The sequence below is a fragment of the Epinephelus lanceolatus genome, chromosome 17 (genome assembly GCF_041903045.1).
Source record: "Epinephelus lanceolatus isolate andai-2023 chromosome 17, ASM4190304v1, whole genome shotgun sequence".
Classification (NCBI taxonomy): domain Eukaryota; kingdom Metazoa; phylum Chordata; class Actinopteri; order Perciformes; family Serranidae; genus Epinephelus; species Epinephelus lanceolatus.
Genome location: NC_135750.1, coordinates 36,420,654 through 36,882,409, shown reverse-complemented (window position 1 = coordinate 36,882,409; position 461,756 = coordinate 36,420,654). Strand labels below are relative to the sequence as shown.

Sequence of the window (461,756 nt, the reverse complement as noted above, 5' to 3'; positions counted from 1 at the left end):
ATGAAGTGCAGATTTCTGTCACTATATAGCTGTTTGACTTGTTTATGTCTTATATAGCTTAGTTTTATGTCCTTGTCACTGGCTCAGCAGCACGTCTGTCCGTAATAAACAGAAATCATTTGACAAATCTCGGTATCCTGGACATGACCACAAAGTACAAAACTGTATAAATTGAGAAGTTTGTATGTCTTGAGTTATTCTTTCATATAGACGCTGGGTTTTTCCACAAGGTTCACGAAGATGTCTGGCCACTGTAACCTTGGCATTGCTCAGGGTTAGTTTGTAAGTCCAAGACCATAGACCAGGCCTATTCCATTGGCGGCCCGCGGGCCACATGCAGCCCAGAGACAACCTCTGAGTGGCCCGGGCAGGGATTGGTACCAAGACCCGGTATTAAACGGCCTGAGACAAATTTAATCAAGACCGTAATAATAGTAAGCTCTGATGTTATCAGCTCTTATCATTACTTTCTAAAGTTTTGGTTTCATGTATCATCATGCTACAGCCTCTCTCCTGCTCTCTGCATGTTGGGGTGACCTCCTCCTCACAACACACACACACACACACACACACACACACACACACACACGCACTCACACAGACATCAGAAGAGAGGCCGCAGTGCAGATGAAGGGAGTATAACCTTAAGATGACTGTAGTTGCCAACAACTACGCTTGTTACTGTAAGTGCTATAAAACCTCTGCCAGTAAAAAGTCAGTACTTTATCAATCCATGTGTTAAGCACGTGCAAAGCCATATTTCAATCTGCTCTGTCCACAGTCTCTCATTCACCGCTATTATGGTTTGCAATCGCGGTATACACAAGCACATCCCGCTAGTGGGGCTAACTAAAATGAAAGCTGTCTGTAGTCTTAACACTTAATCTGAAAATGTAGCTGATGTAGCTGACCTGCAGACAGTGAGTGTCCTCAGTAGAGGGGGGACAGAGAACAGGATGAATGACTGATACTGATGTTTGTGTTCCTCATGCTTAGATAACGTTACTTTTTTCACTCAGTATTGTGATGTCAGGTCATGTCATGTCAATATTTATTTTATTGACATGTTAGATTTGTTTCCAGTGAGACATCATTGAGTTTATATAGTGACTTTGTTGTAAACATGACTGTTGCTGCCATGGACTGCATAAAACTATATCCTATGTATCTAACCAAAAAGGAAAACATCAGGAAGTGAGGTGTGTGTATGTGTGTGTGTGTGTGTGTAGTTTTACAGTCTATGGTGTAGAAGGGAGATGCAGGTAGAGAGATAGTGTGTTATTAGTTACTGTTTATGACACTTACTATGCTTCTGTGCATTGATAGCTCTTTTTTATTCTGTTTCTGCATTATGTTGAGGAGGGCCATATATATATAGATATAGATATAGATATATTTATAAATGCTAAAAAAAAAAGTGGATAGGTTGCTCGGTGCTTAAAATGTGGCCCATCAACATTTTCTGGTTTAAAAATCCGGCCCAGTTGAATACATACATACAGTATGATCTACGTGTAGTAGAAAATAAAGTTTTGTCTCCAGTTAATTGGACTATCGATATTTAGGCCGTAATTACTGCTGGACACTCAGGAGAGGAGTGTGTGTTTGGCTTACATGAACTGAATTACTGATGTGGTGAAAGATAATTCATCATCATAAGTCTGTAAAAACTCACATTTGTCAAGCATGGATTTGTCTTATTGTCCCTGGCTGATACTTGTGGAGACGTCCCCATATGATTAATGTAGAAGTAACACTGAAAAACTTTTCAACTACCTAGCTAACACTGTCTGCTTATTAACTCCTTGATCATAACAGAATAATAGTAACTTTCACCACTGCTCATTTTATAGAGGACACCACTTTGTTTAGATTATTAAATGGATGATGGATCATACATGTTTGTTTCTACCTGTCAGCGATCAGTCATAGCTAGTGCGCTAGCAACATTAGCTACAAACACTAACATAAGCAAGCCTTTCATTTTCCCTGCCTGGATGCAAATGGGAACTGAGCTAAGCACACATTAAAGGCTATACGTTAACATAAACAAAGAACTTGTTTTATTGTGGTGGCATTTCTAAAGTGAAGAGTACTTGTTATGATCAAGGTGATAATAAGCAGACAGCGTTAGCTGGTGCTAGAAAGTTGATAAGATGTACTTCCACATTAAATTATATAAAATTGGGATGTCTCCACAGCTGTTAATTAAGGAAAAAGCCAAATCCATACTTGATAAACGTGAGTTTTTACAATTCCTCATGATGACATATCTTTCACCACATAAATAATTTAGTTCATATAAGCCTAAAACACCCCTTTACTGAGCACTGAGCAGCAGTGATTAGCCTAAATGTCCAGATTCCCTTAATTGGAGACTGGATTTTTTTTCCTACTACACGTGGATCATAGACCCATGGATATAAAAACGGATGTATAGAAACTGTTATTGATTGAGAAATAAATGTTTTAGTGCTTAAGTTTTATTTGGTGCTCACACTGACACCACTATTGCACCTTTCTGCCATCAGTTTGGCTCTGCCCACAAAATACATAATCTTTACAAACACAAAAAGGATCTAGATCTAAAAAGGATTGAGGTGCATTACTTTTCATAGGAAAACATACAAACTGTTAATGAGAACAGCCTGACTTTGGGCAATCATGACAAGTTAACTGCACTGACTGAGTCATGAACCTAGATCATGCTAACCGAACATGTTATTAATCCTGTAGCCAATTATGAGGTATGAACTGTTTATGACACCTCCTAGTGGTAGAATTTCCCAAGACTATGTAGCGAAACTCGGACCTAGTATCCCAACATGTGCACCAATTTTGGTTACAATTGCTCAAGCTAATTTTGATTTATGAGCATTTATGTAAGACACATTTAAAAATGTATAATTATAAAATGGACTGATGTATGAAAATTTCCTTGATAACTTCAGAGCAGCAATATCTGTAGATGATCTTGCCAAAGTTCTCAAACATTTAGAAAAAAGTGGGGACACAAAGTTGCAAATTTGACATTTTTAGAGAAGAACACCATTGGAGCAAAGATGAAGATGAATTAGGAGTTTAAAATGATTAAAGAATTTTTACTTTGAGCCAGGCCGTTTCCAAGAGAAAACATAAACTTGATTGTTACAGTGTCACCTTAAAGTCAATAGGCGTCATTTTTTGTGCATGAGTGGTAGGTGGAGTCAGCAACTCATCTGCCAATTTTGGCAACTTTTGGTTTTATGGTTTTTGTTACACAAGCACTTTTAGGGGAGAAAAATAAGAAGGAAGAAGAAAAAGAGGAAGAGGAAGAAGAATGGTAACAAAACAGGGCTCCAGCAGCAAGTGCTGCTGCTTGGACTGCTAAAAGAATCTTCACCTTCACAACTTGTTATATTAGCTGCAAATAGACAAAACATGACCAAATACAGAAACATGCTGCAAATGGACAAAACACAACAAAATACAGAAACATGCTGCATATAGAGGAAACTGCCAAATACAAAAATGTGCTGCAAGTAGCTCACATGAAAATAGACACTGTTTTCAGGGTTAGTAAACGTGATGGATACAGCTGTGACACACTTATTGTGTGAAGTTATTGAACTTAGCTATCCATCAGTAGTGTTGGAAAATTGGCTAAAATGTAGTTATGTTTTTTGTTGTTGTTTATTTTAGCATGGTGACTGCATGATCCCGATATTATTGCAGATGTTTGCTGCTTTTTGGTTATTTTGAGCCTCTTAGCACAGATCTGATGAAATACACACAGTTAATTATGAAACAGGCTAACAGTATGTAAGCTGGATAAGCTGGTTAAGACTCTGTCTTGCACTGCACTTTTTTTATTCAATAGCTTTTTAGCATGTGGGTGGGTATACTGTAAATGGACAGAAAAGAGGTACGTATATCCTATGTGGGTATACCCTCCACTACACCACTGCTTTCCACCAATCCAGGCCCGCATCAACTTTATTGGATTATCTAATCCAGTGGTTTTTAATTTTTTTATGCCCAAGGCACACCAAAGGGCAAGCCAAAATCTCAAGGCACCCCTGTATTATATATCTGTGCGCAATAGCTTCTATAACAATAACATGTGTTATCATTCTTATCACACCATGATAAGGGTGATAACAGGTAGCTTTCATGATACTGTCTACTGACAGGTATTTTTATCTTTTCTTTCAGTGGTAGATCGTCTGTGTCTGTGCTTTGTTGTAATTTGCGCCAAACAATAAAGCAATCCATTGTCCCACTCATGGCCTTCTCCTTTTAAATGTTGGAAATGGGTGTACAAACATATTGCTGCAGTCAATTAAAAATTAATTCATAACTTTTTGTATAGGCCCAGTTGAATATTGCAATAATAAAGTGTGGTTAACCCAAACACCCACAGCACACCTGGACTGGCATCACAGCACGTCAGTGTGCTACAGCACAGCATTGGAGAACCACTGATCTAGTGATGTATTCCATTTCTGTGGCCTTTCTATGGGCCAATTGGAACTTTAATCTTCATGACGTCTGTGTAAAGACAAAGGATATCAAGCTTTTACTTTCGTAGCGAACATCTACGTGCATTGTTACTCTTGTCATGTCAGGACTTTTCAAGTTTGGAGGCTACAGTGCAGTGTGATATTTGCTCAGGCTAAAGTGAATTACACAAGAATGACTGTCCATGCAATGCGAGAGTCTGCCATTACATTTCGTGTCATATTCCAAATTCTTCAGTAGTTACAAGCAGCAAGATTCAACCCCCCCATCCCGGTCCAAAAATTTTAATACAGTCCCTTGGTAAACCTTTGACTTTAAATTATTTAAATTGTATTCAACAAATTATGTTTCAAATGCTAACTCCTATAGTAACTTTACTGGTATGGTATGGTTTTCTCATGTGAGCTATCTTATCTGCAGAGGGTTGGCTGACTGTCTGCTCCTTTTCAACAGTTTCCCTCCAAATGCATCCCAACATTTCACCACCACTCATCACTGACAGCTTTCCCTCTATATGTGCTGCAGAGTACCTCTTCTATATATACATCATCTGTCTTAGAGGCTGTAATGGGAATTTTCAGATCCTCAGCTGGGATATGTCAGGTTATTGGTGTTGCTTAACCATTTGGCTAACATCAAACTCAGTATTTTTTATAATCTCATCATTCTGTTAGTAACGATTGGCTGTGTGATGTTTGGATTGATTCCTTGTCAGGAAATGGACCGCACACCACAGATCGTTCTTTCATAGTGCCGGCATGAAGGTGCTATTTCCTGAACGTAATGACCAGTTTACCTTTTAAACTCCAGTTTCCTGTAATATGAAGCTTACACGGTGTTATACCCCATCTAGGGGTGACCGAGACACAACATGAAACAAACCGCTATCTTCCCCAAGTCCAAAGCAGCCACAGAGATAAATCATTGAATGTGTCAACAATCTAGGTTATTTACAATTTCTGATCAACAAATTGGGATCCTTCAGAATTCAGGGTGGGCCAAGGCCAAAACACAAACCTAAACCTCTCTAAGCTTATTAAGCAAGCAATTTAGCAATCTAACTTGCAGAAAACAAAAGAAACCAAAATACCATCACTAACCTCCCTAACAGGAGAAAACTAGGTGAACAAAATAGTCAGCCCACCCATGCTACCTCCAGCTGAACAAATCCATCACTATGGCAAATGATACCTTTAATCTGTGTGCGTGTTATTATGGCCAGTTGGAGGATGAGAATGATGCACCTTTCCACTGCCGCTGAGCTGATGCCATCTTGACTTTTTATGTAGAGAGCCATCATGCAACATGAGTCTCATACTTTCTATTGGAACTATGTTAAAGTGCATCGTCCCTATCAAATAAAATAAAGAAAAGAAGAAAATCAATGTGTACCAATCACCCGCCGGAGCTGCCAACCAGTAATCTTCTCGTCTGGGCACACACTTCTTTGCGTACACAGACACCTTGCACACATTCACATTCACATTCCATTTCACTATACATTTCAGAGATATCCAGTTAATGTTCTTTTCATGTCACATGCTAAGTGGGAAACTTCTCAGTATAAAACATGAATGAGCAAATGTTAATGGAATTTCTTGGTGGATTTAATCTTTAGATTTTGATGTTGTGGATATGATTTTTTCCCCTGCAAGTTGATACTTGCAGCAGCAAACTCTTAAAGCCCCAATCAGCTTATCATGCACAGAAGAATTCAAAAACCTTGGTGTGATGGAATTCCACTGGGAAACAGTTTTGACAGAGCAGTTAAAGAACACCACCTTGTGGACAACAGTTGGATGTTATCTTTTCACGTCTGTTTAGAAGTCTCTGGTAAATAATGATGGAAAGTAAAAGGACAACAGATCAATTTGAGAGCACCTCATTCATCTTTGCCATAATGGCCCTGATGATCACAGCACTTTGAAAGATGTAAGTAACATTCTGAGAAAACCCCATATTTACATTGCACCATTCACAAGTGATGTGTTATGACCCAGATGCTCAGGACGAGACTGTATCACTCCCCTGCACTCTTGAAGTCAAGGGTGTAGGTTTCCTTTGAATATTGGGCAGGGGGGAGGTTGGGATCCTCCCCTCAAAAATTTGAGCGTTAAATACCTAATGTCTTACATTCTTTTTTGTATCCATTTTTGCCTTTTCTGTATCAATTTATGGCCCAGGTAGCCCTAGTGTAACCCACATGGGGTCCACTTGGGTAAACCCAATGTGGGCAGCTGGCATGGGGCCATTACAGAACCCATGGAAAACCCCATATAGGGTCCATTTTCAGCCCATTTACTACTTACATGGACCCCACATACAAATGTTGGCTGGGGCCCATGCATGGAGCACATAATAACATGAACATAGCATGTCATTCACTTTCAAACATTCCAATTTCTGCACATCTGTTGGTCATTTGGACATAGGCTACATTATTTACTCACCTCCTTATAACATTATTCTCTGGATAATGCAGTCTGAACAAAATTAATTACTGAGATTAATTCTTGTGCACAAATTTCACAAGAAATATCATTGTCAGAGGAAGAAAAACATAGGCCTATATCTCATTTACATCAATTCCAAAAATGAATTAAATTGATTTTAAAATGTTATAATTATAGAATTGATTGTTGTTGTTGTTGTTGTTTTTGCTGCTGTTGTAGCTGCTATTATTATTTTTATTTTTATTATATTATATTAAGATGAAGAATAGTTGTGATCCATGATCCCACAATGCTCCGCTTCACTTAGCAGGACTTCCGGCATGTGACGTGTCTGCCTGCTGCAGAACCGGATGCTGGTGGCTGTCCAGTGTGGATGTCAGATGCGGTGTAAGCTGCCAAGAGGAGCGAGTTAACAGCCTAACCTTTTGAGCAGAAGACTGGCCGGTGTGGAGATGTTGCGGTGGCTGCTTGGAGCTGCGTTGCTGGCTCGAGCGGCCGGCTTCTACCTCCCGGGTCTGGCGCCCGTGAGCTTCTGTGAGCCCGGAAAAGACCAAGTTCCAGACTGCAAGGTAAACATAAGATGTCACATCACCTGTGTAGCTGCCAGATGTTACAACAAAGATAACTCAATAACCATTTTAGAGTGAACCCAATAATTAAATAGACAAGGCGTATTTGAATGCAGTCGGTGAGTCAGTTCTCTATAAACAGCTGCCTGTTATGTATGTGTGTTTGCTAACGTTAGCAAAACAAACAAACAGCACAGCTACGTGAACAGAGGCTATGATAACTAACCTTGATAGCAGCTAGCTGTAACGTTATAGCTAGCAATAAATAACCCTAACGTTACCTCAGAGTAACTCCGTTAGTCCGGACATTACACTTATAACAAATAACGGAGCCCCTAGTGCCCCGAAAGGTGATATTTTAGCAACCTATAACCATTGGTTCTTTTAGCAACTTATACGCATAACATACTTAGATCTCAGGTCCCTATATTCCTCAACTCAATATTCTCCTAAAGAGATAATTCAGTCTTTTTGATTTTTTTTTTTGATTTTTTTTTTGAGATAATTATCTCAAGACAGTACATTATACATACAGTAGATGTCTGTCGGCACACCCCCAGTTTGGAGAAGGAGGCTGGAGTCTGACATGGAGGCTAAGCAATGTACTGCTGTGAATAGGAGTCAGCAACAAAACATGTTAGCCATCTAAGAAAAGCAATATCAGTCCATGTGTACACTCTGTTGAGAATAGTTTCACTGCTTTACTTAACTGTCAGAAAGTAGGGAAAAATTAAGTCGGTATCGCTCTCTTCAAAGCCAGACTCCATCAAAAATAGTAGTTTAACATTGCTGAACACAGGATCCTCTGGTCTACCACTGCCTCCAACAGTTATTTTGTTTGTGTTCTTGTGTGACTTCAGCGTTTGAACGAGTTAGTTCAGATTCAGCAAAGTCCGCTATAACACAAATTGGGTAACTGATCAAAGTGGCTTTAGACCAACAGGTCCCGCGTGAGCGTGTTAAAATTACTGTTTTTGTCAATGGAGGCTGGTGGTTTTGATAGAGTTGCCACCCGTCCCGTTTTCCCAGAATTGTTCTCTTTTTTTCATCAGCTGTCCCGGGAAAAAAAATCTCTCCCGGGACACAATTTGTTCCGTTTTTTGGGGAAAATGCAGCAGCAGCAGGCCAAGGAGTCCATCAAGAACGACGCATAGTGCGTCCAAATTCACACCTGTTCTTCTCTATGGTTTTTCTCCGCGACCGTGCGTCATAGCGAGAAGCCACGAATATCACGTGAAACAGCGGAATCGTAGCTTTCTGAATGTTTTCACAGCGAAAAAAATGATAAAGTTACACTAAAATTATGTATAACAGAGCTTTCATACAGCTTTGCACACACATTACTATTGCATGGATTACTCGCGAATGCAGCATCGCACAGAAATGTCACGCATATCACATGAAAGCGCAGGAGCAGACCTTTCCAGTGATACCACACATCATTGTGCTGTCATCCCATCACGCTATAAATCCAGATTAATTGTCTACCAAATAAAATCCTGACGAATTTCTTTACAATCCATTATACAGATCTTGTTATCAGTCACTTCATATAGTGAGGAATATCGTATCTTACCACGTCTTAGGCTTGCGTGTGTTTCTCCCTGTCTATCCACATTTGTAGTCTGGCTTTCAAGATGCAAATATCTCCATATTGTCCAGTTGACACTCCATCAAACTTTGTATGACAAGACAAGCCTTTGCGCACCCAGACAACTGTAGCCTAATTATGCATGCTGACAGGGCCGTAGTCACCATATACATTGAGGGGAACACGCCCCCCCCAATGCCCAATTTTTTTTTTTTTTTACTGCAATCAAAGTGGCAAATATTATCTTGGAGGACATCATTGCACTTGGTTGACTATTTTTCTGTTATCTTAGATTTAAATATTGCATGTTTCCTTCAGATAAAACACATTTTTGACTTGTGAATGAGTCAATGGAATTTCTTGCAATAATGAAAAAATACTGGCAATCATGTCCGCCTGGCACAAACCACATGTTTTGGACAGCTGTGAAGTGTCAGAATGTCCCAGCATCATGGTTCTTATATTGCCAGATTCCAGAGAGTCTCCCCTCTTCATATATGGCAGAATATGTCAACTTCCAACTTGCTATGGTGAGATACATGTAAAAATGTAAGAATTTAGTAACACAGATTTGTTTTTTTCATTGATATAAAAATTAATATAAAATACAGGCACATAGAAGGACATGAAATGATGGCAAATCTGGTCTCCTATGTCCGAATTTCATGTTCATTGGTCAGTCTGAACTGGTAATAATGGCCGAGCCCTCCGCCTCAAACATTTGGTCGAGTGTCCCTTTTTTTCACAAATCCAAGGTGGCAACCCTAGGTTTTGAGAACAGTGTAGATGGGGAACTGAAGTTGTACACGGCTTTCCCTTTGGATGAGCTCTCTGACGAAAAGGTAAAGCGGTGAAAATACTCCTAGTATAGCATCAGTATCCTGATACTGATTTTTTAAGGTGGATTTTTTTGAGATGGCTAAAACACATTTTGATGTTGATCCCCATCCACAGCAGTACATTGCTTAGCTTCCGTATCAGACTCTAGCCTGCTTCTCAAAACTGGGGGTGTGCCGACAGACATCTACTGAAAACACTGACTGTGGATAAGTATCCCATACAACCCCACTTCAAAAATTCCGAACTATCCCTTTAGGATGACTCATTAAGGAGACCCCTCAAAGTGTTTTATATTCTCAGCTATGATTTTCCACATGTTTAATGTTCAGTGTACGTTTCTCTGGGTCGATATATTAAATCACCCACCTCCAGCTTATAGCCTACTGATCAAATTTGTGGGCTAGACAGTTTTTTAGACAATGATGTCTCCACAGGCTGAACAGATTTTTACCATTCAGACTGCATTTAAAATGTCCATATACCTCCATTCTTTTGCAATTTGAACTCTAAAGCTAGCCCTTACTAGTCCCCTCTAATGTTAGTTTATATCAAGAGACATATGACCCTAGGAACACAGGAATGACCCCGCTAAATTTCTGTAAAGTGATATTGTTTGTCTTGCGCAAACAAGTTAATTGTCTTCTATGTACAAGACAATAACCTGTGCGTACAAAATAAAAAGTCACCAATCAAGACTTTGTGTGCTCTGTAATGAATAATTTAAACAGACTGGATTATAATATTTTAAGACTTTATTTAATTGAGTTTTCATACAAGAAACTTTAAGAACCTTAAACCTTAACACCCTGTCTCATTTATATTATCACCCTACCCAATTAAATGCTTTATAGTTGTGTTACCTATTAAAAAGATTTGCAAACTCATTTACACTTCAAAGTACTTATTGTGAAATACTGAACTCCATGTTATTGCACAACCTCCAAAATTGAACAGTTTACCCACCATCAGTGATAGACTGCACTGATGGTGTAACCATCATATATGCCAGTGACTATTAGTTGAGATGGTCACTGGCCTCCAGTCCTTTTTAAAACCTGCACAAAGCCTAAATGTTCATATAACAAGCCTGAGTTTAAGCCACTTAGACTGATAAGAAAATACACATTTTGTATACTAAATATTCCCAACTTTGCTTATAGCTACAATCACAATTTGAAAGACAAACTACTAACATGTTAGATTGAGCTCCACTAGTAAACTAAAGGCACATTATATACAAGTCAATAGGCTTTACATTCAGCCACAGTACATTAGTAACTTGGAACAGAATTTTGGAGTCTCGGTCGATAAAGGTGATACAGTGCCCTCTTGGTGCTCTGTCTGTGTAACGTTTAACCAGCTCAACATATTTGTAAGCAGTTTGGGAGTAAGGGGGTAGATGGACCAGTACCATGGGAATATTTGAGAATCTTCATATTATTCACAGGTCTTACGCTGAGCAGCCAGCCAGTCATAGTAACAATAGTGACAGCTTGAGAAGATGTGCAAAAGTATAGTCAGAGCTTGGTCCAGTTTGTCATTTGTCAAGCAGTAGTTATACATACATATAGAGAAACAAAAATCCTTTTTGTCTCCCAGGGATTATATCTGTCCATCCCAAACACATTTTCTGTCAGCCGTGGGATGCTGGGATGCCGTTAGTCTTACTTCTTTAGGGTTATGCTGTAATAGTGGCATAAAATGAACAGAGGGAGACAATTAAATCTTCAATCTTTTCTGATACTCCATGATTTAGTTTTCCTTTGCGTCTACTGCCTTTGTAATGTAGAAGGAGCTTGAATTTTTGTGCCACATGAAACTCTTTGGAGACCCAGTGCATTTACAGGGGGCCTGTGGCATGAATATTGTCTAGAAAAAGCATTTAATCCCTTGCACTTTGTCATGATTTTTTTTATTTATCCAAATTAAAAACAGACAAACAAACACAATTCCTTACTTATTTGGAGTATCCAGATCATTGTCTCTGGCAAAGACACACTGTTGTTGACGTTTTAAAATGTCGTTTCAGTGTCATCACCAAAAGACTTCAAAATGAAAACCAACCAATCAAGATTTAATGTCTAACAACAAGAAAATGAAAACCTGATAGGAGCGTTCCTGCTGTCTTCCTAATATGTGTCTCTCTGCTTTGTTTTCTTCTAGTCAGTCATTGAGCTGTTTGTGAACAGGCTGGATTCAGTGGAGTCTGTTCTTCCTTATGAATATACTGCGTAAGTGCCAATGCATAACACTGTAGCACTGTGTTATTTCTTTGAAGGATTTTTTTCTTTTAATCCCTTTCTGACTGCACAGCATGCCTCACTGTGCTTTGTTATTGACCAAATTCATCTAAGAATTGTTGTTGTTGCAGTTTAAAGCTGAAGTTGATTGTGGGATAAATATTGAATCAATCTATCCATTTAATACAAAATCTGCAACAGAGAACAGCATCCGTCATGCTATAATAAGTTGATAACTTTTTTTTTTTATTCATACCAGATTTAATGTTAACCAGATATAATTTATTCTGGTTATGAAAATCATTATTTTGCATGATTGGATGTGAATGAGACCCTGGCCCTTCCTTAAATAAAATGTAAAAACCCCAAACACCACACACACGCACACATAAAGAAAGCATTTCAGACTCAAACACAGATCTGTTTTTCATGTTAAATTGTAGTATGTTTAGTTACATGTATATGTATTATTGTTCTATTCTTAAACTGGTAATTGGATAGTGAAACATTCCTACTTATCATATAGTGATGTCAGAATGGGTATTAATTTAATAACAGTTGCTGGAAAGTGTTGAAAACATGAAATCATGATTAAAAGTTTGAGCCCATGAACAATGGCGCAGCAGTGGTTGTTTTGTTTCATTAAGTGGGGTCTAATTTCACACAGAATTCAGCAGAGAGCGTCTTCTTTTTATCTGGTCGGAGTTCTCTCCATCATCTGGAAACTGTTGGCTGAGATACCAAGTTACTATTCGCAGTATTCAATGGGGAATTGAGGTGTTGTGCAGTGTTGTGTATTCTGCCCCAAACACTTTGGACAGTTGTGTCCTGTTTGTGCAGGTTTGACTTCTGCTCAGAGAAAACAATGAAACGTCCTTCAGAGAATCTGGGCCAGGTTCTTTTTGGAGAGAGGATTGAACCCTCACCATACAAGGTAACACACATTTTCAGCAACTCTCACTCACGCAAATGCATTCACATTAACAAACATTGAAACACTGACTCAGTCACACTGTTGAGGTGAAATTGTATTGTCTGTGCAGGGTCTGTTAGAATGAATTCTTTCAGTGGCTGTGTTTGCAAACACAAATAGACACAAATTGCAGTTGTTCGCAAATGCAACCTCATATTTAGGCCAGGTAGAGAAAAGTAGATTCAAGGGAAAAAAAGCAGAGTAGAAGCAGAGCCGCACAAAACTGTCTGCATACTTTCAAAGAGACATGTCACATTGTCAAATAATAAGTTCCAGAAACAGTTCTCATGGAAATCAAAATAAATTACACATAGAAAATATTTGTAATATCTGAAAAAGTGGTTAGTCCTGCATTATATGACAAACCTGTACAAGATTCAATAGACTTCCATGTCCAACATGTCATGTTAACTATTTCCAGGGCTCCAGAGTTTGACCATATTTTTTTTTGCCTTTTTTTATGGTGAAGATAGATCACCAAAGTCCCTACCAAAAGGATTGTGTCTGTCTTTGACACTTGCACTACTGTCTGTTCAAAATAAATACATGCACATAATAACAATAGTAGATTTGTTACAGAGCACAGAGCATTGATAAAAGATGAACCAGTGGAAGAGATGGAACAGAGCGGAAACATATCTGGCATGTGTTAAGCAGTTGGGCAGCTGGGTGCGTCACATGCTGTGGATGGAGTTGGATGAAGTTGTTTACAGTCGAGAGAGCCACTAAATAAATAGGTTAAATGGGAATGTAACTGTTATTATGCTTGGGCCATAATTATATTAACAAACAGAGTATGATGTTTCCTATTAGGCTTGGGCAGTATCTATTTTGCATCTCTTCATACCCATGTGGAATTTCACCGGGGTATGTGGTATATGACAGTATTTGTGTGTGGCACCCCCCATCGATCAGTGACTGCATTATGTTGCTCAAGCTTTCTTGCCATTTTAACTCTCATAAAAAAACAAAATGAACTCACAAAATGTCAGCAATTAACCCTTCATTCTCCAGATTGGATGTGAAAATGAGCTGTTTCCCCTGCGGTCTCTCTGCTTTTGCAGGCACAACACAGGCCAGCTGTTTTCAGTCTTGATATGTTATCCCCACCACTTGCAGTCAGCTCAGCTGCCTCTTCAACCAGAATGACCTCTGGTGACATGTGCTGTGCACTAAATGCAAAACATCCTCATTACAGCCTCTCCAGTATGAGGTTATTAGAAAAATGAGCGTCTGTATTTTTGACTGTATTGAAAATCATACCATAGAGATTTCTAAATACCCTTGTATTTTGTAATACCATGATACTGCCCAAGCCTATTTCCCATTATGAGTAGATTATTAGTAAGCTTATAAACATGGCACTACTGTTGTCTTCATTGTACAGTAGAGAATGATGAACCCAGTTGTTACAGTGCCATAGCACAAACATACTAACTGTGTCCTGTGTGTCAGTTTGAGTTTAAGAAACCTGCGGTGTGTCAGAAGGTGTGCACCAGAACCTACGACACCAACAACCCATCAGACAAAGCCAAACTGAACTTCCTCAAGAAAGCCATGTTACTCAACTACCAGCATCACTGGTATGTATGATTCACTGACATATTAAGTGAAAGAAAATGCAATCAGATGCTCAGTGTGATGTGGAAAACTTGTACGTCTAGTCGATCTTCACTTAGATGAGTAATTAAACAAACTCACTGAGCCTCAGTTGTTTTTATATTAATATATTTTAATTACAAAAGAAAAATCTGACGTCAGAGAAGATCTGGGTACAGCCTGTTTGTATGGACATAGTCACACCAAAAACTTGAATATATACATATAGAATTGTGTGTAGTCATGTTACCTGGGAGGAAGCAATACTACATTGGGCTTCAAAGTCACTTTATGTGGAGCAGCTTAAGTTTGAAAGTCAACATTATTTTATGCAAAGCCCAAAACAATGCAAATATTCTCCCAACTCTCAGGGAGGCAACAATTACAGTTTCGGAGCAAGTGAAAATGTTCACAGGAAGTGCGAATTGGCTCAGTTGTCTGCAGAACTAACAAGCATTCAGTGTCAGAAATGGAATGTAAACAACCAAAGGGATTAGTAATGGATGTGTAGTGTTCTTGTGTTTGTGTGTTATCAGCTAGTCTGCACGATAAGTTCCAGATCACATGGTTAAGCATGAGACACAGTCATGGGAATATAAGGGGCATAGTATGAGTTGGTAAACAATTCATTAGACAAGGTACTCTTACTGCAACAGCGCAGCCCTCTGGATTAAAGTAGATTGAGGCTACTAGCTCAAGAAAGATGCAAGATGCAGCCAAAGCTGTCCCTGTTTTAGCCCAGAATTGAAAATCGCACAATTTGAACAAAGATGACAACAGATCAGGGGCCAAAAGTATGCAATAACTTTTCCAACTAAGCTGCTTGAAATAATTTTCCATCAAGAAACCATCAAGAATATAGAAAGTCACAACAGTGAAAGCCTACATGAAAAGCTCACTGGATAATTTAAAGAAACTAGAATGAAATGCTCAGTGGAATGAGATTTGATATCAGCATTTGATGCAGGCTCGATCAATAGAATTCCAACAACAACCACAATTATAGCTGCTGTGCAGCAATGGTCGGGGCCGGGCAATTTTAGGCAAAATTAGGCAATTCTGAGCAACACACACACTAAAACAAAGCATATCACAACATAGAAGTTACATCATATAATTATGGCATGCCCTTCAAATTGTGGATGAGTGGCTGAAGTGATCAGACTCATAATATACAAAGGAAAGAAAAAACTCAAGAACAAGAAAGTAAGTAACATTAACTGCTAGCAATTATGAACAAACTGGCCTGATCTAGCTTAAAACTAAACATTATCCATGGTGACAAAGATGAAAACATTTTTTAAAATGTAAAAGTAGCTATTGGACAGACTCTGCATATTGACTGATAGCTAAGCCAAATAAACAGGGAAAAGAGACAAGGGATAACAGGGAAAAGTGTTGATAAAGAGTATTTGTCTCTCTGCAAAACTGCCTGGATCATAATTATTTTAACCTTGGTAGTCTCTAATCCACATAGCATGATGCCTGAACATAGGACTTTCACATTAGAATGTCCATTCTGCCTTAGCTGAGGCTTGAACTCAAGACTTCTGAGACTGAGGTCCGTCTTCTATCTCACTCAGCTAATTGGCAAGTGACAGTTCATGTGTGGCTTCACAAATTGACTAAGCCAAGCATCAGGGTGCCAGACAGTAGCCCTCCATGCCATGGAAAAGCAAATTTCAAAGTGAAAGTTCCAAAGCTGTAGCACATATGGTTGATTTGTTATGAATTTTCAAAGTTTTGAAATTTAGAGGCTTGCTGTAGCGCCACCATCAGGACTATTGTCTTGTGATCCCAGTTGAGGACATCTGGCATGGGACTGGACTAGGCTTGTGCCGGTTTGAAAATTTTCCAACCGGTTTGATTTAAAGCCAAATATCTAACCGAACCGATATATCGAATTATATACCTTATTTTACCACCGGGGGTCGCATTTGCACTATTTTTCCCAATAAAAGCCTATTGTAGGTGTAATGTGCTTCCAATCCACTAGGTGGCGATGATGCTGTATTGACCGCCAATACAAACAGTGTTACACAAGAAGAAGAAGAAGAAGCAGAAGGACACTTCTCAGCAGCAGACAGCTGAGGGGAGCTGCTGAGTCCGCAGTCTGCGGAGCCTCTGAGACAAACGAAACAAAACACTTGTACGCTCCTCCACTGCATTTAAAAACATACATAAACCTTATTAACTTGTCATAATGCATGTTGTCCCTTGACATGCTGATGATGTGAAAAGCCCCCCTGGTTTATCCGGTTGACATGAATTAAACCGGATGGACCTCTTAAACCGGACAGAACCGGTTAAACCAGAAATCGGCACAAGCCTAGACTGGACCTTTATGAAAAGTTTGGGTAAATTTCTCATATGGAAACTCCCAAACAGAAATGTCACATGTAGCTTCACAAATTGAAGCGAAGCCAGTCACCTGTGTGCAAGACAGCAGCTGTTAGTGTGTAAAGGCAGATTTCAAACGGCTGTCAAAAATTCAGTTATTAAGACAAAAATCCAAAAATACACAAATTGCATCTACACAGCATGGAGATGTTGGTAATTTGTTTTTAACAATGATTTATTGGCTCCATAAGTGAAAAACTGATGTTTAAAAATGCCATTTTTGCATTGACTGCAATTGTTCGCATAGAGCGAAATTCAAAATGCTATAAAAAATTCAGTTTTTGAGATAAAATTCTGATATTCTCCAAACATCATCTACCATGACTCCAAAATTGTCATTTTTTTAATGAACATTGAAAATGTATTTAGCAAGAATTTGCAAGTATATGTTTACAATACTGTTTACAGTCAAACATTTTGATGCACTGTAGGCTCAATTTTCGATAAATCAAAAATCTGTGTGGATCGTTTGTGTAGGACAGTCTGAAGATGCTCTGTAGCAAGTTTGGTGTCAATTGAGAAAAAATTGTTGGAGGAGATAGGTTTAATAACTTTTACAGTTTTTGAAAAAAACAGAGTGATGAACTTCATAATTTGCAATAGGTTTAAATGTACAAAAGTTTCTTCAGTATTGGGGCTACATTTTGGTGAAGGTTGCAAATCTGTAGCACATATGGTTGATTTGTTGTGAATTTTCAAAATTTTGAACTTTAGAGGCTTGCTGTAGCGCCACCATCAGGATTATTGGCCTGTTTTTGCAGCTGAGGCAATCTGGCATGGGACTGGACCTTTGTGCAAAGTTTGGTGTTTTTTCACGCATGGGAAGTATGATTTACTTGGAAGAAGAAGAACAACAACAACAACAACAACATGCAGCAAAACAAAAGGGTCCTGGCAGCTTAGGCTGCCCGTCCCCTAATAAGAGGGTTCACAAGTTTTTATACATTTAAAGCATTTACAAGGCTGCATTGTTAACACTTCCAGCACGTTTGCATTGTCCCTTTACGCCCCTTAAAAGTGCTTCTTTTTGCCACTCACAGGCTCAGATTGTTATGAGTGTCTATTAAGAGTATTGAAAGAATCCCTGCATAGAAACACCTTTTTGTTAAAGAGCACAGTCTTTTTTGTTTGACAAGCTCCAAAATTACTATCGTCAAACCCACTGGACAGTAGGTTTGTCACCAACTTGGTTGAAATAAATCCTTAATTTACTCAGTTAGATGTGGAAATTGAATGGCTCTATACATGCTAAACTTATTGTTTATTAAAACAGAGTCTGGTGGGTTTGTCGATGGCGGTTTCAGAGTGTTTCTGGTTAAACAAAGAATGATCTAATGCTTTAGATTAGATCTAATTTTAGCCAAATTAGACACTGCTTACCATTTAAAACAGTGCCTTCATTTTGTTGAAAATAAATAGCTGTGCTGTTGTAATTGTACACTGTGGACATTAGTGAAATTCACAGGCTTTTGGTTTGTGTGCGTGTGTGTGCACGTGTGTGTAGGATTGTGGATAACATGCCAGTCACCTGGTGTTATGATGTCGAAGATGGACAGAAGTTCTGTAATCCTGGTTTCCCTATCGGCTGTTACGTCACAGAAGGAGGTCGACCTAAAGATGCCTGCGTTGTCAATGTGAGTGAGTCACACATGGACGCAAGTTCTCTTTAACAGTAAAGTCAAATTTTTCATCATTCAAGCATACTCATGAAAGGCCAGTAAGTCATGAAATTCAATTCCTTATAGAAATGATCAGTGAGCTCTGATACATCAACATCAGTGAGATGTTGACACTGTTGGCAGCCACTGACTACTATACCACTGGTGTTTTAAGGCCAGTATGCATAGAATTTTGATGTGAGTGTAGTATCTGTCAAACTATTTACATGGCATACGTTTTTGTTAGGGATGTGCCAATTTTGAAAGTCTGGGCCAATACCGATAATGATACCTGGTTAAAATAACAATTTTGCTGATAGCCGATGCAGATGTTGTATGTTGAGTGACTGTCACCTTATTTGCAGATAGGCTGTTGGCAGTCAACAAGGGGAATATTGGCCGATACCAAAGTTCAGCTTTTTAGAAACCAAGTTAATCCCGAAGGAAATTCAGTGTCTGTGTCAGATTTGCTGGAGGTTAAAAGCAGGGTCAGCAGCATGCATCACTGTCTGCCACAATCTTTTTTTGATACAAGCACCTGTCTGTGAGTCAGAACTATTCATATTCTACACATGGATATAACTGTAAAATTACATTATTCCCCTGTCAGTGCTTTGAACCTCTGTGTCTTGGTTTTGTTTTCCAGTCTAACTTTAATGAAAAGGATGCTTTTTACATCTTTAACCATGTGGACATCGACATCTATTACCACATCGTTGAGCATGAACAGCTGGGAGCACGATTGGTTGCTGCCAAGATTGAACCCAAAAGGTAATAAATTACAACTAGAGTTTAGCTAATATGGAGCTTTCTGTGATAGGGAGCTGCACTGAATCAGTGACTTTACATTAAGTAAGTTAATTTATTATTCATCAACTGCCACACATTCCTGTCATACTGATGCCACCATTATAATGCATATTGTTATGCACTTGTTTTGTTCCATTTTTCTGAAACTCGTACTGATGATATTGTTTCAGTGTTTCATTTTTTTTAAAACTTGTTTATTAGATGTGTCCTGGAGCTACGCACTGAAGAATTTCACAACACCTTGTGCTGTGTATTACTGTATATGTGACAAATTGATTTGATTTGCTCTAGTCAAAATGCAGTGCCAGTATTTTAGCTTAGTATATTGTTTGGGGTTTATTTTTACACCTCTGCCCGACGATAGCAATGCCCACAATGGTTTCGGGTTGTTCCTTTGTCCATCCGACCCTCTGTCCCCTTCTCATGAATGCAAATCAATAATACCTTGAGGAAAGTTCTTCAAAATTGGCACAAATGTTCACTTGGACTCAAAGAAGAGGTGACTACATTTTGGGGTTCATAGGCTAAAGGTCAAGATTGTTGTGACCTCATCTGCCTCATTCTCATAAATGCAATATCTCAAGAATGCCTTGAGGGAATTTTTTTCAAATTTGGCACATATGTTCCCCTGGACTCAAGTATGAAGTGATTAGATTTTGGAGGTCAAAGTCAAGGTCACTGTGACCTTGCATCCATCTCATTTTGTGAACATGTTAGTGTTTAAGAGCACTTTGAGAGAATTTCTATGAATTTGGCACAAACATCCACTTTGAGACAAGGATGAACTAAATTCAATTTGCTGGTCAAATGTCAGTCAGTACGTTTACATGCAGCTTGAGAAAATCGAATTATTGGTTTAGTCCGACTGAAACCGGACTTTTAAATGCATGTAAACAGCTTGACTGAAATTGGACTATCCATGGCTCGACTAACACATCTAGATAATTCGATTGAAAATCGAGCTATTGCTGCATGTATCCACTTCTGCGCATGCACCACTTTTTCTTTTGCAGGCTTTCACCCAGAAGAAGAAGGAGATGACGTAGCAGCAGTGCAGTAACTCCCGGAAAAACAAACAAACAAACAAACAAACACCATGGCGACCGAGAAGCAGAAGATGCACTTCTAGATGGACGAGGAAACTACATTCATACTCTGACAGCAAAAGGAGCTAAACATTTTGAAGATTATGGATGGAAGGAAAAACGTGAAACGCAGATTTATTTAAAAAAGATTCTGAACAAGAACCGGAACTAGTTCCGTACGCACTATATTAAAAAGGACACAGCGCCGCCTATCGAGGCGGAGTCAGACTTACTACAGTAGGTCAGAAATTCGACTTTGTCTTCTGGATGTATATTCAGACAAGACGAGAAGTCTGACTTGACTGATTAGCCGAGCTATGAGCTTAGCTTGACTACTGTGTGCATGTAAACATACTGACTGTAACCTTGCATCAGTCTCCATCTCATTTTGTGAATTTCATGATACCTCTATACAGCATTGAGGAAATTTCCCTAAATTTAACACAAACGTACACTTGGACTAAGGAATGAACTGATTAGGATTTGGTGGTTGATGGAATTCTTAAACTAATGTCTTTTAAAGATATTTTTGAGGCATTTTTGCCTTTAATTGATAGGACAGCTAAGTGTGAAAGGGGGAGAGAGAGAGATAGGGAATGACATACAGCAAAGGGCCACAGGCTGGAGTCAAATCCGGGCCGCTGCGGCAACAGCCTTGTACATGTCTTTTAGGATAAAATGTTGAAGTGATAACATTTTATATCCAAAAGGTCAAAGGTCAACTTCACTGTAAAGTCATAATCTCATGTGAAAACACTTTTCTAGCCATAACGTAACGCCATAAGGGGAGACATTTGGTCAGATACTGAATTTGTGACACTAATCTTAGGTGCCCACCTTGAAACTGTGCTGATTGTATCGATTTTCTGTGCTGTTGGGGGAAGATGTGTGTGTGAAGCATCCATGTTTTCACAGACAATGCTGTCCATTGGTATGATAATCATCCAAACTAGTAGAATAGTGTGGTATCAATTCGTGTTCTTGAAGAGATTCTGCCTGCACTGTGATTGGTTCTCAATATGTAAATAAGATAACTGGTGGACTCTACTACTTTAATCAGTTTCCTTTGTCTCTCTCTCTCTCTCTGTCCAGCTTTGAAAACCCTAATGACGAAAGCCCTGATTGCTCTGGAGGGCCAAAGTTCCTGAAAAGCTCACACGCAGGAGTGTTCAAGATCCCATACACCTACTCTGTGAAATTTCTGGTTAGTACTATCGTATCATCACTGTGTGGCTAATCCTGTATCAATGTTTTGTGAGCCTCTAAAGAAGACCTGGGCTAGAAACTGAAAATGGACTGATCCTGGGAATTGGAAGAAGTGAAAAACCTGATCCAACTCATGTAGTTATGCTGGATTAAGACTTTTCACATGTAAAATATAAAGAACAGCGTAGTGAAAAAAATGTTTGTTTTTTTTGGATTCCCAACTAAGAGCCATACCTTACACCTGGCACACAGCGCAGTGCATTGCTATCTGCAGACTGACATAATTGTCATTTTCACAGCCAGCACCCACATTGCTTAAGTACTTGCGCCTAATTGTGTGCCCATTGGCGAATAGGTCTTAAAATGAGGTTTGGTCAGGTGCATTGTTGGCGTATGCTATTATTTTCTTGCTATTTAAAGGGCACATTATTTAGATCGTTAGATGTGCCTACAGGTTCACAATGTGCGTACTAGGTGTGGGAATCACAGGAGAATCCACAATATGATATTATAATGTTGCAATATGCTGAGTATTGTGATAAAATATATTGTGATAATTGCAATTACCTTTTTTCACCTGTTCATTATGTCCCCAAAGGAAAACTTAGTCAACGTCTGTTTTATCTAATAAAATAAAGTTTTTGATCTGTTCTTTTCACTTCAGCCATTTTGCAGCAGCACCAAAATGTATCTAGTGGACTAAAAAGGCAATTTATTATATTATTCTTGTTGGCTACCTAAAGCTTAATATGTATTTGTGACATTAATAGTTTAAATAAAAACAAACGATATTTGGCACCGTGTGATGAACTGATGTCGCCACGCAAATATATTGCGATACTATGTTATATCAATTTTTTTCCTCATCCCAGTGTCTGTACACTCTGCTTGTTAAACACACAGGGATGTGTGGATGAGTTGTGGGTGGGTGAAATAATACATAATGAATAAGAGAAAATATTAATGTCATTTTCTAATATGTGAACATAGCAGAGACCAGAGCAGAGCTGCTGTTCGACTCCACATTAAGAGAGATGGTGTGTACATTTAGGCACAAGCAGCAGCGTAACATTATTGATTAGATCAGCAGCTTATAAAGCAATATAACTGCATAAACAGAGAGGTGTGTGTATGTGTGTCTGTGTGTTTAGGAAGACAAGAATATTCGCTGGGCATCTAGGTGGGACTACATCCTGGAGTCAATGCCTCACACCAACATCCAGTGGTTCAGGTAAGACACACACACACACACACACACACAAGCATACATTGATTTGACAATAATTTTGGGCCAGAATTTGCTGCTCACGTATAATGAATGATTTTTTTATTGTTTTTTTTTCAAAAAATATTGTGTTTGTGAGACAGTGATGTTTGAAAGTTTATTAACAACAGTAGTTATTTAAGCAGTAATCAGATTACACTTAAAGATTCACAGGAAAAAAAATTAGGGCTGGGCATTATATGAAGTTTTTGAGGTATATCAATATATTTTCAAGATATAGAATAAGACGGGGCGTCGGTGGCTTAGTGGTAGAGCAGGCGCCCCATGTACAAGGCTGTTGCCGCAGCAGCCCGGGTTCGAGTCCAGCCTGTGGCCCTTTGCTGCATGTCATCCCCCCCTCTCTCGCCCACCTTCACACTTAACTGTCCTGTCCATTAAAGGCAAAAAATGCCCCCCCAAAAAAATCTTTAAAAAAAAAAAAAAAAAAGATATAGGATGAGACAATACTGTTTGTATCAATATAGTTTGATTATGGCTTAAATAATCCATGTCCTCTGTAAAATGTGCCGCTGTTAGCACATCTTCTCTCTCACACTCTCCATGCAACCCCCCCTCACTCACTTACAGGTTCTCCTGCGACATGGAGGAAGACACAGTGCTGATTCTCTACTTTAATTTAGTCTGTTAATCAGTGTATTCGGGGCTGTGTAGTGTGACGTAGGCCTACATGTTGCACATGCTAGGCAAAAATCATTCTGTACAATGAATGAAATTACTGCAGTAGGACCTGTGCAATATAGCTTTGCGCTGCATGTGAGAGAGACAGAGCTGTTTGTTTGTTTGAGGTGAGGATTTGATTGTAAGGTGAATCGATAGCGCATTATTCTACCTGGTGGCTGTAATCCATTGTGCAACAGTTAGATGGCACATGGATGTGGTTGACAGATTTGTTTTATAAAAATGCAGCCCAGTAACGATACAGACATTTCATACACCAAATGTTACGTGGACATGCTATGTGCATGAATAATGATAGATAAGTACAGACATTTAGAACAATGTCTGCATTTTTTCATTACTATAGCCATTTAAAAGTGATAACTAATTTGATTTTGCTGGGTTTTTTTTAATCCCCAGCATTATGAACTCATTGGTGATTGTGTTGTTCTTGTCTGGAATGGTCGCCATGATCATGCTGAGGACTCTGCATAAAGATATCGCCAGATACAATCAGATGGACTCTGTGGTGAGTATCTGTCTGTGTGGTTCAAAGCAGCAGTTCTGAGCTGAATTGGAGCTGTATTCTAAAAATTTGTCAATAAGTTTTTGGTTACACAACCAACTTAATACTTTCTATCACATGAAAAATAATAATATTGTAAGGCAGTCATGGAACTACTGGAACATGACACAATGTCTGCTAGACATTAGTGGTCCAGCTGTTTTGTTCTCATCATATCTGCTCATCTGTCTTGTTCTTAGGAGGATGCTCAGGAGGAATTTGGGTGGAAGTTGGTCCATGGAGATGTTTTCCGACCTCCCAGGAAGGGAATGCTGCTGTCTGTTTTCCTTGGCTCTGGAACCCAGATCTTCATTATGACCTTTGTCACCCTTTGTACGTATGTTTTATCTTAGTTTTCTTTAAGATTGTTGTGTAGAATTAGTCATAGATGCAAACTAGTGCCATCCTATAGCGGCAGTGCCAGATAGATAAGTTTGTTGCTTTTGACATGTCATGAGCTTTTTTTTCTCTATCCACTCTTTATACCTGTCACATCCACTCAATAATTAATGTTCCCTGACTCCTTGCCTTTCCCGACTAAAAAGAGTGTAAAATTGCACAAACATCTTATTTACTTGCCTTTCTCTCCTTAGAACAACTCAAGAAGCACTTATGTTGTGCTCTCTCAGCAATAACAGATCTTGTACATTATTTGTATCAGTTATGCTAGCACAGTGCCCGCTCAAAACATACCTGTTCTTATACCTGCTTGCAGTCTTCTTGAGAACCACTCATACAGACAACTTTGCACTAGACACTGCGCAAATGTAATGCTATTGCATTTCCTTCAGGTGTGACCATAAAACCAAAGCACAGCTGATCCTCTGGCATGTTCACAACTCCATCAGCAAAAGATCTGTAATGTAAATCACAAACCACAAGAACATAATAACACAAAGGAGAAGACAAATCATCATATATCTATATCATATAAAAGTGGAAACAGTTCTTTGTATGATTTTAGGGAGATTTATAGGGGTTTGTTTTCACCAAATAAAGCAAGTCACCAAAGACACCAAACCAGTGCAGGCAAAGAATATAACTCAGTTCACCGGTGCGACATTGCATTCCATGCAGTATGCCAACATCACAATATGACCTGATACTTCACAAAACTCAACAACACCTCAATATTTTTGAAAAAACACAATAACATATTCGAAAACATAAATTGATAAAACTGAAAACACATCTTTTCAGAAAACACAACATTTTAGAAAATAACATTTAAGAAAATACAGCATTTTTGAAATCACCACATTTCAGAAAACATAACATTTCAGAAACAGAAAAGGCAGGGACAAAAATTCATGAAAGAATAACTGGACAGACCTCAAGTCAATTCAGAGTTTAATCAAGATTTGTCAGCAATACTTGAAGGAAACCCTCATGGATGAGCTTACTGGCCATCTTGATCTTATTGACTGACAGTTCATCCAGGAAAGTTTAATACTGATTTAAGCTTTAGAAGTAATCCAACTTTGAGTCACGTAATATCGTCTATGGGAAAAAGGAATAGAACTGTTACTTTAGGAACCAGGAATACAAAATAGCTCCTCCCACTTCGTAACTCTATAAAGACAAAGACATAAACATTTGGGCCTGTAGTATTCCACGATACATCCATGGCCAGTCAGCCCATCTGTGGGCGTTTCATTCAGTAAAATATTGCTTTACAGTCTTGATAAAACTCTGAATTGACTTTGCTTCTCTCCCATCATCAAGAATTGTTGTCTCAACCTTTTCCATTTTGTGAAATGCTGTGTTTTGTGTTCTGTTGTGTTTTGTCCAACTTCGTCTTGCTCTGCCCAATAAACCAGTATCAGCTAATATTTAAACAGATTTTTGTGTAACAGATTTTTTAACCCTCATATAAATATTGGTTGTAGTCTAATGTAGTCATTGTCAGAGGGACTCTCTAACTGACTTACTTAACCTAACTTCAAATATATGAAATGTAATAATACGATCTCCCCCCTCTCCAGTCTTTGCCTGTCTTGGGTTCCTCTCTCCGGCGAACCGCGGGGCTTTGATGACATGTGCTGTTGTTCTCTGGGTTCTTCTGGGAACTCCTGCTGGATATGTGGCTGCTCGTCTCTACAAATGTAAGTGACCAAGATACAGGGAAGTGTTTTATGTTGGATATCCAGTTTGATTAGATGTATACAAATCCTTTTCTCCTTTCTCTTTGTGTTTGGTTAAATGTCAGCTTTTGGAGGAGAGAAGTGGAAGACCAACGTTCTGCTGACAGCCTTCCTCTGTCCTGGGTAAGACTGTTAAGGCTGGCTTGGACATCAAACATTATAATGGACACAGTGCCAGAGTAGAAGTTTACTGCATGAGAAAGACGCCACCACTCTCTCTCTCATTAACTCCTTCATCTAACATCCTTTCTGTCTCTGCTCAGGGTGGTATTTGCAGATTTCTTTGTGATGAACTTGATCCTGTGGGGTGAAGGCTCTTCAGCAGCGATGCCATTTGGGACCCTGGTAGCCATATTGGCTCTTTGGTTCTGTATCTCAGTGCCTCTTACCTTTATAGGAGCATACTTTGGCTTCAAGAAAGCAGTAAGTAAAAATAAACGTACATCTATTCATACCTTACACAGTCTGTAATTGTTGGTATACATGTCATGCCAGTGACTTGCAGAAAATGTGTGTTGTCACAGTGTCATACAGTTATGTACATTAAGTACTCAAGTTTAAAAATAACCAACTGTGGAAAAAATACAATACACCACCATTTCTAAGTAAATTGCTAGAAGAGTCTGTAGCTTGGTCAGGCACTGACTATATTTGCATGCCAGTGTTTCCACAGGATTAGGGTGTATGTGTGGCTGTTGTCGACAACACAGGTCGGGGTGGGAGGAACAGAAGAGCAACTGTTTTTTTTTTTTTTTTTAATGCCTTTTAGTCCCTTTGTTTCATTCTGTGTCCCATCTCTAAATTTGGAGGTTTTTGTGGGTCCATGAATGTAACGCAGGCAGAACTCTCCATGACTTCTTTCTTTCCTCAGCAGCAGTTTGTGACTGGCAGGGTGGATAATTTGTCTGTTGATCTGATCCGAGCTTATAGATCAGCTTGATGGATGAGAGGAGCAACTGCTGAGAGTGAATGCAAACTTTTAGACCCAGCAGAATGAAAGTTCACTTTTCACTTTCAACACGCCCAACGTTTTGCTGCTCTGTCTCTACCCAGAGTCTGACAGTGCAGTGCTATGAACAACAGAAGAAGCCATGTGTCTCAAACTGCAGTAAAAAGCCCACTGAGACAAATAATTTGAATACTGAACACAGGTCCATGTCCAATGCTCCTAAAACTTAAATAATATGAGCAAATCTTACATGTCTTAATCAGAAAATGCTACATTCAGAAAAAGCTGGAATATACAAATGGAGTAAGCTGTGAAATGACCTGTATCATATTCAGAATAATATTGGAATAACAGTGTGCATTTAAACATAGTCACTGTCTGTGTTACTTTCAGTGTCATCATGATGGATTCAGTTCTTCCTCCCCTCTCAACTAAATTAAGTAAACCAATGTGGTTAAGATTATAAAACTTAATATATGTGTCATTTTAAAATTATGTTTATGAGATAGTATTTCAGGGTGTGCCTATCTGAATATTGTGTTTGATTCTCTCTGTCTCCCTGCTGTGACTGATTGTTAAAGGGTATTGAGCACCCAGTACGGACCAATCAGATCCCTCGTCAAGTCCCAGAGCAGTCATTCTACACAAAGCCTCTTCCTGGTATCATCATGGGAGGAATTCTGCCCTTTGGATGTATATTTATTCAGCTGTTCTTCATATTAAACTCCATCTGGTAAGAATGAAGACTAAGCAGTAATTTATAGAAGTCAGAATACATCTTGCAAGCTCAGTTTTTGCAACTAATTTAAATATGGAAAGCTGAGAATCAGCTCAGCCCTACTCAGTCAGAGCTGTGGGGAGTCTTTAAATGATGGTGGGGCTCATTTGTTTTGTACTGTTCTCCTCGAGTGTCTGTCCATACTTGTTGTTTTGATTATAATGGGCCATACTGCATATATCTTTTTGTTTATAACTATTTTGGCAGATACAATTTGACCAAGTTGAGTAAAAGGGAGGGATATCTTAATTAGCTGTATTTTTGTATTACTGGAAATATGGTAGCAGACTGACAATAACATGCAATCCATCCAGTGATGCATTTAATCTATCTTGTGTCCTTAAATTTGTTTAATTTAATTATTTATTTATTTTTTCTTCCTTTTGTTACTTAACATGTTCGAAATAAAACCTTCAAACAAACAAACAAACAATCACATGTCTCTGCCTGTTCCCCAGGTCCCATCAGATGTACTACATGTTTGGCTTCCTCTTCCTTGTCTTCATTATCCTGGTTATCACCTGCTCTGAGGCCACCATCCTGCTCTGCTACTTCCACTTATGTGCTGAGGTGAACAGCATGGTCAATTCAGTACCTTAAAGAAGCCATATGCCACATTCACAACATATCTATGATTCTGAGTCTGCACACGGTTCTCAACATGGAGTGTGGCTCAGCCAGTGGCTAGCAGCTAGTGGTGCTATCTCAATAAAGAGTGCTAACAACGACAACAGTGCTGACAGAGCTAACGGCATTACCAAGGATAAAAAGGAGGGTGTGCGCTAAGCTTCTGGGATGACACTGTCCAGTGGAACCGTAGTGATAAGCTAGCCAGTGGGACACACACATTCACTAACATGCACACAAGGCCTTACCACACAAACTTACCAAAACAAACCCCAGAGAAGCTTGGATTACAACAGACACAGCGGGAGCTTGACTCTCACTCCACTGTATCTTTACATAACAAATAGTGGTTTGCTGCTGTATTAATGCTCTGAACGTCACATACAGCTCCTCTAAAATGATCAGCTTTTTGTTTCAGGGAACATCAGCAATTAATTTTATAATTGACCTGTACTGTGTATAAAAGTACTGTTACGACAGATTATACCATTGCAGCAGGAAATACTTGTTCTATAGGTTTGCAGGTGTTTAACAGCATGACTGTGGACTCCACAATAGCTCTTTTAAACCCTTCAGTCAGGGCCTCAATCTACAAAACTTTGCCTTTCTTCTTTTCACAGGACTACCATTGGCAGTGGCGTTCCTTCCTGACCAGCGGCTTCACTGCTGTTTATTTCCTGGTGTATGCCATTCATTACTTTTTCTCTAAGCTGCAAATCACTGGACTGGCTAGCACCATCTTGTACTTTGGATACACCATGATCATGGCCCTCATCTTTTTCTTATTCACTGGTAGGTATGAGATAAGGGTTGATGCATTTTTCCATTGGGATTGCTATGGTCATCATCTTTCTCATGCACACATCTACAAAATTGATTATTTTTGAAGGTCAAAGGTAGGATCTCAGTTTAGATTGTGGAAACTTTTGCCATCAAGGATAGAGGAATTTAAATTTGACTATTATTATTATTATTATTTATGGCATTTTTAGATGATTAGTCAATGTTCTTGATTTATTGATGATATATCACAATATAAAAGTTTCTGAGGGCAGAGGGTATCAGATCTATTTTATCTGCAGACTTAAATCATTTTTAGCCTAAAGCATGGTCCATCAAACATTGTCGGCAGAGCAGTTACATATTGATACCCTGAAATTAATATGGTGAACATGCTGGTAAATAGTTGCCGGTTAAGAGTGAGTGGCGTTCATACAGACTGTATGAAATAATGTATGTAGCTACCATGACCATATTTGGATAAGAGGGTGGAGCTGTGGAGGAGTGAGGGATAAATCAGACACACAGGCTGTGGTATCGCCTTGCAGATGGCAACCAGCCCTGTTTTTAGATCAACATTACTTTAAGCCTTAAAGGACTTCGGTATTTTTCAACCTGGGCTCTATTTCCCCATGTGTATGTGTGCGTATGATTCATGGGTACCACTCGTTCTAAAATTGGTTCAGTATTGAGGCACGAAACGAGTTAAAACGGTAATGGGGGCAAATGCGTCCGTATAAAAGTGTTTTTTTCGCCACTGACCGGTTCAGATCGCCAGTGCTATCTCTGTAGATAGCATATTGTAGCAGCCCTGGGGCAGTGGTGAGCGTGAATGAGTGGAGTCAGCTGTCAGTCAGTGTTGAATCATACGCACACATACACATGGGGAAATAGAGCCCAGGTTGAAAAATACCGAAGTTGTCCTTTAATAAAATGTAAATGGATGAGTGATATAAAAAGTCCCCCCATGTACAGTCGTCATTAATGTTGTAATCCGCTATAGAGAACGAAACTGTTTTTTGTACTCGGCTGTAAGCATGCTTACTTTTGCTGTACAGTTGGGGCATTTTAATATTGCTATCTATGGGCAGTGATTCTGTTTTAGAGCCAGCCTCAAGTGGCCATTTGATGAACTGCAGTTTTTGGCCTTTAGCACTGCTTCATTTTTCAGCCTTAGAGGTTTTTGCTTGTAATTAAGAAAATCAACTTAACACTGCCATCGAACCCAAGTCCAATATTCACTCTACCTTTAGCTCTTGTTTGGTCTCCACCATCTCCTGTGGAAAATATCTGTCTCTTTAGCTGCTAAATGCTCCGCTCACCAGCTTGTCTCTAAATTTCTCCGTCTACTGTTTGGTGCTGAGCGAAAGTGTGCAGTGTGCATATGCAAACAGATGTTTAAAGGCATCTACATCCATTTCTGTGTAACTGTGGGAGTGGAACTAAAACAGAACCGTGTATGTACAGTATTTCACCTTGATGTTGTGCAGTGAGTGACTAATGTAGCTCTAAGTAAAGGTGTTTTGTCTGTCCACAGGTTCAATCGGCTTCTTTGCCTGTTTCTGGTTTGTCACCAAGATCTACAGTGTGGTCAAAGTGGACTAAAGGATCCAAATACACAACAGACTATTTATATGGCTAGAGGGTGCTTTCTCCCATTAACCTCTGGAACATTCAGCACTGTCTAACTTAACTGAACATTACAATCTGAACCTTCACCTCTTCATTTCTTCAAGCAAGAGGAGTCTCTTCCTCCAACAGACGACTATTTTCTTTGTTTGTGTGCCTAAAATGTTTCTGTGTGAGCATGTGTACACTGGGTTGTAATTTTGAACATACAGTATCTATCTGCATATAATCTGAATGAAATGAATCATAACTCATACAAGCCTTTTTCCAGTATCTGACACAGAAAGTGGGTTCATTCCATGCCACAGTCACACAGTGCAGCGACCTGCTGCTGGACTGTCCAGAGATTGTGTCAGCCATCATGTCATGCATTTTAGGTTTCTTTCATGATCCATGCACTCTGTGTTTGCAGATGTAGTTTGGAACTTGTAGTCAGACAAATAAAGCTGTGAGGGTTTGCTTCTTAACAGCTCTGGTTGTGTTAAAATTATGCACAAGTGTAAAATGCACAAGTCACCATTTTTCACATTGCACAGTGTCTCCCAGAATTTGTCTACATGCACATTTCAGCACCAAAAATGTCAAAATGGTTCAATATGGTTGTTCAATTCCTAAGACCCCTCCAGGTACAGCAGAGAAATGCAGCAAAGTCAGTTTGAATTTGAGGGTCACAGGGCGCACCATAGTGTAGCTCACCTGGTAGTGCATGCGCCCCATGTACTGACACCACGTTTCCAAAGCGAAGTGACATGCTGTGACAAGTTAACATACTGCTGGTTGGGTCCTTGGCTCTCTGCTCGCTCTTTCAAACAGGAACAACATGGGAGTCTGCTCATTAACTTGCTGTTATTACATCGAAACAATCCACAAAGATGTATTTATGAAAACATTTGAGGTAGAAAATAGGCAATTTGACTACGTCGCCTAGTTTGACAGCTTGGTCCAAGTTTTGTAAGTCATCCACAAAAGGTAGGAATCATCAGAGGATTCATGATAGTATATTATCATGATACATAAGTCACTACACAGTATTATTGTGAATTTAAGTATGTTGCAATATGCCGAGTATTGCAATAAAATATGTTGCAATTCATTATTCATTTATTTTTTTCAACTGTAAATTATGTCCCCAAAGGAAAACTGTATCAACATCTGTTTTATCTAATAAGATATAGTTTTCAGTCTGTTCATCTCACATCATTTTCTTGCAGCAGCAAAATGTATCTAGCAGACTGAAAAAACTATTGATTATATTGTTCCTGTAGGCTACCTAATAATTAATTTGTATTTGTCATATTGATAATTTATAGAATAAAAAAATCAATACTCTGCACTGTGTGATGATATGATATCGCCACACAAAAATATTGCAATACCATGCTGTATTAATTTTTTCCCCCCACCCCTATCATCTGCATTGCTCTGGACTAGGGTAACCTGTCCCTCTGGAGCCATATGCTCTTTAGCCCGTCCCCAGTAGCTCCCGGGTTGTTTTGACAAAAGAAAAAAGAAAAAAAAGAAGGAAAAATTCATACTCATTTGCATGGAGTTGAATGTAGTCTACGGTACGCCAATGCAGACCACTGAATGCAACGCATACCCCCTCTCCAAACTTGCCACTACAATTCCACCAAGCCCTGCGTGACTGAATATACAAAAAGCGTGAATCGTCAAGATGCCCGCTGTTGGCAAATCTAGTGGAAATGCACAATAATGTGTCTTTAATTACAGCAGTGTGGGTTTGATTCTAACTCTGGGGCCCTGTGCTGCAATCCCCAGCTCCTTTAGTCAAATGTCACGGCATGTCAAAGCACCCTTAGGCAAGATACTGAACCCCAAATTGCGTGTGTGAATGCATATGAGTGTTCAACAAAGCACCTTGTATGGTAGCCTCGGCCACCAGTGTGTGCATGTGAATAGGTGAATGTGACATGTAGTGTAAAAGCCCTTTGAGTGGTCAGAAGACTAGAAAGGCACTATACAAGTGCAGTCCATTTACCATTACAGGCCAAAAAAATATATTTGGATGTTACATTTATATATAGACTGTTAAACCTACATATAAACGGATTGTCATGTGTCAACTTAACTGTATTTGTGTGTGTTCTGGGGACTCATTCTTATAAGCTACATGATGCTAACAGACAGCCTCGGACAAGTAAGTTATCAGTACAATTATGTTGTCCAACCTTTATCGGATCGTATAATGGCTAGCTAGTGATTCTATGTTGTCATTATTAGCAATATATAATTAATCTGTAGCTAACATCAGTGTTTAATGCCACACCATTAACTTAGCAAGCATTCAGAACTCAAACATCTAATCATGCACCCCAAGACAGTTGTAATCTACACTAGGAGCGCCACCACCAGACGCCATGATAAGGTGGACCTCCAGGTAGCTGGATGTAGTTAATATGATATCCATCCTCGTGTTCAGAATTGTGCCAGTATAATGCCATGTAATCACATAGGATCACATTAAATCATACCCTTGAATTTACACTTGTGTGATTGGCTGAAACAGAAGGAGGCATCTGATTGGGTACAGATAATTCCCTGTGGAATAAAATTCATTTGTGAATCAAGCACCAGAGTCTCAAAACACATACACACACATACACAAATGTGGTGAGGTTTATACATGACAAGCAGTTTGCATATCCAGGTTCAGCAATCTGTATTCAAATCTAATAACATCAAAATACATTTTTTTATGAAAATTGCAAATACTTCTAAATACTGGTGGGTTTATTATTACATTTATTATTATATTGGTGTATTTTTTCTTACATGTATACAACAATAAGTATTTTTGTGTGCATTGACAAATATTTTTGGGAGAGAGTCATTTATGAATAGAAAGTTATGGATGTAAGAGTTCTATGAATCCTGAATGACTTCCAGAGGCAGTACTTAACACTCAATATCTTCAGTCTCAGTATTTATATCAACAAAGACACCTGTGACCTTGGATGACCCTGGTTAGGTTATAATTTATGTCATCCACAAGATCATTTCTACAGAATGTTTTTCAGGATCATCCAAGATCCATAGAACCGTAGTTACATCTGTAACTTTTGTGCTATTTCATACATGGCCGACAGAGTAACTATGAAGATGAAGCAGAAGAACCTCACCCAATTGATAAAGGGTGGCAACATTAACTATTATCTGGAAAATGTGATCGGTGACGCCCACAAGGCCACACATGTCCTCGCAGGGCACCCCTTTAAGGGTCACCTATCACATGGAGGCACTCTTGGTAGAGTGGCACTCTGTGCTAGATGGTAGAGAATGGCCACTGGGGCCGTACGCATGGTCAATGACATTCAGACAGCGTATCATACTGCCAGGCAAAGCCACTTTTGGCATCAGGTGTCTGATGCCAAAATCACTGACAAAGCTGCGGTATTTGACAACTTTGAAATGAGAATGGACTGGTTTTGTAATATGGTGAAGGGATTTTCATGGAAAGTTGAAACAATAAAGATATGACTGGTTATAGTGTGTTTTACTGCCCCATTTACTCCAATAGAAGTGGCATCAAACTCTGGTTCCAATGCAAAATTCAAACTCTGCCACTGGCATCATGACCTTTCCTTCTGTAATATTTTCCTTGGAGTGGGGCGGGTGATGCCGCCACCATAGTAGAACTAAAAAGTGTCAGAAGGTGCCACCCACTCTCCTCTTGGGGAAGTAGCCGCACAGCATTTTCTCCAGAAGTTACCTTCTCTGGTTTTATCTGTTGTTTCTGATGTAGCCAGACAGCAGTTCAGAGTTATTGTACGTGGAAAAGAAGGAGCACTTTATTGGTTGTATGTAGAGTGTCAGCTCAAAATGTCAGTTCAACCAAATCACAAAACTTTTCCTACTTACCTTGAGTGCTATCGAGCTATGCTGTTTTGGTTTTTTTAAGACACCTGTATCTGAGATTTCTGCCTCCACTCCAATACAATAAGGATAAATGGAATTTTACATAATTACATTTGAAAAACTCATCAGCAGCTTTTAAACTAAAGGTCCATGTCAAGTGTACAGGACTGGCAGCAGACATTTCCTATGCAAATATCTCAAGACCTCAGCACCTAAAACCAAAGCCTTCTGCAAGGTAAGACAGTACTGTGGTAAAATTATTTTCTGTAATGTGGGTGAACTGAGCCTTTAACAAAAACTAACGATCAGATCTAGAAAACACACAAAACAGGAGCAGAACGGAAAGATTTACAAGTGTTTTTTTCAAGTCAGCTGCATCTAAACAAGCAACGTGGATGAGTGTGACATGTGGAGAGGACACTGTAACACTGCTGAGCTCACAGCTCAGCTGAGAGTCACCATCGGGGAAACTAAACTCTGCTGGGTGGGAGGGGCCACTCTGGGAGACTGACCACTGGCAAATAAATGAATCATCAGTTATTGTCCAGTCTGTTTGCCAGTGCAGGTCCTCCTCTGTGCAGGGCTCATCCAAGTGCTGATGTCACACATCAAAGGTTGTGTTTTATTCAAGCTCTACCAGCAGGTCTCCCTCTCCCACCGTCTCTCCGGGCTTACAGTGGACACTCTTAACCTGAAGAGCAAGAGAGAACACACACATAAAAAAAATAAAACATCAAAACTTTAAAGGCCCATACAGAATATTATTATTTTATTTGTTTCACTTGGATATAAATGTGTCTATTAATCCCCATGATTATTTATCATTGTGCATCTTAAAACACGCCCGTTAAAATCTATGAACAAGATACCATACCATTAGTTACCAATAATAACAACAACAGTAGCTCCACTGTCAGAGTTTCATATTGTTACCTTTGCCTGCTTGACAGCAGTCAAACTGTTCTGCATCTTCATGGCTTCAATCACACAGATCTCCTGACCCTCCGCAACCTGCAACCATACACACACGCGATTAGAGTGTGACAAACAGGGCCCCAGGAATGCCCTCAGCCTTGCAGCCAATTTTTCCCAGTCGCCACTGTCGGTATTGCGCAGAAAAAAGCATTCTCCCCATAGGTCGCCATTATTAAAAAGATGGCTGTAAAACTGTTGACAAGGCCAATTATGACTCTTTCTATTATGAATTTTTGATCCATGGAGGTTTTATATTTGTAAAACTTTCCTGAAGCTAAGAAAAGCGACTTAAAAATCGGTGACGTCATCATAATGTAAAGTCTACTGCACATTCTTCAGTGGGCTGCATGCTGTGGAAATAAACCCGGAAGCTAGAAAATGTTTTTGTGTATGCACCAGGCAAGCAACTCGGGATTGGAATTGGAATGAATAGGTGACATCTGCGCACCCGGTATCTGGTTATTATTATAAATCTATGGTGACAAACCATGGCTTACTAGTGTTTACTGACCAACAGGTCAGAGAGCAGCTATGACAACAGGCATGAATTGCAGCACATGCACTGCATAGACAGAAGTAGGTGGACACCTGAAAATACCACTCATGAGTGAAAGTTGGAACATGTCACTTCCAAACCACAGTCATGCCACAATAACCATATATAGAAACAGATTCCTCATTAGTTGCTAGATTGTATGTCAACATCACCGCCATATTGGAGGGAGCTACAATTTTCCTAGAGCTTATATCTCTCAACCAATCTTAATGAGTCGTTTTTATATTCAAGGGTTTAGACCGGTTCCCCTCTGCCACCTGTGCACAATCCTAGGAAAATGAAGACCCGCTAATGTTGACATGCTCACTAACGTTGGCGCAACAGCTAAGGCTGGCAGCCAAAAACATCTGCTGTATGATCCACTGCCCAAAAAAAATCTAAAAACAAAGAATATTTTCTTGTGGTGGCCTTCCTTAAAGTGAGCAGTGGTGAAAGTTACTATGTTCTGTCATGATCAAGCAGTTGATGAGCAGACAGTGTTGGCTAGCTGGCGTTGACAAGTTGTCCACTTTCATTATATAAGGACAACTTTACAAGTACTAGCCAATGAAAATAAGCCAAACCCATGCTTGACAAACAGGATTTTTTTTTTTCTTTACAATTTCTTATAACAATTAATTACTTTTTCACCAGTAAGTAATTTATCCTATTATCCAAGGCTGGTCGTAGAGGCAGCAGGCCAAGCTGCTTTGCTTAATTTAGTTCAAGTAAGCCTAATACATACTCCTCTATTGAGCATCCAGCAGTGATTATATCCAAAATATTGAGATTCTAATTAAGCGTACACATGTAGATCATAATCCCTTGAATATAAAAACAACTCGCTGAAATTGGTTGAGAATTATAAACGTTATAGAGCTTTTTCTCCAGAAAAAACGCAGATCCCCCGTTTACTTGGATTTGTTTACAGGCAAGTCTCACCTTCTCCAATATGGCAGCAAGTTGACGTATCGCTACAACAGGCTGACACAATCAATACACCGTCTAGATATGTTTATGGCAATAATAGACAAATCCAAACTGTTGACACAATGTTGAAAGCACACTGTTGTCTAAAATATAACTGTGTGTTATAGTATCATCCTTTCAAACTCGGAAAGACTAACCCAGGCCAAAAGTACACTGAAGTTTGTGGACAGAGGTTACACAGCATAGCTATACAGTAGTGTGCAACTGGGAATGTTGGCTTATTGAGTCTCTCCTGTAACATCTAGTTAACTCAATAAAGACATAAGAACTGCTGCAGATCTTGTCTGCAGGTGTGCTGTGAACCTCTTCATATTGGGATGTGTTACCGTATCTCCAGGCTTGACGGACACAGCCACCACTGTGCCTGGCATTGGTGAGCGCAGGATGCTGCTGGTGTCTTCTGATACTTTTTCTGGCATGTAGGAGTTGAACTCTGCAGCTAACTTTGACAGAACGCGAACCTTAAACTACATAAAAATACACAGTGTAAGAAACACAGGAAGGAGGTGTCTCGTACTATAATGAAATCAAGAGGATTTTTTTTTATAAAATAAAAACCATAGTCACTACTAAAGAGAAACACCACCAATTTTACATGGTAAAGTCTATTTACAGGTCTGGGTAAGTACAAGGTTGGAATTATCATCATTCCTTCCAGATACAATAATCAGTACACATGGAACTAAACTGAGTTTGTTCAGTGCTACAGTTTAGACAGTAAAATACATACTATGAAAAAGACAAAAAACAAATACAAAGACAGTAAAGTGCAAGTAGTATTAAACTGAGTACAGTGTATTGAATGAACAGAGCCGTCATGCATGTGAAGATGTGCCTGTTTGATTAAAAAAGTTCTTCTACGTAAAATTCGTAAAAAATACCACTACATATGTGAAAAGTTGTATAAACAAGATTCAGCAGATTTCAGTTAGATAACACGAGGATGAGAGACAGCAGCCTGTGAAATAATGTGTGTGATTATTTATTTCAATTCCAAGCAGACATACAACCTTACCGATGTGCCCATGAACTGCAAGATAATCCTTCCTGAAGCATCTCTGGACAGACACTGTGACAAAAGACAAAATGTTATCTGCAGTACATCTGTACTCTCTACAACTCTGCAAACATTTGTTCTATTAATCTGCAGAGGTTTTTCAACTCTTACAGTGTGGTTGTGTGAGGTAAGAAATAGAAAAGATATAATTTAACAAACCTGTGTGTGTGTGTGTGTGTGTGTGTGTGTGTGTGTGTGTGTCTGCGCTGGTTGCTGCTGAGCTCAGACGTTATGACGTTGACATTGCTGCCTTGAGTGAGACCAGACTTTTGGACGAGGGTTCCCTTAAGGAAGAAGGCCAGGGTTATACCTTTTTCTGGAAGGGGTACCCCACAGGAGGACCACACCACCATGGTGTTGGTTTGGCCATTAAAAACAGCCTACTGCCCAGTTTCACTGAAACACCCACCGGCATAAGTGAAAGACTTATGTCCATCCGTATCCCCTTGGCAAAACAATGCTATGCAACTCTTCTCAGCGCCTATGCACCAACTCTTCCATCTGAGAATGAGGCAAAGGACCAATTCTACCAGGAACTAGATGAGGCCCTACAGCACATCCCTAGCAGTGATAAAATTCTCTTGCTTGGTGATTTTAATGCCAGGGTGGGGAAAAAACACCTAGTATGGAATGGAGTGATAGGGAAGCAAGGCATTGGGAAAGTTAATGCCAATGGCATGAGACTACTCAGTCTCTGTGCAGAACATGACTTAACAATCACCAATACAACCTTTCAACAGAAAAACAAATACAAGGCCTCCTGGATGCACCCACGATTGAAGCAATGGCATCTGCTAGATTATGTCATCACGAGACGCAAAGACGTGCATATCACATGTGCAATGAGAGGTGCTGATTGCTGGACCGACCACCGCATGATCATCTCCAAACTGCAAGTGACAATACGACCTCCTGTCCGTCTCAGAAAAGCTGGCAAGAAGCGGCTAGACTGTGCCCAGCTTGAGGAAGCAGAGGCCCGGGACAACCTACGACGCTCCACTGCTGGAAAGCTGCAGGAAATCGACTCCGTCCTGAGCCCTGATGGCAGTGTTGATGACAACTGGACCTGTCTCAGCTCAAAGCTATATGAGGCAGCAGCTGAGTCCATTGGATACCGCCGGAAGAAGCACCAGGACTGGTTTGATGAAAATTCATAATCAATCCAAACCATTGCTGGACACCATGCACAAGGCACACAACGCAGTCTTGAACAACCCCACATCTGGAGGCTAAAACAGCACTGGAGAACAGCAAGGAAGGAGGTGCAGTCTGTTTTGCGAAAACTGAAGAATGACTGGTGGACTGGCAAGGCTAGAGAAATCGAGAATTTTGCAGTGAAAAACGACATGCACAACTTTTATAATGCTGTGAAGACTGTCCATGGCCCAAAGAACTCTTCCCTCTCACCCGTGAAGTCCGCTGATGGCTCAACCCTCACAAAAAAGGAACAGAAGAAAGTGGTGGACAGATGGGCTGAATACTTCCAGGCTCTTTTGAACCAAGCTGCCACTCCTGATTTGGCAGTCCTGGAAGAGCTTCCCTGCTACGCAACCATTGAAGAACTGGATCTTCCACCAACCTTCTCTGAGGTCCTGGCTGCAGTCAGGTCACTTAAGAACAACAAGACCCCTGGCCCTGATGGCATCCCTGCAGAGATCCTCAAGAATGGAGGCTATTTCTGCACAAGAGCAGTCTTCAACCTTATAACTAATGTATGGAAGCATGAAGCAGTCCCCCAGCAATGGCGGGACACAAATGTCGTCACCATATATAAAGAGAAGGGGGAGAAGTCTGTCTGCGGGAATAGTAGGGGAACATCCCTTCTCTCTGTTGCCAGCAAGGCTCTTGCCAAAGTGATGCTGTCCAGACTCATACGGAGCATAACAGAACATCTACTACCCGAGTTTCAATGTGGCTTCAGGAAGAATCGCAGCACTGTGGACATGATTTTTACAACTCGCCAGCTACAAGAGAAGTGTAGAGAGCAACATCAAGATCTGTGTATGGCTTTCGTGGACCTATCAAAGGCCTTTGATATGGTCAACAGAGACTTGCTCTGGGCCGTCCTTCTTAGGGTTGGCTGCCCGCAGAAGTTTGTTAACATCCTGCAGAGTTTCCACGAGGGGATGATGGCTCAGGTGACAACAGGAGGACAGGAGTCCAGGCCCTTCAAAGTATGCACAGGTGTCAGGCAGGGTTGTATACTTGCACCTGTACTCTGTAACATTTTTCTCATGAGTGTCACCTGGCTACTGCACAAAGACGTTGAAGGAAGCAGTGGTATTCTGGTGGATTACAGGCTGGACGGGAATCTGTTTAACATCAGGAGGCTCCAAGCTGCTACAAAGGTTAAAACTGTAAACCTTGTGGAGTTACAGTATGCAGACTGACTGTGCCTTTGTGGCAAATACACCACAGGCCCTGCAAGCAACATTAATAGCTGCTGTGAAGGCCTATAGCAGACTGGGTCTCACTGTGAACACTGTTAAGACGGAGGTACTCTACCAGTGGAACTCCCCTCCCCCAACTCGACCACCATCACCTGTCTTCAGCATTAACAACATACCTCTAGCAGTGGTCTCAGACTTCAAATATCTTGGGAGCATCATCTCTGAAACCTGCAGCATGGACAATGATGTCCAAAACCAGATAAAGGCTGCTTCAGCTTCCTTTGGTAGGCTGCGCAAGAGGGTTTTCCTGAATAAGGACCTCAGCATACAGACCAAGGTTGCAGTCTACCAAGCTATCTGTGTCTCCACCCTACTCTATGGCTGTGAAGCGTGGACCCTGTATCGCCGTCACATCCATCAGCTGGAGAACTTCCACATCAAATGTCCTTCCACATCAAATGTCCTTGGCATCCTTGGACTAACTTGGCGCGACCGTGTACCACACATGGAAGTCCTGAAGAGAACTGGTACCAAGAGCATGGAGGCCACTTTTCTTCAATACCAACTGCAGTGGGTTGGCCACACCATCAGGATGACAGAGGACTGACTTCCACGGCAACTGCTGTATGGTCAGTTACGCCATGGTCAGCGATCTGCAGGAGGTCAAAAGCGGAGATACAAGGACCAGCTCAAAACAACGCTCAAGAAGTGTGGGATACAGTACATACAGCTGGAAAGCACTGCCACAGACCGTCCTCTCTGGAGGAGACTTTGCCAAGCTGGCATTCAGCACCTGGAAGAGGATAGGAGTGAGGCGAGGGAAAGGAAGCGCCAGGGGAGGAAGATGGTCACTGCAGCCAAGGCGACAACAATTACTGACTTCATATGCCCTCACTGTAATAGACCTTGTGGCTCACACATTGGACTTCATAGTCACCTCAGAACTCACCAAAAGAAGAAGCAGAATGTCATCATCGGATACGATGGACTACCATAAGCAAGTAAGTGTGTGTGTGTGTGTGTTACCTGTAGCATCCTGTCTGTGCCGTTGATGGTGAGTGGTAGCAGTGCAGAAGCCAGGTTCCACTGTCCACTGACTTCCACCTTTCCTCCATCTACCTCCACCTACAGAGACAAACACCACAGACGATTCTGTTACTAAGTGTCCTGGTGGCTGCGATGGCTCGGACTCATTACCAAGAGACACTTGTCTGATGTCCATCCAGATGTAGTGCAAATTCTAACCAAATTTTCGCAATACCAACAAAATAAAATGCAAATTTACGCTCTTTCCCATTCACTACTTTTATGGGAATACTGGGAGCTGGTTCATCAAGATAAGCAGTAGGGTGCTGGAGCATCAATGTAACCAGCCCACTCACATGACTACATGACTATGATAACATGGTAATGTTGTAATCACATACATGTATTAGCATCTCAGTTTTAATGATACTTTTCTTATCTTTTTAATAGAACGGGGCCTAATGCTTTTGGCACACTCTTGTCGTTATCCACAGATACTGATATATTTAATTTGTTGATGGATGCAGATTTAATACTCACAGTATAAACATTTCCTGATTTGGTAACCTCCACAGAATGGCTTCCGTCCTCTAGCTCCACATGCAGCTCCCAGGTGCTACATTTCACGGGAGAAGATGACACCCTGCAACACACACATGCAGTTCTATCTTATCTAATTTCAGGTTATAGCTGCAAGTTGTGAACATTAATTAAGCTACCAATCAAAACGGTTTCTGTTCTCTAACCCTAAAGAACTTTCAGCTGAATCTTGAGTTATTTACTTTTGCCTACTATACACTGGAAGACTGAAAAAACTTCAAGTGTGGGAAATAACACTTCAAAATACTTTTAAAAGACTAAAGACTGACACTCTCCCATCTTTCAGGGTCACTATTTGCAAGACTACAACTAGATTCATTTTGAAATTTTTTCCCATCCTGCTCCTGGTGGAATGTTACACCAAACTTCCCTTATAAAATATGACACTAACAATTCCTTCTGTGTCTACATGAACACATAACTCCAGAGAGAGTCTCATATGTCTACAGTATTCTCGTAATATAGCATCAATATAATCCATAAAGATAAACTGTATTTGTGTACAAACTTTACATTTTGGATTTTGTTGCCTTAAAGGGAAATTTCAGTTTATTTCAACCTGTCTCCTAGCAGATTTCAGGCATGGTATAAGATCGCTGCTTGTTCTCGCGATATTTCGGCCGCGCTTTGGAAAGCAGAGCTAGATGGTAAACAAACATGGCAGCACACCGGTAAGGTAAGACAACACGTTTACATGTTGTTTTCTATATGTTCTCTGACATTTATCCTAACGATATGAGGCGGTCTTTGTGGAAAAAAAGCTTGTTTAGTGGACTAACTTTGCACTTGAAGTATGTCCGTTCACTTACGTTTTAACAGGTCTGAGGCTACTATGCACCCCGGCTGTATCTAGGCTAACGGCTAACATGCTAACTATTATTTTTATGTTACTAGTCACTTGAAACAAATTTAGGACGACAGGAGACAGGTTGAAATAAACCGAAATTTCCCTTTAACTTGCTACCAGCCTCCATTGGTTAGCTGCGGTATTTTAGTGGGAGGAGACTGTGGGAATGAGAGGTGAACTGTTTTAAAAAATGAAGATTTCTCACTAAAGTAAGTGCTGGTTGGTCGATCAGATATATGCTGAATTAAACACGGACTTTTGTTCACTCCAAAGCTTCACCAGTTTCTCCTCCTTTTCCACATGAGAGAACGAGAGAACTGAGAATTATTCATGTTCTTCCATGTTTACAGTCTAGTGGTTTGCTACTTCCTGTGCGGTGCTGGAGAGAGCGAAGCTATTGGTTAACATCATTGAACTTCACTATTTGCATGAGCCAAGACTGAAAAACCTCATGATAATATTAATCAAGACAGGACAAAGACTGACTTAAGACAGCTTGGACTGAGCTTTACAACCATCTTACACCAAATGACCAAGATCATGGGAACGTAAACCAACCAAAGTAACACTCTCATAATTTTATTACCACACTGGAAATTTGTCTGCACTACAATGACAAGTACATTTACATGACATGAGAGAAAAATTGATTGTGTTAGTTCGACTAAAACCAGACTTACTAACATGTTTACATGTTAGTCCGACTTTAATCGTACTAAACTGAATTTCTCAAATTTGGATTAACACATCCAGATAATGAAATTACTCTTGCATGTACAGTATACAGTCAACCAGACCCAAACTGGCCTAGGCACTCGGTGTACGACATGCAAGTCAAATAGCATTAACTACATGACAAAAAAGAAGCTGGTAACAATATGGTGAATCTACATCTAGAGCTGTGCATTTTTAGACGGACAAAATGTACAGAACTGTAAAGTTGTCCACCATGGCTGCTAGTTAACCATAGCTAACTTGTTTGTCGATTGTTTGGTCTGTGACGTAATAGGTCAACCAGAAAAAGGTCTAATACTACCAAGCTGAGAGGGGGCATATCGCCACCTATCATAGTGGAGGCGGACATATTTCTGTCAAAAAATCGATTCCTCTCCCGTGCTTGTACACTGGGACAAGGACAGTAGTCCAATTAAAGAGACTAGCTGTAGCTCGACTGAACTGTGCATGTAAACATACTGAGTGAAACTGCTTGAAAAGGCTTCGGTGTGAGACTGACATTAGCTTCTTCAGTAATTGAATGCTAAATATAAATGGATTCAATTACGGATGTGAATGGATTCAGATGATTTAATAAGCAAGTTCAAAGCTGAAATAATTGGATAAAATGCTATCAAACTCCAACCTTATGTTACAGACGCATTATTATTTATTTAAAAATTATTGACTCCTAAATTTCTGTCTGTGTCCCTATTTTTTTTTCTAAAATGCCCCTAAAAATAAAAATAGGTGCAGAGCTCTGCAACAGTAACAGATGCCATGCAAAAACTGATCAACAACAGCTTTTTGTAACATTTTAGTTTCCACTGTGTTGATAATGTGTTGAGGCTCTATAAACACACTGCATTTTTCAGGAAATGGCTTATGACTGCAGAGAAGACGTGCAGCATACTAAGACCCTGTACCCCCCACCACAACAAGCCTGCTGGCGTCCTCACCTCAGGTCACCCAGGACCTTCTGTGAGCGGAGTTGAGCAGTGATGTAGAGCGCTGCTGCCGAGGCCAACAGCTCCCTGCGTGTGTCTACATTCAGCTGGTGACCCTTGAAGCCATCGGGATAAACCTCCGGCAGGAAGTTGGTGCTGATATCACCAGAGATAAAGCGGGGGTGGGTGATGATTTCCCTCAGGAGGGGGATGTTGTGCGTCACACCTGGAGAGTAGATTACCACACTTTATCACAGGAAGTAAAATAAGATGATGTCCATTTAAAAAGTGACTGTGCGTCTTAGCTGACATTCACTCTGAGAATCTGTGTACCTCTGATAACATAGTTATCCAGCGCATCCTCCATTCTGGCAAGGGCTTCAGCTCGCGTAGCTCCATAGGTAACCAACTACAAATACACACCAGAGGAAATGACTGCAGAGCCACAAATCCTTGTGGAATTGTGAAATTTTGTAATCTACTTTTTTTGTGACCATCTGTTCTTATCAATAATGAGAACCACACTAAATCATCATATATTCAATACATCACTGACCTTAGAGATCATGGGATCATAGTAGATGCTGATGTCACTTCCCTCCTGAATGCCGCTGTCCACACGCACCTGACAGAGCGAGGAGCAGAGAACAAAATGATCATACTGGCAGGACACTTACCTGTCACTCAGGGAGACCAACTGGAATGTGTAAAAAGCGAATATCTTAGAAAAACAAATCAGGTGAAACTACAAACAACATGAATGCTCTCCTCTGTTGCAGCTCAAATGTGCTAAGTAGGTTGTGTTTGTTTGTTACATTAACATCCTGCCTGGCGAAGCTTTAAAGGATAACTTCAGCATTTTTCAACCTGGACTCTATTTCCCCACGTGAATTGATCAAGGACACTGATGTGAAAAACAGTTTTTTAAATTGTTCCAGTAGTGAGCGAGCCAGCAGCGTTTGGCAGCCACAGAACGAGCTGCAATGGAGGCACATGGGGCAATAAAACATTGTTACTGTATGTCCATTAAAAGTGGTTATTTTTGAACCAGAGCGGCTCAGATTGTTATTATAAGTGTCTGAAGTGTCTCTTTATCTTTCACTTGATATGGTCTGTTTGTTATTGCCTCGTTAAGCAGAAGTAATAGATAGAAATATCATGAGATATTGCAGGAAAACAACAGTGGAAATGTGTGTGAGTTCTGGAGAGAGAATAATAATCAGAGTATTTTACAGTAAACATAGTTTAGTGTTGTTTATTCAGTGTCATGGATGATTATTTCCCAGATGTCAATTATGTGAATGAGGCTTTTGAGTTTGACTGTTGCCTGTATTTATGTGAGCTGGAGTACATGCATAAAGACTGTACAAGGAGAGAGAGAAGGGGGAGAAAAAAAGGCAGTGGAGGGCAGCTGCTGCAAGGCCATGAAGCTGGCAGCTGTGACCCTCTGTCCACAGAGAAAAAATGCCAATTTGGTCAAGAATGGTTCATGTTTGCGCATTTCCGACCTGTGCCCACAAAATGAGGAGCTACACTTGGAGTAGCTGTCATGGACTATCTTTGTCAGATATGGACGCGCTAAAGTTTTGGCTAGTTGTGCTACAAATGGATCCTGACACTGCTGTCCATATACTGAGCATGCAGATCTGTAGGTTTGCAGTGACCACAGGGATGACTATGTGTTCTATTCATTAAACTCTGTGGATTTTCTTGAACTAAGCCATCATAGCATGTCCCCAAAATGTTTCTGCAGCTGACCAATAGGAAGCAACAGTGTTTCCAAAGAAGAGTGTGGCCCGGAATATTTTTGCGTAAATGAATGAGCATCTGTCTGATCTTCATAAAACCTGTTGGTAATCTTTAATGCAGGCATCATGAACTGTTAAAGGTCTTGATCCTACCCAGCTTTCAAGTTTTAAAGGTCTATGCTGTCGTGAACCCTGGCATTGCCACTTGCGTCTATATTTTTTTTTCAGGTGTGTCAGTAGGGACGGAGATTATTCCTGAAACGTTGTAAAAAAGGCTGCGTGTACGGAGTTTTTTATTTTATAATGCCATGTTAAAATTAAAACTTATACATAATGTGTGTGTCTCTCTCTCCCTCCCTCCCTCTCACACACAGACACACTCACTCACTTACATTACTGAGGTTGAGTGGCTCTTGGTATCCAGACAGCCGTCCAATAGAGGGAAGACCAAAAGACTTGTAAGGATCCTAAGAGAAGAAACAACAGAGAAAAAGACAAACTACAAAAACTGAAAATCAGGTTTCACTCACAACAGCAGCATGAGCAGAAAGCTACATCAACAAAGGGGTGAATGTTTAAAATGGAAACACTTTTATTTAGCCCTACTTCACTGGCTTAACCCCAACATACATACACACACACACACACACACACGCACACACACACACACACACACACTGACCTCAGCGTAGACACGACTCTCAATGGCCCAGCCGTTTATTGGGATATCTTTCTGTTTGTGCTGCAGTTTGTAACCCTTGGCAACCCTGATCATCTGCTCCACCAAGTCCAGGCCAGTAATGCACTCTGTAATTGGATGCTCCACCTAGGGTCAAAGGTTAAACAGACACAGTTTCTGCAGGCACCCTTATGTCCTTACTTCACATTAAAAGCCATCACAACAGTCCGATAGAACTGACCACTTTGGAACCCTGGTAGCTGAATGGCTACAGCGCATGCCACATAACCACATCATCACCAGTTTGATTCTGGCTACACCTTTGTTGCATGTCATGCCCCTCTGTCTCTCCTTGACTTTCTTCTTAGTTCTTCCTAATTCTTCCATTGAACACTTAACACACATGAAAAGTAAACTTGTTCCTCGATGGATCTTTTCAAGTGAAAATAAAGGTTACAACAATAAAATTTATCAGAGGGCACAAGGAAGTGCACACACACACACACACAGACCTGTAGTCGTGTGTTCATTTCCAGAAAGTAGAAGTTCTTATTCGAATCCACCAGGAACTCCACAGTGCCGGCAGAGGAGTACTGCACAGCCTTGGCCAGCTGCACTGCCTGCTCACCCATTGCCCGCCGTGTCTCAGGATCCAGGAAAGTGCTGCAGAGGACACGACACACTCAGAGTCACTTCAGTAGTGAAAATGGGGAGTCTAACAGAAAAAAATTCCACAGTTTGATATTCAACAAACCTATCTCTTTTAGATACATGATAAAAACTCACTCATGTGAGAATTCTTTATCCCCCGCTCTTTAGAGCTGAGTAGTGCATATGCATACTTTTTTCACAGCCAGTCACCACATGCTGAGGAATGCTGGGGAGGCACCTAAGGAGGTTTATTACATGTCTTATTAGGCATTTCCTATTGTCTACATGGTACTCTCCAGGTACACACTAATACATCTACATATTGTCAAAGACATAAGTTATCTGATTAGTGGTGAAAAACAGCTGTACATATTGAAATACAACAACCTTTATTACTCAGCCATATGTTAGAGAATGTAAAAAGAACTAGAAACCATACAGCCCTTCAACTCAAACCACTGTATTGTCCCGTCCAAAATATATAATTTAATAATAACTTTTGTTGTTTTGACATGATAACAATACAGCGTGTTTCAGGGTTCACGTGACATGAGGTAACTTGCCCATCTCCCCAAGAGAGCAGGCAAAATGTAACGAGCTGAAGAGGGGGGCCGGGGGGCAGGAACCCGGAAAAAAGGCCTGTAGGCTTTGCTATGTAGTTATGTTAGGGCCTTGTGTCGTAATTCAAAATAATAGTAGTAATGGTATTAGTAAAAAATAGTTAAAGATAAACATTTTGATTTTTTTCCCTCCCCATTTGTGGCCCCCTCTATGGTCACAGCGCCCAGGCACTGATCTTCAAAGTTCATTGCAGTCTTACTGAATCAAGAGCACTACATAAACTCATAAATGTGGAAAACACTACAACATTACAGGGTGCCTGCCATGTAGACTGAGCTGCTCAAACAAAACAAAGTACAATATTTTGCAGTCAGTTTAGTAGTAATGCACAGTATGGCTTCAACTCTGGTTTAACTACACTGCTGAAGACCATGAGTGCTGCTGATCAATGCTTTTTCTGCCCTTCTTGTGCAAATTGGCTGCTTTCGCTCATGTTGATCTGAAACAAAGAAATGCAAAGAGCAGAGAGTTTCTCACAAACCTGGGAGCTTCTTCCACCACCTTCTGGTTCCTCCTCTGGATGGAGCACTCCCTCTCATTCAGCCACAGAGCATTACCATGTTTATCAGCAAGCACCTGCGACAAGCACACAGTATTCTCAGGTTCTTTCTGGTGAAACATAGCCAGTAGGAATTTAGTGTGTTTTATCTTTTTTGTCACAGTAGCTGGATTGTTTTATGAAACAGCTAATGTTGGTCACAATATAACACCAAGACAGTCAAACTTCAGGGATATCCATCTGTCCATTTAGGAAGCACAACTGAATGTGAAACAGTTTCACCTGCTTTGGTGCAAATGAAAGTGACAACAGGTGCAATGGAGAGGCAAAAGCTAGACAACCTCCAAAAAAGGGAATGGTTTTGCATGTGGTGGCCTCAGACAGTTGCTCTCTCCTTATCCTTCCTGACTGATTCTTCTCTAGTTTTGTGTTCTGCTAGTGTCCTTGTCACTACTGGTACCATGAGGTGGTACCTGCAGCCCAATCAGGTTGCACAGGTAGTCCAGCTCCTCCAGGATGGCACATCAATACGTTTGGTCGCAAGTAGGTTTGCCATGTCTCCTAGCACAGTCTCAAGAGCATGGAGGAGATACCAAGAGACCGGCTGTTACATGAGGAGAGCTGGACAGGACTGTCGAAGGCCATCAACCCAGCAGCAGGACCGGTATCTGCACCAGAGCCCTACAAAATGACCTCCAGCAGGCTAGTGGTGTGCATGTTTCTGACCAAACTGTCAGAAACAGACTCCATGAGGGTGGCATGAGGGCCAAACATCCTCTAGTGGGACCTGTGCTCACATCACAGCATTGTGCAGCTCAACCGGCATTTGCCAGAGAACACCAGAATCGGCCGGTCCGCCAATGGCGCTGTGTTCTCTTCACAGATGAGAGCTGGTTCACACTGAGCACATGTGACAGGGGTGAAAGAGTCTGGAGACGCCGTGGTGAACGTTACGCTGCCTGTAACATCATCCAACATGACCGGTTTGGTGGGTCAATGATGGTCTGCGGAGGCATATCCTTGGAGAGTCACACAAACCTCAATGTCACAGCCACCGGTACCCTTACTACTAAGATTTTCAACTTGAATAATTAATTCATCAAGATTTGGTGTGTGATTTAAGTGTTCCATTAATTATCTGAGCAGTGTATTATATCCTGATCACACTGAAATTGACATTAACATTCAATGACATCAAACTTCTGTGTGCCTGTGTATTATACCTGGATCTCTATGTGCCTGGGGTTGTCTATGAACTTCTCAATGAGCAGCCTGTCATCACCAAAGCTGGATGCTGCCTCCTGAGACGAGAACCGGAAACCTTCCCTGTTATAGTACAAAAACACATTCACACAAAAGTTGCATCAGGCTTCAAGGTAGCTAATACAAACAGTCTTTCCAGTGGTCTGAAGTAACAGTATAAAATAGGCAGAGAAACAGGATCTCTAATAGAGGTGAGACAAAATATTGATAAGAGAATAAATCGTATTACTTCCTCCTCTGATATGTTATCGATTCACTGACAACAAATATCGATATTTTTGTTAAAACAGGCACCCTAAATGGATTCCCTGCCAGTTTGATTTACCAGTCACTACTCCATGACTCCTTGTGGTGGAGTTTATCAAGTCAATGAGGGTAAAGTGAAGGGATGTTAACAAGCTTGCAGTAAGAGAAGAAACTCACAGGGGTAAATGGCAGACAGGGCAGACAGCAGCAGAAAACAAATCAGAGAAGCACCGCCATCCTCATCACCGACAAACAAATTCGATAGAGACTATGATATAGGCAAGAACTGTCTCACGACAGTGAAGTACTGTAAAACTTCAATTAAAACCCCAGTCCCAATTAAATGCCAAGTTCCTTTTCCTAGCCTGGTGTGGCGACACATATTAACAAAGAAACACCTGTCTCAATTAGACGTCTTGTCTGGTTGCCAAGCAGTTGTGTTTTTATAGAAGTTCTTGGATGTACAGTATAAAACTGGGTTGTTGTCTACCCACTCATGCTAATGTTAGTTCGCTGCTTCGATCACGCATACAAATGTAACTGTAAGTACTAAAGAAGACCATAATTCATTCAGATTTACTCGCATGGTAAACCAAAGAAACCAAAAACAAAAAGAGGTGACACCGTCATAAAGTCAGAATATGTGTCCGTTCCTGGATTACCCAGTAAGTTATTTATATTTGTTTAGTCCGTAGGGGTCCACAGATCAAAATAATCAAGTGTTTGTCATAAAAAATTAATCCAAGTGAATATTGTTTTAACAGGATAAAGCGGTGTTGTGTCAGTACACTGGGTGCCATAAACCTCGGGTGCTGTGAAATAATTGTAGCAACTCTCTCTCTCTCTCTGATGCCCTGTCTGCTAGAGCTAGATCAGATGAATGATTCATAATTAATAAGTTATTTAAATCCTATTTTTTGTACAAGTAATATTCATACTGGTTTAAATAAACAATTTGATTGTATTTCCCATCTTTGCTAAGCAACAGTTTTGTGTAAAAGGAATTAAAGGCCGGTCTAATGTAGATGCCTGTCCCAAATATAAACCTGTTGAGTTCAATGATTTAAGCAAATAGCCTGGCACATACAGTGACTGTTGATGCAGAGTAACTCCCCCATGTTTTGTTTAAGCTTTGATGTCTCATTGTTTTCATTAATAAAGTTGTTACAAAAGAGCAGATGGTTAGATAGTGCAGATTGAGGGTGCGACAGAAACAGACCTCGTCTCCTCATCGTTCCAAGCAATCCTCATCCCTTTCCCTCCTCCTCCTGCAGATGCTTTGATCATCACTGGGTAGCCTGGCAACAACACAAAGATAAATCAACATCGCAACTGTAAAGGTGCAATTGTGAAAGTATGTTCACCATTCTGTGACAGAATGATTGAGAATCGTACTTCTTTGTCACAAAAAATGAGAGCATTTAGGGGAATGGGGAGTGCAAAGGTAGTGTGACTCCAAGAGCCACAATAGCCACATTTCTGGGAAATAAATCAGGTGTAAATCAATCTGGAATGATCCTTTAAGCTTAACTAAAGATTTTTTCATGATCAACTAAAATCACCTCCTTGCTGTTGTATGCCTCCGTGCACCAGCCAAGTTTCAGAAAAGTGTTCAATGCATAATATTATGACATCACAGTGAAGTTGACCTTTGACCTTTTGGAAATAAAATGTCATCACTTCATCTTTTTTCCTATTTGACATTTGTGTGAAGTTTTGTCATAATTAGTGTGCAAATTCTTGAGTTATGGCCAAAAACACGTTTTGTGTGGTCACATTGACCTTTGACCTTCAACCAACAAATTCCAAACAGTTTATTGTTCAGTCCAAGCAAACACTTGTGCCAAATTTGAAGAAATCCCCTTAAGGCGTTCTTGAGATCAGAGTCGGAATGAGACAGAGAAAGACCTGGACCTTTGAGCACCAAAATCTAATAAGTTCATTGATGAGTCTAAGAGGACATCTGTACCAAATTTAAAGAAATTCCCTCAAGGGATTTTTGAGATATCGTGTTCACGAGAATGGGACAGACAGACAATCCCAAAACATAATGCCTCCAGCTGGAGCTACCACCAGGGCAGAGGCATAAAAACAAACAAAAAACCCTCTACAGGACAGTTCTGTGGACAGATGAAACAAAGATAGACTTATTTGACTACAATAACAAGAGCTTGTTTAAAATAAACTCTTAATTCACAGAGTTAGATGTGAAAATATGCTGGCTCTACACCTGTTTTTCCCTGCTGCCTTTCTCTGCCTTTTCTCTGCTCACTGTGCAGCGGCTCACTCTTTCTTAGAAGAAAGAGCACTAACTTAACAAATTAAAAATAAAAAAAATCCCCACCCAAACCCTTCCCCAAAAAATAGCCAGCAACATACCAAGCTAACTGCCAATATATTCATCCAATCCCCCGCCGTCTCAAACAACAAACAGTGCTGTCCATGATTCTGAAACAACAGCTTAGCGATAGTCACATGTATCTTGGCAAAATATCTGGTTGATTTCAATACTTCTGTAGATACACAGGCTTAAAGCTTCATCACAGAGGCAAAAAATACAACATACGATCCCTTGTGGCACCAGGTTTCATAAATGAGAATATAGATGAATTTAAAAAAAATAAATTGACAATCAGTCGACAGTAGACAAGACCTCACCAATCAGATTCAGCTATGTCAACTCTTAGAAGGGGATGCCCCTGGGGCGTCGGTTGATTAGTGGATTGAGCAGGCGCCCCATGTACAAGGCTGCTGCCGCAGCGGCCCAGGTTCGACTCCAGCCTGTGGCCCTTTGCTGCATGTCATTACCCCCCTCTCTCTCCCCCTTTCATGCTTAACTAAGCTATCTATAAAAAGGCAAAAATGCCCAAAAAATATCTTTTTAAAAAAAAAAAAAGAAGGGGATGCCCCTTGTTATCTGAAAATGCACAAAAGCTGTACAAAAGAAACCAAACTTTTCTCATGTGATAAAGAAGTACAATCCCCAATCAGTCTGTCACAGATAAAGAACAGTTGTAGAAATCATTACAACCCCCAAACTGCCATGACAATATGTATAAGCGTAATGTAATGTCCAGTATGTAGGATTTAGGGGCATCTATTGGCAGAAATGGAATGTAATATTCAGAGCTATGTTTTCATGAAATTTATAATCACCTGAAACTAAGATGTCTTGTGTTTTGGTTACCTTCAAATGAGCTGTTAATATCTACATATGTAACAGGTCCTTAACCACAGGGTCTGCTTACATGTTTTACAGTAGCCCAGAACAGACACACAACACTGGCTCTAAATGGGGCCATCTGCATTTTGGCATCAGCTGTCATGGTTTTCCTTCATGCTTTGTGCACGGGAGAAGTCAGTCACAGTTCTACAACCTCGACACTAGATGCCCCCAAATCAGACCTTTATACACTCTCTCACACTCTCTCTGTCTCTGTCTCTCTCTCTCACACTCTCTCTCTCTCTCTGTCTCTCTCTCTCTCTCTCTCTCTCACACACACACACTTCAGAAGTGATGACTTACCAATTTCCTGTGCGATCTTCACAGCATCCTCAGCATTCTGACACAGAGAGGGTTAATGGTTACTGATGATCAACCAAAGCATTACTGACAACTCTGCAGTAACTGTCTCATCCATGCTTTCATCCAGCTTGTCCCCACACTGAGAGTAAGGCTCGTCTTGATGGTTTCAGATATGCAGCAGTTCTGTGTCTTGATTAAAATGTGATTGTGTAGTGTTTTATAATGGATCAATCCGGTTGTGGGTGAAGTAGAATGCTGAAATCTTTTGTGTAAACAGAACCCAATTAAGCACATTAGATATTGCCCATTGCCGTCCATAAACAATACAATTGATTATAAGAATTCAGTAAAGAGTAAGAAGAGCAGCACATTAAGAGCCCTTGTTCTTTTTGCATACATGCACTGCTGTGTATGTGTGGCCGTACCTTTACGACTCCATCAAATCCTGGGATGACGTTGACCTTGGCAGCCTTAGCGATCAGCTTGCTCTCAATTTTATCCCCCATAGCCTGGATAGCATGGGTGTCTGGGCCAATGAATGCTACATCCTCTGCTGCCTAGCAACAAAACAATAATACCATTAACGTTACCATATCAGACTTATAATAATACCAGAGAGAGATCAAAGAGCTGAAGTCCCATCCCACTGCAGGGCCTGGCTCCACTCGCCTCACAACAGGTTTGCACTCAGTAAATCTTTGATCTATCGTGGTGGGGTTTGTTTGCTGTGTTTTAGTAACTATTGTTATAATTGCCAGTAAAATCTGAGACTGGTCATTTAAATTAACAGTTCAACATTTTGGTAAATACACATATTTGTTTTCTCGCAGAGAATGCTTGAATGCTGAAATCAAAGTTAATGAAGTGCATTAACTTTGATTTCAGCATTCAAAACTAATCAAAGTACTGTTAACACCTGACTGCAGGTATAGTTTTGTAAACAGAATAACTGCTCTCATGTGAAAACATAAACCCTGCCTTCCAAATAGCATACCATTTCTTTTAACTATCATTACGTACTGCAGCTGCCCTGACAAAGTACATACTGTTGCATGGACTACGCACACAAGGCAAGGCAAGGCAATTTTATTTTTACATCAGATTTCATACACCAGGGCAATTCGATGTGCTTTACAGGGCAATAAAAACACAGCAAAGGTGGGGCGTCGGTGGCTTAGTGGTAGAGCAGGCGCCCCATGTACAAGGCTGTCGCCGCAGCGGCCTGGGTTTGACTACAGCCTGTGGCCCTTTGCTGCATGTCACTCTCTCTCTCTCTCTCTCTCTCTCCCTTCACACTTGTCTGTCCTATCCATTAAAGGCTAAAAATGCCCCCAAAAAATATCTTTAAAAACACAGCAAAGGTAAAACACTTTTACCTTTTGGGACATACGTCCTCTTCATAACATTGTGTCTTAAACTTTGACCCTCTTGCTCATACTGTATATCTGTTCCAGTCCAGAGTGTGAAATTTGAAGTTAAAATAGAAAAAGTATTCAATTTGGAACGAAGCAGATCTTAAGGCTGTCACTTAACATTACCATGGAGATAGAACACGTATAAAACAAAATGCCATTTTCCACCAGAGGCGGAGGTCTTCCTGGAGTGCTCTGCTGTTGTTACTTTGCAATTCATGTAGTTTTAATTCTTAAGTAATACCTGCATACCTTGGACATTTTAACATGCAGTGTTATGGACCTAAATGGTAAATGGACCTGCACCTCTATAGCACCTTTCTAGTCCTCTGACAAAGCGCTTTTGACACTACGAGTCACATTCACCCACTCACATTCACACACTGGTGGCCGAGGCTACCATACAAGGTGCTACCTGCTACTCAGTTTTCAACACACTCACACACCCATGGAACAGCCATCAGGAGCAATGTGGGGTTCAGTATCTTGCTCAAGGATACTTGGACGTGCGGACTGGAGGATATGCATTTCTCTGTCATTGTTATTTTCATGGTTATGTCCTTTTGTTGTTGATACTTCACTGCGCAATAGTGACTTGAAGGTCCAATTATTTCTTGCAAAACTGCCTTAACTGTGCAGAACTGTGCAATAATTGGTGCAACTATTCAACTGTGCAATATTCTTCAGTATACTAATTTATTCTCACCAACACCTCTGTATGTTTACATTTATTCAACATATAATGCACACAACTATACATATTTCTTACGTTTATCCTTATTCTTGTTTTTTATTCTATTGATGTATATACTGTAGTGAACATTAGTGTAATAAAAATGTATACTTCTTGATGTAACACTGGTTTATACAGTGTAATGCAGCACTATGCACATACTTATATATTTTTACACACTTCCAGACACAGCACAGTGAACATATTTTTATTCTTAATATTTTAAGTACTAGTGTTAAACATTGTAGCATAATGCACAATTTTATTTCTATTTTATTATATTTCATTTATTTATATTTACACATTTCTTTTTCATGCTCTTTTTCTTACTTGTAATTCTCTACTCTTTACAGCGGAGCGACTGTATTGAATCACAATTTCCCCTCAGGGATCAATAAAGTACTCCTGAGACTGATTCTTTTATCTTTATGATTACTTTGTTGACTTAAACAATTAATATTCCTATTATTACTATCTATAAGACTGGTTATTAGTCACTTGAATGCACTGTCATCTGCCATTATGAGCTCTGAATGAGCAGTCACCTGTTAGTGGCTCAGTCAATGTGACGTACCTTCCACTGTGCAAAGGACTGTGGGTCAGAACTGCCAGAAAAGCATGCTGGCAAAATGCGATCAGATGCATAAGAACATCCTGGTATTTTGGCATATTGCATTTGACATACTATGTATTGGTACCTACTAAATCTTTATACTATGAAATAGTACTTAATACTAAATAGTATGGTAGTATGAGTATTGGAGCACACAGTAAGCTTTCAACAGCATCTTAGGGTGGATGTCAAGTTGAGATTGTGTTCACATATAGTTATTCAAAGGTAAACAATAAACTTCTACACCCCACTGCTCTTATGTCTTTGTGATAATAAATATAGTGAGTGCTTCTAGTCAAATACCCATTATTAACAACAGCTGACAATACCAATAACCCTTGAAGTACAACTGATACTAATAGAGTACCTTATGTGACAGTGACAGGGCTAACTGTTAGCATCACATGGCTAACGTTACCTTAGTTACTAACGGGTTTAATGACAGAATTGAGCATTCTCGGTGTCAGTGTGAGTTTGTTGGGACCATATAACAGCTAAGTACTGGATGTTAGCCACTGTTCCTGTGCTAGCTCATGCTAACCAAGAAGACACTTAACTGACCGTTTGCCGGGACGAGAGCAGCTCCAGAAACGGCAGCAACAGAAAGTTTGCTTTCCGTCTAGGATCAGACCCTAGCGCAAAAAGGATCAAATGCAGCTATGCCTTGACTGAAGATGTTTTCATACTACTTGGTACTGGGTTATTTCAGTTGACACCTTAATGTATTGAGTGCTGATACCCAGCTCTACTGCTGCTACAGTTGAGGTGCATTTAAAGCGTGAAACACTTTTTACCACTCAGAAAACAACTGCTTACAGTGTAATGACTGAGTCGCCATAATGTGTTCCACTACAGTATGGGTTAGCTATGCTGCAATAATACAATCTCATCCTGGTTAATCTCCACACTTGTCAAAGCCCCCCCCCCCCCCCCCCCCCCCCAACACACACACACACACACTTTCATTAAACATTTGTTAATCAATCTTTAACAAAAATTATTCCCGTTAGTGAGACTAAAATAAATCATGAATAGGTCAAAGACTGTTTGAATAAATTAGAAACAAATGCACTTCTCAACAAAACAAACAAAAAAAGACAATTCCCATCTTAGAATTCGTTTGTAATTAATTCATTTTGAACTTATGGTTGTAAAGTGTGTGTTAAGAGAAAATAAGTGTGTAGCTGATTGTATGCATTACTCACCAGTCGCTTTGCAAACTCTTTGTTTTCAGAGAGAAACCCATAGCCAGGATGAACCTTTGCAGAGAAACAAATGACACTTTATTTGATTTGTTTTCAAAGGAAAGTTATAGACTGAATCACAGAAAGCCCACATGTGCAAATGAAACAGTGCTGAGGAACAACAACCTCAGTTGGTTAATTTTTAGCCACGTAAAAAAAGGCCGGCCTAAAAAATCAGTATTGTTTTAACTGAATGGCACTCTGGTTGCCAAGAGACAGCAGTTTACATGTCTGTATACTAACTGTACCATATCACACAGCTTTGTGTACTGACACACAGCCACGTGGTTCACTGTTTAGAGGTCCTACACCTTATCTGATGAGCAAGTGTATCAGGTACACAGAATGTCATGCATGCTGTCTACCACAGTCACATCATGTAATCCGAACCATGTAAATCCTTACAGCTTGTGCTCCAGTCGATCTGATGGCATCCATGATGGCATCCATGTTCAGGTAGCTCTTACTGGTGGGGGCAGGGCCGACACACACTGCTTCGTCAGCCATCTTTACATGAACCTAGATACAAGTACAAAGAGGAAAAGTGAATCCAGATGTGACCTTAGCAGGAGAGAATAAGACACAGATACACATTTACCTCGTACTCTTACTGTGTGTCTGTGTGTCCTTGAAACACCAAATAACACATTTAAAACTTCACCTTATGTATATTAATGTATTTACAGCCCCCTGACAGGTTATACAATACATTTGGTTTCATCAGAAACTCTGAGATATGTGGTACAAAGATGTACTTAATTTGACTTCAGGTCACTAGAACTGCAGCAATAGTCTTGTTACATTTCTTCTTCCTGGTTCAAGTTTCATCTATTGTCATTCTACAACACAGGGTGGCACAAGGAAATACATGCTGTAGTCCCTATACGCTACACAAGAACAAAAAACACAACAAACTATTTTTGTTTTGTTAAATGTCTGAGACATTCAGTTGTGATGTTCAAACTTTATCCATGCTCCACCTTTAACCCTGCTCTGCTCTCTGATGTGGGGATGGACGCCTGCATGTCTGAGTCCTAGATTTTGCTCTCCACTTTGTTCACACTTACCAGAGGCTTTTCAGGGTTTGACCACAACAGCTCTCTAGTGTTAATCAGGTTTAGAGAAGTGTGTTTGTTTCAGGACATACAACAGTTGTCAGTACACAAACACCCGAGCTGAAACAGGAGTAGATGTTGGCAAGAATTTCTTGAGAAATACTGACTTCCTGACTCTTAACCCAAATTCTAACCCTGGGTGAACACAGATGGTGACTCACAGCACTGGAGTCGACATCACTGTGAACAGCTACAGTCTGGATGCCCATCTTGCGACATGTCTTGATCACCTGATGGAAGAACACACAACATTAACACTGATGCTTTACTCTGTGCTAAATGTCAAATACAGTGCTGTGAATTGTATTGAAAGGTTCAATCTTGTATTATAAGATGTTTACATTTGCTTTATATAAGACTGTTTGCTTTGGCAACTTCTTTGCTCTGTACCGCACCTATATTGAATGTGAGTGTTGCCAAAGATGTTTTGTGCATTCTAAATAAAATCATTAAAAAAATTTACTGACAGGTACTGTTTCATTCATGTTAAAGGGACAGTTCACCCCAAAATTGAAAATCCACACATTATCTTTTAACCGTAGTGCTAGTAATCAGTCTAGATAGTTTTGGTGTGAGTTGCTGGGTGTGAGATAATGGCCGTAGAGATGTCTGCCTCTCCAATATAATGGAAATTGTTGGCACTTGACTTGTGGTGCTCAAAGTGCCAGTTTTGACTTTGGGGTGAACTGTCCCTTTAGGTGGAAATGTACTTTTGACAAAATCAGGCAAAGAAACAAACAAACCAAAAAAGTAAAGCAAAGTTTGTGGTCAGAAGTGTTAAAAAATCCAGCTTCTTTACAACCTCCTCCATCTCGGGTGGTATGAGGTCAAGCTCCAGAGAGTGTATGTCTTCATGTGTTCAAAAGTAAACCAACAACAGTTTCACTTGGACTTCATTTACAGCACATATCTGTGTTTCAGCCAGTCTTACCCTACAGGCAATCTCTCCTCTGTTGGCAATTAGGATCTTATCAAAGGTCTGCGGAGGGAAACAGCAGAGAGATTAGCACAGTTTATCATTGACACAACAAGGACTTTCCTCACTCCAACTATTTGTCAATGAGAAGACTTCAAACACAAACACTTTCTTTACCACCTAACTCCTGAGCACGGCATTAAGCTTCAGTAATCACACTAATCCTGCTTCAAAATGATCACATTCAGACATCTTCTTCAGTGTCAGCAGCTACTTGACCACATCAGTGATTCCAGTCAAACAAGAGAGCCAAAGAGAGCCATGCATTACCTTTTCATTGGGGTTGTAGACAGTGGAATAATAAGCATTGCAGTGTATGGCACAGCATCTGGACTGGAGTGAGGCATACTGCAAAACACACACAGATACATTATACTTAACTACAATGTCAATTCATTACATTCATATTCAATTGGGGTTACTGTAATTGGTATGTGTACAGGTGTGTTATACCTTCAGTCAACTCCATTTCTGATTCTGCTAATCAATTCCTATTTTCAGTTTTATGACTAAATGACACTAAATGTTATATATGTTATCTAAAAAAAGACCTTTATTTTCAGCAGGTTCAGGCTATCATAGACGGTTACATGATTGGATTTCTTTCTGTGATTATATGTAAAATAAAATGGTGCAATAAATATTTATGCATGAGCTGGACATTCTGTGGCCTTCAATACAACCACCATCATAAATAAAGCTGCATGCTGCCTCAACTATTAATTTAACTCACTGCAAAGTAGCCTTAAACAACAATAAGAGTGGTTTTTGCATGTTTTGGAGGTCCAGCTACCACAAATCACAGCTACTTAATTTCTGTCCAATAAAAAAATCAGAAACTTCCTTAAGCTGTAGTGATATGTCCCTCACAGAGAACATTGATTAGACAAGATGAGTGAGTCTACGAACTGATTTTCACAACATACAGAAATTAACGGAACTCAGTGGCTGCTTGGATCAGCATGAAAGATGAAACTCAACAAATGAAAAAAAAAAGAAAAATCATTATCTTTCAAGAGGAGGAGGTAGTCTGAGCAGGTAGAAAAGGCTAACCCCTATCAAAAAAAGTCCTAAAGTTGCACTGCAGCACCTGATCAAATAGCAGTACAGCTTTTTGAAGTGACAAAGACAGAAATATGACATTGTGTATGAGTGAAAAGAAAACAGCCCTGTGAGTGAGGCCCTCTGATGCACATTCCTCAATGAAAATTAAATCCAAACAAAGGCTAAGTGGTTTGTTCAGGACAGTAAATAGTTTTCAAATCACTGTAGTGCTTTTATTCATTTAAACCTGCGTCTTCAACATGGTGTCCATGACCCCTTGGCAGTCCTCAGAGTAACTGCAGGGGAAATATATTTTGAAAGTTTCTCTTTTTCTTTTCAAAAATTAAGATATGCCTGAGAACACAAACTAAGATGGGTCTGACATATTTTACCTTTTGCAACAACTTATCTTCAGCTCTCTGTCTTACAACCATCCATCCATCCATCCAGTTTAATATGCAATGCAATTTTATACAATATAGTGGGGGGGGGGGGGGGGGTCTTCTCCATCTTTCTGTCAGCTAAGGGGTTGTTGGCCTGTAAATACATTTAAGACTCCTGACCTGGAATGCAGGAAAACTATATGCACAAACTCATTCTTCCCTCAGCCTGCAAGCACAGTGTTAGAATGAAAAATCCATGCTATGTTTCTGGGTGTGAACCGGTTTGCATCACTTCTGCTGTCAACTCCAAACCAAAGTAGCGCAAACATGTGGCCACTAGGGGCCCAACGACCATGTTTACTAGGGGGCCCCCTGATGGGCTGATGCGGTCACGCGTGAGACTTTAGAGGTCCCGGCCAAAAAAACTTTGCAGTGGCAGTCAGGACTTTTGTAGGCGATCCAGTAATATCTTGCTAAGGAAAATAAAATTTTATGAAATAATAAAATAAGATAAATGTGTGAACGTCGCATGCATCGTATTAGAACATTGTGTTTTATACAGCACAGCCTGTGTGTCTGAGACAACCTCAAAGTCACTTAACATAGTCTCTTTCTGACAAAGTAACGCCAGACAGCATTAGTTACTCTTCAAGCTCTCCCGACAAACTTTGTCACAGTTTTATCAGTGTGGTTCTCTCACTCGTCATCTCATCTGAGGTAGTTCCATGTTTGTGTTATTTTTATGGCTGTTCATCAAGATCGTTCAGGACTGTCCCGCTGCTCATCAGCAGGTTATGGACTATACTAGTAGCTGTCACGTCACCCGCGTGCTAACTAGAAACACACGGCTGTGGCTTTGATAAACGAGCTCGCGCTTTGCACGCTCACTCTGATAGCAGCTCACCTTTACAGCAAACAGCAGCCTGTTCAGTGATGGAGAGAGCCAGTGCGCCGCCATGTTGCCTCAGTGTGACGGTCAGCCACGCACACTGACGTGATGACGTATTAGGTTTAAAGCGACCGGAGTGGTGGAGAGAGAGGCGTAAACCATAGACATATATACAGGCATTCACCTTTTTTTTCTGTAAACTTTATTGTTAAGCTTCATTCATCACATCTGCAAAAGTTATAACACCGGGTTTTAAAACACTGCCTGACATGGCAGTGACGATCACACGGTGTGTCTTTTATATAGGCTATATACTGGTGTACGCTTTTTCTGTCAGGACACAAGATTCCTTGATTTTAATATGGGGAAACTTTTAAAAGAATGAGTTTGGAATAAATCTTGGAGTATTGCTTTGATAAATAACAGTGGATCTTTAGGGACTAAAGTAAATAAAATGTGAAAGATTATAAGGGACTGTTCATTACTTATAAGGGGGGGGGGGGGGTGCAAAACTGGAGAGGCATGTCAAATATTTTTTGAGCAATCGGGAGGGACTTCTGCTTTTTATTCTGGCTTAGGGTAGGGGCATAGTTTAAATGGTTGTACCCTCAGAACCCCATATTTCTTTTTTTTTTTAAATAGCAGAAAAAAACCCATTTATCATAGCCAGAAGCAGCAAAAAACAAAACAGCTCAAACAAACCTGGAAATTAATGTCAGTTTTTCAAATTCCTGAAGGTCCTCGAACATCTCATGCAGACAAGGGCTGATCCCTCACCAAAATCACTTTTTTTGTTTTACATGTCTCATTCAAAATTTCGCCAAAACCAGTTGTCCCAACCTGAGGCCTGTACAACCAGGCCAGTTCAACTTACCCAGGATACCTTTTTGTTATCTGTCTTGCCTAACCCATATTGGCTGCTTGGATAACCGGTATCACAAAGCTGTTTATCAACTAGTTTAGTCAGCTCTGAGTTTTCCTATCCAGCCATGAGCATGTTGGGGTGTTAATTACAAGCAACATCATCAGAACCATGAATGAAGTAGGCTACTTCATGCCATATGTGATGAAATGGTACTGAAAGTGTTTGCAACTGTGAGATAAGATGTCAGTGGTGTGGGATTTATATGATACTCTGTAATCCTAGAACCAGAATACGTAGAAACATTGAAAACACTATCCAAAAATTCACTGTTGGCTGAGACTTAAATTATGTGTAGGTATCACTTGGCTGTAGGTGACATTAGTATAGAGCATTTTTTGCTATTTAGTTGGATGATGAAGAAACTACTCTGAATATGTCAGATAAAACACTTTAAAGTGATGCCAGACTGTTTCTGTTACAGAATTTATAATAACAGGCCCAACAGTGTTTGGATTATTTTTCAAATTTTTTTTTTTCCTAGTTCTCATCACACAGGTGTCTCATGTTATCCTGAGCTGCAGTGATGGAATCAAAGTTTGTTATAGCCACACTATCACTGCAGACTAAAAGTTTGCACATTCCATTGGCTCCAATACCTACATTTAGTGTGAAGAGTCATATATGTTCTCCGAGTCACTAAGGGAGACTCAATGAAAAATATTTGTGGCTTCGAGGGAGGTCAAGGAAAAAAAAATGAAGTCACACCTCAGCCACCCCCTTCCTCTGATAAATAAAGTACAATCCCTAACTGTAAAAGCTCAGTCAACAATTTTTCAAGTCCATCTTAAAACAGCACTGACATTTCCATATGTCCATTGCAACAGTTTTGGTTGCTCAAATCGTTCCTCCTATCCATACTGGTCATGAAATTATCTCTTCTTAATGGAATTCCACTTAAAGAGATAGGGGGCAAATCCACCAGAACGTGTTGAATCCACAGCCCTCATTCTGGGCAAAAATGTGTTTCAAATTGCAGTCTGACTTAGACAAGTAAAGATTTATCTCTTTTCGATTCCCCAAACAATGTGTCTTTGCTGAGCTGCGGTGGAGGGACACAGCAGTATTTTGTACTTAAAAGACCATATCTGTGGAAAATGCCCCTTTAATTTATCTAACTGAGTCTGCTGTGGCCTCATATTATCCATTTACCCATTCATTTCCTCACCTGACCATTCATTGAATCACCTGACCTTGTTCCTCCCTGTACACCTGTCCCTTGTTCCCTGATTTAACCCATGTTTAAATATAATTAAAGAGCAGCTGAACAATAGGATGAAAAGCAGCGTCTGCTGCCCTCTTTGGTTGAAAGTTTAAACTCTATTTCACCTCTACACCCAGCACCACTGATGGGTGTGGTATGGTGTGGTCAGAAGTGTGCTTTGTTGCACCTGTAACCCCACACAGCAGTGATATCACAGGGTCCTGGAGTACACCTGTACATCACTGCAGCAAGGTGAGAAGTTAAGCCACTGAAGGTGCTTCAAATCTCAGTGTGAAAGCCAGCCAGATGGTTCACCAGCTACACCGCAGCTTTTAGGCATTTCCCCCCCAAAACAAGGCACAGTCTTGCCGACTGGTCTGGTCTGTGTAATACTGAGAGAAACTGTGTGACCATTAGGCCTCATGTAAAGCCAATGATATAAACAACAGCAGGTTGGATGTAGGTAACTGCTCTTTTATGTTGCTTTGTGTGGAACTTCGTGCTGCAACAAAACCTCACTGGGTTTGTCGTTACATGAAGGCCTCTTCTGCTCCGTGATCCTGCCAAGTTTGTGTGTGTGTGTGTGTGTGTGTGTGTTCCTTTTTTATTGTATGTATGTTGTAGATACAATTAATAGACGTACCCTGAAAGTGCACATGGGAAAAACAAATTGTCAAACTGTAAGGAATATCAGGAACAGTGATTTAATTGGTCTGCAGTGTTGTGTTATTTTGATTAAGGTTAGCACCCAGCTGCTAACGTTAATCATGGTTCAATTTAAACATGAAGTCAACGTTGAAAGAACTTTACACACAATATGTCCTCTTTCACACATATTTTCATGGGCCTAGAAATAAATCTAAGTTGCCCCTTTGGCATCTCAAAAAGGCAACAAATTGCAACCATCTGATGATGTCAGAGCTGGTTAAATTCAGCACAACATCATCTGTATTTTTCACAGAAAATATGGGAACATCTCTATGTATACTTTTAGGACTCCCTGGGGCCCCCAAAACACCCATTCTGCACCTTTTTTCTATTTTCAAGGGCTGGTAATGAAAAATATGAAATCTGCTTGTGCCTTTCAATCATTTCGTTTATTGCTGTCTGTGCTTCTATTAAATTTCACAGTTCTAGCAGTTATATGTATGAAGATACTGAACCCTAAAACGGCTTCCAGTCTGATCACACAGTGCACTGCCCTACTTTTTTTTGTAATTGAATGCCACTCGTAAAAAAAACATTTGCTGTGCCTTTAAATTATTGCCAGGCAACTGCCCTATCACCTCCTTACTCTAACCTCCCCATAATCTATCGTTTATTTTTTATATTTTATTTATTTGACAGTAATTAGTAGCTGGTTCCTACAATGGACAGGCAGAGGGTACTTGCTGTAACTCTGGTTGAGGGTGAGAGGCTGTCAGCAAATAGTTTGTTGCGCACAGGGAAATGGAGATCTGTGTGGGTACATGACACTCTAAAAAACAATGGGTGGATCTCGGGGAGTACCACTAGTTGTTCCAGGAGCTTTGCCTTGAAGATGGCCATTTCAAGTACTGCACTTACAGTGGTGGAAAAAAGTTTTCGGACACCCTTAAAATTTTACACAATCTCAAATATTATCATGAAATATTTGTGTATTTTTTTGTGTTTCAAAAGGTGTGGCTGCATTAGACAGATACAAACAAATACAAATTATATTTTTTTGTTTATTGTTTACAAGAAAAACTAACAAAACTAAATTCTTGACAGTTTCAATATGTCAGTTCTCAACATTGTCGGTATCAAAGTCAACAAATAACAGAGAATGTGTTCAAAACTGAACAAAAAATAAATAAACCATCACATCATCAAATTAATATTTAGTAGTCCTGCCGTTGGCACGTAGTAGAGCTCTAATCCTGGCTGGCATGTTCCCCACGAGCCTTTCACACTGTTGAGGGGTAATCTTGTGCCATTCTTCTTGAATTACTGCTTTTAATTCTTCTAAATTCTTTGGTTTATGCTTTGAAACAGACCTTTTGATAATCCACCACAGATTTTCAATGGGGCTCATGTCCGGGGATTGAGCTGGCCACTCTAAGACCTGGATACTGTGCTCCTGCAGCCAAGTTCTACTGGCCTTGGATGTGTGGCAAGGGGCATTATCTTGTTGAAACATCCAGTTTTTACCTCGACGGAACAGTGCATGCGCAGAAGGGAGCATGTGGGTTTCGAGAATGGTACAATACTTGGTAGAGTTCAATGTGTCATCACAGACAGTGAGATGACCAACACCAGCAGCACTCATGCATCCCCAAACCATGATACTGCCTCCACCATGCTTGACAGTAGGTACTGTACATGCTGGAGATAATGCTTCGCCTGGCCTTCTGCGTACCCTCACATTAGTAGGAGGAAGATAAAGCTGGAAACTGGACTCATCTGACCACAAAATCTTCTTCCAATTCCTGGCTGTCCAGTTCTTGTGTGCCTGGGCCCAACGACGCCGGGCTAACCTCTGTCTCTCATTGATCAGGGGCTTCTTGATAGCCTTGTAGGACCTTAAGCCATGATCTAAAAGTCGGTCACGTACAGTGCAGGTGGAACACTGGACACCAGTTTGGTTTGACCACTGCTGCTGAAGCTCCTGTGATGTCATTCGGCGGTTTTGCCTGCACATGCGGATCAGGATGCAGTCATTTCTTGCTGAAGAAACTCTTGGACGCCCAGATCTTGGTTTGTCTTCCAAGCTGTTGGTTCGTCTGTATTTCTGCAGAGTGTATCCAACTGCTGAAGGACTGCATCTGCACTTCCTGGCTATCTGGCGGCAGCTGTACCCTTCCTGGCTGAGAATCTTTATCTTCAGGCGTGTTTCCTGCGTTAGGTTCCTTGTTTTAGCCATTTTTGTGTCTGAAGAACTTTCAAATGTGCTGGCTTTATGTAGACACGAAGCTGGCAACAAAAATTGTGTCTTTTAATAAAAAGAACGACCTTCATCACTGGTACCAAAATGACCCAATACTCAAAATTTCTTATGTATTTTTATGGAACCAATCAATTTTAAGTTTTTAATGGCTTTTTTAGGATTTATTTAGTATTTTGGCTGTGACTGTACTAAAAGAAATTGCACCTGAAGACCTAAGAGTGATTCTTAATGCAATATTTCACAAATGCATGGGGTGTCCGAAAACTTTTTTCCACCACTGTATATGCTTCCTACTGTTTTCGATTGACATTGTTATAGCTTTGCTTTGTAAAGTCTCTGAGTATCCAGCAACCGCTAGCACTAGTTTCTTCTCCATTTACCAACTGTAAACTTGTTGTTGTGACCACCACAGAAGGCCCGCCTCTCAAATCATCCGATTAGACAATGGGGAAAAAGTAGAGATGGCGTGGGGTGCTTTTCCGCTCTGAGTTTAAGTTTTTTCAACTCAAAGAGTTCAGAGGGCTCTGGCAAAAACGCCAGGCATCTAGAGTGCAGAAATGCAAGGCACATAGCAATGCAAACACAGCGGGCAAAAAGCTTCATTCTCATTTAAAACAATTACAAAAAGCCGCTTCCAGCTCCTAAAAGGCTTTCTGCGTGATCGGGGACTAACATAATTTTTAGGGGCCAAAATCACAGCATTTCCATAGACTGAAATATAATGGATGTAATTATCCTGACATCAACCCTTGTTTATTCTTACTAAGACGAAGACACTATCAGCAGACAGCCTATCTCTCAAAGCGCCCCGCCCTTAATTATGCGTAACTTTAAGCCTTTATAAGGCTTAAGAATACTGAATGTTGAAATTAGCTGTAGCGAGCAAAAATCGTTTTCATACTAGGTTGTAAATATGTTTCTTTCTGCTGTAGGGTTGGGCATTTTAACATGGGGATCTACATTCGAAGAACTGCAGTTTTTGCACTTGAGTGTTGGCTTCATATTTCAGCCCTGGAGTTTGCCACTTGAACATTCCCAGTGGCCAAAAAAATATGCAATTTTCTTTTTAAAATATGGCCAAAATATGTTATAAAATGGATGTTTTGGTGTCAAAAGCACATACATAAAGTGTGAACAACAACAAAACTGTAAGAAATCCTCTTTCTGATTTGATACTTACTGACCCACCAGGGTTAGGGTTAGGGTTACATTAGTGTTTGTATTTCCCACCATTTTATTTGAATGCTGAGTCCTGTAAAAGTGAAAATATCCAATTTTAAAAAGCACAAAGCTAAGATTAGAGGGAAGTCTGAAATATCATAACTTTGAGTAGCAGAAATGTTTTTTTTGTTTGATTGTTTGTTTTCCTCTCCTGTTAATCATTTTGTGATTATGCCGATTTATTTTTTGTGAGGGTCCTCACCCCAGGTTGGGAACTAGCCTTCTGATTTATAAAATCATGCTAAATTGTAACAGTCATTAGGGCCAGCCATTAGGAAATATGGGTAGGGGGGGACAGCATTTTCTAAAGTGGGCCCCTCATCTTCACCCATCCAGGGTGTGTTAGGATCAAATCATGCATGAGAAAATATGTTTTATTCCCATTTATTAATTCAGTCTTGAGGCTACTTTAGTCAAATATTGGTCAAATTGTGTGCAGAATTGAAGTAGTGTAAAGAGTATATAGCTGTCAAATCTTAGTTGTCCAGTCAAACTTAATTTATATAATTCCAAGACAGCTCAGGGGCCTGAGTATGCAGAAATATTTAAATTTAAATATTTAAAACATTTTGAAAATGTTATCTTTTCCCTTGCCAAAATTTTGCGAAACTTTGACCTTAGCCCCCTTTTCAACAAGATAGCTTAACATGGTTGGTACCAACTTCCTTTTGTTCACTGGTTCCCAACTGGTGGGTTACAGTCCAAAAGTCAGTCACGGTTCCATTCTGAATAGACCACAAGTGACTCACGAATGTATCAAGTTTGCAAAAACACACGTTATTTTGAAATACAGTGAATTTCGCACAGGGCTTTCATTTTGAGGTGCTGTTTCCCGCTGTAGAGTGAGAACGGACAGCTACTTAACAGAAACAGCAAACTAGCTTGACGACATGACCAAATGCAAGTATGACAGTGACTTTATTAAACTGTATGGACCTGAACTAATGACTAAGGAGAAATCTGGACCCTGTGACTGGACCAGTTGGGAACTAATGCTCTAGTTAATATGATACCCACGTCTTCATGTAACTGAGCCCACTACAGCAGGTTTAATTTGATAAGATTAGTCTGCCTCACCTTTAGCCCTGCCTGTCATACTTGGTGCTTCTTCATATGTTTTTTTGCCAGACATTTGGCCATTGCCTCTCTGCGCCTTTCATTTTCTGGGTTTTAATGATAAATCTAAAATCATTTATCATATAAGTACATATAACTTGTATTGTCAATGATAGGCCTGATTGTAGAGTTACTCTGATACTATTTTTCATGCTGCATTCAACACATATCAGGAAGTCAGAAATTCACATGTCAAACAAAAAGGTCATGTCCATGAATCCATATGGATAATCCAATCTCAGAATCTGAGTCAGCTCCAGGTCAGAATTGCCGGTCACTTTATAACACAGGCAGCTGCAACAGAGGACAATGAGCTCATATTTTTGTTTCAAGTGATGTGGGAGTTTTAACAACCTGTTACTATGTGTAGTTTTTTTGTAGGCACAAATCAGTTGCTAGCAATAGTCTGCTGGATAACACCATTGACTAATGTGACAGTTGTTCAAAAATATTTCATCTTGCTGCACCCTGTCAGATCCTGTGAAGCCTTGTGGAGCCTTTTCTGTAGTTGAGAGAAAATGGTCACAGAGGTCATGTTTGATTAAGAAAATAAGAGACTAAAATATAACAGCAAATACTTCGCCATCTGCATTTTAAAGTGGGTGTTGTATTTGATTCCATATACACGTTTTTTTGTAACAATTAAATTCTAAAAAATAAGAAGCTTAGGCACAAAAATGAACAAATAGTCAGCCGGGCAAAAAAAAAAAAATAAAAAAAATCCTAGTGACAAAAAAACCTAAATTGTGAAGTCCTGGCTGCAGTCCTGGACATGGCGAGAGTGGTTAAGAGGCTGATGTATACAGTGGATGTCGCCTGTTACATATGTGCTTTACAAAAGACTAACAATAAGTTATCAGGGTTACATGGTTTATTTAACAAATTACATTTTCATGTGCATGAGAAAAAACAATTCAATGGGAAATTCATTATAGATTTTGTGTATTGCTCTGTGAGGACTGCATGTGACATACTGTAAACCAGGGGAGCTGCATAAAAAATGCAATTTTACTCACCATTAGGAAGTAACCTATCTGAAACTTGCTAGCCAGTCTTTTTTTAGTCCTTTCCATTACAGGTCTGACACCAAAATTCATGGTGTTCATGTTAAAACTCTTGACTAATGTACTGCTAGTTTATGTAACACACTGCCTGACTCATGTCCCATGTCTTTTGGTTAAACAGATGGAAACAGGTCATTGGATTTGGTGTAAACAGATTTCACACATATCAGTGTTGTGTTAGGAATTGCAGATTGAAGACGGGTCCTTGGTGAAAAGTGGGTATCTGTCTATACTGTACTAACTTTACAAGCAGCTTATTGGTAAGCAGTCTGAGCAGGCAGTAAATGTCCGATTCATCCCTGACATCAATCAGTCATTAAACCTAGCACCACAATGCTGATTAATCTCATTGGCTTGAATTATGTGGTTGGAAGCAAACATTCATCTAACAAGTCCAACTATTATCACCTCAACAGTTCAGCTAGTGGTTTGACAAATAAATCTTATTCTATGGGGCACTTACCGGATTTCCCCAGAACATCTTTTGGTCTTAATCAGCATAACTAAGCCCCAGGAAGAGCTAGGAAATGGGCTACAAGCTTGTTATTATTTTGTCGAAGGTTGAGGGCTACATGGTGGTGTAATGGACAGCACTGTCACCTCACAGCACAAGGGTTCAGGGTCAGACCCTTCTGGGTGGAGTTTGCATGTTCTGCCTGTGTCACTGTGGGTTTTATCCAGGTTCTCCAGCTTCCTCCCACAGTCCAAAGATATGCAGGTTAGGTTAACTGGTGACTCCAAATTGCTGTTAGGTGAGTGTGAATGGTCTCTATTACCCTACGTTGAACAACATTAGCATGTATATGTGTGTGTGTTTTTTTAAAGTCCAGAAAACCCAGTAAAATAGGTAGTAGACTCCTTTCCTATGCCAATAGACCAGAGCTGTTTACATAACTCTGATGTGGACAGGTATGCCTTTTTTAAAATTCTGGTGTGTTACGTTCAGTGTTATGAACATGCCAAAAAACAGGTAAGTAGACAGTAGAAAGCAACATGGAGGCCAGCGAAAATGTCACAGTGATTATTTGTTTTTCATATTTATTCAGTCTCTCTTTCAAACTTGAAGCTGACTAAGCTAACAAAATGTGCGTGTCCACTCTGGTGTCATGTTTTATCATTGCCAGTTTGAGCCAATTAGAGCTGGAGCCGATAAATTACCATGACTACTCATTTGCCTGTGAATAAATGCAGATTGTAACCTTTCCCACTAAATACAAAACCAGATGTTATTGGGTGTTGGTGGGTTTTTATCCAACAGGAAAGGGGGTTGTGTGTCAGCTCTGTGATAGTCTGGTGACCTGTCCAGGGTGTACCCTGCCTCTCACCCGATAACTGCTGGGATCAGCTCCAGTCCCCTGCAACCCTGTAAAGGATAAGCGGCTTCAGATAACAGTTGGTTAGTATTTAGTAAGTTAAGAATGTGCTTTTATGCTCAGGTGGCTCAGTAGTCCCAGCGCTCCTCTGGCACACTGGATATGAATCCTTTCAGCTGTTCTCATTTGCATCAAGTCTTCTGACCTCACACCTTAGCCTTTTTCTCTTAAAGCCTGAAGAGCTTTGTTACTGCAGTGACAGATGGTACTTGTAGGCGGTGTCTTTTCACCTGTTTCCAGAGGGTCATTTAGAAAAATTAAGATAAAATACTAAGAGTAAAATCAACAAAAATGGTTGATAAGTACACTGACATTACGCAATATCATGAAACTTCATTATGGTTGGTTGGTTGTAATTTATTTAATGTTTACTTGTTCACTCACACATTGTTGTGACTTGCCAAATCAGAGGGTTGGGGTGGATCTCACTAGAGTGCATGTTAACTGACTGCATCTTACATTTCATGTTCTACATTGATCCAATAAACATTTTATAAAGAGAATAAATGGTTCAGTAGGTGTCTTAACTGGACCCTTCAATGACTTGAGATCTGATGTGATACTGTGTCAAACAGTCTTTTTCGATTTTACTGCAGAAAAGGAACAAAGATGTGCTATTCAGTGATCATTAACTCTGATAGGTGACATTTGCAAAAATGTAAAAGCAGCAACCTGATTCCATGCATAACTTGAAAATCTATTACTAGTTTATATTAGTGGAGAGAGATTCTGAGCACTTGATATCATGAGAGGGGCCCGTGCATGCTTCAATTTCCCATACATGTACTTTCAACAGTTGGTGTTTTCAGCCTCTTTTACACTGTGTCTTTGAGGTGGGAATTTAGAAGTTATGGTGCTTTGCCGCTCTGTATAAAAGATACAATTGCCAAATAAAGGGACAGAGTTGTCTTGCCTTTAAGCCAGCATCGAAGGTAGTCACAGCCCCGAAACGATGTCAGTATAAAAGTGACACCCAGCAGGATGGGATCACGGGCAGCATGGGTGTGATGTTTTGACAATGGGTTACTTGTCTGACCCACCATAGGAGTTAGCAGCTAACTCAGAGAAAAAGAACAGCAGCCAAATTGTCTGCAAATTTGAAAAACAAGGAGGTCTGGGTGCTCCTTACCCTCCGAGCAGAGGACAAGATCAGCTGATGATTGTTATTGCCATGTTAATGCCTTTATCATGGTTTATTAAGTGCTGTCGACACGTATATGTCACACTAGAGGCTGACGCTGTTGTGTTTAATATCACACCCGTCACGCCTCTTTTGATTCTGTGATGACGGCATGCTGTCTAAACAGCATGACGCCACTGTTGCTTGGTTCTGAGTAAAAATGCAAAGGCAGCATAAAGGGACTTTGTAGCGGCCCTAATACGCCATCTCTGTGTAAAAATGGCTTTTGCCAGAAAAATCCAGAGGAGCACACTGGAAAGCGCACAGATGTTATTTAGAAGTCAGTATCAAACATGAGCAAACCTCACCTCCAGGTCAGATGCAATGGATTTTATCCTGCTCTCCGATTGTGGTTGCATGCCAGGCATATCCATCCACCCATTATCTATTCCCGCCTCTCATGTGCAGGGTCACAGAGAGCTGGAACTTATCTCAACCCACATTGCATGGTACACTAAGACCAGTTACCAGTCTAGCACAGGGCTAACATATATGGACTGACAACCATTCACACTCATATTAACACCTACAGGTAATTCAGAGTTTCCAATGATAAAATTAATTACTTGGATGTGTTTGGACTGTCTTAGAAAACCCACACAGCCATGGAGAGAACATGTCAACTACACACAGACAGGCCCCAGCTGGAGGATTTTGCTGTGAGATTACAGTGCTAATCACCATCCCACCATGCTAACCATGTGAAAAATACCAACTTCATAAAGTAGGTGCTTGTATCTAGAGATTTTTGCTTGAGAGGCAAAATTTCAGTGACATAATTCTGTCCGTCCAATTCTGTTCAGCACTTATAAACGTCTATGTACCCTCTCCATGCTTGACATTGATCAATAACTCGCTCAACAGCTTTGTCATTAGTAAACCTGAATCAAAATTGAGACTTGTAGTTCTCAAATCACTTACATTGTTTAAAGGGAAATTTAGGGGTTGATTCAACTTGGGTGTTAATTGTGGTTTTGTTGATCATTCTTGTCAATAATAATAAAGGAAGCCCCTTTCAAACACGTGCTACAGCCCTTAACTAGACATTACCCAGAGGAGCTGTATGGGAAAAAGCAAATGTTCAAATCAGTTGGATTGGACCATTTACAGACCTTACTCCACCAGCTGCCGAGCACAAAGTCAGCATAACATCCAATTATGCCCATGTGTGAATAGAGCAGGTCATTGTCCTGAGAATACACAGCAGGCAGGTGAGTGTGTTGATGACATTTCTATCATGTAACTGTAAAAATAGAAACATTCAAGGGTGAAAAAGAAGGGTCATTTACACGAAGACACCCACAGAAATGTCTTCTTGGAGAGATGACATGATTCAGGAACTTTTGTCTGTAAGAAGTGACGTCGAAATCGTCAGACAAGTTTAAGGAAGGGCAAGAAACTTGGTTGTTAATGAAAAAATTGAAAACCGGCTACATAGAAAAAACATTGTGATTTCCACAGCATACTGTTGTGGTCTGGTTGTGTGTCATGTCCTGCTCCCTGCTTCCCTTGCTTTAACCAAACAGAGTAATTCCAAAAGGTGAAAACACACCTGACACGGATAATCTTTTGTTGAGTGCGACATGAGTCAGTCCAATGTGCAGACCTGATTCTCTGGTCATTGTCTGGAGTTCATGTGAGGAAACAGCTGAAGTTAACAGCTTGGAAACAAGGTGGCGAAAAAGATTTTAAATAAACCCCCACACTAGCTAAACTTACATGGAAAACAAAGATGAACATTGAAATTATTTCCTGAACTATCGCTTGTGAACATTCATCACAGTTAGACCCAGTTCCTACTTTGACCTGCTGTTCTTACTGTAGTTCTCTTATGCAATGAGCAATTATTGGAGACTTCTCAGATGTACTCATTTTCAAGCTGCTTTCACACATGCACTGCAACTGTGAACCTCTAGCCAGAGGAGCTGTATGCAAGTCTGCAAATGCCCAAATCAGAGGGACTGGACATTAAGTGGACTTTTCCCTGCAAGCTCCCAAGTACATAGTCTGTGTAATGTCCAGTTGAACCCACGTGTGAACAGAAGAGGTCTGTTTGGAGAATTCACGTCAAGCGAGTTGGCATGTTGATGATGTTTCTATCATGTGACTGGTGTGAAACCAGAAGATAAAAAACATCTGAGACTGAAGATGAAGGGTAATTTAAACAAGGACAGCAGAAAAAAATCTAATAGGAGAGACAAGATGCAGAAACTTCTTTCAGTAAGAGTGGATGCTGAAATTGTCAGACAAATTCAAGGAACCGAGACGAGAGGACGAGATTCAGGAACTTTTATCAGTAAAGACTGACAAGGAAAGGCTAGGGTTAGAATTGTTTAAGACCGAATTATGAACCAGCTACACAAACAAAACACTGTGATTTCCACAGACTTTTTGCATCATGTCTTGCCTCCTGCATTCTACCTAGACGCCACCACTCGCCTTAACTTAGCAGAGTATTTCCAGTTAGAGAGAACGCTTCTGATACTGATAATCTCTTGTTACGAATTACATGAGTGAAAGGGCAACTCCAGACTAATGTCCAGACCAGATTCTCTGAACATTGTCCAAAGTTCATATCTGAAAACAGCTTCAGTTTTACCAACTTTGTGAGACATGGGTTGTAGCTATCATAATTTTCCTTTAAAATAGAATTTAAAACTTGTGTCATTATACTTTTAAACAATCTGCTTCAGGTAGGTTTTCTTAGATCCCAGGTTCAAATTGGTATAAGTCACTTATTAACCATTTAAAGTGTTCTCAATGCAGTAACTTCAAACACAAATGAAACATTTCCCAAGCTGTACCACAATCTTACACAATACATTCTGCTTGTTTCCACTTGCCACTCTTTAATGGCTGCACCATTTGATCAAAGGGAAAATACAAGATGTTGTGTGCATCATTTAATACACATTTTCATGTTAAAGGAATATGTGTATGACATTTATGATAAATTTGGAAACCTTGGGGTCTTGACTAAATTGTACATGACGTGTAAACAAATGCAGGCGATTAACCCACTGAAAGGTCCATAGAGTCGAAGAGGTTAAGGAGACACTTGATGATCAGTACAAAGAAGGATCAGTCCCACTGTCTTCAAACTGCAGCTTCACTGCTTGCTACTGTGTTGGATTAGACTGTGATCACATAAAACACTTTTGAACAAGTTACTACCAATGGTTTGTTAGTAAAGGCTTCAGTTTGCTTCAAACAAAGTGCTTGTCAGATCACCTAACAGTGTCAGTAACCCCCTTTTCTGACAGCACAATCAGCTGCTTCCAACAATTTTTCTAACTATCTGATGTACAAGCTAGTTTGTTTAAAACATACTGAGGCCATAACAAGCACACACTTACCTCCACCCAGTGTGCCTGCTGTTTTGGACCTGCTGTGTTACCATGTATACAGTGCTATCGTGAGCTCAGGTTAACATTAACCACTTTCCATCAGTGTCAATGTAGCCCTTTTAATTGCTTTCTCTAGATGGAGCTCTTAGATAAATTGGTCAATAATCTGTCTCCCTAAAGAGGTCATCATGTACACACACTCTCTTCATATTCTTTAACAGCAAGCAGAGCAGTACCCCACATCCCCTGGTCCATTTATACAATGTTATCCCCTTTGTTAGTTCAGGTTAGCTAGCTAACACTGATTGGGTAACTTGCAGTTTTTTGTTTGATAACCATAATCAGGGAATTTGTCATGTCCCTTCCGGCAACATTTGAGCCATTGCATTTTGGTCCACAGATAGTGATGATCGCCAAGCTGAGTTTTGAATTAGAGACAGAGTAAAAAAGTCTCTATCTGACACAGCCTTCTCCGGGCCACTGATGTTGAACCATACAAGTGCTGGTTCTGGAAATTTACAGCAACTATGATTCCACAGAGCATCCTCTGGCCTGACCTGGGTCTGACAATATATGTTCTTCAAGTCCAAATTCACCAGTTCCTCCATCCTACGTGACATACTCCTCGTCATCACTAGGTTCTGATTTGATATGGTCTGGGTGAAGCAGAGGAAAGTGTGGTGCTGTACTCCTCGTACAGACATACCACTCCTTAATGTTAGATAACTGAGGTAAGGCTGGGTTGACTGAGCGCTGGCTCCTCCGTGGGGTCCTACCACTCTGTTGCTTCTGGGCCAGCTGACTCTTCAAGCCTGACAGAGAGAGATCCAGAGGCATTGCCATTGGAGATGAACTCCGCAGCAGCAGCTTATGGTCAACTTTGCTGGCTGAGCTGATATCCAATTCATGATTGGACAGAAGAGGAAAATGAGTGTTTGTATTGGCAAGTGATGGAGAGAGGCGGTTAATTTTAAGGTCGAGGGGCTCGAGGAGAGCCTGATGAGGTTGTTGGAGTTGATGGGGGATGGAGTCATACATGTCTTGGGGTTCAGAGGTAGGTGACAACTTGACGTGAACCTTCATGTGTTTGCGCAGGGAGCTGGGGTGGGTGTAGGACTTGGTGCAGCCCAGGGCCTTGCAGTCATAGGGCTTCGAAGCCGTGTGGACCTGCGAGTGCTTCTTCCGGTCACTGCTGTTGGCGAAGCGCCGTTCGCAAAACTCACACTGGAATGGCTTCTCACCTGCAACACAAACATCACATTTACCATCACCACACCCTAGAATGGGCCCCTAATTATTGGTACAGTTGAGGGGACACCAACTATTCTCCGCCACACATAAATATTTAGACAGACATACATATTTTCTTTCTTCTGTTTTTGATGCCCCTGAATGCATTTTGACCTGTGGTGAGTCGAATTTATTCAGCCACAAGGAATACTTATCCACTGAATGTGAGGCTGTGTTCAGGTAAAAGTGTTATGGAAGGAGTTCATTCGAAAGAAATCTTGAGGATTCTTGAAAAGTTTTGTTTGTAAATGTTCCTCAGTGCCTATGAAACTGAAATTTCACTTAAGACTATTCAAATATTAATTTGAGAGCAGAAGCGTTTTAACAGTGTATATTACAAGTAAATGTAGTTATTTCCTAAAACTGGATGAAAACTTGATAACAACAATGTCTAGGTCAAAAATATGGTTTACAGTATAGGACTATAACACTTTGAAAGCCAAACTGAGTGTTTATGAAGAGATTACACTGAAATACTCTTGAGCATGAAGAACTAGGTCATGTTCAATTATAAATGCAATGGCATAGGTTACCTTTCAAGAGGTAAGAGGTGGGCTTATTTATAACATAAAAATAGGAAGAAAATGAAAAGGGGTTTCCCACATTTTGCTGCTCATATGCTGTTTGGAGATATGTTAATAGAGGATGGCACGTATGTTAGAAAACCGACGATACCAAAACAGTGCAACTGTAAATAGTATATTAAAAAAAATCTCAACAGTAATTATTTGGAACCCTTTTTTCTGCAGGAAACAGACAATTTTACGTAATTACGTTAAAAATAATAATTATTGATCAATCCTAGCTGTAGCAGTATGTTTCAGCTCTTAGCTTTCTTATAGGTAATTCGCTTCAGCTTCCAAATCTGCCAATTTACACGTCAGCTTCCAGGTTTTTCAGCAGCGCATTTCAATGCATTTGGGCTTTTTTGCATTTTCAGCAATGCTTTGCTGTTGATTAATTTGCTGTGTGCTGGAACAAGCTAGCGAAATGTTACTATGCCTTATAACTGGAAATTATATCCAAATGACAGAAATATGACACAAATTGGACTCATGGTGGTGTTACAATTTTACTGCCAAAATGAACACTTTGAAAGGCCGGCAATCCAACAGTAAGAGTCTTATTAACTTGACATTTGACTCACATATCTCACACAATTTGCTTTATAAAGACGAAAAAGCCTTTGTACAATAAAGGCCGTTATGATGTTTTTTTTACTCATTTGCTTAAATTTCATACTGCTTTTTGAATTTCAACTGTATCAACACCAAATTTATACATCAGAACACATTATAATTGCGTAATACTAGTCCAAAAATGGACTAGTCAATAAAAAAACTTTCGAGATCGTGGGACATGGCAGGAAATTGACAAAACTCACTGACCATTCATCCAGTCATCATAAAGACTGGTTGATATCCTCATTCATTGTTTGGCTTACTAAATCATTTTGAACCCAACTCATGACGGAAACCAAAAATGCCAATAATGCAGAAATCTGGTAGATAGAATTTCACAAATTTGGTACACATGTTCTAGGAGACAGTATTAACCGAAATCTCCAGTTTCATATTGATCAGTGCATGTGAGCGTGCTCTATCATATACTGGCTCATAACTCAAGTTCTCTTTGAGCAATCCTGAGAAAACTCAGTGGAGACATCCACTGTCGTGAACATACACACCAAGCTTTTTCACAACAAATACAGTGGGTGGGGTATTTACTGATGTATTTTATATCGGAGAACCAAACGTGAAAGTCTCTTAAGTTCGTGTTGACCACAGACCTTATTTCAGGCACCTAACCAAAACCCGACTAACTTCAAGATGAGGGAACTGTGAGAAGTAAAATGCTAACTCATTTCTAGGTTTTCGGACTCATTCCTGGGCAACTCTATTTTGAGCATTTTAAGAATACACAGTAACTGTTTTCTACGTTATCTTCTTATAAATTACATTAAGATTTGACGAGTAAATTACAGAATATTTAAAAGTAACTGCTGTGCGTATTTCGAAGACATTTGGGAGAATTAAAACAGAATTCGAAAATTCAACCCTACTCCTGAAGCTCTCTGCCCTAAGCCCCTCCCATCTGACGAGCATGCACAGTCATGTGGGGGTGGTTTTATAAACAAACAAATTCTCAAGTTAAAAATACACCTGATACACACATGTTCAGCTGGCATCAGGTAGGCTTACTTTGCTGATGTTACAAATCTAACACCATGTTTAGACCATATATGACATGTCAGCATCATGCTTGCACGTCATTGCTGACACTAATGGTACATTCTCACAGAGGCGTTTTTGGATGCGAGGGGTCATGCCACTTGGTGTGCCACTTTCACTTGTGGGCCTTCTACTCACTGATTGCAAACTGAACCAACGTGGCCGCTTGTTTGGAAACTTACTTTTATATTTCAAAAATAGTCTCTGAAAACATTTGAGTCAAGAAATAAGCCATGCATTTGCTGTATCTGTCTTCGTTTTAGATCTTTAATGGTTAATTTAAAAGTTTTTCGGGAGTTTGTGGAGGCGGTGAGTCATGCTGAACACCCCTGATTTGTATAAAGTAGCTGGAGCTCAACTTCTGTAATGAGAAGCGGACACGCCGTCTCTTGAAATGCAATGTGCCACCACCAGAATGCACAGCTGCTTACAAAGACAATAAACAGGAAGCATAGAAATGACAGATCCTGTGAACATGTACCACAAAGTGACTGTCTCTACCGATTCCCCTCTTTTAAAATTTCGAAGTGTTCAGCAGCAAAGCAACAGCCAAATGTTCTGTGTAGTTTTACTTTAATAAGTGTGAGTATTCTGGCTATTTTGCCATCAACACTGATGCATAAGACTGTGTTATAAGAGTGGCAGTGGGTGGCTGTGCTCAGGGCAGACAGATGTTGGTTATCGGAGCGGAGGGAAAGGTTAGCAGTGAAGCCGTCTAGGTGCAGTAAATGTACAGTGTAGGTTATAGTATGCCCATGAATAAACACTGCAGCGCCTCAATAACCAAGACATTCCTGTGTCTTGTTTCCCAGCTGCTGGGCAAAAGTGAAGGCAGATTCTGTGGGATTACTCTCTCACAAATGCATTGATAACAGACCTATGACCCTCTGTCGTCATTGTGATGGCTAATTTTGAGTTGCTACAGCTACTCACTGATGGTCTGTGCCTGTAAAGCCCTTTGAGATGACATACTGTGATCTAAGACTCTAGCTAGCTTCATAAACATGAACTTGAATTCACTGTAGCCATTAGCCTTTGGCTACAGTTAGCAAATGGCTAAGCTATTAGCACCATTTGCTCTTCATCTCTGAATTGCGCAGCTGATATTGACACATTTTATTGCATCGTTTGTCAGATTCTCTTTTAGAATCTCTTTTTCATAAGTTTGTCTTCCATTTTTGGGTTGCTTTAAAGTGTAAAGCAGCATTTATACTTCTGCATCAAATTAACGCCGAATCTACGGCATAGGCTCTGCGTCTACGTCATACCTACGCCGTAATCTACTCTGTAACCTACGCCTTTGCCTGACATGCACTTACCCATAAATGTAACTACATGTAGCAGTGACATAGACCTCCTGTCTATTTTTGTAAGCTGAAAACTTCCCTCAATGGAAAAGAAGCTTTTATTTACTTTGATCTCACTGATAAGAAACAATAAATTGTTAAGACAAAAAAGGCCCCACAAAATAGCATTTTAGATCCTGATGTGTGTGATCCTGGCTTCATATGAGTACAGGAAATCTCTGCTAGTCAGCTGGCTAAATTAAACAATGTAAAATGCCAAAGGCTTGTGCTAATAACATCAGCATGTTGTATTTGTTTGGAAAACGTTTAGTATGCGAACGTTGTGAGCTGTAATGTAGCTGAAATTTGTAACAGTATCTTTCTTAAATGTTGCTGTTGTCCCTGGCCTCATATGAGTAGAGGAAATCTCCACTAGCCGCTAGGCTAATTAATACAGTGTAAAATGTGATAGGCTTGTGCTAATAACATTAGCGTGTTGTATTTGTGGGGAAAATGTGTCCAGCAAAAGACAAATGCTTTGTCTGTCAATCCAGTGAGTTATAGTGAGGCCTATTTGTGTCCCTGTGTTTGAAATTGTCGTTATTAGGCCATGTTTAATGTGTGTTTGGGGTGTGTTTTAAATCAACTATATTTACAGCAATTCACATAAACCCCACAGCCGACTAGTGTTCTGGAGGTGTAACTGTAGAGTGACATAGACACACCATCTGCATAGAGCTGACGCACAAATATAAATCCGCCTTGAGGTGTTGGTGCCAATGCTGGAATAGCAACTTTCACCATCTGAAGGGACATGCACGGCATCTGCATTTCTAGAACAGCCAACAGGGACACACTGTCTCTGAAATGACATGTGATTGGCCAAATTCTCCTGTCACAGGCTAGATTTTCTATATCCTTTAAAAAGTGCCAAGGGAAAATGCAAAAGTCTAGTATTCTCTCAGATCACTTGAATTACAACATGCTGAAAGGTTATTATGATATTTTTGCAAAATAAATGCCTACTGAAGCATTAAGGATGGGTCTGGTCTATACATTCCCCCTCCTTGTTTTAAATATAGTTAATTGTGTCAATGTATTTATATTTCTTTCTTCCTCTCTAGGTGACCATTTGTTGCATTGATGTTAACTGTATTTTTCTAGTGTAATAATACTTTCTCATTTATAGTCTTACATCTCATTTATGTAAGTGTAGGGTTATATCTGGGTATGTCATGTACTATATACATACTTAATACTAGTGCTGTACTCTGAACCTATGTTAAAGTTGGTTTGTGGGGGTTGTTTGTGTTTGTGAATAATAACAAAATTATCAAAAAATAACCTTTCTTCAAATAATAAATGTTTTTGCTACTTTAAACACTGCATTATTTCATGACCCCAGAGAACATCCAATAGAGCTAAAAGACATTCCCCAAACATACACTACATTGGCAATTTCTGTGGTCCAACAACCTAACTTTGTTGCAGGTCTGCATTATTATTTATTTATTTCTCTGAACTCTGAATTAACATAATATTGGTACTCGCTCACAGAGCAGGGTGTTGCTTAACATTCCCTTAATTAGAAGTGAACTAGGGAAAATGTAATTTTCCTTGGACTCTCTGCTGCCATTACTGCTGTTCAAATGCCTTATTTCAGATCTCATTTTAGTTGATTGTAAATGCTTTTAACTATAAATGTACTCTACTCTACTCTACTCAGCATCTTTATTATCCTGCATTTTAACTTTTATCTAACATAAATTGTTATTATTGTTTGTTGTTTTGTATGATTTGAGGCGCACCCTCAACTGATTTCCCAAGTCTTAATAAAGGTTTGAAGCTCTGCAATAAATACCACCTGCATGAACAATCTAATGTTCAGTTGTTTTGTTTTCACAGAGGTGTTGATTCAACGTTACGGTCATTTTGGGAGGCTACTGTTTGGTGCTCCTGTTGAAAACTACATTATACTGAAAAAAAAATGTTTCTAATTGTGATTGTGAATATGTCATGCATCCCATTTACATGATAGCAAATGGTACCACTTTACAAAGGGTTTATATGCTGAAACTAATAGCTTCATTCAGTTTATTAAATCATTACATATTGTTTTGTAGAACTATTTTAAAATATGAAAAACAAGATCAACTTTTGGGTTGCCAAGTTGTGGGAAAATCCCCACAGCTGACATTTATCCTCCTCGACCACTGCACTTAATTTGTCATTTTCATTCATCAGGTTTCTCACTCTACTAAACCAACAGCTCAAGTAGGGGACGTCAGGTGCAATTTAATGTGTTAGTTAGTTAGTTAGGTTTACAAAATAATAAAATAAAATAATAAAATAATCTGTCTTTCGTTGTAAATGTGAGGTTGCTAATCAAGGGATTTTGGTGGTTACCTGAGAGTTTACGATACGCGTATCGTCACTATGTCTACATTGTTCAAGTCTATACTGGGACGGATGTTGCACATCATCAACACTCCCTTTCATTAAACTGTCTAATAAAACCATGAGATGCCCCCCTCACAACTTGGCAACCCAAGAGTTATGGATGACTTAAAATTGTTATATGGAGCATTAGGGACTGTTCTTTATTTTTCAGAGGGGGGTGGCTGGGGTGTGACTCTTTTTCTTTTGACCCTCTCCAAAGCTACAAATATTTTTCCTTAAACCTCCCTGAGTGACTGGCGAAAAATGCGTGACCCTCCCTCCACCGTAAATCACTTGTTAGATATTTAACACGTACCCTATGATATTTGAAAGTTAAAAGCTAAAAGTTGAAGATGAAATCCTGGAGTTAAAAAAGCCTTTCACTCTTGTTGTGCATGCTGGTTAATTTGTGCAAATGCTTTATTTTTTGGGCAAATTTGAAATGAGATGTAGGATCAGGGGCGTAAATACAGGCAGTTGAGTTGCACTGGGGCCCGTTGGGTGGGGCCTTTGCGGATGATTCATATTGTCACCTTGGAACTACACCTGTGTTTAAAGAACTCATATTAAATTGAAGACGGTTCCCTTCGCTTGTGGCTATATACCCTCAAAAATGCAAACCCAGTTAGTAGTAATCTACAACAAAATGATATGCTTATTCTACGTGAACTAGAAAAACCAAAATATATATATGTAAGGTATTCCAAGAAAACTGAATAGTTTCTTATTTTCTTTGATATTTTTGTCATACACAGATAGGCAACGATGATTGGGTAACATGTATGTTAATGTTGCCTAATGTCAAGTCTCTATTTGATCATGTGACAAGATGACATGATGCAGCAGCTAGTTTAGGTGCAAAATCTGTCAAGACTGACAAACTGAGCACATCTGTAAGTCCAGCCAGCAGTCATGCCTTTTGAACATAAGAAAGGACAAGAGAAAGTGGGACAGGAGGAAAAAGTAGCAAAGCTCCCTAAATAAGATTCCTTTGGCTTTTTTTAAACAGTTACCAGTGGTGTGTGTGTGTGTGCCTCATAGTCGTGTGCACTGGGGCCCGTGTTAACTGACATTTGCCCCTGCATAGAATACAGTGATGCTGATGAAATTTCACTATTTTTAGCTCAGATTTGTTTACGTTTACTCTAATGGAAGCATCTGTCAAACATGATGTGTCCAAGGTTCGATGGAAATTTGAAAATTCAAAGAAAATTTCTGTTTCGACAGTTTCTGGACGTGATAACTGGCGTAATTTTTGCAATTTTTAAAAGAAAACATGCCTTCCTAACCCACCTTTGTTAACATAAAGGTTAAATACCACTATTTAAATGTGTATCCTCATCCCCTAAGCCAAAATAAAAAAACACAAGTCCCTCCTCAGTAATTATAAAATTATTTGACATGCGTCCTTGTTTTTGCACCACTCCCTCTCCCCTCATAATAACCAACAGTCCCTTAGTAAATTATTATTAATCATTAGTTACAGCTTATGAACCCTTCATAAAGGGTGTCCCAGTAGAAAGCAGGACTGTCTCATTGACATAACTAAAGTGTGACTTTTTAAACACCTGTCAGCTGAGTTTACTTTTAACTGCACAGCCATAAAATAGGCTTATGTTACTGTCTCTGTTTTATAGCAGACTGGGAATTTAAATAACTATAGCCACGTGTATGTCTCAGCACACTCTGTTATGTATATCGAATCAATTAGATTATGCACTCGTCCTCTCCCCTCTCCCTCTATCCAGCTGCTTTGTCCTGCTTCCTGTCACCTTGCATGACTCCTGAGCTGCAGTTTCGACCTGTGATTCCTCTAGGAAACAAGGGAGCAGTGAAGGCCGGATGTGGATATGGTACTGAACTGAGCCTACGTAAACATGGAGGGGATTCCTAGCAGACTGGGAACAATCTCTATTAACCTCATTATTCCCAGTCCCTGTCAGGAGGCTGCTGTCTTGACTGGGGACACGAATGTACAGACCATAATGAGTGTATCACAGCGCTGTGTGTGAAGTCACACAATCGTGAATCCCTACCAGTGTGCGTGCGCGTGTGGATCTTGAGGTTCTCGGAGCGTGCGAACATCTTGCCGCAGTTGGGAAATGCGCATGAAAAAGGCTTCTCCCCGGTGTGCACGCGAATGTGGTTGATGAGTTTGTATTTGGCTTTGAACGCCTTCCCGCCGCGCATACACTCGTCCCACATGCAGACATGACTGAGGGTCTCGAGCCCCGCTGCTACATGCTCGGTGGTGACGTGGTCCACCAGCTCGTGCATGGAGCTGAAAGTTTGGTCGCAGACGGATGTCGCCGTCCGCCCAAGCCTCTGTCTCGAAGAAGTTCGGTCAATCCATTTACAGACCAGCTCGGTTTTGACGGTGGGGCCTTTGGAGAAATCCAGCAGGCCGTCCATCCCACCGCCGGCACCACTGTCGGCACAAGCGGAGATACTAGTGGCTCTCGGCTGTGGTGGTGAGACGATGCTCGAAGCCCCGGAGTTGTTGTTCCCCAGCGGAGAGACGAGGCCATTGTGCCTGGCCACTACAGCCGTCCGCTTCATGCTCAGCACGGCGGGCTGCCCCGCTCCTGTCTCCAACTACAATCCTCTCCTCCGCGGAAAACCAGTTAAATCCAACAGGCAAAGCGTTCACCGCCGTCCTGCTTCCTTCCTGTGTGTTTTGGTGAAAGGGAGCGCGCATGCGGCAGTGTCTTTACCCCCCGCTGTTCGGTATTAGATCCCGAGAGTCAGAGCCTCCATGCTTTTATTTACTGTGTGAATGGAGGTGAACGGAGTCGAAGAAATACAGCAGGCCGCGACCCAACACTGTCGGGGGGCGTCCTTGTCTCCTTTCCTTCTTCAATCCTTTCTTCATTCCTTTTCTTGTGTTTCAACTAACAGCCACAAAGTTATGGCACACACATGGGTAAACACATTCACCTTCGATGATACACTACTGACAAATTATGTTATTAAAATAAATAAATGAAGCCAACATATATTTGTATAGGCAAACTGGATTTGAAATGACATGCATTTATGATTTTAGTAGCCTATATTCCCATTTCTGGTGCGAAAATTCAAGTTTTTTGGCATTACGAAGGAGAAGAATCTGGTTTATTGCAGAGTAAGTTTTCACAAGGAATTTGCTTTGGTTCATAACTAGTGGCCTGAAAGAAAACAAAACTGAAAATAAAAACAAAAATCAAGAAACATGAAAATAGAATAAAGGAAAATTACAATGAAAATGTGAAAATATGCTGTTTAAAATATGTGCAATTTATGTGAAGTCTTATTCCCATAGTTTACTCACCAATTTCATGGCTGCTATTATTATTATTACTAGCCTATTATTATCAACTATTTTTGTGAAAAGGCTAAAACCAATTGTCTTTATCCAAAGCCTGATGCAGCATAAACCTCTTTTCCATAAAATGCCACTATGCCAACAAACACTGTTTCCTTTTACCTGCATTACTGTTGTATGTTTGGTGAGATGACAATTAAAGCCTGATTTGATTTGATTTGATTTGATCTGATACAGTAGATGTTCTTTTTAGGAAATACATTTTGATCAGGTCATGCCATACTAGTAGACAATACAATAAATTTTTTTTTGTCCATTTGTGATGGTGAATTGGCCAGAATAATCAAAAACACATCAAAGAACCATTCTGACAACTCATGTTGTGAGGTGTTTTTTCTGCATCACAAACACAAAACTGACCTTTCTCAATAAGAATTAATGGGCTACTAAAACATTGATGTTAATGGATGAAACTAGGTAAACAGGCTACACCATAATGAATCTTTGAAATGGAAGGCCAAAGTGTTCTGCATAGGTGTGTGTAGTTTTTGTTAGTTACACTGTCAATAAGGTGGTGACAAAACACAGTAAGCCCTGCACAAAGTATTTATTATATGACTCTTGAATTAAATTGTACAACTATAAGGACCAGTTATGGACTCCAAAAGTCATAATGTTTTGTGATTCAAAAAATATTCGAGGATAAATTAGATGTAATTTGTAATTAATATTTTGAGATTATGCTGATATGGTGTCATACAACTGTGTGTATACAGAGCAGGGTGTCAGGGAGAACAGTGCATTGGTGGGAAAGTATTCAGATCTCTTCCTTAAGTAAAGGTAGTAATACTGTAATCATACTTGTTAAATGACAAATGAAAGTCTGGCATTTGAAATTATTATTACAATGATTATTACCAGTATCAGCAAAATATGCTTATAGACTGAAAAGGAAAAGTACTCAGAACAGTTGCTTGTTACATTATTTTCACTCCAGCTACAGTTGTCAGATAAATGGAGGGAAATAAGAGGTTCAGCATTAATTTCAGAAATGTATAGTTAGGTACAGTTGCCTTTAAACAGTATACAGTAGCATAAAATGGACATACCTAAGTAAAGCACAGGTAGCTCAAACCTGTACTTAATTAAAGTTACAGTCTGTCTGTCTTCAAGATTCATTCACCCCGTCGGTTTGGAGGGCATGTTTTCTTTAAAATTGACAAAATGACAGCATTTATCATAGCCAGAAACTAGAAAATAATTGTTGTAATTTCAAATTTTATGATGGTCATCGAATACCTCATGTGCTACAAACACTGCCATCGGCCAAAAAATAACCAAATCTGATCTTAAAGCAGTGACCTTTCATCAAATCACTTTATTCTACGTCTCATTTCAAATTTGGCAAAAATTTAACAGTTTGCACAAACTAACCAGCATGCAGGGCAAGAGTGAAAAATCCAAGGCTTTTTTTTCTGCTCAAATATTTGTAGCTTCTGGGTGAGTCAAAATAAAACAAACAAACAAAAACAACAATGAAGTCATCCTCCCTCCTCTGATAAGTAAAGAACAGTACTCAGATGCTGCCTTTCTGTCTCTTATCACCAGCTCCTAATAACGTAGACAGCACAGTTATTGCTCCCCTGCTGCTGCATTGTCTTTTTCTATCATACATCTAATTTACCACAACCTATTACCTATTTCACTTAACATAGTCCTTAACGCATTATTTAGGCTGCCATTTATTTTGCTTGACTTCTCACCTGGCTGTCACACAACCATTAATCAACTTTTTTATTGGTGTTGGTTCATTGGGATTGAAACTGGTGTCACCCAGGTCCTGAGCAGTGGCCTTTTTGTCCCAGCTCTACTAAAACCAACTGCTCAACCCATTTATCCCTGTCATCACCTGCAATGTCATAAACGATCACACTGTACAGAAACAGATGAAGACAGCAGTGAGATATAGGCTACTGAGGCAGCTTGCTGAATTTGATGGCTTGTTTTAATATTTAAACAAAAACTATAGTATAGTGGTTGTTATGGGCAACAGTGCTCATTAGTGCTCCGTGTTTTGAGATTAGCAGGCTTCAAATTTCTTGAATGAATAGCCCAAATGAATAAACCTGTATTATTATAATAGAAAATTTTAACATGTTATGATTTTGCCGTATTTTACTGTTATGAATTTATTGTACTAGTATTATCATATATTTATAACACATATATGTTACATATATATATATATATATATATATATATATATATATATATATATATATATATATATATATATATATATTAATAGTTTTGCAAAAATTGCGGTATGCTTTCACCCAATTTGTGAATTCTGTAAATTTATTCTGAAAAGTTAAACCGGAAGTTGTAATTAATCTACTTCCTGTGAGAGGAGCAGCAGAGGGAGAAACCTATGGGACAAACGGACGAGCCCTATCTGTGAATGTAAACACAGCGATGTCGGATTCTCCAGATGCCCGCAGCCTCCTCTCTGCTTCTTCACAGCTCAACCTGATGGAGGTGGACGCGGTGAGACACTTTATACTTATTCTAATGTCATGGAAGACTGGAATGAGAGTTAACTGCAGCAGCAGTCTGTGGTTTTCCCGTCGTCGATACACCATGGGGGTCTTAGCGTTACACTTTACACTAGGCTATACTTTCCTCTGTGGTCATAGGAAAAAAACAAAACACGTTTGTGTTAATAACCAACTTAACAGTAGCCCGGGACAGGTCCAGATGAGGCCCAGCTAATGTTACGCATGTTAAATTCTCCTGAAGATGGCCATTGTCAGGAGGAAGGCTGGTTGGAATTTTATAGTGAAAATTTCTGTGCTGTGGTCGTATTATTTAATTGTAGTAATGCCCTAAAGACACCGGCTTCAGCTGAAACCACTAATGTTGCTGTTTTAAGGTTGACTTCTATGACTGTACCAACACATTTATGAACATACTAGTATTTACACTGTCTGAACGTTATCACGTGATTGGGTCTGCAGCTCACACTCTGCGCTGTCAAACCGTAGCCAAACATTATTCAAACAAGACAAGTTGGTAGTAGCTGTGCCTCAGACAGTGAATTAACAACGTGCTCTCTAACAGTATATTATTAGAGTTTTGAAAGTAAAGGAAGGTTTAAATGTGCAAGTTCTCGTCCGTGGTGCGTTCATGCGCGGTCACTTCCCGTTGTGATTCACCTCCTACACGCCCAACCAACAGGAGTAACTGATTCAAACGGATGTTGTATTTAACACATGTCGAGGATTTTGTATGTTATACATGGTTCATAACATACGATAACTGCAGGTGTATGTACATGTTGTATTATTTAGGATTAGCAGTAAGACTTGCACAGTCTGAGTTAAGTCTAAAGGTGCTAACTGACAAGCAAGTTTTCCTGAAAGCCTCTGTGCTCCATGGTCCATCACCACAGGTGTTTCACTCATGTTACCTGATCTGAGGCAGTGTGCACAAATGATCTTACCACTAGGAATCCCTCTAAATCACAAGTCCCAAGCTAAGAGTTTTCTCTTTAAGGATCATTGCATAAGATTTAGTGATGAGGATTTCACATTGCAACTAGCTGAAAACTTCTCCGGGTTAGAATTCCTTCAGCGTTCACTGTTCAGGGGTTGTTTTGTTTTTTTTACTACCAGGAGCTGCGTTGTCCACATAGGTATGTTCCACTCAAAAACAATTAGGCCAGTTAATTCAAACCAGAATAAAGCAGTTTCACATTACAATTCTCTGACACTGACTGGCATGTTGCAGACAGGCTGCTAGCCCAGCACCCGCTAATGTGTGATTTAAACTGTTAAAGTGTTTTAACTGTTAAATAAAGCCATTTCACATGTAAAAAAAAAATAGTGAATGCAGTTACATGGACATGAATAACCCTATTATGAGGCATATTCTGGTTATGTTCATATTTGGGATTTGGAGAAATCGAGTGATTCATATTCCTTGTATATGTCTTTGTTTCTTTCAGAATACTCCAGCTAGCATATTGAGATTTCTCATGAACAGAATATGGTGTTTACATGCTCAAACACATAAATGGGATATTTCAAAAACCCAATCATAAACAGGTTATTCATGTTTTCCTGGAGAAGCTGTTAATTTGATCGAAGTAAACCAAGTTTACAGTCTCAAGTTTCCCTCCATTCAGTAACATATATTATTAAAAAATCCAGCAGTCTGTAAGCTCTGACTGCTGACTGTAAAGGAAGGCATATTACCATAATGTGCTTATGTGCTTCAGAGTTTACAATTTTGTTATTTGCTTCATTTTTGCTTTGTAATATATTTATTTAGAACATAGAGCATGTCTTTGAGACAAAAAGCTATGTTCAATGTATTCATCTTCAGCACCATGAAGATCTGTAAAATCTTAACTGTAAAAAATGTAAGAGCCATGGCAGGCAGTGATGCAGCTGGTCATGATACTCTCGATGGTGCACCTGTCGAAGTTACGGAGTATTCTGGAGTCCACGTTGAACCTCCTCAGCCTGCAGAGGAAGAAGAGCAGTTTTCTCGCTGTCTTGGTAATCCTGTCTGTGTGGCAAGTCCAGGTCAGATCCTCACTGATGTGAACCTAGAGGAACCTAGAGGAACCTGAAGCTGCTGAATTTCTCCACTGTAGTCCCAAAGATGGAGATGGAGGCATGTCTTCCTCCCTGTCTCTTCCTGTAATTCACAGTCAACTCCTTAGTGTTGCTGTGGTTGAGATGGAGGCTGTTGTATGGGCGCCAAGATATCAGAGCTCTGACCCCCTCTCTGTAAGCTGTCTTGTCACCATCAGGGATCAGGCTGATGATGATTGTGTCATCAGCAAATTTGATGATCCAGTTAAAGCTGTTTGTGGTACAGTTGTGCATGAATGGGGAGTGCAGGAGAGGGTCAGGGTGGAAGATACGGTGCTGCCTATTTGCACAATATGAGCTCTGTCCATCAGGCAGTTCAGGATCCAATCACAGGGGGTGGTCAAGAGCCCTTGTTCTACGAGCTTGTTGAAGAGCTTGAAGGGGACAGTGGTGTTGAATGTTGAACTGTAGCAGACAAACTGCATTCTCACATGTTCCTCTGGTCCAGGAGGGAAAAGGTAGTGTGAAGGACTGGGGTGATGGCAATGGTGATTGATCCTCTTGGCCGGTGCACAAATTGAAATGGGTTCACTTAGTTCATGATGATGGAAGTGAGTGCTACTGGACGGTAGTCATTAGGCAGAGGGCTTTGGTGTTTTGGGGACAGGGACAATGGTAGTCTTCTTGAAAAATGTGGGGACTGCAGTAGTGAGAGATTGAAAATGTCTGTGGAGACATCTGCCAGTGATCTGCACCCATATTGAGAGCTTGGCCATGGATGCCATCAGGTCAAGGCGCCTTGTGTGGCTTAATCCTTTTGAATGATCTGCACAGATCTGCCTTGGATATTACTGGTGGGCCTGGGTCCTGGGCCTCTTGTACTCCCTCAGCTGGGAAGTTGTTTTCAAAGTTTGCATGGAAAGTATTTAGTTCATTTGCAGTGCTGTGTGGCTTGAAGATAATTTCTTGGTTAACGTTAATAGGAACAGTAAAGAGCAGCCACAGTACAACTACCATTGCCATATCCATAGCACTGATGGGTACAATCACAACTGCAGCCACAGCCCTAGCATTAACTACATCCACAGTCATAGCTTCAACCAGCACAGCCAGGTAGAGCAGCTGTGACCGTGTTCACAGCCGATGGCTGTATACTGTAAGAGGTCAGCCCTTTGAAGGAGGTATGAGCAATAAATACATAATACAAAGTGTCTCATCATTGCTTCTCTCTGTAATATCTGCAGTGTGTTTCTCTAAACTCAGTGTATTTTAACTGGACTGAACCAACATACCGACTGGTCCTATGGAAATGGGGTACAGCAACACAGCACTATGTCATGTGCTGTCATGTAAAACCAAATCTGAGGTAACGCAAAAGTTAATGTGACAAAATAAAATCACACTGTGATTTGACTGGGGCTCTGTAGTATTGTTATACTGTTTATGGAATGTTGTGAGTGAGGTGCTGTACAATGTGAAAAACACCAACCACCTTAGATATTTTTTAGGGCTGCACCCACCTCAGAATTCTGTCAGTGGCATTGGATTTGGCTGTTCAATATGAATATTCGACTATTCAATCATTTTTGCCACACAGAGTTTGAGAGTTTGTACGGGATTTGATGGGATGTTGAGGGTGGCAGTGACCTTCATGCCAACAAGCAAAGTTAGCCCTCCAAGCTAATGTGTGCTAACTACTACTACTAACACTAGATATAAAACAAAACAAAAAAAAACTTGAAGACTCTGTCCAAATTACTACAGATGGCTGTCGGTCATTGGTGTTTGAACGAGGGTGAATTTTTACATTGGGTAGCAGGTGGCACTTTGCATGGTAGGCTTGGTCATTAGTGTTTGAAAGTGTGTGTGAATGGATGAATGTAACATGAGGTGTGAAAGTGCATTATGTGATTAAAAGACTAGAAAGGCGCTATACCAGTGCAAGCCCATTTACCATCCATCCACATACTAAGAGTACTAAGTGTTCCTGGAAGTGTTTTCACTGGGAAAGGAAGTAGATTCTGGCAAGAATTCTTGGTAAATAATCATCCAGGTGCAAAACTTTCCCACATTGAACATGTGTTTTGAGTCCTCATTTGTCACAAAAAAAATATACATGAACTGAACCTACACTTAAGCCTCTGTGAGGCGAGAATAATAACCTCAGAGCTTTACAGGTCTGCTTAACTCAGGGAAGCTCAGTCACTACTTCAGAAAACCAGTGTTTGAATTAGTACTGGAAGTCAGTCACTTGAGTCAGTGGGGGTTGGATTGCTGGTCACTTAAGTAATGGTTGAATAGTACTGATGAGTGCTTTTTGTTGTTAATTTGGGATAAAACACATGGAGATGACAGACAAAGGAGATTCAAATATACACACAACAAAGAAAACACAACAGAACAAGTACTGCTCTCTCACCCTCTTTGTTTTTGTAAAACTTTTGTTCTCAGATCGATGATAAGGAGTTTGACATTCCCCAAGTGGACACACCTCCCACACTGGAGAGCATCCTTAATGAGGTAACATGTTATTCTCTGACTACTACACTGAGCTATACTGCATCAAGCACTTTTAACAGTATGATGAAACTTTTTGAAAGTAATTTTATCAGCTGCCCTACTTCTCTTGTATCTCTCTCTCTGTATACACTCAGAAAAATTAAAGGAACACTTCACAGATCAGATCTTGATAAACAAATTATTCAAGTTGAAAATCTTTACTGATATACACTGTATAATATGTTGGGAACAAAATGACATAGCAACAGTCAATGGAATCCAAAATCATCAACCCACTGAGGGCTGGATTCAAAATCACAGGCTGATCCAACCTTTGTGAATTTTATAATGGCAACTCATAATGTGACTCAGTAGTGTGTATGGCCCCCTGCATGCTTGTATGCACTCCTGACAATGTCTGGGCATGCTCCTGATTAGTTGGTGGATGGTGTCCTGGGGGATCTTCTCCCAGGTCTAGATTAGGGCCTCAGTGAGCCCTTGGACAGTCTGTGGCAATACTTGGCGGCATTGGATGCACCATGCATCCATGATGTCCCATAGGGGCTCAGTTGGATTTAGGTCAGGGGAATGAGAGGACCAATCAGTGGCATCAATGCCTCCATCATCCATGAACTGCCTACACACTCTGGCCCCATGAGGCCAGGGATTGTCCTGCACCAGGAGGAACCCAGGGCCCACTGCAGTGGCGTAAGGTCTGACAATTGCTCTGAGGATTTCATCCTGGTATCTAACAGCAGTCAGGGTACTGTTGGCTGTGACATGGATGTTTGTGTGACTTTCCAAGGATATGCCTCCCCGGACCATCACTGACCCACTGCCAAACCGGTCGATGTTACAGGCTGCATAACGTTCACCATGGCGTCTCCAGACTCTTTCACGCCTGTCACATGTGCTCAGTGTGAACCTGCTCTCATCTGAAAAGAGAACGGGGCACCAATGACAGACCTTCCAATTCTGGTGTATGGTAAATGCCAATTGAGCTGCACGGTGCTGGGCTGTGAGCACAGGTCCCACTAGAGGACTTCAGGCCCTCATGCCACCATCATGGAGTCTGTTTCTGACAGTTTGGTCAGAAACATGCACACCAGTAGCCTGCTGGAGGGCTCTGGCAGTGTTCCTCCTGTTCCTCCCCGTGCAAAAGGGCAGGTACTGATACTACGGTTGATGCCCTTCTTCAGCCCTGTCCAGTTCTCCTTGTGTAACAGCCACTCTCCTGGTATCTCCTCCATGCTCTTTAGACTGAACTGGGAGACACCGCAAACCTTCTTGTGACAGCATGTATGGATGTGCCATCCTGGAGGAGCTGGACTACCTGTGCAACCTGATTGGGCTGCAGGTACCGCCTCATGATACCAGTAGTGACAAGGACACTAGCAGAACACAAAACTAGAGAAGAATCAGTCAGGAAGGATAAGGAGAGAGCAACTGTCTGAGGCCACAACATGCAAAACCATTCCCTTTTTGGTTGTCATGCTTTTGCCTCTCCATTGCACCTGGAGACACTTTCATTTGCACCAAAACAGGTGAAACTGATTCACAATCACTTGCAGTATAGACTACTGTATAAATATTAAAGGTACATCTGTGTATCTCTCCAGGCATTAAGGCCATATGTTAAAAAACATGATTTTGATATCAGGTAAATAGACAAATCAATTTCTAAAAGCATGAATGCCTTTTGAATAAGAAATGTAACACTTCTAGAGGAATAAAAACAATTTTTATCAAAAGAATAATTTATTTCAGAATGTTATTGATTAGTACTTAAGTGTGCGGTGCGTGTGTAAATCATTGCAGCGGTGGAGGTGGATGAGACTGCAGATAGAGCAAAACTAATACTGCTTTCTGCATGTTTATGCTTGTGTAAGAATTGGCTTTTAATCACAAAGAAAGTCTTCTTTTGTTAACTTGTTGTCTCCATCTCTTTGCTCCGCTGATCGCCGACTCTGTGTTTATGTAGTGTGTGTGTGTGTGTGTGTGTGTGTGTGTGTGTGTGTGTGTGTGTGCATGTGCACGTGTGTGTGTGTGTATGTATTTGGAGGAGCTCAGCACTGACACAGAGAGCAGGGGAGTGGCTGCAGTGTGAAAAAAATTACACCAAAACGTTAAAAATAGTGATGTCAGGGGTTCACCATTAATCGGTTAACTACCAACAATATTTTTCATCGGTTGCAAAGTTGGCTCTATAGGTTAATTTTGCTGTTATTCAGTGTGGTAGTAGCCGACAGCCACTGTCAAAAGATAATTCCCACAGGGCTGAAACAGACTGAAGTTGCGTGTGATACTGGGAAGATGATGTTGGCAGCAGATTTAACATCAGTGTTATCCCCCTCCACTATAAATGTAAGAGAGCCGTGTAGCTGAGGTATGTTTGTTTTGTTATCCTTTGGGTGCCATCTATCTGAGGTGTGTTTGTTTTGTTGTCCTGTGTGTTGTCTGCAGCTGGAGGATGAGGAGGAACCATTTGTGTTGGAGGACACCTGCTTGCTAAACACAGACAACATGGATGCTCACTCCTGTGACACCTCCTCTCTGGCCAGCTCTGACAGTGGAGACCCAGCTCACCTCAAACGGCATGAACACACACACACACGCACACAAACACACACACACACGCACACAAACACACACGCACACACACAGGCCCCAAGATTTGATATTGTTACGACACTTGGATCACGATACAATATTATTGCAATTTTAAAAGTTTTGCAATATGCAAGTATTGCTATGATAGATACATACTGCGATATATTACCTTTTTTTTAACTACAAAGGATGTCCCTGACGGAAATCTTTAACGACATCTGTTTTGGTGAAGTTCTCAGTCTGTTCATCTTATGTAAATAATTTTCATTGCAGCAAAATCTATCTATTGGACTGAAAAGGTAATTTATTTTAGTATTCTAGAAGGCTACCAAAAGTTTCATTTATATTTGCAATATTATTAATAATAATAATAATAATAATAAATTTTATTTGTAACGCACTTTATATTTAACGAAAAATCTCAAAGTGCTACAACAGCAAGAAAAGAAAAAATAAGTTAAAACAAGAGTTAAAAGCAGTTATCAAAATAATACAAGCAAAAATTACAGATTAAAAGATTTTTTAAAAAGGTACATTTTAAGGCCCTTTTTAAAACAATCAATTGACTGTGGAACCCTCAGGTATTCTGGGAGGGTGTTCCATAGTCGAGGAGCAGAGGAGCAGAAGGCTCGATCTCCCAGTGTGCGGCTCTTAGTCCTTGGGGGGAGAAGTCTGTGGCTGTTGGTGGAGCGGAGTGAGCGTGCTGAGGTCTGGGGGGTGAGGAGTTCTTTGAGGTACTGGGGGGCGTTGCCATGGATGCACTGGAATGTGAGGAGGGAGATTTTGTAGTCGATCCGAGCGGATAATAATAATTCATATATTAAAAAAAATCTATACTTGGCATCTGTGTATAGATACAATATTGCCACACAAAATATTGCAATACTATGCTGTATGGAGTCCCTCCACCCCTAATTATTTGTGCTTTGATTTTGTCCCATTTCAACCTGTTTTAGCAAAACATCCCTGATGGTTTACAAGTGGCCCAAAATGCTGCTAAACTTTTACAAGGTTCTTGCTGTCATTTTTGAGATCTTGAGATTTACTGCAGTCCTATATTAGCAGTAGGTCTCTGAAGACTGATCAGGTTTGTTTGTTGTTCGCTGCTCCAGCCTCATATCTAAAGAGACTGTGCTTTGAGGTATTGGCTCTTATGGAGCTCTGTCCCTTTGGACTTCAGATCTGAGGACACAGTGCACACTTTTTAACAAGCAGCTTCTAGGGTGCAGTTTTTTAATCTCTATATTTTTAATAATTTTTACTTTATGTTTGTAGTCTTCTTAAGAATGTATGTTGTATCTGTAGTCTCTTTTTTATTTTGAGGGACTCTGGAAAAGTGCTGTATAAATAAACTTAAATACTCTGCATAACAACAATCAAAAAATGCATTTTGCTAAATAAGTGAAGCCATTTTGAATTACATAAACACATTAAGTTTTAAAATGTTATATGAAAACTGAATACAATTTAAATGACTATTTAATATGCCTAAATTAAGTACACCCCACATGCCATATGCTGTATACATATAGTTTTAATTTGAAATTAAATAGAATAAGTAAATCTTTTTAATGTTGAAATACTGTAGGCTGAAGTTAGAAATATATTTTATTTAGAACCTTTATGTGTGTGACTCCATACAGATGCTGCTGCAGCAACCAGAGCAGCACAAACATGAGCCAATACAGACCGTGTACATCCTCACCCTAAAGTAGTTCCACGAAGAAGTGTCCATCTGCCAAACAAACAACACAAACACTCACTACTACTTGCATGCTTTTGATGTACACCTTCTTGTCTTTACATGTCCATGGTAATAAAATGGAAACTGTCTTCTTTGTGTGCGTGTTTGATCTGTGAACATGTCTACTTGTGTTGACGTGCGTCTGTGTGTGGACATGTCCATGTGTGAAGACGGAGAAGGACCGTGGATCTGAATGCAACTGTTCATGGGTCTGTTCTTCGACACAGTCTCCTGAAGGGCATCTCTGCACAGATCGTCTCTGCTGCTGTAAGAAAAACACACGCCCATGCATGCACTATGGGGGTGGAAAGGTTCACGGAGGACAAGATACATGTACATACGCTTGTGTGATTATTTACTTTAAGTCCCACATGTGTATGTATGAATGAATGAATTTTTATTGTGTCATGCAACAGATATGTTCAGCCTGCATAGACTTATAAGACACCATGAAATTAAAACAGGCCAGGACCTGAGCCCAGAGCGCATATTTTCAGACAACATAAAAAAAAGGAAAAAATGGAGGAAAGCAACTAAAGCATCCTACATATTCAGATCATCACTGAGTAAAACAGTGCTCATGGATCACTCACAAAACGACATAATGTGTATGTATGTTTGTCTGTGTGTAATAAGTACAACTCAGCTATGCAGATGCATTTTGATATGCACTTGTGAATTCTAACACACAAGCATGTGGATGTACATACCTCTGTGTGTGTGTGTGTGTCCTATGACTGCACCTGCACATGTGTGTTTGTGTGTGTGCCCGCCTGTGACTGAGACCCGCAGGGCTGCTGGTGATCTTGGCAGACATTACTGTTTTTAAGAGGCTGTGAGCTCATTTTTATAGCTAGCACGGAGGTAGTGGTGTCATGTAAAACTGGACAACTTAAGTCAGGGACAATTGTATAAAATGACGAGAGAACAGGGGCCATTTAATAAACAAACGTTAATATGTATCAGTACAGTATATATAACAAATGAACTGCCTGTTTTTGATGTTTGCTGTCCACACTCATTTTTGCCAAATCCAGTTGGTGTAGTGCTGCAGGTGAGGTGTATGCAGGAGCTTTTCCATGACTTGACATTCAGGGCATAGCCTGAACCTCTTTCGAGGGGATTCTCCCTTAGAAGTTTTCTTTTATTGATAAAAAACCTCAAATTTGATGCTTTTTAATGCACTCTGGAACCTTATTTACATTCATAGAACAAAAACATATCCCAGCGTGAATTAATTTGTTGTCATTGTGAATCAGAAAATGGTTGACAGGTGAGGCCCATGGCCTCAAGTTGAGTATCACAGACCTAATGCATCCATTGGTACTATGTCTATCTCATTCGAAAACGGGCTAAATAACACCACAGAGTGAAGTTACGTTTAGGCGCAGCCTCTCAGAGGTTTTTTGGCACAAATGTCCACTTGGACTCAACAATAAACTGATTAGTTTTTGGTGATCAAAGGTCAAAGGGCAAGGTCACGGTGACCTTGTCTGTCTTATTCTTGTGAACACGATATCTCAAGAATTTCTGGGAATTTCTTCAAACTTGACACAAAGGTTGATTTGGACTCGAGGATGAATGTATTAGATTAGGTGGTCAAGGGTTAAAGGTCAAGGTCGCTATGACCCTGCATTCATCTCATTCTTGTGAATGCAATATTTCAAGAACAGCTTGAGGGATTATCTTGAAATTTAGCACAAAAGTTCACTCGAACTCAACAATGATCAGATTACATTTTGGTGGTCAAAGGTCATTATCACTCTGACCTTGTCAGTTTCATTTTTGTGAATGAGAGATCTCAAGGACACTGTAAGGAAATATCTTCACATATCATATGCTAATTATGACAAAACTTCACACAAATGTCTAATAGGATAAAATAATAAAGGGATGACCTTTTATACCCAAAAGGTCACAGGTCAACTTCACAGAAACAGCATAATGTTCTGCACAAAACACTTTTCTGGCCATTATTCAGTGTCATATCTCAGGAACAGAAGGGAAGACATTTGGTCAGATACTTAATTGATGACACTCATCCTAGGTGTCCACCTTGAAACTGTGCTGATTGTATTGATCAGGATGATGTAAGGATGACTACTTTTAAGTTAATTTAAGAAATCAAAAAGATTCACAGGTGTCATGAGTGTTGAGATGTCAAAAAGAAAACCATCGGGTCTGTGCAATGAACATCAGGTCTGTGCAATGACTGTCATGCATCAGTGCAATTTCATATATATTTTCATATATATTTTCTTAATTTTATTTTATCTTGTGTTAGTTGTTGTATGAGTGGGGGTGTGTATGGGTGTGTGTGTATGAATTCACATAATGTATGTAAAATCTTAAATGTCACTGTGAGGGCACTTGAAATTTCACTGTATCACTGTATATAGTGACAATAAATGCATCTTATCTTTTCTAAAACAAATAAAAACAGAGCATTTTGGCTATTATTATCAATGATCACACAATTCATGTATGTCTTTATTATCTTTCTATTTCTCATCTGACAACAACCCATCATTAATATGAGGGGTGTTAAACTACTAACTGGTTCACTAAAGCTAATGTAAACCTCTGGGTTTGAGTCACTGGATTGAGTTACTTGATGAAAACTGTCAGACAGCAGTGATCTGAGCTCTGTTATAGTCAAAAGTTGATTATCTCTTGGTAATTCTGAATGCCTGCTCTGGTTCTTTTGTAGGTTTTGTTGCTTAAAGTGATTTTATTTGCATGATTGATTGTTACTAAACTCTGTACTTAAACACTAGCTTTAGAATTGTACATGTGCAGTAGACCAATGCATTTATGTATTAAAGCATAATTAAAACTTTTGTATATTTTTTGCTCAGGACAAAGTGGATGCCGGACTGCCAACTGCTATAGTGAGTATTAATTTATTCAACTATGAATTCAGCTGAGCAAAAAGAGATGGTATTAGGTTGAAGGACAATTTGGTAACACACCCTATGACTGTCTATGATGTTCTATGGCTGACTATGTTTGCTTTCATGATGCATTTTTAGTCATTTCATAATTTTAAATGTGGCTATAAACTGGAGACATAGGAAATAAAGTTAGAAGTGTTGCTGTTGACATTTTGCCTTTATCAGCACGATAGTAGACAGGCAGACAGGAACCCTAGCCAGAATCGAAGTGCAGGTTTGCACCATAACCATTAGGCCAAAGGGGTGAACCACATTCAAGGTTTTTGCATTTATTTGAATTGCTTTGATAATTTGTATCAACTACAAACATTATGGTAGACCAGTTTTAGAAGGTTGTACACAACAATACAACAGAAAATAGAGTTGAGCATATTTTTTGAGTGCAGCCAGAGCATTTACACAGAACTCAATTCTCTAGTGTAAAAATAATGAGAGAGACGTAGGGGAGAAGCAGGACGAGAATGTGAGGGTATGCACATTTGCAAGAGGTTTTATAGTTTGTAATAATGCATTGTAATGAGAAAACCTCTACTGAAAAAATGTTCAAACTTTAGGGAAACCACTGTCATTATAAAGGACAGGTTTGTGTTTGTGGTCCCTGACTATTTCAGTGCTGGTGGAGGCAGATTGTGTGATATTCCTTTGTGGTGTTTCCTCCAATTTTGCAGGGGTGGGAATTGCCAGAGGACCCACAGTACGATATTATCACAATATTGCAATATTCGGAGTATTGCGATAAAATATATTGCCATATATTGTGATTTATTACCTTTTATTCCAACTGCAAATTATTTCCCCCAAAGCAAAACTTTGCCAGCATCAGTTTTATCTCATAAGATAAAGTTTTTAGTCTGTTCATCTGACTTTAACCATTTTTATTGCAGAAAAATGTGATGCAAAGCAGACAGACTGACCAACAGCGTCATAAAACCTGTCAGAAATGCCGCATACACCTGACAAACTGAACTTTTGGCAGATTTAACGTCCTCTGTGAGGCCAGATTAAGCGCGTCAGTGAAACACTTCACATGCAGATATCTATCCCGCTTACTAAATGGCGCCACACATGTTACAAGTGTTGTCTGTTACAATCACAATCCCCCATTCTTGTGCTGCATTTTGCAGGAGGTCTGCAATGTTTGCTCCAGTGTGACTTTAGTGTACTGCTCTAGTTTGGAGAACAGCAGTCACCAGTTCTCTGAGATGATGTGCCCTTATAGTCACGTATGAATCCACTGACCTTGAAGTCCAGGCATCACAAGTTATTGCCACCCTTCCTGCTGTACTCAAAGATTCCTCAACTTTATGCTTCACTTCTCTGTAGAACTTTGGTACAGCTGTGTTGGTTAAAAAAAACGTAGGGATGGAGTCACATATCTACGGAGTGTTTTTAGCATGTAACAAAAGCCTTCGTTTTCAACAGTCAATGTCACAGATCTTTGAAATAGGTGATGGGCGGTGTTATTTTAGTTATCAGTTATCCTCAAATGACACTGCTTGCAAATCACACATGCCATATCCAAGTCATTCTTTCCTTACAAGTTAAAAAATTAAAAATAGTCCAGACGTGTGATTAAAACACCAACGGCCGATTCTTGTTTCTTTCTCCGGTGCCTCCATCTTTATTTCGATGAACATCTTGCCAAATGCCACTGACCTCACCAGGAAAAAGAACATCAACGCCAACTACTGGTCCCAAAAAGGAATTGATTTATTATTCCAGTTACAAAAGTTGTATTAAAATGTGCATTTACAAAAATTAATAATGCATATAATAAAAGATTGATACTTGACATCCGTGTATCGATAAAATATCACCACACAATACTGCAATGCTATGCTGTATTGATTTTTTCCCCCACCCCTATTATTTTGTCTTTGTGTTGTCTTTGCTCAACTTTTACTGACTAAATCTTTTTGTACATTTTTTGTGTTCAGACAGTATCGGGTGTGATTGCTGTAGGAACATCTCATGGTCTGGCTCTGGTCTTCGGTGAGTCTAAACTTAATTCTGCTCCTTATACACACGCAGTGGTGTAAATTCTGTTTTCACATTTGAAACGTATTACAGTTCAAATATAAAAGAAACAGTGTAGATAAAGCTCAATCGGTATAGTTCCAAGTTATTTCTTATTGAAGTAATACTTCACTACTTTTTTCATCGGGATGTGCTGGTGCCACACATACTGTACAACATAGTGTGATCTCAATTCGTTCAATTCCAGCAGTAGCCTTGTGCTTTACTGTCTGAAATAGGGTCTTCTTTAATACTACCACATGGGAGGTGATAAAGTCTGTAAAGTTCTGATTGTGCACATGGTGGCTTTTATTATGAAAAATTGAAGGGACTACCCACAGTAGGTTTATACACTATATTCAGAATTATTAGTCTTACCTCTGTGGGTGATTCCAGCTTTAAAGCAAAATGAATTGTCCTCTACCAGGATTAAATAGCTCCCATTTCTTTTTGTAGATCCTCATAAACTGTGTGAGACTGGCAGTATTTGACTTTAGAGACGTGTTTCAAAAACACACTTTTGCCTGTTTGCCTTTCACTGTGAAACCTGTTCACAGCACAATTCTGGTGGAACCATCCTTTACTACCAATTAAATCATTAAAATGTGTTTTAATTGTGAGGAAGCAATGGTAAGTATTGTGTTCCTGATGTTGTTACTATTGTTGAGCATGCAGGAAATGTCTTGTTGGTATTAACAGTGTGACAAATGGAGGTTGCAAGCTAATATGGTACCTATTTTGAAGCTCTTTATCACACATTAGGTTATTTTATGATAAAGAGTTTAAAAAGACATCATATGTTTAAATGCATGACATCTCCAAAACAATAAGCCTCTTCTATAATACAGTGTACAGAAAACATTACATTCTCTTCAAAAGAATGGTCTATATATGTGTGGGTACAAGTCAAATTCCTTTTGAGACAAACTTGTGTTTCCCTTTTTTCTCTCAGCTGCATGACATATTCTGTGATTTGTTGAAACCTGCCATGAAAAGGTAGACATAGGTAATAGAACCAAAATTTTATGTGCATGATCACATGTCTTAGGACATCACACATACCATCCACATAGTCATACAGACTGTAGCCTTTACAAACACTCTGCTGCCCCCCAGTGTTGGTCCCTCTCACACACATCTAAACACAGGCTGACTTCATCAATAGTACAAGACATGGGCCTCCGTACAGGTCATAAAATTCCTCTTAGGTCATTTTCATACCTGTAGTTTGTGTGCTTTGGTATAAATCCCGGACCAATTTATTTAATATATAGCCTCGAGTTTGGTTTGTGTTCACACATTTACAAGCAAAATTTGTGATGGGCAAGGAAACTGCTTCTAATTAGTCACAATTTTCATGCAGAAAAACCAGAAAGTAAACAAAGAGAAAAAATTGAGCAGACTCCTGTTCTAGTAATAGAACTTTAAACCCGGAAGCTAGATATGATATGGAGGGAGGGGTCGTCCTCCAGGAAATTTTGAGTGTCAGATGCTTAATTCCCAGAATACTGGTGAATTATTCTGCATCAATTTTTGCCTTTTCTGCATCAAATTATGGTAGAAATGTCTTTAATTTTGTCCAATAAATCCTCAAATGCTTTAAAGTTTTTTATGGAGTTTGGACAAATGCAAATGCTCTAAACAATAAGCTTATGGTCAGGTCTTTACAGTTCCCTTATGCTGTCTTATCCTGACTTTATACCTTAAATAATAATCTGGACTTCTAAAAAGTCTAAAATATCAATTTCATTTAGTTTTCCTCAAAGAAAGTAGTACATATCTTAGATATAGGCTTACTGTTTTTTTTGTTTTATTAAACTCCTTAAAATCAAGAAGGCCTTATGACCCCCCCTATGAAACTTTGGCGACCAGTTGGGACCACCAGGTTGGCAACCAGTGGCCAAGGGCACCACAATGTCCAGAAACGGCCATCTATCAACTAGATTTCTAAGTGTCTGAGAGAACTAACAAAACATGTTAATTTCATTGTCTTACAAAGAGGACATGATTCGATTGACACATAAAAGTCATGTTTTTATTTCTAATTAGGCATCAACTTTTTAAAATCACATCTGAATAACCAATATTTAGTGTACAATCATGTGTACTATGTCTTAGGTATACTGATTCAAAAGCACCACTTTAGCTAGTGAGCAACTTTATCAGTTGATTGAGCTTCACACATACTTAAAATATTTTATTAAAATGATTGTGATCATCTCATTTGCCTTACATAGTAACAGTAGGAGCCTACTTCTTTTGTCTTAATACATGCCAGTATCACTGACATCCACCCTCAGGACTGCCTCATGTGAGTCTGACATGGAGGCACTGACTATAGCATAATCGCCCTGATAAGAAATGCAGGAGCCATCCGCCTTTGCTCTTGCAAAGTTATTTTCACTTCCATTATACATGATATCATACAGATTGTAGTCGCAGTCGTTGCCTCTGTCAAAGATCCCCACAGCAAACCAGTTGGAGTAGAGGTTTCGGTCATAGGGCACAGAGTACATGACAGCCATGATGTGGCTATAGTCGTTCATCTCAGAATTGAAAAGGTCATAGGTGAAGACACCAACGGAGCCAGTCGCACAGCCGGTGGTCTTGTTGAACAGAGCGCTGCCAGCGGAGCAGGGACCCACCATGGGTGGCAGAGGGATCTCACAGCAGCCACTCTCAGTGAACACCCTGAGCAAAGAGAGACACAATCAGACAGGTTCCTCCGTAAATATTCTTCTCCAAATTATACCATTGATTTAATTTTCATGAGTGTTTTTGTGTCTTATACAGGCATGTGAGTACACACACAAGGAGTAAACCTTTTTTTAAAAAAAAACATCTCAATTACATTCTGCAGTAATTTTGCATGACCATTATGGAATACGCCACATGGCCAAAAGTATGTGTACAGCTGAGCATACTACTCATATGGGATGTGATGTGATAACATGTCATTCCATTCGGCTTCAAGAGCACTGGTGAGGTCAGCCACTTGTAATTAGTGTTCCATTTTAGAGGTGTTAGATGGAGTTGAGGTTACAGCTTTATCAAGTTATTCTACACCAAACTGGGAAAACCATTCCTTTATCAGCCTGGTTTTGTGCACTGTCCTGATGAAATAGAAGAGTGCCAAACCTAAACTGCTGTGACAACACTCTAAGCACACTATTGACTAAAATATCTGTGTATGTTAAATAGGGGTTTAAATCACAGGTATCATCACAATATAATGTTACATTGATTCTTGATACGATACATTATGATACGATAAGATACGAAGTTTGCTGATATCACAAAATCTGCTATGATATTTTTGATTTGAAGTGTCCACTTGGACTCAGGAATGAACTGGTTAGTTTTTGGTGGTCATAGGTCAAAGTCACTGTGACCTTATCTGTCTCATTCTCGTGAATGTGATATCTCAAGAATGTCTTGAGGGACTTTCTTCAGTTTTGGCACAAAGGTTGACATGGACTTAAGGATAAACTAATTAGATTTTGGTGGTCAAGGATCAAAGGTCAAGATCACTGTGACCTTGCATCCATCTCATTCTCGTGAATGTGATATCTCAGGAACAGCTTTGGGGAATTTCTTGGCACCAATGTCAACTTCGACTCAACAATGAACTGCTTTGTTTTTGGTGGTCAAAGGTTAAGGTCTGTATCTGTCTCATTTTTGTAAACAAGATATCTCAAGAACACTTTAAGGGAATTTCTTTAAATTTGACACAAATGTCCCCTTGGACTGAAGAATAAACTGATTAGAATTTGGTAGTCAAATGTCAAGGTCACTGTGACCTCACAAAACATGTTTTTCGCCATAACTCAACAATTCATACCCGAATGATGACGCAGTTTCACACATAGGATAAAATGATGAAGTAATGGCATTTTATATCCCAAAGGTTAAAGGTCAACTTTACTGTGACATCATAATATTCTGCAAAAACACTTTTCTGGCTGTTACTTAGAATCATATCTCAAGAACAGAAGGGGAGACATATGGTCAGATACTGAATTGTTGACAATAATCTTTAAACTGTGCTGATTGTACAGATCTTCTGTGGGAATTGGTGTGAAGCTACTGTGTTTTCACAGACATGGATTTAAACCGTAAGATGATGATATGTTTAGATGTTTCCCCTTATTATTGGATCATTGATCATTACATCAGTATATCAGTCCAGACTGATGTATGGTTACACCCCTAATGCTGAAGCATTAGGTTTTCCTGTCATGGGAGCTAAAGGGCCCAAACCAGGAAAAATGGCCTCAAACCACACAGAGCTACCGTAAGAGTTTTAAAAGTACTCTCAATACCTCCAGAAAGAGACAAAACAATGCATAACCTGGGGTTCGCAAGAGTGTAGCAGCCGGAGTTGTTGTTAATCTCAACAGAGCAGGATCGATGAGGCATTGTGATGAGGTGTGGAGTGGTGGTGATGGAGGAAGAAGCTGGGCTGTGAACTAGAGACAAGAAAGCATAATTTTGGTTAAATCAGCATCTGTGAAGCAGAGTGACAGTTTGTCAGATTGTAATTTATGCATTGCTAATTAATTTAAGTGTTTGTGAGAATTCCAATGTGTGATTTGGTAACAGCTGAATGTGTGAAGTCTAAATACAAAGGTGTGAGTTACAAACTAAATTCATTTTCAAAGCACTAAATTCAGCAGTTCAATGACAGAGTTGTGTCATACTCACCACTCTCAATCAGTTAGTTAGTTTGTGCTATTATATGACCTTGGTGAATTTGAACAAAACCTTTTAAAACACCAAACTACTGATTGAGGCATCAGTAGACCAGCAGTTCCTGTGTTTAGCGTGGTCAAGTTACTGTTTGTGTCAATGGAGTCTGACTATATAAAGGGCATGTTTAACTTCTTGTTCAGTTCCCCATTGGAAAGCACTGTCTATTTGGAAATGCTGAGTGTCCAACTGGATAAATGAGACTTGAATTATACTGCACGAGTTGTGAGAGAGTTTGTAAACAGATGTTTTGATACAGTCTTGCTATTATTATATGTAGCCTCCGACTTCAATTCATCAGGAATTTTCTCCGTTTTTGGATTCTTCACTCACCATTGGGGCATGTGAGAAAATTCAGCATAACATGGGGTGACTAATTGATATACAAATGGCCATGTGGGGGGTAAAGTATTCCTTTAACCCCACAGCTTAACCCACAAAAGGTTTTACGTCTAATCTTAACTACAAACAGACATATTTTTTTAGTTATTTGTAATCATTGATTTACAAGGATACGCTTAGATTTTTGCTTCCTGTACTGCCGGCACAACTGCAAGCACTACTAACGTTAAACTCCCCTGCAGATTTTCAAACAACTTTTACCTGACTGCTCATGAATTGTCAGATTTACTGTCACAATGTTATACTGGACAATATATACAACTCAATAGTGCTAAATTATATTGATATTTAGATGGACTAAATTATGTCCAACAACAAAAATCTTCTTAGATGTAGGGTTTGCATTCTCACATCAATGTAGTATCTTGCATCAGTAGGTGCCCAGCCCAAATGGGCTTACAAGGCAGACTATTCATTTCCATGTTACACAGGTGTGAAACCAAATTATAGAAAACAGGGATAGTATATGCCTTCATACTTGACATGCATCAAATAAACTTATCTCATATTGTGTATGTGTATTATTCAGTCCAGTTTATGTAATTTTCCAAACTCTAAATTTTAGCCTAGCCCATATTTTTCCTCTCAGTCCACCTTCTCATGTTCTTCACAGCAAAATAGTTCAGGATTTTTGATTTGCATTGTTATAAAGGTGCATCCAGGTTATCATGTAAAGTGTTAACATGCACTCAGGGCAAAGGCTGAGATGGTCATGGAACTCGCTGAACTGCTACGTCCTGCAAAACCAAGTTTTTTGAGTCCCGTTTATCAACAGCAAGTAACAGCTACACCTCCTGTTCAAATACTGCAGAATTTGTCTTTGTCAGTTTTTCAGCAGATCACTGTTGTGTCTGGACAAATTTTGGCCAATTTTGGAAGATAAGTTTATGCATTAATGGTCAAACCTGTGTTGCCTGGAATCTCACAGTGTCTCTCAATATAAATCTAAATCAGTTACAATTAGAAACACAACAAATGGCTATTCTGCAGCTGTTTCTTATACAAGGTTTCAAACAAGATCAAGTTAATCAGAGCAAATAATTATGAGTTTTTTATCTTTCAGTCATGTAGTAGGTCTGATGCTAATAAAAAGGATCTCAATAAACTTCAGTTAGCCCAAAATAACACTGCTAGACTTTTTCTCCACTCTTCATATCATAGTACTGTAGTAGTATTGATATCCATACCAGACTGTCTGGGCCCCCAGATGAAATCAGATCACATTCCCATTTGCTTGTTTTAATGAGGAAATCTATATTTTTAGTTGTATCTGAATCTTTTTCAGCTCTATGTTGGCCAAGCACATACATACCCCACTCGTTTTGTGGATAGACAAGAAGTTGTTATCCCTAGAGCCATGAATAACTTCTTAAAATACACCGTTATGTGCAGGGTTTTTGTGGAATGTAGGACGTTCTCAACGCTTACTTAAATGCATTTTTCTGTGCTTGTTTGGCACAATTTTTGCTTTTTAAACTTGCATGGTTGTACATATGTTTAATGTGGACATTTTTAATGTTGGGGAAAGAGGCTAATTGGGATCCACCAAAATAAACAAATTAATGGAACTAAAACTGCATTAAAATGTTGATGGATGGAGTTAACTAAATATGACTAAAGCACACATGGACTTTTGATCTCAGGACTAAGACTACAACCAAATTAAGAATAGAAAAAAATACAAATTACCTGGTGACATATGGTGTCAAAAAAATAAATACAACTGGTAATAAGACAAAATGTCAATTTGGAAAATGGAAAAATAAATCTCATGAAACTTTCAAGAGTACAGCAACATTAGCCTACACACTGGGCTACAATCATAACTTTCTCCTGTCCAAAAGTCAGAAATTATTTGATTATAGAACTACTCACCTTTTTACGATTTTAAGATGATGAGTTAAAAAATAGCCAAACCCAGATGTTGGAGCTGACAGATTGTTGGTCCAAGTGTCAGGCAGGATGTGGTGGTCAAGTCACATTGCACACGAGCCACTCAGACACCAGCTTTTATTGACTCTGGTAATCAGGAGCTTTAGGCACCAGTTGACTCCCTCCTTATCTCCCCTCCAGTATCAGCTCCCCCCTCTGTTCCCGGAACTCGCCACCACCTTATCACCATGAAAGGACTGGATCACAGTGATTACATCAATGTGGGCTTTTATTTGGACCTTTTTTTTGTTTGAACCTTTTAAAATACATATCTATTATTTGAACAGGGCGTCACTGGGAGGGTAAAGACTTGCTGGGTAACGCTACAAAACAGAGTGTAAGGAGGAGCAATACGCAAATTAATTCACTAACCATGAAATTAAAATTGCTGCTAAGTGATAGAAAATCAAGACAACCACAAAAATATAATGTAATTAATTTGCATAGGGTTTTTACTCACAGTGAATTAGTGATTTGAATTCTTTTAAATGGCTTTGTCTATTACTGAAGTCAGTACACAAGGATAGATAAAAGTTTAAATGTATTTAGTAAGTGATAATAGTAGTAACAGTTAGTCATAGTGGTAGCATGCAAAAATAACAAATAATAACAGTTAGGCAGAAACAGTAAAAGCAAGGCCATGGAGTCAACACTGGGGGCGACAAATGAAATGAATGAATGAAACTGTCTATGTAAATTAGACAAGCTGCGCACCATGAATGATTGACACTTTATGTAGATGTCACTTGAGCTATCTGACAAGTATAACATTATAAAGACATAAAGATGTGTGGCTGCATAAGTGCAGGTAGCCAAGCTTTGATAGCTACTGTTAGTGATGGTTGATCCAGTGATCTGTATCCACTTAAAACAGTTGTTTCCACTCCATGAATTACTGACACGCTTTACCAAAATATTATTTACTTCCACAATTACAGTTTCAGTCTAAAATGATGTATTGACCTTGACATTATCTTTAATGCATGTCTTGAGTGAAGTCAAGTGTTACTGTTCGGTGTTATCATAATAAGTTTCCCATCAACAACTGATGCGAACATCAACAGATCATAACCTTTTTTTTTTTACGATAATTTTTTGGGCTCTGATGAAGACGCTGTGCGTCGAAACGTTAGTCATTTTGCACCCTCATTAAACTTTTAATTGCGTAGAGTGCTCCAGTTTTCTTACTTCAGATTCAGTCTTTTTTGAAGTGACCCATCGGATATTGTTTATGGATTAGTTTTTGGGCGTTATACCTTGAATTGATAGGACAGTGAAGTGTGAAAGGGGGGGAGAGAGAATGAGTGACATGCAGCAAAGTGCTGCAGGCTGGTTAGAACCAGTGTATTTTGAGCATATTTGAATATAAGAGGGGATGTGTCCTCTCCAATACTCTCCAGTAATTACGGCCTTGAATGATACTAAGTACAAAAGTAAAAATAATGTTACTGGTATTCATAACGGTAGTTTTAGCTGTAAGGGTATTAGTGTATATAGTATAGTTATAGCCATTACAATGGTAGTAGTTTGCAGGTTGTACCAATAAAAGTGTCCTTAAAACAGTTTCTGTCAGCAGTCATATCAGTTTAATGAAATCAAATAAATGAGTATTTGCAGTAGCAGTATCAGTGCTCAAACTGGTATAGAGAATGAGTCAGAGCTCCAAACCAGCAGCCTGTGTAGTGTGCACCTGTAACTCTTATGCATAAGTGTAGGGATAAGCCAGGTACTCATATCTTACAAGTAAGTGTATATGTTTTTTTTTTTTTTTGTCTGGGCACAAGTACCGAGGACCAACATCAGGAAAACACTCTGCAGGAGTGAGAATAATAATCCAAAACTGTGTTTTATAATTTAACATAAAAGTAATCTTTTAACTTATTCTTTCCCCCAGTATAGACACACACACACACACACACACACACACACACTACATGTATACCATTCAGTTTAGAAAGGCATTCAGTAGAACAAATACATGTTTGTACTGTTGTAATATAATTGATCTATTTTGGATATATCTGTCCCTGATCCATGACAGCAGGACTGTATACTGGTCTTTGATCAGTTAACAACTCTATATATTGATGCTAAAGGGCCAATTCATAGTTTCCACACCTTTGTGTCCATGAGGGTCTGCTTTGGTCTGCATGACGTAAATATTGTCATCTAGCAGTGTCCACGAGTGTCTGTACGAACCCCTGTGCGAATGTCTGCGTGCAGCCCACTTTTGTGAGCAGGTGGACTGTACACACAGCAAACGCACTGACTGTGCATGCTCCACTATTTTGTTTCAAACTCCAGTCCAGTCCAAAACTGCAGCCAAGCCAGCCGCAGCAGTCTCACCACGGTGAAGTCAGTTTCAAGTTGGATATTTGACAGACAGTTACTCCAGATACAGCAACGTCTTCAGTTTCACCAGTGCTAGCAGCAGGAGGATGGTAATCTCTCCTCCCAGCCCTCCAGTTTACTGCTGGGGGCTGACGCAGACCCTCAGTTATACTATAAATAAAAACTTGTGCGCTTTTGCCTGGCTGCAGCTGTTTGCAGATGTTCAGTGTGGAAAGTATGTCTGAGCCTTAACAGTGCATCTAACACGGGTCATTAGTTAGCCAAATATAATCACTGACAAAGTATTTAAACTCCTGACCACTCTTCACAGCCACAAGCAGCTGTTTTATAAATGAAAACTTCTCCCTGAAGGAGAAATACCATCAGGAACACAGAGTTTTTAGACCTCTCCTCTGATAAAACACAGCCTCTGTGACACACATTCAGAATGATTAAACAGCAGGCAACTGCCAAATGAATAAGGACTGACTCACTGGTTTGCCTTGATATGAGAAGAAAGATAACAACACCAATTCCACACTCTAAAACTTCACCAGCCAGCTAAATCCAAAGAGAACAGTCTATAAATCTCCACAAGATGAATGAAAAATCATTTGTTTTCTTTAAAACACGGGAAGTTACAGATTTCTTTTGTTCCCCTGTCCTTTTATTGTCCTTTTATCTTGTCCCTTATTTCATATACATGAATGGTCTACTAGCATCACTGTTTAATTTATAGTTTAGTTTTGTTCTATGGAAAAGCTGCTAGAAGAATAGCCATACCCGTCCCAGACCAAACAAGCTCAGAGCACTTGTTGCAGCTTTCTGTTGACATTGAGTGGCAGCTTACTGCAGGCTGCACTTCACCCCTGCTTGGTGTATTTCTGGTATTACTGCAGCTCAACATGATAAATATTGTTGAGCTGCGGTAACAGAAGTGTAAAGAGGTCCAGTGTAACCTACACATGGTGTCTGCATGTCCTAAAAAAATCTTAAATTGTCTTAAATAAATTTTATATAAAATAAAAGTCATTAAGTAGTCATTGAATTAATTTTGTAAGGTCTTAATTGTCACAAACATTTAATTCATTTTTACATTTTTAAATTTCTTTCTGTCAAAATGAGTCAAGCTCTCCTGTGTGAAATCCACATTTCTGATGTGATACATTTGCAGCTCACTCCAACAACCATATCCTAACATAAAGCCTACCTTTGCACAAGACAACATATTTACGACTTACCTTTATGCTTTAGGTGAAAGCAGAAGTTAGCTAAACAAATGCACGAGTCATTTCTAAAAGCAAATCGTAGGCGTAAAATATTTATGGCATGTTTTATGTTTTATAGGATTGTTATAATTTTTAGGGGAAATGTTGGTGTTCACAAATACAAAGTTGATACTGTGATGTTGTTTGGATTTGACTGGGGTGAAAGTGGGGCTAAGGTCGCAGCAGGGCTGACCCATGTCTCTTTATATTGCTGACATAATGATGCCCGGGCAGGAAAAGGTATGAACAATCTGTGTCAGATGGGTCACTGATGCTTAATGTTTATTTTGTATTCAGCCTGACTGCCTCTGAGACGTCATCGCTCATGTCCTTTTTGGTTTGGCCGAGCTACTTTGGTGCATGCTTTGTTGTTTGAGTTGGTTATTTGCAAGTGTCAGTTTTTTATTGCATCTCCAGCTCTTCATTTGGTGCCAGTGTCTTGTGTTTTGGTACAGATGTGTGAGAACTCTGACTCTGTTTTTTTAATTAATTTCATTTTATCATCTACAGTACATATTTTCTCAGCGTGTACCGGTGCTTCCACAGCTAAATGTTCTCTTCATGTTCCTCTCCAGATACCAATCAGGCTCTGCGCCTCTGTCTGGGTACCAAGGCAACTGGAGCAGAGTTTGGTGCTGTCTCTGCCCTCAGTATCAACCATGACTGCTCACGCCTTCTCTGCGGATTCGCCAAAGGACAGGTATATACTCAGATACACATGCATATAATCACAGGTTTGTGTACTGGGTGTTGATTAGAGTTTTAAAGTTCAAAAGGGTAGACACAGGACACAGGACACTGATGAGTCTAACAGCAGCTTGTTAAAGTTCAGCAGGGTGGTGTTGAATACTGTATGTGTTGTTTGGTCTGTGGCAGCTTGTCCTGAGTGCTGAGTGGTGCTCTGACAGAGACGATGGTTGTGACTGAAATTCTCAGGCTGTCGTCCAAATGACTGATACTTCTCGAAGGAACATGTTTGACTTGGTGTTGATTATCAAAATACTTTATGCAGTTCTGTAGCTAGTGAGCACATTGTTATTGAAGACCCTGTCTTCTTGGGAGGCATCATTTAATTGGCTGAACATCGGTATCGCCAGAGGACAGGTATAGCAGGGCTTTACACCAACTGTGTCTTGTCATTCTGGGTACAATAAACAACATGTTTAAGAGAAACAGAGATCTTCCCCGGGATTCTGTCGGGACAAAAACACGCAGTAAACTCACTTTTAATGCATCAGCGGATGCAGTCTGTTGTTTCCCTGATAATGCCACATTGTGAACAATGAATCTGTGTTAAAATTGGCAGGAGGAGAGCTTGTTAACGTTAGCTGTTAGCAGCCAGTGGAGTTACATTATGATGCGTTCAAGCTCTCATCAGTAAAAATTAGTATTAGGCGCAGGGAAATTGTTACATTCTCATGATGTGTTCAAATGTTATCTTGTAAAATTTGGATTTTGTTGAGAAGCTTGAATACATTTGGCTGTTTGAAGGAGAAATTTGTTGATGTTTTAGAGAGGGAATTATGATGTATTATTTTTAGTTTAAAGACTTTTGAAGCAGTTATTTTTTAAAAATGTTTGTCATGTGAAAGTAGGTTATTTTAAGGTTGTTTCATGAAGGTGTATTATTGAATTTGTGCTCATTCAAAGGTAGTGTAGTGAAGGACTGAATGGCTTTAAAACTGTTCAGTTTCCATTTATTTCCCTGACACAACAAGGGGAAAAAAACACAATATAACATAATAACAACGTAATAAATAACAACTCAGAAACATTGGTATTGACTATCAGCCAAATTATTATCTTAAACATCGGTTTTGGTATTGTCCCAGAATTTCACAATCAGTGCATCCCGGCTATTTTCCTACGTTAAAGTGTCTAAGTGACTTGTGGGAACAACAATTTTAGAAATTGGTCCAGGATTTAGAGAGAGCGCTGCAGCCAGCAGTGGTGAAACATGCTGCATTGTCACCACTCTGAGCAGGTGTGCCACATCATTTTGCTTCCATTGAAAGTGCCTGTTTTTGCCAGTGACAGGTTCAGACTGTTATATAAGTATCTTACAACAGTACAGAAAGGACCCTACAAAGAAATGAACCTTTTTTTGTACGTTACATTACTCATTCCATTCTGTTTTGTGTCCAAGTCATACTGAAGTACAATTTCTCTGACTTTTTCATATTGTTGAAATCAGCTAAATATTCAGCCATGATGCTGGAAATCACGCTTCCTGTACTCTAACACAACACACTACTACTGACACTCCTCTCGCCAACTCTCACTCCTTTCTTCCTGCAACAAGTCACCCCTCATGAGATTTAAGAAAAAAACTTCTTCTTTAGTGAGACTTGATGGTGGAACATATTCAAACTGTTGGACCCCTTTTTGATGGTATGCTTTGGGAATTGGATATCCATCTTATACAACAACCCCCTGGTTATTTTGTAGATATCCAAAATGCTCCCTCTGACATTTATTTACTCAGGAGGAGAGGAGATACCACCGGCATCGCACACACTAACAACATGACTCGCTTTGTTTTCACAGGGCAACATGCAGGAATCGGAACACCATAGATATGATAGCTTCTACAATTCGTGTAGTTATGAAACTGTGACATAATATAATTATTATGCACACCCTAACCTGTTTCATTATTTGTTAACACAGTAGCTGACAGGAAATAAACAGGGACCAAAGCTGTTCCCTAGCAACAGAATATTATATGAAAAGATCTGTAAGTGTACAGTAGAACTGTAGTACAACTGCAGTGGCCACACATGCTGGCATTTACCATTTAAATGCACTCAGACGTGTTACAGCACTTCATGATGGCTTGAACCACAATCTTTTGGGTGATGGGCAGTATACTTGGTTATGAAAAGAATTGACAGCTGTAATCATCACACATGTTTTGACCCCTGGGGCCATATTCACAAACTCTCTGAGAATACTCTTAGAGAGCTCCTAACTTAGCCTAAACATTTTTAGTAAGGAGTCTTAGCTTAGGAGTGATTTAGGAAAGTTCCCAGAGCAGCTCTGACCAAGGAAGGGACAGAAACTTTTACCTTAGTGAGGAGGAGTGGTTGACTGTGTTGCTAGGTATGACTCATTCTTTTAATGGATGTGATTGGTTGTCACAGACTCACCCTTTTGCGAGCCTGCAAAGTGTGGACACCCAGTGGAAATGAAATGAACTGCTGACTGTGAAGGTGTTGTCATTGTTAGTGTGATCACTCTGCTGATGGAAGGTTGAGACAGACTACAGTAATCACTGCTGCACTGTTGCATTTTTCCAGTTTTCCAAATATTTTATTGTTGTGATTATTTATATTATAGCGTTAGGTGGGGATGTGTGCGTATCTCTTATGACGTTAAACACACATATTTATCCCTACACAGTCTAATCTGTAGCATTTCATTTACTCACTGTCATCCAGCATTTGGAGAATATTTCTCCAACCTCTTTGTGTTTCCACCATTTTCTCCTCTGCTTAGGAATCTCCTAAGCCTCCCTGCTCCTAACAGTTTTTCACCTTAGGAGCTCTTTTAAGGCCTAAAATGCTCTGTGAGCATTGTGTTCTAAGCAATGTCACAATTCTAATAATTTTCTTAGAATTTCATCACTAGGAGAAACTCTTTGTACTAGAAAACTTTGTGAATACAGCCCCAGTTTTCTACAGCAGGCTTTGTCACTCAGCATGATTTCCTCTAACTGTTCTCGTCAAGTGCCCATTTTTGTTAAGTTTGGTCTCTGACAGCACCCTCTGACTTGGAAGTGGTGGAGGGAGTGCTGCAGCCTAGGTGCCTCAGGTATTCATCAGGTATTCATCTTGGTCCTGATCAGTGTAATACAGTTCTAATTTGTAGACATGAACTCTTTAATGTATATTAAGTTTTCTCTGAATTAAACACACTCATGCTTTCCTCGCAGTATTTTTAGCGGTGGTATAATTCTTTACATGTAGATAGTATGATAGTAAAATTTAATTTTTTTTATTTTTTTTTAATTTTAATTTTCAAAAAGATAATGATACTTTTAATGATTTCTGACATGGAAATTAATTCCCTGTCAATCAAACGATTTATTATTTCAGTGCTGCGTACAATCAAAGTTACAAGCTTAGCCATTTATCCCTTCATTTGCCTTTGTTTATTGTTTGGTGTAATACATTTTCTCTACTTTGGTGCCTTTTTGTTGGTATGCTGTTTTTGTTTGTTTTGTTCTGATTCTGTACGCTGGGTGGCAGTAACCCACAGAGGGACTGCATTTATGTTGCAGCCAGGTGTGTTGCCTGCTAAGGGCAAGCATACTGTTTTTTTCATGGTGCCAGTGGTGTCTGCAGGTACTGTAGCAGTACCTTAAAATGTAGTTGGGCTACTAAACTGTGGGACTTATGATTTCCTACTTGGATGCAAGAAATCATTTTAAACAGTTGTAAGTAATAAATGAAGAGACATGAAGAAAGGGCAAACGATTGTGGACATTTCAGTTTGTGTGTTACAGCTGATGCGTACAGCACGCGTCACGAGTGACTTAATGGAAAGCCAACTTAAGAATTTATTTCAGTGACTAAATCTGATTGATTGTAATTAAAATGACAGAAAAGTGTGTTTACCTCTTGTACTTTTAATTCTGAACAATGTTTCCTACTCCATTTGTCTGTCTGTCTTCATGGTCTTCATGGTTAGATTACAATGTGGGATCTAGCAAGTGGGAAGCTCCTGAGAACAATCACTGATGCCCATCCTCCAGGGACAGCTATACTGCATGTGAAGGTACACACACACACACACACACACACACACACGTAGTGGCCTCTCTTTATCGGGGCATGGCTGTATGTTTTAGTAGCTGCAGTCAATTCTTTTCCCATACACAACCATTGCAAAAGAAACGGCTTTAAAACAATAAAGCAAAATTCTTTTGCTCGTGTGTGTCACGCACCCTCAAAAACTGGTGGCACCTGAGATGGATCCCTGATTATTTTCATCTGATCTTTGTCCCTTGTTATCATATCCCTGTTTTTGTGTCTCTAGTTCACAGATGATCCAACTCTTGCAGTGTGTAATGACAGTGGTGGATCCGTTTTTGAGCTTGCTTTCAGGTAAATTATTTTAAATTTTAAGTAAATTAAATGACTTCGTTTTTTATGCCTCTTTGCCAGTGACAGTTGTGGCTGGAGTGGGCAGTGATCTCAATGTATTGTATTGATTATAATCTCATATTGCTTGTGTCTCTTGCTGTATGGACTCTAATGTAAAGCACATTGAAATGTGCTTTAAATACAACAAATAGCCTAGACTTTTTTCCAGAACATGATTGTTGTCCCAGTTTTAGTTTTGACTCTGTATTGTTGGATTTTAATTTAGAATTTGTTTGTATTATTTTGTTATTTATTATTATATCCACTCGACACTGTGATCTTGCGTCCGTCTCATTCCTCAGATTTGGCACAAACATCAACTTGGACTAAGGAATGAACTCATAGGAATTTGTTGGTCAAAGGTCACTGTGACCTCACAAAAGATGTTTTTGGCCATAAAAGAATTCATACGCAAATGATGACAAAAGGTCAGCTTCACTGGGACATCGTAATGTTCTGCAGAAACACTTTTCTGGCTGCTACACAGCATCATATTTCAGAAACAGAAGAGGAGATATTTGGTCAGATACTGAATTGGTGACACTAATCTTTAGTGTCCACTTTGAAACTGTGCTGATTGTATAGATCTTCTCTGCTGCCGGGGGGGAAGATGTGTGTGAAGCATCCGTGTTTTCACGGACATTGATATAAACTGTAAAAACTACTTGACTGATTCTCTGAGGCAAACAACTGCAAAGCAGTAATTCTAGTTTTCATTTACTTCTCCTCCTTCCTTTATTATCTCTATACTTTCTCTGTTCTTGTTTCATCTTTATTTGTTACCCTCTTTCACTCCTCTTCCCCTCTGTGTGTTTCTGTTAATGGTATGTGTTTGTCTTTATCTCCAGGAGGGTGATGGGGATGCGGTCCTGTGACTCGCGGTGTCTGTTTAGTGGTTCTAAAGGGGAGGTCTGCTGCATTGAACCGTTGCACGCTCCTCCAGACTTCAGAGACCATCCCATCACACACTACTCTCTGCTGGCCATGGCCTCTCTCACGAAGGTACACGAACACACACAGTTCCAGTCACAGTGTATCCTCCATTCTCTGCCTATCCACCCAGCTGTGTGTTAAGTTTGGGATGTTTTTGTCTTTTGATTTTCTCTCACCAGATTCTGGTTATTGGACTGAAGCCCTCGCTCAAAGTGTGGATGACTTTTCCCTACAGCAAGGTCTGTATATTTGTTTACCTGTTCATCTTGATGTTAATGAGCACATGTCGGCTCAGATTCATTGATACAATGAAAATTTGATAAGGTGTTATCAGTTAGAGTGAGTTCCTGAATGCACACATAGTAGGTGTTGTATATTGGATTAAAGGGTTCATCTCACAGAACTTCTTAGAAGTTATGGGTCATGTACCAACAATGAAATTTATGAGTGAAATTCTCTCAAAGTTGAACTGATGAGCAAAGGCAGGGAAAAGTATCAAAAAGTCCATCTCAATAAACATCTCAAACCTAAATTGGACCAAAGTTTTCTTACCACTTGTCTGTGCTCTTAAAAGCTACTATACTGTCATGAAATAAATGAATTATGTGTTTGTGATGCCTCCACTGTCCCTGCTCAGGTGTTTTCGTGGCTAAAAAAAATAGAATGTATCCCACATGCAGCCTTAGCTCAACTATAGTGACAATTTGATCCAGTCAATTTATATTTGTTTTATATATCCCAAAATTACAAATCACATTTTTTTCTCAGTGGGCTACTGGTGTAGCATACAACACCCTCTATCCTAAGATCTAGTGACCTAAATGTTATTACTAACACATTTGCTTTTTCTACTGTGACAAGTCAAAATGGCTGCTGTTAGAAAGGCCCTGTTGCTGACATCCATAAATCTCTGTGATGTTTATTAAAAGGAATGTGATGACTTGCTTCTATGATTTTGGTACTTCTTCTGTTCGTGCTGTTTGTGTGTCTGTCATAGTGGACATTTTTTTTTGCCACGTTGCAGTGAGAGATGTTTTCAGCCATATTTTCACACAGCTATGAACATTTGGAACATGACATTAATAGGTTAATTACTGATATGATGTATTGTGTTGTCTTTCACCAGTCTGATCCATCCAGTGTCCCTCAGCTGGCGTGGCAGTTTGTTCCTGTTCAGAAGACAGTCAACCCGATTCTGGCTTTTTGTAAAGGAGACACAGTCCACTTCCTCCTGGTATCTGCTCAACTCCCTCTTAACTTTAATATAGTAAAATTGAGATGCATTGACTGATCAGCCCGTGACCAGAATTGGTTGATTTTTAGCTTGATCTACCCAGACCGGTGACTGGCCGGGTGGTCTCAACTATAGCCAGTTTTGTGCCATCAAATTTACATTTATCCACTGCACAGTGGTTCATGTCACATGCACAGCGGCACAGACAGTAACCGCCTATCAACACAGCTGCTGCAACTTGTTCCCGTTTCCAGGTCATCAAATATTGATCGAATACAGAAAACGGTAACGCTGCATGCCCCCCCACTCTCTCCCCTTTCACGCTAAAAATGTCCAATCCAATAAAGACAAACAGCCAAAAAAAAAAAAAAAAAAAAAATATATATATATATATATATATATGTATATGTATATATAAACATACAGCATTGTCCTAAGCCAGCTGGTTACAGGCAAGTGATACTGATTTTTAATATAATAGTTCCCTGATACCAGTGCTGGACTTGGCACATTTGGCACTCTAAGAAGGGCGTTCACCCCCGTAATTAATATTTTATAATATTAATTATAGAATAAATATTATTATTACTGTAAGCTTTTATATTTATTGTATTTATTACGAACAAGAGCTAGATAAATAAATACATTTATTATAAATTTGCAAAATTCGTCTTCTTATTTCTTATTTTTTGGCGCCCTAGGTGGCTACGCATGTCACCTGTGGGAATATCCACAACTGCCCGATAAAGTCAACATGCTAAACTGCTTCAAAAGTGTACGCAGGGAGTAAAAGTAACAATCAGCAGGCATCAGCTTTTAGTGTTTTAATGCTCTCCTCTGTGCTATTGTTTGTTCAGGTAAAGAAGGAGGAGACGGGGACCATCCATGTCATCAAGCAAAAACAACTCCACCTCAGCTGTGACATCATTAGCCTTAGTGTAAGTACCTAACTCAAGTCACTGGGCCACTGTTATATTGAGTGTTCAGAGAGCTTGGGCTTGGTCAGGAACATTTGATGTTACAGTGGTGGAAAAAAGTTTTCGGACACCCCATGCATTTGTGAAATATTGCATTAAGAATCACTCTTAGGTCTTCAAGTGCAGTTTCTTTTAGTACAGTCACAGCCAAAATACTAAATAAATCCTAAAAAAGCCATTAAAACTTAAAATTGATTGGTTCCATAAAAATACATAAGAAATTTTGAGTATTGGGTCATTTTGGTACCAGTGATGAAGGTCGTTCTTTTTATTAAAAGACACAATTTTTGTTGCCAAGCTTCGTGTCTACATAAAGCCAGCACATTTGAAAGTTCTTCAGACACAAAAATGGCTAAAACAAGGAACCTAACGCAGGAAACACGCCTGAAGATAAAGATTCTCAGCCAGGAAGGGTACAGTTGCCGCCAGATAGCCAGGAAGTGCAGATGCAGTCCTTCAGCAGTTGGATACACTCTGCAGAAATACAGACGAACCAACAGCTTGGAAGACAAACCAAGATCTGGGCGTCCAAGGGTTTCTTCAGCAAGACATGACCGCATCCTGATCTGCATGTGCAGGCAAAACCGCCGAATGACATCACAGGAGCTTCAGCAGCAGTGGTCAAACCAAACTGGTGTCCAGTGTTCCACCCGCACTGTACGTGGCCGACTTTTAGATCATGGCTTAAGGTCCTACAAGGCTATCAAGAAGCCCCTGATCAATGAGAGACAGAGGTTAGCCCGGCGTCATTGGGCCCAGGCACACAAGAACTGGACAGCCAGGAATTGGAAGAAGATTTTGTGGTCAGATGAGTCCAGTTTCCAGCTTTATCTTCCTCCTACTAATGTGAGGGTACGCAGAAGGCCAGGCGAAGCATTATCTCCAGCATGTACAGTACCTACTGTCAAGCATGGTGGAGGCAGTATCATGGTTTGGGGATGCATGAGTGCTGCTGGTGTTGGTCATCTCACTGTCTGTGATGACACATTGAACTCTACCAAGTATTGTACCATTCTCGAAACCCACATGCTCCCTTCTGCGCATGCACTGTTCCGTCGAGTAAAAACTGGATGTTTCAACAAGATAATGCCCCTTGCCACACATCCAAGGCCAGTAGAACTTGGCTGCAGGAGCACAGTATCCAGGTCTTAGAGTGGCCAGCTCAATCCCCGGACATGAGCCCCATTGAAAATCTGTGGTGGATTATCAAAAGGTCTGTTTCAAAGCATAAACCAAAGAATTTAGAAGAATTAAAAGCAGTAATTCAAGAAGAATGGCACAAGATTACCCCTCAACAGTGTGAAAGGCTCGTGGGGAACATGCCAGCCAGGATTAGAGCTCTACTACGTGCCAACGGCAGGACTACTAAATATTAATTTGATGATGTGATGGTTTATTTATTTTTTGTTCAGTTTTGAACACATTCTCTGTTATTTGTTGACTTTGATACCGACAATGTTGAGAACTGACATATTGAAACTGTCAAGAATTTAGTTTTGTTAGTTTTTCTTGTAAACAATAAACAAAAAAATATAATTTGTATTTGTTTGTATCTGTCTAATGCAGCCACACGTTTTGAAACACAAAAAAGATTTTTCCACAAATATTTCATGATAATATTTGAGATTGTGTAAAATTTTAAGGGTGTCCGAAAACTTTTTTCCACCACTGTATGTCATTGTTTGTGCCGTGCTGGTTGCCTTCATGTAGCAACAAGCTGAAATTGCAAGGGCAGCTGCATGGACAGCGTAACATTACGTATACATATTGTTTTTTATCATACATCTAGTTGAGTTTGCCTTGGTCATTTTGACCTTGATGCATACCAGGTAGTTCTTTTTTACCACAGAGGTGATCCATGTATGAATAAAGACACAAATCTCTGTTTGCTGCATGACCCGTTCTCCTCCTGTCTCCATGTCTCTGCAGTGGATTAACAGTCGTACGCTCGTCCTGGTAGACAGCCATGAAAAGCTGCAGGTTGTGGACCGGCCCAGTCAGGAGGTTTTGGAGACACTGGACTTGGAGCAGGTGCAACTGGTCTACAACAGCCGCCATTTCAAGTCGCTGGCAACTGGAGGGAATGTCTCCCAGGCTCTGGTGAGGGATTAGTTGATGGGGAACAAGGTCAGAGGTTCAGACCTTCATTTACAGGGTTAAGGGCAGGGGTCAAGTTTAAGAATGCTCTGCAACAGTCTTCACTTTATAACAATAGTGATAATGAATTAGATTTTGAAGGTAAGAAGTTATTGATCATAAATAAATGGCTGATGTGACTACACAGTCAAAAATGCAAATCCAGAGTCGTTGAACTATTTAAAAAAGCATGCTGAAGTTTAACTCGGGCTAACATAAGGCTTTAATAGTCTAAGTTAGAAGGGGATTACACACCTAAAATCATTTTAACAGGACCTGTGTGTGTGTGTGTGTGTGTGTGTCTAATAGTGTGTCTCTGTTCCAGGCTCTAGTCGGAGAAAAGGCCTGCTACCAGTCAGTCTCCAGCTATGCAGGACAGATTATCTATTTGGGCACCAAGGTACTGTGTTGTGTGTGTGTATTAAATACTGTATGTTTGTTGTCTGTGTGTGCAACAGCTGTGAACTGAAGTTTCTGTTCATGGAGTTTTATTAGTCTGAGTCTGATGAGAACCTGCTAGGATTCAGTTAAAAATGTCTCTTGTTTTAGTCTGCAGTCAGTTTTCTTATTTAACAGTGTGATGTTGTTCTCCTGTCTTGCAGTCCGCTCACATTATGACTCTAAGAAATTGGAGAGAGGTATGTTTGTGTGTATATACTGCCTATTTGGTAAAAATCCATTAAGAGAAGATATTAATAGCAGATACATTTCTTCTTTGTACTGGAAATTATTTAGTGTACGTCACTGCTCGCTTTGAACCTGATCCATGTTCCCCCTCGTCTCTGTCCATGTACAGCGAATCGACTGCCTGTTGAAACAGGAGCATTTTGTTGAGGCTCTCTCTCTGGCCTGGTCCTTCCATGAAGGAACTGCTAAAGCTGTGGTTGGTGGGTATAACACACACATCACACATCTTTAAATCAGCTTTTAAATCAATCTGTTCATTAAGGCCTGACTGTAGGTGTCTTCCACCAAGTGTTTGGTTCCACCTCTGTTTACTGACATCACTTGTGTTGATGAGGCTCATTTAAGTGTCAGTCATGATGATGATGACTGTAGAAGAATGTCTTCTTCCAGCTCTGGCAGTCCTGTGTGTGTTCTCTATTTGAAACTGGTCAGATATTTGCTAATATCGACGTACAAAGTGATCACATGAAGCAGGTGCCAGCTGCTACTTGTGCCAACTCGTAGGCAGAAAGTTAAACACAGTCAAGTCAATGACATGTGATGGCTCCTCTGCCATTCAGTGTTACCTAAATTCAGAAAACATCACTTGTTTGTAGTCTGCTGTAATCTCTTCACTGTGATAGAGTCAATTTTCAGAAGACAGAAAACCCTTTTTTTTTTTGGTTACATAAAACCCACTTCAGTTTTTATTTTGAACTACAAAAAACTGTGAAACTAAGTGTTTCAACTTGGATTTAAGTCACTGGACAGACATGGTGGTCAAAGTATTTAAAAAGACTGAATATTTAATAATCATTCATTCATTCACGTCATGATTTACGGTACATGTATGTAGGAGAGCCATGTTACAGAACATGCAGTTTGACTGGTTATTTTATTCTTTTTTGGGGCGGTCTCTTTCATAGGATTCAGTGGGCCTGAATACATCATGTTTGTCATGAAATTTCAATATGTGTGCCTTACCATGCAATATTTTGAATATATAAATTTTAAAATAAAAATCAGTTGTTACAATATGAGAATAATGTGTGGTGTGTGCTTATTCCAGGTTTGTTTGGAGATCCAGTGAAAAGGAAGGGAGTGGTAGCTGACAAGGTAAGAACAGAAACCTGCCACCTGCTGTATTAAATCTGGTCCCTGGAAAGTTTACTTCAATATTCCTGTGCTCTTCTCTGAACTTGTAACACTGTGTGTGCAGATGGTCGAGATCCTTTTCCAGTTTGCAGATCATGCTCTGAAGAAGTGTCCGGAACAAGGCAAGATCCAAGTGATGGAGCAACATTTCCACGTAAGCTAACATACCCTAAAAACACACCTTACAGTGTCCAGTCTGCCACATAATCAGCCCAGTCACAGAATACTAACAGCTGGGTGAACACAGTGAAAGTCTAGAGAAAATACAGTGTAGGCATGTAGCTCACATTTGACCATCATGGCCAACAATCCAGCATCGATAATTGAACAGTTCAACATTTTGGGAAATATACTTGTTGTCTTTCTTTCTGATAGTGAGATGAAAATATGAACATCAATCTCATATCAGTGTGTTTAGTACAGAGCTGGAGTCAGGACATAGTATAAAAAGTAACAGCAGGTGACTGTCCAGTTCAAGAATGCACCTACCAACACCTCTTAGGTTCACTAATTGACACTTTGTGTCCTATTTGTTTCATCTATACACAAACAGAAAGGTTAGAATGTGAAGTTGTTGTTTTGCAGGGAGGTTTACACAGTAGATATTTTTTGGGGATCAATGGCTGAAACAGTTCCTACTATTTTGTCCACCCCTGTATAAACTCATACTGTAGTAACTGCAGATAATGTAATAGCCTTGTAATAATACAATAAAACTTTTGAGCAAACAATACCTACCATACAATAGAAGACCTTTAAAAGACTAAACTCTGACACTCTCTCACATCTAAAGACAAGGTGAGTTTTTAGTCACACACTATAAGATTTGGCAAAGACTGAGGATTTTGTAGGGTCACTATTTGAAAGATGACAACTAGATTCCTTTTGACATTATTTCCCATCCTGCCCCTGATGGAAAGTATTGCTCCAAACTCTATTTGAGAAATATGACATTTTAACAATTCCTTACATGTCTGCAAAAACACATAACTCTAGAAATACTAGATAAAAGGTGCCATATCTCAACAGTATTCTTGTCAACATAATCCTTAAAGATAAACTGTATTTGGGTGCAAACTTTTCATTTTGGATTTTTTTCCTGAACTCGCTGCCAGCCTCCATTTAGATACACAAACCACAAACTTATTAGGTTAAGGTTGCAAACAATAGAAATATCGGGTTGGTACTGCAGTACAGTACATATCAGTGTGACTGATGAAGGAGTTTATCTGAAAGGGCTGTGGGGGTATACATGTATCAAACAGGAAATTTTGGGAACCTCCTCTCTTTAGTGGGCAGCGCGGTAGTGCACTTATGCTTCACAGCAAGAGGGTTCCAAGTTCAAATTCACTGGCTTGTGTATGGTTGTGTCAGCCCTGTGATAGTCTGGCGAACCTGTCCAGCGCGCTCCCCACCTCTAGTCTAGTGTCAGCTGGGATAGGCTCCAGCCCCCCGTGACCCTTTACCGGATAAGTGGTTACAGAAAATGAATGAATGCTCTATAGTAGTTTTCAGAGTGTCTTCTCCTATTTATTGAAATGATTAACTGAAGAGCATTAACGTTCTCGCTCTTTCTGTGTCTCTGTGATGTGTTCAGGATGTGATTCCAGTCCTGGTGGAACACTGCCTGCTGCTAAAGAGGCCGTAAGTATATATGCATTCATGGGCACGTAAATGCAAACACACAACCATCAAAGAAAGATCATTAGGCTAAAGGCCCAGATACACCAGGGCCGGCTCCAGAGAATTAGTGCCTTGCCCAGAAATGTTGCACATGAACACATTACAGCTGAAAGCCAACCAGCATGTACATTCTGCACCTGTGTGACAGGACATACCCCTTCACACCAGCAGATGGAGGTAGTCTGTATTCATCATTAAAAAAGGGTAACCAGAAGACCTGCTTTATGCTAGTTAGCCAGTTAGCACATTCACAACACAATCCAATTTTGAAAGACAGTCTCTGCTGTCACCAAAGCTGATTAAACCTGCTGAATGAGCTAAAAAAAACCAAGGGCTGATGAGGGCCAGCGGTGGGGGGACGACAACGCAAAGACTAGGGTGACTGACACTCTCCAATGGCCCAGTATTGACAGACAGTTGACCTGGACCTTTAGACTCATGTACTGCCAGGAAGTAGTGTGTCAGTGTGACCGAAGTAAAAGGCTTTTTTCTCATGGTCCAAACCAACTGAACTACACTACAGTTGTGAATGAGAACTATCAGGTTAACATGTCAAAGAAGTCCATTAAGTATATAAAACCTTAAGAGTGTGTGTGTGTGTGTGTGTGTGTGTGTGTGTGTGTGTGTGTGTGTGTGTGTGCGTGCGTGCGTGTGCGTGTGTGCAGGGACCTGCTGTTCAACCAGCTGTATGCTCGGCTGGTGGAGAACACGGTTGCTAAGGGAGTCTTTCTGGAGTCACTGGAGTCATACATTGTTGGGGATCGCCTCGGTCACCTCACCACGCCCATCATGAAGGACCTCTTGGCCCATTACCATGGTAACGGTATGATGGACAGCCTGGAGAGATGCATTGTTCACCTGGATGTGACCAGCCTGGACATACAGCAGGTGTGTGTGTGTGTATATGTCTGTGTACAGGAAGAAGAAAATCAGTGAGGACTTGTTAGAAAACAAAGTATTTAGTCTCAACATTTGGCTGGTGTCATTTTCACAAAAAGTCTTCTATGTGTGTGTGTGTTTGTGTTTGAAGGTGGTTCAAGTGTGCTGGGAAAACCAACTCTATGATGCTCTGATCTATGTTTACAACAGCGGAATGAATGACTACATTACACCTATGGAGGTAAGTCCTTTACCAAAAGGTTGTTTCATCATGTCAGAGTTGATGGAAAGTTGCATTATGCCACACCACAAAAACAGTTCAGGAACGGCCCAAGGAACATGACAAAGAGCTCAAGGCATCACCCTGGCCTTCAGATTCCCCAGATCCCAATCTGATCGAGCATCTGTGAAACATGCTGGAATTTGGAGGGCAGGTCGATGCCTTGACCTTGTTGCATTGTTCCTCAGCCCATTCCTGAACAACTTTTACAGCGCAGCATGGCACATTATCCTGCTGGATGTGGCACTGCCACTGGGGAGTGCTGTTGCCATGAGGAGGTGTACTTGGTTGCAACAGTGTTTGGGTGGGTGGAGTGTGTCAAATGGCATCCACACAAATGCCAGGAACAAAGGTTTCCCAGCAAACCATTATATTCTAACAAGATGATCAGTGTTACTCACATCACCTGTCAGTGGTTTTAATATTTTGGCTGGTTGGTGTATATTTATATTATTATTACTCTGTTATTAAAATGCCATTGTATTTTGTGAAGAGCACATTATTACTTGTTTAGGACTCGAAACTTAAAGTTTAGGACTTGGGACTTGACTCTGGACTTGCCTTATTGACTTTGGACTTGAGTGCAATGATTTGAGACTTACTTGAAACTTGCAAAACAATGACTTCGTCTGTACACATTTAAGAGTACAGTATAGATTGCTGATATAGAATATTCACATATTGTGTTCATTCTAATGTAAAGAAGAATCTGTTTTTAGTCGCCTGTACTTTTTGTCAGTTACTAAATCTTTTTAATAGGAACTGTAGATCAGGACCTGAGCAATAATTGATACCATACTTCACTATGTTTTCTTCTTCATGTTTATTTTTCAGAAACTTTTTGCAATGATTGGTCCACCACTTAAAGCTGGGAGAAGCCTGACAGGTAAGGCTGGAAACCACTCATCCTAGATTTCATAGCACCTATTTTAATCATATCGCTAGTATTTTAAGTTTGAAAAGCACATTAAAATCCTCAACTGTGCTCTGGTTCTTCTTGCACAGATGAGGAAGTGGTGATGGGAAACAAACTTCTGGTGTACATAAGGTCAGTTCGCACAGATAGAAGTTTATACCTGAGTCTATTAGTCTGTGGCACACATTGTAGCCAAATCTGATATCTGCCTGTAGCTGCTACTACATGTTTACTGTCAAAGAGGAGCCACTCATTTAATGTGATTATAAGAGGTGTCAGTAAATGTAGTCTCCATTCATGTCTGTGTAATATAAATGGAAAAATTAAAAACTGGAAGCTTTGGACATGTTGAAGGCAGTCTGTCTTCATTCCCAGCATGAACAAAATTCTCACCTGAAAATAAATTCCGTGCATCATACAATATACTTGTAAACTATCACAAATGTGCATGGCAGAAAGTTGCTTGTGCGTTTTTCCAGTCATAAATACATATATACACTGAACAAAAATATAAACGCAACACTTTTGTTTTTGCTCCCATTTTTGATGAGCTGAACTCAAAGATCTAAAACATTTTCTATACACACAAAAGACCATTTCTCCTCAAATATTGTTCACAAATCTGTCTAAATCTGTGTTAGTGAGCACTTCTCCTTTGCCAAGATAATCCATCCCACCTCACAGGTGTGGCATATCAAGATGCTGATTAGACAGCATGAATATTGCACAGGTGTGCCTTAGGCTGGCCACAATAAAAGGCCACTGTAAAATGTGCAGTTTTGCTTTATTGGGGGGGTCTGGGGGGGTCAGAAAACCAGTCAGTATCTGGTGTGACCACCATTTGTCTCACGCAGTGCAACACATCTCCTTCGCATAGAGTTGATCAAGTTGTTGATTGTGGTCTGTGGAATGTTGGTCCACTCCTCTTCAATGGCTGTGCGAAGTTGCTGGATATTGGCAGGAACTGGAACACGCTGTCGTATACGCTGATCCAGAGCTTCCCAAACATGCTCAATCGGTGACATGTCCGGTGAGTATGCTGGCCATGCAAGAACTGGGATGTTTTCAGCTTCCAGGAATTGTGTACTGATCCTTGCAACATGGGGCCGTGCATTATCATGCTGCAACATGAGGTGATGGTTGTGGATGAATGGCACAACAATGGGCCTCAGGATCTCGTCACGGTATCTCTGTGCATTCAAAATGCCATCAATAAAATGCACCTGTGTTCGTTGTCCATAACATACGCCTGCCCATACCATAACCCCACCGCCACAATGGGCCGCTCGATCCACCACATTGACATCAGCAAACCGCTCACCCACACGACGCCACACATGCTGTCTGCCATCTGCCCTAAACAGTGAAAACCGGGATTCATCCGTGAAGAGAACACCTCTCCAACGTGCCAGATGCCATCGAATGTGAGCATTTGCCCACTCAAGTCGGTTACGATGACGAACTGCAGTCAGGTCGAGACCCCAATGAGGACGATGAGCATGCAGATGAGCTTCCCTGAGACAGTTTCTGACAGTTTGTGCAGAAATTCTTTGGTTATGCAAACCAATTGTTGCAGCAGCTGTCCGGGTGGCTGGTCTCAGGCGATCTTGGAGGTGAACATGCTGGATGTGGAGGTCCTGGGCTGGTGTGGTTACACGTGGTCTGCGGTTGTGAGGCCGGTTGGATGTGCTGCCAAATTGTCTGAAACGCCTTTGGAGATGGCTTATGGTAGAGAAATGAACATTCAATTCACGGGTAACAGCTCTGGTGGACATTCCTGCAGTCAGCATGCCAATTGCACGCTCCCTCAAAACTAATCAGCATCTTGATATGCCACACCTGTGAGGTGGGATAGATTATCTCGGCAAAGGAGAAGTGCTCACTAACACAGATTTAGACAGAACAATATTTGAGGGAAATGGTCTTTTGTGTATATAGAAAATGTTTTAGATCTTTGAGTTCAGCTCATGAAAAATGGGAGCAAAAACAAAAGTGTTGTGTTTATATTTTTGTTCAGTGTAGTATATATATATAAATAGTGTATAAATACATATGTATAAGTGTGTGTGTGTGTGTGTGTGTGTAGCTGCTGTCTTGCAGGAAGGGCATATCCACTAGGAGACATCCCTGAAGACCTTGTGGTTCAAGTCAAGAACCAGGTAAGTAGATACTAACTACTATCAAGTTCAAAAAAACCTTAATTCTGAGCAGAAAAGTGCCCCACATTATCTCTGTTTGTCTAATCAGATGATTTGAGAGGTGGGCCTTCTGTGGTGGTCATGACAACAAGTTTGCAGTTGGTAAATAATGGAGGAGAAACTGGTGGTAGGGGTTGCTGAATACTCAGAGCTATACATCCAAATGAGAGATAGCAAACTGTCAAACTGCTCCTGAGTTATCCTAAAGTATTCCTGGAAATGGCCATCATGAAGGCAAAGCTCCTGTACCGACTGATGGTGCTCCCTGTCATCCACCCTCTTTTTAAGGGTCTCATGTACCCACACAGATCTCCATTTCCCTGTGCCCAACAAACTATTTGCTGACAGCGTCTCACCCTCAACCAGAGCTACAGCAAGTACCCTCTGCCTGTGCATTTTAGTAACTACATACTATCAACTGTGAAATAAAAGAAAAAATAAATGATAGCTTGATTACACGGGAAGGTTAGGGTAAAGAAGTGGAGAGCAGCAAGCGTTTTTTTTACTAGTGACATTCAATAAAAAAAAAGGCAGTGCATTGCACCTTATTTTGCAACCTGCAAAACTCTGTCCCTGTGATTGGGGCCCTATAGAGCATAACTTCCTACAGTCACCATTGTAAAGCCACAGACATCACACTAGCATTTCTGCCAGAGCTATGAACCTTTCAATATAAGAGCACACTGCAGTATTAAGTGACTCCACCACCAGGTGTAGTTATAGCCTCATTTTATCCTCCACCCTGAAGAATTATCCCAAACAGTTTCACATACTAAGGTTACAGATTTTTGAGTAAATGAAAAAAGTGCTGCCGTTTGGTTGGTACTCAATATCATCAAATACACTAAAAGGGTGCCCTCTGTTCATTTATTGCCTCTGTTTGTCAGGTGTTTAGTTCGATGAGCACTGCTGGGGGCTTGTGTTTGGAGGGTGGTGAGATCGGGATTAACACCACTGTTGTGTCATCTGAAGAAATGTAGTGGGCTAATGCCATGTGTGTGTGTCTGTGTGTTTTGTGTCAGGTGTTTGAGTTCCTTATCCGTCTACATTCAGCTGACTCATTAGAGGAAGAGGAGGTTTTCCCATTTATTCGAACTCTCCTCCACTTTGACACCCGGGAGTTCCTCAATGTCCTCGCCATGGTGAGATTTCTTTATATCATTTCAATTCTTGTTCTGCTAAATGTGTCTTATAGTGGGTCATTAAAGTTCATTAATACTTCTGCATTGAATCAACGCTGTAGCTATGACGTAGGCTTCACGTCGACGTACGCCGTAACCTGACGTGCACCTCCCCAGAATTGTAACTACGCGTTGCTGTTGTTGGATGTTTTCATACATCTTGAATTGTTTGGATTAAAGATGGACTGCACTCAGTAAAGGTTGCAGTATTGGTCTTATTTTGGTTAGGGATGCACCGAAATGAAAATTTGTGGCCGAAGCCGAAGCCGAATAAAATTAAACACTTGGCCGAATACCGAGTACCGAATACCGTTGTTTAGTTTTTCATTAGTTTTTGCAGATGAACTCCCTCCAGATTAGTGTTGTACCAAAATTGGGACCCATGGTATGATACCAGTGAAAATATTGTGGTTCTGAGTAGTATCACAATACCACAGCGAAAATGAGGCAGATGTGCCTTTTGTCATTTATAAAAAGATAAATCACTTTTCTATAATACATCAATGATATTTCAATGGAATAAATTACTTATTGACTTATTCATACTTCAAAAACAGCATCAATAAGTGATTAACATAGGGGGGATCAAAATGAAATAAATAAATATAATAAAAATCAACCAGCCACCCTCCTCCTCTGACAAGTAAAGAACATTCCCTAAAGTGCGGTGTGGTTTGTGAACCGTTACCTGCCACAAAGAGAGAAATGTGAACGGCTCGTTTCTCCTCTGACACGCCACATACCTGTGTGCCGCCATGGCTCGGCGTTCAGGTACTTCTGGGCAGTCATGACGCCAAGAAGAGGACATTATTGGAGCCGGACTTCTCCGTCGCCAGTAAGCCTCATCTTGTGCCACGGAGCACTATGGCCGCCATATTTGACAGGAATACATTCCTGTCCGTGTCTCTGACCCCCGTTCAACCCACAACCGGCAGGATTCGCCTTTTGTTTCTGCTGTTGGTTGAAATCTGTACTGGCACAGCGTGCTGAATGATTTATTTTGCTTGCACAAAACTATTTTTAGTTGCAAATGCGAGTGCGGTGACGGACGGAGTAAAATATCGCCACACTGCCGACATTTTGCTCCGTCTGTCACCGCATGTTGTTTGATTGCATTATCAAAACACGCCGCTATTATTCGGCCTTGCTTTTCACTTATTCCACCGAATACCGAATGTGTGTTTTTTGTAATATTCAGCCGAATATATAGGTCTTTGTGTTCTCATTATGCCTCTGTGCTGGTGACAGCCATGGCTGGAGGCATTATGTTTGGTTACCATGGGGTGGTGATTCTAGCTTTTCTACTAGATAATTTTAGTACCTCTGAAAGGTGAGATGCGCTTTGGCATTTTTTCTGTCATTTAAGATTTGGTTCTTACTTTTCTGTAGACATTTGAAGACTTTAAGAATGATAAGCAGGCCCTGGAGTACCAGCAGAGGATAGTGGACATCTTACTACAGGTAAAGTCACTGAAATTATTCCATCCTCTGTTGTGTTTGTTTCACATGATTGTTGAGAGTGAAGACAGCATTGAGCATAAAAAGTAGCTTGGTATTTTTGTCCTTTATTGAAACAGACAATGTGATCTTGCAGAACCATTCACAGCACAAACCTTCTGCTTCACAGCAAGTCAGAGAAAAAACTGGCACTAAACAGAAAATAATACAGTGACATGACCATCTTATGGAACTAGAGAATTTAACTACACAGTATACCTGTGTTTTTCAAAGCCAACCACCCAATAGGACAGTATTTACTTTTTCACTTGAAGGGCTCCATGTTAAAACAGTAGCGGAGTCATCATGAAAAAGGAGTGGTTAATATCATTGACTACTGTTAAAGTTGTTATCTTCTCTGTCTTCTTTTTGATTATATATGTATGTCTATTTGGTTACCTAGGTGATGGTGGACAACCCAGACTTTACTCCATCCCAGGTGGGCGGGCTCTTCACTTTTCTGGCACGCCAGTTGGCTAAGCCAGACAACACGCTTTTTGTGAACAGGAAGCTCTTTGATCAGGTAACCAGTCAGATCCCCCAGACACACAAGTATGTCATGATAGATAGTTTTATCCTGATACTTTCAACTCCAATCTGACATGACATGATATGACATGACATTATAGCTGGTATTATATGACAGTATATACAATTAAACTTCCTAAAGACAAAACATGTGTGGGTCTCCTTTACCTCTGCATCATCCTCAGACAGTATTTACGTGAATAGCCAACCTCCTAACTGTCTTTCCAGGTTCTGGAGTTCCTGTGTTGCCCAGACGATGATTCCCGACACACTGAGAGGCAGCAGGTTGGTGAAGCAGGTCCCTATTTGTATGTGCTGGGTAGTTATGTTCTTGTGTGTACTGTTTTTACTGCTGCTTTCATGTTTGATAATGCTCTCAGAAAGATTATTGAGATCCTGAAAGCCTGTTCTGGACCAGTCACTAAAACACAAACAGGAAGCAAAAAAGCATCTTGTCTAACAAGATAGCAGTTTGCAGAGCCACTTCATGTTGAAAGAATACTTCGTCTGGTAAATAAGTAAGGGTTAATGCCCGACAAGGTGTCCATTATCAGGAATTAATGGACGAGGCAGAGGCGTGAACCGTCCGACGTAACCGTAACCGTGCTTCCGAGAAGTCCATTCATTCCTGATAATGGACACCTCGAAGGGCATTAACCCGCTTATACCATGGTCACTTACCAAAGAAATGAATATTAAATCAATTATTTATGTTTTAATGTGTTTTACAGTTAAAATCATGAGTTTTTTACAAGCCACAGCTGAGCGGACTATTTAATCTCTGTAGTTCACAGGCGTTGCCATGGAAACCTGCTATGGCCGCAGCATAGAGATCACAGGACTCTGATCAGTGAAGGGAAGTGAGATGATGACCAAACGTTACGTGATATTATTCAGAAGATGATAATTTCAGAAAGCCAGTGCACTTCTTACCGCTTGTGTGTGACAGACTCTGGTGGTCAGAGGATGATGTGCAAAAAAAAAACTTGAGATATTACTTTCATGATTCATTGGCGTTCATTTATAGGCCCAAGAAAATTTGTTTCAAATAATCAACATCCAAATAGTAGTCTAGTCAAAATCGTTTGTAATTGCAACAAATAATTCATAAGCATATAGTAGTCGAGATTAAATCATATAAACACATTAACAAATTAACGATTGTTTCCTATTTAAAATTAAGTGCTACATTACCATTAATTTGAAGTGAAATTTGAAAGTGATATGGGTATGTCCATCATAGTGGCATTTGAAGGACGGAGATTGACAGATTGAGTACTGCTTGTTGGGACATTTGGAGACAACAAGATGTTGCTCCAGTCTCGTCTCTCCTGCGCTGACAGAGCCCAATAATCCTGCAGGCTGCTTTCACACCGATGTCCTGTGACGGTCATGATCTGACGAGTTTTCAGGCCGGTGTAAGAGAGCCGACCTACAGCTGTGCTCCGGAGGCTGTGATTGGTGTAGACCCGCGACTCCTTGTGCCGTTTCTCCCTTTTCTTTTCATTCTCTAACCTCTCTTCTTCTGCATCACAGTTATCAAAATGATCAGATTCACGAAATAAATTAAATGAAACGATAAAATCACTCATGATGCCCGTTGTAATCCGTTGCCTCTGCTCTGAGTCTCCGTTGCTATGGTTACAAACTAGCAGTTGAGCCAGCGCAATAATTTAGAACCTGTCATCAGGCAATTTGACCGGAACGTCTTTTTAGCTGTCCTATAACACCTTTTAACGGACACCCTGCAGCCAATCAGAATTGAGTATTCACCCAGACCATGGTATAACTATTAATATATCAATTTCTGACTGCATGTTACTTTGAGTTTGTAAAGAAAACTTTGTTTTTATCACATGCCTCCAAGGCGAACAGGAGAATCCAAAAAAGGGAAACAGAGTGGGGACCACGTTTAACAACAGCACATCTATATTAAAACATCAGTTTAGAACTCTCATACAAGTGTAATTTATCCAGTTGTATGCTCAGTACCTCCCAAACACATGCATTTTTACCAAAATGTTGCAATATAAAACACTTTCTACAATGAGTAGCTGGCCCTCAGTGGGTCTCAGTACACATGTGTGTATGAGCTTGGCTTGAACAGAGTTTAAACACAGACAAGTACTCAGGCACGCTACTAAGCCATGCATGAGACTGTTTGTACTGACGTGTTTTAAATTGCAACATTTTAACAGATGTTTTCGTATAGTTTTGCAGCTGGTAAATGTGGTCGCTGTGTTGTAAAATTTAAAATTAAAATTAAGAATGTTTGAGCTTTTTGGATTCTCCGTTCACTGTGGAGTCATCTGAGAAAAACAAAGTTTTCTTGACAGATTCAAAGTAACACACCAAATAATGATATACAGACAGTCATTTGCAGGTGATATATTCATTCAGTGTGTGTGTGTGTAATGTCTGCAGTCTGTAATTTGCTAGATGATGTCATGTCATCATGTTTCTGTTTTTTATTGTGATTGGTCTGTAGGTTCTGCTGGAGCTTCTCCAGGTCGGGGGTGTTGTCCAGTTTAATGAAGGAAGGCTGTTGGCCCTGGCAGAGAAGGCCAAGTTGTGAGTAGCTGACCAAAGACCTAAAGTGACGAGTGCAATTTTAACATCTTGTACCTTTGCAAATTTTCCATGCCGTTTTTTTTTTGGTTAGAATTTTGTAACTTTCTAGGGTTATGAGCTTACGTTGTTGTTCTAGGCTATGCAAAATGTAGTTGACATATTCACTGGATGGAGCTTTCCAAAAGTGAAAACAACTCCTTAAAAATATAATGGCTCTTTAGCGTCTGTGTGTTCCACTTTCAGCTGGCCTCTAATTGTGTCTGTCTACTGTTTGATGCTGGGCAGATAGTGAACAGCAGGTCTATCAGAGCGTTCTCACTGGAAACAGCTGCCGGTTGATTTTGGAAACAGAGTTGCTGAGAGCATTAAGACTGAAGCAAACGTTATATTATGATATGTTTTGCCACAAAATACAGTAGGTGAAAAGAGGCTAAAACTCTGTAGAGGTGAAGGTAAGTACAGAGTTGGTGATAATTCCCTCTGGGGTTGTCACTATGAGGGACACCTTTTACATTGCACATTGTCCTCTAATCCTTAGCTGACTGTCAGTCAGTGCAGCTTTGACTCTACAATGCTGATATTTTTACATACAGTGACTCACCCATCACCAGTCTTAATTATCCAGTTGGTGCTCAGTCTCAGTGCTGCTTTTTACTAATTTCTCAGGTCATCTAGACATTTTAAAGCTTTGGTTAGCACAACTACCTGTGAAAACATCAGAGGCAACAGGGGAAATAATTGACATTTTTCTGTGGTCTCAATAACATGTCTTTGTGCCTCCCTGTGTTTCCCTCCAGCTACCAAATCTGTGAATTTCTGTATGAGAAGAAACATCTGTACGACAAGATCATTGACTGCTACCTGAGAGACCCCCTCAGAAAGGTAAGAGCAAGACAGCTGGTAAAATTGTGTTCCATCTCAGCTGTAACAGGCAGCCTGGCTGTGTTCTCGATTGCTGTTGACTATTGTAATGTAATTGGCAGATGAAAATAAACTGTGTGTGTGTGTGTGTGTGTGTGTGTGTGCGCGCAGGGGGAGATCTTCAGCTACATTCACAATCTGCTGTCCATGCCTGGCTACAGCCCAGAGGAGAAACAAGCAGTCAAGGCCAAAGTACTGCAACACATACAGGTCAGATCATACTCAGACACAAAAATATCATTATGACTTCATTCCTGGGAAGAGGGTCCTTCTCCTCAGCCTTTTGCTCTAGCTTTTCCTTGGGAATCCTGAGGTACTCAAGAGGCAGTTAAGATATATATATATATATATATATATACAGTCAGGTCCATAATTATTTGGACAATGATACAGTTGTCATCATTTTTGGCTCTGTACACCACCACAATGGGTTTTAAATGAAACAATGAATACCTGCTTAAAGTGCAGACTCTCAGCTTTCATTTAAGGCTTTTTTCAAAAATGTAGTATGAACCGTGTAGGAATGACAACCATTTCTTCACACAGTCCCCCAACTTTAAGGGCTCATAAGTATTTGGACAAACTAACATAATCATCAATTAAACAGTCAGTTTTAATACTTGGTTGCAAATCCTTTACAGTCAATGACTGCCTGAAGTGTTGGACACATAGGCATCATCAGATGCTGGGTTTCTTCCCTGGTGATGCTCTGCCAGCCCTTTACTGCAGCCGTCTGCACTTCCTGCTTGTGTTTTGGGTGTTTTGCCCTCAGTTTTGGCTTCAGCAAGAGAAACGCATGCTCAATTTGATTCAGGTCAGATGATATGACTTGGCCATTGCAGAACATTCCACTTCTTTGCCTTAAAAATGTCTTTGGTTGCTTTTGCAGTATGCTTCAGGTCAATGTCCATCTGCATTGTGAAGCATCGTCCAATGAGTTTTGAAGCATTTGGTTGAATCTGAGCAGATAATGTAGCCCCAAACACTTCAGCTTTCATCCTGCTGCTCTTGTCAGCAGTCACATCATCAATAAATACAAGAGAACCAGTTCCACTGGCAGCCATACATGGCCATGACATAACAGTACCTCCACCATGCTTCACTGATGAGGTGGTGTGCTTTGGATCATGAGCAGTTCCTTCCCTTCTTCCTTCTCTTGTCTTCCCATCATTCTGGTAGTTGATCTTTGTTTTATCTGTCCATAGTATGCTGTTCCACAACTGTACAGGCTTTTTAGATGGTTTTTGACAAACTCTAATCTGGCCTTCCATTTTTAAGGCTAACCATTGGTTTGCATCTTGTGATAAACCCTCTGTATTTATTCTAGTGAAGTCTTGTCTTGCTTACAAGAGCAGCAGGATGAAAGCTGAAGTGTTTGGGGCTACATTATCTGCTCAGATTCAACTAAATGCTTCAAAACTCATTGGACGATGCTTCACAGTGCAGTTGGACAATGACCTGAAGCATATTGCAAAAGCAACCAAAGACATTTTTAAGGCAAAGAAGTGGAATGTTCTGCAATGGCCAAGTCATATCATCTGACCTGAATCCAATTGAGCATGCGTTTCTCTTGCTGAAGCCAAAACTGAGGGCAAAACACCCAAAACACAAGCAGGAAGTGCAGACGGCTACAGTAAAGGGCTGGCAGAGCATCACCAGGGAAGAAGCCCAGCATCTGGTGATGTCTATGTGTCCAACACTTCAGGCAGTCATTGACTGTAAAGGATTTGCAACCAAGTATTAAAACTGACTGTTTAATTGATGATTTTGTTAGTTTGTCCAAATACTTATGAGCCCTTAAAGTTGGGGGACTGTGTGAAGAAATGGTTGTCATTCCTACACGGTTCATACTACATTTTTGAAAAAAACCTTAAATGAAAGCTGAGAGTCTGCACTTTAAGCAGGTATTCATTGTTTCATTTAAAACCCATTGTGGTGGTGTACAGAGCCAAAATGATGACAACTGTATCATTGTCCAAATAATTATGGACCTGACTGTATATATTTTTTTTTTCTTTAAATCATCCCAGCAGACAGATAGAGACATGAGTGTGGCCTGTCTAGGTGGAGAGGATACACATCCATAACCCTGTTGTATTGATAACAGTTATTATGAATTATTGCTTTGTTTAAAATCAGTCTTTAGTCTTTGTTTTTTTTTTGTATTTAATTAAGCAATATTACAGGAGAGGGAGTTCCTACGACCCCCTCACAGTCATGCTGCTATTCAGTACAGCAGCACTCCCTCTTGTGTGACATTGCCTTTACACAATAACTCTAGTATTTATTAGTTAACAGTACAAGCAACAACAGATTATGATTTGTTTGCTTATTTAATCATTTATTTGCATCCGCCAACATAAATAGTTCTTCAGTCGGACTGCGACTGAACTGTTGCCAAGCAACACATAAACATTCCCACACACTAGCTTGCTACTTACTCTAGGTCTAAAGGTTACCACAGGTCAGCTACTTTGTTTAATGTACATTTATCTGTATGTTTCTATTTATTCTGCAACCAGTGATATAAGAGCATGTTGACAGTTGCTTTGGTGGCGTACACGTGATTCAGATGAGTTAACAGCTTGATCAGACAGTCCCGTTGTGACATAGGTTGATGTCATATGTGCTCAACTGGAGGTTTGCAGTGAAGTATCCAGGATTCTGTCCTTCAGGTTATCCTCCTCTGACAACCATTCAGGATTTAACTCAAATGTTATTTGTGGAAATATGTTAAACTTTGCAGTGCATCATTTGTCCACAGGAGCTGGTGGCCCTTGACCCCATCAAGTCAGCTGAACTAGTGCTGTTTCACTTTGCCCAAGAGGTGCAGCAAATCATCTCTGAGCTTCAGGTAAGATCAAAATAGATAATGATTTATTATTATATCTTCCCTGTCTTGTGATATTATTACTGACAGTCTGGCTACAGACTACCAGCTTCAAAATATTACAGAAATACAAACACGTTTCTGCACTAACACTGCTGAGGGTCATTTTTACTTTTACTGTAGCCAACATCATGTCTGTCACAGAGTTCTTTAGAATATGACGAAAAAGGAAAAGAACAAAAAGTGTAAAAAGTAATTTGCTGGTTGCTGCCTGATGGTTCCTGCACTGTGTAAACAAAATGAGCAGATTGAAACCTGTTTGGGAAGCTTACTTTTACACTTTTATTACTGTTTGAGTGCTTTAAACAGTTGTACCCTCCTCAAAGGGTTCCACATTACTTTCTACTAAAGACACAGGTTAAAACAGCAAACAGATCACAGTGTGAAAGTGAACCACCACATCACCCTATTTGGAAGGTATGCAGTACATCTCCTGCCCAAAGGTGGCTTTATACTGACTGCCTGCCCACACATACCAACACATCTATCATCATCACATCTAAGACTTTGCACACCTCCTATTGTAGGTGGTAATAGTCACAACAAAACACTGTGACAGCCCATTGAGACGAGTTAATGTTACCCACTAAATCAGTTTCTCTCTCTCTTTCTAGGATGACCAGCTACTTTTCAAGTTTCTCAGCTGCCTCCTGGAGCCACGGTATAGTGTGATAAGTCTGCTACCTCACTTCTCCATTTCTTTTAAACTTGCCCCCCTCCTCCCTCTGTCTCCTCCTGTTCTTCCTCCTCACGTCTCGTCTGCTGTGTTATTCAGGGAAGGTCATCACTCAGGAGTCGTCCTGCCTCTGGAACGTGACCTCCATGAGCTTCTGCTGGACTTACTGTGCCGCTTTGCCCCCGAACAGCTCCTGAGCTTCCTGCAGACCTCCCAGCACTACAGACTGGAGGAGGCCATACATGTACGATCTACTATACTTTGATGATATGAACTGTGTTTGTGTACAAGAGTTTATTACCTGCACCGTGTTCATGTTGTGGGAACAACAGGAGTGGTTTATCATATGACAGAAAAGCAAACTAAACAAAGATGTGAACACAGTGACCATCACACCTGCTGAACATTAGCTTGTTAGCATTATCATTGTGATTATGATGGTATGTTGACGTTAGCATTTAAATCAAAACAACGCTGTGACTAAGGACAGCCTCATAAAGTTGATAACATGGCAACTTTGATTTTCAGTTCAGTACCGGATTCCTTCAGCTGATAACACCATCACAAGACTTCATGGATGTGTTAGTGATCAGGCTGTATTGTGCCTTAATGTACATTCTCTCTACTAACTGTATTTACATTCTTTCATTCACTTTATGATAGTGATAGTGTGAAGGGCTGCCTTGTTTCACTAGACTCCATACAGTTGCCGTATTTACAGTTTCATGCACTGTGAGAGAATAAGGCCGAAGTCAGCAGAAGGGTCCATCACTGATAGGCTGTGGAACCAGCACAAAGAAGAGGTCAAATACTCCCATTTAGGGACGGGTATTGCTAAGATTTTATCGACACTACTACTTTTATCGATACTTTATTGGTACTCTTATCAGTTCTCTTTCATTTCTAAATATTTGCTTTTTAGAAAATATATTTATGTAATAAAGAATAAATTCAGAACAGGATTATTGAATATTTTAAATAGGACAAAATGTTGTTTCCAGAGCAGCAACAGTAATTTTTACCACAGCAGAGACACTTTATAAACAATATTCCTGACCTGACAATACTGAGTGAAGTTTATTATTTATCAGTCAGTCCTCCTGTCCTCTTTCCCCCTGTCCTCTGTCTTTATTTCCTCCTGTCCTCTGTCCTGCTCCCTCTCTGCTGATGTAATTCACAGTGTGCCAGTAACATTAGTGCTGGTAGAGAGAGGAGGGGCCATTTGTCTCAGCCAGCAGCTTAGTTTAAAAGTATCTACCCAATTTTAAGTGTGTCAAACTAAGTTAGTCTACATACAGACAGCTTTCATTTCAGCTTATTAGTAACAATTCGCTATTAGCTCAACTAACGTGCTGTCTAAACTAGCGTGTGTGTAAGACATAACGCCCTAGTTTTTGCGGTCCCAATGACAGGTAGAAAGCAACTACCTATTAAACACTGCTCTGCTGTTCTGACTAGCAGTAAGTTCAGTGAACCAAATCAAAAATACATACTTTTCCTCTTACCTGTAGCCCTGTTTATCAGTCTAGACTGTTTTGGTATGTTGGAGATATCAGCCATAGAGATGGCTGCCTACTCTCTAGTATAATGGAACTAGATGACATCTGGCTTGTGGTGCTCAAAGCACCAAAAAATACATTTAAAAACCTGAACAGCAATCTCGCTTTCCAGAAATCGTGACCTGGTTACTCTAGATAATCAGCAGTTTCATGTAAGAACTATTTTCTTTCTACTGAACTAACCCTGCCAACCGTATCACCAAGCAGAGGGAAGCGTGCATCTACTGCTTGTTAACCTAGCACCACTAAGCTAGCTAATGTTGCAGCTCAGCCAAGGAGGACGCCATTAATGTTGATCTCTCACTCTGTCAGAAGCATGAGCCTCCAATCCATGTTATTGCATGCTTCCTTTTGCATGGTGATACAGGTGGTGGGTGTACTATGTATGTTTGTATTTTTTATTTTGGGGGTGAACCGTCCCTTTAAAAGGCACAGTGTGAAGGATTTAAGAGGATATATGGGCTGAAATGGAATATAATATTCATAAATATATATTAACAGAGCGGGTCCTCTTCCACAGAGTTTGCCATGTTGTTCTACAGTAGCCCAGAATGGACAAACCACACACTGGCTCTCCATAGGGCCATTCATGTTTTTGCGTCATTTACACACTTGGCACACGAAAAAAGTTTCAGTTCTACAACCTCACCGCTTGAGAGTAAATATTCAGTGATGTAATGAAATGACTGATTAAGAAAACGACTATCACCATAGCATCAAAAATATTAATATAATGAAGGATGTAATGGTATAATGAAAATGTATCCATCAAAGGAACTGCATCATACTGTGTATGGTAATTATTGTATTATCTGTACTGTAGTGATACAGCACCAGATGGTACCAGCTTACCTGTACCCGTGAGTGTGACAGCACGTGCTTCTCTATGTCTCTCTGTCCCTGTCTTTGACTCTAGGTAACAGAGAAGTACCACCACAATGAGGCTACAGCCTATCTACTGGAGAAGAAGGGAGATGTTCATGGAGCTTTCGCTGTCTTGTTAGAGGTAGATACACAACACCCACAGACTATTCATTGATTAGATTCATTAATGAACCAACCATTTACCAATTTGACACATGAATACGAGGGCTCGATTGTAGTACTGATTAATATATTGCATATCCACATATATCTGTGTGTATACGGTGCTGTTGAGTTAAAGCAGAAATTCATATAAAATGTAAATACCCAAGTACAGTGTCAGTAGCAAAAACTATACTGAAATACAGCAGTTAAATGTACTTACTTTCCATAATGTTATTTTATATAGCTGTTTAAAAAGTGCTTTAAACTCTCTCTGAAGACACTGAAGGAAAATCTGAACCTCCTTACTGCTGAGTGTGACAGAGGAGCTGATGAAGGAGATGGAGGACAGGAAGAAGAGGAGAGAGACAGTGAAATAACGCTGACAAGAGTAAAGAATTCACTGAACGACATCACTGATCTCTGTCACCGAAGCTCTGACAACCTCTACCAGCAACAAAGAGAGGTGAGAGTGTGTGTGTGTGTGTGTCTGTGTGTCTGTGTGTGGGTGAGGGGGTGACAACTGTCTACTCATTTATTACTTTTTCTTCCCTTTTTTCACAGGTTCTGTGGTTTCCACTTCTGGAGACCATGATGGCTTCTCAAAAACTAGTAAAGGGTCTGAATGCCGACCACACATTTGAAGGTAAACGCACATAGAGACACACACACACACACACACTTATGAGCAAGGATGTCCCAAGTGTTTTCGGCCCTGGTCTGGGCCAAAGTCCTCTGTTTTTTCATCATGAAAACTAATGTCAGTGCTTTGCATTTAGTATGAGCAGGTCTTTGCTGCTCTCTGCTGGATTCAGCTCTTCACTTTGTTGTCTGTGCGCTGATCTGATTTTAATGTGGCATGGAAAAACATTTGTTTCAGGTATTAAAGCCAAAAAAAGCTAATTATATTGCTTTCATCATATGTTGCTTATTCAAGTATGACACAGTAAATGCATTCACAAAATGTAAATACAGATTAAAATGTACTTTATGTTGAATTTAATGATATGTCTTTGTTTATTTCTATTTCAGTGTTTTAAATTTTCTCTATTGAACAGTTAAGGATTAGAGCTGAGGGCAGTTTGAAATATTAGAGATAAAAGCAAATATGCAGTCCACTAAATGTGATTTTTTTTTTTTTCATTACCTCTGACCAAAGTGTTCCAGAATCAATGTATGCAGTATTAAAAGTGTCTGTGAACAGTTATGTCTTTATGATTATGTATGATCATGATATGATGGTGTTTTATGTAGCCATTGAGCACCCTTGTTTGTTATGTCTTTACCACCTACAACAGTATGACAGTGATGGTGACGCTGTTGATTAAGATGATATTCATTATGTGTGTGTGTGTGTGTGTGTGTGTCTCAGTGCTCAAGGAGCTGACCATGAAGGTGCTCAACTCGATGAGCAGCTTTATTTCTCTGCCTGCCATCATCCAACGAATACTGCAGGTGTGTATGTGTGTTTTGTTCGGCCTTTCTCAATTTTTCCTACTTTAAAAGGATTCCTCTGAGTGTCAGACAGTCGCTGTTTGTGTATCTGCCTTATGCCTTGTTTCCACTTACGTATGTGTGCAGAGACAAGTCAACCGGAAGTTCATTAATTCCTATGGGAATCTGTGATATCTGATGTGCCCTCTGTAATTTTTAAATCCAGAATTTTCCGAGTATGTTAAAAAAAAATTTGCACTTTTGCGGTGGATTTCAGATACTGTTTGTGACAGTGTGCTAGCTTCCTTCAACTCAGTTGCCCATGTTGATTGTCAAGTCAGTTTGTATGATTTACATTGTGAATCTGAGTAATGTTATTCTGCTAAAATATGGTTACACAATATATACAGTCAGATTGTCATTATGACTCTTTTAGCCGTTCATACATCTTTTTAATGAAATATTTCACATACGTACTTGGCAAGCCAACATCTTCACTTAAATGTTGCCATGCGATATTGGTTCTGTTTTTCTCTCGATAATGTTCCAAGTGCATATTAAGCTACTGGATGGTGACAAACTGACAAAATTAGCCTCTCCTCCATGGCTACAGGTAGTTTCTATCAGGTTTCTATACATCTGTGAAGAAATGCACTTCCTTGCATTGGACACTGGAGGCATCATCCGTATATTTACAGCTCCACAAACACAAATCACATACGTAACAGGAAACAAGGCATTACCAAGAACTTTCAAAAGTTTTTTGGACACTAATTAGAGCACCACCATCAGACATATTGGGGGTCAAATTTCTTGTGAAGGGTTTCAGTGTTTGAACCTTAGTAACAAAGTGTTAAATATGGGTTACTTAATGTTGAAGACAAATTATTAGTGCTGGACACAAGGGCTGTAATTTATGATTTATTAAATGGTTGATGTCCTTCTATACTGTAACTATATTATGTACTCACATTGTGGGACGCTGTTGGCATGCTTCTGTCTTTCAGGACCCAGTCTACGGGAAAGGAAAGCTCGCAGAGATCCAAGGTCTCATTCTGGGTATGCTGGACACTTTTAACTATGAACAGGTAAAGCACTGTCTGTATATTATGAGTAAATAACAAAGACGTGCCTAAACCACAATTCAAATACTAGCTGTGTCAAACCTAATTGACAAGTTCTATCAATACACAGTCCTAAACAATGCCATGTAGGCTGTTAACATTGTCTGATGCTTGGTTTTTATTGCTGTGTAAACACAGCAGTGAAACAGACCCATATTTTTACTTCCGATCTGTGAGGAAAAACTCTGTTGATGTTGTTCAAATTCTCTTTCTGAATATGTTGTAATTGACATGGTAAAAAAAAATACAGAAAAATACTTTCCTGTTTTAGACTTTACTTGAAACAACCACCAGCCTGTTGAACCATGACCTCCACTGGTCCCTGGCTCACCTTCGCGCTGCTGTCACAAGGGGACTCCACCCACGACAAGACCACTGTAACATCTGTCTCCAGCAGTACAAGAGAAGGCAGGACTCAGCTGAGGAGATCATTGTGTTCAGGTAGCACACACTGGAGGTGTTAAACTCTTGGACAACAGTAAAACACAAATGGCTTCTGTTTTTGATGGTGTGTGATCAAGGTTTGGCCAAAATGTAGCTCAAAAGATGCATATCATTCTGGCTTTGTGTTTGTATCCTCATTTCTTTTTAATGCTGATTTACAGTTTTATTCACATACACTTTGCAGCCACTTTATTAAGTACACCTGTACACTAATGCAATCAAATATAATTGGTCTATCATAACGTCTGCTTTTGTTTTTGACACTGTCACAGAGGTGTCAATTCAGTCATAGGTTTTAGCATTGAGGTCTTATAGTTAGTGGTGTTGTTGCTCTGGACTGCAGTTGGTCGCGAGTTGTTTCTATTTAAGGCAGTTACGGAATTTATGGCAGAACATTTGTATTGAGTTGCAATTGATTGTACAGGTTTTTTTTCTTTCTCATTTTTATGTGAAAAGCATTTCATATTTACGGACACTGACTTGTGTATGTATGTGTGTGTGTGTGTGTGTTGTTAGCTGTGGCCACCTGTACCACCTCCAGTGCCTGCAACAGAAGGACTCTGGGTGGGGCCCTTCCTCAGAGCTACAACAGCGATGGATCTGTTACAAGTGTTCCTCCAGCCAAGGAGGAAGGGGGGGGTCTACTACTGAACAAAAACGTGGCCGCAGCACGTCCCTGGCACAGGTGTGTGCTTGTTCTTGGGGAAAAAAGAAAGATGTGGACAGACATGAAGAAATAACTAGTTTAGATCAAAGGATAATTCTGGTATTATTTTAAACTTAATTTGTCGTCATCAAATCATCAAAGTGGGAAATTCATGTGGTCACCATTACACATTCCATTGTTATACAGCCTACTGTATAGCATTAAAAACAATAAATACAAAACATTAGAAAAGAAAAACAGGGACAAGACAGACAAAACAGTAAGAACATATCCTGTGAAAAGAAAAGTGGGATTTTGTTACGACAACAATACTGCTCAGTTTAAGCACTGCAGCTTACAACCCTGACACAGCCCTGTCCTTCCGTTTCGGTCTCAGACTCGTGTTACATCAATGCATCATGACGCAGGTGCAGAGGCTCACAGGAAGAAGGTAAGATTTATATATACATCTATAAATGTAACCACAGTGACAACAGCTCGTTGACCGCCATCTTTGGCTCTACTGGATATTGTTATGTGTTTTCTGTCAGATTTTCAGACTTAAAGCCTAAAAAGGTCATTCCCGTTATTATAATCAGGGCCTCATTTCCATCATTTTAAAAAAATATAGATACATTTATATATACATTTTTTAAAAAATAGGACCAACAGGGTCCGACATTAACGGTTGCCCGAATGCCTGGGGCAAGCAAAAATAGCCGGCGGGCCAGCAGACCCTGCGCAGACATGCCCGATCGGGCGAGCAGCACAGTAGGAAAAAACCTTAACGTCGGACCCTGGCCAAAGATGCAATGAACTGGAATGATCTTTTTACATTCATTTGCAAACATGAAACCTGCTCGTCCACAGTACATAAAGTTTGATAGCAAAATTCTAATCTAGTTATTGTCAAGCAGGTGAGCACAGGGCAACAGGCTTGCTCTTTTTGCACTCTGTATGCCATGTAACAAATTATAGCTTAATGTTCTTTGTTGGGACCCAGGTGTTTGTTGAAGCAACGTTGGACCTTCAGCAGGAACAGTCCTGGGATCAGCTTCGCTGTTTGTACCGAGGACCATCCAGGGTAGGGAACCCTCCATTTTACATTTCTTTATCTGCAAATGGCCAGACTCATCATAGAAAGGCTTTTTTTTTTAATTTTAATGATTAAATAGACTTGTTGGCTTTTTCTGGGATATCCTCAATGAGTGATACAGATTCTCTGCTGAGGGAATACATTATAAATGCAAACTTGTAGATCCGTATGTTACATTATGTCACCGAACAAGGGTGGAACATATAGGCAAGATAAAGCCATTGAATCCTTAATGAGAAACACTTGCTCTGTACCAAATGTATCTAAAAGAGAAGAATATTGCCATCCTAAACTGTGTATTATTGAACAACTAGGGAGTCAACAAATGCTGCTTTTGGAGAATTGAATATGAATCGTCACTCTGTTGTACAAAATGCCCTTGAATCGTCTGAGAAATGTTATTTTACCAGTGATATGGACACCGTTTAAGAACTAACAGCATTGACTGCAAATTACAGCAAATGGCTGTCACCGGGGTATGCAAAATCCTGCAGACTGACATGTGTGTGCAGTTTGTTATAATAAGATAATAAAAAGAAGAGATATGAAAAACATAAATGACATAGATCATATGTCCCCCCACTCTCTCTGTCTCCCCATTTCACACTGTCCTATACATTAAAGGCAAAAAGGCCCAAAGAATAATCTTTAAAAAAAAACCCATTTAAATAAAAAAAAAAGTTTAATATAATTGATATTTAAACTTGATGTCTGCCTTTGTGTTACTTTTGAACATGTACACTTACACTTGTGTAGGAGACAAATAGAGGTGATGTATTTCCTTTTGTAATTGTTTCTCTCTCTCTCTCTCTCTCTCTCTCTCTCTCTCTCTCTCTCTCTCTCTGTCTTTCTTGCAGTTGTCCATCCTTTCAGAACTCTCTCACTGCCACAGCAGTGAGAAGACAGGCCTTCTAATCTCAGCCCAACCAGGAACAGAGAATTTCCAGCTCAAACTCTCTCCTCCACCTCTATTGGAAGAGTAGCGCCATGACTAGTTGTGGATAGATGTTGTCTTCATTTGCGTAGACTTGAGTCAAGTGGGACTGGTTTGATATGATGTCATTCAAAATGTTAATCTCAAAACAAACAGTTTGATATTGATGATAATTAGTCACTTTGATTATTCTACTGAATGTAGCTTTAATTTCATCCATTGTTTCTGTACTACAGCTGGCTGAACCATACTGCTCTGATTTGCATGTTGAGACTGGGATGTCAGAGGTTGGAATCTAACATAAACTGCAAAGAATATTGTGACATTTTATTTTGACAAAGGGAAATGATGCTGTTTGCAGTAAAAGGACCCAAAATACTTTGGACTCTCTTCTTTCAGGATGGTAATATGAAACGCACTTTTTTAATGTAAAAGTTGTAGTCTGGTGATGTCACAATTATCCTGACCGCTTCTAATGGATAAATGACCTTTGTTGACTAAATCTAAAAACGAACTTATTCAAACTGATAAATGAATTTTCAAAAGATTTATCTTTTGTTTGATGTGTGTGGTGCATGCGGCAGAATTTTAAATCTGGGATTGGATGTTTCTTACTGAAATGCACCTTGGGAGTTGTGGTTAACCCTGGACACCTAGCATTACTCCTCCCATTTCTGTCTCTATTGTCTGTGTATTTCCTCACTAAAATATGCTGCGTGACCTCAAAAGCTGAAATACTTCACTCTTCCTTTCTCTCTTCTCACCTGTGTTACCAGTGTAGACACACCCAGTTCTCGTTCTTCTCTCCACATTTTTTCTCTGCCTTACCTGTCAACATTATTTCCTGCGTACCCTCATCCTCACATTCTGGTTTAAAGCCAGAAGTACATGGAGATTCTTCAGAAATAAGACACAATTGATGGCTGTCGTGGATCATGAGAAGGCAATAACCAATGATGTTCACGTGAATGAGTTAATCAGAGTTATACTGTGATTTGGTTAGAAAATCTGAATGGGAGAAGGTGACAGAAGGTGGGGAAGTTCATTGCAAAGTACGTTTGTACTTAATGTTGTTCATGATGTTGAAAACTTGTACTTAAAACAAATGTGTGTCTACTCTCCTGTCTCTTTGCTCTTGAAAATTATTAAAATTGACCTAATTTTTTTTGGATTATGGACCGCAGACTACCCACAACAGACGCATTAATTTGGACCAAAGCCTGAAGTATACCGCTGGTTTTTGAAGAATGGACTGAGTAATAACACTGGCTGAAAAAAGGAATGTCTTTTAGTACACACAGATGGTCAAAGTCATAGTCATTGGACTGGAGACTAAACCCTGGTCATACACTCAGGCAGTGAGGACAATTAACGGTGGAGAATTAATCAATACAAATGGCAGTTAGACTGCTGATATTTTGGGTTTATCATGGATACTTTTGGAGCACTTTTTGAACTGAACATCTGCATGAGTCTCCATTAAAATCCACTAGAAACAGCTGTTCCTACATACACCTCTCCCTGCTGATTTTGACCGAGAATTATTAAAATCATTCGTAGTGTATGCCTACAATACATATACATATCACAATAATCTCACCATCTTTCGACCCAAGCATAAAGCAGAACTTAAAGGGCCAGTGTGTAATATTTGGCATGGTTTATTGTCAATCTGAATCTGAATCTGAATATTCTACCCATTAATATGTTTATACAAGTGTATAATCGCTATAAAATAAAATTTGTTTGGTTTTCGTAGCCTTATAATTATGCTTTTATATATATATATATATATATATTTATATATATACATATATATATATAGCAAGGGCCTTGCTTTAGAGAGGTCGCCATCTTGCGCCGCCATGTATGTACGGCAGACCGAGCGGACAATCCAGCCAGCCAGAGAACGTGTTTCGCGTGTATAAATAAACCAACGAAGACAGCGGAAGGAAGGAAGGAGGAGGAGGAAACAGCAGAGAGTGTTAGTAGTCCGTCGATGGAGAGTAGTGAAAGGTTTTTTTAGTTATAAAGTTTGCGAATGGACCACACTTACCATGCAACAGGACAGAATGAACCCAAACGGTCATCTGCGAGGAAAAGAAGACGCAACTTCACTCCTTGTGATGCACTCTCTGCGGTGCTTTTCCTCCTGATGATATATCTCCCCAACGATGGCAGCAGTAGCACCAAATCCCATTCTGTGCATTCAGCCTCTCTTCTCGCCCGCTCAGCATCAAACACATGGAGTTCCTCATCTGTGTGCTCCGGCTCAAACAGGTATGGCTCTGGGTCTGTGTCCGCTACAAGAAACTCTTCAAAATCGCGTTCAAAGTCGTCCATTGCAGCTGCTATAGTCCGGAGATATTGCTAGGCTAAATAAACAGCTGAGCTCTGTTTACAGGCTACGTTGTCAGTCAGTGTGCAGGCTGGAGATTGGTGGAGCAGAGAGGGGAGGGGGGTCCCCGCTAGGTATTGTAAACGAGTATGTGTGTATGAAGTGTGTGTGTTACGCTAGAAGAGTCAGAGTTTGGGACAGAGTCTTTTACCCCCTGGAATGTTACTGGAGTTTTTGGAGTGCTCAAATAAACGGGCCTTTTTCCCAAACGCTCCTCTGGTCTCCTGCTCGTGAGGGATTCATTACAATATCGTAACATGGTTTAGATTTCTAAATAAATATTCACCTCGTCACTAGATAGACCTACTCCTGAAAAACTCGTGCGCAAGGCTTTTTGTCCCTACGAGGCCACCGTCATTTACCCGACGGGAGGGGTGAGCGAATGAGTCCTGCAATCTAGAATTTGACCACTGATGTCACTGTTTTCAACCCATTTTACACACTGGCCCTTTAACAGTTCATATCATATATTTCATTCAGTTATTAGCTATTCATCCTGTGGTGGTGGTCCTGCCTTGTACCAGCTCTTTGTGACGGCCTTTTTACGGGCTGCCAAATAAGTTTTAGATGTGTGAACAATGAGAATACTGAGATGATTTCAGCTGATCTGAATGTGTTTGCTTTGCAGAAGTGGAGAAGTACAGGAGAGGAAGAGACATGAAGTCTGAGGAGCACATACCGCAATGCTTAGATAATTAGTTTCATATATGGTAAAAAGAATAGAAAGTGATGTACAGATAGTAAGGTACAGCACATGTAGGGAGTTGTGTTGTTCTCTTGTCTTTCAAAACAGGAACCACGCCCCCACCATCAGCGGGAAGGAGTCAGATTAACACGAGGCAGGGGCGTGGTGTGGCAAAGGAGGAAGTGGAACCACCAATGAGAAGAGGACAACGTCTCGTGTGCACAATGACACTCTGTTACGCTCAAATATACTGGGTCAGGGGAAGGACAGGAGGTCAGACTTCGTGAACTGACACACCTTTTGTTGTTAAGTTGAGACCCAGAGCTCTGTAATTTTATTCCTTTACTGCTTAATAAACTACATTAACTGAGACCAAATATCTTCTCCTATTGCTTCATTAAAGAACATGCAGGACTGAGCTCACACATAGCACACTGGAGAGTAGGATGAGCCTCGAGTCCCACAAAGTGCTTAAGTAAAATATCGTACTGTCTCTGTCTAGCCCAAAGATTTCATGATAACCATATGAACATTGACCCACAACAGTGCCATTTCAGGACACAGCTAAATACATGGGTATGATCCACATTTATTGCCCCACATCTTCTCCATCATGATTGTGCTGTAGACAGGTATTTGCTCTTAATTTAAGATGTAATAAAGCATCGAAATTATATTCTTCCAGCAGTGCTCTCTCCAAGAACTAGAGGATGTTGTAGACTGTTGTGTTCTTCAAATATGCAGCCATTTTATATTTAGTGTTGTATTTCCTCTTCTCCCTAATAGATATTGATATAGGGTAGATATTATTTTATATTTCTTTGATTTGTAAACTCCAGTTATGGTTCTGATTATTGCATTTTCATACAAATTTACAGTATGCTTTATTTCTCAAATAAGTCCTGCAGTTGCAAATATCTGAGCTGGTCCTGGTTGTTTAATGCATAATTTTGTTTCAGTTCTTGAAAACTCATAACGTTCCCATCTTTTATTATTGTGCATAGCACTGTTACGCCACAGGAAATCTATTGTTTGAGCCTTTGGTCAAATGTACCCGGGATAAAATGTCTGTCATAGGCAATCCATTGAAGTAGCTTAAGATCTTTCTCTAATCTATACAAGATCATTTTTAAAATTGTGGTTCAACCTAATACAGAAATAATCGATCTTATCCATCTTGCAGGGTCACTTTATCACAACAGTTGCTGCTAATCATTCAATTTGCTCAGTAATTTTTTTCTTTTTAATTGCAATGGCTGTATTTTAGTGTCTACTGTTGGTTGAGCTTACTGTATTTGGCTTACTTGCTGTACAACCAATTGCCCTTCAGGGACAAAATAAAGTTGAAGTGAAAATGCTCAAGCGCTGATTTGCCTCTGACCTGGGGCTTTTGTTGGGGAGCTCCAAAAATGGTTGGCGAGTGGAAAATCAGGAAGCATCAGTTGGATAGGGACGATATGATCCTGTGCATTTTCGAGTGCCTTTGTACTTGGAGCGGACACCAGGCCCATACAGACAGACACAGGTGGGTTTTGGGGCACAGCTGTAAGTACATACAGCTTAAGTGGCAGAGGTCTCATTAGCCAAAGTAAACTCGTGTGTGGGCGTTAAAGCCACTTTCTCTGCATCACCTGCGTTGGAGAGTCTTCCACTGGAGTACTTTAACATGAGAGAACTGAAGAACTCTTGCTACTTTCCTCATGACTGCTGCTTTTTGGTGTGTCTTGGATGTCTTATGTTTTTAGTAAAAAAAAAAACAATTTCCATTTGTAAAATAAGAGACCATTCCCAAATCATCATTAAGGTAACCTTATGAAAAAATTCAAAATTACAACGTGTTCACAACATACACCTTTAAAGGTAAATGCAAAATGTTTTTGGACATAATGTGATAATGATGTCAAATGAAGAGACAGAAACATTTTGAAAAGCATTTATGATAAGTCATTGAGCACACCCCCAAAGAGTAATGTGGCATTAGCTGGCTACCTGGATTTCCCCTAGATCATTTGTAATTTCATTTCTCAAAAAGAAATACAAAACAATTAAATTTAACTGAAGCAGTACTAATACAAACTCAAAAAAGGAAAGAAAAAATATGTAACACACCACACATTGCCAAAATTACACAAATGTTACCTGTCAGGCTATTCTCATAGACCATTCCTATGTTTTCCTATGAAAAGTAATGCACCCAAATTCATACATATCCCACATATTTTGAAAGGCTACCATCACATGACCAATGCACTGGTGCGAGTATTCATGGAAGCAGTCCTGAGTGGTCTTGCAAGGAAACAGGTTGGGGTGGTGGAAGGATCCCAGAAACCCAGACTTTCCCCTGGAGACGTGTTCAGAACAGTGTGAACTTTGAGTCATTTTAAAGTACGTTCTCACCATGCTTTTTTTCCTAAACCTAGAAAGGGATGGCAGAGGAGATACCCACATTCCAATACAACTGCAAAAATAATCAATTTATTCAAGACATCTGTGCACAAACAAAGTTGCTCAAAAAAGATGATCAGTGCACCGATGATAGGCAAGGACTGAAATGTTTGCTGCTGTTTTTACTCCTTTTATCCTTTTTTGCACTTTAAGCACCTTTTTGTGCATATATGTCTTAAACAGATTATTTTTGCACCGATTTCCGCCTGTTGACCCCTTTGTGGCTTTCTAGCTCAGTTACATTGGTGTGCAGGTATCTTCTCTGCCATCCTTTCTTGTCTATCTATTGTACCAATGCACACGAGACAAACTTTTTTGTTGCCCCAAGTAGATGCAGTTTCACAGCAACCCTAAGACTTCTCCTAAGCCTAACCACAGTAACCTTTATTGCCTTAACCTAACCTCTAACTTTACGTTAATTGCATGACTGTACGTTGAGAACATAACGTCATTTGTGGGGCACTAATTTGTAGGATATCATGCGAACCCTTCTATGAGGATACTCTGCACTAGTGCATTTTCAGGCATCTGTGAACATATCCAGTGTCACCCAGTAAGCTACAACACAGGCTTTAATATCTGCACAATATATATGAATCAGCATTCAGACTAGTGTTAAGGCTCCACAACCTAATGAAGAAAAAATAAACAAAAAGCATTGCTAGTCTAAACCCTTGAAATACGCAGAGATCTAAAAGGCAGACAGCTTAACTATTCCAAATTTCATGTTTAACAAAACAAACTCACCCTTTGGTCTCAGAGAAGTAGCTGTGGCTGACAGCAATACACCTCAATCCCCAAACACAAAAATAAAAGATCGATTATCAGTTTATGCTCACATCAATCTAACATTCACACAATCATACGTGCATCTACCTATCCATGTAATTTATTCTTCGGTACATTTATGGCATGTCGTCTTCTCCTCCCCTGCATATGTCAGCCAGTTTCTCGAAGTAAGATCCCCAAAGGCAGTTGCTGTCCTGGTCTCTGCTGGACATGGGGTGCTGTTGGGTCATTGTAGACTGCCTTCAGGTACTGAGAGAGGAGCAGAGGATGTACAGTATGTTCTCATTTTACAGAACTTACAGAACATACAGAACAGTTTTTTTTCTTTACATATACAGCAGAATCAAGGCAGAAAAGATGGAGAGGGAGGATGATGTATCCAAGTATCAAAGCATATTTTAAAAATCATGCGATGACAAATAAACATGATCATGAACAACTAGGACACCAAAAAGGAGCCTTGTGGGGTTTAAATTCAATCATTTTGCTTGTGTTGACTCATAACCTATAACTGTGGCTCCCAAGTGGTCCGGCTGCGGGGTCCAGATTTCTCCTTAGTCATTAATTCAAGGTCCACACAGTTTAATATATTCCTATCATACTTGCACTTGGCCATGCCGTCAAGCTAGTTTGCCGTCTCTGTCAAGTAGCTGTCCATTAGTCACTGACTCTACAGCAAGAAATAGCACTTTAAAATAAAAGCTCTACGCAGGAAATTCATTATACTTCAAAATAAAGCATGCTTTATACAAACTTGACACATAAGTGAGTAACTTGCGGTCCATTCAGAATGGATCCATGACCCACCAGTTGGGAACCACTGATCTATAAGATATGAAGAATATACATTTGTGTGTATGCTCTGATAAAGATATTGGGCTTGCTAATGCTACCAGCAGCTTTAACCTCTTTTACACTGACTGTTCAAGGCAGGAATATCAAGTTGTTATGCTGCCTCGCCATGCTGTACATAAGGTACGATCGCAGAACATGGGGATGGAGTTGTTTTGCCTCTGAGGTGGGAACAGAGTAACAGCTGAAAACACATATCTTTGCTGCAGGACAGAATCATGGGCAGCATTGGTGTGTGATGTTTTGACAATGTGTTATTCCTGTGACCCACCATGAGAGATTTAAAAAGTAGCTGTTAGCACTTAGTAGTTAGCAGCTAACTCAAAAAAGAAGAGCAGCAGCTGTAAATGTCTGTAGATTGGGAAAATAATGAAGTCCAGGAGCTGCTTACCCTCTGAGCAGAAGACGAGATCATGAAAAAAGGACATCATAGCGGTCTAATAGTGTGATCTCTGTAAAAAGGGCTTTTGTGTGAGAGGCATACTGGGTGTATGATCAGCATATGAAATGGACCTTGGCTTACCGCACATCACTGTCAACAGCATGATCCTCCCGTTTTGACATTTGCTTCTGTATTGGATCAGGCACTTCACTGACATCCTGCACATTTACCACCACTGTGGCAGTGGCAGTGGGCAGCGGAGTAGCAAAAGGAACCTCGTTCTCCACTGCAATCAACAGAATGTGCTTGCTGCTCCTCTCAAAGTCAAGACCCTGCATGGAAAGAAAAGCACAGCAGCACATTTCATCAGACAAATGTTATCCAACTCAAACTACTGGAAAAATAAAACTTTAATTCCCTCTTCACTTTCTTCAACTTAGATAATACATAACAGTGAGTGTTATCTCATAAACTTACAATAGGTCACCAACAAATATCACAACTTTAATACTGTGTCTGATTTGAGAGTTCCTGATTGACTTCCTACCTTGGCAGTAGCAATGATTCCTTCATGTTTGTTACTTCCTGTTGTCACATTGAAAAGTCCTCCAGGATCACCATCGACAATTGTGAACTTGGCGTTCCAGGCTAGGGAATGTGGCTCATCACCATCTGTTACTGACATCGTAATGACATGAGCATCCACTTCATTTTCTGCAACTGCTGCCTCATACTGGAAGAATGCAGAGGGATGAGTGTTGGAAGTGAAACAAAGTGAAAGCAAAGATTGGAAAAGCAGTTGCTGTTGTTAAATAATTATTCCTTTTTTTAACCTTGGTCTTAATTTCATGATCTGCATCATCAAGCAGTTGAGTTCATTACTTCCCTGCACAGCTATGGGATTTTCTGTTTGATGTTTTTCACTTAAAGTCTCCCACAGACTGTGAGATTTTTACAATCTTATAAGTTTAGTGCAAGATACACTGTGGGACATGGATCTAATAAACTTGGGCAGGACATCAAGTCTGATGTATGGAGACTGTACGATGACAATGCCTACTGACTACGACGTACGCCATTGACGTCAATACACAAGAACAAAACGTGCGCCATCCATTCACTCCGCTGAAGTGGTAAGAGAAAAATGAAAACAAACATGAATCGAGCCCTTGCTATAGTGGCATTTATGTGTGTTTAAAAAAAAGGTCTGAAGAAGAAGAGGAGGAGAATGTGGACATGGTCGTGGCTGGGGAAAAGAGGCTAACTTGGCATGCCGATTTTGGAAGTTTGAAGTTTGTATTTATTAGTATCTACTAGCCTTTAGCAATCACCAGCGTTTAACGTTAGTGCTATTTCATGCTGCATTTCTTTGGTTGGTTAGTAGACATAGGTTATCACAGCAGTCACACTGTGAGATGGTCATCTCAAATTTATGACACTGTCAGAATTTAAGACCGTGACAACAACCATGAACCTCTCACTGTGCGATGTAGGACCACCGTTTTAGAGCCATGACCAAAGATATTACCACGTTTTTTCATGTTGCTCATCTGCAATTGTTGGTCATGTTGCTCATGTTGCTCATCTATTGCTCAGCAATTTTGGGCTGTCTGGGGGCACAGTCTATATCAGGCTTAAGTTAGGCCAACATGTGCTTAAAACTCACCTCCCCATATCAAACAGATCTCTTAGTGTAAGATTTGTCATCACATGTGAAATGTATTGTTAAAGATGTAAAGATAATGCAAGAGTAGTCTTTATTGCATACAACCTACTACATTACCAAAAAATGATTATGCAAAGCTGTTATTGCCAAAAAGTTGGATGAATTGGCGGTTCATACATTGTCACCTTTAAAGCCATTACTTAAAAAAACACTGACTATTGTTCCTTCTACAGCCCCATGAACACTACTCTGAAGCTGGACGCATCTGCTGTGCCTAGTTATGGATGCGAAGCTATGATTGGAGAACTGCTTCACTGGGGAGGTGTTAAGTAAGTAATTTTCCAGTCACAATTACACTGTACTTACAGAGTGCTGAGTGAAGGCCGGAGCATTGTCGTTCCTATCTGTGACAGTAAGGATCACTTTTGCTTCTCCAATCCACCCTTCTCCCATCATGTCTGCTGCTTGTACCACTAGAGTGTAATTTGGGTATTTCTGTTAGAAGAGACACACAATGAGTTTAACTCATCAACTGGAAGACTTTTTGTTGTCATTAACAGACTCAGTCAATCCATTCAGAAACTTTAAATAGCTGAAAAACTAATGACATCCCCATTAGCCCCGGCTGGTGTAATGTCACATGATGATTCCTTCTGTCGTTCTAAATATTGGCTCCAGCTAAGAGTGGTATTGTAACTTACCCTGTGGGATGTCAATCTATATGCAACAAACATTTTGCTTGATTAACAATCCAAACTGTAAGCTGAAGCTAACTAAGCTATGCAAAGCCTGGTTTTGATATTAAAGATTAAATGATGACCTTACCTGGTTATTCTATCAAATAGGAGTCAATATCACAATATTTCACTTCTGGCCATTCAGTGGGATCATATCCCCACTACTGAGGTAGACCGACAATATTGACTTTGAGACTTTTTCTCTCTGGTAGACACAGGGTGTTACAACAATCATTTGACAGCTGAATTCCAATGTTTTTAGCTAGCTACAGGCCTTTTTTTAGTGTTTCAGTCCGCTGTGGCACTAACTGTTTTCCCCTGTAGTTGGTGTGGTACGACACGCTGCGCTCTGTCTCTATGGGATGTTTTGTTTTCTGCCTATGCTAACCAATTTCCCAAACCTGTGGTTTTGCATCAGTGTATTTCAATTTGTCACTTATGTATTGATTTCCAGATATGTTTCATTTAATCTTTCCAACCCTACCTGTCATGATCAGCCAATAGCAGATGGCTATATAAACTCTTCCATGACAGCTCCCTAATCAAATGTGTGAGAGCCTGATCAGTAGTTTCATACTTATGTTACATATCTACAATTACAGTTTTCCTATACAGGTCACTTTGGGTTCACACAATAAACAAATCAGCTTCTCGGTTGGTGTTGATGCACTTGTTGCTTGCCTCCAGAGGTTGCTTGTTTGAAATAAAGATTATTTCAATAGTTGGGTAGGAAAGCACACTAAGACAGATGAAATATGTTTTAGAAACCTCACCTCTTTGTCTAGCCCACTAGCATTAACTCTGATGACTCCAGTGACTGGGTTGATGACAAACAGGGAGTCACTAGGCAATGTTGGCTCCTGGCTTCTAATACTGTAGCGGATATCTGAGTTGTCAGTATCTGGCTGGTCAAGATCTGTGGCCACAACCTGAATCACCTCAAAACCTGGAGAGAGAGAAGTCAGAAGTGAAAACTAAGTACAGAGCTTTGTCAAAGTATTCAGAGCACTTCATCATTAAAGAGGTGATTTACAAAATAAAGCTGGGCCATACAGGGCTAATAGTAGGCTATTTTTCTTTCCAACCTTAAAATACGACTGTTGATTGTGGTGTATAGTGGTGTGTTGTGGCACTGAAATGATCCTATTGTGGTATGACACAGTATAAAGAACGGATGAATGGAAAGTGGGTTGCAGCTGAAGGCAGCGCAGCTGCGTCTGGTGGAATTGTCCTTTCCAGGTCTCTTACAGTCAAGATGGCATCAAAAAACAAGCATTTATTCATCTTGCATCATGCCTAACTTTAGTGGCTCATAACATATGAGGTATGAGATCAATCTGAAGATGCTCCAGTTCAAAATGAGACCACACTTTTCTATGGATGTCAGTGTGAGCCACGACAAAGGCCAAAATGTGGCCTGCAACAGCTGAGACAATTTCTGGAGTTGCTTTTTGTTTCATGCTTTTGCTTTTGTTCGTTGATAACTTGCGGCTCTTACCGGCCTGTTAAGAAGAGTGTCGAGTCAGCAGTCAATGACACTATAAAACTATAAATCAAACAGGTTTTTCAACAACTGTGAATTACACAACCATGAGAGGTCCTTAAGCATGCAGTCACAAAATAATAAAAAAATATATATATACAAATATTAGGCTGATTGGTCTAGTAGGACGCACGCATGCATGCACGCGTATGCACGCACGCACACATGCATGCACCAATTGTGCCATCTGAAACTACAGTTCTCTACACAGAATTGCCCATTTAACAGTATGCTATTGACTGGGACAGTGTCGAAAACCCCATTAAAACAAAGATAAAAGGGATGTGAATTTTTAAAATTCTGGCATTCTTTTAAAAATGTTTATAACCATAATATTATTCACTCCAGAACACTATGTCATTTTGCTTTCCATTGTGGTTCGCTGCAAGGGTGTTGAATATGGTGTGGCACACCCCCGGACATGATGTCATAGCCACAGAACCTATATTTTTTTAATCACTTACTTGCTTATGATGAGCTCGGAGTTGATTTTTGGGATTGGAAATATATACCAACACAAGATAAAAATGATGATGCTTAACTGTCCCACTTAACCAGTATCCATTCCTTCCCCCTCCCCACTGTGTTGGAGCAAGTCCTGGATTTCTGTTTTCTCTATATAAAAGTTTTAGGTCAAACAGTAGAAGTTCTATCTGCTCTTTTGTCCTGTGAAAGTGAAACATACTGTTGAACGCTAACAAACATCTTTTTCAGGTTAAAATGACATCTACTGACAGTACCTATTGGTGAGGCCTCAGCAACTTCTCCTTGGAAGGTGTCTTGAGTGAAAGCAGGTTTGTTGTCATTCTGGTCAACTACTATCACTACAATATCCACAGGCTCCTCAGCAATTTCTGAACTGTCCTGATACGTAGCATGTGCCTGAAACTGCATGCAACAAACACATTTTTATTATAACACATGCAAGAATAATCCATGCAGGTGCTTTCATGTCACATCACTAGCACTCACATGGGTGAAATAATACACAATCCTGCCACTGGTTTTACACCAAATCACTGATTTATCTGTCTATTTGTTCTTCCTAAAGAAGAAAACTATGCCATAGTGAAACTACAGACTGCACTGGGCATTGTGATCCTACAGGTCTATACAATCTCCCATCAGTTTAGAAAATAGTGGACATTCTATTTCCTGACAATGACTAAATAACAGGTCTCTTTGCAGAGTTGGGCATGGACCATACATAATGATAGGTTACTGACGTGGAAGGTGTGGGTACAGTATCACCCTGTCACCAACTGATGGTTTGTTTTTACTTAAAATGAAAGGCTTTGAAGTTAATCAAGTTTAGTTTTGTATGTGTTTCTGAGAGTCAGATAATTTTATGTAATATAACAGTAATAATCCTGGCATCTTAATGATCAAGAAAAACAGGGAAATTTAAACATGACTGAGTCATGCAAGAAAATGAGAATTACAATAGTCTGAAATCACATACAGGAGCCTCATGTATGGTGAGCACAACATTGTGACACAAGATACGCATTTAGCCATAGTTTGGATATTTGATATTTTTGGGACATAATGGAACATGATGTGAGGCTTCTTTGGACATTTGCTTTTCAGGTGTGGAAATGTATTTTTTTTGTATTATATGAATTGAAGTCAACATAGCCACTGTTACCTGAAAGAGCAAATTACAAACAGGTGAATGTTTGATACAATCTTCAAATCACTCCTCAAAACCCACCTTTTCAAATCCGCTTTTAACCTTTAACATTAGCTTTTCGTTCTCTGTTCCTCATGTGCCCTCCTTTTCTTTGTTTTGCACTATGCTTTTGCACCTTGTTGTTTTATATTGTCCTTGTCTTCTGTTTATCTCTTTGCACTTACATGTATGTACTTCTTTTCTTTGGTTTTAAATGTAAAGCATCTTTGAGAGCTGTAAAAGCGCTGTATAAATACAATGTATTATTATTATTATTATTATTAAGTATAGCTTTAAAGACATGCTGAAAAGTTGCCTAAACATTCTGAATAAACATCTGTGAGTGTGCTGATTAGTACAAATTAATGTGTAGTAATATGAAGCTCTTTTATGTTTAACTCTGATTCTAAACAAAGTCCAGGTGACTTTATGTTTAATCCTGAGATGTGAACAAAGAGTGTTTGTATAAAACTGACATCAGACGGGATGCTTACCGTGTACTTGTCTTGTTCCTCTCTGTCCAGTGACTGTGTGAGATACAGATTACCAGTATCTCTGTCCATTGTGAAAAGGCCAATACGGCCCTCATCAACTCCTGGACCAGTGATGGTGTGATAGATCTTCTTTATTTTCTTCTCATCAGAGTAGACCTGGACAAAACACACCACGGAGTTCAATGACTGCAGTGGAAGCTGACATGTCATTCTTTGCAGAAACATATATGCAAAATACAATTCAGTGTCAGACTCTCAGGCTTAGTTCCTCTTACCTGAGCTACTTTCATGGGGTAAGGTCCTCTGTCATTTTCAACAACACGGATAGGGGGAATAACCGAGTCTCTCTTCCTCCGTCTCAGCCCTTCACTAGACACTGGGAAATGCAGGGTGGGTGCCTGTGGATGGGTTGCACTCTGAAAGAACATGCATATTTGTAGCCAGTTATAGTGCAACAGACACTAGACATTGGTCTCTCACTGCTCTAAGATGCTGCATCAGTAAAGTTACAATGGCAATGCATACATATTTGATCATGTTACTTGAAAAAAAATCAAATCCTTTAAAAATGTTTTGGAAAGCAGAAAGTCAGTGCCTCTGCACCCTCATGCATTCCATTGAAAACCGCCTCCCAGCTCGTTCATTGGCCAGGAGTTCTGCTGTCCTTGACCCTCACATGTCGCTTTATGTGATCAGCATGGCAGAGGTCAACCAGGCACTTGACCAGGTGTGCTACTCATGATTGTCTGTGGAAATGTTTTAAAAATTAAGTTTTTGGGAAATACTGAGCATACGACAGGATAAATGAAACTTGGATAATACTGCTTGAGTTGTGTGAGAGTTTGCAAATGGATGTTTTGATATAGTTTTGCTGTTGTATAAACACAGTCCCCATCACTACAATTCATCAAGAAATGTCTCAGTTTGTGGTTTCTTCCTTTACTGTGGAGCCATGCAAGAAAAACAGTGTTCTTCACAATCCAGGATCACATGTGATGATGATATAGAAATGATCACTTTGGGGCATTCTGGGGATGAAGTATTCTTTAAAGACTAACTCTTGTGCAATGACGATAAAGTCTATTCTAACTACACCCCAATTCTACTAGAACCCTCCCTCTCAGCATGTCAAGAAAAATGCAACAGAGGACAGAGGAGTGAAAAGCATGGATATCATCGTAGAGCTGGTAGTTAGGGCTAACAAGCGAGCAGCTGATGTTGGACTCCAGGCGAGCGACTGTGGCTCAGGAGTTGCAGGTGGCACCTCATATAGTAGCCTCAGCCAACCGTGTATGAACGTCTGTGTGAATGGGTGAATGCAGGTGTAAAAAGCTCTTTGAGTGTTTGGAAGACTAGACAGGCACAAAACAAAGTCCATGTTAAATTCCACTTATCATTACCATATCTCCAATGGTAAGACAGATAATCTGGTGGAGCTTTGAAAGTCACCACAAGTACTATTATGGCTCCTTTCCCTTTGAGAGAGTCACTGTGTGGGTACCTGCGTTGCAGCTCCACGACAAGATGTGTGTGTCTCTGTGGGGAGTGTCACTGCATAGCTATAGCCCTTGTTCATCAGTCCCACATATCTAAAACTCTGAATAAGATCTTTCAGTTTGGGTTAATTTTGCTTTTAATAGACCGTTGACTGTTAACAGGTAACCAACCGGTTAATTTTTAAGAAAAAAAAGTGAAATACAACAGGCCTTTCTTTTCTGTCTAGCACTCAACTCAGTGAGCTTTAGCGCTGCATGTCAAAGCACTTTTCAGTGGTAAAATTTGAATGTTTTGTGATGTATGTCTTGCATTTTATTTTACTTTCTGTTTGCTTTGAGAACAGACAGCCATCCAGCCAGGTTAGCATGTAGAAACATAGTCCCCATTGCTCAACCTCTGGTCTCCACTGGTAAGCTAACATTTGCCCTGGCTAGCTGATCAGTCTTGCCTGTTGGGTTATTCCTACTATTCGTTGCCATTTCAGCCTTGTTTAATTCCATCAAAATATATACAATTTTACATGATATTATTATTTTTATCTAAATTAGGGCCTGTTAAACTAAAACATATTTGTCCAGCTTGCATGTGACAGAGACCAAATGTCCACCTTATTACAGGACATTCTCATCCCTTTTAAAATGTGTTTTGAATGCACACATAGCATTATAATATTCATATTTTCTAAGAGTTAAAATGTCCCTTACTTTGTCCTTGAAATATTTTATACAAGTACTCACAAACAACCATTACTTTGAAAAAAGTCTCTAGTTTAAGGCACAATCTAATTTCAACACATTTCTTTCCAAGTTAAAGGGAATTTCAATGGAATTGGTCCCATATTTAAATGATTTCATTTTGCCAATTCATAGCATCCAAGTAGCCACTAAGATATGCTGAATATTTGTTGATTTAATTTTCATTAAAAAACACACAGGACCATAACAGAGTGGACCTTACACCAGTGAGCAACAACACATTTCATTAAAGAAAAGAAATTTAATTAAGATTCACATGAACATTTGACATTTGATAATGAACATAAACATTTCTAATCATTATTTAACAACATTAATAACAACATTAATTATTAACATTACCATTTAAACCTCTGTGTAATCCCCTGTTTTCAGCTCAGTCATGGTTTTGCTGGAGAATTTAAGTGCCTTGGCACGCCCTGCAAAAGTACTGTCCAGAGATATACATCACAGCCTGTTTCACAAAGCAGCAACCCAGGTGTTTTCCTAAGACATGCCACACTGTATTCTCCAGCTGGAAGGACCTCCTATTTAGAGGCTGTGGCTCCCTCATAAGGCACACAATCTGGTCATCTCTGTTCCAACTAATATCATCTCGTGGACTTGGCCAGTAGAACTTGTTGGTCCCATTCTTGTAAATGCATTTCACATCATCTTCAACATCCAGGATGATTTTTGGGTAGGGTTCATCATCATAGTTCACAATGCACCACTGTCCAATGTCGTCTTTCATGATGACTTCAGGCCGGGATGGTTCTTCGGAGCAATTTGGACTTACCTTTTCTCCCAGGCTCAATTCCTTCAGCCTTTAGCTGGGACAATCCAATACACCTCTGTCTTTCTGGCATTGAGAAGTTATGTCCATCTATCTATCCATCCATCCATCCATCCATCCATCCATCCATCCGCTTATCCGGGGCTGGGTCGCAGGGACAGCAGGCCGAGCAAAGCACCTCAGACATCCCTCTCCCCAGCAATGCTTTCCAGCTCCTCCTGCGGAACCCCAAGGCGTTCCCAGGCCAGATGAGATATGTAATCCCTCCAGCATGCTCTGGGTCTGCCCCGAGCCCTCCTACCAGTGGGACATCCCGGAATACCTCCAGCGGGAGGCACCTAGGAGGCATCCTGATCAGATGCCCAAACCACCTCAACTAACCCCTTTCGACGTGAAGGAGCAGCGGCTTCACTCCGAGCTCCCTCCGGATGTCCAAGCTCCTCAGCCTATGTCTAAGGCTAAGCCCAGCCACCCTGCATCATCAAGCAGTTGAGTTCATTACTTCCCTGCACAGCTATGGGATTTTCTGTTTGATGTTTTTCACTTAAAGTCTCCCACAGACTGTGAGATTTTTACAATCTTATAAGTTTAGTGCAAGATACACTGTGGGACATGGATCTAATAAACTTGGGCAGGACATCAAGTCTGATGTATGGAGACTGTACGATGACAATGCCTACTGACTACGACGTAGGCCATTGACGTCAATACACAAGAACAAAACGTGCGCCATCCATTCACTCCGCTGAAGTGGTAAGAGAAAAATGAAAACAAACATGAATCGAGCCCTTGCTATAGTGGCATTTATGTGTGTTTAAAAAAAAGTCTGAAGAAGAAGAGGAGGAGAATGTGGACATGGTCGTGGCTGGGGAAAAGAGGCTAACTTGGCATGCCGATTTTGGAAGTTTGAAGTTTGTATTTATTAGTATCTACTAGCCTTTAGCAATCACCAGCGTTTAACGTTAGTGTTATTTCATGCTGCATTTCTTTGGTTGGTTAGTAGACATAGGTTATCACAGCAGTCACACTGTGAGATGGTCATCTCAAATTTATGACACTGTCAGAATTTAAGACCGTGACAGCAACCATGAACCTCTCACTGTGCGATGTAGGACCACCGTTTTAGAGCCATGACCAAAGATATTACCACGTTTTTTCATGTTGCTCATCTGCAATTGTTGGTCATGTTGCTCATGTTGCTCATCTATTGCTCAGCAATTTTGGGCTGTCTGGGGGCACAGTCTATATCAGGCTTAAGTTAGGCCAACATGTGCTTAAAACTCACCTCCCCATATCAAACAGATCTCTTAGTGTAAGATTTGTCATCACATGTGAAATGTATTGTTAAAGATGTAAAGATAATGCAAGAGTAGTCTTTATTGCATACAACCTACTACATTACCAAAAAATGATTATGCAAAGCTGTTATTGCCAAAAAGTTGGATGAATTGGCGGTTCATACATTGTCACCTTTAAAGCCATTACTTAAAAAAACACTGACTATTGTTCCTTCTACAGCCCCATGAACACTACTCTGAAGCTGGACGCATCTGCTGTGCCTAGTTATGGATGCGAAGCTATGATTGGAGAACTGCTTCACTGGGGAGGTGTTAAGTAAGTAATTTTCCAGTCACAATTACACTGTACTTACAGAGTGCTGAGTGAAGGCCGGAGCATTGTCGTTCCTATCTGTGACAGTAAGGATCACTTTTGCTTCTCCAATCCACCCTTCTCCCATCATGTCTGCTGCTTGTACCACTAGAGTGTAATTTGGGTATTTCTGTTAGAAGAGACACACAATGAGTTTAACTCATCAACTGGAAGACTTTTTGTTGTCATTAACAGACTCAGTCAATCCATTCAGAAACTTTAAATAGCTGAAAAACTAATGACATCCCCATTAGCCCCGGCTGGTGTAATGTCACATGATGATTCCTTCTGTCGTTCTAAATATTGGCTCCAGCTAAGAGTGGTATTGTAACTTACCCTGTGGGATGTCAATCTATATGCAACAAACATTTTGCTTGATTAACAATCCAAACTGTAAGCTGAAGCTAACTAAGCTATGCAAAGCCTGGTTTTGATATTAAAGATTAAATGATGACCTTACCTGGTTATTCTATCAAATAGGTGTCAATATCACAATATTTCACTTCTGGCCATTCAGTGGGATCATATCCCCACTACTGAGGTAGACCGACAATATTGACTTTGAGACTTTTTCTCTCTGGTAGACACAGGGTGTTACAACAATCATTTGACAGCTGAATTCCAATGTTTTTAGCTAGCTACAGGCCTTTTTTTAGTGTTTCAGTCCGCTGTGGCACTAACTGTTTTCCCCTGTAGTTGGTGTGGTACGACACGCTGCGCTCTGTCTCTATGGGATGTTTTGTTTTCTGCCTATGCTAACCAATTTCCCAAACCTGTGGTTTTGCATCAATGTATTTCAATTTGTCACTTATGTATTGATTTCCAGATATGTTTCATTTAATCTTTCCAACCCTACCTGTCATGATCAGCCAATAGCAGATGGCTATATAAACTCTTCCATGACAGCTCCCTAATCAAATGTGTGAGAGCCTGATCAGTAGTTTCATACTTATGTTACATATCTACAATTACAGTTTTCCTATACAGGTCACTTTGGGTTCACACAATAAACAAATCAGCTTCTCGGTTGGTGTTGATGCACTTGTTGCTTGCCTCCAGAGGTTGCTTGTTTGAAATAAAGATTATTTCAATAGTTGGGTAGGAAAGCACACTAAGACAGATGAAATATGTTTTAGAAACCTCACCTCTTTGTCTAGCCCACTAGCATTAACTCTGATGACTCCAGTGACTGGGTTGATGACAAACAGGGAGTCACTAGGCAATGTTGGCTCCTGGCTTCTAATACTGTAGCGGATATCTGAGTTGTCAGTATCTGGCTGGTCAAGATCTGTGGCCACAACCTGAATCACCTCAAAACCTGGAGAGAGAGAAGTCAGAAGTGAAAACTAAGTACAGAGCTTTGTCAAAGTATTCAGAGCACTTCATCATTAAAGAGGTGATTTACAAAATAAAGCTGGGCCATACAGGGCTAATAGTAGGCTATTTTTCTTTCCAACCTTAAAATACGACTGTTGATTGTGGTGTATAGTGGTGTGTTGTGGCACTGAAATGATCCTATTGTGGTATGACACAGTATAAAGAACGGATGAATGGAAAGTGGGTTGCAGCTGAAGGCAGCGCAGCTGCGTCTGGTGGAATTGTCCTTTCCAGGTCTCTTACAGTCAAGATGGCATCAAAAAACAAGCATTTATTCATCTTGCATCATGCCTAACTTTAGTGGCTCATAGCATATGAGGTATGAGATCAATCTGAAGATGCTCCAGTTCAAAATGAGACCACACTTTTCTATGGATGTCAGTGTGAGCCACGACAAAGGCCAAAATGTGGCCTGCAACAGCTGAGACAATTGCTGGAGTTGCTTTTTGTTTCATGCTTTTGCTTTTGTTCGTTGATAACTTGCGGCTCTTACCGGCCTGTTAAGAAGAGTGTCGAGTCAGCAGTCAATGACACTATAAAACTATAAATCAAACAGGTTTTTCAACAACTGTGAATTACACAACCATGAGAGGTCCTTAAGCATGCAGTCACAAAATAATAAAAAAATATATATATACAAATATTAGGCTGATTGGTCTAGTAGGACGCACGCATGCATGCACGCGTATGCACGCACGCACACATGCATGCACCAATTGTGCCATCTGAAACTACAGTTCTCTACACAGAATTGCCCATTTAACAGTATGCTATTGACTGGGACAGTGTCGAAAACCCCATTAAAACAAAGATAAAAGGGATGTGAATTTTTAAAATTCTGGCATTCTTTTAAAAATGTTTATAACCATAATATTATTCACTCCAGAACACTATGTCATTTTGCTTTCCATTGTGGTTCGCTGCAAGGGTGTTGAATATGGTGTGGCACACCCCCGGACATGATGTCATAGCCACAGAACCTATATTTTTTTAATCACTTACTTGCTTATGAAGAGCTCGGAGTTGATTTTTGGTATTGGAAATATATACCAACACAAGATAAAAATGATGATGCTTAACTGTCCCACTTAACCAGTATCCATTCCTTCCCCCTCCCCACTGTGTTGGAGCAAGTCCTGGATTTCTGTTTTCTCTATATAAAAGTTTTAGGTCAAACAGTAGAAGTTCTATCTGCTCTTTTGTCCTGTGAAAGTGAAACATACTGTTGAACGCTAACAAACATCTTTTTCAGGTTAAAATGACATCTACTGACAGTACCTATTGGTGAGGCCTCAGCAACTTCTCCTTGGAAGGTGTCTTGAGTGAAAGCAGGTTTGTTGTCATTCTGGTCAACTACTATCACTACAATATCCACAGGCTCCTCAGCAATTTCTGAACTGTCCTGATACGTAGCATGTGCCTGAAACTGCATGCAACAAACACATTTTTATTATAACACATGCAAGAATAATCCATGCAGGTGCTTTCATGTCACATCACTAGCACTCACATGGGTGAAATAATACACAATCCTGCCACTGGTTTTACACCAAATCACTGATTTATCTGTCTATTTGTTCTTCCTAAAGAAGAAAACTATGCCATAGTGAAACTACAGACTGCACTGGGCATTGTGATCCTACAGGTCTATACAATCTCCCATCAGTTTAGAAAATAGTGGACATTCTATTTCCTGACAATGACTAAATAACAGGTCTCTTTGCAGAGTTGGGCATGGACCATACATAATGATAGGTTACTGACGTGGAAGGTGTGGGTACAGTATCACCCTGTCACCAACTGATGGTTTGTTTTTACTTAAAATGAAAGGCTTTGAAGTTAATCAAGTTTAGTTTTGTATGTGTTTCTGAGAGTCAGATAATTTTATGTAATATAACAGTAATAATCCTGGCATCTTAATGATCAAGAAAAACAGGGAAATTTAAACATGACTGAGTCATGCAAGAAAATGAGAATTACAATAGTCTGAAATCACATACAGGAGCCTCATGTATGGTGAGCACAACATTGTGACACAAGATACGCATTTAGCCATAGTTTGGATATTTGATATTTTTGGGACATAATGGAACATGATGTGAGGCTTCTTTGGACATTTGCTTTTCAGGTGTGGAAATGTATTTTTTTTTTGTATTATATGAATTGAAGTCAACATAGCCACTGTTACCTGAAAGAGCAAATTACGAACAGGTGAATGTTTGATACAATCTTCAAATCACTCCTCAAAACCCACCTTTTCAAATCCGCTTTTAACCTTTAACATTAGCTTTTCGTTCTCTGTTCCTCATGTGCCCTCCTTTTCTTTGTTTTGCACTATGCTTTTGCACCTTGTTGTTTTATATTGTCCTTGTCTTCTGTTTATCTCTTTGCACTTACATGTATGTACTTCTTTTCTTTGGTTTTAAATGTAAAGCATCTTTGAGAGCTGTAAAAGCGCTGTATAAATACAGTGTATTATTATTATTATTATTAAGTATAGCTTTAAAGACATGCTGAAAAGTTGCCTAAACATTCTGAATAAACATCTGTGAGTGTGCTGATTAGTACAAATTAATGTGTAGTAATATGAAGCTCTTTTATGTTTAACTCTGATTCTAAACAAAGTCCAGGTGACTTTATGCTTAATCCTGAGATGTGAACAAAGAGTGTTTGTATAAAACTGACATCAGACGGGATGCTTACCGTGTACTTGTCTTGTTCCTCTCTGTCCAGTGACTGTGTGAGATACAGATTACCAGTATCTCTGTCCATTGTGAAAAGGCCAATACGGCCCTCATCAACTCCTGGACCAGTGATGGTGTGATAGATCTTCTTTATTTTCTTCTCATCAGAGTAGACCTGGACAAAACACACCACGGAGTTCAATGACTGCAGTGGAAGCTGACATGTCATTCTTTGCAGAAACATATATGCAAAATACAATTCAGTGTCAGACTCTCAGGCTTAGTTCCTCTTACCTGAGCTACTTTCATGGGGTAAGGTCCTCTGTCATTTTCAACAACACGGATAGGGGGAATAACCGAGTCTCTCTTCCTCCGTCTCAGCCCTTTACTAGACACTGGGAAATGCAGGGTGGGTGCCTGTGGATGGGTTGCACTCTGAAAGAACATGCATATTTGTAGCCAGTTATAGTGCAACAGACACTAGACATTGGTCTCTCACTGCTCTAAGATGCTGCATCAGTAAAGTTACAATGGCAATGCATACATATTTGATCATGTTACTTGAAAAAAAATCAAATCCTTTAAAAATGTTTTGGAAAGCAGAAAGTCAGTGCCTCTGCACCCTCATGCATTCCATTGAAAACCGCCTCCCAGCTCGTTCATTGGCCAGGAGTTCTGCTGTCCTTGACCCTCACATGTCGCTTTATGTGATCAGCATGGCAGAGGTCAACCAGGCACTTGACCAGGTGTGCTACTCATGATTGTCTGTGGAAATGTTTTAAAAATTAAGTTTTTGGGAAATACTGAGCATACGACAGGATAAATGAAACTTGGATAATACTGCTTGAGTTGTGTGAGAGTTTGCAAATGGATGTTTTGATATAGTTTTGCTGTTGTATAAACACAGTCCCCATCACTACAATTCATCAAGAAATGTCTCAGTTTGTGGTTTCTTCCTTTACTGTGGAGCCATGCAAGAAAAACAATGTTCTTCATAATCCAGGATCACATGTGATGATGATATAGAAATGATCACTTTGGGGCATTCTGGGGATGAAGTATTCTTTAAAGACTAACTCTTGTGCAATGACGATAAAGTCTATTCTAACTACACCCCAATTCTACTAGAACCCTCCCTCTCAGCATATCAAGAAAAATGCAACAGAGGACAGAGGATTGAAAAGCATGGATATCATCGTAGAGCTGGTAGTTAGGGCTAACAAGCGAGCAGCTGATGTTGGACTCCAGGCGAGCGACTGTGGCTCAGGAGTTGCAGGTGGCACCTCATATAGTAGCCTCAGCCAACCGTGTATGAACGTCTGTGTGAATGGGTGAATGCAGGTGTAAAAAGCTCTTTGAGTGTTTGGAAGACTAGACAGGCACAAAACAAAGTCCATGTTAAATTCCACTTATCATTACCAATGGTAAGACAGATAATCTGGTGGAGCTTTGAAAGTCACCACAAGTACCATTATGGCTCCTTTCCCTTTGAGAGAGTCACTGTGTGGGTACCTGCGTTGCAGCTTTCATGGGGTAAGGTCCTCTGTCATTTTCAACAACACGGATAGGGGGAATAACCGAGTCTCTCTTCCTCCATCTCAGCCCTTCACTAGACACTGGGAAATGCAGGGTGGGTGCCTGTGGATGGGTTGCACTCTGAAAGAACATGCATATTTGTAGCCAGTTATAGTGCAACAGACACTAGACATTGGTCTCTCACTGCTCTAAGATGCTGCATCAGTAAAGTTACAATGGCAATGCATACATATTTGATCATGTTACTTGAAAAAAAATCAAATCCTTTAAAAATGTTTTGGAAAGCAGAAAGTCAGTGCCTCTGCACCCTCATGCATTCCATTGAAAACCGCCTCCCAGCTCGTTCATTGGCCAGGAGTTCTGCTGTCCTTGACCCTCACATGTCGCTTTATGTGATCAGCATGGCAGAGGTCAACCAGGCACTTGACCAGGTTTAGCGCTGCATGTCAAAGCACTTTTCAGTGGTAAAATTTGAATGTTTTGTGATGTATGTCTTGCATTTTATTTTACTTTCTGTTTGCTTTGAGAACAGACAGCCATCCAGCCAGGTTAGCATGTAGAAACATAGTCCCCATTGCTCAACCTCTGGTCTCCACTGGTAAGCTAACATTAGCCCTGGCTAGCTGATCAGTCTTGCCTGTTGGGTTATTCCTACTATTCGTTGCCATTTCAGCCTTGTTTAATTCCATCAAAATATATACAATTTTACATGATATTATTATTTTTATCTAAATTAGGGCCTGTTAAACTAAAACATATTTGTCCAGCTTGCATGTGACAGAGACCAAATGTCCACCTTATTACAGGACATTCCCATCCCTTTTAAAATGTGTTTTGAATGCACACATAGCATTATAATATTCATATTTTCTAAGAGTTAAAATGTCCCTTACTTTATCCTTGAAATATTTTATACAAGTACTCACAAACAACCATTACTTTGAAAAAAGTCTCTAGTTTAAGACACAATCTAATTTCAACACATTTCTTTCCAAGTTAAAGGGAATTTCAATGGAATTGGTCCCATATTTAAATGATTTCATTTTGCCAATTCATAGCATCCAAGTAGCCACTAAGATATGCTGAATATTTGTTGATTTAATTTTCATTAAAAAACACACAGGACCATAACAGAGTGGACCTTACACCAGTGAGCAACAACACATTTCATTAAAGAAAAGAAATTTAATTAAGATTCACATGAACATTTGACATTTGATAATGAACATAAACATTTCTAATCATTATTTAACAACATTAATAACAACATTAATTATTAACATTACCATTTAAACCTCTGTGTAATCCCCTGTTTTCAGCTCAGTCATGGTTTTGCTGGAGAATTTAAGTGCCTTGGCACGCCCTGCAAAAGTACTGTCCAGAGATATACATCACAGCCTGTTTCACAAAGCAGCAACCCAGGTGTTTTCCTAAGACATGCCACACTGTATTCTCCAGCTGGAAGGACCTCCTATTTAGAGGCTGTGGCTCCCTCATAAGGCACACAATCTGGTCATCTCTGTTCCAACTAATATCATCTCGTGGACTTGGCCAGTAGAACTTGTTGGTCCCATTCTTGTAAATGCATTTCACATCATCTTCAACATCCAGGATGATTTTTGGGTAGGGTTCATCATCATAGTTCACAATGCACCACTGTCCAATGTCGTCTTTCATGATGACTTCAGGCCGGGATGGTTCTTCGGAGCAATTTGGACTTACCTTTTCTCCCAGGCTCAATTCCTTCAGCCTTTAGCTGGGACAATCCAATACACCTCTGTCTTTCTGGCATTGAGAAGTTATGTCCATCTATCTATCCATCCATCCATCCATCCATCCATCCATCCATCCGCTTATCCGGGGCTGGGTCGCAGGGACAGCAGGCCGAGCAAAGCACCTCAGACATCCCTCTCCCCAGCAATGCTTTCCAGCTCCTCCTGCAGAACCCCAAGGCGTTCCCAGGCCAGATGAGATATGTAATCCCTCCAGCATGCTCTGGGTCTGCCCCGAGCCCTCCTACCAGTGGGACATCCCGGAATACCTCCAGCGGGAGGCACCTAGGAGGCATCCTGATCAGATGCCCAAACCACCTCAACTAACCCCTTTCGACGTGAAGGAGCAGCGGCTTCACTCCGAGCTCCCTCCGGATGTCCAAGCTCCTCAGCCTATGTCTAAGGCTAAGCCCAGCCACCCTGCATCATCAAGCAGTTGAGTTCATTACTTCCCTGCACAGCTATGGGATTTTCTGTTTGATGTTTTTCACTTAAAGTCTCCCACAGACTGTGAGATTTTTACAATCTTATAAGTTTAGTGCAAGATACACTGTGGGACATGGATCTAATAAACTTGGGCAGGACATCAAGTCTGATGTATGGAGACTGTACGATGACAATGCCTACTGACTACGACGTAGGCCATTGACGTCAATACACAAGAACAAAACGTGCGCCATCCATTCACTCCGCTGAAGTGGTAAGAGAAAAATGAAAACAAACATGAATCGAGCCCTTGCTATAGTGGCATTTATGTGTGTTTAAAAAAAAGTCTGAAGAAGAAGAGGAGGAGAATGTGGACATGGTCGTGGCTGGGGAAAAGAGGCTAACTTGGCATGCCGATTTTGGAAGTTTGAAGTTTGTATTTATTAGTATCTACTAGCCTTTAGCAATCACCAGCGTTTAACGTTAGTGTTATTTCATGCTGCATTTCTTTGGTTGGTTAGTAGACATAGGTTATCACAGCAGTCACACTGTGAGATGGTCATCTCAAATTTATGACACTGTCAGAATTTAAGACCGTGACAACAACCATGAAGGTTCATGGTTGTTGTCACGGTCTTAAATTCTGTGCGATGTAGGACCACCGTTTTAGAGCCATGACCAAAGATATTACCACGTTTTTTCATGTTGCTCATCTGCAATTGTTGGTCATGTTGCTCATGTTGCTCATCTATTGCTCAGCAATTTTGGGCTGTCTGGGGGCACAGTCTATATCAGGCTTAAGTTAGGCCAACATGTGCTTAAAACTCACCTCCCCATATCAAACAGATCTCTTAGTGTAAGATTTGTCATCACATGTGAAATGTATTGTTAAAGATGTAAAGATAATGCAAGAGTAGTCTTTATTGCATACAACCTACTACATTACCAAAAAATGATTATGCAAAGCTGTTATTGCCAAAAAGTTGGATGAATTGGCGGTTCATACATTGTCACCTTTAAAGCCATTACTTAAAAAAACACTGACTATTGTTCCTTCTACAGCCCCATGAACACTACTCTGAAGCTGGACGCATCTGCTGTGCCTAGTTATGGATGCGAAGCTATGATTGGAGAACTGCTTCACTGGGGAGGTGTTAAGTAAGTAATTTTCCAGTCACAATTACACTGTACTTACAGAGTGCTGAGTGAAGGCCGGAGCATTGTCGTTCCTATCTGTGACAGTAAGGATCACTTTTGCTTCTCCAATCCACCCTTCTCCCATCATGTCTGCTGCTTGTACCACTAGAGTGTAATTTGGGTATTTCTGTTAGAAGAGACACACAATGAGTTTAACTCATCAACTGGAAGACTTTTTGTTGTCATTAACAGACTCAGTCAATCCATTCAGAAACTTTAAATAGCTGAAAAACTAATGACATCCCCATTAGCCCCGGCTGGTGTAATGTCACATGATGATTCCTTCTGTCGTTCTAAATATTGGCTCCAGCTAAGAGTGGTATTGTAACTTACCCTGTGGGATGTCAATCTATATGCAACAAACATTTTGCTTGATTAACAATCCAAACTGTAAGCTGAAGCTAACTAAGCTATGCAAAGCCTGGTTTTGATATTAAAGATTAAATGATGACCTTACCTGGTTATTCTATCAAATAGGTGTCAATATCACAATATTTCACTTCTGGCCATTCAGTGGGATCATATCCCCACTACTGAGGTAGACCGACAATATTGACTTTGAGACTTTTTCTCTCTGGTAGACACAGGGTGTTACAACAATCATTTGACAGCTGAATTCCAATGTTTTTAGCTAGCTACAGGCCTTTTTTTAGTGTTTCAGTCCGCTGTGGCACTAACTGTTTTCCCCTGTAGTTGGTGTGGTACGACACGCTGCGCTCTGTCTCTATGGGATGTTTTGTTTTCTGCCTATGCTAACCAATTTCCCAAACCTGTGGTTTTGCATCAATGTATTTCAATTTGTCACTTATGTATTGATTTCCAGATATGTTTCATTTAATCTTTCCAACCCTACCTGTCATGATCAGCCAATAGCAGATGGCTATATAAACTCTTCCATGACAGCTCCCTAATCAAATGTGTGAGAGCCTGATCAGTAGTTTCATACTTATGTTACATATCTACAATTACAGTTTTCCTATACAGGTCACTTTGGGTTCACACAATAAACAAATCAGCTTCTCGGTTGGTGTTGATGCACTTGTTGCTTGCCTCCAGAGGTTGCTTGTTTGAAATAAAGATTATTTCAATAGTTGGGTAGGAAAGCACACTAAGACAGATGAAATATGTTTTAGAAACCTCACCTCTTTGTCTAGCCCACTAGCATTAACTCTGATGACTCCAGTGACTGGGTTGATGACAAACAGGGAGTCACTAGGCAATGTTGGCTCCTGGCTTCTAATACTGTAGCGGATATCTGAGTTGTCAGTATCTGGCTGGTCAAGATCTGTGGCCACAACCTGAATCACCTCAAAACCTGGAGAGAGAGAAGTCAGAAGTGAAAACTAAGTACAGAGCTTTGTCAAAGTATTCAGAGCACTTCATCATTAAAGAGGTGATTTACAAAATAAAGCTGGGCCATACAGGGCTAATAGTAGGCTATTTTTCTTTCCAACCTTAAAATACGACTGTTGATTGTGGTGTATAGTGGTGTGTTGTGGCACTGAAATGATCCTGTTGTGGTATGACACAGTATAAAGAACGGATGAATGGAAAGTGGGTTGCAGCTGAAGGCAGCGCAGCTGCGTCTGGTGGAATTGTCCTTTCCAGGTCTCTTACAGTCAAGATGGCATCAAAAAACAAGCATTTATTCATCTTGCATCATGCCTAACTTTAGTGGCTCATAGCATATGAGGTATGAGATCAATCTGAAGATGCTCCAGTTCAAAATGAGACCACACTTTTCTATGGATGTCAGTGTGAGCCACGACAAAGGCCAAAATGTGGCCTGCAACAGCTGAGACAATTGCTGGAGTTGCTTTTTGTTTCATGCTTTTGCTTTTGTTTGTTGATAACTTGCGGCTCTTACCGGCCTGTTAAGAAGAGTGTCGAGTCAGCAGTCAATGACACTATAAAACTATAAATCAAACAGGTTTTTCAACAACTGTGAATTACACAACCATGAGAGGTCCTTAAGCATGCAGTCACAAAATAATAAAAAAAAATATATATACAAATATTAGGCTGATTGGTCTAGTAGGACGCACGCATGCATGCACGCGTATGCACGCACGCACGCACACATGCATGCACCAATTGTGCCATCTGAAACTACAGTTCTCTACACAGAATTGCCCATTTAACAGTATGCTATTGACTGGGACAGTGTCGAAAACCCCATTAAAACAAAGATAAAAGGGATGTGAATTTTTAAAATTCTGGCATTCTTTTAAAAATGTTTATAACCATAATATTATTCACTCCAGAACACTATGTCATTTTGCTTTCCATTGTGGTTCGCTGCAAGGGTGTTGAATATGGTGTGGCACACCCCCGGACATGATGTCATAGCCACAGAACCTATATTTTTTTAATCACTTACTTGCTTATGATGAGCTCGGAGTTGATTTTTGGTATTGGAAATATATACCAACACAAGATAAAAATGATGATGCTTAACTGTCCCACTTAACCAGTATCCATTCCTTCCCCCTCCCCACTGTGTTGGAGCAAGTCCTGGATTTCTGTTTTCTCTATATAAAAGTTTTAGGTCAAACAGTAGAAGTTCTATCTGCTCTTTTGTCCTGTGAAAGTGAAACATACTGTTGAACGCTAACAAACATCTTTTTCAGGTTAAAATGACATCTACTGACAGTACCTATTGGTGAGGCCTCAGCAACTTCTCCTTGGAAGGTGTCTTGAGTGAAAGCAGGTTTGTTGTCATTCTGGTCAACTACTATCACTACAATATCCACAGGCTCCTCAGCAATTTCTGAACTGTCCTGATACGTAGCATGTGCCTGAAACTGCATGCAACAAACACATTTTTATTATAACACATGCAAGAATAATCCATGCAGGTGCTTTCATGTCACATCACTAGCACTCACATGGGTGAAATAATACACGATCCTGCCACTGGTTTTACACCAAATCACTGATTTATCTGTCTATTTGTTCTTCCTAAAGAAGAAAACTATGCCATAGTGAAACTACAGACTGCACTGGGCATTGTGATCCTACAGGTCTATACAATCTCCCATCAGTTTAGAAAATAGTGGACATTCTATTTCCTGACAATGACTAAATAACAGGTCTCTTTGCAGAGTTGGGCATGGACCATACATAATGATAGGTTACTGACGTGGAAGGTGTGGGTACAGTATCACCCTGTCACCAACTGATGGTTTGTTTTTACTTAAAATGAAAGGCTTTGAAGTTAATCAAGTTTAGTTTTGTATGTGTTTCTGAGAGTCAGATAATTTTATGTAATATAACAGTAATAATCCTGGCATCTTAATGATCAAGAAAAACAGGGAAATTTAAACATGACTGAGTCATGCAAGAAAATGAGAATTACAATAGTCTGAAATCACATACAGGAGCCTCATGTATGATGAGCACAACATTGTGACACAAGATACGCATTTAGCCATAGTTTGGATATTTGATATTTTTGGGACATAATGGAACATGATGTGAGGCTTCTTTGGACATTTGCTTTTCAGGTGTGGAAATGTATTTTTTTTGTATTATATGAATTGAAGTCAACATAGCCACTGTTACCTGAAAGAGCAAATTACAAACAGGTGAATGTTTGATACAATCTTCAAATCACTCCTCAAAACCCACCTTTTCAAATCCGCTTTTAACCTTTAACATTAGCTTTTCGTTCTCTGTTCCTCATGTGCCCTCCTTTTCTTTGTTTTGCACTATGCTTTTGCACCTTGTTGTTTTATATTGTCCTTGTCTTCTGTTTATCTCTTTGCACTTACATGTATGTACTTCTTTTCTTTGGTTTTAAATGTAAAGCATCTTTGAGAGCTGTAAAAGCGCTGCATAAATACAATGTATTATTATTATTATTATTATTAAGTATAGGTTTAAAGACATGCTGAAAAGTTGCCTAAACATTCTGAATAAACATCTGTGAGTGTGCTGATTAGTACAAATTAATGTGTAGTAATATGAAGCTCTTTTATGTTTAACTCTGATTCTAAACAAAGTCCAGGTGACTTTATGCTTAATCCTGAGATGTGAACAAAGAGTGTTTGTATAAAACTGACATCAGACGGGATGCTTACCGTGTACTTGTCTTGTTCCTCTCTGTCCAGTGACTGTGTGAGATACAGATTACCAGTATCTCTGTCCATTGTGAAAAGGCCAATACGGCCCTCATCAACTCCTGGACCAGTGATGGTGTGATAGATCTTCTTTATTTTCTTCTCATCAGAGTAGACCTGGACAAAACACACCACGGAGTTCAATGACTGCAGTGGAAGCTGACATGTCATTCTTTGCAGAAACATATATGCAAAATACAATTCAGTGTCAGACTCTCAGGCTTAGTTCCTCTTACCTGAGCTACTTTCATGGGGTAAGGTCCTCTGTCATTTTCAACAACATGGATAGGGGGAATAACCGAGTCTCTCTTCCTCCGTCTCAGCCCTTCACTAGACACTGGGAAATGCAGGGTGGGTGCCTGTGGATGGGTTGCACTCTGAAAGAACATGCATATTTGTAGCCAGTTATAGTGCAACAGACACTAGACATTGGTCTCTCACTGCTCTAAGATGCTGCATCAGTAAAGTTACAATGGCAATGCATACATATTTGATCATGTTACTTGAAAAAAAATCAAATCCTTTAAAAATGTTTTGGAAAGCAGAAAGTCAGTGCCTCTGCACCCTCATGCATTCCATTGAAAACCGCCTCCCAGCTCGTTCATTGGCCAGGAGTTCTGCTGTCCTTGACCCTCACATGTCGCTTTATGTGATCAGCATGGCAGAGGTCAACCAGGCACTTGACCAGGTGTGCTACTCATGATTGTCTGTGGAAATGTTTTAAAAATTAAGTTTTTGGGAAATACTGAGCATACGACAGGATAAATGAAACTTGGATAATACTGCTTGAGTTGTGTGAGAGTTTGCAAATGGATGTTTTGATATAGTTTTGCTGTTGTATAAACACAGTCCCCATCACTACAATTCATCAAGAAATGTCTCAGTTTGTGGTTTCTTCCTTTACTGTGGAGCCATGCAAGAAAAACAGTGTTCTTCACAATCCAGGATCACATGTGATGATGATATAGAAATGATCACTTTGGGGCATTCTGGGGATGAAGTATTCTTTAAAGACTAACTCTTGTGCAATGATGATAAAGTCTATTCTAACTACACCCCAATTCTACTAGAACCCTCCCTCTCAGCATGTCAAGAAAAATGCAACAGAGGACAGAGGATTGAAAAGCATGGATATCATCGTAGAGCTGGTAGTTAGGGCTAACAAGCGAGCAGCTGATGTTGGACTCCAGGCGAGCGACTGTGGCTCAGGAGTTGCAGGTGGCACCTCATATAGTAGCCTCAGCCAACCGTGTATGAACGTCTGTGTGAATGGGTGAATGCAGGTGTAAAAAGCTCTTTGAGTGTTTGGAAGACTAGACAGGCACAAAACAAAGTCCATGTTAAATTCCACTTATCATTACCATATCTCCAATGGTAAGACAGATAATCTGGTGGAGCTTTGAAAGTCACCACAAGTACCATTATGGCTCCTTTCCCTTTGAGAGAGTCACTGTGTGGGTACCTGCGTTGCAGCTCCACGACAAGATGTGTGTGTCTCTGTGGGGAGTGTCACTGCATAGCTATAGCCCTTGTTCATCAGTCCCACATATCTAAAACTCTGAATAAGATCTTTCAGTTTGGGTTAATTTTGCTTTTAATAGACCGTTGACTGTTAACAGGTAACCAACCGGTTAATTTTTAAGAAAAAAAAGTGAAATACAACAGGCCTTTCTTTTCTGTCTGGCACTCAACTCAGTGAGCTTTAGCGCTGCATGTCAAAGCACTTTTCAGTGGTAAAATTTGAATGTTTTGTGATGTATGTCTTGCATTTTATTTTACTTTCTGTTTGCTTTGAGAACAGACAGCCATCCAGCCAGGTTAGCATGTAGAAACATAGTCCCCATTGCTCAACCTCTGGTCTCCACTGGTAAGCTAACATTAGCCCTGGCTAGCTGATCAGTCTTGCCTGTTGGGTTATTCCTACTATTCGTTGCCATTTCAGCCTTGTTTAATTCCATCAAAATATATACAATTTTACATGATATTATTATTTTTATCTAAATTAGGGCCTGTTAAACTAAAACATATTTGTCCAGCTTGCATGTGACAGAGACCAAATGTCCACCTTATTACAGGACATTCCCATCCCTTTTAAAATGTGTTTTGAATGCACACATAGCATTATAATATTCATATTTTCTAAGAGTTAAAATGTCCCTTACTTTGTCCTTGAAATATTTTATACAAGTACTCACAAACAACCATTACTTTGAAAAAAGTCTCTAGTTTAAGGCACAATCTAATTTCAACACATTTCTTTCCAAGTTAAAGGGAATTTCAATGGAATTGGTCCCATATTTAAATGATTTCATTTTGCCAATTCATAGCATCCAAGTAGCCACTAAGATATGCTGAATATTTGTTGATTTAATTTTCATTAAAAAACACACAGGACCATAACAGAGTGGACCTTACACCAGTGAGCAACAACACATTTCATTAAAGAAAAGAAATTTAATTAAGATTCACATGAACATTTGACATTTGATAATGAACATAAACATTTCTAATCATTATTTAACAACATTAATAACAACATTAATTATTAACATTACCATTTAAACCTCTGTGTAATCCCCTGTTTTCAGCTCAGTCATGGTTTTGCTGGAGAATTTAAGTGCCTTGGCACGCCCTGCAAAAGTACTGTCCAGAGATATACATCACAGCCTGTTTCACAAAGCAGCAACCCAGGTGTTTTCCTAAGACATGCCACACTGTATTCTCCAGCTGGAAGGACCTCCTATTTAGAGGCTGTGGCTCCCTCATAAGGCACACAATCTGGTCATCTCTGTTCCAACTAATATCATCTCGTGGACTTGGCCAGTAGAACTTGTTGGTCCCATTCTTGTAAATGCATTTCACATCATCTTCAACATCCAGGATGATTTTTGGGTAGGGTTCATCATCATAGTTCACAATGCACCACTGTCCAATGTCGTCTTTCATGATGACTTCAGGCCGGGATGGTTCTTCGGAGCAATTTGGACTTACCTTTTCTCCCAGGCTCAATTCCTTCAGCCTTTAGCTGGGACAATCCAATACACCTCTGTCTTTCTGGCATTGAGAAGTTATGTCCATCTATCTATCCATCCATCCATCCATCCATCCATCCGCTTATCCGGGGCTGGGTCGCAGGGACAGCAGGCCGAGCAAAGCACCTCAGACATCCCTCTCCCCAGCAATGCTTTCCAGCTCCTCCTGCGGAACCCCAAGGCGTTCCCAGGCCAGATGAGATATGTAATCCCTCCAGCATGCTCTGGGTCTGCCCCGAGCCCTCCAGCGGGAGGCACCTAGGAGGCATCCTGATCAGATGCCCAAACCACCTCAACTAACCCCTTTCGACGTGAAGGAGCAGCGGCTTCACTCCGAGCTCCCTCCGGATGTCCAAGCTCCTCAGCCTATGTCTAAGGCTAAGCCCAGCCACCCTGCATCATCAAGCAGTTGAGTTCATTACTTCCCTGCACAGCTATGGGATTTTCTGTTTGATGTTTTTCACTTAAAGTCTCCCACAGACTGTGAGATTTTTACAATCTTATAAGTTTAGTGCAAGATACACTGTGGGACATGGATCTAATAAACTTGGGCAGGACATCAAGTCTGATGTATGGAGACTGTACGATGACAATGCCTACTGACTACGACGTAGGCCATTGACGTCAATACACAAGAACAAAACGTGCGCCATCCATTCACTCCGCTGAAGTGGTAAGAGAAAAATGAAAACAAACATGAATCGAGCCCTTGCTATAGTGGCATTTATGTGTGTTTAAAAAAAAGTCTGAAGAAGAAGAGGAGGAGAATGTGGACATGGTCGTGGCTGGGGAAAAGAGGCTAACTTGGCATGCCGATTTTGGAAGTTTGAAGTTTGTATTTATTAGTATCTACTAGCCTTTAGCAATCACCAGCGTTTAACGTTAGTGTTATTTCATGCTGCATTTCTTTGGTTGGTTAGTAGACATAGGTTATCACAGCAGTCACACTGTGAGATGGTCATCTCAAATTTATGACACTGTCAGAATTTAAGACCGTGACAGCAACCATGAACCTCTCACTGTGCGATGTAGGACCACCGTTTTAGAGCCATGACCAAAGATATTACCACGTTTTTTCATGTTGCTCATCTGCAATTGTTGGTCATGTTGCTCATGTTGCTCATCTATTGCTCAGCAATTTTGGGCTGTCTGGGGGCACAGTCTATATCAGGCTTAAGTTAGGCCAACATGTGCTTAAAACTCACCTCCCCATATCAAACAGATCTCTTAGTGTAAGATTTGTCATCACATGTGAAATGTATTGTTAAAGATGTAAAGATAATGCAAGAGTAGTCTTTATTGCATACAACCTACTACATTACCAAAAAATGATTATGCAAAGCTGTTATTGCCAAAAAGTTGGATGAATTGGCGGTTCATACATTGTCACCTTTAAAGCCATTACTTAAAAAAACACTGACTATTGTTCCTTCTACAGCCCCATGAACACTACTCTGAAGCTGGACGCATCTGCTGTGCCTAGTTATGGATGCGAAGCTATGATTGGAGAACTGCTTCACTGGGGAGGTGTTAAGTAAGTAATTTTCCAGTCACAATTACACTGTACTTACAGAGTGCTGAGTGAAGGCCGGAGCATTGTCGTTCCTATCTGTGACAGTAAGGATCACTTTTGCTTCTCCAATCCACCCTTCTCCCATCATGTCTGCTGCTTGTACCACTAGAGTGTAATTTGGGTATTTCTGTTAGAAGAGACACACAATGAGTTTAACTCATCAACTGGAAGACTTTTTGTTGTCATTAACAGACTCAGTCAATCCATTCAGAAACTTTAAATAGCTGAAAAACTAATGACATCCCCATTAGCCCCGGCTGGTGTAATGTCACATGATGATTCCTTCTGTCGTTCTAAATATTGGCTCCAGCTAAGAGTGGTATTGTAACTTACCCTGTGGGATGTCAATCTATATGCAACAAACATTTTGCTTGATTAACAATCCAAACTGTAAGCTGAAGCTAACTAAGCTATGCAAAGCCTGGTTTTGATATTAAAGATTAAATGATGACCTTACCTGGTTATTCTATCAAATAGGTGTCAATATCACAATATTTCACTTCTGGCCATTCAGTGGGATCATATCCCCACTACTGAGGTAGACCGACAATATTGACTTTGAGACTTTTTCTCTCTGGTAGACACAGGGTGTTACAACAATCATTTGACAGCTGAATTCCAATGTTTTTAGCTAGCTACAGGCCTTTTTTTAGTGTTTCAGTCCGCTGTGGCACTAACTGTTTTCCCCTGTAGTTGGTGTGGTACGACACGCTGCGCTCTGTCTCTATGGGATGTTTTGTTTTCTGCCTATGCTAACCAATTTCCCAAACCTGTGGTTTTGCATCAGTGTATTTCAATTTGTCACTTATGTATTGATTTCCAGATATGTTTCATTTAATCTTTCCAACCCTACCTGTCATGATCAGCCAATAGCAGATGGCTATATAAACTCTTCCATGACAGCTCCCTAATCAAATGTGTGAGAGCCTGATCAGTAGTTTCATACTTATGTTACATATCTACAATTACAGTTTTCCTATACAGGTCACTTTGGGTTCACACAATAAACAAATCAGCTTCTCGGTTGGTGTTGATGCACTTGTTGCTTGCCTCCAGAGGTTGCTTGTTTGAAATAAAGATTATTTCAATAGTTGGGTAGGAAAGCACACTAAGACAGATGAAATATGTTTTAGAAACCTCACCTCTCTGTCTAGCCCACTAGCATTAACTCTGATGACTCCAGTGACTGGGTTGATGACAAACAGGGAGTCACTAGGCAATGTTGGCTCCTGGCTTCTAATACTGTAGCGGATATCTGAGTTGTCAGTATCTGGCTGGTCAAGATCTGTGGCCACAACCTGAATCACCTCAAAACCTGGAGAGAGAGAAGTCAGAAGTGAAAACTAAGTACAGAGCTTTGTCAAAGTATTCAGAGCACTTCATCATTAAAGAGGTGATTTACAAAATAAAGCTGGGCCATACAGGGCTAATAGTAGGCTATTTTTCTTTCCAACCTTAAAATACGACTGTTGATTGTGGTGTATAGTGGTGTGTTGTGGCACTGAAATGATCCTATTGTGGTATGACACAGTATAAAGAACGGATGAATGGAAAGTGGGTTGCAGCTGAAGGCAGCGCAGCTGCGTCTGGTGGAATTGTCCTTTCCAGGTCTCTTACAGTCAAGATGGCATCAAAAAACAAGCATTTATTCATCTTGCATCATGCCTAACTTTAGTGGCTCATAGCATATGAGGTATGAGATCAATCTGAAGATGCTCCAGTTCAAAATGAGACCACACTTTTCTATGGATGTCAGTGTGAGCCACGACAAAGGCCAAAATGTGGCCTGCAACAGCTGAGACAATTGCTGGAGTTGCTTTTTGTTTCATGCTTTTGCTTTTGTTTGTTGATAACTTGCGGCTCTTACCGGCCTGTTAAGAAGAGTGTCGAGTCAGCAGTCAATGACACTATAAAACTATAAATCAAACAGGTTTTTCAACAACTGTGAATTACACAACCATGAGAGGTCCTTAAGCATGCAGTCACAAAATAATAAAAAAAAATATATATACAAATATTAGGCTGATTGGTCTAGTAGGACGCACGCATGCATGCACGCGTATGCACGCACGCACGCACACATGCATGCACCAATTGTGCCATCTGAAACTACAGTTCTCTACACAGAATTGCCCATTTAACAGTATGCTATTGACTGGGACAGTGTCGAAAACCCCATTAAAACAAAGATAAAAGGGATGTGAATTTTTAAAATTCTGGCATTCTTTTAAAAATGTTTATAACCATAATATTATTCACTCCAGAACACTATGTCATTTTGCTTTCCATTGTGGTTCGCTGCAAGGGTGTTGAATATGGTGTGGCACACCCCCGGACATGATGTCATAGCCACAGAACCTATATTTTTTTAATCACTTACTTGCTTATGATGAGCTCGGAGTTGATTTTTGGTATTGGAAATATATACCAACACAAGATAAAAATGATGATGCTTAACTGTCCCACTTAACCAGTATTCATTCCTTCCCCCTCCCCACTGTGTTGGAGCAAGTCCTGGATTTCTGTTTTCTCTATATAAAAGTTTTAGGTCAAACAGTAGAAGTTCTATCTGCTCTTTTGTCCTGTGAAAGTGAAACATACTGTTGAACGCTAACAAACATCTTTTTCAGGTTAAAATGACATCTACTGACAGTACCTATTGGTGAGGCCTCAGCAACTTCTCCTTGGAAGGTGTCTTGAGTGAAAGCAGGTTTGTTGTCATTCTGGTCAACTACTATCACTACAATATCCACAGGCTCCTCAGCAATTTCTGAACTGTCCTGATACGTAGCATGTGCCTGAAACTGCATGCAACAAACACATTTTTATTATAACACATGCAAGAATAATCCATGCAGGTGCTTTCATGTCACATCACTAGCACTCACATGGGTGAAATAATACACAATCCTGCCACTGGTTTTACACCAAATCACTGATTTATCTGTCTATTTGTTCTTCCTAAAGAAGAAAACTATGCCATAGTGAAACTACAGACTGCACTGGGCATTGTGATCCTACAGGTCTATACAATCTCCCATCAGTTTAGAAAATAGTGGACATTCTATTTCCTGACAATGACTAAATAACAGGTCTCTTTGCAGAGTTGGGCATGGACCATACATAATGATAGGTTACTGACGTGGAAGGTGTGGGTACAGTATCACCCTGTCACCAACTGATGGTTTGTTTTTACTTAAAATGAAAGGCTTTGAAGTTAATCAAGTTTAGTTTTGTATGTGTTTCTGAGAGTCAGATAATTTTATGTAATATAACAGTAATAATCCTGGCATCTTAATGATCAAGAAAAACAGGGAAATTTAAACATGACTGAGTCATGCAAGAAAATGAGAATTACAATAGTCTGAAATCACATACAGGAGCCTCATGTATGATGAGCACAACATTGTGACACAAGATACGCATTTAGCCATAGTTTGGATATTTGATATTTTTGGGACATAATGGAACATGATGTGAGGCTTCTTTGGACATTTGCTTTTCAGGTGTGGAAATGTATTTTTTTTGTATTATATGAATTGAAGTCAACATAGCCACTGTTACCTGAAAGAGCAAATTACAAACAGGTGAATGTTTGATACAATCTTCAAATCACTCCTCAAAACCCACCTTTTCAAATCCGCTTTTAACCTTTAACATTAGCTTTTCGTTCTCTGTTCCTCATGTGCCCTCCTTTTCTTTGTTTTGCACTATGCTTTTGCACCTTGTTGTTTTATATTGTCCTTGTCTTCTGTTTATCTCTTTGCACTTACATGTATGTACTTCTTTTCTTTGGTTTTAAATGTAAAGCATCTTTGAGAGCTGTAAAAGCGCTGTATAAATACAATGTATTATTATTATTATTATTATTAAGTATAGCTTTAAAGACATGCTGAAAAGTTGCCTAAACATTCTGAATAAACATCTGTGAGTGTGCTGATTAGTACAAATTAATGTGTAGTAATATGAAGCTCTTTTATGTTTAACTCTGATTCTAAACAAAGTCCAGGTGACTTTATGTTTAATCCTGAGATGTGAACAAAGAGTGTTTGTATAAAACTGACATCAGACGGGATGCTTACCGTGTACTTGTCTTGTTCCTCTCTGTCCAGTGACTGTGTGAGATACAGATTACCAGTATCTCTGTCCATTGTGAAAAGGCCAATACGGCCCTCATCAACTCCTGGACCAGTGATGGTGTGATAGATCTTCTTTATTTTCTTCTCATCAGAGTAGACCTGGACAAAACACACCACGGAGTTCAATGACTGCAGTGGAAGCTGACATGTCATTCTTTGCAGAAACATATATGCAAAATACAATTCAGTGTCAGACTCTCAGGCTTAGTTCCTCTTACCTGAGCTACTTTCATGGGGTAAGGTCCTCTGTCATTTTCAACAACACGGATAGGGGGAATAACCGAGTCTCTCTTCCTCCGTCTCAGCCCTTCACTAGACACTGGGAAATGCAGGGTGGGTGCCTGTGGATGGGTTGCACTCTGAAAGAACATGCATATTTGTAGCCAGTTATAGTGCAACAGACACTAGACATTGGTCTCTCACTGCTCTAAGATGCTGCATCAGTAAAGTTACAATGGCAATGCATACATATTTGATCATGTTACTTGAAAAAAAATCAAATCCTTTAAAAATGTTTTGGAAAGCAGAAAGTCAGTGCCTCTGCACCCTCATGCATTCCATTGAAAACCGCCTCCCAGCTCGTTCATTGGCCAGGAGTTCTGCTGTCCTTGACCCTCACATGTCGCTTTATGTGATCAGCATGGCAGAGGTCAACCAGGCACTTGACCAGGTGTGCTACTCATGATTGTCTGTGGAAATGTTTTAAAAATTAAGTTTTTGGGAAATACTGAGCATACGACAGGATAAATGAAACTTGGATAATACTGCTTGAGTTGTGTGAGAGTTTGCAAATGGATGTTTTGATATAGTTTTGCTGTTGTATAAACACAGTCCCCATCACTACAATTCATCAAGAAATGTCTCAGTTTGTGGTTTCTTCCTTTACTGTGGAGCCATGCAAGAAAAACAGTGTTCTTCACAATCCAGGATCACATGTGATGATGATATAGAAATGATCACTTTGGGGCATTCTGGGGATGAAGTATTCTTTAAAGACTAACTCTTGTGCAATGACGATAAAGTCTATTCTAACTACACCCCAATTCTACTAGAACCCTCCCTCTCAGCATGTCAAGAAAAATGCAACAGAGGACAGAGGAGTGAAAAGCATGGATATCATCGTAGAGCTGGTAGTTAGGGCTAACAAGCGAGCAGCTGATGTTGGACTCCAGGCGAGCGACTGTGGCTCAGGAGTTGCAGGTGGCACCTCATATAGTAGCCTCAGCCAACCGTGTATGAACGTCTGTGTGAATGGGTGAATGCAGGTGTAAAAAGCTCTTTGAGTGTTTGGAAGACTAGACAGGCACAAAACAAAGTCCATGTTAAATTCCACTTATCATTACCATATCTCCAATGGTAAGACAGATAATCTGGTGGAGCTTTGAAAGTCACCACAAGTACTATTATGGCTCCTTTCCCTTTGAGAGAGTCACTGTGTGGGTACCTGCGTTGCAGCTCCACGACAAGATGTGTGTGTCTCTGTGGGGAGTGTCACTGCATAGCTATAGCCCTTGTTCATCAGTCCCACATATCTAAAACTCTGAATAAGATTTTTCAGTTTGGGTTAATTTTGCTTTTAATAGACCGTTGACTGTTAACAGGTAACCAACCGGTTAATTTTTAAGAAAAAAAAGTGAAATACAACAGGCCTTTCTATTCTGTCTAGCACTCAACTCAGTGAGCTTTAGCGCTGCATGTCAAAGCACTTTTCAGTGGTAAAATTTGAATGTTTTGTGATGTATGTCTTGCATTTTATTTTACTTTCTGTTTGCTTTGAGAACAGACAGCCATCCAGCCAGGTTAGCATGTAGAAACATAGTCCCCATTGCTCAACCTCTGGTCTCCACTGGTAAGCTAACATTAGCCCTGGCTAGCTGATCAGTCTTGCCTGTTGGGTTATTCCTACTATTCGTTGCCATTTCAGCCTTGTTTAATTCCATCAAAATATATACAATTTTACATGATATTATTATTTTTATCTAAATTAGGGCCTGTTAAACTAAAACATATTTGTCCAGCTTGCATGTGACAGAGACCAAATGTCCACCTTATTACAGGACATTCCCATCCCTTTTAAAATGTGTTTTGAATGCACACATAGCATTATAATATTCATATTTTCTAAGAGTTAAAATGTCCCTTACTTTGTCCTTGAAATATTTTATACAAGTACTCACAAACAACCATTACTTTGAAAAAAGTCTCTAGTTTAAGGCACAATCTAATTTCAACACATTTCTTTCCAAGTTAAAGGGAATTTCAATGGAATTGGTCCCATATTTAAATGATTTCATTTTGCCAATTCATAGCATCCAAGTAGCCACTAAGATATGCTGAATATTTGTTGATTTAATTTTCATTAAAAAACACACAGGACCATAACAGAGTGGACCTTACACCAGTGAGCAACAACACATTTCATTAAAGAAAAGAAATTTAATTAAGATTCACATGAACATTTGACATTTGATAATGAACATAAACATTTCTAATCATTATTTAACAACATTAATAACAACATTAATTATTAACATTACCATTTAAACCTCTGTGTAATCCCCTGTTTTCAGCTCAGTCATGGTTTTGCTGGAGAATTTAAGTGCCTTGGCACGCCCTGCAAAAGTACTGTCCAGAGATATACATCACAGCCTGTTTCACAAAGCAGCAACCCAGGTGTTTTCCTAAGACATGCCACACTGTATTCTCCAGCTGGAAGGACCTCCTATTTAGAGGCTGTGGCTCCCTCATAAGGCACACAATCTGGTCATCTCTGTTCCAACTAATATCATCTCGTGGACTTGGCCAGTAGAACTTGTTGGTCCCATTCTTGTAAATGCATTTCACATCATCTTCAACATCCAGGATGATTTTTGGGTAGGGTTCATCATCATAGTTCACAATGCACCACTGTCCAATGTCGTCTTTCATGATGACTTCAGGCCGGGATGGTTCTTCGGAGCAATTTGGACTTACCTTTTCTCCCAGGCTCAATTCCTTCAGCCTTTAGCTGGGACAATCCAATACACCTCTGTCTTTCTGGCATTGAGAAGTTATGTCCATCTATCTATCCATCCATCCATCCATCCATCCGCTTATCCGGGGCTGGGTCGCAGGGACAGCAGGCCGAGCAAAGCACCTCAGACATCCCTCTCCCCAGCAATGCTTTCCAGCTCCTCCTGCGGAACCCCAAGGCGTTCCCAGGCCAGATGAGATATGTAATCCCTCCAGCATGCTCTGGGTCTGCCCCGAGCCCTCCTACCAGTGGGACATCCCGGAATACCTCCAGCGGGAGGCACCTAGGAGGCATCCTGATCAGATGCCCAAACCACCTCAACTAACCCCTTTCGACGTGAAGGAGCAGCGGCTTCACTCCGAGCTCCCTCCGGATGTCCAAGCTCCTCAGCCTATGTCTAAGGCTAAGCCCAGCCACCCTGCATCATCAAGCAGTTGAGTTCATTACTTCCCTGCACAGCTATGGGATTTTCTGTTTGATGTTTTTCACTTAAAGTCTCCCACAGACTGTGAGATTTTTACAATCTTATAAGTTTAGTGCAAGATACACTGTGGGACATGGATCTAATAAACTTGGGCAGGACATCAAGTCTGATGTATGGAGACTGTACGATGACAATGCCTACTGACTACGACGTAGGCCATTGACGTCAATACACAAGAACAAAACGTGCGCCATCCATTCACTCCGCTGAAGTGGTAAGAGAAAAATGAAAACAAACATGAATCGAGCCCTTGCTATAGTGGCATTTATGTGTGTTTAAAAAAAAGTCTGAAGAAGAAGAGGAGGAGAATGTGGACATGGTCGTGGCTGGGGAAAAGAGGCTAACTTGGCATGCCGATTTTGGAAGTTTGAAGTTTGTATTTATTAGTATCTACTAGCCTTTAGCAATCACCAGCGTTTAACGTTAGTGTTATTTCATGCTGCATTTCTTTGGTTGGTTAGTAGACATAGGTTATCACAGCAGTCACACTGTGAGATGGTCATCTCAAATTTATGACACTGTCAGAATTTAAGACCGTGACAGCAACCATGAACCTCTCACTGTGCGATGTAGGACCACCATTTTAGAGCCATGACCAAAGATATTACCACGTTTTTTCATGTTGCTCATCTGCAATTGTTGGTCATGTTGCTCATGTTGCTCATCTATTGCTCAGCAATTTTGGGCTGTCTGGGGGCACAGTCTATATCAGGCTTAAGTTAGGCCAACATGTGCTTAAAACTCACCTCCCCATATCAAACAGATCTCTTAGTGTAAGATTTGTCATCACATGTGAAATGTATTGTTAAAGATGTAAAGATAATGCAAGAGTAGTCTTTATTGCATACAACCTACTACATTACCAAAAAATGATTATGCAAAGCTGTTATTGCCAAAAAGTTGGATGAATTGGCGGTTCATACATTGTCACCTTTAAAGCCATTACTTAAAAAAACACTGACTATTGTTCCTTCTACAGCCCCATGAACACTACTCTGAAGCTGGACGCATCTGCTGTGCCTAGTTATGGATGCGAAGCTATGATTGGAGAACTGCTTCACTGGGGAGGTGTTAAGTAAGTAATTTTCCAGTCACAATTACACTGTACTTACAGAGTGCTGAGTGAAGGCCGGAGCATTGTCGTTCCTATCTGTGACAGTAAGGATCACTTTTGCTTCTCCAATCCACCCTTCTCCCATCATGTCTGCTGCTTGTACCACTAGAGTGTAATTTGGGTATTTCTGTTAGAAGAGACACACAATGAGTTTAACTCATCAACTGGAAGACTTTTTGTTGTCATTAACAGACTCAGTCAATCCATTCAGAAACTTTAAATAGCTGAAAAACTAATGACATCCCCATTAGCCCCGGCTGGTGTAATGTCACATGATGATTCCTTCTGTCGTTCTAAATATTGGCTCCAGCTAAGAGTGGTATTGTAACTTACCCTGTGGGATGTCAATCTATATGCAACAAACATTTTGCTTGATTAACAATCCAAACTGTAAGCTGAAGCTAACTAAGCTATGCAAAGCCTGGTTTTGATATTAAAGATTAAATGATGACCTTACCTGGTTATTCTATCAAATAGGTGTCAATATCACAATATTTCACTTCTGGCCATTCAGTGGGATCATATCCCCACTACTGAGGTAGACCGACAATATTGACTTTGAGACTTTTTCTCTCTGGTAGACACAGGGTGTTACAACAATCATTTGACAGCTGAATTCCAATGTTTTTAGCTAGCTACAGGCCTTTTTTTAGTGTTTCAGTCCGCTGTGGCACTAACTGTTTTCCCCTGTAGTTGGTGTGGTACGACACGCTGCGCTCTGTCTCTATGGGATGTTTTGTTTTCTGCCTATGCTAACCAATTTCCCAAACCTGTGGTTTTGCATCAGTGTATTTCAATTTGTCACTTATGTATTGATTTCCAGATATGTTTCATTTAATCTTTCCAACCCTACCTGTCATGATCAGCCAATAGCAGATGGCTATATAAACTCTTCCATGACAGCTCCCTAATCAAATGTGTGAGAGCCTGATCAGTAGTTTCATACTTATGTTACATATCTACAATTACAGTTTTCCTATACAGGTCACTTTGGGTTCACACAATAAACAAATCAGCTTCTCGGTTGGTGTTGATGCACTTGTTGCTTGCCTCCAGAGGTTGCTTGTTTGAAATAAAGATTATTTCAATAGTTGGGTAGGAAAGCACACTAAGACAGATGAAATATGTTTTAGAAACCTCACCTCTTTGTCTAGCCCACTAGCATTAACTCTGATGACTCCAGTGACTGGGTTGATGACAAACAGGGAGTCACTAGGCAATGTTGGCTCCTGGCTTCTAATACTGTAGCGGATATCTGAGTTGTCAGTATCTGGCTGGTCAAGATCTGTGGCCACAACCTGAATCACCTCAAAACCTGGAGAGAGAGAAGTCAGAAGTGAAAACTAAGTACAGAGCTTTGTCAAAGTATTCAGAGCACTTCATCATTAAAGAGGTGATTTACAAAATAAAGCTGGGCCATACAGGGCTAATAGTAGGCTATTTTTCTTTCCAACCTTAAAATACGACTGTTGATTGTGGTGTATAGTGGTGTGTTGTGGCACTGAAATGATCCTATTGTGGTATGACACAGTATAAAGAACGGATGAATGGAAAGTGGGTTGCAGCTGAAGGCAGCGCAGCTGCGTCTGGTGGAATTGTCCTTTCCAGGTCTCTTACAGTCAAGATGGCATCAAAAAACAAGCATTTATTCATCTTGCATCATGCCTAACTTTAGTGGCTCATAGCATATGAGGTATGAGATCAATCTGAAGATGCTCCAGTTCAAAATGAGACCACACTTTTCTATGGATGTCAGTGTGAGCCACGACAAAGGCCAAAATGTGGCCTGCAACAGCTGAGACAATTGCTGGAGTTGCTTTTTGTTTCATGCTTTTGCTTTTGTTCGTTGATAACTTGCGGCTCTTACCGGCCTGTTAAGAAGAGTGTCGAGTCAGCAGTCAATGACACTATAAAACTATAAATCAAACAGGTTTTTCAACAACTGTGAATTACACAACCATGAGAGGTCCTTAAGCATGCAGTCACAAAATAATAAAAAAATATATATATACAAATATTAGGCTGATTGGTCTAGTAGGACGCACGCATGCATGCACGCGTATGCACGCACGCACACATGCATGCACCAATTGTGCCATCTGAAACTACAGTTCTCTACACAGAATTGCCCATTTAACAGTATGCTATTGACTGGGACAGTGTCGAAAACCCCATTAAAACAAAGATAAAAGGGATGTGAATTTTTAAAATTCTGGCATTCTTTTAAAAATGTTTATAACCATAATATTATTCACTCCAGAACACTATGTCATTTTGCTTTCCATTGTGGTTCGCTGCAAGGGTGTTGAATATGGTGTGGCACACCCCCGGACATGATGTCATAGCCACAGAACCTATATTTTTTTAATCACTTACTTGCTTATGATGAGCTCGGAGTTGATTTTTGGGATTGGAAATATATACCAACACAAGATAAAAATGATGATGCTTAACTGTCCCACTTAACCAGTATCCATTCCTTCCCCCTCCCCACTGTGTTGGAGCAAGTCCTGGATTTCTGTTTTCTCTATATAAAAGTTTTAGGTCAAACAGTAGAAGTTCTATCTGCTCTTTTGTCCTGTGAAAGTGAAACATACTGTTGAACGCTAACAAACATCTTTTTCAGGTTAAAATGACATCTACTGACAGTACCTATTGGTGAGGCCTCAGCAACTTCTCCTTGGAAGGTGTCTTGAGTGAAAGCAGGTTTGTTGTCATTCTGGTCAACTACTATCACTACAATATCCACAGGCTCCTCAGCAATTTCTGAACTGTCCTGATACGTAGCATGTGCCTGAAACTGCATGCAACAAACACATTTTTATTATAACACATGCAAGAATAATCCATGCAGGTGCTTTCATGTCACATCACTAGCACTCACATGGGTGAAATAATACACAATCCTGCCACTGGTTTTACACCAAATCACTGATTTATCTGTCTATTTGTTCTTCCTAAAGAAGAAAACTATGCCATAGTGAAACTACAGACTGCACTGGGCATTGTGATCCTACAGGTCTATACAATCTCCCATCAGTTTAGAAAATAGTGGACATTCTATTTCCTGACAATGACTAAATAACAGGTCTCTTTGCAGAGTTGGGCATGGACCATACATAATGATAGGTTACTGACGTGGAAGGTGTGGGTACAGTATCACCCTGTCACCAACTGATGGTTTGTTTTTACTTAAAATGAAAGGCTTTGAAGTTAATCAAGTTTAGTTTTGTATGTGTTTCTGAGAGTCAGATAATTTTATGTAATATAACAGTAATAATCCTGGCATCTTAATGATCAAGAAAAACAGGGAAATTTAAACATGACTGAGTCATGCAAGAAAATGAGAATTACAATAGTCTGAAATCACATACAGGAGCCTCATGTATGGTGAGCACAACATTGTGACACAAGATACGCATTTAGCCATAGTTTGGATATTTGATATTTTTGGGACATAATGGAACATGATGTGAGGCTTCTTTGGACATTTGCTTTTCAGGTGTGGAAATGTATTTTTTTTGTATTATATGAATTGAAGTCAACATAGCCACTGTTACCTGAAAGAGCAAATTACAAACAGGTGAATGTTTGATACAATCTTCAAATCACTCCTCAAAACCCACCTTTTCAAATCCGCTTTTAACCTTTAACATTAGCTTTTCGTTCTCTGTTCCTCATGTGCCCTCCTTTTCTTTGTTTTGCACTATGCTTTTGCACCTTGTTGTTTTATATTGTCCTTGTCTTCTGTTTATCTCTTTGCACTTACATGTATGTACTTCTTTTCTTTGGTTTTAAATGTAAAGCATCTTTGAGAGCTGTAAAAGCGCTGTATAAATACAATGTATTATTATTATTATTATTATTAAGTATAGCTTTAAAGACATGCTGAAAAGTTGCCTAAACATTCTGAATAAACATCTGTGAGTGTGCTGATTAGTACAAATTAATGTGTAGTAATATGAAGCTCTTTTATGTTTAACTCTGATTCTAAACAAAGTCCAGGTGACTTTATGTTTAATCCTGAGATGTGAACAAAGAGTGTTTGTATAAAACTGACATCAGACGGGATGCTTACCGTGTACTTGTCTTGTTCCTCTCTGTCCAGTGACTGTGTGAGATACAGATTACCAGTATCTCTGTCCATTGTGAAAAGGCCAATACGGCCCTCATCAACTCCTGGACCAGTGATGGTGTGATAGATCTTCTTTATTTTCTTCTCATCAGAGTAGACCTGGACAAAACACACCACGGAGTTCAATGACTGCAGTGGAAGCTGACATGTCATTCTTTGCAGAAACATATATGCAAAATACAATTCAGTGTCAGACTCTCAGGCTTAGTTCCTCTTACCTGAGCTACTTTCATGGGGTAAGGTCCTCTGTCATTTTCAACAACACGGATAGGGGGAATAACCGAGTCTCTCTTCCTCCGTCTCAGCCCTTTACTAGACACTGGGAAATGCAGGGTGGGTGCCTGTGGATGGGTTGCACTCTGAAAGAACATGCATATTTGTAGCCAGTTATAGTGCAACAGACACTAGACATTGGTCTCTCACTGCTCTAAGATGCTGCATCAGTAAAGTTACAATGGCAATGCATACATATTTGATCATGTTACTTGAAAAAAAATCAAATCCTTTAAAAATGTTTTGGAAAGCAGAAAGTCAGTGCCTCTGCACCCTCATGCATTCCATTGAAAACCGCCTCCCAGCTCGTTCATTGGCCAGGAGTTCTGCTGTCCTTGACCCTCACATGTCGCTTTATGTGATCAGCATGGCAGAGGTCAACCAGGCACTTGACCAGGTGTGCTACTCATGATTGTCTGTGGAAATGTTTTAAAAATTAAGTTTTTGGGAAATACTGAGCATACGACAGGATAAATGAAACTTGGATAATACTGCTTGAGTTGTGTGAGAGTTTGCAAATGGATGTTTTGATATAGTTTTGCTGTTGTATAAACACAGTCCCCATCACTACAATTCATCAAGAAATGTCTCAGTTTGTGGTTTCTTCCTTTACTGTGGAGCCATGCAAGAAAAACAGTGTTCTTCACAATCCAGGATCACATGTGATGATGATATAGAAATGATCACTTTGGGGCATTCTGGGGATGAAGTATTCTTTAAAGACTAACTCTTGTGCAATGACGATAAAGTCTATTCTAACTACACCCCAATTCTACTAGAACCCTCCCTCTCAGCATGTCAAGAAAAATGCAACAGAGGACAGAGGAGTGAAAAGCATGGATATCATCGTAGAGCTGGTAGTTAGGGCTAACAAGCGAGCAGCTGATGTTGGACTCCAGGCGAGCGACTGTGGCTCAGGAGTTGCAGGTGGCACCTCATATAGTAGCCTCAGCCAACCGTGTATGAACGTCTGTGTGAATGGGTGAATGCAGGTGTAAAAAGCTCTTTGAGTGTTTGGAAGACTAGACAGGCACAAAACAAAGTCCATGTTAAATTCCACTTATCATTACCATATCTCCAATGGTAAGACAGATAATCTGGTGGAGCTTTGAAAGTCACCACAAGTACCATTATGGCTCCTTTCCCTTTGAGAGAGTCACTGTGTGGGTACCTGTGTTGCAGCTCCACGACAAGATGTGTGTGTCTCTGTGGGGAGTGTCACTGCATAGCTATAGCCCTTGTTCATCAGCCCCACATATCTAAAACTCTGAATAAGGTCTTTCAGTTTGGGTTAATTTTGCTTTTAATAGACCGTTGACTGTTAACAGGTAACCAACTGGTTAATTTTTAAGAAAAAAAAGTGAAATACAACAGGCCTTTCTTTTCTGTCTAGCACTCAACTCAGTGAGCTTTAGCGCTGCATGTCAAAGCACTTTTCAGTGGTAAAATTTGAATGTTTTGTGATGTATGTCTTGCATTTTATTTTACTTTCTGTTTGCTTTGAGAACAGACAGCCATCCAGCCAGGTTAGCATGTAGAAACATAGTCCCCATTGCTCAACCTCTGGTCTCCACTGGTAAGCTAACATTAGCCCTGGCTAGCTGATCAGTCTTGCCTGTTGGGTTATTCCTACTATTCGTTGCCATTTCAGCCTTGTTTAATTCCATCAAAATATATACAATTTTACATGATATTATTATTTTTATCTAAATTAGGGCCTGTTAAACTAAAACATATTTGTCCAGCTTGCATGTGACAGAGACCAAATGTCCACCTTATTACAGGACATTCCCATCCCTTTTAAAATGTGTTTTGAATGCACACATAGCATTATAATATTCATATTTTCTAAGAGTTAAAATGTCCCTTACTTTGTCCTTGAAATATTTTATACAAGTACTCACAAACAACCATTACTTTGAAAAAAGTCTCTAGTTTAAGGCACAATCTAATTTCAACACATTTCTTTCCAAGTTAAAGGGAATTTCAATGGAATTGGTCCCATATTTAAATGATTTCATTTTGCCAATTCATAGCATCCAAGTAGCCACTAAGATATGCTGAATATTTGTTGATTTAATTTTCATTAAAAAACACACAGGACCATAACAGAGTGGACCTTACACCAGTGAGCAACAACACATTTCATTAAAGAAAAGAAATTTAATTAAGATTCACATGAACATTTGACATTTGATAATGAACATAAACATTTCTAATCATTATTTAACAACATTAATAACAACATTAATTATTAACATTACCATTTAAACCTCTGTGTAATCCCCTGTTTTCAGCTCAGTCATGGTTTTGCTGGAGAATTTAAGTGCCTTGGCACGCCCTGCAAAAGTGCTGTCCAGAGATATACATCACAGCCTGTTTCACAAAGCAGCAACCCAGGTGTTTTCCTAAGACATGCCACACTGTATTCTCCAGCTGGAAGGACCTCCTATTTAGAGGCTGTGGCTCCCTCATAAGGCACACAATCTGGTCATCTCTGTTCCAACTAATATCATCTCGTGGACTTGGCCAGTAGAACTTGTTGGTCCCATTCTTGTAAATGCATTTCACATCATCTTCAACATCCAGGATGATTTTTGGGTAGGGTTCATCATCATAGTTCACAATGCACCACTGTCCAATGTCGTCTTTCATGATGACTTCAGGCCGGGATGGTTCTTCGGAGCAATTTGGACTTACCTTTTCTCCCAGGCTCAATTCCTTCAGCCTTTAGCTGGGACAATCCAATACACCTCTGTCTTTCTGGCATTGAGAAGTTATGTCCATCTATCTATCCATCCATCCATCCATCCATCCATCCGCTTATCCGGGGCTGGGTCGCAGGGACAGCAGGCCGAGCAAAGCACCTCAGACATCCCTCTCCCCAGCAATGCTTTCCAGCTCCTCCTGCGGAACCCCAAGGCGTTCCCAGGCCAGATGAGATATGTAATCCCTCCAGCATGCTCTGGGTCTGCCCCGAGCCCTCCTACCAGTGGGACATCCCGGAATACCTCCAGCGGGAGGCACCTAGGAGGCATCCTGATCAGATGCCCAAACCACCTCAACTAACCCCTTTCGACGTGAAGGAGCAGCGGCTTCACTCCGAGCTCCCTCCGGATGTCCAAGCTCCTCAGCCTATGTCTAAGGCTAAGCCCAGCCACCCTGCATCATCAAGCAGTTGAGTTCATTACTTCCCTGCACAGCTATGGGATTTTCTGTTTGATGTTTTTCACTTAAAGTCTCCCACAGACTGTGAGATTTTTACAATCTTATAAGTTTAGTGCAAGATACACTGTGGGACATGGATCTAATAAACTTGGGCAGGACATCAAGTCTGATGTATGGAGACTGTACGATGACAATGCCTACTGACTACGACGTAGGCCATTGACGTCAATACACAAGAACAAAACGTGCGCCATCCATTCACTCCGCTGAAGTGGTAAGAGAAAAATGAAAACAAACATGAATCGAGCCCTTGCTATAGTGGCATTTATGTGTGTTTAAAAAAAAGTCTGAAGAAGAAGAGGAGGAGAATGTGGACATGGTCGTGGCTGGGGAAAAGAGGCTAACTTGGCATGCCGATTTTGGAAGTTTGAAGTTTGTATTTATTAGTATCTACTAGCCTTTAGCAATCACCAGCGTTTAACGTTAGTGTTATTTCATGCTGCATTTCTTTGGTTGGTTAGTAGACATAGGTTATCACAGCAGTCACACTGTGAGATGGTCATCTCAAATTTATGACACTGTCAGAATTTAAGACCGTGACAACAACCATGAACCTCTCACTGTGCGATGTAGGACCACCGTTTTAGAGCCATGACCAAAGATATTACCACGTTTTTTCATGTTGCTCATTTGCAATTGTTGGTCATGTTGCTCATGTTGCTCATCTATTGCTCAGCAATTTTGGGCTGTCTGGGGGCACAGTCTATATCAAGCTTAAGTTAGGCCAACATGTGCTTAAAACTCACCTCCCCATATCAAACAGATCTCTTAGTGTAAGATTTGTCATCACATGTGAAATGTATTGTTAAAGATGTAAAGATAATGCAAGAGTAGTCTTTATTGCATACAACCTACTACATTACCAAAAAATGATTATGCAAAGCTGTTATTGCCAAAAAGTTGGATGAATTGGCGGTTCATACATTGTCACCTTTAAAGCCATTACTTAAAAAAACACTGACTATTGTTCCTTCTACAGCCCCATGAACACTACTCTGAAGCTGGACACATCTGCTGTGCCTAGTTATGGATGCGAAGCTATGATTGGAGAACTGCTTCACTGGGGAGGTGTTAAGTAAGTAATTTTCCAGTCACAATTACACTGTACTTACAGAGTGCTGAGTGAAGGCCGGAGCATTGTCGTTCCTATCTGTGACAGTAAGGATCACTTTTGCTTCTCCAATCCACCCTTCTCCCATCATGTCTGCTGCTTGTACCACTAGAGTGTAATTTGGGTATTTCTGTTAGAAGAGACACACAATGAGTTTAACTCATCAACTGGAAGACTTTTTGTTGTCATTAACAGACTCAGTCAATCCATTCAGAAACTTTAAATAGCTGAAAAACTAATGACATCCCCATTAGCCCCGGCTGGTGTAATGTCACATGATGATTCCTTCTGTCGTTCTAAATATTGGCTCCAGCTAAGAGTGGTATTGTAACTTACCCTGTGGGATGTCAATCTATATGCAACAAACATTTTGCTTGATTAACAATTCAAACTGTAAGCTGAAGCTAACTAAGCTATGCAAAGCCTGGTTTTGATATTAAAGATTAAATGATGACCTTACCTGGTTATTCTATCAAATAGGTGTCAATATCACAATATTTCACTTCTGGCCATTCAGTGGGATCATATCCCCACTACTGAGGTAGACCGACAATATTGACTTTGAGACTTTTTCTCTCTGGTAGACACAGGGTGTTACAACAATCATTTGACAGCTGAATTCCAATGTTTTTAGCTAGCTACAGGCCTTTTTTTAGTGTTTCAGTCCGCTGTGGCACTAACTGTTTTCCCCTGTAGTTGGTGTGGTACGACACGCTGCGCTCTGTCTCTATGGGATGTTTTGTTTTCTGCCTATGCTAACCAATTTCCCAAACCTGTGGTTTTGCATCAATGTATTTCAATTTGTCACTTATGTATTGATTTCCAGATATGTTTCATTTAATCTTTCCAACCCTACCTGTCATGATCAGCCAATAGCAGATGGCTATATAAACTCTTCCATGACAGCTCCCTAATCAAATGTGTGAGAGCCTGATCAGTAGTTTCATACTTATGTTACATATCTACAATTACAGTTTTCCTATACAGGTCACTTTGGGTTCACACAATAAACAAATCAGCTTCTCGGTTGGTGTTGATGCACTTGTTGCTTGCCTCCAGAGGTTGCTTGTTTGAAATAAAGATTATTTCAATAGTTGGGTAGGAAAGCACACTAAGACAGATGAAATATGTTTTAGAAACCTCACCTCTCTGTCTAGCCCACTAGCATTAACTCTGATGACTCCAGTGACTGGGTTGATGACAAACAGGGAGTCACTAGGCAATGTTGGCTCCTGGCTTCTAATACTGTAGCGGATATCTGAGTTGTCAGTATCTGGCTGGTCAAGATCTGTGGCCACAACCTGAATCACCTCAAAACCTGGAGAGAGAGAAGTCAGAAGTGAAAACTAAGTACAGAGCTTTGTCAAAGTATTCAGAGCACTTCATCATTAAAGAGGTGATTTACAAAATAAAGCTGGGCCATACAGGGCTAATAGTAGGCTATTTTTCTTTCCAACCTTAAAATACGACTGTTGATTGTGGTGTATAGTGGTGTGTTGTGGCACTGAAATGATCCTATTGTGGTATGACACAGTATAAAGAACGGATGAATGGAAAGTGGGTTGCAGCTGAAGGCAGCGCAGCTGCGTCTGGTGGAATTGTCCTTTCCAGGTCTCTTACAGTCAAGATGGCATCAAAAAACAAGCATTTATTCATCTTGCATCATGCCTAACTTTAGTGGCTCATAGCATATGAGGTATGAGATCAATCTGAAGATGCTCCAGTTCAAAATGAGACCACACTTTTCTATGGATGTCAGTGTGAGCCACGACAAAGGCCAAAATGTGGCCTGCAACAGCTGAGACAATTGCTGGAGTTGCTTTTTGTTTCATGCTTTTGCTTTTGTTCGTTGATAACTTGCGGCTCTTACCGGCCTGTTAAGAAGAGTGTCGAGTCAGCAGTCAATGACACTATAAAACTATAAATCAAACAGGTTTTTCAACAACTGTGAATTACACAACCATGAGAGGTCCTTAAGCATGCAGTCACAAAATAATAAAAAAAAATATATATACAAATATTAGGCTGATTGGTCTAGTAGGACGCACGCATGCATGCACGCGTATGCACGCACGCACACATGCATGCACCAATTGTGCCATCTGAAACTACAGTTCTCTACACAGAATTGCCCATTTAACAGTATGCTATTGACTGGGACAGTGTCGAAAACCCCATTAAAACAAAGATAAAAGGGATGTGAATTTTTAAAATTCTGGCATTCTTTTAAAAATGTTTATAACCATAATATTATTCACTCCAGAACACTATGTCATTTTGCTTTCCATTGTGGTTCGCTGCAAGGGTGTTGAATATGGTGTGGCACACCCCCGGACATGATGTCATAGCCACAGAACCTATATTTTTTTAATCACTTACTTGCTTATGAAGAGCTCGGAGTTGATTTTTGGTATTGGAAATATATACCAACACAAGATAAAAATGATGATGCTTAACTGTCCCACTTAACCAGTATCCATTCCTTCCCCCTCCCCACTGTGTTGGAGCAAGTCCTGGATTTCTGTTTTCTCTATATAAAAGTTTTAGGTCAAACAGTAGAAGTTCTATCTGCTCTTTTGTCCTGTGAAAGTGAAACATACTGTTGAACGCTAACAAACATCTTTTTCAGGTTAAAATGACATCTACTGACAGTACCTATTGGTGAGGCCTCAGCAACTTCTCCTTGGAAGGTGTCTTGAGTGAAAGCAGGTTTGTTGTCATTCTGGTCAACTACTATCACTACAATATCCACAGGCTCCTCAGCAATTTCTGAACTGTCCTGATACGTAGCATGTGCCTGAAACTGCATGCAACAAACACATTTTTATTATAACACATGCAAGAATAATCCATGCAGGTGCTTTCATGTCACATCACTAGCACTCACATGGGTGAAATAATACACAATCCTGCCACTGGTTTTACACCAAATCACTGATTTATCTGTCTATTTGTTCTTCCTAAAGAAGAAAACTATGCCATAGTGAAACTACAGACTGCACTGGGCATTGTGATCCTACAGGTCTATACAATCTCCCATCAGTTTAGAAAATAGTGGACATTCTATTTCCTGACAATGACTAAATAACAGGTCTCTTTGCAGAGTTGGGCATGGACCATACATAATGATAGGTTACTGACGTGGAAGGTGTGGGTACAGTATCACCCTGTCACCAACTGATGGTTTGTTTTTACTTAAAATGAAAGGCTTTGAAGTTAATCAAGTTTAGTTTTGTATGTGTTTCTGAGAGTCAGATAATTTTATGTAATATAACAGTAATAATCCTGGCATCTTAATGATCAAGAAAAACAGGGAAATTTAAACATGACTGAGTCATGCAAGAAAATGAGAATTACAATAGTCTGAAATCACATACAGGAGCCTCATGTATGGTGAGCACAACATTGTGACACAAGATACGCATTTAGCCATAGTTTGGATATTTGATATTTTTGGGACATAATGGAACATGATGTGAGGCTTCTTTGGACATTTGCTTTTCAGGTGTGGAAATGTATTTTTTTTTTGTATTATATGAATTGAAGTCAACATAGCCACTGTTACCTGAAAGAGCAAATTACGAACAGGTGAATGTTTGATACAATCTTCAAATCACTCCTCAAAACCCACCTTTTCAAATCCGCTTTTAACCTTTAACATTAGCTTTTCGTTCTCTGTTCCTCATGTGCCCTCCTTTTCTTTGTTTTGCACTATGCTTTTGCACCTTGTTGTTTTATATTGTCCTTGTCTTCTGTTTATCTCTTTGCACTTACATGTATGTACTTCTTTTCTTTGGTTTTAAATGTAAAGCATCTTTGAGAGCTGTAAAAGCGCTGTATAAATACAGTGTATTATTATTATTATTATTAAGTATAGCTTTAAAGACATGCTGAAAAGTTGCCTAAACATTCTGAATAAACATCTGTGAGTGTGCTGATTAGTACAAATTAATGTGTAGTAATATGAAGCTCTTTTATGTTTAACTCTGATTCTAAACAAAGTCCAGGTGACTTTATGCTTAATCCTGAGATGTGAACAAAGAGTGTTTGTATAAAACTGACATCAGACGGGATGCTTACCGTGTACTTGTCTTGTTCCTCTCTGTCCAGTGACTGTGTGAGATACAGATTACCAGTATCTCTGTCCATTGTGAAAAGGCCAATACGGCCCTCATCAACTCCTGGACCAGTGATGGTGTGATAGATCTTCTTTATTTTCTTCTCATCAGAGTAGACCTGGACAAAACACACCACGGAGTTCAATGACTGCAGTGGAAGCTGACATGTCATTCTTTGCAGAAACATATATGCAAAATACAATTCAGTGTCAGACTCTCAGGCTTAGTTCCTCTTACCTGAGCTACTTTCATGGGGTAAGGTCCTCTGTCATTTTCAACAACACGGATAGGGGGAATAACCGAGTCTCTCTTCCTCCGTCTCAGCCCTTTACTAGACACTGGGAAATGCAGGGTGGGTGCCTGTGGATGGGTTGCACTCTGAAAGAACATGCATATTTGTAGCCAGTTATAGTGCAACAGACACTAGACATTGGTCTCTCACTGCTCTAAGATGCTGCATCAGTAAAGTTACAATGGCAATGCATACATATTTGATCATGTTACTTGAAAAAAAATCAAATCCTTTAAAAATGTTTTGGAAAGCAGAAAGTCAGTGCCTCTGCACCCTCATGCATTCCATTGAAAACCGCCTCCCAGCTCGTTCATTGGCCAGGAGTTCTGCTGTCCTTGACCCTCACATGTCGCTTTATGTGATCAGCATGGCAGAGGTCAACCAGGCACTTGACCAGGTGTGCTACTCATGATTGTCTGTGGAAATGTTTTAAAAATTAAGTTTTTGGGAAATACTGAGCATACGACAGGATAAATGAAACTTGGATAATACTGCTTGAGTTGTGTGAGAGTTTGCAAATGGATGTTTTGATATAGTTTTGCTGTTGTATAAACACAGTCCCCATCACTACAATTCATCAAGAAATGTCTCAGTTTGTGGTTTCTTCCTTTACTGTGGAGCCATGCAAGAAAAACAGTGTTCTTCACAATCCAGGATCACATGTGATGATGATATAGAAATGATCACTTTGGGGCATTCTGGGGATGAAGTATTCTTTAAAGACTAACTCTTGTGCAATGACGATAAAGTCTATTCTAACTACACCCCAATTCTACTAGAACCCTCCCTCTCAGCATGTCAAGAAAAATGCAACAGAGGACAGAGGATTGAAAAGCATGGATATCATCGTAGAGCTGGTAGTTAGGGCTAACAAGCGAGCAGCTGATGTTGGACTCCAGGCGAGCGACTGTGGCTCAGGAGTTGCAGGTGGCACCTCATATAGTAGCCTCAGCCAACCGTGTATGAACGTCTGTGTGAATGGGTGAATGCAGGTGTAAAAAGCTCTTTGAGTGTTTGGAAGACTAGACAGGCACAAAACAAAGTCCATGTTAAATTCCACTTATCATTACCATATCTCCAATGGTAAGACAGATAATCTGGTGGAGCTTTGAAAGTCACCACAAGTACTATTATGGCTCCTTTCCCTTTGAGAGAGTCACTGTGTGGGTACCTGCGTTGCAGCTCCACGACAAGATGTGTGTGTCTCTGTGGGGAGTGTCACTGCATAGCTATAGCCCTTGTTCATCAGCCCCACATATCTAAAACTCTGAATAAGATCTTTCAGTTTGGGTTAATTTTGCTTTTAATAGACTGTTGACTGTTAACAGGTAACCAACCGGTTAATTTTTAAGAAAAAAAAGTGAAATACAACAGGCCTTTCTTTTCTGTCTAGCACTCAACTCAGTGAGCTTTAGCGCTGCATGTCAAAGCACTTTTCAGTGGTAAAATTTGAATGTTTTGTGATGTATGTCTTGCATTTTATTTTACTTTCTGTTTGCTTTGAGAACAGACAGCCATCCAGCCAGGTTAGCATGTAGAAACATAGTCCCCATTGCTCAACCTCTGGTCTCCACTGGTAAGCTAACATTAGCCCTGGCTAGCTGATCAGTCTTGCCTGTTGGGTTATTCCTACTATTCGTTGCCATTTCAGCCTTGTTTAATTCCATCAAAATATATACAATTTTACATGATATTATTATTTTTATCTAAATTAGGGCCTGTTAAACTAAAACATATTTGTCCAGCTTGCATGTGACAGAGACCAAATGTCCACCTTATTACAGGACATTCCCATCCCTTTTAAAATGTGTTTTGAATGCACACATAGCATTATAATATTCATATTTTCTAAGAGTTAAAATATCCCTTACTTTGTCCTTGAAATATTTTATACAAGTACTCACAAACAACCATTACTTTGAAAAAAGTCTCTAGTTTAAGGCACAATCTAATTTCAACACATTTCTTTCCAAGTTAAAGGGAATTTCAATGGAATTGGTCCCATATTTAAATGATTTCATTTTGCCAATTCATAGCATCCAAGTAGCCACTAAGATATGCTGAATATTTGTTGATTTAATTTTCATTAAAAAACACACAGGACCATAACAGAGTGGACCTTACACCAGTGAGCAACAACACATTTCATTAAAGAAAAGAAATTTAATTAAGATTCACATGAACATTTGACATTTGATAATGAACATAAACATTTCTAATCATTATTTAACAACATTAATAACAACATTAATTATTAACATTACCATTTAAACCTCTGTGTAATCCCCTGTTTTCAGCTCAGTCATGGTTTTGCTGGAGAATTTAAGTGCCTTGGCACGCCCTGCAAAAGTACTGTCCAGAGATATACATCACAGCCTGTTTCACAAAGCAGCAACCCAGGTGTTTTCCTAAGACATGCCACACTGTATTCTCCAGCTGGAAGGACCTCCTATTTAGAGGCTGTGGCTCCCTCATAAGGCACACAATCTGGTCATCTCTGTTCCAACTAATATCATCTCGTGGACTTGGCCAGTAGAACTTGTTGGTCCCATTCTTGTAAATGCATTTCACATCATCTTCAACATCCAGGATGATTTTTGGGTAGGGTTCATCATCATAGTTCACAATGCACCACTGTCCAATGTCGTCTTTCATGATGACTTCAGGCCGGGATGGTTCTTCGGAGCAATTTGGACTTACCTTTTCTCCCAGGCTCAATTCCTTCAGCCTTTAGCTGGGACAATCCAATACACCTCTGTCTTTCTGGCATTGAGAAGTTATGTCCATCTATCTATCCATCCATCCATCCATCCATCCATCCGCTTATCCAGGCTGGGTCGCAGGGACAGCAGGCCGAGCAAAGCACCTCAGACATCCCTCTCCCCAGCAATGCTTTCCAGCTCCTCCTGCGGAACCCCAAGGCGTTCCCAGGCCAGATGAGATATGTAATCCCTCCAGCATGCTCTGGGTCTGCCCCGAGCCCTCCTACCAGTGGGACATCCCGGAATACCTCCAGCGGGAGGCACCTAGGAGGCATCCTGATCAGATGCCCAAACCACCTCAACTAACCCCTTTCGACGTGAAGGAGCAGCGGCTTCACTCCGAGCTCCCTCCGGATGTCCAAGCTCCTCAGCCTATGTCTAAGGCTAAGCCCAGCCACCCTGCATCATCAAGCAGTTGAGTTCATTACTTCCCTGCACAGCTATGGGATTTTCTGTTTGATGTTTTTCACTTAAAGTCTCCCACAGACTGTGAGATTTTTACAATCTTATAAGTTTAGTGCAAGATACACTGTGGGACATGGATCTAATAAACTTGGGCAGGACATCAAGTCTGATGTATGGAGACTGTACGATGACAATGCCTACTGACTACGACGTAGGCCATTGACGTCAATACACAAGAACAAAACGTGCGCCATCCATTCACTCCGCTGAAGTGGTAAGAGAAAAATGAAAACAAACATGAATCGAGCCCTTGCTATAGTGGCATTTATGTGTGTTTAAAAAAAAGTCTGAAGAAGAAGAGGAGGAGAATGTGGACATGGTCGTGGCTGGGGAAAAGAGGCTAACTTGGCATGCCGATTTTGGAAGTTTGAAGTTTGTATTTATTAGTATCTACTAGCCTTTAGCAATCACCAGCGTTTAACGTTAGTGTTATTTCATGCTGCATTTCTTTGGTTGGTTAGTAGACATAGGTTATCACAGCAGTCACACTGTGAGATGGTCATCTCAAATTTATGACACTGTCAGAATTTAAGACCGTGACAACAACCATGAACCTCTCACTGTGCGATGTAGGACCACCGTTTTAGAGCCATGACCAAAGATATTACCACGTTTTTTCATGTTGCTCATTTGCAATTGTTGGTCATGTTGCTCATGTTGCTCATCTATTGCTCAGCAATTTTGGGCTGTCTGGGGGCACAGTCTATATCAAGCTTAAGTTAGGCCAACATGTGCTTAAAACTCACCTCCCCATATCAAACAGATCTCTTAGTGTAAGATTTGTCATCACATGTGAAATGTATTGTTAAAGATGTAAAGATAATGCAAGAGTAGTCTTTATTGCATACAACCTACTACATTACCAAAAAATGATTATGCAAAGCTGTTATTGCCAAAAAGTTGGATGAATTGGCGGTTCATACATTGTCACCTTTAAAGCCATTACTTAAAAAAACACTGACTATTGTTCCTTCTACAGCCCCATGAACACTACTCTGAAGCTGGACACATCTGCTGTGCCTAGTTATGGATGCGAAGCTATGATTGGAGAACTGCTTCACTGGGGAGGTGTTAAGTAAGTAATTTTCCAGTCACAATTACACTGTACTTACAGAGTGCTGAGTGAAGGCCGGAGCATTGTCGTTCCTATCTGTGACAGTAAGGATCACTTTTGCTTCTCCAATCCACCCTTCTCCCATCATGTCTGCTGCTTGTACCACTAGAGTGTAATTTGGGTATTTCTGTTAGAAGAGACACACAATGAGTTTAACTCATCAACTGGAAGACTTTTTGTTGTCATTAACAGACTCAGTCAATCCATTCAGAAACTTTAAATAGCTGAAAAACTAATGACATCCCCATTAGCCCCGGCTGGTGTAATGTCACATGATGATTCCTTCTGTCGTTCTAAATATTGGCTCCAGCTAAGAGTGGTATTGTAACTTACCCTGTGGGATGTCAATCTATATGCAACAAACATTTTGCTTGATTAACAATCCAAACTGTAAGCTGAAGCTAACTAAGCTATGCAAAGCCTGGTTTTGATATTAAAGATTAAATGATGACCTTACCTGGTTAATCTATCAAATAGGTGTCAATATCACAATATTTCACTTCTGGCCATTCAGTGGGATCATATCCCCACTACTGAGGTAGACCGACAATATTGACTTTGAGACTTTTTCTCTCTGGTAGACACAGGGTGTTACAACAATCATTTGACAGCTGAATTCCAATGTTTTTAGCTAGCTACAGGCCTTTTTTTAGTGTTTCAGTCCGCTGTGGCACTAACTGTTTTCCCCTGTAGTTGGTGTGGTACGACACGCTGCGCTCTGTCTCTATGGGATGTTTTGTTTTCTGCCTATGCTAACCAATTTCCCAAACCTGTGGTTTTGCATCAATGTATTTCAATTTGTCACTTATGTATTGATTTCCAGATATGTTTCATTTAATCTTTCCAACCCTACCTGTCATGATCAGCCAATAGCAGATGGCTATATAAACTCTTCCATGACAGCTCCCTAATCAAATGTGTGAGAGCCTGATCAGTAGTTTCATACTTATGTTACATATCTACAATTACAGTTTTCCTATACAGGTCACTTTGGGTTCACACAATAAACAAATCAGCTTCTCGGTTGGTGTTGATGCACTTGTTGCTTGCCTCCAGAGGTTGCTTGTTTGAAATAAAGATTATTTCAATAGTTGGGTAGGAAAGCACACTAAGACAGATGAAATATGTTTTAGAAACCTCACCTCTCTGTCTAGCCCACTAGCATTAACTCTGATGACTCCAGTGACTGGGTTGATGACAAACAGGGAGTCACTAGGCAATGTTGGCTCCTGGCTTCTAATACTGTAGCGGATATCTGAGTTGTCAGTATCTGGCTGGTCAAGATCTGTGGCCACAACCTGAATCACCTCAAAACCTGGAGAGAGAGAAGTCAGAAGTGAAAACTAAGTACAGAGCTTTGTCAAAGTATTCAGAGCACTTCATCATTAAAGAGGTGATTTACAAAATAAAGCTGGGCCATACAGGGCTAATAGTAGGCTATTTTTCTTTCCAACCTTAAAATACGACTGTTGATTGTGGTGTATAGTGGTGTGTTGTGGCACTGAAATGATCCTATTGTGGTATGACACAGTATAAAGAACGGATGAATGGAAAGTGGGTTGCAGCTGAAGGCAGCGCAGCTGCGTCTGGTGGAATTGTCCTTTCCAGGTCTCTTACAGTCAAGATGGCATCAAAAAACAAGCATTTATTCATCTTGCATCATGCCTAACTTTAGTGGCTCATAGCATATGAGGTATGAGATCAATCTGAAGATGCTCCAGTTCAAAATGAGACCACACTTTTCTATGGATGTCAGTGTGAGCCACGACAAAGGCCAAAATGTGGCCTGCAACAGCTGAGACAATTGCTGGAGTTGCTTTTTGTTTCATGCTTTTGCTTTTGTTTGTTGATAACTTGCGGCTCTTACCGGCCTGTTAAGAAGAGTGTCGAGTCAGCAGTCAATGACACTATAAAACTATAAATCAAACAGGTTTTTCAACAACTGTGAATTACACAACCATGAGAGGTCCTTAAGCATGCAGTCACAAAATAATAAAAAAATATATATATACAAATATTAGGCTGATTGGTCTAGTAGGACGCACGCATGCATGCACGCGTATGCACGCACGCACACATGCATGCACCAATTGTGCCATCTGAAACTACAGTTCTCTACACAGAATTGCCCATTTAACAGTATGCTATTGACTGGGACAGTGTCGAAAACCCCATTAAAACAAAGATAAAAGGGATGTGAATTTTTAAAATTCTGGCATTCTTTTAAAAATGTTTATAACCATAATATTATTCACTCCAGAACACTATGTCATTTTGCTTTCCATTGTGGTTCGCTGCAAGGGTGTTGAATATGGTGTGGCACACCCCCGGACATGATGTCATAGCCACAGAACCTATATTTTTTTAATCACTTACTTGCTTATGAAGAGCTCGGAGTTGATTTTTGGTATTGGAAATATATACCAACACAAGATAAAAATGATGATGCTTAACTGTCCCACTTAACCAGTATTCATTCCTTCCCCCTCCCCACTGTGTTGGAGCAAGTCCTGGATTTCTGTTTTCTCTATATAAAAGTTTTAGGTCAAACAGTAGAAGTTCTATCTGCTCTTTTGTCCTGTGAAAGTGAAACATACTGTTGAACGCTAACAAACATCTTTTTCAGGTTAAAATGACATCTACTGACAGTACCTATTGGTGAGGCCTCAGCAACTTCTCCTTGGAAGGTGTCTTGAGTGAAAGCAGGTTTGTTGTCATTCTGGTCAACTACTATCACTACAATATCCACAGGCTCCTCAGCAATTTCTGAACTGTCCTGATACGTAGCATGTGCCTGAAACTGCATGCAACAAACACATTTTTATTATAACACATGCAAGAATAATCCATGCAGGTGCTTTCATGTCACATCACTAGCACTCACATGGGTGAAATAATACACAATCCTGCCACTGGTTTTACACCAAATCACTGATTTATCTGTCTATTTGTTCTTCCTAAAGAAGAAAACTATGCCATAGTGAAACTACAGACTGCACTGGGCATTGTGATCCTACAGGTCTATACAATCTCCCATCAGTTTAGAAAATAGTGGACATTCTATTTCCTGACAATGACTAAATAACAGGTCTCTTTGCAGAGTTGGGCATGGACCATACATAATGATAGGTTACTGACGTGGAAGGTGTGGGTACAGTATCACCCTGTCACCAACTGATGGTTTGTTTTTACTTAAAATGAAAGGCTTTGAAGTTAATCAAGTTTAGTTTTGTATGTGTTTCTGAGAGTCAGATAATTTTATGTAATATAACAGTAATAATCCTGGCATCTTAATGATCAAGAAAAACAGGGAAATTTAAACATGACTGAGTCATGCAAGAAAATGAGAATTACAATAGTCTGAAATCACATACAGGAGCCTCATGTATGGTGAGCACAACATTGTGACACAAGATACGCATTTAGCCATAGTTTGGATATTTGATATTTTTGGGACATAATGGAACATGATGTGAGGCTTCTTTGGACATTTGCTTTTCAGGTGTGGAAATGTATTTTTTTTTTGTATTATATGAATTGAAGTCAACATAGCCACTGTTACCTGAAAGAGCAAATTACGAACAGGTGAATGTTTGATACAATCTTCAAATCACTCCTCAAAACCCACCTTTTCAAATCCGCTTTTAACCTTTAACATTAGCTTTTCGTTCTCTGTTCCTCATGTGCCCTCCTTTTCTTTGTTTTGCACTATGCTTTTGCACCTTGTTGTTTTATATTGTCCTTGTCTTCTGTTTATCTCTTTGCACTTACATGTATGTACTTCTTTTCTTTGGTTTTAAATGTAAAGCATCTTTGAGAGCTGTAAAAGCGCTGTATAAATACAGTGTATTATTATTATTATTATTAAGTATAGCTTTAAAGACATGCTGAAAAGTTGCCTAAACATTCTGAATAAACATCTGTGAGTGTGCTGATTAGTACAAATTAATGTGTAGTAATATGAAGCTCTTTTATGTTTAACTCTGATTCTAAACAAAGTCCAGGTGACTTTATGCTTAATCCTGAGATGTGAACAAAGAGTGTTTGTATAAAACTGACATCAGACGGGATGCTTACCGTGTACTTGTCTTGTTCCTCTCTGTCCAGTGACTGTGTGAGATACAGATTACCAGTATCTCTGTCCATTGTGAAAAGGCCAATACGGCCCTCATCAACTCCTGGACCAGTGATGGTGTGATAGATCTTCTTTATTTTCTTCTCATCAGAGTAGACCTGGACAAAACACACCACGGAGTTCAATGACTGCAGTGGAAGCTGACATGTCATTCTTTGCAGAAACATATATGCAAAATACAATTCAGTGTCAGACTCTCAGGCTTAGTTCCTCTTACCTGAGCTACTTTCATGGGGTAAGGTCCTCTGTCATTTTCAACAACACGGATAGGGGGAATAACCGAGTCTCTCTTCCTCCGTCTCAGCCCTTTACTAGACACTGGGAAATGCAGGGTGGGTGCCTGTGGATGGGTTGCACTCTGAAAGAACATGCATATTTGTAGCCAGTTATAGTGCAACAGACACTAGACATTGGTCTCTCACTGCTCTAAGATGCTGCATCAGTAAAGTTACAATGGCAATGCATACATATTTGATCATGTTACTTGAAAAAAAATCAAATCCTTTAAAAATGTTTTGGAAAGCAGAAAGTCAGTGCCTCTGCACCCTCATGCATTCCATTGAAAACCGCCTCCCAGCTCGTTCATTGGCCAGGAGTTCTGCTGTCCTTGACCCTCACATGTCGCTTTATGTGATCAGCATGGCAGAGGTCAACCAGGCACTTGACCAGGTGTGCTACTCATGATTGTCTGTGGAAATGTTTTAAAAATTAAGTTTTTGGGAAATACTGAGCATACGACAGGATAAATGAAACTTGGATAATACTGCTTGAGTTGTGTGAGAGTTTGCAAATGGATGTTTTGATATAGTTTTGCTGTTGTATAAACACAGTCCCCATCACTACAATTCATCAAGAAATGTCTCAGTTTGTGGTTTCTTCCTTTACTGTGGAGCCATGCAAGAAAAACAGTGTTCTTCACAATCCAGGATCACATGTGATGATGATATAGAAATGATCACTTTGGGGCATTCTGGGGATGAAGTATTCTTTAAAGACTAACTCTTGTGCAATGACGATAAAGTCTATTCTAACTACACCCCAATTCTACTAGAACCCTCCCTCTCAGCATGTCAAGAAAAATGCAACAGAGGACAGAGGATTGAAAAGCATGGATATCATCGTAGAGCTGGTAGTTAGGGCTAACAAGCGAGCAGCTGATGTTGGACTCCAGGCGAGCGACTGTGGCTCAGGAGTTGCAGGTGGCACCTCATATAGTAGCCTCAGCCAACCGTGTATGAACGTCTGTGTGAATGGGTGAATGCAGGTGTAAAAAGCTCTTTGAGTGTTTGGAAGACTAGACAGGCACAAAACAAAGTCCATGTTAAATTCCACTTATCATTACCATATCTCCAATGGTAAGACAGATAATCTGGTGGAGCTTTGAAAGTCACCACAAGTACTATTATGGCTCCTTTCCCTTTGAGAGAGTCACTGTGTGGGTACCTGCGTTGCAGCTCCACGACAAGATGTGTGTGTCTCTGTGGGGAGTGTCACTGCATAGCTATAGCCCTTGTTCATCAGCCCCACATATCTAAAACTCTGAATAAGATCTTTCAGTTTGGGTTAATTTTGCTTTTAATAGACTGTTGACTGTTAACAGGTAACCAACCGGTTAATTTTTAAGAAAAAAAAGTGAAATACAACAGGCCTTTCTTTTCTGTCTAGCACTCAACTCAGTGAGCTTTAGCGCTGCATGTCAAAGCACTTTTCAGTGGTAAAATTTGAATGTTTTGTGATGTATGTCTTGCATTTTATTTTACTTTCTGTTTGCTTTGAGAACAGACAGCCATCCAGCCAGGTTAGCATGTAGAAACATAGTCCCCATTGCTCAACCTCTGGTCTCCACTGGTAAGCTAACATTAGCCCTGGCTAGCTGATCAGTCTTGCCTGTTGGGTTATTCCTACTATTCGTTGCCATTTCAGCCTTGTTTAATTCCATCAAAATATATACAATTTTACATGATATTATTATTTTTATCTAAATTAGGGCCTGTTAAACTAAAACATATTTGTCCAGCTTGCATGTGACAGAGACCAAATGTCCACCTTATTACAGGACATTCCCATCCCTTTTAAAATGTGTTTTGAATGCACACATAGCATTATAATATTCATATTTTCTAAGAGTTAAAATATCCCTTACTTTGTCCTTGAAATATTTTATACAAGTACTCACAAACAACCATTACTTTGAAAAAAGTCTCTAGTTTAAGGCACAATCTAATTTCAACACATTTCTTTCCAAGTTAAAGGGAATTTCAATGGAATTGGTCCCATATTTAAATGATTTCATTTTGCCAATTCATAGCATCCAAGTAGCCACTAAGATATGCTGAATATTTGTTGATTTAATTTTCATTAAAAAACACACAGGACCATAACAGAGTGGACCTTACACCAGTGAGCAACAACACATTTCATTAAAGAAAAGAAATTTAATTAAGATTCACATGAACATTTGACATTTGATAATGAACATAAACATTTCTAATCATTATTTAACAACATTAATAACAACATTAATTATTAACATTACCATTTAAACCTCTGTGTAATCCCCTGTTTTCAGCTCAGTCATGGTTTTGCTGGAGAATTTAAGTGCCTTGGCACGCCCTGCAAAAGTACTGTCCAGAGATATACATCACAGCCTGTTTCACAAAGCAGCAACCCAGGTGTTTTCCTAAGACATGCCACACTGTATTCTCCAGCTGGAAGGACCTCCTATTTAGAGGCTGTGGCTCCCTCATAAGGCACACAATCTGGTCATCTCTGTTCCAACTAATATCATCTCGTGGACTTGGCCAGTAGAACTTGTTGGTCCCATTCTTGTAAATGCATTTCACATCATCTTCAACATCCAGGATGATTTTTGGGTAGGGTTCATCATCATAGTTCACAATGCACCACTGTCCAATGTCGTCTTTCATGATGACTTCAGGCCGGGATGGTTCTTCGGAGCAATTTGGACTTACCTTTTCTCCCAGGCTCAATTCCTTCAGCCTTTAGCTGGGACAATCCAATACACCTCTGTCTTTCTGGCATTGAGAAGTTATGTCCATCTATCTATCCATCCATCCATCCATCCATCCATCCGCTTATCCAGGCTGGGTCGCAGGGACAGCAGGCCGAGCAAAGCACCTCAGACATCCCTCTCCCCAGCAATGCTTTCCAGCTCCTCCTGCGGAACCCCAAGGCGTTCCCAGGCCAGATGAGATATGTAATCCCTCCAGCATGCTCTGGGTCTGCCCCGAGCCCTCCTACCAGTGGGACATCCCGGAATACCTCCAGCGGGAGGCACCTAGGAGGCATCCTGATCAGATGCCCAAACCACCTCAACTAACCCCTTTCGACGTGAAGGAGCAGCGGCTTCACTCCGAGCTCCCTCCGGATGTCCAAGCTCCTCAGCCTATGTCTAAGGCTAAGCCCAGCCACCCTGCATCATCAAGCAGTTGAGTTCATTACTTCCCTGCACAGCTATGGGATTTTCTGTTTGATGTTTTTCACTTAAAGTCTCCCACAGACTGTGAGATTTTTACAATCTTATAAGTTTAGTGCAAGATACACTGTGGGACATGGATCTAATAAACTTGGGCAGGACATCAAGTCTGATGTATGGAGACTGTACGATGACAATGCCTACTGACTACGACGTAGGCCATTGACGTCAATACACAAGAACAAAACGTGCGCCATCCATTCACTCCGCTGAAGTGGTAAGAGAAAAATGAAAACAAACATGAATCGAGCCCTTGCTATAGTGGCATTTATGTGTGTTTAAAAAAAAGTCTGAAGAAGAAGAGGAGGAGAATGTGGACATGGTCGTGGCTGGGGAAAAGAGGCTAACTTGGCATGCCGATTTTGGAAGTTTGAAGTTTGTATTTATTAGTATCTACTAGCCTTTAGCAATCACCAGCGTTTAACGTTAGTGTTATTTCATGCTGCATTTCTTTGGTTGGTTAGTAGACATAGGTTATCACAGCAGTCACACTGTGAGATGGTCATCTCAAATTTATGACACTGTCAGAATTTAAGACCGTGACAACAACCATGAACCTCTCACTGTGCGATGTAGGACCACCGTTTTAGAGCCATGACCAAAGATATTACCACGTTTTTTCATGTTGCTCATTTGCAATTGTTGGTCATGTTGCTCATGTTGCTCATCTATTGCTCAGCAATTTTGGGCTGTCTGGGGGCACAGTCTATATCAAGCTTAAGTTAGGCCAACATGTGCTTAAAACTCACCTCCCCATATCAAACAGATCTCTTAGTGTAAGATTTGTCATCACATGTGAAATGTATTGTTAAAGATGTAAAGATAATGCAAGAGTAGTCTTTATTGCATACAACCTACTACATTACCAAAAAATGATTATGCAAAGCTGTTATTGCCAAAAAGTTGGATGAATTGGCGGTTCATACATTGTCACCTTTAAAGCCATTACTTAAAAAAACACTGACTATTGTTCCTTCTACAGCCCCATGAACACTACTCTGAAGCTGGACACATCTGCTGTGCCTAGTTATGGATGCGAAGCTATGATTGGAGAACTGCTTCACTGGGGAGGTGTTAAGTAAGTAATTTTCCAGTCACAATTACACTGTACTTACAGAGTGCTGAGTGAAGGCCGGAGCATTGTCGTTCCTATCTGTGACAGTAAGGATCACTTTTGCTTCTCCAATCCACCCTTCTCCCATCATGTCTGCTGCTTGTACCACTAGAGTGTAATTTGGGTATTTCTGTTAGAAGAGACACACAATGAGTTTAACTCATCAACTGGAAGACTTTTTGTTGTCATTAACAGACTCAGTCAATCCATTCAGAAACTTTAAATAGCTGAAAAACTAATGACATCCCCATTAGCCCCGGCTGGTGTAATGTCACATGATGATTCCTTCTGTCGTTCTAAATATTGGCTCCAGCTAAGAGTGGTATTGTAACTTACCCTGTGGGATGTCAATCTATATGCAACAAACATTTTGCTTGATTAACAATCCAAACTGTAAGCTGAAGCTAACTAAGCTATGCAAAGCCTGGTTTTGATATTAAAGATTAAATGATGACCTTACCTGGTTAATCTATCAAATAGGTGTCAATATCACAATATTTCACTTCTGGCCATTCAGTGGGATCATATCCCCACTACTGAGGTAGACCGACAATATTGACTTTGAGACTTTTTCTCTCTGGTAGACACAGGGTGTTACAACAATCATTTGACAGCTGAATTCCAATGTTTTTAGCTAGCTACAGGCCTTTTTTTAGTGTTTCAGTCCGCTGTGGCACTAACTGTTTTCCCCTGTAGTTGGTGTGGTACGACACGCTGCGCTCTGTCTCTATGGGATGTTTTGTTTTCTGCCTATGCTAACCAATTTCCCAAACCTGTGGTTTTGCATCAATGTATTTCAATTTGTCACTTATGTATTGATTTCCAGATATGTTTCATTTAATCTTTCCAACCCTACCTGTCATGATCAGCCAATAGCAGATGGCTATATAAACTCTTCCATGACAGCTCCCTAATCAAATGTGTGAGAGCCTGATCAGTAGTTTCATACTTATGTTACATATCTACAATTACAGTTTTCCTATACAGGTCACTTTGGGTTCACACAATAAACAAATCAGCTTCTCGGTTGGTGTTGATGCACTTGTTGCTTGCCTCCAGAGGTTGCTTGTTTGAAATAAAGATTATTTCAATAGTTGGGTAGGAAAGCACACTAAGACAGATGAAATATGTTTTAGAAACCTCACCTCTCTGTCTAGCCCACTAGCATTAACTCTGATGACTCCAGTGACTGGGTTGATGACAAACAGGGAGTCACTAGGCAATGTTGGCTCCTGGCTTCTAATACTGTAGCGGATATCTGAGTTGTCAGTATCTGGCTGGTCAAGATCTGTGGCCACAACCTGAATCACCTCAAAACCTGGAGAGAGAGAAGTCAGAAGTGAAAACTAAGTACAGAGCTTTGTCAAAGTATTCAGAGCACTTCATCATTAAAGAGGTGATTTACAAAATAAAGCTGGGCCATACAGGGCTAATAGTAGGCTATTTTTCTTTCCAACCTTAAAATACGACTGTTGATTGTGGTGTATAGTGGTGTGTTGTGGCACTGAAATGATCCTATTGTGGTATGACACAGTATAAAGAACGGATGAATGGAAAGTGGGTTGCAGCTGAAGGCAGCGCAGCTGCGTCTGGTGGAATTGTCCTTTCCAGGTCTCTTACAGTCAAGATGGCATCAAAAAACAAGCATTTATTCATCTTGCATCATGCCTAACTTTAGTGGCTCATAGCATATGAGGTATGAGATCAATCTGAAGATGCTCCAGTTCAAAATGAGACCACACTTTTCTATGGATGTCAGTGTGAGCCACGACAAAGGCCAAAATGTGGCCTGCAACAGCTGAGACAATTGCTGGAGTTGCTTTTTGTTTCATGCTTTTGCTTTTGTTTGTTGATAACTTGCGGCTCTTACCGGCCTGTTAAGAAGAGTGTCGAGTCAGCAGTCAATGACACTATAAAACTATAAATCAAACAGGTTTTTCAACAACTGTGAATTACACAACCATGAGAGGTCCTTAAGCATGCAGTCACAAAATAATAAAAAAATATATATATACAAATATTAGGCTGATTGGTCTAGTAGGACGCACGCATGCATGCACGCGTATGCACGCACGCACACATGCATGCACCAATTGTGCCATCTGAAACTACAGTTCTCTACACAGAATTGCCCATTTAACAGTATGCTATTGACTGGGACAGTGTCGAAAACCCCATTAAAACAAAGATAAAAGGGATGTGAATTTTTAAAATTCTGGCATTCTTTTAAAAATGTTTATAACCATAATATTATTCACTCCAGAACACTATGTCATTTTGCTTTCCATTGTGGTTCGCTGCAAGGGTGTTGAATATGGTGTGGCACACCCCCGGACATGATGTCATAGCCACAGAACCTATATTTTTTTAATCACTTACTTGCTTATGAAGAGCTCGGAGTTGATTTTTGGTATTGGAAATATATACCAACACAAGATAAAAATGATGATGCTTAACTGTCCCACTTAACCAGTATTCATTCCTTCCCCCTCCCCACTGTGTTGGAGCAAGTCCTGGATTTCTGTTTTCTCTATATAAAAGTTTTAGGTCAAACAGTAGAAGTTCTATCTGCTCTTTTGTCCTGTGAAAGTGAAACATACTGTTGAACGCTAACAAACATCTTTTTCAGGTTAAAATGACATCTACTGACAGTACCTATTGGTGAGGCCTCAGCAACTTCTCCTTGGAAGGTGTCTTGAGTGAAAGCAGGTTTGTTGTCATTCTGGTCAACTACTATCACTACAATATCCACAGGCTCCTCAGCAATTTCTGAACTGTCCTGATACGTAGCATGTGCCTGAAACTGCATGCAACAAACACATTTTTATTATAACACATGCAAGAATAATCCATGCAGGTGCTTTCATGTCACATCACTAGCACTCACATGGGTGAAATAATACACAATCCTGCCACTGGTTTTACACCAAATCACTGATTTATCTGTCTATTTGTTCTTCCTAAAGAAGAAAACTATGCCATAGTGAAACTACAGACTGCACTGGGCATTGTGATCCTACAGGTCTATACAATCTCCCATCAGTTTAGAAAATAGTGGACATTCTATTTCCTGACAATGACTAAATAACAGGTCTCTTTGCAGAGTTGGGCATGGACCATACATAATGATAGGTTACTGACGTGGAAGGTGTGGGTACAGTATCACCCTGTCACCAACTGATGGTTTGTTTTTACTTAAAATGAAAGGCTTTGAAGTTAATCAAGTTTAGTTTTGTATGTGTTTCTGAGAGTCAGATAATTTTATGTAATATAACAGTAATAATCCTGGCATCTTAATGATCAAGAAAAACAGGGAAATTTAAACATGACTGAGTCATGCAAGAAAATGAGAATTACAATAGTCTGAAATCACATACAGGAGCCTCATGTATGGTGAGCACAACATTGTGACACAAGATACGCATTTAGCCATAGTTTGGATATTTGATATTTTTGGGACATAATGGAACATGATGTGAGGCTTCTTTGGACATTTGCTTTTCAGGTGTGGAAATGTATTTTTTTTTTGTATTATATGAATTGAAGTCAACATAGCCACTGTTACCTGAAAGAGCAAATTACGAACAGGTGAATGTTTGATACAATCTTCAAATCACTCCTCAAAACCCACCTTTTCAAATCCGCTTTTAACCTTTAACATTAGCTTTTCGTTCTCTGTTCCTCATGTGCCCTCCTTTTCTTTGTTTTGCACTATGCTTTTGCACCTTGTTGTTTTATATTGTCCTTGTCTTCTGTTTATCTCTTTGCACTTACATGTATGTACTTCTTTTCTTTGGTTTTAAATGTAAAGCATCTTTGAGAGCTGTAAAAGCGCTGTATAAATACAGTGTATTATTATTATTATTATTAAGTATAGCTTTAAAGACATGCTGAAAAGTTGCCTAAACATTCTGAATAAACATCTGTGAGTGTGCTGATTAGTACAAATTAATGTGTAGTAATATGAAGCTCTTTTATGTTTAACTCTGATTCTAAACAAAGTCCAGGTGACTTTATGTTTAATCCTGAGATGTGAACAAAGAGTGTTTGTATAAAACTGACATCAGACGGGATGCTTACCGTGTACTTGTCTTGTTCCTCTCTGTCCAGTGACTGTGTGAGATACAGATTACCAGTATCTCTGTCCATTGTGAAAAGGCCAATACGGCCCTCATCAACTCCTGGACCAGTGATGGTGTGATAGATCTTCTTTATTTTCTTCTCATCAGAGTAGACCTGGACAAAACACACCACGGAGTTCAATGACTGCAGTGGAAGCTGACATGTCATTCTTTGCAGAAACATATATGCAAAATACAATTCAGTGTCAGACTCTCAGGCTTAGTTCCTCTTACCTGAGCTACTTTCATGGGGTAAGGTCCTCTGTCATTTTCAACAACACGGATAGGGGGAATAACCGAGTCTCTCTTCCTCCGTCTCAGCCCTTTACTAGACACTGGGAAATGCAGGGTGGGTGCCTGTGGATGGGTTGCACTCTGAAAGAACATGCATATTTGTAGCCAGTTATAGTGCAACAGACACTAGACATTGGTCTCTCACTGCTCTAAGATGCTGCATCAGTAAAGTTACAATGGCAATGCATACATATTTGATCATGTTACTTGAAAAAAAATCAAATCCTTTAAAAATGTTTTGGAAAGCAGAAAGTCAGTGCCTCTGCACCCTCATGCATTCCATTGAAAACCGCCTCCCAGCTCGTTCATTGGCCAGGAGTTCTGCTGTCCTTGACCCTCACATGTCGCTTTATGTGATCAGCATGGCAGAGGTCAACCAGGCACTTGACCAGGTGTGCTACTCATGATTGTCTGTGGAAATGTTTTAAAAATTAAGTTTTTGGGAAATACTGAGCATACGACAGGATAAATGAAACTTGGATAATACTGCTTGAGTTGTGTGAGAGTTTGCAAATGGATGTTTTGATATAGTTTTGCTGTTGTATAAACACAGTCCCCATCACTACAATTCATCAAGAAATGTCTCAGTTTGTGGTTTCTTCCTTTACTGTGGAGCCATGCAAGAAAAACAGTGTTCTTCACAATCCAGGATCACATGTGATGATGATATAGAAATGATCACTTTGGGGCATTCTGGGGATGAAGTATTCTTTAAAGACTAACTCTTGTGCAATGACGATAAAGTCTATTCTAACTACACCCCAATTCTACTAGAACCCTCCCTCTCAGCATGTCAAGAAAAATGCAACAGAGGACAGAGGAGTGAAAAGCATGGATATCATCGTAGAGCTGGTAGTTAGGGCTAACAAGCGAGCAGCTGATGTTGGACTCCAGGCGAGCGACTGTGGCTCAGGAGTTGCAGGTGGCACCTCATATAGTAGCCTCAGCCAACCGTGTATGAACGTCTGTGTGAATGGGTGAATGCAGGTGTAAAAAGCTCTTTGAGTGTTTGGAAGACTAGACAGGCACAAAACAAAGTCCATGTTAAATTCCACTTATCATTACCATATCTCCAATGGTAAGACAGATAATCTGGTGGAGCTTTGAAAGTCACCACAAGTACCATTATGGCTCCTTTCCCTTTGAGAGAGTCACTGTGTGGGTACCTGTGTTGCAGCTCCACGACAAGATGTGTGTGTCTCTGTGGGGAGTGTCACTGCATAGCTATAGCCCTTGTTCATCAGCCCCACATATCTAAAACTCTGAATAAGGTCTTTCAGTTTGGGTTAATTTTGCTTTTAATAGACCGTTGACTGTTAACAGGTAACCAACTGGTTAATTTTTAAGAAAAAAAAGTGAAATACAACAGGCCTTTCTTTTCTGTCTAGCACTCAACTCAGTGAGCTTTAGCGCTGCATGTCAAAGCACTTTTCAGTGGTAAAATTTGAATGTTTTGTGATGTATGTCTTGCATTTTATTTTACTTTCTGTTTGCTTTGAGAACAGACAGCCATCCAGCCAGGTTAGCATGTAGAAACATAGTCCCCATTGCTCAACCTCTGGTCTCCACTGGTAAGCTAACATTAGCCCTGGCTAGCTGATCAGTCTTGCCTGTTGGGTTATTCCTACTATTCGTTGCCATTTCAGCCTTGTTTAATTCCATCAAAATATATACAATTTTACATGATATTATTATTTTTATCTAAATTAGGGCCTGTTAAACTAAAACATATTTGTCCAGCTTGCATGTGACAGAGACCAAATGTCCACCTTATTACAGGACATTCCCATCCCTTTTAAAATGTGTTTTGAATGCACACATAGCATTATAATATTCATATTTTCTAAGAGTTAAAATGTCCCTTACTTTGTCCTTGAAATATTTTATACAAGTACTCACAAACAACCATTACTTTGAAAAAAGTCTCTAGTTTAAGGCACAATCTAATTTCAACACATTTCTTTCCAAGTTAAAGGGAATTTCAATGGAATTGGTCCCATATTTAAATGATTTCATTTTGCCAATTCATAGCATCCAAGTAGCCACTAAGATATGCTGAATATTTGTTGATTTAATTTTCATTAAAAAACACACAGGACCATAACAGAGTGGACCTTACACCAGTGAGCAACAACACATTTCATTAAAGAAAAGAAATTTAATTAAGATTCACATGAACATTTGACATTTGATAATGAACATAAACATTTCTAATCATTATTTAACAACATTAATAACAACATTAATTATTAACATTACCATTTAAACCTCTGTGTAATCCCCTGTTTTCAGCTCAGTCATGGTTTTGCTGGAGAATTTAAGTGCCTTGGCACGCCCTGCAAAAGTGCTGTCCAGAGATATACATCACAGCCTGTTTCACAAAGCAGCAACCCAGGTGTTTTCCTAAGACATGCCACACTGTATTCTCCAGCTGGAAGGACCTCCTATTTAGAGGCTGTGGCTCCCTCATAAGGCACACAATCTGGTCATCTCTGTTCCAACTAATATCATCTCGTGGACTTGGCCAGTAGAACTTGTTGGTCCCATTCTTGTAAATGCATTTCACATCATCTTCAACATCCAGGATGATTTTTGGGTAGGGTTCATCATCATAGTTCACAATGCACCACTGTCCAATGTCGTCTTTCATGATGACTTCAGGCCGGGATGGTTCTTCGGAGCAATTTGGACTTACCTTTTCTCCCAGGCTCAATTCCTTCAGCCTTTAGCTGGGACAATCCAATACACCTCTGTCTTTCTGGCATTGAGAAGTTATGTCCATCTATCTATCCATCCATCCATCCATCCATCCATCCGCTTATCCAGGCTGGGTCGCAGGGACAGCAGGCCGAGCAAAGCACCTCAGACATCCCTCTCCCCAGCAATGCTTTCCAGCTCCTCCTGCGGAACCCCAAGGCGTTCCCAGGCCAGATGAGATATGTAATCCCTCCAGCATGCTCTGGGTCTGCCCCGAGCCCTCCTACCAGTGGGACATCCCGGAATACCTCCAGCGGGAGGCACCTAGGAGGCATCCTGATCAGATGCCCAAACCACCTCAACTAACCCCTTTCGACGTGAAGGAGCAGCGGCTTCACTCCGAGCTCCCTCCGGATGTCCAAGCTCCTCAGCCTATGTCTAAGGCTAAGCCCAGCCACCCTGCATCATCAAGCAGTTGAGTTCATTACTTCCCTGCACAGCTATGGGATTTTCTGTTTGATGTTTTTCACTTAAAGTCTCCCACAGACTGTGAGATTTTTACAATCTTATAAGTTTAGTGCAAGATACACTGTGGGACATGGATCTAATAAACTTGGGCAGGACATCAAGTCTGATGTATGGAGACTGTACGATGACAATGCCTACTGACTACGACGTAGGCCATTGACGTCAATACACAAGAACAAAACGTGCGCCATCCATTCACTCCGCTGAAGTGGTAAGAGAAAAATGAAAACAAACATGAATCGAGCCCTTGCTATAGTGGCATTTATGTGTGTTTAAAAAAAAGTCTGAAGAAGAAGAGGAGGAGAATGTGGACATGGTCGTGGCTGGGGAAAAGAGGCTAACTTGGCATGCCGATTTTGGAAGTTTGAAGTTTGTATTTATTAGTATCTACTAGCCTTTAGCAATCACCAGCGTTTAACGTTAGTGTTATTTCATGCTGCATTTCTTTGGTTGGTTAGTAGACATAGGTTATCACAGCAGTCACACTGTGAGATGGTCATCTCAAATTTATGACACTGTCAGAATTTAAGACCGTGACAGCAACCATGAACCTCTCACTGTGCGATGTAGGACCACCGTTTTAGAGCCATGACCAAAGATATTACCACGTTTTTTCATGTTGCTCATCTGCAATTGTTGGTCATGTTGCTCATGTTGCTCATCTATTGCTCAGCAATTTTGGGCTGTCTGGGGGCACAGTCTATATCAGGCTTAAGTTAGGCCAACATGTGCTTAAAACTCACCTCCCCATATCAAACAGATCTCTTAGTGTAAGATTTGTCATCACATGTGAAATGTATTGTTAAAGATGTAAAGATAATGCAAGAGTAGTCTTTATTGCATACAACCTACTACATTACCAAAAAATGATTATGCAAAGCTGTTATTGCCAAAAAGTTGGATGAATTGGCGGTTCATACATTGTCACCTTTAAAGCCATTACTTAAAAAAACACTGACTATTGTTCCTTCTACAGCCCCATGAATACTACTCTGAAGCTGGACGCATCTGCTGTGCCTAGTTATGGATGCGAAGCTATGATTGGAGAACTGCTTCACTGGGGAGGTGTTAAGTAAGTAATTTTCCAGTCACAATTACACTGTACTTACAGAGTGCTGAGTGAAGGCCGGAGCATTGTCGTTCCTATCTGTGACAGTAAGGATCACTTTTGCTTCTCCAATCCACCCTTCTCCCATCATGTCTGCTGCTTGTACCACTAGAGTGTAATTTGGGTATTTCTGTTAGAAGAGACACACAATGAGTTTAACTCATCAACTGGAAGACTTTTTGTTGTCATTAACAGACTCAGTCAATCCATTCAGAAACTTTAAATAGCTGAAAAACTAATGACATCCCCATTAGCCCCGGCTGGTGTAATGTCACATGATGATTCCTTCTGTCGTTCTAAATATTGGCTCCAGCTAAGAGTGGTATTGTAACTTACCCTGTGGGATGTCAATCTATATGCAACAAACATTTTGCTTGATTAACAATCCAAACTGTAAGCTGAAGCTAACTAAGCTATGCAAAGCCTGGTTTTGATATTAAAGATTAAATGATGACCTTACCTGGTTATTCTATCAAATAGGTGTCAATATCACAATATTTCACTTCTGGCCATTCAGTGGGATCATATCCCCACTACTGAGGTAGACCGACAATATTGACTTTGAGACTTTTTCTCTCTGGTAGACACAGGGTGTTACAACAATCATTTGACAGCTGAATTCCAATGTTTTTAGCTAGCTACAGGCCTTTTTTTAGTGTTTCAGTCCGCTGTGGCACTAACTGTTTTCCCCTGTAGTTGGTGTGGTACGACACGCTGCGCTCTGTCTCTATGGGATGTTTTGTTTTCTGCCTATGCTAACCAATTTCCCAAACCTGTGGTTTTGCATCAGTGTATTTCAATTTGTCACTTATGTATTGATTTCCAGATATGTTTCATTTAATCTTTCCAACCCTACCTGTCATGATCAGCCAATAGCAGATGGCTATATAAACTCTTCCATGACAGCTCCCTAATCAAATGTGTGAGAGCCTGATCAGTAGTTTCATACTTATGTTACATATCTACAATTACAGTTTTCCTATACAGGTCACTTTGGGTTCACACAATAAACAAATCAGCTTCTCGGTTGGTGTTGATGCACTTGTTGCTTGCCTCCAGAGGTTGCTTGTTTGAAATAAAGATTATTTCAATAGTTGGGTAGGAAAGCACACTAAGACAGATGAAATATGTTTTAGAAACCTCACCTCTCTGTCTAGCCCACTAGCATTAACTCTGATGACTCCAGTGACTGGGTTGATGACAAACAGGGAGTCACTAGGCAATGTTGGCTCCTGGCTTCTAATACTGTAGCGGATATCTGAGTTGTCAGTATCTGGCTGGTCAAGATCTGTGGCCACAACCTGAATCACCTCAAAACCTGGAGAGAGAGAAGTCAGAAGTGAAAACTAAGTACAGAGCTTTGTCAAAGTATTCAGAGCACTTCATCATTAAAGAGGTGATTTACAAAATAAAGCTGGGCCATACAGGGCTAATAGTAGGCTATTTTTCTTTCCAACCTTAAAATACGACTGTTGATTGTGGTGTATAGTGGTGTGTTGTGGCACTGAAATGATCCTATTGTGGTATGACACAGTATAAAGAACGGATGAATGGAAAGTGGGTTGCAGCTGAAGGCAGCGCAGCTGCGTCTGGTGGAATTGTCCTTTCCAGGTCTCTTACAGTCAAGATGGCATCAAAAAACAAGCATTTATTCATCTTGCATCATGCCTAACTTTAGTGGCTCATAGCATATGAGGTATGAGATCAATCTGAAGATGCTCCAGTTCAAAATGAGACCACACTTTTCTATGGATGTCAGTGTGAGCCACGACAAAGGCCAAAATGTGGCCTGCAACAGCTGAGACAATTGCTGGAGTTGCTTTTTGTTTCATGCTTTTGCTTTTGTTTGTTGATAACTTGCGGCTCTTACCGGCCTGTTAAGAAGAGTGTCGAGTCAGCAGTCAATGACACTATAAAACTATAAATCAAACAGGTTTTTCAACAACTGTGAATTACACAACCATGAGAGGTCCTTAAGCATGCAGTCACAAAATAATAAAAAAATATATATATACAAATATTAGGCTGATTGGTCTAGCAGGACGCACGCATGCATGCACGCGTATGCACGCACGCACACATGCATGCACCAATTGTGCCATCTGAAACTACAGTTCTCTACACAGAATTGCCCATTTAACAGTATGCTATTGACTGGGACAGTGTCGAAAACCCCATTAAAACAAAGATAAAAGGGATGTGAATTTTTAAAATTCTGGCATTCTTTTAAAAATGTTTATAACCATAATATTATTCACTCCAGAACACTATGTCATTTTGCTTTCCATTGTGGTTCGCTGCAAGGGTGTTGAATATGGTGTGGCACACCCCCGGACATGATGTCATAGCCACAGAACCTATATTTTTTTAATCACTTACTTGCTTATGAAGAGCTCGGAGTTGATTTTTGGTATTGGAAATATATACCAACACAAGATAAAAATGATGATGCTTAACTGTCCCACTTAACCAGTATTCATTCCTTCCCCCTCCCCACTGTGTTGGAGCAAGTCCTGGATTTCTGTTTTCTCTATATAAAAGTTTTAGGTCAAACAGTAGAAGTTCTATCTGCTCTTTTGTCCTGTGAAAGTGAAACATACTGTTGAACGCTAACAAACATCTTTTTCAGGTTAAAATGACATCTACTGACAGTACCTATTGGTGAGGCCTCAGCAACTTCTCCTTGGAAGGTGTCTTGAGTGAAAGCAGGTTTGTTGTCATTCTGGTCAACTACTATCACTACAATATCCACAGGCTCCTCAGCAATTTCTGAACTGTCCTGATACGTAGCATGTGCCTGAAACTGCATGCAACAAACACATTTTTATTATAACACATGCAAGAATAATCCATGCAGGTGCTTTCATGTCACATCACTAGCACTCACATGGGTGAAATAATACACAATCCTGCCACTGGTTTTACACCAAATCACTGATTTATCTGTCTATTTGTTCTTCCTAAAGAAGAAAACTATGCCATAGTGAAACTACAGACTGCACTGGGCATTGTGATCCTACAGGTCTATACAATCTCCCATCAGTTTAGAAAATAGTGGACATTCTATTTCCTGACAATGACTAAATAACAGGTCTCTTTGCAGAGTTGGGCATGGACCATACATAATGATAGGTTACTGACGTGGAAGGTGTGGGTACAGTATCACCCTGTCACCAACTGATGGTTTGTTTTTACTTAAAATGAAAGGCTTTGAAGTTAATCAAGTTTAGTTTTGTATGTGTTTCTGAGAGTCAGATAATTTTATGTAATATAACAGTAATAATCCTGGCATCTTAATGATCAAGAAAAACAGGGAAATTTAAACATGACTGAGTCATGCAAGAAAATGAGAATTACAATAGTCTGAAATCACATACAGGAGCCTCATGTATGGTGAGCACAACATTGTGACACAAGATACGCATTTAGCCATAGTTTGGATATTTGATATTTTTGGGACATAATGGAACATGATGTGAGGCTTCTTTGGACATTTGCTTTTCAGGTGTGGAAATGTATTTTTTTTTTGTATTATATGAATTGAAGTCAACATAGCCACTGTTACCTGAAAGAGCAAATTACGAACAGGTGAATGTTTGATACAATCTTCAAATCACTCCTCAAAACCCACCTTTTCAAATCCGCTTTTAACCTTTAACATTAGCTTTTCGTTCTCTGTTCCTCATGTGCCCTCCTTTTCTTTGTTTTGCACTATGCTTTTGCACCTTGTTGTTTTATATTGTCCTTGTCTTCTGTTTATCTCTTTGCACTTACATGTATGTACTTCTTTTCTTTGGTTTTAAATGTAAAGCATCTTTGAGAGCTGTAAAAGCGCTGTATAAATACAGTGTATTATTATTATTATTATTAAGTATAGCTTTAAAGACATGCTGAAAAGTTGCCTAAACATTCTGAATAAACATCTGTGAGTGTGCTGATTAGTACAAATTAATGTGTAGTAATATGAAGCTCTTTTATGTTTAACTCTGATTCTAAACAAAGTCCAGGTGACTTTATGTTTAATCCTGAGATGTGAACAAAGAGTGTTTGTATAAAACTGACATCAGACGGGATGCTTACCGTGTACTTGTCTTGTTCCTCTCTGTCCAGTGACTGTGTGAGATACAGATTACCAGTATCTCTGTCCATTGTGAAAAGGCCAATACGGCCCTCATCAACTCCTGGACCAGTGATGGTGTGATAGATCTTCTTTATTTTCTTCTCATCAGAGTAGACCTGGACAAAACACACCACGGAGTTCAATGACTGCAGTGGAAGCTGACATGTCATTCTTTGCAGAAACATATACAGTACAGGCCAAAAGTTTGGACACACCTTCTCATTCAATACGTTTTCTTTATTTTCATGACTATTTACATTGTAGATTCTCACTGAAGGCATCAAAACTATGAATGAACACATGTGGAGTTATGTACTTAACAAAAAAAGGTGAAATAACTGAAAACATGTTTTATATTCTAGTTTCTTCAAAATAGCCACCCTTTGCTCTGATTACTGCTTTGCACACTCTTGGCATTCTCTCCATGAGCTTCAAGAGGTAGTCACCTGAAATGGTTTCCACTTCACAGGTGTGCCTTATCAGGGTTAATTAGTGGAATTTCTTGCTTTATCAATGGGGTTGGGACCATCAGTTGTGTTGTGCAGAAGTCAGGTTAATACACAGCCGACAGCCCTATTGGACAACTGTTAAAATTCATATTATGGCAAGAACCAATCAGCTAACTAAAGAAAAACGAGTGGCCGTCATTACTTTAAGAAATGAAGGTCAGTCAGTGCGGAAAATTGCAAAAACTTTAAATGTGTCCCCAAGTGGAGTCGCAAAAACCATCAAGCGCTACAACGAAACTGGCACACATGAGGACAACCCAGGAAAGGAAGACCAAGAGTCACCTCTGCTTCTGAGGATAAGTTCATCTGAGTCACCAGCCTCAGAAATCGCAAGTTAACAGCAGCTCAGATCAGAGACCAGATGAATGCCACACAGAGTTCTAGCAGCAGACCCATCTCTAGAACAACTGTTAAGAGGAGACTGCGCAAATCAGGCCTTCATGGTCAAATAGCTGCTAGGAAACCACTGCTAAGGAGAGGCAACAAGCAGAAGAGATTTGTTTGGGCCAAGAAACACAAGGAATGGACATTAGACCAGTGGAAATCTGTGCTTTGGTCTGATGAGTCCAAATTTGAGATCTTTGGTTCCAACCGCCGTGTCTTTGTGAGATGCAGAAAAGATGAACGGATGGATTCCACATGCCTGGTTCCCACTGTGAAGCATGGAGGAGGAGGTGTGATGGTGTGGGGGTGTTTTGCTGGTGACACTGTTGGGGATTTATTCAAAATTGAAGGCACACTGAACCAGCATGGCTACCACAGCATCCTGCAGCGACATGCCATCCCATCCGGTTTGCGTTTAGTTGGACCATCATTTATTTTTCAACAGGACAATGACTCCAAACACACCTCCAGGCAGTGTAAGGGCTATTTGACCAAGAAGGAGAGTGATGGAGTGCTGCGGCAGATGACCTGGCCTCCACAGTCACCGGACCTGAACCCAATCGAGATGGTTTGGGGTGAGCTGGACCGCAGAGTGAAGGCAAAGGGGCCAACAAGTGCTAAACACCTCTGGGAACTCCTTCAAGACTGTTGGAAAACCACTTCAGGTAACTACCTCTTGAAGCTCATCGAGAGAATGCCAAGAGTGTGCAAAGCAGTAATCAGAGCAAAGGGTGGCTATTTTGAAGAAACTAGAATATAAAACATGTTTTCAGTTATTTCACCTTTTTTTGTTAAGTACATAACTCCACATGTGTTCATTCATAGTTTTGATGCCTTCAGTGAGAATCTACAATGTAAATAGTCATGAAAATAAAGAAAACGCATTGAATGAGAAGGTGTGTCCAAACTTTTGGCCTGTACTGTATGCAAAATACAATTCAGTGTCAGACTCTCAGGCTTAGTTCCTCTTACCTGAGCTACTTTCATGGGGTAAGGTCCTCTGTCATTTTCAACAACACGGATAGGGGGAATAACCGAGTCTCTCTTCCTCCATCTCAGCCCTTCACTAGACACTGGGAAATGCAGGGTGGGTGCCTGTGGATGGGTTGCACTCTGAAAGAACATGCATATTTGTAGCCAGTTATAGTGCAACAGACACTAGACATTGGTCTCTCACTGCTCTAAGATGCTGCATCAGTAAAGTTACAATGGCAATGCATACATATTTGATCATGTTACTTGAAAAAAAATCAAATCCTTTAAAAATGTTTTGGAAAGCAGAAAGTCAGTGCCTCTGCACCCTCATGCATTCCATTGAAAACCGCCTCCCAGCTCGTTCATTGGCCAGGAGTTCTGCTGTCCTTGACCCTCACATGTCGCTTTATGTGATCAGCATGGCAGAGGTCAACCAGGCACTTGACCAGGTGTGCTACTCATGATTGTCTGTGGAAATGTTTTAAAAATTAAGTTTTTGGGAAATACTGAGCATACGACAGGATAAATGAAACTTGGATAATACTGCTTGAGTTGTGTGAGAGTTTGCAAATGGATGTTTTGATATAGTTTTGCTGTTGTATAAACACAGTCCCCATCACTACAATTCATCAAGAAATGTCTCAGTTTGTGGTTTCTTCCTTTACTGTGGAGCCATGCAAGAAAAACAATGTTCTTCATAATCCAGGATCACATGTGATGATGATATAGAAATGATCACTTTGGGGCATTCTGGGGATGAAGTATTCTTTAAAGACTAACTCTTGTGCAATGACGATAAAGTCTATTCTAACTACACCCCAATTCTACTAGAACCCTCCCTCTCAGCATGTCAAGAAAAATGCAACAGAGGACAGAGGATTGAAAAGCATGGATATCATCGTAGAGCTGGTAGTTAGGGCTAACAAGCGAGCAGCTGATGTTGGACTCCAGGCGAGCGACTGTGGCTCAGGAGTTGCAGGTGGCACCTCATATAGTAGCCTCAGCCAACCGTGTATGAACGTCTGTGTGAATGGGTGAATGCAGGTGTAAAAAGCTCTTTGAGTGTTTGGAAGACTAGACAGGCACAAAACAAAGTCCATGTTAAATTCCACTTATCATTACCAATGGTAAGACAGATAATCTGGTGGAGCTTTGAAAGTCACCACAAGTACCATTATGGCTCCTTTCCCTTTGAGAGAGTCACTGTGTGGGTACCTGCGTTGCAGCTTTCATGGGGTAAGGTCCTCTGTCATTTTCAACAACACGGATAGGGGGAATAACCGAGTCTCTCTTCCTCCATCTCAGCCCTTCACTAGACACTGGGAAATGCAGGGTGGGTGCCTGTGGATGGGTTGCACTCTGAAAGAACATGCATATTTGTAGCCAGTTATAGTGCAACAGACACTAGACATTGGTCTCTCACTGCTCTAAGATGCTGCATCAGTAAAGTTACAATGGCAATGCATACATATTTGATCATGTTACTTGAAAAAAAATCAAATCCTTTAAAAATGTTTTGGAAAGCAGAAAGTCAGTGCCTCTGCACCCTCATGCATTCCATTGAAAACCGCCTCCCAGCTCGTTCATTGGCCAGGAGTTCTGCTGTCCTTGACCCTCACATGTCGCTTTATGTGATCAGCATGGCAGAGGTCAACCAGGCACTTGACCAGGTTTAGCGCTGCATGTCAAAGCACTTTTCAGTGGTAAAATTTGAATGTTTTGTGATGTATGTCTTGCATTTTATTTTACTTTCTGTTTGCTTTGAGAACAGACAGCCATCCAGCCAGGTTAGCATGTAGAAACATAGTCCCCATTGCTCAACCTCTGGTCTCCACTGGTAAGCTAACATTTGCCCTGGCTAGCTGATCAGTCTTGCCTGTTGGGTTATTCCTACTATTCGTTGCCATTTCAGCCTTGTTTAATTCCATCAAAATATATACAATTTTACATGATATTATTATTTTTATCTAAATTAGGGCCTGTTAAACTAAAACATATTTGTCCAGCTTGCATGTGACAGAGACCAAATGTCCACCTTATTACAGGACATTCCCATCCCTTTTAAAATGTGTTTTGAATGCACACATAGCATTATAATATTCATATTTTCTAAGAGTTAAAATGTCCCTTACTTTATCCTTGAAATATTTTATACAAGTACTCACAAACAACCATTACTTTGAAAAAAGTCTCTAGTTTAAGACACAATCTAATTTCAACACATTTCTTTCCAAGTTAAAGGGAATTTCAATGGAATTGGTCCCATATTTAAATGATTTCATTTTGCCAATTCATAGCATCCAAGTAGCCACTAAGATATGCTGAATATTTGTTGATTTAATTTTCATTAAAAAACACACAGGACCATAACAGAGTGGACCTTACACCAGTGAGCAACAACACATTTCATTAAAGAAAAGAAATTTAATTAAGATTCACATGAACATTTGACATTTGATAATGAACATAAACATTTCTAATCATTATTTAACAACATTAATAACAACATTAATTATTAACATTACCATTTAAACCTCTGTGTAATCCCCTGTTTTCAGCTCAGTCATGGTTTTGCTGGAGAATTTAAGTGCCTTGGCACGCCCTGCAAAAGTACTGTCCAGAGATATACATCACAGCCTGTTTCACAAAGCAGCAACCCAGGTGTTTTCCTAAGACATGCCACACTGTATTCTCCAGCTGGAAGGACCTCCTATTTAGAGGCTGTGGCTCCCTCATAAGGCACACAATCTGGTCATCTCTGTTCCAACTAATATCATCTCGTGGACTTGGCCAGTAGAACTTGTTGGTCCCATTCTTGTAAATGCATTTCACATCATCTTCAACATCCAGGATGATTTTTGGGTAGGGTTCATCATCATAGTTCACAATGCACCACTGTCCAATGTCGTCTTTCATGATGACTTCAGGCCGGGATGGTTCTTCGGAGCAATTTGGACTTACCTTTTCTCCCAGGCTCAATTCCTTCAGCCTTTAGCTGGGACAATCCAATACACCTCTGTCTTTCTGGCATTGAGAAGTTATGTCCATCTATCTATCCATCCATCCATCCATCCATCCATCCATCCATCCGCTTATCCGGGGCTGGGTCGCAGGGACAGCAGGCCGAGCAAAGCACCTCAGACATCCCTCTCCCCAGCAATGCTTTCCAGCTCCTCCTGCAGAACCCCAAGGCGTTCCCAGGCCAGATGAGATATGTAATCCCTCCAGCATGCTCTGGGTCTGCCCCGAGCCCTCCTACCAGTGGGACATCCCGGAATACCTCCAGCGGGAGGCACCTAGGAGGCATCCTGATCAGATGCCCAAACCACCTCAACTAACCCCTTTCGACGTGAAGGAGCAGCGGCTTCACTCCGAGCTCCCTCCGGATGTCCAAGCTCCTCAGCCTATGTCTAAGGCTAAGCCCAGCCACCCTGCATCATCAAGCAGTTGAGTTCATTACTTCCCTGCACAGCTATGGGATTTTCTGTTTGATGTTTTTCACTTAAAGTCTCCCACAGACTGTGAGATTTTTACAATCTTATAAGTTTAGTGCAAGATACACTGTGGGACATGGATCTAATAAACTTGGGCAGGACATCAAGTCTGATGTATGGAGACTGTACGATGACAATGCCTACTGACTACGACGTAGGCCATTGACGTCAATACACAAGAACAAAACGTGCGCCATCCATTCACTCCGCTGAAGTGGTAAGAGAAAAATGAAAACAAACATGAATCGAGCCCTTGCTATAGTGGCATTTATGTGTGTTTAAAAAAAAGTCTGAAGAAGAAGAGGAGGAGAATGTGGACATGGTCGTGGCTGGGGAAAAGAGGCTAACTTGGCATGCCGATTTTGGAAGTTTGAAGTTTGTATTTATTAGTATCTACTAGCCTTTAGCAATCACCAGCGTTTAACGTTAGTGTTATTTCATGCTGCATTTCTTTGGTTGGTTAGTAGACATAGGTTATCACAGCAGTCACACTGTGAGATGGTCATCTCAAATTTATGACACTGTCAGAATTTAAGACCGTGACAACAACCATGAACCTCTCACTGTGCGATGTAGGACCACCGTTTTAGAGCCATGACCAAAGATATTACCACGTTTTTTCATGTTGCTCATTTGCAATTGTTGGTCATGTTGCTCATGTTGCTCATCTATTGCTCAGCAATTTTGGGCTGTCTGGGGGCACAGTCTATATCAAGCTTAAGTTAGGCCAACATGTGCTTAAAACTCACCTCCCCATATCAAACAGATCTCTTAGTGTAAGATTTGTCATCACATGTGAAATGTATTGTTAAAGATGTAAAGATAATGCAAGAGTAGTCTTTATTGCATACAACCTACTACATTACCAAAAAATGATTATGCAAAGCTGTTATTGCCAAAAAGTTGGATGAATTGGCGGTTCATACATTGTCACCTTTAAAGCCATTACTTAAAAAAACACTGACTATTGTTCCTTCTACAGCCCCATGAACACTACTCTGAAGCTGGACACATCTGCTGTGCCTAGTTATGGATGCGAAGCTATGATTGGAGAACTGCTTCACTGGGGAGGTGTTAAGTAAGTAATTTTCCAGTCACAATTACACTGTACTTACAGAGTGCTGAGTGAAGGCCGGAGCATTGTCGTTCCTATCTGTGACAGTAAGGATCACTTTTGCTTCTCCAATCCACCCTTCTCCCATCATGTCTGCTGCTTGTACCACTAGAGTGTAATTTGGGTATTTCTGTTAGAAGAGACACACAATGAGTTTAACTCATCAACTGGAAGACTTTTTGTTGTCATTAACAGACTCAGTCAATCCATTCAGAAACTTTAAATAGCTGAAAAACTAATGACATCCCCATTAGCCCCGGCTGGTGTAATGTCACATGATGATTCCTTCTGTCGTTCTAAATATTGGCTCCAGCTAAGAGTGGTATTGTAACTTACCCTGTGGGATGTCAATCTATATGCAACAAACATTTTGCTTGATTAACAATCCAAACTGTAAGCTGAAGCTAACTAAGCTATGCAAAGCCTGGTTTTGATATTAAAGATTAAATGATGACCTTACCTGGTTATTCTATCAAATAGGTGTCAATATCACAATATTTCACTTCTGGCCATTCAGTGGGATCATATCCCCACTACTGAGGTAGACCGACAATATTGACTTTGAGACTTTTTCTCTCTGGTAGACACAGGGTGTTACAACAATCATTTGACAGCTGAATTCCAATGTTTTTAGCTAGCTACAGGCCTTTTTTTAGTGTTTCAGTCCGCTGTGGCACTAACTGTTTTCCCCTGTAGTTGGTGTGGTACGACACGCTGCGCTCTGTCTCTATGGGATGTTTTGTTTTCTGCCTATGCTAACCAATTTCCCAAACCTGTGGTTTTGCATCAGTGTATTTCAATTTGTCACTTATGTATTGATTTCCAGATATGTTTCATTTAATCTTTCCAACCCTACCTGTCATGATCAGCCAATAGCAGATGGCTATATAAACTCTTCCATGACAGCTCCCTAATCAAATGTGTGAGAGCCTGATCAGTAGTTTCATACTTATGTTACATATCTACAATTACAGTTTTCCTATACAGGTCACTTTGGGTTCACACAATAAACAAATCAGCTTCTCGGTTGGTGTTGATGCACTTGTTGCTTGCCTCCAGAGGTTGCTTGTTTGAAATAAAGATTATTTCAATAGTTGGGTAGGAAAGCACACTAAGACAGATGAAATATGTTTTAGAAACCTCACCTCTCTGTCTAGCCCACTAGCATTAACTCTGATGACTCCAGTGACTGGGTTGATGACAAACAGGGAGTCACTAGGCAATGTTGGCTCCTGGCTTCTAATACTGTAGCGGATATCTGAGTTGTCAGTATCTGGCTGGTCAAGATCTGTGGCCACAACCTGAATCACCTCAAAACCTGGAGAGAGAGAAGTCAGAAGTGAAAACTAAGTACAGAGCTTTGTCAAAGTATTCAGAGCACTTCATCATTAAAGAGGTGATTTACAAAATAAAGCTGGGCCATACAGGGCTAATAGTAGGCTATTTTTCTTTCCAACCTTAAAATACGACTGTTGATTGTGGTGTATAGTGGTGTGTTGTGGCACTGAAATGATCCTATTGTGGTATGACACAGTATAAAGAACGGATGAATGGAAAGTGGGTTGCAGCTGAAGGCAGCGCAGCTGCGTCTGGTGGAATTGTCCTTTCCAGGTCTCTTACAGTCAAGATGGCATCAAAAAACAAGCATTTATTCATCTTGCATCATGCCTAACTTTAGTGGCTCATAGCATATGAGGTATGAGATCAATCTGAAGATGCTCCAGTTCAAAATGAGACCACACTTTTCTATGGATGTCAGTGTGAGCCACGACAAAGGCCAAAATGTGGCCTGCAACAGCTGAGACAATTGCTGGAGTTGCTTTTTGTTTCATGCTTTTGCTTTTGTTTGTTGATAACTTGCGGCTCTTACCGGCCTGTTAAGAAGAGTGTCGAGTCAGCAGTCAATGACACTATAAAACTATAAATCAAACAGGTTTTTCAACAACTGTGAATTACACAACCATGAGAGGTCCTTAAGCATGCAGTCACAAAATAATAAAAAAATATATATATACAAATATTAGGCTGATTGGTCTAGTAGGACGCACGCATGCATGCACGCGTATGCACGCACGCACACATGCATGCACCAATTGTGCCATCTGAAACTACAGTTCTCTACACAGAATTGCCCATTTAACAGTATGCTATTGACTGGGACAGTGTCGAAAACCCCATTAAAACAAAGATAAAAGGGATGTGAATTTTTAAAATTCTGGCATTCTTTTAAAAATGTTTATAACCATAATATTATTCACTCCAGAACACTATGTCATTTTGCTTTCCATTGTGGTTCGCTGCAAGGGTGTTGAATATGGTGTGGCACACCCCCGGACATGATGTCATAGCCACAGAACCTATATTTTTTTAATCACTTACTTGCTTATGATGAGCTCGGAGTTGATTTTTGGTATTGGAAATATATACCAACACAAGATAAAAATGATGATGCTTAACTGTCCCACTTAACCAGTATTCATTCCTTCCCCCTCCCCACTGTGTTGGAGCAAGTCCTGGATTTCTGTTTTCTCTATATAAAAGTTTTAGGTCAAACAGTAGAAGTTCTATCTGCTCTTTTGTCCTGTGAAAGTGAAACATACTGTTGAACGCTAACAAACATCTTTTTCAGGTTAAAATGACATCTACTGACAGTACCTATTGGTGAGGCCTCAGCAACTTCTCCTTGGAAGGTGTCTTGAGTGAAAGCAGGTTTGTTGTCATTCTGGTCAACTACTATCACTACAATATCCACAGGCTCCTCAGCAATTTCTGAACTGTCCTGATACGTAGCATGTGCCTGAAACTGCATGCAACAAACACATTTTTATTATAACACATGCAAGAATAATCCATGCAGGTGCTTTCATGTCACATCACTAGCACTCACATGGGTGAAATAATACACAATCCTGCCACTGGTTTTACACCAAATCACTGATTTATCTGTCTATTTGTTCTTCCTAAAGAAGAAAACTATGCCATAGTGAAACTACAGACTGCACTGGGCATTGTGATCCTACAGGTCTATACAATCTCCCATCAGTTTAGAAAATAGTGGACATTCTATTTCCTGACAATGACTAAATAACAGGTCTCTTTGCAGAGTTGGGCATGGACCATACATAATGATAGGTTACTGACGTGGAAGGTGTGGGTACAGTATCACCCTGTCACCAACTGATGGTTTGTTTTTACTTAAAATGAAAGGCTTTGAAGTTAATCAAGTTTAGTTTTGTATGTATTTCTGAGAGTCAGATAATTTTATGTAATATAACAGTAATAATCCTGGCATCTTAATGATCAAGAAAAACAGGGAAATTTAAACATGACTGAGTCATGCAAGAAAATGAGAATTACAATAGTCTGAAATCACATACAGGAGCCTCATGTATGATGAGCACAACATTGTGACACAAGATACGCATTTAGCCATAGTTTGGATATTTGATATTTTTGGGACATAATGGAACATGATGTGAGGCTTCTTTGGACATTTGCTTTTCAGGTGTGGAAATGTATTTTTTTTTTGTATTATATGAATTGAAGTCAACATAGCCACTGTTACCTGAAAGAGCAAATTACGAACAGGTGAATGTTTGATACAATCTTCAAATCACTCCTCAAAACCCACCTTTTCAAATCCGCTTTTAACCTTTAACATTAGCTTTTCGTTCTCTGTTCCTCATGTGCCCTCCTTTTCTTTGTTTTGCACTATGCTTTTGCACCTTGTTGTTTTATATTGTCCTTGTCTTCTGTTTATCTCTTTGCACTTACATGTATGTACTTCTTTTCTTTGGTTTTAAATGTAAAGCATCTTTGAGAGCTGTAAAAGCGCTGTATAAATACAGTGTATTATTATTATTATTATTAAGTATAGCTTTAAAGACATGCTGAAAAGTTGCCTAAACATTCTGAATAAACATCTGTGAGTGTGCTGATTAGTACAAATTAATGTGTAGTAATATGAAGCTCTTTTATGTTTAACTCTGATTCTAAACAAAGTCCAGGTGACTTTATGTTTAATCCTGAGATGTGAACAAAGAGTGTTTGTATAAAACTGACATCAGACGGGATGCTTACCGTGTACTTGTCTTGTTCCTCTCTGTCCAGTGACTGTGTGAGATACAGATTACCAGTATCTCTGTCCATTGTGAAAAGGCCAATACGGCCCTCATCAACTCCTGGACCAGTGATGGTGTGATAGATCTTCTTTATTTTCTTCTCATCAGAGTAGACCTGGACAAAACACACCACGGAGTTCAATGACTGCAGTGGAAGCTGACATGTCATTCTTTGCAGAAACATATACAGTACAGGCCAAAAGTTTGGACACACCTTCTCATTCAATACGTTTTCTTTATTTTCATGACTATTTACATTGTAGATTCTCACTGAAGGCATCAAAACTATGAATGAACACATGTGGAGTTATGTACTTAACAAAAAAAGGTGAAATAACTGAAAACATGTTTTATATTCTAGTTTCTTCAAAATAGCCACCCTTTGCTCTGATTACTGCTTTGCACACTCTTGGCATTCTCTCCATGAGCTTCAAGAGGTAGTCACCTGAAATGGTTTCCACTTCACAGGTGTGCCTTATCAGGGTTAATTAGTGGAATTTCTTGCTTTATCAATGGGGTTGGGACCATCAGTTGTGTTGTGCAGAAGTCAGGTTAATACACAGCCGACAGCCCTATTGGACAACTGTTAAAATTCATATTATGGCAAGAACCAATCAGCTAACTAAAGAAAAACGAGTGGCCGTCATTACTTTAAGAAATGAAGGTCAGTCAGTGCGGAAAATTGCAAAAACTTTAAATGTGTCCCCAAGTGGAGTCGCAAAAACCATCAAGCGCTACAACGAAACTGGCACACATGAGGACAACCCAGGAAAGGAAGACCAAGAGTCACCTCTGCTTCTGAGGATAAGTTCATCTGAGTCACCAGCCTCAGAAATCGCAAGTTAACAGCAGCTCAGATCAGAGACCAGATGAATGCCACACAGAGTTCTAGCAGCAGACCCATCTCTAGAACAACTGTTAAGAGGAGACTGCGCAAATCAGGCCTTCATGGTCAAATAGCTGCTAGGAAACCACTGCTAAGGAGAGGCAACAAGCAGAAGAGATTTGTTTGGGCCAAGAAACACAAGGAATGGACATTAGACCAGTGGAAATCTGTGCTTTGGTCTGATGAGTCCAAATTTGAGATCTTTGGTTCCAACCGCCGTGTCTTTGTGAGATGCAGAAAAGATGAACGGATGGATTCCACATGCCTGGTTCCCACTGTGAAGCATGGAGGAGGAGGTGTGATGGTGTGGGGGTGTTTTGCTGGTGACACTGTTGGGGATTTATTCAAAATTGAAGGCACACTGAACCAGCATGGCTACCACAGCATCCTGCAGCGACATGCCATCCCATCCGGTTTGCGTTTAGTTGGACCATCATTTATTTTTCAACAGGACAATGACTCCAAACACACCTCCAGGCAGTGTAAGGGCTATTTGACCAAGAAGGAGAGTGATGGAGTGCTGCGGCAGATGACCTGGCCTCCACAGTCACCGGACCTGAACCCAATCGAGATGGTTTGGGGTGAGCTGGACCGCAGAGTGAAGGCAAAGGGGCCAACAAGTGCTAAACACCTCTGGGAACTCCTTCAAGACTGTTGGAAAACCACTTCAGGTAACTACCTCTTGAAGCTCATCGAGAGAATGCCAAGAGTGTGCAAAGCAGTAATCAGAGCAAAGGGTGGCTATTTTGAAGAAACTAGAATATAAAACATGTTTTCAGTTATTTCACCTTTTTTTGTTAAGTACATAACTCCACATGTGTTCATTCATAGTTTTGATGCCTTCAGTGAGAATCTACAATGTAAATAGTCATGAAAATAAAGAAAACGCATTGAATGAGAAGGTGTGTCCAAACTTTTGGCCTGTACTGTATGCAAAATACAATTCAGTGTCAGACTCTCAGGCTTAGTTCCTCTTACCTGAGCTACTTTCATGGGGTAAGGTCCTCTGTCATTTTCAACAACACGGATAGGGGGAATAACCGAGTCTCTCTTCCTCCATCTCAGCCCTTCACTAGACACTGGGAAATGCAGGGTGGGTGCCTGTGGATGGGTTGCACTCTGAAAGAACATGCATATTTGTAGCCAGTTATAGTGCAACAGACACTAGACATTGGTCTCTCACTGCTCTAAGATGCTGCATCAGTAAAGTTACAATGGCAATGCATACATATTTGATCATGTTACTTGAAAAAAAATCAAATCCTTTAAAAATGTTTTGGAAAGCAGAAAGTCAGTGCCTCTGCACCCTCATGCATTCCATTGAAAACCGCCTCCCAGCTCGTTCATTGGCCAGGAGTTCTGCTGTCCTTGACCCTCACATGTCGCTTTATGTGATCAGCATGGCAGAGGTCAACCAGGCACTTGACCAGGTGTGCTACTCATGATTGTCTGTGGAAATGTTTTAAAAATTAAGTTTTTGGGAAATACTGAGCATACGACAGGATAAATGAAACTTGGATAATACTGCTTGAGTTGTGTGAGAGTTTGCAAATGGATGTTTTGATATAGTTTTGCTGTTGTATAAACACAGTCCCCATCACTACAATTCATCAAGAAATGTCTCAGTTTGTGGTTTCTTCCTTTACTGTGGAGCCATGCAAGAAAAACAATGTTCTTCATAATCCAGGATCACATGTGATGATGATATAGAAATGATCACTTTGGGGCATTCTGGGGATGAAGTATTCTTTAAAGACTAACTCTTGTGCAATGACGATAAAGTCTATTCTAACTACACCCCAATTCTACTAGAACCCTCCCTCTCAGCATGTCAAGAAAAATGCAACAGAGGACAGAGGATTGAAAAGCATGGATATCATCGTAGAGCTGGTAGTTAGGGCTAACAAGCGAGCAGCTGATGTTGGACTCCAGGCGAGCGACTGTGGCTCAGGAGTTGCAGGTGGCACCTCATATAGTAGCCTCAGCCAACCGTGTATGAACGTCTGTGTGAATGGGTGAATGCAGGTGTAAAAAGCTCTTTGAGTGTTTGGAAGACTAGACAGGCACAAAACAAAGTCCATGTTAAATTCCACTTATCATTACCAATGGTAAGACAGATAATCTGGTGGAGCTTTGAAAGTCACCACAAGTACCATTATGGCTCCTTTCCCTTTGAGAGAGTCACTGTGTGGGTACCTGCGTTGCAGCTTTCATGGGGTAAGGTCCTCTGTCATTTTCAACAACACGGATAGGGGGAATAACCGAGTCTCTCTTCCTCCATCTCAGCCCTTCACTAGACACTGGGAAATGCAGGGTGGGTGCCTGTGGATGGGTTGCACTCTGAAAGAACATGCATATTTGTAGCCAGTTATAGTGCAACAGACACTAGACATTGGTCTCTCACTGCTCTAAGATGCTGCATCAGTAAAGTTACAATGGCAATGCATACATATTTGATCATGTTACTTGAAAAAAAATCAAATCCTTTAAAAATGTTTTGGAAAGCAGAAAGTCAGTGCCTCTGCACCCTCATGCATTCCATTGAAAACCGCCTCCCAGCTCGTTCATTGGCCAGGAGTTCTGCTGTCCTTGACCCTCACATGTCGCTTTATGTGATCAGCATGGCAGAGGTCAACCAGGCACTTGACCAGGTTTAGCGCTGCATGTCAAAGCACTTTTCAGTGGTAAAATTTGAATGTTTTGTGATGTATGTCTTGCATTTTATTTTACTTTCTGTTTGCTTTGAGAACAGACAGCCATCCAGCCAGGTTAGCATGTAGAAACATAGTCCCCATTGCTCAACCTCTGGTCTCCACTGGTAAGCTAACATTTGCCCTGGCTAGCTGATCAGTCTTGCCTGTTGGGTTATTCCTACTATTCGTTGCCATTTCAGCCTTGTTTAATTCCATCAAAATATATACAATTTTACATGATATTATTATTTTTATCTAAATTAGGGCCTGTTAAACTAAAACATATTTGTCCAGCTTGCATGTGACAGAGACCAAATGTCCACCTTATTACAGGACATTCCCATCCCTTTTAAAATGTGTTTTGAATGCACACATAGCATTATAATATTCATATTTTCTAAGAGTTAAAATATCCCTTACTTTGTCCTTGAAATATTTTATACAAGTACTCACAAACAACCATTACTTTGAAAAAAGTCTCTAGTTTAAGGCACAATCTAATTTCAACACATTTCTTTCCAAGTTAAAGGGAATTTCAATGGAATTGGTCCCATATTTAAATGATTTCATTTTGCCAATTCATAGCATCCAAGTAGCCACTAAGATATGCTGAATATTTGTTGATTTAATTTTCATTAAAAAACACACAGGACCATAACAGAGTGGACCTTACACCAGTGAGCAACAACACATTTCATTAAAGAAAAGAAATTTAATTAAGATTCACATGAACATTTGACATTTGATAATGAACATAAACATTTCTAATCATTATTTAACAACATTAATAACAACATTAATTATTAACATTACCATTTAAACCTCTGTGTAATCCCCTGTTTTCAGCTCAGTCATGGTTTTGCTGGAGAATTTAAGTGCCTTGGCACGCCCTGCAAAAGTACTGTCCAGAGATATACATCACAGCCTGTTTCACTAAGCAGCAACCCAGGTGTTTTCCTAAGACATGCCACACTGTATTCTCCAGCTGGAAGGACCTCCTATTTAGAGGCTGTGGCTCCCTCATAAGGCACACAATCTGGTCATCTCTGTTCCAACTAATATCATCTCGTGGACTTGGCCAGTAGAACTTGTTGGTCCCATTCTTGTAAATGCATTTCACATCATCTTCAACATCCAGGATGATTTTTGGGTAGGGTTCATCATCATAGTTCACAATGCACCACTGTCCAATGTCGTCTTTCATGATGACTTCAGGCCGGGATGGTTCTTCGGAGCAATTTGGACTTACCTTTTCTCCCAGGCTCAATTCCTTCAGCCTTTAGCTGGGACAATCCAATACACCTCTGTCTTTCTGGCATTGAGAAGTTATGTCCATCTATCTATCCATCCATCCATCCATCCATCCATCCATCCATCCGCTTATCCGGGGCTGGGTCGCAGGGACAGCAGGCCGAGCAAAGCACCTCAGACATCCCTCTCCCCAGCAATGCTTTCCAGCTCCTCCTGCGGAACCCCAAGGCGTTCCCAGGCCAGATGAGATATGTAATCCCTCCAGCATGCTCTGGGTCTGCCCCGAGCCCTCCTACCAGTGGGACATCCCGGAATACCTCCAGCGGGAGGCACCTAGGAGGCATCCTGATCAGATGCCCAAACCACCTCAACTAACCCCTTTCGACGTGAAGGAGCAGCGGCTTCACTCCGAGCTCCCTCCGGATGTCCAAGCTCCTCAGCCTATGTCTAAGGCTAAGCCCAGCCACCCTGCATCATCAAGCAGTTGAGTTCATTACTTCCCTGCACAGCTATGGGATTTTCTGTTTGATGTTTTTCACTTAAAGTCTCCCACAGACTGTGAGATTTTTACAATCTTATAAGTTTAGTGCAAGATACACTGTGGGACATGGATCTAATAAACTTGGGCAGGACATCAAGTCTGATGTATGGAGACTGTACGATGACAATGCCTACTGACTACGACGTAGGCCATTGACGTCAATACACAAGAACAAAACGTGCGCCATCCATTCACTCCGCTGAAGTGGTAAGAGAAAAATGAAAACAAACATGAATCGAGCCCTTGCTATAGTGGCATTTATGTGTGTTTAAAAAAAAGTCTGAAGAAGAAGAGGAGGAGAATGTGGACATGGTCGTGGCTGGGGAAAAGAGGCTAACTTGGCATGCCGATTTTGGAAGTTTGAAGTTTGTATTTATTAGTATCTACTAGCCTTTAGCAATCACCAGCGTTTAACGTTAGTGTTATTTCATGCTGCATTTCTTTGGTTGGTTAGTAGACATAGGTTATCACAGCAGTCACACTGTGAGATGGTCATCTCAAATTTATGACACTGTCAGAATTTAAGACCGTGACAACAACCATGAACCTCTCACTGTGCGATGTAGGACCACCGTTTTAGAGCCATGACCAAAGATATTACCACGTTTTTTCATGTTGCTCATTTGCAATTGTTGGTCATGTTGCTCATGTTGCTCATCTATTGCTCAGCAATTTTGGGCTGTCTGGGGGCACAGTCTATATCAAGCTTAAGTTAGGCCAACATGTGCTTAAAACTCACCTCCCCATATCAAACAGATCTCTTAGTGTAAGATTTGTCATCACATGTGAAATGTATTGTTAAAGATGTAAAGATAATGCAAGAGTAGTCTTTATTGCATACAACCTACTACATTACCAAAAAATGATTATGCAAAGCTGTTATTGCCAAAAAGTTGGATGAATTGGCGGTTCATACATTGTCACCTTTAAAGCCATTACTTAAAAAAACACTGACTATTGTTCCTTCTACAGCCCCATGAACACTACTCTGAAGCTGGACACATCTGCTGTGCCTAGTTATGGATGCGAAGCTATGATTGGAGAACTGCTTCACTGGGGAGGTGTTAAGTAAGTAATTTTCCAGTCACAATTACACTGTACTTACAGAGTGCTGAGTGAAGGCCGGAGCATTGTCGTTCCTATCTGTGACAGTAAGGATCACTTTTGCTTCTCCAATCCACCCTTCTCCCATCATGTCTGCTGCTTGTACCACTAGAGTGTAATTTGGGTATTTCTGTTAGAAGAGACACACAATGAGTTTAACTCATCAACTGGAAGACTTTTTGTTGTCATTAACAGACTCAGTCAATCCATTCAGAAACTTTAAATAGCTGAAAAACTAATGACATCCCCATTAGCCCCGGCTGGTGTAATGTCACATGATGATTCCTTCTGTCGTTCTAAATATTGGCTCCAGCTAAGAGTGGTATTGTAACTTACCCTGTGGGATGTCAATCTATATGCAACAAACATTTTGCTTGATTAACAATCCAAACTGTAAGCTGAAGCTAACTAAGCTATGCAAAGCCTGGTTTTGATATTAAAGATTAAATGATGACCTTACCTGGTTAATCTATCAAATAGGTGTCAATATCACAATATTTCACTTCTGGCCATTCAGTGGGATCATATCCCCACTACTGAGGTAGACCGACAATATTGACTTTGAGACTTTTTCTCTCTGGTAGACACAGGGTGTTACAACAATCATTTGACAGCTGAATTCCAATGTTTTTAGCTAGCTACAGGCCTTTTTTTAGTGTTTCAGTCCGCTGTGGCACTAACTGTTTTCCCCTGTAGTTGGTGTGGTACGACACGCTGCGCTCTGTCTCTATGGGATGTTTTGTTTTCTGCCTATGCTAACCAATTTCCCAAACCTGTGGTTTTGCATCAATGTATTTCAATTTGTCACTTATGTATTGATTTCCAGATATGTTTCATTTAATCTTTCCAACCCTACCTGTCATGATCAGCCAATAGCAGATGGCTATATAAACTCTTCCATGACAGCTCCCTAATCAAATGTGTGAGAGCCTGATCAGTAGTTTCATACTTATGTTACATATCTACAATTACAGTTTTCCTATACAGGTCACTTTGGGTTCACACAATAAACAAATCAGCTTCTCGGTTGGTGTTGATGCACTTGTTGCTTGCCTCCAGAGGTTGCTTGTTTGAAATAAAGATTATTTCAATAGTTGGGTAGGAAAGCACACTAAGACAGATGAAATATGTTTTAGAAACCTCACCTCTCTGTCTAGCCCACTAGCATTAACTCTGATGACTCCAGTGACTGGGTTGATGACAAACAGGGAGTCACTAGGCAATGTTGGCTCCTGGCTTCTAATACTGTAGCGGATATCTGAGTTGTCAGTATCTGGCTGGTCAAGATCTGTGGCCACAACCTGAATCACCTCAAAACCTGGAGAGAGAGAAGTCAGAAGTGAAAACTAAGTACAGAGCTTTGTCAAAGTATTCAGAGCACTTCATCATTAAAGAGGTGATTTACAAAATAAAGCTGGGCCATACAGGGCTAATAGTAGGCTATTTTTCTTTCCAACCTTAAAATACGACTGTTGATTGTGGTGTATAGTGGTGTGTTGTGGCACTGAAATGATCCTATTGTGGTATGACACAGTATAAAGAACGGATGAATGGAAAGTGGGTTGCAGCTGAAGGCAGCGCAGCTGCGTCTGGTGGAATTGTCCTTTCCAGGTCTCTTACAGTCAAGATGGCATCAAAAAACAAGCATTTATTCATCTTGCATCATGCCTAACTTTAGTGGCTCATAGCATATGAGGTATGAGATCAATCTGAAGATGCTCCAGTTCAAAATGAGACCACACTTTTCTATGGATGTCAGTGTGAGCCACGACAAAGGCCAAAATGTGGCCTGCAACAGCTGAGACAATTGCTGGAGTTGCTTTTTGTTTCATGCTTTTGCTTTTGTTTGTTGATAACTTGCGGCTCTTACCGGCCTGTTAAGAAGAGTGTCGAGTCAGCAGTCAATGACACTATAAAACTATAAATCAAACAGGTTTTTCAACAACTGTGAATTACACAACCATGAGAGGTCCTTAAGCATGCAGTCACAAAATAATAAAAAAATATATATATACAAATATTAGGCTGATTGGTCTAGTAGGACGCACGCATGCATGCACGCGTATGCACGCACGCACACATGCATGCACCAATTGTGCCATCTGAAACTACAGTTCTCTACACAGAATTGCCCATTTAACAGTATGCTATTGACTGGGACAGTGTCGAAAACCCCATTAAAACAAAGATAAAAGGGATGTGAATTTTTAAAATTCTGGCATTCTTTTAAAAATGTTTATAACCATAATATTATTCACTCCAGAACACTATGTCATTTTGCTTTCCATTGTGGTTCGCTGCAAGGGTGTTGAATATGGTGTGGCACACCCCCGGACATGATGTCATAGCCACAGAACCTATATTTTTTTAATCACTTACTTGCTTATGAAGAGCTCGGAGTTGATTTTTGGTATTGGAAATATATACCAACACAAGATAAAAATGATGATGCTTAACTGTCCCACTTAACCAGTATTCATTCCTTCCCCCTCCCCACTGTGTTGGAGCAAGTCCTGGATTTCTGTTTTCTCTATATAAAAGTTTTAGGTCAAACAGTAGAAGTTCTATCTGCTCTTTTGTCCTGTGAAAGTGAAACATACTGTTGAACGCTAACAAACATCTTTTTCAGGTTAAAATGACATCTACTGACAGTACCTATTGGTGAGGCCTCAGCAACTTCTCCTTGGAAGGTGTCTTGAGTGAAAGCAGGTTTGTTGTCATTCTGGTCAACTACTATCACTACAATATCCACAGGCTCCTCAGCAATTTCTGAACTGTCCTGATACGTAGCATGTGCCTGAAACTGCATGCAACAAACACATTTTTATTATAACACATGCAAGAATAATCCATGCAGGTGCTTTCATGTCACATCACTAGCACTCACATGGGTGAAATAATACACAATCCTGCCACTGGTTTTACACCAAATCACTGATTTATCTGTCTATTTGTTCTTCCTAAAGAAGAAAACTATGCCATAGTGAAACTACAGACTGCACTGGGCATTGTGATCCTACAGGTCTATACAATCTCCCATCAGTTTAGAAAATAGTGGACATTCTATTTCCTGACAATGACTAAATAACAGGTCTCTTTGCAGAGTTGGGCATGGACCATACATAATGATAGGTTACTGACGTGGAAGGTGTGGGTACAGTATCACCCTGTCACCAACTGATGGTTTGTTTTTACTTAAAATGAAAGGCTTTGAAGTTAATCAAGTTTAGTTTTGTATGTGTTTCTGAGAGTCAGATAATTTTATGTAATATAACAGTAATAATCCTGGCATCTTAATGATCAAGAAAAACAGGGAAATTTAAACATGACTGAGTCATGCAAGAAAATGAGAATTACAATAGTCTGAAATCACATACAGGAGCCTCATGTATGGTGAGCACAACATTGTGACACAAGATACGCATTTAGCCATAGTTTGGATATTTGATATTTTTGGGACATAATGGAACATGATGTGAGGCTTCTTTGGACATTTGCTTTTCAGGTGTGGAAATGTATTTTTTTTTTGTATTATATGAATTGAAGTCAACATAGCCACTGTTACCTGAAAGAGCAAATTACGAACAGGTGAATGTTTGATACAATCTTCAAATCACTCCTCAAAACCCACCTTTTCAAATCCGCTTTTAACCTTTAACATTAGCTTTTCGTTCTCTGTTCCTCATGTGCCCTCCTTTTCTTTGTTTTGCACTATGCTTTTGCACCTTGTTGTTTTATATTGTCCTTGTCTTCTGTTTATCTCTTTGCACTTACATGTATGTACTTCTTTTCTTTGGTTTTAAATGTAAAGCATCTTTGAGAGCTGTAAAAGCGCTGTATAAATACAGTGTATTATTATTATTATTATTAAGTATAGCTTTAAAGACATGCTGAAAAGTTGCCTAAACATTCTGAATAAACATCTGTGAGTGTGCTGATTAGTACAAATTAATGTGTAGTAATATGAAGCTCTTTTATGTTTAACTCTGATTCTAAACAAAGTCCAGGTGACTTTATGTTTAATCCTGAGATGTGAACAAAGAGTGTTTGTATAAAACTGACATCAGACGGGATGCTTACCGTGTACTTGTCTTGTTCCTCTCTGTCCAGTGACTGTGTGAGATACAGATTACCAGTATCTCTGTCCATTGTGAAAAGGCCAATACGGCCCTCATCAACTCCTGGACCAGTGATGGTGTGATAGATCTTCTTTATTTTCTTCTCATCAGAGTAGACCTGGACAAAACACACCACGGAGTTCAATGACTGCAGTGGAAGCTGACATGTCATTCTTTGCAGAAACATATACAGTACAGGCCAAAAGTTTGGACACACCTTCTCATTCAATACGTTTTCTTTATTTTCATGACTATTTACATTGTAGATTCTCACTGAAGGCATCAAAACTATGAATGAACACATGTGGAGTTATGTACTTAACAAAAAAAGGTGAAATAACTGAAAACATGTTTTATATTCTAGTTTCTTCAAAATAGCCACCCTTTGCTCTGATTACTGCTTTGCACACTCTTGGCATTCTCTCCATGAGCTTCAAGAGGTAGTCACCTGAAATGGTTTCCACTTCACAGGTGTGCCTTATCAGGGTTAATTAGTGGAATTTCTTGCTTTATCAATGGGGTTGGGACCATCAGTTGTGTTGTGCAGAAGTCAGGTTAATACACAGCCGACAGCCCTATTGGACAACTGTTAAAATTCATATTATGGCAAGAACCAATCAGCTAACTAAAGAAAAACGAGTGGCCGTCATTACTTTAAGAAATGAAGGTCAGTCAGTGCGGAAAATTGCAAAAACTTTAAATGTGTCCCCAAGTGGAGTCGCAAAAACCATCAAGCGCTACAACGAAACTGGCACACATGAGGACAACCCAGGAAAGGAAGACCAAGAGTCACCTCTGCTTCTGAGGATAAGTTCATCTGAGTCACCAGCCTCAGAAATCGCAAGTTAACAGCAGCTCAGATCAGAGACCAGATGAATGCCACACAGAGTTCTAGCAGCAGACCCATCTCTAGAACAACTGTTAAGAGGAGACTGCGCAAATCAGGCCTTCATGGTCAAATAGCTGCTAGGAAACCACTGCTAAGGAGAGGCAACAAGCAGAAGAGATTTGTTTGGGCCAAGAAACACAAGGAATGGACATTAGACCAGTGGAAATCTGTGCTTTGGTCTGATGAGTCCAAATTTGAGATCTTTGGTTCCAACCGCCGTGTCTTTGTGAGATGCAGAAAAGATGAACGGATGGATTCCACATGCCTGGTTCCCACTGTGAAGCATGGAGGAGGAGGTGTGATGGTGTGGGGGTGTTTTGCTGGTGACACTGTTGGGGATTTATTCAAAATTGAAGGCACACTGAACCAGCATGGCTACCACAGCATCCTGCAGCGACATGCCATCCCATCCGGTTTGCGTTTAGTTGGACCATCATTTATTTTTCAACAGGACAATGACTCCAAACACACCTCCAGGCAGTGTAAGGGCTATTTGACCAAGAAGGAGAGTGATGGAGTGCTGCGGCAGATGACCTGGCCTCCACAGTCACCGGACCTGAACCCAATCGAGATGGTTTGGGGTGAGCTGGACCGCAGAGTGAAGGCAAAGGGGCCAACAAGTGCTAAACACCTCTGGGAACTCCTTCAAGACTGTTGGAAAACCACTTCAGGTAACTACCTCTTGAAGCTCATCGAGAGAATGCCAAGAGTGTGCAAAGCAGTAATCAGAGCAAAGGGTGGCTATTTTGAAGAAACTAGAATATAAAACATGTTTTCAGTTATTTCACCTTTTTTTGTTAAGTACATAACTCCACATGTGTTCATTCATAGTTTTGATGCCTTCAGTGAGAATCTACAATGTAAATAGTCATGAAAATAAAGAAAACGCATTGAATGAGAAGGTGTGTCCAAACTTTTGGCCTGTACTGTATGCAAAATACAATTCAGTGTCAGACTCTCAGGCTTAGTTCCTCTTACCTGAGCTACTTTCATGGGGTAAGGTCCTCTGTCATTTTCAACAACACGGATAGGGGGAATAACCGAGTCTCTCTTCCTCCATCTCAGCCCTTCACTAGACACTGGGAAATGCAGGGTGGGTGCCTGTGGATGGGTTGCACTCTGAAAGAACATGCATATTTGTAGCCAGTTATAGTGCAACAGACACTAGACATTGGTCTCTCACTGCTCTAAGATGCTGCATCAGTAAAGTTACAATGGCAATGCATACATATTTGATCATGTTACTTGAAAAAAAATCAAATCCTTTAAAAATGTTTTGGAAAGCAGAAAGTCAGTGCCTCTGCACCCTCATGCATTCCATTGAAAACCGCCTCCCAGCTCGTTCATTGGCCAGGAGTTCTGCTGTCCTTGACCCTCACATGTCGCTTTATGTGATCAGCATGGCAGAGGTCAACCAGGCACTTGACCAGGTGTGCTACTCATGATTGTCTGTGGAAATGTTTTAAAAATTAAGTTTTTGGGAAATACTGAGCATACGACAGGATAAATGAAACTTGGATAATACTGCTTGAGTTGTGTGAGAGTTTGCAAATGGATGTTTTGATATAGTTTTGCTGTTGTATAAACACAGTCCCCATCACTACAATTCATCAAGAAATGTCTCAGTTTGTGGTTTCTTCCTTTACTGTGGAGCCATGCAAGAAAAACAATGTTCTTCACAATCCAGGATCACATGTGATGATGATATAGAAATGATCACTTTGGGGCATTCTGGGGATGAAGTATTCTTTAAAGACTAACTCTTGTGCAATGACGATAAAGTCTATTCTAACTACACCCCAATTCTACTAGAACCCTCCCTCTCAGCATGTCAAGAAAAATGCAACAGAGGACAGAGGATTGAAAAGCATGGATATCATCATAGAGCTGGTAGTTAGGGCTAACAAGCGAGCAGCTGATGTTGGACTCCAGGCGAGCGACTGTGGCTCAGGAGTTGCAGGTGGCACCTCATATAGTAGCCTCAGCCAACCGTGTATGAACGTCTGTGTGAATGGGTGAATGCAGGTGTAAAAAGCTCTTTGAGTGTTTGGAAGACTAGACAGGCACAAAACAAAGTCCATGTTAAATTCCACTTATCATTACCAATGGTAAGACAGATAATCTGGTGGAGCTTTGAAAGTCACCACAAGTACCATTATGGCTCCTTTCCCTTTGAGAGAGTCACTGTGTGGGTACCTGCGTTGCAGCTTTCATGGGGTAAGGTCCTCTGTCATTTTCAACAACACGGATAGGGGGAATAACCGAGTCTCTCTTCCTCCATCTCAGCCCTTCACTAGACACTGGGAAATGCAGGGTGGGTGCCTGTGGATGGGTTGCACTCTGAAAGAACATGCATATTTGTAGCCAGTTATAGTGCAACAGACACTAGACATTGGTCTCTCACTGCTCTAAGATGCTGCATCAGTAAAGTTACAATGGCAATGCATACATATTTGATCATGTTACTTGAAAAAAAATCAAATCCTTTAAAAATGTTTTGGAAAGCAGAAAGTCAGTGCCTCTGCACCCTCATGCATTCCATTGAAAACCGCCTCCCAGCTCGTTCATTGGCCAGGAGTTCTGCTGTCCTTGACCCTCACATGTCGCTTTATGTGATCAGCATGGCAGAGGTCAACCAGGCACTTGACCAGGTTTAGCGCTGCATGTCAAAGCACTTTTCAGTGGTAAAATTTGAATGTTTTGTGATGTATGTCTTGCATTTTATTTTACTTTCTGTTTGCTTTGAGAACAGACAGCCATCCAGCCAGGTTAGCATGTAGAAACATAGTCCCCATTGCTCAACCTCTGGTCTCCACTGGTAAGCTAACATTTGCCCTGGCTAGCTGATCAGTCTTGCCTGTTGGGTTATTCCTACTATTCGTTGCCATTTCAGCCTTGTTTAATTCCATCAAAATATATACAATTTTACATGATATTATTATTTTTATCTAAATTAGGGCCTGTTAAACTAAAACATATTTGTCCAGCTTGCATGTGACAGAGACCAAATGTCCACCTTATTACAGGACATTCCCATCCCTTTTAAAATGTGTTTTGAATGCACACATAGCATTATAATATTCATATTTTCTAAGAGTTAAAATGTCCCTTACTTTATCCTTGAAATATTTTATACAAGTACTCACAAACAACCATTACTTTGAAAAAAGTCTCTAGTTTAAGACACAATCTAATTTCAACACATTTCTTTCCAAGTTAAAGGGAATTTCAATGGAATTGGTCCCATATTTAAATGATTTCATTTTGCCAATTCATAGCATCCAAGTAGCCACTAAGATATGCTGAATATTTGTTGATTTAATTTTCATTAAAAAACACACAGGACCATAACAGAGTGGACCTTACACCAGTGAGCAACAACACATTTCATTAAAGAAAAGAAATTTAATTAAGATTCACATGAACATTTGACATTTGATAATGAACATAAACATTTCTAATCATTATTTAACAACATTAATAACAACATTAATTATTAACATTACCATTTAAACCTCTGTGTAATCCCCTGTTTTCAGCTCAGTCATGGTTTTGCTGGAGAATTTAAGTGCCTTGGCACGCCCTGCAAAAGTACTGTCCAGAGATATACATCACAGCCTGTTTCACAAAGCAGCAACCCAGGTGTTTTCCTAAGACATGCCACACTGTATTCTCCAGCTGGAAGGACCTCCTATTTAGAGGCTGTGGCTCCCTCATAAGGCACACAATCTGGTCATCTCTGTTCCAACTAATATCATCTCGTGGACTTGGCCAGTAGAACTTGTTGGTCCCATTCTTGTAAATGCATTTCACATCATCTTCAACATCCAGGATGATTTTTGGGTAGGGTTCATCATCATAGTTCACAATGCACCACTGTCCAATGTCGTCTTTCATGATGACTTCAGGCCGGGATGGTTCTTCGGAGCAATTTGGACTTACCTTTTCTCCCAGGCTCAATTCCTTCAGCCTTTAGCTGGGACAATCCAATACACCTCTGTCTTTCTGGCATTGAGAAGTTATGTCCATCTATCTATCCATCCATCCATCCATCCATCCATCCATCCATCCGCTTATCCGGGGCTGGGTCGCAGGGACAGCAGGCCGAGCAAAGCACCTCAGACATCCCTCTCCCCAGCAATGCTTTCCAGCTCCTCCTGCAGAACCCCAAGGCGTTCCCAGGCCAGATGAGATATGTAATCCCTCCAGCATGCTCTGGGTCTGCCCCGAGCCCTCCTACCAGTGGGACATCCCGGAATACCTCCAGCGGGAGGCACCTAGGAGGCATCCTGATCAGATGCCCAAACCACCTCAACTAACCCCTTTCGACGTGAAGGAGCAGCGGCTTCACTCCGAGCTCCCTCCGGATGTCCAAGCTCCTCAGCCTATGTCTAAGGCTAAGCCCAGCCACCCTGCATCATCAAGCAGTTGAGTTCATTACTTCCCTGCACAGCTATGGGATTTTCTGTTTGATGTTTTTCACTTAAAGTCTCCCACAGACTGTGAGATTTTTACAATCTTATAAGTTTAGTGCAAGATACACTGTGGGACATGGATCTAATAAACTTGGGCAGGACATCAAGTCTGATGTATGGAGACTGTACGATGACAATGCCTACTGACTACGACGTAGGCCATTGACGTCAATACACAAGAACAAAACGTGCGCCATCCATTCACTCCGCTGAAGTGGTAAGAGAAAAATGAAAACAAACATGAATCGAGCCCTTGCTATAGTGGCATTTATGTGTGTTTAAAAAAAAGTCTGAAGAAGAAGAGGAGGAGAATGTGGACATGGTCGTGGCTGGGGAAAAGAGGCTAACTTGGCATGCCGATTTTGGAAGTTTGAAGTTTGTATTTATTAGTATCTACTAGCCTTTAGCAATCACCAGCGTTTAACGTTAGTGTTATTTCATGCTGCATTTCTTTGGTTGGTTAGTAGACATAGGTTATCACAGCAGTCACACTGTGAGATGGTCATCTCAAATTTATGACACTGTCAGAATTTAAGACCGTGACAACAACCATGAACCTCTCACTGTGCGATGTAGGACCACCGTTTTAGAGCCATGACCAAAGATATTACCACGTTTTTTCATGTTGCTCATTTGCAATTGTTGGTCATGTTGCTCATGTTGCTCATCTATTGCTCAGCAATTTTGGGCTGTCTGGGGGCACAGTCTATATCAAGCTTAAGTTAGGCCAACATGTGCTTAAAACTCACCTCCCCATATCAAACAGATCTCTTAGTGTAAGATTTGTCATCACATGTGAAATGTATTGTTAAAGATGTAAAGATAATGCAAGAGTAGTCTTTATTGCATACAACCTACTACATTACCAAAAAATGATTATGCAAAGCTGTTATTGCCAAAAAGTTGGATGAATTGGCGGTTCATACATTGTCACCTTTAAAGCCATTACTTAAAAAAACACTGACTATTGTTCCTTCTACAGCCCCATGAACACTACTCTGAAGCTGGACACATCTGCTGTGCCTAGTTATGGATGCGAAGCTATGATTGGAGAACTGCTTCACTGGGGAGGTGTTAAGTAAGTAATTTTCCAGTCACAATTACACTGTACTTACAGAGTGCTGAGTGAAGGCCGGAGCATTGTCGTTCCTATCTGTGACAGTAAGGATCACTTTTGCTTCTCCAATCCACCCTTCTCCCATCATGTCTGCTGCTTGTACCACTAGAGTGTAATTTGGGTATTTCTGTTAGAAGAGACACACAATGAGTTTAACTCATCAACTGGAAGACTTTTTGTTGTCATTAACAGACTCAGTCAATCCATTCAGAAACTTTAAATAGCTGAAAAACTAATGACATCCCCATTAGCCCCGGCTGGTGTAATGTCACATGATGATTCCTTCTGTCGTTCTAAATATTGGCTCCAGCTAAGAGTGGTATTGTAACTTACCCTGTGGGATGTCAATCTATATGCAACAAACATTTTGCTTGATTAACAATCCAAACTGTAAGCTGAAGCTAACTAAGCTATGCAAAGCCTGGTTTTGATATTAAAGATTAAATGATGACCTTACCTGGTTATTCTATCAAATAGGTGTCAATATCACAATATTTCACTTCTGGCCATTCAGTGGGATCATATCCCCACTACTGAGGTAGACCGACAATATTGACTTTGAGACTTTTTCTCTCTGGTAGACACAGGGTGTTACAACAATCATTTGACAGCTGAATTCCAATGTTTTTAGCTAGCTACAGGCCTTTTTTTAGTGTTTCAGTCCGCTGTGGCACTAACTGTTTTCCCCTGTAGTTGGTGTGGTACGACACGCTGCGCTCTGTCTCTATGGGATGTTTTGTTTTCTGCCTATGCTAACCAATTTCCCAAACCTGTGGTTTTGCATCAATGTATTTCAATTTGTCACTTATGTATTGATTTCCAGATATGTTTCATTTAATCTTTCCAACCCTACCTGTCATGATCAGCCAATAGCAGATGGCTATATAAACTCTTCCATGACAGCTCCCTAATCAAATGTGTGAGAGCCTGATCAGTAGTTTCATACTTATGTTACATATCTACAATTACAGTTTTCCTATACAGGTCACTTTGGGTTCACACAATAAACAAATCAGCTTCTCGGTTGGTGTTGATGCACTTGTTGCTTGCCTCCAGAGGTTGCTTGTTTGAAATAAAGATTATTTCAATAGTTGGGTAGGAAAGCACACTAAGACAGATGAAATATGTTTTAGAAACCTCACCTCTCTGTCTAGCCCACTAGCATTAACTCTGATGACTCCAGTGACTGGGTTGATGACAAACAGGGAGTCACTAGGCAATGTTGGCTCCTGGCTTCTAATACTGTAGCGGATATCTGAGTTGTCAGTATCTGGCTGGTCAAGATCTGTGGCCACAACCTGAATCACCTCAAAACCTGGAGAGAGAGAAGTCAGAAGTGAAAACTAAGTACAGAGCTTTGTCAAAGTATTCAGAGCACTTCATCATTAAAGAGGTGATTTACAAAATAAAGCTGGGCCATACAGGGCTAATAGTAGGCTATTTTTCTTTCCAACCTTAAAATACGACTGTTGATTGTGGTGTATAGTGGTGTGTTGTGGCACTGAAATGATCCTATTGTGGTATGACACAGTATAAAGAACGGATGAATGGAAAGTGGGTTGCAGCTGAAGGCAGCGCAGCTGCGTCTGGTGGAATTGTCCTTTCCAGGTCTCTTACAGTCAAGATGGCATCAAAAAACAAGCATTTATTCATCTTGCATCATGCCTAACTTTAGTGGCTCATAGCATATGAGGTATGAGATCAATCTGAAGATGCTCCAGTTCAAAATGAGACCACACTTTTCTATGGATGTCAGTGTGAGCCACGACAAAGGCCAAAATGTGGCCTGCAACAGCTGAGACAATTGCTGGAGTTGCTTTTTGTTTCATGCTTTTGCTTTTGTTTGTTGATAACTTGCGGCTCTTACCGGCCTGTTAAGAAGAGTGTCGAGTCAGCAGTCAATGACACTATAAAACTATAAATCAAACAGGTTTTTCAACAACTGTGAATTACACAACCATGAGAGGTCCTTAAGCATGCAGTCACAAAATAATAAAAAAATATATATATACAAATATTAGGCTGATTGGTCTAGTAGGACGCACGCATGCATGCACGCGTATGCACGCACGCACACATGCATGCACCAATTGTGCCATCTGAAACTACAGTTCTCTACACAGAATTGCCCATTTAACAGTATGCTATTGACTGGGACAGTGTCGAAAACCCCATTAAAACAAAGATAAAAGGGATGTGAATTTTTAAAATTCTGGCATTCTTTTAAAAATGTTTATAACCATAATATTATTCACTCCAGAACACTATGTCATTTTGCTTTCCATTGTGGTTCGCTGCAAGGGTGTTGAATATGGTGTGGCACACCCCCGGACATGATGTCATAGCCACAGAACCTATATTTTTTTAATCACTTACTTGCTTATGATGAGCTCGGAGTTGATTTTTGGGATTGGAAATATATACCAACACAAGATAAAAATGATGATGCTTAACTGTCCCACTTAACCAGTATTCATTCCTTCCCCCTCCCCACTGTGTTGGAGCAAGTCCTGGATTTCTGTTTTCTCTATATAAAAGTTTTAGGTCAAACAGTAGAAGTTCTATCTGCTCTTTTGTCCTGTGAAAGTGAAACATACTGTTGAACGCTAACAAACATCTTTTTCAGGTTAAAATGACATCTACTGACAGTACCTATTGGTGAGGCCTCAGCAACTTCTCCTTGGAAGGTGTCTTGAGTGAAAGCAGGTTTGTTGTCATTCTGGTCAACTACTATCACTACAATATCCACAGGCTCCTCAGCAATTTCTGAACTGTCCTGATACGTAGCATGTGCCTGAAACTGCATGCAACAAACACATTTTTATTATAACACATGCAAGAATAATCCATGCAGGTGCTTTCATGTCACATCACTAGCACTCACATGGGTGAAATAATACACAATCCTGCCACTGGTTTTACACCAAATCACTGATTTATCTGTCTATTTGTTCTTCCTAAAGAAGAAAACTATGCCATAGTGAAACTACAGACTGCACTGGGCATTGTGATCCTACAGGTCTATACAATCTCCCATCAGTTTAGAAAATAGTGGACATTCTATTTCCTGACAATGACTAAATAACAGGTCTCTTTGCAGAGTTGGGCATGGACCATACATAATGATAGGTTACTGACGTGGAAGGTGTGGGTACAGTATCACCCTGTCACCAACTGATGGTTTGTTTTTACTTAAAATGAAAGGCTTTGAAGTTAATCAAGTTTAGTTTTGTATGTATTTCTGAGAGTCAGATAATTTTATGTAATATAACAGTAATAATCCTGGCATCTTAATGATCAAGAAAAACAGGGAAATTTAAACATGACTGAGTCATGCAAGAAAATGAGAATTACAATAGTCTGAAATCACATACAGGAGCCTCATGTATGATGAGCACAACATTGTGACACAAGATACGCATTTAGCCATAGTTTGGATATTTGATATTTTTGGGACATAATGGAACATGATGTGAGGCTTCTTTGGACATTTGCTTTTCAGGTGTGGAAATGTATTTTTTTTTTGTATTATATGAATTGAAGTCAACATAGCCACTGTTACCTGAAAGAGCAAATTACGAACAGGTGAATGTTTGATACAATCTTCAAATCACTCCTCAAAACCCACCTTTTCAAATCCGCTTTTAACCTTTAACATTAGCTTTTCGTTCTCTGTTCCTCATGTGCCCTCCTTTTCTTTGTTTTGCACTATGCTTTTGCACCTTGTTGTTTTATATTGTCCTTGTCTTCTGTTTATCTCTTTGCACTTACATGTATGTACTTCTTTTCTTTGGTTTTAAATGTAAAGCATCTTTGAGAGCTGTAAAAGCGCTGTATAAATACAGTGTATTATTATTATTATTATTAAGTATAGCTTTAAAGACATGCTGAAAAGTTGCCTAAACATTCTGAATAAACATCTGTGAGTGTGCTGATTAGTACAAATTAATGTGTAGTAATATGAAGCTCTTTTATGTTTAACTCTGATTCTAAACAAAGTCCAGGTGACTTTATGTTTAATCCTGAGATGTGAACAAAGAGTGTTTGTATAAAACTGACATCAGACGGGATGCTTACCGTGTACTTGTCTTGTTCCTCTCTGTCCAGTGACTGTGTGAGATACAGATTACCAGTATCTCTGTCCATTGTGAAAAGGCCAATACGGCCCTCATCAACTCCTGGACCAGTGATGGTGTGATAGATCTTCTTTATTTTCTTCTCATCAGAGTAGACCTGGACAAAACACACCACGGAGTTCAATGACTGCAGTGGAAGCTGACATGTCATTCTTTGCAGAAACATATACAGTACAGGCCAAAAGTTTGGACACACCTTCTCATTCAATACGTTTTCTTTATTTTCATGACTATTTACATTGTAGATTCTCACTGAAGGCATCAAAACTATGAATGAACACATGTGGAGTTATGTACTTAACAAAAAAAGGTGAAATAACTGAAAACATGTTTTATATTCTAGTTTCTTCAAAATAGCCACCCTTTGCTCTGATTACTGCTTTGCACACTCTTGGCATTCTCTCCATGAGCTTCAAGAGGTAGTCACCTGAAATGGTTTCCACTTCACAGGTGTGCCTTATCAGGGTTAATTAGTGGAATTTCTTGCTTTATCAATGGGGTTGGGACCATCAGTTGTGTTGTGCAGAAGTCAGGTTAATACACAGCCGACAGCCCTATTGGACAACTGTTAAAATTCATATTATGGCAAGAACCAATCAGCTAACTAAAGAAAAACGAGTGGCCGTCATTACTTTAAGAAATGAAGGTCAGTCAGTGCGGAAAATTGCAAAAACTTTAAATGTGTCCCCAAGTGGAGTCGCAAAAACCATCAAGCGCTACAACGAAACTGGCACACATGAGGACAACCCAGGAAAGGAAGACCAAGAGTCACCTCTGCTTCTGAGGATAAGTTCATCTGAGTCACCAGCCTCAGAAATCGCAAGTTAACAGCAGCTCAGATCAGAGACCAGATGAATGCCACACAGAGTTCTAGCAGCAGACCCATCTCTAGAACAACTGTTAAGAGGAGACTGCGCAAATCAGGCCTTCATGGTCAAATAGCTGCTAGGAAACCACTGCTAAGGAGAGGCAACAAGCAGAAGAGATTTGTTTGGGCCAAGAAACACAAGGAATGGACATTAGACCAGTGGAAATCTGTGCTTTGGTCTGATGAGTCCAAATTTGAGATCTTTGGTTCCAACCGCCGTGTCTTTGTGAGACGCAGAAAAGGTGAACGGATGGATTCCACATGCCTGGTTCCCACTGTGAAGCATGGAGGAGGAGGTGTGATGGTGTGGGGGTGTTTTGCTGGTGACACTGTTGGGGATTTATTCAAAATTGAAGGCACACTGAACCAGCATGGCTACCACAGCATCCTGCAGCGACATGCCATCCCATCCGGTTTGCGTTTAGTTGGACCATCATTTATTTTTCAACAGGACAATGACTCCAAACACACCTCCAGGCAGTGTAAGGGCTATTTGACCAAGAAGGAGAGTGATGGAGTGCTGCGGCAGATGACCTGGCCTCCACAGTCACCGGACCTGAACCCAATCGAGATGGTTTGGGGTGAGCTGGACCGCAGAGTGAAGGCAAAGGGGCCAACAAGTGCTAAACACCTCTGGGAACTCCTTCAAGACTGTTGGAAAACCATTTCAGGTAACTACCTCTTGAAGCTCATCGAGAGAATGCCAAGAGTGTGCAAAGCAGTAATCAGAGCAAAGGGTGGCTATTTTGAAGAAACTAGAATATAAAACATGTTTTCAGTTATTTCACCTTTTTTTGTTAAGTACATAACTCCACATGTGTTCATTCATAGTTTTGATGCCTTCAGTGAGAATCTACAATGTAAATAGTCATGAAAATAAAGAAAACGCATTGAATGAGAAGGTGTGTCCAAACTTTTGGCCTGTACTGTATGCAAAATACAATTCAGTGTCAGACTCTCAGGCTTAGTTCCTCTTACCTGAGCTACTTTCATGGGGTAAGGTCCTCTGTCATTTTCAACAACACGGATAGGGGGAATAACCGAGTCTCTCTTCCTCCATCTCAGCCCTTCACTAGACACTGGGAAATGCAGGGTGGGTGCCTGTGGATGGGTTGCACTCTGAAAGAACATGCATATTTGTAGCCAGTTATAGTGCAACAGACACTAGACATTGGTCTCTCACTGCTCTAAGATGCTGCATCAGTAAAGTTACAATGGCAATGCATACATATTTGATCATGTTACTTGAAAAAAAATCAAATCCTTTAAAAATGTTTTGGAAAGCAGAAAGTCAGTGCCTCTGCACCCTCATGCATTCCATTGAAAACCGCCTCCCAGCTCTTTCATTGGCCAGGAGTTCTGCTGTCCTTGACCCTCACATGTCGCTTTATGTGATCAGCATGGCAGAGGTCAACCAGGCACTTGACCAGGTGTGCTACTCATGATTGTCTGTGGAAATGTTTTAAAAATTAAGTTTTTGGGAAATACTGAGCATACGACAGGATAAATGAAACTTGGATAATACTGCTTGAGTTGTGTGAGAGTTTGCAAATGGATGTTTTGATATAGTTTTGCTGTTGTATAAACACAGTCCCCATCACTACAATTCATCAAGAAATGTCTCAGTTTGTGGTTTCTTCCTTTACTGTGGAGCCATGCAAGAAAAACAATGTTCTTCATAATCCAGGATCACATGTGATGATGATATAGAAATGATCACTTTGGGGCATTCTGGGGATGAAGTATTCTTTAAAGACTAACTCTTGTGCAATGACGATAAAGTCTATTCTAACTACACCCCAATTCTACTAGAACCCTCCCTCTCAGCATGTCAAGAAAAATGCAACAGAGGACAGAGGATTGAAAAGCATGGATATCATCGTAGAGCTGGTAGTTAGGGCTAACAAGCGAGCAGCTGATGTTGGACTCCAGGCGAGCGACTGTGGCTCAGGAGTTGCAGGTGGCACCTCATATAGTAGCCTCAGCCAACCGTGTATGAACGTCTGTGTGAATGGGTGAATGCAGGTGTAAAAAGCTCTTTGAGTGTTTGGAAGACTAGACAGGCACAAAACAAAGTCCATGTTAAATTCCACTTATCATTACCAATGGTAAGACAGATAATCTGGTGGAGCTTTGAAAGTCACCACAAGTACCATTATGGCTCCTTTCCCTTTGAGAGAGTCACTGTGTGGGTACCTGCGTTGCAGCTTTCATGGGGTAAGGTCCTCTGTCATTTTCAACAACACGGATAGGGGGAATAACCGAGTCTTTCTTCCTCCATCTCAGCCCTTCACTAGACACTGGGAAATGCAGGGTGGGTGCCTGTGGATGGGTTGCACTCTGAAAGAACATGCATATTTGTAGCCAGTTATAGTGCAACAGACACTAGACATTGGTCTCTCACTGCTCTAAGATGCTGCATCAGTAAAGTTACAATGGCAATGCATACATATTTGATCATGTTACTTGAAAAAAAATCAAATCCTTTAAAAATGTTTTGGAAAGCAGAAAGTCAGTGCCTCTGCACCCTCATGCATTCCATTGAAAACCGCCTCCCAGCTCGTTCATTGGCCAGGAGTTCTGCTGTCCTTGACCCTCACATGTCGCTTTATGTGATCAGCATGGCAGAGGTCAACCAGGCACTTGACCAGGTTTAGCGCTGCATGTCAAAGCACTTTTCAGTGGTAAAATTTGAATGTTTTGTGATGTATGTCTTGCATTTTATTTTACTTTCTGTTTGCTTTGAGAACAGACAGCCATCCAGCCAGGTTAGCATGTAGAAACATAGTCCCCATTGCTCAACCTCTGGTCTCCACTGGTAAGCTAACATTAGCCCTGGCTAGCTGATCAGTCTTGCCTGTTGGGTTATTCCTACTATTCGTTGCCATTTCAGCCTTGTTTAATTCCATCAAAATATATACAATTTTACATGATATTATTATTTTTATCTAAATTAGGGCCTGTTAAACTAAAACATATTTGTCCAGCTTGCATGTGACAGAGACCAAATGTCCACCTTATTACAGGACATTCCCATCCCTTTTAAAATGTGTTTTGAATGCACACATAGCATTATAATATTCATATTTTCTAAGAGTTAAAATGTCCCTTACTTTATCCTTGAAATATTTTATACAAGTACTCACAAACAACCATTACTTTGAAAAAAGTCTCTAGTTTAAGACACAATCTAATTTCAACACATTTCTTTCCAAGTTAAAGGGAATTTCAATGGAATTGGTCCCATATTTAAATGATTTCATTTTGCCAATTCATAGCATCCAAGTAGCCACTAAGATATGCTGAATATTTGTTGATTTAATTTTCATTAAAAAACACACAGGACCATAACAGAGTGGACCTTACACCAGTGAGCAACAACACATTTCATTAAAGAAAAGAAATTTAATTAAGATTCACATGAACATTTGACATTTGATAATGAACATAAACATTTCTAATCATTATTTAACAACATTAATAACAACATTAATTATTAACATTACCATTTAAACCTCTGTGTAATCCCCTGTTTTCAGCTCAGTCATGGTTTTGCTGGAGAATTTAAGTGCCTTGGCACGCCCTGCAAAAGTACTGTCCAGAGATATACATCACAGCCTGTTTCACAAAGCAGCAACCCAGGTGTTTTCCTAAGACATGCCACACTGTATTCTCCAGCTGGAAGGACCTCCTATTTAGAGGCTGTGGCTCCCTCATAAGGCACACAATCTGGTCATCTCTGTTCCAACTAATATCATCTCGTGGACTTGGCCAGTAGAACTTGTTGGTCCCATTCTTGTAAATGCATTTCACATCATCTTCAACATCCAGGATGATTTTTGGGTAGGGTTCATCATCATAGTTCACAATGCACCACTGTCCAATGTCGTCTTTCATGATGACTTCAGGCCGGGATGGTTCTTCGGAGCAATTTGGACTTACCTTTTCTCCCAGGCTCAATTCCTTCAGCCTTTAGCTGGGACAATCCAATACACCTCTGTCTTTCTGGCATTGAGAAGTTATGTCCATCTATCTATCCATCCATCCATCCATCCATCCATCCATCCATCCGCTTATCCGGGGCTGGGTCGCAGGGACAGCAGGCCGAGCAAAGCACCTCAGACATCCCTCTCCCCAGCAATGCTTTCCAGCTCCTCCTGCAGAACCCCAAGGCGTTCCCAGGCCAGATGAGATATGTAATCCCTCCAGCATGCTCTGGGTCTGCCCCGAGCCCTCCTACCAGTGGGACATCCCGGAATACCTCCAGCGGGAGGCACCTAGGAGGCATCCTGATCAGATGCCCAAACCACCTCAACTAACCCCTTTCGACGTGAAGGAGCAGCGGCTTCACTCCGAGCTCCCTCCGGATGTCCAAGCTCCTCAGCCTATGTCTAAGGCTAAGCCCAGCCACCCTGCATCATCAAGCAGTTGAGTTCATTACTTCCCTGCACAGCTATGGGATTTTCTGTTTGATGTTTTTCACTTAAAGTCTCCCACAGACTGTGAGATTTTTACAATCTTATAAGTTTAGTGCAAGATACACTGTGGGACATGGATCTAATAAACTTGGGCAGGACATCAAGTCTGATGTATGGAGACTGTACGATGACAATGCCTACTGACTACGACGTAGGCCATTGACGTCAATACACAAGAACAAAACGTGCGCCATCCATTCACTCCGCTGAAGTGGTAAGAGAAAAATGAAAACAAACATGAATCGAGCCCTTGCTATAGTGGCATTTATGTGTGTTTAAAAAAAAGTCTGAAGAAGAAGAGGAGGAGAATGTGGACATGGTCGTGGCTGGGGAAAAGAGGCTAACTTGGCATGCCGATTTTGGAAGTTTGAAGTTTGTATTTATTAGTATCTACTAGCCTTTAGCAATCACCAGCGTTTAACGTTAGTGTTATTTCATGCTGCATTTCTTTGGTTGGTTAGTAGACATAGGTTATCACAGCAGTCACACTGTGAGATGGTCATCTCAAATTTATGACACTGTCAGAATTTAAGACCGTGACAGCAACCATGAACCTCTCACTGTGCGATGTAGGACCACCGTTTTAGAGCCATGACCAAAGATATTACCACGTTTTTTCATGTTGCTCATCTGCAATTGTTGGTCATGTTGCTCATGTTGCTCATCTATTGCTCAGCAATTTTGGGCTGTCTGGGGGCACAGTCTATATCAGGCTTAAGTTAGGCCAACATGTGCTTAAAACTCACCTCCCCATATCAAACAGATCTCTTAGTGTAAGATTTGTCATCACATGTGAAATGTATTGTTAAAGATGTAAAGATAATGCAAGAGTAGTCTTTATTGCATACAACCTACTACATTACCAAAAAATGATTATGCAAAGCTGTTATTGCCAAAAAGTTGGATGAATTGGCGGTTCATACATTGTCACCTTTAAAGCCATTACTTAAAAAAACACTGACTATTGTTCCTTCTACAGCCCCATGAACACTACTCTGAAGCTGGACGCATCTGCTGTGCCTAGTTATGGATGCGAAGCTATGATTGGAGAACTGCTTCACTGGGGAGGTGTTAAGTAAGTAATTTTCCAGTCACAATTACACTGTACTTACAGAGTGCTGAGTGAAGGCCGGAGCATTGTCGTTCCTATCTGTGACAGTAAGGATCACTTTTGCTTCTCCAATCCACCCTTCTCCCATCATGTCTGCTGCTTGTACCACTAGAGTGTAATTTGGGTATTTCTGTTAGAAGAGACACACAATGAGTTTAACTCATCAACTGGAAGACTTTTTGTTGTCATTAACAGACTCAGTCAATCCATTCAGAAACTTTAAATAGCTGAAAAACTAATGACATCCCCATTAGCCCCGGCTGGTGTAATGTCACATGATGATTCCTTCTGTCGTTCTAAATATTGGCTCCAGCTAAGAGTGGTATTGTAACTTACCCTGTGGGATGTCAATCTATATGCAACAAACATTTTGCTTGATTAACAATCCAAACTGTAAGCTGAAGCTAACTAAGCTATGCAAAGCCTGGTTTTGATATTAAAGATTAAATGATGACCTTACCTGGTTATTCTATCAAATAGGTGTCAATATCACAATATTTCACTTCTGGCCATTCAGTGGGATCATATCCCCACTACTGAGGTAGACCGACAATATTGACTTTGAGACTTTTTCTCTCTGGTAGACACAGGGTGTTACAACAATCATTTGACAGCTGAATTCCAATGTTTTTAGCTAGCTACAGGCCTTTTTTTAGTGTTTCAGTCCGCTGTGGCACTAACTGTTTTCCCCTGTAGTTGGTGTGGTACGACACGCTGCGCTCTGTCTCTATGGGATGTTTTGTTTTCTGCCTATGCTAACCAATTTCCCAAACCTGTGGTTTTGCATCAGTGTATTTCAATTTGTCACTTATGTATTGATTTCCAGATATGTTTCATTTAATCTTTCCAACCCTACCTGTCATGATCAGCCAATAGCAGATGGCTATATAAACTCTTCCATGACAGCTCCCTAATCAAATGTGTGAGAGCCTGATCAGTAGTTTCATACTTATGTTACATATCTACAATTACAGTTTTCCTATACAGGTCACTTTGGGTTCACACAATAAACAAATCAGCTTCTCGGTTGGTGTTGATGCACTTGTTGCTTGCCTCCAGAGGTTGCTTGTTTGAAATAAAGATTATTTCAATAGTTGGGTAGGAAAGCACACTAAGACAGATGAAATATGTTTTAGAAACCTCACCTCTCTGTCTAGCCCACTAGCATTAACTCTGATGACTCCAGTGACTGGGTTGATGACAAACAGGGAGTCACTAGGCAATGTTGGCTCCTGGCTTCTAATACTGTAGCGGATATCTGAGTTGTCAGTATCTGGCTGGTCAAGATCTGTGGCCACAACCTGAATCACCTCAAAACCTGGAGAGAGAGAAGTCAGAAGTGAAAACTAAGTACAGAGCTTTGTCAAAGTATTCAGAGCACTTCATCATTAAAGAGGTGATTTACAAAATAAAGCTGGGCCATACAGGGCTAATAGTAGGCTATTTTTCTTTCCAACCTTAAAATACGACTGTTGATTGTGGTGTATAGTGGTGTGTTGTGGCACTGAAATGATCCTATTGTGGTATGACACAGTATAAAGAACGGATGAATGGAAAGTGGGTTGCAGCTGAAGGCAGCGCAGCTGCGTCTGGTGGAATTGTCCTTTCCAGGTCTCTTACAGTCAAGATGGCATCAAAAAACAAGCATTTATTCATCTTGCATCATGCCTAACTTTAGTGGCTCATAGCATATGAGGTATGAGATCAATCTGAAGATGCTCCAGTTCAAAATGAGACCACACTTTTCTATGGATGTCAGTGTGAGCCACGACAAAGGCCAAAATGTGGCCTGCAACAGCTGAGACAATTGCTGGAGTTGCTTTTTGTTTCATGCTTTTGCTTTTGTTTGTTGATAACTTGCGGCTCTTACCGGCCTGTCAAGAAGAGTGTCGAGTCAGCAGTCAATGACACTATAAAACTATAAATCAAACAGGTTTTTCAACAACTGTGAATTACACAACCATGAGAGGTCCTTAAGCATGCAGTCACAAAATAATAAAAAAATATATATATACAAATATTAGGCTGATTGGTCTAGTAGGACGCACGCATGCATGCACGCGTATGCACGCACGCACACATGCATGCACCAATTGTGCCATCTGAAACTACAGTTCTCTACACAGAATTGCCCATTTAACAGTATGCTATTGACTGGGACAGTGTCGAAAACCCCATTAAAACAAAGATAAAAGGGATGTGAATTTTTAAAATTCTGGCATTCTTTTAAAAATGTTTATAACCATAATATTATTCACTCCAGAACACTATGTCATTTTGCTTTCCATTGTGGTTCGCTGCAAGGGTGTTGAATATGGTGTGGCACACCCCCGGACATGATGTCATAGCCACAGAACCTATATTTTTTTAATCACTTACTTGCTTATGATGAGCTCGGAGTTGAATTTTGGTATTGGAAATATATACCAACACAAGATAAAAATGATGATGCTTAACTGTCCCACTTAACCAGTATTCATTCCTTCCCCCTCCCCACTGTGTTGGAGCAAGTCCTGGATTTCTGTTTTCTCTATATAAAAGTTTTAGGTCAAACAGTAGAAGTTCTATCTGCTCTTTTGTCCTGTGAAAGTGAAACATACTGTTGAACGCTAACAAACATCTTTTTCAGGTTAAAATGACATCTACTGACAGTACCTATTGGTGAGGCCTCAGCAACTTCTCCTTGGAAGGTGTCTTGAGTGAAAGCAGGTTTGTTGTCATTCTGGTCAACTACTATCACTACAATATCCACAGGCTCCTCAGCAATTTCTGAACTGTCCTGATACGTAGCATGTGCCTGAAACTGCATGCAACAAACACATTTTTATTATAACACATGCAAGAATAATCCATGCAGGTGCTTTCATGTCACATCACTAGCACTCACATGGGTGAAATAATACACAATCCTGCCACTGGTTTTACACCAAATCACTGATTTATCTGTCTATTTGTTCTTCCTAAAGAAGAAAACTATGCCATAGTGAAACTACAGACTGCACTGGGCATTGTGATCCTACAGGTCTATACAATCTCCCATCAGTTTAGAAAATAGTGGACATTCTATTTCCTGACAATGACTAAATAACAGGTCTCTTTGCAGAGTTGGGCATGGACCATACATAATGATAGGTTACTGACGTGGAAGGTGTGGGTACAGTATCACCCTGTCACCAACTGATGGTTTGTTTTTACTTAAAATGAAAGGCTTTGAAGTTAATCAAGTTTAGTTTTGTATGTGTTTCTGAGAGTCAGATAATTTTATGTAATATAACAGTAATAATCCTGGCATCTTAATGATCAAGAAAAACAGGGAAATTTAAACATGACTGAGTCATGCAAGAAAATGAGAATTGCAATAGTCTGAAATCACATACAGGAGCCTCATGTATGGTGAGCACAACATTGTGACACAAGATACGCATTTAGCCATAGTTTGGATATTTGATATTTTTGGGACATAATGGAACATGATGTGAGGCTTCTTTGGACATTTGCTTTTCAGGTGTGGAAATGTATTTTTTTTGTATTATATGAATTGAAGTCAACATAGCCACTGTTACCTGAAAGAGCAAATTACGAACAGGTGAATGTTTGATACAATCTTCAAATCACTCCTCAAAACCCACCTTTTCAAATCCGCTTTTAACCTTTAACATTAGCTTTTCGTTCTCTGTTCCTCATGTGCCCTCCTTTTCTTTGTTTTGCACTATGCTTTTGCACCTTGTTGTTTTATATTGTCCTTGTCTTCTGTTTATCTCTTTGCACTTACATGTATGTACTTCTTTTCTTTGGTTTTAAATGTAAAGCATCTTTGAGAGCTGTAAAAGCGCTGTATAAATACAATGTATTATTATTATTATTATTAAGTATAGCTTTAAAGACATGCTGAAAAGTTGCCTAAACACTCTGAATAAACATCTGTGAGTGTGCTGATTAGTACAAATTAATGTGTAGTAATATGAAGCTCTTTTATGTTTAACTCTGATTCTAAACAAAGTCCAGGTGACTTTATGTTTAATCCTGAGATGTGAACAAAGAGTGTTTGTATAAAACTGACATCAGACGGGATGCTTACCGTGTACTTGTCTTGTTCCTCTCTGTCCAGTGACTGTGTGAGATATAGATTACCAGTATCTCTGTCCATTGTGAAAAGGCCAATACGGCCCTCATCAACTCCTGGACCAGTGATGGTGTGATAGATCTTCTTTATTTTCTTCTCATCAGAGTAGACCTGGACAAAACACACCACGGAGTTCAATGACTGCAGTGGAAGCTGACATGTCATTCTTTGCAGAAACATATATGCAAAATACAATTCAGTGTCAGACTCTCAGGCTTAGTTCCTCTTACCTGAGCTAATTTCATGGGGTAAGGTCCTCTGTCATTTTCAGCAACACGGATAGTGGAAATAACCGAGTCTCTCTTCCTCCGTCTCAGCCCTTCACTAGACACTGGGAAATGCAGGGTGGGTGCCTGTGGATGGGTTGCACTCTGAAAGAACATGCATATTTGTAGCCAGTTATAGTGCAACAGACACTAGACATTGGTCTCTCACTGCTCTAAGATGCTGCATCAGTAAAGTTACAATGGCAATGCATACATATTTGATCATGTTACTTGAAAAAAAATCAAATCCTTTAAAAATGTTTTGGAAAGCAGAAAGTCAGTGCCTCTGCACCCTCATGCATTCCATTGAAAACCGCCTCCCAGCTCGTTCATTGGCCAGGAGTTCTGCTGTCCTTGACCCTCACATGTCGCTTTATGTGATCAGCATGGCAGAGGTCAACCAGGCACTTGACCAGGTGTGCTACTCATGATTGTCTGTGGAAATGTTTTAAAAATTAAGTTTTTGGGAAATACTGAGCATACGACAGGATAAATGAAACTTGGATAATACTGCTTGAGTTGTGTGAGAGTTTGCAAATGGATGTTTTGATATAGTTTTGCTGTTGTATAAACACAGTCCCCATCACTACAATTCATCAAGAAATGTCTCAGTTTGTGGTTTCTTCCTTTACTGTGGAGCCATGCAAGAAAAACAATGTTCTTCATAATCCAGGATCACATGTGATGATGATATAGAAATGATCACTTTGGGGCATTCTGGGGATGAAGTATTCTTTAAAGACTAACTCTTGTGCAATGACGATAAAGTCTATTCTAACTACACCCCAATTCTACTAGAACCCTCCCTCTCAGCATGTCAAGAAAAATGCAACAGAGGACAGAGGATTGAAAAGCATGGATATCATCGTAGAGCTGGTAGTTAGGGCTAACAAGCGAGCAGCTGATGTTGGACTCCAGGCGAGCGACTGTGGCTCAGGAGTTGCAGGTGGCACCTCATATAGTAGCCTCAGCCAACCGTGTATGAACGTCTGTGTGAATGGGTGAATGCAGGTGTAAAAAGCTCTTTGAGTGTTTGGAAGACTAGACAGGCACAAAACAAAGTCCATGTTAAATTCCACTTATCATTACCAATGGTAAGACAGATAATCTGGTGGAGCTTTGAAAGTCACCACAAGTACCATTATGGCTCCTTTCCCTTTGAGAGAGTCACTGTGTGGGTACCTGCGTTGCAGCTTTCATGGGGTAAGGTCCTCTGTCATTTTCAACAACACGGATAGGGGGAATAACCGAGTCTCTCTTCCTCCATCTCAGCCCTTCACTAGACACTGGGAAATGCAGGGTGGGTGCCTGTGGATGGGTTGCACTCTGAAAGAACATGCATATTTGTAGCCAGTTATAGTGCAACAGACACTAGACATTGGTCTCTCACTGCTCTAAGATGCTGCATCAGTAAAGTTACAATGGCAATGCATACATATTTGATCATGTTACTTGAAAAAAAATCAAATCCTTTAAAAATGTTTTGGAAAGCAGAAAGTCAGTGCCTCTGCACCCTCATGCATTCCATTGAAAACCGCCTCCCAGCTCGTTCATTGGCCAGGAGTTCTGCTGTCCTTGACCCTCACATGTCGCTTTATGTGATCAGCATGGCAGAGGTCAACCAGGCACTTGACCAGGTTTAGCGCTGCATGTCAAAGCACTTTTCAGTGGTAAAATTTGAATGTTTTGTGATGTATGTCTTGCATTTTATTTTACTTTCTGTTTGCTTTGAGAACAGACAGCCATCCAGCCAGGTTAGCATGTAGAAACATAGTCCCCATTGCTCAACCTCTGGTCTCCACTGGTAAGCTAACATTTGCCCTGGCTAGCTGATCAGTCTTGCCTGTTGGGTTATTCCTACTATTCGTTGCCATTTCAGCCTTGTTTAATTCCATCAAAATATATACAATTTTACATGATATTATTATTTTTATCTAAATTAGGGCCTGTTAAACTAAAACATATTTGTCCAGCTTGCATGTGACAGAGACCAAATGTCCACCTTATTACAGGACATTCCCATCCCTTTTAAAATGTGTTTTGAATGCACACATAGCATTATAATATTCATATTTTCTAAGAGTTAAAATGTCCCTTACTTTATCCTTGAAATATTTTATACAAGTACTCACAAACAACCATTACTTTGAAAAAAGTCTCTAGTTTAAGACACAATCTAATTTCAACACATTTCTTTCCAAGTTAAAGGGAATTTCAATGGAATTGGTCCCATATTTAAATGATTTCATTTTGCCAATTCATAGCATCCAAGTAGCCACTAAGATATGCTGAATATTTGTTGATTTAATTTTCATTAAAAAACACACAGGACCATAACAGAGTGGACCTTACACCAGTGAGCAACAACACATTTCATTAAAGAAAAGAAATTTAATTAAGATTCACATGAACATTTGACATTTGATAATGAACATAAACATTTCTAATCATTATTTAACAACATTAATAACAACATTAATTATTAACATTACCATTTAAACCTCTGTGTAATCCCCTGTTTTCAGCTCAGTCATGGTTTTGCTGGAGAATTTAAGTGCCTTGGCACGCCCTGCAAAAGTACTGTCCAGAGATATACATCACAGCCTGTTTCACAAAGCAGCAACCCAGGTGTTTTCCTAAGACATGCCACACTGTATTCTCCAGCTGGAAGGACCTCCTATTTAGAGGCTGTGGCTCCCTCATAAGGCACACAATCTGGTCATCTCTGTTCCAACTAATATCATCTCGTGGACTTGGCCAGTAGAACTTGTTGGTCCCATTCTTGTAAATGCATTTCACATCATCTTCAACATCCAGGATGATTTTTGGGTAGGGTTCATCATCATAGTTCACAATGCACCACTGTCCAATGTCGTCTTTCATGATGACTTCAGGCCGGGATGGTTCTTCGGAGCAATTTGGACTTACCTTTTCTCCCAGGCTCAATTCCTTCAGCCTTTAGCTGGGACAATCCAATACACCTCTGTCTTTCTGGCATTGAGAAGTTATGTCCATCTATCTATCCATCCATCCATCCATCCATCCATCCATCCATCCGCTTATCCGGGGCTGGGTCGCAGGGACAGCAGGCCGAGCAAAGCACCTCAGACATCCCTCTCCCCAGCAATGCTTTCCAGCTCCTCCTGCAGAACCCCAAGGCGTTCCCAGGCCAGATGAGATATGTAATCCCTCCAGCATGCTCTGGGTCTGCCCCGAGCCCTCCTACCAGTGGGACATCCCGGAATACCTCCAGCGGGAGGCACCTAGGAGGCATCCTGATCAGATGCCCAAACCACCTCAACTAACCCCTTTCGACGTGAAGGAGCAGCGGCTTCACTCCGAGCTCCCTCCGGATGTCCAAGCTCCTCAGCCTATGTCTAAGGCTAAGCCCAGCCACCCTGCATCATCAAGCAGTTGAGTTCATTACTTCCCTGCACAGCTATGGGATTTTCTGTTTGATGTTTTTCACTTAAAGTCTCCCACAGACTGTGAGATTTTTACAATCTTATAAGTTTAGTGCAAGATACACTGTGGGACATGGATCTAATAAACTTGGGCAGGACATCAAGTCTGATGTATGGAGACTGTACGATGACAATGCCTACTGACTACGACGTAGGCCATTGACGTCAATACACAAGAACAAAACGTGCGCCATCCATTCACTCCGCTGAAGTGGTAAGAGAAAAATGAAAACAAACATGAATCGAGCCCTTGCTATAGTGGCATTTATGTGTGTTTAAAAAAAAGTCTGAAGAAGAAGAGGAGGAGAATGTGGACATGGTCGTGGCTGGGGAAAAGAGGCTAACTTGGCATGCCGATTTTGGAAGTTTGAAGTTTGTATTTATTAGTATCTACTAGCCTTTAGCAATCACCAGCGTTTAACGTTAGTGTTATTTCATGCTGCATTTCTTTGGTTGGTTAGTAGACATAGGTTATCACAGCAGTCACACTGTGAGATGGTCATCTCAAATTTATGACACTGTCAGAATTTAAGACCGTGACAGCAACCATGAACCTCTCACTGTGCGATGTAGGACCACCGTTTTAGAGCCATGACCAAAGATATTACCACGTTTTTTCATGTTGCTCATCTGCAATTGTTGGTCATGTTGCTCATGTTGCTCATCTATTGCTCAGCAATTTTGGGCTGTCTGGGGGCACAGTCTATATCAGGCTTAAGTTAGGCCAACATGTGCTTAAAACTCACCTCCCCATATCAAACAGATCTCTTAGTGTAAGATTTGTCATCACATGTGAAATGTATTGTTAAAGATGTAAAGATAATGCAAGAGTAGTCTTTATTGCATACAACCTACTACATTACCAAAAAATGATTATGCAAAGCTGTTATTGCCAAAAAGTTGGATGAATTGGCGGTTCATACATTGTCACCTTTAAAGCCATTACTTAAAAAAACACTGACTATTGTTCCTTCTACAGCCCCATGAACACTACTCTGAAGCTGGACACATCTGCTGTGCCTAGTTATGGATGCGAAGCTATGATTGGAGAACTGCTTCACTGGGGAGGTGTTAAGTAAGTAATTTTCCAGTCACAATTACACTGTACTTACAGAGTGCTGAGTGAAGGCCGGAGCATTGTCGTTCCTATCTGTGACAGTAAGGATCACTTTTGCTTCTCCAATCCACCCTTCTCCCATCATGTCTGCTGCTTGTACCACTAGAGTGTAATTTGGGTATTTCTGTTAGAAGAGACACACAATGAGTTTAACTCATCAACTGGAAGACTTTTTGTTGTCATTAACAGACTCAGTCAATCCATTCAGAAACTTTAAATAGCTGAAAAACTAATGACATCCCCATTAGCCCCGGCTGGTGTAATGTCACATGATGATTCCTTCTGTCGTTCTAAATATTGGCTCCAGCTAAGAGTGGTATTGTAACTTACCCTGTGGGATGTCAATCTATATGCAACAAACATTTTGCTTGATTAACAATCCAAACTGTAAGCTGAAGCTAACTAAGCTATGCAAAGCCTGGTTTTGATATTAAAGATTAAATGATGACCTTACCTGGTTATTCTATCAAATAGGTGTCAATATCACAATATTTCACTTCTGGCCATTCAGTGGGATCATATCCCCACTACTGAGGTAGACCGACAATATTGACTTTGAGACTTTTTCTCTCTGGTAGACACAGGGTGTTACAACAATCATTTGACAGCTGAATTCCAATGTTTTTAGCTAGCTACAGGCCTTTTTTTAGTGTTTCAGTCCGCTGTGGCACTAACTGTTTTCCCCTGTAGTTGGTGTGGTACGACACGCTGCGCTCTGTCTCTATGGGATGTTTTGTTTTCTGCCTATGCTAACCAATTTCCCAAACCTGTGGTTTTGCATCAGTGTATTTCAGTTTGTCACTTATGTATTGATTTCCAGATATGTTTCATTTAATCTTTCCAACCCTACCTGTCATGATCAGCCAATAGCAGATGGCTATATAAACTCTTCCATGACAGCTCCCTAATCAAATGTGTGAGAGCCTGATCAGTAGTTTCATACTTATGTTACATATCTACAATTACAGTTTTCCTATACAGGTCACTTTGGGTTCACACAATAAACAAATCAGCTTCTCGGTTGGTGTTGATGCACTTGTTGCTTGCCTCCAGAGGTTGCTTGTTTGAAATAAAGATTATTTCAATAGTTGGGTAGGAAAGCACACTAAGACAGATGAAATATGTTTTAGAAACCTCACCTCTCTGTCTAGCCCACTAGCATTAACTCTGATGACTCCAGTGACTGGGTTGATGACAAACAGGGAGTCACTAGGCAATGTTGGCTCCTGGCTTCTAATACTGTAGCGGATATCTGAGTTGTCAGTATCTGGCTGGTCAAGATCTGTGGCCACAACCTGAATCACCTCAAAACCTGGAGAGAGAGAAGTCAGAAGTGAAAACTAAGTACAGAGCTTTGTCAAAGTATTCAGAGCACTTCATCATTAAAGAGGTGATTTACAAAATAAAGCTGGGCCATACAGGGCTAATAGTAGGCTATTTTTCTTTCCAACCTTAAAATACGACTGTTGATTGTGGTGTATAGTGGTGTGTTGTGGCACTGAAATGATCCTATTGTGGTATGACACAGTATAAAGAACGGATGAATGGAAAGTGGGTTGCAGCTGAAGGCAGCGCAGCTGCGTCTGGTGGAATTGTCCTTTCCAGGTCTCTTACAGTCAAGATGGCATCAAAAAACAAGCATTTATTCATCTTGCATCATGCCTAACTTTAGTGGCTCATAGCATATGAGGTATGAGATCAATCTGAAGATGCTCCAGTTCAAAATGAGACCACACTTTTCTATGGATGTCAGTGTGAGCCACGACAAAGGCCAAAATGTGGCCTGCAACAGCTGAGACAATTGCTGGAGTTGCTTTTTGTTTCATGCTTTTGCTTTTGTTCGTTGATAACTTGCGGCTCTTACCGGCCTGTTAAGAAGAGTGTCGAGTCAGCAGTCAATGACACTATAAAACTATAAATCAAACAGGTTTTTCAACAACTGTGAATTACACAACCATGAGAGGTCCTTAAGCATGCAGTCACAAAATAATAAAAAAATATATATATACAAATATTAGGCTGATTGAATTGCCCATTTAACAGTATGCTATTGACTGGGACAGTGTCGAAAACCCCATTAAAACAAAGATAAAAGGGATGTGAATTTTTAAAATTCTGGCATTCTTTTAAAAATGTTTATAACCATAATATTATTCACTCCAGAACACTATGTCATTTTGCTTTCCATTGTGGTTCGCTGCAAGGGTGTTGAATATGGTGTGGCACACCCCCGGACATGATGTCATAGCCACAGAACCTATATTTTTTTAATCACTTACTTGCTTATGATGAGCTCGGAGTTGATTTTTGGGATTGGAAATATATACCAACACAAGATAAAAATGATGATGCTTAACTGTCCCACTTAACCAGTATTCATTCCTTCCCCCTCCCCACTGTGTTGGAGCAAGTCCTGGATTTCTGTTTTCTCTATATAAAAGTTTTAGGTCAAACAGTAGAAGTTCTATCTGCTCTTTTGTCCTGTGAAAGTGAAACATACTGTTGAACGCTAACAAACATCTTTTTCAGGTTAAAATGACATCTACTGACAGTACCTATTGGTGAGGCCTCAGCAACTTCTCCTTGGAAGGTGTCTTGAGTGAAAGCAGGTTTGTTGTCATTCTGGTCAACTACTATCACTACAATATCCACAGGCTCCTCAGCAATTTCTGAACTGTCCTGATACGTAGCATGTGCCTGAAACTGCATGCAACAAACACATTTTTATTATAACACATGCAAGAATAATCCATGCAGGTGCTTTCATGTCACATCACTAGCACTCACATGGGTGAAATAATACACAATCCTGCCACTGGTTTTACACCAAATCACTGATTTATCTGTCTATTTGTTCTTCCTAAAGAAGAAAACTATGCCATAGTGAAACTACAGACTGCACTGGGCATTGTGATCCTACAGGTCTATACAATCTCCCATCAGTTTAGAAAATAGTGGACATTCTATTTCCTGACAATGACTAAATAACAGGTCTCTTTGCAGAGTTGGGCATGGACCATACATAATGATAGGTTACTGACGTGGAAGGTGTGGGTACAGTATCACCCTGTCACCAACTGATGGTTTGTTTTTACTTAAAATGAAAGGCTTTGAAGTTAATCAAGTTTAGTTTTGTATGTGTTTCTGAGAGTCAGATAATTTTATGTAATATAACAGTAATAATCCTGGCATCTTAATGATCAAGAAAAACAGGGAAATTTAAACATGACTGAGTCATGCAAGAAAATGAGAATTACAATAGTCTGAAATCACATACAGGAGCCTCATGTATGATGAGCACAACATTGTGACACAAGATACGCATTTAGCCATAGTTTGGATATTTGATATTTTTGGGACATAATGGAACATGATGTGAGGCTTCTTTGGACATTTGCTTTTCAGGTGTGGAAATGTATTTTTTTTTTGTATTATATGAATTGAAGTCAACATAGCCACTGTTACCTGAAAGAGCAAATTACGAACAGGTGAATGTTTGATACAATCTTCAAATCACTCCTCAAAACCCACCTTTTCAAATCCGCTTTTAACCTTTAACATTAGCTTTTCGTTCTCTGTTCCTCATGTGCCCTCCTTTTCTTTGTTTTGCACTATGCTTTTGCACCTTGTTGTTTTATATTGTCCTTGTCTTCTGTTTATCTCTTTGCACTTACATGTATGTACTTCTTTTCTTTGGTTTTAAATGTAAAGCATCTTTGAGAGCTGTAAAAGCGCTGTATAAATACAGTGTATTATTATTATTATTATTAAGTATAGCTTTAAAGACATGCTGAAAAGTTGCCTAAACATTCTGAATAAACATCTGTGAGTGTGCTGATTAGTACAAATTAATGTGTAGTAATATGAAGCTCTTTTATGTTTAACTCTGATTCTAAACAAAGTCCAGGTGACTTTATGTTTAATCCTGAGATGTGAACAAAGAGTGTTTGTATAAAACTGACATCAGACGGGATGCTTACCGTGTACTTGTCTTGTTCCTCTCTGTCCAGTGACTGTGTGAGATACAGATTACCAGTATCTCTGTCCATTGTGAAAAGGCCAATACGGCCCTCATCAACTCCTGGACCAGTGATGGTGTGATAGATCTTCTTTATTTTCTTCTCATCAGAGTAGACCTGGACAAAACACACCACGGAGTTCAATGACTGCAGTGGAAGCTGACATGTCATTCTTTGCAGAAACATATATGCAAAATACAATTCAGTGTCAGACTCTCAGGCTTAGTTCCTCTTACCTGAGCTACTTTCATGGGGTAAGGTCCTCTGTCATTTTCAACAACACGGATAGGGGGAATAACCGAGTCTCTCTTCCTCCATCTCAGCCCTTCACTAGACACTGGGAAATGCAGGGTGGGTGCCTGTGGATGGGTTGCACTCTGAAAGAACATGCATATTTGTAGCCAGTTATAGTGCAACAGACACTAGACATTGGTCTCTCACTGCTCTAAGATGCTGCATCAGTAAAGTTACAATGGCAATGCATACATATTTGATCATGTTACTTGAAAAAAAATCAAATCCTTTAAAAATGTTTTGGAAAGCAGAAAGTCAGTGCCTCTGCACCCTCATGCATTCCATTGAAAACCGCCTCCCAGCTCGTTCATTGGCCAGGAGTTCTGCTGTCCTTGACCCTCACATGTCGCTTTATGTGATCAGCATGGCAGAGGTCAACCAGGCACTTGACCAGGTGTGCTACTCATGATTGTCTGTGGAAATGTTTTAAAAATTAAGTTTTTGGGAAATACTGAGCATACGACAGGATAAATGAAACTTGGATAATACTGCTTGAGTTGTGTGAGAGTTTGCAAATGGATGTTTTGATATAGTTTTGCTGTTGTATAAACACAGTCCCCATCACTACAATTCATCAAGAAATGTCTCAGTTTGTGGTTTCTTCCTTTACTGTGGAGCCATGCAAGAAAAACAATGTTCTTCATAATCCAGGATCACATGTGATGATGATATAGAAATGATCACTTTGGGGCATTCTGGGGATGAAGTATTCTTTAAAGACTAACTCTTGTGCAATGACGATAAAGTCTATTCTAACTACACCCCAATTCTACTAGAACCCTCCCTCTCAGCATGTCAAGAAAAATGCAACAGAGGACAGAGGATTGAAAAGCATGGATATCATCGTAGAGCTGGTAGTTAGGGCTAACAAGCGAGCAGCTGATGTTGGACTCCAGGCGAGCGACTGTGGCTCAGGAGTTGCAGGTGGCACCTCATATAGTAGCCTCAGCCAACCGTGTATGAACGTCTGTGTGAATGGGTGAATGCAGGTGTAAAAAGCTCTTTGAGTGTTTGGAAGACTAGACAGGCACAAAACAAAGTCCATGTTAAATTCCACTTATCATTACCAATGGTAAGACAAATAATCTGGTGGAGCTTTGAAAGTCACCACAAGTACCATTATGGCTCCTTTCCCTTTGAGAGAGTCACTGTGTGGGTACCTGCGTTGCAGCTTTCATGGGGTAAGGTCCTCTGTCATTTTCAACAACACGGATAGGGGGAATAACCGAGTCTCTCTTCCTCCATCTCAGCCCTTCACTAGACACTGGGAAATGCAGGGTGGGTGCCTGTGGATGGGTTGCACTCTGAAAGAACATGCATATTTGTAGCCAGTTATAGTGCAACAGACACTAGACATTGGTCTCTCACTGCTCTAAGATGCTGCATCAGTAAAGTTACAATGGCAATGCATACATATTTGATCATGTTACTTGAAAAAAAATCAAATCCTTTAAAAATGTTTTGGAAAGCAGAAAGTCAGTGCCTCTGCACCCTCATGCATTCCATTGAAAACCGCCTCCCAGCTCGTTCATTGGCCAGGAGTTCTGCTGTCCTTGACCCTCACATGTCGCTTTATGTGATCAGCATGGCAGAGGTCAACCAGGCACTTGACCAGGTTTAGCGCTGCATGTCAAAGCACTTTTCAGTGGTAAAATTTGAATGTTTTGTGATGTATGTCTTGCATTTTATTTTACTTTCTGTTTGCTTTGAGAACAGACAGCCATCCAGCCAGGTTAGCATGTAGAAACATAGTCCCCATTGCTCAACCTCTGGTCTCCACTGGTAAGCTAACATTAGCCCTGGCTAGCTGATCAGTCTTGCCTGTTGGGTTATTCCTACTATTCGTTGCCATTTCAGCCTTGTTTAATTCCATCAAAATATATACAATTTTACATGATATTATTATTTTTATCTAAATTAGGGCCTGTTAAACTAAAACATATTTGTCCAGCTTGCATGTGACAGAGACCAAATGTCCACCTTATTACAGGACATTCCCATCCCTTTTAAAATGTGTTTTGAATGCACACATAGCATTATAATATTCATATTTTCTAAGAGTTAAAATGTCCCTTACTTTATCCTTGAAATATTTTATACAAGTACTCACAAACAACCATTACTTTGAAAAAAGTCTCTAGTTTAAGACACAATCTAATTTCAACACATTTCTTTCCAAGTTAAAGGGAATTTCAATGGAATTGGTCCCATATTTAAATGATTTCATTTTGCCAATTCATAGCATCCAAGTAGCCACTAAGATATGCTGAATATTTGTTGATTTAATTTTCATTAAAAAACACACAGGACCATAACAGAGTGGACCTTACACCAGTGAGCAACAACACATTTCATTAAAGAAAAGAAATTTAATTAAGATTCACATGAACATTTGACATTTGATAATGAACATAAACATTTCTAATCATTATTTAACAACATTAATAACAACATTAATTATTAACATTACCATTTAAACCTCTGTGTAATCCCCTGTTTTCAGCTCAGTCATGGTTTTGCTGGAGAATTTAAGTGCCTTGGCACGCCCTGCAAAAGTACTGTCCAGAGATATACATCACAGCCTGTTTCACAAAGCAGCAACCCAGGTGTTTTCCTAAGACATGCCACACTGTATTCTCCAGCTGGAAGGACCTCCTATTTAGAGGCTGTGGCTCCCTCATAAGGCACACAATCTGGTCATCTCTGTTCCAACTAATATCATCTCGTGGACTTGGCCAGTAGAACTTGTTGGTCCCATTCTTGTAAATGCATTTCACATCATCTTCAACATCCAGGATGATTTTTGGGTAGGGTTCATCATCATAGTTCACAATGCACCACTGTCCAATGTCGTCTTTCATGATGACTTCAGGCCGGGATGGTTCTTCGGAGCAATTTGGACTTACCTTTTCTCCCAGGCTCAATTCCTTCAGCCTTTAGCTGGGACAATCCAATACACCTCTGTCTTTCTGGCATTGAGAAGTTATGTCCATCTATCTATCCATCCATCCATCCATCCATCCATCCATCCATCCGCTTATCCGGGGCTGGGTCGCAGGGACAGCAGGCCGAGCAAAGCACCTCAGACATCCCTCTCCCCAGCAATGCTTTCCAGCTCCTCCTGCAGAACCCCAAGGCGTTCCCAGGCCAGATGAGATATGTAATCCCTCCAGCATGCTCTGGGTCTGCCCCGAGCCCTCCTACCAGTGGGACATCCCGGAATACCTCCAGCGGGAGGCACCTAGGAGGCATCCTGATCAGATGCCCAAACCACCTCAACTAACCCCTTTCGACGTGAAGGAGCAGCGGCTTCACTCCGAGCTCCCTCCGGATGTCCAAGCTCCTCAGCCTATGTCTAAGGCTAAGCCCAGCCACCCTGCATCATCAAGCAGTTGAGTTCATTACTTCCCTGCACAGCTATGGGATTTTCTGTTTGATGTTTTTCACTTAAAGTCTCCCACAGACTGTGAGATTTTTACAATCTTATAAGTTTAGTGCAAGATACACTGTGGGACATGGATCTAATAAACTTGGGCAGGACATCAAGTCTGATGTATGGAGACTGTACGATGACAATGCCTACTGACTACGACGTAGGCCATTGACGTCAATACACAAGAACAAAACGTGCGCCATCCATTCACTCCGCTGAAGTGGTAAGAGAAAAATGAAAACAAACATGAATCGAGCCCTTGCTATAGTGGCATTTATGTGTGTTTAAAAAAAAGGTCTGAAGAAGAAGAGGAGGAGAATGTGGACATGGTCGTGGCTGGGGAAAAGAGGCTAACTTGGCATGCCGATTTTGGAAGTTTGAAGTTTGTATTTATTAGTATCTACTAGCCTTTAGCAATCACCAGCGTTTAACGTTAGTGTTATTTCATGCTGCATTTCTTTGGTTGGTTAGTAGACATAGGTTATCACAGCAGTCACACTGTGAGATGGTCATCTCAAATTTATGACACTGTCAGAATTTAAGACCGTGACAGCAACCATGAACCTCTCACTGTGCGATGTAGGACCACCGTTTTAGAGCCATGACCAAAGATATTACCACGTTTTTTCATGTTGCTCATCTGCAATTGTTGGTCATGTTGCTCATGTTGCTCATCTATTGCTCAGCAATTTTGGGCTGTCTGGGGGCACAGTCTATATCAGGCTTAAGTTAGGCCAACATGTGCTTAAAACTCACCTCCCCATATCAAACAGATCTCTTAGTGTAAGATTTGTCATCACATGTGAAATGTATTGTTAAAGATGTAAAGATAATGCAAGAGTAGTCTTTATTGCATACAACCTACTACATTACCAAAAAATGATTATGCAAAGCTGTTATTGCCAAAAAGTTGGATGAATTGGCGGTTCATACATTGTCACCTTTAAAGCCATTACTTAAAAAAACACTGACTATTGTTCCTTCTACAGCCCCATGAACACTACTCTGAAGCTGGACACATCTGCTGTGCCTAGTTATGGATGCGAAGCTATGATTGGAGAACTGCTTCACTGGGGAGGTGTTAAGTAAGTAATTTTCCAGTCACAATTACACTGTACTTACAGAGTGCTGAGTGAAGGCCGGAGCATTGTCGTTCCTATCTGTGACAGTAAGGATCACTTTTGCTTCTCCAATCCACCCTTCTCCCATCATGTCTGCTGCTTGTACCACTAGAGTGTAATTTGGGTATTTCTGTTAGAAGAGACACACAATGAGTTTAACTCATCAACTGGAAGACTTTTTGTTGTCATTAACAGACTCAGTCAATCCATTCAGAAACTTTAAATAGCTGAAAAACTAATGACATCCCCATTAGCCCCGGCTGGTGTAATGTCACATGATGATTCCTTCTGTCGTTCTAAATATTGGCTCCAGCTAAGAGTGGTATTGTAACTTACCCTGTGGGATGTCAATCTATATGCAACAAACATTTTGCTTGATTAACAATCCAAACTGTAAGCTGAAGCTAACTAAGCTATGCAAAGCCTGGTTTTGATATTAAAGATTAAATGATGACCTTACCTGGTTATTCTATCAAATAGGTGTCAATATCACAATATTTCACTTCTGGCCATTCAGTGGGATCATATCCCCACTACTGAGGTAGACCGACAATATTGACTTTGAGACTTTTTCTCTCTGGTAGACACAGGGTGTTACAACAATCATTTGACAGCTGAATTCCAATGTTTTTAGCTAGCTACAGGCCTTTTTTTAGTGTTTCAGTCCGCTGTGGCACTAACTGTTTTCCCCTGTAGTTGGTGTGGTACGACACGCTGCGCTCTGTCTCTATGGGATGTTTTGTTTTCTGCCTATGCTAACCAATTTCCCAAACCTGTGGTTTTGCATCAATGTATTTCAATTTGTCACTTATGTATTGATTTCCAGATATGTTTCATTTAATCTTTCCAACCCTACCTGTCATGATCAGCCAATAGCAGATGGCTATATAAACTCTTCCATGACAGCTCCCTAATCAAATGTGTGAGAGCCTGATCAGTAGTTTCATACTTATGTTACATATCTACAATTACAGTTTTCCTATACAGGTCACTTTGGGTTCACACAATAAACAAATCAGCTTCTCGGTTGGTGTTGATGCACTTGTTGCTTGCCTCCAGAGGTTGCTTGTTTGAAATAAAGATTATTTCAATAGTTGGGTAGGAAAGCACACTAAGACAGATGAAATATGTTTTAGAAACCTCACCTCTCTGTCTAGCCCACTAGCATTAACTCTGATGACTCCAGTGACTGGGTTGATGACAAACAGGGAGTCACTAGGCAATGTTGGCTCCTGGCTTCTAATACTGTAGCGGATATCTGAGTTGTCAGTATCTGGCTGGTCAAGATCTGTGGCCACAACCTGAATCACCTCAAAACCTGGAGAGAGAGAAGTCAGAAGTGAAAACTAAGTACAGAGCTTTGTCAAAGTATTCAGAGCACTTCATCATTAAAGAGGTGATTTACAAAATAAAGCTGGGCCATACAGGGCTAATAGTAGGCTATTTTTCTTTCCAACCTTAAAATACGACTGTTGATTGTGGTGTATAGTGGTGTGTTGTGGCACTGAAATGATCCTATTGTGGTATGACACAGTATAAAGAACGGATGAATGGAAAGTGGGTTGCAGCTGAAGGCAGCGCAGCTGCGTCTGGTGGAATTGTCCTTTCCAGGTCTCTTACAGTCAAGATGGCATCAAAAAACAAGCATTTATTCATCTTGCATCATGCCTAACTTTAGTGGCTCATAGCATATGAGGTATGAGATCAATCTGAAGATGCTCCAGTTCAAAATGAGACCACACTTTTCTATGGATGTCAGTGTGAGCCACGACAAAGGCCAAAATGTGGCCTGCAACAGCTGAGACAATTGCTGGAGTTGCTTTTTGTTTCATGCTTTTGCTTTTGTTCGTTGATAACTTGCGGCTCTTACCGGCCTGTTAAGAAGAGTGTCGAGTCAGCAGTCAATGACACTATAAAACTATAAATCAAACAGGTTTTTCAACAACTGTGAATTACACAACCATGAGAGGTCCTTAAGCATGCAGTCACAAAATAATAAAAAAATATATATATACAAATATTAGGCTGATTGAATTGCCCATTTAACAGTATGCTATTGACTGGGACAGTGTCGAAAACCCCATTAAAACAAAGATAAAAGGGATGTGAATTTTTAAAATTCTGGCATTCTTTTAAAAATGTTTATAACCATAATATTATTCACTCCAGAACACTATGTCATTTTGCTTTCCATTGTGGTTCGCTGCAAGGGTGTTGAATATGGTGTGGCACACCCCCGGACATGATGTCATAGCCACAGAACCTATATTTTTTTAATCACTTACTTGCTTATGATGAGCTCGGAGTTGATTTTTGGGATTGGAAATATATACCAACACAAGATAAAAATGATGATGCTTAACTGTCCCACTTAACCAGTATTCATTCCTTCCCCCTCCCCACTGTGTTGGAGCAAGTCCTGGATTTCTGTTTTCTCTATATAAAAGTTTTAGGTCAAACAGTAGAAGTTCTATCTGCTCTTTTGTCCTGTGAAAGTGAAACATACTGTTGAACGCTAACAAACATCTTTTTCAGGTTAAAATGACATCTACTGACAGTACCTATTGGTGAGGCCTCAGCAACTTCTCCTTGGAAGGTGTCTTGAGTGAAAGCAGGTTTGTTGTCATTCTGGTCAACTACTATCACTACAATATCCACAGGCTCCTCAGCAATTTCTGAACTGTCCTGATACGTAGCATGTGCCTGAAACTGCATGCAACAAACACATTTTTATTATAACACATGCAAGAATAATCCATGCAGGTGCTTTCATGTCACATCACTAGCACTCACATGGGTGAAATAATACACAATCCTGCCACTGGTTTTACACCAAATCACTGATTTATCTGTCTATTTGTTCTTCCTAAAGAAGAAAACTATGCCATAGTGAAACTACAGACTGCACTGGGCATTGTGATCCTACAGGTCTATACAATCTCCCATCAGTTTAGAAAATAGTGGACATTCTATTTCCTGACAATGACTAAATAACAGGTCTCTTTGCAGAGTTGGGCATGGACCATACATAATGATAGGTTACTGACGTGGAAGGTGTGGGTACAGTATCACCCTGTCACCAACTGATGGTTTGTTTTTACTTAAAATGAAAGGCTTTGAAGTTAATCAAGTTTAGTTTTGTATGTGTTTCTGAGAGTCAGATAATTTTATGTAATATAACAGTAATAATCCTGGCATCTTAATGATCAAGAAAAACAGGGAAATTTAAACATGACTGAGTCATGCAAGAAAATGAGAATTACAATAGTCTGAAATCACATACAGGAGCCTCATGTATGATGAGCACAACATTGTGACACAAGATACGCATTTAGCCATAGTTTGGATATTTGATATTTTTGGGACATAATGGAACATGATGTGAGGCTTCTTTGGACATTTGCTTTTCAGGTGTGGAAATGTATTTTTTTTTTGTATTATATGAATTGAAGTCAACATAGCCACTGTTACCTGAAAGAGCAAATTACGAACAGGTGAATGTTTGATACAATCTTCAAATCACTCCTCAAAACCCACCTTTTCAAATCCGCTTTTAACCTTTAACATTAGCTTTTCGTTCTCTGTTCCTCATGTGCCCTCCTTTTCTTTGTTTTGCACTATGCTTTTGCACCTTGTTGTTTTATATTGTCCTTGTCTTCTGTTTATCTCTTTGCACTTACATGTATGTACTTCTTTTCTTTGGTTTTAAATGTAAAGCATCTTTGAGAGCTGTAAAAGCGCTGTATAAATACAGTGTATTATTATTATTATTATTAAGTATAGCTTTAAAGACATGCTGAAAAGTTGCCTAAACATTCTGAATAAACATCTGTGAGTGTGCTGATTAGTACAAATTAATGTGTAGTAATATGAAGCTCTTTTATGTTTAACTCTGATTCTAAACAAAGTCCAGGTGACTTTATGTTTAATCCTGAGATGTGAACAAAGAGTGTTTGTATAAAACTGACATCAGACGGGATGCTTACCGTGTACTTGTCTTGTTCCTCTCTGTCCAGTGACTGTGTGAGATACAGATTACCAGTATCTCTGTCCATTGTGAAAAGGCCAATACGGCCCTCATCAACTCCTGGACCAGTGATGGTGTGATAGATCTTCTTTATTTTCTTCTCATCAGAGTAGACCTGGACAAAACACACCACGGAGTTCAATGACTGCAGTGGAAGCTGACATGTCATTCTTTGCAGAAACATATATGCAAAATACAATTCAGTGTCAGACTCTCAGGCTTAGTTCCTCTTACCTGAGCTACTTTCATGGGGTAAGGTCCTCTGTCATTTTCAACAACACGGATAGGGGGAATAACCGAGTCTCTCTTCCTCCATCTCAGCCCTTCACTAGACACTGGGAAATGCAGGGTGGGTGCCTGTGGATGGGTTGCACTCTGAAAGAACATGCATATTTGTAGCCAGTTATAGTGCAACAGACACTAGACATTGGTCTCTCACTGCTCTAAGATGCTGCATCAGTAAAGTTACAATGGCAATGCATACATATTTGATCATGTTACTTGAAAAAAAATCAAATCCTTTAAAAATGTTTTGGAAAGCAGAAAGTCAGTGCCTCTGCACCCTCATGCATTCCATTGAAAACCGCCTCCCAGCTCGTTCATTGGCCAGGAGTTCTGCTGTCCTTGACCCTCACATGTCGCTTTATGTGATCAGCATGGCAGAGGTCAACCAGGCACTTGACCAGGTGTGCTACTCATGATTGTCTGTGGAAATGTTTTAAAAATTAAGTTTTTGGGAAATACTGAGCATACGACAGGATAAATGAAACTTGGATAATACTGCTTGAGTTGTGTGAGAGTTTGCAAATGGATGTTTTGATATAGTTTTGCTGTTGTATAAACACAGTCCCCATCACTACAATTCATCAAGAAATGTCTCAGTTTGTGGTTTCTTCCTTTACTGTGGAGCCATGCAAGAAAAACAATGTTCTTCATAATCCAGGATCACATGTGATGATGATATAGAAATGATCACTTTGGGGCATTCTGGGGATGAAGTATTCTTTAAAGACTAACTCTTGTGCAATGACGATAAAGTCTATTCTAACTACACCCCAATTCTACTAGAACCCTCCCTCTCAGCATGTCAAGAAAAATGCAACAGAGGAGTCGGGGAAAACCACTGAAGGAGGTGTAGCTACTTAGTATTTGACATGGGAGTGATGGGAACACTGTCTGACCACCACACTGTGAAAAGCATGGATATCATCGTAGAGCTGGTAGTTAGGGCTAACAAGCGAGCAGCTGATGTTGGACTCCAGGCAAGCGACTGTGGCTCAGGAGTTGCAGGTGGTTCCTCATATAGTAGCCTCAGCCAACCATGTATGAACGTCTGTGTGAATGGGTGAATGCAGGTGTAAAAAGCTCTGTGAGTGTTTGGAAGACTAGACAGGCACAAAACAGTCCATGTTAAATTCCATTTATCATTACCATATCTCCAATGGTAAGACAGATAATCTGGTGGAGCTTTGAAAGTCACCACAAGTACCATTATGGCTCCTTTCCCTTTGAGAGAGTCACTGTGTTGGTACCTGCATTGCAGCTCCACGACGAGATGTGTGTGTCTCTGTGGGGAGTGTCACTGCATAGCTATAGCCCTATTATTGTTCATCAGCCCCACATATCTAAAACTCTGAATGAGGTGTTTAGGTTTCGGTTAATTTTGCTTTTAATAGACTGTTGACCGTTAACAAGTAACCAACTGGTTAATTTTTAAGAAAAAAAAGTGAAATACAACAGGCCTTTCTTTTCTGTCTAGCACTCAACTCAGTGAGCTTTGGCGCTGCATGTCAAAGCACTTTTCAGTGGTAAAATTTTTTAATGTTTTGTGATGTATGTCTTGCATTTTATTTTACTTTCTGTTTGCTTTGCTAACAGACAGCCAGGTTAGCATGTAGAAACATAGTCCCCATTGCTCAACCTCTGGTCTCCACTGGTAAGCTAACATTAGCCTTGGCTAGCTAGCTAGCACTGCCGCTCATTTGGTGATTACCACTGGTAACTAGACGCTGTTGCTGCAGAAACACTGCGTCCACCCTCCAGTCTCCCACCAGGTCGCCCCGGTGAGTAAGTCGCTTCATTTTGAGCAGCAAAAGCCCAACAGACCCTTTTACTGTTAATAAACAGTACGACATTTTTTGGTGGCTGGGGCTTAGCTGGAGGTAAAACAATTCTCTACAGACAACAGCTAGCAAGTTCTGTTAGCTTGTTTTCGATAATGGAGGAAGATGATGCAAGTGGTGCATTCAGAAATACTCATTCCAAGTGCCGGAGCGCACTCTGGTACAAACTGGATCATTCGTATATTCAGAGCACCGTTGGAATGTTCGGTTACACGGAGCACTGCACTGTCAGAATGGCAGAGGTCACTCTAGGCTCTATGTCCGGGGAAACAATCAATTGATCAATCAATTTTACTCATAAAGCCCAATATCACAAATCACAATTTGCCTCAGAGGGCTTCACAGCATACAACATCCCTCTGTCCTTTGGACCCTCACAGCGGCTAAGGAAAAACTCCCCCCAAAAAAACCTTTAACGGGGAAAAAAAAGGAAAAAGGAAGGAACAGAGCAGCAGAGTGCCAAGCAGAGTTAGTGTGTGATTAACTTAAGTGTTCATTCATTTATATAGAAATATAACGACCAACAGGGCTCTCGTTTAAGTGCAGAGCATCAGATTGAATTTACGATCGCGCAACATCAGGTCACTCACTCTCTGAGACCACAAGTGTTATTTGAAGTAAACACTGACCAACGGGACCAGAGTGGCCGACTTGTATGCTCTCATTCAGTGGATGGATGATTTGACAGGATTGCAGAGGGTGGGATGGCTACCCCGGGGGTTGATTATTAGGCATATCTTTCAAAGGAGGACGACATTTGAATGGTTTCTTCCAGTTTGTTTTGCTATCAATGTTACTGTTAGCTAATGCGCTAAAAGTTAGCATTACGGAGAAATTCAATATTCCTCTTAATACCTCCCGAGTTTCTGATGAGGTGGACATGATACTCCTCAATACACATAACATTATTCATCCCTACAACAGTAAATACTTTTCCCCTAACTTCATATGAAGTGTGCAATGCACTTGCGAGCATTTTTGATGATTGCCTCCATCTAGTCCTTTCGTCTTATCACATTTAAAGCTATAGTGCGTAACTTCTACAGGTCCGTAAATGTCCGTTTCACCCAAGCCACTACTAGAGATGACACAATGCAGATTAAGCCGATCGGCTCCTCTAACATCTCGTGGTATTTTTCAATATCATTTTTAGTATGCGTGTCGACCAGCGACATTCCCGCGCTGGCACACAGGAAATGCTTCCTCACAACAAGAAGGGAGGGGGAGGAAGAGCGGAGAGTGTCATAGCAAGAGGTAGAGCGCAGGTAGAAAGAGAAAGCAACTTGGCGGAGAAGCGGCCGAGACACGGTTCAGAAGAGGATCCTACCACAAAGGCAAGTGTTACTCTGTGTACGGTGTGTGGCGACTGGCAAGTGTTACTCTGTGTACATGGAAGTGCCGCCGGCTTATTAGTTGTAATAACGCATTATCCGCTGGGAGGCGACAGAAGTTATGCACTATAGCTTTAACCATAGTTGTCTTTGTTTTTGTTGATGGGCAGTGGCGACTGGTAGACCTATGCAATAATTATGCTTTGAGCAGAGGTGGAAAGTAACTAATTACATTTACTCACGTTACTGTAATTGAGTAGTTTTTTGTGTAATTTGTAATTTTTTCAGTAGTTTTTCAAATCTGTAATTTTACTTTTACTTAAGTAAATTTTGACTGAAGTATTGTACTTTGCTACATTTGAAATCACATCCGTTACTGAGTAAAACAAACAAAAAAAAAACAACAAAAAAAGTTTTCGGCTAAATGGAAACCAAAAGGGTGAATCTCGGAAACCTCATGCGGAATTGACCTAGAACAAGCGGCCGGTGCCGGCGAGTTACTGGAGAGAGAGATTGAGGAGGGTGGGAGTGCTTCGGCAGAAGCACAAGCAGACGCAGCAGTTGAAAATCAACGAAGAAATGAACGAAACAAAAGAAAACCCTGTTTGCACAGTGCCGTTTATAATTGTCGGTCAGAAAAATGCGGCCCGAGCCGCGCTCCTGTATGCTCACCTGTGTGTGTGTGTGTGTGTGTGTGCGCGCGCACACATGTCTGTGTGTGTGTGCGCATCGGGGCTGAACTCCGTCGTACGCGATACAGAGAGCAGAGGAGGATTGTAAAGGTGCGACCAGAAATGACATGCCGTCATGTAAACAATGTAAGTCATCACGTTATGTGAAACGTTTATAACACCAAAAATAGTATATTATATTATTATATGAAGCGTCTGTTGCTCAAAATAATATAACTTTAGTTTATGAAGAGACGGAGCAAAAAAAAAAATTAAAATAAATCAGCAGCAGCAGTCATATTTCATCAGCGGAGCACCACCGCTGCTAGCTGCATATAGGGGAAACTGTTGCTCAATGGATTTGTTCTGTTTTGGAATACACAGTATTCTTCCAAATTAGTGTATTTTAATATTGAGAATTTCGCTTCGACAAGCTCTGTCTTTTTTGACTATAAATCTGTTTGCATCTCTGAGAATAATGCCCAACAACATTGCTCAAAAAGTTGCTCTGTGTATCATCAGTCTAACAGTTGTGTTGGTGAGTCAAAATGAATGAGGGCTGCGCAATATTAGACAAAACTGACAATGTGACGATTTTGTATACTGCGATATTTATTGCAATATACAGTGTATTGCAATAACTTGAATAGCTCTATTTGGAAAGAAGTCATTTGGGATTTGGAAAGGCTGTAATTTGCATGAAATACACATTTTACAATCTGTCATGGAAATTGAGAACTTCACAACCTCAAGTATTAACCAGCAAAACAAGTATGGCATATTGCCTTTGACTAATATTATATTTAAACTTATACTGCGAGTCTCACAATGTGACTATTGCGATGGTGATGCTCTAATGATATTGTGCACAGGGCGTAAAATTAACACCCGCCAAGCGCCAATGGCGGGTAAAAAATTTGTTTGGCATGTAAAACAAAAACACACACCCGCCAGTGGCCGATGGAAAATTTTGAATTGCATGTGGGTTTTTTATGTGCTTCGACCATTTCTGCCAGCTGTGTCAGACCATTTTGACCCTTGCAGCTTATTGTACTTGTGCCGGGAACGCATGACCTCAGCTACCGGAACCCTGGGCATTCTATGGTAACTTCTGAGCAAGATGTGGTGACACATTTCTGCCGTGAAGCCACCGCCAGAAGAGGAAAAACGAAGATGAACATGTTGGATTTGGACAGGAAGAACAGACAGTTAAACAGAGTACAAATGTCGTACGGCATTTTATTGAAAAATGGAAACTAGACAACGCTGGCCAGCCGCGGTCATGGCTGACCTATGACCCCCACACCAATATGATGAGCTGCAGCCTTTGCTGCAAGCACGCCAAAGAAACACAGAGGACAGGGTTGGATTTTCCTAAAGTTGGATTTTCATACGAAAAAGTAAGGTAATTATTTTTAGTCAAACAAGGCACGATTTTTTTTATTTGGCTGGTGAAAAATATGTTTGGCCGGTAAATTTTTGGAAGTCACTAGCCAATGGCAGATGAGGTAAAAAGTAAATTTTACGCCCTGATTGTGCAGCCTGAAATTTAATTGAATTCTATGGTTCATCATAGAAAAATAACCAGTTTTTGGATTGGATTTATGACCCCTGGACCATTTTTGCACTGCATAGGAGTGATCCCCATCAAGTTGTTGGAAGTAACTAAGTAATTTCTACTTTAAGTACATTTCAAATGAACTACTTTTTACTTTTACTTGAGTAGATTTTTAGATGGGTAGCTTTACTTGTACTTAAGTGGAATTTCATCAAAGTAAAAGTACTTTACTTGAGTAGAATTTTTCAGTATTTTTTCCATCTCTGGCTTTGAGTTATGGCTCCCTCTAATCTGGCTCCCAGTAACACAGCAAGGCGACATTTTAAGACTCCTATGTAGCCTACAGCCCTGTGGTGGCAAGCTGTGTTATGCCTCTAGCTAATAAAACAACGTCATTGTGACGCTGGCTGAAAAAGGGTCTATAGTTTTGTTTAATATGTTAGCACCACTATTCATGCTGACACTGCTAAAAGTGCTAACACAGCTAACAGTGATAACATAGTTAAGAATGGTAAAGGGGGTTTGCATCTCAAAGTTGAACCACTTACTCATCAGGGCGACCTGGGGGAAAACTGAAGGGCCTAATTTAGATGTTGCTTTTGGGTCAGGACAGTGTTACTAGCGGTTATCAAGGAATGAGTGGTGCTGCTAACTAGCTTTTAGCAGATCCAATTGGTGCATAGTGTAGTCAACTGAGGAGCAGTAAATTAACCCATAGACTGACCTGCATCACAGGTCAAAAATATTATCAGTGGTAAACCAAGTAGGCTAATGGCTAAGAACGCCCAAGAAAAGTGATTTAAACATCTATGACTTCATCACAATTTAAAGTCTATGAGCTGAGTGGGAACTCGCTGGCAGGGCCAGCAGGAGAAACACTACTGCACGTATTCAGTTGGCCGCTTACCATGGAAGTAAACCTATACTAAAAAAAATTTGCACCAGGCAACCAACTCCATTGATATGAATAGGTGCCATCTTGGTGCCTGGTATTTAATTATTATTAAGATCTATGGTTGCATTTACTGCCACTGCAGACAAAGAAACCTCAATCATGTACCACATTGTCTCATTGCTGGTGAATAACAGACTTGCTAGTGCCACCATTAGTGTGAGAGGCACACTTGGGACTATGATCAGCCTTGCCTGTTGGATTATTCCTACTTTTCATTGCAATTTCAGCCTGGTTTAATTCCATCAAAATATATACAATTTTACATGATATTATTATTTTTATCTAAATTAGGGCCTGTTAAACTATAAGAAAAATATATTTGTCCAGCTTGCATGTGACAGAGACAAAATGTCCACCCTATTACAGGACATTCCCATCTCTTTTAAAATGTGTTTTGAATGCACACATAACATTATAATATTCATATTTTCTAAGAGTTAAAATGTCCCTTACTTTAAAACCTAGAGCTCATGACCATAGGTAAGGGTTGGGACGTAGATGGACCAGTAGATCAAAGGCTTCTCCTTCCGGCTCACCTCCCTCTTCACCACGACCGACCAGCAGAGCGCCTGCATGACTGCGGAAGCCGCACCAAAATGCCAATCCATCCCACGCTCCATTCTACCGTCACTCGTGATACTTGAACTCCCTTGCTTGAGGCAGTAACTCTCCGCCAACCTGGAGAGGGCAATCCACCGTTTTCCGGCAGAGAACCATGGCCTCAGATTTGAGGCTCATCCCGACTGCTTCACACTCGGCTGCAAACCACCCCAGTGCATGCTGGAGGTCACGGTGTGTTAAAGCCAACAGAACCACATCATCTGCGAAAAACAGAGATGCAATTCTGAGGTTCACTCAGCGGCACCTCGAGATCCAGTCCATGAAAATCACAAACAGGATCGGTGACAAGGGACACCGTGTTTGACTTTACACCAAGTATGTGGACACAGCTCACACTTTGGTCATATAGGGACCGGATGACTCATAGAAGGGAGCCCGGTACCCCGTATTCCCGCAGTACCCCCCACAAGACCCCCCCCCAAGGGATGCGGTCATAAGCCTAAGTCCTGACATGTAGACTGGATGGGCAAACTCCCACGACCCCTCCAGCAACCTCGCAAGGGTAAAGAGCTGGTCCACTGTTCCACGACCACGACCAGTTTGATACCCCGATAGTTGGAGCACACCTTTCGGTCCCCTTTTTTGAAAATGGATTCACCACCCCGGTCTGCCACTCTGCAGGCACCATACCCGACCTCCACGTGACACTGAAAAGGCCTGTCAGCCAAGACAGCCAACAGTGTCCAGAGTCTTCAGCATCTCAGGGCGAATCTCATCCACACCCGGCGCCTTGCTGCTGGGGAGCTTTTTAACTATCTCAGCAACCTCTGCCAGGGATATGGGCGGGAGTTCCCCCGAGTCTTCAGGCTCTGCCTCGTTCACAGTGGACGTGATGGCCAGGTTCAAAGTAGGGCTGCACGATTAATCGTAATAAAATCGTGATCTCGATTCATATGCATATGCGATCTAATTTTTCAATGACGGTGATTCTGCCGGCCCCGCCCGTGCCAAGAGTCGGGACATCATCTGCATGAAAACAAGCGCTCCCAATGACACAGCGTTATACCAAGTGATGCAGAGCGACAGCCGGCCGGCAGTTTGGAAAGCAGCAAGACAGGGGGGAAACACACTGTTAACTGTAGCCTTAGTTTGTGCCTCATACAGATCTGCTGGTAAAGTTAACTTAGCGTTAGCAAGCGTGATAAAAGACGACAGAGGAGCGACGTTGTGCGAATAAACCAAAGATTTATTAATTTTCTGTAGCAGTAAACACATGGGCCGATAACAAATGTGTTAACTAACTATGCTAAAGCTTTACAAGCTATTCAGGGCTGCCGACGATAACATTAACATGACAAACAGCAAGGCTACGGCAAGTTAACGTACTGACACTCCTCAGACAGACAGACAGACAGACAGACACACACACACACACACATACCGGACAGCCTCTCAGTCCTTAGCCGCTAACGTTAGCTCATGTACAACACACGTACCACACAGAAACTTTTACAAAGGGTCATAATGTGCTTCTAGTGACTGTCAAATTGCCAGCGAAAGTTGTTTACACTGCCTGCTCTCATGGGACAAAGATCCTCTGAGAAGAAATACGGTTCACTCTGCTCTGCCGCCAGGAACAAACTGGGAGGCAAAGATCCTCTCTGAGGAAGATGGCTCACTTTGCTGCAGGGTTCACCAAAACATTTTTTTTTTTTTGTTTTCTTTTAATAAATTGAACACACATTAAAGAACATACAAGATCCTGTAGAGAATTAATACATATAATACAATACAATAAACATGGTCAAATTAAATGAAGGAAGAGGATTTTTTAAAGTCAAATAAAATATTGGGGATTTATGTAAAAATATACATAGAGACATATAAATAATTATATAATTAAAGATATGTAGGCTATGTTAGGTGAATACTCTTGTCAAATGCATGGTGTTGAAACGTTTAATTTTTACTTAATTCCAGGCCTGGAATACCTACCTCAGAAAAATGTTGTTCAACATTGATGATGTTAAAATTGTTCAAAAGCTGTAAGAGAAGACAAGAGACTAAAGCTTAAACAGGAGTGTTCCCTCTCTGCTGACCAGAGTTTATGTGCCTTGTGTCTCTTGTATCAGGCACGATCATAGGCTTTGTTATTTAATGATATTTTTTTATTATTTATTTATAATTTTTGTTACTTTTCCTTTTGTATCAGGAAATAAGCACAATATATCTTTATGTTGAAAAAAAAAAAAAACGTGAGAGAATCGTGATCTCAATTATAAGCCAAAAAATCGTGATTCTCATTTTTTCCAGAATCGTGCAGCCCTGGTTCAAAGTGCTCCTTCCACCTCTCGACAAAGTCCCCACTTCGGGTTAGCAGTTCTCCTTCTCTGCTGAGCACCGCCTGAGACAAGCCCTGCTTTCCCTTCCTGAGGCATCTAACGGTCTGCCAGAACTTCCTTGAGGCCAACTGAAAGTCCTCTCTGAACTCCTCCCACACCCAGGTGTTTGCTTCGGCGACCGCCACAGCTGCAGCCCTTCTGACCAACCAGTACCTGTCTGCTGCTTCAGGAGACCCCTGGGCCAGCCAGACCTGAAAGGCCTCCTTCTTCAGCCTGACAGCCTCCTTCACCGCTGGTGTCCACGACAGGCACCAACAACCTTCTGACAACAGCTTCTAGCAGCCGCCTCCACAATGGAGGCTTTGAACATGAGCCACTCACACCCCATGTCCTCAACCTCCCCCAGGATGCACGAAAAATTCTCTTGGAGGTGGGAGTTGAAGACCCCGAGAACAGGGGCCTCAGCCAGATGTTCCCAATTCACCCTTTACCAGGTCTGACAGCTCTCTGCTCTTCTCTTCACCCGAGTGTTCAAGACACATGGCCGCAGATCTGATGATACAACCACAAAGTCGATCATCGATCTTTGGCCTAGGGTGTTCTGGCACCAGGTACACTTATGAACCTCCCTGTGCTTGAACACGGTGTTCGTTATGGCCAGTCGATGACTTGCACAGAGGTCCAATACAAAAACACCACTCGGATTCAGATCAGGCTTGAGCATTGAAGTCCCCCAGGAGAACTATGGAATCCCCAGCCGGCACCCCTTGCAGGACACCACCAAGAGACTCTAAGAAGGCTGGGTACTCCGTACTGCTGTTCAGTGAAAGTGAGAGTCTGGCCCCTCTCAAGGGGTTTGGTTCCGGAACCAGTGTTGTGCGTGGAGGTGAGCCCAACTATATCTAATCGGTACAGCTCCACCTTCCACACCAGCTCTGGCTCGTTCCACAACAGAGAGGTGACGTTCCACGTCCCCAAAGCCAGTTCGCGACGCCAGGGATCAGCACGCCAGGGGCCCTGTCCCTGCCTGCCACCCAGCACACAATGCACCTGACCCTGATGTCTGTCCCTGCGGGTGGTGGGCCCACAGGGCAACGGCTCCATGTTATCTGTTTGGGCTGAGCCCAACTGGGTCCCGTGGCCTAAGGCCCAGCCACTGGAGGTCGCACATTGTCACAATTTATAATCATTCTAACAAATACTTGGTTCTGTTAACAGTTCTAGGTCATTAGTCACATTAAAATAAGTTATGCTTTATACAGTCTGTTTTTGTAAGACCATCCCTTTATTATCCCCCTAAACTTTATTTGATTATTTATTTGGGACAGTGCCTATTAATCAACATTTCAGTTTCCAAATCAATTTAAAAAATCCCCTAACATCCTAACGCTAAAGCGTCAAATGCCATCCATAGCACACACTGGACGGGTTGCACTGCAGCTCTTCAACAGACAACCACACAAGGTTATTACTACCTTTACTGAAAGATAAATACTTACTCCACCTCTGCATTAGCTTAAAGTCATGTGTGGACAGCCTCTAAAAAAACTTGATTTCTCACCTGAAGAGCCAATCTCCAGAGCTATGACTTGCCAGGCAATATCTTTTTGGCCATGGTCTTTATAATGCCGGGATTGTGGATTGTTTAGCTCGGGATATTTCTGGACCTCAACAAGAAGTCTCTCCGTCCATTCTTCGTCACACATGAGACACAGTAACAGTAACACTTATTCATCTAGCCCTGTTATGCTGAAGTTAGCCATTACTACCCATATGATGGAACATGAGCGAGCACTTGGTGACAACCGAGAAAGATTTTTAACGCATATTTTCAAAATGATTGGTTTCCACTATTAGTAAGCATAGCAGAGTGGACATGTTATGCTTTACCACATTAGACAAGCATTCTAAAACATTAGAAAAAAGCTTGATTAAAGAGAGATACTTTGCTTCTTGCAGAAAGTTTTCCCTCCAGAAATATATGCTACTCTCTGAGTCACGTGGTGGAGGAGGAATAGTTAGAGTGCATGTTCAGGGGGACTTGCATCAGAGTAACAGGAGGACAGTCGACTCAGGGATGCAACATATTTTAAAAATTTTAAGCATTAAAATTTTAAGAATAATAAAAAAATAACATTTGGTGAGGAATATTACACATAAGGCTATACAACAATAATGAAAAATATATAATTTGTTTGATTTCTGTTACTTAAATTTGTAATTAAGTTGAGCAAACATGATTGAGGACATGGCAGTTTCACCTACTTGTGCCAAAAACAGAGTGATCATTTTAAATTTGATTAATCCTGTGTACACATCATTCTGTTATATGGTAAAAGTGGGTTAACAATGTAAGACAAGTTTTTAGAAAGAAGTGTTCACCCATTTTTAAACAAAATATACCATATTATGTCATGGGGACTTAAATGGCACAGAATGCTAGGAACGACCCTGTCACGTCATGATTAACTGAACTTTCCAATCTAAGCAGACACATACAAGCTGATTTTGAGCAGAAAAAGCAGTGTCTTCAACAATTTCTTTATCCAATTATACTAATGATTAGCTTCATATCTGAATTTGTTAGTGCACAGAGCTCTGCAGGACCAGAGAAATCTGTACAAATAATGAATTAGAGCCTTCATTTCATCTTCTATGCCTATAACAAAGTACAAGTAGTAGTAGTAGTAGTAGTAAACAAATTAAACAAATCATCCTATGAAGTTACATTCCACATACTGAAATAATAATACTGTGGAGAAAAAAGTAAAATTTGAAATTGACATCCCGCAGCTTGCACACACCCTAACATTGCTGTAACAAAATAGCTATGAAAAAGACTTCAACTAACAAACTGTGAGCATGGCCATTCACACACAGCCACAGAGGAGCACTGTTAAAAAATGTGCCTTTGCATGTTGAGCCTTTTCACTGACAATTCTGCTTCTAATGAGGTCTTTATTGCTCCAGACACTTGATAAACATTTGATGCATGTGGCACCTGCAAGGCATTTTTTACATAAATTTATTGTTTTGCAATAAAGAGATTTAGATTTTAGATTGCAAAGGAGTTTCCTACATGCCCCTTCAATAGTGTCTCTAATCCTACCTCTGTGTTAGTAGCAGACTCCACTTCAGTAAGGTGTTGCTGATGGCTGTGATGCTCAGCATTTTGGTGACTGTTCCCATGGGAGTGCTCATAGTACACAACTCTGACAGGAACACTCATTTTGCGACCTTGTGAGTCCCAGGAATGGATAAAGAAATCCCGGTGTTCACGAATATCAACCGCTCTGTTTACCTGGAGGGGAAAAAAACACCTATTAGCAAAGGCCTACGTGCAACTGATCTGGATTCAAGCAAGCTCTCTACATGCCAAATGAAACTTAAAAAATCCCTGAAAACACCCCCAAAACAAAACAGTTTGATAACATTCTTTGCCAACGTCTGTGGGGTAGATTGATAACAGAGACCAACAACAGTGTTGTACAGTAACAGCTGTCACATCTTGGAACTCACTGGGGTTGTATTCAGCATAATCGATATCAGCAATACTTCATCTAAGTTGGGTCAAGTTGGATTCTTTTCACTGTAGGCTATATCTGAGGTAAACTGGCAATTGTTGCTGAGGATTTATATTTTCACTCACTATTACTTTGTATTTTATTATAGTTACCCAAAACCCCTAATCATTTCTATTCATATCAGTGGATTTTGGAGAGGTGAGCATTACAAACAGCAAATTTGCAATCGAGCCTGTCAAACTCTACTGACCTTCAATATGCCATCTGTCTGGACCATGAAATGGCTGTCGTCACTGCTGAAGACAAACCTTGTGCGGTCTGTGCAGTCAGTGAAGCCCACTAGAATTGGATAGAAGAAATCGTGGTTCATTACAAATTCAGCACAAGCAGAGAAAACAGAGAAATAATTGGCAAGTGTACACCCTTCTGCAAAGTCTGACAGAATTCTACCACTCCTTTTCCATACTCATGTGCTGGCTTGGCTTGGTTTGGTTTGACTTGGCATGTTGGCCGAGCATGGCAGGGATTTGCATCTCCATTACAACAGGGCTACCTGCATCGAGGTGTGTCTTTAACTGATTATGGCTTATCTTCAGTGATGACATTTAAAAGGAGCGGGCTTAAAAGTCTTGCTGCAAGTGTTTTTTTCATCACACAGCATGGCAGGTAAAAGAAGTTGAGCTGTTTGCAGAGGTGCAGTAAGAGTCTGGTGTCTGCTGCTGTTTCTACTTTTACTCTTTCTCCCTGTGGTATTATTAGACTTGTATTTATTCAAGAAAAGATGCTAACAAAGTTCTCCTAATTCAGTGATAAACACATTTCTGGTAACCAGCTCAGTGGCCTGGTGGTAGTGTCCGCCCTGAGACTGGGAGGTCGTGGGTTTGATCCCCAGCCAAAGACTATAAAAATGGTACCCACTGCCTCCCTGCTTGGCACTCAGCATTAGGGGTTGAAATATATCACCACATGATTCCCAAGCGTGGCACCGCTGCTGCTCACCGCTCCCTCAGGGGATGGGTCAAATGCTGAGAACAAATTTCACACACTCAGGTGTGTGACAATCAGTGGAACTTTACTGTGGTCCAACTCTGGGAACAACATAGGTCATTAACGCTTGCGTACTTGCCCGAGGCAAGTAAACTCTGTGTTCAGGCAAGTGAATGCCTCATGCAGTTATGAGATCGGGAAGGTCAAGATAAATGTGATGTATGGTGTAAAGTTATCTGATAATAAACTCAGGGGTAACATTGATGATGTCATGTATGACATAACATTACCAAATACCTCAAATAAGGTCTGCCTCAAATAAGGTCTGTGGTTAACAAAAGCTTAAGTGAGTTTCAGGTTTTGTTCTACGACATAAAACACGTCAGTAAATACCCTACTTGTGAATTTTGAAGCTTTTATGTGTCGTAAAAAAGGCGGTTGCTAACAAGTTGCTCAATACGACTACAAACCCTGTCGGGGACATTAAATGTCATCACCCCCGAACAGGCGAGAGTGCTGGCAGTCCGCCATTACAGCTTCTTATTTAGCTTAAACAGTCCGATTTCCCCATTATACATTGTTTTTAAAATAAAGCGGCCGAAATCAGTTGAAAGCTTAGTGGCGGTGACGTCAAGAGTCATGCGACTGAGTAGTCATGTAGTGCATTAAAGCCTAACGTTAGTTTTTTACTTCTGGCGATCGCATTTAAGCTTCAAATGCGTTATGAAAGGTGTTCATATGTGAAGATTATCTCACTGAACAAAACCTGTAAGTATCATAAACTTGTGTTAGCCACAGAGGTTATTTTCTGACATAATCCAAAACGCAATGCAAAAATCACATTCACTTCCTCTTCCAGGAATCAGCGCGATGATAATCTTCCGGGTTTTGATGTCAGCCCTGGCACACTCTATAATGGCAATGATACTGTGACGTCACTCATTGGTTTGTGGATTCCTGTTTTGAAGCCTCAAGCCTCAGTGGAGCTATGGAGGAGCAAGGGGTGGATCTGACTCTAGCTGTAGCAACGCCTCATAGACAGCCTGTCACTCAAGCCGCCCTGCCCTTAAATATCCGTAACTTTAAGCCTTAATAAAATGTAAACAGGTGAGTTCTATAAAAATTCACCCCTATACAGTTTTCATGAATGTTGAAATTAGCTATAGAGACCAAAACTGTTTTTGTATCAGGCTGTAAACATGTTTGTTTCTACTGTTAAGTTGGACATTTTAATATGAGGGTCTTTGGGGATTGATTTGCTTCTGGAGCCAGCCTCAAGTGGCCATTAGAGGAACTGCAGGTTTTGGCACTTTTCATTAATATAATGAAGTAATTAATTTATGGCTATGAAAAACACCCTTACTTTCCACAGTGATGGTCTAGATGCTTCCATGGCTAAAATGGTCTTTTAAGAATGTATAATCTCAAAATAATCCATATATTATGATTATGAATATTTGGCATACTGTAATATTAAAGAGTGTGGTCTAGACCTGCTCTATATGAAAAATGTCATGAGATAACTTTTATCGTGATTTGGTGCTATTTAAAACAAAACTAACTGACTTGAACACCACACAGTTTCTTTCAGGTGTGTGTGTGCATTAGCACATGAGTGAGACAGCAGCTTCCTGGATTGTTTGTACCTTTTCCCAGTCTTGTGGACCGCTTCAGGTGGTTTCTGAACACTTTGAAAATCAACATATCTGACTCGAACCCAGGTGCACATGTTGGCTCCTCAGCAGTCACTAAAACAGAGGCCTAAGAGAGGAAAACAGATTGTTTAATCAGATATAAGGGAAATGTGCAATCAGTAGGCTGCAAGAAAACTTTTTCAGTCTGATCTTGTGGAGGAAACTTAGAATGGAATACTGTGTTATTAAAACACAGAATTCAAAAGTAACCCTCAACTGATGTAGCCAAACATAACTCTAGTTCCCTTACTTAAAAAAAAAGACAAAGAGAAAAAAACTGCCATTAAAACTTGTTATCTTAGAGGACAAAAATGTCTCCAACTAAAACTGCTATAAAGTACTATATATTATAATTTTTATTGTTTGGCATTTTTGTTCAATAAAAATTTAATCAGTTATCAAAGTTGTTGTTCTAGGTCATCAGTCATTACAACTCTGAAGACTGGGCTTGAAAAAAGTTGATTCTGTCAAAACTATAATTCACATATGTATAAGAATCTATCTCTCCAACAACATAATGGTAAAACCAATTGGTGTAAGGAAATTTTGATGAAAATCTGTGTTTGAAACAATTTGATCGAAACATATTGGACTGGAATTCAACCTGCTGACAGCATCAACAGGACTAGGGCGGGGCCCGTGTAGACCCACTGACTCCTTGAGGGGAGGAAGAATCAAAATCATAACAATGGTGATTTAAAGCTTGTGGGAAAGGGGTTGACACAATGCTTTTAAAATACTTGACATTTTCGGTCTCATTGTCAATTCAGCCGAGTTATATAATTGAAGAAGCACTTATTAAAATATAATTGCCATTGTCACCTGCCTCAACAACCTTGCTTCTTTGAATAAAATACAGTGCAAGGCTGTGGTGTGTCTAATAAAATTTAAGATTTTACTGAAATAAAAAGCTGCTTGGTGCATAACCATAATTATCCTCAGAAACTGCCAACAAACAAAGGTTTCCAAAAACACCCAAATAGTGTTGTATCAGATGTAAATAAGTAACATAACAACATTAACTACCAGTTTATTTCTCATTCCCTCAGTTAAAAACAAGAGAATGACAGAAATAGATGGAAGCTTTAAGAGTTAACATGAAAGTTACAATCTCAGAGATCTCTGTTTCATTTCGTTTGGCATGAACAGATGGCAGATAATTGCAGTGTGTTTGTTGGCAGACTGCTGGGCATTCAGACAGCTGTTTAAACAGGATGCACTGCAGAGCTCTGTGGCCAGCTCATGATCTGGAGCGGCAGTTTCAACATCTGGACTGTATTCTCCATAAGGCTTGAAAACAGGCTTGTGGATTTATTTATATCAGCTCATTGTGTGAGGGAACTGATTATTAATGATTTCGTACTAACTGTGATTTTCCCAGGAATGTCGCCACAGACACCCAGTTAGTGATTCTGCAAGTGCAAGGGCTTTGGTCATTATTGTGTTATCTTGTTCAGCGATAGTGTCTCTACAAACATTTATTGAAATGAAAATCTTTGAGATTGTTATATTAAGTTATGAAGGCAGAAAATCTCACCTGAAACATGCAGATTAAAAGGCACAAAGCTGCAAACCAGGCAGTCCCCATCTCTCTGTGTGTCCTCTTTCAATATTCCTCGCAATGAAAGTAAAAATAAAAATTCGCTGTGGCTTGTTTTGTCTTCCCTCCTGAAGGCAGGTTCACTTACCGACTGAGTTCAGCTGGACGAGTTGCTGCAGGTACTTTTAGTGTATGACGTCATCTTACAGGTACACAGGTTCCAAGGGTGTCTCTATGTGTTGAGTGGAAATGACATAAGGGGCTTGGGTAAAAAAAAAAAAAAAAACTTTTTAAAATGGTCTTCAACATATGTCACTATAGTCAATGAGATCAGAGCAGATAATTAAATTAGGTTGGGAAAAATGTGTGTGTGTGTGTGTGTGTGTGTGTGTGTGTACATGTGTACATTACATGTGTTTCCAGCCAAAACAGGCAATCTTGCAATGCACCATCCACTTGCAGTGACCACAGATTTTTTTTAAAAAATTATTATTATTATTACTACTTTTTTTTAACAAAAAAGTTTCAACACCAACCCCAGATTCTGGTGTCACAGTCTGTTCGTCATTCACACCAACCACCTTCCCAGTAGGGTACACAAATGTAGTGTTTTATTAAGTCTAGCTAAAGCAACAGTAAATGTGTAATGAGTTTGTCACACCACAGGAAAACAGGTTATTCCCTACCCTTCTGCCAGCATGGGGCCTTATTTTGATAAAAATATGTATAGTACATAATTGCAAGAGACAAATTTTTCAGATCCTGTTTGAATTTTGTCATTTATAACACATATGATGTTTTTGGCTTTGTGTTAACGTTCTTGTTCTTGTTTTTCGAGTCTTGTACTTTCCCTTTTAGATATTCATAGCTATACATATTTTTTGATAATGTCTTTACAGAAAGAGGCCGAAAAGATTACATGTGGAATACAAAAACAAATTTGGGCTGAGTTATTTGCTCAATGCCAACCCGGAAAGGAATTACAAATATCCAAAATGTCTGCTGATATATTGTTTGCTGTTGCCATGGTGTTCAGCACCAGAGACAGCGTACAAGCCCTCTGCATAGTCAAGCTGTGTGATGTTGTTACATAGGCACTCATAATGTTCTTCCTGCTAGTTAAGTCGTCCTTTGTTTTTCAGCACCCCCTGTTCAGAATATGGTCCTGCAGCTGTGTAGGGTAGTAGTAGTAAACTGTGCATTGAACATATTGCCAGTAGAAATAGAATGATGTTTAAATGTTTCACATGTTTGGTAAATGGACTTGCACTTGTGTGGCACCTTCTAATTACTTGAAGCACAGTATTGTCACATTCATGCACTGGTGGCCGAAGCTACCAGGTGCCACCTGCTACCCAGTTAGACATTCACAGGCACTCACATACTCCATTTAGGATTCAGTATGTTGGCCAAAGGGTACTTTGACATGTGGACTGGAGGAGCTCGGGATCAAACTACTGATCCTCCAATTAGTGGATGATCCCCTATACCTCCTGAGCCACAGCCGGCACCTTTCAAGAAATGAATTTGATTTATTTATAGTGGTTTGATTTTCAAAACAGATTTTAGGGGAGAGGTAAGATAAAGGGATGATCTGATAACTTTCCAAAACTCAGTGCCAACCTCTGCATTGCCTGGGGTATTTGCCAGTAAAGTAGAAGTCAGATTTGGCTTTTCCAGTTAGTCTGAGACAGTTAATATGTTGGTACCTGCAGTTGCCAGTCAGTCAGATGATTGGTGGTTTTGTCTGTCTTCCAAGTTGTGTCTCTGATAATAAGGGCTCTGTTAATGTCTTCATGTACTGGCTTCAAAACCGATGATAAAATACTGGCATAAAAAATGTGCTGGATGGAAACTTGTAGCCAAGAAATAGTTTTCTTCAAGGTCCAGATTGTACAATGTGTAACTGAACATTTTTCACTTTTTAATAAACACAGCTGTGCCTCTGCACAAGTTAGCTTAAAACAAACAAAACACATGTAGCATTTCATATATAACCTTCTGTGCATTTTATATTTTATAGCATTCCTCATTCCATATTTAACACAGTTGTTAGTTTTAAGCACCTTCTACAAATATAAAAATGAATGAATGAATGAATAAAAAAAAAAAAAAGAATTAAAATCTGTATTTGTATTTGCATTGGCATCTGCACATATATTTACCTTACATTTATATTTTCCATATCAAAGTACTCATCACTTCTGCACTGCCCTTGCACTTAAATTTAGTCACCTTACCTGCCTACTCTATCTATCTATCTAGCTATCTATCTATCTATGGCTGATAAAATATCAGATTTTCACTACACAATTCTTGAGACCAAAACAGTTCACAATGACGATCTATTACAAAATCTAGATTCATCTGTAACATTTTTTATTGTGCATTTTGTCTCTATTTTTGCAATTATATTCAAAATATGAGTGTAGGGAGGCAAAGAGATTGTCTGTAATCATAACTGTACAAGTGTACAAAAAGAGTAATTACACTTCATGAATAGTGATAAAAGCAACCAGGTGGTGTTGGGTGAGAGAGACAAAGTGAGCATGTAAAAAAAATTGAAATGATTTGAGGCACTGACTTATTTACATGATACTATCATATGTGTATTGTTAATATGATATCAATATTTAATTTTTAAAATATCACAGGTTATGATCATTACTAGTATATCACCACACCCCTTATATGTGTGCACACATAAATGTATTACTGATGTAAATCACATTGTTTGATATACTGCAGAAAAAGAGAAAAGTGAAATAAGCCATCATCAAAATCATTTCACAATATTGCTGGACTGTGCCCTTCCATATCTATCTGATCTCCTTCAAAATTTAATTCCATCACACGTTATCTGCTTTCAGGATACAGGGGTCCTGTTTGTCCCATAGTTGAAGTCAGCTGGCTGCAGGGTCTTTTCCTATCATTCCTGTTTCTCTGCAGTAACCTCCCTGTTGACATCAAACAGTTGAGGTCTTTAAATCCCATCTTAAAACTCATCTTTTTGTCTTAACTTTCAGTTAGTTGCTTATTATTTAATTACTTTAGGCTTTGTAACTGTTGCAGTTGTCCTCCCAGCAGATTGAGTATTGTGCAATCTACCTGTTCAGTCATGTTCCAAAAAAAATCTTTCCTTGTACCCGTTGTCCCTATCCTTGTGGCGAGTCGCTCATTGTGCAATCATATTCTGTGAGGAGTAATGTTCCAAACAGTTTTTGTTTTTCCAAATGCCTTGTCAAACATGATTGATGTTTTGATTACCTTTCTTAAAATTTCTCACGCTGAGCCTCAGAATTTCTGCCACAACAAGACGTAAAGCAATCTTGGCCCACAACCCATGATATGAATCTCTGTGTGTTTGTTTTTTGTTTTTTTGAGAAAACAAATAAATAAATCAAGGCCACATTTTACTAAATCGAGCGCTTAAGATACTATTGCATGGCCTCCAGATTGTGTAATTCGGTAGTTCTTTCCTATTTAAAAGTCATTTTGACTGCTAATAATAGTAATTCTGTAATAATACTGTGAAACTACAATATTTTCTGAGACATTACTCATACTGTGAAAATCTCATACTGTTGCAACCTAATACCTGAGTGCCTTGCCGCTCTTTAGCTGCATTAGCCTACAGCGCTAACAGTGAGCAACTGACGTTAGCTAAAGGCTGAATCCAAATGTCCACCCTCTGGACCTGCAGACTGAACCCTCGCGGACTTCAGTTGTACGTTGTTTGATGTATTTATCATCATCATGTAAAGTCTGTGAGGGCAGAGACTGCAAGCGGCTAATAGACAGCCCTCAAGACTGTTTTAGCCTACTTGTTGCCGTGGAAACGTTCAACTATCGCTGTCATATTCATATATATATCATATAAGTTGATGAACAGCGCCTACTCATCTGTTCCTGCAGATAAGATAAAAATCCTATGTATAGCCTTTTTTGTGACTGAACAAAAATGTAGGCTATTAATACATCGCTATATAACAGGCTACACGCATTCAGAAACAGAAATGCCTGTAAATAAGGACAGGACTATAACTCAATAAATAGGTAGGCCTATTTACTTACATAAAAATACTGTCTTTTGTTGTTTTTCAGTTTTTTTTTTGTTTTTTTTGCCTATTTCACTGCGTCGGCTTGAGACCCCTTGTGGGATGGTTGAATTGTGGATTTGGACAGTCCTCAGCACACCCAGACTCCTGAGTCCACATACTGTGTTCCTGTTCTGTATGGACTGTCAGTTAGCGCCCTGTGGCAACTCAAATTCGCACTCAAGGAGTCTGATCCCCAGACTTTATCAAAGATTGTTTACTTGAAATGAAGTTCTAACTTTTAATACTTTGAAGTAAATTAACTGAACCCCTTCCTTACTGTAAAAGAATGCACACACAGTAGGCCTATTATGTTCTGTTTCAGGTTTCAACACAGTAGCAGTTAAGTGTTTTGTTCTCTACCTACAACAAACCCTTCTGATTAGACGACCTGCTGCACAGCATCAGGTCATGCCACTGTCACAGAGAGAATGTGTGAACAAAGACTTTATTGGAAGAAAAATAAATGTAGCTCTTTACAGGAATTAAATTTCAGTTCATATAAATAGTTTAAAAAATAGATAATTTTTATCATTCAGTGACATCACACACAGTTTGACCAATAAGAGCCTTAGACCCTCCAGCTAATCAGATCTCTCTATTATGTTAGGACGTGACCTCTCAGCTTCTCCCTCTTCTGTAGAGGTCAAAGGTGGAGTAGGCGGGACGTGGCGATGGGCAAGGCTTGTGGTTGACAAGCTCCTCCTCTGGTGGGACGGGCTTCTGTCTGAGGTGGTCAGAGGTCATGAAGAACTGAAGGGAGGGCCCATCTGCTGCCTTGGCACCATGGCCTGGAAGGGGGGGCGGCAGCAGCAGCCTCTGCTGCAGCATTTGGCTGATTAACTGATCTTCCTGCACATCGACACAGACCAATGAGCTGAAGAGAAGCTGAGAGCGGGAGACATTCACCTCTGCAGAAAGAAAGAGAGAGAGAGAGAGAGAGAGAGAGAGAGAGAGAGAGAGAGAGACAAGAAACTTAAGACTAAAGGAGAGACTGTATTGAGTTACAGATGCTTGACTGGAAGTGATGTCAGGACTTATCTATCTATGATACTGTAAAGTTTTGAAATTGTACTTAAATAAGCAGTTCTGTGGACATTTGTACAGTTGGTTTGACAGGTAATACAGATATGCAGCACGTAATCAGTAACTGGAGTCGTTTCAAGGTGTTTTGACACACAGTTTAGTCCTTTTTGAACAAATCGAACTCAGTCCTCTTAAAGGGCACCAAAAAGTGGACCAACAGAAAAGGGACTCAGCTCTTTTCGTGTTCACACTGTCAGTTCATTTGAAAGAGGACTTGGTTCTCTTTCTGGTCAGCTTCAGCTCTGATGGGGCCTCAGTCCTCTTACAGTTCACACTACAGCCAATATATAATATATATTGACTTTTTTTTTTTTTTTCACTTTGACATAGCATTGCAGTGTGGTTATGAAGCCCCTCCCTTTCAGATGAACTCAGACATGGAGGAAAACCTTTGTGTTTCTGTGCTGTAGACTGTTGCCGTTTGATGTATTCTACATTCCACATCTGGAGACGTGCAGTATCTTTCATGGACCACACTACTCCTCGTCCTGCATCCTTGCAGGCATTACAGTGCAACAGCAAGTGATCTAGAGGGCTGAATATAATGGCAAAGTGCAAAGCGAACCTGGAGAACTTTGTGTTCACAGTGCACTCGTTAAGCAAACCACACCGTGGACTTGAAGCAAACCGTACTCAGACCACCTTAGGAGGTGTGCTTCATAGGGGTCTGAGTGCTCTTGGAGTGTTCACATATGCGCAAAAAATGCTGAGTCACTGCTCTGAGTCTGCTTAGGGGGCTGAAAAGGACCAGGGGCCTGTATCATGAAGCAGGATTAATGTCTTATTGAGGTAACTTCAGGGTTAACCCTGGGTTTTCGGTCTCACGAAGCCGGTTCAGTTCTTATCTGGGTAGATCACCATGGTAACTTACTCTGAACGGCTATCCTGCTCAGGAGCAGGGTAAGTTCAGGGTTGAATCTGATCCTATAAAAAGCACCACCCACTGGCCAATCAGCTGTTTGGAAAAAAATGACTCTGCTGACAGAAATGCAGCCCAGTCATGACCGGAAGTTTAATTAATTTGATTGATTTTGATTTGAAAGTTTATTTTGAACATTAAAAAAGAAAAGAAAGCAACAGCAACAGACAATGAAAAGACTGTTCAAAAAGGAGTGGAAAGAAGTCCAAATTTCATCCCACCCCTTCATAAGAAAGAAACTGATCATTTGCGGACACTTAATAGCACCATTAATTAGTGCCAGCATTTTGTTTTGTTGGAGGAAATGATCCCTGTTAAAGATAATGGGCCTAATTGACAGCTTTGCTGCTGGAAATGTGGAAAGTAGCCTATCATGTCTACACTTCATGGTGTTTGAGGGATTTTCCTTTTTGTTTTTTAAAGAGGGACACTAGGTATATTTTTGCACAGCTGTTAATTTCTAACACAGCTCAATACCAGGATGATTGTATTCAGACTATCAATTTGGTGTTGATATGATTTAATTGTGACGTCAGCTTTAAGCTTCATTGTAGCATATATAACGTTATGACAAAGAAGACCAATTTATCAGATGCAATGATGTTAGACGATAATTGTAACACGCAATTCATCTGCGCAGCATTGATTTCATGGGATTCAAGGGTGTGATCAGTGTCAGATGTACAGGTACAGGTACTGTAGCTACTTGAACCAGTGATGAGTAATTTAACCTACACATCATTTTATTTGCTACCTTGTTTTGTCTTGATTTTTCCCTCTCTCCTCCTCTATTTCTTCTTTCCTTACCCGTTTTTTTTTTCTTCTCTATTATGTGATTTCATTGATGTTTTGACAGGGGAATTTTTTTGATAAGCTTTTAGTGGCTTCTAACCTCTCCGGCACTTTTCCTTTTTTTAATCTTGTAAATTTTATACTGTCTGTTTTTAACATTATGTGCAAATAAACTAATCTAAACTAAAACTAAACATTATTCATCCCGTTATGCGTTGCCACGCATGTTTCCTCCTCCTGCAGCTGCCACGGTGTTGGCCTTTTCTGTAATGTTGCTTTTCTCCTCCTCATATTTTAGTAGAATTGATCTCTGATCCTCACGAGAAATACTTTTTTTCCCTCACATACGGCACTCTGTGAGGACGCTCAGTGACGCTCAGTGATGCTGCGCTTCTCTCATGATTGTGATTGGTCCGCTGCGTGCGCGTTCACGGCTCTTGATAAAGCAACCCTGGGTTGAGTTACCGAGTTGATATCCAGCATCGTGATACCGATTATCCTGATTGCCATTGTTAGGGTTAGTCAACCCAGGACAGGTCTGGGTAACCCAGGAAAGGTTGATCTTGCTTCGTGATACAGGCCCCTGGTGTGAAAACACCCTGACTGACAGACTGACACTATGGAACCAAGGATATCTTCTTTGGCAGCAGTTTGGGCTTCTCTGCCCTCTCGTCTCTGCTCCCACATCCTCGCTGGGAGGTGCTAAGACGTGAGGAACAGACGCAAGTGAGGGAAGTAAGGAGACACATTAGCATAATGAAAAGCAGTGTGTGTGTTTGTGCTTGTGTGTTTGTGTGTGTGTGTGAGTGTGTCACCTTCAGTAGCTCTGGTGTTGATCAGGTTTTTGGTCCTCTCTGACTTCAGTAATGTCTCATGAACAGCCTTCTGGGAGTTAAACTCTGCCCCCTGCAGGACAACAGACAGGTTACCATGGGAACCAGTTGTTAATCAGCTCTGGTGATTTATTGATAACCTGCTGTTAAAGAGTGTGAACCTGCAGTGACTGAAGCTCCGCCTTCAGAGCCAAAGTGGTGTTTAGCTCTGCCCTCTCCAGACAGCTTGGATCTTGATTGGATACTGCAGCAGGAGGTTCCACCTGCTGTGTGGGGGCTCAAACAAGCAGAGGAGAGGAAGAAAAAAAATGAACTAAACTGTATTACTTTGGATCCAAAACACAGGCTATGTATTTTGTCCTGTCAAGTTTATTACAGTGGTAAGCTTAGGTTTTATTGCTTAATTAAAACCTGAGCAAATTGGCCTGATTTCCTCTAAAAACATGGGAAGAAGGCAATGAGTAGTGATGGATAAAATCAATTGATTCATCCAATTTAAATCGATCTTCATCTGAATTACTTAATATCCATTCACGATATCCCTAGTCGATCTTTTAATATATGCCTTTTCCCACAAATGTGTGAAGCTTTAACCCCGTCGATCTTGCCGGTAGTAAAGGGGCCGTAGCGCTATATTATGAATGACCATAGTATTCAGAAGAGCCGATGTTCCGAAATCTTTTATCTGTAACTGTTTGCTTACTTGGACATGTTTTGGTGTCATTTACTATCATGCTGCAGTGTCTCCTTTTGCTGTGCACCGAGGCTGCTGTGCCACATTTACGCACACACACAGACACACACACACAAACACAGAGTAGATATGCCGCGGTGGGGCCAGAGAAGTGAATATAACATGAGCTGACGACAGCTACGCTTGTTACTGTGAGTGCAATAAAACCTCCATGAGGAAAAAGACAATACTTTATCAATACACCTGATCAGCAACATGTAAACATATAGAAAAGTCATATTTCAGTCTCTCATCCACTGCTGCTAATATTTTGTTATAAACAAGCATAGAGGGCTTTCCAGCTAAAAGCAGATTGTTACTAACAAGCTAAAACAACAACTGTTTACATCTAATGGTTTAGCTCAGTTTGCCACATATCTTAAAACTTACCAACAGTAATGTGACCTGCAGTAAATCTCCTCAGCAGCAGAGGGAGGAGCAGAGAGGACAGCAGGACCGATACTGACTGACTGTGTTCTTCATTCCTTCTGAACTTTATTCAGTATTGTGATGTCAGGAATATGATCTATTTTACTGACATTTTAGATTTGTCTCTAGTGAGATATTAAGTTTATATTGTGACTTTTAATCCTGTTTTAATCCTTAAAAGTCCTTGTTAACTTTACAGTATTAGTTCTCTGAGAATCTCTTTCACATACTAGCAAAAATTGGTGTTGTAACTGAAATACCCCCAATTGAATCACTATCCAATTGAATTGAATTGGGACCTTGTGAATTGAGAACGAATCGATTCAGGACATCAGTGATGATAACCAGCCCTAGTAATGAGCAACGAAAGAAGAAATGACCGTAAAAATTGGCAAGGAATTAGCTGAAAGAGAAAATCAAAGACAAGAACAATAGTAACAAAAAAAAGAAAGAAAGAGAGTCAGAAACAAACAAACAAACACACAAGCACAGAAATGACCTGGAAAGATTGCTTTAATAATATTAATTATGAATATAGTTTTCCCCTAGCTTTTTCACTATTTCTTAAATCATTATCTAAATCTATTCTTCTCTTTTGCAATTTGTGGGACATTTCTTACTAAGTTGCTCATTGCCTTTTCCCCATGTTTCTGAAAGAAATCACACCAATTTGCTCAGGGTTTAAATAAATAATTTAAAGGTTTAAATACTTGCAAAAGGCATCTGAGAGCAGCACAAGAAGAGGGATGTTGCTGCAGGTTTCAAAGGGTTAAATGCAGCATCTCACACTTTATGTGCTATAATGACATTATTTTGGAATCATACTGAACACAGACGTCAGAAACAAAAAACTCCCTGTAATAATAAATCTTATTTATAGATTCTTTTTTATTATAAAGAATGACCCTGATTTATTCAGATACTCACACCCTGTTTGGCTCACAAGTTGATAGTGCTAAATACAAGTGTAAACAATATCTGAGACATGGTGTGATCGGATCACATCCATAGTTTTGCCATATGGAAGGAGATGTGTTGGATTCTGTTGACAGCGACACAATCGTCACAACCACTAACGTTACTGAGTGGGCGGAGCTTCAGGTGCGTGTGACTGGTCTTGGGAGCAGGGCTGAGTGTGACGGACAGGTCGAGTTCAGGACATCCAGTCAAAGAGGGGGAGTAGGAGGTGAGAGGGAGGGGCGCAGGGGGAGGAGGGTGTGGGGAGGAGAGGACAGAGGAAGAATTCATCCTGAAAGGAGACAACAGAGTGAGACATTGATTTTCAACGGAATGCTCCTTTAAAGACCATGATTGTGATGTTAAATTACAAATGGGAGAAATATTACAATATCAATTACAATATTGGTATCACTGAGCACGTTTACATGCACACTAATAAACCGATCATTATCTGATTTCTGGAGTTACCTGATTATTCAAGTGGTCATGTAAACAGCATAATCCGATAGGCTTCATCACATAAAAGCCATTATCTGATTATGAGAATTCAGTTAAACACACCTAGCTTTTTCCCCAATAGTCAGATTATTCGGTGCGTGTATACCCTTTAATCTGGTTTCTTTCGGGTTTTGCCATTTTATACTCCCACTCCACTACATTTTAGAGGGAAATATTGTACTCTCTACTCCACTTCGTTAATCTGACAGCTTTTGTTTCCTTTCAGATAATGATTTTACATAAAATAATATATTTTTATATTCTCAGTGTTTAAATTGTCACTTTTATTTTATCTTACTTATATGTTATGCACTTTGTGTGACAAGTTCATATACCATACACTTGTATATTGCACTTTGCAGTGCTTTTACTCCGAATCTACCCAAAGTATGTAAAATTGGCTCCACATTGATAAACTGCACATTAGAATGCTCGCACATGTATTTGTTAAAGGGACATTGTGTAACATTTTCAGTTGTTTAGTTGTTGTTGTTGATGTCTGCATTCATAAATATGTCATCACTGGTGTACTATTACCTCCACCAATAATCTGACTTATTCTCGTAAAAGGAGAATTTCGGATTTGTTTGTACATTGTGCGGGTAAGTCGTCTGTGGGGTTCCATTACGTTTCGCCATCTTGAGAATACATCCGCCAGCAAGGGACATACAGCACCGCCTTCGGCGTTTTCGTTGAGAGCCAGGCCAGCACTGCATGACTGAGAAGCTGAAGGAGAGGAGCAAGAGGCGCTTTGCTACTACCCTGGCAAATCTGAAACAAAGTCCCACTCTTTGAGCATAATGCAGGATCATGCATATGCAGCATCAGGGGAGACGGAATCCTCGTCGCCAAGAAAGCGCAAAAGGGAATCAAAAAGGCAACGAGACTGGTGAATTAAAAAAAATGAAGGCCCACATCGGGGTAGCCTTTCCCAGGTAGAGAGAGCTGCTGAGGGAGAATGGTAATGCAATTACAGGCCAGCGCCGCTGTTGGCTGTTAGCTGCTGTTAGCGTTAGTACATAATTGCAAGAGACTAAATTTTTCAGATCCTGTTTGAATTTTGTCATTTATAACACATATGATGTTTTTGGCTTTGTGTTAACGTTCTTGTTCTTGTTTTTCGAGTCTTGTACTTTCCCTTTTAGATATTCATAGCTATACATATTTTTTGATAATGTCTTTACAGAAAGAGGCCGAAAAGATTACATGTGGAATACAAAAACAAATTTGGGCTGAGTTATTTGCTCAATGCCAACCCGGAAAGGAATTACAAATATCCAAAATGTCTGCTGATATATTGTTTGCTGTTGCCATGGTGTTCAGCACCAGAGACAGCGTACAAGCCCTCTGCATAGTCAAGCTGTGTGATGTTGTTACATAGGCACTCATAATGTTCTTCCTGCTAGTTAAGTCGTCCTTTGTTTTTCAGCACCCCCTGTTCAGAATATGGTCCTGCAGCTGTGTAGGGTAGTAGTAGTAAACTGTGCATTGAACATATTACCAGTAGAAATAGAATGATGTTTAAATGTTTCACATGTTTGGTAAATGGACTTGCACTTGTGTGGCACCTTCTAATTACTTGAAGCACAGTATTGTCACATTCATGCACTGGTGGCCGAAGCTACCAGGTGCCACCTGCTACCCAGTTAGACATTCACAGGCACTCACATACTCCATTTAGGATTCAGTATGTTGGCCAAAGGGTACTTTGACATGTGGACTGGAGGAGCTCGGGATCAAACTACTGATCCTCCAATTAGTGGATGATCCCCTATACCTCCTGAGCCACAGCCGGCACCTTTCAAGAAATGAATTTGATTTATTTATAGTGGTTTGATTTTCAAAACAGATTTTAGGGGAGAGGTAAGATAAAGAGATGATCTGATAACTTTCCAAAACTCAGTGCCAACCTCTGCATTGCCTGGGGTATTTGCCAGTAAAGACAAGTAGAAGTCAGATTTGGCTTTTCCAGTTAGTCTGAGACAGTTAATATGTTGGTACCTGCAGTTGCCAGTCAGTCAGATGATTGGTGGTTTTGTCTGTCTTCCAAGTTGTGTCTCTGATAATAAGGGCTCTGTTAATGTCTTCATGTACTGGCTTCAAAACCGATGATAAAATACTGGCATAAAAAATGTGCTGGATGGAAACTTGTAGCCAAGAAATAGTTTTCTTCAAGGTCCAGATTGTACAATGTGTAACTGAACATTTTTCACTTTTTAATAAACACAGCTGTGCCTCTGCACAAGTTAGCTTAAAACAAACAAAACACATGTAGCATTTCATATATAACCTTCTGTGCATTTTATATTTTATAGCATTCCTCATTCCATATTTAACACAGTTGTTAGTTTTAAGCACCTTCTACAAATATAAAAATGAATGAATGAATGAATAAAAAAAAAAAAAAGAATTAAAATCTGTATTTGTATTTGCATTGGCATCTGCACATATATTTACCTTACATTTATATTTTCCATATCAAAGTACTCATCACTTCTGCACTGCCCTTGCACTTAAATTTAGTCACCTTACCTGCCTATTCTATCTATCTAGCTATCTATCTATCTATGGCTGATAAAATATCCGATTTTCACTACACAATTCTTGAGACCAAAACAGTTCACGATGACGATCTATTACAAAATCTAGATTCATCTGTAACATTTTTTATTGTGCATTTTGTCTCTATTTTTGCAATTATATTCAAAATATGAGTGTAGGGAGGCAAAGAGATTGTCTGTAATCATAACTGTACAAGTGTACAAAAAGAGTAATTACACTTCATGAATAGTGATAAAAGCAACCAGGTGGTGTTGGGTGAGAGAGACAAAGTGAGCATGTAAAAAAAATTGAAATGATTTGAGGCACTGACTTATTTACATGATACTATCATATGTGTATTGTTAATATGATATCAATATTTAATTTTTAAAATATCACAGGTTATGATCATTACTAGTATATCACCACACCCCTTATATGTGTGCACACATAAATGTATTACTGATGTAAATCACATTGTTTGATATACTGCAGAAAAAGAGAAAAGTGAAATAAGCCATCATCAAAATCATTTCACAATATTGCTGGACTGTGCCCTTCCATATCTATCTGATCTCCTTCAAAATTTAATTCCATCACACGTTATCTGCTTTCAGGATACAGGGGTCCTGTTTGTCCCATAGTTGAAGTCAGCTGGCTGCAGGGTCTTTTCCTATCATTCCTGTTTCTCTGCAGTAACCTCCCTGTTGACATCAAACAGTTGAGGTCTTTAAATCCCATCTTAAAACTCATCTTTTTGTCTTAACTTCCAGTTAGTTGCTTATTATTTGATTACTTTAGGCTTTGTAACTGTTGCAGTTGTCCTCCCAGCAGATTGAGTATTGTGCAATCTACCTGTTCAGTCATGTTCCAAAAAAAATCTTTCCTTGTACCCGTTGTCCCTATCCTTGTGGCGAGTCGCTCATTGTGCAATCATATTCTGTGAGGAGTAATGTTCCAAACAGTTTTTGTTTTTCCAAATGCCTTGTCAAACATGATTGATGTTTTGATTACTTTTCTTAAAATTTCTCACGCTGAGCCTCAGAATTTCTGCCACAACAAGACGTAAAGCAATCTTGGCCCACAACCCATGATATGAATCTCTGTGTGTTTGTTTTGTTTTTCTTGTGTGTGAATGATATGTTTCAATGGAACCCGGGAGGTGCCACGGAGAGAAAACAAATAAATAAATCAAGGCCACATTTTACTAAATCGAGCGCTTAAGATACTATTGCATGGCCTCCAGATTGTGTAATTCGGTAGTTCTTTCCTATTTAAAAGTCATTTTGACTGCTAATAATAGTAATTCTGTAATAATACTGTGAAACTACAATATTTTCTGAGACATTACTCATACTGTGAAAATCTCATACTGTTGCAACCTAATACCTGAGTGCCTTGCCGCTCTTTAGCTGCATTAGCCTACAGCGCTAACAGTGAGCAACTGACGTTAGCTAAAGGCTGAATCCAAATGTCCACCCTCTGGACCTGCAGACTGAACCCTCGCGGACTTCAGTTGTATGTTGTTTGATGTATTTATCATCATCATGTAAAGTCTGTGAGGGCAGAGACTGCAAGCGGCTAATAGACAGCCCTCAAGACTGTTTTAGCCTACTTGTTGCCGTGGAAACGTTCAACTTTCGCTGTCATATTCATATATATATCATATAAGTTGATGAACAGCGCCTACTCATCTGTTCCTGCAGATAAGATAAAAATCCTATGTATAGCCTTTTTTGTGACTGAACAAAAATGTAGGCTATTAATACATCGCTATATAACAGGCTACACGCATTCAGAAACAGAAATGCCTGTAAATAAGGACAGAACTATAACTCAATAAATAGGTAGGCCTATTTACTTACATAAAAATACTGTCTTTTGTTGTTTTTCAGCTTTTTTTTTTTTTTTTTTGCCTATTTCACTGCGTCGGCTTGAGACCCCTTGTGGGATGGTTGAATTGTGGATTTGGACAGTCCTCAGCACACCCAGACTCCTGAGTCCACATACTGTGTTCCTGTTCTGTATGGACTGTCAGTTAGCGCCCTGTGGCAACTCAAATTCGCACTCAAGGAGTCTGATCCCCAGACTTTATCAAAGATTGTTTACTTGAAATGAAGTTCTAACTTTTAATACTTTGAAGTAAATTAACTGAACCCCTTCCTTACTGTAAAAGAATGCACACACAGTAGGCCTATTATGTTCTGTTTCAGGTTTCAACACAGTAGCAGTTAAGTGTTTTGTTCTCTACCTACAACAAACCCTTCTGATTAGACGACCTGCTGCACAGCATCAGGTCATGCCACTGTCACAGAGAGAATGTGTGAACAAAGACTTTATTGGAAGAAAAATAAATGTAGCTCTTTACAGGAATTAAATTTCAGTTCATATAAATAGTTTAAAAAATAGATAATTTTTATCATTCAGTGACATCACACACAGTTTGACCAATAAGAGCCTTAGACCCTCCAGCTAATCAGATCTCTCTATTATGTCAGGACGTGACCTCTCAGCTTCTCCCTCTTCTGTAGAGGTCAAAGGTGGAGTAGGCGGGACGTGGCGATGGGCAAGGCTTGTGGTTGACAAGCTCCTCCTCTGGTGGGACGGGCTTCTGTCTGAGGTGGTCAGAGGTCATGAAGAACTGAAGGGAGGGCCCATCTGCTGCCTTGGCACCATGGCCTGGAAGGGGGGGCGGCAGCAGCAGCCTCTGCTGCAGCATTTGGCTGATTAACTGATCTTCCTGCACATCGACACAGACCAATGAGCTGAAGAGAAGCTGAGAGCGGGAGACATTCACCTCTGCAGAAAGAAAGAGAGAGAGAGAGAGAGAGAGAGAGAGAGAGAGACAAGAAACTTAAGACTAAAGGAGAGACTGTATTGAGTTACAGATGCTTGACTGGAAGTGATGTCAGGACTTATCTATCTATGATACTGTAAAGTTTTGAAATTGTACTTAAATAAGCAGTTCTGTGGACATTTGTACAGTTGGTTTGACAGGTAATACAGATATGCAGCACGTAATCAGTAACTGGAGTCGTTTCAAGGTGTTTTGACACACAGTTTAGTCCTTTTTGAACAAATCGAACTCAGTCCTCTTAAAGGGCACCAAAAAGTGGACCAACAGAAAAGGGACTCAGCTCTTTTCGTGTTCACACTGTCAGTTCATTTGAAAGAGGACTTGGTTCTCTTTCTGGTCAGCTTCAGCTCTGATGGGGCCTCAGTCCTCTTACAGTTCACACTACAGCCAATATATAATATATATTGACTTTTTTTTTTTTTTTTCACTTTGACATAGCATTGCAGTGTGGTTATGAAGCCCCTCCCTTTCAGATGAACTTAAACATGGAGGAAAACCTTTGTGTTTCTGTGCTGTAGACTGTTGCCGTTTGATGTATTCTACATTCCACATCTGGAGACGTGCAGTATCTTTCATGGACCACACTACTTCTCGTCCTGCATCCTTGCAGGCATTACAGTGCAACAGCAAGTGATCTAGAGGGCTGAATATAATGGCAAAGTGCAAAGCGAACCTGGAGAACTTTGTGTTCACAGTGCACTCGTTAAGCAAACCACACCGTGGACTTGAAGCAAACCGTACTCAGACCACCTTAGGAGGTGTGCTTCATAGGGGTCTGAGTGCTCTTGGAGTGTTCACATATGCGCAAAAAATGCTGAGTCACTGCTCTGAGTCTGCTTAGAGGGCTGAAAAGGACCAGGGGCCTGTATCATGAAGCAGGATTAATGTCTTATTGAGGTAACTTCAGGGTTAACCCTGGGTTTTCGGTCTCACGAAGCCGGTTCAGTTCTTATCGGGGTAGATCACCATGGTAACTTACTCTGAACGGCTATCCTGCTCAGGAGCAGGGTAAGTTCAGGGTTGAATCTGATCCTATAAAAAGCACCACCCACTGGCCAATCAGCTGTTTGGAAAAAAATGACTCTGCTGACAGAAATGCAGCCCAGTCATGACCGGAAGTTTAATTAGTTTGATTGATTTTGATTTGAAAGTTTATTTTGAACATTAAAAAAGAAAAGAAAGCAACAGCAACAGACAATGAAAAGACTGTTCAAAAAGGAGTGGAAAGAAGTCCAAATTTCATCCCACCCCCTTCATAAGAAAGAAACTGATCATTTGCGGACACTTAATAGCACCATTAATTAGTGCCAGCATTTTGTTTTGTTGGAGGAAATGATCCCTGTTAAAGATAATGGGCCTAATTGACAGCTTTGCTGCTGGAAATGTGGAAAGTAGCCTATCATGTCTACACTTCATGGTGTTTGAGGGATTTTCCTTTTTGTTTTTTAAAGAGGGACACTAGGTATATTTTTGCGCAGCTGTTAATTTCTAACACAGCTCAATACCAGGATGATTGTATTCAGACTATCAATTTGGTGTTGATATGATTTAATTGTGACGTCAGCTTTAAGCTTCATTGTAGCATATATAACGTTATGACAAAAAAGACCAATTTATCAGATGCAATGATGTTAGACGATAATTGTAACACGCAATTCATCTGCGCAGCATTGATTTCATGGGATTCAAGGGTGTGATCAGTGTCAGATGTACAGGTACAGGTACTGTAGCTACTTGAACCAGTGATGAGTAATTTAACCTACACATCATTTTATTTGCTACCTTGTTTTGTCTTGATTTTTCCCTCTCTCCTCCTCTATTTCTTCTTTCCTTACCCGTTTTTTTTTCTTCTCTATTATGTGATTTCATTGATGTTTTGACAGGGGAATTTCTTTGATAAGCTTTTAGTGGCTTCTAACCTCTCCGGCACTTTTCCTTTTTTTTAATCTTGTAAATTTTATACTGTCTGTTTTTAACATTATGTGCAAATAAACTAATCTAAACTAAAACTAAACATTATTCATCCCGTTATGCGTTGCCACGCATGTTTCCTCCTCCTGCAGCTGCCACGGTGTTGGCCTTTTCTGTAATGTTGCTTTTCTCCTCCTCATATTTTAGTAGAATTGATCTCTGATCCTCACGAGAAATACTTTTTTTCCCTCACATACGGCACTCTGTGAGGACGCTCAGTGACGCTCAGTGATGCTGCGCTTCTCTCATGATTGTGATTGGTCCGCTGCGTGCGCGTTCACGGCTCTTGATAAAGCAACCCTGGGTTGAGTTACCGAGTTGATATCCAGCGTCGTGATACCGATTATCCTGATTGCCATTGTTAGGGTTAGTCAACCCAGGACAGGTCTGGGTAACCCAGGAAAGGTTGATCTTGCTTCGTGATACAGGCCCCTGGTGTGAAAACACCCTGACTGACAGACTGACACTATGGAACCAAGGATATCTTCTTTGGCAGCAGTTTGGGCTTCTCTGCCCTCTCGTCTCTGCTCCCACATCCTCGCTGGGAGGTGCTAAGACGTGAGGAACAGACGCAAGTGAGGGAAGTAAGGAGACACATTAGCATAATGAAAAGCAGTGTGTGTGTTTGTGCTTGTGTGTTTGTGTGTGTGTGTGAGTGTGTCACCTTCAGTAGCTCTGGTGTTGATCAGGTTTTTGGTCCTCTCTGACTTCAGTAATGTCTCATGAACAGCCTTCTGGGAGTTAAACTCTGCCCCCTGCAGGACAACAGACAGGTTACCATGGGAACCAGTTGTTAATCAGCTCTGGTGATTTATTGATAACCTGCTGTTAAAGAGTGTGAACCTGCAGTGACTGAAGCTCCGCCTTCAGAGCCAAAGTGGTGTTTAGCTCTGCCCTCTCCAGACAGCTTGGATCTTGATTGGATACTGCAGCAGGAGGTTCCACCTGCTGTGTGGGGGCTCAAACAAGCAGAGGAGAGGAAGAAAAAAAATGAACTAAACTGTATTACTTTGGATCCAAAACACAGGCTATGTATTTTGTCCTGTCAAGTTTATTACAGTGGTAAGCTTAGGTTTTATTGCTTAATTAAAACCTGAGCAAATTGGCCTGATTTCCTCTAAAAACATGGGAAGAAGGCAATGAGTAGTGATGGATAAAATCAATTGATTCATCCAATTTAAATCGATCTTCATCTGAATTACTTAATATCCATTCACGATATCCCTAGTCGATCTTTTAATATATGCCTTTTCCCACAAATGTGTGAAGCTTTAACCCCGTCGATCTTGCCGGTAGTAAAGGGGCCGTAGCGCTATATTATGAATGACCATAGTATTCAGAAGAGCCGATGTTCCGAAATCTTTTATCTGTAACTGTTTGCTTACTTGGACATGTTTTGGTGTCATTTATTATCATGCTGCAGTGTCTCCTTTTGCTGTGCACCGAGGCTGCTGTGCCACATTTACGCACACACACAGACACACACACACAAACACAGAGTAGATATGCCGCGGTGGGGCCAGAGAAGTGAATATAACATGAGCTGACGACAGCTACGCTTGTTACTGTGAGTGCAATAAAACCTCCATGAGGAAAAAGACAATACTTTATCAATACACCTGATCAGCAACATGTAAACATATAGAAAAGTCATATTTCAGTCTCTCATCCACTGCTGCTAATATTTTGTTATAAACAAGCATAGAGGGCTTTCCAGCTAAAAGCAGATTGTTACTAACAAGCTAAAACAACAACTGTTTACATCTAATGGTTTAGCTCAGTTTGCCACATATCTTAAAACTTACCAACAGTAATGTGACCTGCAGTAAATCTCCTCAGCAGCAGAGGGAGGAGCAGAGAGGACAGCAGGACCGATACTGACTGACTGTGTTCTTCATTCCTTCTGAACTTTATTCAGTATTGTGATGTCAGGAATATGATTTATTTTACTGACATTTTAGATTTGTCTCTAGTGAGATATTAAGTTTATATTGTGACTTTTAATCCTGTTTTAATCCTTAAAAGTCCTTGTTAACTTTACAGTATTAGTTCTCTGAGAATCTCTTTCACATACTAGCAAAAATTGGTGTTGTAACTGAAATACCCCCAATTGAATCACTATCCAATTGAATTGAATTGGGACCTTGTGAATTGAGAACGAATCGATTCAGGACATCAGTGATGATAACCAGCCCTAGTAATGAGCAACGAAAGAAGAAATGACCGTAAAAATTGGCAAGGAATTAGCTGAAAGAGAAAATCAAAGACAAGAACAATAGTAACAAAAAAAAGAAAGAAAGAGAGTCAGAAACAAACAAACAAACACACAAGCACAGAAATGACCTGGAAAGATTGCTTTAATAATATTAATTATGAATATAGTTTTCCCCTAGCTTTTTCACTATTTCTTAAATCATTATCTAAATCTATTCTTCTCTTTTGCAATTTGTGGGACATTTCTTACTAAGTTGCTCATTGCCTTTTCCCCATGTTTCTGAAAGAAATCACACCAATTTGCTCAGGGTTCAAAGGTTTAAATACTTGCAAAAGGCGTCTGAGAGCAGCACAAGAAGAGGGATGTTGCTGCAGGTTTCAAAGGGTTAAATGCAGCATCTCACACTTTATGTGCTATAATGACATTATTTTGGAATCATACTGAACACAGACGTCAGAAACAAAAAACTCCCTGTAATAATAAATCTTATTTATAGATTATTTTTTATTATAAAGAATGACCCTGATTTATTCAGATACTCACACCCTGTTTGGCTCACAAGTTGATAGTGCTAAATACAAGTGTAAACAATATCTGAGACATGGTGTGATCGGATCACATCCATAGTTTTGCCATATGGAAGGAGATGTGTTGGATTCTGTTGACAGCGACACAATCGTCACAACCACTAACGTGACTGACAAGAGAGTAGACCGGGCCCTTTGAGCTGAAATGACATAGGCAGCAACAAAATCTGAACACAAGCGTTCAGCTGGAGACGCATGATAGACACATGTGTAAACAGCAATGTGTCTTGGCTATCCGCTTGTGTTCTGATCACCAAAATGCTTTTTAAAACCAAGTGTAAACAGGGTCTCAGTGTTAACTGTCACACTCTGGTTACCATGGTGACATCCTCTGCTCCTCCTCTGACCTCTGATTGGCTGCTGTGGTGGGGCATCTCTGCTCTTCTCTGATGTTACTCTGACAACCATCCTGTCTTCAGAACACACCTGCAGGAGACCAGGCGCAGGATGTCACAAAACAAACGCATGCATGTGCACACGCATGCACACCAGGACTAAATGATGTAATCACCTGTATATTCCTCTTTCTTCCATTCTGCCCTTGGAGGCCGAGCTTCAGCTGTGATTGGTCAGTTTGCTGACTTGTCTTCAGTGGGCGGAGCTTCAGGTGCGTGTGACTGGTCTTGGGAGCAGGGCTGAGTGTGACGGACAGGTCGAGTTCAGGACATCCAGTCAAAGAGGGGGAGTAGGAGGTGAGAGGGAGGGGCGCAGGGGGAGGAGGGTGTGGGGAGGAGAGGACAGAGGAAGAATTCATCCTGAAAGGAGACAACAGAGTGAGACATTGATTTTCAACGGAATGCTCCTTTAAAGACCATGATTGTGATGTTAAATTACAAATGGGAGAAATATTACAATATCAATTACAATATTGGTATCACTGAGCACGTTTACATGCACACTAATAAACCGATCATTATCTGATTTCTGGAGTTACCTGATTATTCAAGTGGTCATGTAAACAGCATAATCCGATAGGCTTCATCACATAAAAGCCATTATCTGATTATGAGAATTCAGTTAAACACACCTAGCTTTTTCCCCAATAGTCAGATTATTCGGTGCGTGTATACCCTTTAATCTGGTTTCTTTCGGGTTTTGCCATTTTATACTCCCACTCCACTACATTTTAGAGGGAAATATTGTACTCTCTACTCCACTTCGTTAATCTGACAGCTTTTGTTTCCTTTCAGATAATGATTTTACATAAAATAATATATTTTTATATTCTCAGTGTTTAAATTGTCACCTTTATTTTATCTTACTTATATGTTATGCACTTTGTGTGACAAGTTCATATACCATACACTTGTATATTGCACTTTGCAGTGCTTTTACTCCGAATCTACCCAAAGTATGTAAAATTGGCTCCACATTGATAAACTGCACATTAGAATGCTCGCACATGTATTTGTTAAAGGGACATTGTGTAACATTTTCAGTTGTTTATTGGCAAAAATTGATGTCTGCATTCATAAATATGTCATCACTGGTGTACTATTACCTCCACCAATAATCTGACTTATTCTCGTAAAAGGAGAATTTCGGATTTGTTTGTACATTGTGCGGGTAAGTCGTCTGTGGGGTTCCATTACGTTTCGCCATCTTGAGAATACATCCGCCAGCAAGGGACATACAGCACCGCCTTCGGCGTTTTCGTTGAGAGCCAGGCCAGCACTGCATGACTGAGAAGCTGAAGGAGAGGAGCAAGAGGCGCTTTGCTACTACCCTGGCAAATCTGAAACAAAGTCCCACTCTTTGAGCATAATGCAGGATCATGCATATGCAGCATCAGGGGAGACGGAATCCTCGTCGCCAAGAAAGCACAAAAGGGAATCACAAAGGCAACGAGACTGGTGAATTAAAAAAAATGAAGGCCCACATCGGGGTAGCCTTTCCCAGGTAGAGAGAGCTGCTGAGGGAGAATGGTAATGCAATTACAGGCCAGCGCCGCTGTTGGCTGTTAGCTGCTGTTAGCGTTAGTACATAATTGCAAGAGACAAATTTTTCAGATCCTGTTTGAATTTTGTCATTTATAACACATATGATGTTTTTGGCTTTGTGTTAACGTTCTTGTTCTTGTTTTTCGAGTCTTGTACTTTCCCTTTTAGATATTCATAGCTATACATATTTTTTGATAATGTCTTTACAGAAAGAGGCCGAAAAGATTACATGTGGAATACAAAAACAAATTTGGGCTGAGTTATTTGCTCAATGCCAACCCGGAAAGGAATTACAAATATCCAAAATGTCTGCTGATATATTGTTTGCTGTTGCCATGGTGTTCAGCACCAGAGACAGCGTACAAGCCCTCTGCATAGTCAAGCTGTGTGATGTTGTTACATAGGCACTCATAATGTTCTTCCTGCTAGTTAAGTCGTCCTTTGTTTTTCAGCACCCCCTGTTCAGAATATGGTCCTGCAGCTGTGTAGGGTAGTAGTAGTAAACTGTGCATTGAACATATTGCCAGTAGAAATAGAATGATGTTTAAATGTTTCACATGTTTGGTAAATGGACTTGCACTTGTGTGGCACCTTCTAATTACTTGAAGCACAGTATTGTCACATTCATGCACTGGTGGCCGAAGCTACCAGGTGCCACCTGCTACCCAGTTAGACATTCACAGGCACTCACATACTCCATTTAGGATTCAGTATGTTGGCCAAAGGGTACTTTGACATGTGGACTGGAGGAGCTCGGGATCAAACTACTGATCCTCCAATTAGTGGATGATCCCCTATACCTCCTGAGCCACAGCCGGCACCTTTCAAGAAATGAATTTGATTTATTTATAGTGGTTTGATTTTCAAAACAGATTTTAGGGGAGAGGTAAGATAAAGGGATGATCTGATAACTTTCCAAAACTCAGTGCCAACCTCTGCATTGCCTGGGGTATTTGCCAGTAAAGTAGAAGTCAGATTTGGCTTTTCCAGTTAGTCTGAGACAGTTAATATGTTGGTACCTGCAGTTGCCAGTCAGTCAGATGATTGGTGGTTTTGTCTGTCTTCCAAGTTGTGTCTCTGATAATAAGGGCTCTGTTAATGTCTTCATGTACTGGCTTCAAAACCGATGATAAAATACTGGCATAAAAAATGTGCTGGATGGAAACTTGTAGCCAAGAAATAGTTTTCTTCAAGGTCCAGATTGTACAATGTGTAACTGAACATTTTTCACTTTTTAATAAACACAGCTGTGCCTCTGCACAAGTTAGCTTAAAACAAACAAAACACATGTAGCATTTCATATATAACCTTCTGTGCATTTTATATTTTATAGCATTCCTCATTCCATATTTAACACAGTTGTTAGTTTTAAGCACCTTCTACAAATATAAAAATGAATGAATGAATGAATAAAAAAAAAAAAAAGAATTAAAATCTGTATTTGTATTTGCATTGGCATCTGCACATATATTTACCTTACATTTATATTTTCCATATCAAAGTACTCATCACTTCTGCACTGCCCTTGCACTTAAATTTAGTCACCTTACCTGCCTATTCTATCTATCTAGCTATCTATCTATCTATGGCTGATAAAATATCCGATTTTCACTACACAATTCTTGAGACCAAAACAGTTCACGATGACGATCTATTACAAAATCTAGATTCATCTGTAACATTTTTTATTGTGCATTTTGTCTCTATTTTTGCAATTATATTCAAAATATGAGTGTAGGGAGGCAAAGAGATTGTCTGTAATCATAACTGTACAAGTGTACAAAAAGAGTAATTACACTTCATGAATAGTGATAAAAGCAACCAGGTGGTGTTGGGTGAGAGAGACAAAGTGAGCATGTAAAAAAAATTGAAATGATTTGAGGCACTGACTTATTTACATGATACTATCATATGTGTATTGTTAATATGATATCAATATTTAATTTTTAAAATATCACAGGTTATGATCATTACTAGTATATCACCACACCCCTTATATGTGTGCACACATAAATGTATTACTGATGTAAATCACATTGTTTGATATACTGCAGAAAAAGAGAAAAGTGAAATAAGCCATCATCAAAATCATTTCACAATATTGCTGGACTGTGCCCTTCCATATCTATCTGATCTCCTTCAAAATTTAATTCCATCACACGTTATCTGCTTTCAGGATACAGGGGTCCTGTTTGTCCCATAGTTGAAGTCAGCTGGCTGCAGGGTCTTTTCCTATCATTCCTGTTTCTCTGCAGTAACCTCCCTGTTGACATCAAACAGTTGAGGTCTTTAAATCCCATCTTAAAACTCATCTTTTTGTCTTAACTTCCAGTTAGTTGCTTATTATTTGATTACTTTAGGCTTTGTAACTGTTGCAGTTGTCCTCCCAGCAGATTGAGTATTGTGCAATCTACCTGTTCAGTCATGTTCCAAAAAAAATCTTTCCTTGTACCCGTTGTCCCTATCCTTGTGGCGAGTCGCTCATTGTGCAATCATATTCTGTGAGGAGTAATGTTCCAAACAGTTTTTGTTTTTCCAAATGCCTTATCAAACATGATTGATGTTTTGATTACCTTTCTTAAAATTTCTCACGCTGAGCCTCAGAATTTCTGCCACAACAAGACGTAAAGCAATCTTGGCCCACAACCCATGATATGAATCTCTGTGTGTTTGTTTTGTTTTTCTTGTGTGTGAATGATATGTTTCAATGGAACCCAGGAGGTGCCACGGAGAGAAAACAAATAAATAAATCAAGGCCACATTTTACTAAATCGAGCGCTTAAGATACTATTGCATGGCCTCCAGATTGTGTAATTCGGTAGTTCTTTCCTATTTAAAAGTCATTTTGACTGCTAATAATAGTAATTCTGTAATAATACTGTGAAACTACAATATTTTCTGAGACATTACTCATACTGTGAAAATCTCATACTGTTGCAACCTAATACCTGAGTGCCTTGCCGCTCTTTAGCTGCATTAGCCTACAGCGCTAACAGTGAGCAACTGACGTTAGCTAAAGGCTGAATCCAAATGTCCACCCTCTGGACCTGCAGACTGAACCCTCGCGGACTTCAGTTGTACGTTGTTTGATGTATTTATCATCATCATGTAAAGTCTGTGAGGGCAGAGACTGCAAGCGGCTAATAGACAGCCCTCAAGACTGTTTTAGCCTACTTGTTGCCGTGGAAACGTTCAACTATCGCTGTCATATTCAGATATATATCATATAAGTTGATGAACAGCGCCTACTCATCTGTTCCTGCAGATAAGATAAAAATCCTATGTATAGCCTTTTTTGTGACTGAACAAAAATGTAGGCTATTAATACATCGCTATATAACAGGCTACACGCATTCAGAAACAGAAATGCCTGTAAATAAGGACAGAACTATAACTCAATAAATAGGTAGGCCTATTTACTTACATAAAAATACTGTCTTTTGTTGTTTTTCAGTCTTTTTTTTGGTTTTTTTTGCCTATTTCACTGCGTCGGCTTGAGACCCCTTGTGGGATGGTTGAATTGTGGATTTGGACAGTCCTCAGCACACCCAGACTCCTGAGTCCACATACTGTGTTCCTGTTCTGTATGGACTGTCAGTTAGCGCCCTGTGGCAACTCAAATTCGCACTCAAGGAGTCTGATCCCCAGACTTTATCAAAGATTGTTTACTTGAAATGAAGTTCTAACTTTTAATACTTTGAAGTAAATTAACTGAATCCCTTCCTTACTGTAAAAGAATGCACACACAGTAGGCCTATTATGTTCTGTTTCAGGTTTCAACACAGTAGCAGTTAAGTGTTTTGTTCTCTACCTACAACAAACCCTTCTGATTAGACGACCTGCTGCACAGCATCAGGTCATGCCACTGTCACAGAGAGAATGTGTGAACAAAGACTTTATTGGAAGAAAAATAAATGTAGCTCTTTACAGGAATTAAATTTCAGTTCATATAAATAGTTTAAAAAATAGATAATTTTTATCATTCAGTGACATCACACACAGTTTGACCAATAAGAGCCTTAGACCCTCCAGCTAATCAGATCTCTCTATTATGTTAGGACGTGACCTCTCAGCTTCTCCCTCTTCTGTAGAGGTCAAAGGTGGAGTAGGCGGGACGTGGCGATGGGCAAGGCTTGTGGTTGACAAGCTCCTCCTCTGGTGGGACGGGCTTCTGTCTGAGGTGGTCAGAGGTCATGAAGAACTGAAGGGAGGGCCCATCTGCTGCCTTGGCACCATGGCCTGGAAGGGGGGGCAGCAGCAGCAGCCTCTGCTGCAGCATTTGGCTGATTAACTGATCTTCCTGCACATCGACACAGACCAATGAGCTGAAGAGAAGCTGAGAGCGGGAGACATTCACCTCTGCAGAAAGAAAGAGAGAGAGAGAGAGAGAGAGAGAGAGAGAGAGAGAGAGAGAGAGACAAGAAACTTAAGACTAAAGGAGAGACTGTATTGAGTTACAGATGCTTGACTGGAAGTGATGTCAGGACTTATCTATCTATGATACTGTAAAGTTTTGAAATTGTACTTAAATAAGCAGTTCTGTGGACATTTGTACAGTTGGTTTGACAGGTAATACAGATATGCAGCACGTAATCAGTAACTGGAGTCGTTTCAAGGTGTTTTGACACACAGTTTAGTCCTTTTTGAACAAATCGAACTCAGTCCTCTTAAAGGGCACCAAAAAGTGGACCAACAGAAAAGGGACTCAGCTCTTTTCGTGTTCACACTGTCAGTTCATTTGAAAGAGGACTTGGTTCTCTTTCTGGTCAGCTTCAGCTCTGATGGGGCCTCAGTCCTCTTACAGTTCACACTACAGCCAATATATAATATATATTGACTTTTTTTTTTTTTTTCACTTTGACATAGCATTGCAGTGTGGTTATGAAGCCCCTCCCTTTCAGATGAACTCAAACATGGAGGAAAACCTTTGTGTTTCTGTGCTGTAGACTGTTGCCGTTTGATGTATTCTACATTCCACATCTGGAGACGTGCAGTATCTTTCATGGACCACACTACTCCTCGTCCTGCATCCTTGCAGGCATTACAGTGCAACAGCAAGTGATCTAGAGGGCTGAATATAATGGCAAAGTGCAAAGAGAACCTGGAGAACTTTGTGTTCACAGTGCACTCGTTAAGCAAACCACACCGTGGACTTGAAGCAAACCGTACTCAGACCACCTTAGGAGGTGTGCTTCATAGGGGTCTGAGTGCTCTTGGAGTGTTCACATATGCGCAAAAAATGCTGAGTCACTGCTCTGAGTCTGCTTAGGGGGCTGAAAAGGACCAGGGGCCTGTATCATGAAGCAGGATTAATGTCTTATTGAGGTAACTTCAGGGTTAACCCTGGGTTTTCGGTCTCACGAAGCCGGTTCAGTTCTTATCTGGGTAGATCACCATGGTAACTTACTCTGAACGGCTATCCTGCTCAGGAGCAGGGTAAGTTCAGGGTTGAATCTGATCCTATAAAAAGCACCACCCACTGGCCAATCAGCTGTTTGGAAAAAAATGACTCTGCTGACAGAAATGCAGCCCAGTCATGACCGGAAGTTTAATTAATTTGATTGATTTTGATTTGAAAGTTTATTTTGAACATTAAAAAAGAAAAGAAAGCAACAGCAACAGACAATGAAAAGACTGTTCAAAAAGGAGTGGAAAGAAGTCCAAATTTCATCCCACCCCTTCATAAGAAAGAAACTGATCATTTGCGGACACTTAATAGCACCATTAATTAGTGCCAGCATTTTGTTTTGTTGGAGGAAATGATCCCTGTTAAAGATAATGGGCCTAATTGACAGCTTTGCTGCTGGAAATGTGGAAAGTAGCCTATCATGTCTACACTTCATGGTGTTTGAGGGATTTTCCTTTTTGTTTTTTAAAGAGGGACACTAGGTATATTTTTGCACAGCTGTTAATTTCTAACACAGCTCAATACTAGGATGATTGTATTCAGACTATCAATTTGGTGTTGATATGATTTAATTGTGACGTCAGCTTTAAGCTTCATTGTAGCATATATAACGTTATGACAAAGAAGACCAATTTATCAGATGCAATGATGTTAGACGATAATTGTAACACGCAATTCATCTGCGCAGCATTGATTTCATGGGATTCAAGGGTGTGATCAGTGTCAGATGTACAGGTACAGGTACTGTAGCTACTTGAACCAGTGATGAGTAATTTAACCTACACATCATTTTATTTGCTACCTTGTTTTGTCTTGATTTTTCCCTCTCTCCTCCTCTATTTCTTCTTTCCTTACCCGTTTTTTTTTTCTTCTCTATTATGTGATTTCATTGATGTTTTGACAGGGGAATTTTTTTGATAAGCTTTTAGTGGCTTCTAACCTCTCCGGCACTTTTCCTTTTTTTAATCTTGTAAATTTTATACTGTCTGTTTTTAACATTATGTGCAAATAAACTAATCTAAACTAAAACTAAACATTATTCATCCCGTTATGCGTTGCCACGCATGTTTCCTCCTCCTGCAGCTGCCACGGTGTTGGCCTTTTCTGTAATGTTGCTTTTCTCCTCCTCATATTTTAGTAGAATTGATCTCTGATCCTCACGAGAAATACTTTTTTTCCCTCACATACGGCACTCTGTGAGGACGCTCAGTGACGCTCAGTGATGCTGCGCTTCTCTCATGATTGTGATTGGTCCGCTGCGTGCGCGTTCACGGCTCTTGATAAAGCAACCCTGGGTTGAGTTACCGAGTTGATATCCAGCGTCGTGATACCGATTATCCTGATTGCCATTGTTAGGGTTAGTCAACCCAGGACAGGTCTGGGTAACCCAGGAAAGGTTGATCTTGCTTCGTGATACAGGCCCCTGGTGTGAAAACACCCTGACTGACAGACTGACACTATGGAACCAAGGATATCTTCTTTGGCAGCAGTTTGGGCTTCTCTGCCCTCTCGTCTCTGCTCCCACATCCTCGCTGGGAGGTGCTAAGACGTGAGGAACAGACGCAAGTGAGGGAAGTAAGGAGACACATTAGCATAATGAAAAGCAGTGTGTGTGTTTGTGCTTGTGTGTTTGTGTGTGTGTGTGAGTGTGTCACCTTCAGTAGCTCTGGTGTTGATCAGGTTTTTGGTCCTCTCTGACTTCAGTAATGTCTCATGAACAGCCTTCTGGGAGTTAAACTCTGCCCCCTGCAGGACAACAGACAGGTTACCATGGGAACCAGTTGTTAATCAGCTCTGGTGATTTATTGATAACCTGCTGTTAAAGAGTGTGAACCTGCAGTGACTGAAGCTCCGCCTTCAGAGCCAAAGTGGTGTTTAGCTCTGCCCTCTCCAGACAGCTTGGATCTTGATTGGATACTGCAGCAGGAGGTTCCACCTGCTGTGTGGGGGCTCAAACAAGCAGAGGAGAGGAAGAAAAAAAATGAACTAAACTGTATTACTTTGGATCCAAAACACAGGCTATGTATTTTGTCCTGTCAAGTTTATTACAGTGGTAAGCTTAGGTTTTATTGCTTAATTAAAACCTGAGCAAATTGGCCTGATTTCCTCTAAAAACATGGGAAGAAGGCAATGAGTAGTGATGGATAAAATCAATTGATTCATCCAATTTAAATCGATCTTCATCTGAATTACTTAATATCCATTCACGATATCCCTAGTCGATCTTTTAATATATGCCTTTTCCCACAAATGTGTGAAGCTTTAACCCCGTCGATCTTGCCGGTAGTAAAGGGGCCGTAGCGCTATATTATGAATGACCATAGTATTCAGAAGAGCCGATGTTCCGAAATCTTTTATCTGTAACTGTTTGCTTACTTGGACATGTTTTGGTGTCATTTACTATCATGCTGCAGTGTCTCCTTTTGCTGTGCACCGAGGCTGCTGTGCCACATTTACGCACACACACAGACACACACACACAAACACAGAGTAGATATGCCGCGGTGGGGCCAGAGAAGTGAATATAACATGAGCTGACGACAGCTACGCTTGTTACTGTGAGTGCAATAAAACCTCCATGAGGAAAAAGACAATACTTTATCAATACACCTGATCAGCAACATGTAAACATATAGAAAAGTCATATTTCAGTCTCTCATCCACTGCTGCTAATATTTTGTTATAAACAAGCATAGAGGGCTTTCCAGCTAAAAGCAGATTGTTACTAACAAGCTAAAACAACAACTGTTTACATCTAATGGTTTAGCTCAGTTTGCCACATATCTTAAAACTTACCAACAGTAATGTGACCTGCAGTAAATCTCCTCAGCAGCAGAGGGAGGAGCAGAGAGGACAGCAGGACCGATACTGACTGACTGTGTTCTTCATTCCTTCTGAACTTTATTCAGTATTGTGATGTCAGGAATATGATTTATTTTACTGACATTTTAGATTTGTCTCTAGTGAGATATTAAGTTTATATTGTGACTTTTAATCCTGTTTTAATCCTTAAAAGTCCTTGTTAACTTTACAGTATTAGTTCTCTGAGAATCTCTTTCACATACTAGCAAAAATTGGTGTTGTAACTGAAATACCCCCAATTGAATCACTATCCCATTGAAATGAATTGGGACCTTGTGAATTGAGAACGAATCGATTCAGGACATCAGTGATGATAACCAGCCCTAGTAATGAGCAACGAAAGAAGAAATGACTGTAAAAATTGGCAAGGAATTAGCTGAAAGAGAAAATCAAAGACAAGAACAATAGTAACAAAAAAAAGAAAGAAAGAGAGTCAGAAACAAACAAACAAACACACAAGCACAGAAATGACCTGGAAAGATTGCTTTAATAATATTAATTATGAATATAGTTTTCCCCTAGCTTTTTCACTATTTCTTAAATCATTATCTAAATCTATTCTTCTCTTTTGCAATTTGTGGGACATTTCTTACTAAGTTGCTCATTGCCTTTTCCCCATGTTTCTGAAAGAAATCACACCAATTTGCTCAGGGTTCAAAGGTTTAAATACTTGCAAAAGGCATCTGAGAGCAGCACAGGAAGAGGGATGTTGCTGCAGGTTTCAAAGGGTTAAATGCAGCATCTCACACTTTATGTGCTATAATGACATTATTTTGGAATCATACTGAACACAGACGTCAGAAACAAAAAACTCCCTGTAATAATAAATCTTATTTATAGATTATTTTTTATTATAAAGAATGACCCTGATTTATTCAGATACTCACACCCTGTTTGGCTCACAAGTTGATAGTGCTAAATACAAGTGTAAACAATATCTGAGACATGGTGTGATCGGATCACATCCATAGTTTTGCCATATGGAAGGAGATGTGTTGGATTCTGTTGACAGCGACACAATCGTCACAACCACTAACGTGACTGACAAGAGAGTAGACCGGGCCCTTTGAGCTGAAATGACATAGGCAGCAACAAAATCTGAACACAAGCGTTCAGCTGGAGACGCATGATAGACACATGTGTAAACAGCAATGTGTCTTGGCTATCCGCTTGTGTTCTGATCACCAAAATGCTTTTTAAAACCAAGTGTAAACAGGGTCTCAGTGTTAACTGTCACACTCTGGTTACCATGGTGACATCCTCTGCTCCTCCTCTGACCTCTGATTGGCTGCTGTGGTGGGGCATCTCTGCTCTTCTCTGATGTTACTCTGACAACCATCCTGTCTTCAGAACACACCTGCAGGAGACCAGGCGCAGGATGTCACAAAACAAACGCATGCATGTGCACACGCATGCACACCAGGACTAAATGATGTAATCACCTGTATATTCCTCTTTCTTCCATTCTGCCCTTGGAGGCCGAGCTTCAGCTGCGATTGGTCAGTTTGCTGACTTGTCTTCAGTGGGCGGAGCTTCAGGTGCGTGTGACTGGTCTTGGGAGCAGGGCTGAGTGTGACGGACAGGTCGAGTTCAGGACATCCAGTCAAAGAGGGGGAGTAGGAGGTGAGAGGGAGGGGCGCAGGGGGAGGAGGGTGTGGGGAGGAGAGGACAGAGGAAGAATTCATCCTGAAAGGAGACAACAGAGTGAGACATTGATTTTCAACGGAATGCTCCTTTAAAGACCATGATTGTGATGTTAAATTACAAATGGGAGAAATATTACAATATCAATTACAATATTGGTATCACTGAGCACGTTTACATGCACACTAATAAACCGATCATTATCTGATTTCTGGAGTTACCTGATTATTCAAGTGGTCATGTAAACAGCATAATCCGATAGGCTTCATCACATAAAAGCCATTATCTGATTATGAGAATTCAGTTAAACACACCTAGCTTTTTCCCCAATAGTCAGATTATTCGGTGCGTGTATACCCTTTAATCTGGTTTCTTTCGGGTTTTGCCATTTTATACTCCCACTCCACTACATTTTAGAGGGAAATATTGTACTCTCTACTCCACTTCGTTAATCTGACAGCTTTTGTTTCCTTTCAGATAATGATTTTACATAAAATAATATATTTTTATATTCTCAGTGTTTAAATTGTCACCTTTATTTTATCTTACTTATATGTTATGCACTTTGTGTGACAAGTTCATATACCATACACTTGTATATTGCACTTTGCAGTGCTTTTACTCCGAATCTACCCAAAGTATGTAAAATTGGCTCCACATTGATAAACTGCACATTAGAATGCTCGCACATGTATTTGTTAAAGGGACATTGTGTAACATTTTCAGTTGTTTATTGGCAAAAATTGATGTCTGCATTCATAAATATGTCATCACTGGTGTACTATTACCTCCACCAATAATCTGACTTATTCTCGTAAAAGGAGAATTTCGGATTTGTTTGTACATTGTGCGGGTAAGTCGTCTGTGGGGTTCCATTACGTTTCGCCATCTTGAGAATACATCCGCCAGCAAGGGACATACAGCACCGCCTTCGGCGTTTTCGTTGAGAGCCAGGCCAGCACTGCATGACTGAGAAGCTGAAGGAGAGGAGCAAGAGGCGCTTTGCTACTACCCTGGCAAATCTGAAACAAAGTCCCACTCTTTGAGCATAATGCAGGATCATGCATATGCAGCATCAGGGGAGACGGAATCCTCGTCGCCAAGAAAGCACAAAAGGGAATCAAAAAGGCAACGAGACTGGTGAATTAAAAAAAATGAAGGCCCACATCGGGGTAGCCTTTCCCAGGTAGAGAGAGCTGCTGAGGGAGAATGGTAATGCAATTACAGGCCAGCGCCGCTGTTGGCTGTTAGCTGCTGTTAGCGTTAGTACATAATTGCAAGAGACTAAATTTTTCAGATCCTGTTTGAATTTTGTCATTTATAACACATATGATGTTTTTGGCTTTGTGTTAACGTTCTTGTTCTTGTTTTTCGAGTCTTGTACTTTCCCTTTTAGATATTCATAGCTATACATATTTTTTGATAATGTCTTTACAGAAAGAGGCCGAAAAGATTACATGTGGAATACAAAAACAAATTTGGGCTGAGTTATTTGCTCAATGCCAACCCGGAAAGGAATTACAAATATCCAAAATGTCTGCTGATATATTGTTTGCTGTTGCCATGGTGTTCAGCACCAGAGACAGCGTACAAGCCCTCTGCATAGTCAAGCTGTGTGATGTTGTTACATAGGCACTCATAATGTTCTTCCTGCTAGTTAAGTCGTCCTTTGTTTTTCAGCACCCCCTGTTCAGAATATGGTCCTGCAGCTGTGTAGGGTAGTAGTAGTAAACTGTGCATTGAACATATTGCCAGTAGAAATAGAATGATGTTTAAATGTTTCACATGTTTGGTAAATGGACTTGCACTTGTGTGGCACCTTCTAATTACTTGAAGCACAGTATTGTCACATTCATGCACTGGTGGCCGAAGCTACCAGGTGCCACCTGCTACCCAGTTAGACATTCACAGGCACTCACATACTCCATTTAGGATTCAGTATGTTGGCCAAAGGGTACTTTGACATGTGGACTGGAGGAGCTCGGGATCAAACTACTGATCCTCCAATTAGTGGATGATCCCCTATACCTCCTGAGCCACAGCCGGCACCTTTCAAGAAATGAATTTGATTTATTTATAGTGGTTTGATTTTCAAAACAGATTTTAGGGGAGAGGTAAGATAAAGAGATGATCTGATAACTTTCCAAAACTCAGTGCCAACCTCTGCATTGCCTGGGGTATTTGCCAGTAAAGACAAGTAGAAGTCAGATTTGGCTTTTCCAGTTAGTCTGAGACAGTTAATATGTTGGTACCTGCAGTTGCCAGTCAGTCAGATGACTGGTGGTTTTGTCTGTCTTCCAAGTTGTGTCTCTGATAATAAGGGCTCTGTTAATGTCTTCATGTACTGGCTTCAAAACCGATGATAAAATACTGGCATAAAAAATGTGCTGGATGGAAACTTGTAGCCAAGAAATAGTTTTCTTCAAAGTCCAGATTGTACAATGTGTAACTGAACATTTTTCACTTTTTAATAAACACAGCTGTGCCTCTGCACAAGTTAGCTTAAAACAAACAAAACACATGTAGCATTTCATATATAACCTTCTGTGCATTTTATATTTTATAGCATTCCTCATTCCATATTTAACACAGTTGTTAGTTTTAAGCACCTTCTACAAATATAAAAATGAATGAATGAATGAATAAAAAAAAAAAAAAAGAATTAAAATCTGTATTTGTATTTGCATTGGCATCTGCACATATATTTACCTTACATTTATATTTTCCATATCAAAGTACTCATCACTTCTGCACTGCCCTTGCACTTAAATTTAGTCACCTTACCTGCCTACTCTATCTATCTAGCTATCTATCTATCTATGGCTGATAAAATATCCGATTTTCACTACACAATTCTTGAGACCAAAACAGTTCACGATGACGATCTATTACAAAATCTAGATTCATCTGTAACATTTTTTATTGTGCATTTTGTCTCTATTTTTGCAATTATATTCAAAATATGAGTGTAGGGAGGCAAAGAGATTGTCTGTAATCATAACTGTACAAGTGTACAAAAAGAGTAATTACACTTCATGAATAGTGATAAAAGCAACCAGGTGGTGTTGGGTGAGAGAGACAAAGTGAGCATGTAAAAAAAATTGAAATGATTTGAGGCACTGACTTATTTACATGATACTATCATATGTGTATTGTTAATATGATATCAATATTTAATTTTTAAAATATCACAGGTTATGATCATTACTAGTATATCACCACACCCCTTATATGTGTGCACACATAAATGTATTACTGATGTAAATCACATTGTTTGATATACTGCAGAAAAAGAGAAAAGTGAAATAAGCCATCATCAAAATCATTTCACAATATTGCTGGACTGTGCCCTTCCATATCTATCTGATCTCCTTCAAAATTTAATTCCATCACACGTTATCTGCTTTCAGGATACAGGGGTCCTGTTTGTCCCATAGTTGAAGTCAGCTGGCTGCAGGGTCTTTTCCTATCATTCCTGTTTCTCTGCAGTAACCTCCCTGTTGACATCAAACAGTTGAGGTCTTTAAATCCCATCTTAAAACTCATCTTTTTGTCTTAACTTTCAGTTAGTTGCTTATTATTTAATTACTTTAGGCTTTGTAACTGTTGCAGTTGTCCTCCCAGCAGATTGAGTATTGTGCAATCTACCTGTTCAGTCATGTTCCAAAAAAAATCTTTCCTTGTACCCGTTGTCCCTATCCTTGTGGCGAGTCGCTCATTGTGCAATCATATTCTGTGAGGAGTAATGTTCCAAACAGTTTTTGTTTTTCCAAATGCCTTATCAAACATGATTGATGTTTTGATTACTTTTCTTAAAATTTCTCACGCTGAGCCTCAGAATTTCTGCCACAACAAGACGTAAAGCAATCTTGGCCCACAACCCATGATATGAATCTCTGTGTGTTTGTTTTGTTTTTCTTGTGTGTGAATGATATGTTTCAATGGAGCCCGGGAGGTGCCACGGAGAGAAAACAAATAAATAAATCAAGGCCACATTTTACTAAATCGAGCGCTTAAGATACTATTGCATGGCCTCCAGATTGTGTAATTCGGTAGTTCTTTCCTATTTAAAAGTCATTTTGACTGCTAATAATAGTAATTCTGTAATAATACTGTGAAACTACAATATTTTCTGAGACATTACTCATACTGTGAAAATCTCATACTGTTGCAACCTAATACCTGAGTGCCTTGCCGCTCTTTAGCTGCATTAGCCTACAGCGCTAACAGTGAGCAACTGACGTTAGCTAAAGGCTGAATCCAAATGTCCACCCTCTGGACCTGCAGACTGAACCCTCGCGGACTTCAGTTGTACGTTGTTTGATGTATTTATCATCATCATGTAAAGTCTGTGAGGGCAGAGACTGCAAGCGGCTAATAGACAGCCCTCAAGACTGTTTTAGCCTACTTGTTGCCGTGGAAACGTTCAACTATCGCTGTCATATTCATATATATATCATATAAGTTGATGAACAGCGCCTACTCATCTGTTCCTGCAGATAAGATAAAAATCCTATGTATAGCCTTTTTTGTGACTGAACAAAAATGTAGGCTATTAATACATCGCTATATAACAGGCTACACGCATTCAGAAACAGAAATGCCTGTAAATAAGGACAGAACTATAACTCAATAAATAGGTAGGCCTATTTACTTACATAAAAATACTGTCTTTTGTTGTTTTTCAGTTTTTTTTTTGTTTTTTTTGCCTATTTCACTGCGTCGGCTTGAGACCCCTTGTGGGATGGTTGAATTGTGGATTTGGACAGTCCTCAGCACACCCAGACTCCTGAGTCCACATACTGTGTTCCTGTTCTGTATGGACTGTCAGTTAGCGCCCTGTGGCAACTCAAATTCGCACTCAAGGAGTCTGATCCCCAGACTTTATCAAAGATTGTTTACTTGAAATGAAGTTCTAACTTTTAATACTTTGAAGTAAATTAACTGAACCCCTTCCTTACTGTAAAAGAATGCACACACAGTAGGCCTATTATGTTCTGTTTCAGGTTTCAACACAGTAGCAGTTAAGTGTTTTGTTCTCTACCTACAACAAACCCTTCTGATTAGACGACCTGCTGCACAGCATCAGGTCATGCCACTGTCACAGAGAGAATGTGTGAACAAAGACTTTATTGGAAGAAAAATAAATGTAGCTCTTTACAGGAATTAAATTTCAGTTCATATAAATAGTTTAAAAAATTGATAATTTTTATCATTCAGTGACATCACACACAGTTTGACCAATAAGAGCCTTAGAACCTCCAGCTAATCAGATCTCTCTATTATGTCAGGACGTGACCTCTCAGCTTCTCCCTCTTCTGTAGAGGTCAAAGGTGGAGTAGGCGGGACGTGGCGATGGGCAAGGCTTGTGGTTGACAAGCTCCTCCTCTGGTGGGACGGGCTTCTGTCTGAGGTGGTCAGAGGTCATGAAGAACTGAAGGGAGGGCCCATCTGCTGCCTTGGCACCATGGCCTGGAAGGGGCGGCGGCAGCAGCAGCCTCTGCTGCAGCATTTGGCTGATTAACTGATCTTCCTGCACATCGACACAGACCAATGAGCTGAAGAGAAGCTGAGAGCGGGAGACATTCACCTCTGCAGAAAGAAAGAGAGAGAGAGAGAGAGAGAGAGAGAGAGAGAGAGAGAGAGAGAGAGAGAGACAAGAAACTTAAGACTAAAGGAGAGACTGTATTGAGTTACAGATGCTTGACTGGAAGTGATGTCAGGACTTATCTATCTATGATACTGTAAAGTTTTGAAATTGTACTTAAATAAGCAGTTCTGTGGACATTTGTACAGTTGGTTTGACAGGTAATACAGATATGCAGCACGTAATCAGTAACTGGAGTCGTTTCAAGGTGTTTTGACACACAGTTTAGTCCTTTTTGAACAAATCGAACTCAGTCCTCTTAAAGGGCACCAAAAAGTGGACCAACAGAAAAGGGACTCAGCTCTTTTCGTGTTCACACTGTCAGTTCATTTGAAAGAGGACTTGGTTCTCTTTCTGGTCAGCTTCAGCTCTGATGGGGCCTCAGTCCTCTTACAGTTCACACTACAGCCAATATATAATATATATTGACTTTTTTTTTTTTTTTCACTTTGACATAGCATTGCAGTGTGGTTATGAAGCCCCTCCCTTTCAGATGAACTTAAACATAGAGGAAAACCTTTGTGTTTCTGTGCTGTAGACTGTTGCCGTTTGATGTATTCTACATTCCACATCTGGAGACGTGCAGTATCTTTCATGGACCACACTACTCCTCGTCCTGCATCCTTGCAGGCATTACAGTGCAACAGCAAGTGATCTAGAGGGCTGAATATAATGGCAAAGTGCAAAGAGAACCTGGAGAACTTTGTGTTCACAGTGCACTCGTTAAGCAAACCACACCGTGGACTTGAAGCAAACCGTACTCAGACCACCTTAGGAGGTGTGCTTCATAGGGGTCTGAGTGCTCTTGGAGTGTTCACATATGCGCAAAAAATGCTGAGTCACTGCTCTGAGTCTGCTTAGAGGGCTGAAAAGGACCAGGGGCCTGTATCATGAAGCAGGATTAATGTCTTATTGAGGTAACTTCAGGGTTAACCCTGGGTTTTCGGTCTCACGAAGCCGGTTCAGTTCTTATCTGGGTAGATCACCATGGTAACTTACTCTGAACGGCTATCCTGCTCAGGAGCAGGGTAAGTTCAGGGTTGAATCTGATCCTATAAAAAGCACCACCCACTGGCCAATCAGCTGTTTGGAAAAAAATGACTCTGCTGACAGAAATGCAGCCCAGTCATGACCGGAAGTTTAATTAATTTGATTGATTTTGATTTGAAAGTTTATTTTGAACATTAAAAAAGAAAAGAAAGCAACAGCAACAGACAATGAAAAGACTGTTCAAAAAGGAGTGGAAAGAAGTCCAAATTTCATCCCACCCCTTCATAAGAAAGAAACTGATCATTTGCGGACACTTAATAGCACCATTAATTAGTGCCAGCATTTTGTTTTGTTGGAGGAAATGATCCCTGTTAAAGATAATGGGCCTAATTGACAGCTTTGCTGCTGGAAATGTGGAAAGTAGTCTATCATGTCTACACTTCATGGTGTTTGAGGGATTTTCCTTTTTGTTTTTTAAAGAGGGAGACTAGGTATATTTTTGCGCAGCTGTTAATTTCTAACACAGCTCAATACCAGGATGATTATATTCAGACTATCAATTTGGTGTTGATATGATTTAATTGTGACGTCAGCTTTAAGCTTCATTGTAGCATATATAACGTTATGACAAAAAAGACCAATTTATCAGATGCAATGATGTTAGACGATAATTGTAACACGCAATTCATCTGCGCAGCATTGATTTCATGGGATTCAAGGGTGTGATCAGTGTCAGATGTACAGGTACAGGTACTGTAGCTACTTGAACCAGTGATGAGTAATTTAACCTACACATCATTTTATTTGCTACCTTGTTTTGTCTTGATTTTTCCCTCTCTCCTCCTCTATTTCTTCTTTCCTTACCCGTTTTTTTTTTCTTCTCTATTATGTGATTTCATTGATGTTTTGACAGGGGAATTTTTTTGATAAGCTTTTAGTGGCTTCTAACCTCTCCGGCACTTTTCCTTTTTTTAATCTTGTAAATTTTATACTGTCTGTTTTTAACATTATGTGCAAATAAACTAATCTAAACATTATTCATCCCGTTATGCGTTGCCACGCATGTTTCCTCCTCCTGCAGCTGCCACGGTGTTGGCCTTTTCTGTAATGTTGCTTTTCTCCTCCTCATATTTTAGTAGAATTGATCTCTGATCCTCACGAGAAATACTTTTTTCCCTCACATACGGCACTCTGTGAGGACGCTCAGTGACGCTCAGTGATGCTGCGCTTCTCTCATGATTGTGATTGGTCCGCTGCGTGCGCGTTCACGGCTCTTGATAAAGCAACCCTGGGTTGAGTTACCGAGTTGATATCCAGCATCGTGATACCGATTATCCTGATTGCCATTGTTAGGGTTAGTCAACCCAGGACAGGTCTGGGTAACCCAGGAAAGGTTGATCTTGCTTCGTGATACAGGCCCCTGGTGTGAAAACACCCTGACTGACAGACTGACACTATGGAACCAAGGATATCTTCTTTGGCAGCAGTTTGGGCTTCTCTGCCCTCTCGTCTCTGCTCCCACATCCTCGCTGGGAGGTGCTAAGACGTGAGGAACAGACCCAAGTGAGGGAAGTAAGGAGACACATTAGCATAATGAAAAGCAGTGTGTGTGTTTGTGCTTGTGTGTTTGTGTGTGTGTGTGAGTGTGTCACCTTCAGTAGCTCTGGTGTTGATCAGGTTTTTGGTCCTCTCTGACTTCAGTAATGTCTCATGAACAGCCTTCTGGGAGTTAAACTCTGCCCCCTGCAGGACAACAGACAGGTTACCATGGGAACCAGTTGTTAATCAGCTCTGGTGATTTATTGATAACCTGCTGTTAAAGAGTGTGAACCTGCAGTGACTGAAGCTCCGCCTTCAGAGCCAAAGTGGTGTTTAGCTCTGCCCTCTCCAGACAGCTTGGATCTTGATTGGATACTGCAGCAGGAGGTTCCACCTGCTGTGTGAGGGCTCAAACAAGCAGAGGAGAGGAAGAAAAAATGAACTAAACTGTATTACTTTGGATCCAAAACACAGGCTATGTATTTTGTCCTGTCAAGTTTATTACAGTGGTAAGCTTAGGTTTTATTGCTTAATTAAAACCTGAGCAAATTGGCCTGATTTCCTCTAAAAACATGGGAAGAAGGCAATGAGTAGTGATGGATAAAATCAATTGATTCATCCAATTTAAATCGATCTTCATCTGAATTACTTAATATCCATTCACGATATCCCTAGTCGATCTTTTAATATATGCCTTTTCCCACAAATGTGTGAAGCTTTAACCCCGTCGATCTTGCCGGTAGTAAAGGGGCCGTAGCGCTATATTATGAATGACCATAGTATTCAGAAGAGCCGATGTTCCGAAATCTTTTATCTGTAACTGTTTGCTTACTTGGACATGTTTTGGTGTCATTTACTATCATGCTGCAGTGTCTCCTTTTGCTGTGCATCGAGGCTGCTGTGCCACATTTACGCACACACACAGACACACACACACAAACACAGAGTAGATATGCCGCGGTGGGGCCAGAGAAGTGAATATAACATGAGCTGACGACAGCTACGCTTGTTACTGTGAGTGCAATAAAACCTCCATGAGGAAAAAGACAATACTTTATCAATACACCTGATCAGCAACATGTAAACATATAGAAAAGTCATATTTCAGTCTCTCATCCACTGCTGCTAATATTTTGTTATAAACAAGCATAGAGGGCTTTCCAGCTAAAAGCAGATTGTTACTAACAAGCTAAAACAACAACTGTTTACATCTAATGGTTTAGCTCAGTTTGCCACATATCTTAAAACTTACCAACAGTAATGTGACCTGCAGTAAATCTCCTCAGCAGCAGAGGGAGGAGCAGAGAGGACAGCAGGACCGATACTGACTGACTGTGTTCTTCATTCCTTCTGAACTTTATTCAGTATTGTGATGTCAGGAATATGATCTATTTTACTGACATTTTAGATTTGTCTCTAGTGAGATATTAAGTTTATATTGTGACTTTTAATCCTGTTTTAATCCTTAAAAGTCCTTGTTAACTTTACAGTATTAGTTCTCTGAGAATCTCTTTCACATACTAGCAAAAATTGGTGTTGTAACTGAAATACCCCCAATTGAATCACTATCCCATTGAAATGAATTGGGACCTTGTGAATTGAGAACGAATCGATTCAGGACATCAGTGATGATAACCAGCCCTAGTAATGAGCAACGAAAGAAGAAATGACTGTAAAAATTGGCAAGGAATTAGCTGAAAGAGAAAATCAAAGACAAGAACAATAGTAACAAAAAAAAAGAAAGAAAGAGAGTTAGAAACAAACAAACAAACACACAAGCACAGAAATGACCTGGAAAGATTGCTTTAATAATATTAATTATGAATATAGTTTTCCCCTAGCTTTTTCACTATTTCTTAAATCATTATCTAAATCTATTCTTCTCTTTTGCAGTTTGTGGGACATTTCTTACTAAGTTGCTCATTGCCTTTTCCCCATGTTTCTGAAAGAAATCACACCAATTTGCTCAGGGTTCAAAGGTTTAAATACTTGCAAAAGGCATCTGAGAGCAGCACAAGAAGAGGGATGTTGCTGCAGGTTTCAAAGGGTTAAATGCAGCATCTCACACTTTATGTGCTATAATGACATTATTTTGGAATCATACTGAACACAGACGTCAGAAACAAAAAACTCCCTGTAATAATAAATCTTATTTATAGATTATTTTTTATTATAAAGAATGACCCTGATTTATTCAGATACTCACACCCTGTTTGGCTCACAAGTTGATAGTGCTAAATACAAGTGTAAACAATATCTGAGACATGGTGTGATCGGATCACATCCATAGTTTTGCCATATGGAAGGAGATGTGTTGGATTCTGTTGACAGCGACACAATCGTCACAACCACTAACGTGACTGACAAGAGAGTAGACCGGGCCCTTTGAGCTGAAATGACATAGGCAGCAACAAAATCTGAACACAAGCGTTCAGCTGGAGACGCATGATAGACACATGTGTAAACAGCAATGTGTCTTGGCTATCCGCTTGTGTTCTGATCACCAAAATGCTTTTTAAAACCAAGTGTAAACAGGGTCTTAGTGTTAACTGTCACACTCTGGTTACCATGGTGACATCCTCTGCTCCTCCTCTGACCTCTGATTGGCTGCTGTGGTGGGGCATCTCTGCTCTTCTCTGATGTTACTCTGACAACCATCCTGTCTTCAGAACACACCTGCAGGAGACCAGGCGCAGGATGTCACAAAACAGACGCATGCATGTGCACACGCATGCACACCAGGACTAAATGATTTAATCACCTGTATATTCCTCTTTCTTCCATTCTGTCCTTGGAGGCCGAGCTTCAGCTGCGATTGGTCAGTTTGCTGACTTGTCTTCAGTGGGCGGAGCTTCAGGTGCGTGTGACTGGTCTTGGGAGCAGGGCTGAGTGTGACGGACAGGTCGAGTTCAGGACATCCAGTCAAAGAGGGGGAGTAGGAGGTGAGAGGGAGGGGCGCAGGGGGAGGAGGGTGTGGGGAGGAGAGGACAGAGGAAGAATTCATCCTGAAAGGAGACAACAGAGTGAGACATTGATTTTCAACGGAATGCTCCTTTAAAGACCATGATTGTGATGTTAAATTACAAATGGGAGAAATATTACAATATCAATTACAATATTGGTATCACTGAGCACGTTTACATGCACACTAATAAACCGATCATTATCTGATTTCTGGAGTTACCTGATTATTCAAGTGGTCATGTAAACAGCATAATCCGATAGGCTTTATCACATAAAAGCCATTATCTGATTATGAGAATTCAGTTAAACACACCTAGCTTTTTCCCCAATAGTCAGATTATTCGGTGCGTGTATACCCTTTAATCTGGTTTCTTTCGGGTTTTGCCATTTTATACTCCCACTCCACTACATTTTAGAGGGAAATATTGTACTCTCTACTCCACTTCGTTAATCTGACAGCTTTTGTTTCCTTTCAGATAATGATTTTACATAAAATAATATATTTTTATATTCTCAGTGTTTAAATTGTCACTTTTATTTTATCTTACTTATATGTTATGCACTTTGTGTGACAAGTTCATATACCATACACTTGTATATTGCACTTTGCAGTGCTTTTACTCCGAATCTACCCAAAGTATGTAAAATTGGCTCCACATTGATAAACTGCACATTAGAATGCTCGCACATGTATTTGTTAAAGGGACATTGTGTAACATTTTCAGTTGTTTAGTTGTTGTTGTTGATGTCTGCATTCATAAATATGTCATCACTGGTGTACTATTACCTCCACCAATAATCTGACTTATTCTCGTAAAAGGAGAATTTCGGATTTGTTTGTACATTGTGCGGGTAAGTCGTCTGTGGGGTTCCATTACGTTTCGCCATCTTGAGAATACATCCGCCAGCAAGGGACATACAGCACCGCCTTCGGCGTTTTCGTTGAGAGCCAGGCCAGCACTGCATGACTGAGGAGCCGAAGGAGAGGAGCAAGAGGCGCTTTGCTACTACCCTGGCAAATCTGAAACAAAGTCCCACTCTTTGAGCATAATGCAGGATCATGCATATGCAGCATCAGGGGAGACGGAATCCTCGTCGCCAAGGAAGCGCAAAAGGGAATCAAAAAGGCAACGAGACTGGTGAATTAAAAAAAATGAAGGCCCACATCGGGGTAGCCTTTCCCAGGTAGAGAGAGCTGCTGAGGGAGAATGGTAATGCAATCACAGGCCAGCGCCGCTGTTGGCTGTTAGCTGCTGTTAGCGGCCAGTCGCTAACAGCCTCATCCCTTTCCTCGCATCACTGCGCCGCTGTTGGCTGTTAGCCGCTGTTAGCGCGGGCCTGTGATTGTATTACCTTTCTCCTTCAGCAGCTCTCTCCACCTGGGAAAGGCAACCCCAATGCTGACCCTTGTTTTTTTAATTCACCGGTCACGCTGCCTTTTTGATTCCCTTTTGCACTTTCTTGGCGACGAGGATTCCGTCTCCCGTGATGCTGCATATGCATGATCCTGCATTATGCTCAAAGAGTGGGACTTTGTTATGGGGCAGTAGTGCCACTGGCCACTAACAGCTGTTAGCGGCGCAGTAATGCAAGGAGAGGGATGAGGTGTGTGAGGTTGAGCCACTTGTAAGTTGTCAAAGGACAAGACGTGATTGGTTTGTTTCAATTTACATCCGTTCCAACAGTCCTACATTGTAAACACAGCCAGCATGGTGAGGAGGGGGTTTGTCAACTCGCGTCTCGTGTGTCTGTGTAGGAGCCTGAATGAATACTCCATGAAGTATCGGATGACATGGTTTCATCAGTGTTATCATAGCTTTTTGGTACACAGCGGCTACAGTTGTTGCAATACGTGTTTGAAACAGTGAGGCGCTAGAGTGCGCCATCTGTTTGAATGCAATATAGGATTTCAACGTTAGATGGGAGAAATTCCTACACACTGTGGCTTTAATGATAAAAACAAACAGTACTGTAAGAATATAAGCTGTCAGCATGAGTGCTTTATTTTGCAAATATATTACTTGCGTACTTTTCAAGGTTTTTCAAGGATATGAGTACCTACTGTAACAGGAAGTTTGAGTTTTATGTCATGTACTTGGGGAGAAATCCAACTGAAGGACTGAATCATGTAAACCAGGTTTTTCTGATTATCAGATTATTGAAGTGCACGTAAATGCGTCAAATCGGATTGTTCCCTGATTATTCCCAGTTATCTGAGTATTGTGCGCATGTAACCGTGCTCACTATTTTAGTTTATTTGAGTATGTTTTAATGCTTTTGTTTTGAAAGCACTGGTCAGTGTGGCCACACCAGGTGAATTTACATTTACAGTGGCATGCAAAAGTTTGGGCACCCCTGGTCAAAATTTTGTTTACTGTGAGATGTTAGGTAAATAGAAGATGAACTGATCTCCAAAAGGGATCAAGTGGAAGATGGCACATTTTTTTCAGTATTTTAAGCAAGGTTACTTTTTAATTTCAATTGTTTACAGTTTCAAAATAACAGAAAAGGAAAGGGCCTGAAGCACAAGTTTAGGCATAGTCAGTAGTTGGTGGCTCCCCCTTTGACAAGTATCACAGCTTCTAAACACTGTTTGTAACCAGCTAAGAGTGTTTCAGTTCTTCTATTGGAGGATTTTCACCCATCCCTCCTGTAAAAGCCTTCTAGCTCTGTGAGATTCTTTGGCCGTCTTGCATGCACTGCTCTTTTGAGGTCTATACACAGATTTTTAATGATGTTTAGGTCAGGGGACTTTTGAGGTGTTAGTTAACAGATACCACGAGTTACACTGTATTAACTGTAGTGATTTAACTTGTTAGCAAATTAAACCAGTCTGTCACCTGTTAACGCCTGAATACAGATAACTTAACGTTAGCTTGGTATGTTACCTGGTAGCATAAAGGCAGTAAGGCTAGCGTTAGCTTCAACTTGCTAACTGAGTTTCGAGTGATTCAGTCCTGACACGGTCCTGTGTTACATGCATTAATATTAGCTCAGTTTGTGTGTCTTTGCTTTTAATCAGACTGTTTGTCTCTGATTTTTACACATAGACTGTTTTTACAGTGTTGGTAAACATTGAAGCTACAGTTAGCCTGTGACGCTAACACACTCTTACTTGTGTGTTACCTGATTTAGTCCGATGAGAAACGATCCTCAGGAGGACCAGATCCCCTCCTAAACAACAAAGACCAGCCTGTCTCTCTGTGGGGACGACGCCAACGTTTTTAATGTCCTAGGATTTTAGGATGAAAATAATAAGTTTCTCCTTTGAATTTCCGTCTTTCTCCTTCTTCTTCCGCTTCTTCTTCTTCTTCTTCTTCTTCGAGTTTAATAACGGTTGGCTGACCAGCTTTACGGTGCATTACCGCCATCTACTGGAGTGGAGGAGGAGGAGCATTAGATTGGCAAAAAACACAAAACAAACAACAAACAAACAGCCCCCCTCCAAAAAAAGAACATAAATGAATTTAAAACATTACATACTGTTTATACAAAGATAGAGGCAGGCCTGATATAAAAATGAAAATAAAAACACAGAAAGTAAATAGGCTACTACACAGTGTGTTATTACAGACACTAGAGGGTAGCAGTGTGAAGGTTGAATTCCTCACAGCCGCCGCACACAACAGACTGAAGAACTGAAGTGTAGTATGAGGTGATAACTGTTGCAGTGTAAGAAAATCTTGGAACGATATGATGATAATTTGTAATATATCACAAAGGCCATATTGTTCTACAATAGTGTCAAATAATTATTAATGGTCACATGGTTATTATTGTAACCATGGCGGCAAGGATCCCCTTACTTTAACAAAGTGCCTACTTGAAGCCAAACCACAATCTTTCCCTAAACCTAAAACTAATGTTGTTGTTAATGTCTTGTTTGAGCCTAACCAACTATCAACTCCAGTAGTGTCACATCATAAAACAGACAAATGATGTAATTCTATTGATCGTCAGAAAACACTTCTGTGTCGTTTTTAGCTCACTTACAAACTCCATGTTTTTTCATTTTATTTGGAGAACGTTTTCGCCACCCCCACCTCTGCCTGAATACCACCTGTTTCAAATAGTACAGTATGGGTTTTTACAGGCAGGAGCTCTGCTGTGGTTTCAATAGTGCCTCTCACTGCAGCTGACCTCTACATGGAGGAAGTAGAGAGCAGAGCCCTAAGCTGCTTCCTGAGAACAGCACCATAACCACTGCTTCCCATATCACACATACCACACCTGGATTTAAACTCTCAGGACTCTGCAGAGGCTTTGTCTTTAACAACTAACCCTTTGAACTTTATTTTTACATTCTAGTGGAGATCCCAAAGCTGACAAAAATACTGAATCTGTCCAGCTCAACTCTGGGGAAATGTGTCTAAGATGATGCAGCAGACATGAAGAAACATGACATTTTAACATTCTACTGAGTAAAACATCACAATGCTTTAATGAAGAGACTGAACGAAAGAATAAAAAAATAATTTGTGATATGGTATGTGAAAAACGTTTCATGTTTAATATATATATGTTAAATGATTAAATTAAATTAAGAAATGTAAGGAGACATTTAAGGGTTAAAATGACAGTTTTGTATTTTCATCACAGCTGTTAAACAACAGAACAGTCTTTGTTACAAAATTCACAACCAACCTGAATGTGTTTGTTGTACCGTGAATGTTTTTCTTCTGTATATCTGCACCACTGTGACCCAGATTTTTTGATCTGCTGTCAGATTAAAATCAAGATGAAGAAACATCCCACTGAATCAGTTCACACAGAGAGAGAGAAGTCATTATAAAGGAAAAAAGACATCAAAATCATGATAATAAAACAAAGACAATGAGTTGAAATAATAAATGAATCCCTTCTGCTGGCTGACAGTAACCTTCATCTCCTTTTTCAACAACAGATATTTGAACACTAACAGAATTTCTCAGTTTGATGAACAAAAAATAAGCATTTTATTCTTTACATTTAAATTTATCAATTTCATTGTTAAAATGACTTGAGTTCATATTTTTTCTTCTTTCTAATGTAGCGCTGCATGGGGCTGATGGGCGGCATGAGGGCCTTATATAAACCACGTGGCTCTAGACTGATCTCACAGTTCATCCTTGTTTGGCCTCAGCTGCATCGGAGCGCCACTTCTTCCCAGGTTCACCAGAGAAAACACAAAAACTGTACAAAATGCTTCTTCTCCCAGCTGCTGCTCTGTGCTGTCTGTGTTCAGGTGAGTGTTTCCAGCCAAACAGAATTTCAACAAAGTCAACCTTTAAGAAACACTGTCACACTCACCTACATCTACCTGTCTGTTTCTCTACAGTGCTGGTTGCCATGGCAGCAGAGCTGATTCAGGATGATTTAACATTGACCAGGAGAATTGGTGAAAAAGTCTCCTTCAGCTGTCGACGCACTGACCAGTGTAACAGTGACTATGTTTACTGGTATCAGAAAAAAGACACAGGAACATTCACACTGATTCTGAGAATTAAGAAGAGAAATTGTGAAGTTTATTCAGGTTACAATCATCCTCAGAGAGCTGATTTTTCAGCTGTGAATAAACAGAATGGCTGTGAGTTGGAGATCCAGAAAGTTAAACCCAGTCATTCAGCCACCTACTACTGTAGCTGTTACAAGGATAATCCCCACAGTGAGAAAAGATCCCTGCAGCCTGCACAAAAACCAACAGATGTCAAACAGTGTTTGGGACATGAAGAGTGCAGTAAACCACAGCCCAGGTTCACATATTTCACCTCCGTCCAGCCAGAGTCACAAACACACTGAACTGAGGGATTTATTTTGTTTTCTGGTAAATTATTAATACAAATGAATGGGATAATAAATATAAATAAGTTCTTTTTGGAAAAATAGCGCCTAATTGAAAACATGGTTCATCCTCATCTTCTGCATTCTGCTCTAGTCCATCTATGTCTTGTTCCAGTAGCCCATTTCTCATCAGGTTGCCCTGGTTCCCCAACACCTGAAGCGGACCTTGTTAACCCCGGCAATGTCTGAGCCAGTATCACACTTGTTTTTGTGGTTTCACTCATCCTGGGGTAGGCTAGCAGCATTAAGAACCTTGCCTATATACATATATGTATACATAATAGGTTGTATCGTAGGTTGCATAATACCGAAGAATACATTATTCCACCATGCACACACTATGGCATAGAAAGTGTCAACTTGTTGATATCACTTATTTTATACTATGTATGTCAGCTAATCAAAATGGGTAATCAATCCATATGGCTTTGTTATAATCCGTGCTGAATCACTTTATATTTTGCACCCCCTAATCCTTTATTGATTGATTGTTTTTGCTGTTATCCTGCTGTGCTTTCATGTGTAACATTATGCAATGTCAACATAATAACTAGCTAATAGCATTAGCCTACCACTACACATCTGCAGCAGGTAAATCCACTCTTGAAACAGCAGTTTTATTTTGGAAAATAAGCTCTGGATTTCTTCTTCTCTTTGACAAGTAGTAGTCATCCTGGAGGTCACTGCAGACCCACAGGTCTTCATGCGCAGTGTATGGACAGCAGTGTTAGGATCCATTAGTAGCACAACTAGCCAAAACATTAGGACATCCATATCCAACAAAGATCTATAACAGCTGCTCAAAGTGTAGCTCCTCATTTTGTGGGCACAGGTCGGAAATGCACAAGCATGAACCACTCTGTACAACATATGCATTTTTCCTCTGTGGGCAGAGGGTCACAGTTACTCCACCGCTGCTCTGTGTCAAAAAGAACCACTTTTAATGGACATACAGTGACATTTAATTGCCCCGTGTGCTTCCATTGCAGCTCATTCTGTGTCTCAGCCGCTGCCGGCTTCCTTAATACTGGATTCCAAAAGTTTCAGAAGTTGTTGTTCACATCAGTGTCTTTGATTAATTTACACCTGGTAATAGGGTCCAGATTAAAAAATGCTGAAGTTATCCTTTAATGCTAGACTGCAGTTGATTCAGTTCAAATTAATGCATAGATTACATTATTCCAAAGAAAAGATTAACAATATGTAGGCTATCCTAACGTATTTGATATCCGTGACAGATGTAACTTCGCAAAAGGGGCTCTAGGTCATACTTCCTGGTATTGTCCTAAGATTTTCCTTTTTGGCAGGGTTAGGAGGAAGTAGAGAGCAGAGCCCTGAGCTGCTCCCTGAGAACAGCACCATAACCACTGCTTCACATATCAGAATCTGAATCAGAATCAGAAATACTTTATTGATCCCCGAGGGGAAATTATTTGCATTACAGGTGCTCCTTGCAAGAGTGGAAAGATAAGTGAAAATATAAGAAATTTAACAAGGGTATTCACAAATATATAGTTAAAATAAACAGGATTATTAGGATTATTTACACAATATTTATAGTAACCTAAAAAGATAATACACAGAATATATACAGTCAAGGTGAAATGGGGTTATTGTACAAGTTAAATTAAATTATTGCACATGTTGACAGTGGGTGAAATAGTCTCAGGGCCACTCAGAGGGAGGAGTTGTAGAGTTTGATGGCCACAGGCAGGAATGATTTCCTGTGGCGCTCAGTGGTACATTTAGGTGGTATGAGTCTCCCACTCAAAGTACTCTTGTGCCTGACCAGCACATGGTGGAGTGGGTGTGAGACATTGTCCAAGATAGTTCGTACCACACATACCACACCTGGATTTAAACTCTCAGGACTCTGCAGAGGCTTCGTCTTTAACAACTAACCCTTTGAACTTTATTTTTACATTCTAGTGGAGATCCCAAAGCTGACAAAAATACTGAATCTGTCCAGCTCAACTCTGGGGAAATGTGTCTAAGATGATGCAGCAGACATGAAGAAACATGACATTTTAACATTCTACTGAGTAAAACATCACAATGCTTTAATGAAGAGACTGAACGAAAGAATAAAAAAATAATTTGTGATATGGTATGTGAAAAACGTTTCATGTTTAATATATATGTTAAATGATTAAATTAAATTAAGAAATGTAAGGAGACATTTAAGGGTTAAAATGACAGTTTTGAATTTTCATCACAGCTGTTAAACAACAGAACAGTCTTTGTTACAAAATTCACAACCAACCTGAATGTGTTTGTTGTACCGTGAATGTTTTTCTTCTGTATATCTGCACCACTGTGACCCAGATTTTTTGATCTGCTGTCAGATTAAAATCAAGATGAAGAAACATCCCACTGAATCAGTTCACACAGAGAGAGAGAAGTCATTATAAAGGAAAAAAGACATCAAAATCATGATAATAAAACAAAGACAATGAGTTGAAATAATAAATGAATCCCTTCTGCTGGCTGACAGTAACCTTCATCTCCTTTTTCAACAACAGATATTTGAACACTAACAGAATTTCTCAGTTTGATGAACAAAAAATAAGCATTTTATTCTTTACATTTAAATTGATCAACTTCATTGTTAAAATGACTTGAGTTCATATTTTTTCCTCTTTCTAATAGCGCTGCATGGGGCTGATGGGCGGCATGAGGGCCTTATATAAACCACGTGGCTCTAGACTGATCTCACAGTTCATCCTTGTTTGGCCTCAGCTGCATCGGAGCGCCACTTCTTCCCAGGTTCACCAGAGAAAACACAAAAACTGTACAAAATGCTTCTTCTCCCAGCTGCTGCTCTGTGCTGTCTGTGTTCAGGTGAGTGTTTCCAGCCAAACAGAATTTCAACAAAGTCAACCTTTAAGAAACACTGTCACACTCACCTACATCTACCTGTCTGTTTCTCTACAGTGCTGGTTGCCATGGCAGCAGAGCTGATTCAGGATGATTTAACACTGACCAGGAGAGTTGGTGAAAAAGTCTCCTTCAGCTGTCGACGCACTGACCAGTGTAACAGTGACTATGTTCACTGGTATCAGAAAAAAGACACAGGAACATTCACAAAGATTCTGGAAATTAAGAAGACAAATTGTCAAGTTTATACAGGTTACAATCATCCTCAGGAAGCTGATTTTTCAGCTGTGAATAAACAGAATGGCTGTGAGTTGGAGATCCAGAAAGTTAAACCCAGTCATTCAGCCACTTACTACTGCTGCTGTTACAAGGGTAACCCCCACAGTGAGAAAAGATCCCTGCAGCCTGCACAAAAACCAACAGATGAATAGATGTCAAACAGTGTTTGTGACATGAAGAGAGCAGTAAACCACAGCCCAGGTTCACATATTTCACCTCCGTCCAGCCAGAGTCAAAAACACACTGAACTGAGGGATTTATTTTTTATTTTCTTCTTGAAAAATACCGTCTAATTGAAAACATACATTTATTTCACATTATATTTAAATTTCAGCACAAAAAAATGAAATATACAAACAGATTAACAAACATAATCGACCCACATACAAAAAATTAAAACAAAAAGAACCCAAAACAAAATAAAACAAAACAAAACAAAAAGCCAGACTTGACTGAGATGGGTCCGTGTACTTTGCGGCCATTCGTTATTCGTTTTGAAGTAGGTAAACAAAAAATGGGAAACAATCCTATTTTCCTTTTTCGTTTTGAAGTAGGTAAACAAAAAAACGGGAAACGAGTCGTCTCCCGTTTCTCGTTTGGAAATTGGAAATCGAAAAACGAAAAACAAGTTTATTAACCACAAGTCGGGAAATAAAATACGACCGTAATTCTTTTAATCAAACTTACTTTGCCTTAACCCAGAAACCATTCTTATTCTTCTCCTGCTTTGTTTGCGATGGCAGACTAGACTACGGCGCATTGCTGCCCCCTGCTGATATTACTGGTTTGCTGCGCTTGTGCCGTGCCCCGTTACAGCAGCCTACAAGCATGCTGTGTCAATAAATCAGCTCAGACACTGTTAGAAATGTAGTATTTAGCCTAATAACATCATGCTACAGCAGCAGTAATGTCAGCTTTAGTGAAATGGCTCTAGCTCTTCCGGTAAATGTCATAAACTCTGGACACATTTTCCCTGTATGTTGACATGATAATGGCCGCGTTTCCCAGATCGCTCTTAGCTAAAGATCTTTCACTAAGAAGGAGTTGTAAGATTGAGCTGTCCCACTCTTAACAGTCTTCTTAGCAACCAAACGCTCACAGATCCAGCCGCAGCAGGCACATTAATATTACACTAAGCAAGGAGATGTTAAAACAGTGCGCACCGTAGCCTATATATTTTGATCTATTTCATACTTCAGATTTATATTGTTTGGCGTTAATTGGTGACAGAAAAGAACGAATTTCATTCTGCAGGGAAACGTGTGTCCTTACTGTGCATATTGAATCTTGAATCTATATGTGTTATGAAGACCCTGTGTGCGCTCCAAGCTGTGGCACAAGTTACACACCGAAGTCTGGCAGAAGAAAAATAGCCTAATAATAAGACGAAAATGAAGTAGGCTGTGTGGGCCACCCTGATGAGGTGGTGGGTGATCGATGTGCCTGACATCGATTGATTTAGTTTCAGCACCACGGTAGTGGCCAGCTCCTGTTAAGAGTTTCTTAAAGAGTGATCTCAAGTAAAATCTTAAATGGATGCAGAAAGTGAAAAGAAAGCAATAGCCTAATTTAAAAAGGTGCCTCTATTGAAAATGCATTTAATCTCTGATTCAATTTGAAAGCTATTTCTCAAGACAAGTTCTGTAATTACCTTGTCGGGGGTCATTCTGTTTATATCTTAACAGGAGCTGGCCACTACCGCGGTGCTGAAACTAAATCAATCGATGTCAGGCACACCGATCACCCACCACTTCATCAGCACACAAGTCACACACAGCCTACTTATTTTTCGTCTTCTTCTTATTATTATTGTTATCAATAAAAAAAAGTTTCCACTAATTATTTCGGTGTTTATTTCTTTTATTCTTAAGTTTTTTTTATTAAAATGCGTAATATAGCCAACAATATTATAGACCAAAAGTTAATGTAATTTATTATTGTAGAATGTATTTAGCAAATCACCACTTTGAACTGGAGACACGGCGCAGCAGCAGCGCACCAGGAAAAAAAAAAAAAAAAAGCCATTATAAAAAGCCGACAAATAGTGTTAAGAGTGGGTCAGCTCAATCTTACAACTCCTTCTTAGTGAAAGATCTTTAGCTAAGAGCGATCTGGGAAACGCGGCCATTATCATGTCAACATACAGGGAAAATGTGTCCAGAGTTTATGACATTTACCGGAAGAGCTAGAGCCATTTCACTAAAGCTGACGTTATTACTGCTGTAGCATGATGTTATTAGGCTAAATACTACATTTCCAACAGTGTCTGAGCTGATTTATTGACACAGCATGCTTGTAGGCTGCTATAACGGGGCACGGCACAAGCGTGGCAAACCCGTAATATCAGCAGGGGGCAGCAATGCGCCGTAGTCTAGTCTGCCATCGCAAACAAAGCAGGAGAAGAATATGAATGGTTTCTGGGTTAAGGCAAAGTAAGTTTGATTAAAAGAATTAAGGTCATATTTTATTTCCTGACTTGACGATTCGTTTCCCGTTTTTTTGTTTACCTACTTCAAAACGAATAACGAATGGCCGCAAAGTACACGGACCAGTGTATCATTCGTTCATTCCATTTTCAATTTAAAATCAAAAATCAAAAAACGAAAAAACGGTTTGTTTTTTCATTATTCGTTTAATAATCAAATTCAAAAATACAAAAACGGTTTGTTTTTCTTATTTTTGATTTTATGCTCACATCAAAAACAGCAAATCGAAAAATGGGCCACGATTAAAATTTGATTTTGATTTTTCATTTGATCCAACTTGCATGACCCGGAACTATTTTTTGCGGAAGCGCACTGCATAACTGGATAAAAAAAAATTAGACACCTTCTCTCGTAAATTACGAGAAAAGATCTCGTAATTACACAATTAATAGCCTAATTAATTACATATGTGCAAATAGCCTGTGTCGTCCTTTGTTAACCATTTCACATACATATGTGACTCATTTCAATGCCGCAGCCACAGTGAAGGGGTGAAATAATTGATCCAGGAGTAGCTGCAGTGCACAACAACAACCAGCAGGTAGCACATGTGAGCAGTTGAGATGCAGCGTCCAACTGAAACTGTTTGAGAATTAGCAGTACTGTTATATTTTCTGCCGGACCTGTACAGTATACTAACTCGTTACACAGTCTTAATTTCATAAAGGACATTTATACTATGATATTTAAACCAACCATCTGTATTATGAAACATGAAAATAAACTTTTAGCTTCTGAAGTATTTATTTAGACAGCTCTGATAGAGCTCAGGATTTATCAGGAGGATGCTGCTTTACTCCAAACAATTTCACTATATGAACCTGAACTGTGTGTGACCTTTTGGACGTGTAGAAGAATACAGAACATTAATTAACATTAGATCCTGATATATTAGATCCAGATAGGCTAATTAATGAAGTTGGGCTGCTGTGTCTCGTGTGTAAAAGCCCACAGCATCTCTCTCGGTGGGGAGACGCACTTATCGTTTCTACTGCGGTTGCATCTCTGCAGGTATTTAATAAACTCAAACATTTTTTGGGGAGGGTGTGTTTAATAGTCAGCACTCCCGCACCTCCAACTGAAATCATGTTCTCGCAGCTATGGGTTCACCCGCTAATTTATGCACCATTTATGAACCACATTCACAACCAAATGTATTTCCCTGCACAACCAAGAATGAAAAATTAACCATCACAGCAGTATCGATACTTTTCTTGATAGAACAGTGTAAGGACGCAGTTTTCTGTAAAATGTGCAGATCTGTGTTTTCGTGAGCTGATCGGTACTGAACTAACAATGACTGTAGAATATAATAAGCCTCCCGCCCCATGTGTGTAGCTTTGTATTTTGTATGGTGTGTTCTGTGTGTTTCTTGCTTTGTATTGTTTGTTGTTGTGCTGTTGTATGTTTTGATTGTGGGGGACTGCGGATGTAAATTAGCTTTGAGTTAATTCTGGTGCAGTGCATCTTTTATGTTACAAATTGTACACTGTCCCAATTCTTATGACTAGTATATTTTATGGAAAACAATATATGAACCCAAAGATTACAATAAATTAAATGGTAGCCTATTACAAATTAAGCTATTTTCTAAAAGTTTACTACCTACTAGAATCCCACATCCTGTGTTAAATAGGCCTACAATGTATCCTATTTACAATGAAGCTTGATTCTGCACTCCCACATCCCATTAGTGACAGCTGACGTTAGCGTTAGTTAGCTTAGCTCAATCGTCCTACAAACAATAACCCATAAAATTACAATTCAACATATTTAAACAAAATCAGCAACAGCTACCAACAGTCCTTACAACCTTAGCTCATGTGTTGTCACAGATTAGATTGTCAAAATGAAAGTAATAACAGCTTAAATCCCTGAGGAACTACACTAGCATTAGTGACAGTCGCATCCACTCGTATGCAGTTACCTTACGTTACAGTTCCCTCAAACAATATCACGAAGCACAATACAAACGATATAAACAAGTTATCTATTAAGGGTACACTACTGATAAAATCTGAAGGTGCTTAGGTGACATTTACCCACCCGAAAAAATAAATGAAAACAAACGGTGATTTTGCTGGTCTTCATAGCTTTAGCCTACTCTAGGTGTAACTGCCAACTCTCATGCCTTTACTCAAATCAGTTATGCTTAAAATTGAATGGGGGGCATCTGTATGGTATCTGTAACGATACAAAATCGATATGTCACAATTTAGCGGGCGGATACACATAAAACCTACCCTATATGTCACATACATTTGCAGTTCTACATCATGACACTGAGATCATTAGGATAATAGGGGATCTAACACTGACCCTTGTGGAAATATCATAGTATAAATGTTGCTGTCTCTCAACTGCTCACATGTGCTAGGCTACCTGCTGGTTGTGGTTGTGCACTGCAGCTACTCCTGGATCAATTATTTCACCCCCTCACTGTGGCTGCGGCATTGAAATGAGTAACAGATGTAGGCCTATGTGAAATGGTTAACAAAGGACGACACAGGCTATTTGCACATATGTAATTAATTAGGCTATTAATTGTGTAATTACGAGATCTTTTCTCGTAATTACGAGATAAGGTGTCTAATTTTTTTTTTTTTTAATCCAGTGAATGCAATGCGCTTCCGTAGAAAACAGTTCCGGGTCACGCAAATTGGATCAAATGAAAAATCAAAATCAAATTTTAATTGTGGCCCATTTTTCGATTACCTATTTTAGATGTGAGCATAAAATCAAAAATAAGAAAAACAAACCGTTTTTTGTATTTTTGAATGTGATTATTAAACGAATAATGAAAAAACAAACCGTTTTTTCGTTTTTTGATTTTTGATTTAAAATTGAAAATGGAATGAACGAATGATACACGGACCGAGATGAATACAACATTTAGCCTGTCACATAAACAGAAAGAAAATTGGCCAAGAATAACTTAACATGGTGACTCTCTGTTTAGACTTTAGCTATAAGATGGTGGAATAAGGTGTCTTATTCTGGGCCGCAAATACTCTCTAATTTATCCTGCAAACCCAGTTTATCATTTCAAGGCAAATCCCCGAGCCTAATTCCCTAACCATCTTGAGGAACAAGGAGCACTGGTAGCCTTCCATTCCTTAAGAGAAATCCTCTTTGCTACTAACATGCCAACCATCAAGGACTTCTGTACAGGATGTGGCAGAGCGTGAGAAGCTTCAGAACAACCAAGCAGGGCAATTAATGGGTCAAGTTCAATGAATGTCACAAATATTACAATACCAAGAGAAGATATCCTGCCAAAAAGGAAAATCTCAGGACAAAACCAGGAAGTATGACCTAGAGCCACTTTTGTGAAGTTACATCTGTCACGAATGTCAAATAAGTTAGGATATATACTGTTAATCTTTTCTTATGAATAATGTAATCTATGCATGAATTTGAACTGAATCACCTGCAATCTAGCATTAAAGGATAACTTCAGCATTTTTTAATCTGGACCCTATTACCAGGTGTAAATTAATCAAAGACACTGATGTGAACAACAACTTCTGAAACCTTTGTAATCCAGTATTAAATTAATTAATTAATTAATCAATTAATTAATTGACACAGAGCAGCGGTGGAGTAACTGTGACCCTCTGCCCACAGAGGAAAAATGCATATGTTGTACAGAGTGGTTCATGCTTGTGCATTTCCGACCTGTGCCCACAAAATGAGGAGCTACACTTTGAGCAGCTGTTATAGATCTTTGTTGGATATGGATGTCCTAATGTTTTGGCTAGTTGTGCTACTAATGGATCCTAACACTGCTGTCCATACACTGCGCATGAAGACCTGTGGGTCTGCAGTGACCTCCAGGATGACTACTACTTGTCAAAGAGAAGAAGAAATCCAGAGCTTATTTTCCAAAATAAAACTGCTGTTTCAAGAGTGGATTTACCTGCTGCAGATGTGTAGCGGTAGGCTAATGCTATTAGCTCGTTATTATGTTGACATTGCATAATGTTACACATGAAAGCACAGCAGGATAACAGCAAAAACAATCAATCAATAAAGGATTAGGGGGTGCAAAATATAAAGTGATTCAGCACGGATTATAACAAAGCCATATGGATTGATTACCCATTTTGATTAGCTGACATACATAGTATAAAATAAGTGATATCAACAAGTTGACACTTTCTATGCCATAGTGTGTGCATGGTGGAATAATGTATTCTTCGGTATTATACAACCTACGATACAACCTATTATGTATACATATATGTATATAGGCAAGGTTCTTAATGCTGCTAGCCTACCCCAGGATGAGTGAAACCACAAAAACAAGTGTGATACTGGCTCAGACATTGCCGGAGTTAACAAGGTCCGCTTCAGGTGTTGGGGAACCAGGGCAACCTGATGAGAAATGGGCTACTGGAACAAGACATAGATGGACTAGAGCAGCAGAAGATGAGGATGAACCATCTTGGAGGAACAAGCCCCTGCACGGCATGTACCAACGACAGATTGAATAAGAAGCTGACATCAAGAAATCCTACCAGTGGCTGGAAAAGGCTGGAATGAAAGACAGATCAGAAGCACTAATCATGGCAGCACAAGGACAGATCCTGTGGGACTTCCATATCCAGACTGACAAACTGATAATGGCTGACCAACCAGACAATGTGTTGATCAACAAACAAAAGTTGAAGGCAGTGGTGGTAGATGTAGCAATCCCGAGTGACAGCAACATCAGGAAAAAGGAACAGGAGAAGCTCGAAAAAGATGTGGGGAGTAAAGGCAACAGTGGTGTCAGTGGTAATCATATATATGTATATGTATATGGGTGATTCTTCATTTAAGGGAGTTTTTCTGTCCCCAGGGTAGATTTTCAAGAAAAAAATGTTTTTTAGAAAAAACAATTATTGTATTTGTTAAGGTTAGGTTGTAGTAGCTATGAAAAAAATAACTGTGTCTCAATGATGACATTTTAATACTTTTTCAGTGTGTTGAAAATTCAAATGTGCAAGAATTTCACTGTTTTGGGCTTGTCCCCAACCCAGACTTTTTGACATCCCCTCTATAATAAAGTAATAAAAAGGGCTAAATTTATTACAACTTTACTTTGCATTTCCTCATAACAACTTAAGAAGACATTTTTCAAATTCATATAGTTTGTATTTGTTCAATTTGCAATTTATTTATAGTTAAATATCGCTGTCCTCATACATCTGTCATTACCATCACACTCAACATTTTAGAGAGCAATAAAGTAACAGTTACTTACATTGTTGCATGCAAATTAGATGCTCCAGAGGAACATTCCCAGACATGAGGCAGAAGCCTGATTTTTTGATGCCCACATACAGTACAGGCCAAAAGTTTGGACACACCTTCTCATTCAATGCGTTTTCTTTATTTTCATGACTATTTACATTGTAGATTCTCACTGAAGGCATCAAAACTATGAATGAACACATGTGGAGTTATGTACTTAACAAAAAAAGGTGAAATAACTGAAAACATGTTTTATATTCTAGTTTCTTCAAAATAGCCACCCTTTGCTCTGATTACTGCTTTGCACACTCTTGGCATTCTCTCCATGAGCTTCAAGAGGTAGTCACCTGAAATGGTTTCCACTTCACAGGTGTGCCTTATCAGGGTTAATTAGTGGAATTTCTTGCTTTATCAATGGGGTTGGGACCATCAGTTGTGTTGTGCAGAAGTCAGGTTAATACACAGCCGACAGCCCTATTGGACAACTGTTAAAATTCATATTATGGCAAGAACCAATCAGCTAACTAAAGAAAAACGAGTGGCCATCATTACTTTAAGAAATGAAGGTCAGTCAGTCTGGAAAATTGCAAAAACTTTAAATGTGTCCCCAAGTGGAGTCGGAAAAACCATCAAGCACTACAACGAAACTGGCACACATGAGGACCGACCCAGGAAAGGAAGACCAAGAGTCACCTCTGCTTCTGAGGATAAGTTCATCCGAGTCACCAGCCTCAGAAATCGCAAGTTAACAGCAGCTCAGATCAGAGACCAGATGAATGCCACACAGAGTTCTAGCAGCAGACCCATCTCTAGAACAACTGTTAAGAGGAGACTGCGCCAATCAGGCCTTCATGGTCAAATAGCTGCTAGGAAACCACTGCTAAGGAGAGGCAACAAGCAGAAGAGATTTGTTTGGGCCAAGAAACACAAGGAATGGACATTAGACCAGTGGAAATCTGTGCTTTGGTCTGATGAGTCCAAATTTGAGATCTTTGGTTCCAACCGCCGTGTCTTTGTGAGACGCAGAAAAGGTGAACGGATGGATTCCACATGCTTGGTTCCCACTGTGAAGCATGGAGGAGGAGGTGTGATGGTGTGGGGGTGTTTTGCTGGTGACACTGTTGGGGATTTATTCAAAATTGAAGGCACACTGAACCAGCATGGCTACCACAGCATCCTGCAGCGACATGCCATCCCATCCGGTTTGCGTTTAGTTGGACGATCATTTATTTTTCAACAGGACAATGACCCCAAACACACCTCCAGGCTGTGTAAGGGCTATTTGACCAAGAAGGAGAGTGATGGAGTGCTGCGGCAGATGACCTGGCCTCCACAGTCACCGGACCTGAACCCAATCGAGATGGTTTGGGGTGAGCTGGACCGCAGAGTGAAGGCAAAGGGGCCAACAAGTGCTAAACACCTCTGGGAACTCCTTCAAGACTGTTGGAAAACCATTTCAGGTGACTACCTCTTGAAGCTCATGGAGAGAATGCCAAGAGTGTGCAAAGCAGTAATCAGAGCAAAGGGTGGCTATTTTGAAGAAACTAGAATATAAAACATGTTTTCAGTTATTTCACCTTTTTTTGTTAAGTACATAACTCCACATGTGTTCATTCATAGTTTTGATGCCTTCAGTGAGAATCTACAATTTAAATAGTCATGAAAATAAAGAAAACGCATTGAATGAGAAGGTGTGTCCAAACTTTTGGCCTGTACTGTATGTAAGTAATTTGATGTTTTATACATCCTACAGTACAGGTACTGTACACCAGTGTTCATTTTTATGTCATTACCAAAACATGTTGTCATTACCGGAATACACTGTCATTACCGCCACAATACATTTTTTGATAGAAAATGTTGCTTTTTTGTTAACTTGGGTCTTACCTCAATCATTGTGGTAATGTTTACAAGAAAAAATATACATTGCAATTCAAATATTCTAATTAGAACGCAATATTTCATTGTTGAGACCAGGCAATATATTAAAAAGTTAGAGAGAACATGTTGTTAAAATGTATTTTAAATGTGCTTACAAATATTTAGAACATGATTCTTAAAGAGCATGTTTTGTACTTACTGGAATGATTGTGAAAACTTTGCTTGTCTAATCATTTTGTATTAAAATCAGTGTTTTGTTTTAGTGATGGTAATGACATTTTGCTGTGACAACTTTGAAAAAAGCATTATAATATCAAAATGATCATGAAGTACAATCAAAGCTATGCTAAGATCTTTGTTCCAGACCAACTGATAAACCTTTTGAAATAGAAAAAAAAACAGAGATTAAAGAACATTATTTTTTCAAAATTCCAAAAGTCAAAAGTGCCCCGAACTGAAGAATCACCCATATATATATATATATATTTACATATATAGATTGAAACAGTAAAATAACCTCTGCTGCCTTTTTTATCTCTGTCTCGTCGTCCACTTTTAATGTGTATGCTCTGCCACAAATAATAGCAGTGATAGAATTCAAAGGCCTGAGACACATTTGAAATCAGGTAAATAATCATTCATGATATTGAAAATCTTTTATTCAACAATAAAATAAATTTTCTAAAAACTACTGTGGTTTTTATACTCTCTCCAAATCTCACACACACATCTCCTGATGTTTCAGAAAGAGACTTGTGCTTAACAAGGCAAGTGAAAGGTAAAGAGACGCTTCAGACACTTATAATAATACTCATAATAACAATCTGAGCTGCTTTGTGTCAAAAATAATCACCTTTAATGGACATATGGTGACAATGTTCAGTGTCCCCACGTGCTTCCATTGTAGCTTGTTCTGCGGCTGCTGACTGCTGACTGCTGCCGGCTCCCTAAATACTGGACTGATTTCAAACATCAGTCTCTTTGACCAATTTACACAGAGAAATAGGGTCCAGGTTTGAAAATACCAAAGTCATCCATTAATTGAGCTTAGATGGATCCTCTTCATCCCCTCCTGCCATACCTCCTCCATAAACCCTACACCAAGATCTGCCTCCCAGGCAAATTTGATATGGTTTGCTGAACTGACATTCATATTACAAAATGACACAAATTTTGAGACAAGATGTTTCAATACCAGGATGTTGTTTCATCAAAAAACAATCATTTAAACAAAATTGTTAACGTGCTAAATACAAAAACAAACTTCAGCATTTCAACAAAGATTAAAATCCTCTACTTTGACCTGCTGCAGGAATAAAGTCCATTCCTCCTAAACACTTCATGTGTCTCCTTCACAATAAAAGATTTCCAGACACATTTCTTATATCACATCTTTGAAAAGATTTTAGAAAGTAATTTCACTTCAGTAAATTATCCAAGTGAATTATCTGAATTATGACAGTTCACCCTCTACAGATTTGGTAAATGTGTTTGTATTTTGGCCAGGTTTTTCTCTGTGAGCAGTGGGACCTTCGGCTTAGTCTTTCCATCCAACCAAAACTTCGATCCAGAGCAAGAGAACTGTTGGCCTGATTTCAATGACATACAAGGGATGTTGATGGTCCCCAGAGGATGAATCCTAATACATGTCTTTTCAACTGCTAATCAACAGAGAAATGTCTCATGACCATATGTGACAGAATATTAACGTACAAAATATTTGAAGGTTTGAAAACAAAGTATATGTACATTAATGTCAAACCTAATATACATAAAACCAAACACTGAAATAATTTTTAATTGTACTTAAATCCACAAGAAACATTTTAAACCAGTAATGTTAATTTTAGCTTTCAAATGTTTACAATATATTCTAGGTGTTCAGTGTTTTTGTGTGAGCTGTAACTCATGTGTTGCTCCGATTTAAAAAGTAGGAGGATCACAACTCTTTACTTCAAATAAGACTACAGGGCAACACACACTGGCTATATCCTGTCATATACGCACATATGTCAGAAATCAAAGCAATGGACAATTTAAAAACGAGACCTGATGATTGTGAGAGATGAAAACTTACCAAAGTCAGTAGGATTCTTCCTCTGAGCAACATGAACCAATGATCCACCGAGACACTCTGCTAGTGTGTCTGAAAAGGAAATAAAAGAAGAGGCAGTCATGTTAATAATGACATTAGAGAAACACATCATGGGGCTGAAATATGATACTGGTTTATAATTTGGAGTCAACCACCTCAGCTGACACATTAAGCATCAGACAGGTTTTTGTATTACTCTCTTTCACTGTGGGCTTGCTCTTTGGCTCTGGAGCTAAACTGTATGTAACAGGTAAGAATAATCATTCATTTTATATCAGCTGTTTTATTGAACAAGTTGAAAATGTGTTTGTAATGATTTTTTTGCTACAAGTTGTGTTTTTTTCAAAACTAGTAGTTCTTACAGCCATGCAGCTGTTACATAAACAAAGTTCATAAATCCTGAAAAGATGTTTAAATCTTGCTGCACAGCTCAAGTTATTCTTTATTTTTGCAGGAGATTAAACTGATTTATATACAAAAAGTATGATATTGGAAATTTTACAGATATACAGCATTTGATCCTCTAAGTGATTTAGCACCATCTCTTGTTTTTATGAAACAGGATTTTATGTGATATAAAACATTCATATAGGTCAGTAAATGTATTTAAAAACAATATAACTTTAAATATGCTGTTAAGAAAATTGTTAAATAATTTTTGAATATTAAAACTGACCTCATGGCAATTGTATTTTATATAATATTAATTTTATATTTCTTTTAGTGGAGGATATAGTCATACAGTAAAGCAAACAAATACTGAATAAATTCCACAATTCATGCAAATTTATATATTTTTGTTTATGATACAGGGTGATATATAATGGTACATAATGTACATAATATGCTTTAAATAATTTCAAATATATAAGAAATACAATAATAATAATAATAATAATAATAATAATTAGATTTAGGAAAGTATATGGAGGTAAACATGTATAGAAATATATTTAAATTATGTTTCAGATACTGCACATATTTTAATTTCAAGTTCAAGTTTTATGTTGTCTTTAATACACAGCAGTTTTTAATTCACATTTAACATATCCTAACACATCATTAATTGTGTGTGAAGATTAAAACTGTTATGAAAAAGTAATGAAATTATTCATTTGTTTCTTCTGTGGTTAATGTATACTATGTTACATACATTTTAATTATTAAAATGATTTGTTTTAAATGTGATTGTAAATATGTAACTCATAATAAAATGTATATTAACACTCATACAAACACATTTCCATTGTTTTATGGTAAATTCCATAACTGTATTAAATTATATTATATTGTGTTATATTTTTTAGTAATATAAATTATTGTGAAATTAGAGTGATTGGACTTTAAAAAAAGACACTTGCCTAAATACATAATTTTCTTTTGTTCCCATATAACACATGCTGACAGTAGCTGCTCAGTATTTTTGACATGAAGGTGTATCCAGTTATGAAGTGAACTTTTTGCTGTACTGATGAATAGTTAAATGATCAGAGTTTATGTAGTTTCCAAGATCAGACTGAATACAGTGCAGTGCTGGAAGCTGCTGTTGACTGTGTGACTGTGTGAATGTTTGTCTGTGCTGCTTGTTGCTGCTGTCAAATTTCAGATGAGCAGGTTGTGAAACCCGTGGTGAGCGTGTACCCAGCAGCATCCAGAGCCCACCTGGAGGGGAAGACCTCCCTGCTGTGTCTGGCCTCAGCCATGTTTCCCCCTCTGGTCCAGTTTTCCTGGAAAAGACGAAAGGAGAATGGACCTCTGGAGAAGCTGCCCCCTGCTGAGGGAGAGCAGCTGGAGCTCAGAGAGTGGGGACACAGTGCTGCCATCCTGCTGATCCATCAGCAAGAGAACAGCGCATATAAATACCGCTGCTATGTCCAGCATGAGGGGGGAACAGTGGAGGCCGACACAGAACAAGGTAAAGAAGGCTTGGTGACTGTGTTCAGCAGCGACTGAGCTCAATGACAGCACTAGGATTTTCCCCAGTGGACCACTTGAGAATTGGGGCCAATGCAACACAATATATACTGTACATAATTTTAAACAGGCCCATCTTCTGTGTGACTGGCCTAGGCGAATGGAAAGTCAGCCCACTTGGGTTGGATTTTAATTCGGTCAGACTTTTTTCTGGCCCAAATACCCAGTTCATTCTAACTTTAACTGGGCTCTGCATCTTTGTGGTGCCATTTGGACACATATTGGAGTGAAGCAAGACAAGAAAAGAGTAAGACAAGTAAAATTCAGGTTTGGTTGGCTATTTAGTTAAATCTGCTTTTTGTTGAATTATTTAAAGTTGATGCACTTGTCAGTGTCACTTTTTGTGAACAAACTAATCATTGCCTAGATAGGCAGGGCATTAAAAAATGTTTCATGCTGCTGAAGACTTTTGCAATGATAAACTCATTATAATAAAGGAATGGTTATGATTTTTGACAGACAAATTAACAAATTAGAGATAATGAACAGAGGACTGACACTTCTCAATGCAACTCCAACCATCTGACTCCTTTTCTGTTACAGAGGTTTCTACCTTTCCACCATCACTTCCAACAGCAGCTTCAACAACACCTCCTCCACCATCACTTCCAACAGCAGCTTCAACAACACCTCCTCCACCATCACTTCCACCTGCCATTGCTTCTGACCTGTCTCAGTACCAAGTGAAGCTGTTCTGTGTACTGTACACAGTGCTGATAGTGAAGAGTCTGGTGTACTGCTGTGGACTCTCTCTATTGATGGTCCTCAGAAACAAGGGACCGTCGACAAACTACACACATGGTAACTGAGTGTTTTCTGCTCACCTCCTCTCACCATCATATCTCATTGATTCATCTCAATTATCTCTTTGATGAGTTTTCACAAATATAACCTTACATATTCTTAAGATAAGGGACAAAACAGGTTTTAAAAATCTTTTTTTAAAAAAAAAAAAAAAAAAAATGCACACTATATTTTTTGGAACTGGATATGTCTGTAGGGAAAAGTCTTAGCTATTTAACTATGTAAAGGAACAGGTTCTAAATAAAAATACATATAGTATGTTTCACTTTAGAACTTGATTTGTGTCAACTCCGTCAGAACCACTAAAAAGTCTACAATTCTAATTCTTCCAGTACAAAAAGACTCTTAAGGTCCTGAAATACATTGGAATAGTGTTTAGTTACACTGACATGTAATAAAATACAATATATAAACATGTGTTGTGATTTCACACTATTCTGAATACCCAAATTTTTTAATGTCTGCATTTTCAATCTTTGTTATTGTTTTTAATACCATAAATGCAATTTCCTTAGATAAATAAGGCATAAGATGATGTAGATTAGATAATTGTTTATTACATAAGCAACATTAACAAAAATCAACAAAAACATACATGTGGCAGTGTTGATGAAGAACTGACGGCGTTGACAATAAACTTAAGTGCATTACTGATTAGTAAACAAATATGATTTTAAACATATTGAGGTGACAATAGATGAAGAACAAACTATTTTTCTCTTTTACTGAACATAAATAACATAAGTAACAGTTAGCAAACATCTTGTAAATTACACCGTTTACAACTATCTTCAAAAACTATGTTTTTGGTGATATCTAGTGGTGAAAATAAAAGCATAATGGATTAGGTAGAAATTTAATGTAGCATTTTTAGTCATGTTAAATTAGTGAAATAAGAAAATAATAAATATTCAGTTTTTCTGACATCAGAATAAGCCCTTTATATCTACCCTCCACATAGGCCACCATTCAATGTAAAATTCAGTTTCACCACTTTATGTTGCTAAAATCAACACACTGGCCCTTCAATTTAACATATATTTATATAATTATATAATATAAATGCTGGGAAAGTTACATGATAATCAGTAGACCACAAAGCTTGTCGATACTCTACAAGTCAGAAGTGTAGGGTATCTAGTACAAGCTTAAATAACATAATTTATGCTATATATATACATTTGTGTGTAAATAAATCCCTGAAATAGAATTTTAATCCTTTACGTTGTTCACAGATAATATTATATTCGCACATTCAGAGGTTATAGGTGGATTTGTCAACTCCAACAGCTTAGATGTCAACTCCGTCAGGTCACTTGACGTAGTTGACATCGGACAAGGGAATGTATTTTCCCGCCAAAACATGTGTTGTACACTGCAGCAAGCTGAGTTTTCCTTGGTTGCTAGCCGCCTCAATAACCTGACTAACATGCCTAAATTCGATTCATTACTGTTTAAAAAAAAGATCATTATAACGCAGAGAAGGTGTTGACATGTTCCAGCTGTGATCGTAGGAATATCAACATTGTTCTTCTAAAATATTAAAAAATGCAAAACTTTCCAGAGCATATTGGGTAGTGCTGCATTCAGCACAGTCAGGAAGATGAAAAGGGGTCCTCAAGGATTTTGCTAACCATGCTATTGCCTGATTTAGTAAGAATTATAAAAAAAATCTGACGGAGTTGACAGAAGCTGAGGACACAACTTTGTTGGCAGATTTTTAAGAAAAATATTGTCTGATGTTCACTTTATGTGTTGTATAAATATAGAACCATTCTTTTTTGTTCAATATATATATATATATATATATATATTTCCACAATGGTATATTTTTAAAGTTTTTTTTGTGTGGGCCAATATTGTGACCTCTTGCTGAGGACAAGTACAATAACATGGACCTCTTAACTGCAGACCAGACATTTGAACAAATTTGCCAAAAAACAGTTAAAAGTGGGTGATAAAAATGACATTGGTATACGCAGTTCCTTCAGATTTAACTATTGTAAGTATGTAAATCATGATGAATTTATTGATTTTTCATTTAAATTAGACTTTTTTTGTGTGGGACATGTTTTGTCCCATCTCTCAAGAATCAGTAACCTATGACATGTTGTGGTTGATTTTAAAATATATCTTTTATGGATAAGTTAGATACAGTCAATCTTTTGTTGAGTTTGTACTTTATTTCCACATTTAATCGTGACCTGTATAATGAAAGAATCAGTAGCTGTTCTGCTTGATATTATATTTTTTATAGTATTTTTTTTCTGTTCTAGCATTTCTTTTTGAATATATTATGCAGAGTGTAACAGGTTTGTCTAATTCTTTCACTGTAACACCCTTAATAAAGTGAAAAATCAATGTGTCTGTGTTTTACATCTTTGTTTATATGGTTTTAAGTTTGGCTTCATAGCAAATAATCAGAAACAGAGTTAATTCCACTGGCAGTGTATGTTGACACCTAAGTAATTTGACTGATAGCAAATTGCTTTGAAAATACTTTCACACAGCAACACGAAAAAATGTACAGGAAGATATGAATATACACAGATATTATCTGCATATTTTATTGTATGCTGATGATATTGTTCTACTGCCTGAATCTGAGGATGATTTACAAAACATGTTAAATTTGTCAAAGACCTTGTGTTACAGATGGAGATTATCAATAAAACAAAGTAAAACACAGACAGCTCATTTCAGGAAAAAATGTATTCCAAAATATAGGAACAATCTGACTTTTGGGATTGTAACACTGGAAAATCCACCTGAATGTAAATATTTGCGATTTACTCTATATGAATTTATGACTTATGAAGACAGCTAAAATCTTGGCAGGTTCAGCTGGGAGGGCATTGGGGTCTGTTGTCAAATTTGAAATAAAATAAAAAAAAGATTTGGTTACTCCCACCTTTATGATGCAGGTAACTCTACAGAGAATCATAAGTTTGCTCCTACTTTAGCTGTGCAGGGTGATATGGGTTGGTTTTCTGGACCACAAAGGCAAAATGTGAATCGACAAAATTGTGGAATCATTTGCTTAAAGCTACAGTAGGCAACATTGTTTTGATATAATTGAGTAAAAAATTTTATAATATCCTCTAAGCATAATGTAAATAAGTGGTCTGAAACAAACAATAGGTTTCTGCACCTCACCATGGCTCCGTGTTCAGCCTCTAAAGAATCAGTATCGTGCCAATGTGCATCAACCAATCAAAGGTCAGCTCAGACCACTACGTTCCTATTGGCTGTTCTACTATATATGCGCGTTCCCGTGCCGCCAGCAGAAGGGGAGAGCAAGTGGCAATGACAAGCAGTGCACCAGGTAAAATAGCTATTCAGCACAGCAACTGCCTACACGGCTAAACAGCCCAAAAAAAGGAAGACAGAACTTGGTTCCCCAGAGCCCCAGAGGGAGGGGAAGGGTGAGGTGGGGCTGGGCCTGGCCAGAGGGCGCGAGGGTCGGCTCAGCTCTCCGCGGAGAGGGAGAGCTGAGCCTCAGGGGTATCTGCGTGGGAGCGGAGCCAAGGGCTCTCCGCGGAGAGGGAGAGCTGAGCCTCGGGGGTATATTTGTGGGGTCGCGAGGGAGGGATGGGGCGGGCTGCCGCGCGGTGAGGGAGAGCCGAGGCTCCCAGAGAAGGAGAAATAGAACCAAGTAGGATAAAATACTCGCATGCTAGTCTGGTAGGAGGGGCTCAGGGCAGAGACGAACGAAACCTAACTCAGATGAGACTCAAAAATCAACCGTTTTCAGGCTTTCTACCTACTGCAGCTTTAATATGTCAGAAAACAGAGTCAATAAGAAGGTTTTCTTTGGTGTAAATCACATAATTCTCCATTGGCTACAGAGCTTCATGCTGTATTTGATGAAGCTGAATTACACTATATGTATAATAAAATTCAACATGCAGCATGAACACAGAAGAAAGTTATTTACTAGATTTGAAGACAAATGGTTAAAAGGTATCCTTTTAAACCAAAGTTAAGAGCATACTGTAGATATAAATCTTGCACAGTTATGGCACTGAACCTTATGTATTTGCAAATTTATCATGGAGCCAAATGTTTTTTTGAAGATTCTTTTGGGCTTTTTGCCTTTAAAGGATAGGACAGTATCATGTAAAAGGGGAAGAGAGAGTGGGGATGACACACAACAAAGGGCTGCTGCAGCAAGGATGGAGCCTTTGTACATGGGGCGCCTGGTCTATCCACTAAGCCACTAACGCCCCGGTGTCAAATGTCTTAAGTTGCACAGTTAAGAACAGGAATCGTTCCTCTGGTGCTTGAAGTTGTCAGATTTAAAAACATCCAATAGGACACCAGGTTGTGTGAATTGTGCAAATTAGAAGTTGAGACTAAACCACAGTTTCATCTGTATTGTCCTTTTTATAATGAGTTAAGAATATCTATATTAAATGAAAATCCTGAAATGTTTGGGTGGATTGACAATGGCAGAATGGAATGGTTGTTTACTTTTAATGGTTACAAACTGGGTACCCTTTTTTCTAAAGCTTGGGAAAAACATCAAGATGGTTTATTTGTTCAGCTTTATTTGTAATTTATGTTGCTACTTTGGTCTCTTCCAAAATAAATGTGTCTAGTAAGCCTGTTTAGATTGGGCATATTATTTATGTATGACACAATGATTAAAAAAAATCAATCATACACATAACACTAACAAAAGAACGCAAGAGAAAAACAAAGCTAAACAAAGATCAGCAAATACGCACAGCTATTACCTACAAGTCAGTAGGTGTGGGTGTTCCACCAGGTTCAGTGCTGAGCCCCTTTTATAATTATGTCAGTGTAGATGTAAAACTCTATGCTGATGACACTGTTGTTTACACACATGAACAAAGAACAGCGCTAGCTGCATTGAAGCTGCAACTGTTATAAAATTATGACACAGCGGCTTCATCAGTTGGCCTGAAGTTGGAATGTTGGTGAAATAATGGAGGTATTTTTTTCTATACAAAACTATTAGAGCTTCATCTGGAAAAAATGATTCATTGTTACTGATTATACATACATTTTTATTCAAATTTATGTCACATGCTTCAAGCCAGAATCATTAAATGCTTTACAAAAAAATACAAAATTTATACATAGTAGAAAAAAAGAAAAACACAAATTCTAATCTGAAACCTGTTGTAAATGAAATAAACAGATACATTAGAAATTAGTGTTGTGTCATGTTACAAGTTGGGTTTGGGTCTGGAGACGCTGTCATCAAACTGTCACTGTTAAAGAAAACATAAAAAGCCTGGATACAGTGACATTAATATATAATCTCTATAAATAATAATTAAATATGCAGGACATTATTTTCTATCAAGAGAAACCCTGACCAGAAGCTGAACCTCCTGAACTGTGTTTTAATTAAACTTTTGTGCCTTTTATCAGTTCTGTGTCTTGTCTTTACTAGCTGAGGAGCAAAAGCAGAACACCAGTAACACCTTCACTTCTTTATCAGTGTTTGCACCAGAATCATTTGGCTTTGTTCACGTGTGCTGACAACATTCACAGACCATTTCGCAACACGTCAGTGTAGTTATGTTCCTAAGTCAGAGGAAAACAAATGTGAACCTTGAAACATGACTTTATGTCACAATCATGTGACACATAAGCAGTGTGAGTGAAGCACAGACAGCTACAATGATAAAAATGAAAGCTAAATACATAATTGTCAGGAGATCAGAGGGTCAGTGGGATTAACAAATTGAACTATTTTACACTGAGCACCTGTTGAGATGCACAGACGGCTATGATGGGTCTGGCAGCAGCGTCTTTATCAACTGTAACCTCATTATGAGACCTGAGGTGAACCAACACATAGGCTCTAGTTCTGCTTCGAAAACAGATAGAAATTTTTTTTTTTTGAGAGGGTGAGAAAACAAGATGACTTGTTTGTCTCTGTGGTTTGTGTTCTATTGCTTTGATTATGATAGCAGATGTTTTTGTTGTGATGTTGTGGTGAAGAAGTCAGTGCTTAAAATCCTTTCATTTTGATTTTAACACTTTTAGGGCAGAAACCTAAAACTTCTCTGAAATTGAAATTTTTTTGAAAGAAAAAATTAAAGATGTACACTGTTAAAGATGAAAAATTTCAGAAACACTCCTTTAGAATTATTTTATAATTATTTTTTTTCATTTGTCAAACAATTTCATGTAAGAAATTAATAAGACAAACAAAAAGTTGTAGAACAAAAACAAAAAAGTAGTTAAAACATCAATCATGATATATAATGTATTATAATTTACAATGATGATATAATACTGTGTGTTATTGTAGTATCAACACTGTTATTAAGTTTTGGTTTTAGTGGTTTACTTATAATTTATATAGACAGACATGTTTACTTTTGTTCTTTTATAGTACTGGTATATATTTTCTTAAAATGTCTTTATTCTTAAAAATAAGCAGAAGATGGTTGTTTATGTTGTTTTGTATCGTCTTTTGGGTGGCATGGTGGTGTAGTGGTTGGCACTGTCTCACTGCCTCACAGCATAGGGTTCCTGGTTCGAACCCAGAGGGGGTTGCAGGTTAGGTTAATTGGTGAGTCTAAATTGACCGTAGGTGTGAATGTGAGAGTGAATGGTTGTCTGTCTCTATTTGCCAGCCCTGCTATAGTCTGGCAACCTGTCCATGGTGTAACCCCGCCTACCGCCCAGTGTCAGCTGGGATAGGCTCACTAGGATAACCGGTTACGGAAAATGGATGGATGGATAACTTATTTTTTGCCTTGTTTTTATAATCTTTACTTTTTGCATTTTTATTTTCTGTGTATAATAATAATTATAATAATAATAATGATAATAATGATAATACCCACTCAAAAATCCAACCGTTGTATTTAGCATGCTGTCATTTCATAACCATTGGTTAGTTATTAATCCATGTGAACACTGTACTGACAAAACACAGAGTGTCAGCTCTGTTAGAATTAGTATAATGAAGTGGGATCAGAATAGACTGTAATGAGTTCAGCAGATCTCCTTTTATTTCAGCCTCTCAGCTCCTAGTTGAGGATTTGAGGTGTTTCGCTCTCAGATGAATAACACAGGTCAAAGCTGAGACAGTGGGTACTGAGCACTGAAATGAAACTGAAGTTCCTGGAATGATTCTTTAACCAGAGTGGATGGTTGTAACTGTCATGGTGTTGTGACTGTGAGAAAGGCTGCAGAGCAGAAACCCACACAGCCCATCTGCTGCAGGAGAGGAAGTGTTCATTCTTTGTCAACAGTTTTTTTTATGAGTTATAATAACCACTGAGAAGAGATTCACATGCTGCTGTACACAGTCATCAACTCCTCTGCCTCTCTGTAGCTGTTTGTCTTTTCTCTTGTTGTCTAGAAGCCCTTTTTTTTACACTGAGTCCTCTGCCCACACAGCTCAACTGAGCCCAGAGAGCAACAATGACCAATGACCACCCATCTGGAGGTCACATCTGTGGAGTTTATCAAATTTGTCTGTTAAACTAGGAGGACCGTGGTTATGCAAACAGATTCCTGTTACGGTTTGGCAACTCAAAGTGCTTTTTAATCAAATCCAAGAGCTAAACTCAGGAAATGATCAGGAGCTTTAGCATGTTACTGTTTTTTTTTTAACACAGGAAATGACACCTCCTTAAATATTTTATCAAGTTACTCTGCAATAAACAAACAATAAACACATAAATTCAAACAATATTTTGAAGGTGAAATATATTTATCTTTCCTTTTTAAAAATGCCACATCAAATTATGTGCAATGAATGATTTACAGTTTGTCTTATCTAGAAAATAAAGGTCAGAAAAAGTATGAAGTTAAATGTTTTTGTTTATTAAAACTGGGCACTAAGTCAAATAATTAGATAAATAGACAATTATGAAAAAGTACTACTGTTATTAATAATACAAATGAGAAAACTGAGGTTTATATTTAAAACATTTCTTTTAAAACAAACAACAGATTTTGTAAAATGTGATTAACAGTCCATAACATGGAAATTTAAACAAAACAAAACAAAGTACAATCACAGATTCAGAATCAGAATCAAATTTATTGTCATTATACAAGTTGTACAATGAAATTAGAGGCAATGCCTTGAAGTGTGCATGAAAATACAGATAAGAAACAGAAAAAAACAAACAGAACAAAACCAGACAAGCTGCATTCATGCCATCCACACATAAAATTGCACAGTTGAATAAACCAGAGTAACCAGTGTAATAATAAATAAATAATATAATAAATAGCAGAGTCCAGCAGCAAAGGGTTGGTGCATGTTCATGTTCAACAGGGTTATGGCTTTGAGGAAGAAGCTGTTTTTTAGTTTATTTGTCCTTGATTTTATGCATCTGTATCGCCTCCCTGAGGGCAGGAGGTCAAACACTTGGTGACTGGGGTGTGTAGTGTCCATGGCTATAGTTCTCGCCCTGTTCAGGCACCGCATGTTGTAAATGTCAGGGAGGGGAGAGGGTGGTCGATGATTTTCTGTACAACCCTCAGCAGCCTATTCCTATCTGCCTCTGTGCAGTTGCCATACCACACTGAGATGCATTGTGTTAGCTGGCTCTCAGTGCAACATCTGTAGAAGGTCTCTAGCAGCTTCCCATCCTCCTGAGCACCCTCAGGAAGTGTAGTCGCTGCTGGGCCTTCTTGACAACAGCCGAGGTGTTTACAGACCAGGAGAGATCAGCAGAGATGAGGGTGCCCAGATATTTGAAGCAGTGGGTCCTCTCCACACAGTCCCCGTTGATGTAAAGGGGGGTGCAACATTGTAAAAAAACTAACTAAAGCTGATAGCGTAAAGAAAAAAAGAAATGTTCAGTATTATGTATAAAATTCACATTATATGATAAAAAAGTAAAAGTTGCTGTTCTTATAAAGCATGTTATCTTCTGATCATGGCACATATGTAGAGTTTTAATGAAGTTATGCTGATATCATGGTTTTCTTAATATCTTTATCATCCACATTTGTTATCTCCAGATAATGAGATCATGAAGATGTTATCATCAAAATGTATTAAAAGATGATGTTGCTGTTATCTATCTTTTTATTTTATATAAACAATTCCCAGTTGCTCTATTAATTTCATATAAACAAAATCACTGAGTGTATTTTTCTAGCAAGTGTTGTGTGTGTATCAGCAACACTATAAACAATTCCCAGGTGCTCTATTTATGTTCACAAATGATATTGTTTTGGTTATATTTTTCATGACAATTTTAACTTTGATACAGAACTACATTGGTATGTTTAGATGTATCAAATTTGAATTAAAATGGCAATATATTAAACTAAAGAACTGTCTTTAACCCTCAGTGGAAATTGACTTAATATATATATAATTAAAATAAAATAATATATATAATAAATTATATAATTTAATCCAATAATATTTACCACCATAAACTTTCCAAAATATATTTACTTCTTTATATTTAAAATTCTGTTAAGCATTATGTACTATTTATATCTATATTGAAAGTACAAATATATTTATGTGAAATTATATTGTGTATCATCCTATATCATAAATAGAAATATATAAATAAGTACGAATTCTATTTAATGTATTGTCAAATTAAGTACCTGTTTGCCTTCATGTATAAAAGTATCTTCCACTGAAAGACACTTGTACAATAATATAAAATACGATTGTCACTGGGTGAATCTTATTAGTTTAATAATCATCCTAAACAACAAATATAATGTTACATTGTCTTTGAAATACATATACTGACCCGTATTAAATTATGTTTATTATTATATTTTATGTTGTGTCATATTAATCAGAGAAGGTGCAGAATTGCTTTAGAGGATCAAAATACTGTATTAATAACATTTCCAATTTTATACTTTTTTATGAATAAGTTGTGCAATTACATTTAAGCATCTTTTCAAGATTTATGAACCTTGTTTATGTAACATTAGATGCATGGCTGCAGGAATTCTCCACTAATAATAAAGAAAACTAGCATCTAAAGTCTGAAGCAGCAAATAAAATAACAACACATTTGCAACTTGTTTAATCAAACAACTGAATGAAAATTGTATATTCTTACCTGTTACGTACAGTTTAGTTCCAGAGCCAAAGATCGTGTTTCTTTGCCTGCAGTGAAAGAGAGTAACACAAAAAGGAGTCTGAATTATTAACTAATATCTTATTTCAGCTCTATGATCTGTTTCTCTAATGTTCATATTAACATGACTGTTTTCTTTTCTTCTTTCTTTTCATTTTTAGACACACTAGCAGAGTGTTTCTGCATGGGATTAGTTTTGTGCCAACAGAATCATACAAAACTTCTTGAATATTAAAAAAAACTAAGAATTAGAGAGAATGTAACCAAGGAAAAAAAACTATCTCAAAAGTAAAACCTGCAACTTGCAAACAAATTATTTGTGTGTAAAGTCTTAGTCGTTTTTGATAATATGTCCTTTTGTTTGCAATTGCCTCTGCTTGTTCTTTCTGATCAGAGATTTGTCCTCTCTGTCAGCTTTGCAGTCACGCCCCCAGCTCCCTCCATTGCGTTGCCTGACTTTTCGTTTGCACGTCTTTGTCTTCACAAACTCACTAAAGTCACAGGTTTATAGTTAATTGGTGTCAATAATACTAGTCAGGTACTGGTCCAAAAAAATAACAGTTTCTTGACTCACCTTTCCCTTCCCTCACCTTTTCTCCCCAACACCCTCTGCAGTTTGTTGGGAGTGCATTCAATTTTGACATTCATTTAGGAATATTACAGTAAATAATATTGAACGAAAAATGAATGTGGCTGCTATTGATCTGATAATACACAATACTTCAAATAGGCATTGGTGAATTTGGACAATTTAGAGACTGTGAATATAATGTCTACTCTGCAGAGGCTAACACATAAGATGCAAAATTAGCACTGTTAAACTGGTTAATCTTTATAGTTTTATGTTCTTCATTATTGCATTGAAGAAAAAGAACTCAGTATTGATTAGATATTAAACATTAGATAATTATGTACATCTGTCCTTTCCTAGTTCTGAGAAAGACAATTAAAAGAAAATTAAAAGATATAAGCTGCTGCTGCTGCCAATACATCACAATGTCACAACACTTTAATGTAACTTGCAAGCAATCTTCTGAGGGCACAATCTAATGATGCACTACACCCATATACTGTAAATGTAGCATGAATATGGTGTTTTAGCTAGTGTCCCACTGGCTAAATCCATAGCTGAGTTAGCTATAGCAGGATTAAAAACAGCTGGATAACCACACAATTCTGAGTTATAACAATATCATTGCAAATATTAATAGAGCAACTGGAAATTGTTCGTAGCGTTCCCGATAGGTTCAACCAAGCTATGAAGCTGCAGTTGTTATTAAGAACTGCATTACAGTTTGATTTGTTTAAGGGACTTAGTTGTAATTTTCTATTACAATATTTATTATTACAACATTTTTTCTGGCATTTTCACATCAGGCAGGCCAACCAAAAAGACGTGGTTGCAGTACAGAGAGGCCCCACTGTCTGTGGAGGAAACATGTTTCAGGACTCCAAACAGCCAGGGTTAACACCGATAGACTATGTATTGAACATATTTTTCTGAGATTATAAAAATATTATTAAGATAATCTTTTCCTCAATTAGTTTGTAATGAGGGCCAGTGATGAAAGTGAGCCAAAATGAGGGGCCGGAGCGTATCATTAATCGCGCTAACAGATACAGAAATAACAACAACATACTGAATATATATTGTATTTTGTAGATGCAGAACAACATCTGTGTTTTGTATTGTATCAAGACCCATAGGACCAAGGTATTTTTACATTCAAGTGGCAATACCAAGTTTACCATCAGTCCAGGTGAGCCATATCACAGATATTTAGAAAAGTGCATTTATCTAACAAACAACATCCACTTAACTGCACACAACTGTGCCAACACAACTTGACAGTCCCTTGTCCTCTATTGACTCTATTGAATGTTAAGATAAATTCCAATGTCAAAAAGGAAAGGGTGTTCTTAGACACATCAAACTGTTCTTCTGCTCCACCTACTGGCTGAAAACAGAAACACTGCTAACTTTTGACTGAATACACTGATGACTGAAAATAACAAGGGCTTTTCACTTTAGTGCTTTTTCCTTCCTCCTAGAAGTAAAAGAGACTGCCCCTAAGTCCACACATGGACCACGACTGCACTCACATTTGTTCTTTGAAATTGCACCAGACACCTCAACAATCAGTCCAGGTGAGCCATGTCACAGATATTTAGCATTTCACAGACAACATCCTCTTAAAGTGCACTAACAAAACCAAAACCAAAGTGTTTGTAAGGTATGGTATTATAACAACATACCAGCCCCTTAGTTGTTCTCTCTTGATGTGATACAGGTTAATTCCAGTGTTAAACTGTCCATCTGCTGTGCTCCAACTATTCTGCTAAAAGCAGAAACACTGGTAAAGAGATTTGATGGGGACGTTTTTCCTATTGTTTTTTCCCTGATTTTTTTTCTCATTTTCTTTCTTCTTAAATAGCAAAAAATAATAAAATTGACGGCCCCCAAATAAGTCCACACACACTGACTACTACATACATTTGCTCATGTTGAAATTGCATCAGATCAATAATCAGTCCAAGCCATACCACATCAATAGCTACAATAAATGCATAATATGACATTATTAAGTTAATATCAAAGCGCGTAAACTGCATCATACTGTTCAAAAATCAATCCTTATTGCTTACTTGACTAACATACCTGTTACCTTGCAGCTAATATTCGCCAACTTATGAGAGAGATGACCTTCTTTAGACTTAGCAAGAGCAGTGATGTCAGCTGTATATGTTGTGTAAGGAATACATAAGCAGTGGTGCAGATACTGGGCAGTGACGGATATGCAATTGTGAGCTTTCTAAATGGCATTCATGTGAGAGAATGACGACTCACAGGTGTATGTTGAGCCAAACATTCATTCATCTTCTAACCGCTTCATCCTCTTGAGGGTCGCGGGGGGGCTGGAGCATATCCCAGCTGACATTGGGCGAGAGGCAGGGTACACCCTGGACAGGTCGCCAGACTATCACAGGGCTGACACATAGAGACAGACAACCATTCATGCTCACATTCACACCTACGGACAATTTAGAGTTATCAATTAACCTAGTCCCCAGTGTGCATGTCTTTGGACTGTGGGAGGAAGCCGGAGTGCCCGGAGAGAACCCACGCTGACACGGGGAGAACATGCAAACTCCGCACAGAAGGGCTTCCACACCCGGGATCGAACCGGCAACCCTCTTGCTGTGAGGTGACAGTGCCAACCACCACACCACCGTGCCGCCTGAGCCAAACATACTTGGGAGAAAAAGCCCAAGACCCCATGGCAGAATTTATCGTAGCTGACTTCATGAGTCCAGAACTTTTCAAAACGTACCAGCTAGTCGCAAGTCTTCTGATGACTGAACGTCAATGAGTTCGAGTTGTAAAGATGCCTTGTTCAATGACGTTACCAGCTGCTTTGCTTTTAATGCAAAATCTGCCTCAAAATGTACACATAAAGGGTCTGGATAACCTACACAAGGCAGTGACTGCTCGTGCAGCAGTTTCTAGGTGATAATGCAAAGATTAATATTTCTGCTACCAGTTAAAAGTAATAAGCATGTGGCCAGTTAGCGCTGTGTTCCACTCATTTTACCTGTTCATCAATCAATCAATCAATTTTATTTATAAAGCTCAATATCACAAATCACAATTTGCCTCACAGGGCTTTACAGCATACGACATCCCTCTGTCCTTAGGACCCTCACAGCGGATAAGGAAAAACTCCCCCAAAAAACGACTTTAACGGGAAAAAAAAACGGTAGAAACCTCAGGAAGAGCAACTGAGGAGGGATCCCTCTTCCAGGACGGACAGATGTGCAATAGATGTTGTACAGAACAGATCAGCATAATAAATTAACAGTAATCCGTATGACACAATGAGACAGAGAGAGGTGCAGGACAAATGGGTAATAGCTAACAATAACATTAATGAAAGTAATTATATTATAATTATAATTCTGGCTATTGTGGTACAATATGTTAAAAGTCTATATTAATATCTGATAGTATACATATGTGACAATAATCAAATGTGTATAGTAACAGTAGATGTATAACTAATGATAACAGCAGCAGCAGGAGGCATCTGGCAGGACCACGGCAGCAGCACAACCATACAAGTCACACTATCCAGAGTTGGGTAAGGGTTACTTTAAATGTAATCAAAGTACTTTACTGCATTACTTTTTAAAAAAGTAACCAGTTACTTTACAGCATTTCTCCCTGAGTAAAGTAACTCAAGTACTTTTAAAGTACTTCCAACATTACTCCCTGAGTAAAGTAACTCAATTACTTTAAAAGTACTTCAAACGTTACTCCCTGAGAAAAGTAACTCAAGCACTTTTAAAGTACTTTTGAGTATTCTACATTTCCTATTGGGCAATGGACCACAGGGCGCTAAGCCTACATTATTTTGTCTCCAAAATTAAAGTTATGGACCACTTGCCCTTCACTGAGATCCAATTCTCCCATCACAGCCGTCACTCTGACCAGTAGAAACACAAACGATCTGCTGCCGTAGACAACTGTATGACAACAACACCCCAGCATTTTTAATATTTCCTCTGGGGATGTTACCACACAGAGTAAAAGGCGGAAATGATGGTGTGAAACAGCAGAGGCACTTTGTCAACCCGCTGAGTTAACGTTACTGTCATTAGCATCAAGCTAGCAAACAATGGTACATCCTCACGGTCGGACATAAAGTAATAACATTAACAAATAGCGGCAGGGCTTTTACTCACCACAACTGCAGAGGCTCCCAGCTTCATTTGAAACAGACTACATTATAGATGGTCCGTTATTTATTAATCCCTCTGTGTGTTTATATATTTACTTTTTATCCGCTCCCGTTGTCTTTATAAAGTTAACACATTGCGTCGTCATTTCAAACTCAACACTTCCTGATTTTCCTTCAAATTAAAAGCCCCTTACAACCTCGGCTGAGAGAATGGCTGTGTTCGAAACCGCATACTACATACTGCCATACTACATACTCAATCAACAGACAGTATGCAGACCGTTTACACTATAGCATACTACATGATAACCCACAATGCATTTCGCTCCTGCCCAAGCCGAAATCAGCCGGCCTTAAGCTGATTTCGCTTAAGCTCTAAACTCTGTAAATATATAACTTTAGCAACATTTGAAACATTTTTAGGCGAGAAAGTGGCCGTTTAGATCCACAACGTGTTGAAAATCTGACCAAATACCAGCTATTTACAATTTTGTTCAGACGATTTCGGAGATTTCGGCGCTACTCAAGCTAGCCGTAGTGAGCAACGCACTTCCGGTTATTTTCACAAAATAAAACACCCGTTTCCCTTTCTTATACAGAAAACCATAACCATAAAATGTGTGCCTTTACCCTGAAAACGGGAGGCGAACCTACCCTTGATGTAGCTAGCTTAAAACCGCCGTTTTGACCGATTTCGTCCCGTTAACGGAAATTGACTGTTCAAAATGCCTCACCGGAGTCTTGTCAGCTCTGAGACGAAGATCGGCCCGCTGTCTTCGGTACAGAATGATGCTCGCAATCGACTTGGGATTGTTCTCAGATGTAAGTTTCCTTTTTAATCAACTATAAATCTAATCATAATATACAACGCAATATAACATACCTCACAGCCTGAAAATTGGAGGGAAAAATGTACATCATTGAACAACAAAGTCGTTGTGAATTGAATGATTTCATAAAGTTTAATAAGTTATAATATACAGTAGTAATAAATATAAATAAATAAATAAATAAATAAATAATCTCATTTAAAAATGTAAAAAAAAATACTTATTTCATATATAGTTAAGTAATTGGTGGTGGTGATGGCAATGGAGGGGAAGGCCACGAGCCTGTTCATCGGTCTGGGGACACTCTCAGGAACAGGCTTGCAGCTGCAGTGGCTGCGCCGAGAGACCGGGTCCCAGTTCTACAAGAACATGACTATTGTTAATTTGTATTATACACAGGGAGTTCTGATTCTATAAAATGTTTAAAGACGTTCATGTTATTGTTTTATTCAACCCTGTTGTAAATAGTTAGTGCCTCTTAGAAATCCAACCCCAAGTCATAAGAGGTGGAAACAGGTAAAGTACAGGATTGCCAGGCAGGGCGAAGTATGGTGGGTGGTTCAGTCACCCTGGCTGATACAGTAACCAAGAAGGCCTGTCTGGATCTACCTGGAAACACGCTGGCTAACGGGGCTCTGGTAAATGCGCAATAAAACATTTTTTCCTTTTGGTGAATATACTGTAAATAACACAAATATTGTATTTCTATCTGTCAAATCTTCTACATCTATTTAAATGTTAATATTTAGGTTTGTGCCTTTCTTATTCCATGAATATTTTGTTTTTATTATTATTAATTTCCTTTGTCTCTCTCAGCATTGTAAATGCTGCTGTAATTGCAATTTCGCCAGTGTGGGATAAAGTACTCTTATTATTATCTCAAGGCAATTGAATCGAACGCAACTGGACTTGGTTTTGTCTTAGAAGACGTTTCACCTCTTATCCAAGAGGCTTCATCAGTTCATGCTTGTCTGACTAGGCTGGAACTAGTCTGACAAACTGGTGTGGAAGCACCCGGGTATTCAACCTCTGGGGAGGTCTTCACAAGGCCAATGATGTCACTTGTTCGTTAGTGCTCCAATGGTGTGTCAACAACAGTCGTTGAAACTCCTGCTGCAACGGTTGTCACTGGAGTCGTTAGAGTCAGACTTTTACTGATGCAACTCATTGCCACACAATGACCTCCAGTTGCAACTCCATCAAAAGTACTTCAAAGCAACACAAAGAAGAGCAGTTGGCACTGAAGATGTCCTCCAAAAGTCATGTTCTGCCAAAAGATCCCTAGACAATTAAAGAGACACTGTTTGTTTTTCAAAATAAATGTATATTAAATTCATGCAGGCAGTAGGCACAAATTCATGTCCCAACCCCAAAACACTTCCTTTATTTTCCCCAAACCCAAGGACCAATAGTGAAAGGCATATTTGAAATTCTCAAAAGACATACAGCTAACCCACTTGAAGATGCAGAGGTCAGCAACACTACCCCAACAAGAAGCACTTACTGCATTCAGAAGTCAAGACGGTGCTTGTGTTTGGGTAATGTTGGTGCCGATTTTACGCGTTTGACAGGTCATGTGAAAAAGATGGAATATCATTTTTTTCCACAGCTTGGAGAGAAATTTCTGTTGAAGCACTCACAACTAAGACAACCCCAAAGTGAAGCACTTATGAAGACAAGAATCATCAGTGTCTCTATTTCAGGTGATCTGAGAGTGAACATATAGCTTCCAATACATTCAGGTGATTTTGTCAAGTAAAACTGCCCCAACAAGTAGCACTTACTGATTTAACAGTCAAGTCAATGCTAAAGTTAGGGTAATAGTAATGACTTAAAAGAATGTCCATATTCTTCAACCTGCAACACACAATGTACAATGCCTTATCTGGGAAATGACAGGTCAGCAACACTACCCCAACAAGAAGCACTTACTGCATTCAGGATTCAAGTCAGTGCTTGTGTTTGGGTCATGTTAATGCCAACTTTATTCATTCCTCTGCTCATATCACCATGATGTAAACTGACTTCTTCTGCAGCTGTCCAGTACAATTTCCGTTGAAGTACTCACAACCAAGACAACCCCAAAGTGAAGCACTTATGAAGACAAGAATCATCAGTGTCTCTATTTGAGGTGATCTGAGAGTGAACATATAGCTTCCAATACATTCAGGTGATTTTGTCAAGTAAAACTGCCCTAACAAGTAGCACTTACTGATTTAACAGTCAAGTCAATGCTAAAGTTAGGGTAATAGGAATGACTTAAAAGAATGTCCGTATTCTTCAACCTGCAACACACAATGTACAATGCCTTATCTGGGAAATGACAGGTCAGCAACACTACCCCAACAAGAAGCACTTACTGTATTCAGGATTCAAGTCAGTGCTTGTGTTTGGGTAAAGTTAATGCCAACTTTATTCATTCCTCTGCTCATATCATCATGATGTAAACTGACTTCTTCTGCAGCTGTCGAGTACAATGTCTGATGAAGCATTTACAACCAAGACAACCCCAAAGTGAAGCACTTATGAACACACAAATCATCAGTGTCTGTATTTGAAGTGATCTGAATGGTATTCCAATGATAGCTAACCTCAGTCTTCAGCATATGTCTTGTTCAACCGCCTCAAAAATAAGCACTTACTGAATTCAAACTTCTGTCAATCCTGTAGTTGCGCCAAAGTCAAAGATGTGCAGTGAACATTCTTCTTTTCTTACGAGTTTGTCTGTAGTCTGGAATCTTTCCTTCTAGCATCTTCTGTGTTGTGTCACAGTAGCAGAAGAAGTTGTGCTCCTTGCAGAGATTTGCCTTTCTTAAATACTGATAGCATCCACTTCCATCCAACTCCGCCCTCCTTTAAATGAAGTTTCAATGGTCTTTAGTATTGTAAGTAAACAATGGCACTATTTGTACAGTATGTTCAGACGACCATCATGGGTACTTAAATGTATGCATACCATTTGCAGTTGATGAGTGGTCAATTAGAATCCAAAGACTTTTACTGATGCAACTCATTGCCACACAATGACCTCCAGTTGCAACTCCATCAAAAGTACTTCAAAGCAATACAAAGAAGAGCAGTTGGCACTGAAGATGTCCTCCAAAAGTCATGTTCTGCCAAAAGATCCCTAGACAATTAAAGAGACACTGTTTGTTTTTCAAAATAAATGTATATTAAATTCATGCAGGCAGTAGGCACAAATTCATGTCCCAACCCCAAAACACTTCCTTTATTTTCCCCAATCCCAAGGACCAACAGTGAAAGGCATATTTGAAATTCTCAAAAGACATACAGTTAACCCACGTGAAGATGCAGAGGTCAGCAACACTACCCCAACAAGAAGCACTTACTGCATTCAGAAGTCAAGACGGTGCTTGTGTTTGGGTAATGTTGGTGCCGATTTTACGCGTTTGACAGGTCATGTGAAAAAGATGGAATATCATTTTTTTCCACAGCTTGGAGAGAAATTTCTGTTGAAGCACTCACAACTAAGACAACCCCAAAGTGAAGCACTTATGAAGACAAGAATCATCAGTGTCTCTATTTGAGGTGATCTGAGAGTGAACATATAGCTTCCAATACATTCAGGTGATTTTGTCAAGTAAAACTGCCCCAACAAGTAGCACTTACTGATTTAACAGTCAAGTCAATGCTAAAGTTAGGGTAATAGGAATGACTTAAAAGAATGTCCGTATTCTTCAACCTGCAACACACAATGTACAATGCCTTATCTGGGAAATGACAGGTCAGCAACACTACCCCAACAAGAAGCACTTACTGCATTCAGGATTCAAGTCAGTGCTTGTGTTTGGGTAATGTTAATGCCAACTTTATTCATTCCTCTGCTCATATCATCATGATGTAAACTGACTTCTTCTGCAGCTGTCCAGTACAATGTCTGATGAAGCATTCACAACCAAGACAACCCCAAAGTGAAGCTGCGCCAAAGTCAAAGATGTGCAGTGAACATTCTCCTTTACTTACGAGTTTGTCTGTAGTCCGGAATCTTTCCTTCTAGCATCTTTTGTGTTGTGTCACAGTAGCAGAAGAAGTTGTGCTCCTTGCAGAGATTTGCCTTTCTTAAATACTGATAGCATCCACTTCCATCCAACTCCGCCCTCCTTTAAATGAAGTTTCAATGGTCTTTAGTATTGTAAGTAAACAATGGCACTATTTGTACAGTATGTTCAGACGACCATCATGGGTACTTAAATGTATGCATACCATTTGCAGTTGATGAGTGGTCAATTAGAATCCAAAGACTTTTACTGATGCAACTCATTGCCACACAATGACCTCCAGTTGCAACTCCATCAAAAGTACTTCAAAGCAATACAAAGAAGAGCAGTTGGCACTGAAGATGTCCTCCAAAAGTCATGTTCTGCCAAAAGATCCCTAGACAATTAAAGAGACACTGTTTGTTTTTCAAAATAAATGTATATTAAATTCATGCAGGCAGTAGGCACAAATTCATGTCCCAACCCCAAAACACTTCCTTTATTTTCCCCAATCCCAAGGACCAACAGTGAAAGGCATATTTGAAATTCTCAAAAGACATACAGTTAACCCACGTGAAGATGCAGAGGTCAGCAACACTACCCCAACAAGAAGCACTTACTGCATTCAGAAGTCAAGACGGTGCTTGTGTTTGGGTAATGTTGGTGCCGATTTTACGCGTTTGACAGGTCATGTGAAAAAGATGGAATATCATTTTTTTCCACAGCTTGGAGAGAAATTTCTGTTGAAGCACTCACAACAAGACAACCCCAAAGTGAAGCACTTATGAAGACAAGAATCATCAGTGTCTCTATTTGAGGTGATCTGAGAGTGAACATATAGCTTCCAATATATTCAGGTGATTTTGTCAAGTAAAACTGCCCCAACAAGTAGCACTTACTGATTTAACAGTCAAGTCAATGCTAAAGTTAGGGTAATAGGAATGACTTAAAAGAATGTCCGTATTCTTCAACCTGCAACACACAATGTACAATGCCTTATCTGGGAAATGACAGGTCAGCAACACTACCCCAACAAGAAGCACTTACTGCATTCAGGATTCAAGTCAGTGCTTGTGTTTGGGTCATGTTAATGCCAACTTTATTCATTCCTCTGCTCATATCATCATGATGTAAACTGACTTCTTCTGCAGCTGTCCAGTACAATGTCTGATGAAGCATTCACAACCAAGACAACCCCAAAGTGAAGCACTTATGAACACATGAATCATCAGTGTCTCTATTTGAGGTGATCTGAGAGTGAACATATAGCTTCCAATACATTCAGGTGATTTTGTCAAGGAAAACTGCCCCAACAAGTAGCACTTACTGATTTAACAGTCAAGTCAATGCTAAAGTTAGGGTAATAGGAATGACTTAAAAGAATGTCCATATTCTTCAACCTGCAACACACAATGTACAATGCCTTATCTGGGAAATGACAGGTCAGCAACACTACCCCAACAAGAAGCACTTACTGTATTCAGGATTCAAGTCAGTGCTTGTGTTTGGGTAATGTTAATGCCAACTTTATTCATTCTTCTGCTCATATCATCATGATGTAAACTGACTTCTTCTGCAGCTGTCGAGTACAATTTCTGTTGATGTACTCACAACTAAGACAACCCCAAAGTGAAGCACTTATGAAGACACAAATCATCAGTGTCTCTATTTGAGGTGATCTTAACGGGATTCCAATGATAGCTAACCTCAGTCTTCAGCATATGTCTTGTTCAACCGCCTCAAAAATAAGCACTTACTGAATTCAAACTTCTGTCAATCCTGTAGTTGCGCCAAAGTCAAAGATGTGCAGTGAACATTCTTCTTTTCTTACGAGTTTGTCTGTAGTCTGGAATCTTTCCTTCTAGCATCTTCTGTGTTGTGTCACAGTAGCAGAAGAAGTTGTGCTCCTTGCAGAGATTTGCCTTTCTTAAATACTGATAGCATCCACTTCCATCCAACTCCGCCCTCCTTTAAATGAAGTTTCAATGGTCTTTAGTATTGTAAGTAAACAATGGCACTATTTGTACAGTATGTTCAGACGACCATCATGGGTACTTAAATGTATGCATACCATTTGCAGTTGATGAGTGGTCAATTAGAATCCAAAGACTTTTACTGATGCAACTCATTGCCACACAATGACCTCCAGTTGCAACTCCATCAAAAGTACTTCAAAGCAATACAAAGAAGAGCAGTTGGCACTGAAGATGTCCTCCAAAAGTCATGTTCTGCCAAAAGATCCCTAGACAATTAAAGAGACACTGTTTGTTTTTCAAAATAAATGTATATTAAATTCATGCAGGCAGTATGCACAAATTCATGTCCCAACCCCAAAACACTTCCTTTATTTTCCCCAATCCCAAGGACCAACAGTGAAAGGCATATTTGAAATTCTCAAAAGACATACAGTTAACCCACTTGAAGATGCAGAGGTCAGCAACACTACCCAACAAGAAGCACTTACTGCATTCAGAAGTCAAGACGGTGCTTGTGTTTGGGTAATGTTGGTGCCGATTTTACGCGTTTGACAGGTCGTGTGAAAAAGATGGAATGTCATTTTTTTCCACAGCTTGGAGAGAAATTTCTGTTGAAGCACTCACAACTAAGACAACCCCAAAGTGAAGCACTTATGAAGACAAGAATCATCAGTGTCTCTATTTGAGGTGATCTGAGAGTGAACATATAGCTTCCAATACATTCAGGTGATTTTGTCAAGGAAAACTGCCCCAACAAGTAGCACTTACTGATTTAACAGTCAAGTCAATGCTAAAGTTACGGTAATAGGACTGACTTAAAAGAATGTCCATATTCTTCAACCTGCAACACACAATGTACAATGCCTTATCTGGGAAATGACAGGTCAGCAACACTACCCCAACAAGAAGCACTTACTGCATTCAGGATTCAAGTCAGTGCTTGTGTTTGGGTAAAGTTAATGCCAACTTTATTCATTCCTCTGCTCATATCATCATGATGTAAACTGACTTCTTCTGCAGCTGTCCAGTACAATTTCCGTTGAAGTACTCACAACCAAGACAACCCCAAAGTGAAGCACTTATGAAGACAAGAATCATCAGTGTCTCTATTTGAGGTGATCTGAGAGTGAACATATAGCTTCCAATACATTCAGGTGATTTTGTCAAGGAAAACTGCCCCAACAAGTAGCACTTACTGATTTAACAGTCAAGTCAATGCTAAAGTTAGGGTAATAGTAATGACTTAAAAGAATGTCCATATTCTTCAACCGGCAACACACAATGTACAATGCCTTATCTGGGAAATGACAGGTCAGCAACACTACCCCAACAAGAAGCACTTACTGCATTCAGGATTCAAGTCAGTGCTTGTGTTTGGGTCATGTTAATGCCAACTTTATTCATTCCTCTGCTCATATCATCATGATGTAAACTGACTTCTTCTGCAGCTGTCCAGTACAATTTCTGTTGAAGTACTCACAACTAAGACAACCCCAAAGTGAAGCACTTATGAACACACAAATCATCGGTGTCTCTATTTGAGGTGATCTGAGAGTGAACATATAGCTTCCAGTACATTCAGGTGATTTTGTCAAGGAAAACTGCCCCAACAAGTAGCACTTACTGATTTAACAGTCAAGTCAATGCTAAAGTTAGGGTAATAGTAATGACTTAAAAGAATGTCCATATTCTTCAACCGGCAACACACAATGTACAATGCCTTATCTGGGAAATGACAGGTCAGCAACACTACCCCAACAAGAAGCACTTACTGCATTCAGGATTCAAGTCAGTGCTTGTGTTTGGGTCATGTTAATGCCAACTTTATTCATTCCTCTGCTCATATCACCATGATGTAAACTGACTTCTTCTGCAGCTGTCCAGTACAATTTCCGTTGAAGTACTCACAACCAAGACAACCCCAAAGTGAAGGACTTATGAAGACAAGAATCATCAGTGTCTCTATTTGAGGTGATCTGAGAGTGAACATATAGCTTCCAATACATTCAGGTGATTTTGTCAAGTAAAACTGCCCCAACAAGTAGCACTTACTGATTTAACAGTCAAGTCAATGCTAAAGTTAGGGTAATAGGAATGACTTAAAAGAATGTCCATATTCTTCAACCTGCAACACACAATGTAGAATGCCTTATCTGGGAAATGACAGGTCAGCAACACTACCCCAACAAGAAGCACTTACTGCATTCAGGATTCAAGTCAGTGCTTGTGTTTGGGTCATGTTAATGCCAACTTTATTCATTCCTCTGCTCATATCATCATGATGTAAACTGACTTCTTCTGCAGCTGTCCAGTACAATGTCTGATGAAGCATTCACAACCAAGACAACCCCAAAGTGAAGCACTTATGAACACATGAATCATCAGTGTCTCTATTTGAGGTGATCTGAGAGTGAACATATAGCTTCCAATACATTCAGGTGATTTTGTCAAGGAAAACTGCCCCAACAAGTAGCACTTACTGATTTAACAGTCAAGTCAATGCTAAAGTTAGGGTAATAGGAATGACTTAAAAGAATGTCCATATTCTTCAACCGGCAACACACAATGTACAATGCCTTATCTGGGAAATGACAGGTCAGCAACACTACCCCAACAAGAAGCACTTACTGCATTCAGGATTCAAGTCAGTGCTTGTGTTTGGGTCATGTTAATGCCAACTTTATTCATTCCTCTGCTCATATCACCATGATGTAAACTGACTTCTTCTGCAGCTGTCCAGTACAATTTCCGTTGAAGTACTCACAACCAAGACAACCCCAAAGTGAAGCACTTATGAAGACAAGAATCATCAGTGTCTCTATTTGAGGTGATCTGAGAGTGAACATATAGCTTCCAATACATTCAGGTGATTTTGTCAAGTAAAACTGCCCCAACAAGTAGCACTTACTGATTTAACAGTCAAGTCAATGCTAAAGTTAGGGTAATAGGAATGACTTAAAAGAATGTCCATATTCTTCAACCTGCAACACACAATGTAGAATGCCTTATCTGGGAAATGACAGGTCAGCAACACTACCCCAACAAGAAGCACTTACTGCATTCAGGATTCAAGTCAGTGCTTGTGTTTGGGTAATGTTAATGCCAACTTTATTCATTCCTCTGCTCATATCATCATGATGTAAACTGACTTCTTCTGCAGCTGTCCAGTACAATGTCTGATGAAGCATTCACAACCAAGACAACCCCAAAGTGAAGCACTTATGAACACATGAATCATCAGTGTCTCTATTTGAGGTGATCTGAGAGTGAACATATAGCTTCCAATACATTCAGGTGATTTTGTCAAGGAAAACTGCCCCAACAAGTAGCACTTACTGATTTAACAGTCAAGTCAATGCTAAAGTTAGGGTAATAGGAATGACTTAAAAGAATGTCCATATTCTTCAACCGGCAACACACAATGTACAATGCCTTATCTGGGAAATGACAGGTCAGCAACACTACCCCAACAAGAAGCACTTACTGCATTCAGGATTCAAGTCAGTGCTTGTGTTTGGGTCATGTTAATGCCAACTTTATTCATTCCTCTGCTCATATCACCATGATGTAAACTGACTTCTTCTGCAGCTGTCCAGTACAATTTCCGTTGAAGTACTCACAACCAAGACAACCCCAAAGTGAAGCACTTATGAAGACAAGAATCATCAGTGTCTCTATTTGAGGTGATCTGAGAGTGAACATATAGCTTCCAATACATTCAGGTGATTTTGTCAAGTAAAACTGCCCCAACAAGTAGCACTTACTGATTTAACAGTCAAGTCAATGCTAAAGTTAGGGTAATAGGAATGACTTAAAAGAATGTCCATATTCTTCAACCTGCAACACACAATGTACAATGCCTTATCTGGGAAATGACAGGTCAGCAACACTACCCCAACAAGAAGCACTTACTGCATTCAGGATTCAAGTCAGTGCTTGTGTTTGGGTAATGTTAATGCCAACTTTATTCATTCCTCTGCTCATATCATCATGATGTAAACTGACTTCTTCTGCAGCTGTCCAGTACAATGTCTGATGAAGCATTCACAACCAAGACAACCCCAAAGTGAAGCTGCGCCAAAGTCAAAGATGTGCAGTGAACATTCTTCTTTTCTTACGAGTTTGTCTGTAGTCTGGAATCTTTCCTTCTAGCATCTTCTGTGTTGTGTCACAGTAGCAGAAGAAGTTGTGCTCCTTGCAGAGATTTGCCTTTCTTAAATACTGATAGCATCCACTTCCATCCAACTCCGCCCTCCTTTAAATGAAGTTTCAATGGTCTTTAGTATTGTAAGTAAACAATGGCACTATTTGTACAGTATGTTCAGACGACCATCATGGGTACTTAAATGTATGCATACCATTTGCAGTTGATGAGTGGTCAATTAGAATCCAAAGACTTTTACTGATGCAACTCATTGCCACACAATGACCTCCAGTTGCAACTCCATCAAAAGTACTTCAAAGCAATACAAAGAAGAGCAGTTGGCACTGAAGATGTCCTCCAAAAGTCATGTTCTGCCAAAAGATCCCTAGACAATTAAAGAGACAGTGGGACTTGCTGCTTGTTTTTCAAAATAAATGTATATTAAATTCATGCAGGCAGTAGGCACAAATTCATGTCCCAACCCCAAAACACTTCCTTTATTTTCCCCAAGCCCAAGGACCAACAGTGAAAGGCATATTTGAAATTCTCAAAAGACATACAGTTAACCCACTTGAAGATGCAGAGGTCAGCAACACTACCCCAACAAGAAGCACTTACTGCATTCAGAAGTCAAGACGGTGCTTGTGTTTGGGTAATGTTGGTGCCGATTTTACGCGTTTGACAGGTCATGTGAAAAAGATGGAATATCATTTTTTTCCACAGCTTGGAGAGAAATTTCTGTTGAAGCACTCACAACTAAGACAACCCCAAAGTGAAGCACTTATGAAGACAAGAATCATCAGTGTCTCTATTTGAGGTGATCTGAGAGTGAACATATAGCTTCCAATACATTCAGGTGATTTTGTCAAGTAAAACTGCCCCAACAAGTAGCACTTACTGATTTAACAGTCAAGTCAATGCTAAAGTTAGGGTAATAGGAATGACTTAAAAGAATGTCCATATTCTTCAACCGGCAACACACAATGTACAATGCCTTATCTGGGAAATGACAGGTCAGCAACACTACCCCAACAAGAAGCACTTACTGCATTCAGGATTCAAGTCAGTGCTTGTGTTTGGGTCATGTTAATGCCAACTTTATTCATTCCTCTGCTCATATCATCATGATGTAAACTGACTTCTTCTGCAGCTGTCCAGTACAATGTCTGATGAAGCATTCACAACCAAGACAACCCCAAAGTGAAGCACTTATGAACACATGAATCATCAGTGTCTCTATTTGAGGTGATCTGAGAGTGAACATATAGCTTCCAATACATTCAGGTGATTTTGTCAAGGAAAACTGCCCCAACAAGTAGCACTTACTGATTTAACAGTCAAGTCAATGCTAAAGTTAGGGTAATAGGAATGACTTAAAAGAATGTCCATATTCTTCAACCGGCAACACACAATGTACAATGCCTTATCTGGGAAATGACAGGTCAGCAACACTACCCCAACAAGAAGCACTTACTGCATTCAGGATTCAAGTCAGTGCTTGTGTTTGGGTCATGTTAATGCCAACTTTATTCATTCCTCTGCTCATATCACCATGATGTAAACTGACTTCTTCTGCAGCTGTCCAGTACAATTTCCGTTGAAGTACTCACAACCAAGACAACCCCAAAGTGAAGCACTTATGAAGACAAGAATCATCAGTGTCTCTATTTGAGGTGATCTGAGAGTGAACATATAGCTTCCAATACATTCAGGTGATTTTGTCATGTAAAACTGCCCCAACAAGTAGCACTTACTGATTTAACAGTCAAGTCAATGCTAAAGTTAGGGTAATAGGAATGACTTAAAAGAATGTCCATATTCTTCAACCTGCAACACACAATGTAGAATGCCTTATCTGGGAAATGACAGGTCAGCAACACTACCCCAACAAGAAGCACTTACTGCATTCAGGATTCAAGTCAGTGCTTGTGTTTGGGTAATGTTAATGCCAACTTTATTCATTCCTCTGCTCATATCATCATGATGTAAACTGACTTCTTCTGCAGCTGTCCAGTACAATGTCTGATGAAGCATTCACAACCAAGACAACCCCAAAGTGAAGCACTTATGAAGACAAGGATCATCAGTGTCTGTATTTGAGGTGATCTGAATGGTATTCCAATGATAGCTAACCTCAGTCTTCAGTATATGTCTTGTTCAACCGCCTCAAAAATAAGCACTTACTGAATTCAAACTTCTGTCAATCCTAGAGCTGCGCCAAAGTCAAAGATGTGCAGTGAACATTCTCCTTTACTCACGAGTTTGTCTGTAGTCCGGAATCTTTCCTTCTAGCATCTTTTGTGTTGTGTCACAGTAGCAGAAGAAGTTGTGCTCCTTGCAGAGATTTGCCTTTCTTAAATACTGATAGCATCCACTTCCATCCAACTCCGCCCTCCTTTAAATGAAGTTTCAATGGTCTTTAGTATTGTAAGTAAACAATGGCACTATTTGTACAGTATGTTCAGACGACCATCATGGGTACTTAAATGTATGCATACCATTTGCAGTTGATGAGTGGTCAATTAGAATCCAAAGACTTTTACTGATGCAACTCATTGCCACACAATGACCTCCAGTTGCAACTCCATCAAAAGTACTTCAAAGCAATACAAAGAAGAGCAGTTGGCACTGAAGATGTCCTCCAAAAGTCATGTTCTGCCAAAAGATCCCTAGACAATTAAAGAGACACTGTTTGTTTTTCAAAATAAATGTATATTAAATTCATGCAGGCAGTAGGCACAAATTCATGTCCCAACCCCAAAACACTTCCTTTATTTTCCCCAAGCCCAAGGACCAACAGTGAAAGGCATATTTGAAATTCTCAAAAGACATACAGCTAACCCACTTGAAGATGCAGAGGTCAGCAACACTACCCCAACAAGAAGCACTTACTGCATTCAGAAGTCAAGACGGTGCTTGTGTTTGGGTAATGTTGGTGCCGATTTTACGCGTTTGACAGGTCATGTGAAAAAGATGGAATATCATTTTTTTCCACAGCTTGGAGAGAAATTTCTGTTGAAGCACTCACAACTAAGACAACCCCAAAGTGAAGCACTTATGAAGACAAGAATCATCAGTGTCTCTATTTGAGGTGATCTGAGAGTGAACATATAGCTTCCAATACATTCAGGTGATTTTGTCAAGGAAAACTGCCCCAACAAGTAGCACTTACTGATTTAACAGTCAAGTCAATGCTAAAGTTAGGGTAATAGGAATGACTTAAAAGAATGTCCGTATTCTTCAACCTGCAACACACAATGTACAATGCCTTATCTGGGAAATGACAGGTCAGCAACACTACCCCAACAAGAAGCACTTACTGTATTCAGGATTCAAGTCAGTGCTTGTGTTTGGGTAATGTTAATGCCAACTTTATTCATTCCTCTGCTCATATCATCATGATGTAAACTGACTTCTTCTGCAGCTGTCCAGTACAATGTCTGATGAAGCATTCACAACCAAGACAACCCCAAAGTGAAGCACTTATGAACACATGAATCATCAGTGTCTCTATTTGAGGTGATCTGAGAGTGAACATATAGCTTCCAATACATTCAGGTGATTTTGTCAAGGAAAACTGCCCCAACAAGTAGCACTTACTGATTTAACAGTCAAGTCAATGCTAAAGTTAGGGTAATAGTAATGACTTAAAAGAATGTCCGTATTCTTCAACCTGCAACACACAATGTACAATGCCTTATCTGGGAAATGACAGGTCAGCAACACTACCCCAACAAGAAGCACTTACTGTATTCAGGATTCAAGTCAGTGCTTGTGTTTGGGTAAAGTTAATGCCAACTTTATTCATTCCTCTGCTCATATCATCATGATGTAAATTGACTTCTTCTGCAGCTGACCAGTACAATGTCTGATGAAGCATTTACAACCAAGACAACCCCAAAGCGAAGCACTTATGAACACACAAATCATCAGTGTCTCTATTTGAGGTGATCTGAATGGGATTCCAATGATAGCTAACCTCAGTCTTCAGCATATGTCTTGTTCAACTGCCTCAAAAAAAAGCACTTACTGAATTCAAACTTCTGTCAATCCTGGAGTTGCGCCAAAGTCAAAGATGTGCAGTGAACATTCTTCTTTTCTTACGAGTTTGTCTGTAGTCCGGAATCTTTCCTTCTAGCATCTTCTGTGTTGTGTCACAGTAGCAGAAGAAGTTGTGCTCCTTGCAGAGATTTGCCTTTCTTAAATACTGATAGAATCCACTTCCATCCAACTCCGCCCTCCTTTAAATGAAGTTTCAATGGTCTTTAGTATTGTAAGTAAACAATGGCACTATTTGTACAGTATGCTCAGACGACCATCATGGGTACTTAAATGTATGCATACCATTTGCAGTTGATGAGTGGTCAATTAGAATCCAAAGACTTTTACTGATGCAACTCATTGCCACACAATGACCTCCAGTTGCAACTCCATCAAAAGTACTTCAAAGCAATACAAAGAAGAGCAGTTGGCACTGAAGATGTCCTCCAAAAGTCATGTTCTGCCAAAAGATCCCTAGACAATTAAAGAGACAGTGGGACTTGCTGCTTGTTTTTCAAAATAAATGTATATTAAATTCATGCAGGCAGTAGGCACAAATTCATGTCCCAACCCCAAAACACTTCCTTTATTTTCCCCAATCCCAAGGACCAACAGTGAAAGGCATATTTGAAATTCTCAAAAGACATACAGTTAACCCACTTGAAGATGCAGAGGTCAGCAACACTACCCCAACAAGAAGCACTTACTGCATTCAGAAGTCAAGACGGTGCTTGTGTTTGGGTAATGTTGGTGCCGATTTTACGCGTTTGACAGGTCGTGTGAAAAAGATGGAATGTCATTTTTTTCCACAGCTTGGAGAGAAATTTCTGTTGAAGCACTCACAACTAAGACAACCCCAAAGTGAAGCACTTATGAAGACAAGAATCATCAGTGTCTCTATTTCAGGTGATCTGAGAGTGAACATATAGCTTCCAATACATTCAGGTGATTTTGTCAAGGAAAACTGCCCCAACAAGTAGCACTTACTGATTTAACAGTCAAGTCAATGCTAAAGTTAGGGTAATAGGAATGACTTAAAAGAATGTCCATATTCTTCAACCTGCAACACACAATGTACAATGCCTTATCTGGGAAATGACAGGTCAGCAACACTACCCCAACAAGAAGCACTTACTGCATTCAGGATTCAAGTCAGTGCTTGTGTTTGGGTAATGTTAATGCCAACTTTATTCATTCCTCTGCTCATATCATCATGATGTAAACTGACTTCTTCTGCAGCTGTCCAGTACAATGTCTGATGAAGCATTCACAACCAAGACAACCCCAAAGTGAAGCACTTATGAACACATGAATCATCAGTGTCTCTATTTGAGGTGATCTGAGAGTGAACATATAGCTTCCAATACATTCAGGTGATTTTGTCAAGTAAAACTGCCCCAACAAGTAGCACTTACTGATTTAACAGTCAAGTCAATGCTAAAGTTAGGGTAATAGGAATGACTTAAAAGAATGTCCGTATTCTTCAACCTGCAACACACAATGTACAATGCCTTATCTGGGAAATGACAGGTCAGCAACACTACCCCAACAAGAAGCACTTACTGCATTCAGGATTCAAGTCAGTGCTTGTGTTTGGGTAAAGTTAATGCCAACTTTATTCATTCCTCTGCTCATATCACCATGATGTAAACTGACTTCTTCTGCAGCTGTCCAGTACAATTTCCGTTGAAGTACTCACAACCAAGACAACCCCAAAGTGAAGCACTTATGAAGACAAGGATCATCAGTGTCTCTATTTGAGGTGATCTGAGAGTGAACATATAGCTTCCAATACATTCAGGTGATTTTGTCAAGGAAAACTGACCCAACAAGTAGCATTTACTGATTTAACAGTCAAGTCAATGCTAAAGTTAGGGTAATAGTAATGACTTAAAAGAATGTCCATATTCTTCAACCGGCAACACACAATGTACAATGCCTTATCTGGGAAATGACAGGTCAGCAACACTACCCCAACAAGAAGCACTTACTGTATTCAGGATTCAAGTCAGTGCTTGTGTTTGGGTAATGTTAATGCCAACTTTATTCATTCCTCTGCTCATATCATCATGATGTAAATTGACTTCTTCTGCAGCTGTCCAGTACAATGTCTGATGAAGCATTCACAACCAAGACAACCCCAAAGTGAAGCACTTATGAACACACAAATCATCAGTGTCTGTATTTGAGGTGATCTGAATGGTATTCCAATGATAGCTAACCTCAGTCTTCAGTATATGTCTTGTTCAACCGCCTCAAAAATAAGCACTTACTGAATTCAAACTTCTGTCAATCCTAGAGCTGCGCCAAAGTCAAAGATGTGCAGTGAACATTCTCCTTTACTCACGAGTTTGTCTGTAGTCCGGAATCTTTCCTTCTAGCATCTTTTGTGTTGTGTCACAGTAGCAGAAGAAGTTGTGCTCCTTGCAGAGATTTGCCTTTCTTAAATACTGATAGCATCCACTTCCATCCAACTCCGCCCTCCTTTAAATGAAGTTTCAATGGTCTTTAGTATTGTAAGTAAACAATGGCACTATTTGTACAGTATGTTCAGACGACCATCATGGGTACTTAAATGTATGCATACCATTTGCAGTTGATGAGTGGTCAATTAGAATCCAAAGACTTTTACTGATGCAACTCATTGCCACACAATGACCTCCAGTTGCAACTCCATCAAAAGTACTTCAAAGCAATACAAAGAAGAGCAGTTGGCACTGAAGATGTCCTCCAAAAGTCATGTTCTGCCAAAAGATCCCTAGACAATTAAAGAGACACTGTTTGTTTTTCAAAATAAATGTATATTAAATTCATGCAGGCAGTAGGCACAAATTCATGTCCCAACCCCAAAACACTTCCTTTATTTTCCCCAATCCCAAGGACCAACAGTGAAAGGCATATTTGAAATTCTCAAAAGACATACAGTTAACCCACGTGAAGATGCAGAGGTCAGCAACACTACCCCAACAAGAAGCACTTACTGCATTCAGAAGTCAAGACGGTGCTTGTGTTTGGGTAATGTTGGTGCCGATTTTACGCGTTTGACAGGTCATGTGAAAAAGATGGAATATCATTTTTTTCCACAGCTTGGAGAGAAATTTCTGTTGAAGCACTCACAACTAAGACAACCCCAAAGTGAAGCACTTATGAAGACAAGAATCATCAGTGTCTCTATTTGAGGTGATCTGAGAGTGAACATATAGCTTCCAATACATTCAGGTGATTTTGTCAAGGAAAACTGCCCCAACAAGTAGCACTTACTGATTTAACAGTCAAGTCAATGCTAAAGTTAGGGTAATAGGAATGACTTAAAAGAATGTCCGTATTCTTCAACCTGCAACACACAATGTACAATGCCTTATCTGGGAAATGACAGGTCAGCAACACTACCCCAACAAGAAGCACTTACTGTATTCAGGATTCAAGTCAGTGCTTGTGTTTGGGTAATGTTAATGCCAACTTTATTCATTCCTCTGCTCATATCATCATGATGTAAACTGACTTCTTCTGCAGCTGTCCAGTACAATGTCTGATGAAGCATTCACAACCAAGACAACCCCAAAGTGAAGCACTTATGAACACATGAATCATCAGTGTCTCTATTTGAGGTGATCTGAGAGTGAACATATAGCTTCCAATACATTCAGGTGATTTTGTCAAGGAAAACTGCCCCAACAAGTAGCACTTACTGATTTAACAGTCAAGTCAATGCTAAAGTTAGGGTAATAGTAATGACTTAAAAGAATGTCCGTATTCTTCAACCTGCAACACACAATGTACAATGCCTTATCTGGGAAATGACAGGTCAGCAACACTACCCCAACAAGAAGCACTTACTGTATTCAGGATTCAAGTCAGTGCTTGTGTTTGGGTAAAGTTAATGCCAACTTTATTCATTCCTCTGCTCATATCATCATGATGTAAATTGACTTCTTCTGCAGCTGTCCAGTACAATGTCTGATGAAGCATTTACAACCAAGACAACCCCAAAGCGAAGCACTTATGAACACACAAATCATCAGTGTCTCTATTTGAGGTGATCTGAATGGGATTCCAATGATAGCTAACCTCAGTCTTCAGCATATGTCTTGTTCAACTGCCTCAAAAAAAGCACTTACTGAATTCAAACTTCTGTCAATCCTGGAGTTGCGCCAAAGTCAAAGATGTGCAGTGAACATTCTTCTTTTCTTACGAGTTTGTCTGTAGTCCGGAATCTTTCCTTCTAGCATCTTCTGTGTTGTGTCACAGTAGCAGAAGAAGTTGTGCTCCTTGCAGAGATTTGCCTTTCTTAAATACTGATAGAATCCACTTCCATCCAACTCCGCCCTCCTTTAAATGAAGTTTCAATGGTCTTTAGTATTGTAAGTAAACAATGGCACTATTTGTACAGTATGTTCAGACGACCATCATGGGTACTTAAATGTATGCATACCATTTGCAGTTGATGAGTGGTCAATTAGAATCCAAAGACTTTTACTGATGCAACTCATTGCCACACAATGACCTCCAGTTGCAACTCCATCAAAAGTACTTCAAAGCAATACAAAGAAGAGCAGTTGGCACTGAAGATGTCCTCCAAAAGTCATGTTCTGCCAAAAGATCCCTAGACAATTAAAGAGACAGTGGGACTTGCTGCTTGTTTTTCAAAATAAATGTATATTAAATTCATGCAGGCAGTAGGCACAAATTCATGTCCCAACCCCAAAACACTTCCTGTATTTTCCCCAATCCCAAGGACCAACAGTGAAAGGCATATTTGAAATTCTCAAAAGACATACAGTTAACCCACTTGAAGATGCAGAGGTCAGCAACACTACCCCAACAAGAAGCACTTACTGCATTCAGAAGTCAAGACGGTGCTTGTGTTTGGGTAATGTTGGTGCCGATTTTACGCGTTTGACAGGTCGTGTGAAAAAGATGGAATGTCATTTTTTTCCACAGCTTGGAGAGAAATTTCTGTTGAAGCACTCACAACTAAGACAACCCCAAAGTGAAGCACTTATGAAGACAAGAATCATCAGTGTCTCTATTTCAGGTGATCTGAGAGTGAACATATAGCTTCCAATACATTCAGGTGATTTTGTCAAGGAAAACTGCCCCAACAAGTAGCACTTACTGATTTAACAGTCAAGTCAATGCTAAAGTTAGGGTAATAGGAATGACTTAAAAGAATGTCCATATTCTTCAACCTGCAACACACAATGTACAATGCCTTATCTGGGAAATGACAGGTCAGCAACACTACCCCAACAAGAAGCACTTACTGCATTCAGGATTCAAGTCAGTGCTTGTGTTTGGGTAATGTTAATGCCAACTTTATTCATTCCTTTGCTCATATCATCATGATGTAAACTGACTTCTTCTGCAGCTGTCCAGTACAATGTCTGATGAAGCATTCACAACCAAGACAACCCCAAAATGAAGCACTTATGAACACATGAATCATCAGTGTCTCTATTTGAGGTGATCTGAGAGTGAACATATAGCTTCCAATACATTCAGGTGATTTTGTCAAGTAAAACTGCCCCAACAAGTAGCACTTACTGATTTAACAGTCAAGTCAATGCTAAAGTTAGGGTAATAGGAATGACTTAAAAGAATGTCCGTATTCTTCAACCTGCAACACACAATGTACAATGCCTTATCTGGGAAATGACAGGTCAGCAACACTACCCCAACAAGAAGCACTTACTGCATTCAGGATTCAAGTCAGTGCTTGTGTTTGGGTAAAGTTATTGCCAACTTTATTCATTCCTCTGCTCATATCACCATGATGTAAACTGACTTCTTCTGCAGCTGTCCAGTACAATTTCCGTTGAAGTACTCACAACCAAGACAACCCCAAAGTGAAGCACTTATGAAGACAAGGATCATCAGTGTCTCTATTTGAGGTGATCTGAGAGTGAACATATAGCTTCCAATACATTCAGGTGATTTTGTCAAGGAAAACTGACCCAACAAGTAGCATTTACTGATTTAACAGTCAAGTCAATGCTAAAGTTAGGGTAATAGTAATGACTTAAAAGAATGTCCATATTCTTCAACCGGCAACACACAATGTACAATGCCTTATCTGGGAAATGACAGGTCAGCAACACTACCCCAACAAGAAGCACTTACTGTATTCAGGATTCAAGTCAGTGCTTGTGTTTGGGTAATGTTAATGCCAACTTTATTCATTCCTCTGCTCATATCATCATGATGTAAATTGACTTCTTCTGCAGCTGTCCAGTACAATGTCTGATGAAGCATTCACAACCAAGACAACCCCAAAGTGAAGCACTTATGAACACACAAATCATCAGTGTCTGTATTTGAGGTGATCTGAATGGTATTCCAATGATAGCTAACCTCAGTCTTCAGTATATGTCTTGTTCAACCGCCTCAAAAATAAGCACTTACTGAATTCAAACTTCTGTCAATCCTAGAGCTGCGCCAAAGTCAAAGATGTGCAGTGAACATTCTCCTTTACTCACGAGTTTGTCTGTAGTCCGGAATCTTTCCTTCTAGCATCTTTTGTGTTGTGTCACAGTAGCAGAAGAAGTTGTGCTCCTTGCAGAGATTTGCCTTTCTTAAATACTGATAGCATCCACTTCCATCCAACTCCGCCCTCCTTTAAATGAAGTTTCAATGGTCTTTAGTATTGTAAGTAAACAATGGCACTATTTGTACAGTATGTTCAGACGACCATCATGGGTACTTAAATGTATGCATACCATTTGCAGTTGATGAGTGGTCAATTAGAATCCAAAGACTTTTACTGATGCAACTCATTGCCACACAATGACCTCCAGTTGCAACTCCATCAAAAGTACTTCAAAGCAATACAAAGAAGAGCAGTTGGCACTGAAGATGTCCTCCAAAAGTCATGTTCTGCCAAAAGATCCCTAGACAATTAAAGAGACACTGTTTGTTTTTCAAAATAAATGTATATTAAATTCATGCAGGCAGTAGGCACAAATTCATGTCCCAACCCCAAAACACTTCCTTTATTTTCCCCAAGCCCAAGGACCAACAGTGAAAGGCATATTTGAAATTCTCAAAAGACATACAGCTAACCCACTTGAAGATGCAGAGGTCAGCAACACTACCCCAACAAGAAGCACTTACTGCATTCAGAAGTCAAGACGGTGCTTGTGTTTGGGTAATGTTGGTGCCGATTTTACGCGTTTGACAGGTCATGTGAAAAAGATGGAATATCATTTTTTTCCACAGCTTGGAGAGAAATTTCTGTTGAAGCAGTCACAACTAAGACAACTCCAAAGTGAAGCACTTATGAAGACAAGAATCATCAGTGTCTCTATTTCAGGTGATCTGAGAGTGAACATATAGCTTCCAATACATTCAGGTGATTTTGTCAAGGAAAACTGCCCCAACAAGTAGCACTTACTGATTTAACAGTCAAGTCAATGCTAAAGTTAGGGTAATAGGAATGACTTAAAAGAATGTCCGTATTCTTCAACCTGCAACACACAATGTACAATGCCTTATCTGGGAAATGACAGGTCAGCAACACTACCCCAACAAGAAGCACTTACTGTATTCAGGATTCAAGTCAGTGCTTGTGTTTGGGTAATGTTAATGCCAACTTTATTCATTCCTCTGCTCATATCATCATGATGTAAACTGACTTCTTCTGCAGCTGTCCAGTACAATGTCTGATGAAGCATTCACAACCAAGACAACCCCAAAGTGAAGCACTTATGAAGACAAGGATCATCAGTGTCTCTATTTGAGGTGATCTGAGAGTGAACATATAGCTTCCAGTACATTCAGGTGATTTTGTCAAGGAAAACTGCCCCAACAAGTAGCACTTACTGATTTAACAGTCAAGTCAATGCTAAAGTTAGGGTAATAGTAATGACTTAAAAGAATGTCCATATTCTTCAACCGGCAACACACAATGTACAATGCCTTATCTGGGAAATGACAGGTCAGCAACACTACCCCAACAAGAAGCACTTACTGTATTCAGGATTCAAGTCAGTGCTTGTGTTTGGGTAAAGTTAATGCCAACTTTATTCATTCCTCTGCTCATATCATCATGATGTAAATTGACTTCTTCTGCAGCTGTCCAGTACAATGTCTGATGAAGCATTTACAACCAAGACAACCCCAAAGCGAAGCACTTATGAACACACAAATCATCAGTGTCTCTATTTGAGGTGATCTGAATGGGATTCCAATGATAGCTAACCTCAGTCTTCAGCATATGTCTTGTTCAACTGCCTCAAAAAAAAGCACTTACTGAATTCAAACTTCTGTCAATCCTGTAGTTGCGCCAAAGTCAAAGATGTGCAGTGAACATTCTTCTTTTCTTACGAGTTTGTCTGTAGTCCGGAATCTTTCCTTCTAGCATCTTCTGTGTTGTGTCACAGTAGCAGAAGAAGTTGTGCTCCTTGCAGAGATTTGCCTTTCTTAAATACTGATAGAATCCACTTCCATCCAACTCCGCCCTCCTTTAAATGAAGTTTCAATGGTCTTTAGTATTGTAAGTAAACAATGGCACTATTTGTACAGTATGTTCAGACGACCATCATGGGTACTTAAATGTATGCATACCATTTGCAGTTGATGAGTGGTCAATTAGAATCCAAAGACTTTTACTGATGCAACTCATTGCCACACAATGACCTCCAGTTGCAACTCCATCAAAAGTACTTCAAAGCAATACAAAGAAGAGCAGTTGGCACTGAAGATGTCCTCCAAAAGTCATGTTCTGCCAAAAGATCCCTAGACAATTAAAGAGACAGTGGGACTTGCTGCTTGTTTTTCAAAATAAATGTATATTAAATTCATGCAGGCAGTAGGCACAAATTCATGTCCCAACCCCAAAACACTTCCTTTATTTTCCCCAATCCCAAGGACCAACAGTGAAAGGCATATTTGAAATTCTCAAAAGACATACAGTTAACCCACGTGAAGATGCAGAGGTCAGCAACACTACCCCAACAAGAAGCACTTACTGCATTCAGAAGTCAAGACGGTGCTTGTGTTTGGGTAATGTTGGTGCCGATTTTACGCGTTTGACAGGTCATGTGAAAAAGATGGAATATCATTTTTTTCCACAGCTTGGAGAGAAATTTCTGTTGAAGCACTCACAACTAAGACAACCCCAAAGTGAAGCACTTATGAAGACAAGAATCATCAGTGTCTCTATTTGAGGTGATCTGAGAGTGAACATATAGCTTCCAATACATTCAGGTGATTTTGTCAAGGAAAACTGCCCCAACAAGTAGCACTTACTGATTTAACAGTCAAGTCAATGCTAAAGTTAGGGTAATAGGAATGACTTAAAAGAATGTCCGTATTCTTCAACCTGCAACACACAATGTACAATGCCTTATCTGGGAAATGACAGGTCAGCAACACTACCCCAACAAGAAGCACTTACTGTATTCAGGATTCAAGTCAGTGCTTGTGTTTGGGTAATGTTAATGCCAACTTTATTCATTCCTCTGCTCATATCATCATGATGTAAACTGACTTCTTCTGCAGCTGTCCAGTACAATGTCTGATGAAGCATTCACAACCAAGACAACCCCAAAGTGAAGCACTTATGAACACATGAATCATCAGTGTCTCTATTTGAGGTGATCTGAGAGTGAACATATAGCTTCCAATACATTCAGGTGATTTTGTCAAGGAAAACTGCCCCAACAAGTAGCACTTACTGATTTAACAGTCAAGTCAATGCTAAAGTTAGGGTAATAGTAATGACTTAAAAGAATGTCCGTATTCTTCAACCTGCAACACACAATGTACAATGCCTTATCTGGGAAATGACAGGTCAGCAACACTACCCCAACAAGAAGCACTTACTGTATTCAGGATTCAAGTCAGTGCTTGTGTTTGGGTAAAGTTAATGCCAACTTTATTCATTCCTCTGCTCATATCATCATGATGTAAATTGACTTCTTCTGCAGCTGTCCAGTACAATGTCTGATGAAGCATTTACAACCAAGACAACCCCAAAGCGAAGCACTTATGAACACACAAATCATCAGTGTCTCTATTTGAGGTGATCTGAATGGGATTCCAATGATAGCTAACCTCAGTCTTCAGCATATGTCTTGTTCAACTGCCTCAAAAAAAGCACTTACTGAATTCAAACTTCTGTCAATCCTGGAGTTGCGCCAAAGTCAAAGATGTGCAGTGAACATTCTTCTTTTCTTACGAGTTTGTCTGTAGTCCGGAATCTTTCCTTCTAGCATCTTCTGTGTTGTGTCACAGTAGCAGAAGAAGTTGTGCTCCTTGCAGAGATTTGCCTTTCTTAAATACTGATAGAATCCACTTCCATCCAACTCCGCCCTCCTTTAAATGAAGTTTCAATGGTCTTTAGTATTGTAAGTAAACAATGGCACTATTTGTACAGTATGTTCAGACGACCATCATGGGTACTTAAATGTATGCATACCATTTGCAGTTGATGAGTGGTCAATTAGAATCCAAAGACTTTTACTGATGCAACTCATTGCCACACAATGACCTCCAGTTGCAACTCCATCAAAAGTACTTCAAAGCAATACAAAGAAGAGCAGTTGGCACTGAAGATGTCCTCCAAAAGTCATGTTCTGCCAAAAGATCCCTAGACAATTAAAGAGACAGTGGGACTTGCTGCTTGTTTTTCAAAATAAATGTATATTAAATTCATGCAGGCAGTAGGCACAAATTCATGTCCCAACCCCAAAACACTTCCTTTATTTTCCCCAATCCCAAGGACCAACAGTGAAAGGCATATTTGAAATTCTCAAAAGACATACAGTTAACCCACTTGAAGATGCAGAGGTCAGCAACACTACCCCAACAAGAAGCACTTACTGCATTCAGAAGTCAAGACGGTGCTTGTGTTTGGGTAATGTTGGTGCCGATTTTACGCGTTTGACAGGTCGTGTGAAAAAGATGGAATGTCATTTTTTTCCACAGCTTGGAGAGAAATTTCTGTTGAAGCACTCACAACTAAGACAACCCCAAAGTGAAGCACTTATGAAGACAAGAATCATCAGTGTCTCTATTTCAGGTGATCTGAGAGTGAACATATAGCTTCCAATACATTCAGGTGATTTTGTCAAGGAAAACTGCCCCAACAAGTAGCACTTACTGATTTAACAGTCAAGTCAATGCTAAAGTTAGGGTAATAGGAATGACTTAAAAGAATGTCCATATTCTTCAACCTGCAACACACAATGTACAATGCCTTATCTGGGAAATGACAGGTCAGCAACACTACCCCAACAAGAAGCACTTACTGCATTCAGGATTCAAGTCAGTGCTTGTGTTTGGGTAATGTTAATGCCAACTTTATTCATTCCTCTGCTCATATCATCATGATGTAAACTGACTTCTTCTGCAGCTGTCCAGTACAATGTCTGATGAAGCATTCACAACCAAGACAACCCCAAAATGAAGCACTTATGAACACATGAATCATCAGTGTCTCTATTTGAGGTGATCTGAGAGTGAACATATAGCTTCCAATACATTCAGGTGATTTTGTCAAGTAAAACTGCCCCAACAAGTAGCACTTACTGATTTAACAGTCAAGTCAATGCTAAAGTTAGGGTAATAGGAATGACTTAAAAGAATGTCCGTATTCTTCAACCTGCAACACACAATGTACAATGCCTTATCTGGGAAATGACAGGTCAGCAACACTACCCCAACAAGAAGCACTTACTGCATTCAGGATTCAAGTCAGTGCTTGTGTTTGGGTAAAGTTATTGCCAACTTTATTCATTCCTCTGCTCATATCACCATGATGTAAACTGACTTCTTCTGCAGCTGTCCAGTACAATTTCCGTTGAAGTACTCACAACCAAGACAACCCCAAAGTGAAGCACTTATGAAGACAAGGATCATCAGTGTCTCTATTTGAGGTGATCTGAGAGTGAACATATAGCTTCCAATACATTCAGGTGATTTTGTCAAGGAAAACTGACCCAACAAGTAGCATTTACTGATTTAACAGTCAAGTCAATGCTAAAGTTAGGGTAATAGTAATGACTTAAAAGAATGTCCATATTCTTCAACCGGCAACACACAATGTACAATGCCTTATCTGGGAAATGACAGGTCAGCAACACTACCCCAACAAGAAGCACTTACTGTATTCAGGATTCAAGTCAGTGCTTGTGTTTGGGTAATGTTAATGCCAACTTTATTCATTCCTCTGCTCATATCATCATGATGTAAATTGACTTCTTCTGCAGCTGTCCAGTACAATGTCTGATGAAGCATTCACAACCAAGACAACCCCAAAGTGAAGCACTTATGAACACACAAATCATCAGTGTCTGTATTTGAGGTGATCTGAATGGTATTCCAATGATAGCTAACCTCAGTCTTCAGTATATGTCTTGTTCAACCGCCTCAAAAATAAGCACTTACTGAATTCAAACTTCTGTCAATCCTAGAGCTGCGCCAAAGTCAAAGATGTGCAGTGAACATTCTCCTTTACTCACGAGTTTGTCTGTAGTCCGGAATCTTTCCTTCTAGCATCTTTTGTGTTGTGTCACAGTAGCAGAAGAAGTTGTGCTCCTTGCAGAGATTTGCCTTTCTTAAATACTGATAGCATCCACTTCCATCCAACTCCGCCCTCCTTTAAATGAAGTTTCAATGGTCTTTAGTATTGTAAGTAAACAATGGCACTATTTGTACAGTATGTTCAGACGACCATCATGGGTACTTAAATGTATGCATACCATTTGCAGTTGATGAGTGGTCAATTAGAATCCAAAGACTTTTACTGATGCAACTCATTGCCACACAATGACCTCCAGTTGCAACTCCATCAAAAGTACTTCAAAGCAATACAAAGAAGAGCAGTTGGCACTGAAGATGTCCTCCAAAAGTCATGTTCTGCCAAAAGATCCCTAGACAATTAAAGAGACACTGTTTGTTTTTCAAAATAAATGTATATTAAATTCATGCAGGCAGTAGGCACAAATTCATGTCCCAACCCCAAAACACTTCCTTTATTTTCCCCAAGCCCAAGGACCAACAGTGAAAGGCATATTTGAAATTCTCAAAAGACATACAGCTAACCCACTTGAAGATGCAGAGGTCAGCAACACTACCCCAACAAGAAGCACTTACTGCATTCAGAAGTCAAGACGGTGCTTGTGTTTGGGTAATGTTGGTGCCGATTTTACGCGTTTGACAGGTCATGTGAAAAAGATGGAATATCATTTTTTTCCACAGCTTGGAGAGAAATTTCTGTTGAAGCAGTCACAACTAAGACAACTCCAAAGTGAAGCACTTATGAAGACAAGAATCATCAGTGTCTCTATTTCAGGTGATCTGAGAGTGAACATATAGCTTCCAATACATTCAGGTGATTTTGTCAAGGAAAACTGCCCCAACAAGTAGCACTTACTGATTTAACAGTCAAGTCAATGCTAAAGTTAGGGTAATAGGAATGACTTAAAAGAATGTCCGTATTCTTCAACCTGCAACACACAATGTACAATGCCTTATCTGGGAAATGACAGGTCAGCAACACTACCCCAACAAGAAGCACTTACTGTATTCAGGATTCAAGTCAGTGCTTGTGTTTGGGTAATGTTAATGCCAACTTTATTCATTCCTCTGCTCATATCATCATGATGTAAACTGACTTCTTCTGCAGCTGTCCAGTACAATGTCTGATGAAGCATTCACAACCAAGACAACCCCAAAGTGAAGCACTTATGAAGACAAGGATCATCAGTGTCTCTATTTGAGGTGATCTGAGAGTGAACATATAGCTTCCAGTACATTCAGGTGATTTTGTCAAGGAAAACTGCCCCAACAAGTAGCACTTACTGATTTAACAGTCAAGTCAATGCTAAAGTTAGGGTAATAGTAATGACTTAAAAGAATGTCCATATTCTTCAACCGGCAACACACAATGTACAATGCCTTATCTGGGAAATGACAGGTCAGCAACACTACCCCAACAAGAAGCACTTACTGTATTCAGGATTCAAGTCAGTGCTTGTGTTTGGGTAAAGTTAATGCCAACTTTATTCATTCCTCTGCTCATATCATCATGATGTAAATTGACTTCTTCTGCAGCTGTCCAGTACAATGTCTGATGAAGCATTTACAACCAAGACAACCCCAAAGCGAAGCACTTATGAACACACAAATCATCAGTGTCTCTATTTGAGGTGATCTGAATGGGATTCCAATGATAGCTAACCTCAGTCTTCAGCATATGTCTTGTTCAACTGCCTCAAAAAAAAGCACTTACTGAATTCAAACTTCTGTCAATCCTGTAGTTGCGCCAAAGTCAAAGATGTGCAGTGAACATTCTTCTTTTCTTACGAGTTTGTCTGTAGTCCGGAATCTTTCCTTCTAGCATCTTCTGTGTTGTGTCACAGTAGCAGAAGAAGTTGTGCTCCTTGCAGAGATTTGCCTTTCTTAAATACTGATAGAATCCACTTCCATCCAACTCCGCCCTCCTTTAAATGAAGTTTCAATGGTCTTTAGTATTGTAAGTAAACAATGGCACTATTTGTACAGTATGTTCAGACGACCATCATGGGTACTTAAATGTATGCATACCATTTGCAGTTGATGAGTGGTCAATTAGAATCCAAAGACTTTTACTGATGCAACTCATTGCCACACAATGACCTCCAGTTGCAACTCCATCAAAAGTACTTCAAAGCAATACAAAGAAGAGCAGTTGGCACTGAAGATGTCCTCCAAAAGTCATGTTCTGCCAAAAGATCCCTAGACAATTAAAGAGACAGTGGGACTTGCTGCTTGTTTTTCAAAATAAATGTATATTAAATTCATGCAGGCAGTAGGCACAAATTCATGTCCCAACCCCAAAACACTTCCTTTATTTTCCCCAAGCCCAAGGACCAACAGTGAAAGGCATATTTGAAATTCTCAAAAGACATACAGTTAACCCACTTGAAGATGCAGAGGTCAGCAACACTACCCCAACAAGAAGCACTTACTGCATTCAGAAGTCAAGACGGTGCTTGTGTTTGGGTAATGTTGGTGCCGATTTTACGCGTTTGACAGGTCATGTGAAAAAGATGGAATATCATTTTTTTCCACAGCTTGGAGAGAAATTTCTGTTGAAGCACTCACAACTAAGACAACCCCAAAGTGAAGCACTTATGAAGACAAGAATCATCAGTATCTCTATTTGAGGTGATCTGAGAGTGAACATATAGCTTCCAATACATTCAGGTGATTTTGTCAAGGAAAACTGCCCCAACAAGTAGCACTTACTGATTTAACAGTCAAGTCAATGCTAAAGTTAGGGTAATAGGAATGACTTAAAAGAATGTCCGTATTCTTCAACCTGCAACACACAATGTACAATGCCTTATCTGGGAAATGACAGGTCAGCAACACTACCCCAACAAGAAGCACTTACTGTATTCAGGATTCAAGTCAGTGCTTGTGTTTGGGTAATGTTAATGCCAACTTTATTCATTCCTCTGCTCATATCATCATGATGTAAACTGACTTCTTCTGCAGCTGTCCAGTACAATGTCTGATGAAGCATTCACAACCAAGACAACCCCAAAGTGAAGCACTTATGAACACATGAATCATCAGTGTCTCTATTTGAGGTGATCTGAGAGTGAACATATAGCTTCCAATACATTCAGGTGATTTTGTCAAGGAAAACTGCCCCAACAAGTAGCACTTACTGATTTAACAGTCAAGTCAATGCTAAAGTTAGGGTAATAGTAATGACTTAAAAGAATGTCCGTATTCTTCAACCTGCAACACACAATGTACAATGCCTTATCTGGGAAATGACAGGTCAGCAACACTACCCCAACAAGAAGCACTTACTGTATTCAGGATTCAAGTCAGTGCTTGTGTTTGGGTAAAGTTAATGCCAACTTTATTCATTCCTCTGCTCATATCATCATGATGTAAATTGACTTCTTCTGCAGCTGTCCAGTACAATGTCTGATGAAGCATTTACAACCAAGACAACCCCAAAGCGAAGCACTTATGAACACACAAATCATCAGTGTCTCTATTTGAGGTGATCTGAATGGGATTCCAATGATAGCTAACCTCAGTCTTCAGCATATTTCTTGTTCAACTGCCTCAAAAAAAAGCACTTACTGAATTCAAACTTCTGTCAATCCTGGAGTTGCGCCAAAGTCAAAGATGTGCAGTGAACATTCTTCTTTTCTTACGAGTTTGTCTGTAGTCCGGAATCTTTCCTTCTAGCATCTTCTGTGTTGTGTCACAGTAGCAGAAGAAGTTGTGCTCCTTGCAGAGATTTGCCTTTCTTAAATACTGATAGAATCCACTTCCATCCAACTCCGCCCTCCTTTAAATGAAGTTTCAATGGTCTTTAGTATTGTAAGTAAACAATGGCACTATTTGTACAGTATGCTCAGACGACCATCATGGGTACTTAAATGTATGCATACCATTTGCAGTTGATGAGTGGTCAATTAGAATCCAAAGACTTTTACTGATGCAACTCATTGCCACACAATGACCTCCAGTTGCAACTCCATCAAAAGTACTTCAAAGCAATACAAAGAAGAGCAGTTGGCACTGAAGATGTCCTCCAAAAGTCATGTTCTGCCAAAAGATCCCTAGACAATTAAAGAGACAGTGGGACTTGCTGCTTGTTTTTCAAAATAAATGTATATTAAATTCATGCAGGCAGTAGGCACAAATTCATGTCCCAACCCCAAAACACTTCCTTTATTTTCCCCAATCCCAAGGACCAACAGTGAAAGGCATATTTGAAATTCTCAAAAGACATACAGTTAACCCACTTGAAGATGCAGAGGTCAGCAACACTACCCCAACAAGAAGCACTTACTGCATTCAGAAGTCAAGACGGTGCTTGTGTTTGGGTAATGTTGGTGCCGATTTTACGCGTTTGACAGGTCATGTGAAAAAGATGGAATATCATTTTTTTCCACAGCTTGGAGAGAAATTTCTGTTGAAGCACTCACAACTAAGACAACCCCAAAGTGAAGCACTTATGAAGACAAGAATCATCAGTATCTCTATTTGAGGTGATCTGAGAGTGAACATATAGCTTCCAATACATTCAGGTGATTTTGTCAAGGAAAACTGCCCCAACAAGTAGCACTTACTGATTTAACAGTCAAGTCAATGCTAAAGTTAGGGTAATAGGAATGACTTAAAAGAATGTCCGTATTCTTCAACCTGCAACACACAATGTACAATGCCTTATCTGGGAAATGACAGGTCAGCAACACTACCCCAACAAGAAGCACTTACTGTATTCAGGATTCAAGTCAGTGCTTGTGTTTGGGTAATGTTAATGCCAACTTTATTCATTCCTCTGCTCATATCATCATGATGTAAACTGACTTCTTCTGCAGCTGTCCAGTACAATGTCTGATGAAGCATTCACAACCAAGACAACCCCAAAGTGAAGCACTTATGAACACATGAATCATCAGTGTCTCTATTTGAGGTGATCTGAGAGTGAACATATAGCTTCCAATACATTCAGGTGATTTTGTCAAGGAAAACTGCCCCAACAAGTAGCACTTACTGATTTAACAGTCAAGTCAATGCTAAAGTTAGGGTAATAGTAATGACTTAAAAGAATGTCCGTATTCTTCAACCTGCAACACACAATGTACAATGCCTTATCTGGGAAATGACAGGTCAGCAACACTACCCCAACAAGAAGCACTTACTGTATTCAGGATTCAAGTCAGTGCTTGTGTTTGGGTAAAGTTAATGCCAACTTTATTCATTCCTCTGCTCATATCATCATGATGTAAATTGACTTCTTCTGCAGCTGTCCAGTACAATGTCTGATGAAGCATTTACAACCAAGACAACCCCAAAGCGAAGCACTTATGAACACACAAATCATCAGTGTCTCTATTTGAGGTGATCTGAATGGGATTCCAATGATAGCTAACCTCAGTCTTCAGCATATGTCTTGTTCAACTGCCTCAAAAAAAAGCACTTACTGAATTCAAACTTCTGTCAATCCTGGAGTTGCGCCAAAGTCAAAGATGTGCAGTGAACATTCTTCTTTTCTTACGAGTTTGTCTGTAGTCCGGAATCTTTCCTTCTAGCATCTTCTGTGTTGTGTCACAGTAGCAGAAGAAGTTGTGCTCCTTGCAGAGATTTGCCTTTCTTAAATACTGATAGAATCCACTTCCATCCAACTCCGCCCTCCTTTAAATGAAGTTTCAATGGTCTTTAGTATTGTAAGTAAACAATGGCACTATTTGTACAGTATGCTCAGACGACCATCATGGGTACTTAAATGTATGCATACCATTTGCAGTTGATGAGTGGTCAATTAGAATCCAAAGACTTTTACTGATGCAACTCATTGCCACACAATGACCTCCAGTTGCAACTCCATCAAAAGTACTTCAAAGCAATACAAAGAAGAGCAGTTGGCACTGAAGATGTCCTCCAAAAGTCATGTTCTGCCAAAAGATCCCTAGACAATTAAAGAGACAGTGGGACTTGCTGCTTGTTTTTCAAAATAAATGTATATTAAATTCATGCAGGCAGTAGGCACAAATTCATGTCCCAACCCCAAAACACTTCCTTTATTTTCCCCAATCCCAAGGACCAACAGTGAAAGGCATATTTGAAATTCTCAAAAGACATACAGTTAACCCACTTGAAGATGCAGAGGTCAGCAACACTACCCCAACAAGAAGCACTTACTGCATTCAGAAGTCAAGACGGTGCTTGTGTTTGGGTAATGTTGGTGCCGATTTTACGCGTTTGACAGGTCGTGTGAAAAAGATGGAATGTCATTTTTTTCCACAGCTTGGAGAGAAATTTCTGTTGAAGCACTCACAACTAAGACAACCCCAAAGTGAAGCACTTATGAAGACAAGAATCATCAGTGTCTCTATTTCAGGTGATCTGAGAGTGAACATATAGCTTCCAATACATTCAGGTGATTTTGTCAAGGAAAACTGCCCCAACAAGTAGCACTTACTGATTTAACAGTCAAGTCAATGCTAAAGTTAGGGTAATAGGAATGACTTAAAAGAATGTCCGTATTCTTCAACCTGCAACACACAATGTACAATGCCTTATCTGGGAAATGACAGGTCAGCAACACTACCCCAACAAGAAGCACTTACTGCATTCAGGATTCAAGTCAGTGCTTGTGTTTGGGTAATGTTAATGCCAACTTTATTCATTCCTCTGCTCATATCATCATGATGTAAACTGACTTCTTCTGCAGCTGTCCAGTACAATGTCTGATGAAGCATTCACAACCAAGACAACCCCAAAGTGAAGCACTTATGAACACATGAATCATCAGTGTCTCTATTTGAGGTGATCTGAGAGTGAACATATAGCTTCCAATACATTCAGGTGATTTTGTCAAGGAAAACTGCCCCAACAAGTAGCACTTACTGATTTAACAGTCAAGTCAATGCTAAAGTTAGGGTAATAGTAATGACTTAAAAGAATGTCCGTATTCTTCAACCTGCAACACACAATGTACAATGCCTTATCTGGGAAATGACAGGTCAGCAACACTACCCCAACAAGAAGCACTTACTGTATTCAGGATTCAAGTCAGTGCTTGTGTTTGGGTAAAGTTAATGCCAACTTTATTCATTCCTCTGCTCATATCATCATGATGTAAATTGACTTCTTCTGCAGCTGTCCAGTACAATGTCTGATGAAGCATTTACAACCAAGACAACCCCAAAGCGAAGCACTTATGAACACACAAATCATCAGTGTCTCTATTTGAGGTGATCTGAATGGGATTCCAATGATAGCTAACCTCAGTCTTCAGCATATGTCTTGTTCAACTGCCTCAAAAAAAAGCACTTACTGAATTCAAACTTCTGTCAATCCTGGAGTTGCGCCAAAGTCAAAGATGTGCAGTGAACATTCTTCTTTTCTTACGAGTTTGTCTGTAGTCCGGAATCTTTCCTTCTAGCATCTTCTGTGTTGTGTCACAGTAGCAGAAGAAGTTGTGCTCCTTGCAGAGATTTGCCTTTCTTAAATACTGATAGAATCCACTTCCATCCAACTCCGCCCTCCTTTAAATGAAGTTTCAATGGTCTTTAGTATTGTAAGTAAACAATGGCACTATTTGTACAGTATGCTCAGACGACCATCATGGGTACTTAAATGTATGCATACCATTTGCAGTTGATGAGTGGTCAATTAGAATCCAAAGACTTTTACTGATGCAACTCATTGCCACACAATGACCTCCAGTTGCAACTCCATCAAAAGTACTTCAAAGCAATACAAAGAAGAGCAGTTGGCACTGAAGATGTCCTCCAAAAGTCATGTTCTGCCAAAAGATCCCTAGACAATTAAAGAGACACTGTTTGTTTTTCAAAATAAATGTATATTAAATTCATGCAGGCAGTAGGCACAAATTCATGTCCCAACCCCAAAACACTTCCTTTATTTTCCCCAAGCCCAAGGACCAACAGTGAAAGGCATATTTGAAATTCTCAAAAGACATACAGCTAACCCACTTGAAGATGCAGAGGTCAGCAACACTACCCCAACAAGAAGCACTTACTGCATTCAGAAGTCAAGACGGTGCTTGTGTTTGGGTAATGTTGGTGCCGATTTTACGCGTTTGACAGGTCATGTGAAAAAGATGGAATATCATTTTTTTCCACAGCTTGGAGAGAAATTTCTGTTGAAGCAGTCACAACTAAGACAACTCCAAAGTGAAGCACTTATGAAGACAAGAATCATCAGTGTCTCTATTTCAGGTGATCTGAGAGTGAACATATAGCTTCCAATACATTCAGGTGATTTTGTCAAGGAAAACTGCCCCAACAAGTAGCACTTACTGATTTAACAGTCAAGTCAATGCTAAAGTTAGGGTAATAGGAATGACTTAAAAGAATGTCCGTATTCTTCAACCTGCAACACACAATGTACAATGCCTTATCTGGGAAATGACAGGTCAGCAACACTACCCCAACAAGAAGCACTTACTGTATTCAGGATTCAAGTCAGTGCTTGTGTTTGGGTAATGTTAATGCCAACTTTATTCATTCCTCTGCTCATATCATCATGATGTAAACTGACTTCTTCTGCAGCTGTCCAGTACAATGTCTGATGAAGCATTCACAACCAAGACAACCCCAAAGTGAAGCACTTATGAAGACAAGAATCATCAGTGTCTCTATTTGAGGTGATCTGAGAGTGAACATATAGCTTCCAGTACATTCAGGTGATTTTGTCAAGGAAAACTGCCCCAACAAGTAGCACTTACTGATTTAACAGTCAAGTCAATGCTAAAGTTAGGGTAATAGTAATGACTTAAAAGAATGTCCATATTCTTCAACCGGCAACACACAATGTACAATGCCTTATCTGGGAAATGACAGGTCAGCAACACTACCCCAACAAGAAGCACTTACTGTATTCAGGATTCAAGTCAGTGCTTGTGTTTGGGTAAAGTTAATGCCAACTTTATTCATTCCTCTGCTCATATCATCATGATGTAAATTGACTTCTTCTGCAGCTGTCCAGTACAATGTCTGATGAAGCATTTACAACCAAGACAGCCCCAAAGCGAAGCACTTATGAACACACAAATCATCAGTGTCTCTATATGAGGTGATCTGAATGGGATTCCAATGATAGCTAACCTCAGTCTTCAGCATATGTCTTGTTCAACCGCCTCAAAAAAAAGCACTTACTGAATTCAAACTTCTGTCAATCCTGGAGTTGCGCCAAAGTCAAAGATGTGCAGTGAACATTCTTCTTTTCTTACGAGTTTGTCTGTAGTCCGGAATCTTTCCTTCTAGCATCTTCTGTGTTGTGTCACAGTAGCAGAAGAAGTTGTGCTCCTTGCAGAGATTTGCCTTTCTTAAATACTGATAGAATCCACTTCCATCCAACTCCGCCCTCCTTTAAATGAAGTTTCAATGGTCTTTAGTATTGTAAGTAAACAATGGCACTATTTGTACAGTATGTTCAGACGACCATCATGGGTACTTAAATGTATGCATACCATTTGCAGTTGATGAGTGGTCAATTAGAATCCAAAGACTTTTACTGATGCAACTCATTGCCACACAATGACCTCCAGTTGCAACTCCATCAAAAGTACTTCAAAGCAATACAAAGAAGAGCAGTTGGCACTGAAGATATCCTCCAAAAGTCATGTTCTGCCAAAAGATCCCTAGACAATTAAAGAGACAGTGGGACTTGCTGCTTGTTTTTCAAAATAAATGTATATTAAATTCATGCAGGCAGTAGGCACAAATTCATGTCCCAACCCCAAAACACTTCCTTTATTTTCCCCAAGCCCAAGGACCAACAGTGAAAGGCATATTTGAAATTCTCAAAAGACATACAGTTAACCCACTTGAAGATGCAGAGGTCAGCAACACTACCCCAACAAGAAGCACTTACTGCATTCAGAAGTCAAGACGGTGCTTGTGTTTGGGTAATGTTGGTGCCGATTTTATGCGTTTGACAGGTCGTGTGAAAAAGATGGAATGTCATTTTTTTCCACAGCTTGGAGAGAAATTTCTGTTGAAGCGCTCACAACTAAGACAACCCCAAAGTGAAGCACTTATGAAGACAAGAATCATCAGTGTCTCTATTTCAGGTGATCTGAGAGTGAACATATAGCTTCCAATACATTCAGGTGATTTTGTCAAGTAAAACTGCCCCAACAAGTAGAACTTACTGATTTAACAGTCAAGTCAATGCTAAAGTTAGGGTAATAAGAATGACTTAAAAGAATGTCCATATTCTTCAACCTGCAACACACAATGTACAATGCCTTATCTGGGAAATGACAGGTCAGCAACACTACCCCAACAAGAAGCACTTACTGCATTCAGGATTCAAGTCAGTGCTTGTGTTTGGGTAATGTTAATGCCAACTTTATTCATTCCTCTGCTCATATCATCATGATGTAAACTGACTTCTTCTGCAGCTGTCCAGTACAATGTCTGATGAAGCATTCACAACCAAGACAACCCCAAAGTGAAGCACTTATGAACACATGAATCATCAGTGTCTCTATTTGAGGTGATCTGAGAGTGAACATATAGCTTCCAATACATTCAGGTGATTTTGTCAAGTAAAACTGCCCCAACAAGTAGCACTTACTGATTTAACAGTCAAGTCAATGCTAAAGTTAGGGTAATAGGAATGACTTAAAAGAATGTCCGTATTCTTCAACCTGCAACACACAATGTACAATGCCTTATCTGGGAAATGACAGGTCAGCAACACTACCCCAACAAGAAGCACTTACTGCATTCAGGATTCAAGTCAGTGCTTGTGTTTGGGTAAAGTTAATGCCAACTTTATTCATTCCTCTGCTCATATCACCATGATGTAAACTGACTTCTTCTGCAGCTGTCCAGTACAATTTCCGTTGAAGTACTCACAACCAAGACAACCCCAAAGTGAAGCACTTATGAAGACAAGGATCATCAGTGTCTCTATTTGAGGTGATCTGAGAGTGAACATATAGCTTCCAATACATTCAGGTGATTTTGTCAAGGAAAACTGACCCAACAAGTAGCATTTACTGATTTAACAGTCAAGTCAATGCTAAAGTTAGGGTAATAGTAATGACTTAAAAGAATGTCCATATTCTTCAACCGGCAACACACAATGTACAATGCCTTATCTGGGAAATGACAGGTCAGCAACACTACCCCAACAAGAAGCACTTACTGTATTCAGGATTCAAGTCAGTGCTTGTGTTTGGGTAATGTTAATGCCAACTTTATTCATTCCTCTGCTCATATCATCATGATGTAAACTGACTTCTTCTGCAGCTGTCCAGTACAATGTCTGATGAAGCATTCACAACCAAGACAACCCCAAAGTGAAGCACTTATGAACACATGAATCATCAGTGTCTCTATTTGAGGTGATCTGAGAGTGAACATATAGCTTCCAATACATTCAGGTGATTTTGTCAAGGAAAACTGCCCCAACAAGTAGCACTTACTGATTTAACAGTCAAGTCAATGCTAAAGTTAGGGTAATAGTAATGACTTAAAAGAATGTCCGTATTCTTCAACCTGCAACACACAATGTACAATGCCTTATCTGGGAAATGACAGGTCAGCAACACTACCCCAACAAGAAGCACTTACTGTATTCAGGATTCAAGTCAGTGCTTGTGTTTGGGTAAAGTTAATGCCAACTTTATTCATTCCTCTGCTCATATCATCATGATGTAAATTGACTTCTTCTGCAGCTGTCCAGTACAATGTCTGATGAAGCATTTACAACCAAGACAACCCCAAAGCGAAGCACTTATGAACACACAAATCATCAGTGTCTCTATTTGAGGTGATCTGAATGGGATTCCAATGATAGCTAACCTCAGTCTTCAGCATATTTCTTGTTCAACTGCCTCAAAAAAAAGCACTTACTGAATTCAAACTTCTGTCAATCCTGGAGTTGCGCCAAAGTCAAAGATGTGCAGTGAACATTCTTCTTTTCTTACGAGTTTGTCTGTAGTCCGGAATCTTTCCTTCTAGCATCTTCTGTGTTGTGTCACAGTAGCAGAAGAAGTTGTGCTCCTTGCAGAGATTTGCCTTTCTTAAATACTGATAGAATCCACTTCCATCCAACTCCGCCCTCCTTTAAATGAAGTTTCAATGGTCTTTAGTATTGTAAGTAAACAATGGCACTATTTGTACAGTATGCTCAGACGACCATCATGGGTACTTAAATGTATGCATACCATTTGCAGTTGATGAGTGGTCAATTAGAATCCAAAGACTTTTACTGATGCAACTCATTGCCACACAATGACCTCCAGTTGCAACTCCATCAAAAGTACTTCAAAGCAATACAAAGAAGAGCAGTTGGCACTGAAGATGTCCTCCAAAAGTCATGTTCTGCCAAAAGATCCCTAGACAATTAAAGAGACAGTGGGACTTGCTGCTTGTTTTTCAAAATAAATGTATATTAAATTCATGCAGGCAGTAGGCACAAATTCATGTCCCAACCCCAAAACACTTCCTTTATTTTCCCCAATCCCAAGGACCAACAGTGAAAGGCATATTTGAAATTCTCAAAAGACATACAGTTAACCCACTTGAAGATGCAGAGGTCAGCAACACTACCCCAACAAGAAGCACTTACTGCATTCAGAAGTCAAGACGGTGCTTGTGTTTGGGTAATGTTGGTGCCGATTTTACGCGTTTGACAGGTCATGTGAAAAAGATGGAATATCATTTTTTTCCACAGCTTGGAGAGAAATTTCTGTTGAAGCACTCACAACTAAGACAACCCCAAAGTGAAGCACTTATGAAGACAAGAATCATCAGTATCTCTATTTGAGGTGATCTGAGAGTGAACATATAGCTTCCAATACATTCAGGTGATTTTGTCAAGGAAAACTGCCCCAACAAGTAGCACTTACTGATTTAACAGTCAAGTCAATGCTAAAGTTAGGGTAATAGGAATGACTTAAAAGAATGTCCGTATTCTTCAACCTGCAACACACAATGTACAATGCCTTATCTGGGAAATGACAGGTCAGCAACACTACCCCAACAAGAAGCACTTACTGTATTCAGGATTCAAGTCAGTGCTTGTGTTTGGGTAATGTTAATGCCAACTTTATTCATTCCTCTGCTCATATCATCATGATGTAAACTGACTTCTTCTGCAGCTGTCCAGTACAATGTCTGATGAAGCATTCACAACCAAGACAACCCCAAAGTGAAGCACTTATGAACACATGAATCATCAGTGTCTCTATTTGAGGTGATCTGAGAGTGAACATATAGCTTCCAATACATTCAGGTGATTTTGTCAAGGAAAACTGCCCCAACAAGTAGCACTTACTGATTTAACAGTCAAGTCAATGCTAAAGTTAGGGTAATAGTAATGACTTAAAAGAATGTCCGTATTCTTCAACCTGCAACACACAATGTACAATGCCTTATCTGGGAAATGACAGGTCAGCAACACTACCCCAACAAGAAGCACTTACTGTATTCAGGATTCAAGTCAGTGCTTGTGTTTGGGTAAAGTTAATGCCAACTTTATTCATTCCTCTGCTCATATCATCATGATGTAAATTGACTTCTTCTGCAGCTGTCCAGTACAATGTCTGATGAAGCATTTACAACCAAGACAACCCCAAAGCGAAGCACTTATGAACACACAAATCATCAGTGTCTCTATTTGAGGTGATCTGAATGGGATTCCAATGATAGCTAACCTCAGTCTTCAGCATATGTCTTGTTCAACTGCCTCAAAAAAAAGCACTTACTGAATTCAAACTTCTGTCAATCCTGGAGTTGCGCCAAAGTCAAAGATGTGCAGTGAACATTCTTCTTTTCTTACGAGTTTGTCTGTAGTCCGGAATCTTTCCTTCTAGCATCTTCTGTGTTGTGTCACAGTAGCAGAAGAAGTTGTGCTCCTTGCAGAGATTTGCCTTTCTTAAATACTGATAGAATCCACTTCCATCCAACTCCGCCCTCCTTTAAATGAAGTTTCAATGGTCTTTAGTATTGTAAGTAAACAATGGCACTATTTGTACAGTATGCTCAGACGACCATCATGGGTACTTAAATGTATGCATACCATTTGCAGTTGATGAGTGGTCAATTAGAATCCAAAGACTTTTACTGATGCAACTCATTGCCACACAATGACCTCCAGTTGCAACTCCATCAAAAGTACTTCAAAGCAATACAAAGAAGAGCAGTTGGCACTGAAGATGTCCTCCAAAAGTCATGTTCTGCCAAAAGATCCCTAGACAATTAAAGAGACACTGTTTGTTTTTCAAAATAAATGTATATTAAATTCATGCAGGCAGTAGGCACAAATTCATGTCCCAACCCCAAAACACTTCCTTTATTTTCCCCAAGCCCAAGGACCAACAGTGAAAGGCATATTTGAAATTCTCAAAAGACATACAGCTAACCCACTTGAAGATGCAGAGGTCAGCAACACTACCCCAACAAGAAGCACTTACTGCATTCAGAAGTCAAGACGGTGCTTGTGTTTGGGTAATGTTGGTGCCGATTTTACGCGTTTGACAGGTCATGTGAAAAAGATGGAATATCATTTTTTTCCACAGCTTGGAGAGAAATTTCTGTTGAAGCAGTCACAACTAAGACAACTCCAAAGTGAAGCACTTATGAAGACAAGAATCATCAGTGTCTCTATTTCAGGTGATCTGAGAGTGAACATATAGCTTCCAATACATTCAGGTGATTTTGTCAAGGAAAACTGCCCCAACAAGTAGCACTTACTGATTTAACAGTCAAGTCAATGCTAAAGTTAGGGTAATAGGAATGACTTAAAAGAATGTCCGTATTCTTCAACCTGCAACACACAATGTACAATGCCTTATCTGGGAAATGACAGGTCAGCAACACTACCCCAACAAGAAGCACTTACTGTATTCAGGATTCAAGTCAGTGCTTGTGTTTGGGTAATGTTAATGCCAACTTTATTCATTCCTCTGCTCATATCATCATGATGTAAACTGACTTCTTCTGCAGCTGTCCAGTACAATGTCTGATGAAGCATTCACAACCAAGACAACCCCAAAGTGAAGCACTTATGAAGACAAGGATCATCAGTGTCTCTATTTGAGGTGATCTGAGAGTGAACATATAGCTTCCAGTACATTCAGGTGATTTTGTCAAGGAAAACTGCCCCAACAAGTAGCACTTACTGATTTAACAGTCAAGTCAATGCTAAAGTTAGGGTAATAGTAATGACTTAAAAGAATGTCCATATTCTTCAACCGGCAACACACAATGTACAATGCCTTATCTGGGAAATGACAGGTCAGCAACACTACCCCAACAAGAAGCACTTACTGTATTCAGGATTCAAGTCAGTGCTTGTGTTTGGGTAAAGTTAATGCCAACTTTATTCATTCCTCTGCTCATATCATCATGATGTAAATTGACTTCTTCTGCAGCTGTCCAGTACAATGTCTGATGAAGCATTTACAACCAAGACAACCCCAAAGCGAAGCACTTATGAACACACAAATCATCAGTGTCTCTATATGAGGTGATCTGAATGGGATTCCAATGATAGCTAACCTCAGTCTTCAGCATATGTCTTGTTCAACCGCCTCAAAAAAAAGCACTTACTGAATTCAAACTTCTGTCAATCCTGGAGTTGCGCCAAAGTCAAAGATGTGCAGTGAACATTCTTCTTTTCTTACGAGTTTGTCTGTAGTCCGGAATCTTTCCTTCTAGCATCTTCTGTGTTGTGTCACAGTAGCAGAAGAAGTTGTGCTCCTTGCAGAGATTTGCCTTTCTTAAATACTGATAGAATCCACTTCCATCCAACTCCGCCCTCCTTTAAATGAAGTTTCAATGGTCTTTAGTATTGTAAGTAAACAATGGCACTATTTGTACAGTATGTTCAGACGACCATCATGGGTACTTAAATGTATGCATACCATTTGCAGTTGATGAGTGGTCAATTAGAATCCAAAGACTTTTACTGATGCAACTCATTGCCACACAATGACCTCCAGTTGCAACTCCATCAAAAGTACTTCAAAGCAATACAAAGAAGAGCAGTTGGCACTGAAGATGTCCTCCAAAAGTCATGTTCTGCCAAAAGATCCCTAGACAATTAAAGAGACAGTGGGACTTGCTGCTTGTTTTTCAAAATAAATGTATATTAAATTCATGCAGGCAGTAGGCACAAATTCATGTCCCAACCCCAAAACACTTCCTTTATTTTCCCCAAGCCCAAGGACCAACAGTGAAAGGCATATTTGAAATTCTCAAAAGACATACAGTTAACCCACTTGAAGATGCAGAGGTCAGCAACACTACCCCAACAAGAAGCACTTACTGCATTCAGAAGTCAAGACGGTGCTTGTGTTTGGGTAATGTTGGTGCCGATTTTACGCGTTTGACAGGTCGTGTGAAAAAGATGGAATGTCATTTTTTTCCACAGCTTGGAGAGAAATTTCTGTTGAAGCGCTCACAACTAAGACAACCCCAAAGTGAAGCACTTATGAAGACAAGAATCATCAGTGTCTCTATTTCAGGTGATCTGAGAGTGAACATATAGCTTCCAATACATTCAGGTGATTTTGTCAAGTAAAACTGCCCCAACAAGTAGAACTTACTGATTTAACAGTCAAGTCAATGCTAAAGTTAGGGTAATAAGAATGACTTAAAAGAATGTCCATATTCTTCAACCTGCAACACACAATGTACAATGCCTTATCTGGGAAATGACAGGTCAGCAACACTACCCCAACAAGAAGCACTTACTGCATTCAGGATTCAAGTCAGTGCTTGTGTTTGGGTAATGTTAATGCCAACTTTATTCATTCCTCTGCTCATATCATCATGATGTAAACTGACTTCTTCTGCAGCTGTCCAGTACAATGTCTGATGAAGCATTCACAACCAAGACAACCCCAAAGTGAAGCACTTATGAACACATGAATCATCAGTGTCTCTATTTGAGGTGATCTGAGAGTGAACATATAGCTTCCAATACATTCAGGTGATTTTGTCAAGTAAAACTGCCCCAACAAGTAGCACTTACTGATTTAACAGTCAAGTCAATGCTAAAGTTAGGGTAATAGGAATGACTTAAAAGAATGTCCGTATTCTTCAACCTGCAACACACAATGTACAATGCCTTATCTGGGAAATGACAGGTCAGCAACACTACCCCAACAAGAAGCACTTACTGCATTCAGGATTCAAGTCAGTGCTTGTGTTTGGGTAAAGTTAATGCCAACTTTATTCATTCCTCTGCTCATATCACCATGATGTAAACTGACTTCTTCTGCAGCTGTCCAGTACAATTTCCGTTGAAGTACTCACAACCAAGACAACCCCAAAGTGAAGCACTTATGAAGACAAGGATCATCAGTGTCTCTATTTGAGGTGATCTGAGAGTGAACATATAGCTTCCAATACATTCAGGTGATTTTGTCAAGGAAAACTGACCCAACAAGTAGCATTTACTGATTTAACAGTCAAGTCAATGCTAAAGTTAGGGTAATAGTAATGACTTAAAAGAATGTCCATATTCTTCAACCGGCAACACACAATGTACAATGCCTTATCTGGGAAATGACAGGTCAGCAACACTACCCCAACAAGAAGCACTTACTGTATTCAGGATTCAAGTCAGTGCTTGTGTTTGGGTAATGTTAATGCCAACTTTATTCATTCCTCTGCTCATATCATCATGATGTAAACTGACTTCTTCTGCAGCTGTCCAGTACAATGTCTGATGAAGCATTCACAACCAAGACAACCCCAAAGTGAAGCACTTATGAACACACAAATCATCAGTGTCTCTATTTGAGGTGATCTGAATGGTATTCCAATGATAGCTAACCTCAGTCTTCAGTATATGTCTTGTTCAACCGCCTCAAAAATAAGCACTTACTGAATTCAAACTTCTGTCAATCCTAGAGCTGCGCCAAAGTCAAAGATGTGCAGTGAACATTCTCCTTTACTCACGAGTTTGTCTGTAGTCCGGAATCTTTCCTTCTAGCATCTTTTGTGTTGTGTCACAGTAGCAGAAGAAGTTGTGCTCCTTGCAGAGATTTGCCTTTCTTAAATACTGATAGCATCCACTTCCATCCAACTCCGCCCTCCTTTAAATGAAGTTTCAATGGTCTTTAGTATTGTAAGTAAACAATGGCAGTATTTGTACAGTATGTTCAGACGACCATCATGGGTACTTAAATGTATGCATACCATTTGCAGTTGATGAGTGGTCAATTAGAATCCAAAGACTTTTACTGATGCAACTCATTGCCACACAATGACCTCCAGTTGCAACTCCATCAAAAGTACTTCAAAGCAATACAAAGAAGAGCAGTTGGCACTGAAGATGTCCTCCAAAAGTCATGTTCTGCCAAAAGATCCCTAGACAATTAAAGAGACACTGTTTGTTTTTCAAAATAAATGTATATTAAATTCATGCAGGCAGTAGGCACAAATTCATGTCCCAACCCCAAAACACTTCCTTTATTTTCCCCAATACCAAGGACCAATAGTGAAAGGCATATTTGAAATTCTCAAAAGACATACAGTTAACCCACTTGAAGATGCAGAGGTCAGCAACACTACCCCAACAAGAAGCACTTACTGCATTCAGAAGTCAAGACGGTGCTTGTGTTTGGGTAATGTTGGTGCTGATTTTACGCGTTTGACAGGTCGTGTGAAAAAGATGGAATATCATTTTTTTCCACAGCTTGGAGAGAAATTTCTGTTGAAGCACTCACAACTAAGACAACCCCAAAGTGAAGCACTTATGAAGACAAGAATCATCAGTGTCTCTATTTGAGGTGATCTGAGAGTGAACATATAGCTTCCAATACATTCAGGTGATTTTGTCAAGTAAAACTGCCCCAACAAGTAGCACTTACTGATTTAACAGTCAAGTCAATGCTAAAGTTAGGGTAATAGTAATGACTTAAAAGAATGTCCATATTCTTCAACCGGCAACACACAATGTACAATGCCTTATCTGGGAAATGACAGGTCAGCAACACTACCCCAACAAGAAGCACTTACTGTAATCAGGATTCAAGTCAGTGCTTGTGTTTGGGTAAAGTTAATGCCAACTTTATTCATTCCTCTGCTCATATCATCATGATGTAAATTGACTTCTTCTGCAGCTGTCCAGTACAATGTCTGATGAAGCATTTACAACCAAGACAACCCCAAAGCGAAGCACTTATGAACACTCAAATCATCAGTGTCTGTATTTGAGGTGATCTGAATGGTATTCCAATGATAGCTAACCTCAGTCTTCAGCATATGTCTTGTTCAACCGCCTCAAAAATAAGCACTTACTGAATTCAAACTTCTGTCAATCCTGTAGTTGCGCCAAAGTCAAAGATGTGCAGTGAACATTCTTCTTTTCTTACGAGTTTGTCTGTAGTCTGGAATCTTTCCTTCTAGCATCTTCTGTGTTGTGTCACAGTAGCAGAAGAAGTTGTGCTCCTTGCAGAGATTTGCCTTTCTTAAATACTGATAGCATCCACTTCCATCCAACTCCGCCCTCCTTTAAATGAAGTTTCAATGGTCTTTAGTATTGTAAGTAAACAATGGCACTATTTGTACAGTATGTTCAGACGACCATCATGGGTACTTAAATGTATGCATACCATTTGCAGTTGATGAGTGGTCAATTAGAATCCAAAGACTTTTACTGATGCAACTCATTGCCACACAATGACCTCCAGTTGCAACTCCATCAAAAGTACTTCAAAGCAATACAAAGAAGAGCAGTTGGCACTGAAGATGTCCTCCAAAAGTCATGTTCTGCCAAAAGATCCCTAGACAATTAAAGAGACAGTGGGACTTGCTGCTTGTTTTTCAAAATAAATGTATATTAAATTCATGCAGGCAGTAGGCACAAATTCATGTCCCAACCCCAAAACACTTCCTTTATTTTCCCCAAACCCAGGGACCAATAGTGAAAGGCATATTTGAAATTCTCAAAAGACATACAGCTAACCCACTTGAAGATGCAGAGGTCAGCAACACTACCCCAACAAGAAGCACTTACTGCATTCAGAAGTCAAGACGGTGCTTGTGTTTGGGTAATGTTGGTGCCGATTTTACGCGTTTGACAGGTCGTGTGAAAAAGATGGAATATCATTTTTTTCCACAGCTTGGAGAGAAATTTCTGTTGAAGCACTCACAACTAAGACAACCCCAAAGTGAAGCACTTATAAAGACAAGAATCATCAGTGTCTCTGTTTGAGGTGATCTGAGAGTGAACATATAGCTTCCAATACATTCAGGTGATTTTGTCAAGTAAAACTGCCCCAACAAGTAGCACTTACTGATTTAACAGTCAAGTCAATGCTAAAGTTAGGGTAATAGGAATGACTTAAAAGAATGTCCATATTCTTCAACCTGCAACACACAATGTACAATGCCTTATCTGGGAAATGACAGGTCAGCAACACTACCCCAACAAGAAGCACTTACTGCATTCAGGATTCAAGTCAGTGCTTGTGTTTGGGTAATGTTAATGCCAACTTTATTCATTCCTCTGCTCATATCATCATGATGTAAAGTGACTTCTTCTGCAGCTGTCCAATACAATTTCTGTTGAAGTACTCACAACTAAGACAACCCCAAAGTGAAGCACTTATGAACACACAAATCATCGGTGTCTCTATTTGAGGTGATCTGAGAGTGAACATATAGCTTCCAGTACATTCAGGTGATTTTGTCAAGGAAAACTGCCCCAACAAGTAGCACTTACTGATTTAACAGTCAAGTCAATGCTAAAGTTAGGGTAATAGTAATGACTTAAAAGAATGTCCATATTCTTCAACCGGCAACACACAATGTACAATGCCTTATCTGGGAAATGACAGGTCAGCAACACTACCCCAACAAGAAGCACTTACTGTATTCAGGATTCAAGTCAGTGCTTGTGTTTGGGTAAAGTTAATGCCAACTTTATTCATTCCTCTGCTCATATCATCATGATGTAAATTGACTTCTTCTGCAGCTGTCCAGTACAATGTCTGATGAAGCATTTACAACCAAGACAACCCCAAAGCGAAGCACTTATGAACACACAAATCATCAGTGTCTCTATTTGAGGTGATCTGAATGGGATTCCAATGATAGCTAACCTAAGTCTTCAGCATATGTCTTGTTCAACCGACTCAAAAAAAAAGCACTTACTGAATTCAAACTTCTGTCAATCCTGGAGTTGCGCCAAAGTCAAAGATGTGCAGTGAACATTCTTCTTTTCTTACGAGTTTGTCTGTAGTCCGGAATCTTTCCTTCTAGCATCTTCTGTGTTGTGTCACAGTAGCAGAAGAAGTTGTGCTCCTTGCAGAGATTTGCCTTTCTTAAATACTGATAGAATCCACTTCCAGCCAACTCCGCCCTCCTTTAAATGAAGTTTCAATGGTCTTTAGTATTGTAAGTAAACAATGGCACTATTTGTACAGTATGTTCAGACGACCATCATGGGTACTTAAATGTATGCATACCATTTGCAGTTGATGAGTGGTCAATTAGAATCCAAAGACTTTTACTGATGCAACTCATTGCCACACAATGACCTCCAGTTGCAACTCCATCAAAAGTACTTCAAAGCAATACAAAGAAGAGCAGTTGGCACTGAAGATGTCCTCCAAAAGTCATGTTCTGCCAAAAGATCCCTAGACAATTAAAGAGACACTGTTTGTTTTTCAAAATAAATGTATATTAAATTCATGCAGGCAGTAGGCACAAATTCATGTCCCAACCCCAAAACACTTCCTTTATTTTCCCCAATCCCAAGGACCAACAGTGAAAGGCATATTTGAAATTCTCAAAAGACATACAGTTAACCCACTTGAAGATGCAGAGGTCAGCAACACTACCCCAACAAGAAGCACTTACTGCATTCAGAAGTCAAGACGGTGCTTGTGTTTGGGTAATGTTGGTGCCTATTTTACGCATTTGACAGGTCGTGTGAAAAAGATGGAATGTCATTTTTTTCCACAGCTTGGAGAGAAATTTCTGTTGAAGCACTCACAACTAAGACAACCCCAAAGTGAAGCACTTATGAAGACAAGAATCATCAATGTCTCTATTTCAGGTGATCTGAGAGTGAACATGTAGCTTCCAATACATTCAGGTGATTTTGTCAAGTAAAACTGCCCCAACAAGTAGCACTTACTGATTTAACAGTCAAGTCAATGCTAAAGTTAGGGTAATAGGAATGACTTAAAAGAATGTCCATATTCTTCAACCTGCAACACACAATGTACAATGCCTTATCTGGGAAATGACAGGTCAGCAACACTACCCCAACAAGAAGCACTTACTGCATTCAGGATTCAAGTCAGTGCTTGTGTTTGGGTAATGTTAATGCCAACTTTATTCATTCCTCTGCTCATATCATCATGATGTAAACTGACTTCTTCTGCAGCTGTCCAGTACAATATCTGATGAAGCATTCACAACCAAGACAACCCCAAAGTGAAGCACTTATGAACACATGAATCATCAGTGTCTCTATTTGAGGTGATCTGAGAGTGAACATATAGCTTCCAATACATTCAGGTGATTTTGTCAAGTAAAACTGCCCCAGCAAGTAGCACTTACTGATTTAACAGTCAAGTCAATGCTAAAGTTAGGGTAATAGGAATGACTTAAAAGAATGTCCATATTCTTCAACCTGCAACACACAATGTACAATGCCTTATCTGGGAAATGACAGGTCAGCAACACTACCCCAACAAGAAGCACTTACTGTATTCAGGATTCAAGTCAGTGCTTGTGTTTGGGTAAAGTTAATGCCAACTTTATTCATTCCTCTGCTCATATCATCATGATGTAAACTGACTTCTTCTGCAGCTGTCCAGTACAATGTCTGATGAAGCATTTACAACCAAGACAACCCCAAAGTGAAGCACTTATGAACACACAAATCATCAGTGTCTGTATTTGAGGTGATCTGAATGGTATTCCAATGATAGCTAACCTCAGTCTTCAGCATATGTCTTGTTCAACCGCCTCAAAAATAAGCACTTACTGAATTCAAACTTCTGTCAATCCTGTAGTTGCGCCAAAGTCAAAGATGTGCAGTGAACATTCTTCTTTTCTTACGAGTTTGTCTGTAGTCTGGAATCTTTCCTTCTAGCATCTTCTGTGTTGTGTCACAGTAGCAGAAGAAGTTGTGCTCCTTGCAGAGATTTGCCTTTCTTAAATACTGATAGCATCCACTTCCATCCAACTCCGCCCTCCTTTAAATGAAGTTTCAATGGTCTTTAGTATTGTAAGTAAACAATGGCACTATTTGTACAGTATGTTCAGACGACCATCATGGGTACTTAAATGTATGCATACCATTTGCAGTTGATGAGTGGTCAATTAGAATCCAAAGACTTTTACTGATGCAACTCATTGCCACACAATGACCTCCAGTTGCAACTCCATCAAAAGTACTTCAAAGCAATACAAAGAAGAGCAGTTGGCACTGAAGATGTCCTCCAAAAGTCATGTTCTGCCAAAAGATCCCTAGACAATTAAAGAGACACTGTTTGTTTTTCAAAATAAATGTATATTAAATTCATGCAGGCAGTAGGCACAAATTCATGTCCCAACCCCAAAACACTTCCTTTATTTTCCCCAAACCCAGGGACCAATAGTGAAAGGTATATTTGAAATTCTCAAAAGACATACAGCTAACCCACTTGGAGATGCAGAGGTCAGCAACACTACCCCAACAAGTAGCACTTACTGATTTAACAGTCAAGTCAATGCTAAAGTTAGGGTAATAGGAATGACTTAAAAGAATGTCCGTATTCTTCAACCTGCAACACACAATATACAATGACTTATCTGGGAAATGACAGGTCAGCAACACTACCCCAACAAGAAGCACTTACTGCATTCAGGATTCAAGTCAGTGCTTGTGTTTGGGTCATGTTAATGCCAACTTTATTCATTCCTCTGCTCATATCATCATGATGTAAACTGACTTCTTCTGCAGCTGTCCAGTACAATTTCTGTTGAAGTACTCACAACTAAGACAACCCCAAAGTGAAGCACTTATGAAGACAAGGATCATCAGTGTCTCTATTTGAGGTGATCTGAGAGTGAACATATAGCTTCCAGTACATTCAGGTGATTTTGTCAAGGAAAACTGCCCCAACAAGTAGCACTTACTGATTTAACAGTCAAGTCAATGCTAAAGTTAGGGTAATAGTAATGACTTAAAAGAATGTCCATATTCTTCAACCGGCAACACACAATGTACAATGCCTTATCTGGGAAATGACAGGTCAGCAACACTACCCCAACAAGAAGCACTTACTGTATTCAGGATTCAAGTCAGTGCTTGTGTTTGGGTAAAGTTAATGCCAACTTTATTCATTCCTCTGCTCATATCATCATGATGTAAATTGACTTCTTCTGCAGCTGTCCAGTACAATGTCTGATGAAGCATTTACAACCAAGACAACCCCAAAGCGAAGCACTTATGAACACACAAATCATCAGTGTCTCTATTTGAGGTGATCTGAATGGGATTCCAATGATAGCTAACCTCAGTCTTCAGCATATGTCTTGTTCAACCGCCTCAAAAAAAAGCACTTACTGAATTCAAACTTCTGTCAATCCTGGAGTTGCGCCAAAGTCAAAGATGTGCAGTGAACATTCTTCTTTTCTTACGAGTTTGTCTGTAGTCCGGAATCTTTCCTTCTAGCATCTTCTGTGTTGTGTCACAGTAGCAGAAGAAGTTGTGCTCCTTGCAGAGATTTGCCTTTCTTAAATACTGATAGAATCCACTTCCATCCAACTCCGCCCTCCTTTAAATGAAGTTTCAATGGTCTTTAGTATTGTAAGTAAACAATGGCACTATTTGTACAGTATGTTCAGACGACCATCATGGGTACTTAAATGTATGCATACCATTTGCAGTTGATGAGTGGTCAATTAGAATCCAAAGACTTTTACTGATGCAACTCATTGCCACACAATGACCTCCAGTTGCAACTCCATCAAAAGTACTTCAAAGCAATACAAAGAAGAGCAGTTGGCACTGAAGATGTCCTCCAAAAGTCATGTTCTGCCAAAAGATCCCTAGACAATTAAAGAGACACTGTTTGTTTTTCAAAATAAATGTATATTAAATTCATGCAGGCAGTAGGCACAAATTCATGTCCCAACCCCAAAACACTTCCTTTATTTTCCCCAATACCAAGGACCAATAGTGAAAGGCATATTTGAAATTCTCAAAAGACATACAGTTAACCCACTTGAAGATGCAGAGGTCAGCAACACTACCCCAACAAGAAGCACTTACTGCATTCAGAAGTCAAGACGGTGCTTGTGTTTGGGTAATGTTGGTGCTGATTTTACGCGTTTGACAGGTCGTGTGAAAAAGATGGAATATCATTTTTTTCCACAGCTTGGAGAGAAATTTCTGTTGAAGCACTCACAACTAAGACAACCCCAAAGTGAAGCACTTATGAAGACAAGAATCATCAGTGTCTCTATTTGAAGTGATCTGAGAGTGAACATATAGCTTCCAATACATTCAGGTGATTTTGTCAAGTAAAACTGCCCCAACAAGTAGCACTTACTGATTTAACAGTCAAGTCAATGCTAAAGTTAGGGTAATAGTAATGACTTAAAAGAATGTCCATATTCTTCAACCTGCAACACACAATGTACAATGCCTTATCTGGGAAATGACAGGTCAGCAACACTACCCCAACAAGAAGCACTTACTGTAATCAGGATTCAAGTCAGTGCTTGTGTTTGGGTAATGTTAATGCCAACTTTATTCATTCCTCTGCTCATATCATCATGATGTAAATTGACTTCTTCTGCAGCTGTCCAGTACAATGTCTGATGAAGCATTTACAACCAAGACAACCCCAAAGCGAAGCACTTATGAACACACAAATCATCAGTGTCTCTATTTGAGGTGATCTGAATGGGATTCCAATGATAGCTAACCTCAGTCTTCAGCATATGTCTTGTTCAACTGCCTCAAAAAAAAGCACTTACTGAATTCAAACTTCTGTCAATCCTGGAGTTGCGCCAAAGTCAAAGATGTGCAGTGAACATTCTTCTTTTCTTACGAGTTTGTCTGTAGTCCGGAATCTTTCCTTCTAGCATCTTCTGTGTTGTGTCACAGTAGCAGAAGAAGTTGTGCTCCTTGCAGAGATTTGCCTTTCTTAAATACTGATAGAATCCACTTCCATCCAACTCCGCCCTCCTTTAAATGAAGTTTCAATGGTCTTTAGTATTGTAAGTAAACAATGGCACTATTTGTACAGTATGTTCAGACGACCATCATGGGTACTTAAATGTATGCATACCATTTGCAGTTGATGAGTGGTCAATTAGAATCCAAAGACTTTTACTGATGCAACTCATTGCCACACAATGACCTCCAGTTGCAACTCCATCAAAAGTACTTCAAAGCAATACAAAGAAGAGCAGTTGGCACTGAAGATGTCCTCCAAAAGTCATGTTCTGCCAAAAGATCCCTAGACAATTAAAGAGACAGTGGGACTTGCTGCTTGTTTTTCAAAATAAATGTATATTAAATTCATGCAGGCAGTAGGCACAAATTCATGTCCCAACCCCAAAACACTTCCTTTATTTTCCCCAATCCCAAGGACCAACAGTGAAAGGCATATTTGAAATTCTCAAAAGACATACAGTTAACCCACTTGAAGATGCAGAGGTCAGCAACACTACCCCAACAAGAAGCACTTACTGCATTCAGAAGTCAAGACGGTGCTTGTGTTTGGGTAATGTTGGTGCCTATTTTACGCGTTTGACAGGTCGTGTGAAAAAGATGGAATGTCATTTTTTTCCACAGCTTGGAGAGAAATTTCTGTTGAAGCACTCACAACTAAGACAACCCCAAAGTGAAGCACTTATGAAGACAAGAATCATCAATGTCTCTATTTCAGGTGATCTGAGAGTGAACATGTAGCTTCCAATACATTCAGGTGATTTTGTCAAGTAAAACTGCCCCAACAAGTAGCACTTACTGATTTAACAGTCAAGTCAATGCTAAAGTTAGGGTAATAGGAATGACTTAAAAGAATGTCCATATTCTTCAACCTGCAACACACAATGTACAATGCCTTATCTGGGAAATGACAGGTCAGCAACACTACCCCAACAAGAAGCACTTACTGTATTCAGGATTCAAGTCAGTGCTTGTGTTTGGGTAATGTTAATGCCAACTTTATTCATTCCTCTGCTCATATCATCATGATGTAACATGACTTCTTCTGCAGCTGTCCAGTACAATGTCTGATGAAGCATTCACAACCAAGACAACCCCAAAGTGAAGCACTTATGAACACATGAATCATCAGTGTCTCTGTTTGAGGTGATCTGAGAGTGAACATATAGCTTCCAATACATTCAGGTGATTTTGTCAAGTAAAACTGCCCCAACAAGTAGCACTTACTGATTTAACAGTCAAGTCAATGCTAAAGTTAGGGTAATAGGAATGACTTAAAAGAATGTCCGTATTCTTCAACCTGCAACACACAATGTACAATGCCTTATCTGGGAAATGACAGGTCAGCAACACTACCCCAACAAGAAGCACTTACTGTATTCAGGATTCAAGTCAGTGCTTGTGTTTGGGTAAAGTTAATGCCAACTTTATTCATTCCTCTGCTCATATCATCATGATGTAAACTGACTTCTTCTGCAGCTGTCCAGTACAATGTCTGATGAAGCATTTACAACCAAGACAACCCCAAAGTGAAGCACTTATGAACACACAAATCATCAGTGTCTGTATTTGAGGTGATCTGAATGGTATTCCAATGATAGCTAACCTCAGTCTTCAGCATATGTCTTGTTCAACCGCCTCAAAAATAAGCACTTACTGAATTCAAACTTCTGTCAATCCTGTAGTTGCGCCAAAGTCAAAGATGTGCAGTGAACATTCTTCTTTTCTTACGAGTTTGTCTGTAGTCTGGAATCTTTCCTTCTAGCATCTTCTGTGTTGTGTCACAGTAGCAGAAGAAGTTGTGCTCCTTGCAGAGATTTGCCTTTCTTAAATACTGATAGCATCCACTTCCATCCAACTCCGCCCTCCTTTAAATGAAGTTTCAATGGTCTTTAGTATTGTAAGTAAACAATGGCACTATTTGTACAGTATGTTCAGACGACCATCATGGGTACTTAAATGTATGCATACCATTTGCAGTTGATGAGTGGTCAATTAGAATCCAAAGACTTTTACTGATGCAACTCATTGCCACACAATGACCTCCAGTTGCAACTCCATCAAAAGTACTTCAAAGCAATACAAAGAAGAGCAGTTGGCACTGAAGATGTCCTCCAAAAGTCATGTTCTGCCAAAAGATCCCTAGACAATTAAAGAGACAGTGGGACTTGCTGCTTGTTTTTCAAAATAAATGTATATTAAATTCATGCAGGCAGTAGGCACAAATTCATGTCCCAACCCCAAAACACTTCCTTTATTTTCCCCAAACCCAGGGACCAATAGTGAAAGGCATATTTGAAATTCTCAAAAGACATACAGCTAACCCACTTGAAGATGCAGAGGTCAGCAACACTACCCTAACAAGAAGCACTTACTGCATTCAGAAGTCAAGACGGTGCTTGTGTTTGGGTAATGTTGGTGCCGATTTTACGCGTTTGACAGGTCGTGTGAAAAAGATGGAATATCATTTTTTTCCACAGCTTGGAGAGAAATTTCTGTTGAAGCACTCACAACTAAGACAACCCCAAAGTGAAGCACTTATAAAGACAAGAATCATCAGTGTCTCTGTTTGAGGTGATCTGAGAGTGAACATATAGCTTCCAATACATTCAGGTGATTTTGTCAAGTAAAACTGCCCCAACAAGTAGCACTTACTGATTTAACAGTCAAGTCAATGCTAAAGTTAGGGTAATAGGAATGACTTAAAAGAATGTCCATATTCTTCAACCTGCAACACACAATGTACAATGCCTTATCTGGGAAATGACAGGTCAGCAACACTACCCCAACAAGAAGCACTTACTGCATTCAGGATTCAAGTCAGTGCTTGTGTTTGGGTAATGTTAATGCCAACTTTATTCATTCCTCTGCTCATATCATCATGATGTAAACTGACTTCTTCTGCAGCTGTCCAGTACAATTTCTGTTGAAGTACTCACAACTAAGACAACCTCAAAGTGAAGCACTTATGAACACACAAATCATCGGTGTCTCTATTTGAGGTGATCTGAGAGTGAACATATAGCTTCCAGTACATTCAGGTGATTTTGTCAAGGAAAACTGCCCCAACAAGTAGCACTTACTGATTTAACAGTCAAGTCAATGCTAAAGTTAGGGTAATAGTAATGACTTAAAAGAATGTCCATATTCTTCAACCGGCAACACACAATGTACAATGCCTTATCTGGGAAATGACAGGTCAGCAACACTACCCCAACAAGAAGCACTTACTGTATTCAGGATTCAAGTCAGTGCTTGTGTTTGGGTAAAGTTAATGCCAACTTTATTCATTCCTCTGATCATATCATCATGATGTAAATTGACTTCTTCTGCAGCTGTCCAGTACAATGTCTGATGAAGCATTTACAACCAAGACAACCCCAAAGCGAAGCACTTATGAACACACAAATCATCAGTGTCTCTATTTGAGGTGATCTGAATGGGATTCCAATGATAGCTAACCTCAGTCTTCAGCATATGTCTTGTTCAACCGCCTCAAAAAAAAGCACTTACTGAATTCAAACTTCTGTCAATCCTGGAGTTGCGCCAAAGTCAAAGATGTGCAGTGAACATTCTTCTTTTCTTACGAGTTTGTCTGTAGTCCGGAATCTTTCCTTCTAGCATCTTCTGTGTTGTGTCACAGTAGCAGAAATAGTTGTGCTCCTTGCAGAGATTTGCCTTTCTTAAATACTGATAGAATCCACTTCCATCCAACTCCGCCCTCCTTTAAATGAAGTTTCAATGGTCTTTAGTATTGTAAGTAAACAATGGCACTATTTGTACAGTATGTTCAGACGACCATCGTGGGTACTTAAATGTATGCATACCATTTGCAGTTGATGAGTGGTCAATTAGAATCCAAAGACTTTTACTGATGCAACTCATTGCCACACAATGACCTCCAGTTGCAACTCCATCAAAAGTACTTCAAAGCAATACAAAGAAGAGCAGTTGGCACTGAAGATGTCCTCCAAAAGTCATGTTCTGCCAAAAGATCCCTAGACAATTAAAGAGACACTGTTTGTTTTTCAAAATAAATGTATATTAAATTCATGCAGGCAGTAGGCACAAATTCATGTCCCAACCCCAAAACACTTCCTTTATTTTCCCCAATCCCAAGGACCAACAGTGAAAGGCATATTTGAAATTCTCAAAAGACATACAGTTAACCCACTTGAAGATGCAGAGGTCAGCAACACTACCCCAACAAGAAGCACTTACTGCATTCAGAAGTCAAGACGGTGCTTGTGTTTGGGTAATGTTGGTGCTGATTTTACGCGTTTGACAGGTCGTGTGAAAAAGATGGAATATCATTTTTTTCCACAGCTTGGAGAGAAATTTCTGTTGAAGCACTCACAACTAAGACAACCCCAAAGTGAAGCACTTATGAAGACAAGAATCATCAGTGTCTCTATTTGAGGTGATCTGAGAGTGAACATATAGCTTCCAATACATTCAGGTGATTTTGTCAAGTAAAACTGCCCCAACAAGTAGCACTTACTGATTTAACAGTCAAGTCAATGCTAAAGTTAGGGTAATAGTAATGACTTAAAAGAATGTCCATATTCTTCAACCGGCAACACACAATGTACAATGCCTTATCTGGGAAATGACAGGTCAGCAACACTACCCCAACAAGAAGCACTTACTGTAATCAGGATTCAAGTCAGTGCTTGTGTTTGGGTAAAGTTAATGCCAACTTTATTCATTCCTCTGCTCATATCATCATGATGTAAATTGACTTCTTCTGCAGCTGTCCAGTACAATGTCTGATGAAGCATTTACAACCAAGACAACCCCAAAGCGAAGCACTTATGAACACACAAATCATCAGTGTCTCTATTTGAGGTGATCTGAATGGGATTCCAATGATAGCTAACCTCAGTCTTCAGCATATGTCTTGTTCAACTGCCTCAAAAAAAAGCACTTACTGAATTCAAACTTCTGTCAATCCTGGAGTTGCGCCAAAGTCAAAGATGTGCAGTGAACATTCTTCTTTTCTTACGAGTTTGTCTGTAGTCCGGAATCTTTCCTTCTAGCATCTTCTGTGTTGTGTCACAGTAGCAGAAGAAGTTGTGCTCCTTGCAGAGATTTGCCTTTCTTAAATACTGATAGCATCCACTTCCATCCAACTCCGCCCTCCTTTAAATGAAGTTTCAATGGTCTTTAGTATTGTAAGTAAACAATGGCACTATTTGTACAGTATGTTCAGACGACCATCGTGGGTACTTAAATGTATGCATACCATTTGCAGTTGATGAGTGGTCAATTAGAATCCAAAGACTTTTACTGATGCAACTCATTGCCACACAATGACCTCCAGTTGCAACTCCATCAAAAGTACTTCAAAGCAATACAAAGAAGAGCAGTTGGCACTGAAGATGTCCTCCAAAAGTCATGTTCTGCCAAAAGATCCCTAGACAATTAAAGAGACACTGTTTGTTTTTCAAAATAAATGTATATTAAATTCATGCAGGCAGTAGGCACAAATTCATGTCCCAACCCCAAAACACTTCCTTTATTTTCCCCAATCCCAAGGACCAACAGTGAAAGGCATATTTGAAATTCTCAAAAGACATACAGTTAACCCACTTGAAGATGCAGAGGTCAGCAACACTACCCCAACAAGAAGCACTTACTGCATTCAGAAGTCAAGACGGTGCTTGTGTTTGGGTAATGTTGGTGCCGATTTTACGCGTTTGACAGGTCGTGTGAAAAAGATGGAATGTCATTTTTTTCCACAGCTTGGAGAGAAATTTCTGTTGAAGCACTCACAACTAAGACAACCCCAAAGTGAAGCACTTATGAAGACAAGAATCATCAGTGTCTCTATTTGAGGTGATCTGAGAGTGAACATATAGCTTCCAATACATTCAGGTGATTTTGTCAAGTAAAACTGCCCCAACAAGTAGCACTTACTGATTTAACAGTCAAGTCAATGCTAAAGTTAGGGTAATAGGAATGACTTAAAAGAATGTCCATATTCTTCAACCTGCAACACACAATGTACAATGCCTTATCTGGGAAATGACAGGTCAGCAACACTACCCCAACAAGAAGCACTTACTGCATTCAGGATTCAAGTCAGTGCTTGTGTTTGGGTAAAGTTAATGCCAACTTTATTCATTCCTCTGCTCATATCATCATGATGTAAACTGACTTCTTCTGCAGCTGTCCAGTACAATGTCTGATGAAGCATTCACAACCAAGACAACCCCAAAGTGAAGCACTTATGAACACATGAATCATCAGTGTCTCTATTTGAGGTGATCTGAGAGTGAACATATAGCTTCCAATACATTCAGGTGATTTTGTCAAGTAAAACTGCCCCAACAAGTAGCACTTACTGATTTAACAGTCAAGTCAATGCTAAAGTTAGGGTAATAGGAATGACTTAAAAGAATGTCCGTATTCTTCAACCTGCAACACACAATGTACAATGCCTTATCTGGGAAATGACAGGTCAGCAACACTACCCCAACAAGAAGCACTTACTGCATTCAGGATTCAAGTCAGTGCTTGTGTTTGGGTAAAGTTAATGCCAACTTTATTCATTCCTCTGCTCATATCACCATGATGTAAACTGACTTCTTCTGCAGCTGTCCAGTACAATTTCCGTTGAAGTCCTCACAACTAAGACAACCCCCAAGAAGTTGTGCTCCTTGCAGAGATTTGCCTTTCTTAAATACTGATAGCATCCACTTCCATCCAACTCCGCCCTCCTTTAAATGAAGTTTCAATGGTCTTTAGTATTGTAAGTAAACAATGGCACTATTTGTACAGTATGTTCAGACGACCATCGTGGGTACTTAAATGTATGCATACCATTTGCAGTTGATGAGTGGTCAATTAGAATCCAAAGACTTTTACTGATGCAACTCATTGCCACACAATGACCTCCAGTTGCAACTCCATCAAAAGTACTTCAAAGCAATACAAAGAAGAGCAGTTGGCACTGAAGATGTCCTCCAAAAGTCATGTTCTGCCAAAAGATCCCTAGACAATTAAAGAGACACTGTTTGTTTTTCAAAATAAATGTATATTAAATTCATGCAGGCAGTAGGCACAAATTCATGTCCCAACCCCAAAACACTTCCTTTATTTTCCCCAAACCCAGGGACCAATAGTGAAAGGCATATTTGAAATTCTCAAAAGACATACAGCTAACCCACTTGAAGATGCAGAGGTCAGCAACACTACCCCAACAAGAAGCACTTACTGTATTCAGAAGTCAAGACGGTGCTTGTGTTTGGGTAATGTTGGTGCCGATTTTACGCGTTTGACAGGTCGTGTGAAAAAGATGGAATATCATTTTTTTCCACAGCTTGGAGAGAAATTTCTGTTGAAGCACTCACAACTAAGACAACCCCAAAGTGAAGCACTTATGAAGACAAGAATCATCAGTGTCTCTATTTGAGGTGATCTGAGAGTGAACATATAGCTTCCAATACATTCAGGTGATTTTGTCAAGTAAAACTGCCCCAACAAGTAGCACTTACTGATTTAACAGTCAAGTCAATGCTAAAGTTAGGGTAATAGGAATGACTTAAAAGAATGTCCGTATTCTTCAACCTGCAACACACAATATACAATGACTTATCTGGGAAATGACAGGTCAGCAACACTACCCCAACAAGAAGCACTTACTGCATTCAGGATTCAAGTCAGTGCTTGTGTTTGGGTCATGTTAATGCCAACTTTATTCATTCCTCTGCTCATATCATCATGAAGTAAACTGACTTCTTCTGCAACTGTGCAGTACAATGTCTGATGAAGCATTCACAACCAAGACAAACCCAAAGTGAAGCACTCATGAACACATGAATCATCAGTGTCTCTATTTGAGGTGATCTGAGAGTGAACATATAGCTTCCAATACATTCAGGTGATTTTGTCAAGTAAAACTGCCCCAACAAGTAGCACTTACTGATTTAACAGTCAAGTCAATGCTAAAGTTAGGGTAATAGGAATGACTTAAAAGAATGTCCGTATTCTTCAACCTGCAACACACAATGTACAATGCCTTATCTGGGAAATGACAGGTCAGCAACACTACCCCAACAAGAAGCATTTACTGCATTCAGGATTCAAGTCAGTGCTTGTGTTTGGGTAATGTTAATGCCAACTTTATTCATTCCTCTGCTCATATCATCATGATGTAAACTGACTTCTTCTGCAGCTGTCCAGTACAATTTCTGTTGAAGTACTCACAACTAAGACAACCCCAAAGTGAAGCACTTATGAACACACAAATCATCGGTGTCTCTATTTGAGGTGATCTGAGAGTGAACATATAGCTTCCAGTACATTCAGGTGATTTTGTCAAGGAAAACTGCCCCAACAAGTAGCACTTACTGATTTAACAGTCAAGTCAATGCTAAAGTTAGGGTAATAGTAATGATTTAAAAGAATGTCCATATTCTTCAACCTGCAACACACAATGTACAATGCCTTATCTGGGAAATGACAGGTCAGCAACACTACCCCAACAAGAAGCACTTACTGCATTCAGGATTCAAGTCAGTGCTTGTGTTTGGGTAAAGTTAATGCCAACTTTATTCATTCCTCTGCTCATATCACCATGATGTAAACTGACTTCTTCTGCAGCTGTCCAGTACAATTTCCGTTGAAGTACTCACAACCAAGACAACCCCAAAGTGAAGCACTTATGAAGACAAGGATCATCAGTGTCTCTATTTGAGGTGATCTGAGAGTGAACATATAGCTTCCAATACATTCAGGTGATTTTGTCAAGGAAAACTGACCCAACAAGTAGCATTTACTGATTTAACAGTCAAGTCAATGCTAAAGTTAGGGTAATAGTAATGACTTAAAAGAATGTCCATATTCTTCAACCTGCAACACACAATGTACAATGCCTTATCTGGGAAATGACAGGTCAGCAACACTACCCCAACAAGAAGCACTTACTGTATTCAGGATTCAAGTCAGTGCTTGTGTTTGGGTAATGTTAATGCCAACTTTATTCATTCCTCTGCTCATATCATCATGATGTAAACTGACTTCTTCTGCAGCTGTCCAGTACAATGTCTGATGAAGCATTCACAACCAAGACAACCCCAAAGTGAAGCACTTATGAACACACAAATCATCAGTGTCTCTATTTGAGGTGATCTGAATGGTATTCCAATGATAGCTAACCTCAGTCTTCAGTATATGTCTTCTTCAACCGCCTCAAAAATAAGCACTTACTGAATTCAAACTTCTGTCAATCCTAGAGCTGCGCCAAAGTCAAAGATGTGCAGTGAACATTCTCCTTTACTCACAAGTTTGTCTGTAGTCCGGAATCTTTCCTTCTAGCATCTTTTGTGTTGTGTCACAGTAGCAGAAGAAGTTGTGCTCCTTGCAGAGATTTGCCTTTCTTAAATACTGATAGCATCCACTTCCATCCAACTCCGCCCTCCTTTAAATGAAGTTTCAATGGTCTTTAGTATTGTAAGTAAACAATGGCACTATTTGTACAGTATGTTCAGACGACCATCATGGGTACTTAAATGTATGCATACCATTTGCAGTTGATGAGTGGTCAATTAGAATCCAAAGACTTTTACTGATGCAACTCATTGCCACACAATGACCTCCAGTTGCAACTCCATCAAAAGTACTTCAAAGCAATACAAAGAAGAGCAGTTGGCACTGAAGATGTCCTCCAAAAGTCATGTTCTGCCAAAAGATCCCTAGACAATTAAAGAGACACTGTTTGTTTTTCAAAATAAATGTATATTAAATTCATGCAGGCAGTAGGCACAAATTCATGTCCCAACCCCAAAACACTTCCTTTATTTTCCCCAAGCCCAAGGACCAACAGTGAAAGGCATATTTGAAATTCTCAAAAGACATACAGTTAACCCACGTGAAGATGCAGAGGTCAGCAACACTACCCCAACAAGAAGCACTTACTGCATTCAGAAGTCAAGACAGTGCTTGTGTTTGGGTAATGTTGGTGCCAATTTTACGCGTTTGACAGGTAGTGTGAAAAAGATGGAATATCATTTTTTTCCACAGCTTGGAGAGAAATTTCTGTTGAAGCACTCACAACTAAGACAACCCCAAAGTGAAGCACTTATGAAGACAAGAATCATCAGTGTCTCTATTTGAGGTGATCTGAGAGTGAACATATAGCTTCCAATACATTCAGGTGATTTTGTCAAGGAAAACTGCCCCAACAAGTAGCACTTACTGATTTAACAGTCAAGTCAATGCTAAAGTTAGGGTAATAGGACTGACTTAAAAGAATGTCCATATTCTTCAACCTGCAACACACAATGTACAATGCCTTATCTGGGAAATGACAGGTCAGCAACACTACCCCAACAAGAAGCACTTACTGCATTCAGGATTCAAGTCAGTGCTTGTGTTTGGGTAAAGTTAATGCCAACTTTATTCATTCCTCTACTCATATCACCATGATGTAAACTGACTTCTTCTGCAGCTGTCCAGTACAATTTCCGTTGAAGTACTCACAACCAAGACAACCCCAAAGTGAAGCACTTATGAAGACAAGAATCATCAGTGTCTCTATTTGAGGTGATCTGAGAGTGAACATATAGCTTCCAATACATTCAGGTGATTTTGTCAAGGAAAACTGCCCCAACAAGTAGCACTTACTGATTTAACAGTCAAGTCAATGCTAAAGTTAGGGTAATAGTAATGACTTAAAAGAATGTCCATATTCTTCAACCGGCAACACACAATGTACAATGCCTTATCTGGGAAATGACAGGTCAGCAACACTACCCCAACAAGAAGCACTTACTGTATTCAGGATTCAAGTCAGTGCTTGTGTTTGGGTAAAGTTAATGCCAACTTTATTCATTCCTCTGCTCATATCATCATGATGTAAATTGACTTCTTCTGCAGCTGTCCAGTACAATGTCTGATGAAGCATTTACAACCAAGACAACCCCAAAGTGAAGCACTTATGAACACACAAATCATCAGTGTCTCTATTTGAGGTGATCTGAGAGTGAACATATAGCTTCCAATACATTCAGGTGATTTTGTCAAGGAAAACTGCCCCAACAAGTAGCACTTACTGATTTAACAGTCAAGTCAATGCTAAAGTTAGGGTAATAGTAATGACTTAAAAGAATGTCCATATTCTTCAACCGGCAACACACAATGTACAATGCCTTATCTGGGAAATGACAGGTCAGCAACACTACCCCAACAAGAAGCACTTACTGTATTCAGGATTCAAGTCAGTGCTTGTGTTTGGGTAATGTTAATGCCAACTTTATTCATTCTTCTGCTCATATCATCATGATGTAAACTGACTTCTTCTGCAGCTGTCCAGTACAATGTCTGATGAAGCATTTACAACCAAGACAACCCCAAAGCGAAGCACTTATGAACACACAAATCATCAGTGTCTGTATTTGAGGTGATCTGAATGGTATTCCAATGATAGCTAACCTCAGTCTTCAGTATATGTCTTCTTCAACCGCCTCAAAAATAAGCACTTACTGAATTCAAACTTCTGTCAATCCTGGAGTTGCGCCAAAGTCAAAGATGTGCAGTGAACATTCTTCTTTTCTTACGAGTTTGTCTGTAGTCCGGAATCTTTCCTTCTAGCATCTTCTGTGTTGTGTCACAGTAGCAGAAGAAGTTGTGCTCCTTGCAGAGATTTGCCTTTCTTAAATACTGATAGAATCCACTTCCATCCAACTCCGCCCTCCTTTAAATGAAGTTTCAATGGTCTTTAGTATTGTAAGTAAACAATGGCACTATTTGTACAGTATGTTCAGACGACCATCATGGGTACTTAAATGTATGCATACCATTTGCAGTTGATGAGTGGTCAATTAGAATCCAAAGACTTTTACTGATGCAACTCATTGCCACACAATGACCTCCAGTTGCAACTCCATCAAAAGTACTTCAAAGCAATACAAAGAAGAGCAGTTGGCACTGAAGATGTCCTCCAAAAGTCATGTTCTGCCAAAAGATCCCTAGACAATTAAAGAGACAGTGGGACTTGCTGCTTGTTTTTCAAAATAAATGTATATTAAATTCATGCAGGCAGTAGGCACAAATTCATGTCCCAACCCCAAAACACTTCCTTTATTTTCCCCAATCCCAAGGACCAACAGTGAAAGGCATATTTGAAATTCTCAAAAGACATACAGTTAACCCACGTGAAGATGCAGAGGTCAGCAACACTACCCCAACAAGAAGCACTTACTGCATTCAGAAGTCAAGACGGTGCTTGTGTTTGGGTAATGTTGGTGCCGATTTTACGCGTTTGACAGGTCGTGTGAAAAAGATGGAATATCATTTTTTTCCACAGCTTGGAGAGAAATTTCTGTTGAAGCACTCACAACTAAGACAACCCCAAAGTGAAGCACTTATGAAGACAAGAATCATCAGTGTCTCTATTTGAGGTGATCTGAGAGTGAACATATAGCTTCCAATACATTCAGGTGATTTTGTCAAGTAAAACTGCCCCAACAAGTAGCACTTACTGATTTAACAGTCAAGTCAATGCTAAAGTTAGGGTAATAGGAATGACTTAAAAGAATGTCCGTATTCTTCAACCTGCAACACACAATATACAATGACTTATCTGGGAAATGACAGGTCAGCAACACTACCCCAACAAGAAGCACTTACTGCATTCAGGATTCAAGTCAGTGCTTGTGTTTGGGTCATGTTAATGCCAACTTTATTCATTCCTCTGCTCATATCATCATGAAGTAAACTGACTTCTTCTGCAACTGTGCAGTACAATGTCTGATGAAGCATTCACAACCAAGACAAACCCAAAGTGAAGCACTCATGAACACATGAATCATCAGTGTCTCTATTTGAGGTGATCTGAGAGTGAACATATAGCTTCCAATACATTCAGGTGATTTTGTCAAGTAAAACTGCCCCAACAAGTAGCACTTACTGATTTAACAGTCAAGTCAATGCTAAAGTTAGGGTAATAGGAATGACTTAAAAGAATGTCCGTATTCTTCAACCTGCAACACACAATGTACAATGCCTTATCTGGGAAATGACAGGTCAGCAACACTACCCCAACAAGAAGCATTTACTGCATTCAGGATTCAAGTCAGTGCTTGTGTTTGGGTAATGTTAATGCCAACTTTATTCATTCCTCTGCTCATATCATCATGATGTAAACTGACTTCTTCTGCAGCTGTCCAGTACAATTTCTGTTGAAGTACTCACAACTAAGACAACCCCAAAGTGAAGCACTTATGAACACACAAATCATCGGTGTCTCTATTTGAGGTGATCTGAGAGTGAACATATAGCTTCCAGTACATTCAGGTGATTTTGTCAAGGAAAACTGCCCCAACAAGTAGCACTTACTGATTTAACAG

General features: G+C 39.9%; 14 protein-coding genes across 16 annotated transcripts; 3 read left to right on the top strand and 11 right to left on the bottom strand.

The window, feature by feature from the left end:
- Nucleotides 1–7,276: 7,276 nt before the first annotated feature.
- tm9sf2 (transmembrane 9 superfamily member 2) lies at nucleotides 7,277–31,805 on the top strand. The gene is made up of 17 exons (XM_033612500.2): nucleotides 7,277–7,522; nucleotides 12,117–12,184; nucleotides 13,034–13,127; nucleotides 14,622–14,749; nucleotides 18,670–18,799; nucleotides 19,470–19,594; nucleotides 21,811–21,922; nucleotides 23,076–23,155; nucleotides 24,287–24,395; nucleotides 24,632–24,764; nucleotides 26,417–26,536; nucleotides 26,641–26,698; nucleotides 26,839–26,998; nucleotides 28,106–28,257; nucleotides 28,761–28,872; nucleotides 29,550–29,721; nucleotides 31,247–31,805. The coding sequence occupies exons 1-17, from the start codon at nucleotides 7,406–7,408 to the stop codon at nucleotides 31,312–31,314; spliced, it is 1,938 nt and encodes a 645-aa protein (XP_033468391.2). The 5' UTR covers nucleotides 7,277–7,405; the 3' UTR covers nucleotides 31,315–31,805.
- A 2,276-nt stretch (nucleotides 31,806–34,081) lies between these two features.
- pcca (propionyl-CoA carboxylase subunit alpha) lies at nucleotides 34,082–63,069 on the bottom strand. The gene is made up of 23 exons (XM_078160715.1): nucleotides 62,953–63,069; nucleotides 60,892–60,969; nucleotides 60,577–60,624; nucleotides 59,807–59,875; nucleotides 58,936–59,049; nucleotides 58,492–58,545; nucleotides 54,954–55,085; nucleotides 54,529–54,565; nucleotides 52,222–52,300; nucleotides 50,717–50,819; nucleotides 49,476–49,570; nucleotides 48,235–48,385; nucleotides 47,726–47,869; nucleotides 47,436–47,510; nucleotides 45,852–45,920; nucleotides 45,629–45,704; nucleotides 45,308–45,521; nucleotides 42,728–42,830; nucleotides 42,188–42,286; nucleotides 38,730–38,783; nucleotides 38,041–38,181; nucleotides 36,148–36,225; nucleotides 34,082–35,905 (listed from the first exon to the last, which is right to left on the bottom strand). Exons 1-23 carry the CDS (start codon nucleotides 63,004–63,006, stop codon nucleotides 35,837–35,839), a joined length of 2,136 nt encoding a protein of 711 aa, XP_078016841.1. The 5' UTR covers nucleotides 63,007–63,069; the 3' UTR covers nucleotides 34,082–35,836.
- Nucleotides 63,070–76,757: 13,688 nt separating this feature from the next.
- On the bottom strand, nucleotides 76,758–87,211 carry LOC117248780 (uncharacterized). The gene is made up of 2 exons (XM_033614039.2): nucleotides 86,555–87,211; nucleotides 76,758–78,513 (listed from the first exon to the last, which is right to left on the bottom strand). The coding sequence occupies exons 1-2, from the start codon at nucleotides 87,075–87,077 to the stop codon at nucleotides 77,882–77,884; spliced, it is 1,155 nt and encodes a 384-aa protein (XP_033469930.1). The 5' UTR covers nucleotides 87,078–87,211; the 3' UTR covers nucleotides 76,758–77,881.
- A 3,017-nt stretch (nucleotides 87,212–90,228) lies between these two features.
- Nucleotides 90,229–154,269, top strand: vps8 (VPS8 subunit of CORVET complex). Of its 2 annotated transcripts, XM_078176253.1 has the most exons (45): nucleotides 90,229–90,369; nucleotides 94,875–94,943; nucleotides 97,386–97,516; nucleotides 99,447–99,543; nucleotides 102,135–102,167; nucleotides 104,168–104,222; nucleotides 115,504–115,628; nucleotides 119,621–119,707; nucleotides 119,969–120,036; nucleotides 120,924–121,077; nucleotides 121,188–121,247; nucleotides 122,135–122,242; nucleotides 123,100–123,180; nucleotides 125,149–125,319; nucleotides 125,681–125,755; nucleotides 125,958–125,993; nucleotides 126,152–126,242; nucleotides 127,091–127,137; nucleotides 127,241–127,330; nucleotides 128,774–128,820; nucleotides 129,525–129,747; nucleotides 129,890–129,979; nucleotides 130,853–130,904; nucleotides 131,024–131,066; nucleotides 133,021–133,093; nucleotides 134,155–134,274; nucleotides 135,703–135,774; nucleotides 136,214–136,333; nucleotides 136,567–136,623; nucleotides 138,827–138,909; nucleotides 139,707–139,791; nucleotides 139,942–140,040; nucleotides 142,595–142,684; nucleotides 143,335–143,381; nucleotides 143,496–143,640; nucleotides 145,872–145,961; nucleotides 146,262–146,447; nucleotides 146,546–146,627; nucleotides 147,354–147,436; nucleotides 148,423–148,503; nucleotides 148,811–148,980; nucleotides 149,500–149,668; nucleotides 150,027–150,080; nucleotides 150,633–150,713; nucleotides 151,583–154,269. In XM_078176253.1, the coding sequence occupies exons 1-45, from the start codon at nucleotides 90,298–90,300 to the stop codon at nucleotides 151,706–151,708; spliced, it is 4,218 nt and encodes a 1,405-aa protein (XP_078032379.1). In that variant the 5' UTR covers nucleotides 90,229–90,297; the 3' UTR covers nucleotides 151,709–154,269. The 2 variants fall into 2 exon arrangements, with proteins under 2 accessions (XP_078032379.1, XP_078032380.1); XM_078176254.1 differs by lacking the exons at nucleotides 90,229–90,369; nucleotides 94,875–94,943 and adding an exon at nucleotides 96,180–96,279.
- Nucleotides 106,279–111,480, bottom strand: LOC117248449 (DELTA-sagatoxin-Srs1a-like). The gene is made up of 3 exons (XM_033613552.2): nucleotides 111,273–111,480; nucleotides 108,598–108,715; nucleotides 106,279–106,937 (listed from the first exon to the last, which is right to left on the bottom strand). The coding sequence occupies exons 2-3, from the start codon at nucleotides 108,663–108,665 to the stop codon at nucleotides 106,511–106,513; spliced, it is 495 nt and encodes a 164-aa protein (XP_033469443.1). The 5' UTR covers nucleotides 108,666–108,715; nucleotides 111,273–111,480; the 3' UTR covers nucleotides 106,279–106,510.
- Nucleotides 154,270–156,661: 2,392 nt separating the features above from the next.
- LOC144458439 (uncharacterized) lies at nucleotides 156,662–192,242 on the bottom strand. Its single transcript, XM_078160939.1, has 24 exons — nucleotides 192,075–192,242; nucleotides 191,800–191,955; nucleotides 190,374–190,521; nucleotides 188,860–189,032; nucleotides 187,734–187,844; nucleotides 183,349–183,471; nucleotides 183,074–183,229; nucleotides 181,648–181,795; nucleotides 180,134–180,306; nucleotides 178,978–179,118; nucleotides 175,573–175,716; nucleotides 174,355–174,540; nucleotides 174,080–174,235; nucleotides 172,655–172,802; nucleotides 171,145–171,317; nucleotides 169,989–170,129; nucleotides 165,598–165,783; nucleotides 165,323–165,478; nucleotides 163,897–164,044; nucleotides 162,387–162,559; nucleotides 161,243–161,371; nucleotides 159,758–159,943; nucleotides 159,352–159,542; nucleotides 156,662–158,225 (listed from the first exon to the last, which is right to left on the bottom strand). The coding sequence occupies exons 1-24, from the start codon at nucleotides 192,225–192,227 to the stop codon at nucleotides 158,219–158,221; spliced, it is 3,606 nt and encodes a 1,201-aa protein (XP_078017065.1). The 5' UTR covers nucleotides 192,228–192,242; the 3' UTR covers nucleotides 156,662–158,218.
- Nucleotides 192,243–193,614: 1,372 nt separating this feature from the next.
- On the bottom strand, nucleotides 193,615–227,894 carry LOC144458438 (protocadherin Fat 4-like). Its single transcript, XM_078160938.1, has 20 exons — nucleotides 227,066–227,894; nucleotides 226,791–226,946; nucleotides 225,366–225,513; nucleotides 223,856–224,028; nucleotides 222,730–222,840; nucleotides 218,318–218,440; nucleotides 218,043–218,198; nucleotides 216,618–216,765; nucleotides 215,108–215,280; nucleotides 213,952–214,092; nucleotides 209,570–209,755; nucleotides 209,295–209,450; nucleotides 207,870–208,017; nucleotides 206,360–206,532; nucleotides 205,204–205,344; nucleotides 200,821–201,006; nucleotides 200,546–200,701; nucleotides 199,120–199,267; nucleotides 197,610–197,782; nucleotides 193,615–196,594 (listed from the first exon to the last, which is right to left on the bottom strand). The coding sequence occupies exons 1-20, from the start codon at nucleotides 227,216–227,218 to the stop codon at nucleotides 196,451–196,453; spliced, it is 3,093 nt and encodes a 1,030-aa protein (XP_078017064.1). The 5' UTR covers nucleotides 227,219–227,894; the 3' UTR covers nucleotides 193,615–196,450.
- A 3,498-nt stretch (nucleotides 227,895–231,392) lies between these two features.
- LOC144458437 (protocadherin Fat 4-like) lies at nucleotides 231,393–269,399 on the bottom strand. The gene is made up of 21 exons (XM_078160937.1): nucleotides 269,232–269,399; nucleotides 267,327–267,482; nucleotides 265,902–266,049; nucleotides 264,392–264,564; nucleotides 263,266–263,376; nucleotides 258,636–258,758; nucleotides 256,731–256,886; nucleotides 255,306–255,453; nucleotides 253,796–253,968; nucleotides 252,640–252,780; nucleotides 249,258–249,401; nucleotides 248,040–248,225; nucleotides 246,135–246,290; nucleotides 244,710–244,857; nucleotides 243,200–243,372; nucleotides 242,080–242,184; nucleotides 237,444–237,515; nucleotides 235,539–235,694; nucleotides 234,114–234,261; nucleotides 232,604–232,776; nucleotides 231,393–231,588 (listed from the first exon to the last, which is right to left on the bottom strand). The coding sequence occupies exons 1-21, from the start codon at nucleotides 269,382–269,384 to the stop codon at nucleotides 231,445–231,447; spliced, it is 3,087 nt and encodes a 1,028-aa protein (XP_078017063.1). The 5' UTR covers nucleotides 269,385–269,399; the 3' UTR covers nucleotides 231,393–231,444.
- A 3,070-nt stretch (nucleotides 269,400–272,469) lies between these two features.
- LOC117248092 (cadherin-1-like) lies at nucleotides 272,470–313,155 on the bottom strand. The gene is made up of 21 exons (XM_078160936.1): nucleotides 312,990–313,155; nucleotides 311,405–311,519; nucleotides 309,022–309,110; nucleotides 308,357–308,548; nucleotides 295,941–296,081; nucleotides 295,666–295,821; nucleotides 294,241–294,388; nucleotides 292,825–292,997; nucleotides 291,669–291,809; nucleotides 288,286–288,429; nucleotides 287,068–287,253; nucleotides 286,793–286,948; nucleotides 285,368–285,515; nucleotides 283,952–284,124; nucleotides 282,796–282,936; nucleotides 279,414–279,557; nucleotides 278,196–278,336; nucleotides 277,921–278,076; nucleotides 276,498–276,645; nucleotides 274,988–275,160; nucleotides 272,470–273,972 (listed from the first exon to the last, which is right to left on the bottom strand). The coding sequence occupies exons 1-21, from the start codon at nucleotides 313,038–313,040 to the stop codon at nucleotides 273,829–273,831; spliced, it is 3,060 nt and encodes a 1,019-aa protein (XP_078017062.1). The 5' UTR covers nucleotides 313,041–313,155; the 3' UTR covers nucleotides 272,470–273,828.
- A 4,366-nt stretch (nucleotides 313,156–317,521) lies between these two features.
- Nucleotides 317,522–323,129, bottom strand: LOC117250741 (protein phosphatase 1 regulatory subunit 35-like). The gene is made up of 5 exons (XM_078160935.1): nucleotides 322,899–323,129; nucleotides 321,843–321,951; nucleotides 320,881–320,996; nucleotides 320,702–320,792; nucleotides 317,522–318,000 (listed from the first exon to the last, which is right to left on the bottom strand). Exons 1-5 carry the CDS (start codon nucleotides 323,127–323,129, stop codon nucleotides 317,711–317,713), a joined length of 837 nt encoding a protein of 278 aa, XP_078017061.1. The 3' UTR covers nucleotides 317,522–317,710.
- Nucleotides 323,130–328,202: 5,073 nt separating this feature from the next.
- LOC144458376 (protein phosphatase 1 regulatory subunit 35-like) lies at nucleotides 328,203–334,264 on the bottom strand. Its single transcript, XM_078160789.1, has 5 exons — nucleotides 334,022–334,264; nucleotides 333,828–333,936; nucleotides 331,552–331,667; nucleotides 331,373–331,463; nucleotides 328,203–328,679 (listed from the first exon to the last, which is right to left on the bottom strand). The coding sequence occupies exons 1-5, from the start codon at nucleotides 334,262–334,264 to the stop codon at nucleotides 328,390–328,392; spliced, it is 849 nt and encodes a 282-aa protein (XP_078016915.1). The 3' UTR covers nucleotides 328,203–328,389.
- A 5,066-nt stretch (nucleotides 334,265–339,330) lies between these two features.
- LOC144467515 (protein phosphatase 1 regulatory subunit 35-like) lies at nucleotides 339,331–345,404 on the bottom strand. The gene is made up of 5 exons (XM_078176332.1): nucleotides 345,162–345,404; nucleotides 344,968–345,076; nucleotides 342,692–342,807; nucleotides 342,513–342,603; nucleotides 339,331–339,809 (listed from the first exon to the last, which is right to left on the bottom strand). Exons 1-5 carry the CDS (start codon nucleotides 345,402–345,404, stop codon nucleotides 339,520–339,522), a joined length of 849 nt encoding a protein of 282 aa, XP_078032458.1. The 3' UTR covers nucleotides 339,331–339,519.
- A 5,072-nt stretch (nucleotides 345,405–350,476) lies between these two features.
- On the bottom strand, nucleotides 350,477–359,839 carry LOC144467514 (protein phosphatase 1 regulatory subunit 35-like). 2 transcript variants are annotated; one of them, XM_078176331.1, is made up of 6 exons: nucleotides 359,630–359,836; nucleotides 356,301–356,544; nucleotides 356,107–356,215; nucleotides 353,832–353,947; nucleotides 353,653–353,743; nucleotides 350,477–350,955 (listed from the first exon to the last, which is right to left on the bottom strand). In XM_078176331.1, exons 2-6 carry the CDS (start codon nucleotides 356,541–356,543, stop codon nucleotides 350,666–350,668), a joined length of 849 nt encoding a protein of 282 aa, XP_078032457.1. In that variant the 5' UTR covers nucleotide 356,544; nucleotides 359,630–359,836; the 3' UTR covers nucleotides 350,477–350,665. The 2 variants fall into 2 exon arrangements, with proteins under 2 accessions (XP_078032457.1, XP_078032456.1); XM_078176330.1 differs by lacking the exon at nucleotides 350,477–350,955 and adding an exon at nucleotides 350,979–353,539 and having other exon boundaries at nucleotides 359,630–359,839.
- Nucleotides 353,436–380,092, top strand: LOC117248662 (immunoglobulin lambda-1 light chain-like). Its single transcript, XM_078176333.1, has 6 exons — nucleotides 353,436–353,572; nucleotides 361,536–361,727; nucleotides 361,821–362,138; nucleotides 377,376–377,429; nucleotides 378,786–379,094; nucleotides 379,697–380,092. Exons 2-6 carry the CDS (start codon nucleotides 361,685–361,687, stop codon nucleotides 379,960–379,962), a joined length of 990 nt encoding a protein of 329 aa, XP_078032459.1. The 5' UTR covers nucleotides 353,436–353,572; nucleotides 361,536–361,684; the 3' UTR covers nucleotides 379,963–380,092.
- Nucleotides 380,093–461,756: the final 81,664 nt, after the last annotated feature.

Bases quoted from the DNA above. Each gene is read 5' to 3' on its own strand.
- tm9sf2 (XM_033612500.2), top strand. From the start codon at position 7,406: ATGTTGCGGTGGCTGCTTGGAGCTGCGTTGCTGGCTCGAGCGGCCGGC. The intron at 7,523-12,116 runs GTAAACATAAGA...GTTTTCTTCTAG, and splicing joins ACCAAGTTCCAGACTGCAAG to TCAGTCATTGAGCTGTTTGT. The intron at 24,396-24,631 runs GTGAGTATCTGT...TCTTGTTCTTAG, and splicing joins ACAATCAGATGGACTCTGTG to GAGGATGCTCAGGAGGAATT.
- pcca (XM_078160715.1), bottom strand. From the start codon at position 63,006: ATGGCGGCGCACTGGCTCTCTCCATCACTGAACAGGCTGCTGTTTGCT. The intron at 50,820-52,221 runs GTCTGTTTCTGT...GTACTATAACAG, and splicing joins TGGAACGATGAGGAGACGAG to GGAAGGTTTCCGGTTCTCGT. The intron at 49,571-50,716 runs GTATAATACACA...TGCTTGTCGCAG, and splicing joins CCAGGCACATAGAGATCCAG to GTGCTTGCTGATAAACATGG.
- LOC117248780 (XM_033614039.2), bottom strand. From the start codon at position 87,077: ATGAAGCGGACGGCTGTAGTGGCCAGGCACAATGGCCTCGTCTCTCCG. The intron at 78,514-86,554 runs GTAGGGATTCAC...TTTGTGTTGCAG, and splicing joins CCACACGCGCACGCACACTG to GTGAGAAGCCATTCCAGTGT.
- vps8 (XM_078176253.1), top strand. From the start codon at position 90,298: ATGTCGGATTCTCCAGATGCCCGCAGCCTCCTCTCTGCTTCTTCACAG. The intron at 104,223-115,503 runs GTGAGTCTAAAC...GTTCCTCTCCAG, and splicing joins TGGTCTGGCTCTGGTCTTCG to ATACCAATCAGGCTCTGCGC. The intron at 136,334-136,566 runs GTAACCAGTCAG...CTGTCTTTCCAG, and splicing joins ACAGGAAGCTCTTTGATCAG to GTTCTGGAGTTCCTGTGTTG.
- LOC117248449 (XM_033613552.2), bottom strand. From the start codon at position 108,665: ATGCCTCATCGATCCTGCTCTGTTGAGATTAACAACAACTCCGGCTGC. The intron at 106,938-108,597 runs GTTATGCATTGT...CTCTTTGCTCAG, and splicing joins TACACTCTTGCGAACCCCAG to GGTGTTCACTGAGAGTGGCT.
- LOC144458439 (XM_078160939.1), bottom strand. From the start codon at position 192,227: ATGTTCTTTCAGAGTGCAACCCATCCACAGGCACCCACCCTGCATTTC. The intron at 189,033-190,373 runs GTACTGTCAGTA...CTCTCTCTCCAG, and splicing joins TGCTGAGGCCTCACCAATAG to GTTTTGAGGTGATTCAGGTT. The intron at 161,372-162,386 runs GTGAGGTTTCTA...CTCTTCTAACAG, and splicing joins CTAGTGGGCTAGACAAAGAG to AAATACCCAAATTACACTCT.
- LOC144458438 (XM_078160938.1), bottom strand. From the start codon at position 227,218: ATGTTCTTTCAGAGTGCAACCCATCCACAGGCACCCACCCTGCATTTC. The intron at 226,947-227,065 runs GTAAGAGGAACT...TGTTTTGTCCAG, and splicing joins ACCCCATGAAAGTAGCTCAG to GTCTACTCTGATGAGAAGAA. The intron at 205,345-206,359 runs GTGAGGTTTCTA...CTCTTCTAACAG, and splicing joins CTAGTGGGCTAGACAGAGAG to AAATACCCAAATTACACTCT.
- LOC144458437 (XM_078160937.1), bottom strand. From the start codon at position 269,384: ATGTTCTTTCAGAGTGCAACCCATCCACAGGCACCCACCCTGCATTTC. The intron at 255,454-256,730 runs GTAAGCATCCCG...TGTTGCATGCAG, and splicing joins AGGAACAAGACAAGTACACG to TTTCAGGCACATGCTACGTA. The intron at 237,516-242,079 runs GCTCCGGCCTTC...AGATGGAGGAAG, and splicing joins TCACAGATAGGAACGACAAT to AGAGACTCGGTTATTCCCCC.
- LOC117248092 (XM_078160936.1), bottom strand. From the start codon at position 313,040: ATGGGGACTGCCTGGTTTGCAGCTTTGTGCCTTTTAATCTGCATGTTT. The intron at 288,430-291,668 runs TAATTGTGACTG...ATGTTCTTTCAG, and splicing joins AGCACTCTGTAAGTACAGTG to AGTGCAACCCATCCACAGGC. The intron at 275,161-276,497 runs GTACTGTCAGTA...CTCTCTCTCCAG, and splicing joins TGCTGAGGCCTCACCAATAG to GTTTTGAGGTGATTCAGGTT.
- LOC117250741 (XM_078160935.1), bottom strand. From the start codon at position 323,129: ATGAATTCTTCCTCTGTCCTCTCCTCCCCACACCCTCCTCCCCCTGCG. The intron at 321,952-322,898 runs GCAAAACTATGG...TCACAATACTGA, and splicing joins AACACATCTCCTTCCATATG to ATAAAGTTCAGAAGGAATGA. The intron at 320,793-320,880 runs GTTCACACTCTT...GTTGTCCTGCAG, and splicing joins CGGAGCTTCAGTCACTGCAG to GGGGCAGAGTTTAACTCCCA.
- LOC144458376 (XM_078160789.1), bottom strand. From the start codon at position 334,264: ATGAATTCTTCCTCTGTCCTCTCCTCCCCACACCCTCCTCCCCCTGCG. The intron at 333,937-334,021 runs GTGATTACATCA...GGTCTCCTGCAG, and splicing joins GAAGAAAGAGGAATATACAG to GTGTGTTCTGAAGACAGGAT. The intron at 331,464-331,551 runs GTTCACACTCTT...GTTGTCCTGCAG, and splicing joins CGGAGCTTCAGTCACTGCAG to GGGGCAGAGTTTAACTCCCA.
- LOC144467515 (XM_078176332.1), bottom strand. From the start codon at position 345,404: ATGAATTCTTCCTCTGTCCTCTCCTCCCCACACCCTCCTCCCCCTGCG. The intron at 342,808-344,967 runs GTAACCAGAGTG...TGCTTGTTTGAG, and splicing joins GAGCAGAGGATGTCACCATG to CCCCCACACAGCAGGTGGAA. The intron at 339,810-342,512 runs GTGACACACTCA...TTCTTTCTGCAG, and splicing joins CAACACCAGAGCTACTGAAG to AGGTGAATGTCTCCCGCTCT.
- LOC144467514 (XM_078176330.1), bottom strand. From the start codon at position 356,543: ATGAATTCTTCCTCTGTCCTCTCCTCCCCACACCCTCCTCCCCCTGCG. The intron at 356,216-356,300 runs GTGATTAAATCA...GGTCTCCTGCAG, and splicing joins GAAGAAAGAGGAATATACAG to GTGTGTTCTGAAGACAGGAT. The intron at 353,948-356,106 runs GTAACCAGAGTG...TGCTTGTTTGAG, and splicing joins GAGCAGAGGATGTCACCATG to CCCTCACACAGCAGGTGGAA.
- LOC117248662 (XM_078176333.1), top strand. From the start codon at position 361,685: ATGCTTCTTCTCCCAGCTGCTGCTCTGTGCTGTCTGTGTTCAG. The intron at 361,728-361,820 runs GTGAGTGTTTCC...GTTTCTCTACAG, and splicing joins TCTGTGCTGTCTGTGTTCAG to TGCTGGTTGCCATGGCAGCA. The intron at 377,430-378,785 runs GTAAGAATAATC...GTCAAATTTCAG, and splicing joins AGCTAAACTGTATGTAACAG to ATGAGCAGGTTGTGAAACCC.